Here is a 576,716-nt window from a genome sequence, read left to right as displayed (position 1 = left end):
TCGTGAAAAAACTCCAGAGCATATATATTCAGTTGTTTGTTCCATGGTACAGGCCTGTCTTGTAAACATACATACATGTATATCCTGAAGTGGTTCTGAAATGTCTTGTCGGTTTCTGTTCCTCCCCTTCTCCCTCTCTCTCGGTCTCTGTTCATGCAGAGGAATGTCATGGCGTCAGGTGTGGTCCCCCAGATCTCCATGATAATGGGTCCTTGTGCCGGAGGGGCTGTTTACTCTCCTGCCCTGACAGACTTCACCTTCATGGTCAAGGTACGAGGCCTCCCTGGGACAAGGGAACATACTGGGTGGAAATGGAACATGCTGGGTTAAATGAGTGGGAGAATAATGCTCGCTCGCTCGTGTGTGTGTAGGACACCTCGTACCTGTTTATCACAGGACCAGATGTGGTCAAGTCCGTCACCAATGAGGATGTGACTCAGGAGGAGCTGGGAGGAGCCAAGACTCACACTGCTGTGTCTGGTCAGTGCTTCTCTCCAACACAGACTAGGCTACACACGCGTCTACACACCCACGCGAAAGAGGTGTGTGACATGCGTGCGTCCCCATGTCTCCTGCAGGTGTAGCCCACCGTGCCTTTGAGAATGACATCGATGCTCTGCTCAATCTCCGAGATTTCTTCAACTTTCTGCCTCTCAGTAACAAAGACCTGCCCCCTGTGACCGAGTGCCACGACCCCAGGTATTTCATCACATGGCTTTCTTAAAAGCAGGGTAGGTACGTTTTGCGAACCTTGCAATTTTAGCTTGAGTTTCTTAAGGATTTAAACCAAAATATCCCACCTCCTGCCTTCAAAGCCACTCCCCCAAAACACATGAACCTGCCTGATTACTGCCAGGAGGTAGACAGACAAGTATCCCGTCCAATCATTAGTGCCGGTCCAACCTTCATTATTGGTTGTGTTTATTACAGTCCTGCTACACTCACAGATATCAGATTGATTTAATTTCATAGTCAACCCTTTTAGATGTATTGGTTGCCATCAGGATGTGAAGTTTATTTTAGCCAATATGACAAACGGTGCTTCTCAACAACACTACCAACAAACTGCCTTTAAGACAGATCAGCCAATCGTATATCCCCTTTACCTATGATCAGCTCATCTTCCTCTCCTCTAGCAACCGTTTGGTTCCTGGTCTGGACACCATTGTTCCTCTGGAAACGACAAAAGCCTATGACATGCTGGACATCATCCATGGGGTATAGATGCACCCACGCAGCCGACTTGTTAGACATGAAATAATGAGAACTACCTAGTCCCGACTGTGACAGTGACACACTAAAATCAGCCCGTGTGGGATTTCTCCTAGGTTGTGGACGAGCAGGACTTCTTTGAGATCATGCCGAGCTATGCCAAGAACATTGTGGTGGGCTTCGCCCGCATGAATGGACGGACAGTGGGCATTGTGGGAAACCAGCCTAAAGTGGCATCAGGTTAGCAGGGGGAGCGGGATGGTAAAAGGAAAATAAGATTGAGTTTAGGTTATTTCATACATCCTGTGCAGAAGTCTTGGGCACAAATAAATAAAATAAAAATACACTGAAGTGAAAAAAATAATTTACAGGTCAATTTGACCTGTTTTTTAACCCTTGTGCTGCCTTCGGGTCACATGACCCAAAGGTTCATAACGAACCATCGTTGTGTTTACCCAATATGAAAATAATTTTCTTTTAACCTTTACAATATGGGGGTACTGAGACAGCCCAACAGTTAAAAGAAAATGCTTCACTTTGTTTACGTATGCGGTAAAGTTGTCGCAATACGACGGTGGGTCACAATGACTGATGGGTCAGATTGACCCGACGATAACACAAGGGTTAAGAGGAGTTCTATTTTGAAGGTTTTTGCAAAATGTCGCTGTACAGGAAAATCCATCATGGTGGACCTTATGGGTCCTTGAGGCTTTTTTGTTCCCCATGAGAAATAAGGCATTTATACCAATTTTCAGGCATTTTGGAGTAATGGCGCTGGGGAAATCCCATAGACTTTGGGCGTGGCTTATAGCGCCACCTATAGACGTACGTGGGCCACTAGCCATCTGGGAGTAGTGAGTGACCTGTTGTATCATTGGGCCAAGTTTGAAAACATCCGGTCGAGGACCTTTTGGGCTATTGAGCCCTTTAGCGGAGAAGAGGAAAAATAATAAAAGGAATACTAACAAAAACAATAGGTTCTCTCCTACCGGAGGAACCCTAATAATACCAACAATTACAATAGGGTTCCTCCTGACGGAGGAATCCTAATAATATTCAAGTAAAAATCTTGGGTGCCAAGACTTGCACAGTACGGTATACATCAAATTCGTATTCTTTTTTTACTTTGAACTTTGTAACACAAGCTTCTTTTCTGTTTGTCAAACAAACAAAACCATTTTCTCTGTCACTGTTCAGGATGTCTGGATATCAACTCATCAGTTAAAGGGGCTCGCTTCGTACGCTTCTGTGATGCTTTCAACATCCCCATCATCACCTTTGTGGACGTGCCCGGGTTCCTGCCTGGCACTGCCCAGGAATATGGGGGTATCATAAGACACGGGGCCAAGCTTCTCTACGCCTTTGCTGAGGCCACCGTACCCAAGATCACCATCATCACTAGGAAGGTGTGTGTGGTCGCATCCCACTATCCAGCTACAGTGTGTGGAGTCCAATCATTCTGCTAGGGAGCTCTGTCTGTGTGTGTGTGTAAAGTCACATCACTCTTCTAGGGGCTACTGTGTGTGTGTGCGTGCGTGCATGTGTGGCGGCGGTGGTGGCTAAGACTGTGCTACGTTGTTCCAGGCCTACGGAGGTGCGTATGACGTGATGAGCTCCAAGCACCTGAGAGGGGACCTGAACTATGCCTGGCCCTCAGCAGAGGTGGCGGTCATGGGGGCCAAGGTAAAGGAATCTCTCCCCTCTCACCAACACAACACACACAAATACTCCAGTCGCTAGGCAAATCAAGCCTCGATCCCCTATACCAGTGGTCTTCAACCTTTGTCCTCAAAGCTTGCTGCCCGGCATGTTTTAGATGTTTCCTTGCTCCAACACACCTGATTCAGAAGAATGGGTCATTATCGGGCTTCTACAGAGCTTCATAACTAGCCCTGAGGACCAGGTTTGAAGACCACTGCCCTACACACTCCAGTCTTCGTGGCAGATGTTACCATGACCTTGTCTTGGTCATATTCCCAGGGTGCAGTGCAGATCATCTTCAGAGGGAAGGAGAACCAGGCGGAGGCCGAAGCTGAATACGTGGAGAAGTTTGCCAACCCCTTTCCTGCTGCAGTCAGAGGTGTGTGGACACATGCAGGACCATGACATCCATACACAAACACACACACACACACACACACAAATGACACGTTCCTTTTAGTGACTCTGTGATTGTCTTGCAGGGTTTGTTGATGACATCATTGAGCCGTCGACCACTCGCAAGAGGATTTGTAGAGATCTGGAGGTTTTGTCCAGCAAAAAGCAAACCAACCCCTGGAAAAAACATGCAAACATTCCTCTGTAAAACACTCACACCTGTGTGCCCCTGTCTAGAATACACCCACAGAATGGATGCAGTGAACCTGAAATAGCCATACTGAGCATACTGTTTAAAATGGTTGACGGTTCTTCCAAATTATGTGGGACCCTTTCTGGCCTGTGTTGTTCAGAAAGTCCATGTCCTTAGTCATTGAGTGCTGTGCCTTCTCTCAGTGCTCCTTATGCAAGTCCTGATCTGCTCATTTGTAAACTGAACTCTTGGATGCCCCTGTCTGTGAAGATCAGTGTTACTTCAAACTAATTCCTGCTGTATCTTCGAATGACTAGTTTGATATGAAAACAAAGTTGAGTGACATCTGCTTGTCTCTTCAGTCTCTCTCACACACACACCTCTCTGATGATCACCGACAGTTGTTTCTCCCCAGCAAAGCACTAAAACAATCCATAAATTGATTACTGATTTTATTTTCTTAAAAAGAATTTCATTAAGTTCACAGAAAAAAAGCATTTAAGGGCAAGTGATGTCGTTGACACTACAAGAAAGAGACAGTCGTCTTTGATATTTACAGGACAGCCAAACCAACCATTAGGAGCACAGGGCTGACAGGTATCCATGATAAAAACAACCATTAGATCGACATGATTGGTCTATCCCATGGAGCCAAAGGCGGTGGACTAATCAGCTCCTAGTTACACTAAGGCGCAGCCATTAAATGCCACAACTAGACTTGTACGATAAACCCGCTAACCTTCATAGCCACACCTTGGATTCAACCAATCAGATATAAGTTGTTGGGACAAGATATAAGCATGTAGGCCACAATTTGGCAACGAACAAGATATATATTCAGAAAGAGCTGTACAAACATCAGACAAAAAAAACAAAACAAAAGTCACTTGATTTAAAACTTTGTACTAAAGCTACAGAATTCAAAATACTTTTTTGTTTGATTTTTTTACTCTTTTAATGTTTAAAAAGCCGTAATTCTGTGGCGAGTGTCTTGAGCTTGGATGTGGGAGGAGTCTGAGATGGGGGTAAGAGGGAGGGGGATGGGGGACACAAAGGCTGTCTGTCAAACAGCTATCAAACCACAACACTCCTCTCTCAGGCCCACACCCACAACACAAAAAAACATACACATTTCTCCACTTATTCAAAGTCCTTCGTCAACCATTCACAGCTGTTTGTGTGTGCGTGCGTGTAACCATCGATACAGTACACAATCATCACAGACAAGGAAAAAGATGGGGGGGAAGAGTGAGTGGCTAAATAAAAGAGTAGAGATTTAGAACAGTTAATATCTAGATTCTCTTCAGGTTAAATGAAACCGACAGGTGCCACACTGACAGGGACTGTACAGGGTGTTGGCACTGGGGTGGTGGAACCAAAACAACCTCACGTCTGTGTGACGGAGTACCATCCAGGCGGACGCACCGGGCCTCAAGTCCCACAGCTGTTAGCAGCAGGGTGAGTGAGACTTCCTATGGGGACAATATTCACTATGACCTGTTATGACATTCTGAGGGTTGGGAGTGATCCTCTGGCTGCTCTGTAGAGACCGGATCCCTGACGTCCACGAGGTGGATCCCAACAGATCCCTGATCCACTTCAAACCCACCCAGGTGTCCAACCAAGAGAGAGAGAAGGGGTTTTTGTTTTTGACAGTATGATTGACAGGTGATTCCGGTCATCTCAGGAAGGCTGTGTCTCCCAGATCAGAACATGGGCATGGTGAATCCCTGGAACAACAGAGCACAGCAAACCTCAGCTAGTTTAATGGACAGTGTGTGCTATGCTAACAGCAGACCTAACTTCAGCTAGTTTAATGGACAGTGTGTGTACTATGCTAACAGCAGACCTAACTTCAGCTAGTTTAATGGACAGTGTGTGCTATGCTATTAGAGCTAACTTTAGCTCTGGTGCTATGCTAACATAGCAGGTGAGTGAAGGCCGTCAGGTTGTGCGCAACAAACTTACCGACTCGTCCTCAATCATGGCTGCCGAGTCAAAGAAGTCCGGTCTTAATTCCGCCCTCTCACGTCTGTTTCTTGACGGTGGCTTGAAAAACCGAATGAGGAAACGATTACGAGAATAATTAGCTAGGGTGACCAGATTTGAGTTTGTGAAAAAGAGGACACGTCGTTGCGTCAAGGGGGGGGGGGGGGGGGGGGGGCACTATCTGATCAAAATGACAGTTCTCTCTACAGTCAGAGCTCGTGCAAGAAAGTGGAAGTAAGGGAGATACATTTACATTTAGTCATTTAGCAGACACTCACTTTATCCAGAGCGACTTACAGTAAGTACAGGGACATTCCCCCGAGGCAAGTAGGGTGAAGTGCCTTGACCAAGGACACAACGTCATTTTGCAGTCACATAGCCGGGAATCGAACTGGCAACCTTCAGATTACTAGCCCGATTCCCTAACCGCTCAGCCACCTGACTCCCTTTCCAAAACTTGTAAGGGCGTAATAGTTTGTGAAAGACCCAGAGAAACACAAATATCCGACGAGGCAAAATCACGGACAATTTTGGAATCCCTGCCGGACCCATTTTTTAGGTCTCGAAAAGAGGACATGTCCGGGTAAAAGAGGACGTCTGGTCACCCTAAATTAGCACAGCTGGATGTGAGTTCTCTGCTTGCTCCCCTGCAAGGCAATAGAGAATACATGCAACAAGAAGTGATGCCACTCACCAGATCAATGACCATAGTGTCCTCGAACTCCTCATTCATGTCTTCCAGCTGACCTCGCGATGACATCATCACATCCTCGAAGATAGGCTCTGCGTCATCCTCCATTAGCCCACGTCTAACACAGACACACAGAGACATCAGACCAAGCAGTGACACACTCTCAAACTGTCTCTCTCTCTCAATCTCACTATCTGGTCCCTTTCAGTTTTCAAGTCACTTGTCTGGTCTCTCTCTCACATCCACACCCACTTACACAGTCTGCCTGACGCCCTGATTGCTGCGTGCCTTCATGTAGTTGATGTTGGACCGGTCTTTCCGGCCAACCTCCTCCATCTTCTGCTGGCCCAGCCAAGACATCTGCATCTGGGGACTGCAGCAACACAGGATTTAACATCATACACTCTCTTTCTCTCACTCACACACACACACATGTGCACGTACACACACAGCTTGTGTATGTGGATTCCGTTCTTACTTGTGTACGTAGTCGTTCTCGGAGCCAGGTTCCGAGTCGGGGTCCGGGATGTGTTCCGTGGGTCTGTTCTCTCGGAGCACGGTGGAGGTGAGCTGGGGCGTCTGCAGCGCCCCCGGTGTCTGGAGGGTGTCGTTACGCATCATCCATGAGCCCTCCACACTCTCCTCTGGAATCACACACACAGTTTACAGCTAATGTTGTGGCTTTTTTTTCTCTCTCTCTCTTCCAAGTTCAAAATCAGCACGGAAACCGGGGCAAGTTTGGATGCAAATAGGAGTTCAATCCAGCTCAATGCGCCATCTTAAACAACGAGAGAATTCCCAGGAACAATCTGATTTCCTTTGTCTTTGTGACACCTTTCATATCCAACAAATCTTCACCCCACACCCTCGAAACACCTAACTATCGTATAGAAGTATAGCATATACTAACAAGTGCATCTATTGAACGAGTGAATGTGTGTGTGGCTATGTACAGGACTGTTACAGAAGTCATTGTGTAGCACACACTGATATATGTGTGCCTGGTGTGTGTATATATATATATATGTGCGCCTGGTGTGTGTATATATATATATATATATATATATATATATATATATATATGTGCGCCTGGTGTGTGTATATATATGTGCGCCTGGTGTGTGTATATATATATATGTGCGCCTGGTGTGTGTGTGTGTATATATATATGTGCGCTCACCGTCGATGCGTTTCTTGTGCAGCGGCGGCCGTCCCTTCTTGCTGCGGATGGAGCTGGTCTTGCTGCTGGTCCCGGAGGTGACGGACAGGCGGTCCTCGTCCCCCCCTGTCAGCAGACTGTTCCGGTAGGAGATGAGGGGCAGCCACACATCCTCCCTGCGCTCAGACATGGACTCCGACATGAACTTCTCCAGGTACGAGTGGCTGACAGGAGGAGGAGGGGGGAGATGTTACAAACACACACACACAAAAGAGCATATATATAAATATATACACACAGACAAACACACACTCAGACAGAGACACACAGGCACAGAGACACACACAGGCATAGAGACACACACACAGGCACAGAGACACACACTCACACACGGACACAAACACACACTCTCTCTAGTGTGTCTCTCTGAGGGCTTACACAGTCTTCTTGTCCTGGCGCAGCAGCTTGGAGGAGAACTCACTGAGCACCTCCAGGAAGGCCAGGTTAGGAGGTGGGAACTCAGCCCCTCGAGGGTTCTGGTACTTAAACGCAAACTCGATCCCATCCCTGTGGGGGAGGGAGGGGGGGTGAAGGGAGGGGGGGGGGGAAGGAGGGACAGATGGAAGGAGGACCGGGAAGGAGAAGGGAGGGAAGGAGGGATTGAACATGGGAGAGAAAGAGTGGGAAGGAGGGAAAGGAGACAGGAAGAGAACCAAGGAGAGAGACAGAGAGAAAGATAAAGGATGAGATGTCAAACCAGGAGGAACCAGGATGTGGTGGGTGCCTGGGGGCCGTACTTGTGCAGGGTAGCCACAGCCTCGCGGGTCTTGATCTGGTCCAGGCCGAAAGTGAGGGCAAAGCGCCGTGCCAGCTCCTTGATGCCGCTCACGTGGGATGAAGTCCGGTCCAGGTTGGGCCCCTGGTCCTGCAGCAGCTCATTAAACAGCTGGGACACACACACAGTTAGTCTCTATGCAGCTGTATTTGTGTGTGTGTGTGTGTGTGTGTGTGTGTGTGTGTGAGTGAGTGAGTGAGTGAGTGAGTGAGTGAGTGAGTGAGTGAGTGAGTGAGTGAGAGAGAGAGAGAGAGAGAGAGAGAGAGAGAGAGAGAGAGAGAGAGAGAGAGAGAGAGAGAAGCCCACCTGCTGCAGACTGAGGATGAGGGTCTTGGCACACAGGATCTTGTCGGTCTGTCTGGTCTTACTTAAGGTCTCCTTGATGATATCTCCATAGTCGTTATAATACTACAGAGAGACAGGGAAGGATAGGATGTTATTATAGGAGAAAGAGGGGGCAAAGGAGAGACCAGAGGTGAATGAGACCAGAGAAGAAAGACCAATGGGGAGTGAGACCAAAGGAGAGAGACCAGAGAAGAGAGACCGAAGCAAGACCACAAGAGATAGAGACCAAAGGAGAGAGAGACCATAGAAGAGAGACTAAAAGACTGAGACCAGAGGAGAGAGACCAAATGAGAGAGAGAGCGACCATAGGAGAGACCAGAGAAGAGAGACCAGTGGGGAGAGACCAAAGGAGAAAGACCAAAAGGAAAGAAAGAGACACCAGAGGGGAGAGAGACCAGAGAAGAAACAAAAAGGAAAGAAAGAGAGACCAGAGGAGAGTGAGACCAGTGGAATGACTTTCTAAGGATGAAGCCCCATCATTCAGACAGACCTTCATGTAGTGTTTGAAGATGTCTGCCGCGGCGGGCATGTCCACGATGTCGTAGATGATGAGCTTGCTGAAGGCTGCCAGCAGGTTCCTCCTCTTATGGAGCGCCTCGATCTTATTGGCCTCGTCCTCCTCATCTCCCTCTGTTCAGACAGACACACGAGGGGAGACAGAGAGGGAGAGAGATAGAGGGGGAGACAGTGGGAGAGATAAAGGGAGAGATATGGAGGGAGAGATAGAGGGAGAGATATGGAGGGAGAGATATGGAGGGAGAGATAGAGGGAGAGATAGAGGGAGAGATAGAGGGAGAGATATGGAGGGAGAGATATGGAGGGAGAGATAGAGGGAGAGATATGGAGGGAGAGATAGAGGGAGAGATAGAGGGAGAGATATGGAGGGAGAGATAGAGGGAGAGATAGAGGGAGAGATAGAGGGAGAGATAGAGGGAGAGAGATAGAGGGAGAGATATGGAGGGAGAGATATGGAGGGAGAGATAGAGGGAGAGATATGGAGGGAGAGATAGAGGGAGAGATAGAGGGAGAGATAGAGGGAGAGATGGAGGGAGAGATATGGAGGGAGAGATAGAGGGAGAGATAGAGGGAGAGATAGAGGGAGAGATAGAGGGAGAGATATGGAGGGAGAGATATGGAGGGAGAGATAGAGGGAGAGACATGGAGGGAGTAAGATAGAGGGAGAGACGCAGGAAGAGAACAATAAAACATTAGGTCCCATCACATCCCAGACGATCCATGCGTGTACAAGCATGTGTGTGTATGAGCGTGTGTATACGAGCGCGTGTCTGTGAGCGCTAGCGGTGTGTGTGTGTGAGCGTGTATCGAGTGTGTGCACGAGCGCGTGGCGGACCCATGCTCTGGCTGTCATCGTCCTGGTCTATGAAGACGTGGTCCAGCACGAAGGACAGCAGCTCGTTCTGGAGGGGGGCGTCAGGGTTGAACACCAGGGGCTGCAGCCCCTCCCTGCTCCCCGACACCAGCTGGTGGCTGAAGATCATCAGCAGGTCACACAGCAGCATGAATGCCTGAGGGGGAGCACACACACACACACACACACAGTTCTTCACTGTTTGAAGTTCTCCAACCTCAGTTTGTCATGTTTATCCATCTCTTAAAGGACCAAGACCCTAACCACCATCCTAACCATCCTCCTCATGCAAGTAGCTTCTCTTCTTCCTCCTCCCCTCCCCCCTTCCTCCCCCCCCCCCTTCCTCCCCCCCCCCCCTCCTCCCCTGTCTAAAGCCAGTGTGCTGTACCTGCTCCTTGACTGGAGTGTTGACGTTGGACAGACACTGCTGACACACGGCCAGGAAGGACTTCACCACTCTCCTGAGGGCCACCAGGTCATCCTGCACACACACACACATACACACAAAAACCGTCAACCAGTGTAGCTTCAGTGGATGTGTGTGTCTGTGTGGGCAGGTGGCCAGGGCTGGGCCAGCACCTTGGAGGGTGCTCCCTCGGTGATCTTGACCAGCTGCCAGAGGATGGAGTAGTGGGAGCACTGCAGGGCCTGGGTGGCGATCTGCTCCGGCATGGAGCCCTGCTCGATCCCCGCCTTCAGCAGCCGGTAGCAGTTCCCAAACAGGTCCCACCGTGTCAGGTCGTGGGCGCTGTGGACACACACACACACACGTACACACACGTACACACAATATTAAGAAAAAATGTATTTGTATGCACTATGGTTACAACATTTCTTGTTCTTAAATGTGCTTCTTATTATTGTACATTGTTTTATGATTGTAACTTTTACTTTTTACTGCACTGTAGCACTTTGAGTGCAGGAAAGGAGCATTACAACTTTATTATCATGATTATTATAATCATGATTATTATTATTATTGTACGCATACACACACAGTTAGGAAAGAGTGTGTATCTGTCGAAGGAGATGGGATGGGGATGAGGATAAGGGGAGGATGGAAGGCAGAAGGACAGAGGGTGACTTACATTACATTTTACATTTAGTCATTTAGCAGACGCTCTTATCCAGAGCGACTTACAGTAAATACAGGGACATTCCCCCGAGGCAAGTAGGTAGGGTGAAGTGCCTTGCCCAAGGACACAACATCATTTTGCACGGCCGGGAATCGTACCGGCAACCTTCTGATTACTAGCCCGGTTCCCTAATCGCTCAGCCACCTGACTCCCTACGACTTACTTGTGGAAGGCTGTGAGTCTCTTGAGGGTTGAGAGAACGTTGTAGATGTCATCTTCATCTGCTTCCTCACCCTGCAGCACACACCAGACTATAAATGCACACACCGAAGTAGACACACACAACCACGCACGCCCGCCCGCCCCCCAACGCCCGCCCACACGCTCCCCCGACTTAGTACCTCCTGCAGCAGGTCTTCCACGGAGTGTGTGAAGCGGTCGGTCATCTCGTCGATGAGCTGTGAGCGGGCGATGTCCACGCGGTTCATGATGGTGTACTCCTCCGAGCACAGGATGCTGTAGGTCTTACTGCATGCCTCCAGCACCTCCATCTCAATGTGCTTCTCCACCACCAGCCGGATCTGCTTCAGCAGCGCGTCCAGGTGCTGGGGTGGAGGGGTAGAGAAACAATCGCCTTTCAGTCACCATCTCAAAGCGGGTTAGGAAAACCTTGAGGTACAACATCCAAGTTGCGGCCTTCTGTCAGCTCGCTCTCTCTCTCTCTCTCTCTCTCTCTCTCTCTCTCTCTCTCTCTCTCTCTCTCTCTCTCTCTCTCTCTCTCTCACACACACACAATCCTACCTTCTCCATCCTTCCGGCGCTGTAGACGTCGAGGTCAAAAAACTGGGGGATCTGCAGCAGGTTTGCCACCTTCTCAGAGTCTGCCTGGTACTGTACACACATACACACAATGTCAAAATCAACCAATACCACGGCTTAATGAGACATCGTAGCTTAAGAGAGATAATACATCCACACCAGAGTTAACCATATAATTTTTTTTTACGGCTAATATGGCCGATAATTCGGCCATATAGAACGACTGGCGAACATATGTTGTTCCGCTGAACAGCCTACATTTGAACGAGGACAAAACACAAACGCTATGATCCAAAAAATAGAGTTCAAGCAGACAGCTCAAATTCACGCATCACAAAACGTTGACAAAACTTTGCAAACTGAAAATAGGATACAACAACGAAATAAAACAGATATCCTTGCTATTGTTAATTAAATAAAGACATTTGTCCTACAGTACAAGTCTCTTTGCATTCCAAGCCCACTCAGCCACACGACACACTCCCTGGCGTTAACAGCCGAGGAAAAGCAATGTTAGATTTAAGTTGCCTTGGCAACATATTTTATAGGTCACACAATATCAGGCTATTTAATATGCTATTCATTAATTTACTTATTTTAAATCGTTAATATTTTCATCTGCAGGACAGCCACATGTGAGACCGGCTAGCGTAAGCCCTGATCCAAAAGTGTGTGTGTGTGTGTGTGTGTGTGTGTGCGTGTGTTACCTTGGACAGCAGCATGGGCAGGGCCATGATGAAGTGCTCTGTCAGTTTGTTCTTGTCGTCTATCTGTGTCTTCCTCTCTTTCGCTGTGAGGACCTGGGGACACGGACACACGCAAGCACATCACACACATCTCTACAACCAGGCCAGCGCTTCCCATATGCGGCGTGTCCGACAGGTGTGGATGTGGGAGTGTGTGTGTGTGTGAGGTGTGTGGTTATGGTGCGTGGCACGTACAGTACTGAGCAAAAGTCTCAGGCACACAAGATATTAATGTGAAGATTGTCTTACATGTGTATTTCTTTGTCTTCAGTATTTGTGCGGCAGTATAAAAGTGGGATGTTGAGACGTTTTTTGTTTAGTTTTTTCATTATTTCTTCAATCATTTTTCTTTTACTTAAAAAAAAAGAGAGGTGTGTGTGTGAGAGGTGTGTGTGTGTGAGAGGTGTGTGTGTGTGAGGCGTGTGTGTGTGTGTGAGGCGTGTGTGTGTGAGAGAAGCGTGTGTGTGTGGGGCATGTCTGTGTGTCTACTTACCCGTTTTCCGGTACCCCTGCCTACTGGGGGATGTGCTTCTGCGGCCTGTCGTATGGTACACACCATCAGCTCTATAAGAGCGCTCTCCTGTCTGTCTGACAACACTGGAGACATCACACCGTGCATTAACATCCATCCATTTACCACGAGGCCACGTATCCATAGTGACGTGAAAATAGTGCATGTTGTAGTGATTGCAGCAAAATCAAGGATCAGAACTGATAGAACCGTTAGAGCTGGATGACACACTCAAAGATGCTCAAAACAGCCTTTCTGTCAGAGGAGCTAACACAACCATGTGCAGGGTTTCCCGCAGAAAATGTGTTAGTTCAGGTGGTAGGGTGGGGTTTGCTGTCAGAACGGGGGTGGGGGTGGGGGGGGACAACGGCGGATATCGCTATAATTTTTTTTTGACGACGTAGTTAAGGCGGCAGGTGTGGCTTAGGCGGCCGCCTTAACTGAAAAGTGCGGCGGGAAACCCTGATGTGTGTGTGTGTGGAGGATGCATGTGAGGAGATCATTTAGTGAGCGTGAAAGTGTGTGTGTCTGTGTGTGTATGTGCCTGTGTGTGTGTGTGTGTGTGTATGTATGTGCCTGTGTGTGTGCTGCGTGTGTGTATGTGCCTGTGTGGGTGTGTGTGTGCCTGCATGTAGCTCACCCTCCTCCCCCTGTACAGCCTCCTCCAGCAGCAGTTCGGTCATACACTCCCAGTCCTTCAGCAGCTCCTGGGAGCTCTCCCACAGGGAGTCCACTAGGTAGGCCGCATGCTCGTGGAGCTGCACACACACACACACACACACACACACACACAGCTCTTAGCGTGGGACTGTACATTTTGTCTGTGTGTGAATATATGCAAGCGTGTGTATGTCAGAGCAAGTGTGTGTGTGTGTGTGCAACCGTGTGTATGTGTGTGCGAGCAAGTGTGTATGTGTAACTGATGGTGTGTGTGTGCGTTTAACTGAACGTGTGTGAGAGCATGTATGTGTTTAACCAATAATGTGTGTGTGTGTGTGTGTGTAACCGAGGGTGTGTGAAAGTAACCAAGGGTGTGTGTGTATGTGTAACCAAGGGTGTGTGTGTGTCACCTCGCTCTCCAGGAAGAAGAGCACCAGCATGCGGATGAGGTTTCCATTTGGACTGCTCCTCCCTCTCCTCTTAGCCAAGGCCTCCTCTGCCTGGGGGTCATGTCTGCTGAACAGTCTGGGAGAGGCGAGAGGGAGGTGGGCAGAGAGAGAAGGAAAAGGGAGGGAGAAAGAGGGGAAGAGAGGAGAGGGTGGAGGGAGTAGAAGGGTGAGTTTTACACAGGTCTTTTTAACAAGGGAACAGAGCATATATTCTGCCCTTGACATTAGCATTAGCATTAAAACACCAGCTCTTCCTCTGGAGACAAGACTCACTTCCTGTGCAGAAACTCCCCCGCCGCCACTGCAACCGGCCGGTGGGCAGAGTAAACCAAGTGGTACACATTCTCGCAGTCCTCATTGGACAGTGCATCCTCGCTGCCCCTGAAACAGAAAACGTTCCACTCAGCACAGGCCCGGAAAGAAGGTAGGTGGGACACCACCTACCTTGGGCGCCACACCAGGACAAAACACAACAAGCAGGTACTTTTGTTTTTCTCTCACAGTCCCTTTCTAGACTGTTCCATTGTGGACTGTTATTGTGGTACTTACTGTAGGATGAGGGTGACCAGGCGGATAGCCTCCACAGCCACGTCGTACTCCTTGTCCAGGGTCATGGACACGATGCGATCCTTGAAGCGGTTGGTGAACAGCTCCAGCTTGGGGAACAGCTCTCTGTTGGTGTACAGGTTCTGCAGCGCCTTCAGACACTTGAGACGCACCTCGCCTTGCTGGGTGGGGGGGGGGGGGGGGGGGGGGGGGGACGATGGACTGTGAGCCAATATTGTTTTCTGGAAAATACGTTGTCTAGGGCGTGTGTGTGAGCGCGCGCCTACTCTATCATGTAGCGTCCAGCCCACATATTTCAGGTAGCTGTCGTTGAGAAAGGCATCGCTGTACATCTTCATCCAGACTCCAATCTCCTCAATACAGATGGCCCGGATCTCCGCTATCGCATCTCTGAGGACAACGATCCCCATCATCGCTATTACCATCATCATCATCCCCAGCATCATCATCACTATCATCATCATCAATTTTATCATCATCATCACCATTACTATTATCATCATCACTATTATTATCATCATCATCATCATCATCATCACCATTATCATCCCCATCATCATCATCATCCCCGCCACCATCATCTTCTTCAGTGTGTGAGTTTTACCTGTAGCGGTGGACAAATATTCCCTTGAAGATGGAGTTCATCATGTTCTCTATCTCATCCTGGTTCTCCTGGAGCTGCAGGGGCCAATCACAAAGGATCTTATTAAACACCCCTGGCAGACACCAACACAGGACGGACCAATCACAGAGGGAGTCACTAAACCGTCAAGACCCCTGTCCTTCCTGAAGCCTAGCTAAACCAACAGCATACCTCCTTCCTCTTTTGTAGCAGCAGTTCCAGCTTGTCATTGGCCCGTTTGCCAGCCATCTTGTTCCTCTCTGCCTCGTACTGCCTCTGGGTGTTGTCCTGGTGGATGCTCAGGTTCAACGCTACGTTTACCAGTGCCGTCATCAACTTCATGGCTGGGGAGAGAGGAGGAGAGGGGTGGGGGAGAGAGGAGGAGAGGGGTGGGGGAGAGAGGAGGAGAGGGGTGGGGGAGAGAGGAGAGGGATGGGGGAGAGAGGAGGAGAGGGGTGGGGGAGAGAGGAGGAGAGGGGTAGGGGAGAGATATAAGACTAAGTCATGTGCAGGGACGTGTTTTTGAGACAAACGACAAATTCCAAAACCCAAATTCCAGGAGCAAATGATAAATACATTTGGATATTCCTGTACAACATTGCTCTCAACGTCTTTCTCTCTCTCTCCCCTCCTCGTTCTCACCTGCGAGGGTGCTGGTGTGTCTGAAGGCTCGCACCTGCGAATCCGACAGTCCAGTGAGCAGGGAGATGACAGTGTCCATCATGTACTCGTCGTAGATGATGCTGTACTGACACTGGCGGATGAGCACGCCGATGAACTCGCAGAAGTTGTACCTGAACTTCTTCCACAGGGGTCCAGGCATGGTGAGGGGGTAGTCACCGCTGTCCTGGAGCAGGCAGCACAGGATGACCGGGTCAGACTTCCACATCCATCCCCTCCCTCCCTCCTCAAATTAATTTGCTTATCTATCCATCCATCTACCTCATCGAATTCCTCCGTCATCTTGCGGATGATCTCAGCGTTCTGCATGTTCCGGAACATCTCGATCCTCACGGTTCCTGGTGGAAGAACCGAGGAAAGGTCAGAGGGAACACACACGCACACACGATGAGAACAGATGGATCAGAGGGGAGGAGCAAGATCATCATGCGTACCTTTGCACCCAGAGCACTGGATGAAGAAGTTGATTAGGTCCAGAAGAGCGATGTCTCTGTCCTGCTTGTAGGACTCTATCCAGTCGTCCACCACAGACTAGGTACAGTCACACACACACACACACACACACACCAATGTTACTAACTTATAGTCTTGGCTTTTAAAGCTACTACAGAAGCACATACAGGTTGTGGTGCGCTTCTCTCAAAAATATGTTCCTACCTCTCACTAAACTACCTACATCCCACTTCGCCTACCTCTCATCCCACGACTCCTACCTCTAACCTACCTACACACCATCCCTCTCACAACAACATACCTGCATGGCGCTCTTCCCCAGCTTGACGACCTCGAACAGTGTGACAGGCTCTCCGCCTTCTCCATTATGCTGGGCCACGCCATTGGCCTTCCGCCCTCTCGCCCCTCCCACACCTTTTTCCGACAGGGATTTACGGGGCTTCTTATTGGCCGTCTGGAGGGGGGAGAAGGGGGTTGGGGACATGGAGGTCAAAACACCTAGAAACGAACCAATGGTAGTGCCACTTCTACATCTCGGCCAAAGGAGACTAACAAACAGGCTTGCAAGCAAGAAAGACAGAACCAGAAGAATACAGACAAAGAAACAGACTCTGAGACAGAGAAATATGGAGACAAAAACAGATAGAAAGACAAGCATTGACAGACTTTTGTAGATAGGTCAGCAGCTAGCTAGCTAGCTAGCCAGAACGCCATTCAGCCAGCCAGACAGAAAGAGAAGCAGCCAGCTAGCTAGAGAGAGAAGCCGCCAGCCATCCAGAGAGAGAAGCAGCCAGTCCAGTCAGGTGATCTTACCGCAGGTTTGACAGGCCTTCCTCTCCTCTTCTTGCCCTTGGCCTCTGCGGGGTCCTCTATCTCACTCACACTCATACTGAGACTGACGGCGTCTGTAGCTCCTGACTCGTTAGACGAGTCCCTGAGAGAGACAGAGAGAGAAAGAGAGGGACAAAGCGACAGAGGAGCCGACAGACAGACAGGCAGAGAGAGAGACACTCAGGTAAATACACGTACTGTGTACGTGTATTAACGGAACACAACAGGTGAGAACTATTTATTTGTACATGCACAAGTCCCAACACAAACGTACATGTACACAGTACACACACCTTATAAGAAGAAAAAAACAAGCTACTCACTGCAGAACAGGAAGCTCTGAGGTGATCATCCTGACTGCTGTTGGGTGTGTGTGTGTGTGTGTGTGTGTGTGTGTGTGTGTGTGTGGGTGGGTGTGTGCCGTCCACAGGAGTAGGGTGGAAGTCAGCTGGGCTGGATGGCAGGAGTTCTGGAACAGATGTGCTCAACACTGCAGACACAACCAGCACACTCACAACATGCCAGCCCCTGGAGGTGGAAGGAGGGAGGGAGGAAAGGGAGAGGAAGAGAGAGGGTTTAACTGAAGTGGTAACATATCTCCCATAAACTGTCGATTGCTTATTTCTAGTGTTTTCCTCTCTACAAATCCACGTGTATGCGTTCAGTAGAGCAATTAATGAGAAGCACTGACACACTTTACTCTGAAAGCAGGGAGGTGGGTGGGGGAAATAGAGACCCCAACTGGCCATGTAGAGAACTGCAGAAACAAATTATCGGGGAAACGTGTGCAGTTGAGAAGCTGAGGCAACTAATCATATTTTTCCAGTCATAACAACACATTTACCAAACACTTCCTAAACTGAAACAAAGCTCTTAATTTACTTACAGGGCACCCAAATAGTTATGACTTGAAAAATGTTTGAACTTCAGTTCATTCTCAATTAGGGAGAGATGGGAACTGGCAACTCGATAAGCAACATGCCTTTGGGGAAATAAAAGTAGAAAGATGCGGAGTTGGAGAGCAAAAGTTCTGCAGCTAATATAATTTCCCACAAAACTATTTTAAAGAAGTGTGAAGAACAAAGGGCACAGTACGACACTGAGCCACCGGGGGCAGTAGGAACCACAAAGTCCTTTTCTACAAGTCAACATCTACACTGCTTTGAAGCTTTAAAAGAGCAAAACAATCGTAATTTTTTTTAAACTAAAAATAAATTAAGCTACAGACATGTTTATGTGTACTTTTCTCTTTTTATAGTGTGTGTCTGGGTTGTATTTAGCACAGAGTGTGTTAGAGTGTGAGTGTGTGTGTATGAGCCAGGGACTGGGTAACAGTAGGGGGCAGGCTAAGAGAGTGTGTATTTAAATGTACTAGTCCTGGACGATAGAACGGCACATGCTGACAACTTTTTGCTTCTCACACTCTCACACACAAACTATCCCACAGATGAGTAGTCTGACTAAAAGAGAGCCAAGATGATGAAATCAATAGTTTTTTCTTAAAACATTGACATGCTTCCACAGTTAAATAGGAGCTTCAGAAAACATTTTTAGTTTGCTAGAACAAGGACAGAATGTGTTTTTGGTGGAATGAAGAGCACAGGCATGTCCAGCTTGCAGAACAGCAACCAGGCTGAGGAGGGCTGTACACAGACAGACACCATCCACAGCCATGTCTGAAGACTGGCCAGATGTTCACACAGAGGGGAACAGAGAAGTGGTCTGATTATGTCACTCCTCCTCCTCTCCATCCATCCCCCTTGCAGAACCCCCCCACACACACACACACACCCACACACACCTCACCCACACCCCTATGTCTGCCCGTGTCTGTTCAACTGTCTCTACTCTACAGGTATAATGATATCTAATTTCTTGTGTGCTCAGGAAGGATGAGAACACACAGACCTGAGTTGAGTGTGTGTGTATTTGTGTCCTTGGGAGAAGACCAGAGATGACTGGGAGCCAGACTTGTTATTGACGACCAAATGAATACCACTCCTTTAAACATTGACGTCTGTGTGTGCGTCTGTGTGTGCGTTTCAATGAAAGGCTATACATAATTTGCAGGCAGTCCTCTCATGAATTCTGTTTTCCACTCCCCCCCCCAAAAAAAGTTTAATTAAGGAAAAGTAGCCAACCACCATCACCCTCCTCTTACACTCACACACATTTTCCAGTAATAGGAATGCTGTCAGGTCTGGTTGAGAGAAGGCTGCTTTGCTGCTCTAAGACCTCTACCGTCCAGGTGGACGCTGTGGAATGTGTGTATGTCCGTGTGTGAGTGTGTGTCTGTCTTTTGGGAATGTGTGTATCTCTGTGTGCGAGCACGAGTGTGTGTGTGTGTGTGTGCGTGCATGTCGTCTAAGAATTTGTCACACCCAGGTTAAGGCGAGTTGAGATTCCTATCCACCCAGTCAAACAGAGGCGCAGACTTTCTCCAGCCCAGCTGCAGTGCTAGTGACAGACAGCCGGAGGCAGGAGACACAGCATGTATAACACCGCTCCTTACAGTCCACACACACACACTCACATTTAGTATTTGTGGCCTGTGGAGTTACATAAAATGTGTGTGTGTCAGAGAGAGAGCAAGAGAGAAGGAGCGTCTGGAAGCCACTTAACATGCATGACATGTATTCCGGGAGGCAGGCGTTGCCGTGGCAACCCGTACGGGTCATAAGCCCGGTGGAGTATGTGATTGGTCCAATGTAAAGGGGGGGAGGGGGGGGGGGCAACAACACCAAGTAATAGATCTACTGAGATCTCCCAGGGATCCATTACACCCCCACTCCACCGGGTCACTCAACCAAGGAGCACTAGAATCGTGACCTATATTACCTTAAAGTGTTTCTCCAAAAATTGCTCTTTAATGACCAAGTCTCTCGGGTACAGTTAGGATTCCCACAAACAAAGCAGCACAAACAGCACTCAAACACCAGAGCCCTGCACAGTTCCTGTTCTCCACCTGCCCATGTCTGCAGTCCTTCAACAGCAGCACTTATTTAATTCCCTATTCGGCTCGGTGCAACTGCCTAAATAAATTCAGAGAGACAAACCACATCCCAATGTTTTTGGATTTAGTTTTAGTTTTACTGCTTCACAGGTAACACAAAAGCAATCAAATGTTCAAAACTAGGGGTGGCACAATATACCGTGGCACAATATATTGTGATGCAAAATTTTTATAATATGTATCGTAGAGCTATGGCAATCATTTTACAATATGATGTCCGTTTTATCCTATTGGTTGAGCTACCAACACGCGACCTACTCTGCACTTGCATCAACCGTGCATTCACAGAAATTGCTTGAACTGAGTTAACCAAGTTGTATGTACAACGAAAGTTGTTGTTTCCTAAAATGTTTAGGAAATAAATCTGTTAATTGAGTTTCAGTTTCATAAAAAAAATGAATTCAAAATATCGTGATGCGTATTGTATCGTGAACCCAGTATCATGATAAGTATCGAATCGTGAGCTGAGTGTATCGTTACACCCATATTCAAAACCTTTAAACTACAGCTGACTGATAACAGTGGGTTACGTAGATGCAAACTTTCCGGTGTCTCAAAATCTACCCTATCGATGTTCAATTATGTATTTTCGATACCTTTGAAATCTCCACTGGCTGTTCTTTGTCCTTAAGGTCTGTTTTAACAAGTGCTAAATGTAAGCGGATGGAATTTCAAGTAAGGTTCTGAGAAGACACGAGGGAATAGTCTACATAACTTTTAAAAGTGACTTATCAATTTGGAACGAAGGCCTAGGCTTACGGATTCGATTTTTTATACGTTTTGAAAAAAATATTAGTTTGTTTCTTTAGCCTAGCCTGCAGTCCACCCATGGCCTATTGATTTCCAAGTGCAACCATACTAGCTAATGACATAGTAGGATATGTTTCATCCGTCATATTAAAACTTGCCGATCACCCATCAGGTACCCAAACCTGTGCGGTATTCTGGAACATTCTCCCAACGCACAGCATGCAAACACCTTAACCCATTCTAGCTGCTGTATTATTCCAGTACCACTCAGCCTAGGGCTGGGCGATAAAAAGAAATATCGATTTATCGAAGTAATGACTTCCCTCAATTAAGATATCGTAACATTAAATAAAACATTTTCAATAATATCAATAATGTCGTTAGAGAATAATTAGGAACAGCAGTCCATTTAATTTCTGTGATGCAGCAGGAAGTTGCGGAGAAATGGTAACCTACGCTCACTAAAATATACTGAGCACCTCAAGTGGAGTAGCTCATGTTAACAGCGGAAAATGAGTCTTATTGCCAAAAACAGTGGCAGCGATAGCCATGGCGAGGGAGCAACTTCCAAGGAAGAAATTATTGATAAAAAGGGTTCGTCTTCTTCAGTTATTTGGAAGTGGTTTGGCTTTTTGAAATCCAACAAAGAGCAGAACAATGTTCGGTGCAAATTGTGTAGTAAACAAACAGGTGGCTATCAAGTTTGGTAATACGACAAACCTTTTTTACCACCTGAAGCAAAATCACTCGTTGGAACATGCAGAAAGTGTGAGTTTGCGCCAAGGTATTGATACGTTTTTAAAAAGTTTACTTGACCCGAGGTACGTGCCCCCTGGCCGCAAACATTTCTCTGCCTAAACTTTATGTCGAGTGTAGGGAAAAAGTTGAGGAAGAGACTTATTTTGCTACTACTACGGATCTGTGGTCTATCGTCTTAATTATCGTTATTGAATGGAAATATAAATATCTATATTGATAATTTTTTACCCATATCGCCCAGCCCTAACTCAGCCCCACTCATAGAGCTCTGTACAGTGGAGCCCTTTAGTCGAGGAAGAACAGTATGGGGTACAGTAACTTAGAGCAGAGTACGTACAGTAGAGCAGGTCAGGTCAGGTCAGAAAAGAATAGAGTAGGTCAGGATAGAGTAGGGGGGGTAGGGCAGGGCAGGGTAGATCAGGGTAGGGTAGAGCAGGGTAGATCAGGGTAGGGTACAGCAGAGCAGGGTAGGGTAGAGCAGAGTAGAGCAGGGGAGAGCAGAGTAGAGCAGGGTAGGGTAGAGCAGGGTAGATCATGGTAGGGTAGAGCAGGGTAGATCAGGGTAGGGTACAGCAGAGCAGGGTAGGGTAGAGCAGAGTAGAGCAGGGTAGAGTAGGGTAGAGCAGGGTAAGGTAGAGCAGGGCAGGGTAGAGCAGGGACAGTCCTCATAACTGTCAGCCATTCAACCAGCTCCCACACCAGCTGCTTACTGATTCTGCACTCGCTGACTCAGCATCAGAGTCAGCGGTCCACAGAGAAAGGTAATCCAGGTGAGCTAGGAGGTTGGCCCTTGAAAAGTGAAGAATCCAATGGGTGGTTCCAGAACCCCACAGAGGGGCTGGAAGCCAGGTATGGCTGGGGAGGAGAACCTGAGGAGGCCAGGAGAGGGGCAGGTATGAGAGCCAGGAGACCGCAGAAAAGCCTTTAAGTCTAGACTGTCCTTTAATGATAGGCTGTCCATGCTGCTAGGCAGTGCAGGAACAACTCCAGACAGTTAAGAAGCTCAAACCATCAGGTAGTGAACTGTGCTGAGGATCTTTTCCACACAAGCATACACGCTGTGAAAGAAAAGTTGGTCATATGTACTGTCAACTCCTGTGGCTTTATTATCTACTGGTTTGAAGAGAGATGCCATACCAAAGAACTGTGGGACATTTGGTATGGAGTTATATTGTTTCAAACTGTCACTGAGTAGAGTTAGCCAATCACAGAGACCGCTACATTGATTGATTGACCATTTGAAGAAGTTTATATAAGGCAATGTGTATGGATGTTCTTTACCACTCTTCCGAACGACCTGTAGCATGTCCTTCGTTATGACTGGTCACAGAGTACTTTGTTTTCTCATGTTTTGTGCAAACTAAATAAATTGTCTTGAAACCGCCATCTTGACTATTCAAATTACACAGTACCGCTAGAATTTTTCCTTCACAACACACACACAGGCTTACACCTGCAGTCTTCGAAACCCATGACAGAACAATGAAGAGAAAATGAAAGACGGATAAAAGAACTGATAGGACAGGAAGCATGCGTGTTCTTCAGATGTACACAAGACTTTCAACCTGAGACAGGAAATACCAGAGAGAGAGAGCGAGCGGGAGAGGGAGGGAGGGAGAAACACAGATGAAGAGACAGTGAGAGCGAGAGAAACAAATGAAATAAGAAAAGGTATTTCATTGTGAATGAATGACAGAAAGTCAGAATGAAAGAGAAGGAAAGAAAGAAAGAGGGAAGTACAGAAAAAGTAAAAGAAAAGTTAAATAATTAGTGTGGTTTTCAGAATTAGGAAGCTAAAAGACCATCCAGGAGACAGTTACCTAGCATTCACATATACAGTGAAACGTAGATTCTATGCTCTGCAACGCAATGCTGGTACCAATTCAACGCTGTGTTGGGTCTCGACACAGCTAACTGCGACGTTCAGCTAGCTAGCTAGTTACGTTTGGCAGCCATCAGCGTCCTTGTTTGCCTTCCAATATGACAAAAGGGTGGTGATCGCTATAATGCACTTTCTAGCTTCTACGTTTTTTGTTTAAATATTGGCAATCATAGACAAATGTGCTCTACCACTGGGACGATTAGAGACAACATTATATTTAGGGTTGGGTACCGAAACCTACCTATATAACCGGTAGCCTATGTACCGGACCAAATCAGAACGCAGATTGCGGTGCCTCATTGCAGTGCCTCATTGCGGTGCCACTTAAATGCCTGAGCTGTCGATCGAAATATTTGTCCTCTGGTGCTCCGAAACGGACGAAAGATCACCATCACCAAACATGATTGCTAGTTAAATTATACTTAAAATGTATTTCATTTTTGTATCGGTTCAGGCACCGGTACCGTTTTAAAAGTATCGATGCGCCACCCGCATCTAAAGAACCCAAACGATACTCAACACTAATTAAAGGTAGTCACGTTCCATATGGGATGCGTTGATTTATTGACAGACTCCCGCATCAAAGTTGAACATTATCAACTTTTTTCCCATGTCCCTCAACACCCGAAGACGACTTTTGTCTTAAGTATTATTGCTCTTTGAGACCCAAAACAACAAGGACACCCACTGCGACCAGAAACCCATTATTTCCAAGGGTTTGCGTCGGCCGAGACGGCTTTTTGTTGCGTCAAAAAAAAGACTAAAGGCTCTGAAAAGAAGAGGGGCTCTGTACACTTCAGTTCTGAATCCCGGTCCACCAGCAGTGTTTCCCACACATAGACTAATTTGTGGCGGTGCGCCACAGAATCAACACCGGCTGCCACATATTGCGTTTTGTTACTATTATTTTTTTTTACGATATTTAAAACACGCAGCATATTCGTTCAGCTGCATTTCCTTTCCCTGCTCTCCCTCCGTCTCTCACATACACACACACAGAGTCATAACTAGAGCCCGACCGATATATCGGCGGGCCGATATTATCGGCCGATATTGGGCATTTTCCAAACTATCGGTATCGGCATTTATAATGGCCGATAAATGAATATTTATTTTTTATTTTTTTATTGTGTTTTTGTTCAAAGGACTTTAAGTTTCATATCTTAAGTTTGTATTTTTATGCATTTTATTTATCAGAAACTGCATTAACATATTATTTTAGTGAGGAAATAATAACAGGAGTCAGATGGCTGAGCTGTTAGGGAATCGGGCTATTAATCAGAAGGTTGCTGGTTCGATTCCCGGACTTCTGCTAAAAGTGACTAAATGTAAACTACAAATAACTACTGTTAGGGAAATCAGTTTGTTTTGTTAGGCGTTTCTGGATTTTTAAAATATTTTTTTATATCGGCCGATATCGGAATATCGGATTTTTAAATCACCAAATATTTGTACCGGTATCAGCCTTAAAAATCGTTTATCGGTCGGGCTCTAGTCATAACGTCAGCACACGTTAGCAACGACACTATGCGATATCAGCGAGCCTTCAGCATTAGTACCGTAGCTAAAAGTCTAGGAAAGTTGAGGTTACTTTTCACTAGATACTTACGAACATGTCTTAATCTGCCAGACAAGTGGGTTCCCCATCGTTCTTTTGGTGAGCTGTCTCACAAGCCCTACTTACCTGGCGTCATGGAGCCAACCAGCTAAATAGTTATTTAGCACTAGCGTTGCTACCTGCATATATGCAGAAATTGTTGACAATATTTTCAGGTTTCAACCAGTGCTGCTCAAGCAGAAAGACAGGGTCAGGGAGAGAAAGAGATAGATTCGTTAGGCATTGAAGAAAGAGTAGGAGAGGAGGATAGCATCCAACAGAATACATATTAGATTTAAAAAAAAGTTATGTGTAACGAACCCCCCCACACACAAATTGCGTTCTAATCTGTGGGAAACACTGGCCACATAACCGATTCTTCAATGAAAACAAAGGTTCTGATAATAGTTTATTATGGCTGTGTGTGGTGAGCAAGAGAAAGGGACAAAAGCCACTCTCCAGAGTTTAAACTTGTTTTTAAAATGCAACCAGAGTGAAGTGGACAGCGCAAAATAAATATCCGACCACTAAGATGCACTGTGTTCCAATCATTCAAACCGTCACCAGAGGTGGACTTGGACCCAACAAGGCATAACGTCACAGAAGAAAACGCTGAAAAGCCACTGCATTTCCAACATTCCCTGTTTGTCTTTTGCGAGATACAAATGGCTTTGTCCTGTCAACCTCAACAGTTGGAAAGGCCAGTACGAGTTCTTGAAAGAAAACCAAAAATCGTAGCTAGCTCGTTCAAAATCAATGTGACGCTTTTATGAACTACCTTTAGAAGGCTTTAACAAAACCCAAGCGGTCAGATGGACACCTTGAAGACACATGATAGACACGGGGTGGGAACAGTGGTGTGTCTCGGTTGTCGACTTATGTTCGGATCACCAAAACGCATTTTAAAAGTGTAAAAGTGTAAACAGGGTGCTAGAGTCTGGTTTAACCATATTAGGATTAGGAACTAACAAGATCGCATCCCTGTATCACACAGACGTCCTATGTGACAGCACTACAGAGAACATGGGATTCAATTCATACCCAGGCCAGCAGGCTTCACTTCCAACCATTGTCCTTTCGATATCTATATTCACCTTCTCCCTCTTTTCTTATCTCTTTCTTTTCATATCCAAACCCTTTATGATTGCAAGCTCTTTTCATCTCTCTCTCTTTCATGGCCAAAGTTAGCCCTGCTACCTTGCTAGTGGTCTGATAATAAACCAGCTCATTCTGACCAGATATAGCGCTAGTGACAACCCCCCCCCCCCCGTCTCTCTTTTCTCTGAGGTCTTCTCAGTTCTGGGGTCTAATATGAGCACTCCTTATTTAAATGGGGGGTGGGGGGGCAGAGTCTCTGTTGAAACATTGATTTTCAATCTCCCTGCATCACCTGTTTAAATAAAAGATAAATTAGAGTGTCAGACCGAAAGAGATATTACACATTTTTTAGTAGCGCATGGAGGAGCTCTCTCCCTCCCTCGCCATCTCCCTCTCAGACTGGCTGTTCACAGGCCTGCTCTTTCTGCAATGGCTGCCTGCTTCACTGCAGCTGAGACAAAATGGAGCCGGAAAGAAGGAAGGGAGGGAAAGCAGCGAAGGGAGAGGAGGAGGGGGTGGGAGGGGGGTGCTGAGAGAGAGGACAGAAAAAGGCTCATTTGTTCGTTCTCTCATCTCTGTCTGTGTCTGCTCTCTCACCTTGGCCCAGATTCACTCCGGTTGCTACTCTTATGAGGAAAGGAGCGAGAATCTGAGTAGATTGAGGGCACCGCACACAAGCCCACACAGACACAGGCCTACTCGCACAGCCACACAAGCCCCACACAATTACAAGAAGACTCTCTTGCAAGCCTATCCAGCGACTGTGTGTGATTGCCATTGTCCCCTGATGACCTGATGAGCATCTAAGCAGCAAGGTGAGAGTAGCCTGCTAAAGAGACCAGCCCTGAGGCACAGGAGAGACTACACGACCAGGTGAAGACAAGAGAGACTACACGACCAGATGTAGTCAGGAGAGACTACATGACCATGTGAAGACAAGAGAGACTACACAACCAGATGAAAACAGGAGAGACTACACAACCAGAAGTAGACAGGAGAGACTACACGACCAGATGTAGACAGGAGAGACTACACGACCAGATGTAGACAGGAGAGACTACATGACCATGTGAAGACAGGAGAGACTACACGACCAGATGAAAACAGGAGACTACACAACCAGATGTAGACAGGAGAGACTACATGACCAGATGTAGACAGGAGAGACTACACGACCAGATGTAGACAGGAGAGACTACACGACCATGTGAAGACAGGAGAGACTACACAACCAGGTGAAAACAGGAGAGACTACACAACCAGAAGTAGACAGGAGAGACTACACGACCATGTGAAAACAGGAGAGACCACACAAATAGAAGTAGACAGGAGAGACTACACGACCAGATGAAAACAGAAGAGACTACAAAACCAGAAGTAGACAGGAGAGACTACACGACCATTCGAAAACAGGAGAGACTACACGACCAGAAGTAGACAGGAAATTCTACACAACCAGATGAAAAAAGGAGACTACACAATACACAACCAGAAGTAGACAGGAGAGACTACATGACCAAATGAAGACAGGAGAGACTACAAAACCAGATGAAGACATAGACCCTTTATAAAACAGGAAAGGATGCAACACCAGGCAGTCAGTGGCAATCTGAGATTACCATGGAGCACAACGTAATCTCCTCTAATCTCACTGGAGGTTAGGAGAGCACACTGGGTCAGGATAACCCTGCAGGGTTAATCTGGGTGTGGGCCAGGAAGAGAAAGGGAAATGGCAAACAACGGATAGTCCAATCTGGTCTAGACTGTGGACTGTTGTGTGACAGCAGGGGTGTGGCAATTGGTGGTGATGCCTCAGAGCAGGCCCCATTCCCAACCAGCCTAGGGTTGGTTATTCTCAGCAAGGGCATCAATATTCATCGGGCTAACCAGCTATGACTAAGATTCTATGACAATTGTGGTAGGCTAACAGATATACAGATACAGAGACACCATGTATGATTGTGTGGGTCTTGTGAGATTGAAATGTCATTTTAGCATGTTGATGTGTTGATCGTCGCCTGTCTGATTATCTGTAGTATTTATTACATGCCATATTCGTATGTTGCTTTGCATAAAAGCTTCTGTTGTATTTATAAAATGACAAATGTGACTGTAAATTGTTTCTATCCTTGAATATAACAGAGAGATAACATTACAGCATTTACTGTACAGAGTTTAAGGGCCTACTGTAAGCTTATGTGATGATGGGTATGATAGCTATGCTTGTATGAGACTCACAGACCTAACTCTGGACCTACCTGCTTATCCAACCAGACAGCTGTTTGACAGTTTACAAGCTTACTCTGTACTGAATGGTATAACACTCCAGGCTGTGCTGTCTTAGCTCAAGTGCTTGTTTCAGAGCACATTACTGAAGGGCTGGCTGTCACTGCTACTGCTGGCAGCAAGCATTAACACTTCCCTGGGATCAATAGTCCCTCAATTCTCTCATTCACACATAACTACTGTATTCCTGCACAACGCACGCACAGGCAGCCCCTCATTACCTCAGGGCTTGGGGTTAATGACAGTGTGTGTGTGTGAACACAGTCCACAGAAGTACACCCTATACTTAAATTCCACAGCGTCCTCGGCAGTAACAGAAGCTGTCTTATAGATGAGTTTCATGCAGATTCCCAGGAAAAAGGGGTTTTAGGCTACAGGGTTCCCCTGTCCCGCTGACAGGGGCAGTCTCACATGGTCAAATGCAAAACGGCCCATCTAAATGACTGGCAGTGCACTCCTATTACTGACGACATTCCCAGACTTGGGGCTCTCTAAGAAGCAGCAATCTTGACCCGCGGCGAATATGAAAGCCAAGTGAATTCAAAAAAGGGCACCGGCCAATGTGTCATAACCTAGCTAGTCTCCTAAACAGCTAACCTGCATGGCAATAGAGGCAGGATCTGTCGGGATACATGACGTTGCTCCAAATCAGTTTGTACCTCAATTGTAATTAGGGCTGGGCGATGTATCGAATATTAGCGATAATATCGCAATAATTTTGACAACAATGTAAAATTAGAAAATATCAGGAATATCGAATATTTCAAATTCAAGCCTTTTCCCAAAGAATGCGCCGAACGTCCAATATTACGTCTCCTTTTCGTCTTGTGTATTCCCGCGTAAGAGAATTGAGGTGGGGGAGGGTCTTATTTTTTTTACTGCTTAAATTTGCGCTACACATTTTGTACTTTGTAACAATAGCTGTTCTATCTAAATTGTTTATATATTTCGCCCAGCCCTAATTGTAATTACTGTAAATACAACACTGCTACACTGTTAACATTCATCTAATCAGTGATGTATCAACAGGTACATATTAACATTATAATTGGGTTATAAAATCGGTAACTTGTCTAACTACATGCTGTTATTGTTCTTCCATTTGGGACTTATTTGGTTTTCACAATGTATGCTTCATGTTTGGCTACCCACAATGTTTGGGGCTATCTCGTTGTTATGATCAGTGACCTATGCACTTTTGTAAAACTCTCTCTTGGAAGTCGCTTTGGATAAAAGCGTCTGCTAAATGCATACATGTAAATATATTAGTATGACTCATTTGAACTGTCCAGTTTTATTATATTCCCAAGCAACCAAAACACAATTAGACGTAATCCAATAATAATCATCAGTTGATGTCTCCAAGATGTCTTAACTGAAATACTAGCATGCTCAAATAAGACCAGGCAGAGCTCACTGCCTGCTAGCTCCCTCAGGACCAATCAAGTTACATTTACATTTAGTCATTTATCAGACGCTCTTATCCAGAGCGACTTACAGTAAGTACAGGGACATTCCCCTGAGGCAAGTAGGGTGAAGTGCCTTGCCCAAGGACACAACGTAATTTTGCACGGCCGGGAATCGAACTGGCAACCTTCAGATTACTAGCCCGCTTCCCTAACCGCTCAGCCACCTGACTCCCAAGTTAGATGGCATCATAACCAGAATGTCACAGGGGGGGGACATCAACACCTACAAACAGATTTTTCAATTTCCTTCCCTATAACACTCCCCAGACAGGAGGATCAACGCTGGTACTGGTCTCTTCCAGATCAGAACAAACACTCAGTTCTTTCTCTTTGTTGAACAGGAGATTACAGGTCTATGATAATCAGCCATCTGTTGACACAAGGAACCATTTCCACATCACCTCCTGTGTTGTCACACACACTCATCTCTCTCTCTCTCTCCAGTTGGTCTTGTTGCTATGATTACGACCTTGTCTTTGACAGGGTAAGAAGAGGCAGTTATGCTGTTATCCTCTCTAAGCCTGCCATTATACTATACTATCCATACCAGTTTCTGTACCAGCCTCTACACCTTCTATTATACCCGTTTCTGTAGCAACCTCTACACCTTCTATTATACCTGTTTCTGTAGCAACCTCTACACCTTCTATTATACCTGTTTCTGTACCAACCTCTACACATTCTATTATACCCACTTCTGTACCAACTTCTACACCTTCTATTATAGCTGTTTCTGTAACAACCTCTACACCTTCTATTATAGCTGTTTCTGTACCAACCTTTACACCTTCTATTATAGCTGTTTCTGTACCAACCTCTACACCTTCTGTTATAGCTGTTTCTGTACCAACCTCTACACCTTCTGTTATAGCTGTTTCTGTACCAACCTCTACACCTTATATTATAGCTGTTTCTGTACCAACCTCTACACCTTCTGTTATAGCTGTTTCTGTACCAACCTCTACACCTTATATTATAGCTGTTTATGTTCCAACACCTATACCTTCTACACCCATTTCTGTAGTAACATCCATCCCACCACCTACACCTGCTTCCATAACAACATCTTTGCCTTTTATATCTGCTTTCATAACAATACCTACACCTGCTACTTGGCCAAGCTATCCTGTAGGGGAGGGGCTGCAAGGGTAAAGGGTGAGGCAGGAAACACCTTTCAGTTTAAGTACTTGTGAGCATCTATGGGAACAGGGCATCTTAGAACCAGTCCAGACCTAGCTTCCTGAATTAACAGAACTGAGACGACACTTAAATCAGATCCATTCAACAAGATCAATAAACAGAACTAAATATAAAACCCTATAGAAATAATACCTAAACGCCTTTGAAAACAAGGCAACAGCATTTCGTGTCCAGATTCAAATGGATAGAACTGAAACCACTGGGATGAATGGTCAAATTATTTTGCCATAAAACCAGCATGCCATGGCTGCTACATGGTAATTACTGCTCCAGCAATAGGCTTCAGTGACAGGTCAAAGGTTGACTCAAGACTCGTGTGGAATCACACACACCTTGCAGTGATATGAGATCTTGACTCCCGCCAACACGCTTCCTCATGCAGCCCTCTCTACCCCTCCCTCAGCTCAGCTATGACCTAGAACAACATGTACTCCACTCTAGATTCACATGTGAACAGAAATACAGGCTCCCACTTTAGAAATAAATCTGTTTTGCACCTGACGAGTTTCCCAAAAGCTTGTGCACCTCACACGGTTGTGCGTCAACGTTGGAAATAATCCAAAACTAAACATTTGGTAGTGTGTCAAAAAATTTTTTTATGTAAACAGCTTTGTCAAGCTTGTAGCATACTCTAGGATTTTAACATCTATGACTGCCTCCCATAACTCATTCTTTGTCCAAATGAATGTGATCATTCACAACTTGCTTCAACAGTCTTCTCTTGGCCACAAACTGGGGAATAAGTCTGCATGGTAAGAAATCACATGGCTCTCTTAGACGTTACATAACAGCTTTGTTTACAACCTGAGAGGGATTACCAAGGGCACAAAGTCTGCCTGGATACAACTCCAAACAACTACAATTATTTATCTATCAACACAAGCTGTGACTCCTGGAGAAAGGGGTGTGTGTGTGTGTGTGTGTGGGGGGGGGGGGTGACCAATGCTTAGGAAAACCTGTAGGAGTAGACGGTAACTATGAGTTAGGACTCGACACCCATCCCCCACAAGTAGACACGCATTCCCCCGTTTCATAGCAAAGAAGGGGGCGGGAAGAATGGACAAAACCTATCAATTCTAAAGCCCTATGTTGGATTACAGTCAAATAACGCCAGAAATGTGTCACTAATGAGTCAAGGATCACGAACAGCGCAAATGTAAACACCTGAAGCACAATCTGAATCCTCGTTTAGCGACAATTGACACCGACATCAAATGTTGTCAGTGATACAAAGCACGATCTCTCAATCCAAACGTGTACCCAAAAAACCCCAATGAATACAGTAAGCAACTACGCATTGAGCTGAGCTGATGAGCTATGATGAGCACACTAGACACAAACATCGGTAGGCTAGTTAGCCAGTATTAGTGGGTGACACTGAAGGGATTCCGCCAGCGAAACATGATGCTTAGATCTCCGCTGGTTTGTTGACAAAAAAAACTCAAGCAATGCATGACATTTATAACGGCTTGTGCACCCTGTAATGTCGGACAATATTAGTTGATCGATCACGTTCCTGCAGGTTGTCATGCCGAAATATAGCAGCTAGCTAGCAAGCTAATAGCTCTGTAAAACGTAACTGAGAAAGAGAGAGCTCATTCACCCCCGCTAGCTCTTCTGCCCATCCCCCACAACATCACCAGGCTTCAATGTCCACCATCTTTAATAGGCGCCCCGTCCCTCTTTCCACTGCTCCAAAACATCCCCAAAACACGAGAAACTCACCTTCACCAACCATCGCTGACAAAATTACAATCTCCCGAATTATTCAATCGATATTATTATTTAGACCGAAAGGATTTTAATATTGAAAATTGGCTATGCGAGCAGAACCGCGCCTTTGAGAAGAGCAGCAATCCTAAACCGCCATCTGGTGGTATTTTCCTCGCTGTAATGCAGATGGAATGGCGCAGCTCCACACCGGGACCACAGCGCCCCCTGGCGGACACAAAGTACCGCGTCGGGAGCGTGCGTCGGGAACGAGGAGAGGGAGGGACTGCAAGACCCCGCCAACGTTGCACTCGCGGGAGCGCGCTGCAAAGGAAAGGCAGTGTGTATGTGTGTTATGTCTGTGGATGGATTTGACGGTGTGAAGACTTGACAGTAACAGCGCCGGGCGCGTTACATCAACCGGTGCAATGCAACACAACAGGCCTAATGCATAACACATATACCGCAGTCTTCAAATACAAGTCATGAGTTAGCAAGGTGTAAGTCTAATGCAAGCATTACTGCACTCAGCTTTTTATTCAAACTTTCAATCATGCTGTTAGTTTGCAGGATGGTTTAGCAGTTACCAGCTGCTAAACCATCTCTCTCTCTCTCAATCTTACAGTTGTCCATTCATCTCCTAGAAAGACTGACTCCATCTCTACAGGAGGTGCCTCACCTTCTCCTCTCTGCCTCACCTTCTCCTCTCTTCCCAACCCTCTCCCTCTCTCCCCTACCTTTTCCTTTCTTCAGCAGCTCCTCCCTTACCCTCTCCTCTCTCCCTCTCATTTATGTTTTCCCAACCCTCTCTTTTCTCCCCCACCCTCAACTCTCACCCTACCACTCCTCTTTCTCCCTCCCCCTTTCATGTCTCCCAACCTTTCCTCTCTCCCCCACCCCACCTCTCCCCTCTCCTCACCTCTCCTCCCTCCCCCACCTTCATCTCTTTCTTTTTATATATTCTATTTATATGGGCAGGCGAAGTTGGCAATATAGAAAACATGGAAGAGTAGGCTGGGAGTCGGGTCACTCGATGCAAAGGCAGTATTGCTGGGGCTGGTCATGGAAAGGTTACGTATTGTGTTTTCATATTGTTGGTGGTGGGAAAGATGGAAGAGTTTATTGCTGTGTGGGGGAAATGGATGCTTTGTGCAGTGTGATTGGGGAGGGGGCTTTGGTGTTTAAGTTGTTACCAAGGGGTTGTTTTTTTGTTTCGATTTTTGTTTGTTGTCTTGAAATGTGTTATTATTTGGTTTGGTTTTCAATATGAGTAAGTTGGATCCAAAATGGCTGTTGTGGTGTAACTGGTGGATGGTTGGCAGTTTTGACTGCTATATAAATATATTTTTAAAGTCTCTCTCTCTCTCTCCCACCCTCTCCTCTCTCCCCACCCCACCTTACCCTCTCCTCTATCCCCCCCCCTCTTCTCTCTGTCCCCCACTCTCTCCCACCCTCTCCTCTCTCTCCCAATCTCTTCTCTCACCCTCTCTTCTGTCCCATCCTCTCCTCTCTCCTTCACCCTGTCCTTCCTTCCTTCAGCACCTTCTCCTTTCCTCTCCCACCCTCTCCTCTGTCCTACCCACTCTTCTCTACCCTACCCTCTCCCTCTCTTCCCATCCTCTCCTCTCTCTCACACCCTCTTCCCCTAACCCTATCCTTTCTCCCACCATCTCCTTTCCCCCTCTCCTCGCTCTCTCACCCTTACCATCCATCACCCTTTCCTTCCTTCCCCACTCTCTCCTTTCCTCCACAGTTTATCCTCTCTCCTTCACCCTCTCCGCCCACCCCCACCTTCAAATAGACCTCCCCAACCATCTATCCATACACAACCCTCTGCCTACCTTACCCTGTTCTCTTTCCCTCACTGTCCACTCCCTCCCTCACCCCATTCTAAGCCCCTCCTCCCGATATGGACCCCTTCCTATCTTCCCCCCAAATGTAAGACTGTCTGTCTGGTCTCTTGTCATGTAGATAGGCCTTATTATGCTCTGTTCACACAATGTGACAAAGTGTGTTGTTCTAGTGTATGTATACCATGCTTCTTTGGCACAGGCACACACACACACACGCACAGACAGAGAAAGTTCATGGCCTGTCTGCAACTTAAGATAAGGGGCTGTGGTAACCATGGAAACAGGGATTCCATAGATTAGCATTTGGTTACCGAGTTGGATTGTCCGATGCAAGGTGCATCATGCATGTGTCAGAAGTATTGCAGTTAGGGGCCTCGTTAAACCCACTGCGTTCAACAGTGTATATGCGAGTGTTCATGAGTGTGAACGCTTGGTGCTGCATTAAGGTTTCCCCTCAATAACTCTGCTGTAAGACAGTAAAACCATTTACATGGTTGACATGTTACAGTTATGTAATTCTGCTTTTTCAATGTTTTATTCCCTTTGACCTTGCTCGCAGTGTTTACATCTGTCTGTTCACTTCCTTCTCATTTGATCTCCCCCCCCCCCCTCTCTCTCCCTCTCTATATCTTTCTCTCTCTCACTCTATCTCAGCCTCTTTCTGTTCACTCTCCTCCGACAGGGTAATGTAAAATGTATGAGAGGCAGAGTGCTCTATTTGTGGGCAGAGAACATTATGGTGAAATCACCACCTTTTCACTGGAGCAGGGCAGATATAGTCCATCATCCATCCCTCCGCCCCCACTCCGCCTTGGGCATACGGCACAGAATAGATTAGGGCTGCAAGTGTGTGTGTGTTGTATATGTGTGTTTATGTGTGTGTGTGAAACTTGTCTCAATGCTGCAACTGAGCTGTTCTGCCGAGTGGTCTCGTCAGGTCTCGGCAGTGGAGGGTTCCTGGCTGTCTGTGAGGCCAGAGAGCTTCCAAAGCTTTCTGAGGAGACCTGCTGAGGCTGTGTTCCTGCTCTCCTTCCCTCCCTGCTGGAATGAGGGAATATGTATTCACACGGCAGAGAGACAGTCTATGAATAATTATTCAGCACTTATAGGTCATAAACACTCTCCTCTGTGGCACACCCCACATCACTCTGGTACGGGAGAAAGAGTGCTGGAAAGAGACAGAGAGAATGAAAGTATGTGTGTGAGAGAGATAGAGAGAGGGAGATTTAAGCATAAGAGAGAGAGTGTGTGTGTGTGTGTGTGCGTGTGTGTGCGTGTGTGTGTGTGTGTGTGTGTGTGTGTGTGCGTGTGAGAGAGGGAGATTTATGGATGGTAGCAACCCTGTACAATATGTATTTATGACAGGGCCTGTTGATCTGTCATGTTGTTATTATCAGTTTGGATAAAAATGAGCCTTGCCGACTGACTTAGTTACCACCTTCAGAGCTCACATGCACACACAGACTCCCACAGCACAATATGAATGTGTGTGTGTGTGTGTGTGCATGTCACTGTCACGGTCGTGCCCATTTCATGCTCAGTGTAGTCCTTGGTTCTCCCTGCCTTAGTGTTCCCGTTCTGTCAACTGTCATCACTTGTGTCTCTTTGAGTGTTTTTCCGTTCTCATCCGTGTTATTGCTTCCACCTGTGTCTTGTTTGGTTTTGTATTTAAGTTCCTGTTTTGGTCCAGACTTTGTCAGTTGTTGTATCGTTAAAGATCTGTTTGTGAGTGTCCCCGCTGTGGTCCTGGTCCTGTTTTGTACAGTAAAGTTTTGTGTTCAGCGATTCTGCCTCCTCATCTCCTTTGCACCTGGATCCTCCCCACACCACCTCTCGTGACAGCATGTGTGTGTGAACATTGAGAACTAAGAATGAGAGAGATTGGAAAATAAAGAGATTGTAGAGATATCCTTGGAGATTATTCTGTTTTCTACAGAGGCCATAGCTCTGCTAGCATGAGTACTGATTTAACCCCATGTTCTCTATCCTCTAGTAGGACTCTTACATCAGACCTGTGTGTGATTGTGTGTGTAGATTACGTTTCCTCAGCACAGGAAACGGCTTTAGAAAAATGATTGTCAGGCTCTGTTTCCCTGGAAGCTCTTCCATGTTCTGCTTCTTGCCTATAATTCATTTGTCAGCAGGGAGAGAGATGAGAAAGTACCTCCCTGCCCACCCTACCCATCCCCCCTCCACACACGTCTGCTCTTTCTCACACATGCTCCAGCAAACATTTCTCTTTCTCGCCCAAAATGGTCCTCTTCTCTCATTCGCCTCTCCTGTCTGTTCCCCTGCTCTCTCCTTCTCACTCTCCACCCTCCGCTGGCTCTCCCGTCTCCTACCGTCTCGTTCCTGCTAATTCCGGACAAACTCGTCCGTTTGTCTCTTAAACTCATACCGCTAAATCTGGCACATAGTTTCAACACTGCCCCAAATAGCTCAGTCCAAAAAAAGTCCTCTCGGTTGTTACCATGGAAACCGTGAACAATTTTCACTCTTGGGAACACACACACACACACAAATGACTAATGACTTGAATCCACAGCGAAACATAGTAAAGGTGCCACAGAAGCAGAGATCCAGAGGTAATTTCAGTTCACTGGACAAAGAAGGAGTATTTAAAAATGGAGGGATACAGTAGGGAGTAGGAGAAAGGAGGATGTCCAGATGGAGGGATGAGAAGTAAGAGAAAGGAGGAAAAACGGATGTACGGAGGAGGTGCAGGGAGACGCGGGACGAGCGGTAGAAGAACGAAGAATGAATGGATGAAATGATGGGAGATAGAGGACAGGAAAGGAGGTCTACCTCCCATAGGCTCATTGATAGAAGAGAGACAGCATCTCGAGACAAGTCTGCAACATTTGGATACAACTAAGGTCTCTCCATCACTGTCTCCATCTTCCTTTCTCTCTCATCTACAAACTCTGTCCCTCTCCCATTCCATGTCTTGCTCTGCGAAGCTCTGTTACATTACTTTCAAATGGGGTTAAACTAATGACATCTTACTCTCTCTTACTGTCTTGCAATTTCTCTCTATACCCCTCCCCCCCTTCTCTCTCTCCGTCTCTATTCCCTCCTTCTCTCATTTCCCCTCCCTTGGGCTCCACTGATCAAAGACTTGGCCAGTCCAAGGGACAACAGCCCCTCATTGTGACTCAACAACTGGCTGCTCGGGAAGGTTAAACGCTGCTCAAACAAAACAATACACAGAATGTAACGCAACTATGGAGACAGTGAGGAAAGGCAGGTATTCCCAAGATAGGAGACATCAAATGTACATGTGGGACACTCTCTCTCTCTTTCTCATACACATACACACACTGTGACAGTTACTGGCCAATGATCATTGGTGCTGATGGTGCACGGTGTTTTTCTTCGTACGCATGCTCAGACACAATGAGCAAGTCTCTCCCCTCCTCTCCTTCTCTCCCTCCCTTCAACCCTCCCTCATTCCCTCTTCCGCCCTCCGCAAGGCTGACAAGGAGCGTCGCACCAGTGATGTGTGAATGAGAGGTTCTGGTCTGGACTGGTTAAAGACGGTTTCTGGCACCGACAAGCTGGACACTGAAGCGAGGACAAGTGAACGAGCGCCACAGGGGAGAAGACTTGAGCCAGGGCGCGTGGTCCCCGAGGAGAAATGGACTGTCGCAGAGGGACAGGCATGAAGAAATGATGGCTAATTTCTAATCGACCGACGGCAGATTAATGTGCTCGGCAAACGACTGGAGTTTGCGCTGAGGGAGTCTTATTCCGGTGGGGGTTTTCTTCTTGCGAAAGAGCAGGTGAGAAGCGTACTCGGTGCCGGCAGGGTATGGCGGTAGTTGGTCCGTCATCATTGCAGGTGTCGAACTTGTCAGGGTAAAACATGAGCTAATTTTCAGGGTAAAACATTAGCTTGTGATTATAGGTAACACTAAACTCACTAGATATGTGCTGTAGGCTATTTGGCCCACTTGTGTGTGTGACCTTTGATTTGTCACTGTTCATTTGATCTGAGCCAGAACAACTGCGGTCGCATGAGGTTCTTGCCTGCGTGGCGGGTACGCGCCTCTCCGTACCATTCATAAATTCAGCACAGGCGGGCTATGTTTTCTACAAGGAGGTTAGACTGCCGGTTACAGTCGATCTATATTTACTCTTCGCCTGCAGTTGGTTGTGTGTGTAGGCCCTATGTGCGCGTGTGTTCATCAGCTGGCGTCACCGAAAGAGACCGATATAACCTTGACATTACACACACGCGGTTAGTAACAGGATGACGCGAGTGCAGCGTCCCACAGCGTCTGTTTACCGTCTTGTCCGAAATGGTCTGACTCCTCAGAATGAGATGAGAGGAACGTGGCCGCTAACGTTGGCGCCGCTCCATCCCGTTTTTAAACAATAGGTTCAGTGGCTGAGGATCAGAACATTAGCGGGAGACAGTAGCGGGATTCTGTTCTAAAGCGACACGACAGCATGGGTATACAGTGGTCTACATGGGATACATTTATAATGCTGTGAGCCTTTCTGAACCAGGAGTGTTTCTCAGCGTGTCAGAGGCAGGCTGGGGTGAGGCAGCCAGTTGGGTTGTGTAAAGATGTGTCAGGCTGGCTGGAGGCATAGGTTTGAGGCAGACTGTAGGGTTGTGTTAAGATGTGTCAGAGGCTGGCTGGTGGCTACAGGGTTGAGGCAGGTTGTAGGGTTCAGGTAGGCTGTAGAGGCAGGCTGTAGGGTTGTGTAGAGGTGTGTGGCTGGTCTCTTGGTGACAGCAGCATTGCAGCAACCAGTCTGAAGCAGTGGGGTGAATTACAACCAGACAAGAGTGAAGATCATACAATCTCCAGCCCACACTCCCCCCACAGCAGGTCTCACCTGACTCCATCTAGCTCCCCCCAGAGAGAGATAGGAGGAGGGAAGAGGAGAGAGAGAAAAAGAGAAATACCTTCTTAGGATTTCATCAACACTGCTAATGTCTGGACATGCACTGTTTGTCTATGAGACAGTAACTATAAGACTTATATTATATAAATATAACTGTTGGAGAGTTTTTGTTCCAGCAACTATCCTGGTGAGCTTTCCAAGATAGGAGACATACAATTTACATGTATACAAGTATACATTGTATACAAATACACAAACAGATAGACAGGCAGAACAGCAGACAGGCAGACGAGGCAGGTCGGAGAAAGACAGGTCGATGCAGACAGATAGCCAGGCTGACAGATATACAGCCAGACCTACTTGCAGCTGCGGTCGAACCAGAATGAGTTCGATTTACTATATAAATACCAGGGCTCTGTCAGAGCAGCTGCCCTACTGGGGAGGGGAGAGAGAGGGATGGAAGTAATGAGAGGGATGGGAGGAGAAAACTAGCAGGAGCGAGGGAGAAAAAAGGTGGAATGGGGAGGTGAGAAAGGATGGAGGGATAACCGTGAGGGATGGAAACAGAGGGAGGGGTTGGGAGGGTAGGGTTAAAGCTCATAGGGTCATAGGGTCAAGTCATGGGTGACTTTCGAACCCACCTGAGGTAGCTTGACTTGAAGGAGGTATACTGTATTGTGCCATTTCTTAAAACAGACATCTTTACAGAACATTGCTAGGATGCAGCCAGACCAATTACTTCCTGCCAACACAAGTAGTGGCCATGTAGTGAACTGACAATGCCAGCCTATGTTCCATTCAAAGCACTCATTACAACAATGTCAGTACTTTTTAGACGCAAGAAGACAACTTAATAGAGACACCTGAGAATCAGAATCGCTGGTGTAAATATCAAGCTTTAGAGATACAGTAGAAACAGAGGTTGCAGAGTTAGAGGCTGGATGGATGGTTGTATAAACCACACCGTGTGTGTGACTCCTCTCTCTCTCTCTCTCTCTCTCTCTCTCTTCTCTCGCCCCCACAGGTGTGTGTGCGTGTGTCTGTTCTGAGGTGTAACCATGGAGTCCACCCACCTCCTGGGAAGTTCTAAGAAGCGAGTGAAGATTCACCCTCACACTGTCACTGCCAAATACGCCACACAGGCGCCCTTCTCCCCCAAGCCCGGCGTCCACACACACTTCCCCCAGCCTGGGGACGAGGGCTACGATGACGCACCCTCCTTTGAAGACTTCGGCTCCTTCCTGGAGGAAAACTCGGACAGGAAGAAGCTGACCGAGGGCAGGAAGTGGCCTTGTCGGACTCTGTTTGGGGGCAAGGACAAAAGCAAAGACGCGTCCCACAAGCCCACGGTGGTGGGGATGGAGGGGGGAAATGGGGGGGTGAAGGGCACCGGGAGGGGGGTGGGAGTGCAGCTGGCGAGCTTTGGCCAAGCGTCCGTGTCAGCGTCGCGGCTGACATGGGTGGGCGTGCTGGCAGCGGCGGCGGCTAACGGCTGCGTGATGGTTCTGACCCGCCTGGCGGCAGAACGCTTCGGCCTGGGCCCCCTGTTTCTCCTCTTGGTACGGTCCGTGCTCCAGCTGCTCTCCCTGGCCGTACCACTACAGCAGGGGGAGCATCCCCTGGGCCCTGAGGGCTTCCGTCTCCGCGTGGCCCTGTTTGGCTTTGCCTACTCCCTCTCCCTTTGCTGTACCTACTCCTCCTTGTCCTTCATCTCCCCCGACGATGCCACAGTATTCTGGCGCCTGGCGACCACTGCCCTATCAGCGACGCTGGCCTTCCTGCTCCTGGAGGAGAGGCTGGGATTGGCCGATGGAGCGGCGGTGGCGGCGGGGGTGTGTGGGCTGGGGCTGGCGCTGGTCCCAGACGCGGGCGAGACCGGGTTGGGGGCGCCGGAGCGATTGGGATCCAGCGAGGTGCCTGTCATGTTTTGGAGGAGTGCGTTTGGCTGGTCGCTGTCAGCAATGGCAGGGTTGTGGATGGCCCTGGCACTAGTCGGGTACCGCTCGCTCAAGGAGCGGCTCAGTGTCAGCACAGCCCTGTTCGCCATCAGCTGGACCAGCTGTGTGTCGGCGGGGGGCTCCATGGTCCTGCTCCAGGAGGGGATTGTCTGGCACTCGGGGGCCCTGGCGTGGTGCCTTCTCCTGGGGCTGTGTGTCTGTGCCGTGGGGGGGTTCCTGGGGGTCACCCACGCCCTCTCCCGGATACACCCTGCCCTGGTGTCCGCCTCTCAGAGCATCGAGATCCCTGTGGCGATGGTGCTACAGTTTGCTGTGCTGCTGTGGGAGCCAACCGTCTGTGAGATAATAGGGGGCGTGGTAGTGACGGCGAGCGTGGGTTGGCTGGTGGCAATGAAGCTCCTCCCCTCTCGCACCACTGGGAGGAGACAGAGGGAGGAGTACGAGGAAATTCTGGACTCACCCATCAAATAAACCACACTTGTTTTTCTCTCTCTTTCTCTCTCTTTCTCTCTCTTTCTCTCTCTTTCTCTCTCTCTTTCTCTCTCTCTCTCTCTCTCTCTCTCGCTCTCTCTCTCTGATGCTCTGTCTCTCCCTCTGTCACACCCACACCCTCTCAATCCCCTCCTCCTCTCCCTCTTTCTCTCTCTATCTCTCTCATTCTCTCTCCCTCTGTGTCCTAAGAGACGCTATTTAATGCTGGGTTAGGTGTGGAGTCTGAGAGAGCAGTGTGTATATATTGTGATGGATTGGAAAATATCAATGACAGATGTATTTATTTTGTATTGTTGTTGTTGCTGTTGGAAAAGTGCCAATCTTCTTGTCCTGTGTGTTACAGTAGTGATGTGAAGTGACATTAAAGTCTTAATGGTGTGCCCCGCTGCCCTCTCTCTCTAACTCTCTTTCACTCTCTCACTCCCTCTCTCTTTCTGCTGCCACTTTCACTCCCACGCCGTCTTAACGACACACTCAAGTGCCAGATATTTCAGACTTTGCGTGGCTTGTGTATTTATGTGTGTGTGTGTGGGGGGGGGGGGATGTTGGCTGTGTATCACAGGATGAAGTGTCCTTCTGAGCCTGTTGAGGGTTGGCCAGACCAATCAATGGCATTTATCTGGCTGTTAGCATGGAGAGGGTGGGGGGAGATAGACAAAGAGAGAGAAGGAAAAGGGGGAGAGAGAATTAGCTTGGGGGGTGGGGGGAGAGGGAGAGGGGGGAGAAAGAGGGAGAGAGGAAGGGAGAGGGGAGAACAAATGATCCTGTGTGGGTGGGCGGATAAGTGTGGGAGAGAGACAAGGATGATGAGACAGATGGAGAGGAAGAAGAGATAGAGAGAGGGAAGGGGAGTGAGGGAGAGAGAGAGAGAGAGAGAGAGAGAGAGAGAGAGAGAGAGAGAGAGAGAGAGAGAGAGAGGAGGAAGGGGAGTGTGTTTGGCCAGCAGCCTGATAGAAGCTCTAATGGCAGAGGAAGCTGTGATTAAGACTAATAACTGCCTATCACACACCAAAAAATTGGCAGCCTTTGCTCTTTGCTCCTCTCCACTCTTTACTCCTGTCACATCCTTTCTCCATTTCTGTCCATGTTTATCATGAACCTGGTGACAAAAAAAAAAAACTGGTCAAGGTAAAGTTTTTCTTTCAAACATGTCTGAGATCTGGTGTGCAGTGCACCACCCAGCTGCTAATTTATGTGGAAAAATAAAGGCACAAACACATACACACACACACACACATTGCCATGATCATAAACCTTTCATTAGTGAACATGTGTGAGTGATGTCAGTATAGCCCTGATTAACACACACACACAGCCACATGCACACGCACACATGCACACACACACATGCAGAAGGGAGGGAAGAGGGAGGGACTTTTTCCAGAGACTAATTAACATGTTTTGAAGAGTCTTTATTCATTATATCCACATAAAAACATATATAGCTGCAGTCCTCAAACTCACAGAAATAATACAAACTTCCAGAACAATATAAACAGTATGTTCTATAATATACTCCTACAGTTTCCAGATGTTTCTGCCAATGTATAAAAGATGGTATGATATGTGCAAGTGGTACCTGGGGTAGGCCCAAATACAGATCCCAGAACAGGTTGAAATCCTTTCATCACCAGCCCATCTCTTCTCCTCTTCTCCTCCTTCTCATGATCCTCTCTTTTTCCTGTTCCCTCCTCCCTCCATCTCTTCTTCCGTAAGCAAACTCAGTTGTACCTGCACCTTCTGCAGCTCCTTTGCGATGGTAACCAGGGCCCTCTCTAGCATCATCACGTTGGTTGAAGATGTCACATCCTGTTCCTTCAGGCTTGATGGGACAGGCTTCCCTGCTAATCCCGCCCCCAAACCTCCGGGCTTCATTGCTAGTTGTCCTGTTCCCTTAAGCCCCTCCCCCAAACCAGGAACCATTCCACCATTCCCAGGCCCCATTGGCCATTGCCCCCCTGTCTCTTCACCTCTCTGCTTCTCGGCCTCCAGCCTGCCAAGCAGGGCGTTCTGCTCCTGGCTGCTCTGCAGGAGTTGCTGCAGTGTTGCATTGATCCTCCTCTCCCTCTGCTCTCCCTCGGCACTGAGCTCCACTAGGCCTTGCTGCAGCCTCAGCCTCACCTGCTCCGCCTCACCCCGGCACACTGACTCCAGGGTGGGAACACACTGCTGGCAGGTCCCTGTCGTCAGCCGGTCCACCTTGGCTGTGAGGGAGGCCATCCCTCCGCAGCAGTCGTCCAGGGCTTCCAGCAACATGTTCTGCCTCATGTGGGAGTCCTCCAGGGCAACGAACAGCTTATCCCAGCGGGTTAACTCTGCAGCCTGGCATGGTGTTTCTGTTGACTCCTCTGGAGGGACAAAGAACCAGGGAACCAGTCACTCAGGACTGGAACAGACAGAGAACCAAAGACTAAAGATAAAAACAGATGACCACAGAACCACGCACAGAGGAACAGAACAGATAGAGAACACCAGAACTTGTTCTGGTGTTCAGGCTCTATCTGCCTGTTTTGTTCTTCTGTATCTTACAGAAGAACAAAACAGGCAGAAAACCACAAAACCAGATAATGAGTTCCGGAACAAACCAAGAACCGGCTGCCTCATCAACATATAGCGAACACCAGCAACACTAGAGAACATGAATCCAGACAGCCATGACAGTGTGTTCTCTGTTGACAGGTTAGGAGATCTGGAAATGAAGTTGCGGTTCATTTTATGCGTGAATTTGTTCATTAATTCTAGATTCAAGGGGAAGACAGAAGGGAATTAGTTAATTAATTATAGATTCAAGTCAAAGACAGGACACTCAATAACAAGTGAAAGAGATGAGGAGGTTGGAAGACAAACAATGAAGTTAATGAGAAGAATAGAGAGGGAAAACGAATTAACCAAAAGCGGGAGAAACTGACCTCTCTGTTGCTCCTGTGTGATCTCGTTGTCGTAGTGATCGGTGTAGTTTACCTCGTACTCTTGACTGGTCACACACAGCGACACACACATCCAGCAGAGCACACACACCAGACGGCAGACCCAGCACACACACATACTGATGCTCCAGAGTGTGTGTGTGTGCATGGAACTGAACAAAAAAAACAAAAAAGGGAAAGTTTCTCTTTGTTCCTGAATTTTTCTTTGGTCCTAAATATTGTGTTGCACAAGCACTATCTCTTCTCTTTTTCTCACTTTCTTCCTGTCTCTTTCTACTCTCCCTTCTCTCTCTTTCTCTCTGTTCTCCCTCCTGGTCTGTGAAGTTAACCAGACTGAACCCATAGCAGCTATGCGTACTGTTATAGCCCTGCCACCAGGGAAGGATGGGGAGGGAGGGGGAGTAGAGCTTCAATAGAGGCAGCATGTCAAACCCAACCTCCTGCAGGACGAGGGGGAGGGACAGGGGGAGGAGGGCGCAGAGTTGGAAGGTGGGAAGGAGAGGGGGAGAGAGAGGGGGAAAGGGGAAGGAGCAGGAGAGGAAAGGACATGACAGCTACAAGCCCTGGAAATAAAGAACAGTGCACAAGACACACACACAGACAGACACACAGACAGACACACACAGACACACACACATGTTCTTGTGTATCTGGTACTCAGGTATGCTTAGGTGAAGGGCCCCTGTGTCTCTGTTGTGTCTGTTACTCAGTCTTGGGTACAGATACCTGATGTCAGGCCTCTATGTGGAAGTGTGCTGGAGGGTCAGACAACAGAGTTGGTTGGGGTCAGGGCCAGAGGAGGCCCCCACCCCTGGGTCTGCCGGTGGCAGGTTTACTGCAGGATGCGGCACCAACTGCGCAGGGAACAAGAAATGGGGGATGGGCAGTCAGTTTGTCGTCACTAAGTAATTCAACAGATCTGTCAGCACTGTATGTGTGCACGTCGCATGTTTTCCACATCAACTCTTCCTCTCTTCATCTGTCTCCCCTGATAGCTTCCCGTTGATGTGCCTTTGGGTCACACTGATCATGGCAGGGACAAGCAGAAACACACACACACACACAGGGATAGGCACAGGCACACATGTACGCGCACACACACAGACAAACACACACAGGAGAAAGCATATTTATCACCAGACACCAGACGCTCTTTAACACCCCCACCTGCAGACCACACCCATGTCTGGGCCAGACACACTTCTGTCTCTCAGCACTGATCCCACCCAGAAACAGGGAGGGAGATATGGAAAGAGAGAGAAGGAGGGAGAAAGGGAGAGAGAAAGGTATAGAATGGATAGGGGCAGGGGGAGATAGAAAGAGAGAGTGGGAGGGAGGGAGAAAATTAAGAAATAATAAAAAAAGGGCAGTGACGACACAGACACAGAGCTAAATATAGAAATAACACATGAATTCAACACAACACAACTTAACTTGGTGAATAAACCACAGACTAATTGTACTAAGCTCAGCCCAGTTGCTGGTCAGTTAATGAGCCAGTGTTGTTTTGTGGGGTGTTCACTCCTCTGTGGCCATGCTGTACTGGACAGTATTATAAAATTGCTATAACATACTGTGTGTACATGAACACTAAAGCACAGCGAGACACATTAAAGTAATGTCCCGTCAAGGGATAGGCCCCTGAACCATTATTACAGGAGGAGGATGTTAAAAAGACAAATATCAGAGATGTCATTATTATTTCTGTACAGTGTTATTCAGACGGATGCCCTTCCTGTCACACACACACCAGAGGGGTGTTCCATCAACGTCGATTAAGGAAAAGCAAGACTTATTTTGCCAAGTCTCGCTTACTTCAGCGAGAGTTCCGTTCCATATTGACTTATATACTCTTTGGTCAGGCTAAAAGTCAAGCTAAACTAAAATGTGTTGCAAATAAAGTCAAACAGGCAGAAACAGAATGTCAAAAGACAGTTCCCTGGAGTAAATTCCTGCGCGCAAAGCATTCGGAAACATAAGTGCAGACTTTTTGAAGTGAATTCCAAAGAATGTATTAATTGAAATAAACAAGTTAAGAAATAATGTCACGTGAACTGTTTTCAAAAGCCATTGGTTAATTGACATAAAATAAGGCCTTAGAAACTAAGCAGAGCGTCTAGACAAGTTACAATCAATGATGGCGTATCCGTTCTTTTAACCCTAACCCTGTGGATGAAGGTGCTCATATTATACAAAGAGCTACAGTGAGTGTAGCCAAGCCTTGAACACTGTTCAGTCTGTCTGCTGATGAAGAAAGTGTTTTGTCCGTCTCTTCATAAACGGAGTGACTAAATTCAGTTGAGTTCCGGATTTTAATAAGTATTATCAATCTGCAGATTGGGAGAGAAAACCAGACCTCTGACAATAAATGACAACACAACACCAGGCTTAGGTCTCAATCATGTTTCTCTCAGCTCTGAAAGCCGGAGGACCATCTTTTATAGGGCACAGGAATGTAAACATAGATAGTGACAGTCAGGCAGTAATGACGTTACAACAGTCTCAGAGGAAGAGATTCACAGCTCCCAACACATGACCACTCAGACTAGAGAGATCATAGTTGGCGCTCTCCTTGTAGTCATGACAAAGGACGTTTACCCAGTACTTTCTCCTGATCACGAACATCTATTAACCCTGACACATAGACACAATCTACTCTTATTAATATCAAGCTTACATGAGAACATACTAACTAGTATCCAATGACTAGTTATATTGATTAGTGAATAATGTAAGCACACCGGAAATCGCAATTTCTTCCACACTGCATCTCTGTGCAATAATACTTATTTCAGTGAATCCCCATTTTAGTCGTGGTTATCTTTCCCTTTTATATTAAAGCTCAGCATTTAGCCTATCAGTTTATAAATGTGTTACAAAAGTTATTTTGAAGTAATTTATTAATTTAGTTCAAGATGTGAAGACAAAAACATTATTAGCCCACATTAAGTGCAATTAACCATGGCCTTCTTCAGTGTTTTGAATTTTATCTTACAATTTCCGTTTGCTGCCACGTTCTTTTTTGGGCTATTATTCTCAATCTCCTGTTGAGAATATTGGCCATAGGCTACTGTCAGAACGGTTTCAGACAACTCATCAAATTACGCTAACTATCAGTAGGCCTAACTGCATATAGTCATGTTAAGTAGATTTGGTAGGCCTACAATTTACGTATTTTAACGGTCGTAATGGTTTGACAAGTTGTCTCCCTTGCCGTGTTGCGGCAACATTTTCGGGGACAACTCCCAAAAAACTCAAAAAAACAGTTTACGTTGCTGAAAATGAAAACACCACTCTGCTGATTTACGCTTTGCTTTTTGTGACATAACTCCTCTTTTCGATGATCGCCTGATCTGGGCTGCACAGTCTAAGCTTATGGAGGTCTACCTTGAATTAGCGTTGCCTGTTAGTGGAACGTAACGTTAGTGGAACGGCTTGAGGCTTAAGTTTAAGTTGACGTTTACTCAAATGAGACTTATTCGTGTTAGCGCGACTTGCGTTAGCGACGTTGATGGAACACCCCCCAGGACTCCCCAACTGCTTCCCTGGACCCTCGTCCCACCCTAAAGCTGCTCCTTGTTCCAGGTGTCCCGGTATCCCTGTCTTTGACCTCTGACCCCGTGGTGACAGACAGGCACCGTAATCCTCAGACAGGACACATCAACATGACAGACGTCCATAAACCTATCTGTATCTGCGATGACTGATCCAGAAGCTTCTCACTTCCTGTCTGACTGCCAGGGGCTGAGGATATCACATGCCGAGGCTGTCTGGAGGACAGAATGATCCAGCTACCAGGCATTACAGAAAAAGACAGAGCATAATACTAGGACGTTGTCAGACAACAAATGATATGACATAGGATTCTAATAAAGTAGAAAAAGAAGACGATTTTATTACATTTACATTTAGCAGACGCTCTTATCCAGAGCGACTTACAGTAAGTACAGGGACATTCCCCCCAAGGCAAGTAGGGTGAAGTGCCTTGCCCAAGGACACAACGTCATTTGACACAGCCAGGAATCGAACTGGCAACCTTCAGATTACTAGCCAGATTCCCTAACCGCTCAGCCACCTGACTATTACGTAGTCATGCGAGGTGAACACATACACATACAGGGGCGGTGACACCAACACACACACAGTACAACTTGTAGGACTAGTACAAGTACGACTTGTCCTACTGATTGTGATGAATACAAATTGTAAATCCTTCAATTTCTCCCACGGCTGCCAACTCTGAATCTGACTCTGTCACAGCAGAACCGGGGGATACTGTATGCGCATGTGTGTATGTGTGTGTATGGAGAGATAACCCATTGTTATGCTTGGCCCAGAGGAGTGGACCTGAAACACATTATATAATTAACTGTTACTGGAGAAAGAACACATTAGAGACTTTTACAGTGGGTGTTGACATCCCTGTAGACTGTGTGTGTGTGTGTGTGTGTGTGTGTGTTTGTTGTTGCATGAATGCAAAAAATTAATTGGCTCTTTTTTTGTGAATGTTATAATTCCATTAAACAATGCACAATCTGACCTCAACGGATGTAAAAAGAAAGCTTTGTGTCTTTCCATGCAGGGCATCATTGGTAGACACACAGCAGAGAAATATATCAACATCTGGACACAAAGACCTTCAGCCAGCTTCACACTGGGAAGCTTGGGGGAACGTGTGTGTGGGGGGGGGGGGGTTGGGGGTAGAGTGAGAGATTGTGTGTGTGTGACAAAGATTATGTTTGAGAACATGGAACATGCAAGAGACCCTGTCAAGCCTGTTGACTGCCTCCCAGTCCCCTGTTCCCATGGCAACAGGTTACCACATGGAAAATGACCTCAGACTGCAGGGAAAGAAATTGGGGTGCAGGGGCTCACAAACACACATTTAAGAAAACATACAACCTTACACAGACAGGATGTACAAACACACATCTCACCCATTAGTGTTTCTTCTAAGATTTTAATTGCTTTATCAACATACATTTACAAACACACAAACTTAAGACTACATCAGTGTATTTACCTTGATGTTTGAATGGTTCTATGAACACACACACACACAAACCCACATATAGGCACAGTTAATTTATCATTTAACAACTTATAATATGTTTATCATCAGTTGCTACACTGATGATAGTCAAACGTTGAAGTTGACTGGTTGACTGGTTTAGATACTCAGATTGATAGACTGACAGACAGCTTGTCACAGAGTTAATTAACTCTCAGACACCCTCAGATTCCACACACACAGACATAAGAGCGAGGGTGCTGTTCCCTATCAGCAGAAGGACTGGCCTGGTCCTTAGGGCCAGCCGTCCTGTGTGTTCTAGATGTTTCCCTGTTCCAACACACCAATCGGGGTGCCGCCCCCCAACCGCAGCACGGATATATGACTTGGCGCCCTCTGCTGGTGGTGCAGGAGGGTTAATTAATGGATGCCCCCCTCTTCATGCCGCCCTAGGCAGCTGCCTATGTCGCCTATGCCGAGGACCGGCTCTGTCTATAGGACTGAGGAACTGATCAAATTGATGAGCAGAGAAGCTTAACCAGTTGTGGTGAATGTTAATCCAAATATAAAGGCAAGAATGCCTGTGTCTTGATTATCTTGCAAACCGGGCACTGTACGAAGTAAAAATGTGTGTGTAACACTGTTTTGATGAGCGGTTTGCAATAAATAAATATGGCGTCCACTGCATGTTGAGCTGTACTACGCGATGGAGCCGTGGATCTCGCGAGAACAGGTACTGCACTAGTTATAATAATGATAATAACAATATATAATAACTAGTATTCTTTTTCACTTGTTTGTTTACACAGAGGTCCATGATCTCGGACAACAGATTCTACTCAGATGACACAGCATGTTTCATATAATACACCTGTTTAAAAAGAAACACGATCTACTAATGAACAATAACACAAACATTGTTCATCAAATGATTCATTAGAGTGTAGCGGTGTGCACCCACCATGACTATAAGTGATTTTGCTAACAGTCTATAGATCACATAACAACAGTCGGCTGTACTAATATTATCCTCCCACAATGCATCTGTTATTTACAGACGACTGACATACAGTCACATAAATCGTTGCATAATAACCATTGAGATCATACATCTTGTACATGTTTTGGCAAAACTGAGTCCTCCTCTCAACTCACCAACCCTGGTACCACACCTTGGATACACACACTACTCAACCCCTGATTGGTTCACCTCTCCATTAACTAATGGGGACTGATTGGATGCCTGGTCGGTTGTCAAGGGCTCATTGGACGTTTGATTAGTCTCAGGTTTCGTTGCTAATGGCTGGTTGGTTGACAAGAGCTGGCTGGTCTCCTGGTTGGTTGTTGCTGTTGCCCATTGTGCTGGTATGGAGGCTGGGAGATTGTTTGGGGTTTGGCTGGCAGCCTGGTTCATGTCTAACAGCAGGCTGGTCACCTCGATGGCTGTGAGGTTGGCTGTCTGGTTGGCTGTCTGGTTGGCTGCTATTGGCTGCTATTGGCTGACCGTTTCCATGGTTGATTGCCAGGCTCTGATTGGGTGCCGACTGCCAGTTGTTGGAACAGAACACAGCTGGGATGCTGCAAGGAGTCGACACAGATGTTAATGCAAATACACACACATACAAACATAAACATGTGTAAATACACACACTTACACACACACACACAAAAACAAACATTCACAAACCCACATCCACATACATCAAATACACATGCACACACACACAGTGTTTACCAGACCTGGACATCTGCCTCTGGAGCTCTTGGGCGTGTTGGTCACATTGGGCGTAGCACGAGGCCTGGGCCTCCACAAAGTCACACAGACTACGATTGTGGTTGGCCTGACACACACACAGAGCCAATGTTACCATCAGGGTAGGGCTGTGTGTGTACTGTACATATAAGTGTGTGCTTGCATTCAGGAGTGTGTGTGGACCCGTATGTGTGTGTGTTTATACGTATATATCTATTCACAGACTTGCTCAAATTTGTTGCTAACCTTTGTTGCATTGAAATAATGCTTTATTCCTCCTGAAGTGATAACATTAAAAGCTATTGCATCATGTATACTTGCATGTCATTCAGCCTTTTTAAATGGAGGAAAGTAGTCATTGTGTGCACCACACTGGTACACCACAAGGTACGTCAGTTTCTGATCGCACCATCCGTTGCTTTCTGAGAGAAAGTGGCCTCCATGGAAGAAAACCTAGGAGGACTCCACTTAAAAACATAAAAAAGCCAGACTGGAATTTGTTCAAACTCGTATCAAGCCACAATCCTTCTTGAAGAATGTCTTTTTGACAGATAAGTCCAAATTGGAGCTTTTTGGCAAGTCACATCCGCTCTATGTTCGCAGCGGAATAATGAAGTATTCAAAGAACACCATAGCTACAGTGAAACATGGAGGAGGCTCTGTCATGTTTTGGGGCTGCTTTGCTGTGCAGGACACAATTAAATCTCAAGACCGTCAAGGCATTTTGGAGGAAGACGTTCTGCCTATTGTCAGAAAGCTCTGTCTCAGCCGCAGGTCATGGGTCTTCAAACAGGATAGTGACCCAAAATGCATCCCATCAAACCTGAGACAGCTGGAGCAGTTTGCTTGGGAAGAGTCGGCTTCAGAGCTACAGAAAACGTTTGATTGCAGGGGTTGCCTCTAAAGGTTGTGCAACAATATTAGGTTGAGGGTCCCATCTTTTTTGTTGATGTCATTTTCATTTGTTTTATTATTTACAATATTATGTTGGAAAACAAAATCAGATTTCTATTATAAACAATGGTGGATGCCAATTATTTTAGTCAGTTTCAAGTTATTTCGGAGGAAATTTGTCATTGTTAGTTTTTTCTGAAGGGGTATCAACAAATCTGAGCATGTTCATACTGTATAGGATTTCTTGTGTGTGTTTGTACTGTACATACGTGTGTGTGTGTGTGTGTACTTACGTAAGTGTTGCTAATCCCCTCCAGTAGGCGTTTGGTGACCTCAGCTTGTCGGTCGAACAGGCTCTGACAGATCCTCAGCTCCATCTCTGCCTGTAGACACACACAAACACACACACACACACACAAACAATGATACTACTAACTTACTCTGTAGACACACTTGAAATATGCAGACTTAAAATATCCACCAATAACCCAGGAGAACGTGTTCTGTGACTTACCTGGGAGATCTCCTGAGCCCACATCTGCCAGCAGGGTGATCAGCCAATACAATAGGATAACAAAGAGATCAGCCAATAGAATGACAGAGATCAGCCACTGAGAAAACGGAGACACAAAACCATTTGGGTCATTTTGTTACATTATTTGTGATAGAACACACCTTCAGCCATTTGACTCGTAGGAAGCTGAACATGTAGGAGGCATAGACCATGTAGTCATCTCCCAAAGGGTTAGCATTCAGATTCTGACAGAGAGACAGACAGGGGGCAGAGAGAGTTGACAGGGGCAGAGTGAGAGTGAGTGAGAGCAAGAGCGAGAGAGGGGCAAAGAGATAAAGTTGAGAGGGGCAGAGAGTTGAGAGAGAGGGGCAGAGTGAGAGTGAGAGAGAGCGAGAGTGAGAGAGGGGCAGAGAGAAGTTGAGAGGGTCAGAGGGTTGAGAGAGAGGGTTGAGAGAGGGGCAGAGAGAGAGCGAGAGAGGGGCAGAGAGGATTATAAAATGGACAGTTGTGCTTGACTCCATAACCATCACGGTATTTTGTTGATACTCACTCTGGCCTCTCTATCGGCCTCATGAGCTTTCCTCAGCCTCGTCTTGGCTATGTCCAGATCCAGACGCTTGTTCACCAACAGCTTGCGCTCATTCTGTACACACACACAAAGTTACTGAACTGCTGTTGTTTTTATCGAGAATGTATGTAATGTATGCACAGTGTGTGGGGCGCGTATGTGTGTGAGTGTGTGAGAGAGAGAGTGTGTGAGAGTGTTACCTGTATGTCTCTGTATTCCCCTTCAGTGTAGCTACGTAGAGGAGACAGGAAGTGTATGGCCGTGCTCTGGATGAACTTCCTCTCTGCACTCCCGAACTGCCTCTGAGCCTCCCCACACTTCAGCAGAGCAGTCCCTGCATGCATACACACGCACACACACACACACACACAATAGGGACAGGTTAACAGGTAAGAAATGGGTGGCGTCACAGTTGCTGAGTTGGGTCCTGAGTAGGGAAGTTGTACAATATCCCAGTAAGGTATGTAAAGGTATAGATCTTGTTAAGGTACAATCAGTAGGTGTGTTCAGCCCCAGTTAGAAATGTATATGTACTATAGCAGTTCCCGTTGGAGTGATCCATGGCTGGTTCCTATAGATAGGGTATAGATCAAGTCCCAGTTTAGTAGTAGTTCCGTATGGTGTGTTGGTTTCTAGGCCCAGGCTAAAGTGCACGTGAGAGCAATACCATAGGGTGCATTAGATCCGAGTTCTAGTCCTGCCTGGCTCATGGTTTCTCCCAGCACCTCGTGGGGGCATGGCCTTGGAGGGGCGCTCCAGTCCAGATGTTCATACAGCAGGTTCTCCATACGTGCTCCTGCAGGTCAGGGGTAAAACCAGAGCGCAGAGCCACGTCAGAGCCTGTTTAATGAGAGCCTGTCCACTCCCTATTAAGCCCCATTGTACCAAATGTGGTTGCAGTTCCACCAGAGTTCCACTGGGGGTGATCGCGAGCGAGTGCAAAATGAATGGGAGTCTATGGAGCTAAACGGCTAAATTAGTCTCTTTCGCCTGATTGTCGTGGAGAAATCTCAGATTTGATTGTAGTTTTTGTATGTTCAACATGGATTATAGGTCGAAAGTTGAATGAACGAGTACTTATGTCCTTTCGATTTCTTACAGGGTGCATGAGTCGTTGTTGCCCATAACACGCTAGCATTCTGCTAATGAATGCTGATTGGTTACTGAAGGACTGACTACGACCAGAGATCCCGCTTGATGGCATCCAAAGCGGAATCAGAATGTCAAAGCATTAGCAACATTAGCAACAACATTAGCAAGCCAAAACTCTTTCTAGCATGTGTATTAACAGGGAAAGCCTAACCTGTCAGCTGCGTTGTCGATGCCTCGAGAGAAAAGTGGAAGTAACCAGAGCTTGCCGTCAAGCAGTATCTCAGGCCGTACAATGTGTATGACGTCAAGTACATTTTAAAAGGCTTTTTAGAACAGAAAGGCGACTTAAAAAAATTATATCAACCAGCGGTGTGTATTTTTTTTGCCTCCCCTTTCGAATTCAGAATTCAAATTACTAAACCAAAAATTATATCCTGAGAAAAGTGGATTTTGAGGGGTATAGCTCCATAGACTTCCATTCATTCTGCACTCGACCGTTAGCGCCCTCATATGGAACTAGAGTGGCACTGCAACCAGTTCTCTCCATAGATATATATAAACACAGTATATAGATATATATAAACAGTGTTTATATATATATATTGTTCTCTCTATATTAGACATTAGACATTCTCTGCCTGTCAGCTGTGTTGTCAATGCCTCCAGAGAAAAAAGGAAGTGACCATAGCTTGCCGCAAAGCAGTATCTCTGGTCGTACGATGTGTATGAAGTCATTGACATTTTAAAAGGCTTTTCATCAAACACCCAGCAGTGTGAAACCCAAAACCCGTTTCCCGAGAGTGGCAGTTCTCCCTATATTAGACATTCTCTGGCCACGTACTGAAGTGCATGTAGCTAAGCCCACTTACTGTAAGTAACAACAGCAGCTCCAGTAACTATAATGTAAATGTAAATAACAGTAAAGATCAGTGAGGGTTAGAGCTTGCTCTTTGGTTCTAGTCCACATTCCTGCACGAGGATGCACGTAGGCCTTTATTACATAACCTTGACATAACTTTGGCTAATGCTTATACCAGGTTATACTTCGACCCTTAGCCCCTCTTGTCTCTCACCAGTAAGTGAAGACATTGTTACTTTATCAAGACCAGTTTGATGGGGACGGCTAGCTGCGGTGGACAAAAAGATCTTCCATCCCACTGGTAATAGGCTACGACCAGTGGAGAGAGAGACTAACCTGGATTGGGCTGAAGTAGAACCTCAGTCTGTGAGATGATCTGATCCGTCCTGGTTTTGATGACGTCAGCCTTGGCTAGGAGATCCTCCAAGCTGCCATCCAACTCTGTCTTCTCCGCCTGTCCCAGAGTCTCCTCCGTATACTGAAGTTAAGAACGTTTCAAATTGGAGGCAGACCTGCAAATGATCGTATCTGATGCACAATACGTGACGAATGCGTGTGTTTACCTGAACAGCTCGGTTAATAAACGCACCAGCGTCTACGGCCAACCTTGTGAAATCCATCTTCTCCAGGTAGCTTGTCGCAAAGGATGTTGTTTCTTAATGTGGTTGCTCTGGAAAACTGTCCTACGACACCTTTAGAATACCGGTAACAGGAATTAACGACCATAGGTTCCTTCGTACACACTACCCACGGGATTAAAGCTCCAGTGTCTGTGACATCCTTCAAAAACATGTCAACAACGGCGGTGGCATCTTTCGCCCCACTGACTCCAATGACGTGACACGACATTGCCGCTTTTGAAACATCCTCCACACCTTTCTGGGTTCATCCTCTGAATGACGACTGGCTTTGTGTTGACTTGTGCAGATCCTCCGGTTCGCGGCTTGGGGCGTCGATTTGGTGACGGCAGGGGCTTGCGCGCACTCCGCTCAGAACTCCAGCGCAGTGACGCAGATTAAAACCCGCCGCATTTAAAAACATTGAAGTCCTCAATTTCCCGACTGTCTTGGTGCGTTGTACATATTTGTAATTTAATGCACGTCATGACTACTAATAAAAAAATAAAAAAAATCGTGTTATGTCTTAGGCTGCATTTATGCCATTTGGTCAATGGGACTCCTACCCTTCTTCTCTTCAGTCCCTCTGGACAGGCTAGTCTGTCACTCTTCCAGCTAGGCCTACCTTAACGTAAGCTGGAACAACAGCAGAGCGTTGACGAAAAGGAGGAGGACAATGACAAAGCAGACGGTCACCCTCTGAGTGTCGGAACTCATAGCAGAGCAACAGATCCAGTCTCTTGACTACACTTGAGTCTAATGTCTTGTTCACCGTTCGCTACTCTGCCAGATAGCCTTCTGGTTCATCCTCTTAGGCTATGACCTGACGGTATAACCCCGTTCATTTTGGTATTAGAGGATAACAGGAGTGATCTGATTGGACAATTCTGTCCAGCAGCCATAACCAATGGTTGTGTCTGTGTTGTGTGTGTGTTGGCATTAAAATAGCCATTTGACAGACTAACTCGGACAGTAATCTGACCAGCAGGGTTAAGAGATTAAAACACACACACAGACACACCTTCCTCTATGACATCAGATAGTATAGAACCAACGCCAACACAGGAATTATGCAAAAAATATCACACAATTTATGAGTGCAGGAAACACACATATCTATTCCAGAATAGATATGTTACAGAATGTGAAGCAATACAACACTTGTTCCCGAGGACAGAATAGATCAGAACCTAAATGTAACACAGTTTACAAAGAATTCAGCCTCTCAAAAAGCATGTATGTACATGCATGTATGTATTCATGCATGTGTTTACGTTTCTGAGTGTATGTGTTTATGTGTGTGCATGCGCGTCACAAGTAGGGCCCCCAGCCCAGGTACATAAGACAGAGCAGCTTCTTATCGGTGGCCTCCTGGATGAGGTAGTGGGCGTGGCCTTCGATGGACAGAGGCAGGCCCAGGACCTTGTTCCTGCTCTTTATCACCCCCTGCAGGCGCTGCTCGATCTCACATACATGGGTCTTAGCCTGGGGAGGGTGGGAGAGAGGGGGAGGAAGAGAGAGATAGGGGGAGGTATAGAGAGAGGGACAGGTAGACAGAGATGGGGAAGTAGAGAGGGGGAGGAAGAGAGAGAGGGACAGGTAGACAGAGAGAGGGGGGGGAAGGGAGGGGGTGGGAGAGAGAGGTAGAGAGAGAGGGGGGAGGTAGACAGGTAGAGGGGGAGGTAGAAAGAGAAAGGGGGGAGGTAGAGAGAAAGAGGTAGAGAAATAGACAGAAAATAGAGAACAAGAGACAGATAGGGAGAGAGAGGTAAGAAAGAAGTACAATATCCTCATTGCAAGTCAAATTTGCGTCAGTTTGAACAAACTTTGTCCAGAGTGTGTGTGTGTGTGTGCACAAGTACCTTCTCGTTGACAATCTCTCCAGTCTCGCTGGCCTGGTTCTTTGTGGCGGGCCCCCTGGAGGACTTACTCCACTCCACCAGAGGGTCGTGCAGGAAGGTCTTGAGCACACTGGCAGAGACAACAACACAACTCTGTACTGCTGCTGCTAGTGTGGTAGTGTTTGAGAGAGGATGGAATGCAATGCGTGACCTTTATATCAACAATATCAACACTGAATGTTTTAACCACATGAGTAACAAGATGTAAGATGGCTCAATGGTAGAGCATTTGACCGCAGGCTTTGGATAGTACAATTTAGGTTTGTTGGATCTGTTTAGGTCTGGGATCTGTGCAGGCCTTAGGTTGTTGACCCATTACGTGTTCCCTGAAAGAGGCCTTTGTGTATAACTCTGAAATGCAAGTAATTCTTCAGTTTTCATAAAACAAAACTTTTTAGTTTTTAGTTTATTTTTACAATAAATATTAACATTTTCTTTTCTATTTACCTTTGGCAAGTTACAGTGTACCTTTGTACCATTTCAGGTAATTTGTGGGACTACTTAAATGTCCGTGTACATGTGTGTATTTTTAAGAACCATGTATATGTGTGTGTGTGTGTATACACACCTCATGAGGGGTTCCCTCTGGTCCCTCATCAGGCGGAGGGTGACCTCGCACGCCTGTCTGAACAGGCCCTCTGTGCCCATGGGACCCATGGCATGGACCATGTTCTGGGTCAGACGGAACGGAACCACCTCTGGAACATCAAACGTCTCTCCCTGGAGGAGGAGAGGGGAGGAGACAAGGGGGAGGAAGGGGGAGAGGAAGAGGGGGTAAAGATAAAGATAGAGCCGATGGGCAACATGACAGTGGGAGTCAGGTGGCTGAGCGGTGAGGGAATCGGGCTAGTAATCCGAAGGTTGCCAGTTCGATTCCCGGTCATGCCAACTGACGTTGTGTCCTTGGGAAAGGCACTTCACCCTACTTGCCTCGGGGGAATGTCCCTGTACTTACTGTAAGACGCTCTGGATAAGAGTGTCTGCTAAATGACTAAATGTAAATGACAGTGATGCCAGATGGAAATGATGAAACCTCCACACACACACCCTGTTGAAGAGACAGTTGAAGTCGACGTGTACACACTCTCCGGTGAGCGAGTCGAACAGGATGTTCTCTCCGTGACGGTCTCCCAGCCCCAGGATGTAGCCCACCATGGACATGACCGCTGTGGAGCGACAGTATGCTGAGCGACTGCTGTACCTACACACACACACACATTCATATATACAAACACATACACATTTATACATGCAAACACACACACACCACACGTATACAACACACATGCAAGGCACATACACAAACACACAGAGGAGCACACATATAATAATAATAATGTGATTTAGAATAGGGGTTCCACAATACTGGACATTATAATAAACCCTCTATGAGGAAAGTCAACGGCTGTGGTGATTTAGTTCATCTGGTTTGGGTCGTACCATGTGGTGGGGTCGGGGAAGGTTCGGAGGAACCACTCATAGAAGACAGGGGGGTGTCGAGAACACAGCTCCTTGTGGACACTCAGCTTCTCCTCAAACGCTGCCGTCTTATGAAGAACCATCCTCCTCAACTCCTTACCTGACATGCTGATACCTGGGTCACACACACCCACGAGCACACACACACACAGACAGAAGAATTACGTATTCTTTTTGGTGCAGTTATGTCCAATTGTGTGTGTGTCTGTCGGTGGGGGCAAGGGCGTAACCACACATTCTTTGGGGAGTTCGTGTCCCCCCCAATATTGAGAAAATACATATCTGTCCCCCCCCAATATACAGCATAAAATATGTAAAATATATGTTCTCCTTTTATGAACCCTGTCAATGGATCGGTCTCGGTTTTCAATTTATTTCCGTTTGTTAAGAAAAGTGAGTGAATCCCCCCCTCCTAATTGTACACTTGTGTATTTTTGTCTGAATCCACCTTGCGTCGTTCTGCGTTGTCATGGTAACCTAACACTTTTTCGTCAGTCAGTTGAGAGCAAAGAAAGTAACGTTAGTTAACTTGTTGGAGAGGAGGTAGAGTAATGGAGGATTTGAGGTTACCTAAAAAGCGGTGAAAACTGGACCAGCAGCCAAGCATACGCATTTTTTTTCAGACAGTAAGTAACTTGATACCGAGCTAAATGTGACAATGCAGGCAGCACAGAGAGACAAGGAGAGAGACAGGCATGCTGAAAGCAGTGGCCAGACAGGGACATGCTCTGGACATGCAGGTGATCAGGTGAGAAATTTGAATGTGAGACTACACTAGAAAGTAACATCAGTTAACTTGGTGGAGAGGAGGTAATGGAGGTTTTAAGGTTACTTAAAAAGCGTAGAAAACTGGACCGGCAGCCGAGCATACGCGTTTTTTTCCAGACAGTAAGTAACTCACCAAAACAAAGTGGAGGGGCAGTCACTGTCTCTGAGAAATTACACTATTCCTTTAGATGTGAATTCAAATGGTCAATGTAGTCCTCGAAACTATGTTCTAAATGTGCGAATTTTCATATATAAATATAGAATTGTAGGAAATGCACTTAACACAAACAAAAAAAAATATGGGGAAGGGTATTCATTTGGACCCCCCCAATGTCTAAACCATAGTTACGCCCTTTGGTGGGGGTGTGTGTACCTCTCTCCTTGTACAGCTTGAGGAGGATATTTCTCAGTCCTGCGGTGTTGTTGACCCATTCCACGATGCCGCACTCCTCGTTGAGGGGGATGACAGCGTAGGTACGGATGTGCAGCTCCCTCCGTCTGGACTCAGCGTCTTTACGGAGGCACTGGACGCACACACGCGCGCACACACACACACATACACAAGCAGTTAAGTCCTTGGTTATCGTTCAAAAAAACACACACATGCAAGTAAGCAGTCCAGTCCTTGGTTATCGTCTGAACACACACACACACCTACCTTGTTGATGAGACAGTTGAACTCCATAAGCCTACAGTCCTTCCTCAGGTCATCTTTGGGTTTGCACATCATGGTGTAGCTCTGTCCATCTGAACCCTTCAGACTGATCTTCTTAGGCTTCTGCAGAGACGCCAGGATCTCCACCTGAAACACACACACATTCAGAAGAAATGGACACTGATCCACCTACACATAAACACACAACTTTATCGAAAGCACAGAAACTGCTAACCAACACAAACATACACGTTCAGAAAAATGAACACGAGCTCATTACACACACACACTACTACATTTAAAGCACAGAACCTGGTAACCTAGGTAATAAGGACTATGACAGACAAACGCAATGACGCATTTATTACCAAAAAATCCCCTCCTTCATCTCTCACACACACACACACATTCCCACCATACCAGGTCGCAACCGACGGTGAAAACCGACACAGGGATCAGACACTGACCGTGTCCTCGAAGCCGGCCAGGTAGACCCAGCGGCCGGGGAAGGCGTCGTGCTTGGTGCTGGCCCCGCTGGTGGAGGGCAGGGTGGGGATGAGGAGCGCCTGCAGGGGGATGAGGACCTCGCTGAAGGAGGGCTCCTCCACCAGGCGCTTCAGCTGCTTGAAGTGGACACTCATGCTCAGGGTGGTGTTGTTGCAGTCCACCTGGAGCGAGCGAGCGCACACACATTCATTGTTGTAAAAAAATACAACTTGAAGAAGTCCTTTTTATGGGCACTGTAGTAGCAACTTATTTGTTAAGATCCAACTAGTGTAGTTGGTGTTTGGTGTAAATGTACTGCTTTTCCTAATAGAGCACGCACACAGGGTAAATTCAAAACACAAACACGTTGAATATGGGACACAGTGATTACGTGCAGCTGTATGCGGGTGTCCTGTTTGTGGGTATGTTATGTAATATCTGTGTGTGTGTGTTGGCGTGGTGTGTGTGTGTGTTGGCGTGGTGTGTGTACCGGCTTGTTACAGAGCTCCAGCAGCTTGTCGGTCAGCCTGTTGGTATCTCCTATGAACTTGTGGAGAGACTCCTTCAGACTGACCACCTTGGTGAGGATCTCCTTACAGCGGTTCATACGGGTGGGGTAAGACGACTGCAACACACACATACACACGGAGAGCAAGCATTTAATATTCGACGACTGTTAATGCACACCTGATATAAACTTGAAACGAGAAAAACACAGTTTATGTATAACACATAGAACTGATTGTGATGAACAAAACATTTGAATTTCAAAGTTAGTGATTTCACGTGGGAGTTGGTTAAAGATAAAGAATGTATGAGTGTGTGTGTGTGTGTGCGAGATTTTGTGAGTGGGACATTCCTCGAGCCCAGACCTTAGACACAGCAGTCATGAGCCACATGGCCTGCTGGGGGTAGGCCAGGAGGACCTTGGCCACGATGGCCATGAGCACGGCGAACACCTCGTTGCAGGAGTGACACACGCGAGAGATGAGCTGGCTGAACACCACGATGAACTGGTAGGGCGCCAGGTTGGCGCAGTGCTCGCTCACAACCGCGTTGATCTTCCCCAGCTCTGCGCGCATCTGCCGGTCCGTACGCCCCACTGACACACACACACGCACACGCACAGTGTTAAAACCAGAAGCCCCGACTGACTGCCTCACAACCTTGAAGAGACATGGACCTGGAGTCATGATGAGACACGCAATGAAACCCTAACAGTCAAGGTGAACTCCCTTCAGAAAGTCCCAGAACCAGAGCCCTCCAGGGGCCGGAGCCACCCACCTTTCTCCTGCTCGTACACCCGGGCCCCGAAGTCCAGCCAGAGTGACAGCATCCTGGGCATGGCCTGGTAGATGTACTGGTTCCCAAACTGCAGAGCTCTGGAGAGGACAGCACACAGCAGGGAGGAATACAGCAGCCAGACTTACGATGAGCTTAGGAACTAGACTTAGAAACTAGGCCTAAGAACTGACTAACCAAATAACTCAGCAGCAGGCTTGTCACATCCTGGCACACAACAACTTAAACAACAAACTTAAATGCCAACAACAACAACATAAACAGCAACACAAACAATTACAACAATACAAATAATATCATTTTGGAGGGTCTATTTAGTGGTAATTGCTTTTAAAATTGTGAATATTTTTAATTGCAGCTGTATGTTTTTGGTTATTTATTGGCGCTGCTGGATGATATGGTTGCTGTGTTTTGATTTCCCTATGCTGTGTTGAATAACAAAACCGTCCCCAGCAAAATCCGACGTTCGGGCGAATAACTGTGAATTCTAAGGACCATTTTCTCTGAAGCTGGAAACGTGCATTCAAAGCTGGGAAATGGGGTTCATTTAAATGCATCTCCACTTACTTCCCAAAGAAGATGACAATGTAGCGGATGAGGTTCCCCTGCTTCTCCAGCTTTTTGTCTGTCACTGTGGGCATGACCTTGTCATAGTACTTAGCCAGGTAGAAGTTCCCATCCTCCCACTCCGGCAGCAGGCTTGTCACATCCTGGCACACAACAACGTAAATGACAAACTTCAATGTAAACAACAACAACCACTAAAAATTGCTATAGAAAACAACCACCTAAACAAACAACCACAGAATCAACTCAATATAAAAAACCATATAAAGGAAGAAAAAGTTCTGTGCATGTGTATATGGGTCTTTAGTCTTTAATGGTTGGTGTTAATGGTCCTGTAGTCTGTGTTAATGTTAAAGTAACAATCTTACGGTGGCCCTGAAGTGCAAATCACAACAACAAATAGGAAAACATTTAAAAAAATCATTAAACACAACGGCAAATAGGAAAACAAAACGGCAAATAGGAAAACACTTCAACAAATCATAAAACACAACAACATTAACTTCTACCGGAAAAGGTAGGGCCTAAATAGCAGAGGACGGACCCTCCTGATTGGACAGATGGACTATCTGTCTTTTAACAGGAAGGAGAGGTGAAAAACACGGAAAAGCACCTATTTTGCAAACAAGACTCCCGAAGATACCTAGAATTATTTTGATGCAGGGTAGACCTACGACGTGATAGTTGATGTGTTGTCAACCAATCACACAACATCAGGATGAGTATACGCACTTTGAAGTCACGTTTGAGAGAAGCTTATCGTATCCATCTACATACGTACGCCTCACAAACCTCCGGTGTGTTCTCGCATCCGTTCCTTGTGGAGTTGCTTCAGCAATCTCATCACTATGTGTCGTTTAACACGTAGCTTGTGTTTTTGCTGAAGTACTTGCCACATAGTCCGATAGCCGAATAGTTGCCCTGGTCCACGCAGCTCTGTAAGGATGGCACGTCTCACCTCATCCAGTTGTGAATAGTTTTTCCTTCTGTACAGGCCCTACATAGTGTGGTCCGGTCTGCTGAGTTAATCATTGGCAGGAAGCTCACAGCCCTACAGGACACCTACCACACACGATGCCTCAGGAAAGCTGGCAGGATCCTAAGAGACTGTTACCACCCATCCTTCAGTCTCTTTACCCCGTTGCCTTCTGGAAGGCGCTACCGTAGCATTCGGTCTCGCACTAGCAGACTGGACAATAGTTACTATCCTAGGGTCATCAGGCTTCTGAATGGACATTGATACATTTCTCACTAGTCACTTTACATTGTTTCATTGATACATTTCTCCAGGGCCGGAGTGGGGACACTTTTCAGCCTGGGAGTTTCAGGATCAAGACCGGACCACTTTTTTTTGTATACCAAACAGGGCCGGATGCAGCCTGCTTTGACTGGGGGTGCAGTGAACTTTTGTGGGGGGTATCATGATTACAGAAAGGGATCGTATTATTTTTTATATTGATACCATTTGAGACTGCTTAACGATCCGAGTGTTAATCAGGCACGGAGCCAGACGTTGTAAACATTCGGGGCTTAGCCCCAACCTAGGACGTATGGGTTTGATGTGATGCAAGATAGGGACTTACACATGTAATGTGAGCCCGCATAGCACGCGAGCAAAACATTTAGTAAAATAAACATAGCCGTTTTTCAATTGGTAAAACCTTGTCTAGTGATGCCATCACTCCGGCCCTGCTCCCATCCACCCTCCCTGACGCATATCGTTACGGTAGGGCCGCCCGGCACAGATATCGGTAGCCTATCTGAGAAAACATTTTGGAAAAGACGGGCTATGGACCCAACCAACTCCATTTGGGAGGGGAGAACTCTGTCACTTGGTACAACCCATGCAGACGCTGAGGTGTCAGAATGCGGAACGTGTGTAGCCTACTTTAAAGATCCCATGACATGCTGTTTTGGATGCTTTTATATAGGCCTTAGTGGTCCCTTTAATACTGTATCTGAAGTCTCTATCCCGAAATTCAGCCTTGGTGCAGAATTACAGGCACTATGAGCAGTCCCACAATGAGCTTTCCTCAGGACGCGCTGTTTCTGTGTCTGTAGCTTTAAAGGCCATATGGCAGGTAAATTTTTCCAACGAATTTGCGCTATTTGCTTGTTGGTAATAAACATTTAAACTGTTATCCATTGTATTTGATGTTGTTGGGTGTCACAAAACGGAATATAATACAAAAAAGTAGCTACTTTTTGCAATGATTCGTCTTTCCCCCACAATGCATTGCATGACGTCACGTTGGGGAGACGACCGACCAAAGCCCGCTTAGAGACCATTGAAATCGAAATCAATTTGTGGATCGCCCAATACACGCATCCAATCCTTCTTTTGAAAAACATAATTTTGAGACATTCTTTTCGCTCTTTTGCGATCCACACACAAATAGCTTTTTGATTCACGCACGTAAGTGTTTTTACTTACCGTCTTCAACATTAAGTAAAAATCACTTGAAATTGCCTTACTTGCTTAACAGTGAGATAGCAAGCCAGCTAGCTAATAAAATGTGTAACTTTGCTAAGAGAAGTGATTGTAACTGCTCATAAAAAACATGACCTTATGACTTTGGTTCTTGTTAATTAGTTATTAGTCAAAGTAACAAATTGTATTAGCTAGCTGGCTTGCTATCTCACTGTTAAGCAAGTAAGGCAATTTCAAGTGATTTTTACTTACTGTCGAAGACACTAGAATGTGCAGCTGCCTGCAAGCGCTTTCATAAAAAAATTAAATTATTATTATTTGTAAGATGAATACACCCATTAGAAGAGAGGAGCCTTGATCCAAAAATGGATCTGCTTCAAGCACCAGGCTAGAGTGCAGTAGGAAGGTGGTAGGGTAGACACAAGGTACCTTGTAGGCCTTCATGATGGCGTTGGACTCGAAGTTGGCTGTCTCCTCCATGCAGCGACCCACCATCAGCATGGCCTTGCCCTTGGTCTGCAGGATGCGAGGGTCTGTCAGGGCCTGGGTCTCTGGGAAACACTGAGCCACGCCCTTCTGGAGCACTATCAGGGCCTGGTGCACATCCCCCTACACGCACACACAGGACACAAGCAGGACACACAGACATGACACATACACGATATTAGTACACGCACACATACATTGGACACAAAGACAGAGAAAGGACGCCAGGATACAAACAGGTTCTGGGTTCAGTCTGATTGTTTGAAATAGTCTGCACATGTTAATAGGATCATCCATATCTAGGGAAGATTAATCAAACAGACATGATCTGATGTGGTTAGTGTGTTTGTGTGTGTGTGTGTATGTGTCTACCTTGGACCAGAGCCACTTGGCCTTCTCAGTAAAGAGTTCGGCCAGGTGTGTGTTCTCTCCGTTCAGGAGGGCATTGAAGGCTGTCTGATGGTGTCTTGCCTTCCTGGCCACACGAGCGCTCTGCAGCCAACACTCCCCAACTAGCTGCTCACTCTGGGGCCTGGCACATGCACACACAGGAACTTTAGGGACCAGGTCTTCTCTAAGTATCATGGTTAAAGAGCTCATCGTTTTTCAAATTCGTGGTCTACAGTTTTGTATAGTTTCTCTGACCAATTGTGTTTTTCTTAAATGGCCATGTAATGGCCATGTATCGTACACGTCTTTTGAAGATTTATTTGAGCTCTCTCTCTCTCTATCAACAGTGGACACCGTGAAGCAAGAAAATATACGTCTGATTCATTTTAACCCTTGTGTTCTCTTCGGGTCGTTCTGACCCATCAGTCATTGTGACCCACCGTCGTATTGCGACAACTTTACCGCATACAAAAACAAAGTGAAGCATTTTCTTTTAACCGTCGGGCTGTCTCAGACCCCCCACATTGTGAAGGTTAAAAGAAAACTATTTGTATTTGTTTTTGTATTGGGTAAAATTGGGTAAACACAATGGTGGTTTGTTATGAACCTTTGGGTCATGTGACCCGAAGGCAGCACAAGGGTTAAGTATATGTTGCCATTGTCCGTGCTGAAATCAAAGGTACATAAAACATGTCACATTTACTTATGTAAAGGCACAACAAACAACAAACCATTATAAAGCGAAAAAAAAACATTTGACCGTGTGTGCCTTCCTGGAGTACATGCTGAATAATGATATGTGGGGCATGTCTTTCCTCTGACCCACAATGTCCTGATTATGCACTTAATGAACTGCACTCTAATCATAATGTCCCATTACACTCTAAAATGAAACTTAAACAAGCATTATATTTTTGACACTTTTATAAGTCTTAATCTTTTAAAGTTAATTCATATAAAACAATTATCATTTTAATCACTCTGGGATTACAGTATTACAGAAACATAAAAATGAAATATTTTAACATTTTCATGAAACCGGTCTCTGAGACAGTTAGTCTGTATGTGTTGGTGTATGTGTGTGACTGTACTGTATGTGTACATTTACTGTATGTGTGTGGATGTACTAATATTTTTGAGTGTTCGTGTGTGTGTGGAGGGGAGTCAGGTGGCTAAGCGGTTAGGGAATCGGGCTAGTAATCTGAAGGTTGCAGGTTCGATTCCGGCCTGTACTTACTGTAAGTTGCTCTGGATAAGAGCGTCTGCTAAATGACTAAATGTAAATGTAATGTGTGTGTGTGTGTGGCTGTCCTCACCTCGAGCTCAGGCTGAGCATGGCACGTCGCAGGGCCAGGATTGGCTCCTTGGCCCTGAACGAATTCTGGGTCATCTCCAGCCGATCTGGCCAATGGTGAGGCAGCAGAAGCGGGCTGGAGGCGGAGCTTCCTTTTTGCCTCTGTAGGTCTGAGTATGCGTGCTCCAACTCACTGAGCATGTGCAGCCTACACACCCACAGAATATAGCCATAAATGATTACCACACAGACAACATACGCATTACACACACACACACACACACACACACACACACACACACACACACACATCACTTAGAGTCTCAAAAACATTCCACCTTCAGAACAAGGAACAATAGAACAGAAGGTCATCTATGAAGTGCCCACACACACACCTGACGATGTACTCGTAGCCTCTCTGATAGGTGCCACACTCGTAGCTGGCGGCCGACAAAGGCACCACCTGCTCCTTCCTCACCACCTTCAGCTGGCTGTAGAAGCTCTCAGAGTCCTGCTTCTTAGCTGACAGCAGCATCTGGCCCAGACGCACCCCCCACGAACTGGACTTACGGTCTGGTGACACAGACATACATGGCATACATGTATCAACATGACAGCTTTTTTGTTTTTTTTGGCACTGTACAATATTCTCTGGAATGATTGAGTGTGTGGGTCTGTGTGTGTATCTGCGTGTTCACCTGAGCTCAGGTAGTCTTCCAGTAGGTCCCACTTGCTTAGCTTCCAGGCTGCCTCGACCCTGTACGTGTTCAGATCAGACTTCCACTTGGGCCTGTGCGGACATACACACACAGAAGAAAAAAGAGTTGGGACACCACGCACATTTCAAAAGTCACAACAGCAGGTTGTTTGTATAAGTGTTACCTGTTGGCCAGTACACCATTGACCTGGGTAATGACAGTGGACAGCTGTCCCAGACCAAGCATGGAGCTCATCACCCCATGGTAGTGTCCAATCTAGATCAAATCAACATTTATTTGTATAGCCCTTTTTACACGCAAGCATGTCACAGAGGGCTTCACATACACCCATAGAACTGCCCCTCAACCAACCGAAACCCTCAGGGAAGACAAGGAAAAACGAGAGAGAGAGAAGAAAAAGATGGAGAGAGAAAAAGATGGAGAGAGATGGAGAGAAAGAGATATATAAAGATAAGGAGGGATAGAGACAGATAGAAAGGACTGAATGCAATTACGTCTGTCCATGCACATTAATGTGTGTATATATACAGTATATACATATACTGTATAAATGAGGGTTTCTCAAAGTTAACACAATAATAACGGGTTAGCACAAATTACATTTACATTTAGTCATTTAGCAGACGCTCTTATCCAGAGCGACTTGCAGTAAGTACAGGGACATTCCCCCGAGGCAAGCAGGGTGAAGTGCCTAGCCCAAGGACAACATCATTTGGTGCGGCCGGGAATCAACCCAGCAACCTTCTGATTAATAGACCGATTCCCTAGCCGCTCAGCCATCTGACTCAAATTAACGCAGGTACAGTAAGTTAAATGGTACAAGTAGAGTATGTGTGATTATTTTCTAGTAACTTTGGACAATCATGCGATTAATGTCGATAAAAAAGTATTTCTTGACTGCCCTAATATAAAAATATCTGTGTGTGTACCTGGTCAGACTCCAGTTGGATGGCGCGGTCGTAGCATGCAGTTGCGTCCCTCAGCAAACCAATGCTCTCGTGCTCCAGGATCTGTTCCCGTAGCGAAGGCTCCTCCCTTCGCAGGGCATTCACACCCCTAACTCCATCCGGCTCGTGCATCGCCGCATACAGTGTCTATGACCAGCCAATCACAGAGAGCGTTTAGGTAAAGCTTGACCAATCAGCGTCAATCAGTGTCACACAATACTGTGTGGTGACCTCTGACCTGCAGGAAGGTGAGGTGATCCTGGACGTTCTCCTTGTTCTCCAGGATGTGAGCCTCGAAGTGCATGAGGGAGCGTGTGTAGGCCTTGGAGCGCAGCGAGGCCTTGGCCAACATGTCCTGGGGGATACTCTTCAGGAAGGCCACGACACTCTGGTACTCCACACTCTCTACGCAAACACACAGACATACACACACGGGTGAGTGTTAAATGTGCCCTGTCTAGTATGAATGAGCAATATGAGGATTTTCAGTGTGCCAGGTATATTTATGTGTGTGTTGTGTTGTGTGTGACACCCCTTTTTTCACTCAGGTAATTTAAGGGCCGGTATGCAGCCGGCCTCTCTAGCCCATAGGAAAAGAAAACCTGTTTTTAGAAGGTAAGCAAGTTGAACCAAGTGTGAACTGGCTAAAAACAAAACCAGAACCAGGTTTGGGTTGGTGGAAAGGGGGTGTATGTGTCTCACCAGTGTGTCTGGAGGACAGGATGTGTCTGGTCCACTGTGTGAGGTGAGCCAGCATGCTGAACACAGTCTGAGTGCTGAGCTGTGATAGGCTGGAGGCCGTTTCCTGGTTCAACCCCCCACGAGTGTCGCCCTCCGTCAACACTGCCAAAATCTCCTCTGTTACCTGGAGAGAGGGAGCCCGGGGAGAGAGAGAAAGAGAACAGGAGTGGGGTGGTGGGGGGGAAAGAAGGAGAGAGAGAAGTAAAATTATTTTTTACGTAAGGTAGGAAAATGTCAGCGTGTGTTCATGCAGGGTGTGTGTAGTGTGTAAGTGCATGTGTACAGAGTGTGCTCGTACAGCACTCGCTCGTGTACAGTATGGGGCCGCAAACAAGGATCCACAAAGGCTCCATGGTACCAGTTAATGCTCTGGGGTACCAGCTAAGGCACAAGCGTATGGTCTAATGCTATTGTCTAATGCTTCCAAAATGTAAATAATTGGGTATCTTGCTCACACAATGAAGTCGGAGAGATCGGTTCCACCATGCGGGTGGAATAATTGCATAATTAAGTGGCTATTGCCTATAACCAATCAAGTGCCCTATGCGTGTGTATACGGTGCGTGTATGTGTGCAGTGTATGTGCGTGCGTGCGCATGTGTACAGTGTGTGCGTGCGTGCTTTACCTCCTGCTGCTGTGTGGGGCTGCATCCCAGCAGCATGTAGAGCAGGATGTGGGGCAGCAGGTAGATGGTCACCTTGTAGTCGTGCTTGATGATGAAGCTACAGCAGGAGAACACCTTGCTGGCCAGCTCATGTCTCACCTGGAACATTCCACACCACAGGTCACCTCAACACACCACAGGTCAGGTGTCACCTCAACACAACACAGGTCACTTCAACACACCACAGGTCAGGTCACCTCAACACACCACAGGTCAGGGGCAACTTCTTCACAACACTAACCACTAGGCTTTAAAGGCAGGGTAGGTCTTGTTTTTGAGAAGCACCTTTTGTCATAAATATTCTGAAATAAACTTCTCATCCTGACAGCAATCAATAAATAAAATGCTCTTACAGTAAACTAAACTAAAATTGATACCTTTTCTGTGGACTGAAACAAACACGTCCAATCATTGTGTTCGGACCGCATACAATAATTGGATAGGCTACTTGCCTGTCGTCCTCCTGGCAGTAGTCAGGCAGCGCAGCGTGTTCATGTGTTTTGGGGGAGTGGCTTTGAGGGGGGGAAGGGGGGGGGGCACTTGGACCCTTTCAAACTCAAGACAAAATTGCTAGTTTCGCAAAACTTACCTACCCTGCCTTTAAGGGTTATAATATTAGGGGTTAGAGTTACGTGCACCAGGACATTTGTTTGGCTATCGAAGCATGTAGCAAATAGTAGGCTACTTATGCAAAAGTATATATTGCGTGTTAAACATAAAAATTGATAGCCAAACAATTATCCTGGTCCACGTAACTCTGTCATTGTGGCGTAAATGTCCTGGTGCACGTAATTCTGTCAGGCTATTGCATTTTGTACTTCTGTCGATCAATTTCTTGTTAGTTACTGCAACCATTCAGCAACGAAGTGTAGTACCAACCCTTTCCGTTTTGAGTTAATGTAATGTCGTTTCCCATTTGGGGGAGCGTGTCCTTTGGGGGGAGGTGAGCAAGTCATCCTATTTGGGGGGAGTTGACTCGTATTTGGGGGGAGTGTTTTCATTTGGGGGATGCACTCATGTTAGTGGCTGTGATTTGCACTTCAGGGCCACCGTAGTTAAGGGTTGGGAACGTTCGGGGCGTTCGGGCTCGCTCACCTTGCTAATGAGGTATCCAGCCCAGGTAGCAGACCAGTCAGAGAACTTGCGGCCTCGACTGCTCAGGTAGATGGGCTTCTTCAGCTTTGACCAGTTCACCACCTTCTGACTGCTTTTGTACCTGTACGTGTCAGGAAGAGGGGTAGCATAGGTTTGTGAATGTGTGTGAATATATATGACTGTGTGTCACTGTCTGGTGTGTGTGTGTATGTGTGAGTATATATGACTGTGAGTCACTGGGCATGTGTGTATGTGTGAGTATATATGACTGTGAGTCACTGGGTGTGTGTGTATGTGTGTGTGTGTATATACAGTTAGGTCCATAAATATTTGGACATTGACACAATTTTCATCATTTTGGCTGTGCTTTAAGTGCAGACTTTCAGCTTTAATTTCAGGGTATTTACATCCAAATCAGGTGAACGGTGTAGGAATTACAATACATTTTATATGTGGCCCCCCCCTTTTTAAGGGACCAAAAGTAATTGGACAATTGGCCGCTCAGCTGTTCCATGGCCAGGTGTATGTTATTCCCTCATGGGAGTTCGTTATTTCATTGACAAGGAGCAGATAAAAGGTCTAGAGTTCATTTCAAGTATGGTATTTGTGTTTGGAATCTGTTGCTGTCAACTCTCAATATGAAGTCCAAAGAGCTGTCACCATCAGTGAAGCAAGCCATCGTTAGGCTGAAAAATCAAAACAAACCTATCAGAGAGATAGCAAAAACATTAGGTGTGGCTCAATCAACTGTTTGGTACATTCTTAAAAAGAAAGAACGCACTGGTGAGCTCAGCAACACCAAAAGACCCGGAAGACCACGGAAAACAACTGTGGTGGATGACAGAAGAATTCTTTCCCTGGTGAAGAAAAACCCCTTCACAACAGTTGGCCAGATCAAGAACACTCTCCAGGAGGTAGGCGTATCTGTGTCAAAGTCAAAAATTAAGAGAAGACTTCACCAGAGTAAATACAGAGGGTTCACCACAAGATGTAAACCATTGGTGAGTCTCAAAAACAGGAAGACCAGATTAGAGTTTGCCAAAAAACATCTAAAAGAGCCTGTACAGTTCTGGAACAACATCCTATGGACAGATGAGACCAAGATCAACTTGTACCAGAATGATGGGAAGAGAAGAGTATGGAGAATGGAAGGAACTGCTCATGATCCAAAGCATACCACCTCATCAGTGAAGCATGGTGGAGGTAGTGTTATGGCGTGGGCATGTATGGCTGCCAATGGAACTGGTTCCCTTGTATTTATCGATGATGTGACTGCTGACAAAAGCAGTAGGATGAATTCTGAAGTGTTTCTGGCAATATTATCTGCCCAGATTCAGCCAAATGCTTCAGAACTCATAGGACGGCGCTTCACAGAGCAGATGGACAATGACCCGAAGCATACTGCGAAAGCAACCAAAGAGTTTTTTAAGGCAAAGAAGTGGAATGTTCTGCAATGGCCAAGTCAATCACCTGACCTAAATCCAATTGAGCATGCATTTCACTTGCTAAAGACAAAACTGAAGGGAAAATGCCCCAAGAACAAGCAGGAACTGAAGACAGTTGCAGTAGAGGCCTGGCAGAGCATCACCAGGGACGAAACCCAGCGTCTGGTGATGTCTATGGGTTCCAGACTTCAGGCTGTCATTGACTGCAAAGGATTTGCAACCAAGTATTAAAAGGGACAATTAGATTTATGATTATGTTAGTTTGTCCAATTATTTTTGGTCCCTTAAAAAGGGGGGGGCCACATATAAAATGTGTTGTAATTCCTACACCGTTCACCTGATTTGGATGTAAATACCCTGAAATTAAAGCTGAAAGTCTGCACTTAAAGCACATCTTGATTGTTTCATTTCAAATCCATTGTGGTGGTATACAGAGCCAAAATGATGAAAATTGTGTCAATGTCCAAATATTTATGGACCTAACTGTATGACTGTGAGTCACTGGGTGTGTGTGTATGTGTGTGTATATATGACTGTGAGTCACTGGGCGTGTGTGTGTGTACATATACCTGCTGTTCAGGTGGGGCTCCAGGATCTCCTGGACCTGCTCGGGGAATCTTCTCCAAAGCCGTCGGCCCGGGGAGTCATTACGGCCCTCACGGCACTCAAATATGGACAGCAGCTCCTATAACACACACACACACACACACACACAAGATATGAACATATACACACACACACATTCAAGGACCAGCAGTCGGCATGTGGTGTTAGTGTGTGCTAGCGTACCTGCATAGCGTAAGCAGCAGAGTCCTGAGCCCTGACGTCATCAGCGTAAGCCAGGAATGTTCTGGTCAGCTCCGTGAGCAGCTCATACGCAAAGTTAGAGTCCTCCACCCCACTCTGAAATACACACACGTACCTGGGTTGGCTAACCTACTCTGAATCCTTCAGATGCATGGTAAACTCGACCATTCCCTCTCACCAACACCACTGGGAGATGTGCTAGTAATGCAAGTGGGTTGCGTTTAAATGTCTTATTAGTGTGTATGACCTTTTTCAGGGGGGGCAGGGCCAGTTCTGGCTCTGCCATTTCCTGCATGTCTTCCCCTCTCTCTCTCTCACTGCCATTATATCTCATACTGTCTCTATACACACAAATAAAGCCCAAAAATCGAAATCCCAAAATAATTTTCAGGGAACCTTGGCAGTGATTTAGCAATTTGCTTGCAGTCTATAAGGGAGTGTGTGTGTGTGCTAGAGGGACCCTCACCACGAAGGTGTTGCGGCTGCCGTGTGTGTGTGTGTGCGACAAGTCAAGGCGGCCGGGGTCAACGGCACCCAGCTCCCCCAGACACTCCCCGCAGAGCAGCCTGGCATCGGGGGAGGAGTCCTGGCAGCCCTGCAACAGTACCGCCACCAGGGACGAGATCACCGGCTCCACAGCCTCGCTGGCACACACCTGCTGCAGCAGCCACTCCTGGAGCACACATACACACTATGTTTTACACACACAAAGCAACAGGCCCTCCTGGAACACACACACAGTACATTATACTGTACATATACACACACACAGTACATTATACTGTACATATACACACACAGTACATTACTGTACATATACACACACATTACATTATATCTGCATGTGGTATTAGGGATGGGGATTTGAAAGGATTTCACTATTCAAATAGTATCCGAAATGATTTTCGAATACCCGGATAATCATTTTTTTTATGCGGTTCTGTTATGTAATTAGCCTGACATGACGCAAAGCATAGGCTTACAGTAAACACATGAACCACCACACATTCTGGCAATAATTGTGACTGTTAAGATATTATATTAAATAAGGGTTAAATAAAAACAAAAGAAATGAAAGATCAATTTATTAACATGACGAAACGACAATGAACTTGAAAAAACGCTGCGTCTTCAGACATAGGCTCTTAAAGATGCTGTAAATCAAATTCCATGATTTGCTTCTCAGTACATTATATACATGTGAAATGAGTTCCTGAAAGCATGTGCAAAGCGCGAAGACTTTGTCGCACTGAAATGTGGAGTTAGACCGTTGAAGAGTTTCTCTCCCGTTTTCAGCCCCCCCGTCTCAAGTAGAGAAGACTGCTGATTTTCTCATGATTTCAATGTTCATATTTAACATACTTGTCGGTGGGTTTTTTTTCATTCGAATTTGGATGGGTAGTTAACAACAGTGTGCGAATTACGGGGGGTTCGATTAAGACTTGGACCCCCCCCAAAAGAGGTAAAAACTACAGGTCAGAGGCTCGATATATTTATATATCGTTCTTACCTGTAATCGTATATATTACAATATATTTACCATATTCATTCAATAACAGGTTGGCGATACACAGAAATTTTGACTTTATGGCAGGGAATATCACACACAGTATTACACTGCCATAGTAAAAATTCGCGATAACTCAAGAAACACTGCGCGCGAGTGACCAGTGTGCAGAAGCTGGCTGAATCACCTCAGTGTAGCCTACTAGCTACATTTACATTTAGTCATTTAGCAGACGCTCTTACCCAGAGCGACTTAAAGTAAGTACAGGGACATTCCCCCGAGGCAAGTAGGGTGAAGTGCCTTGCCAAAGGACACAACGTCAGTTTGCATGACCGGGAATCGAACTGGCAACCTTCGGATTACTAGCCCGATTCCCTCACCGCTCAGCCACCTGACTCCCTCAGCTACCTGCGTCGGGAGAAAGTGCAAGTTAGCTAGCTAATACCAAAACAAATTACTAATAATTTAGATCTATAATATGTCTGTCACAATTGTATTCGTAATGGCAATTAGCTATAGAATATTCACAAGAATGTTAATGATAAAAACATGGTTAACCACCAACTTAAAAGTTCGCTATCGCTAGCTAGTTAGGAACTGTATCAAGCAAGATAGCTTCATTTATCTGTCTAATTTCTTGTCAGAATCTGGAAAGAGATTTCCAACTACCTTATTTTGTGATGAACAGTCAAATATGTATATAACATCAACTTTTTATTTCAGAAAGAAAGTATTGTGTGTAGTTAAATTTTTAGATAGTTGCAGCACTCAACCTTAAAATACGTTGTGTGTACTATAATACTTTTGCTAATAGCTCATTTCTGATATAATCTTCAGACTGCATACATTACGTTAAACACGCAAGAGCCTGTAGGGATTGTAAGACTTCAGTTCACTGAAGCACGCGCCTGCGCTGTACTGGGTTCCCTTTACGCCGCGGAGAAGAAGTTGCCCCCCCCCCCCCATTGTCATTGTATAATTCGCACCCTGGTTAACAACACATTCTTCTGTGGTGTGATGAACTTAACGCCCTGAGAATAGTTTAAGTCAGGTCAAAAGGGGGATAAGGTTGAGAGGTTGTAAATTGTTAGCAGAAGGCTTTAGGTGGCCTTCTATCTGTTGACCTAAGGTGCTGACTGCCCTGTGGGATAGGTTGTCCTTGGAGGATGGGTGAAGCATCTTAAATGGCCTTCTATCTATACGATGGAGATTAGTTCAACCAGGGGAGTATATCTGGAGACATGAAATCTGGGGTGATTTAAGGGTTAATGGTTTTTGGATTGGTTAACTAAACTGAGGTTTATGACTCCCTGACCTAGAGGATCTTTGGACATTAGGGCCTGGTTTTGGCTGTCACTACAGTATATTGTACTCTTTAAGGGAGTCAGGGGGGGGCAATCACAGAAGACATGGGACAGCTACTTTGATTGACTATTGATTGATTGTTTTGTGATGTTACAAGTTTATATAAGGCTGTATGTTTATGATGTTCAGCAACACTCTGTCGAACGACTATTACAGATGTCCTCCGTTATGACTGGTCGCAGAGTGCTCTGTTTGCTAATGTACCATACAAAATAAATAAATTGTATTCCACCGGCATCTTGACTATTCAAAGTACACAGTATCGTCAGAATTTCCACCACAGGGGACAGGACAACTTCACCGCATCAAAGGGATCAGATGGCTGAGTGGTTAGGGAATCGTGCTATTAATCAGAAGGTTGCTGGTTCGATTCCTGGCAGTGCAAAATGTGTCCTTGGGCAGGACATTTCACCCTACTTGCCTCGGGGGGAATGTCCCTGTACTTACAGTAAGTCGCTCTGGATAAGAGTGTCTGCTAAATGACAATGTAAATGTAAAATGATGGACGGGGCCATGTACCGTCAAATCTTGGGTGAGAACCTCCTTCCCTCAGCCAGGGTATTGAAAATGGGTCGTGGATGGGTATTCCAGCATGACAATGACCCCAAACACACAGCCAAGACAACAACGGAGTGGCTTAAGAAGAAGCACTAGGGTCAAAGGTCCTGGAGAGGCCTAGCCAGTCTCCAGACCTTAATCCCATAGAAAATCTATGGAGGGAGCTGAAGGTTCAAGTTGCCAAATGTCAGCATTGAAACCTTAATGACTTGGAGAAGATCTGCAAAGAGGAGTGGGACAAAATCCCTCCTGAGATGTGTGCAAACCTGGTGGCCAACTACAAGAAACGTCTGACCTCTATGATTGCCAAAAATGGTTTTGCCACCCAGGAATTAGTCAAGTTTTGCAGAGGGGTCAACTACTTATTTCCCTCATTAAAATGCAAATCATTGAAAAACATTTTCGATTCATTTTCGATTTATTTTCGATTTTGTTGTTGTTATTCTGTTTCTCACTGTTCAAATAAACCTACCATTAAAATGATAGACTGATCATTTCTTTGTCAGTGGGCAAACTTACAAAATCAGCAGGGGATCAAATAATTTTCCCCTCACTGTGTGTGTGTGCATGAATGTGAGCATGTGTTTTTATGTTGACTTTATGTGTGTAAGGCAGAGTTTCTGGGTACATGTACAGCTTGTGTCTCGGTAAGGTCAAGAGGTCATGCAGCGAGGCCCCCTCTGAGCAGAATATAGCATGCAGTCCAGACAGTGGGGAGACAGTAAGGAAAATCATGTACAAATAGGGCTTATGTGATTAACGACCACTTCACCTGCTGAACGTTCTAGTGTGTCAATACACTGACCACTGAAGACCCGTTAAGGAAGCAATTCTGTGCATTCGATATCTGTACTGTCCAACTCATGTATTTAAGCACGATTGAGAGACAGAGTTTTCACTCATGCCATCAGTTCGTCTTGAACTGATTGTTTGATCCGGGCCGCTTGACTAATAAACCAAAGTCAACTCCTTTCCTTTGTCATGACTCCTTCCGGCCTGCCTTCTCCAGAATTTACATCTTATCAGTGTGTGTGTGTGTGCATGTGTTTTTATGTTTACTTTGTGTGTATGTGTGTGTGTGTGAGTGAGTGCATGCGTGTGTGTGTGTGTGTGTGCATGCCTGGTTACTGTGCATCATGTCCCTCAAGCTGGTGAGAGCGTGGATCCTGACGTCCACATTCTCGTGCTGCACGGCCTTCATGGAGCGCTGCAGGGCTGCAGCCAGGTCACTGCTCCTAGACGTCAGCTACAGGGACGATCATCATCATCATCAGACCATCATCATCAGACCATCATCATCAGACCATCATCATCAGACCATCATCATCAGACCATCATCATCAGACCATCATCATCAGACCATCATCATCAGACCATCATCATCAGACCATCATCATCAGACCATCATCATCAGGGTGCCAGACCTTTTTGTACTCGTCCAGAACAGCGTGGATGTCCTTAAGCTCAGGGTGGTCCGGCAGGAAATAGATCTCATGCAGATGATCCTGAACCTCTTCTCTGTACGACACCAGGAAAGAGGGCGGGAACGTGTGTGTTTGCATGCGAGCATGTGTATGTGTTGGTAAGAACATGTGAGTGTGTGTGTGTATAAGAACGTGTTTGTGTTTATAAGAACGTGTGTGTGTGTGTTTATAAGAACGTCCACGTGCATCTGTGTGGTACCTGTTGTCCAGTATGAAGTAGCTGATGATGGCAGCTGTCTCTCTGGGCTGGAGGGGGATGAGTGGGAGGAGGGCCACGATCACATGACTCAGTAGAGGCCCCAAGTGGGTGGGGTCAACACTCTTCACAAAACACTCCCACGTCCTGACCGCACAGAGCAGGAAGTGGACCCGGAAAAAAAAGATTAAATACAAGATGTGTTTGTAAATATAAAAAGATAGTAAGAAAGACTGATAGAAAAATGGTGTGTGTGTTTACAAGGTAAGAGGAAAATAAATAAATAAGTGTTTGCGAAGATATCGAAAGTGCAAGAATGCGCTGGAGGAAACACGTTTGTCGTCACATGTCCTTCTGTCCTCCGGAATGCGTGTGTGCATGTGTACTGACTGGCAGCAGAGCAGAGGGAAGTCGTCTCGGTATCTCAGGCCTGTGCGGAGGGTTGTCATCATCTTCACCCTCACTGAGCTGATGTGTTTGGGTCCCATGAGACGCATCAGAGCCATCAGACTGGTCAGGACCTACACACACACACCCCCCCACACACACCTCAACAGATTACGTCCACGCCAGTGAGTTGTTCACCGTATACAGATGCAACTTCACTTGGAGGAACAGAAGAACGCAGGCTAATCCGTGTATCATTCGTTCTTTCATTTTTCAATTGATAAACCAAAAACCAAAACTCCCAAATTATTCGTTTTTCCGTTATTCAATTGAGAAACCAAAAACGAGAAACCAAAAACGATTGTTTTTCTTGTTATTCAATTGAGAAACCAAAATCCAAAAACCAAATCCAAAAACGGGGCACTGACCGAAAATGATTTAGAAATTGTGTTTTTGGTGACCCGGAAGTTGTTACTCATACGCCCGTTGGCTGCGCGCAGTTTGCAGTGTAACCAGAGCGAGAAACCATGGAAACGAGCGTCCACCAGAAAACACAAGGAAGAATGTAGATAGATCCCAAACTTGAAATGGAATGTTTGCACTTTCAGTGTATATTTTGTTGTATGTATTGTACTTGTGTTTTTCATGCCAACAATGTTAATAAAATGATCAAATGCATTCAGTGGCACTCATAATTTCTCTTATTTTCACCGAAAATGTGGTTAGTGGAAATTCTGATTGTTACCATAGCCACATTGGCTGGTGATCAAAAAAGTTAATTTACAATCCTGATGACAACCGAAAAAATCGGCAGGACCTTCCAGGTTAGCTATTTTGCCTATAAACCCAGCGCTGCGCTAAGAGCCACTTTGAGTAACAGTGGTGTCGACACCATGGCCGCACGTTTTGTTCCTCTAAACAATATAAAAGTCCATGATTGTTTGAGTAGGCTATCTAGATTAAGAGACATTAGTGGAATACACGAAGAAGTCATTTGGGTCACAAGTTCCGGGTCACCCAAAACAACATTTCTAAATCATTTTCGGTCAGTGCCCCGTTTTTGGATTTGGTTTTTGGATTTTGGTTTCTCAATTGAATAACAAGAAAAACAATCGTTTTTCGTTTCTCGTTTTTGGTTTCTCAATTGAAAAATGAAAGAACGAATGATACACGGATTCAGGCTCCTCCAGGCGTTCCTCACACTCCACCCACCATCTTCTTGCGGTCCTTCTCCCCAGCGCTGGAGCTGAGCAGCTGCATGTTGAAGAACGCCAGGATGCCCAGGAGCTTGGGCTGCAAGTAGTCAGCCTGGGGGAGAAGGAGGGGGGGGGGAGACTTCTGTAAGATAAGATTGTATCCTGTCTACCTGTGAGGAGGAATATACCTGCGTTACCTATGGGGATCTGAGTGGGTAAAGTCCTGAGTGGGCTGATTGCGTCATTACCATTCGCCCGGGGGTTGTGATGTCCCGCGGCCCCTGGTACGGGTCGTCGTTAGAGGCGAAGGAGGCGAGGATGGCCAGCCCGTTAAACACCTACACACACAGGAACGAATAACAACAGTGTCAACCTGACAACGTTTGTTTGTGTGCATGTGAGAGGTTGTGTGCGAACGGTACGTGATGCTCGTGTGTGTTCAGACCTGTTGGTAGTGCTCTCCAAGGCGTAGGAGCAGCTCGTTGTGGAGTCCTTGAAAATCCTGCCTCAGCAGAGATCCAAGCTCGATCTCTGTCTCGCTCTGAGCACACACAGTACACATTATTATCTTATCATTGTCGTTAACAAGCAAATGCCTGATTTCCGTTAACATCACATAGGCTACAATGAGTTAGGTAGTGGAAGGTCAGGGGTCAGGGTATGTGATACCTGAGGGTAGTGGAAGGTCAGGGGTCAGGGTATGTGATACCTGGAGGTAGTGGAAGGTCAGGGGTCAGGGTATGTGATGCCTGGAGGTAGTGGAAGGTCAGGGGTCAGGGTATGTGATACCTGGGGGTAGTGGAAGGTCAGGGGTCAGGGTATGTGATGCCTGGAGGTAGTGGAAGGTCAGGGGTCAGGGTATGTGATGCCTGGAGGTAGTGGAAGGTCAGGGGTCAGGGTATGTGATACCTGGGGGTAGTGGAAGGTCAGGGGTCAGGGTATGTGATACCTGGGGGGTAGTGGAAGGTCAGGGGTCAGGGTATGTGATACCTGGAGGTAGTGGAAGGCTCTCTCCAGCTCCTCCTTGGTGCAGGAGCACACCAGGTGGCTGAAGATGTACTTGAAGTTGTTGATGAGGATCTCTCGGCGGTTTGCTTTCAGCTCATTGGCCAGTGTACGTATGAGGGCAGAGCCAGTGGCACTGGCCTTAGCTGCCAAGTATGGTAGGAGAACCTGGAGAGTTCGCTGCACGCACACACACACACACACGTACGTACGTACGTGAATACGTACACACCCAGAAACTACAGAAAGGTTTTTCAGCCCAATGTGTTGCACCTCTCTAGAACCCTAAAAACCCTGAAAGTTACCCCAAGATTATAATGTGTTTTGTGATAACAAGTGTGTGTGTAATCTACAGCGGATGTGTGTGTACGTTAGTGTCTTAGCATGTGTGTGTGTGTACCGTGAGGAAGCGGTGCAGGTCTGGGAAGTCGAAGGCATGTGCAACTTGAGACAGGATGTCCAGAGCTAGCTCTCTCTGATTGGCTGACTCGCTGCTCTGTTCCGGAGTGTTCCTCAAGGCAGTCACATGACGTGAGTGCAGCGACTCAACCAGGAACTAGAGTGAGAGAGAACAACAAACCAGTGTTATCTTTCAGACTGCCACTGTGCGTTCAGACAGCGGCAGGAGCACCACATCAGAAAGTCTCTCTATGAATTCTCAATGATGACCAGAGATGACCATGTGTTGTTGTTAACCTTTGGCTAGTATGCACTTGTTAGACTGGGTTAGTCTGTACTGGTTAGACTTGGTTAGCATGCTATGATAAGTCTGTACTGGTTATACTGGGTTGCGTGCTATGGTTAACCTGGCTTTGTACGTACTGTACTAGTTAGCCTTTGAACTGGTTGAATTGGGCAAAATGCAGAGTCTACTAGTAGTGACTCTGGATTAGTTTCTATACATTTGCTTAGATCAGCTGGTAATTTGCTATGAGGAAAAGGTTCTCTGAGGATTCTATTTTTTTTCCGACCTGGCAGACAGGGTTCTTGTACTGGCTGAAGAGCGTCTGCAGTTTGAGGCTCTTGGCTGTGGCCAGGGCCCGGATCTGGGTGTAGGCAGCTACAGACACGGGGGAGGACTTGGACAGCAGACAGTGGAGTAGCCTCAACAGGGAGAAGGACACCAAGCTACCCTGAGCTGCCCTGGGGGAGGGAGAGAGTGGAGGAGGGGAAAGGGAGGCAGGAAGTAGGGAAGGAGGGAAGGAAAGTGAGAGAAAGGGAATGGAGGGGAGAGAGTGAGGAAGGGAGGGAGAGAAAAAGAGAATAGGGGATAAAGTGAAAGAGGGAAGGAGGAAAGGCATGGAGGAGAGAAGAAAGGAGAAAGAGGGAGGAAGAGTAGGAAAGAGAAAATGGAGGGGGAGGAGGAGGAAGAGAAGGGAAAAACAGAAGGAGGGGGGAGAAAAAAAGTGAAAATCATGTCAAATCAAAAACAGTCCCCTACTTCTGCCCGTGTGTGGATACTACCTGCCAATCTCTCCGGTGGTGAGGATGAGAGTGCTGCGTAGCTCATCATCTCTGTTAAGCTTAGCGTTTGTGAACGCCTCCTTTAGGCGACACACCAGGAGCTGAGTGGAGAAGCAGCCACACAGACACAGCCAATCAGCTGAGAGATCACCTTTCAGAAGTGTCCTGGAAAACTGTCATGGCGTCCTCACGGTCAGACAGAACTTACCTCACTGAGGAGACCCTGGTCAGGATTTGAGGATGCATCGGCCAGTAAGAAGCGCACTGATTGGCTGAAGAGTGTTCTGATCTTTGGCTCTGGATCCTCCATCAGACCAATCAGGGCGCACAGGACAGCCTGCGAGTCGCTGTCTCCGCCCCCTAGGTTCACATGCTGACAGAGGTGTGGCAGCGCTTCCACAAAAGCTAGGACACAGACCAACACACGTTACAACATACACACAAAACCAGTATTGCACATTACTGAAATTATACATAAAAAAAGCATATATATATAAAGATTGAAAAAGAATGACATATAAATACATAATTTAAGAAGGGCGCAGAATGTACGTGATCAGAAAATAACTAGAGAATAACCCAAAAATGTCCATACACACAACTTCCACAAAACTACTGGAACATTTATTATTTAATATTTAGCCAGCTAGTACTGCAGTGGCAGCCTCGTCTGGCAGCCTCGGCGCACGAAGACTCGGTCGAACAAAGACAGGGAGTCTACCTGCGGGAGTCCACTGAGGATGGCCGACGAGGCCGGATCACCTCTTCTGATAAGTATCACCCTATCTGTATTGTTCTATTATATCTAGAACATATTCATAGCTAGCATGTGTTTCTTCAGCATTCCCGTTCATTACACCACTTGCAGGCGTAGGTATGTCACAAAGTATATACGGTCCACTTCTAACCTTCACTACCTATCCAGATCTCCTCCACCTGCCCTCTCTCTTTCTATAGGGCTCTGGAACTGCCAGTCTGCTGTGAACAAGGCAGACTTCTTGAGGCCTGCCTCACAGCCATCTCCGCCTGGATGCACCACCTCCAGCTGAACCTCGCCAAAACAGAACTTCTCATCATCCCAGCCAAACCCTCCATCTCCCACAACCTCTCAATCACCCTGGGATCTGCGACGGTGACCCCTTCATCCTCTGCCAGGAACCTTGGGGTTACCATGGATGACAAGCTCTCCCTCACCAGCCCGCCTGGTCTTCAATCTACCCAGACGCTCCCATGTTACCCCGCTCCTCATGTCCCTCCACTGGCTTCCCATCACGGCCCGTATCAGATTCAAGACCATGGTACTGACCTTCCGAGCGGTGAACGGGACTGCACCCGACTACATCAAGTCTCTCCTCCAGCCTTACACCCCCCCCCCCCCCACCCCCCCCGCCACCTACGGTCTTCTTCTGACAACCGTCTGGTGGTCCCACCTCTCAAGAGCGCCCGCTCCCAACCCAAGCTCTTCTCCTGTCTGGCCCCCCAATGGTGGAATCACCTCCCCACCTCCATCAGAGACACTGACTGTCTCCCCACCTTCAAAAAAAGGCTCAAGACACACTTGTTCCGGGAGTACAACGGTACTTAGGAATGATTTGCTGGACCTGATGTTAGTTTCCTCCAGGAAAACAATGACTCTTATTGAGGGACTTGTTGCCTGTTGCAATGTATGATTCATGTTTTGGCTACCCACAATGGCCGCGTTTCCAGCGCTAAGGGCTTCTTAGGAGCACTCTGTTGAAGCGCTCCTAAGAAGGGGCTCCATTTGGGGCTACGAGATAGCCCCAAATGTTTTTGGGGCTATCTCGTTGTTTATGATCATTGACCTATGCACTTTTGTAAAGCTCTCTCTTGGAAGTCGTTTTGGATAAAAGCATCTGCTAAATGAATAAATGGAAAATGGAACACACACACACCCTGTTTGACGCTGCAGTGTGTCTGAGGGTGGAGCAAAGGCAGGAGGGGTCTGATGACATCGGCTTTCAGGGTCACTGTTTTCCCAGCATGCTCCGTAGACAAACTGAGGCCGGAGCAGAGGATTGTAGGTAGTGTTGAGAGTTCCGTGTGAATGACAGTGAGCTGGGAACTCCCTGATTGGACACAGGTCAGTTGACCGGCTATCCTCGCGAGCTCCGCCTTCACCAGGTTAGAGCTGTCGTCAAGTGTCTTCCTAGAAACAAGCATGTTTGTTTACAAAATGTTTACATCATTTAATCATCCTCATCGGCCTTTAGTATTCTGTGCATGTACTGTACGTGTATGTATATTTGTGTATGTGTGAGTGTACATCTCTATATACAACTACTGTATATGTTAAATAGTGTGTTTGTGTGTATACAGTAACTGTGTGTATGTGTGGGTATATACATGGGTGTGTGTTCACTCACAGCAGGATAGGGTATTTGAGGTGTGTGTGTGTCCACTCACAGCAGGGTGGTGTGTATGAGGTGTGTGTGTGTTCACTCACAGCAGGGTGGTGTGTATGAGGTGTTGGTGACGGGCTTCCAGGTGATGCAGTAGGAGAGGGAAGGCTCTGGCGGCCCCAGCTCTCACACCCTCATGTTCACTCTGCAACGCCCGCGAGAACACACACACGCGCCACGTCTCACACACGCCTCTCCGCAGCAGCGCTAGCAGGAACACGCACTCTGCGTGGACCTGTGGGGCTGCACGCACACACACTTCTATAGCAACAGCTGGTATATCTAACAACAGAGCTGATGTCTCTAGCAACATATCTGGTATCTCTAGCACCAGCGCTTGTATCTCTAGAACCAGCGCTTGTATCTCTAGCAGCGCAGCTAGTATCTCTAGCAGCATCTAGAAACAGAGCTGTTATCTCTAACAGCAAAGCTGGTATATCTAGAAACAGATCTTATCTCTATAAACAAAACTGGTATCTCTAGAAAGAGAGCTGGTATCTTTGTGATGAGGACTTACAAAAGCAGGAGGCCAGGTTTTGAGCCAGACTGGGAAGACTAGAGGGGAATGCTGCGCTCTGATAGGCCGGGGAAGACACTTGCTCCCACACCCAGGGGAGGGACAGCAGTGCACACACACTCTGCTGCAGGCACTCCTTCTCTGGGGTGTTCACTGGGGGGGGGGGGGGGGGGGGGAGAGAGAGAGAGAGAGAGAGAGAGAGAGAGAGAGAGAGAGAGAAGGGCAATAGTGAGAGAAACAGAGAAGAGGGATAGAGAGATAAAGTGTGCGCGAATGTACGCGTGTGTGTGAATGTATATGTGTGTATGTGTAAATGTGTGCTTTCCTCTTACTGGTAAGATAGAGGATGGAATCCAAGACCCTGACTATGACCTGGAAGGCAGGCTGCATGTGAGGGGAACCAGTCCTCATGGCTTTCAAGATGGACTGGCAGGTCTGCAGGGTCTGGCCCAGAGTGTCAGCTGACACCCAGAGGAGGGGAGAGGGGCTGGGGGGGAAACACAGCAGGACAGCAGGAGAGGAGAATAGGTACAGTAAGTGAAAAGTTGCTGGTATCCTATGAAGAGTGTGCGTGTGGGGGGGAGGGTGGGGTTACACGAGAGAATGTGTGTGTGTGGGTGGGTGTTAGGGTTGGGCAGTCTGACGAGGACACTGGTAATTTGGCTGAAACCATTGCGGTGTATTTTTCTGGATATTTAAATGGTAATATATGATATTTTGTATACGTATGTTCTTTTGCAAATCGAAACACGGTTTTGAGTAACTGATCAGATAAGTTTTCGGATCAGCAAAAAAGGAGACAAATTTGACTTTGCTTTCCATTTATTGAGACTTAAATGATGCAGGAGGTTTTCAAGTTCTTACAGTCCTCCGCTACCCATCACTGTCAATGCGTTAATACCTCTGTATATTATAATCGTAACCCTTGTGTTATCTTCGGGTCATTCTGACCCATCAGTCATTGTGACCCACCGTTGTATTGCGACAACTTTACCGCATAGTGAGGAATTTTCTTTTAACCGTTGGGCTGTCTCAGACCCCCCACATTGCGAAGGTTAAAAGAAAATGCTATTTATTTGTTTTTGTATTGGGTAAAATTGGGTAAACACAACGATGGTTCGTTGTGAACCTTTGGGTCATGTGACCCGAAGGCAGCACAAGGGTTAAATATTATTATCGCAAGCATCCTGGATTGATTCGTCGGGATTCAACATGCCTCCTTCACAAAAAAAACTTGCTTGTTGTTCTATCAGCAGATCCACAATAACATGCACACTTAAGTCCTGGTTAAGTAAGTGGTCGGAGATAATTCGCACAAGATTTAGGGAATTCCAGGGATCCGATTTAGGGAATTCCAGGGATCCGTACACATCACGGATCAACTGTGCTCAGTTATACCACTACCACCAATTGAAGCAGTGATGGCTGTCAATAGGAAAATGTGTTCCTATCATCCAACCATAGTGTGTGTCTGTTGTAAAAGAGTGTGTGTGTGTGTGTGTGAGAGAGAGAGAGACCTGGTGGGAGAGTAGCAGAGGCCTGCAAGGTGTAGAATGAGTCCTAGGCCCTTCAGGGTGGTGAGGGTGGTCTGGGGGTCAGGGTCAAGGTCAGGATCAAGGTCAGGGTCCAGAGAGGTCAGCAGCTCCTGCAGTCTGCTGCTGACAGCTGCCCACACGTCGCTCCGCACACACATGTCCACCTCTCTGGAAACACACACACACACTGAATTAGGTCTGCATAAAACGAAGGGGTGAGAAGACACATGACGCTGAACCTGAAACGATGCTACAGTCACAGTTTACACAGTGAGAACTTTTAGCATGATCATCTGACCTTTGACCTGTGGTAAACGTGCAGACAGGTAACCTACGTCTGGGGGGTTTTGGAGATCCTGGGTCTCTTGGCAACGGTCTCCCCCTCCGGCGTTACAATGGCAACCTCGGCTTTCAGAGCGGCGTGGAGAAACCCCTCAACGCACTGCAACACGCAGGAGCGGGTGTGAAACGCCTAGACATGCAGTGTGTGTGTGACACAAAGTGTATGTGTGTGTGTACTTACCTCAGCCTGTGTCTCTGTGCCGATACTTTGTGTGAGAGCTCTGCAGACTTCCACACACCTCTGTCTCCTCAGGGCCGGGGCGCTCTCGTATCCAGGGGCGACAGAGAGCAGGAAATCGAAGAGCAGACACAGCGATTGGCTGATCTCGGCACCGAGCCCCACCCTCTTCCCCCCTAATACACACACTTGCTCCAACAGTAGAGCCAGGTGAGCACGCTCAAAGCAGGGGACTGTGTATGCGGGGTCGAGTTTGTGGAAGCCCTCTACAGGTCTGAAAATGCAGCTTGTCAATTTGAAAAGTTCTCCGCCATAGGGTTGCTGTTCTACTGGTGGGTGTGAGAGTTTGTGGAAGTGTGTGTGCAGCACATAAAGGAAGGCTGTAAAGAACTCCTGGCCCCGCCTCTTGGGAAATCCCCCAAGCTCCACCAAAGTCCTCAGCATCACCATGGTGACCCTCCTCAGCCTGACCGTGCCATTGGCCAGGACAGAGCAGGCGGTGTCCCAAGCCACGCCCACGTCACGATGAGACGTGACACCCCTTAGGATGTCGGTCAGAACGTCTAGTGTCACGGCAACCAGGGTCTCCATGGCAGCGGGGCCCGAGAGGAGGAGAGGCGAGGGGGTGAGGTAGGCAGAGGCGTCATGAGGAGACACAGAGAAGCGCTGTAGCGTCGCAGGCCACAAGGTGTGTGTGTGTGTTCCGGAGAGAGGTGCGTGTTTCCCAGCTGTGAGTCTGTGTGTGGTGAGAATGTTGCCAAGGTCCTGGGCCAATCCCAGCAGCTCCTGTGCGAGGGAGCTGAAGGTGATTGGGGCTCGGGTTCGGAGCGTGTGCAGTAGGGAGCAGAGCACAGCGGTGATGCGTCCGTGGATGATATTACAGTCTGGGGCTGCCGCCACTCTCAGGAGTCTGCTGACAACCCACCTGCTGAATTCTGGAGTAGAAGAGAAAACAGAGGAGAGGAGGTGAAGAGGAGAGGAAAGAGGGATAGAGGATGGAGAGAGGAGAGAGATGGAGAGAAGCAAAAAGAGGAGGATGGAGAGGAGAGAGAAGTAGAGGGGAAATGGAGAGGAGGGGAGAAAAGGAGAGGGTGGGATAGACGATGGAGAGAGAAGGGGAGCAGAACGAGGAGGATGGAGAGGAGAGAGAACAGGACAGAGGAAATGGAGAGAAGAGGAAAGAGAAAAAGGAATGAAGAAGAGTAAAAGAATGGAGAGGAGCGAGGGAGAGAGGGGAAAAGGAGAGAGACGAGTGAAGATGAGAAAGAGATGGAGAGAGGAATGGAGAGGAGTAGAGGGATGAGGAACGAGGAGGGAAAATATAAAGTGGAGAGGATATGGACAACAAAAGTGTGGGACAGAGAGCAGAATGGAGAAAGGAGAGTGGTTGGAGATGTAGACAGACAGGTGTGACATTATACAGAATATAAATTGACTATGTATCCATGACTACATTAACACTTTCTATCATGTCTGTCAGGCGGGTTCTTTACCGACACTGCTCTTCTCAGAGTCCTTATAATGAACAGGATGACAGGCAGGGTTAACGAACATCAGGGAAGAAGACTTTATAATGTGCTGTACGAAGTCTAGCAGCATTACACACGCCGGCTCCGAGCTGGACTTCTTACTTAACTCCAAAGCCACTGCAATGAATACACACACTGTTTGAATTCGACTCAATTACAATGCAATACTGTGTTCCAATTTCCAGGACATAAAACGTGACTGTTCACCTACCGACGTTAACATCTGTCAGTATCCTGTCTATAAACTGACACAGTATTTGCCGTGGTTTCTGGACGACCATATTGTAGTCCGCTGCGTTGGCACTGTAAAGTATCACACACTATTTATTGTATTCACAACAACGTGTAGGATTTCCCACTACTTGGTTTGCTAGAGGATCATCTAGTTTGTATAAATTTTTATTGTATTGTTATGACCGTGCTGTAGATGCGAACCCGGTTAGCTTAGCTATCTTTGAGCTATCGAGGCTTAAGACTCACCTCGCAAGCTCTTGAAGAGCAGGTATCATAGCAGACATTTCTAAACCCTCCATCATTACACCAGGGATGTTGAGGAAAGCAGGACAATAACACCACGTTATTCAAATAAATCAGTGCTGCCAAACAGTGTTGAGAAATGTTAAGCTCCTGTCTTTCGAAAACTTTCGCTCCAAAGTGACGTTGTTTAGGTATGGTGAAGTCCCAGGTTCAATCTTCATCCGCACCCGCAAGACAAAAGGCGTCCTCTAGCGGTCAAGATGTTAAGATAGTTATTATCATATGGGATCAAAAAAGGGGCAATTATATTAGGCACGTGGGAAACAATTTTGCATCTATAGAAAAGTTTTTCATCTGTTAAAAAGTTTTGGCCAAAAATATTTTGCATAGGCAAAACGTTTTGACACATGCACACAATATTTCCATAGATACCAAACTTTTTTTACAGATGCAAAAAATATTTCTATGGATGATAAACCCTTTCACTCATATAAAATATATTTGTCCCTTATTTGATCCCACATTCTCACGAGGTTATCACATCACTAGTGACAAAAGTATATTCTCAATTAACACTGTTACTGAGCAACTGCAAGAAATAATGGCAATGCAGAAATTCATTTTTTGGGTGAATCAGTTTAATAATATAGGTGATACATAACATCTAGTTACTGGAATGTTACTGTTAGAGCAGATGTGTGCGCACATTTAGCAAATAGCCTGTCGGTGACATTTGGAGGAAGGTGCAACATTTCTTCTATGTCAATGCATGGAATATTTATACATTTAACAGCTTTTTAAATTATTGATCATACATGGACATAATCACATATGTACTGTATACATAGTTAATAGGTAAACAAAGTAAGAGAGAAAAGAAGACAGAAAGAAAGAGATAGAAAGAGATAATGAAGAAAGACAGAGAGCCAATAAAGATGGAGGGTGGAGAGAGAAAAAGTGCTCAGTCATAAAGTAGACCTAACCTTTAAAATTAAAAAAATTCAACCTTTAGACTTAAGTCACATGTTGTTTATTACTAAAAAGAGAAGTTTCAGATAGATAGGCCTGAGTGGCTAGGGTGGGGCTGCCAGTGAGTCAGTGCAAGTGGTTTAGCGGTCTGCCTTCTTTAGGCCACGCCCCATGAGGCAGGCAAACACCGTCAATACCATCTTAGGTTTCACCTCCACCAGGTCTTCAGGCAGGGCGTAAACACGTGCTCCAATCTTACGGGCCACAGAGATTGCATACCTGGGGGTGGGAGGAAGGGAGAGCGAGGGAGAGAGAGAGAGAGAGACAGAGAGAGAGAGGACAGAGAGAGGACAGAGAGAGAGAGAGAGAGAGAGAGAGAGAGAGAGAGAGAGAGACAGAGAGAGAGGACAGAGAGAGAGAGAGAGAGGGAGAAAGAGAGAGAGAGAGAGAACAAGGTTTAAAGGAAAGGGAGTTTAAGTTTAAGGTTAACGGCAAAATCTAACTAGTTTAAGTGGTCTGTATCTGAGTTAGTGTTCAGGGTCAGAGATTAAAAGGTAAAAGTTTGTTTACTTGGCATTGTTGAGTTTATCGTCATTGCTCAGCTCTCCATTCTCTCCTCTATTCACCATCTCCTGCTTGACGGCGTTTGCAGCGATGGTGTCAATCAGGTCCAGCACTGGCAGACTGGTACTGATTCTCTTGTCCTGCAGGGGACAGGAAATGGGTTTACCGCAACAGGCACACGCAAATGCACACTGCACATACATACATATATATTATCACACATACATTCTGTACATACACATGCATACAGTATATCAAGACACATATGCCCACACCTTAAAGCTGCTAATTTGAGTGTCCTTGCGTCCTTCAGTGAGGGTGGAGTTGACCCAGCCAAGGATGACCTGGTCTCCAACCTTTTCTCCATCCCCCAAGTCTGACAACACCTGCACTGTGTACCTGATAGAGGAGAGGAGAGGGAGAAGATGAGGGGAGAGGAGAAAAGAGGAGAGTAGAAGAGAGACAGAAAGAGAAACAGGGAGTCCGAGTTGGACAGAGACAGAGTCAGAGAGGAAGACAGAGAGAGAGAGAGAGAGAGAGAGAGAGAGAGAGAGAGAGAGAGAGAGAGAGAGAGAGAGAGAGAGAGAGAGAGAGAGAGAGAGAGAGAGAGAGAGAGAGAGAGAGAGGGAGAGAAGGAGAGAGAGAGAGAGCAACACATTTAGGTGTATACTGTACATAGAGAGGAACAAAACAGATAATGTGAGATCTGTGTTTTGTGCTGTACCTTCTCATGAGCTGCCACACCAGAGCCAGGGTGTGCATGGGGCTTCCCTCATTTAGATTTTCTCCTCCAATGCCCACAAGGGAAAAACGGGCCTTCCCGCGACCCAGATCCACAGCATAATTACAGTTCTCCAACTGGGTCCGAAACACCCCAAAAAAATGTAATTTAGAACATAGGGAGAATATAGCTCAGTGGTTGGAGCACTTGACCTGGCATGTTCAAATCCCCCCTGTACTGTATGTCGCTTTGGATAAAAGCATCTGCATACATTATTGTCACGAATAATAGCACATAGTGTGAGTCTTAGTGTCTGTGTGCAGGGCTTAATTTGAGCCGGAACACGCCGGAACATGTTCCGGCACCTCCGACGTTGGATCGGGAACCTTTTTTATTGGATACAGTACCTCCTGTGTCACTAAGAAAAATTATTCACCTAAATGAAAAGAATAATTACTGTTTGTGTAGTGTTCAATGTTGTTATCTGTCTTGTTAGTCTTTATTGGCCATTGCAGTTCCACAAAAATCTTGTGTTTGCATTTTCAATGCGTTTTGAGGTGAATGTTCAGCTTAAGACAGAGGGGAGGCACTTCAAGTGACACTTGCGCTTGTTCTGGTTGAGTAGGCTAGCTGTTAGCCTCGTTTCGTTTCGCTTGTAAAAACTATTGTTGCAGTGTATTTTTAAGGTGTCAGATGGCTGAGCGGTTAGGGAGTCGGGCTATTAATCAGAAGGTTGTTGGTTCGCTTCCTGGCCGTGCCAAATGACGTTGTGTCCTTGGGCAAGGCACTTGACCCCTACTTGCCTCGGGGGAATGTCCCTGTACTTACTGTAAGTCGCTCTGGATAAGAGCGTCTGCTAAATGTTAATGTATTTTTTTTTACATTTCTCACCCATGCAGTGCATGTTCTGAATTTAAAATAAACATTGCCCTGTTTACTGTAAACATTGGGGGTCGTGGCCTTGGCCAACACAGCACTTTACCCGTGCTTCGCTACTTTACAGTGCAATTTTGGGGGGGTTCCGTTACCTCCAACCCCCGTTTTGAGTTGCCGGATCCATCCCCCCTCTGCGCTCCGGGACCTCCCACTTTACAAATTAAGCACTGTCTGTGTGTATGTGTGAGTGTACATGAGTGAGGGTGTGTGTGTATTTACCTTCTTCATGTTAGTTCCAAGGGCAGGGTATGGGGGTTTGTTGACTTTCTTCCAGTCCACAGGAACATTCACTTTCTCATAAAGCTGCAGAATCACCAGTGCATCACACAGGTCACTGCAACACACACACATAAGCACATACAATTGTGAACATGCATTAACATTAACATAACCTGCATCATAGGAATAGTCAGTCAGCAAGATAAACAGCCAGACAGCCAGACAGACAGATTACCAGTAAAGGTGGTTAACATGTGGAGAAACTCCCAGTGAGTTCATCCAGTTCCGGAATGTTCTCTCCTCTCTGGACTCTCCTATAAGAACACCATACCATCAGCCAGACACTCTTCATTTTGAGGAATTATAGATTTATGAGAATACCTTGTAAAGCAAATCATCTATTCTGTGTCAAAGTTAATCAAAGTGTTTTATTGACCTTTTGCACAGATCACACAAGGTTTCTCTGGGCATTACAATTATTGTCTCTTAAAATTCCCTGCTACATATAACACTAAAACAAAAAGTTAATACAAGATTTTCTTTTTTAACATACCGGTCTATATATACATAAGACATTAACGGACAAATGTGCAAACATGCAATTAGCAGAGCCACAGTGTGAACAGTTGGTACAGTGCAAGAGGTACAAAAATTGTGTCAGAATATGTCAGTGTCACATTCATGTGTCATTCACAGTGTCTGGGAAAGTAAAGTGACAATAGCGGATGTGTAGCAGCAATCGTGGGAGGTGACTATTATCTGTGTTTGTTTGCGTGAGTGAGTGTGTGTGTGTGTGTGTTTCTGACCCTCTATCAGCGCTGTGTCAATGCCGTTGGTCTGTGTTATTCGCAAGGCAGGGTACATGTTGAACAGGTTGGCCACGAAGGCCATGTTGAGTTTGCTGTTGCCAGCGGTAACATCCTGGGCAGACACAAACTGCCTGCAGTCCAACTTGGCAGCCTGCTGCAACATCAGCTCAGCCCTGTGCTCGTAATCTCGCTCCTATGCAGACAAACACACACACACATTGTGAATACAAAAACACACACACACGCAAAAGCACACCCACCCACATAGAAAGCCTCGGTCAGTCCAGTCAGGTCTTGACCAAGACACACACATTTCTTTAGATACATGCACAACATTTGAGATGAACACACATTGAGGCCGGTCATGTCGATATCAATCTTCATCTCGTCATCTCCGTCTCCTTTAGGAGAGATCTGATCCAGCAGGTGGAAGTAGGCCCTGGAATCCTGCAGCACAGAAACACAAGTGATTAAACCTGTGTGTGATAATGTGTGTGTTTGTGCATGTGTGTTTTGGCACGTGTTTGCATTTGTATGTATGTGTGAGTGTGTGGCATCCTACCTTGATGTCCTCACTGAAGTTTTTGATTGTCTCAGTCCCGGCGTTGCCAAGGTGATAGTTGACCCAGCGCAGCAGTAGCTCCTCAGGTGACATGGACAGAAGGTGGTCAATCTCCTCCCCCTCTCCGAGCAGAACAATCAGAGCTGGATGCAAACCAGATCATTGATGAGGTTTGCATAACTCATAATTTATTGTGTGAAACGTTGAACTACATTGAACTAAATTGCACTAGGTTGTACTAGGTCACACTAGGTTATATGAGGTTAAAGGTGCACACTTACCTTCATTTCTGCTGATTTCAATGTCGGCAAACAAACCAATCTTGATGATCTGCCAAAGCAGCCCCAGAACCAAGTGGGGTTTCCCAGCCATCAGATCAGGAGCATCAATGTTCACAACAGTACAGCCTATAGCTGATGCTGAGTTCAGAGCCAGCACCAGATTCTCCTGCCGGTTGAAAGGAAAAAGTTTGAATGCGAAGGAAAAAGTGTGAGTATGTACTCAAAGTCCTAGTGAAGGAACATGTACTCACAGTCATGGTGAAGGTAGTCCGCTTCTTGGTGTTGATGACTCTTTCGTCAATGGTGTCTGGCTGAGAGAGATTTACCATCTTACTGAAGGAGAAAAAAGACAATAAACTCTCTTATCCAGCAAATAATCCCACAGAGGTACAGACAGGGGTGCATGTGTGTGTGTGTCTGTGTGTGTTACCAGAGCAGGATGCCATCGCGGACGGAGGTGAACAGGCTGTCGTTGTCAGGGTTCATGGGGAGCAGATGCTTGCAGTCCTCATCCTTCTCCAGAGCCTTGTTTATCCAGTTAACAAACGCCACCTTCTCCTCATCTAACATACACACACACACTTTATCCCACTGTCATATATATTTGAATAAGATACTGATGTATTGAGATCACTGGTCTGCTAGACTGGCACGCATAATTTATCTCTCACTTCCTCTTGAACTTATTACCTGAGTAAGAGTGCTGGGTTCCCTCACTGGAGATGTTGGACGTTCCTCCAAATGAACAAATGCCATCTCTCCTTGTGATGGTCTTTCTGAACGTCTCACTTAACTGTTTACTCTTTAGTTCCTGGTAGATCTACAGTTAACACACAATAGTGAGTGTACGTGTGTGTGTTTTAGTTTGTATGTGTTTGAAATATAAAAATGTGTATTCTTCCACCTTCCTTAAACTGTTTTTGTTTCCTTGTTTTGGAAGGATATGGGCATAAGACACCTGTTCTCCCAACTGTCACTAAACTTGTGATCTGATCTCCCTTTCCTCCACAGAACCAGTATGATCTAAGGTCATGAACAACCATTTACAGTATCTGCTGTATGTAAAATAATGTTTCAATACATCTTCAATACATCTGTGAGGTTGACTGAGAATGATGACATCACTATCAAAAGGGTGTAAAATGTGTTTGTGTGTTTGTGTGAGTATCTCTTACCGATACAAACTCCTCAAAGCTGATTTTCTCATCTTTGTTGGTGTCTCCAGCGATGAATATCTCTACTATCTCTCTGATCTTAAATCCAGGCAGAGAGAAGCTGGCTTCTCTAAACAGCTCCTCCAACTCAAAGTAACTCACATGTCCACTGTTGTCAATGTCTGCAAACACACACGTGCACAACCACACACGCACGTGTGTACATAGAAACCCAGAAATGTAATGAGGGTGAAATAATCTATTAATTTAGCCAATTTGAAGTAAGGGTCGATGGGATGAAATTGTGTGTGCATATGGGATGAAATTGTGTGTATATATGTTTTTTTGATTGTATGTTCTGCTAAATGAATGCATGACATTACATTACATTACATTAGAAGAAGAAAATAAAGACGGCTCTATGAGAGAAGAAACAGGGTTATCTAAAGCCTAACCATGGCTCAAGCTGTGTCAGCCGCTGACACTGTAGATAACCAGGAAACACCTTTGCCTAAGAAGAAGGCTTTGTGATTAGTCATAAACGTTCCAACATCAGTACATGTGTGTATGTGTGTGTTGCACTGACCAATCTTGTTGAAAGCTTCTCTAAGATCTTCCAAGTCCTCTCGGGAAATCTGAGTTATCCTGTTGTCCATGTTGGCCACTACCTATTCCTGAAAACAGATACATAGACCAACCGACATTTTACACTGTTAAATAATGGTACATACATTCTTTGAACAACATTGACAACACAACCACAACACAAAGAGCATAAGATGCATTGAAAATTATTTTACAGACAGAACTGTGTCAGAACCTTTGGAACAGAAGATATGGGCTGAGAGCATTCAAGAACACAATCTCTGACGACATTAGTTCACACAGGTTCTTTTGTGACAAACAGGAGCAAGCTAGTGGAGTAAATGGAGGGCATATTAAATGTATGTGATGGGATTCCCTCAGCTCATATCTTCTGTTCCAAAGGTTCTGTCACAAAACCTTCAGTCCGATGAAATAATAGAAGACAAATGACTAAAACAATTAAAAAACACATCTCAAAAAACACACACATTCCTGTGCATCAAGCTTATTTGACTCTTGCACTTCCTCATTACAATACCTTCATATAATCCTGTGCAGTACTGGATATCTTCCGTGTCCTGCTCAATTCTGAGAGTGTGTCCAACGATGGGGCTCTGGCTGGGGGTCAGTCAGCTCAGCTGGGCTGGGGGAGAGGTGGAGGTCTGGGCTGGGCTGGGAGGTTAAGGGAGATTCTGGGTAGACAGGACTGAGGCTGCCTGGGTGTCTCCGAAAGGGCTGTAGGTCTGGCTGTCTCTCTCAAACAGACCTTGACCCTGATGAATCCTAGGACAGGCGTGGCTCCTCAGCATACGAGTTAACATTTAACACATGTGACAGCTGTGTCATCTTGTTTTTGTCATTATGTTCGCACACAGGCACATGCACGCACACACGGACACACGCCAAACACACAGACATGGACACTGCGGCTCCACAGGTGTTTTATGTTTCTAGACATGTTTAAAACATGAGACTTGACTCCCCCCTGCCCTCCCAACCCCCACCCCTGCCACCTGTTAGAAAAAAACACCGTAACCTGATGCAGAACCAGCTACAACCCTTACATGAAACAGCCCCACTCTACTGCCACAAATACATATTTTTACAGCCACAGCCTTAAGTTGTTTTGGTTTCGTAAATGTATGCCACTTTCTCTGCTACCAGCAGATTTACCTAGCACTGTGTGGTGTGGAATTATCTAGCGACTTTAAGGTGACTTTTAAACAAGCATACTTTAGGATATTAGAGAAAATAATTCATAAGTTGTCTTTACCTGTCATCTATAGTTTCATTTTAAGGATCAACGTGTTCTCAAAAGGTTATACAGTAGATTAATTTTTGCTCAATTCAAGTATTATTTTACTAGTTGCTCCGATTTATGTAGAAAGAGAGTGGAGAAGTAAGTAGCTTACCGTCACTCACAGGCTGGCTGAGAACACCTCGGCTCCAGGGCTGGTCAAGGGGGTAGCAGGAGGGCTGGACCCAGCAAAGAGACCTGTTAGCTGGGCATCAGGCCCAGTGTTGTCACCTTGTCCCCTTTCCTCCTTCTATCTCCTACAGATCTCTTTCCACCTGTTCCCTCTCTTGTTCACTTCTCCTGAAGCTCACACACACTCCTCAAACCCACATACTGGATCACAAACTCTCTTCAGCTGCCTTCACAAACTGTAATGACACACAGACTCCTATAAGCCACTGTTTATGCCCCCCTGCAGTGTGTCCATTTGTATGTTCAGGTCTACATCTTTCCCTCAACACAGCTCTCTCTCTTTGACACCTGATCAGTCTAGTTTCACTCCCAGGGCTCTCTGGGCCTCTCCAGTTACCCTCTGACCCCAACTACAGGTCTGGGATCGGTGATCTTTCTGCGGGCCACACTGTGACAGAGGAGGATTTGGCTGCATAGACTGAATCTGGAACAGTAGCTGAGGTCACCACAAATGCTGGCCTGAGACTGTTCTCATAGCCTCCTTCATTATTCACACACACACACACACACACACACACACACACACACACACACACACACACACACACACACACACACACACACACACACAAATACATTCATAATGATCTACTGTTTAATTTCGGCCTACCTTGAAACAAGCAATGCTTTATGATGGTAGCACAACCCCTCTGATCCATTCATTAATACTGTGAGAGATTTAAGACTGTGATTGAGAAAGTGGGGAGGGGCATTCAGCAGACCCTTGAAAACAAGGTTAGAGGAGGAGGGAAGGGAAAAAGGGGGAGGCACAGGGAAAATTAGAAAAAGAGAAAAATAGGTGAAGCATGGAACACATGGAAGCGTGCATAACTCCAACGTTTCTAAATATGTCACACTATTACTATAGGTCATGTGGTTTTCACATTTCACACATTTTACAAATTTCACTTGACATTTCCTCGATGGTCATTATCTTCACTGCGTCCTTGGGCTGAGGTAGATTTGAGCAAGGCACAAGGCACACTACACTCACATCACCATAAGGAGCCACCTAAGACTATTTTCTGCTGGTTTACAACACAGAGGTCTGTAATGCTGTGCTGATCCTTTGCTTCCCAGCCCTGACCTGAGGCTACCACTGCCTATACTGACATGATGAAACTCGGAGCACTGATTTGGAACTCAAACAAACAAAACAAAAAAGTATTTGTGTTTCAACACCCATCCATTTCATTTGTTGTTGTTTTTTGTTGTTTTTTTACTTTTCAAGCAAAGATTTTGATAAAACTATAAATAACTTGACATGACAAAGGATTACATATAATGCTAATGCCATACTGTATAAATGCAGTCAAAAACAGTAACGCTAGTGTATTGTGACCGTGGTCCCCCACGTGCACATTTAATTAGAGAGAAAGAAAAGGGGGGCGGGGCGGTAGGGCTGAATAAAGGGGGAGTGTATCTGTCGCCGATCACATGATCCAGAATATATGTCAGGGACTACATTCTGTTCTTGTTTGCTAGTTGCCTACTAGTTTAGCACGCTCCTACATCTGCACTTGCTGCTTCAACCTCCTTAACACAGACCGAACACGGACCATGGCTGGTAAGCCAGGCAGACACACACTGCGAGTTTATGACGCCCTATTCACCGCTTCAAAATCATTCCAATCTTTTGGCCTCGCACGCTTTCCGCGAAACGTGTCTTGGATAATGCAATATTATGATTTTTTATGGCGCCGATTATTTAACAGTTAACAGACGCCCTGCGATAAAAAATGTTTAGACACCTATTAGGGACTATGCAGAAAGGAACGTCGTGTTCTCTCTTTTGATGGAGTCGCTGCATCAGGTCTGTGCGTTACGTGCGTCAGATGGCCTAGTGGCTCGGAGGTTATTATAGCATGCATGTGAGCTATAAAATGGTTTAATGTCTAGTTGGTTTCAAGTGTGTGCAGTAAGCTCGGCCGTGGATTGTATAAAAAAAATGGTATGTTGGTAATGTTGACTAGCCTACTGCAGTTACTGAACCTCAAGTTCGTAAATCCTCATGATGATGGTGTCCAAACGATTCCCGTGGCAGGTTGATTAATTCCCCCCCAAAAGAAAAAACACAAAACAAAATGCAACTATTCACGTGGCATGTTAATTGGCGGTTCCAGTGGATGACGTGATGGTTGGGCTACCTGTCCATTTCCTCAACTGTGGTCGTGGGTTGAATGAGTTTGGTAGGAGTAAAGGCATGAAAGTAATGTAAGTCGCTCTGGATAAGGGCGTCTGATAAAATGACTAAATTAATTAAAGTCAGACTGTGTTAGGATAGGGGAGGTGTTGGCTTAATTTAGATTTATAGGGTCCCCCAGCTTGTATATCTGCATATAGGCTGGTGGGGTATTTGCTGTTAATGTGAAGTCAATTAGCATTGACTGTTTTTTGTCTCCATTCAGGCGAGGCATTCGTGACGCTGGCCACCAACGACAACTATGCCAAAGGTGCAATGGTTCTTGGCAGGTCACTGCGCAACCACAACACAACCAAGAAGCTGGTTGCCCTGATAGGACTACAAGTAGCAGAGCCCTGCCGGTAACACACCAACACCTTAGTCATAATCCAATCCACAACCTACCCACTTATGCCAACTGTCCAGGTAACGTGTGTGTGTGTGTGTAGCACTGTGCTGAGTTCGCTCTATGACGAGGTGTGTGTGGTGGACATTCTGGATTCGGGCGATGCCGCTCACCTGGCCATGATGAAGAGGCCTGACCTGGGTGTGACCTTCACCAAGCTGCACTGCTGGACCCTGACGCGCTACAGCAAGTGTGTGTTCATGGATGCTGACACTATGGTGAGTACACACTGCAGCAAGTGTCTGTGTTATTATTGTAACTAAAACAATAACCAAAAGGAACATGGAAAATTAGGTTTCACGTCTCTTACGTGAGCACTCATGCATGTTTGGTTTGTTTGGGCCCTCAGGTGTTGTCGAACATTGATGAGCTGTTTGATAGGGAGGAACTGTCGGCAGCGCCTGACCCTGGTTGGCCGGACTGCTTCAACTCCGGAGTGTTTGTGTTTAAACCGTCCAATGAAACCTACAACAAGCTACTCGCCCTCTGCACGGAGACCGGCAGCTTTGACGGTGAGTGGTGTCACACTGTCCTCCTTCTCCTCTCCCGTCCCTTCTCCTTGGCTGCAGCCAGTATCACAGCAATGTTTTGAGAGGCACTTAATGGTTGCTGTAGGGTCGTCTGCAAAGGGTTCCCAAATGGAATTCTGTGGCCCCCCCCACCCCCACCAAACCAGGCTTGGTGGCAAGCCTGGGTTGCTGATTCACTTCTGCGATCTCCTCACAGAAAACCATGCCTTACCTCGTTCTCTGGTCTACTCCACTCCTCTCCTTCTCTTCTTTCCCTCCTACTCCTCCTATACTTTTCTCTGGTTCTCTCCTCTTCCTCCTTTTCTCCTACTCTCCTTCACTCCTCCAGGGGCCCTAAAGCTGGTCCCATAAGGCTGAACTTGAGATGTTGTCATGGAAGGGTCCAGGTCTTGATATCTCCTCCACTCCTGCCCTGAGATACAAGGCCAGGTTAGGGGGGGGCGGGGGCGTTCTTATCTCAACTCTCTGCTTACCCCTGCCCTTTGAGCTGTTGTGCGTAGAGGCCTGTGTACTTGTGCAACGGTGCCCTATATATTGAGTGCTTGTGCCATGCGATGTGAACTATGCTGCTATGGAGTGCCCCCCCCCCCCACTAACGGGGGCAGTTTGTTTAGTTAAACAATTTAGCTGCCCTGCAAAGTCTGCTGCAATAAGTTTCTGTGCGTTTGTTAGATGGTCTGCGACTGTTTGTGTGTCCAGGTGGAGACCAGGGGGTTCTCAACAGCTACTTCAACACCTGGGCGACAGCAGACATCTCCAAACACCTTCCGTTCATCTACAACCTCAGCAGCATCGCCATTTACTCCTATCTACCGGCCTTCAAACAGTCAGTGCACACACACCTTTTCCAGTCATAACAAGGGCCCTATTGAGCTTCTCAGTGATTATTGTTATTTTTATATATATTTTATATTTAAATAGTTGTATTCTTAGATTGTTTAGTTCTTAGAAATATTTAAACTTTTGTACTTTTACTTAATTTAAGATTCGTATATGTTTAGTGTTTTGCACCTCCCTGCCACAGTAAATTCCGTGTTTGTATAACATACATGGCGAATAAATCTGAATCAGATTCTGATGAGAACTATTGGTGTAGAACACGCTTGAATACTTTCAGTGAGAAGTAAGAACCAAGGTCAATTGGGGGGGGGGGGGGGGGGGTTGGGGTTGAGTTACAGAGCAGCAGCGGCTGGGTCAGAAGTGCTGCTACCGGAGAACAGACTGTCAACCCCAAAATAGAGCAGCTACGCTGAGCCTTATTTACTCTTGCCAATACTAGCCCAGTGCTATGCACACAGGTAACCATATGCTAAAACGCTGATTGTCAACCATGTGTGTACAGGTACGGGCGTGACGCCAAGGTGGTCCACTTTCTGGGGAAAATGAAGCCGTGGAACTACTCATACAACCCCCAGAGTGGCCAGGTCAAAGGTCATTCTCTGCCCTCTGACCTCCGCCAGGTGCACCCTGATTACCTGACCTTGTGGTGGGAACTTTATACCAACTATGTGCTGCCTGCGCTACGACAGGCCTATGGCCAAACTGCCTTCAATACCGGCTGCGTTGAGGTAGGCGTGTGTGTACGTCGCAGATAACGCCATATAGCGTAACACGGAAGTTTTAGTCGGTGTAACTTCCGAAATTGCTCACTTGTCTGCAGAACAGGAGGTTGCTAAGCAGCAGGGTTGTGAAACTATCCGTGGTTGGCCAACTACCTGAGGGCTCGTTTGGTATACCTTACTTTCTGGAGGGAGGGCTAATCGAGGTTTTGGAAATGACTTTCATCCACCCAAGGGACAACCCATTAATACCGGTCTTCTCCCACTTCTTCCCTCTCTTGTGCCCTCTCCCCCCAACCATCCTTCAGGAGGAGGTGTCAGTGGCAGCGGGGGAGCTTTCGGCTCCTGCTCCCCCTCATCCCCCCCAAGTCTCATCTGAGGAGAGGAAGCAGAGATGGGAGGCAGGCCAGGCTGACTACATGGGCGCAGACTCATTTGACAACATTGAGCGCAAACTGGACTCCTTCCTCAAGTAGAAGAAGTCGGGGGCGGGGCAGCAGATGGAGAGAGCACCAATCCAAGGCCAGAGACAGCTTAGCGAGGGGTGGGATCTACAGTCTCTCGACCCAATCAGAAGAGGGAACAGAAATGGGTTGTGTATTACATTGCCGCAGTGCATCCTGGACCTTAACGCTGTTTCTTGTATGTGTGTATGCATGTGTGGCCGAGAATGTCACTGGTCCAAACCTCCGTCTTAAGCCCTACAGCATCTGCAGGTCTGACTGAAGCAGTCTAGCTGGCTTTTAGCGAGTCTTCCTGTGAATAACCTCAACTTCCACATTTACCACCCCCCAATAACCCTAAAAGTGTTCGACGTGCTCACAGGTCCAGCCACTGTGATTATGCTGCTCATTGACCTGTCACCTGTCTCACCACCACTGTTACTCCAGTGTTCACCTGTCTCACCACCACTGTTACTCCAGTGTTCACCTGTCTCATCACCTTTGTGACCCAGATACCGTGGCAGACAATGTATCCATGTTCTAATATTAAGGAAAGCACCTGCGTGGGTCAGCGAGTTTCAGTCCAAGCTTGGATGAATTGTTCTGCTGGTATGAGCTAATTTAATATGTATGTTTGTGATTCATTTCCTAGCAAATTGTACTGTAAAAAATTTGTTTGTGTAATTGTGTTCCAGCATGTAAATTTGTGTGCACTGAAAGCCCATTAACTGTCCTGACTTTTTCCCCCACTTGCTGTGACAAGCTCTTTTTTAGAGATCAGTTGCCTTACCTTCATTGTTTACAGAACCTCCCTCGCCTCCAACAATAAATGCCAATCTCTTCTGAAGCTCACCCTACCCTTAGCTGTCGAACCCTGCCCCTGTGCTCCACTCAGCCTGTCCCAGTGCCACGACTCTGAGGTTGGTTTCCCTCTGAGGGTTGAAGTGTTGACTGAAGGGTTAAAAGCCATCAGACAAAGGTAACGGGGAGCGGCAGAGTTGTTGGAGACCTTTAGTCTCAGAACATAGGGTGCCTCACACCTCTGAAGATGTGACTTCCCAGCAGGTCTTCTGTAAAAACTAATAAAATACTAAAGAGACACCAGCTGTCCTGCTATTTTTGACATTCTTTGTCCTCTTGTAATAGATGGGATGTGTGAAACACAGGTACATGTGTAGATTTGCCAATCTCCAGTCTAAAGAACCATACCCGTCATATCCTGTATGGTCACGTGGTCAGATACTCCTGTGTATGATATGTTCAGATTCACCTGTAAACTCACGGTACATATAGTTGTTCAGCTCTCTAAAACTCCTGTAGATTAGGGGGTGACCATATGTCCTTTCTCAATACCTTTTAAAAAAAGCATCTGGCCAGGATTTCTAAATTTGCTAAATAGTCTGGTTTTTGGCTTTAGTTGCATGAAATGCATCTGGTCTAATACTGTGATTAAGTATTACAGACAATAGGCATCTTTTTGGAAAACCTTAATATGGCCACCCAACTGGAGATGGACACACACGGGATAATCTTTTCAATCCAGATGGAATGGCATGTTTTTCCCCTGCGTCAAGAATTCAGACACTGGTTTGTAACAAGTTTTATTTCCACTGGAATAGCGGACCAAGAGTGACCACCAGGCCCACATGTAGACATGTCAGGGAGCTGTGTTCACAACATGCTTAACACACAGATTACACATTTGTGCATTTGACCAGACACTTCCAAAACAGAAACAGGAAATACTTTAACAGCAAACTCAAATTCAGAACAAAAGACCCAATTAAGCAATGCGCAAATCAACATTCTTCAAGGGAATGATAGCTTCCTGGCCTTCACTGTGATCTGAAGTGACACCGCTAGCATGAACACATTGTGCAAACCAGGGGCTGAACAGGATGACCCCCAGATTCCTATCACAGCAGAGAACTCCTTTGAAACTCGTCGAAATGTTGACAAACTGGGTGCTTCACAGAAAACGAGTCTGGGATCTCAGAAAACGACGGGCCTGCAGACTTGACTGTCCAACCATTGGTACTAACCAGCGTCCACTCAGATCCGAGGGAGCTGATTGGTGGAAAGCGGCGTGGCTACAGTTCCATCAGGGCTCTGATGTGGTCGATGCGAGACGTCTTGCTGTCAGCTGGCTTCTCGGAGCCAAAGGTCTTCTCCACCAGATCCTTCTTCCGCCTCTGGATTTCCACCATGTTCTCCTCCACAGAGTTCCTTACTATGAACTGATCACACGCAAAAAGAAAACCACGGTCAAATGCGAGAAAACGTACCTTCAGTTCACATACAGAGATTCATAATCGCAACTCAACAATATTGATTTCATATTTATTTCATCATGAATGTCTTTTTGGTGAAGTCTGTATTTCTTTCAAGGTAACACTAAGGAGAATGATCCAGTGTAATCTGAGGATTGCTGTATCCCATAGTTACTGTACCATCAACATCCATTCGTCAGTGCTCCTACCTTAGTGACGGTCACGTCTCTCTTCTGACCTAGACGGTAACAGCGGTCCACACACTGATCCTCGGCTGCAGGGTTCCACGCCTAACATACACACAAACACACTCTTTGTTTGTGCACGTATGTGTATATTTTTCTTGTCTCCATGTTTGTGTGTGTATGCTTGCTTGTGTGTGTGTGAGTGGTCACACAACGACTCACTGGGTCCATCATGAAGACCTGGGAGGCGGCGGTCAGGTTAAGTCCCACCCCACCGGCTTTGAGTGACAGAAGCATGACCAATGGACTGTCAGGGGCGGAGCTCTGGAACTCCTGGATGACCTGGGCCCTCCTCTTCTGGCTCAGGGAGCCGTCCAGACGTACGTAGCTGAAGCCATGCTCCCTGGACAGAGGAAGAGAGGGATACTGAGACCGTGAGAGAAGGCGTCCATCTTTTCTGGCCTTACACAAAAAAAGGTTAATCAATGCAATTACATGACAGAACACAGACAACTGTGTGAGACAGACGGATGGACTGCCAGGAGAGAGAGAGAGAACATGGAGAACCAGAAAGACAGAAGAGAGAGAAAGAAACATAGAGATATATACTTTGAGAGAGAGAAGGGAGAACCAGAGAGACGACGAGAGGAGTGGAGATAGAAAGAGAGACAGGGAGAGAGTAATAGACAGATACACATTGACAGAGACAGAGAGATAGTGTGTAATGTGTCACCTAAGTGGGACCTCCAGCAGGTTGAGGAAGCATGTGAACTGGGAGACCACCAGACTCTTGATGCTGCTGTCTGACTCGCGCAGAGCAAGCAGGTTGGACATCAGCGCCTCCACCTGGACACACACAGGCCATTTTGGATCTCTTCTTTGAAGTGCACGTGTGTGCGTGTGTGATCATACCTTAGTGCTGCTCCTCCAGGCATGTGGCTTGGGCGAGTTATCCTCCTCTAGCTCCTCAGGGACAAACTCCACCAGCTCACTGCTCCTAATCTGACCTCGACATAGAGGACAACAAGCCTGTTCCTACACACACACACCCACACACAGGGAGAAAGACACAGAAAGAGATGTAAAAGGCCCATCCTGATATATCCAAAACAGGTTCAGATTCTGAGGAAATGATGATGCTGAAACTACTCCGCAGACATTACTTTGTGTGAGTTTGTGTGTGTGTGTTAGTGTGTGTTCTTGAGTATGTGAATGTGCATGTATGAATGTGTTTGGGTGTTAGCGTGTGCTCGTGAGTATGTGTGTGTCAACGTGTGTACGAACGTGTGTGTGCGTAGCATACCTGCTCACTGGAGATGACCTGGGCAATGCAGGCTCTACAGTACACGTGGGCACAGTGCGTGATGACGGGCAGACGCACCGAGTCCAGACACACGGGACACTCCTCGTCAGAGCCGCTGGCCAGAACCAGCCGCAGCCTCTGGACCAGACGCTCTCTGAGCTCTGCAGGGGTCGCAGCCAGGCCTGGAGACAGGAGAGGGGGAGAGGAACAGGAGAGGAGAGGGGGAGAGGAGCAGGAGAGGAGAGGGGGAGAAGAGGAGAAGAGAGAGGAGAAGAGGAGAAAAAGAGGAGGCGGAGAAGAGAAAGAAGAGGAGAAGAGAGGAGAGGGGGAGAAGAGAGAGGAAAGGAGGAGAAGAGAGAGGAGAGGAGAAGAGAGGAGAGGGGGAGAAGAGAGAGGAGAGGACAGGAGGAGAGGGGGAGAAGAGAGAGGAGAGGAGGAGGGGGGAGAAGAGAGAGGAGGACAGGAGGAGAGGAGAAGAAGAGATGAGAGGAGAAGAAGAGGAAAAGAAGAGGAGAATAAGAGGAGGAGGAGAGGAGAAGAAGAGGAGGAGGAGAGGAGAAGAAGAGGAGGAGGAGAGGGCGTGAACTGAAGAAGGACTGATTGAAGTGCTTTGTTTATCTGACGCACAGTACAACACAAGGTCATTCCGAACAATTACATTCTCAAGGCATGGCAAGAAAAGATATGTAATAGGTATACATGGGGGGGGGGGGTGATGGAGGGATGGAAAAAGAGACGGATAGAGGGAGGAAGGGAGAGTGGGAGGGAGTGAGGAAAAGAAAGATGGTGAGGGGAGGGATGAAGGGTGAGAGACAAATAAGAGTAGAGGGAGAGTGACATTATGAGAGAAAGCGTCACAACGGTGAAAACTGAGTGTGTGTGTGTGCTACCGTTGTCTGAGGAGGTCTTGGGCAGTAGATCACAGTGACAGCAGTGTTGGCGAAGTCTAACCAGAATGGCCAGCACGTCAGCATAGTTCTTCAAAACTGTCCCGTCTGCTACATACCTACACACACACATACGATAAGCATTGAAACACAAACAACACAAAAACACACTCAAACAAATCCCACTCAGAAAATGTAAGGAACCTTTTAACACACAGCTGTACCTGCTGATGGTAGTCCTTCCCTGCGTCCGAGCCAGCTCGTACTCCTCCCTCTCTCTCTGGGAGAGTGTGACGTACTCCACACACACCTTCTTCTGGGGCAGGACCACCAGGGGGCGCCCTGCCACCTCACTGTTCTTGGTGCGACGCAGAGTTATGCACTTCACCAGGGTCTGCAGGTTCCTGCATATACAGACCAGTTCACAGTATGGTGAAAAGTCCAGTATAGGATAGTCCAGTAGAGAAGAGTATTGTCCACTATGGTATGGCCCAGTAGAATAGACTATTGTCCACTATAGTATAATCCAGTATAGTCCAGTAGAGTAGAGTATTGTCCACTATAGTATAGTCCAGTAGAGTAGAGTATAGTCCAGTGTAGTATAGTATTGTCCACTATAGTATAGTCCAATAGTCCAGTAGAGTAGAGTAGAGTCCAGTATTGTATAGTCCAGTATAGTATAGTCCAGTAGAGTATAGTCCAGTAAAGTAGAGTCCAAGAGAGTATAGTCCAGTATAGTGAGGAAGTATAAGGTGGTGCAGACTCACACCAGGCCCTCCTGGTCTCCCTGGGTGACAGGTCTCTGGATCACTCTGGTCCACCACTCCTTCACATCAAACGGCTTCAGACGCAAGAACGCCAGCAGCATCCACAGGTCCTTCACACTGTTCTGAATAGGAGTGCCTGGACACACACACAAATGTTATGGACTATCCACTGTGTCTGTGTGTTTGTTCATGTGTTTGAGAAATTGTGTCCTGAGCTAGAGTATAGTAGTGCGTATCTGACTGTGTGTGTGTGCGTGCGCGTGTGTATGTATGTGTGTGTATGTATGTATGTGTGTGTACCTGAGAGTATCCAGCGTCGGTGAGCGTTCAAGGCCAGGACAGCCTTGCTCTGCTGGGCATTGGGGTTCCTTATGACATGGCCCTCATCTAGGACCACCCTGAGCCAATTGACTACATGGAGGGGACTGGTACCCTGGGAGAGGGAGGGAGAGAGCAATGGACCGAGATAGAAAGGGAGCAGATATATAGAAAGAAGATATAGAACAGGAGATAGAGAGATAGGGAGAAGAGAGAGAAGGAGGAGGGGAAAGAGAAAGAGAGATAGACGGATAGACAGACATACAGATATAGATCAAGCACAGGAATAATAATGTGTGTAATTATAATAACTGTGTGCAACCAGTAACGTGTTGATCCGACTCGTCCTATCCACTGTCCACTCACCCCATGGTCAGCTGACAGCACGTTGTACGTGGTCAGCACCACATCCTGTGCAGACAGGAAGCTTGTGTCCCTGCTGCGCTCTGAGCCATAGTACAGATACACGCGCGGCTCCACGTCCCCACGCACATGTTGCTCAAACTGGTCCTGAACACATTGGGTTGAACCATCACATTACTATGTGATACGCAATTTTTGTAGGAGAGAGGCTTCTCTCCTTCCGAGGTCAAGACGTCAAGCTGCGTAATCCACCCTGTATGCATTTAGACAAAGGTCCCAATGGTAAGAGGAACAGGCTTCACTAAGTTACAATAGTGACAGTTATACCCTTTTAAGGACAAACTTGCTGTTGTGTCCTCTAAGGAAATGCTCTGTGGAAACTATATTTGTACTTATCTATTGTATATAAGGCCGTTTGTAACCCATGACCTGCATTCATCTGACCACTCTGCTTTAAATGGTTACATGATTTGGCGTCATTCTAATAAACAAAGTCAACCCTTTTTAATTGTTGTGCATCTTTCCGGCCACCGACTGACATCATCCTATCGATATGCATGCATTAGAGAGTGTGTGTACATTACTATGCCTGCATTAGAGCATGTGTGAGTTACTGTGCATGCATTAGTGTGTGTGTACGTTACTGTGCATGCATTAGAGTGTGTATGTTACTATGCATGCATACAATAAGCCATGAGTTGTTTGTATCTGTACGTGTTAGCACAGTGTGCGTTTGTGTGTGTATACAGATGCAGCGCATGTGTATTTATAATACATTTGCAGTGTGTGTGTGTGTGTGTGTGTTTGTATGTATGTATACATGTGCAGTGTGTGTGTAGATACAGTACATAAGCAGCGTGTGTGTGTTTATAAATGTAGCAGTGTGAGTGTGTGTGTGTCCTGACCAGCCAGTTACTAAGAACAGACAGCGGGCAGATGATAAGAGTGGCTCTGGCTCCCGAGTTCTCGGTACCATCCATCACAGGCAGATGGACACTGGATACCCCTACACACACACACACACACACACACACACACACACACACACACACACACACACACACACACACACACACACACACACACACAGAGAGAGAGTTGCATGGGATATATCACAGAGCACAGTCAAGTGTTGGAATTAACAGTTTCTATAAAACACACACAGTTGTATTACCTTTCTTCGACTGCGAGGCTGTGCCCCGTCCTTTTGATTTGGCTAGATGAGGAAAGGTACAGCATTAATGTAGAATGTCACAGACATTGTACACACACACACAGCAGTGACAGACTACCTTTCTTTTGCAGTGGGGGCGCCTCCAACTCCTTCATAAAATCAATTGATTCCCAACACACCGTCTTCTGTTGACTGGAACAAAAAGACAAAGTATTTGTATCTGCCTTTAAAGTGATACAAAAATCAAAACCAATCAATACCACTGTTACCTGTCAGAGCGAGGGTTCACTGATGAACCAGACCCTTCTTTGTGAGCCCCTTCTCCACTCTTTGGAGCACACTCTGGAACACACAGACATTGTCTCACACGTAGAAGCGTGTACACAGACACACTCACACAAAACACCTACACATCCATTACAAGTACACAAATACACACACTAAAGGCCCTTGCACACTGAGTGCGAAATTTTCATATGCGTTTTTTCGCAATCGTCAGCCTAAAAGTTCGGTGGCTCTGAATTGCCCAAAAAAACTATAAAAATGCTGGCTATTGATGAAAAAAACACAGAAAATCTAACCCGATCCTAACTTTTTTTTGATGGACGAAAGTTTCGGAGGCAGTGTGTAAGCGCGATTGACATAACGTGAGGTCGTATTTTTTTTTTAACGTGTGAACATTATGGACACGAATTTCGGACTCAGTGTGCAAGGGCCTTAAGAAGATTACTTTCTGGTTTGGGGCTCTTCTCTGTGATGCCAGGTTTGGAGTCACTGGAGTACTTCCGCTACAGAGAAACACACACGTTCACACACCTTCGAGAATATTCCAGAACATTCAGACGGAAAGATGAAACCAAAGACGATCAGTATACTTACACATCTGCCCAGGGGCAGAGGTTTCCCATGGTGAAAGTTGGAGAGGATCAGAGCAATGGTGGTCAGAGTCTTTCCCTGAAGGCCAATCCCACACAGCCGTCAAAAATGTCAGTGAGGATGTAATAATAATAATCCAACTTTCTTTTCTATAGTGCCTTTTCATCTCAAGTTGCAAGTTCCATCTCAAAGAGCTTTATAAAATAAATAAAAATATGAATAAATATAAAGGATGCAAAACATGCATTAACAATAATACAATCAAATCATATGATAATCACAGAAAAGCAATTAAAAAAAAGTTAATTTTCAGAGAAGAAAAAAAAAAAACTTTTCAGTTTCAGCATGCCTGACCTCAGAGGGAATAGGTTTGGAGCAAAAGATGCAGCTTTGTGTGTCTAGGGTTAGCCAGGGTTTTACAAGCAGCATTATTGAGATTTTGAGTAATATGTCTACCGTGTGTGAGAAAGAAATACTGGATACAAAGTCTGGTGTGTGTGTGTGTTCATGCAGACACATGTTTGGGGAGGAGGAGGATGTTGTGTTTGAAAGACACTGTTGACAGTTGGTGTTTATGTGTGTGCGTCTCACCAGCCCCATGTCATCTGCCAGGATGCCTCCCCTGGTCCTCTGGGGTCTCTCTCTGACGGAGAAGCAGGTGAGGGTGTTGAAGAAAAGGCCTCCCCTCTCCTCCCAGAAGGGGGGCAAGGCGGAGTTGTTCTCACACGCACACATCCAGGCTAGAGCTTGCTTCTGGTGGGGCAGTAGAGGAGTGCACACGGCCTACGGAGAGAGGGAGCGCAGGGAGTTTGTAACCGTGCGCGCATGCCAAACCACACGCTCAGCCCCCTTCTCACACGCTTGTGCACGGGCATAGGTACGAGGGCAGTCTCACTGCTTTATTTTTAACGCTAACGTGGAAGCAACTAAAACGCATACACGATTACACACACTTACATCAGCAGCTTCTATCTCTCCATTCTTGACCTCCATCAGGTCCTCAAAGAGACTGTCAAATGCGTTCTTCAGCTGGAGGTGGAGAAGTATTGTTAGCAGAGGTCATATCCGTCACATTAACGTTGGGGTACATGTATGATCCTACAGTATGTCAGTGTGTATGTACAAAAGGTTGTTTTATATACTGTATGTGAGTATTTACGATGGTATAGTGAAGTGCCTTGCCCAAGGACACAACGTAATTTGGCATGGCCGGGAATCGAACTGGCAACCTTCAGATTACTAGCCCGATTCCCTAACCGCTCAGCCACCTGACTCCCATTTCTGTCTCTACATGGTCGGGCCTACATGGTCGCCGCCCCCTGCACCCCCGCCCCTCAAAGCTGTAAACCTAGGGGAAACACTGTGTATGATGATGATATAGGTCAGTGCGTATGTACGAGGATACAGTTTCGTATACTGTATGTTAGTGTGTTACCTCTTTAGCAGTCAGAGGGATAGCTGTGGACTTCCTGGCTGGACCATAGAGTCCCTGACTGCTATTGCCTGGTACCATGATTCTTTTGGAGTCTTAGACACGCACATGGCACACACACACACATATATACACAAACAGTGGAAGGTGTGATTTCTGTGTCCCTTGTGGGGGGCTGCATAGTAAGATGGTTTGTATGTACAGTTAGGTCCATAAATATTTGGACATTGACACAATTTTCATCATATTGGCTCTGTATACCACCACAATGGATTTGAAATGAAACAATCAAGATGTGCTTTAAGTGCAGACTTTCAGCTTTAATTTCAGGGTATTTACATCCAAATCAGGTGAACGGTGTAGGAATTACAATACATTTTATATGTGGCCCCCCCCTTTTTAAGGGACCAAAAGTAATTGGACAATTGGCTGCTCAGCTGTTCCATGGCCAGGTGTATGTTATTCCCTCATGGGAGTTCGTTATTTCATTGACAAGGAGCAGATAAAAGGTCTAGAGTTCATTTCAAGTATGGTATTTGTGTTTGGAATCTGTTGCTGTCAACTCTCAATATGAAGTCCAAAGAGCTGTCACCATCAGTGAAGCAAGCCATCGTTAGGCTGAAAAATCAAAACAAACCTATCAGAGAGATAGCAAAAACATTAGGTGTGGCCAAATCAACTGTTTGGTACATTCTTAAGAAGAAAGAACGCACTGGTGAGCTCAGCAACACCAAAAGACCCGGAAGACCACGGAAAACAACTGTGGTGGATGACAGAAGAATTCTTTCCCTGGTGAAGAAAAACCCCTTCACAACAGTTGGCCAGATCAAGAACACTCTCCAGGAGGTAGGCGTATCTGTGTCAAAGTCAAAAATTAAGAGAAGACTTCACCAGAGTAAATACAGAGGGTTCACCACAAGATGTAAACCATTGGTGAGTCTCAAAAACAGGAAGACCAGATTAGAGTTTGCCAAAAAACATCTAAAAGAGCCTGTACAGTTCTGGAACAACATCCTATGGACAGATGAGACCAAGATCAACTTGTACCTGAATGATGGGAAGAGAAGAGTATGGAGAAGGGAAAGAACTGCTCATGATCCAAAGCATGCCACCTCATCAGTGAAGCATGGTGGAGGTAGTGTTATGGCGTGGGCATGTATGGCTGCCAATGGAACTGGTTCCCTTGTATTTATCGACGATGTGACTGCTGACAAAAGCAGTAGGATGAATTCTGAAGTGTTTCTGGCAATATTATCTGCTCAGATTCAGCCAAATGCTTCAGAACTCATAGGACGGCGCTTCACAGTGCAGATGGACAATGACCCGAAGCATACTGCGAAAGCAACCAAATAGTTTTTTAAGGCAAAGAAGTGGAATGTTCTGCAATGGCCAAGTCAATCACCTGACCTAAATCCAATTGAGCATGCATTTCACTTGCTAAAGACAAAACTGAAGGGAAAATGCCCCAAGAACAAGCAGGAACTGAAGACAGTTGCAGTAGAGGCCTGGCAGAGCATCACCAGGGACGAAACCCAGTGTCTGGTGATGTCTATGGGTTCCAGACTTCAGGCTGTCATTGACTGCAAAGGATTTGCAACCAAGTATTAAAAGTGACAATTAGATTTATGATTATGTTAGTTTGTCCAATTATTTTTGGTCCCTTAAAAAGGGGGGGGGGGGCACATATAAAATGTGTTGTAATTCCTATACCGTTCACCTGATTTGGATGTAAATACCCTGAAATTAAAGCTGAAAGTCTGCACTTAAAGCACATCTTGATTGTTTCATTTCAAATCCATTGTGGTGGTATACAGAGCCAAAATGATGAAAATTGTGTCAATGTCCAAATATTTATGGACCTAACTGTATGTGAGAAGGTGTCCTTTGTGCGGGTACCTGGGGGCCCCAGTTTGTATCTATGTCGTCCCAGCTGTCCTACAACTTGGTCTTTACTCTCTTCCTTTCCCCAGAAGGACAGCAGCACTGGCATGGTGAACGCATTATTCATCCCTGACGGCACCATCCTGTCAGAGCACACAAGCACGTGAAGCCCTCAGACAGACTGGCACACACACACAGCACGGCTTCACAGCTGGATCCCTAGACCCCTTCACAAGTGCATGACAGCCATCAATCTTGGATCTCCTCGCACAGATCTCCACTCACCCTTCTACTTTGGCCAAGTTGTTGTCCATGATGGTGGCCATGGCTGCGGCCAGCTCTCTCTTGATGTGGCCCACCTGGCTGCCGTACACATTGACCACCATCACAGCATTGCGGTCGTACTGATTCTGAGGCTGGCGCACCAGGGACACCATCTCCCCTGCGTTCACCTAAGAGGGTAAGCACAAGACACATCCTGCACAAATCTTCACAGGTATACAGTACACTGACATGCTAGAAATGTCATGCCAGTGTAGAATATAACCAAACTAAACAGACCACATCAGTGTAGAGTATATCCATATTTTAATTCCAATAATGGTAGGAATACACACTACACTCTGTGTTCTATGCCCGTGTAGTTAACATACCATCCTATACATGTGTTATACACATCCTTATGACACCATACTAAATATACCAAGCCAGTGTACTATACATCCAGACTATAAATGTATTATAAGGGGTGTGCATAGTAAATTCATAGATACATACCACGCCAGTGTAGTACTTCAGCCCCACCACATTGCCCCGTAGGGTCCCAAACAGCACACTGCCATCGGCATCTGCCTCGTCTGCCGCCGCCGTGCTGAGTGCCTGGGACAAGGTCTCTGTCTCCGAGCGGTCCCCGAACAGGTCCACGGAGCTCTGATCAGTCCAACCAAACCTCCGCCCGACAAACTGCATGGTTTCTTTCGACTGCCAGGGTAGTGCAAGACACGCACCGTCCACACAAACATGTCAGATACCAGCCCTTCATACATGTCAGATCTGCTCCTGTAAAAATGACTGATTCAACTGTCAGCCTCCAACAGGAGAGTTAACTAGTTTTCCCGTTGATATGTCTACCGTCCGCTTTTCTCAGTCTGATAAAGGGCAGTATATCACACATTATTGCATCAGGACATCAACATGTTTCTTAACAAAAGCAACATCCAGTGTCAATACGTCTGAACAAAATCAATCCCTGTATCTTATCAAGACTTTATCTTACCTAGTGAGCATTCTAGTCATACTTCAGTGTTACTAAATGCATTTGGTCAGATTGTCATTTAACAGTGTTTAGTCATTCCTCAATACTTTTTGATTGAAGTTCCGTATATGTTTATTGTTTGCACCTTCCTGCCACAGTAAATTCCGTGTTTGTGTAAACCTACATGGCGAATAAAACCAAATTCTGATTGATTCTGAATGGGCATATGAATGTAGGCTATATGACGATGTGAACCCTACTGTGACATTGGTGAGCCAGGATAAACATCAATACAGACCCAATTCACACAGATTGTGTGAGGGTCTGTGGGGGGGGGGGGGGGGGGGTCTGATTGGCTTTTTACTCTGTAACTCCTGAGCCCTGTATTGAAGAATGTATATTATTGGTAATCATCTCAGTTAGCTAGCTAACGTTGTTATCAAAGCTATTACGGCTAGTAAATCGATGACAGCGTTATCGACTGCCATATCCATGCTAGTTCTAAAACTGAAAAAGGGCTGTAAGTAAACGTACTTTACCTATAAATACCATAAAGCGGTACAAAGTGGAGAAAAGTACACGAAAATAGGCACAAATGAGTGTTTTATGAGAAAACAGTTAGCTCTAAGAGTTTGAGTAACTAAAATCCGGCAACGGATAGAAATCAAACCTTGAAAAGAAAAAAGGACCAAAACAGAAAGTTAATTTACTATCTGTCCAACCTTCTATGAGTATTACCTTTGGCGACAAAAGATTTGCTCTGAATGTTCTGCTACACAGTACTCTGGACAATGCACGTTGGTAATGCTGGGCGCCGTTCCTTCATCTACAAGGTATTCGCTAACCAATGAGCGATTAGGTCATTGGTCGTTTCCTCTCTGGCTTTTATTCAAATGTATTGTGTAATATGTTTACTCATTTTGAATTGCCTTTGTTTTGATGTACTTGTCACACTTCCATGTGAAAAGTTTGCATGAATAAAGATATATATAAAAACAAAAGATTAGAGAAATCGTGAGGTTCCGATTCCGATCTGGGCTGGGTCGACGGTTCCGTTTCCGCTCTGGCTGTTCTCTGATTTAGCCGAAATTTTAGCAAAAGTTCTCTGGATTAAAAATATCACACTGATGCTTTTCTAGAACCAAATCGTGAACAGATATTAAATCACGGCGATAATCACTGCTTGGAGGGGCGTGAGGATAAACGAGTTGGTGCCCAGTTTCCAGGAGTTTTGCAGGAGTTTACGGCTGACTTCAGTTGGTGAGTGAACAAAATCTAACTAACGAAGGCAGCTAAGCTAGCTAGCTAGTGACATAGCCAACTTTAGCAATCGATACAGTTAGAGACCATACTAGTTAGCACTAGTTACATTGTTTAACCAGCTATAACTTTACAGACTTAACTAACGAAACGGGTTATTTGGGGAGATTGCTGTAACGTTAAGATAACGTTACAGCAATACATATAGTAAGCCTAGCTTCTAGATACCTAGCCTACCTATACCGATATCTGTACTGATCGCGCCATCACAGTTGCCGACTTATCCACAGTAGTTCCTTCTAGCTAACGTTCGTTCCTTATTGCTAACGTGCCTTTTCTTAGCTCCATCTTAAATGCGTCTCCTATTGTGGCTAGTCTAGCTATCTAAGCCCCGAGGCTATGCTAACGCTAGCTTTCTTCCCCAGTGGGGTTGCTAACATTCTGCGAGTTCAAGTAGGGGGATGTGGTGGTGGTCAGCTTCAAACTCAAATGAACCAACCACCTAACGTTAGTAAGCGTATTTATTTTTTTTTAATAACATTTAGGTTACATATACAGCAATATGCCGACATAGTTTGACAGATACAGATAGGTTGTTTAACTTTTTGTCACATTTCAGTTATGTGTTGTCACATGTTTGGACATTTAGGAAGTTGGCGGTGTTACAGTACATCATTTGGTGTAGTGGCTGCCTGTCTCCCTGGTTCAGTGAATGTGACCATGAGGGCCTATCTCAGCCAAACACAGTACATTTGAGTACACAGTCAAGTTGGCGGTCTGGTCACATAACTGTTTATACTTCTGGGATGCTTAAAGAACCTTTGGTCTTTCACTTGTCATTACATACATCTTTAGATTCTGTCATAGGCAGTTGCAGTTTCTTGAGGTGAAATTAAATGGTACATGCACTGAGATATTGTCAGAAGGTATGTGTGTCTCATTGTAAAATCTCATAATGAGTGAAAGAGGAAGAAGAGAGTTGTGTGTGTGTGTTTGTGTGTGTGTGTGTGCGCGCGCAGTTCAATGGAAGATGTTGGAGGAGGAGTAGGGGGGGTCCTCTTTCCAGGAAGTCCAAAGCAGTATTTCCTTTTATAGAAGCTGAGTACAAAAGGCCGCTCACTTCCTGTAAACAGCTCCTGGCTTCTGTTTGCTTTCGTCTGGTTGGTCAGAAATGCCGTGTGACCATTGGGGACTCTGGGAGTTCCAGAGGATGAGGAAGTGTGCTTCCCATAGAGATAGGAGGAATAGAAAGTGCAGTAAAAGAGAATAGAAACAGAAAAAGCAGAATGTAGCTCATTAGTTGTATAGACACAGGGTCCGTGTAATAGCTTCACAGAAAGCATTTATGGATGTCAAATAGATTTAAGGTGTACACGGGCACATGCATACTATATGGTATGGGAGTGTATGTGTATTAAGACGCACCACTAATCTACAGAAATAGAACACGTACAGTCAAGTCCTTTTATTTCTATGTAGGTTGGGTCTACAGTGTGTGGATGCACCTCTCTCTGTTATATGAGAAGCTGCAGAGGCTACCAAACAGATGCGAAGGTTGTGGCTGTGCTGGACTGCTGTGGGAGGAGCAAATGGATGGTCAGGGCAGGAAGAAGGGTGGAGCTTTAGATTGTAACCTGTGCTTCTTAGAGGAAGAAACTTTTATTGATCACACCAATTGTGTGAACAGTGGAGCACACATGCATACTGGAGCATCCACTGGAGAAATTTACCACTTTACCCATCATGCTGTTCTTTCTCCCAGGGAAGCCAGGAGCAGTGGGCATCCACACCAAGTGCTCACACACAGGCAGGAGAGCGTTTTGTTTGCATGTTTTATATTGAGGTTATTTGGGGAGGAAACCCATGTGAGTATGGGGAGAACATGCCAATTCCACACAGAATGGCCCAGGAGATCTGAGCCAATCTGATCACCGAACAGTGCCCCATGCGGGAATCCAACCAAGGAGCTTGTTGCTGTGAGGCGGCAGTGCAAGGCACAGCTCCACCTTGCCCTCCGAGGGGAAAAAAATCTGCCAGCCAAGCCTAGAGAGAGGGAGGATCCAGGGGGATTGTCTGGAGGACAGACCATGCCCAACTCTAGCCCTGGAGTCGTGGAATTCCTGGAGACAAGCCCCAGCCTGGACAAACAGCCTGTACCGACACACGCACGGACACACATAGACACACACGCACCCTCCCTTAGCCTCTAAACACACGTCTGTACTTGTTGCACTTGTGTCCTTCTGAGGAATGAGCCTGCCTGCAAAAACCTGTCCTGAGAGAGAAGGAGGGGAGAAAGACAGACACTTAAATTATATTTCTAAGACAGACACACACACACACGACAGAGACTGGGAATACAGCTAAAGTGACATTCGGATTGACCTGCTCTTCTGAAAGGTACAGAGGAGAGTACAGAGGGGTGAGTAAGGGTCTGACTGTCAGGGGATTGGCATCGTGAAGAACAAGAAAGAGGAGTTAAAAAACAAGGCAGGCAGAAGAGTCCAGAAGATTCAATAGTCTTAGCTGTTGATGCTGTGTGCTCTCTAATGGCAATCTGTAGACAGTGAAAGGGTAAGACTCCTGTCTGTATGCATAATATAAATAACCTTGTTTTAAAGCGTCAACAGCCACAAGCCTGAATGAAAAGCCTACCTGCACGGTAAACAAGGCACAGGAGGCTTTTCTCTGGTCCCACACCAGGCGGAGGAATGACTGCATGTCAGGCAGAAGGTTGAACTCGCATAAATGGATAGTGGCAACCGTGATTAACTAATATTTACACTGGCTACAGTTACAACTCCCCTGGGCTAAGACTGTACATGACAAGGCAACTTTAAGGAAGATCCTAACTTCCATAGCTTGTTCATCAGTCATGTCGTTTCTGTTTTCACCTGAATACATTTGCGCTGTAACTTGAACAGAGCTCAACAGTTAGTAATGTTCCTCAAAAGTTATTGAGGTCAACTTAAAGTTGCTACACAAAATGTTGCTGTAATTGTAACTTCTTGTTCAGCTTTGAGTGCTGCTTATTGTCTCCTCATTTTCAAACATCCAAACTAAAGATTAGCCTAGCCCATGTGGTTGAACAGGGAAAGGAATACCACTGTGTTGCATCTCTTGTTCAGTCTTGGGGCTATGAAAACTGCAGGGCCAGACACAGGAAGTGAGGAAAGCTCGGTGAACTCTATGCATTTCCTGTTTCATGTTTATGATGTCATCTGAGGTGCATCTCCATAGTAGCTCAATAGCTTTGTCTTTATGAGCTTCTCAGCTTTTATGTTGCACAGTGTGCGTGCATGCGTGCATGAGGAAGAGATGAAAAGGTGCCAGACGGATAATTCACCTTATTAGGACAAACTGTTAACATTTACATTTAGTCATTTAGCAGACGCTCTTATCCAGAGAGACTTACAGTAAGTACAGGGACATTCCCCTGAGGCAAGTAGGGTGAAGTGTCTTGCCCAAGGACACAACGTCATTTGACACGGCCGAGAATCGAACTGGCAACCTTCAGATTACTAGCCCGATTCCCTAACCGCTCAGCCACCTGACTCCCAAAAGATCTGCCTTAACACTCTCAATATTCATTCATTAAAAGGTTCTACTGTACCATTTTATATATATATATATAATATATACAGGGTTTCCTGCTGTGTTAATTAAGGTTGTAGGGTTTGCTATCAGACCAGGGGGGGGTGTAGTTTGTGCGATAGACTAGTGCGTCCTACAGAGAAGGGAGACTGGCGTTGGTCACGGTTTGGAATGGAAGGGAGAACAGGACAACGGACGATATCGCAAACTTAAAAAAACTTCACTGAAAAGTGCTGCGGGAAACTTTGATATATATGGCCAGTAAGCCCATACACGTGGACACGCACCCTTCTCACTCTTTATGTCACACACACACACACGCTGGATGTGCGGCATAACACGTGGAGCGCACAACTTGACTTCCTTTCCTTCACATGCACTTGCATTTCTGTTCCCTCAAACTGTTTTCATTACCCAGAACCATCCACTGGACATCATTAGACAGTAATTGGTCACACTGGCGTGTGTGTTTTGGTGTTCATGTGTGGGAGTTTGTGTGTCTTAATGCTCATTTGTCTGTTTGGGTGGTGACAAACAGAAGATTGCACCTCCTAGGTGCTTCAGTATTGATGTCTGATAGTGATTGTTTCTCCCTTTGTGCAGGTGGACGTGTGTGTAGATGTGTGACAGCGGAGTGTGTGAAGACAAGCCCCCCGCCCCCCCTGTCAGGATGAGCAGCCAAGGAGGAGCCAAAGACCCACTGTCAGCCAATCACACTCGGCCTCTGCCCTCAGTTCCGGAAGAGAGAAAGTCCCGGAACAAAATCATCTCCATGTTTGCCTCAGAGAAGGGTAAGACACACTTGTGGGCACACACACACACGGGGGCAGACACACACACGTGGCATAGATGACCTGTAACATGGTCTCTCTCTATCTCCAGGAGGCAGAAAGAAGGAGCGTGACAAGGAAAGACCTGAGATCTCCTCCCCCTCAGACTTTGAACACACCATTCATGTGGGCTTTGATGCCGTCACAGGAGAGTTCACTGTAAGTGTGTGTTAGTGTATGTGTGTATGTGTTGATCTATGTGTGTGTATTGATCCCTATGTGTGTGTGTGTGTGTGTGTCCAGGGCATGCCAGAACAGTGGGCCCGTCTCCTCCAGACATCAAACATCAGTAAATCGGAGCAGAAGCAGAATCCTCAGGCTGTCCTAGACATTCTCAAGTTCTATGATTCAACCAGCGGCAAACAGAAATACCTCAGCTTCTCCTCTTCAGGTCGGTCTCTTGACTCCTCCGTCCCGCTCTTGTCACTCTCTCTTTCTATCTCCAGGGTTTCCCGCAGAAAATGTTTTAGTTAAGGTGGTAGGGTGGGGTTTGCCGTCAGACCGGGGCGGGGGATTGTGCGATAGACTAATGCGTTCTGCAGAGAAGGGAGCCTGGTGTTTTTCAAATGAAAGGGAGAAAACAGAACACGGCGGATATTGCTATAAAAGAAAATTGACAACGTAGTTAAGGCGGCAGGCGTGTGTTGCTTAGGCGGCCGCCTTAACTGAAAAGAGCTGCGGGAAACCCTGAGCTCTCTCTCTGTCTCTCTCTCATTCGCTTCCTCTCCCTCTCTTGCTTTGTATACACTAAACATGGATTAGAAATGACATTACTCAGACACATTTGTCACCTCTCTTTTTCAGACAAAGATGCACAATCGGTAAGTACTGGTTTACTTGATTCTATACCACTACTAATGAAACGTCTTGAATTCTAGAACAGTATAGATGAAGTGTGTGTATTGAGGTTATGTTCGTGTGTTTAGCCAGGGAAGCAGGGTTCGGAGCAGTCGCCATCAGGAGGAAAGGGTGCGGACGATGATGAGGATGATGACGAAGCTCCGCCTCCCATCGTGGCTCCGAGGCCGGAACACACGAAATCGGTGAGTCCTGGGGAGAAACCCCTCCATGTTGCTTCATGTCAAACAAGAACAAAACACACAAGCCTGTGACGTGCGACAGGGGGAGGTGTGTGTCCCTGTGCTGATGTCACTTCATGTTGTGCGTCAGGTGTACACCAAGTCTGTGATTGAACCCCTCCCGCCGGTAGAGGGCGACGCAGCTGCCAAGGCAGCAGACAGACAGAGGAGAAAGGGCAAGATGACCGATGAAGAGATCATGGATAAACTCAGTGAGTAGCACATACACACACTCACATGCTAAATATCATGTCATATGTTTGTTTTCTGTACTTAAAAACCAGCACGTTCATTTCCACACAGACACAAAAATGTACACGATCACAAGCACGCATATGTTTCCATTTAAACACCCATATTCGTGCTAGGACCATCTTGACTAACCTAACTCCTGTTTGTTTTGTGTTTTGTTCTTGTGTCCCAGGAACGATTGTCAGTATTGGAGACCCCAAGAAGAAGTACACACGCTATGAGAAGATCGGCCAGGGGTAAACTGGTGCACACTGGGCAACATGGAAGATGTGTTCACTGTGACGTTTTACTTCCTTTTACTTCTCTCTGTCTCTTACAGGGCGTCTGGTACGGTGTACACAGCCATCGATGTTGCCACTGGTCAGGAGGTAAAGTATCTTATTGTATCTCTCGCTCGTGCGACTGACTGAACTGAGCCTGGATAAACAAACCATGTGTTTGCTTGTGTCAGGTGGCTATCAAGCAGATCAACCTGCAGAAGCAACCCAAGAAGGAGCTGATCATCAATGAGATCCTGGTCATGAAGGAGATGAAGAACCCCAACATTGTCAACTTTGTTGACAGGTACGGCAGCACTCCTTGGACCAACGAAAGACAGCCAAAATCCCATGTGCCATTTATTTGGCCCGTGAAGAGTAGTCATTTACAGTGTTTGTGTGTGTGTAGTTTCCTGGTGGGAGATGAGCTGTTTGTGGTGATGGAGTATCTGGCAGGAGGCTCCCTGACTGATGTGGTGACTGAGACATGCATGGACGAGGCCCAGATCGCCGCTGTCTGCAGAGAGGTACGCACAGATTATGAGGGGGGGGGGGGGGGGGGGAGGGAGAGAAGATGGTGTGTGTGTGTGACACTCCTCTCCCTTCCTCCCTAGTGTCTGCAGGCTCTGGAGTTCCTCCACGCAAACCAGGTGATTCACAGGGACATCAAGAGTGACAACGTGTTGCTGGGCATGGACGGATCCGTCAAACTCAGTGAGAACACACACCCGTGCACGCGCACGCTTGCACAAAAAGACACATGCAAGATAAATAAGTCACAAACACACACACAGTAGTCACAATATTGTAATACACAAGCACACACATTACAGTAACATTTACAAATCTGTGACCCACCATCACGACGACATTCTTTAAAGTACATTAAAAGGTTTTTAGTGTTCATAAACTGACCCCTGCTTCTCTGTCCTCCAGCTGATTTTGGCTTCTGCGCCCAGATCACTCCAGAGCAGAGTAAGCGTAGCACCATGGTGGGCACGCCCTACTGGATGGCCCCAGAGGTGGTGACCCGCAAGGCTTACGGGCCCAAGGTGGACATTTGGTCCTTGGGCATCATGGCCATAGAAATGGTGGAGGGAGAACCTCCATACCTCAACGAGAACCCCCTCAGGGTGAGTGTGTGGGGGGTAGTTGATTGTTCCTGGGACACAACAATCTACCACATGGAGCTAGTCAAGAAAAGTTGGTCTTTACAGAAATATGGGTGTATAAGATGTTCATATGTGTGTTTGTGAACGTGTGTGGTTGTGGTAAAGTGACTATTGATATACAATCCAGTCTTGGCCGTTGTGATTTTTCAATTTTATTTTGTGGGGTACTGTTTCTGGACTGACGAGACAGGTGATCAGTAGAATATCTCTGTGTCCCTTCTTAGGCTTTGTATCTGATCGCCACCAATGGCACCCCTGAGCTGCAGAGTCCAGAGAAGCTGTCTCCTGTCTTCAGATCTTTCCTGTCCCGCTGTCTGGAGATGGACGTGGAGAAACGTGGGGGTGGTCGAGAGCTGCTGCAGGTACTATAGACACACACGTAGCATCACGTACTCCTCTGCAGTGGCAGGTGGCTCGTACACCCCATACACACTTTGTGATCACATCGGTGGATGTTGTATGAAGTTTAGCAAATTAACATGGTGTTGTTTGTTTCTGCAGCACCCGTTCCTGAAGCTGGCCAAGCCTTTATCAAGCCTCACCCCTCTCATCCTGGCAGCAAAGGAGGCCATGAAGAGCAACCGCTAAACTAGCTAGCCAAGGAAACTTGGCTAACTTGGCCTGCCTAGCTAACTTGGCTAACCCACCTGAGCTAGCTATCCTCGTTGACAATTGTGCTAACTTTGCTAATTACCAGATTACAGCTTGTTCGGTGTAGATTCATAGAAGATATCTGACATCTGAAGGACTGTATTAGACTGTTTACTGTCCTTGTCACACCTAACTTCTTAATCCTTTGCCAAAACTTCTAGCAAAATGTTTTTAGAGGCACAAGCCAGTGAAAAACTCTACATTTGTAATTTGCGATAATTCAGTTACTGCGACCAAAGGTTGACACTGTTCAACAAGCTAACGGTTGACACTCTTAATTATATCTAGTTAGCCATAATGGTTTAATGTCTAGAAATACTGGCTATGTGTTAACATTCCTGGCTACCTGCTAGCATTCGTGATTATCTGCCAACTTTCCTGATCACTGCTCTCATTACTGGTTTGCCATGGTCCCTTCTTAGCATTGGTAACATTGCTGGTTAGATCCATTAGATCCCAGCCTTTTTGCTGATCTAGCCCTGTCATGCTAACACCCAAGTGCCTCTTCTTCACTGACAGGGTTGCTTCCACAATGCTAGCACAATGTTAGCACCATTAGCCCGTGCCTTTTAAACACACATAGAACCATGCTAGCACTCCTCACACCACCTCCTGAACCCCCTCTAACACATCCCTGTCACCTTCTACTTTCAAAACTCCCCTCCAAGTGCCTCACATACACCATACACATATATCTTCACACACATACATACATTACTCTTATTCTACACACTATACATACACATATAGCAATCCCGGTATTTCAAATTTCCTACGTTGTGTAGATGCCTTAAATCATGTAGGATTGTGCCTGAACTGGAACATTTCTGTAACTGTTCTGTCTGTTTATCTTGTCATACTATATCTCAGATGCTACACGGTGGTTCTACTTTTCATGTTTGTATATGCGTTCCATTTCTGTTCTTACTAAATACCAATCTAAGAAACTTACAAAATCGAAAAATGTTTAATTGGCTGTATGACAATAATGTGTCAAAGTCAAATATTTTGTAGGCCAAACCCTGTTAAAATCTGGAATCTTTTCAAGCTTTTATAAGTCTGTATAATATATCTTTTTTTATGTGTAACTAACAATTTGATAGGTGACCGTATTGTGATGTGATGTTTTCACCTGTCTCAGATGGTGCCATGGTGTTGTGTGTGACCCCTAAGCTGTTACATGGAACTTTCTATGGCAAATCATAGAGCAGACATTCCAACTCGGAAGTCAAATGGTGTCTGATGAATACAGGATCCCTTTAGTTATAGTTTGTTTTTTCTTATTCATGAAACCGAGAACTTCTACTGAGAAGAAAAATCATTGAAACAGTCTGCATAAATTATGAATAAAGATAGACTTGAAAATATTCTTTGTGGACTTGAAATTCAGAGATGAGGCAGTGGTTGACAGAAGAGGGCACTATTACAGCTTCCATGTAGGCTTCTGTGTCTGATGTCTGTAAAGGATTTAAATCAAGACCCATCTGTGTTCATGTATGACTAAACTCTTTAGAAGACATTTGGTAAGGGAAAATTATATTTCACTCTGTTCAGGCTCACATGGCTGTTGATTCTTTAAAACTCAACATGAGATATGAGTTTAGCTGACTTGTCCTCAGACAGCACTGTTGGTTATGTTGGGGTTCTTGACCCTCAGTCTGGTTCTTGAGGTTTGAAACTCCTATGGAGAAGAAGTTGAACACCTGCCAAGTAGGCTAACCCAGTCGACAGTACCAAACCAAGAATATATATTTTTTTTAATTCACCAGTCCGACACGTCACGTCCAGTGGGTCCCGTCTGGGTCTGGTTGGGTAGCCACAGGTCTATTCAACTGACCTTCAGCTACCCCAACAGGGTAGTAAGGGGAAAAAAGCCCCGAAGAATCCCATTATGGAAAGTTTCAAATATAGCCTATTCATACGCCTATTCGTTATTTGATTTGATTCGTGAACAGGATAAAAAATGTTACCTTTAGATATCACCATGAAAATTAGGCTACTGAGTTGATTACTTACATCACGACAAACAAAAAATGTATTAGCCAGGTGAAAATGTCTTGTTGAATCTTGTTGACATTTAACAGTAAAAAACGTAATGTTACGGTCTGAATGGAACCCATTTAGGCTACCCATGAGCTTTAATACATAGAGGCAGGAAGAAGTACCGTATTTTTCAGAAAATATGCCGCATTTTCTATAAACCGCACCCCACCAGAATGGGAGCTTTGTCTTTGTAAATCTGGGTAAACCGCACTGGAATATATGCCACACTTTATCAAGGAACATTGGGCCTCATTCACCAATATCTTCCTAAGTTATTTCTTAAATTTGTTCTTAAGAAAGTTCCTAAGAGAAATCTACGTGTGATTCATGATGTGTTCTTAAACAGAAGAATTGTTCACAGGTGTGTTCTTAGAATGATGAATCCCAATATGTCGTAAATTGAAAGCTTGTGCCCCGTTGCTCCTATTTAGCATAGGTAAACGCCCTGTTAATTTCCATAAAAGGGCATGCGATGGCAGGGCCGTGTGCACACTCAGAGAAATTTCAAAAAGACGTAAAAACGGTGGAGGCCTCGACAAAAGACAGAAAAACTTTAGTAATTCTGAAGTGGAGGTACAGCTGCAAGAAGTTAGCGACAAACGACACATCATAGTAGCGTCAGCGGTGGATACAAAGCAGTAAATAAAACCGATGCATGGAATGCAATTACTCATGCAGTGAACGCTGTATCTGGAGAAGGGCGCAGAACTGATGAAGTGAAAAATAAATGGTTTAACTTTAATCTGAATTCTTAAGCAAAAAAACATCAGAAATCAGTTGACTGTTACAAATATCCATGAGGATTGCTCTGTAGCGGGGTTTGCTCGTTTAAAGATAGAAATACTTAATTTATCATAAAGTCTGGGGCACCACCCTAATATTGGTTTAGGACATTAGGGAATCCTATGTTTAATATGTAATAATCAGTCTCATCTTTAGGAATGAATTTGTTCTAAGAGTAGAGCCAATCGTAACATCAGTGAACACGCACGTCAAAATATCTTTACAATGAATTTATTCAAGTAAGGTAAACAGATCTTATGAAAAGTTGGATTATGGGTTTGATATGAGAGATTGGTTTCAATGAACAGAATGAAATGGTCTAACTTAAAGAAAGGCAGAAATTGTACAGTCAGTGATTACATCCTTACAAATCATAAACAGAGCTCACGCCAATGCCATGTCGAGGAGGAAAGAGCGTTAGCCATAGTTACGTTTGATCAGGGGTTGATCAATGATGTTGAGGGCGGTTTGCGCCAAAGGTCCATTTGAAGAATCTGAAGTCACAGCGCGGCTGCGCTGGGTCATGTGACTGAGTCCGCGGGATCTCAGTGAAGTCGCATTTGGAATTGCGTTTTTGGTTCTTCTGTTGAAACGTCCAGATAGTGTCGCGATCACTATAAAGTTGAATCTCAGGAGAAGCTTGGCGACGTCCTTGGAACGCCAATCCTGATGGCGTTCATGCCATGGTCGGTTTCGCTGGAGTCCGAGATTGATGGTCATCTTAGGGCTTTATACAGTTCGAGGGAGGACCCGTCTGGGGTCAGATGTGGATTGGGGGAAGCTGGGTTCTCAACTCCCCCCTCCTTCCTTCACACCTACCAAAGGTGTGATCTGATCTCTGGCTGATCATTCGATGGTTCAAATATTGTTCTGGACATCTTGGTACAGTTACAAAATATAGTTGAATGATTGTTTTATTATGATAGCTTCGTGTAGATACCAAGAATGACGTGGTTATCTTTCAGGAAGAAGGAGTTGTTACTAGAATCAAGATTTCAGTGAACACAACATTAAAACAAAGTAACAAACATAACACAAATATCCCTCTCATAATTCTCCACCTTGTACCCTTGTGGTAAAGTCTCAAGAACTTTCCTCAAAAGTTCTGATCAAGGTATGTTCTTTGTTCAAATCGCCGCCGAAACGGATAGCAAATGGTCGCTGGAGACGTGTTGTCTAAATCAGGTCCTTTGAAGCTTGCAAGCTAGCAGGAGGGCTGATTTGGTAGATTGGGGAGGTCGTCCCCCCATTCTATGGTTCCTTTGCATCGGCGTTTGGTGGGTAATCAGCATACTGAGGGTGTCACAAGGGCTGATTCTGATGTGATTGAATCACTCTTCAGGTGTGGCAAGATGTTGGCTCCGTGTGGTCTTGTGGACCTCACTACATCCCCCCGGATGTCAACTTTCATAGACCGTCGTCGATGAAACTGTTGACATGAAGACAAGAGAAGAAAGACCACAGCAGCGTAACAGCATGTCACCCCCCCTCCCCAGACATTGGCATGGCTATGAGTGATTAAGCTATGACATGACATAGGAAAAAGGTTGAGAGGAAATTATTGAAACAAAAAGAGGCACTTGAAGTGGCTTACAATGGCCGTAGCAATTGAAGCTTTGTGACTAGGGGTCTAGATGAGGGAAAAGTTTTCAGCTTTCCAATCTTTTTAAATCAAACTAGTTTCAATAAACTCATTTAGGTTATGGTTACAATTGACTGCCAAAGACGTATACAAATAACAAATAAAGGTACAAGGTAATTATAGTACATACTTTACACAATTATAGTTACTAAGTAGCTTCTTGAAGTCAACGTAACTAAACCACATTGATGAACTGCATCTAATAATGTAACTTTAGTTTGGCAACCACTGTTATTTTAAAACACAGCTGCGGGAATAGTCAATGCTTTTTTCGACAAGCTATATCGTGGCGGCATAATAGGTTACGTGTAGAAACTGCATTGTTTAGTTGCTTCTAAACAAAAGTCCTTCAGGACTAATCACTACTGTCTGTTTCCTTGAACTAGACATGTGCACCAACGTATTAGTTGGTTGGTTAATTCACTTAACCAAATAGCTACACTATTAAAATAGAGGCTATAATAAAGGCTCTTATGCTACTTTCCGTGAAGAGCTGGCCGAGGCAGATTACAACGTAAATGTCGGGGCAGCGGTGTTTCTGAGCACGCGCGTACCTCCGGTCAAACCTAGCCGCTTCCTTTGAGCTAGCTGGTCCCACACACACACTCGTGGTGGCGGTAGGTTACGTGTACAGAACTGCGTTGTTTAGTTGCTTCTAAACAAAAGTCCTTCAGGACTAAGCACTACTGTCTGTTTCCCTGAACTAGACATGTGCACCAACGTATTAGTTGGTTGGTTAATTCACTTAACCAAATAGCTACACTATTAAAATAGAGGCTATAATAAAGGCTCTTATGCTACTTTCCGTGAAGAGCTGGCCGAGGCAGATTACAACGTAAATGTCGGGGAAGCGGTGTTTCTGAGCACGCGCGTACCTCCGGTCAAACCTAGCTGCTTCCTTTGAGCTAGCTGGTCCCACACACACACTAGCAGCTATTTCACGAAAAACAATTGAATACGCACACAGCCACTGTAGCCTAGGCACAGTAGTATTAAATACATGGTGCTACATACAGTTAGAGCTCGCTCTATTTTAACAGTTCGTTTCACAAAAGTTACGATTGCTCATTTCAATCTATCTTAGCCTCACACGGGGCACCAATATGTAGCGGGGTTTGCTCGTTTAAAGATAGAAATACTTAATTTATCATAAAGTCTGGGGCACCACCCTAATATTGGTTTAGGACATTAGGGAATCCTATGTTTAATATGTAATAATCAGTCTCATCTTTAGGAATGAATTTGTTCTAAGAGTAGAGCCAATCGTAACATCAGTGAACACGCACGTCAAAATATCTTTACAATGAATTTATTCAAGTAAGGTAAACAGATCTTATGAAAAGTTGGATTATGGGTTTGATCTGAGAGATTGGTTTCAATGAACAGAATGAAATGGTCTAACTTAAAGAAAGGCAGAAATTGTACAGTCAGTGATTACATCCTTACAAATCATAAACAGAGCTCACGCCAATGCCATGTCGAGGAGGAAAGAGCGTTAGCCATAGTTACGTTTGATCAGGGGTTGATCAATGATGTTGAGGGCGGTTTGCGCCAAAGGTCCATTTGAAGAATCTGAAGTCACAGCGCGGCTGCGCTGGGTCATGTGACTGAGTCTGCGGGATCTCAGTGAAGTCGCATTTGGAATTGCGTTTTTGGTTCTTCTGTTGAAACGTCCAGATAGTGTCGCGATCACTATAAAGTTGAATCTCAGGAGAAGCTTGGCGACGTCCTTGGAACGCCAATCCTGATGGCGTTCATGCCATGGTCGGTTTCGCTGGAGTCCGAGATTGATGGTCATCTTAGGGCTTTATACAGTTCGAGGGAGGACCCGTCTGGGGTCAGATGTGGATTGGGGGAAGCTGGGTTCTCAACTCCCCCCTCCTTCCTTCACACCTACCAAAGGTGTGATCTGATCTCTGGCTGATCATTCGATGGTTCAAATATTGTTCTGGACATCTTGGTACAGTTACAAAATATAGTTGAATGATTGTTTTATTATGATAGCTTCGTGTAGATACCAAGAATGACGTGGTTATCTTTCAGGAAGAAGGAGTTGTTACTAGAATCAAGATTTCAGTGAACACAACATTAAAACAAAGTAACAAACATAACACAAATATCCCTCTCATAATTCTCCACCTTGTACTCTTGTGGTAAAGTCTCAAGAACTTTCCTCAAAAGTTCTGATCAAGGTATGTTCTTTGTTCAAATCGCCGCCGAAACGGATAGCAAATGGTCGCTGGAGACGTGTTGTCTAAATCAGGTCCTATGAAGCTTGCAAGCTAGCAGGAGGGCTGATTTGGTAGATTGGGGAGGTCGTCCCGCCATTCTATGGTTCCTTTGCATCGGCGTTTGGTGGGTAATCAGCATACTGAGGGTGTCACAAGGGCTGATTCTGATGTGATTGAATCACTCTTCAGGTGTGGCAAGATGTTGGCTCCGTGTGGTCTTGTGGACCTCACTACAGCTCTTTGTAGCCTAAAGCGTTCCTACAGGTAGCCTACTCGTCGCTCTCTGCAAATAAATCGGTATGGTCAAGGAAGATGTGTTCCCTCATCAGGGAACGATCTGCAAAATTTTGCAGCAGCAATAAATACGCAATTGTGTGGTGAAGTCCTAGTGTGCGGAATAAGCCTACTTTGGGCCTATAAATACAGTGATAAGTCACTTATTATTGGATGGCAACGTTCCCTGTTAACATAATTGATTTGAATTGAAGGCAAAGCAATGCTAGTTTACAGTTTTTTTTACAATTGCTATGACAATCTTTTCAATACATCTAACAAGTTTCCTTAACTCTTAATGCACCCACACACCTACCACGCACAATTGGCAAAACTGTTAATTTCATGCTAAAAATCACATATTGTAAACTAAACTCAAACACTCATTTTCATAACACAAAAATACACTAAACAATACACCATGTCTACCAAAAAACTAACACACGTGCTCTTTCAACAGGAACATTTAATCAATCATAGCACATGTCATAAAAAAACACTAACATCAGATGAAATTACAGAAACTGCATTCTATTATACAGATCATATATGGATCATAAATTGTGTTTTGCCATGCAATTTCTTTTGAAGCCTCTTTAAATTTTTGTTTTGTTGGGTTTAGTAAATGCATGCATTTTGTTTCTTTTGTTGCAGAAATTCAGAACAAAAAATGAATGACCCATCTCAGAGTAGCTTTATAGAATGTACGGTTACTGTATTGAAAAAAAGAAGACAGAAAAATAATTGCTGCAATAAAGGCTTCAGTTGCAACAGGACATTACTGCAAGAAATATGCAATATAACTGCCATTTACTATATTTCATCAGTTACCCTAGCTCTGGCCCTTCTCTGAGCACCACCACACATTCTAACTCCTCTCCCTTGCCCCACTCCTCTCCCTTGTCCTGCTACTTGTCTTCCTGTCCCTCGTGCAGGCCTTACATATTCTTTCTTTCTTCGTGTTTCTCTGTATTGTTCTTTTTCCACATAAGATCAGCCCAAAGAGCTCCTCTTACTGTATACACCTGAGTGTTTCCAAGTTTGGAATCAGCTGTGATTTACAGTATTTGCATAACTTCAACTAGCTGTTTCTCAGTAGCAATGGAATAAAATACAGGGGATATGTTTGTGTTTCAATTTACAATATGAACAGCTGTTCACTTTGGCTTTAGCCAATAAGTTAGGTTTTGAACATGATGTTCCAACATACAGTGTGAAAGCATTGGTAAAATGGGCAGTAAAAATCGATTATTTTGGTCTTGGTTGAGCTTGTGTGTAAAAGAAGTTCAAGCATTTAAGATTTGTGTTTATTCTATGCATTTTGTGTCAAAGCAACAAGAAATGTGTTAATTGTATAGCCAACACAAACGGATGTTGTGCTAACTGTGTCAAGAGTTTAGGAAACTTGTTAAAAGTATTGAAAACATTGTCATAGCGATTGTAAAATACTGTATTTATATAGACCTAGCACAATTCATACACAATGGAAATTCCAAGTGCTTTACAAATGAGCAGAAGTGTAAGTGTAGTGTGTATTTATAAAAACAAAAAATATGTGTAAAATTATGAAAATTATTAGTTGGAAAATTATAAAGGAGAGAAATATTCCATTTAAAATCAGAACGGACAAAAAAGGTATAACTACTTATTTTGTGCAAACATGTCAGCTCTCAATTGTGCGTAAAGGCCGATATATGTTTCTGCATTTCTCGAAAAACGGACACATGGGAACGCCCTCCTCTACGGGGAATGCCCTCTCTGAACTCTCCGAGAGCCCTGATAGAGCCACGGAGAGCTCGACGTGTATGGAGGACCAAACCTGCATATTTACAAATGAATGAATGAATAAATAAATGTCCACATCCATGCATTTAGACAGAAATAAACGAATATATGTATTAATTAATGCACAATTGTCAATCAATAGTTACATATATTTTACATTCATGTATGTATTTATTTTTGTATTAATTTATTTATTGATTTATTCATTGATTTATTGATTGATTTATTCATTCATTTATATATTCATTTATTTATTTATTCATTTATTCATTCATTCATTCATTGTTCCCAATATGATAACGAGAGGAGGCCAGTTGGCGTGGAAACTGACGTTCAGACATTGCAATCAATCCAGAGCCATAGATTTCAATCTAGCTAACGCCTGGGACACACTGGCTGCGAAGCGCCCTGAAGCGCCACAATCTGCTACGAATGGCGCGATGCTGTTCACACTAGACAAGCATTTCTCCACGCCGGTCACCAAGCCTTTCACCTTCTCTGAGCTTTACTTTTATACATGTAAAGCTGACATGGTACAGTCATGGTACATGGCATAGGCTACAGGCTAATTAGGCAACTTGTTGCTCCAACAACCGTTGCAACGGCATCCCATTCCCAACATAAAGTGGCAACGTTTGGCTTTTGTTGCCGTAGTCTTTGTAAAATACGTGCTGCTCCCATAACGCTCACTACGCGCTGTGCGTAGGGCACCAACTCCTGCGGGGGCACCAAAAAACCTGAAAAATCATCATAGTTATAATACCGATATTATTTTAGTATAGAAATATTAGACACGTATATTACAAAACAGGCAGAACAAGAGATGTAGCCTATTTAAATGCTCACAAAAAGTTAAGATGGTGCCCCCCCCCCTCCCCCCAAAACAAAACAAATAGGCTACACACTCAACTTCCCAAGCTCGCTGTGGGTGCCCTTCCCTCAGTGGGCTGACAAACTTTGACAGTAGGCTAGGTCAACTTTTCTAAGATGGGCTTAAAACGATAACAGGAGTCAGGAGAAGGAAAAAAGAAAGAAAGAGACTGCGAGATGGCATCACTTTCAGGTAAGTCCATGTTTAATCATTGTTAAATACGGGAAATGTGCTACTAATTTAATGCTTAGCCTATGCATACACCTCAAACTTGCTGACGTTATTGCTAATGTTAGCACACTCAAATATGTTAACTTAGTTAGGTGCAAGCTAGATTGAGATTTTACTGTTAAACATTATCTATGCATTTTACAAGTAACTGCGCCAGCTAGCTGCTACTTACTTACTGCCAAGATTTTACCAATTGAAAAACGGCTTGTAAAATGTTTATTTTACATAAAGCTCAAAAAACAATTTTGCGCTCAAATAAAGGCCCAAAAAAAGCGCGAGCGCTCGCATTATTTTGGACGTCCGTAACTAGCATCACATCAAACACAGGGGGGGGGGGGGGGGGGGGAGCAACAGCCTAATTAGCCTGTAGCCTATGCCATGTTTATGTACCATGTCAGCTTTACATGTCTAAAAGTAAAGCTCAGAGAAGGTGAAAGGCTTGGTGACCGGCGTGGAGAAATGCTTGTCTAGTGTGAACAGCACCGCGCCATTCGTAGCAGATTGTGGCGCTTCAGGGCGCTTCGCAGCCAGTGTGTCCCAGGCGTTAGCTAGATTGAATCTATGGCTCTGGATTTATTGCAATGTCTGAACGTCAGTTTCCACGCCTACTGGCCTCCTCTCATTATCATATTGGGAACAATGAATGAATGAATAAATAAATGAATGAATAAATAAATAAATGAATATATAAATGAATGAATAAATCAATCAATCAATAAATCAATCAATAAATCAATCAATAAATGAATACAAAAATAAATACATACATAAATGTAAAATATATGTAACTATTGATTGACAATTGTGCATTAATTAATACATATATTCGTTTATTTCTGTCTAAATGCATGGATGTGGACATTTATTTATTCATTCATTCATTTGTAAATATGGCAGGTTTGGTCCTCCATAGATGTGCACCTCCTGAATTTTCTAACCATCTGTCGTAATTTCGGAGAGCTACGAAGAGCTACGGAGACCCCCTTGGCTGTGATTGGTCAGTATTAAGAACCGCTTGCGTCAGGGGCGGGGGCGGGGTTGCCGTGATAAACAGGACGAACCAAGCCCCCACCCCTCGCCCCTCGGCTTGAAGCAACGGCCCCGGTGGATGTAGGTGGTATTGCATTTCGTGTTTGACTTAAGACTCTTCCGGTCGTTTTTATTCTATTAACTCCAGTCAACATTTACAAAACTATCTCCACGAATAATTTTTGGCTCATACTACTAGCTTTTTCATAGAAGAATTTTTCCTGATTTTTGCTAAGTTTGAAACCAATCCGAAATGGGTAAACTAGCACCCGATTTATTTGCTTACGTCAATAAAAGTTGCCTGCAAATGTGCTCGCGGATACTAACAGGGCACGAGCACAAAAGTTCACATTGGCCGATAGCCGATTTACCTGGAGCTGAAAGAAATGGCTTGAGTTGCCTGCCCTGTTGTAGCAAGTTTAGCAAATGGTTGTCACACATACATGAAATGTTGTTAATATAGTTTATTCCCGTTATTTTAAAATAGATTTGATTTTTCGTAAAAACGTTCATGACATGATGGCAAATATTATATTATGTTAAGCGTGAGCATAGATTGTTGACATGTCTATCTGGAGCAAAGACGAAGATTAATAGTACTTTAACTGATAACCACAATAGGAAATGATATATATATTTAAATAATATTAGTCTTGCCTTCAGAAGCTTTTGTTAAACACACTCGTTATTCTTTTTTTGATCGTGTCAAAGCCAGACTGCTTTTGTGGGACAATGAAGGTCCTGAGTGAATATGTTTCACCCCCACTTATATCTGATGGAAACGTCTTGTATATAGTTCTGTTAATATGCCCCTTTCAAAGGCACGTTCAATAAAGTAGATTATATTTTAGACACACTTCTCAATTTATTACATTATTACCAAGTCTTGTTAGATCACGTTATATCCATTAATAGGCGTTTGGGTTAGGGTTAACCCTACAAAACCAATTGTTTTTGTAGGTTAAACATATAAAACACAGGCCACATTTCTACACTGATGTTAAATTGAAGGCAGTGTGATTTTCGTGGCATTTCGTTTGAATATAAAGTTGACAGTAAGCTATGGTAAGTCTGCATTATGGAAGATTTCTGTTACAAAAATAACTATTAAGCTGTCTTTGCCTGGCGAGAACAACGACGGAGCTAAGTGTTCATGTTAACAGTTTATTTAATCCGATACAATGCGTTGGAAATCATACTCAAATCACGAAGAAAAAAAACAACATATGTGATGAGTTCCATCTAGAATAGCCCTATATTTAGCCCTATAGCCTATTTCTAAAAAACAAGTGAAAGGAATACTATAGTGACAGCATACATTTCCGTCTTTGCATCATGTCTCTGATTCTTATAGATCCTGTAAAGTAAATTCCATGTTTTGCTTGTAAGTACATTATATACGTGTGAAATGAGTTCCTGAAAGCATGTGTAAAGCGCTAAAACTATGTCGCACTGAAATGTGGAGTTAGACCGAAGAACAGTTTCTCTTCCGTTTTCAGATCAGGTTTTAATGGGCGGAGCCAAAAAATTCCCTATCTATGTCATTTCGCCCCATCTACGTCAGATCACTGAATGGCTCCTCCTGCTGTACTGTTATTGTAGCTTACATCAGCTAGCTAGCTAGCTTCAGGATGTCTCCCACCACCCGCAACTCCAGCTGCGCTGCAACGCCATTTAAGTTCCCTGTTGATAATGAAAAGAAAAATAGGTGGATAGATTTTGTGAAGAGCCACGCTCATGGAAAGCTTCGGATAAACTCCAACAGCCGCCTCTGCGCCACTGACCATTTCACGGCGGACAGTTTTAACATGGACCAGAGACAGACGGGGTTCACCAACACACGGCTTCTCTTGCAGCGCGGAGCCGCACCGAGCATCGCCCCCCCGGCCGTTCATCCTCCGGTCGCACCTGGACCATCCACCGCCGCCAGCAGTTCATCACTCAGTTCTGTGTGCTTCTTATAATTGTTGGAATGCTGCTTCAGCATTCCAAGTATTGTTCTTTGAATCTTTATTGTTGGAATGCTGCTTCAGCATTCCAAGTATTGTTCTTTGAATCTTTATTGTTGGAATGCTGAAGCAGCATTCCAAGTATTGTTCTTTGAATCTTTATTGTTGGAATGCTGCTTCAGCATTCCAAGTATTGTTCTTTGAATCTTTATTCAACGTATTATTATTTATCTTCTATTTCTTCCGTGGCACCTTTCAGCGCCTTCAAATCTTCAGCTATTAAAACCGTTCAGCTATCAAAAAATTCAGCAGTTTCAGGCCATGGGTGCTATGACTTTTCAGCTTTGTACCTCTTATGCTTGAATTAATATAAATCAATATTCATAATATTTTTAACATGGGTTTCCAATGGAGTTTTCTTTCAAATCCTCTCAAACTTCTTTAAACTTCTTCAACTTCCAAATCCTTCTTCTTCCTCAATCTTTCAGCTAGAGCCACCATTTAAACTTTAAAATGTTGACAAAACCCTAAACTATCTATTCAACTTTTTTCAATATCACTGATTATGTTTCATGACTTTTTCAAGCCGTTTCTGAGATTTACATGGGTGTTTACGTGAAACCCTAGAGTGCAGACTGAAACGCTTAGAGTGGAGGGCAGCTTCGGATGTCGTTGAAAAACTATTTCTAGTTTGCCAGCATTGCCACAATTTTCGCTCTTCATGCTTCGTTTTTGGATCAATAGATAGCTAATTTTGTGCTGGTCGTAGACAGTTGTCTGTTGAATCCAACAGACGTACACATTTGTTCAGAGCCCCACGAAAGCGAGACAAAGTCCAACTCTCGCCCCATAGAGACCAATGCAAATCTGGTGACAAAATCGTCAGAGAAAGCAAAAAGAACAAGATTTTGAAACTGCCGGTAGAGTCGTATTTCTGACCGCACAGAAATATAAAGGACATCTCTTGTTTCGGCAGAGTCTTGGGTCTCGGAAAATATCCTTATTTTTTGGATTGGACGTATAGTTTTGCGTCTAGGTCAACTTGTTTGAGGTGTGGATGCTAGGTAAATGTTCGTTTTTCTCTCTGTCTAGCTCGTTAGCCGTCACAGCTGCGCCATCACCGTGACAACCAAACAAACACGCACCAGGAAAGCAAAAGGGACACGTTTTCGAAACTGCAGGTAGAGTCGTATTTCTGACCGCACAGACATATAAAGAATATCTCTGGTTTAGGCAGAGTCTTGGGTCTCGGAAAATATCCTTATTTTTTGGATTGGACGTATAGTTTTGCGTCTAGGTCAACTTGTTTGAGGTGTGGATGCTAGGTAAATGTTCGTTTTTCTCTCTGCCTAGCTCGTTAGCCAACACAGCTGCGCCATCACCGTGGCAACCAAACAAACACGCACCAGGAAAGCAAAAGGAACACGTTTTCGAAACGGCAGGTAGAGTCGTATTTCTGACTGCACAGACATCTAAATATCTCTGGTTTAGGCAGAGTCTTGGGTCTCGGAAAATATCCTTATTTTTTGAATAGGACGTATAGTTTTGCGTCTAGGTTAACTTGTTTGAGGTGTGGATTCTAGATACATTAGTTATTCTCTCTGCCCAGCTCGTTAGCGATCACAGCTGCTCCATCGCTCTGGCAACCAAACAAAAACGCACCAGGAAAGCAGAAGGAACACGTTTTTGAAACTGCAGGTACTGTAGAGTCGTATTTCTGACTGCACAGACATATAAAAATATCTGGTTTCGGCAGAGTCTTGGGTCTCGGAAAATATCCTTATTTTTTGAATAGGGCGTACAGTTTTGCGTCTAGGTTAACTTGTTTGAGGTGTGGATTCTAGCTACATTTCTGTTATTCTCAGCCCTGAGCGCGTTAGCAATCATAGCTACACCATCACCGTGGCAACGACAGACACGCACTACTCAGTCTCTCACACAGGTGATTGGTGCGTTTACTTGACCATGAGAAACCCGATTACTAGCAATTGTCGGTTTATGCCAATAATACGATTACTCCGTTTACATGTGAAATTAGTTATGCGATTAGTCAATAAACGCGTCTACATGATTCTTTTTATTAATCGTTGTATGCTCCACGGACAAAACTTGCACCATCATCCTTCTGCAACAAAGTGTCGCCGTGTCTTCCTGTATCGGCCCTACTACTGTATGTTTCATTCAATCAACACATTGAATCCTACTAAGAAAGCCGAGTAAACGCACTCAATGATAGGCTACAGCTATTACTACCCCAACTATAATTTCAGCTGTTAAAACTATAATATTCTTGTTATGACTAGCTAGCCGACTTCTTCTGTTTAACAGTTCAGCTTTCAGCTGCTCCCGCATTGTAGGCTATTTAAGCTCTTTGTTAGATGATGCAGTTCAGCTTCCACACTCCATCTTTTGTGTGAATCACACATTTTTAAAATTAATTTCAGCTTTCAGCTTGCGGATATTTTCTCATTTCTGTATTTTCAGCCATTTAAAAAAAATAATTTCAGATTTCAGCATTCCAACGCATTTTCAGCAGGAAATGCCTTTTCTAGTTCTAAACTGTTTTGTTCGGCTTGACGTAGCGTCCATTATCTGGGTCGTAGGTAGCTTACTTGAGAGAGGCGGCGCCTTCCAGCGAGGGGGCCTAGCTTCAGCTCCTTCAGGCGACACGCCCCCCCAGTCTCGAACAGAGAAGACTGCTGATTTTCTAACGATTTCAAAGCCAAATTTAACATACTTGTCTGTGTTTTTTTCCATTCGAATTTGGATGGGTAGTTAATAACACATTATTCTGTGGTGTGGTGAACTTGAAACTCGTTTTTAATTCCACTTTACAGGATCTTTATCGGACTTGTACCCCATTCTGCCACTGCAATGCCTTAGCTCACACGCTCGCAACTAGTGATGTGTCGTTCGTGAACGATTCGTTCATTTTGAACGAATCCTTACAAGGACTCAGGAGTAACGAGTCCTCTCAAAGAGTTATTCGTTCATTTTCTCGTGGCCGCGCATCGGAACTGTTGCATAGGCTCGTCCAAGTAAACAGAAATGATTCGTTCATTTCCCGACTCGGTCTTCGGGTACGAGTCTTTGGATCATTTTCCACGTGACCTGCATAGGCTCTGTAGTGGTAGCTAGAGGAAACGCTAGAGGGAACGATTCGTTCATTTCCCGACTCGGTCTTTCTACGAGTCTTTGGATCATTTTTCACGTGACCTGCATAGGCTCTGTAGTGGTAGCTAGAGGAAACAAACTATTCGTTCATTTCCCGACTCGGTCTTTCTACGAGTCTTTGGATCATTTTTCACGTGACCTGCATAGGCTCTGTAGTGGTAGCTAGAGGAAACGAACGATTCGTTAATTAAATGCTAGTGTGATAATAAATGACCAAATCATACAAACTGATACATGATACATTATTTTAATGCAAGAATTTCTTTTAAAATAGTATCTGCTGGTGCACATGCCATGCACTAACCTACATGAGAATATGATACGTGTTTGCAGTGGACCCCCCCCCCCCTCCAACCATATAAATCTATGCTCGCGACTGGTTGTCGCAAAGTATGACGTGTACAGCTAGTTGCAAGCGTGCACTAGGTCTCGGAGCTAGGGAAAAAAAGAGCCACTGTTTAAAGCTAGACCGGAAGAGTCGGAAGTGGAAAGATGGCGCGGTCCGGTTTCATACTCTAGCTTGCCTCACTGCGCCACTGAGCACTTTTCATAGAAATGAATGGGGACGCCATCTTGGAAGACAAAAGTTGCTTCCTCTAGTTATATTAACTCTATGGGACAGACAGAATCGTTTGACCGCCATGAATTGCAAAGCAGATGGCGTGGTATCGATTACGGGAGCGGTAGCTTTCATTTAACAATACAATCGGGTCAAATCATGATTTTCGAACTGTTTGAGATGATAAACTCAGTGTAAAGTTGTTACATATTCATATATATATTTATACATCTTGAAATGGCAGACAAATGATCAAACAGGATTTCGCTAATGGCACCCAAGCAACTAACTTTCTCTAACATTCTCTAACGGTCTCTAACGTTCTCTAACTTTCTCAAACTCTCAATTCTCTCAACCAAGGTCTCACGCATTCAAAACTTTTGGTTTTGCCGCCTCATTTTATACCCCGACACGTCAGTCTTTTGGCAAGTGCGACACAGGTTCTGTTCAAGATCACGTCACAAAACGTTTCGAAACACTTTGTTGCGTGACCGGAAGTGTTTTTAAAACTCGTCTCGAAACGTTGTTCTGATGCAGTGAGTGTTGAATGTGTCGGGACTGTATCGACACCGTAGTACTGAGCAGTCCATCACTACTGTAATGTAATATTACAGATATATCTTGTAAATTTGGTACTGGAACGTGTCATAACATGGGTTTATAATGTGAATGTTCGCATCCCATGCTTCTCTTCATGCCCTTGCGCTGACAGAGACATGGATTCGCCCAAAGAACACAGCAACTCCAGCTGCTCTCTCCGTCAACCACTCGTTCTCTCACTCACCCCGCTCAACCGGGCGAGGTGGCGGGACAGGTTTGCTTCTTTCCCCACATATTAATACACATCCACCCCACTCTCTGTTACTGCCAAATCATTTGAACACCATTATGTGATGCTAACTGATCCTATCAAAGCATTCTTAGTTGTCCTCTATCGCCCACCAGGACCGCTAGCCGACTTTGTGGAAGAACTGGACATGCTCCTCAGCGTCCTCCCGAATGATGGAACCCCACTGATAATCCTTGGGGACTTCAACATCCACCTCGAAGGAACGCAGGCCGTCAACTTCAGGTCTCTCCTGACTTCCTTCGACCTGACCCTGCTGAACACACCTGCAACCCACAAGGCAAGCAAACAGCTCAACCTCATCCTGACACGTACCTGTATCACTAACTTAACCTCTGTAACCCCACTACACATTTCTGATCACTCCTTTATCCAATTCTCTGTCTCTCTCCCTCCAACTCCTCCTACCTCGCCTCCTCTCGTAACTTTCCGCCGCAACCTCCGCTCCCTATCCCCCTCCCATTTCTCCTCCATTGTATCATCCTCCCTTCCTCCCATTGACGTTTCATGTCACACCCCACAGACACTGCCACCAACACCCTGTTATCCACATTAACTGCCCGTGGCTCACGGATGTTATTCGTGAAGAACGGTCCGTCCTTCGGGCAGCTGAGAGGATGGCGCAAGTCCAAAGACGGTCTGGACCTTGTATCACTCCCTCCTTAAATCCTTCTCTGCTCGCATAACTGGTGCTAAAACCAACTACTTCCTGAACAAAATGAACTCAACCTTCACAAACTTTTCTCCACCCTTCTTAACCCACCTCCCCTACCCTCCCTCTCCACCCTGACGGCAGACGACTTCTCCTCCTTCTTTGAGAAAAAAGTTGCCGACATTAGCAGTCGGTTCCCTGAACCCACCTTTCCTACCCTCTCACCCTCTATGACTGACCCAACTAAATGTCTAAACTCTTTCTCTCCCCTTACCGAGGCAGAGATCTCTGACCTCTCTCATTGCCCCACCTCCTGTCCCCTTGATCCAGTCCCCTTCCCTCTCTTTCTCTCCCTCCATCATAACTTATATTCTCCATGTCCTTAACTCTTCTCTTACTTCGGGCACTTTCCCCTCTGCCTTCAAACAGGCCAGAGTTAGCCCTATACTCAAAAAACATTCCCTTAACCCAGCCATCCTCCAAAACTACAAACCAGTATCACTGCTACCCTTCTTTTCAAAAACTATTGAACACGCTGTATCTAACCAACTGTCAAACTTTCTTTCTCAGAACAACCTGCTTGACCCCAACCAATCGGGCTTCAAGACTGGCCACTCCACAGAAACTGCCCTCCTGTCAGTCACCATGGCCCTCCAGTCTGCAAGAGCGGCTTCGAGGTCATCCGTCATCATTCTGTTGGACCTTTCTGCAGCATTTGATACAGTTAACTATCAGATCCTGCTCGCCAGACTTTCTGAGATGGGCATCACTGGCACTGCACTTCAGTGGATCTCATCTTACCTGTCGGGAAGATCCTACCAGGTCTACTGGGGAGGCAAAGTGTCAGGCTCTCCACTGGTGTCCCACAGGGCTCCGTCCTTGGACCCCTCCTCTTCTCCCTGTACACCACCTCACTTGGACCAATCATCACCTCCCATGGCTTCTTCTACCACTGCTATGCTGACGACACCCAGCTGTACCTGTCGTTCCTCCCCGACTGATCTGGGGATCTCAGCAAGGATCGAGGCCTGCCTTGCAGACAGGGCACCCTGGTGAAAATTAACAATAACAAGAAACACATATTTAGCCAGTCAGCGTCCTCAAAAATGATGCCTAAAGGGCGCTGAAATAATCGCCCAAAGCAAAGAGTTAGACTATAGAAGTGATTTGGCAACTGTAGGGCCTACTTTACGTTGTTGAAAATGAATGACTCCGGACCGGACTTCAGCCGTTCTGAAATTCTGTCAGATATCCTCTCCAAAATCCTTTTGAGAGGAGAACTTTAGTGGATACAAAATAAAAAAAGAGTTTGTCCCAGATCAACCTGACATCAAAATTACACAACAGGCGAGCAAAAAGGGTAGAGCTAAATCATAAACAAGAGGTTTCTCCCACGATTGGTAAGCTACAACAGAAAGGCCTGGCTAGCTGGATGCAGTCATGTCAATGCCTTATTTTGCTTCCCTTGCTTGCTTTTTATAACATTCGGAACAGATACAGCATGGACTGTTACAGGAATGCTACAGTGCACAAAGGCACACATAGATAATACAATCAAGCTAGCCATGCTAGGCAGAGACAATATCGCTATGCAACTGGACGAAGGTCACCGGATTGGGGTACAGTAATAGTCGTGTTTCCTAATAATACCAGGGAGAGTGGCTCAGTGCCCAGATGTCCGTGGTTTTCAATATTTCTGAACTGAGTGTAATGATATTTATAGTCCACAAATGTGGACATTTGCCTATAGCTGTGTGCATTAATTAAATAATTACCATTTCACAGAGAACTTGTATCATGCAGTTTGTGTTCAATTGTATTAGTATGGTTACTGAATTGACTGAATATTTCACAGCCCCGCCTAGAATAATTGTGCAAAATCTGTGACAGTGACCCCTTCATCCTCTGCCAGGAACCTCGGGGTTACCATGGATGATGAGGAGCAGAGGAACAGATACAGTTCACCAAGCAACCTAATAGACCTGGAAAGAGAGAAGTGAACTAACACTGAAATGCATACTTTCAACGCATTAACTTATCACACAGACACATACACACACACAGACATTCAAGGAACAAACATGGACATGAACACTATAAGACAAGAAGGTCTTGTGAGGAGACATTTTATATATGTGTACATTTGTTATGTGATCATGTCATTCAGATACATTTCCATTACATTTCTGTGGACATAACAGAGTTTTGGATGTAGACGCCAAAACCGGGATCCGTAACCATGCCCACCATCTGACCTGATACCTGGAGGTCTCTGTGACCTGTTGCTATAAGCTGCTGTGGTAACTTGGTTAACTTGGCTATGATCCAGAACATCCAAATCCTATACTGACTTAAGATACAAACCCTGTGTCAAGGGGAGAAACACTGGGATGCTATGCAGAGGTGCTCGGCAGTGAGGGCACTGTGACGCCGGGTAGCGAGTCCTCCTAGAAACTAGGCAGTGATGATACCTGCAGCAGAAAAGGCATTGGGGATGGGGGCTGCAATACAGGTCCACAGGGTTGGCCAGGAGATGATGGATATGGAGCAGAAGGAGACATCCAGGGAATAGATGGCTGAACACAACCCTTAGTGGTCTGGGTGAGCTGGACTCAACCAGGGGGACTGATGAACTGGGCGGTATGGGGCCAAGGTTGGACTGGGAGGCTACTGGTGAGGAGACTAAGCTAATCAGGAGGAATATGTCAAGCTCCTCACGAAGGTCATCAGACTGGCGGCCTTTACGTAAACCATAGTAGCTGGACTGAGGTCTTCTCCAGATGTTGACACCTTTGATGTTGGGTAAACCTTCTTTCAAAGTAGAGACGCTTCTCAGCTGGGTCCAGGCAGCCAGGACTGGTGAGTGGTGAACCAGGAAGCATAGCAAACAATATGGAGAATAGGCCAACTAGATACTCTATTTAGAATGGCTGAGACACTAACTTGTAGCAGAACAACAAACTGTCGAAAAGTGACTGGAGATCTAGAAAGGATATACTGTTGGGTTGATGAGTTGATTGAAGGCAGGTAAGATGATTGGAGAAGCGGAGCAGGTGTGTAGGTAGAACTGGTAACCAGCGGTTGCTGGAGACTGGAGCCACACTCACACATACACACAGGCAGACCAACAGGGAACACTAGGGAGCAGGGAAACACTCACAAACACAAAGGAAGACATTTTTAAGTAAGCATATAAGGTTACAGTTCCAACCTTCCAACCTGCTGTCTTTCTGACCATCACTACTTTAGTTTCAATCTGCAACTTCCTTTTCAGTCTGACTTCATTACAGTCTAGATTAAGGGGATTTATTTAGGGAGTTAATGAATAATGTTGATTAAAATACTCCTGACAGTGACGCACACCCTGTCCCTTTTAGTGTTTCAGTGAAGAAGACACGCTCTGATGCTGACCCTGAACGTAACCTCCTCCACAGTTCCTTGTAAAGAGGATTAGCTGTAGCATCCTGGCAAGAAAGCACATTCTGTTGGCTGGAGCTGATAGGTACTGGCACCTATTGCATGTGTACATCTTGTCATTAGGCTTTACCAGGAGGAAGTGACTCGCTCAACTGATCTGTCTGACTCCTGACCTTTTCATGCTCCCTACTCACCTCTCCATCCTTCACCCCCCCCCCCCCCTACCTGGTCAACTCTTTGTCCCTCCATCCATCTGTTCCTCCAACCCTCCACCACCCCTTAACCCTCGTGCTGCCTTCGGGTCACATGACCCAAAGGTTCATAACGAACCATCGTTGTGTTTACCCAATTTTACCCAATATAAAAACAAATACAAATAATTTTCTTTTAACCATTCCAATGTGGGGGGTCTGAGACAGCCCGACAGTTAAAAGAAAATGCTTCACTTTGTTTTTGTATGAGGTAAATTTGTCGCAATACGACGGTGGGTCACAATGACTGATGGGTCAGAATGACCCGAAGATAACACAAGGGTTAACCACTTCACCTTTCCATCCCTCTAATTTACTACTGTCAGGAGAAACATCCTTCAGCAAATCCATTACATTATCATAAAACTGTCTAAAACATTAACATATTTTTTACCACTGACAAAAAAATTACTAAAAACAAAAAATACTAAATATTACTTTAAACCAATTAGTATTTTCAGTAATGACTACATTTACATTTAGTCATTTAGCAGACGCTCTTATCCAGAGCGACTTACAGTAAGTACAGGGACATTCTCCCCGAGGCAAGTAGGGTGAAGTGCCTTGCCCAAGGACACAACGTCATTGGCACGGCCGGGAATCGAACTGGCAACCTTCAGATTACTAGCCCGATTCCCTAACCGCTCAGCCACCTGACTCAAACTAAATAAAATCTTTTAGTCTAAATGAACACTGCCTGGAAGTAATGGACCCCTTTATGTCATGATGTATTTTGCATCATTCTGCTGGACCTTTCTGCAGCGTTTGATACGGTTAACCATCAAATCCTGCTGGCCAGACTTTCTGAGATGGGCATCACTGGCACTCCACTTCAGTGGATCTCATCCTACCTGTCGGGAAGATCCTACCAGGTCTCCTGGGGAGGCAAAGTATCAGGCCCCCGCCAGCTCTCCACTGGTGTCCCACAGGGTTCCGTCCTTGGTCCCCTCCTCTTCTCCCTCTACACCACATCGCTTGGACCAATCATCACCTCCCATGGCTTCTCCTACCACTGCTATGCTGACGACACACAGCTGTACCTGTCGTTGCCCTCGACTGATCCGGGGATCTCAGCTAGGATCGAGGCCTGCCTCACAGACATCTCTGCCTGGATGACCGAGCACCACCTCCAGCTGAACCTCGCCAAAACAGAACTCCTCATCATCCCGGCCAAACCCTCAATTTCCCACGATCTCTCAATCACCCTGGGATCGGCAACGGTGACCCCTTCATCCTCTGCCAGGAACCTCGGGGTGACCATGGATGACGAGCTCTCCCTTACAGCCCACATTGCTGCGGTCTCCCGGTCGTGTAGATTCACCCTCTACAACATCCGGAAGATCAGGAGATACCTATCTGAGCATTCCACCCAGCTGCTAGTCCAAGCACTTGTCCTCTCAAAGTTGGACTACTGCAACTCGCTGCTCGCCGGTCTCCCAGCATGCACAACCCGCCCTCTCCAGATGATTCAGAACGTGGCGGCCCGTCTGGTCTTCAATATACCCAGACGCTCCCATGTTACCCCACTCCTCATCTCCCTCCACTGGCTTCCCATCACGGCCCGTATCAGATTCAAGACTCTGGTACTGACCTTCTGACTATCCTCCAGCCTTACACCACCCCCCCCCCCGGCACCTACGGTCTTCTTCTGACAACCGTCTGATGGTCCCACCGCTCAAGAGCGCCCGGTCCCAACACAAGCTTTTCTCCTGTCTGGCCCCCCAATGGTGGAATCAACTCCCCACCTCCATCATGGACACTGACTGTCTCCCCACCTTCAAAAAAAGGCTCAAGACGCACTTGTTCCGGGAGTACAACGGCACTTAGGAATGCTTTGCTGGGAAATATTTTACTGATGATTGTTTTTTCTACAGTTACACTCTTGCACTATCTTGGGGAGTTTCATGTTGTTCAATTGTAACTTGTTTAACTGCATGCTCTTATGATTCTTCCCTTTGGCACTTATTTTGTTTTCCACAATGTATGCTTCATGTTTTGGCTGCTCGCAATGTTTGGGGCTATCTTGTTGTTATGATCAGTGACCTATGCTGTTTTGTAAAGCTCTCTCTTGGAAGTCGCTTTGGATAAAAGCGTCTGCTAAATGCATATTCAGTACAATGAGGCAAAATTTAGTGAAATGGTGTGAAATAGTATTTAATGTATATGAATTATTTGAGCAATGTAATATGTAACAATGACATGAACACTGTTTTAACACAATGTTGACTACGTGAGGTAGATGGGTGTGTCAGAGATGTTACCCAATAAGCAGCAAGTGTATGTGAGCCCCACCGTGTTAAAAAGGCAGAGTGCCTGCTGCAAGTGAAGACATTGCATAAGCGACATCTTCCCAGGTGACAGGATTTGAGGTCTTGCTTGCAGACATCCTTATAGTGTAGCTGTGGGCAGCCAGTTGGTTTCTTGCCAGATGAAAGTTCCATGAAGAGAATGTCCATAGGGATTCATCCATTGTCCGTCCTCAAACGCCACTGCCTCAGGAGAGAGTACATACTGGGAAGCTGTGCTCTGTCCACAACTGATGACTGTGTGATTGTGTCCCTCCAGGTGATGCTAGTTATGCGTCTCAGGCAATGCAGGTGGAAGCTGCGTAGCCTCCACTCTTGTTGTGAGTATGGACTCACTGCCACTGATGACACAGGCTATGTACACCTGTGCCTTCATGTGGGTGGGGAGTTGGCCATTGTTCCACACTCTAGCTGTGAGCTTTCCAAAAGTTGAGGCTGCTTATCCAATGTGGCTGCTGAGTTCGGCATTGAGTTGAATTATTGGTGATGATGGACCCAAGGTAAGTGAAAATGCATACATCTTCCTGTGTGTAGTTGTTGATGGTAATGTCAGTGCCCTGTACCATCCTCTTGGTTTTGTCCGGGCTGGAAGTCCTAGCATGCTTGGGTGAACCGGTCCATGAGGAGTTGTGCTCAAGGGTACTCCTGGGAGTTTGCCATTCCTACTGTGTGGATGATGAGTGGAATAGTTGACCAATTGTCCTTGTGTGTGTGTACACTCCCTCAGTTTATGGGTGCTAACATACATCCCTGCTTGACACCACAACAGATTTTTGGGAAAGATCTGAGGTGGACCCATCAAACTGGATGGTGTCTTGCATGCAAGGTGCAAAATTAACTTTTTTGTCCACTTGCCAATTGGCTAGTGAATATTCAAATTTGACCAGCCACTTAATAGATTACTATAGTTTTTTTGGCTGGTGAGTATAGAAAATCTACTAGCCTCTTGTATTTTGCCTGACATTGGCTGGTGGATTCAGTTATTTTTGTGCCCTGCTTGCATGTCTGTGTGGATGGACAGTAGGATGCAGTGGAGTGTTGGGGGGAAACCTCAAACTCATCCCTCTGGAAGAGGCCGCTTCTGCTCACAAAATTGAAAAGCTTTGGTGACGTCAATGAAGGCTAAATAAAGTGGGTTTCTGTCAGGAATATTAACCTATCAAGCATTGCACAGTAAGTCGGTGAACAAGTTTAAAAAGCTTTATTGCTTGCACAAAGGAGACAAAAACATCACACGCCATTGTGCTACAAAGTTTGTCTGCTAGCATGTTGTGCTAGCTAGCTATTTAAACAGACCCGCTCTTGACAGCCATTGGTTAAAACAAAGGCATGCAAATGTCCCATGGCTCTTCTTCATTCGCTCTTCTTCATTGGCTCCCTTGCATCGACCTGGCGCGCGTATGCGTGCGTGTTTGAGTGTGTGTGTGTGTGCGCTCTTTGACCCCTCTAAGCTTGACCAACTCTTTTATGGCCACTCCAGTAAGATTGTGATCAAGCCCAAGTCCCCTTGTTTACGTAAGCCTAATGTTATCCAGAGTTCAGATTTGGGGTTAGGCCTCTCTTTGCACACAAGGAATACTGAACACAGAATCATTCTTATACAGGATAACAGTTACATCTTTAACTTTTCTAACAGTTTCTCTGTTCTCTACACTTCTCTTGCAGCTTTCTCAGAGAGTAGATCATGTCGGAAGTAGATCTTCCCTGCCTGTGACTTTGGGTTAAGCTTCTCTGCGGTGACCTGGATTCAGTGGATTCAGTGTAACTCTAGCAAAGAGTTTACCAGGAATGCTGAGTATAGAGATGGTGTGGTAGTTGTAAGCCACTCTTGTCTACCTTGTTCTTGTACAGAGTGGTGATGTTAGCACCTCACATGTCTTACCTTCAGCTCAGGCAAAGGAGTTTGTGTAGTCTGTGAAGAGCAGGCTTCCCACACAACAGGACTTTCACTGTAATCCCATCGCTGCCCGATGCTTTGTCGCTTGCTCGCTGTCGATTTCTTTAGTTATCCATGTCAGCTCCTCCATTATGGGTAAAAGCTCTACATGGCTGAGTGCCATTAGGCGAGGGCAGGGCCAGAGTGGTACCCATTTTCAGCCCGGGAGTGTAATGGCCAAAACCAGCCCATCCCCACCAGGGGCCGAGCCATACATTGAATATTCGAGGTTTAACCCAAACCTAGGTAACCATGGTAACCTAGGACCTAGTCAAGGTTTTTATGTGAGCTGAAATCAGAACTTCAATTCAATTCAATATATTTATTTGTCATTGTCATAGAAAACAACGAAATTCTGTTTAGAGCATTCAAACACTGCATAGTTTGACATAAAAAGTGCAATACAAAGTGCAATATCCCTCCAATAAACTTCCCATAAATAACCCCTGTGTAAACCTTAGCACAATCAATACACGTAACAGTAATAATAACAATATTCAGTATTAGCAGCATCGTGAAGGGCTTTTAACAACATGGACGACCTAACAGAAACATAACAAGGGCGGAACAGTCAAGATATGTGGAGTATTTGTGCAACAATGCAAAGTCCAGTTCATTGTTATTGTAATTGGTGGGTGTGGTTACTGTCCATGAGAGGGAGGCAGAAAGGGGGGGGGGGGGGGGTTTGGCACTGTTCAGAAGCCTCACAGCCTGTGGGTACAGACTGTTGGTCAGTCTGGATGTTCTGGCCCGTATGGACCTGTACCTTCTACCTGAGGGCAGCAGGTGGAACAGATGGTGAGCTGGGTGGTGACGGTCCCGCAGGATGTTGTGCATTCTCCTCAGACAGCGGGTGGCGTAGACGATACTGATCTCGGGGAGAGTCGTCCCATTGATTCTCCCCGCAGTTTTTACCACCCGTTGGAGTGCCTGCTGTTCAGCCTTAGTGCAGCTGGAAAACCACACTAAGAAACTGTACGTTAAAACTCTGCTGATGGCACAGTTCTAGAAGTTTGCCATCAGTAGTTTCGTGATTTTGGCGCTCCTCAGTTTCCTCAGATAGTAGAGGCGTTGTTGGGCCTTTCCCACACCTAAGGCAATGTGAGTACCCCAGGACAGGTCTTCAGTCATGGTCACCCCCAGGAACTTATTTTTTGCATTAGATTCAGTGCAAAATAGTTTTTTGAGCTTTATGTAATATAAAAATTACGTTGGACTCATATTATATTTTACGGAAATTACAACCCAAATTTTACCTGAAAGATTTAGAGCTTTTGAGAAAACATATTTTTCCCACCCTTGCAGGAACCTATGAAGTGACAGATCTTTCTTTTTTACCTGGGTTTTTCAGTTCCTCCTGGCATCTTTTTCCCATCCATTTTATTATTTTCGCATCAGCTTAATCTTGCTAACTCCCTCCACAACAATAAATGATGGTTTAGGGTTGTCTCCATGAAAATAACCTTGGTACACGCACTTGTGTCTGAGAAAGAGAGCATGCGCGACAACTGAAAATGGCACTTTTTAATGCATGGCCTGATCATGCGTGTATTTAGATTAAAACCTAGTGTAGTCTATAAGCTTACTTATCAGTCACACAGTAACTTAACAAACTTAACACATATCGTTTTATTCGGTGTGTGAAAAAAAGAGAAAGCAGGCGATCTGCTGGCCCAATTTATGAGCGGGCAGAGCGGCCCACCGGGAATTCTCCCGATTCTCCCGATGGCCACTCCGGGCCTGGGTGAATGTCCAAGAGCCTATTTGATGCCATCATACATGCCTTTGATGTTGCCGGTGTCAGCAGCTGATTTGATGTCGCTGCAAAGCTTTAGTCAGTAGCTGTTGGACCAGCGTCACAAGGCTTGCTGGAGTTTCTTCCCATGTAGGGTCTTTGTAGGTGCATTTGGTATTTGGTGAGGGCAATAAAGAAAAATACAAGATTGTTGCCAATTTCATTGAATTGTCTCCAAACCAATTGTTGAACCTCAGCTTTTTGCCCAAAACTGTCAAGGCCATGCTACAGATGGTATAAGGTAGGCCTGTCCAGTACTGCTGGACGAAGCAAGATTGAGGTAAGTGAAGGGATTTCTCTAGGGCACAGAGCAAGGCAGCAGTTTTAACAGTCTGCTATTTTGCTGTTGTCAATGTGAAGGACTCCTTTTGTTTTGGCACTTATTTTTTGTCTGCAGCTTTCAGCACATGAGGAAGTGGTCTGTGCCACACAGTATGCACTGTGAAAACTTTTGATTTGGAGGATGCCTCTGAGATCAGCAAATTGTCATACTATCAGATCCAGCTAGTGCTAGTGACCAGCCATACATTCTCTGAGAGACTTTGCGTAAGGGTTTAGTGTGACAAAATTAGTTGGTAATGCTTAGGTTGTGGTATGGCAGAACTCAAGGAGATCCTGACCACTGCTTTATTTTACCAATGCCATTGTGTCCTAAGCAAGATGGCCAGGAGTCACAGTCTGCTCTGCCTTGGCATGCATCTACAATCTTTATACATGGCCATTTTCCAGTTCGAAAAACAAGTAACGGACTTGAACGTTGTCTCAGGAGTACAGGCCAAAAATGCCTGCACACAAAACAATGTGCAGTGTCCTGAAGCTTAGATTACTCAAGCCAATTGTCCTCTTTGTACCAGGAGGCGTTGAAGGCCCTCGTCCTACCCTGTCTGTGCTGAGTGCGAGGGAAGGTATTCAGGATCGGTTGAGCAAGGCACTTGTTTGAGAAATGTCTGAAAATATAAAAAGTCTCTAAATGAGTCTATGGAAACTAGTACTCATGGTCAGTGCTGAAATTTTCTAGGACTGGGTAATTGTTAAGAAATAACATACTGGGGTGTTCAAGCTTTACCCGTTTTCAGCCAAAATGTACTGAGAGGATGCTGCATTCCAGCAGCAAGCATTACAAAAGAGCAATTCACATATTACTACATGGTGGGTTAATAACATTTCATTTTGAGTTGATTCATATTCTAGGTGCAGAAAATGTAGTCAATGGTTGAATTGGGAGGTTCCTGCTGTTGCTGTCATCTGATTCTGCACAGGCTTCGTTAGGGTCAGTGGTCTCCTCGATGGGTGGATTATTATTGACAGTCATAAACTAGTCACTTCGTAAACTAGATTTTAAACATTAATTTACATTTTATTACAATATAATACAAAGTGCTTAACAAAGATGTTTAACAAAGACATACTACACTGTAAAAAAAAAAACCGGAACAATCTGGCAGCTGGGACGCCAGATTAAACCCATTAAATTACAGTAAACAAAAAAGTTTTTATTAACATTAATTAAACAGCACTACAGGGAGACAGGAAGGATAGCTGATCGTCCTCTCAGTGGCAGACCACGTAAACAATCTTTATTGGTAATCATGGGGTACATGTGTAACAACACCTGCAGAGGATTGGTACATCTGAATATCAAACCTGTGGCACATGTAGGCCTGATGACAAGAACACTGCCCGAGTCACACACAATCCCTCCATCAGTGCTCCGCAAAAGGCTGAGAGAGGCTGGACTGAGGGCTTGTCAGGTCCACTGTAAGGCAGGTCCTTACCAGACATCACTTGCAAAAACGTCATCTATGGGCAGAAACCCACCTTCGCTGGACTAGACAGGACTGGCAAAAAGAGCTCTTCGCTGACAAGTCGTGGTTTTGTCTCACTAGGGGTGATGGTCGAACTCATGATTATTGTCTAAGGAATGAGCGTTACACCAAGGCCTGTACTCTGGATCGGGATCGATTTGGAGGTGAAGGGTGCTTCATGGGCTGGGCTGGGGTGTCACAGCATCATCAACAGTATGTCAACGTTGTGTTACAGGAAAGTGTAGCAACCCAGGGGACTTGAAGGCCCAATACACAATAAAATAGGATTCCGACACTTGGGGTTAACATAAATTGGTCTTTACTAAAGGGTTTCAGGGGAAGGGTAATGAGACAAACTTTAAATCAGGGGTCTTCCCGTCCGGGGTCTGTTGTCCTTCAAGGAGTGTGGTTCTGGGGGGGTCAAAGCAGAGGGAAAGGTTAGTTGTTTGGGCAACACTCCTCCAGCGTTGTCTCTCTGGTTCTCTCCGTCCCCTGTGGACTTGGGCTGGCTCCCTTTAAGCCCTCGCCTGATTGTCTGATGGGCTCCAGTTGTGACCAGTGCCATGTGCCCAGTGGCTGCAGCACCTCGACAGGCAGATAGACTCCCTCTATCACCTCCCCCAATTGAAGTCGATGGACCCGCCTTCGGGCCGGATTGGCAGTCCAGTTGTTCCAGGCCACATCTTCCACTTACCCCTGGTCAACTCATCAACCACAACAGTATATTTACCTTGGCTCTCCACCCGGCTCATCATCAGATTGTTGCTTCAGCTACATTGGCAGTCTCTCGCTCCTGAACGTTCTATTCTGAGATCTGTTTGTGTTTGCTGCACCTGTAATAATAATAATAAGACTTTATTTATATAGCACATTTCATACAAGAATTGCAGCTCAAGGTGCTTAAAATAAAATCAATAAAAACTATAATACAAGTAATAAAAGTAATAAAACCCTTCTGAACACAGGCCCACAGTCTTTGTGATATCTCGAGCCACAGTCTTTGTGGTTTCCCAATATAAATAAAAATCGAACTCAACAAAACACAGGCCGCAGTATTTGCGATAATCCGAAACACACAACACACTGTACTCACCCTGTTTCCCTCTCCAAGATCACTATTCGTCGGCCCTACCTGCATATCTGTCACACCTTCCTGCTGACCAGACCCCAGATTGTCACTCTTCCTACCTCCATTCTGGTCGCTCTGCTTCACATCATCACTCACCTGGACTATTGCACTAAAACTGTTTTTAATCACCAAATTCCACTGTCTGTGCCTGCATTTGGGTCCACCCCCTTGATCTTAACAATGATTTAATTTCTGTTAGTCACGTCTTTGAAACTTTCAGTTTACGTCTTATTTGTTGAATCTTTTTTATGTTCATTGAAATATTTATGTTAGGTTTGCTGCAGATGAAGATGATCGCTTAAGGACATTGTATTTAGAAAACCCACCCTGAGTAAGATGAGACAACAACAATGTAAACAAACATAATTCTCATAGAGATCCACTAAAGCATCTGTCATTTGGAGTAACTGTGACATGAACCAAGATCACATGGCGTGTTAGACGCCCATCACCTTTATCCACAAATGAAATTATTTGCTTGCCGTGTTCATCTTTCCATTGGCCATGTTGTTTTTTTCTGTTCCTCTGTGTGTATGTAAGTGTGTGTGTGTGCAGTATGTTTGGGTATGTGTGTGGTTGTGTATGTACAGTATGAGTGTATGGCTGCAATGTGTGTTTGGGCTTTTTCTCAATTTTCTTTGCATACATGTATGTACCCTTCAAGTTTCTTCCTCTTCATTGTCCCAGAAGGGGATTAGAGGTGATTGTATTGCATGTCACACTGCCCAGCATGGTGTGGCAGGACGGAGTGACAAGACAGGGGCCCTGGACACACACATACTGGCATGGATGCTGGAACAGCAACACATGCAACCCGAGGAGAGATTTAGCTTGCAAGGCCACAGAGACATGGGATTAGCAGGGCCCTGGAGGGCAGCCGAACATCTGAAATCATCTGGGACGTCTGGGCTACAGTGCTGACCTGTTACGCTTCTATTGAGTTTGTTGGCCTCATTCTATAGTGTCCTATAGTTCATATTACAAGACGGCAGGCATTGCATACTGTATACAAAACATTTGCCAGAATGTAAATGCCATTTTTTTAAACAGTTCCATTCTTTGGAAACCTTATTGTGTTCCCTAGACCAGTCCCACAGTGGACATGGCTCTCTAAAACCAAAATAGCAGGAGTGGATAGAACATAGTGGCAACATGCCACTTCATGTGAGTGTGCTTCTATGATAATCTGAGGACACTTGTGTTAAAGTGATACCTATGTTGCTCAGCCACAGCAATCCCTGTACGGGCTGACATTGACTCTGCTCACAGGGAGACAGTCTCTGAATAGACTACTCAAGCTAAACTCTCGGTAAGACTATCACAGCTTAGCAACAAAGCAAACCAAAGGTTAGTCTCTAACAAGGAAGAAACTGTGATATTAAGGGCTTTGTCCTTTGTCCTCATGTAATGTTTATTGAATTATACTGTGAACTCCAGTTGAACTGCAGTGTGCTTACAGAGCTCCATAGTCTAGAGAAGTCAAGAGACTGCAGTTTTTTTTTTACATTATCTTAAATCCTGTTTAGGAAAGGGAAAGGTGTAGTAATATTTTGATATACAAATGCACTTAATTATGTATACAGTATAGTGTATACATTAAGTCATATATTATATAAATTGCTTTTGTGATCCTGGATTTCTTTGCATTTGTTTGCTTGACTTCTGCTATTTTGATTGGACATCTAAGAAGACCAATCAATGTATGTGTGTTCAGATTTGATTTAGGAATAACAAGTAAAGTAAGAAAATCAGAACTGACCATAACACTTCAGGGATAGGTTGTTAAAGCATATTACTTTTATGGCACAGCTTTTACATAACTTCAACATGATAAAGTAAAGGCCACTGAGACCAATCCAGTCGATTAACTATAGTCACAGTCAAGTTACCTGCCCTCAAATACAGAAGGATTGGTACACATACTGGTTGATAAATCTTAATAATAAGAAGTCACATTGTTGTATTCTGGCATTTTCACATTACAGTGTGAAAATCTTTGAAGTCAACGTTTTTGGACAATCAAACTAAATCCCCAAATCATCCATTTGAGGAAGCAATATCGCACCATCTGTGTTTACAAGACAATGCAACAGCAACATATACAATATCACTAAAAGGTTCTATATTTGTTGCATTGGTTGCACACTGCCAGCTCAACACTGTCTTTGTAGCATTTGACCAGAAATTAATGCCTCAATTTTTGTAGTATTTCCTGGAAGACTTGTCTGCAAAACCTTTGGTGCGAAGATTTAGGGGAGGCGTTTTGTACTGCTCTATGAACAGTATTTCTGAATGAAAAACCTGGGCTGGAGGGGGGATAAATCAATCATAGCAAACAATGAATGAGTGGAGAGATGAAGCAGTCCTGAATTCAGGAAAAACATCAAGTCCTTGGCTCTCTTAAGCTTGTTTTGGGCAGGAGTCTCTGGGAAGCATAAACTCTGGATTGTCTAATCCTGTTAGGGTGTGCTTTGTTGGGACCTACTAAGCCAAGGCTTCCTCCTTCAGTCTGGGTATGTCCAGGAGTGTGAGACTGGCTGTCACTCAGAGCTGACAGCAGTTAGTTCAACAGCAGTCAGTGCAGCAGGAGCAAGAGAACCAGGAGCATCCAGGCTCGGAGGTCCAACGGCTCTGGACTAGCAACCTTTTCCCTAAGCAACCAGACAGACTGTGGTACAAGGTCCAGACCCAGCTAGGAACAGGACTGTAGGTATCCCAAACCAGCAGGATGGATATCATAAGGACGGTCTCTAAAAGGGTGCTGCCAGTGAAGGTGAGGGCATACGTGAAGGACTACTGCAAGAGGAATGGACTCCTGACCCTCTCTGTTATGGCGGTGGTGACAGGCTGTGTGCTGGGCTTCTTCCTCCGGACCTTCAACCTGTCCACTCAGGTGAGTGGCGTGTACGGGACACCCCAAGGGTTGGATCTGTGTGGGTGGATAGGGGGTTGGGGTTCTGAGAGTGAACTGGCTAACAAGTCTAAACTGATGTAGTTTAGAGTGAAGTGGAGGGCTTTGGGGGGCAGTGTGTTCATGGGGGATCCAGTATGAGTATGTGGAAATATTAGTTGCAGATAAATGCTTTAGATCAGAAATTGAGCCCGGCACAGGGAGATCCCATAATTAGTGACGCCACATGAGCTTTAGGTCTTATGTAAGAAAACAAACTGGAGGTCAGGCTCAAGGTGGGGTTAAGATAGAGTACAAAGGTGTTGACATTTGTCTGTCATGTCAAGACAGTGGGAGTAACAGAGGAGAGAAGGCTTTGTTAGATTCAGCAAACAAATTTGTATTTTTAATTTTTAAATTATTATTTTTTTAATTATCTTAATTTTTTTATCGCAGTGTAAAGTCTATATAATTTAAGTAATTGATTTCCTCGTACTGTGAATTCGGATGCAGTCAATACTCTTTATACAGAGATGAAGAACTCTGTGAGCATTGTAAAATACTGTTGTTCTCTCTAGTTCTGAAGGTTAATCCATGTCTTGCCACTTTATTTAAGTAAGACAAAACTTGAACTGTCTAATTGTCTGACATACACTCAAGTAATCTTGTACTTAAGCCTCAGCCAGGATTCTACTGTAATGTATGTCAAATAATACAATACACATCTCAGACAATTCCTAACCTTAACATTAGTAATCATAAACTGTACATATGTACTTTATTCACAATTATTATTATATTGCTGTGGACCACAATTTAGTGATTACAGTAGATATTAATGGACCTCTGCCAGGCACAAACTTCAGGTGTGTGTATGTTTGTGTCTGTGCATGAATGTGTGTGTGCATGTGTGTGTATGTACATCTGTGTGTGTGCATGTGTGTGTGTTTCAGGCTAAGATCTACTTCTCCTTCCCTGGAGAGCTGCTGATGAGAATGCTGAAGATGTTGATCCTGCCTCTCATCACCTCCAGGTAACACTAACACACCCAAATGCCACCAATAACACAATTAATCTATGGTCCAGATGGAATCCAAATAATACACAAGGGCCTTAACCTTAACCTTAAAGTGCCCAGCTAGTTATCTAGCACTGTGCTGGGAATTTGCTGTGCACAGGATTCTTGGCCAGTTGCTATTTTTTGTCTCTTGGCTACAGTGTCATAGGCACCTTCCGAAGCCTTTAGTCGTCCTCCAATAAATGGATTCTCAATGTGACTGCCTTGTTTAGACAAGGCTGTGGTACTGGTGTAACATTCTGAGCCCCCTGAACAGTAAACTAATAATAACAGCTCAATGGTCTCTCAAACCCAATTGAATCAAATAGAATGCTTAGGCAATGTTATTCCAGTCATAATAGAAGACAAATGAAAGGTTACACATCATTTTGTCGATAGAAATTATGGGAAGAACAGACAGTAGAAAAAAATGGAAAGCTAAAGTCCTTCCCTTCCTGTCCAGTCTCATGTCAGGCTTGTCGGCCATGGACACTAAGGCTAGTGGGCGTCTGGGCGTTCTGACCATCACCTATTATCTGTGGACCACCTTCATCGCCGTCATCGTGGGCATCGTGCTGGTACTAATCATCCACCCTGGCACGGGCTCAGAGAAGGAGGGACATCATGGAGGGACCGGCCCAGTCATGACCTCCGCAGATGCCCTGCTGGACCTCATAAGGTACCTGGATGCACAGGCACCAGCACACACGCATGCACACACCTGCACAATTTCACACACACATGAGCACATGCATGTGCACAGACTTCAGCATGCATGACACACACACACACATGTAGCTTTGCAAAAAGGGACTAGTACAAGGACGTTCTTTTACTATTCTTAAAATCATCCCACAGATGTTTCTTTAGAAAAGAGCCGTGGGCACACAATAAACACACTCTGCTTTTCCAATGAGTCAGATCTGAGTGTGGCTCTAACAGTGCGTGTCCACTGCAGCGACGCGAATCGCTTGCCATCGCTCGCCTTCCCACAGTTCACCACGCTCGGGGGCGTTTCAAACAGATTAATGTAAAATGTAGTTCTCTAAAGTCACTGTTGTAGTTGTCATGGCCAAGTGTGCAGACTTGGGTTTACATACTCGCAACATCGATCAAAATACAACTTGTATACAAAATACAAAACTGTTTAATAGACATAAACGTTGACATGTGTAAAAAACGTTTTATTATATTACTCAAAGTCTGCTAATCTGTCGATACGATAGGGAGTTCCAGCCGGGCTAGCTAGCTACTGTAGTTACCACAGAACGAAGTTACGTAATATGACTAGACTGAATTTGAAAGTACAAGCACCAACAACTTCGGCAACCTTGCGCCATGCATCGTTTTTTATTAACATCTCTGTACGAATACAGCTATGTATCGTACAGGACTTGGTAAGCAGCCACACAAACGATTAGTTTCTCCACCTTGAAACCTAGAAAGCTAGAAATGTTCACCATGGTTGCTACGTTACGAGAAACAAGAAAACACTCCGATTGGCCATCGCTAGCGAAAATCGCTCCTCATTTGCATAAAGTTGAGAAAATCTCAACTCGGTCGCGTCGCGTCGCTACCCACAATGCACCACGCAAGCGATTCGCCTTGCTCCATTGAAAATGAATGGAAAACATGTTGTCGCTCGCATCGCGTCGCTGCAGTGGACACGCACTGTTAGACTGGTGAAATCCCAGCATGACCCTTCCAAATACATAAATACCTTTGGTATCGACAGCCAATTTCCACCCCAAAGCTTTGCAAATGCTCCGTCCGGGTTTCCTAAACATAGGATCAGACAGTTTCCTGCCCCTGGTGTTGAATCAGCGATTTGTCTCATTAATAAATTAGAGTCAAACTAGTTAAATTAACTAATCAGGTAATTCATCATTTAGTCAGTGGTTGGTGGTGGTATTGAGGATTTACTCTGTTAAACCAGTTAGACCTAGTGCACCCAGTGCAGTCCTGTTTAACCCAGTATAACCCTGTAAACTTATCAGCCAGTTGAGGTGGCTCGGGCATCTGATAAGGATGCCTCCTGGACGCCTCCCTGGTGAGGTGTTCTGGGCACGTCCCACTGGGAAGAGGCCCCGGGGAAGACCCAGGACACGCTGGAGGGACTATGTCTCTCGATTGGCCTGGGAACGCCTCGGGGTCCCCCAGGAAGAGCTGGTGGAAGTGGCCGGGGAGAGGGAAGTCTGGGCCTCCCTGCTTAGGTTAGCATACCTGCTTAGGTATGTTAAATTAGGTTTTGAAATTGTGAGAAAATCAGCAGAAAATCAGCAGTCTTCTCTCCTTGAGACTGGGGAGGCGTGTCGTCTGAAGGAGCTGAATCTTCGCCCCCTCGAATTTATTGAATTTAGCAACAACAGCAACACTAGCTAAATCAATTGCAGATATCAGAACAGACTTACCTGCAGTCTCTGAGTGTTTTATGTGTTGATTACTTTGTGTTTGCATGTACCTCAGTAACAGAATGCAACCGTCTGTGATCTGACATAGATAGGTCGCTGTGACGTAGATTGGTCGGTTTTCGCTCCGCCTATACAAAACCTGAGCTGAAAACGGAAGACAAGCTGTTCAATGGTGTAACTCCACATTTCAGTGCGAGAAAGTTTTCGCGCTTTGCATATGCTTTCATGAACTCATTTCACACGTATATAATGTACTGAGAAGCAAATCATGGAATTTGCTTTACAGGATCTTTAACTCTTCCGGCAGTGGAGATCCTAGGTCATCATTATATCAGACTGTCTTAAGCTTCCATCTTCTCAGAAGAGCCGAGTGTGGAGGCTTTACTGAGAAGGGCCTGTGCAGGCTTGCATTGCGACGAGGCTTACATCAGGGGCTCCGTGTCTGAGCACCAGCTAGACGACAAGATTAGGGCTATCTTTAGAGCCTGGGTCGGCCGACTGCATATGTGAGGCTGTAAGACAGCTTCCAGAGGTGAGTTGAGCCCTCTATCGTGTTTGATAGATTTACTGGCTAGGGGGTCATTTCACGCTTTTTAAACACTAGTGCACAGTGCCCATGATGCAGTCGGTGATTAAGATGTCAGTGAAACACAAAAATACAGATTCCTTGAACTAGATAGAGATAGTGCATAGTGCCCATGATAAAATTGGTGGTACACACACACAGATTCTTGGGATTATAGATAGGGCACAGTGCCCGTGATGATGTTGGTGACACAGAGAATTTCTAGAATTATAGATAGATAGAGCAGTGCCTGTGATGCAGCTGGTGATGAATTTTTTTCTCAGTGGTTTTGGTACCTATATTTCTCAGATCACAACTGAAATTCTCTGGCATCTCTGAAGTACTTGTTAAACCTCTACATCTATTCTAGTCAAATTGCCAATGCAGGTAGTCTACATTTATACAAATGAATATGTAGCCTTCATTTGATTATGTTATGTTGATAAAAATTTACGATATTGGTTTTCTGTTAAATTGTCTTATCACCACAAACATCTAAACATTTAGTTAATTTACATTTAGTCATTTAGCAGACGCTCTTATCCAGAGCAACTTACAGTAAGTACAGGGACATTCCCCCGAGGCAAGTAGGGTGAAGTGTCTTGCCCAAGGACACAATCAGTTGGCATGACCGGGAATCAAACTGGCAACCTTCGGATTACTAGCCCGACTCCCTCACCGCTCAGCCACCTGACTGAGCGGTTACAGAAGTCATTACACATGCACAATCAGTCATGCAAAATGGTTTAGCCAGTTTTCATAATTGTAGGCCTAAACACATTAATTTAGGTAATAAAATTCACTGCTCTATGCTGAAAGTATATATATTGTCGTCCTGTGCTAGCCAGCCCCTTTGAAAGCAACTGATTATCGGTTGTAAAAGCGAATTCGCTTCTAAATAACAAAACAGAATTTCCCTATTTTCCTTACTATGCTTAGTTTAATTTCATTGTGAATGCTTTTGTTAATCGCATTAGTTCAATCACGGTACTGCAGTCCGTTGGATTATAAAAAGGACACATGCAAAATATGAACTTTGCAAAGTGCCCGATTCTTGAAAAATGTGTAGGAAACTCACTGCAGACCAGAGGACCAATCAGAGTGAAGGGGCTGGGACACAAAGAGAGCAAGCCAAACTGGAGGCAAATCATTCTTTCATTATTTTTCATTATTTTATGTCGAAATGCTTATCCAAACAAGGTACTTTGCGGCACTGCACTCCGTTGGATTATAAAGAGGACACATGCAGAGTATGAACTTTGCAGAGTGCCTGGTTCTTGAGCTGATCGTGGGAAACTAAATCCATTCTTATTTGCACACACAAATTCCTGGCATTTTTAGACAGATGTCTTTTAAAACAAGCCCCCTCTCCTCCTATAAACACACACAAACACAACCACCCAAGATACCTGACTCCTTCCCAATGCTCAGCCAGGACAACCCGTTTGACCATGATAACGTGGTTGTGGCAGTATAGTTACAACATAGGATTTTACAGAATCCCATTACCATCCACCCTTGAGAGCTTTGCAAACGACGGGGTCAGTCAAGAAAGGGGTACGATGGGGATACAGCAAACTGAGGTGAACGTCAGATCCTAGAGCTTTTCCTCAGTTTAAATGAGGAGTCTTAAAATAACCACATTTGACACAAGATGAGTTACTTCAGTAAAATGATCTGCTTCAGGAGGCCTGGGCCTCATTTAGGAATGTCCATGTACATTTACATTTAGTCATTTAGCAGACGCTCTTATCCAGAGCGACTTACAGTAAGTATAGGGACATTCCTCCCGAGGCAAGTAGGGTGAAGTGCCTTGCCCAAGGACACAAAGTCAGTTTGCATGACCGGGAATCGAACTGGCAACCTTCGGATTACTAGTCCGACTCCCTCACCGCTCAGCCACCTGACTCCCATGTAGATGAGTTGGTAAAATGCTGCATCCTTCCTGGCTAAGTCCTGCTAAGATCCAAGTCAGGTGAGTCAGGGAGTCAGGTGGCTGAGCGGTTAGGGAATCGGGCTAGTAATCAAAATTACGTTGTGTCCTTGGGCAAGGCACTGATACAATTGACTACACTAAACTAAATTGAACAGCATTTCAATAAAATGGAAAAGGACTCCTGTTCCAACACATTCTTCTATTTTCTATCTTTACAGAAACATGATCCCCTCCAATCTGGTTGAAGCAACCTTTCAGCAGGTGAGTGGATTTTGATGTGTATCACAGTCCTGGAAACACATATTGGACAAATGCCTTTATATTATGTATTGAGGTTCAAACTAACAATTTGAATGCATGCACACGCAATATGAAAGGAATCCTTACACTGACCTCTGACCCTGATCTCTGACCCTGACCCCCTGCTCCCCCCTCAGTATCGGACAGATCTCGTGCCCATCGTGACCTCCAGCAGCAGCGAGTCCCAGGCCAACTACGTGTATGTGATGCCTGACTACCACAACCCCCAGCTTGGCCACCCGGTCTTCCTTGAGATCACCCCTGCTCCAGACGTCAAGTACAAGATTGTCCCTGGCAGCAGCAAGGGCATGAACGTTCTGGGGATCGTTATCTTTTCTGCTACCATGGGTATGGCACACATACACTCACATGGACACATGTTCATATTTGCAGGAATTCACATACATTACACACACGCATTAAGTCAAATATGTACGGATGTTCACAAACACAACGGTCGTGTATAGACACACACACACAGACTTGTGATTCCTCATTCCATCTGTGCAGGTCTGTTGCTGGGGAAGATGGGGATGCGTGGGACACCCCTGGTCCACGTGTGCCAGTGCGTCAATGAGTGTGTCATGAAGATCATCAATGCAGCCATGTGGTGAGACAGCAAATCCTTCACACACAAGGACACACACACACACAATAATGATCTCCAGCGCACACATGAGGACACACATACACACACACACACACACACACACACACACAAGAATACACACATAAAGAAGCACATGGCTGGATGTTCATTGCATATTGCAGCCTTTGGTGAGATGAAATCAAATGTTCTTTAACTGACCATACTCTTAATCCCTCCTACACAAACAGAATGATCAGATTAGGCAGTTTAGCTGCCATGTCCAGATTACGTCTCAAGATTAGTTGACTTTCAAAACTATTAAGCAAAGACAGCAACCGTGTCTGAACTGTCCTTCACACACAGTGCAGGGATTTGATGATCCAGGCATGTGGACAGGACTCAGATTAGGATTGCAGGTACCATTAGTCTCGTCACCCTCTGGCATGAGTCGTGATGCTGCAACTCAACCACTGCAATGGAAACCATCTGATAAATGTGCAAATCTCATGTACAGTATAAAGACTTAAAGTCTCTGCAGTGCCCCTCTATACACACACCTACCCTGGTGACATTATAATATAACATTGTACATACTGTATGAACCATCTTGTGTTTGTTCATACCAACACATGCAGTCCACACAGATGCAGTCCTCGCACATGCAGTCCACACACATGCAGTCCACACACATGCAGTCCACACAGATGCAGTCCACACACATGCAGTCCACACAGATGCAGTCCACACAGATGCAGTCCACACACATGCAGTCCACACAGATGCAGTGTACACACATGCAGACCCTCTGCTTCTCCTCAGCTTCTGGCAGAGAATGCCGATGACACAATCTTGGATTGACATTTACTTTTCTATTCACTTGATCCAGTTGAGTGGATAGTCACGTGTAACGGGTGTCATCGCAATGCTCAGTTTCCTCCTGTTCCTCCCACACTAGGTCCACTGACTCGCAAACAAGCCGACTACCTCTCAACACTGTGTAAACCAGCTACACCGCCAAAAAACAAGCTCTTCAATAGCGCAGGTGGGCGGTATACATACCCCCGAGGAATGTGTCTTACCAAGTCAGCTCAGTTACACTTGAACGGTACACTGACAGTATACCGTAAGTGGCACAAGCATGGATAGATAATACATGGCATCAGAGTGCGAATTATACAATGACAATCGGAGGGGTTATGATTACAGGTAAGAACAATATATACATTTATCGACCCCCCCGACCTGTTGTTTGTACCTCTTTTGGGGGGGTCCAAGCCTAATTAGGGGGGTCAAACCCCCCCCCAAATTCCCCCCGTAATTCGAACCCTGCATGGCATGTCCAATACCCAGTACACTGGAAAGATGCCAGTGACGTGAACAGGACAAAGGCAGAATAGACAGTACATTACATAGCCATGCACAGTGGACTGACAGTCCATTTGTCTATGTGTTTCAGGTACTTCCCTTTTGGTATCGTATTCCTGGTGGCGGGGAAGATTCTTGACATGCACGACCCAGCCCATCTAGGGGAGAAGCTGGGCATGTACTTCATCACGGTCCTGGCGGGACTTTTCGTCCATGGTCTCATCCTGCTGCCGCTTTTTTACTTCATCCTCACCCACAAAAATCCCTTCACTTACATCCGAGGCCTGCTTCAAGCCCTGGTTATCGCTCTCGCCACCTCCTCCAGGTGGGTTTCCTCTGCAGGCCTTGGGTGGGGTGGAACCGGACAGTCAGCATGCTAATCCAGGGGGGATGAAATGAAATTCTAAAATGCTCTTTCTCTCTGTCCCTCTCTGTCTCTCTTTCTGTCTCTGTCTATCTCCCATCCATTTCTCTCCTATTTTCCTCTGTCTGTCTCTCTGTATCTCTACCCTTTCTCTCTCTCTATCCCTGTATATCTCTGGTCACCTCCCCAAGTTCGGCCACCCTTCCCATTACCATGAAGTGTCTGTTGGAAAACTGTGGAGTGGACCGGCAGATAGCCCGCTTCGTGCTGCCTGTGGGAGCCACCATCAACATGGATGGGACGGCGCTCTACGAGGCTGTGGCAGCCATCTTCATTGCCCAGGTCAACGAGTATGAGCTCGACTTCGGGCAGCTGGTCACCATCAGGTGAGAACACCCTTGCTCTCTCTGTCTCTCAATCTTTCTTTCTTTCTCTGACTCTCTTTCCTTCCCTCTCGCTTTACTTACTCTTTCTCTCATGTTGTGGTGTGATTGGCTATGATTCACATCCTGGTTGTTGTACTGCAGTATCACAGCAACAGCAGCCAGTATCGGGGCTGCTGGAATTCCTCAGGCCGGCCTTGTAACCATGGTGATCGTTCTGACCTCTGTGGGGCTGCCGCCCGCTGACATCACTCTCATCGTGGCCATCGATTGGGTCTTGTGAGTACAATAGCCTGTCTGGAAACCACAGCATTTATGGTTGGATTTAACAAGGAGGTGATAAGATGTCATGCGACAATGTAAACAACTTCCTCCGTCTGATTTTTCAGAGACCGTTTCCGCACAATGATCAATGTCCTGGGAGATGGCTTGGCTGCTGGGATCATGGCTCACCTCTGCAGGGATGATTTTGACTTGGGTCCACCAAAGGAAATGAACTCCCACCGGGTATGAACATGACTAGAACATCCAACTTTGCAATGTGCATTTATTATACCTGTAACCTCAAGCACGAGACAGTAGGTTTGATAACAGATGTTAGTGAGAATCGTTTCAAAGCTTGATCAGGGCACCGATCTCAATGCAGTCGTGTGCATTAAACTGCTGTTCCACTGACACTAGAGGTTCTAAACCATTTCAACTGGGGATTTTAAACAAGGTTTAAAATCATTCAGACTCTACATTTAGGGGGACCACAAGGGGGTCCAAGCTTGTTGTCACATGGGCACTGTCTCAAGGTGGCTGGCTGGCAGGTAGACCCAAATGCTAGACTCAGACCCAGGAAGTAAATTAAAGATTTATTTTCAAAACTAAGTCGGAGAAAAGGCAGGGCTGCGGTAGCGGAGAATCCGGGAGGAATTCTGGACTGACGAGACGAGACTGGAGCAATCAAGGGTATGAACCGGGTCTAAGAAACAGACAGAGAAACTAAGTTATTAACAGAATACGAACCGGGGTTAATATTCAGATGGTGATGAGTAATGATCCGCAGATGTGCGTAGTTAACACGGAGCGTGTGGACAAGAATGCAGGAGCCTGTAATTGAAAATAAAAAGGGACCGACAGACAAATAACAGACAGGTAGAGAACGAAAAGGGCAGGTCCAACCCAGGGACATGACACACTGGCAACCCCCCAGGACTGCCCGTCCACCAATACTGAGACTATGAAGTGAACCACAATCAAAGTAAAGCAAACAGACCCCCAGATGTTAAAGTGACATGCCAGGAGAATTGAAATCTTTACAGAAATAGTGAGGCACCACTTTTGTCCTTGTTCACAAGCAAGTTTTTAATAACAGTTAAAAGCTGTGTCAATCGGACTAGCAATCTCACTTCGTGAGTGAAAGATACATGGAGAACCAGCCCCTTTAATTGTCGTTTAACCCTTGTGCTGCCTTCGGGTCACATGACCCAAAGGTTCATAACGAACTATCATTGTGTTTACCCAGTTTTACCCAATACAAAAACTAATAAAAATAATTTTCTTTTAACCTTTGCAATGTGGGGGGTCTGAGACAGCCCAACGGTTAAAAGAAAATGCTTCACTTTGTTTTTGTATGAGGTAAATTTGTCGCAATACGACGGTGGGTCACACGGCTGATGGGTCAGAATGACCCGAAGATAACACAAGGGTTAATTATCAAAATAGTCAAATAATTTATGTATTAATGTGTATTAAAATGAAACAAATCAATTCAGAAAACTACCTTCAGATAATTCAGTAACAAAGGCAACTGTAATTAAATGAAATTAAGCGCTTAGTGCATCTGAGCTTATATAGGCTAGTACATAGGCGGAAATCCTGGGGGGGACATGACCCCCCCATCCTGGGAAAAATATGATTAGTCCTCCCCAATAAATCACTGTAAACATAAGGAAATGTAAATAATCTTAATAATATACATTTAACATATTACAATGTAGGCTAAGTGTTACAGCAGTAATTTTGGTGTCCCCCTAAGGAATTGCTCTTGAGAAAATGTCACATAATTGTCCCCCCCAAAATTGATAGCAGATTTTCGCCACTGGGCTAGTAAGTAAAACTCCTAAGTCTACGTGCCTAGTGCATGGTAGTAAAGTCTGAAAGAAGTTACATTAACCTTGTCTTAAAATTGAAATTCATTTTCCATTTTCCAGTTGTTGTACGGAAATTATAGCCTGGTCCTAACCAGACTCTCGTACATTTCATTTGTACACAGAGTCTGGCCTCGCTCCATTGACAAGCATTGACTTCCTTGTAGGCGGGTACTCTGTTGAAGTTTAAAACTATTGGATCTGCCCAGAGCCACTCTGATCTGCCATAACCAATCGCTAGCGTTCGCCTTAGCCAATTCTTTCACCACTACTGTAACAGAGCTAGCTGCCGTAGCTGGAAAATCAAACTGTTCCCGACCCCCGTGGGGAGGAGGGCCACAACATCATGGCCACCAACAAAACTCAGCAAAACTTGTTCTTGCTCTGGCTTTAGCTTATGGATATTCGGCAGCGTTGACACAACGGACCGAATGGCTTCGCTCGCATCTTTCTCCGCCGCCATTACGGAACTACAACACAAACTAGCGCACGACAGCCACTCCCTCTGTTCGCTGATTGGCCGGTAGAAAATTAACCAGAGACATCTGACTTACTTACCTCATGGCCAGACCTAGCCTGGTCCTAACCAGACCCTCGAACATTTAATTTGTACAGAGGGTCTGGGATTTCTCCATTGACAAGCGTTAACTTCCTTGAAGGCGGGTACTCTGTTGAAGTTTAAAATAATTGGATCTGCCCAGAGCCACTCTGGTCTGCCATAACCAATTGCTAGCATTCGCCTTAGCCAACTCCTTCACCACGGAGCTAGCTGCCGTAGCTGGAAAATCAAACTTTTCCAGAACCCCGTGGGGAGGAGGGCCACAACATCATGACCACCAACAAAACTCAGCAAGGATTGTTCTTGCTCCGGCTTTAACTTATGGATATTCGGCAGCGTTGCCACAACCGCAGAATAGCTTCACTCGCATCTTTCTCCTCCGCCATTACTGAACTACAACTCAAACTAGTGCACGACATCAACGTCATCGTTCTCAGCCACTCCCTCTGTTCGCTGATTGGACCGACAAAAAATTTGTTTCTGAAAACCGACTGATGCACTGAAATCCCAGACCTAGTACAGAAGCAAAATCCAAATTGAGCGGAAGTACGTAGGAGGGCAGAGCCAGGCTAGGCCAGACCTAGTACAGAAGCAAAATCAAAATTGAACAGAAGTACGTAAGAGGGCAGAGCCAGGATACGGAAATCAGTGACCTATCGAAAACTGTGACCAGGGGTCGCTGTTCAGCAAATGTTCGAACCCTAACCTTAACCCTAAAATTGGCTGAACAGCAACCCCTGGTCACAGATCAGGTCACCGATTTCGGTACAACACCGGCTATCACTCAGTTACGGCAGGGGACCAAACATGTCTTTGGAAGGAGTTTGCATACACGTTTTAGTCTGCTGCATGCACACACTGTGTAAAATCTGTGAAATATAATAAATAAAAAAAAGCGTATCAAACATTACATTAAAAGCTATTAAGAACAATATTAACAGGAATACAACTTTTAATGAAGATTTCGGAGCCTTCCTCAGTTCCCCTTTCTCTTCAATGTTGAGACCACCCCTCAGGGGATGTGGGCTAAAAGGTGCGAAGATAGTCCTTTTGGAACAATTGCTCTCTCTGTCACCATATAGTCACTAAGATGAAAATGAACGACTCTCTGAGAATCCATGTGGGTCCCCTTATTCAGCCGTACACGTTCAGTCCTACAAGCAAGAGTGAGCGTGAGAGAGCGAGTGCGAGAAGGTGTGTGTGTGAGAGAATCTAATTAGTTTCATGTGTGTTTTCTTTGCAGAGGGACACGGTGATCTCCCTCTCTAATGCAGTTCGGGTAAGAACATTAACTTGACTCTAGAGAGAGAAGGATGTGTGTGTGAGAGAGAGAGAAAGAGACCATTTGACTAATTGCCTAGTGTCTCTTGTGTGTGTTTTTCTGCAGAGGGACACAATGATCTCCTTCAATCCAAATCGGGTAAGAACATTACTTCTACTGACTTTGTAAGAGGGAAAGAGGGGAGGGAGAGAGAGAAAGAGAGAACAAAAAGAGAGCGAGGCTACTCATGTTTGTCCATGAAATCTTCAAAGAAATCCTTTTTAAATCTTTCAAAAGAAGATATCGTGAAAACATCTGTACTTGTGTTTTCCGCAGAGGGACACAGTGATTTCCCTGGGTACCCACAGTGTGACACTGTCTGAGGCCCCCCTCCTGTCTCATCGCTGCGACTATGTGTACGACGTGGATGGAGAGTCTGTGACTGAGAAACCTGTGCCTAGCTATGCTCTCTGTCAGGTCTGAGGTCCATCCTCCGTCAACAGCAGGGGGTGATGGCTGCCTTCAACACACGCATACACAAACACACGCACACACACATCCACACACAAACATCTCAAGGCATCAAGCAAGAAATAGTGGTCACCGTAAGGTAGTTGGACCACAGTTTTCACTGTATCAAAGCCTGTGGGTTTAATGTTCCAGATCTATACACTAAATACGCCGTTTGGATAAAAATGTTTGGATAAAAGGAGACATCAGTTCTGTTAACATTGATTATTCACACCTGTGCCATGAAGAAGAAGCACTTTTCCTCCTGATTTTGTGACTGGATGCCTGGCTGACTGACTGGCTCTCACAGGTGTACACAGATTCAACATTATCTGATTGTGTCAGACTGTTAGGACTAAAACAGCAGTTGCAGAGGACTGTGAGGCGCTACACAAGTTTTAGGCAAAGTGTTTTGTGGCCTACAGACAGTTTTTTGTAGACGTCAGACTTCTGTATTCAGAGTTTTTAAATTATTGCTTAACGACATGGTTAGATAAAATCAACAAATTTTGGTCAGTATACTAAATGTATTCTGTTTAATGTACCACTCTGTCCCATTATGCACATCTTAATTGTCATTGTGCAGTCGGTTTTGGAGTTGCCTTAAAACATTACCATGTCACAGCTAGAGAATGTTACAACCTTGACAGACTTGAAATACTTCATACCATATGTTTGATATATTTTGTTTAGGCACAGTGCAGGTCCACTCTGTTACCATGTATAGTAGCGTCGTCTACACTGAGTCAGCAGACACCAAACTCCTTACAGAACCTTGTTTTGTAACTTTAGACCCAATAATTATCACACGTGATTTGATAGGGTAGATGACATATTCAACTAAGATTTTATGTTGAACTTGGTTTAGAGGCATCAACAGGAATGATGGAAAACAAATTCTGTGAAATACAGTGACAATGTTTGCTTTTATACATGATGTTATTTTTGATGTCCTGGTGATATTAATTTTCTAATAAAATTCAAACCATTTAGTGTTTGATCCTTGTTGCAAATTTCCCCCACAACCTGACACAGAATCTGAAGGCATTTCTCATTTTATTAAAAATAATGTTAGTTATTGAACAGATACATTGTTTTGTTTAAAACAAAACGCAACAGCAAAAAACAAAACAAAAAGGTAAAACACTCCCAACATTAGTACAAACTTGTAGTACTATGTCATAAAACTAGTGAAATAAATTACATCCAAGTGCCTCTGCTGACATGGTGGCCTCCAATATCAAACATAAATTAAGGCTGGAAAACAAGGTATTAGTTAAACTGGGAGTCTAGTTCACCCTCAAGCATCTATTCACACTGATGTCTGAGGAGAGGCAGTGTGTTGGAACTGCTCAATAAAAAAAGGATATCAAAAGGATGTGAGTAAAACATACGATTAGACATTTCTCGTACCTGACCTGTTTTTATTGTGAGGGAAGGGATTTGAGAATTTACATTAAAAACATTTTCTTTCCTTAAATATCACATTCTGTAATGAATATTAATTTTAGGCCTACAGGCCAACAATACGAAGTAATGTGGTGGATATTTCCATCTGTAAAAACAAGAATTAATCAGAGCATGAATAACAACATACTGGAGTGTGAAATGTTTGGGTCATTAAAATTAACATATCACTCCCTAAAATATGTACAAGGGAAAGGATGCACTGGTCTATCTGCTCCTCGTGTGTGTGTGGCTGTTAAACAGTCAAACAGGTGTTAGACAGGCAAGGCCGCTGTGAGAGCAAAAGTGCAGGGGGGGGGGGGGAAGCAACAGTATAGATGGTTGACTTGAACGAGAGACTGAAAATCCTTTACGCATCTTTAAAATAACAAGCATCTAAATGACAGCCAACGGGAAGTGTCCCATCACCGAGATGTAATGGGAAGGACGGATGTCTGTGATAAGATAATTAAAAGGATAATTAATCTCCAAAACCAACACAATCTACACATTACTGTCATCAGCCTGGGAACCAGTTACAACTTGTGTTCCATACGTTGCTATACCAGGTCAGTTAGCAGGAAGTGTTGGGAGAAAATGCACCAACCACAAGAACACCCTCCAACTCCACTTACATCATTTTGGCCAATGAAGAATTGTCCTTAAAAATCCAAAAGGAGTTATTATAGTGTATTGGACCAACATAAGCAAGAGATTAATGGACAGAAAGCTACTGATTGGTCTGTGCATGTCCACTGAGTAGTTCTGTTTGGTCCATCAGTTTGCCTTTATAAACGTGGGTTCTAGATACCACAGCTATAATGTTACCATACAAACTCATACGTATCACACACACAATGCCTCCAAAATGATTGACCTCCCCACTCTCAAACTTAAACAGCTAAACCAAAACACGTAGAGCACGTACCATTGCACATGGCCCCAGGCACCCACTCAACCCATTCTTCATACTGCTTGCCTCAGGTCCCAGTTACAGATCTCTGGCCTGGAAACAGGCATGCTGGCCAGAGTTTAATTCCCTCTCCCATAGAGTCATAAACACACCAGTATTTAGCATGTGGAAAGGTTCACTGTTTACACTAAGTATACCAATAAGTATGTGTCATGTAGTTGTATTGGTGTAATATACATCTTTATCTGAGGCTCAGTACAAACTGTGGTAACAAACCGTCTTGCAAAAGGACAAGAAAAGAAACCATCTATTCCATCTACGGCTGGCCAGTGTTCTGGTCCAAAACCTCCTGCTCCAATACTGTCTGATACATTGCCAACTATATCCAGAAACCTGTACTGAAATACATTAATTATTCATTGACTGTTCAGAAACTCTTTTATCCTGGCTGCAGAGTGGGGTTCTACCACAAGTAGCATTCTTCAGAGCCTAAATCAACACGGAAATAAAAATTAAAAACTACCTTTGTTAGTAAATAAAAGAAATGAAACAAAACTGAAAGTTCGGCAAAACAAAATAAAATTTAATGATCACATTCAATCAAAACAAAGGAGGAAAATAAGCAAAAACTAAAAACAAAAAGTATCAAAGGCCATTAATTCTCCCTCAACTCGATCATTAGCACAATATCACATTTACCCATCTTTACTTCTTGAAAATAAATGTTTCTTTCAAAAAGAAAACAAAGCCATAAAATGAAAAATATTTTTTTAAGCGCAGTTGCTCTCAGGTCTGTGACATCAGTTTTAGTACCTCTTCTGACATTCTCTTCAAAAGGGGGAGAGAATAATTAGAAGTGGAAGACCAATATTTCTATGTTTACTTTACTATTGAATGGAGGGGGGGGTATAATTTATAATATCCTTCAATCTCTTTGGTCCATCTCTTATCCTCACCTCGTACTTCCAGGTCCTTAAACAAGACAGTTTTTGGGAGTTTCCCTCACTGGTAGACACAGACATTCCCCCCCAGTGCCAACACTGATGTGTTTAAAACTTGGATGCCCCCTGCATTAGCCAATCAGTGACTGGGATGACTACATCAAAACTACTGACACGCTACCCTAAAAAACAAAACGATTAAAAAGTGCTTTGCTCTCAGAATCACTGCAGACACAGTGAGTGACAGGGTGGTGGAGCTGATGATAAATTAAGGCATCTATTTCTACACTGGAGCCCAATCCTGGCACACAGCAAAGCGTTCCTGTGCTTTGGTTCAGGGGGATATGACCCCGCTGCTTGCTTCCTGGTAAAGAAATGCTTTGCACACCATCTCAGGAAACAGACAACAAGCATAATTTAGTGTGTGAAATGCTGCCAATCAACCTAACAGATGTTTGAGAAACTGAATTGTATTGTATTTACCGTCACACTGGCTAGAGGGACTCTTACAAGATGAGAATCCACCATGCAAACGTATGGCAAAGACAATAATCTAGCCTCACAGAAATATGTACTCATTCTTAAAATTTGAAATTGGTCAGCATGGGATACACCCCCAACCCCCCCTATAAGTGTAAAAACAAAGAAGAAAATCTGTCATGTCTATACATTTTTAGACTAGTACAAAGATGCAATGACTGAAAATCAGCTCAGAGTTAGAATATGCTTAAACAAGTTGTTCTGACAACTTAAGTCCTACTCTCTGCAATAAACTCCAGGTGGCACCCATCTCTCTCTTGGTCGCTCTCCCTCCCTCACCCCTCCCCACCCCGCTCTACTTGTGGCCTTTGCTGGTCTTGAAGGACACCTGCAGGATCTTGTCTCCAAGCCGATAGCCGTTAAGGCTGGCAATGGCCATGGCTGCCTCCTCGTAGTTTGTCATGGTGACGAAGCCAAAGCCCTTGCACTTGTTGGTGTTGAAGTCTCGGATGACTTTGACGTTGGTGACGGCGCCGAATGGCCCAAACATCTGCCACAGGATGCCCTCGTCCGCATCCTGGCCCAGGTTGTAGATGAAGATGCACCAGCCGGAGGACGCGCTGCTGGGCACGCTCACGCCAGACATGCCGCTCATGTGGTCCACGCTCATCGGAGAGAACCTGGGGGGGGGGGGTTGGGCAGAGATGCTGTCAGCATGTGTGGCTCATTACAGAGTAACTTGAGAGGAGGAGAGATTGTGTGTGTTATATATGATTAATTCATCACAGAAAAAGTAGAGACAGTGATGAGTGAACCTTATTTTAGGATACAAACAAACAAGGATAGATGTGCGTGTGTAAAGCCCCTCTCACCTAAACCTCTGAGCTTGATGGTGCACTGGGCCCCCGAAGCGTCTAGACTGGTTGTGGTAGAGCTGGGAGATCAGCTGGGTGTTCTTGGCCTGGTTGGGGCTGGCAGCAAACTTGACGGTAATTGCCTCAGAGGCCCCAGGGGGCTTCTGACCGTTCAGGTCTTTGATGGCGTCCTCAGCCTCTGCCCTTTTGTCGAAACGAATAAACGCCACACCCCGAGACAGACCTACACACACACACACGGAATACTAGGTGACTGGGAGAGTATACCATTTCATTAACGATTATAATTATAAGAATATAATAAAAGGTAAGTTTGAGCATCCTAGAACATAGGCAGAAGAATGAATAGAACAAAGTTGGGACTCTGTAATACCATCTCCTGCCCCACCTGAGGCCTGGTCCACCAGCACACGGGAGTTGATGATGCGTCCATAGCGAGCGAACATGTCCTCCACATCCTTCTGGGTCATTGTCTTAGGAAGGCCACTGATGTACAGGTTAGCGTCTTTGATGGTGTCAGAGCTGGGCCTTGCGTACGACACCTAACCACCAGGGGGCAGCAGAGAGCAGATTATATTTCAAGGTCAACAAAGGAGGACAACATTCTCTTGATAAAACATTCGAGTTTCAAACAGGCACTGAATGCATAGAGCCCTATTATCACATCAACGATGGGTGTTTTTTTTATAGGGGTGGACCGGTGTTAAAACACATTAGTTTAATGTGTCATGTAATTTGTCCATAAGGTAAGTCAGTACTGTGTTTTATCTAAAACTCCAGGGTTGTTTCAACTATACTCTAACATACACTAGAATCACATCAGCTCTTAAAATAAAATCCCCCCGAAAAAAGAAGTGTGATGAATTCCATTTGCTTGGTCATTAGACTTAAGGAAGCAAGGGTTAGGCTATGAGCTAGGCTAAGTAAGAAAGCCCATTAACCAGTGTTTCAATTAAAAATAAAAATATCAAAACAAATTAAAGTAAAGAAGAAAAATTAAATAATCCGGATTGAAAATATTCGATAATCCAATCAAAACTTTCTTGAATAAATACATTTGAAAAGGAAAATAAATTAAAGTCTAGTGTCAGGTCTGTGGGCCCTCTCTACTCATATACAAGGCTGTCAGTGAGCTTTCAGACTAGTCCCATAATGCTGTCCTATCTGGTGTGTTGAGGAGCTAGACAGCCTTGGAGCCAGAGGATAGTTAGCTACAGCAAATGACATGACATCGTTGGGTTGACACATGTAGGAACACCTTATTGCACGTTACCTTGATAGTTTTAGACTGTAGTCTTAGTCCATTCAGAGTACTGATAGCTCTTTCTGCATCACTAGGGTTAAGATAGTTAACAAATCCGTACCCTAAACTGTGGCCTAGAGAAAAAAAAAAGGAAAACAATAAAATAAAACAAAAAAACGTATTGTTCAAAAACTGCATACTGCACAAATAAATGTAGAAACAAAACAAAGCTACACATGTCATGCTAGTCAGAAAAACAACCAAGATATCCAGTTCAATTGAAAACAGAACCCATAACGATGAACAGATATTGTCAGTCTTCATAAAAATCTGCCTTTAAAGAAAACAATTTAAAATGCCTTAAAGTAAACAGCCTAGGCCAAAAAATAATGACTGAATCATATTCTGTAAAACATGACAAAATATCTACAAGCAAACAGTCTCAAGGTGGCCATGTTTGCTGTGCTCTCAGCCAATAACGAGGACAAGAATCACATTACCTTCCATGTTCACGGAAGTGTCAATTTTATTTATGTGTCTGAACTGAGGGGGGAGGTTGTTGCTCTGTGTTGTTGAGGGAGTCTGGCCAGCCCACGGGCAGTCCTATGTTGTAACCCTTACAAGCAGACCAACTGCACCCCATGCCTGGCTAACTGGCTATGCGCACTATGGCCCATGAGAGGTGACGGGTCTCCCATGTTGCAGTTCTGTACCTGCTACTTTGTCTCTTATGAGCTTGGCTGACTCCACCTCTCCGATGCTGCAGAACAGGCTGCGCAGCTCGTCCTGGGTCATGCTCTGGGGCAGGTAGTTCACTATCAAGTTGGTCTTGGCGTCCTTCCCCTCGTCCCCTCCCATGTGGTCCTCATAACCGTTTGACATGTCATACACCTCCTGTGTATTGACGGGGGGGAGAAAAAAGGCAATATAACTTAAAAGGCAGGGTAGATAATGTTATCGAGAAGCATTTTGTTACATATTTATGGAAATAAACTTCACATCCTGACAGCAACAGCGTTTCCCCTACTATTATATTAGGGGGGCACCCCCCCCCCCCTGGAAGGTCAAGTTAATAAAAATAAAAAGATTTTATATATATATATGCCCGATCACAAAAGAAGTCATTTAAGGTTACCTTTCCTATAAAAACAGGTCTATAGCTTGCTCTTTTATTAAACAAACTAAATGGCCTCATGTTATTTATCTTGTTTACACGACGGCATGTAATTTCTGTCTCTACATGGTCGCCCCCCCCGCTCCCACTTGTCTGCCTGCCTCCCGGCAGTCATCAGGAAGCAAGTACATGTGTTTTGGAGGAGTGGCTTTGAAGGGATAGGGTGGGATATTTTGGTTTGAATCCTTTCAATCTCAAGCTAAAATTGCCAGGTTCACAAAACTTGCCAATCCGGCCTATAACAGTAATGATTTCCAATTGGAAAACAAGTTACAACAGTCTCCCTCTACACCCATTTAGTTCAGATAATCCATGTTTCACAACCACTCATGCAGTGTCAGTCACTGCCAATTACAAGCTAACAAACTAAAACAAATGAAATATGCCAGCTACACTTAGCCTAGCGTTCTTATATGTCTGCTAGATCCCAATTTTGGTGCACAACAGACTTCTTATCTGAGTCTGGGTCTGTTTTAGGCACAAACATGAATGGCTAAATCACTGATGTTTCATCTAGCCATCTTGGCAACCGTTGCTCTTTCACCGGTGAACCAAGCTCATGCAACAGTGGTGGGCGAGGTAAAAGGCCGGTGATACTTGCATATTCATAAATCCCGAATTTCTAAATGAGAAAGAGTAGCCTCTTCAGTTTTGTATTTTGTATTTATTATTATGTAGGAAAACCATGTTATGCCAAATATTAATAATAGAATGTTTTAGAAATTTAAAAATTACTGTGGAACTCCTTTTAAAACATGCAATACTTAATTTTTTTAAACAAATACCTTAACGAGATTAGTGAAATTGGATTTAAAATAAGTTTGGCCTTTCCTGTATTATTGGTATAAATATTAGACAATTTCTCTACAAGTTACAAACTAATTAACTGTTACAAGTATTAATACTACTTAGTGCTGTCAGTTAAACGCGTTATTAACGGCGTTAACGCAAACGTTTACTCCTCGACAGGTCTGCAAACGCTTTGTTGCCTCGATTTGTTAAAACGATTAACAAATCTTGGTTTACAAAGGCGTTTGCAGACCTGTCGAGGAGTAAACATTTGGTGTCTTATATACTACAACAATACATGGGAAGATCACAAATCAAACAGGTCGAATTTGGAGCAGACACCATGTTGTCAGAGCAATCAGCTGCACTTGCACTGGTGACGTCACTACATCTCCAAGGCAACATATCAACAACATCAATTCGTCTTCTGTCTGCTTCAGATACTTCTTTAAAACGGGAAGCGATTGCGGGGCGTTTGCGGACCTGTGCAAAAACCATATTTGGTTGTTTTAGGTTTTTTTTAGGCAATTTAGGCTACTTTGTTGCCGAGCAGATGCCACGTTGTTAAGGTCAATGGCTACATCTCCAAGGCAACAGCTTGTTGCTAGGTCCGTAAAAACGTTTATTTACCTCTGCGAACTTTCAGGAGGTATATAAACGGATTTATTAACTTTTGAGAACGTCTTCTGGACCAAAAGGAACAGCGTATTGGTCCAATTATTACACTAGTATATAAAAAACCCATTTTAACGGCGTACATTTTTTTATTGCGAGATTAACGTTCTTTTTGGCCTAGCAAACTTTGTAGTTTTTTTTCACAAGCTGTTGCAACAACTAGCGACGTTAGAAAAACTACAACACCACACCGGATCTAGCTAGACCGGAAACAAAACAACATGCATGCCGCACACACTTGTTTGGGCTTGCAAGCCGGCTGTAGAGTAGTAGGCTAACGTTACGTTTTGAGTGGATGGCGAGACGCCGAAATGGATGCCAATAAGATTCTGAATGGAAAGTTTACTTTTAAAAAGTTGCCAAATGGTTCCATTGACAAGACCAAAGGGATCTGTGTGTTTTGTCGTTGTGAACTGAGTTATCCTCGCAGCACGTCCAGTCTGAAATACCACTTGATGGCCAAGCACGCTGATGTATCACCCCTCGTCAAAGCCAGGTGATTGCAATGTTTTGCTTAGTGCAAAAAAAATTGCACTAAGCAAGCCAATCCACTTTTCCATGTTGATAAGAGCATTAAAATGAGAACAAATTATGGGACAAAAAGAAATCAAGGGACATTTAGAATAGATAAAAATGTGCGATTAATTGCAAGTTAACTATGACATTAATGCGATTAAATATTTTAATCGTTTGACAGCATTAGTACTACTATTACAAGCTAATCTGTGGTGTAAAGATACAGAGACTTAGGTTAAAAAATGAATGGTTAAAAAATACTACAACTGTGGCTCAAAAAAGGAAGTATTAGGACGATATCTGCAGATAAGGAGGACAACTCTACGAGTAGCCCTGTAGAAACTTAAGTTGACAACAGTGCACCAAGCACAAGTGCTCGTGGCTACTTCAGCAGTGCCAGTAACATTTTCACAGCACATGCTAGCAGCAAACGACTCTTAACAGTAAGGAAATATGCAATGTAAAACCTCGATTCGGCACGAGTGGGACAGAGGAAGAGACCAGGCCACAGTGTCTGGTGATTAGGGGTGGAACTAGGGGTGGGCGGTATACCGGTATGAACGCGAATACCGGTATAGCGTTGTGCCATGATATGGATTTAGCCATATCATGGATATCACGATATATTAATAAATGTATTAAGTAAAGTGTTTCTGTTTGGTATAAAATAAGTCAAGTGATAGGCCTACTGCCTAGTGGGCTAGTTCAAATTTGTATGTTTTACAAAAAAAAACATGCAGCATGGACGCTGCACGCATTGTGCCAGCCAATAAAAGTCAACAAACAAGCTAGCGCAACTCCAGAGGAAGCAAACACTCATTGGAGTAAACTGCTTTTGTTGGCAAGTGTAAGCAAGCGTTAATGATGTCTGAAAATAACGCCAGTGGGGTTTATTTGCCGGACGAAGAAGAATTGGTATAAAAAGGGGGCCTCTTCTGTCGTTTGGAAATTGTTTGGTTTAAAGTTATCCGTCATCGACCAACAAACAGTAGCCTACTCCGTAAGTTGTTTCGTCGAATTGTGCTAGCCAACGGTGGAAACACTAGCAATCTTTTTCACCACCTGAAAGCCATGCGTATGCGCGAAAATGAATCTACCAGAATGCGTTTGACAAATCCAATGCCAGGTTGGTTAGAATAGTGAAATGTTTATTGTAGGCCAACAGAATAGAGTATTCAGCCATGTAATAATTGTTTATAGCTAGAGCTAACTATAGCTAGAGTTTTCTTGCGATCCCATAAACGTACGCTACTGTGAAGTTGCTCTTCCGTGGCAAACACTGCAATATTCAACTTATGCGACACACCGAAGTTACCCAATTCAAATCCGTCCGAGTGCAGTAGATTAGCCGCTGCGGTGCGGATTGCATCGTCATGACATTTTTAAGAATAACTAATATATCGTGATATATACCGATACCGTCAGTTCTTACGAATTATACCGTGATAAACATTTTAGGCCATACCGCCCAGCCCTAGGTGGAACGGTACATGTATTCGTAACGAACCGTACGGTATGGGCGTCACGGTTCGGTACATGAAATTAGACGGAGAGTACAAGGTATAAAAATAAATAAAACTTGCGTGCAAATTAATTAATGTAATGCGGAACTACTGTTAGATACTCGTGTTCTTTAGGGACATCTAATATGTAGCTCTGATTGGCGCCACCGTGAGTCAGAGATAGGCTAGCTAGCAGCACTAAGGACGAGTATGGCGAGTGGTGGCGACCCACGAGAGATAGAGGACCCGCCGGCCTTTTTAAGATTGCAAGTTTGGGAAAACTTTGGTTACCCATTCAGTTACAGTAGTACAGGCAAGAGAGTGGTGGATAAGACAAGCACTGTGTCGGCGTTGTTCATCAGTTGTGGGCAGTGACGTGCAGTCTGAGTAGGCACTGCATACCCTGCCAAAATTCAAATGTAAACATTTTTATTAAATAATTGTATTTAATAAACTTGTATTTTTACTGTTTATTCTTGTGATTTATATATGCAATATGCGTGTTATTCCAATTGTTTAGACGTTACGATGACGAATGTAGCAGTTACACATAATCAAATACAATTTTTTTTTAGAATAAGCAGTGCTTTTACTGTCCGTTCACTGCGGACGACAAGCGAAAAACTCACTTGCGCACTTCGATCCTGTATTCTTCAACATGTACAGTACCAGTCAAAACTTTGGACACATTGTCCCATTCAAGTGCCTATCCTCTTACTGACATCACTACACGTCACTGGTTGCGGGGTATGTGAGTGGAAATACATCTAACATGCTAACGCATATAACGCATCTGGCATGTGCTAAATGACTAAATATCCGACGCAATCACTGGAATGAGACAAAACATTTTTTTCAAGTTCTCCCTACAGTGCTTAACCAGCCATTAGATACACATACAAATAGGGCCAAAAAACTATCGGAATTTACATATTCCATATTCACTCGTAGAGGTAGGGCTGCATGATTATGGCCAAAATGATAATCACGATTATTTTGATCAATATTGAGATCACGATTAATTATCCAATAATTTAGTTTTTGCAACGCATTTTCTTGGCCCTCATACATTCATCGTATTGAACTTTATGGTGTTTTTTTAAGTGGTTAAAAAGGTTTGTTGTGTTGCTTTGTGGCGCCAACACAACTTTACGGCACTCTTTGCATATGACCAGACCTGTTCTTGTTTTGTGTCACTTGCCTTGAACCCAAAATGCTTCCACACAATGGATGACGATCCGATTCTCGGGACAAGGCCCTCGGCCCCCGCTACGTTAGACATTTTTTTGTTTTATTTGTTAAGATCGTAGCCTTATGACCGACTGCTATCTGTTGTGGAATTTTCCTCACGTTACTCTGTCCTCTGTAACCGTCTACATCTAGAAACTAAGCTGCATGGTGCAGGGAACAACTCTGATTGGCTCATGGAGGCACGTGATCAGACATTAGGTGTATTCGCAGCCGGCTGCAGCCTGCAGTTTGGAGAAAGAGTTTACCATAGCCCAATACATAAAATGACCAATTTTCCGACTTTACGGAGCCGTTTATAACTCCTCCCCGACTGCAAGTGGCAACTCTCGCTGGTCGTTTCATGCAGCCGATATCGAACGCACCTATTGGTTTACGGAGCGATAGATTGGCTTTGCAAAAAAGAACTTTGATACGGAGCGTTCTATGAACGGAATGACGCATTTTAAATATCGCTCGATCACACGAATTTGATTGTGTGAAGCCGAAATCGTGATCAAAATTCGATTAATCGTGCAGCCCTACGTAGAGGAACCTGGTTTGTTTTGCTGTTCCCTCCGTTGTACCGAACTCGTACCGAACTGTGATGTCTGAACCACTATATGAACCGAACCGTGACTTCAGTGTACCGTTCCACCCCTAGTGGTGATGGTCAATGAATCCATAAAACCATCGTTTCTCAAACGTCATCTTACAATCAAATGTGCAGTGTTGAAAGGCACCCAGTTGATTGTTTAAGAAAACATGACAAACTGAGGCAGCCCAAGTACACGGTTCAGATTGGTGAAATATATGCTTGGGTGTTATATGTAGGCCAAATATGCTATGCACCAAGTGCGCTTATGGTTCAAAACCTAATTATAGCTTTGCACAGTCCAAAAAAAGTTTATATACTGTGTTGTCCTGTGTTTTGGGCCTCAGATAGGTGTGATTCAGTAAGTCTCAATTCCATGAGTATATATATATATAATGCCTGCCAAAATTTGGGGTATTCTGGTGGTGAAAATCTGTCTGTGCGATCGAATGAGACGGTCTGTGCTCTACCAGAAAAGCCCTGTCAGTTGCACTCAAGGGTGCAAACATTTGCTTGATTTCCAAAATGCTTTTCTGCGATCTTTACTCCTCAAAGTACTGGCCTTTGACTGATACTCACTTTTAAGTACCTAATGTGTCCTCTTCGAACTGCCATGAAGACCCTTCACTGCTCCTGAGGCTGGATGACAGAAAGAAAAGGGGGGGGGGGGACTATAAACACATGCAAGATGATAAAGGGGATACATTGCTGTACCTTTTCAGCCACTGTAAAACGTAAATAAACATACGACCACAGCACAGGCTCAAGTCAATCAGCTACTAGATAGCTTTTGTATACACGTTAACTAGCCACAGAGCTAGCCTAGTAGAGTAGGTAGCCTTAGCTAGAGAGCTAGCTAGTTAAATGTTTTTAAAGGGGGCGTGGGCACTGTAATAGCTTGCAAGCTACCAGTTAGCAAAGCGCCAGCACATCAATCGCTAGCTACAACACAGCAGTACTGTATCAAAACAATACCGGCGGTTAACTGCGTGACTTGCAGGCTTACTAATTTGTCCAGACATACTAATTTGTCCAGACATACTAATTTGTCCAGACATACCTGGCTAGTTACTAAACTTGCTCTAGCTATAAATGTTACAGATGTGCGTACTTACTAGTCTAGCACGCCAGCATGGAACATATTTCCGCGCGTGAAGCCTACTACTAGCTGTACTAGTACTGCTAAGTTTAAGTTCGCAAGCTTCATGGACACCCATAAAACAATAACCGTGACTATATGTTCACGGGTTACACTTGAATGAGGTGAATATATCACACAGATTAAAAAATGTCGACGGCCTCATTCGGCCGTGTTGACTTGCATTGCTAGCACTAAATATAGAGCTAACTAGCTAGATCGAAGCTCGCCAACCCTTGTTAGCCAAGCTAGCTAGCGAACACTACAAGGCCTCAAAAACAGCATGGCAGACATTGGCTGCTTTGTTCCAACTTGGCTAAACCAAATGCGTTGTCAAATGACTTACAATATTACTATGGACAATAGTCATATAAATAGCCAATATGCCGACTCTTACCAGTTTTTGTAGAGGTTCTTTCGCTGTTTTCGGTTAAGATCTTGCTCAGTTTGACAGCAAGCGGCACAACCACGGAAGGTTACTTACTGACAGCACCCTAGCAAGTGTATGGCGAATACAGTTCCACGCCCACCAAGCCAGTCACATATTTTTCTTCTTCTTCCTTGATCGCAGCCAACGTAAAGGTGCATACACCGCCATCTACTGTGAAGTGTCTTGAGTTTATTCACGGGGGGGGGGGGGTATTTTTTCATGTATCTCTTTTTAGCATCTAAAGGGATATTACAATGGATGATCAAGAAAAACTATGATGAAAAAAAGGATTGATTAAACTTGGAAAAATTATTTTAATTATGATTGTTCAGCACTGTTAATACACATGATAGTTTGCTTTCCATATGTCCCTCCTATTGTGGGGAACGTAGATGTGTAGGACATGACAACAATTTAGATGAAGGAAATGTAAGTAGTCTGCGTTTCTCAGTCTTCAGTCTCTGTCCAGAATCCGATACTCCAGCAGTGGCTGATCCCGCATCAACTGGGCCACACTCACAAACCCAACAATCTAAGAAAGAAAGATTGATCAACAAACAGACACTGAGTAAATACAATATATTTCCCAACATTACTTTTGATAACCAGAGTTCTTAAATGGCTACACCATGGACTTGGTCTTGAATTAAAGTTTTAATCATTTAATTGACTGGCTCCAGGTTGTTGATTTTTGCGTTTAGTGGTGCATACCTACCTCCACCACTGCCACAGCTAGAGATGACCACATGATGAGGCTCAGTACAAACAGCAAGGCCTCCTCCAGCTTGATCTGGCAGCCCTGTGAGGAAGGAAGGAGAAACAGGGGTTAAGAGAACGAGAGACAAATAAAGGCAATGAAAGTGAAGAAAAAAAGACAATGGAAAGTGGAGAGAAATAGTGTTGGGTGAGTTATACATAGTGAGCATGGTGATGGTGACGGTAATGGCGGTGGTGATGACAAGGGTTATCATTTAACTTGAAGTATATAACTAAACCCATGGCATGCATGTAACCATAAACACGATAGGTATTTGTAGTAGACGAGTGAGCTCACCTTCGGGTAGAGCTGCCAAGGCTGGTCCAGGGTACCATTGCAGGTGAGGAAGGTGGAGTTGCAGCAGCTGTGTGGAACTCTGACCCCTCCACTGTGGTTAAACCAGGGCGTGGTCAGCCAGTCCTTGTAGTCATGGATACCACAGCACTGCAGCTAGGACAAGGAATATGAAACATTACCTTCCAAATGAAAACAATCAAGGCTTAAATGTAGCGGTATATTTTCAAAAGTCACACAGCGTCACGTTTGACGCTGTGTGGAATGAAGTGTCCACCTGGTGATTTGGGGTTGAGGTTTAGTTTCAGGTCTTGATCTGGTGTTTAGGGGTTAACATTTAAGTCCAGGTCTAGTGCTTAGGGGTTGAGGTTCAGTTTACAGTCTACATCTAGGTCAAGATCAAGGTTTAGATCCTATACTTGAGACCAATACTGCAAAGGGTCCTATACTACGCATGATTAGGGATAAGCGAGGCAACTTCAGGTTTAATGCTGGGTTTTCAGTGTCACAACAGTGGTTCACTTTTTACAGGAGTACATTGCCATGGCAATTTATGCTATACACCTAACCTGCTTCGGAGCAGATTATGTGTGAGATAACAGATCAATACGTATATAAGCACCACCTCTAACCAATGACCAATATCATCCCTAATCAAAGAATGATTAAAGCACTAAAGCCTTGTACTTGTTGACCAAATACAATCTACAGGTAAGCCCATTTACTGGTTTGAATTATATTCATATTTATATCACATTTGTTCTTTACTTGCTCCCATATTAACATTGCAGGGGTTGCAACTGAAAGGCAAAAATGGTCTTACAAGCCGCATGAAAACATCTTAGCAATGAATTACTTTTATGGAATACAGAACTGTAATTATAGTCAGACCCACGAGTTCCTTATTGATGGGGCAGTAATCTAGATAAGCCTATTTACTTACATATTCACACAGTCTGCAATTTTTGCCAGCTTTCCTTCTAAACACTGCCCCATTTATGTGAACATGCTTAAAACTAGATTGAGAAAACCATGGTTAACTTAACCCTTGTGTTATCTTCGGGTCATTCTGACCCATCAGTCATTGTGACCCACCGTCGTATTGCGACAACTTTACCGCCTACAAAAACAAAGTGAAGCATTTTCTTTTAACCGTTGGGCTGTCTCAGACCCCCCACATTGCGAAGGTTAAAAGAAAATTATTTTTATTTGTTTTTGTATTGGGTAAAATTGGGTAAACACAACGATGGTTCGTTATGAACCTTTGGGTCATGTGACCCGAAAGCAGCACAAGGGTTAATGTGATGATAACCATCGTTGTGATACTGGTTATGCATGATTGTTAGGCTTAGTGGAGCCAATTAAGGTAGCAAATATCCTGGGTATGTTGAACTTGCTGTGCAGTACAGGCCTCTGGTATAGAACCCTGTGGGGGATCTGGGTCTGATTAGCAGGACTACCTCATCCTGTGTGGCATCCACAGCATTGGAGTCTAGGTCCTGACTGCTGCCTGTGTATCTCTGAAACACACTTCTGAAAGGAGCCAGTTCTGAATGCACCTGAAAACACACACACACACAAACACACACACAATTATGCTACCATATAATACTGTGATAAAGGGTGTGAGTGTTAGCCTTGTCTGTATTGCCGTACCTGTCCGATGTTGAAATATGCCAGTGCAGCAGCAGTAGCCTCAAGGCACAACACTATGACCAAAACGTAGACAAACTGGGGAAGGAAACACATCAGAAAAATGTGTGCACATACACACACGCATTGATACACACCACACTCACTCACACAGATCCAAACCAAACACACGTACACACCCACACACGTACACACACACACACATCCAATCTACACCTACCCACATCCACAAACCCATAGGGTAGCCATGAGCCTTGGCCCCCTCATTGTCATGTCCGGACCCCCAGATTTCTGATTGCTTCCAATAAAAAAGGAATATAGTATATATATATACATATATATATATATTTTTTTTTTTATCTGGCTACGCTACTGCCACAAACGGAAATACACACCAACCTCGTATCCACACACACAGGCACTATCTTACCACTGCTTGAAGCCATACTGACTCTCTCATAGACACCCAGCATCCCAAGCCTCCACTGGCCAATAGGCATGCGGCACTGGCGAGAGAAAGGACTCCTGGGAGGATGATGTACATGTGAGAGAAGAAAAGTCCGTTCTGGTTGTAGTTTAACAGCAGGTAAACCCCACTCAGGCCCACCACCAAAGCAACCAACTGAGAGAGGGGACAAGGAATTGATGAACGTTTAAAAACCAGGAATGGAGGAAAATGTAAAACCATTATCCTTTTCTAAAGATTGATGTGCACGCTGTCTGATGTGAGAGACAAATCCCAACTTTCTGTGTATGTGTTTGTGCAGTGGACAGTATTGTAAACTTAAACTACTTAGACCCACTCACTGAACTCAAGTAAGCCACAGAGAGAGAGAGAGAGAGAGAGAGAGAGAGAGAGTCACGTGAACTCAGCAGCATGTAGGCAATTAATCTGCAACAACTTGAAAGAACTATAAATTGGACACACATGCATAAAATAATTAATAACTAAAATTCTGACAGTAAAAAGTAGTCTAATTTTTGGATATGGGGACGATTTTGAGTGCACGCATAACGTCTCATTAAACTTCTGTAGTAAAACACAACTTCCGTTACTAATTTCATTTTACTGTTATAAAAACACAGACTACTACGCATTAATCACCAATACATATCTTACCCAAAGAAGCTGGCATGTAATCTGAAGAACTATTTTAAATGCTCTCATGTTTTCGCTCATGTTTCGCAGTCACGCATTTGACATTGACCAAGATAAAAACTGAAGTTGATCACTTAATAGAAATATAATAGGCTACGGGGGTACGAACTGACAATACAAACGGTAACATTCTGTGTTTTAAATATCCGATCACAAAATCTCGTCAAATTATTTACGAAACTGTCAGACTGACTGTAGCGAAACAACTGATCTCAGCAAAAAAAAAGAGTGATGCGCTCGAAAAGCGGAAATACCGGTTTGGGTGTGTGGCAGGCTAACAAAAAGATAGAAGAACATTTCCTTTAAAGCGTTTCATCATGTAACATCAGAGAATAGGTGCATTCGACATGGACTGCGGCTGCATGAAACGACCGGCGAGAGTAGCCGCTTGCAGTCGGGGAGGAGTTAAAAACGGCTCTGTGAAGTCGGACATTCCTTTTTATTTATTTATTTATTTATTATCAATTAGAATTCAGTTTACAAATATTCAGTTTTCACATTTTGCAAACATAAGAATGTAAACAAATAAAAAAAAATGTAGCCTAACAAGGTGACAGACTTGCAAACTTCCTTAAAGACAATAGGTGCGTTCGACATGAACTGACTTCATGCAGCGCTGCAGCCGGCTGCAGGCGGCTGACTAGAAACAGTGAATTCTGGTTAGACGTTTTGTCCGACTTGAGACTGCGCCGAGGCTAGGTCACTGTGACGTAGCCATCAAAGTACCGTGAGATTGATTCGAGAACTGCCAGCTGTGTAGCCCAAGCCCCCAACCCTCGCCCCTCGGCTTGAAGCAACGGCCCCGGTGGATGTAGGTGGTATTGCATTTCGTGTTTGACTTACGACTCTTCTGGTCGTTTTTATTCTATTAACTCCAGTCAACATTTACAAAACTATCTCCCCCAATAATTTTTGTTCGATTCTTGAACCTGGCTCATAATACTAGCTTTTTCATAGAATAATTTTTCCTGATTTTTGCTAAGTTTGAAACCAATCCGAAATGGGTAAACTAGCACCCAATTTATTATTTATTTGCTTACGTCAATAAAAGTTGCCTGCAAATGTGCTCGCGGATACTAACAGGGCACGAGCACAAAAGTTCACATTGGCCGATAGCCGATTTACCTGGAGCTGAAAGAAATGGCTTGAGTTGCCTGCCCTGTTGTAGCAAGTTTAGCAAATGGTTGTCACACATACATGAAATGTTGTTAATATAGTTTATTCCCGTTATTTTAAAATAGATGAGATTTTTCGTAAAAACGTTCATGACATGATGGCAAATATTATATTATGTTAAGCGTGAGCATGTTGACATGTCTATCTGGAGCAAAGACGAAGATTAATAGTACTTTAACTGATAACCACAATAGGAAATGATATATATATTTAAATAATATTAGTCTTGCCTTCAGAAGCTTTTGTTAAACACACTCATTCTTTTTTTGATCGTGTCAAAGCCTGCTTTTGTGGGACAAGGTTCTCAGTGACTCTTATGTTTCACCCCCACTTATATCTGATGGAAACGTCTTGTATACAGTTCTGTTAATATGCCCCTTTCAAAGGCACGTTCAATAAAGTAGATTATATTTTAGACACACTTCTCAATTTATTACATTATTACCAAGTCTTGTTAGATCACGTTATATCCATTAATAGGCGTTTGGGTTAGGGTTAACCCTACAAAACCAATTGTTTTTGTAGGTTGAACATATAAAACACAGGCCACATTTCTACACTGATGTTAAATTGAAGGCAGTGTGATTTACGTGGCATTTCGTTTGAATATAAAGTTGACAGTAAGTTATGGTAAGTCTGCATTATGGAAGATTTCTGTTACAAAAATAACTATTAAGCTTTCTTTGCCAGGCGAGAACAACGACGGAGCTAAGTGTTCATGTTAACAGTTTATTTAATCCGATACAATGCGTTGGAAATCATACTCAAATCACGAAGAAAAAAACAACATGTGATGAGTTCCATCTAGAATAGCCCTATATTTAGCCCTATAGCCTATTTCTAAAAAACAAGTGTGAAAGGAATACTATACAGTGACAGCATACATTTCCGTAAAGTTTGCATCATGTCTCTGATTCTTATAGATCCTGTAAAGTAAATTACATGTTTTGCTTGTAAGTACATTATATACGTGTGAAATGAGTTCCTGAAAGCATGTGTAAAGCGCTAAAACTATGTCGCACTGAAATGTGGAGTTAGACCGAAGAACAGTTTCTCTTCCGTTTTCAGATCAGGTTTTAATGGGCGGAGCCAAAAAATGCCCTATCTACGTAATTTCGCCCCATCTACGTCAGATCACTGAATGGCTCCTCCTGCTGTACTGTTATTGTAGCTTACATCAGCTAGCTAGCTAGCTTCAGGATGTCTCCCACCACCCGCAACTGCATCTTCCCTGGATGCAAGAACTCCAGCTGCGCTGCAACGCCATTTAAGTTCCCTGTTGATAATGAAAGGAAAAATAGGTGGATAGATTTTGTGAAGAGCCACGCTCATGGAAAGCTTCGGATAAACTCCAACAGCCGTCTCTGCGCCACTGACCATTTCACGGCGGACAGTTTTAACATGGACCAGAGACAGACGGGGTTCACCAACACACGGCTTCTCTTGCAGCGCGGAGCGTACCGAGCATGGCCCCCCCGGCCGTTCATCCTCCGGTCGCACCTGGACCATCCACCGCCGCCAGCAGTTCATCACTCAGTTCTGTGTGCTTGTTATAATTGTACTAGATAACTTTTCCAGAGGTATCTCTGCTATAATTAGTGCAAACCGCTAACTTGATATTAGACTACTCGGTGTAGAATGATGGTATTTTGGTAAAATGGTAGCTAATGTGCTAGAAGTAGTTGGAGAGCTCACTGTCTGCTGTCTCTGCTGTAAATGTTTACTCCTGTGTTACAGCTCAGGGGGATATTTCATTTACATGCATCTGTATGTTTCACTCATTGAACAAATACATTATAATTCTAAACAGTTTCGTTCGGCTTGACGTAGCGTCCATTATCTGGGTCGTAGGTAGCTTACTTGAGAGAGGCGGCGCCTTCCAGCGAGGGGGCCGAGCTTCAGCTCCTTCAGGCGACACGCCCCCCCAGTCTCGAACAGAGAAGACTGCTGATTTTCTTACGATTTCAAAGCCAAATTTAACATACTTGTCTGTGTTTTTTTTCATTCGAATTTGGATGGGTAGTTAATAACACATTATTCTGTGGTGTGGGGAAGTTGAAACTCGTTTTTAATTCCACTTTACAGGATCTTTATCGGACTTGTACCCCATTCTGCCACTGCAATGCCTTAGCTCACAAGCTCGCAACCATATAAATCTATGCTCACGACTGGTTGTCGCAAAGTATGACGTGTACAGCTAGTTGCTAGCATGCACGAGGTCTCGGAGCTAGGGAAAAAAAGAGCCACTGTTTAAAGCTAGACCGGAAGAGTCGGAAGTGGAAAGATGGCGCGTTCCAGTTTCGTACTCTTGCTTGCCTCACTGCGCCACTGAGCACTTTTCATAGAAATGAATGGGGACGCCATCTTGGAAGACAAAAGTTGCTTCCTCTAGTTATATTAACTCGATGTCCCATCCTCTATTTGCCAAACATCCATCCATGTGGACAAAAAGCAGCTACCTTATTGGTGTAGAACGATCACGTGTCGAACCGTGCCACCAAAATCCTATTACGCTCTGAAGAAACTAGTTCTGCATAAAACATAGACGCATCGATTGGAATTTTAGCGACAAACTTTTTTTTGGTAGTTAAGCACGACTCGTTATTTTTCATGAGCTAAAGATTGTGTAGATGCCAGACTGTTTAGCGGGAATCATTTTCTAAAATACTTTTTGTGGTTCACCTTGCGGCCTACTTCGGAAACCCCGGTTTCGGCGAGGCGTTGAAATGGGGCATGCGCAACGTTGTTGCACAGGCAGATTAACAGGCAGATTCTGATGTATTCCTCAAATATAAAATATACCTTTATTCGGCCAACAATGGGGAAATTTGGGATAACAATTAGGTTTGCTAAGGAAGAACTGTAATATTCTGTGATGACATGTTTTTGGAAATGAAACTCTTAAGAGTCGCTTTTCCTTTTGATCACATTTAACACTTTTATGTAGCCTGAGTGCCAGCCAAATTTAACCCGCCCACAAAAAAAATTGGTTGGGTCTGGGGTCGCTCGAGCTGTTCGGACCAATCAAATTGTCAGGGCGGGCTTTATACGATGATGGACAGATGATCAACAGTAACGTAATAAACCACATCACCAAAGAGCGCTTTAGGTGGTGGGCTGAGCCCGCGTATCTGCTTTAGTTTTTTAAATGACCTGTCCCCGTCGATGGAGGAGCTGTATTTTTGATATTATCAACGTCATTTTCTTTCTTAAAACATTTTTTTTTGTTGGCACATCCAATTCTTGCAAATTTTTTCTGTATCTTAGTTCAAAGTTAGCAACTTTATCAGGCAATCGTCTCAACTACCTAAACTCTCCAACCAACCAGAACTCGTGTATCATCTTGTTAGCTAATCGAATGGTTCGTAACAGGATCAGCTGATAGTAAAAACAACCTAAGTGACCATGCGTCAAGTAGCTAGCCTAGTAAGCCTACAAGTCTCGGCACCACAATGGTAGCTCGGTTGAGCTAAAAACGTGCTTTCTGTGTCACTGTCTTTAATTTACCTTATTTTCTTCATTTTTAAAATCAGTGGCGGTGATTAAAACTGTTGGGTACTCACTGACACTGGAGATTTAGCTGGCTGTGCTCAGGATAGCCAAACAACACAAAGAAACATGAGAACATTATTGAGACTTTTTTATACAACGAATACCAGCATGTTGAAATTGTTTATGTAGTCTTGGCTCTTCCTCTTGTTGTGTTTAGTGGAGACTTAAAATCGACACTGGCTGACCCTGAATGGGGTAGCCCTTGCAAGTGATCCCCAAAAACCCTGTAAAAAGTAATACACAACATCCGAGTTGGACTGTTTTTAAACATCTGATGCTATAATGTGTTCCAGGTAGAGGGTGTTCCAGGTAGAGGGTGTAAGCTGTCTTGTGTCTACCTCTTGTTGAGTGTACTGTAGACTGAGCTGGCTGGTGATGGGACCCTGAGCTGACTGGAGATAGTAGACTGAGCTGGCTGAAGATGGGAGACTGAGCTGACTGGAGATGGTAGACTGAGCTGGCTGGTGATGGGTCCCTGAGCTGACTGGAGATAGTAGACTGAGCTGGCTGGTGATGGGTCCCTGAGCTGACTGGAGATGGTAGACTGAGCTGGCTGGTGATGGGACCCTGAGCTGACTGGAGATGGTAGACTGAGCTGGCTGGTGATGGGACCCTGAGCTGACTGGAGATGGTAGACTGAGCTGGCTGGTGATGGGTCCCTGAGCTGACTGGAGATGGTAGACTGAGCTGGCTGGTGATGGGACCCTGAGCTGACTGGAGATGGTAGACTGAGCTGGCTGGTGATGGGACCCTGAGCTGACTGGAGATGGTAGACTGAGCTGGCTGGTGATGGGACCCTGAGCTGACTGGAGATGGTAGACTGAGCTGGCTGGTGATGGGACCTTGAGCTGGCTGAAGATGGGAGACTGAGCTGTGTCAACATAATCAAATGAGCGATAGGTCTCGGTCTGCTCTAAAAGTTATTTCCCGACCTTTAACCTTCGTCATTGTCTTTCTTGCTCTGTCCTTAAACATATAGGCCCAGTTTCCCAGACATGGATTAAGCCTAGTCCTAAAGTAAGAGAAAAATAAAATGAAGATCTCCATTGAAAACGTTTTTAGTCTAGGACTAGGCTTAATCCATGTCTGGAAAACTGGGCCCTAAAGATTATGTTTCACTCTATAGGCTTCATTGTACAACTCTACAAAGGCATTGTCTCCTCTCACTTCAGGCTCAAAAATGTCGCTGACAACAGCATCTGAAGCTAGTTTTCATGATGTTATGTGACTTTCTCCCTCCAATGAGGGAGCCTGTAAACACGAGACAGTTTAACGAGAGACACGGTTACAACACCGACCACCAGTTATTTGCAAGTACTCACCGAGAGCCGTTAGGGCCGTAGCGATCTTTGGGCCTCGATGATGGCAGCAGAATCAGGACGAACGTATGAAGAGTACGCTGATGAAGACCAGCGGCCCAGCTGCTGCAGAGACGCAGTGGACACCCCTTGCAAGGCAGCGGACATCGCAGCGCCTATTCTGAATGAATGGCCTGAATACCGTCCAGGGGGAAGGTTGCATTTGGCTACGACCTGTGCTAGATGGTGGCTGAACCAGGATTGTGACATGGGATTATTGGTAGGGGTTAAGAAGAGGGGGGAGAGTGGACCGTAGGGGGGCCTCCTCTTTACGTATCTAAGCATAGATAAGAAAGGACAGAAAGGACCCCCCGTGTTAGCAATGATGATCGTGCAAGAGCCTCCGGTTTTGGAATGTTTGAGAAGCAGATTGAAGAAATCAGGGTGAAACGTTAAGTCGGAAAAACACACATCAGTGGCAGGATTGAACACGTTTGACCGAGTTGTGAATTCCCCGCACCGTAAAAACCTATAGAAAGCCATTAAAAACGTACAATCCAAGAGGGAATCGATGTAGGGGGAAAAGCAACCGCGTCTGAGCACCGAGAGCGTGGCATGCAGAATAGACAGAGTGAAAGGGAGTCTATCGTCCACCTTAGCGGGGAAAACTTTGCCTATGCCTTTGAACAGAAGTTTGACTGGATTAATGAAAAGGCTGGGGAACGAAGGATCAAGGCATCGGGCATTGAATTGAATACCCGCAACCAGACCTTTAATGTAGCGTGGCTGGAAGTGGCGAACATCAGTGCAGTGACACACAAAAGCACACACCACGTTAACCAAACGGGTACCAGCGGGACAGACAGAACATGGCGTACGTTCTCCAGGCGAAATCATACGATTTAAGGGTGGAAGCAGCCAATCCCTTCCTCATATAACCCTTAGCTACCTCTAAGTAAGCCTGCAGGGAGTGCTCTTCTAATCTAGGGCCAGCGACGCGAGGGGGGGCTCGAGCTTCTCAGTCGGCAGGGAAGCCTTCATCTCGACCGTGTCCAGCGTGATGCCCAGAAACTCGAGGCGAGTGGCCGGCCCGAGAGTTTTCTCGTCGGAGAGGGGAACGCCCAGTCTGTGGAACAGGTTTTTTAACAGCAGCAGGGAAGCGCCGAACGCATCGCTCGGAGGATCTACCAAGAGAAAGTCGTCTAATAACTGGAGCAACGCGGGGACCCGGACCCGATTTAACAGGATCCAGCAAAGGGCCTCGGAAACCTTATTGAAGATGGAGGGGTTGCTCCTGCTCCCGAAGGGGAGGCGCACGGCGAAATAAAACCGATTCCCCCATTTCATTCCAAGCAAGTGCCACTGTGACGGGTGAACAGGGACGATCTTGAACGCGTCAGTGATGTCGGCTTTGGAAAGCCAGGCACCGGGCCCCGCCAGCTCTATAAGCTTGATGGCGTGGTCCACGGTGGCATAGTGGAGCGAGAAAGGCTCCAGGGGAATGAGCCCATTTACCAGAGCGCGGAGCATACAGGTCCAGGATAAGACGTTTTTTACCAGAATATTTCCATGTAGCGACACCGAGGGGACTGCTACGAAACAGCGGAAACAGGGATGAGTCAAACGGGCCTATCACATAGTGCTTACTACACTCTCTGGCCACAGCTGGGAAACGACGGCCAGCTCCCGCAGCGCTGACTGGAGGTTGCCTAAAACAAGAGAAGAGGACAATGTACATGAAACCCCCACCCTGAACCCTTGAGTCAGCCCAGTGAGCAGATGATCGACGAACACAGAATCAGGATGGGACGAGAGTTCGAAGGCCAATGCAGAAACATTTATTGGAGTGGAGGGGTGCTCGGCCGTTAATTCGGACCACCACAACGCCCTCGCTGAGGGCGGGCCCGACGTGGGCCCACAGACCACGGATGGGCTTCCTGACAGCCGCTTGCGGCCACGGATGTCCACGTTCGCCTTTCTACTGGAAGCACTAAGCCCGCGAGCGCGAGGCAGGGGCCCAGGATCCCTCGGGAGAAACGGCACCAGCGGACAGAGAGGAGCAGGATGCCCCCGACCAGCAGAATCAGCAGCTTGGTATCCAGCACGGACCAGTCCAGCAACACGTTCGAACGGGAAACATAGAGAGCAGCCTTGCTCGAAAACTCCTTGTGGTACTGGTAAAATAGTTTTTTTCCGTAGCGCAGATTCAGGTCCCCAATGATGGCCATGTACCCGTCTAATTCCTGCCGTCTATGGGGAAACACGGAGCACACCATCTCACGGAAGATCCCGAAAGCTACCAAGAACTCCCCAATCGACATGTCCCCAGCCAACCTGGGGTCAGCAGAACAGAGCACCGTGCTGTATTGATCGCCGTTGGAGACGCTCGCGTCACACTCGGGGACGCCGAGGCGGAGAGCGGCGCAGCCACAGGAGCGGAAGCCCCGGCTTTCTACAGAGACCGCAGGCGGGCATCAATGGACTGAAGGGAAGACGCCAGGACCAGAAGGGTAGAAGAGAGGGCTTCCCCAGGAGGATCGGAAACAGGAACAGGCAGAGGAGCGACGGCAGGGCCGGCAGATGTGCCAGCGTCTGAATCCAGGACCTCTAGACGGCACGACTTCCTGGTACGCTTCCGAAAATAACGAGTCGTGCTTAAAAAGTTTGTCGCTAAAATTCCAATCGATGCGTCTATGTTTTATGCAGAACTAGTTTCTTCAGAGCGTAATAGGATTTTGGTGGCACGGTTCAACACGTGATCGTTCTACACCAATAAGGTAGCTGCTTTTTGATGGATGGATGTTTGGCAAATAGAGGATGGTATGGCAGGCCTAGTGGGCAAGTATTAAGACGCCCCCGTGTGTCAACCACGCGTAATTGACGCCGACTTTGCATGCAAAGACGGCGTCCATTACGCCGACTTCCATACAAAGACGGCGTCTTTTCCGCCTCAAATCGAACCGTGTCACGTGACACGTTCAAAGCACGCGTCTAAATAAACGCGTGCTTTTTTGAGACGTGTCTATCAAACCACACGAAATTAACGCATGGTTTGGCTCAATCAGCGTCTGGTTTTCCAAAATTAAAGTCTGCTGGCTTGAATCTCCGATGGGAAATTATGACAATATTTGTAACAACTAATACGTAAGTAAAGTAGGTCTAAGGATGCTTGTGCGAGCTACTATCAAATACAATGTTGGTTAGCTAGTTAGCTATTAGTATGAAGTTGGTGGTCACAATTGCAATACTGTAGGATATAAAAAGGGGTGCAGACAAATAAATACAGTAATATCAGGCTGGCTGGCTGTCTGGCTTGGAGCTTTGTGAACTTCCCTTGCGCTGCGTTTGTGTTGCCTCAGTATTGTGCGCAATTTGGTTTCACTGCCAACATCCCTTAATGTAAGAGGTAATGCGCAAACTCAGTTGGTGGCAATATACAACTGTTGTTAGGCTACTATTCAAGTCAAGTGTATTTTATTGTCATTTTCAATTACATATGGTTGTACATACTAAAAACGAAACAGAGTTTCAAGTTCGAGATGCACAGACCAACACAGGGTCAGACTGGGCACTGAAATTCTTAGGACAAGATAACGCAAAGCAACCTGGCATAACATGACATATAAGTAGGCTACTCAGAAGGCAATAATATGATATATAAGTACTCAGAACAAGTTTACACCTATGACAAGCAAACATATAATGTAATAAACCTCCTAAATAAATACAAAATAAATAATAGAGTATACTAAACCTATAGGACCACAGGACGAAACCTATTTCCCCAGGACCATGATGCCATATAAAACAACATATAACAGTAATTGGTGCCAGTGCAAACGTATGTAGCCTACAGTGACCTGAGAAGGTGACCTTCTGGCAGCAACCTTGCAGCTGGGTTTCACTGTGCAACCAGGCCTACCAAGCTGCTGCTGGGCCAAGAGCTGATTGTAATGGCACACTGGGACTTGCAGATTACCTGAAATAAATATTTGTCTTTCTGCTGTGTAAGATGTAGGCCTACTGCTTTTAACTTGAGTTGAACGCTGTTAAACACTGCCATGGTCAGCAAACACTTGCCATGTCTACTTCAGAAAGGACACTGTTCACAGCTGTATGAGTCAATAGGACATTAGCATTACCTGAATGACTTGTAGTGATCGGGAGGTTATGCCTGTTCTGATGATGGCATAAACCATGTTAGATTGTTGGCTCTATGTGCATTGTTTGGGTCTCCTCTCCATTGTCTTCTGTTTTGTCTTTGGTTCTGTTGCAGGATGGCAGGCAGGTAGAGGAGCTGTGATTGCTGCAGGGGCACACCTGTGATCTGTGCCTTGGTCCTTAATAAGCTGTGCCCTAACAAGCTATATATAATATAGTGTTTATATATATCTATGTATGGCAAGCCGTTTTATCATTTAACCAATTAATTCTTGATATCCAAAATTCGAATTTTGGATATCAAGAATTCAATTTTGGATATCAAGAATTCCAATTTTGGATATCAAGAATTGCATTTGGGATATCAAGAATTCGAATTTTGGATATCAAGAATTGCATTTTGGATATCAACAATCCGAATTTTGGATATCAAGAATTGCATTTTGGATATCAACAATTCGAATTTTGGATATCAAGAATTGCATTTTGGATATCAACAATGTATGTTAATGACCTTAATGGGGGCGGGATTATATTTGCATGTTCTATGTTATATCTTGGCAAACCGTTTTATCATTTAAACAATGCTAGTTAACATGGCTGCGCGTGTACTGAATGGTCCGTGTACCTTGTGGCCATTGGTTTTTCTATTTTGCAACCCGTGTTGACAAACGCAAAATAGGGCCGTAATATCGTTTTGTCACTTTAGTAAGTCGAACACACATTTAAGTATAACGGCTTGTTTTTGGTTGTTTCGTTTTTTTGGAATAATGAAATAACCAACACAAATGGTATAACGAGCCATTAATCGTTGTTTTGATTATTCCATATCCTTTATGCTGATATCTGCAAAAGATAAAAAATAGGCTCGTAATATCGAATTGTCCATTTCGGAAGTCAGAACCAGATGATGGGGAAATGCGTGGTATCCGTTGTTTTGTTTTATTTTGGAATAACGGAATAACCATGTAACACAAATGTTATTACGAGCCATTTACTCGTTTGTTTGATTATTCCATATCCTTTATGCTGGTATCTGCAAAAAATGAAAAATAGCCTCGTAATATCGTTTTGTCCATTTTGGATGTCAGAACCAGATTATGGGGAAAGGCTTGGTTTCCGTTGTTTTGTTTCATTTTGGAATTACGGAATATCCATATAACACAAACGGTATAACGAGCCATTTACTTATTTGTTTGATCGGCCGTATTATGCATACTGGCACAAGTGAAAAAGAGAGAGAGGGGGAAAAATGTGAAACTATTGGGGGTGTTATTACTTGCGAACAACAGAGAGCAGCAACGACTAGCTTTAAAAAAAATGTTCCTGTGATCTGCAGGCCTACAATCTTGACGACATGGCAGCAGGTTCTTTAGTAGAAGACACACACACCAAACTGAAGGCACATGTTGACCGCGTTTGCTAGTTGCTACTTAGGTAATAAATCTTTGATGAACCCAAGTTTCTTTAATATATATTAAGTTTCTTTAATATATATTAGAAACATTACAAGACGGGGCTCCAGTGTGTTTTCAAACAAGGCCAAAAGTGCCAGACGGTATCAATCACACCCGTGCAAGTAACACTCCACGCCCCAACCCTCCCTCCCCCCACCTAAATGATGCTTTCAGTTCTGTTGTACATCTTAATGAAGTGCATTGAGGCAATCATAGTAAGAAAGTTGAGGTCATGTGGGCTACCTTTGCAGTTTACATAGAAACACAACTGACAGAGGCACTGTTGTGGCTACTTTTTTCAAAGTTCTGATCATATTCCAAATTCAACTTCTTCAAAGTCCAAAAACAGCACGGAGCAGCAACGAGAGGGTTCCCAGGAAAATCTGATTTCCCTTTTGTCTGTGCTTCACCTTTTATATCCAATAAATTACACCCCTGAACTTTTAAAACAGATCTATTGGCCTACTACAATTGTAAATATCCTATGACTTCTGCTCCAATTGGGCCTTGATGCAATGCCATCGAATAGTTTCTGCTGTTTCTGCCACGTTTTTGGGGACTAACCAGGGACCAAACCAGTAACTTGTGCCCAGTTCCTCTATTCTGCCCTACTACATGTGTTTTCCAACACCAGTTGCAATCAACCCTGGGTTATAGCCCTTCACCATTGCATGGTGCCATTCATTCTTCACAGGTCACACCCATCAAGTCAAAGTGAAAAGTAACTGGTCCAACTCCATGTCCAAGCCCATGGTATCTGTGGAGGAATACAGTCATCACATTTGTCAAACCCTCCCCACACAAGTCCAATGACTTAATAACTTTCGTGTAGGCCCATACTATAGCAGTTTGCAGACATACAACACAGATGAGACTCAGGAGAGTGAATTAGAGATAATGGTAATGGGAGGGTGTTGCACTTTTCTGCTTCTCTTTTCTCCACTCACTTCTTTACCTTCTCACGCTTTCCAATTGTTTAAACAAGTCTCTATACTCTATTCTCTCTGTATCCTGCACAAAAGATGACTGTGTACTGTATATAAAACATTGCGGCATATAAATCCACGTATCTCCACACTCAGATCCTGTCACCCTTCCCCAGTCCGCTGCTGTTTTCAACTAACCTAAATACTACAACAGCATAATACAATTGCTGAAATTCAGTTATGACTTGTGATTTTGGAAAGCCACCCGAGGATTTCAGTGGCCCCATCTGGCCACTCCTATAAAACATTTCTGGGGGTGCCACTGCATTTGCCTGTTAATGCCTGCACTGCAGTGAAGAAAACTATATGACAACAATAATGTTTAATGTAACAAGCCCCTCTAACAGAACCTCTGGCCCCAATGTAACTGCTGCCCCCCCCCCCCCTAAAGCTAGTATACTAACTTTAAGCACAGAAGTGTAGGCTGATATACAAATCATCACAAGCAGAACAGAAATTTTCTTTCAAAGGACATTTTTAAATTGTGTGTCACAGGGTATGAATGCATTGATGTAGGCTAAAACGTGTTGTACATTGATGGATGTAAGGACAACAATTGTATTGTCCCTACAATGGCCTTTTGCAAAATTGAATAGATTTAAATGTAATGTTTTGGGTCAAGTTAACTCTACATTTAATCCAAACTGAATAAAAGTTACATGAGAAAATAATATTGTGTTTTTTTATAAATAAAAAGGGAAGATTTGCTCAATGATTGCCTCGATGCACTTCATTAAAGTTCTTCATTAAGCTGTTTTGGGATTTTTAAGAAGTTGAATTTGGACATAGAATATGATCAGAACAGAAAAGTATCCACAACAGTGTCAGTTGTGTGTCTATGTAAACTGCAAAGGTAGCCCACATGACCTCAACTTGCTCACTATGATTGCCTCAATGCACTTCATTAAGACGTACAACAGAACTGAAAGCATCATTTAGGTGGGGGGAGGGAGGGTTGGGGCGTGGAGTGGAGTGTTACTTGCACGGGTGTGATTGATACCGTCTGGCACTTTTGGCCTTGTTTGAACACACACTGGAGCCCCGTCTTGTAATGTTTCTAATATATATTAAAGAAACTTAATATATATTAAAGAAACTTGGGTTCATCAAAGATTTATTAACTAAGTAGCAACTAGCAAACGCGGTCAACATGTGCCTTCAGTTTGGTGTGTGTGTCTTCCACTAAAGAACCTGCTGCCATGTCGTCAAGATTGTAGGCCTGCAGATCACAGGAACATTTTTTTAAAGCTAGTCGTTGCTGCCCTCTGGTGTTCGCAAGTAATAACACCCCCAATAGTTTCACATTTTTCCCCCTCTCTCTCTTTTTCACTTGTGCCAGTATGCATAATACGGCCGATCAAACAAATGAGTAAATGGCTCGTTATACCGTTTGTGTTATATGGATATTCCGTAATTCCAAAATGAAACAAAACAACGGAAACCAAGCCTTTCCCCATAATCTGGTTCTGACATCCAAAATGGACAAAACGATATTACGAGGCTATTTTTCATTTTTTGCAGATACCAGCATAAAGGATATGGAATAATCAAACAAACGAGTAAATGTCTCGTTATAACATTTGTGTTATATGGTTGTTCCGTTATTCCAAAATAAAACAAAACAACGGATACCACGCATTTCCCCATCATCTGGTTCTGACTTCCGAAATGGACAAATCGATATTACGAGCCTATTTTTTATCTTTTGCAGATATCAGCATAAAGGATATGGAATAATCAAAACAACGATTAATGGCTCGTTATACCATTTGTGTTATATGGTTATTTCATTATTCCAAAAAAAACGAAACAACCAGAAACAAGCCGTTATACTTAAATGTGTGTTCGACTTACTAAAGTGACAAAACGATATTACGGCCCTATTTTGCGTTTGTCAACACGGGTTGCAAAATAGAAAAACCAATGGCCACAAGGTACACGGACCCATGTTAATAAACCTGCTTATTACAAAGAATTCCTGTACAAATCGCCCTTGCAGTGCCTTGCTATCCCATCTCTTGCAACATACTCAAAGATTTTCACTGTCGGCGTTTGCGCATGTGTTCACTCTTCAACTCCATTGGTTTAGTTTTAAGTACGCAAATTTGATGCAAATGTATGCTAACTTGATATCCAGAATTGCATTTTGGATATCCAGAATTGCATTTTGGATATCAAGAATTCCAATTTTGGATATCCAAAATGCAATTCTGGATATCCAAAATTCGAATTCTACTGTACTCTAGCTAGCTAGGCTAGCTCATCATGAAACGTGAAAAGATATGAATATAATAGACTATACGAGTCTCCAATCCTGTTTCTGAAGAGCTACCTGCCAGTAGGTTTAAGGTCCAACACTAGCACGCCTGATTCTAATTATTATCTGGTTGATCAGGTAACTCGTATCAGGTCAAATGAGTGTTGTTGGATCAAAAACCTACAGGCAAGTAGCTCTTCAGAAACAGGTTTGGAGACTGCTGGACTATATAGACTAGTAGCTTGCGAAAAGTAATGCCAGAGCCTGTCTAAGGAGACACACTCTGGTAGCCTATGGTGTATGGTGACACAACGTCCTAATTTCCCCAGACATGTCGTCTTGATGTGTGGGATGTGGAACTAGGGTCAGTCACAATTCTGATGATGGTATTGTTTTTAATCTAAGTCCCTTAATATGTAACTCTGGACAAGCTAGTTTTTTTTATTCATTTGAAGGCTCCAATCAGGGCATACATTTTATCTGTGACACTGCTGGGAGGGTGAGTGACGGTGATGAGGTAAAACAGAAAGACTGCAGACTCAAGACTGCATAGAAGTTGAATACCCCTGATCTAAAAAATGTTCCCTCTTATTTCTTTCTCTTATTTATTTATTTTAGGTGGCCCAGAGTCCTTGGATCATGACTACCTGGCCTGACAACACCAAGCTGACCTTGTCCAAAGCCGCTGTCCACAGCCCACATGGTGGACCTTGTCTACCTGGTTGAACAGCTCACCTGGATTCAGTCTGAAGAAAGGACACAGTTCACCTATGTTTATTGAGCTGCTGGTCTTCTGAACATGCACACATATGAATGTGACTTTAAAGGTAATCCAATCTGATCTCACCAGCAAAAGCAGAAGACAACACCTCATACTCCGACTACTATTTGATTGATATTTGATATGTCAGCAACGTTAGATCAGAGGAATGTGCCCATATTGTGTACAAACTTTTACCTTTACATCTCATGTGCTAGGGATAAGTAGTTATTAGAGGGTGCAGGTATCAATGTAATGTTTTATGTGAAGCTATTAAATAAATCCAAAGTCACATTTATATTGTACGAATTATAATCACTTTCTTTTAATAAAGTTTGTTTGCAATACACCATCTCCATTGTGTTTATTTCATTGTATTCATAAAATTGATCATATCTGCATTTATCTTACTAGCTAATGAATTGTAGTGTGGCCTCTAATTATTGTGGCTGTCTATTCTGTTGCTGCGGGTTCTCCATTGCATCATCACTGTGGGGATGAGATGGGTTGTCCATGATGGCCATCAGCTACTCTCAGCCTCCTTCTCCAAGCTGTCCAGCATGATACCCAGCAGAGAACTCACCTTTGATGAAGAAAGTGTCTTGTTCGTCTTCATTAACGGAGACTTAAGTTCAGTTCTGTATTTTTGTATTCTTATAAGTGACTAGATGTATTATTGATCTGCAGATTGGGAGAGAAAACAGACCTCTGACAATAAATGACGGCACAACACCAGGCTTAGGTCTCAATCATGTTTCCCAGCTTCAAAAGTCGGGGGAACGTGTTTTATAGGGTCAAATAAATTCAACATGGATATTGATAGTCAGGTATTAATGGTGTTACAACAGTCACAGAGAAAGATTCCCAGCTCCCAGCCCATGACCACTCAGGGCAGAGAGAGATCATAAGGGACGTTCACCCAGTACTTTCTCGTGACCCTGAACATCTATTCAACCTGACTACACACAATCTACTCTTATCAATAACAAACTCACATGACAACATACTAAGTATCCAATGACTAGTTCTATTGATTTGTGAAAGTTGTATTGATTAGTGTATAACTTAAGTACATGGGAAATCCCATACATGCATGTACAGTGAGACAGACACAGTGATGCAATGTGTGTCCAAGTTAGGACTGTAATTGGAATGCTTCAAGTTCAAGTCTTTTATTTGTCAGGTACACAGAACAACACAAGGTCAGACTGGGCACTGAAATTCTTAAGACAAGACAACGCAAGCACCTGGCATAACATAACATATAAGTACACAGATCATAATTTACATCTATGCTGAGCTTAAATAAGTGAAACTTTATAAATATGCAGATAGCAATAAATAATCGACTATACTAACCCTAATACTAAAACTTCCTAAATATACAGATAACAATAAATAATACACCATACTAACCCTAAATGCACATAATACCTATTACAACCCTATAACCTATTCTAACCTAGGTGGAGTACAGTACAATAGTGCAAAATTGCAGATCAGTGACTATGTCAATGACCATACAGGAGCCTGATGGCGAAGTACAGTGAGGTACAGTAGTGCAGTGTTACTGATAGTGCAACCAGTACTGAAAGTGACAGTGTATAAGTGACTAGTCTGCAGTGAATCAATGTCCATATCAGTGTCCATTCAGAAGCCTGATGGTCCTTGGGTAGAAACTATTGTCCAGTCTGCGTGTGCGCGACCGGATGCTGCGGTAACGCCTGCCAGAAGGCAACGGGGTAAAGAGACTGAAGGATGGGTGGGAACAGTCTCTTAGAATCCTGCCAGCTTTCCTGAGGCAACGTGTGTGGTAGGTGTCCTGTAGGGCTGGGAGCTTCCTGCCGATGATGAACTCAGCAGAACGAACCGCACTTTGTAGGGCCTTGCGGTCCCTGTCTGTGCAGCTCCCATACCACACTGTAATGCAACCAGTCAGAATGCTCTCTATAGTGCATCTGTAAAAGTTAGTGAGAATGACTGAGTCCATACCAAACTTCTTCAGTCTCCTCAGGAAGAAGAGGCGTTTACGGGCCGCTTTGACCACCTTGTCCGTGTGAACAGACCAGGTGAGGTCGTTGCTGATGTTCACCCCGAGGAACTTGAAGCAGTTGACCTTCTCCACTTCAGATCCGTTGATGAGTAGGGGTGCATGCTCCTCCTCCTGCCGCCTCCTATAGTCCACAATCATCTCCTTGGTCTTGCTGATGTTGAGAGAGAGGTTATTGTCCTGGTACCATGATGTCAGGGTGTCAACCTCCTCTCTGTAGGCTGACTTGTCACTGTCAGAGATGAGGCCCACGATGGTTGTGTCGTCAGCAAACTTAACAAGGAGGTTGGAGCTGTGCGTTGCCACACAGTCGTGAGTGAACAAGGAGAACAGGAGAGGGCTGAGCACACAGCCCTGGGGGGTGCCTGTGTTGGTGATCAGTACGGATGAGGTGCGGTCACCGATTCTCACCACCTGTGGCCTCCCCGTCAGGAAGTGGAAGATCCACTTGCAGAGGGAGGTGCTCAGTCCCAGGTCCACAAGCTTGGAGACCAGTCTGGAGGGGATGATGGTGTTGAATGCTGAGCTGTAGTCAATGAAAAGCATCCTCACATACGTATTCCCTTTGTCCAGGTGGGAGAGAGCGGTGTGCATAGTCAGAGCGATGGCATCGTCTGTAGACCTGTTGGACCAGGGTGGGGGGCAGCGAGGAGCAGATGAATGATTTGACTAGCCGCTCAAAGCACTTAATAACACCCATTGGAAATGCCAGTCCTAGGAATTAATGACTGCATCTTTTGTTATGAACTGCATCATTTCAACATATTTGTGAAATAAAACACAATGCCTGCTTTTTCCCTCCCACATGAACAACATAGGCCATACTTATGTAAAATGAGCTGGTTTTGGATTCTGTTGGACGGTTTAGCATCTATAGCTCCAAGAGGAAAGTTTAGTAGTTTTATTACAAATAATTGAAAGCTTAATGTATGCCAGTAGTGCTTCAAATTATTGGGTGGTATAGTCTCATACATTTTCGTGCGTATGTTACTCGTGTGTACCTGCTACTCGGAGCAGGTAAACATTTGAACAGTAGATGGCGTAGTTCTGCCAATTTAGTGGAATTTAATCTGAACCCAGATAACGATGTTACACATACAATACATTCATAAAAATAAAAAAAGGACAATGATTACGTTTTTTGGGGTCTCAAAACATCCAACTTCATCCATTTTCAAAATCAATGTTGAACTAAACCAAACGCCAACGGATGGCAAAGTCTACAATGGCCGCAGTGGGCAACGCTCTTAGCGTAGAAAATGTTACGCCTTTGCAAACAGAATTTACGTAGCCTGCCTACTCCCGCCCACATGAAAGTCATTAGCATACATTGTTGATATCCAAAATGCAATTCTTGATATCCAAAATTCGAATTGATGATATCCAAAATGCAATTCTTGATATCCAAAATTCGAATTGTGGATATCCAAAATGCAATTCTTGATATCCAAAATTCGAATTCTTGATATCCAAAATGCAATTCTTGATATCCAAAATTGGAATTCTTGATATCCAAAATTGAATTCTTGATATCCAAAAGAATTTTGGATATCAAGAATTCAATGGTTAAATGATAAAACGGCTTGCCATAGTCTTGAGCCTTTTTCTTGAAGGTGGGCAGACAGTCAGTGTCTCTGATGGAGGTGGGTAGTTGATTCCTATAGGCTAACTACAAGCAGTGGACGTATTTGCAGTAGTCTAGTCGCCATTGTTCTATTATTTTAATAATAGTGGCTACTAAGCCTTATGTTTTCTCATTACATTTTAGGTGACTGTATTGTTTACATTAAAGCAGAAATGCTTGTTTTCAATGTATGTGACATTGAAAACAGTTCGTCGGGGAAAGTAATGATTAACTGCAGTTATTGCTGTCCGTAACTTAGAATCATTTTATCACCTGCTTTGGTGACCAATTCAATGCAAAGTGCCTTCTGATTGGGCAGACGGACTCGAGATAGAAAACTCCTCCCAAACTTCGCCTGTAAAAGTGAATGCGCTTTCTTTACGGGCAAATTAAGCAATAGGTCAGGATAATTATGGATTTGACAAATAATGAACAAAGTATGTATGTTTAACATCGACGTTAACTAGTTGTTTTTATGGTATTGTTCTTTGTTTTAGGCATCCAATCCAAAGTGGTCCGAGACAATGTTGGCTCAACTCAAAGACCGCTATGAAGCTTTTCTGAATGAAAAGAACTTTGTGACAGATTTCCTGGCGATGTTGGAGGGGAAAACAGGAGTTAAAAAACAATATATCACTTCAGGTAAATAACTCAACGCCATAATTGTTTTGGCCACAATGTTGCACGTATGCGAACTGGAGTTTAAACTCATGGACCTGAACAGTTGGCAATTCGTTTAGCCCGATCAGCACATTTCAAGCTACAGTAACTGTTAGCTAGCAAGCTATATTTGCTAACATTAGGATCTGTGGTATTGCCCATGATCAACTGCCAAGTTCGTATTCATACGAATCAAGTAGCGTACGAGCTGACTAATTAATACGCCAAATTGACCCGACTTTTGTTGTCCTGTGATTTCAAATGCATATAGGCAACCTAATCAAATCTGTTTTGAAGGTCGTAGATATATGGATAGCATTTGATTCAGCATTGCAGTTGATTTCACAGTTTCTAATTTCCCAATGACAGCTGTCTGCTCGGGGTATTTTTAACATGCCCTGAAATACCAAGTGCAAGACTGAGGCAGAGATGGCTGGTGATTATAGTATGACTGTCACTGGGATGAGCTGTGTTGACAGGTTCTACTCTCATTCTAATGTTAATATGAACTCAGATGGTGGTGGCATTAACCTACTACAGTCAGTGACAGTGTATTTTGGCTAGTTGTCGAGCTGTCTTCATTGAATCATCCAGTTAATTCACTTGGCCATCAGTTGATGCCCACCATGTCATGTAGCCTATTTGAGACTTATATCCCCTATGCTTGGACACGTTTTTTATTTTCCTCTTATTTTTGTATAGGGTTCTACCCCAAGTCTGGTTCATGTCACAGTGGTACTTCTGCTTAGTCCTCTGCCTTTTGTGTGACATGCTGATGCTTGTGACACCCATGTGTTTTGGACTTTGGAGGAGTGGGGCTGCTGAGAATACAGAGACCTAGTTGTATACTCTGTGTTGTCCTGATGCAAAGAGGAAGTGTCTAGAACTATGACTTGGAGTGGTATATTGTAGTAACAACTGCCATCTCATCCAGCCTAGTTTTAACACAGTTGGCATATATACTGTCAGACTGTGGGTGAGAAGATTACAGTTTGATCATATGACCTACTCCCTTGGACTGGGGGGGAGGTCAGCATTGTCTGAGTTGGGCTCTTTCACTGTTGCTTCAGAACATGTGGTTTGGCATTGTATTAATATTGCATTGACATTATGGTAGTTACCATATAGACACACTACTCAGTCCTATGGCTGAAGCCAGTCAGAAGTCTTTACATCCATCATGCTATCATGGAAAAAAAGATAATGTAACCAAGGACATGTGACCATGCTAGGATTTTCATATGCAAACAGAAAGCAGAGTGGTAGACATGTAGCATACTGTACCTTCTATGCCCTATAGCCACAAGCTCTTTTTCCCCTCTTAACCTGCTCCACCGGTTTTGTATTTATCTAGCAAACAAAAATGGGAAGCTTCGTGGATTTAAATACAACTGTCATGATAAATTAAACGATTATTTCAGGACCTAGATCTATTTTCATTGTTTGTAGGTTGTTTGTGTGTGTTGCTTAATTGCAAATGGGCCTCATTATAATATTTTGTATAGAGCCTAAATTGATATCACTGTTAGTCATATGAAGTAACGTGGAATATTTAACATGCTTAAAATCCATTGCTCATATTTCACATAAGCTATTTACACAAGATGTGTGTCTGTAATATTGCCAATATGTGTGTTGGATATCTGCTACGTACTGTTTATTCAGCTCTTCAACACACAGTGGCCAAAGAGATAGCTAAATAGGCAAACAGACACTCTCATGTCTTTTTTTCACCTCTGTATTCCTTTATTGTAGGTGCTGTGGCTTTCGTTGTCCTGTACCTCATGTTTGGGTATGGAGCCTCACTCCTCTGCAATCTCATCGGCTTTGTCTATCCAGCATATTTTTCGTAAGTGAGGGAGAAAGATTGGTTGCATTTAGACTGTAGATCAGTAATGGTTCACCACTGGTCCTACAGTCCCTCAATAGGGAGTTCAACCTTGTGGCATCATTGAAAAGCTGGTACCTTTTTAGACCCGACCCAACACCAAAACCCCTCAGCTCTCTTAATGCTGTGTACTTGAGTCTGAATGGGTGCCTGGTCTTGTCAATCAAACCTGCTCCTGTCTCTCTAATTAGCATCAAGGCCATCGAGAGCAACAAGAAGGATGATGACACACAGTGGCTGACCTACTGGGTGGTGTATGGCTACTTCAGCATTGTCGAATTCTTCTCTGACATCTTCCTATCCTGGTTCCCCTTCTACTATGCTGGCAAGGTAAGGAGAGTAAGGGTAGGACTAGATGACATCCTGCTGGTGGTTTCTTATTGAAGTCGCTGCTTGTTTGGATGTTGTGAGTAAACTGTAGGACCTTGCTCCTTCCCCCAGTGTGTGTTCCTGCTGTGGTGTATGGCTCCGGTCTCCTGGAATGGTTCTACTGTGTTGTACAAGCGTGTGGTCCGACCCATGTTCCTGAAGCACCAGGCCACCGTGGACAGTGTGGTCAATGACCTCAGCGGCAAGGCCAGAGACATGGCTGATACGGTCACCAGAGAGGGTGAGACATACTTCCACACACTGTAACAGATTCTGGGCACCACCAGCTAACTGATCAGTGCTAAAATGTTGCTAAGGCTAAAGTAAATGACTACCTGTCTCTGCTATTATCCGTAACAATAGATGTCTCTCTGTTCATCTCCCTTTTCTTTCTGCTTCTAGCGGCTAACCTGGCTCTCAATCAAGACAAGAACAAGTGAGGACTGGACATACTGTGTGTGTTTGTGTCCACTTGAATGTCTGTAAGTTGTATGCATTAGCCTGTGTGTGTGAGAGAGTGTGGCTGTTTGTACGTTCCACCCATCATCGCTGTCATGTGATAAGCCTAAACATTGCCATCGTACAGAAGCAGTAAAGGACTCCTTTGTTCCCTCATCGACCAGGGCAAGTTCTGTCAGATGGAGATGTACTCTTTGCCTGTCCTGTTTTGTGGTTATGACTGAGAGAAGTAGTACACCTCACAGTGTTGAGATACTGCCCAGGTTAGCCATTTATAATAGGCACTCCACTGAGTCATGAAGGCTATAAAGTTGCCCTTTGGCCCTCGGTCCAGAATCAAATACATTTACTCATTGCTCTATGGTGGGGGGTACTCAATAGGTAGAATCTGGTCCGGATCCGGACCCAGACGCAATACAATTTAGACCGAAGCCAAAATCAACATTTTAATTTGGTCATGATCCAAGCGAGTTTTCATTGGTGCGTGATTTCGCGCTATAGCCTATATTTTTTTCCTACTGGATGTGGTTTCTATCATCCGTGTCCAATCCAAAGGTCCAATCAGGAGCTGTTATAACTGTAATCACCATGACAACTCACTCACTCAAAATTTCCCGCAACCTCTGCGGATCACGCAGGTTCTGTGTGTCATTCGCAACAACGCAGGCTAATCGATTTTCAAACGTTACCTGTTTCTTCGCTAGCGAAAATCATGGCGTGCTCTAAACCCGAAAAAAAGCTATGAGTGGACTGACACTGCATTTGTGCTGCCGGTGGGGAGCACAAAACCGATGTGTTTAATCTGCAATGAGACGGTTGCCCTTGTCAAAAGTGGTAACGTGAAATGTCACTATGACAAAGCATGGACACTTTTAACAAAATTGCCCCCAGAACTCTGAGGTAAGGGCCAGAAAGAAAAAAAACTACTGCAATCGTCATACCAAGCAACATGCAGTGTAATAGTTAGATCATCCACCCAACAAGAGCGTGCAACTGAAGCCTCATTTAAGAGTGGCATGGGTCTTAGGCTGTTTTGGGATTTTGTCCATCATTGTTCCGGACCCTGGACTGAATGGAAATTTGGTGAGTGGACCTTTTGGGTTTCTAATTGAGTACCCCTGCTCTATGGGTTGGTGTGCCAAAGCAACAGAAGTAGTGTATAAACAAGGAACACACTCGGGATTTATCCAAGTTGTGGGCCTAACATTTCAAAATCCAATAACTTTTATTGTAAGATTAATTTCATGTTTCTAAACTTTTGAAGGTTTCCGTTTTGTACAGTCTCTCTTCTCAAAATAATAAAACGTGGCAGTATGGCCATTCTCTGTATAGATAGACTGTATAGATAGACTGTATAGATAGATAGACAGCCGTCCGGAAAGATCTGTTGAATGTTTGGTGTCTCAGTTTAAAGGTCCTATACCTGTGTGACGATTTTCACTTTTGAAATTAAATGTATTTGAATTTAAGACTTTTCTGACTATCATTTGGATCATGTGTGTGGAGGGTTAATATCCAGTGTAGAGCCTGTCAAGACCAGAAAGCAGAGAATTGAACAGCTGGAGAGAGGAGCCTCTGGAAAGGAGTCCCTCCCTATCACACACACACACACACTGACACAGACACACTGACAACTGGGCTCAAATATTTTGCATAACCACAATGCAGAATAAACACTTAGAATGTAGCTATACTACAGACAGGTACTGCAATACTCTGACTGACAGACAGAGGAAGACAAACGCCATGTCAGGATGATCATCGCTCGGCCTTTGAAATCTCTCACGACGATACCGCTCGATCACATCGTGTGATCTTGCAGTACATAGCGTTAGCTTAATGATAGATAATACCAAAGTAGTCTTGATGCTAAATGTCCATTGCCCAATTGATAACGCAGTCTTTTAGATAAGCGTGATCTAATCAGAAACGACGCACTCAGACAAGCGTAGCGCGCAGGGGGTGGGCGGGTAATAAGTCATCATAATATGATACAACAAACCCCATTCTGGAGAGAGATTGAGAAACGTAGAACACGTTTTCAACGCTTTCACTTGTCGACGCTCTCCGTGGTCCCGAACAGATGGCTTAATCAGATAGCGTGCTTCTTCTCACAACACAGTCGCTGTCCGTAGTCCTGAATTGACGCTCAACGAAAACCACCACCCCGGCTTTAAACCGTAACATATTTTCTGACATTGGCGTATCCAATCTTCGGCATCCTCAGTATTTAATTGCCAATAAAGAGTTGGTTCGTAGTCATGACTTCATTCATGTTTTAAAGATTGCTGAATCCGTAGCCTACAAAGTGTGAGGTTGCCAGTACCCCTAAAACTAGGCCTGCTGGTTACAGTCTGGGAAGCTTTTTTTAACGTAAATTTAACAAAGTCTATTATGTTATTCTTTGAGTCACATTCTCTTGTATAGGCTATGCCTCGTATTCTAACATTTGCAACTGTGGCGTTGTCAGTTAAGACAAGACTAAATTCCATCACTGGTTTACCAGTTAGACTTGTCGCTGGTTTATGAGTAAAACATGTACAGAAGTCAGTGTAGCGTTTAGCTGTCGAGACAGACATGGTGTGACCCTAGACGACCATTTTAAAAATGAAGCAAAATGAATTTTCCTTCAGCCTTACCAAGAGGCATCACCAACACAACGTGCACAAGTGCGTAATGGGCTGGTAGGGCGTCGTGCGCTTCAAGTGTACAGGATCGATGTGGAGCACCATTCAGAAGTAGGGGGATACATACCGATAGACTGGAGAGACGTGTGCTGTCATTTCACCGCTTTAACAGTGTTGAGTGAGAGAAGATAAAGTGTGCAGAGATAGAGATCGTAGCACCTCCCACGTCATATCTTTGGTATCAGGAGCTTCAGCGAGAGAGAGAGAGAAATAGAAAGAGACAGAGAGAGAGACCGCTGTGGTTGTGGAAATTGGACGACATGAGCTCGAGACTACATGAATCGTGAAAAATGCAGTAAGACGCTTTCGGCGTTCGACTTTCATCCGTCTCGACCGACACACAAACGAAACTATTCTTTAAGTTCAGGTATGAATATGCATTTTACCCTTTGGTTTTCTGTTCGACAGTGTTGATATTTGGTAGCATTACGATTTGCTACCTTCTGCCACTATTGGCCGTTGTGCGCACGCTATTCCTGGCATGACAAAAATGGGACAACGGATCGCCTTGATACCAAATATATGTATGTATATGTATTGCTATCCGTTAAATATTGTTCCATTGTTTAACGAAAAAGCTGTCCATGTTCATCGACATAGGACACAGTCGTGTGTATTTTCCTAAATACATGATGAATAGAGGCAAAATAGCAGGGTGTTCGAAATTTTCCTTGCTTTGAGGTGTGTGTGTGGGGGGGACGGGACGGGGCGGGGGGACGGGGACGGGGACGGGGACGGCGATGCGACTGTGAAATGATGGCACCCCAGCGAGATGGCGATCTTCTGGTATTTATGAATGAAACGAGTAGAGTAGGCTATAGGCTGTAATGGCGTTGCGTATCCTGTGGTCCTACAACACACCATGTAATTTAACTCATAACCTCCCCCCCCCCCCCTCCCCCCTCCCACTCCGAGCCCATCCACTGCAAAACTGCTATGGGCACACATTACATCAATTTTACACGCCTTCATTAGGCTGCGTACTCCGTAATGACGCCAGCATGACGCATAGCCTCTGACTCGTGCTCTAAACCTCATAGATAATCCCTCCCTGCCATCCGGTTCCATCGGGAAACACTGTTTGCCCTGATTGCGGTTTGATGTGTGGTTTTCTAAGCGTGAGGGGGATGGGGGATTCGGGGGCGGGGGTCAAGACAAAAGGAGGGGCAGGAATAAGTGGGTTGTGTGACTAGGTGTGTGCGTGTGAGATAGAGAGACAGAGAGAGTAGGTGTGACTGTATGGATGCTGCTGTTTGTTCAAAGAGGGGATGGGGAAGGAGAGGATTGGGGAAAGGGAGCTATGTGATGGGAGATGGTAATTCCATGATTAGGCTTTGAAGAGTGGAGAATAGTGAGACAGGGAGAGAGAGAGAGAGACAGAGAGAGAGACAGAGATAGAGAGAGAGAGAGAGAGAGAGAGAGAGAGAGAGAGAGAGAGAGAGAGAGAGAGAGAGAGAGAGAGAGAGAGAGAGAAAGAGAGGGGATGCCTGACAGTAAAGCCTGTGTGTGTTGGGAAGAGGGATGGTAGGGGAAGGCAGTGGGGAGGGGGGGGAGGGGGAGGTGTGTGTGGGTCGTGTGTGGGTGAGTGTTTCAGCGTTTGTGTGAGTAAGAGGATGTGTCAGTGTGTCCCCACGTTCCTGTTTTATAACAATAGTTTACAGGACTACGGTCTGAGGAAAAGATTCATTTGTCAGTGTGAATGACATCGAGGAGTAGGTGGATTAGGACGAGGAGGGTGACAAAGAAGAGGAGAAGGTGATGGAGGTGGAGGATGTGGAGGTGGAGGAAGAGAAGGAAAATGATTATGATGATGACAATGAACACACACTCAGGGGTGGGAGTGTTAGTCCTGCTAGTTCTGGGTGGGGTGTCAGGTAGTTCTGGGTGGGGTGTCAGCTAGTTCTGGGTGTGTTAGTCCAGCTAGTTCTGGGTGGGGTGTCAGCTAGTTCTGGGTGGGGTTTGTAAGTGCTGGTGGTTTGCCAGCTGGCTTGCCTATTCTCTGCCCTGACAGTCTGATAGAGGTATGGATGGAGAGATGGAGGAAGGTGAAAAGGAAGGAGGGATAAAGGGAGGGGTAAGGTATAACACGGTTAGGGGTAAACAAAGTAACAGAGGGATTAAAGGATGGAGAGTAGGATAGAGTGAGAGAGGGGTAGAAGGATGAAAGGAGGGAGAGATAGGATTCCTATTGCACCTAATTCTTTCCCTTCAACGACTTCCAGAAATAGAGCAGGAAAACAAAACACACGTCACTCACCTGGTAGAAGACTGTATCTACACTCATGGAGCAAATCCTTTTTAAGGCATTTGTCTGGTGTGGTCTGTTCTACAGGTTGAGTGTGTAAAGCTGTGGTATACAGGCTCATATTCCCATATGTTTTTGAATTTGACAACACAGTCCACTCGGTACAACGTCTCTGTAATTGGAAACCCACATGGGGTTTGAGCAGTTGGTCCTTTGGGAGGTTTGTTGACAACCTTTTGGACATTCTCGTGCCTCTCTGTTTCTCTCTTGTCTGTTCGTATGTTTGTCTTTTGTGTGTTTCGCTGTCTCTTACCTGTCTGCCTGCCTCTTGCCTAATCTATCTGCTTCTTGCCTGTTTATATGTTCACCTCTCATCTCTGATGGTCACCTGAACCCTAGTTTAATGAGAAGAGACCAAGCAGCACAGGATTTTAGATTTATTGTGGGTGGTGTGGGGCACCACAGATCCGATTAGAGGGAATTTACATTACATTTAGTAATTTAGCAGAGGCTCTTATCCAGAGCGACTTACAGTAAGTACAGGGACATTCTCACCGAGGCAAGTAGGGTGAAGTGCCTTGCCCAAGGACACAACATAATTTTGCACGCCCGGGAATCGAACCAACAACCTTCTGATTAATAGCCCGACTCCCTAACCACTCAGCCATCTGACCCCAATTAGAATCCTTAAGGACCCCTACCACCATTGGTAGCAGTGCTGGATGTCAAGTCTGTTCCAATTCCATTCATTCAGAATTAAATCTACAATATGATTTCTATGATCCAAGTTAAGCGAAATGTTTGGAATGCCTCTGCTTAAGATTGATGGAAAATGTTGTTGTGCATCACTTTTTTTCCTTCCTTCCGATTTTTGCATTGTTGTAAATGAGACTCCCTCCCTGAATAGACAAAAGTAAAATTCACGTCTGCCTTCTGCGTCTAGTACAGCATGTTATGATTAGCACCCTGGAATAGATGTTGCAGTTCTATGTGTTGGTTGTATGTGCATTTGAGGCCTCTGTTGTAGTGTATTCCATGTATATTAAGAGCTGTGTGTAATGTCTTACGGAGGCTGCTGGTAAGCTAGGTCCTGGGAATTGGGTCAATGCAGAGCAGTCCAGGAGCATAGAGGAGGTTAAGCTCAATGATTAGCCAGTAAGCCTAGACCAGAGAGCTGCAATCTCTTACAAACACACACACATCACTGCCACATGCAGACACACATGCATGCATACACACAAATGGATCCACACACTTTTGCATGTTCCCATACACGCACACACAAGCAGTGCACACATACTAACAGATACCTAGAGTCTACAAATGCATGTTCTGTTTCCCCCCCCCCTCCAATCTCCAACCCCTCATTCTCTCTCTCGCTCTCTCGCTCTCTCTGTCACTATTTCCTGCAGATGTACAGAATTGAAAATGGCCGAGCTCATGTGTGCACACAGAGCGTCAGTTGACACTGGTGTGACTGTCTGTTAGTCTGTAAACCCATTTGAGTCTGACAGGCATCACCTCAAATCTCACTGTCATTTAAACTCATAGGGATGTTCAAGAACATCACTAAATAGTCTAGAACAACCCCAGACCCTCAACTACCATACATTACTCCTTATAGTTTTCATCCAACAAGCAGAATAACCAGAAACTCAAACGGATGCCAACTGGCTGCCAATTGTTTTGGTCCATCAATGACAGAAACACTGGAATGAATCATTAGCTCTAAGCTGCTTCTCTAAGATGGTCAAGGGCTGCCAAGACATGAGTGGAGTGGAGGGGACAGGAGGGGAGGGGAGTGGGGGGTCCAGAAGAGAGGAGCTTCTTCTGTGCCAAAGTTATTTCCTAATGGAGTTTGGCGGGGCTGGTACAGATGCATTTATACCGTTAATTCATTAAGGAGCAGCAGCTCGCCAATTTCAGGGATGAAGGGAGCGGAAAGTGTGAGACGACTCCTTTTTGGGAGGATAGTCATCAACCTCTGTGCCCTAGTCAAGAACCAGTCGAGGCTGTAAAGTTTGTCTGAGTCTATGGGTGTGATTGAAATGAAGCAAAGAGGATTATAAAGGAAGTAAGGCTTGTCCAAAAGTATTTTGAGATGTGTGGTGTCCAGGGAATGGATGTATGGCATGCAGACAGACAGACAAAGATGCAGATTGGCATGCAGGCAGGCAGGGTCTTGCTCAAAACCACAATCTGCTGTGTGTGTGTGTGTGTGTTTGTGTGTGTGTGTGTGTGCATCTGCGATTTTGCAGTCACATCCAACTGTGTTCACACAGTGCACATAAAACAGGAAGTCCCTCACTTTTTGAGCATCAGTAATGTGTCTCTGCTGTGTCTCTCCAGGAAGTAGCTGAACTGACATCTTATTAAGGGTATTAGAGAGCCCTTTATAATGAGTTTAGTTCCAGATCTAATGAATAATACACATACATACATGCTGCACACACACACAAGTACACAAACACATTCACATGTTTACACTACACACATGTGGATGCACACACATAATTACAAACACATGAATGAACACACACATACAAACACTCACAAACAGAAACATACCTACACAGACACACACACTGCAGAGTAGGCAGGTTGGTCAGAAACATACATAAAGATGAGTTGCAGCAGAGCAACAAGTGAGCCTTTGTTTCCACCTCAGGTGGGAAGCAAGAGTTTGAGTCCTCGCAGACAGTCTGGATGTCTGTCAGAACATGACAAACAGATGGACCAAACCTAATGGACCACTCTCTCTTTTCTCCCTCTGTCTTCCTCATTCCCCTTTCTCCTTCTGTCCAGGTGTAATATTGTCTGCAGCCTGAAGGGGGCAGAATGCCAGAGCAGAGTAATGATTACCGCGTGGTGGTGTTCGGGGCGGGGGGAGTGGGGAAGAGCTCCTTGGTGCTGCGCTTCGTCAAGGGCACCTTTAGGGACACCTATATCCCCACCGTGGAGGACACCTACAGGCAAGTGATAAGCTGTGACAAGAGCGTGTGCACCCTTCAGATCACAGACACCACCGGGAGCCACCAGTTCCCTGCCATGCAGCGCCTGTCCATCTCCAAAGCCACGCCTTCATCCTGGTCTACTCCATTACAAGCAAACAGTCACTGGAGGAACTCAAGCCCATCTACCAACAGGTGAGTGTGTGTGTGTGTGTCAAAGTATTTGTGATTCCTCTCATTAAAATCGTCTCTGATCTGTTCTAGTATACTTAATTCTGCTCTATTCGACTCTACACTGTTTCTGATATACTATGTTTTACTCTACACCACTCTGTTTTTAATCTACCCTAATCTGTTATACTATCCTCCATTTTACTCTGTTTTACTTAGTTTTACTCTACACAGTTTTACTCAACACTGTTTTACTGTACTCTGTTTTACTGTACTCTGTTTTACTCTACTCTGTTTTACTCTACTCTGTTTTACTCTAGTATTTTTTGTCCTGTGCAGGTACTGGCTATCAAGGGGAACGTGGAGGCCATTCCCATCATGCTGGTTGGCAACAAGAGTGATGAGACCCAGCGGGAGGTGGAGACCAAGGACGGGGAGGCGCAGGCCACTCAGTGGAAATGTGCCTTCATGGAGACCTCAGCCAAGACCAACCACAATGTCACTGAGCTCTTCCAGGAGCTCCTTAACCTGGATAAGAAGAGGAACATGAGCCTCAACATCGACGGCAAGCGCTCTGGGAAGCAGTCCCGCGCAGAGAGACTGAAGGGCAAGTGTAGTGTGATGTAGAGAGGAGGGGCAGAGAGGGGAGGAAAAACGGATGAAGGGACGGAAGAGGAAGGAGGAAGGGATGGGAAAGCGAGAGGCGAAAAAAGAAAGGGTGAAGATGGAGCTCTTCATAGCCAGCCCCTCTAATCTTATAACCAGGACTAAAGTCCTTTCAACCTACTAATTTACCCTAATGTTGTGGATGTAGTGAATATATAGCTTTGAATTCAGAGGGTTGCCTGTACAAGACTGGAACCAACTCACAGCCCTGCTAAATTCCATCCAACACCAGAACCCCAGCACCAGGAGTCCCGGACCCCACTGGTGAGATGTGGTGGTGTTGTCCTTATGGACTCTACCACAGAATTCACAAATTATATCTAATACCTATACACTGGAGCTGGATGAGGGTGCCCTTAGGCACTGGCCCAGGTCAGTCTGGCTTTCTTCTACAGGTGTTAACGCTTAGGGTCTGGGTCGGTCAGCTGATCTCAGATCCTTGCGCAGAGGCCAACTTCATACCCAAGCTCTTTCACCTCTATCCCCCCGCCACCCCCCCCCCACCCTCATGTAGGGTAGAGATAGATCTTAACTGTCCCCCAACTAACGTTATTAAAACCTGGAGACCAGCTGTCAACATGGTATACTGTTGACAGAACTGGGAAGCAGTTCTATAACAGTTCTGGAGAATCAGAGGACTGGTGGACTGTATGGCTGCTGGATGAATCCGTTGTTGTGTCATCAACAGAACCTTGTGGAGGATGGAATCTGGTTGAACATTCTGGTGCAAGGAATGCAAGAGTAAATAAACGTTGTTATGAGATAGACTGGGAAAGATTATTAATCAGTTGAAAGTGGACTGGGATGATGCAGATTAGTAAATTGGTAATGTCAGTTTGCTTTGACCCTGTATTTAAAAAAAAAATTTTTTTATTTTGTAGAATGGATTTCCTGTGGCCTTTCGTTTCTTTGTGAATTATTTTGGAAAGCTTTTAAAACCTCTTAGAATTTGAATCCAACAAGCACAGAGACTATGGAGCTGTGGAGCAGAAGGTTTTCAGGGGTGACCAGAGCTAGACCTCTTGCAAATAAGTACTCCTGTTCCCATGTCTATCTGATCAAACTCTCATTGTACTGTACGTCACAAGGCTTAGAGAGGTATTGCCAGGGAATAGTGTATTAACTAACACACACACACACACACACAGATGGTTTGGTGTTACACAACCACAGCCACACAAAAATATCTGAATGCCCTCAGACCCACCAGAGAGACATGCCTACGATCCCTCATGTTGCACTCTCTGAACAAAGAGAATGAATATTTCTCTTTGAACAGACTACAGCTGTTCTGGGAGATCCAAAGTATAGGTAGTTAGTCTAGGCTCTGGAATATAGAAGCACAACAAAATGTAACACATATACATATCTATATGTGTTTGTTATTGTTTTGTACCTTTTTCTTCTGTTGATCTAATCTCGTGGGATTCACATCTTGCTTGACCAAAGGTGGAGAAGGATTAATGGCAACTAGAGATGTTGATGTTGTAAGTTGCAGTGTGTTAACTTGTGCCTACGTTCAAGCAGTGCCGGCCCTTCCTATAGGCGACATAGGCAGCCGCCTAGGGTGGCATGAAGAGGGGGGCAGCAATTTCCCAAACCTTGCCTAGGGAACCAAATGTGCTAGGACCGGCACTGCGTTCAAGGCACAATGAGGCTGTGGAAGAGTAACCGGGCATCGTAATGTGATAGACAGATCAGACGAGTGAAAACAGATGTGTCTAGCTGTGTCTGCGCTTACACACTCCCAGAATGCATAAGAGGAAAGGAAATTATCTATCTCTTTGGTTAGTTTTTTCTCAATCTGAATGGGGTCTTTTTCATATCATCAAGTACATTCCATTTCTGACCCTGAAAAGCACAACATTCATCCTTGTTAAACTCATAGTTAAGGAACCATGCTGTATTATGTTATTAATACTATTACTTTGAAGTCAATCAATCACAGCATCTTCATCTAGTGACAAAATGCAGGCTCTCACTGTTGGAGCCTTGGTGACAAGAGTATGCTGTGTGTGACTATGGAAGTGTCGGTGTGTGAGTATGGATTATGTTGTGTGTGTCTGAATCTGGAGTGTACTGTGTGTGTGTGTGTGTATGTAAGTGTAGTTTGTGTGAGTATGGAGTATGTTGTGCATGAGTAAGGAGTGTACTATGTCTATGAGTGTACTGTGTGAGTATGGAGTATGCTGTTTGTGAGTATGAATTATGCTGTGTGTGAGTAAGGAGTGTACTGTGTGTAAGTATGGATTGTACTTTGTGTTTATATGGATGCCCCTGCCTCCCACTCTCTGTCTCATCCAGTTTGTCAGGGGAGGATTTTTTTTACATCTGTGGGTTAGCCTGCGTGTACATGTGCGCATTGTTTGTGTTTGTGTGTGTTTCTATGCGATTTCATGAAGTGTCTGTCAGATATCTGAAGCTTCCCCGTGGAGATTACCCACACATTCTGCATGAGTCATACTGCTCAGACTCTTAGACACACACATGCACCAACACACACAGACACAAGCACGCCAACACACACCAATATGAGCATGAAGACCAAGCAGACTGGCGGATCATCTCACTCCCCCCTTCCATTTACACACACTCATGCGTAAAGACGATACAAAATCTGAGGCATAGCAACAGGGTGTCCAGTTGTCTCTGTGCAGAGTGCGTCAGACCTGTGTGTCTGCAGAATCGTCATTCAACACACCTCCTCTCTCTCTCTCTCTCTCTCTCTCTCTCTCTCTCTCTCTCTCTCTCTCTCTCTCTCTCTCTCTCTCTGTCTCTGCTCCACAGTGTCCATCCCTCTGTTGTGACAGCCTCATTGGTGTGTTACTGTACTTACCTTGAGTACCTCTGGGACCCAGGACTTGAGCTCCTCTTCATTTAGTACTTCTACTAGACTCCACCCAGGACTGAATCCCCTTTTCCTTTAGTACCTCCACTAGACTCCACCCAGGACTCGAGCCCCTTTCCCTTCAGGAGATCAGTCTACGTTGCCCTTTAGTTATGTTCCGCTAGGACACTGTTTTCTTTTTTTCTGATCGGGTCTGGTTCTGACATTGGGATTGAGCCCCGATCTGTTTCATCTGTAGATATCTGTAAATAACGTTCAGAGGACCCAAGGACAGGAGAGACCGAGGATGAAGATGAGGATTCTGAGGTACACACACAACAAAATCTCAGTTCTATCTCTTTCCATTGGCTGAACATTGTCTAGTCCAATCAGAGCTTGTATAGAATATGAGTGTCATTGAGTGTTTCTTTGAACACTTGTACAGATCACAGAAGGACCAATGCTTACTAGGGCCCCTTAAACTCAACTCTGTTCTCCCCAGAAAGGTATTACAGACGTAAACGTTAATAGCTCATTTTAGGATTGGTACAAGAGAGAAAGCACATTGTCCAATTGTTTGATATCAAATCAAGCAACTAACAGGGTACTGGTCACGTTGCTGAGGAGGGTTTATGGGAAGTGTATTTTGTCGGTAGTAAAGTCAAGAACTACAACACAGCCACACTGCGACACACCCAGGCAGTAAGTAGAACAGGAGTGATTAGAATGACAGTGGTTCTCCGTTTCAAATGTTTTCCATCAGCCCAGGTCTAGCAGGTAAGAAAGCTGACATCTTTAAGTTCTGGCCCAGTCACACCTCTGGCCCGGAACAGGAACTACCCAGTGTTTTAGATCTACAGGAATCTGGTGTTATTGTAACCGAGTTGAATTGGGTAACTCACTCCTTAGTATAAATATTGCTTACTAGTGTCATTGAATTGCTAGATTTCCGGTGGTGTAGCTGGCATAAGAAGTGTTTGTGAAAGGTGAACATTGCGAGCATGAGTTAGAAGACCCTAGCTATGTCCCTGGTGAAGGAGGAAGCGATACTGATGAGTGATTTAACTGTACCTGTGACATGAGCTCATCTAGTACCAGGCAAGAGCAGCCTCCTTGTGTTTTCAATGGAATACATTGAAAAGGAAAGCATATCCCATGTTGCTCAAACTTGTCTAGTCCCTTTAGATCTGTGGATGATGTTTCTGGACCGGGCCTCTGTGGGGTCTCTAGAATTCTGGGTAATGTAGTTGAGTATTATCCTACATCTCTGACCCCTCATCCCTGCATGGTCCCTATTGGTGTTCCAGCCAGCATGAGAACAAGGACACAAACTGTGAATCATCTTTGTATTTTTAATGACTCTTCAGCATTAATGGCTTTGGTTTATTGCTTTTGTTTTTTGTAAAAAAAAAACTTATGTTGCAACTTTTTTTTTAACCTTATTCTAATGTATAGATAATTATTCTAGCAATAGTCTTCCTATTAAGATATACTGTGCTGACGCATCCTCTGACAAACTGAAAATATCATATATATAAATAGATAACAATAATCAAATCTGCAAAATGATTTTCCTAATAAAAATGTGAATTGAAAAATGGCTGGGTTGTGTCTTTTGTTTGTTTTTGTTTTTAAATGTAGCCGAGATAGTTATGAAACTTCTGTGATTTGACCGCCTGCCTGAACCATGAAAGCATGGGCTTTGGTTCGGTTGGCTTATGCAGACATTTGCTGGATGGACCTGGATGATTCAAAACCCTATCAGTCTTCTGTATCTTTAATCCTCTGTACACTGGTCCAAGAGATATACAGCAGACCAGCACTCCATTTTGACACTGAGAGACATATTATTGTCTCATTTACAGTATTCCTGTGTGAAAAGATTCCCCTCTAATTTTTCAGCCGCCCAGACACCCACCCACCCTCCCTCTCTATCTTCTCTCTTTTTCTATTTTCTTCACTCTGCCTCTCTCTTTAGTTAACATTTGCTTGGGAATTCTGCACCCAGCGTGGTTGCTATGGAGACACCGTGACGGCTGTTGCATCACCGCATGGTGTGACCCTGGTGAAGAGAGTGACGTGTTACGACAAGCTGTATGTGTGGAGGCGTACACAAGTATGTGTAGGTGTGTATGTATTGTCTACTGAGAGAGAGCCCTAGGGATAGCATCCCTCTGTTAGCTTGTGTTTGAGGTAGTGCTCTACTCTAATGACAAACACATACACACTTCACCCTCTCTCAAGATCTAGCTAATCACCGTCTGTCGACATTTAATTTGGTGTTTAAAAAGTAAGAGTCTTAAAAACAAACACTCTTATTCTTTACATGCACAAAGTAATTATGTGGAATTTACCGGACAATAGATAAGCACACACAATACAGGCAAGCACACACATGCAGACACACACACACACCAAAGTGAAGAAAGTACAGGAAGAGAGGGAGTCACCCAGAGTCATGAGGTTCCACTAAATGTTCTGAGTTCTTGGAAGCTAAAATGTGATTAAGGATCGCAATACCCAGACTATGTGTAATGCCAGGTTCTAGTGTAGTCTTCATTCAGACTGAGTGATGCAGTTCCTTCAAACCAGATGTCACAGAACAAGTGGAAGAGAGAGTGAGGGAAGAAGTCGAAGAGAGATGGAAAAGGACAGAGAGCGTGAGAGAGAGAGAGACTTCAAAGGAAAAGTTTTATAGGCATCAGCATAATTTCACGCTGCAGAGGAAATTAGGCCAATGCGGTAAATGCTCTCTCTCTTTCTATAAATAGTACTCATGTGGTTGTCAGTGACTGTGCTGAGGGTCCATAATACCAAAGAAACACTGTTTGAGAAACCTGGTACAGTAGACCTGGATAGTGTGTACATGGATGTTAATGTATGTTAATTAATGGGTATGTGTGAGTGTGTTTATGCATGCCTGTGTATGTGTGTGTGTATGTAAATATGTTTATGCATGTGTGTGTACATGAATGTTGTATCTCATCTATATTAGTGATTGTAAGGTAAACCTACGGTGGCCCTGAAGTGCAAAACACACACACTAATACGAGTACATCCCCCAAATGAAAACACTCCCCCCAAATATGAGTCAACTCCCCCAAAAAAGGATGACTTGCTCACCTCCCCCCGAAGAAAAAGACATGTTCCCCCAAATGGGAAACAACATTACATTAACTCAAAACCGAAAGGGTAGGTACAACACTTTTGTCGCTGATTGGATGCACAGTAAGTAACAGGAAATAAGAAATTGATCGACAGAAGTACGACATGCAATAATGCAGAGTTACGTGCACCGGGACAGTTGTTTGGCTATCGAAGCATGTAGCAAGTACTTATGCAAAAGTATAAATTGCGTGTTAAACGTAAAGATCGCCAAACAACTATTAGAGCTTTTTACACTTTTTACGTTTGCTGTGTACAAGAAGTGTGCAATACAATGCACTATACAAACCCTTGCTTAACCCATTATATGTACAGTTCAGGGCCATAAGTTTGATATCAGCTTAGGCAGGGACATCAATAGTCAATGCGAGTGCATGGAATTTTTTCACAATAATATGAGCACCAAAAAAAAGATTAATGTAATATAATACCTTGGACTCATGTTGTTATTGTGTTTAAGTCAAAATGCACGCTTTCTCCACTGGTTGGGCACTCAGAGAGCACTGCATTATGTTTTATCCACTGAAAGGGCACCCCAGAAGGGACTTTTACTTAAAGAATTCACACATAGGGGCACCCTAGAAGAGACTTTATCACACTGGGATACCGTACAGGACCCTTTATCATTAATCTAACACAGGGGCATCCAAGAGGGCACTTTTGAGTCCACCACTGGTTGCCTTCTATCCGTTTGAATTAGTCTGGCCATTCCCCTCTGACGTCTGCCATTGACACAGCATTTTCGCCCAGAAGACTGCTACTCACTGGGGCATTCTCTGTAAATCCTATAGGGATGATTGTGCGCAGGGGCGCCGTAAAAGAGGGGAAGATGAGGACAATTCTAAGGGCCCTGGTAATAGGGGGCCCATCACAACCCCATATTGTTCTGTATGATTTTGGTATTTAAATGTCCTGGCCTTAGATTGTCTCTTATTGGGTGTGCTCAAGCCTTCGGCGAGAGCACAACATTTGTTCTCTCACATATATATTTATTATTAGGTTCCTCCGGTAGGAGGGAACCTATTGTTATTGTTGGTATTCTTATTATTATTTTTCTTCTCCTTGCGCCCCAATATCTCAAAAAGTCCCTGGTCATAAATTTTCTAATTTGGCACATTGATACTACATCCAAGTGGGTACCCCCACACCAAATATGGGCCACATCGGACCATAGGGGGCGCCACAGGCCACGCCCAAAAGTCCGATTTTCAAAGTGATGGCATTTCCACCCCATTGCTCCAATTCTTCTGAAACTTGGTGTGCATGCCTCATTTTTCATGAGGAACAAAAAAGCCTCAAGGACCCATAAGGTCCGCCATGATGGATTTTCCTGTATTGTGATAATTTGGGAAAACCTTCAAAATTCCTCTTCTCTTGAACCAAAGGTGAAATTGACTTGAAATTTTGTACAGATATGTATCATTGACGTATTTAAAAACTTTACTTAAGGCAATTGAATCAAGTACAAAATGGCTGAAATGGGTGTATTTATGTAAATGTACACATTGCCTCAATATGTTTGTGTCACTAAATCAAATGTATTTTTGAAGGATGGTTCAAACTTAATAGGCTTTAAGGTGAGATGCCCCTGAAGTACCATGCAAAGTTTCACTTTGATATGTCGAAATATGACTGAATTACAGATGTTTGAACTTCGACCAAATCTGACAATGCTCGCCATTGGAGAAACAGCTTTTTTTATTATCCAGTTTTGTGTAATCCATGTCTGGGAATGGCTCAATTGGCTGGTAAGCAAATGGTTGTAGGTTCAAAACCAGTCAGAAGCATAGTTTTTAATTTTTTATTCTGGCAAAACGGTTTCTAGTCTTCCGATCAATCCTCCGGTTGTAAAAACATAGCAATGTGTTTATTTGAGCCCATCACAACACTCTGATCATCTGTTTAGCGAGACTGTGTAAACCATTGCAAAACAAGCCAGGTTCACCACAGTAGCTAGCTACTTGTAGTCTACGCATGGTAGAGATAACTCTAATGGTTTTCTCTAATGAAGTCAATTGATTGTTCAGGTGGATCCCTTGCCTGTTGCACAAATTCATTTCAGTAACCTAAGCCAGGACACATTCCCACTGATGCTAGGCATGATTTAAAATTCCCTTCCATGACAAGTTATGGCACTCCAAACAACCTGTTAAAAAAAAACGATGAGAAAGTTATTCTTTACAGCAGCAACCCAGTCATCCCGTTTTTATAGGAAATGTACAAGCAGTTTCAACTTAGGCTGAATCTAACAACACTTACCACAGGAGAAACAGCTTACTTTTTTATACAGTAACTGAACATGACAATATTCAACACTGAGAATAGGGCTGGGATGGTGACCTGTAAAGTATAAGGTTGTAGGTTGGAATCCAGCCATAGTCTTTTGGCCTGTCATAATTGTGATTATCTGTTTAGTTCAACAGGATGACATCTTTCTGAAGTACCACAAACAATTTCACCTTGGTATGTCAAAATATGATTGAATTAAAGCTGTTTCAACGTTGGCTGAATCTAACAACGCTTACCACAGGAGAAACAGCTTACTTTTTTATACAGTAACTGAACATGACAATATTCAACACTGAGAATAGCTCAATGGGCTGGCATGGTGACCTGTAAAGTATAAGGTAGTTGGTTGGAATCCAGCCATTATCTTTTGGCCTGTCATAATTTTGATTATATGTTTAGTTAAACAGGATGACATCATTCTGAAATACGATGCAGAATTTCATGCAGTTTCACCTTGAAATGTCAACCGTTTCTTAACCTTTGTCCAAAAGCTGACCAAAGCTAATACTCTGCCCTTTCTATTCGTACAATCTCAACAGTTGGTGTGTAGCAGAGAGGATAGAGAGACTGACTTGTAACCTTATGCTCATGAGTTCAAATCCCCATTCAGCCTGTTGTTGGCCAAACATGAAGTAGTTTTGCTCCCTTGTTGTCCAACTCTCGATCTTCTGCAGTGTACATGTTTAAAATATTTTGCCATTTTGCGGAGGAACCCGCATTGCTGCTTGCAGATATATTTGTGAGAATGCTGTTAACCCTTTGACGCGTACGAACACACCGGTGTGTTGAGTCCTGGCTGGTCCCTGGAGCGTACCAACACACCGGTGTGTTGGAACGCGTCCTTTAGAATGTCCAGTTTGGCTTATTACGTAACAATAAACTCTTCAGCATTAGCCTACGCGTATGTTATAAACATGAATCTCAATTTACTGTATATTTTGAGAAAGTTTATCTTTATTATCCATAAGAAAACGTTCAAACAATTTAGTTTAGCTAATGTTAGCTAACAGCTAACCAAAAATAACTCACGCTTTACTCACGCCACCTAGTAAACCATAATATTATCCGTTTTCCTTGACTTGGCTATCGCTTTCAACAGATTTTACTATTGTACAACCAACCAGAGATCGAAATAATAGATATACGTTCACAAATATGCATCTAAAACATCTGACATTCGTCTGTCTTTCGTCTCGTTTTGAGCTACTAGAGGCCATCTTTGATTTTTTTGTCTTCCGGCAACAAATATGACCCTTGATGATGTACCCCTTGACCCCGTACACCTCAGTATTTTCTCGTGAGAAGATTAGGTCATCTCGTTGACCATTTGACACCCACAATGCAGAGTACTGATCAAAACAAAAAACATGGCAGCCTACATTATCGTCATTAGCCAAGTTAGCTTCTCGAAAGCTACACTACGATAATATATCATATCAATTCACTGTGGATTCACCTGTGTGAATATTTAAAAATCGGAACAGTAATGACAGTACTAAGTTATTTTAATAAATATTTTAATAAGTTAAAAAGCCCACACCAACACGTTTCTTAATTTTTAACACGTATCCTTTTACTCATTTCAGGTAGCTAATTACATGTCCAGGAAAGGGTACAATCTCGTCATTGTCACGTTACATATCAATGAATATCATTAGCACACAGCTATAAAAAATATCACATAAAAATTATTTAAAACCTTGACACTGTGTAGGGGTAGGCAAAGCTTCCGTCAACATATCGGCAAAAAGGTACAGCATGTTTGAGTTGTGTGATGTACTGGCTATGTTTAGGACATGATCCTTTACACAGGATCCACTATGGACATCCAGGATCATGAAGGGCTTGGGATTTCTGGATCTGTTGTCATGACAAGTCAACTGGTATTTATTGTCATCATATACTTACAGTACACAATGAAACAAAACAACATTCTTCCAGGACCTAGACATAACCTAGACAACTACAACAACTGTGTGGAATTAGGTCAATAAAATTGGTCCAATAAGACAAGATGACATTTGTGACCAATTTCTCAAAACACCAAGAAGTGGGGATACTGTGAATGTAAACAAGTAAGCTAGTGCAAGGGAAACTGAATGTAAACATAACATACTAATACCATAATACATGGACATCAGTTATTGAGGTAGCAGCAATATGCAAAAATATTGAGTTTGATGATGTACAGGAGCGTGTGGGGTGCATGGGTTTGTCCACAATGCGTGTGGGTTTGGGGATGCAGCATTTGGTATAGATGTTTGTGAGGGAGGGCAGAGAGATCCTGACTATCTTCTCAGCTGTCCTCACTGTCCTCTGCGGGCCGTGATGCAGCTCCTTGGGATGCTCTCTACAGTCCCTCTATGCAATGTGGTGATGGTGTGGGATGGGAGATGGGCTTTCAGCCTTTGCAAAAAAATAAACATGCTGCTGGTACATCAAGGAATTAGGTGTTTGACAGTCTCGTTGATGTTCAGCAAGGAATGGTCACTTTGTGCTGACCGTACTTGCTCGACACCTGAGAGAAGGCCATGTACTATACATGGACAATTTGTACAGCAGTGCTGTCATGTTCTGTTTCTTGGAACGGGGCCTGTGCAGGCCAACATTCACCTGTAAAATTATAGGGAGATGTTCAAGATATAGAAAACGGTCAACAGCAGGCAATCAAGTGGTATGACAAGTGGTGCGTTTCATTACCCTATGAAACATTACAGTCATACATTGCCGTCTTGTCATTTCAATAGGTTGTTAGATTGAATAAGCATAAAGTCTGGTTTATTCTACATGTCGTCCATCAACTAGCCCTAGCCCAGATTTTCCAAACAAATTACACTTGCCTCTCATTTTTGCTTGAACTGTGGCCTGACAATAAATGAGGAATACATTTTCTATCAACACGGAAATTAATGACAGTAGATGGTAGCAAGAGATCACAAAACATAGCCATCAATATAGAATGGATGTCTGAATTATTGTGTTTGCTTTAATTTGACTAAACATGGCAAGTTAGTAATCGCTAGTTACCTGAATAATACCCTTTACTACGAGCTAGCTAGTAAAAACATCAGATAGTGAAAAACAACCACAGGTCATGCTTTCGTCTCAATATCATGCCACAGGTATGTGTATATTTTGTGGGTATAAATAATCTACTCACCAGAAAAGTTTCCCAGATAAAGAAGCCAACCAAAAAGGTTTGAAGGTATCCAAGCAGCATGAGCTTGCTTGATCGCCTTTCGCCGAGGTGTGTGGGAGTCATGTTCCAGTCTCGCCTATAGCTCAATTTGGTTGACGATCAACAGTTGCTGCTAATTTACTTGGCTATGTTACGTAGTTTGTGTAGTAGGATTAAAACAAAGTAATGCAAGTGCATCTAGTCAGTCTAGCGTATTACTAGGATTGTAATGTATCGTTTTGTTTTCGTTTAGCTGGCTTCCATCCAGTAACTTATTTTGTGAACACTGGCTGCGTTGCCAACTCAGAAGGTTTACGAGATGGAAGCCAGCTAGAGAAAACAAAACGATGAATAGAAATCAAATTAGACTGACTGGATGTATCCAAATTATTTTGTATTCGTTATAATCCGACCACACAAACAACGTCTATTGTTTTTCAACTTCTTAGTTCTTCCGCCGTTTTTTGGCCTTTAACTCGTTCTGCATACTTTAACCGATTCCTACAACTTTTGTATCAAAACGTTCAGCTCCTTCAGGAGATGATGGCTATGACTTTTGGTATTTCTCACTTTTATACTTTTTAAGACATTAAGGTTTTTGTGCAAATTATTCTCCCATTAAAAGTAATGGTAAATCCTTTCAAATCATTAAAAAGCTTCCTCCTCTTTCAAACGTAACTACTTCAGCTTACTTTCAGCTAGAGACACCATTCAACCTTTAAAATGTTCACAAGACATTCAGCTATTCCCAAATGATTCAGCTTTTTCAAATGTTCAGCCAATTTTGAATTATGACAGTTTGAAATACATTAAAATGTTTGCTCCTTCTTGATTTTTATGAATGAGCAGCAAGCAGAGGCACACTCTTTTTCTGATATTCAACTAATTTGTCAAACAAATTCCTCTAACGTTCATATAGTTTAACTTACAGAAACAAGTTATACCTTAAAATGTAGGAAAAATTGTCCTCTTTCAGTCAATGTAACTACTAAAGAGCTCACATTTACATATTTTCAGCTATGAGCCTTGAAGCGAGAGCAGCCTTTCAAATTCTCTCACTAACTTCAATGGAGAGGTGAGTAAAATCAGTCAGAGAAAGCAAGAAGGAACAAGATTTTGAAACTGCCGATAGCGTCGTATTTCTGACCGCACAGACATATAAAGGACATCTCTGGTTTCGGCAGAGTCTTGGGTCTCGGAAAATATCCTTATATTTTGGATTGGACGTATAGTTTTGCGTCTAGGTCAACTTGTTTGAGGTGTGGATGCTAGGTAAATGTTCGTTTTTCTCTCTGCCTAGCTCGTTAGCTATCACAGCTGCGCCATCACCGTGGCAACCAAACAAACAAGCACCAGGAAAGCAAAAGGAACACGTTTTTGAAACTGCAGGTAGAGTCGTATTTCTGACTGCACAGACATATAAAGAATATCTCTGGTTTCGGCAGAGTCTTGGGTCTCGGAAAATATCCTTATATTTTGGATTGGACGTACAGTTTTGCGCCTAGGTTAACTTGTTTGAGGTGTGGATTCTAGCTACATTTCTCTTATTCTCTGCCCTCAGCGCGTTAGCAATCATAGCTGCACCATCACCGTAAAGACAGACACGCACTACTCAGTCTCTCAAACAGGTGATTGGTACGTTTACTTGACCATGAGAAACACGATTACTAGCAATTGTCGGTTTATGCCAATAATACGATTACTCCGTTTACATGTGTAATTAGTTATGCGATTACTCAATAAACACGTCTACATGATTCTTTTTTATTAATCGTTGTATGCTCCACGGACAAAACTTGCACCATCATACTTCTGCAACAAAGTGTCGCCGTGTCTTCCTGTATCGGCCCTACTGCTGTATGTTTCATTCCATCAACACATTGAATCCAACTAAGAAAGCCGACTAAACGCATAGGCTACATCTGCTACTGCTAATACTATCCCAACTATAATTTAATCTGTTAAAACGATAATATTCTTGTTACGACTAGCTAGCCTACTTCTTCTTCTGTTTAACAGTTCAGCTTTCAGCTTCTCCCACATTGTAGGCTATTTTAGCTCTTAGCGTTGTTAATATGATGCAGTTCAGCTTCCACACTGCCTCTTTTGTGTGACTCACACATTTTTATTCCCAAATGATTCAGCTTTTTCAAATATTCAGCCAATTTTGAATAATGACAGTTTGAAATACATTAAAATGTTTGCTCCTTGATTTTTATGAATGAGCAGCCAGCAGAGTGCTCTTTTTCTGATATTCAACTAATTTGTCAAACAAATTCCTCTAACGTTCATATAGTTTAACTTACAGAAACAAGTTATACCTTAAAATGTAGGAAAAATTGTCCTCTTTCAGCCAATGTAACTACTAAAGAGCTCACATTTACAGATTTTCAGCTATGAGCCTTGAAGCGAGAGCAGCCTTTCAAATTCTCTCACTAACTTCAATGGAGAGGTGAGTAAAATCAGTCAGAGAAAGCAAGAAGGAACAAGATTTTGAAACTGCCGATAGAGTCGTATTTCTGACCGCACAGACATATAAAGGACATCTCTGGTTTCGGCAGAGTCTTGGGTCTCGGAAAATATCCTTATATTTTGGATTGGACGTATAGTTTTGCGTCTAGGTCAACTTGTTTGAGGTGTGGATGCTAGGTAAATGTTCGTTTTTCTCTCTGCCTAGCTCGTTAGCTATCACAGCTGCGCCATCACCGTGGCAACCAAACAAACAAGCACCAGGAAAGCAAAAGGAACACGTTTTTGAAACTGCAGGTAGAGTCATATTTCTGACTGCACAGACATATAAAGAATATTTCTGGTTTCGGCAGAGTCTTGGGTCTCGGAAAATATCCTTATATTTTGGATTGGACGTACAGTTTTGCGTCTAGGTTATCTTGTTTGAGGTGTGGATTCTAGCTACATTTCTCTTATTCTCTGCCCTCAGCGCGTAGGCAATCATAGCTGCACCATCACCGTAACGACAGACACGCACCACTCAGTCTCTCACACAGGTGATTGGTACGTTTACTTGACCATGAGAAACACGATTACTAGCAATTGTCGGTTTATGCCAATAATACGATTACTCCGTTTACATGTGTAATTAGTTATGCGATTACTCAATAAACGCGTCTACATGATTCTTTTTTATTAATCGTTGTATGCTCCACGGACAAAACTTGCACCATCATCCTTCTGCAACAAAGTGTCGCCGTGTCTTCCTGTATCGGCCCTACTGCTGTATGTTTCATTCCATCAACACATTGAATCCTACTAAGAAAGCCGAGTAAACGCACTCAATGGTAGGCTACATCTGCTACTGCTATTACTATCCCAACTATAATTGAATCTGTTAAAACGATAATATTCTTGTTACGACTAGCTAGCCTACTTCTTCTTCTGTTTAACAGTTCAGCTTTCAGCTTCTCCCACATTGTAGGCTATTTTAGCTCTTAGCTTTGTTAAGATGATGCAGTTGAGCTTCCACACTGCCTCTTTTGTGTGACTCACACATTTTTGAAATTCATTTCAGCTTGCGGGTATTTTCTCATTTCTCACTTTTATACTTTTTAAAATATTAAGGTTTTTGTGCAAATTATTCTCCCTTTAAAAGTAATGGTAAATCCTTTCAAATCATTGTTGGAATGCTGCTCCAGTCCCTTTCAAAAATACCTTTCGGTTGCTTTGAAGCTTCAGCTTATAACTTTCTACTAAATTTTCACTATTTTCAGCTTTTTTAGCATGGTCAGCTATCCCCATTCAGGTTTTCAGCATTCTCACTGCTGTTTCGCAGGAACAGCCGTTTCTAGTTATTATATCAACTTCTTAGTTCTTCCGCCGTTTTTTGGCCTTTAACTCGTTCTGCATACTTTAACCGATTCCTACAACTTTTGTATCAAAACGTTCAGCTCCTTCAGGAGATGATGGCTATGACTTTTGGTATTTCTCACTTTATACTTTTTAAGACATTAAGGTTTTTGTGCAAATTATTCTCCCATTAAAAGTAATGGTAAACCCTTTCAAATCATTAAAAAGCTTCCTCCTCTTTAAAACGTAACTACTTCAGCTTACTTTCAGCTAGAGACACCATTCAACCTTTAAAATGTTCACAAGACATTCAGCTATTCCCAAATGATTCAGCTTTTTCAAATATTCAGCCAATTTTGAATAATGACAGTTTGAAATACATTAAAATGTTTGCTCCTTGATTTTTATGAATGAGCAGCCAGCAGAGTGCTCTTTTTCTGATATTCAACTAATTTGTCAAACAAATTCCTCTAACGTTCATATAGTTTAACTTACAGAAACAAGTTATACCTTAAAATGTAGGAAAAATTGTCCTCTTTCAGCCAATGTAACTACTAAAGAGCTCACATTTACAGATTTTCAGCTATGAGCCTTGAAGCAAGAGCAGCCTTTCAAATTCTCTCACTAACTTCAATGGAGAGGTGAGTAAAATCAGTCAGAGAAAGCAAGAACGAACAAGATTTTGAAACTGCCGATAGAGTCGTATTTCTGACCGCACAGACATATAAAGGACATCTCTGGTTTCGGCAGAGTCTTGGGTCTCGGAAAATATCCTTGTATTTTGGATTGGACGTATAGTTTTGCGTCTAGGTCAACTTGTTTGAGGTGTGGATGCTAGGTACATGTTCGTTTTTCTCTCTGCCTAGCTCCTTAGCTATCACAGCTGCGCCATCACCGTGGCAACCAAACAAACAAGCACCAGGAAAGCAAAAGGAACACGTTTTTGAAACTGCAGGTAGAGTCGTATTTCTGACTGCACAGACATATAAAGAATATCTCTGGTTTCGGCAGAGTCTTGGGTCTCGGAAAATATCCTTATATTTTGGATTGGACGTACAGTTTTGCGTCTAGGTTATCTTGTTTGAGGTGTGGATTCTAGCTACATTTCTCTTATTCTCTGCCCTCAGCGCGTAGGCAATCATAGCTGCACCATCACCGTAACGACAGACACGCACCACTCAGTCTCTCACACAGGTGATTGGTACGTTTACTTGACCATGAGAAACACGATTACAAGCAATTGTCGGTTTATGCCAATAATACGATTACTCCGTTTACATGTGTAATTAGTTATGCAATTACTCAATAAACGCGTCTACATGATTCTTTTTTATTAATCGTTGTATGCTCCACGGACAAAACTTGCACCATCATCCTTCTGCAACAAAGTGTCGCCGTGTCTTCCTGTATCGGCTCTACTGCTGTATGTTTCATTCCATCAACACATTGAATCCTACTAAGAAAGCCGAGTAAACGCACTCAATGGTAGGCTACATCTGCTACTGCTATTACTATCCCAACTATAATTTCAGCTGTTAAAACGATAATATTCTTGTTCCGACTAGCTAGCCTACTTCTTCTGTTTAACAGTTCAGCTTTCAGCTTCTCCCGCATTGTAGGCTATTTTAGCTCTTAGCTTTGTTAAGATGATGCAGATGATGCAGTTCAGCTTCCACACTGCCTCTTTTGTGTCACTCACACATTTTTGAAATTCATTTCAGCTTGCGGGTATTTTCTCATTTCTTACTTTCATACTTTTTAAAATATTAAGGTTTTTGTGCAAATTATTCTCTTTTTAAAGGTAATGGTAAATCCTTTCAAATCATTGTTGGAATGCTGCTCCAGCCCCTTTCAAAAATACCTTCACTATTTTCACTATTTTCAGCTTTTTTAGCATGGTCAGCTATCCCCATTCAGGTTTTCAGCATTCTCACTGCTGTTTCGCAGGAACAGCCGTTTCTAGTTATTATTATATCAACTTCTTAGTTCTTCCGCCGTTTTTTGGCCTTTAACTCGTTCTGCATACTTTCACCGATTCCTACAATTTAGGTATCAAAACGTTCAGCTCCTTCAGGAGATGATGGCTATGACTTTTGGTATTTCTCACTTTTATACTTTTTAAGACATTAAGGTTTTTGTGCAAATTATTCTCCCATTAAAAGTAATGGTAAATCCTTTCAAATCATTAAAAAGCTTCCTCCTCTTTCAAACGTAACTACTTCAGCTTACTTTCAGCTAGAGACACCATTCAACCTTTAAAATGTTCACAAGACATTCAGCTATTCCCAAATGATTCAGCTTTTTCAAATGTTCAGCCAATTTTGAATTATGACAGTTTGAAATACATTAAAATGTTTGCTCCTTCTTGATTTTTATGAATGAGCAGCCAGCAGAGTGGCACACTCTGCTGGCTGCTCTTTTTCTGATATTCAACTAATTTGTCAAACAAATTCCTCTAACGTTCATATAGTTTAACTTACAGAAACAAGTTATACCTTAAAATGTAGGAAAAATTGTCCTCTTTCAGCCAATGTAACTACTAAAGAGCTCACATTTACAGATTTTCAGCTATGAGCCTTGAAGCGAGAGCAGCCTTTCAAATTCTCTCACTAACTTCAATGGAGAGGTGAGTAAAATCAGTCAGAGAAAGCAAGAAGGAACAAGATTTTGAAACTGCCGATAGAGTCGTATTTCTGACCGCACAGACATATAAAGGACATCACTGGTTTCGGCAGAGTCTTGGGTCTCGGAAAATATCCTTATATTTTGGATTGGACGTATAGTTTTGCGTCTAGGTCAACTTGTTTGAGGTGTGGATGCTAGGTAAATGTTCGTTTTTCTCTCTGCCTAGCTCGTTAGCTATCACAGCTGCGCCATCACCGTGGCAACCAAACAAACAAGCACCAGGAAAGCAAAAGGAACACGTTTTTGAAACTGCAGGTAGAGTCGTATTTCTGACTGCACAGACATATAAAGAATATCTCTGGTTTCGGCAGAGTCTTGGGTCTCGGAAAATATCCTTATATTTTGGATTGGACGTACAGTTTTGCGTCTAGGTTATCTTGTTTGAGGTGTGGATTCTAGCTACATTTCTCTTATTCTCTGCCCTCAGCGCGTTAGCAATCATAGCTGCACCATCACCGTAAAGACAGACACGCACTACTCAGTCTCTCAAACAGGTGATTGGTACGTTTACTTGACCATGAGAAACACGATTACTAGCAATTGTCGGTTTATGCCAATAATACGATTACTCCGTTTACATGTGTAATTAGTTATGCGATTACTCAATAAACACGTCTACATGATTCTTTTTTATTAATCGTTGTATGCTCCACGGACAAAACTTGCACCATCATACTTCTGCAACAAAGTGTCGCCGTGTCTTCCTGTATCGGCCCTACTGCTGTATGTTTCATTCCATCAACACATTGAATCCAACTAAGAAAGCCGAGTAAACGCACTCAATGGTAGGCTACATCTGCTACTGCTATTACTATCCCAACTATAATTTCAGCTGTTAAAACGATAATATTCTTGTTCCGACTAGCTAGCCTACTTCTTCTGTTTAACAGTTCAGCTTTCAGCTTCTCCCGCATTGTAGGCTATTTTAGCTCTTAGCTTTGTTAAGATGATGCAGATGATGCAGTTCAGCTTCCACACTGCCTCTTTTGTGTCACTCACACATTTTTGAAATTCATTTCAGCTTGCGGGTATTTTCTCATTTCTTACTTTCATACTTTTTAAAATATTAAGGTTTTTGTGCAAATTATTCTCTTTTTAAAGGTAATGGTAAATCCTTTCAAATCATTGTTGGAATGCTGCTCCAGCCCCTTTCAAAAATACCTTCACTATTTTCACTATTTTCAGCTTTTTTAGCATGGTCAGCTATCCCCATTCAGGTTTTCAGCATTCTCACTGCTGTTTCGCAGGAACAGCCGTTTCTAGTTATTATTATATCAACTTCTTAGTTCTTCCGCCGTTTTTTGGCCTTTAACTCGTTCTGCATACTTTCACCGATTCCTACAATTTAGGTATCAAAACGTTCAGCTCCTTCAGGAGATGATGGCTATGACTTTTGGTATTTCTCACTTTTATACTTTTTAAGACATTAAGGTTTTTGTGCAAATTATTCTCCCATTAAAAGTAATGGTAAATCCTTTCAAATCATTAAAAAGCTTCCTCCTCTTTCAAACGTAACTACTTCAGCTTACTTTCAGCTAGAGACACCATTCAACCTTTAAAATGTTCACAAGACATTCAGCTATTCCCAAATGATTCAGCTTTTTCAAATGTTCAGCCAATTTTGAATTATGACAGTTTGAAATACATTAAAATGTTTGCTCCTTCTTGATTTTTATGAATGAGCAGCCAGCAGAGTGGCACACTCTGCTGGCTGCTCTTTTTCTGATATTCAACTAATTTGTCAAACAAATTCCTCTAACGTTCATATAGTTTAACTTACAGAAACAAGTTATACCTTAAAATGTAGGAAAAATTGTCCTCTTTCAGCCAATGTAACTACTAAAGAGCTCACATTTACAGATTTTCAGCTATGAGCCTTGAAGCGAGAGCAGCCTTTCAAATTCTCTCACTAACTTCAATGGAGAGGTGAGTAAAATCAGTCAGAGAAAGCAAGAAGGAACAAGATTTTGAAACTGCCGATAGAGTCGTATTTCTGACCGCACAGACATATAAAGGACATCACTGGTTTCGGCAGAGTCTTGGGTCTCGGAAAATATCCTTATATTTTGGATTGGACGTATAGTTTTGCGTCTAGGTCAACTTGTTTGAGGTGTGGATGCTAGGTAAATGTTCGTTTTTCTCTCTGCCTAGCTCGTTAGCTATCACAGCTGCGCCATCACCGTGGCAACCAAACAAACAAGCACCAGGAAAGCAAAAGGAACACGTTTTTGAAACTGCAGGTAGAGTCGTATTTCTGACTGCACAGACATATAAAGAATATCTCTGGTTTCGGCAGAGTCTTGGGTCTCGGAAAATATCCTTATATTTTGGATTGGACGTACAGTTTTGCGTCTAGGTTATCTTGTTTGAGGTGTGGATTCTAGCTACATTTCTCTTATTCTCTGCCCTCAGCGCGTTAGCAATCATAGCTGCACCATCACCGTAAAGACAGACACGCACTACTCAGTCTCTCAAACAGGTGATTGGTACGTTTACTTGACCATGAGAAACACGATTACTAGCAATTGTCGGTTTATGCCAATAATACGATTACTCCGTTTACATGTGTAATTAGTTATGCGATTACTCAATAAACACGTCTACATGATTCTTTTTTATTAATCGTTGTATGCTCCACGGACAAAACTTGCACCATCATACTTCTGCAACAAAGTGTCGCCGTGTCTTCCTGTATCGGCCCTACTGCTGTATGTTTCATTCCATCAACACATTGAATCCAACTAAGAAAGCCGAGTAAACGCACTCAATGGTAGGCTACATCTGCTACTGCTATTACTATCCCAACTATAATTTCAGCTGTTAAAACGATAATATTCTTGTTCCGACTAGCTAGCCTACTTCTTCTGTTTAACAGTTCAGCTTTCAGCTTCTCCCGCATTGTAGGCTATTTTAGCTCTTAGCTTTGTTAAGATGATGCAGATGATGCAGTTCAGCTTCCACACTGCCTCTTTTGTGTCACTCACACATTTTTGAAATTCATTTCAGCTTGCGGGTATTTTCTCATTTCTTACTTTCATACTTTTTAAAATATTAAGGTTTTTGTGCAAATTATTCTCTTTTTAAAGGTAATGGTAAATCCTTTCAAATCATTGTTGGAATGCTGCTCCAGCCCCTTTCAAAAATACCTTCACTATTTTCACTATTTTCAGCTTTTTTAGCATGGTCAGCTATCCCCATTCAGGTTTTCAGCATTCTCACTGCTGTTTCGCAGGAACAGCCGTTTCTAGTTATTATTATATCAACTTCTTAGTTCTTCCGCCGTTTTTTGGCCTTTAACTCGTTCTGCATACTTTCACCGATTCCTACAATTTAGGTATCAAAACGTTCAGCTCCTTCAGGAGATGATGGCTATGACTTTTGGTATTTCTCACTTTTATACTTTTTAAGACATTAAGGTTTTTGTGCAAATTATTCTCCCATTAAAAGTAATGGTAAATCCTTTCAAATCATTAAAAAGCTTCCTCCTCTTTCAAACGTAACTACTTCAGCTTACTTTCAGCTAGAGACACCATTCAACCTTTAAAATGTTCACAAGACATTCAGCTATTCCCAAATGATTCAGCTTTTTCAAATGTTCAGCCAATTTTGAATTATGACAGTTTGAAATACATTAAAATGTTTGCTCCTTCTTGATTTTTATGAATGAGCAGCCAGCAGAGTGGCACACTCTGCTGGCTGCTCTTTTTCTGATATTCAACTAATTTGTCAAACAAATTCCTCTAACGTTCATATAGTTTAACTTACAGAAACAAGTTATACCTTAAAATGTAGGAAAAATTGTCCTCTTTCAGCCAATGTAACTACTAAAGAGCTCACATTTACAGATTTTCAGCTATGAGCCTTGAAGCGAGAGCAGCCTTTCAAATTCTCTCACTAACTTCAATGGAGAGGTGAGTAAAATCAGTCAGAGAAAGCAAGAAGGAACAAGATTTTGAAACTGCCGATAGAGTCGTATTTCTGACCGCACAGACATATAAAGGACATCACTGGTTTCGGCAGAGTCTTGGGTCTCGGAAAATATCCTTATATTTTGGATTGGACGTATAGTTTTGCGTCTAGGTCAACTTGTTTGAGGTGTGGATGCTAGGTAAATGTTCGTTTTTCTCTCTGCCTAGCTCGTTAGCTATCACAGCTGCGCCATCACCGTGGCAACCAAACAAACAAGCACCAGGAAAGCAAAAGGAACACGTTTTTGAAACTGCAGGTAGAGTCGTATTTCTGACTGCACAGACATATAAAGAATATCTCTGGTTTCGGCAGAGTCTTGGGTCTCGGAAAATATCCTTATATTTTGGATTGGACGTACAGTTTTGCGTCTAGGTTATCTTGTTTGAGGTGTGGATTCTAGCTACATTTCTCTTATTCTCTGCCCTCAGCGCGTTAGCAATCATAGCTGCTCCATCGCCGTGGCAACCAAACAAACACGCACCAGGAAAGCAGAAGGAACACGTTTTTGAAACTGCAGGTAGAGTCGTATTTCTGACTACACATACATATAAAGAATATCTCTGGTTTCGGCAGAGTCTTGGGTCTCGGAAAATATCATTAGATTTTGGATTGGACGTACAGTTTTGCGTCTAGGTTATCTTGTTTGAGGTGTGGATTCTAGCTACATTTCTCTTATTCTGTGCCATCACCGCGTTAGCAATCATAGCTGCACCATCACCGTAACGACAGACACGCACCACTCAGTCTCTCACACAGGTGATTGGTACATTTACTTGACCATGAGAAACACGATTACTAGCAATTGTCGGTTTATACCAATAATACGATTACTCCGTTTACATGTGTAATTAGTTATGCGATTACTCAATAAACGCGTCTACATGATTCTTTTTTATTAATCGTTGTATGCTCCACGGACAAAACTTGCACCATCATCCTTCTGCAACAAAGTGTCGCCGTGTCTTCCTGTATCGGCCCTACTGCTGTATGTTTCATTCCATCAACACATTGAATCCTACTAAGAAAGCCGAGTAAACGCACTCAATGGTAGGCTACATCTGCTACTGCTATTACTATCCCAACTATAATTTAATCTGTTAAAACGATAATATTCTTGTTACGACTAGCTAGCCTACTTCTTCTTCTGTTTAACAGTTCAGCTTTCAGCTTCTCCCACATTGTAGGCTATTTTAGCTCTTAGCTTTGTTAAGATGATGCAGTTCAGCTTCCACACTGCCTCTTTTGTGTGACTCACACATTTTTGAAATTCATTTCAGCTTGCGGGTATTTTCTCATTTCTCACTTTTATACTTTTTAAAATATTAAGGTTTTTGTGCAAATTATTCTCCCTTTAAAAGTAATGGTAAATCCTTTCAAATCATTGTTGGAATGCTGCTCCAGTCCCTTTCAAAAATACCTTTCGGTTGCTTTGAAGCTTCAGCTTATAACTTTCTACTAAATTTTCACTATTTTCAGCTTTTTTAGCATGGTCAGCTATCCCCATTCAGGTTTTCAGCATTCTCACTGCTGTTTCGCAGGAACAGCCGTTTCTAGTTGTGAGAATGCTGTTAAGCATTCTCACTATTGCTTTTCAACTTCTCAGTTCTTCCGCCGTTTTTTGGCCTTTAACTCGTTCTGCATACTTTAACCGATTCCTACAACTTTTGTATCAAAACGTTCAGCTCCTTCAGGAGATGATGGCTATGACTTTTGGTATTTCTCACTTTTATACTTTTTAAGACATTAAGGTTTTTGTGCAAATTATTCTCCCATTAAAAGTAATGGTAAATCCTTTCAAATCATTAAAAAGCTTCCTCCTCTTTCAAACGTAACTACTTCAGCTTACTTTCAGCTAGAGACACCATTCAACCTTTAAAATGTTCACAAGACATTCAGCTATTCCCAAATGATTCAGCTTTTTCAAATGTTCAGCCAATTTTGAATTATGACAGTTTGAAATACATTAAAATGATTGCTCCTTCTTGATTTTTATGAATGAGCAGCAAGCAGTGTGCCACTCTGCTTGCTGCTCTTTTTCTGATATTCAACTAATTTGTCAAACAAATTCCTCTAACGTTCATATAGTTTAACTAACAGAAACAAGTTATACCTTAAAATGTAGGAAACATTGTCCTCTTTCAGCCAATGTAACTACTAAAGAGCTCACATTTACAGATTTTCAGCTATGAGCCTTGAAGCGAGAGCAGCCTTTCAAATTCTCTCACTAACTTCAATGGAGAGGTGAGTAAAATCAGTCAGAGAAAGCAAGAAGGAACAAGATTTTGAAACTGCCGATAGAGTCGTATTTCTGACCGCACAGACATATAAAGGACATCACTGGTTTCGGCAGAGTCTTGGGTCTCGGAAAATATCCTTATATTTTGGATTGGACGTATAGTTTTGCGTCTAGGTCAACTTGTTTGAGGTGTGGATGCTAGGTAAATGTTCGTTTTTCTCTCTGCCTAGCTCGTTAGCTATCACAGCTGCGCCATCACCGTGGCAACCAAACAAACAAGCACCAGGAAAGCAAAAGGAACACGTTTTTGAAACTGCAGGTAGAGTCGTATTTCTGACTGCACAGACATATAAAGAATATCTCTGGTTTCGGCAGAGTCTTGGGTCTCGGAAAATATCCTTATATTTTGGATTGGACGTACAGTTTTGCGTCTAGGTTATCTTGTTTGAGGTGTGGATTCTAGCTACATTTCTCTTATTCTCTGCCCTCAGCGCGTTAGCAATCATAGCTGCTCCATCGCCGTGGCAACCAAACAAACACGCACCAGGAAAGCAGAAGGAACACGTTTTTGAAACTGCAGGTAGAGTCGTATTTCTGACTACACATACATATAAAGAATATCTCTGGTTTCGGCAGAGTCTTGGGTCTCGGAAAATATCATTAGATTTTGGATTGGACGTACAGTTTTGCGTCTAGGTTATCTTGTTTGAGGTGTGGATTCTAGCTACATTTCTCTTATTCTGTGCCATCACCGCGTTAGCAATCATAGCTGCACCATCACCGTAACGACAGACACGCACCACTCAGTCTCTCACACAGGTGATTGGTACATTTACTTGACCATGAGAAACACGATTACTAGCAATTGTCGGTTTATACCAATAATACGATTACTCCGTTTACATGTGTAATTAGTTATGCGATTACTCAATAAACGCGTCTACATGATTCTTTTTTATTAATCGTTGTATGCTCCACGGACAAAACTTGCACCATCATCCTTCTGCAACAAAGTGTCGCCGTGTCTTCCTGTATCGGCCCTACTGCTGTATGTTTCATTCCATCAACACATTGAATCCTACTAAGAAAGCCGAGTAAACGCACTCAATGGTAGGCTACATCTGCTACTGCTATTACTATCCCAACTATAATTTAATCTGTTAAAACGATAATATTCTTGTTACGACTAGCTAGCCTACTTCTTCTTCTGTTTAACAGTTCAGCTTTCAGCTTCTCCCACATTGTAGGCTATTTTAGCTCTTAGCTTTGTTAAGATGATGCAGTTCAGCTTCCACACTGCCTCTTTTGTGTGACTCACACATTTTTGAAATTCATTTCAGCTTGCGGGTATTTTCTCATTTCTCACTTTTATACTTTTTAAAATATTAAGGTTTTTGTGCAAATTATTCTCCCTTTAAAAGTAATGGTAAATCCTTTCAAATCATTGTTGGAATGCTGCTCCAGTCCCTTTCAAAAATACCTTTCGGTTGCTTTGAAGCTTCAGCTTATAACTTTCTACTAAATTTTCACTATTTTCAGCTTTTTTAGCATGGTCAGCTATCCCCATTCAGGTTTTCAGCATTCTCACTGCTGTTTCGCAGGAACAGCCGTTTCTAGTTGTGAGAATGTTAAGCATTCTCACTATTGCTTTTCAACTTCTCAGTTCTTCCGCCGTTTTTTGGCCTTTAACTCGTTCTGCATACTTTAACCGATTCCTACAACTTTTGTATCAAAACGTTCAGCTCCTTCAGGAGATGATGGCTATGACTTTTGGTATTTCTCACTTTTATACTTTTTAAGACATTAAGGTTTTTGTGCAAATTATTCTCCCATTAAAAGTAATGGTAAATCCTTTCAAATCATTAAAAAGCTTCCTCCTCTTTCAAACGTAACTACTTCAGCTTACTTTCAGCTAGAGACACCATTCAACCTTTAAAATGTTCACAAGACATTCAGCTATTCCCAAATGATTCAGCTTTTTCAAATGTTCAGCCAATTTTGAATTATGACAGTTTGAAATACATTAAAATGATTGCTCCTTCTTGATTTTTATGAATGAGCAGCAAGCAGTGTGCCACTCTGCTTGCTGCTCTTTTTCTGATATTCAACTAATTTGTCAAACAAATTCCTCTAACGTTCATATAGTTTAACTAACAGAAACAAGTTATACCTTAAAATGTAGGAAACATTGTCCTCTTTCAGCCAATGTAACTACTAAAGAGCTCACGTTTACAGATTTTCAGCTATGAGCCTTGAAGCGAGAGCAGCCTTTCAAATTCTCTCACTAACTTCAATGGAGAGGTGAGTAAAATCAGTCAGAGAAAGCAAGAAGGAACAAGATTTTGAAACTGCCGATAGAGTCGTATTTCTGACCGCACAGACATATAAAGGACATCTCTGGTTTCGGCAGAGTCTTGGGTCTCGGAAAATATCCTTATATTTTGGATTGGACGTATAGTTTTGCGTCTAGGTCAACTTGTTTGAGGTGTGGATGCTAGGTAAATGTTCGTTTTTCTCTCTGCCTAGCTCGTTAGCTATCACAGCTGCGCCATCACCGTGGCAACCAAACAAACAAGCACCAGGAAAGCAAAAGTAACATGTTTTTGAAACTGCAGGTAGAGTCGTATTTCTGACTGCACAGACATATAAAGAATATCTCTGGTTTCGGCAGAGTCTTGGGTCTCGGAAAATATCCTTATATTTTGGATTGGACGTACAGTTTTGCGTCTAGGTTATCTTGTTTGAGGTGTGGATTCTAGCTACATTTCTCTTATTCTCTGCCCTCAGCGCATTAGCAATCATAGCTGCACCATCACCATAACGACAGACACGCACCACTCAGTCTCTCACACAGGTGATTGGTACGTTTACTTGACCATGAGAAACACGATTACTAGCAATTGTCGGTTTATGCCAATAATACGATTACTCCGTTTACATGTGTAATTAGTTATGCGATTACTCAATAAACGCGTCTACATGATTCTTTTTTATTAATCGTTGTATGCTCCACGGACAAAACTTGCACCACCATCCTTCTGCAACAAAGTGTCGCCGTGTCTTCCTGCATCGGCCCTACTGCTGTATGTTTCATTCCATCAACACATTGAATCCAACTAAGAAAGCCGAGTAAACGCATAGGCTACATCTGCTACTGCTAATACTATCCCAACTATAATTTCATCTGTTAAAACGATAATATTCTTGTTACGACTAGCTAGCCTACTTCTTCTTCTGTTTAACAGTTCAGCTTTCAGCTTCTCCCACATTGTAGGATATTTTAGCTCTTAGCTTTGTTAACATGATGCAGTTCAGCTTCCACACTGCCTCTTTTGTGTGACTCACACATTTTTGAAATTCATTTCAGCTTGCGGGTATTTTCTCATTTCTCACTTTTATACTTTTTAAAATATTAAGGTTTTTGTGCAAATTATTCTCCCATTAAAAGTAATGGTAAATCCTTTCAAATCATTGTTGGAATGCTGCTCCAGTCCCTTTCAAAAATACCTTTCGGTTGCTTTGAAGCTTCAGCTTATAACTTTCTACAAAATTTTCACTATTTTCAGCTTTTTTAGCATGGTCAGCTATCCCCATTCAGGTTTTCAGCATTCTCACTGCTGTTTCGCAGGAACAGCCGTTTCTAGTTATTATTATATCAACTTCTTAGTTCTTCCGCCGTTTTTTGGCCTTTAACTCGTTCTGCATACTTTCACCGATTCCTACAATTTAGGTATCAAAACGTTCAGCTCCTTCAGGAGATGATGGCTATGACTTTTGGTATTTCTCACTTTTATACTTTTTAAGACATTAAGGTTTTTGTGCAAATTATTCTCCCATTAAAAGTAATGGTAAATCCTTTCAAATCATTAAAAAGCTTCCTCCTCTTTCAAACGTAACTACTTCAGCTTACTTTCAGCTAGAGACACCATTCAACCTTTAAAATGTTCACAAGACATTCAGCTATTCCCAAATGATTCAGCTTTTTCAAATGTTCAGCCAATTTTGAATTATGACAGTTTGAAATACATTAAAATGTTTGCTCCTTCTTGATTTTTATGAATGAGCAGCAAGCAGAGTGGCACACTCTGCTGGCTGCTCTTTTTCTGATATTCAACTAAATTGTCAAACAAATTCCTGTAACGTTCATATAGTTTAACTTACAGAAACAAGTTATACATTAAAATGTAGGAAAAAGTGTCCTCTTTCAGCCAATGTAACTACTAAAGAGCTCACATTTACAGATTTTCAGCTATGAGCCTTGAAGCGAGAGCAGCCTTTCAAATTCTCTCACTAACTTCAATGGAGAGGTGAGTAAAATCAGTCAGAGAAAGCAAGAAGGAACAAGATTTTGAAACTGCCGATAGAGACATATTTCTGACCGCACAGACATATAAAGGACATCTCTAGTTTCGGCAGAGTCTTGGGTCTCGGAAAATATCCTCATTTTATTGATTGGACGTGTAGTTTTGCGTCTAGGTTAACTTGTTTGAGGTGTGGATGCTAGGTAAATTTCTGTTATTCTCTCTTCCCAGCTCACAGCTGCGCCATCACCGTGGCAACCAAACACACACGCACCAGGAAAGCAGAAGGATGCCCATGGTTCCCGCCTTAATATCTTTGCCGTCCAATCACCGATTTTATTTCTGAAAACTGCTAGATATTCATGACAATTCAAGCTCAAAGCACATACCATTGGTTAAGGGGTTACTTGGAGGGGAAAATAAATGTATCGTCAGCAACGGCAGCCATTGTTTTCCGAGGCGGAGCCAGAGAGGATACCATGGGAGATTCCCTACAGTGTTAGATTGAAATCGGAGACGATATTATGAGTAAAGACAAGTTTCTTAATATGTGTTGTCAATATTGTCAATTAAAAGTCTTAACTTTTTACGTACGAAGAATGTGTTTGTGGGAGTGACGTGAGTTATTTCAGGAAATAATTACGTGTCTGGCTTGGCCGTTTGTAACAGGCAGCTATGACAGAAGTAGCACTGTTTATCCTCGATTTTAGCAGATTTCTGTGAAACTTGGAAAAACAACATGAACTAGCTAGATTATGTAAACTTTAAGATAAATGTACATGCCTTGTTTGGCCAATTGGAAGAACGTTTTTTAGTTATTTGGAGTATCCAGCCATAGCGCTAGCTACTTTTGGGGGAGAGGAATTCCAGTTTCCCCCACGTTTCCACTAATCACTAGAATGGTCATAACCTTTTATCAAAATATGATATTTCTAATCTGTCTTCTGTTCTACATTGCCCACAGATTTGTGGATATTCCATCTACTCAAAGTATTCCTCCATCTTGTAATTAAAGTGGTTAAAAATTAAGTTGTCTGATGAGGTATGGTGGATGGAGAAGATTTTTGTAAACAATGGCTGCCTGAAATCACCTTGATAAAGGATGATTTGGCTTAAGTAATAATATATTTATTCACATCGTAAAAAAACCCTAGTTCTCTAATATGAACAGAGCAGGGCTATTGTGACACATACGTGCTTGTAAAATGAGTAATTTACAACTTGTAATGTGAAATTGTATTTCTCAATAATTTTTTTGTCATGATCCCAGCTAACAAGGGACGTCCTGGGGACGTTCGCTGACGTTCCTATTTGGTCCCCTATAGGTTATACCGTGACGTTATCCTTAGGACGTCCTTAGGACCTAAGGATCCTAAGGATCATCATTCAAATGAAAGGGTCGTTATCCAGCTCTGCAGAAGCCTGCTTATGACCATTTATTTGAATCAGGTGTGTTGGAGCAGGGAAACATCTATAACAGGCAGGGTGCCCTGAGGACCAGGGTTGGGAACCACTGCCATAGATGGTTTGTTGTCAAGTGAATGTCCTTATGTAAAAAATAATCCAATAAAAATGTAATGTAGTATCACTGAAACTAAACATCTGCGCTGGATTCAGCCTATCCAAGCACCAGCTGCGTCTCTCGAAATGTTCCATACTAGCCTATTCCAGGACATCTCTCGCGGACCTGCCTGGTTACTTGGTTGGGTCCCTGTCAACGCTCGTGAACCCTGTTATTGAGTGAAGACGTCGTTGAGAGAGACAGCAAAACTTTTTGATCACGCATCCTTCCTTTTATATACCATTTGATAATCAATTCGTGTAAATATATCTAACTTAAGTTTTAGTGTTCATAGTATAGTTCTTTGTTATTGTGTTTTTAATAGTGTTTTTGCGTAGTTAGCTAGTTAGTTTAGACTGTAATTTAGCGCACTTTTGTGAAGGTGGGAAGGACAGACACCCGAAGGACAGAATTTGAGGTAAATATATTTTAATACAAACTTTAACTCTACTGTACCTGTATGTATGTAGAGCTATTTGTATGTTTATCCAACGTGAAATAGCTAGGGATATCGAAAATTAATGTATATTAATTTCTGGCCAGTACTGGTACTACAGTACTACAGTAGCTCCAACTGTGAAGGCGAAGTCGGCTAAATTGAGACGTCGTATCGTCTTATTGTATACAGTAACAATGTTATCGATAGCACTAAATAGGAATGCCACACACTAGTGGTGTCGCCCCTTTAAGGATACAGAAAATACAAAACAGCTGAATTGGCTACTTTTGGACAGGTGAAGGCTACTGCTGCTCTAGTCTAGCTCTACAGAAGCTACTTTTTGACAGCTAGAGCTACTGTACAACCAAGACGTTTAGAGAGTAAAGTATCAGAATGACAGTTGCTGTCATTGCCATTTGACGTCATTGTTGTCCTGGTTACGGACTCAGACGCGCATGATCTCTTAGTTACTGTTGCTACGTCGTACAAATGGAGAGTGGAGCCGAGTGGAGAGCAGAGTGGAGCGCCAGTCGTTACGAGTTAACTAGTTGCTCCTATTGTAATGCTGCCTGTAATAAAGATTTAATGGCATTTTGGTGATGAAAAGTGCACTGATATAATGTACGTTAGCCAACGTTAGTAGCTAACCATTGGCGAACGTTACAGACTAGCTAACGCTTTAGCTATACAAGTTATAACACTGACTGCATTACTAGTAGTAACGTTACTAGTAGCCTACACTTAAACTTACCCTTCCAGTGACGATAAAGCCATTTTTAGCCGGTATGACTCCAAAGCTGAATATTCATCACATATGTGAAGTTTTATGATGGCATATTAGTATAGGGCCTAATCATATAAATCTCTCGCCATAAAAATAAATAAATCTCTCGCCATTACACACATTCTCTAGCGCACGGCAAAGCCTATTAAAGCAGGAACCGTGGGAATTTTATTTCCCATAGGCTATTTGAATGATCCGGCAGGAAAGGGCTAACCTATATAATAAGTTCTTCGCCAAAACCTGTTTAACGCTATATGTGTTTCGTTAACTATTGAAGTACAGTTCACATAAAAATAATTACTAAGATTTTTCGAGGGCCTTATAGTTCGGTAACGCCAGTTAGAAGATGAAGATTTTTAGTAGTTTTTTTACAAACTAACTTAAATAGCCTCCCAGTTACGCCGACATACGTTGGACTTTAACTAATTGTCAAATTCGTTTTATTCACTCATAACTCTTTCTACAAAAGTTAATGGTCAGAAAAATGAGATATAAAACGGGGGTTCTATTAGAAACTGAGTTTGTAATAGAAACTCAGTATAGAATGTTATATGTTTATATGTGTGTTATATATGTGTATATGACATGTGACTCATGTACATAATGCATGAGTCACATGTCAAGTCATTATTTTTCTATTGTAATTACAGAATGGCACTGACAGCGACCCTCTGCACCACCAAACCCAGCCCGTATTACAGGCCCCCTGAGCTCCAGATAAAGGTCTTGTTAATTCAAGATCAGGCAAGAGTCATCGCCTGGGAGTTCAGGCAGAGCTCTGCGGTGGCTAAAACCACTAAGAATAATAAAATTGTGGCCATCACGGATGGGGAGACGGTGACAAAAATCACCATCTTTGAGGAGTTCTCCTCCAAGATCACAGAGGGGAAAAGTTATTTAATGAGGGGGCACTCCTTGCGGGGGGAGTCCCCTCCTTACTTCATTTTAGTTACCAGGGACACCAAGTTTTTCAGGAGCTCACCTGTGGTCTGCAAGGATGGGCTTATGGAGCAGGCGAGAGCCCTCCTCTGTCCCCCGTCCTTAAAGACAAACCTGCAGAAGGTGAAGGACAGCAAGGGCCTCCTCACAGTGGAGGGGGACATTGTGCAAGTATGCTGATTCTGTTCATAAGCGTAATACACTAAATTTACATTCCCAGTAGTTTCAGTCTGTGTACTTAGCTTATCCTGTTGTAATTCAGAGATATTATGTTTTTAGGTAGACAAAGTATTACAGTAAGAATCTGAAACAATGGATCTTCTGTAGTTTTTGTTTAACCAGACCGATATTATAAATGTTTTTTTACTTAAATGTCACAGTGAAATGTTTAGGTCTAATTAGATCAGTAAGTGATGTACCTTGTTGTTGTCAGCTTTCAGCTTTGAAAAAAGTCCGCAGTGGGAGAGAGGAGGTGCCACTAAGAGAGCTGAAGCTCCGGCAGGTAAGACACGAGAATGTGAGGATGAGACAGGGACTACCCCTTCAGTTAAAAAATGCAAAATTGCCTGTTTCATCATCCTTGAAAAAGAGTTGTCATACAAAGTTGTCAGTACTTTCAAACAGCTCCATGGTGCCAAGCATTTAAACAGTTTCCTGCCAAACACAATAGCAATTGCTTTTTCTAAAGCATTATAATGTGTGTTGCTCACTATAGCCATGTAATATATCACAGCATTGCTTAGTGGGAGTATCTGAAACTTTAGCAGTTAAATTACACGTCGGAGGTTTGTTGGATTGCTAAAAATCTGAATATGTTTACTGTAATATCTTTAGATCAACAAATATCAGTGAAGGCAAGGACCTGCTCAATATCAGAATGTCTGTGTTGAATTATAAAAGTTGTAGCAGAAAGCAAAGACATGGTTACACGTACTGAATTAAATTCATTATCATGATTTTCAAAACTCTTGCTCATTGTTTTCTTTTAGGACTTCAGGCTTTAGCATTACCAAATCAATTAGACTCTTCTCAATCTTTATCCATTTTACCTCCAGATCTTCATCTTTCAAAGCATAGGATATATATATATATACACATATACATATAAAGTAGAACTCTTATGTAGTTCTAATATATCATTCTGTGTTATTTCCAGGATACATCTGATGTCACCATCAACCTGTGGCGTGATGCTGCCGTTGAGGAGCTGGTGCTTGGCAGCACATATAGTTTCTCGCACCTGACAAATAGGGCCGCAGGGGGTCAGCTGCAGTCAACGGCCCACACCAACATAAAGGTAAATTGCAATTCCTATTGACAAGGACATTGATGGAAATAAATGTGGGTTAAATTCAATGCAATAAATGTAAAATAATCTATTTTAACAAAAGTATGTGTAGTTAATACAGACCAACATTCAGGATAATGTGAAAAAAAACTTGAATGTGTTGAATTAGGTATCCAAAATTCGGTATACAACCATAGGTGTCCTTGTTAGGCATTAATCTCCTGAGCAGATCATGACAGGGCATTGAGTATATTTCATTAACCCATGTAAATGGTTGTGGTTTTCAACACTGAAATGTATCATGCAGATATAAAGGGACAAGTGATATCATTGAAATGAAAAAAAAAGGAAGAAAACAGTTTACTATTTGATCGCAAGATGTCTTGAGACATAAGTAATATTTCTTTTGGCAGATGGTGAGCGTGACACAGGAGGCAGTCGGGGTGGAGGTCCTGGGTGTTGCAGAGGGCAGCACAGAAGGACAGCTGGAGGTCCTGCTGTCCAATGGAGCTCTCCTGGACATCCAGGAGAGTTTGTGGGAGCCATTCGAGGCTTGCCTGGAAAAAGCCAGGCTTTATGTCACCATTAAATGTACAGGGAGAAAATTTTTACAAATGGTGGCAGTACAAAAACCCTCCCCCCCATTAGAGTAGAATTTAACGTTTGTTACGTTTGTTACGTTTGTTACGTTTGTTACGTTTGTTACGTTTGTTACGTTTGTTACGTTTGTTACTTTTGTTACGTTTGTTACGTTTGTTACGTTTGTTACGTTTGTTACGTTTGTTAGTTTGAAAACTTAAAATAGTAATATAAATAATAAAATCATTTATATAATAAAATATTAAGTTCAGAATTTGATTCAGTTGTAGTGTTTTAGCACACTCATATGTAACAAGTATGGCCAGAAGGACTATTTTCAGCTAGAGTCCAATTCATTACAATCCACTGATAATCAAATCCAATCAAATTAATTAAATTCCAAATTAGTTGATTTCATATGGAGCCAGTTAAAAAAGTGACCATGATAAGGAAATTGCTGTGAAATTTCTCCGATCCAATCTCCCTCCTGAGCGTGCAGAGGTAGCTGTGAAAAGAAAAAACTCCCTTTTAACAGGAAGAAACCTCCATCAGAACCAGAACCAGGAAGGGCGGACATCTTTCTCGACCAGCTGAGGGATAAACATTTGCACTGCACGGTCATCAATGCATAAACTATGTCTATGCATCAATGTATGTAGATTTTCCAAGTGACCTTCAACGTATCTGCGTCATGGTCCGCGAGCGACGCACATTCTTCTTGAATGTCTGCTCAGGTAAATAGCCCTCTAACTCGGTCTGTCGCCAATGCAAATTTTATGAGATGTGGAACACTTTTGCTGTTCAAATAAGTTACATAACTGGTTTTAGGCTTAAACCGTATAAAAATAAAGCCACAAACAGCAAAAATATCTTGTTTGTGAGCCACGGTTACTTGACTGCTTTTGGCTAATAACGGTTAGCGACCATTAGCCTCAATGCTAACGGTCGCTTTATAAATTGTCTAAAACTGGTCCTAAGATGACTTACGAGGACTTAACATATAAATGTATTCATGCTGGTCTCTGCTTAGTTAAAACTGTTAGTTCCAGCCTCTGTTCAGTTAGTTTAACCACGAATAATGTTATGAGTGGTAAAAGCTGTTTCTATGCGTGTATTCATGGCTACCACTGACGTCACGTCGACGAGACCGCGGCCATATTTGTCCAATTTGACAGTTCTCCTCAGTTTCGCTATGGCGGTACACACCTCACACTTGAACTGGGTCCTGTGAAATAACACAAACCACATCATGTTCATGTCTCTGTAACTGAGACATTATAATAAATCTATTTAAATTCTTGAATGTAAATGATCAGAGACAGAGACAGCTGATAATGAGCATTACTCTCCCTGTGTTCTGTGGTTCAGGTAGATTCAGTCTTTACACTCAGATAACTAACACTGTCTTTTTTCAGACTGAGAGAGAAACCTGATTGCTGCTTTGGCTGGTAAGTACAGACTTATTGTAAAGTTAAACAGGCTGTAGATCACATCAGCAGACTGAGTTAATATATTTTGTATTTAAAAATCAGATGAACTTTATTTGCGTTAAATCAGAGTTTGTGAGTGAATTCCCCCCTGAACAGACATTTAATGAACACAGAAATATTCTGTCCACACTTACTGAAGCTTTTAGAAAACATCTTTACTTTGTTGGTATATTTGTAGCACTGTTGTATTCAGATTCTGTCACCTGGAAATACTGAATGGATGTGTGGACTGGTGATGATTATACTGTGTGCATTGATGCATGTTTTACAGACAGAGTTTTAGTCCAAACTTTCCATTCAGACTGAAATATTTAAAGTGTTTCCAGTTAAAGTGAGTCTCCCATGTCAGCAGAAAGTGTTTCCTTATTTGTGGATGTCCCCATTTTACTGTCCTGTCCCTGTGGGCGGTGTCAGTGACTGACAGATAAAGCAGCCAATCGCAGCAGCTCAGCACATAATGTTCACTGCAGGGCAGCTGACAGAAGATGAAACTTTGTGCTGCTCCATGTCCCAGTGACACACAGTCTAAGCTGCAGTGTCATTACATGGTGTTTTATTGCCCCCCTGTTGGTGAACCTGCTGTGTCCTTAGCTGGAAGAATTTAACTGACAACTTTCTTTTCCTCCTTTCTTTAGACTACCTGAACTCTGACCCCTGCTCCTGCTCTGACTGGTGAGGACCAACATTTAGTTCCTTGATGGATGCGTTCCTGATACCTGCTCTGGTTCATATGAAGTGAAGCTTCCTGTCAGTGTGCAGCTATGTAACATCTAGCAGACCTGTCCTTCTCAAACTGCATGAATGAAGTGAAACATCGATCATTAGTCAGAGAACAGATTTAACCCTCGTGCTGCCTTCGGGTCACATGACCCAAAGGTTCATAACGAACCATCGTTGTGTTTACCCAATTTTACCCAATATAAAAACAAATACAAATAATTTTCTTTTAACCATTCCAATGTGGGGGGTCTGAGACAGCCCGACAGTTAAAAGAAAATGCTTCACTTTGTTTTTGTATGAGGTAAATTTGTCGCAGTACGACGGTGGGTCACAATGACTGATGGGTCAGAATGACCCGAAGATAACACAAGGGTTAACAGCTGATGTGTTACTGCTCTGATTTCCATCTTATCTTTGATACCCAAAGTTTTGGATAGTCTCTGAGAGCAGAACTGGGATAGTTTCCATGTTTCTGATCATGAACACATTCAGCCTCTCTGATCATCAACCAACAACATTTAACTACTTCAAGTCCACAAAAGTCTGGACCAAACCTCATCCTGTACAGACAAGAGCAGAACCAATCAGCTGTGAGATCAGATGATGTGTGTGTTCAGACTCTTCTGATCAGATACTAACAAACTGTTTCTCCACTCAGACCCAGAGAGAACTCAGACGCAGAGAGAACCGGACCAGAACTCCTGCTTGGCTGGTGATCAGATTTTTAGTCACTGAGGTTCAGTCCATCACATCACTGAGTATAGGAGTGTTTCACATTTTAATCACAGAGTTTTTGTGGTTTATCACAACTGCTGAGTTCACACATGAATATAAATGTAGTGAAAACAGACCTGTAAACACTGACTGAAGTTAGAGCCATGTGAGCTGAGCTGTTCTGACTGTATAGTGGATCAGAACAGGTCCCAGCAGCAGAGTCTGACAGTAGAAAGCTGACAGTTGAAAGCTGACAGTTTTAATGGAACATCACATCACAATCAGTGTGTAAAGTGAGCAGAACATGTTGTGCAGTGATCAGTTCTGTATTGTTCTGCTTCATGTTGAACAAGTCAGTGGGTCTTGAGATTATTTTAATCAAGTCCACATTTCATAGTACCAGGTGTTTTCACACACATCTGGAAACTACTGGCCTAAAAAGTGATTTATTTAACTTTTTCAATATTCTGTTCTGTTGAAGCCATTAAATGTTTACACAGCTTATGTAACAGAATGCTAGATTAGATTTCTGCTATCAACAATGTCTAATTATTGTTTTCTCTGTGTCTTCCTGTTCAACGTGTCTCCTCTCATTGTCCCTATCATTATTGGACATTCTGTCTTTCCTGTCCCACCTACCCCCTCTATCTTATATTTGGACATTCTATCTTGTATCCATCTATCCCCCTCTATCTTATATTTGGACATTCTATCTTGTATCCATCTATCCCCCTCTATCTTATATTTGGACATTCTATCTTGTATCCATCTATCCCCCTCTATCTTATATTTGGACATTCTATCTTGTATCCATCTACCCCCCTCCATCTAATATTTGGACATTCTATCTTGTATCCATCTATCCCCCTCTATCTTATATTTGGACATTCTATCTTGTATCCATCTACCCCCCTCCATCTAATATTTGGACATTCTATCTTGTATCCATCTATCCCCCTCTATCTTATATTTGGACATTCTATCTTGTATCCATCTACCCCCCTCCATCTAATATTTGGACATTCTATCTTGTATCCATCTGTCCCCTCTCTATCTAATTTCAAAACCAGATTTGCTTTGGCTCACCAGAATTGCTTTGGCTCACCAGAATTGCTTTGGCTCACCAAATTTGCTTTGGCTCACCAGAATTGCTTTGGCTCACCAGAATTGCTTTGGCTTACCAGAATTGCTTTGGCTCACCGTTCTCAGAACCAGATTTGCTTTGGCTCAACGTTCTCTGAACCAGATTTGCTTTGGAAAACCGAGGTTGTTTGGAACCTGGTCTTGCTGTTTCAGAAATCTGAGATCTCACCCAATTAATGAAGTTTATTCTTACTGAGTAAAACTCTAACTACCATATTTATTTATTTTTGTCCGCTGGTAAAAGTTAAAAACAAATTGTACTTTGTCTTGAGTTTGTATATTTCCTTAATAATTATTTTCTCTGTGGTGTGACCGAGTACTTAAAACATATTACTTATCTTCTGGATATTTACTGTTTTGTCCTATAAAACCTGTTCTTGAGTTGTAAATACATGAAATAAAAATGTTCTGACATAACTGTGTACATAAGGTAGACACTTCCATTCTTAATATTTTCCACACATTTGACAACAAACTGTTTCTACTTTCATAGTTTTTGTAATTAAGCATTGCATGTAAAATTACTAATTAAATACATTAATTGGTAGATATTGATAAACTAAACAAAGCTACATTTGAAATATCACAACAACCGGAGTGTGTTGGTGACATCAGTACAAATAAAGTACGTTTTGAGGTTTTGAAGCACAGCAACAATGCCAAGGAAGGGTCAACGTTCTCAGGCTCAGAAGCTCAGATGGCAGAAGGAGAAAGAATCTCAGCGTGAACAAGCAGAAGGTATCCCAGTGTCACAGAACGTATCTTATGCTGAGGTTGTAAGGAGAGGACATCACAGTGATGGTATGTATGTTGGACAGTCTTCTGATGGACAGCAGGTAAACAGCAGAGGTCAGAGTGCAGTTTCTGATGGGAACACTGTCATTGATGCTGTCCAGCATGATAAAGAACAACAGGTGAAGCAGAGTGTACCTCAGGTGTCTTATGCTGACATGGTAAAGAAAGGATGTGATGCAGCTGGAACATCTCATCAACACCGTGTGAATGCGGAACCTCAGCCATCAATGACACATGTCTGTGCCTCACACAGTCAGGCTTCATTAAAATATGGAAAATACAGGAACAGTCAGTGTGTGACCAACAGTTTGGTCTTTCTGTCATTTCTTCATGAGAATGAAAAGATTAGCAGAGCAGATCTTGACCTAGTTCTGGATAAAGGTGATGTTGTGTACAGACAGGCCAGAGAACGGTTTCCTAACAGTGTCCATTTGGCATCTGATGAACTTCCAGATGAAGTGTGTGCACGCAGGTCAAAGTATCAGGTAGACTTGACTCGGCTGTCTGTGTATGGAACATTTGGAGGTGGAGAGAGGCTTCTCAGCCTTGAACATGGACTGAGCTTTCTGTCATCAGGTGTACAGTATGGGCTGCTTATCATGTCAGGGTTATGTATCGCAGTTTTCAGATACAGATCTGGTCAGTACGGATACTTTGACCCACACTCCAGGAACACAAATGGAATGCCACTGTCCTCCAGGCTGTTGAACTTTGGTACTGCTGTGATGCTGAAATTCACACATCTGAGTGACATGATTGACAGGATCAAGTTGTGCTACACAATGTTTGACATCCAGTCATCTTGTATGTATGAACTCAAGCCTCTGTCATTTCACTGTGTGAACACATCCAACCAGAGAAATGCTGTTTCAGACACAGGCTGCAGACACACAGCTGTTGATATACCTCCTCTGTTAGAGGAAGCTGTCAATGAATCAAACATGCAAACAGCCACTGATCAGTCTAAGAACATTTTACCAGAAATGTCAGCTGACACAAATGCTGTTCAACGAGAGGTTGATGTTACATTCCTAACACAGGCTTCTCCTGCACATGAGTGTAACTTCACAGAAGAAGTGATGAACCCTGTTGTAGATGATCTTTGTGACGATGTAATGGAAGGTGTGTCCACTGATATCAGTTTTACATCTGATGTTAAACAACAACATGTCTCATTCCCTCCTACCAGTGCTGACAAAGAAGCAACAAGAGAATCCAGTTTCCTTTTATCGCATGATGCTCACTGTGAATCAAACCTTTCACCCTCAATAAGAAACAATGTGTCCACTAAGCTCTCTGATACTGTACTGATAGGAATCTCCTGTAAACTGACAAAGTTAAATAAACAGCAGAGGAAAAAACTGAAGAGGAGACTAAGGACAGAAAAACCTCGACTAAGTAAAGAGAATAAAAAGAAGAAAGAAAGGGAAAAGTATGCTTCAGATGAAACTTTTAGAGCAAAGAAAAGCTCTTACTCAAACCTGACATATCAAAATAATCTTGATATTAGACAGAAGAAAACCCTGCAAAATATTAAGAAGTATAAACACAACTCTGAATTAAGGGAAAAACATAAATCATACATCAGAGATTCTTACAGGAAAAATCTGAAAGTCAGAGAGAAAAAGAGAGAGAGCGTGAGGAATTCCTACAGGGAAAATGCTGAATTTAGACATAAACGAAAACAGTATCTGAAGCAGTATTTTTCTAATAATTATAGAACAAACAAAGTGTTTCGAGATAGACAAAAGATGAATATCAGAAACCGTTACAGTCAAAGTGAAGCTTTTCGACAGAAACAAATGAGCTACATCAGAAACCGTTACAGTCAAAGTGAAGCTTTTCGACAGAAACAAATGATCTACATCAGAAACCGTTACAGTCAAAGTGAAGCTTTTCAACAGAAACAAAGATCTTATATCAGAAACCGTTATGCAAATGACAGAGTATTCAGGCTCAGACACAGACAGCTTATGAAAGATTTAATGAGAAAACGATATAACAATCATTCATTTAGGATGATGCATAACATCAGATGTACAGTGAGCATAAAAAGAAAATACAGACAGATGAACAGAAATACTCAGAGTGAAACAGAGACCAGAGAAACACAGAGTCTGCAACACGAGACAGTTGAGAATAGATTGATCAATGAAGCCATATCTGTGTTTAGATCTAATATTAAGGCTGGTCCCACTTATGTCTGCACTGTGTGCCATAAGGCCTCGTTTCCCAACCAGGTACGAACGTGCACAAGGTCAAACTATGACAAAAATCCAAATGTGGTCACACAATGTCTGACAGGAAAGTATGTTCATGTTTGTGATGAAGCCTGCAGAAGTGAACCATGCACAGTTCCTGATGAGAGAAGGAAAGAGTGGATTTGTCACACATGCCACGCTCATCTAAAGAAAGGATGCATGCCAAACCTCGCAGCAGCTAATAAACTTGAGTTGTCTGAAATTCCCAGCGAACTGTCAGATCTGAATATTCTGGAAAGACATTTGATTGCTAAGTGCATACCGTTTGCAAAGATCATTCCTCTTCCAAGAGGCAGACAAAGACTGATCAGGGGAAATGTTGTGTGTGTGCCATCTGAGGTCCAAGAAACAGTCAATGCATTACCCAGACTGAGGAGTGAGTCTCAGGTGATGAGAGTGAAACTGAAAAGACGTTTGTCTTACAGAGGGCATCAGCTTTTTCAGACAGTAACCTGGTCTAAACTAGTCTCTGCATTACTGAAACTGAAGCAGGTTCATCCACAATATCAGGACGTTACTATTAGAGATGAAGCTGAACTCTGTGACCCAACACTTCCTGATGATGATGATGATGATGATGATGATGATGATGATGTTAGCATGGGGGAGGATGACTATGATGATGCAGATTTGATGCAAATTGACATGTGTGAGAGAAATGCACTGTGTGAGGCAGAAAATGAGCCTGAAAATGATCAGAATGGTGAATGTGAACAACCACAGCAGCAGAGAGATGATGGAGACGAAGGTGATCTGCCAAATGGAGGGTTTGCTTTAGAATCATGCCTTCAGCCTCTTGACATATCAGAAGAGATCCTCTGTTACAGTGATAACACTTATTGTGTGGCACCAGCACAGAGGAATAGCCCAGTAAGCTTCTTCAGGACTCCACATTTGGAATCAATGTCATTCCCTGTACAGTTTCCTATGGGCGAGAACACATTGGACCAAATGAGACACATTAAAGTCAGTCCAAGTGGATATTTCAAGTCACGGCTTTTTAATGTGGATGATCGTTTTGCCAGAGACCCAAACTACTTGTTCTTTGCACAGTTTGTGATAGAAATACACTTGGCTAATAACAGCATGACGATACAGCTGAGGAAAGGTAAAACTATGACCAGAGATGGACGCATGATAACCTCAGGCATGTTACAAGACAAAAGAGAGGTTGAGAAACTGGTGAGAAATAAAGATGCAATCAGATTCATGCAGCCACTGAGAGGGACTCCAGTATACTGGGAGAAAACCACTAAAGATCTGTTTGCCATGATCAGACAGTTGGGAACTCCGACGTTCTTCTGCACATTTTCAGCTGCTGAATTCAGATGGCCTGAAGTGATTGAAGCAATAAAGAGACAGCAAGGTGAAGAGGTAGATTTTGAATCACTTGACTGGACAGCTAAATGTCAGATTCTGCGATCCAACCCTGTCACATGCATGCGTTTGTTTGATAAGCGTGTTGAGGCACTATTCAGAGATCTGCTGCTCTCAGATGCTCAGCCACTGGGGAAAGTGATTGACTTTTTCTACAGAGTAGAGTTTCAGCACAGAGGAAGTCCACATATTCATGGAATGCTTTGGATTGATGGAGCACCTGAACTGGATGTTTGTGATGATCAGACTGTGTGTGATTTTGTAGACAGATACATCTCAGCACAACTACCTGACCCAGAAACACAACCTGAACTGTACCAGAAAGTCTCTGAAGTACAGAAGCACAGTAAGAACCACACTAGGAGTTGCTTCAAGAGTGTGAACTCTGGTTGTCGGTTTGGTTTTCCAAAGCCACCCTGCACAAGCACAACGATCACAAGACCTGGTGAGGATGATAACACTGGAACTGCAAAGAGCAAACTCAGACCTCTGCTGCAGCTGCTGAATGAACCTGAAATCGCTTCCTTGAGTCTAGAGCAGGTCCTCTCTCAATGCAACTTGACACTGGCAGAGTATGAACGGTACCTTCAGAGTATGAACAGAAAGACTGCGATCCACCTGAAGCGTGATCCCAAAGACTGCTGGATAAACGGGTACAACCCACATCTGCTTAAAGCCTGGGACAGTAACATCGATGTGTCTTTCATTCTGAATGCTTACTCGTGTATACAGTATCTGACTAAATACATCACAAAGAAGGAAAGTGGTCTGTCAGAGTACCTGAAAACAGTCATGGAGAATTCCAACATGGACAGAGTTAATGAGTGTGATGAGATGAGAGCTGTCATGCAGGCTTACTCAAAAAAGAGAGAGATCAGTGCTCAGGAGTGTGTGACTCGTGCATGTGGAATAAAGATGAAAAAGTGTTCACGCAGTGTTGTGTTCATTCCTACTGATGACAATCCAGTGAAAATGAGTCGCCCCATGTCATTCTTGGAGGACACCCCGTCAGAGTCTTGTAATGTCTGGATGACAAGTTTGAGTGACAAATACAAAGCCAGACCTGAGACACCAGAGTATGAGGAGATGTGCTTGGCTGATTTTGCTGCTACCTGCAGGTTTGTCAGTGCAGACCACTCAAAGCGTGATGGCGTTTTACCACTTCTGAATGAGCTGGGATTTGTCCAAAGGCGGAAAAATGATAAGCCCTCTGTCATCAGATATTACCACTGTTCAAAGGAGAAACACCCAGAGCAGTTTTATGCCAGATTACTGAGACTGTACCTTCCTCACCGATCTGAGTATGAAATACGAAGTACCGATCTTCCAACCTACGACTCTTTTTACAACTCTGGCTGGGTCCAGCTACCAGGCTCAAACCGTCCTGAGAGTGTGAAACATATTGTCAAAACAAACAGAGACAAATATGAGAAAAACACTGAGGAGATTGAGAATGCACTTGTAGAGTTTGAGGAGAGCAGAGACCATGTGATTGATGAATGGTGTAATCTTGCTCCTGAATCTGAAGTTGTGAGGTTGCCGTGTGATGATGACCTGCAGGAAAGAGAGCCAGACGATGAACAGGAAAATGTGCCCGACTATTGTCCTCAGTCTGCTGCTGTAACAGAAATGAGAGCCATCAGAGAACCTCCAGCTATGGATACAGCTGTGCTACGACATATGTATCAGAACCTGAACCAGAAGCAGGCCTGTGTGTTCTATGCAATCAGAGACTGGTGCAATAAACTTGTGTGTGGCCTAAATCCAGAGCAGTTTTTCTTTTATGTCAACGGTGGTGCAGGAACAGGAAAGTCACACCTGATAAAATGCATTTACTCTGAGGCATCTAAGATACTGAGCAAACTGCAACTCTACTCAGAGGAGTTTGACATATCAAACCCAACTGTTTTACTCTCTTCTTTCACTGGAACTGCAGCTTTCAACATCTGTGGCACAACACTTCACTCTCTACTGAAGCTTCCCCGCAGTCTGAAACCACCAATCCAAGGACTTGGTAACAAACTGGATGAACTCAGATCTGAACTGTTTAATGCTCAAATCATCATAATCGATGAGATCTCGATGGTTTCGAAGCCTCTTTTTGCTTATGTGGACGCACGACTGAAACAGATCAAAGGCAATCAGAGAGCGTTTGGTGGAATGTCAGTTTTAGCTGTTGGAGATTTTTATCAGCTGCCACCTGTGCGACAGTCTAAACCGCTCTGTGTACACGATCCAGCAGATATTGACCTGTGGCAGGAACATTTTCAGATGATCACTCTGACTGAGATCATGAGACAAAAAGATGATGTTGCCTTTGCAGACATGTTGAACAGGATTCGGGTGAAACAAAAGGCAGATGAGCTGTCTCAGGCTGACAGAGATTTGTTGTCACAGACCATCACTGAACGAGCTCGTTGTCCCACTGAGGTTCTGCACATTTTCCCCACAAATAAGTTGGTTGATGAACATAACTCAGCAACACTGTCTTTGTTCCATTCCAACATTATAACGATCGATGCAGATGACTTCCAGAAAGATCCCCGAACAGGCACAATGGCACGAAAAGACACACCATATAAGGGAGGTCGAAATGATTTAGCAGACACTCTGAAAGTTGCTGAAGGGGCTCGTGTCATGCTCACCAGAAACTTTGATGTTCAGAATGGTCTGGTTAACGGTGCTTTTGCCACACTGATGAGCATCGTGACTTCTCAAGATGATCAACACATCACTAAGCTGGGCCTGAGGATGGACAATCAGACAGGTGTAACAAGAAACCAGAGTGGAGCTCCAGAATCTGCCAATCTGGTTTACATCGAGAGAGCAGAGGAGAAGCTGAAACAGAACGGAGTGGTACGTAGACAGTTTCCTGTGAGGCTGGCGTTCTCGTGCACTGTCCATAAAACCCAGGGCCTCACAACACATGCAGCTGTGGTGTCACTGCAGAAAATCTTTGAAGCAGGTATGGCTTATGTAGCTCTCAGCAGAGTGACGTCTCTCAGCGGTCTTTATTTACTAGATTTGGATGAAAAGAAAATATACGCCAATCCTGAAGTGACTGCAGCGCTCGAGACCATGAGACAAGTCGATGTGGATCACATGATGCCTCTTCTTCAGGTGAGAGAAACAGTAAACAGGCCTGACACTCTGACCCTTGTTCATCACAACACAGAGGGACTGCCATCTCACATCGGTGACATCGAGAAACATCATGAGCTGAGGCTAGCAGATGTACTGTGTCTGACAGAGACTCGCCTGCAAGGCTCCTTTGTTGCAGACAGTCTTCAGCTGGACGGCTACAACATGTTTAAACGCAACAGACACGCATCCTACACTAGATATCCTCAGATGGCCAGCAAAGAAGGTGGTGGAGTTGCTGTTTATGTGAGAAACCACATTCAGGTGCGTGAAAGACAGTATTTGCATAATGTGACTGATCTTGAGTTTGTGGCTTTGAAGGTTGAGGCTCCATTCTGTGCAGTGATTGCAGCTGTGTACAGACCTCCTGACTACAGTCTGAGACCGTTCCTGGAAAACCTGGTAAGCCTTTTGGATGCACTTGAGGTGTTGGACTGTCACCCTGTTATTGTGTGTGGAGACTTCAATGAGAATCAGGTACTCGGGTCAACAAAGCCAATTCTAGATCTGTTTCAGTCTAAGGGATATGTACAGCTGATCACCTCTGCCACCACAGACAAGAACACACTGCTTGATCTAATTTTCATTTCCCAGCCACAGAGATGTCTCCAGTCAGGGGTCATGAGGACGTATTATAGCTATCACAACCCAGTGTTCTGTGTCCTGTCCACCAGTGAACCATGAAGAGGTCGGTGAGTCTTAAAAATCATGAAAAATGTAAAGAATTACTGCCTGAAGTTTGTATTTTTGGTGAAGAGATAATAATGTTTTCTTTAGAAAAGTATTAAGAAAAGCTATTGATATTTAACAGAATAAGATAATGAATTTTTCCCAGATACTGTAAGTTTTCTCAATATTGAACGTTTCACCTCATAAAAGATTATTTACAGCTGTTATAATACTTATAATTTAAATAATATGACACATATAAGTTATAATGAATCAAATGATGATAATATATTAAAATGATAATGGGTATAATAATATTAAATACATTTATATCACCTCTATATTCAACCCGTTGTGGCCTGTGCATTTATCTGGGTGGGTTGGGTCAGGATTGATAAATGCACAGGCCACCACTGTCTGAGCAGCTCTATAAAAGCTGCTACATTTACCATCAGAAAGCATGAGCTCTAGGTGCAGCACATGCTTTCTGATGTACCAATAACACCAGCTGATACCCCACTGGGGTGGAGGGCAAAGTGGGTTGGGGGTGGGGTGGCCGGTCAAAGAACTATAACTCTACTATAACTTAAACTGTTTAGATGTTTAGCTTTGTTTCCTCCAGACAGGAGACATGTTCTCCTGTATCCTTCATGACAACATCCTTCAGCACCAACTCCAGCACAACAACACACACTTCAACATCATCTTCATGAACTGTCAGTCCAAACCAGACCCATCACAGAGAAATCTTCTACGTCCTGCCATCCCAGTGTTTCTTCAAAGCAGAGCATAAAATGGCCCCTGTTAACCCTCACCTGACCACCTGGCTGACCCTGAGAAAAACCACACATCATGCTGCCTCAGACCACCAGCAACAGTGAACTCAGCACTGCTGCATCATACAGAGACATGTCCTCCTCCTGCCAGTGACCAGGGTTCTTCTCAGCTTTCAGAAGGTAGAGTGGAGATCTTCTCTTTGGAAATACAAAATATTAACTTCATTACTCTGGGTATGCTAATTCCCAGTTCCATTGTCTTTCTGTAGGCCTTTCTCTCCTGTGAATCCTTCATAGCTGAGACCCTCACAGATGAACAGAAAGTTATCATCAACACTTCTGAAACATCCACATGTTAAATCTCACTGACAGGAGATGATTTGTGCTCTGCAGCACTGTTCAAGGTATAAACTTATCATGCATCATGTGACCTTTCAGCTTGTGATTTTAAAGACTAAAGTTCATGACTATATATTTGTTTTCTCCTCAGGATCAGTTCCACCTTCATGCTTGCATCATCTTCCTCTCCAGTAGAGACAAACTGCTGTTGACTCTTTGGTTGGTGGTCACATGTCTGTCACCCGTCTTCACACACATCCATAAAGGATGTGAAGGGGACCAAGGGCCTCCTCACGATGGAGGGGGACATTGTGTCAGAATCAACAAGTATGTTGATTCTGTTCATCACAGTAACACACTGATACACTAACTTTAATCAACATTCCCAGTAATTACAATGTGTGCACTGATCTTCTGTAGGTTTATTGTTAAATAAAACCAGTATTATAAATGTTTTACTAAATAAAAGCTGTCACTGTGACATGTTTCATTCTAACTACATTAATAATTGCTTCACTGTGTTATTTAGCTGTCATCTGTGAGGATGATTGCATCAGGAGAGAGGAGGTCCCACTGCGTCAGCTAAAGCTGCAGCAGGTCCTCTGTGCAGCATCAGGCCTTCATAATGAGGCTCAAAGGTAAAAATACTCCTGGTTTCCTCTTGAAGGACTGTACCCATCTTTCCAGTGTTGCAGCGAACACTGAGCAGGTACATGGAAGCAGCAGTTCAGCAGCCAGTGAAAGTGAAAAAGGTCACATGGTGAGAACACTTTACATCTTCACATTGACTCTGTGCTCCTTTGACTCTTTAGTTTGCACCATCAGATTAAACAAACAGCAACCACATAAAAGTGAACTGTGGACAAAATGGAGGACTCTGAGTAACATTTTATCCTGTCCATCTGTGTAAATGTGAATGTTTATTTCATGTTTCAGAACAATGCATTAGTGTTTTTCTCCATCACGTTTCCTCATATCTGGTCACTGTTCACTAGAAACTTTGACTACTTCAGATATCATGTGCAAATGTACTCATGAGCAAACCAGAGAGAACTGGTTTAGTCGTACTTGAATAAGACAGGACTCACACATAGAAAATAAACCCCACCATGTGAAAAGAGATACGGCTGAACAAAACTGCGAGTCATTGAAATTGTTATATCTTTGTTTATCAGTGTTCAATAAAACACTTATAAACAGTGTATTTTATCAGTGTATTTGGAAACCGATAAACAAACAGTAATAACCAACTCATATTTACCATGTGAGTTATGGTAAAGACACAGTTATTACCATAACTCACATATTCTATGCCTTGTTTTATTCACTAAGAAAGAAGGACCAAATTCAAACTTGGTTACCATAAAACCACAGAAAATAAGTAATGCAAATGACACAGGATGTCTGAGCAGGTTTAGTGTGTTGGTGACTTATATTGTTCAGCCCTGCCTTTCAATATGATCACAGAAACCAATAATGGGAATTTAGTTTTGTACTAATTTATTTGTCTATCTTCTTTGTGTTATTTATTTTTTCTTATTTAATATATCCAACAGTTTTAGGGTGAGACATAAAGAAATACTCTAGGAACATACTCACATAGAACTACTTCAATCCAAACAAAAACCTTTTATTTTATATATTTAAGTTTGTCCTTTGACAAAAATGTGTCTTCTTTTGTTCTCCATCATGTTTTCCTGTATTTTGGTTATCACTGAAACAATGACGTAGTTAAACTAAATAAACTGACCTCTTCAGTGATCACATATAAATGTACACATGAAATAAGTGGATTGGATGGATTTCGTAGTAATTATAAAAGGAATAATACAGGACCCACACTCATGTTGTGTTGACTCATTATGGAGAGCATTCCTGACATTTGGGAATGCTCACAGCCACCTGCATTGATGATCAGGTTATTATTTAATAAGTAAAACCTTTCTCAACTGTCCACCATATGGAAACTAATGATAGCAGAACAGTTTATAGAACATTTTATTTGGCCATTTTAAAGACCCCAAAAAATTGCAAATGGATGAAGAAACACACTTTTGAAATGGAACACACGATTGAGTGAATCCTGTCTTAGTGTGGGGTATCAGCTGGTATTTTGGTTTGGGAATATTTTTTATTATAACTAATATTCATATTAGTAGTTCTGTAAGTTTTAAAGATTAACATAAGACTATACATTTGATTAATAATATTATTGTTGAAATATAACATAACATATCACATAATAATGGACATTATTTGAAATCCATAACAGAACATGACTGAACCTTGTAATTTCTGTTTTTCCAACTACTTTGTGAAGTGTTTTGTTGAGGTTTTTGTAATAATCAAAAAATTGGTTGTATTGTTAATATTTTATTAAAATGTTTTCTAATGCTTTAAAAACAATTATTGTGTCGCCTTCATAAAAACTGAACAATCATTAATCTTACTGGACTTGGTTCAGTTTAAGATTTCATTTATTCCTTTCCTTCTAATATCAGAGTACATATCAATGGTCATATTAGCTTCTTTAAATATATATTTGTTTAACAGTTGAACTTCTTTACACTGTATTGTTCAGCACTGTTCTTTTTTTACATGTTTTACAGTAGTTTGTTTTTCAATGCTAATTCAGCTCCACGTCCTTCCACAAGTACTTTCCAGCTCTGAAAAAAGTTCCAGCAACTACATTTCTGCTAATTTTTCCCCTTTGTCAACTTATTTAGCATCTTTAAGTGACTTCATTTTATAAGGATTGAAAAAGAATTCAAAATATGAACGGAATTCATTTTCAAAATTCAATATTAATCGTTGTATGCTCCACGGACAAAACTTGCACCATCATCCTTCTGCAACAAAGTGTCGCCGTGTCTTCCTGTATCGGCCCTACTGCTGTATGTTTCATTCCATCAACACATTTAATCCAACTAAGAAAGCCGAGTAAACGCATAGGCTACATCTGCTACTGCTAATACTATCCCAACTATAATTTAATCTGTTAAAACGATAATATTCTTGTTACGACTAGCTAGCCTACTTCTTCTTCTGTTTAACAGTTCAGCTTTCAGCTTCTCCCACATTGTAGGCTATTTTAGCTCTTAGCTTTGTTAAGATGATGCAGTTCAGCTTCCACACTGCCTCTTTTGTATGACTCACACATTTTTGAAATTCATTTCAGCTTGCGGGTATTTTCTCATTTCTCACTTTTATACTTTTTAAAATATTAAGGTTTTTGTGCAAATTATTCTCCCTTTAAAAGTAATGGTAAATCCTTTCAAATCATTGTTGGAATGCTGCTCCAGCCCCTTTCAAAAATACCTTTTGGGCGCTTTGAAGCTTCAGCTTATAACTTTCTACTAAATTTTCACTATTTTCAGCTTTTTTTTAGCATGGTCAGCTATCCCCATTCAGGTTTTCAGCATTCTCACTGCTGTTTCGCAGGAACAGCTTTTTCTAGTTATTATTATATCAACTTCTTAGTTCTTCCGCCGTTTTTTGGCCTTTAACTCGTTCTGCATACTTTAACCGATTCCTACAACTTTTGTATCAAAACGTTCAGCTCCTTCAGGAGATGATGGCTATGACTTTTGGTATTTCTCACTTTTATACTTTTTAAGACATTAAGGTTTTTGTGCAAATTATTCTCCCATTAAAAGTAATGGTAAATCCTTTCAAATCATTAAAAAGCTTCCTCCTCTTTCAAACGTAACTACTTCAGCTTACTTTCAGCTAGAGACACCATTCAACCTTTAAAATGTTCACAAGACATTCAGCTATTCCCAAATGATTCAGCTTTTTCAAATGTTCAGCCAATTTTGAATTATGACAGTTTGAAATACATTAAAATGTTTGCTCCTTCTTGATTTTTATGAACGAGCAGCAAGCAGAGTGGCTTGCTGCTCTTTTTCTGATATTCAACTAATTTGTCAAACAAATTCCTCTAACGTTCATATAGTTTAACTTACAGAAACAAGTTATACCTTAAAATGTAGGAAAAATTGTCCTCTTTCAGCCAATGTAACTACTAAAGAGCTCACATTTACAGATTTTAAGCTATGAGCCTTGAAGCGAGAGCAGCCTTTCAAATTCTCTCACTAACTTCAATGGAGAGGTGAGTAAAATCAGTCAGAGAAAGCAAGAAGGAACAAGATTTTGAAACTGCCGATAGAGTCGTATTTCTGACCGCACAGACATATAAAGGACATCTCTGGTTTCGGCAGAGTCTTGGGTCTCGGAAAATATCCTTATATTTTGGATTGGACGTATAGTTTTGCGTCTAGGTCAACTTGTTTGAGGTGTGGATGCTAGGTAAATGTTCGTTTTTCTCTCTGCCTAGCTCGTTAGCTATCACAGCTGCGCCATCACCGTGGCAACCAAACAAACAAGCACCAGGAAAGCAAAAGGAACACGTTTTTGAAACTGCAGGTAGAGTCGTATTTCTGACTGCACAGACATATAAAGAATATCTCTGGTTTCGGCAGAGTCTTGGGTCTCGGAAAATATCCTTATATTTTGGATTGGACGTACAGTTTTGCGTCTAGGTTATCTTGTTTGAGGTGTGGATTCTAGCTACATTTCTCTTATTCTCTGCCCTCAGCGCGTTAGCAATCATAGCTGCACCATCACCGTAACGACAGACACGCACCACTCAGTCTCTCACACAGGTGATTGGTACGTTTACTTGACCATGAGAAACACGATTACTAGCAATTGTCGGTTTATGCCAATAATAGATTACTCCGTTTACATGTGTAATTAGTTATGCGATTACTCAATAAACGCGTCTACATGATTCTTTTTTATTAATCGTTGTATGCTCCACGGCCAAAACTTGCACCATCATCCTTCTGGAACAAAGTGTCGCCGTCTCTTCCTGTATCGGCTCTACTGCTGTATGTTCCATTCCATCAACACATTGAATCCTACTAAGAAAGCCGAGTAAACACACTCAATGGTAGGCTACATCTGCTACTGCTATTACTATCCCAACTATAATTTCATCTGTTAAAACGATAATATTCTTGTTCCGACTAGCTAGCCTACTTCTTCTGTTTAACAGTTCAGCTTTCAGCTTCTCCCGCATTGTAGGCTATTTTAGCTCTTAGCTTTGTTAAGATGATGCAGATGATGCAGTTCAGCTTCCACACTGCCTCTTTTGTGTGACTCACACATTTTTGAAATTCATTTCAGCTTGCGGGTATTTTCTCATTTCTCACTTTTATACTTTTTAAAATATTAAGGTTTTTGTGCAAATTATTCTCCCTTTAAAAGTAATGGTAAATCCTTTCAAATCATTGTTGGAATGCTGCTCCAGCCCCTTTCAAAAATACCTTTCGGTTGCTTTGAAGCTTCAGCTTATAACTTTCTACTAAATTTTCACTATTTTCAGCTTTTTTAGCATGGTCAGCTATCCCCATTCAGGTTTTCAGCATTCTCACTGCTGTTTCGCAGGAACAGCCGTTTCTAGTTGTGAGAATGCTGTTAAGCATTCTCACTATTGTTTTCCTGTTTCTCTTTATTATTGTGAGAATGCTGTTAAGCATTCTCACTATTGTTTTTCAACTTCTTAGTTCTTCCGCCGTTTTTGGCCTTTAACTAGTTCTGTATACTTTCACCGATTCCTACAATTTTTGTATCAAAACGTTCAGCTCCTTCAGGAGATGTTGGCTATGACTTTTGGTATTTCTCACTTTTATACTTTTTAAGACATTAAGGTTTTTGTGCAAATTATTCTCCCATTAAAATAATGGTAAATCCTTTCAAATCATTAAAAAGCTTCCTCCTCTTTCAAACGTAACTACTTCAGCATACTTTCAGCTAGAGACACCATTCAACCTTTAAAATGTTCACAAGACATTCAGCTATTCCCAAATGATTCAGCTTTTTCAAATATTCAGCTAATTTTGAATTATGACAGTTTGAAATACATTAAAATGTTTGCTCCTTCTTGATTTTTATGAATGAGCAGCAAGCAGAGTGGCACACTCTGCTGGCTGCTTTTTTTCTGATATTCAACTAAATTGTCAAACAAATTCCTCTAACGTTCATATAGTTTAACTTATAGAAACAAGTTATACCTTAAAATGTAGGAAAAATTGTCCTCTTTCAGCCAATGTAACTACTAAAGAGCTCACATTTACAGATTTTCAGCTATGAGCCTTGAAGCGAGAGCAGCCTTTCAAATTCTCTCACTAACTTCAATGGAGAGGTGAGTAAAATCAGTCAGAGAAAGCAAGAAGGAACAAGATTTTGAAACTGCCGATAGAGTCGTATTTCTGACCGCACAGACATATAAAGGACATCTCTGGATTCGGCAGTGTCTTGGGTCTCGGAAAATATCCTTATATTTTGGATTGGACGTATAGTTTTGCGTCTAGGTCAACTTGTTTGAGGTGTGGATGCTAGGTAAATGTTCGTTTTTCTCTCTGCCTAGCTCTTTAGCTATCACAGCTGCGCCATCACCGTGGCAACCAAACAAACAAGCAATAGGAAAGCAAAAGGAACACGTTTTTGAAACTGCAGGTAGAGTCGTATTTCTGACTGCACAGACATATAAAGAATATCTCTGGTTTCGGCAGAGTCTTGGGTCTCGGAAAATATCCTTATATTTTGGATTGGACGTACAGTTTTGCGTCTAGGTTATCTTGTTTGAGGTGTGGATTCTAGCTACATTTCTCTTATTCTCTGCCCTCAGCGCGTTAGCAATCATAGCTGCACCATCACCGTAACGACAGACACGCACCACTCAGTCTCTCACACAGGTGATTGGTACGTTTACTTGACCATGAGAAACACGATTACTAGCAATTGTCGGTTTATGCCAATAATACGATTACTCCGTTTACATGTGTAATTAGTTATGCGATTACTCAATAAACACGTCTACATGATTCTTTTTTATTAATCGTTGTATGCTCCACGGACAAAACTTGCACCATCATCCTTCTGCAACAAAGTGTCGCCGTGTCTTCCTGTATCGGCCCTACTGCTGTATGTTTCATTCCATCAACACATTGAATCCAACTAAGAAAGCCGAGTAAACGCATAGGCTACATCTGCTACTGCTAATACTATCCCAACTATAATTTAATCTGTTAAAACGATAATATTCTTGTTACGACTAGCTAGCCTACTTCTTCTTCTGTTTAACAGTTCAGCTTTCAGCTTCTCCCACATTGTAGGCTATTTTAGCTCTTAGCTTTGTTAAGATGATGCAGTTCAGCTTCCACACTGCCTCTTTTGTATGACTCACACATTTTTGAAATTCATTTCAGCTTGCGGGTATTTTCTCATTTCTCACTTTTATACTTTTTAAAATATTAAGGTTTTTGTGCAAATTATTCTCCCTTTAAAAGTAATGGTAAATCCTTTCAAATCATTGTTGGAATGCTGCTCCAGCCCCTTTCAAAAATACCTTTTGGGCGCTTTGAAGCTTCAGCTTATAACTTTCTACTAAATTTTCACTATTTTCAGCTTTTTTTTAGCATGGTCAGCTATCCCCATTCAGGTTTTCAGCATTCTCACTGCTGTTTCGCAGGAACAGCTTTTTCTAGTTATTATTATATCAACTTCTTAGTTCTTCCGCCGTTTTTTGGCCTTTAACTCGTTCTGCATACTTTAACCGATTCCTACAACTTTTGTATCAAAACGTTCAGCTCCTTCAGGAGATGATGGCTATGACTTTTGGTATTTCTCACTTTTATACTTTTTAAGACATTAAGGTTTTTGTGCAAATTATTCTCCCATTAAAAGTAATGGTAAATCCTTTCAAATCATTAAAAAGCTTCCTCCTCTTTCAAACGTAACTACTTCAGCTTACTTTCAGCTAGAGACACCATTCAACCTTTAAAATGTTCACAAGACATTCAGCTATTCCCAAATGATTCAGCTTTTTCAAATGTTCAGCCAATTTTGAATTATGACAGTTTGAAATACATTAAAATGTTTGCTCCTTCTTGATTTTTATGAACGAGCAGCAAGCAGAGTGTCTGCTTGCTGCTCTTTTTCTGATATTCAACTAATTTGTCAAACAAATTCCTCTAACGTTCATATAGTTTAACTTACAGAAACAAGTTATACCTTAAAATGTAGGAAAATTTGTCCTCTTTCAGCCAATGTAACTACTAAAGAGCTCACATTTACAGATTTTCAGCTATGAGCCTTGAAGCGAGAGCAACCTTTCAAATTCTCTCACTAACTTCAATGGAGAGGTGAGTAAAATCAGTCAGAGAAAGCAAGAAGGAACAAGATTTTGAAACTGCCGATAGAGTCGTATTTCTGACCGCACAGACATATAAAGGACATCACTGGTTTCGGCAGAGTCTTGGGTCTCGGAAAATATCCTTATATTTTGGATTGGACGTATAGTTTTGCGTCTAGGTCAACTTGTTTGAGGTGTGGATGCTAGGTAAATGTTCGTTTTTCTCTCTGCCTAGCTCGTTAGCTATCACAGCTGCGCCATCACCGTGGCAACCAAACAAACAAGCACCAGGAAAGCAAAAGGAACACGTTTTTGAAACTGCAGGTAGAGTCGTATTTCTGACTGCACAGACATATAAAGAATATCTCTGGTTTCGGCAGAGTCTTGGGTCTCGGAAAATATCCTTATATTTTGGATTGGATGTACAGTTTTGCGTCTAGGTTATCTTGTTTGAGGTGTGGATTCTAGCTACATTTCTCTTATTCTCTGCCCTCAGCGCGTTAGCAATCATAGCTGCACCATCACTGTAACAGACACGCACCACTCAGTCTCTCACACAGGTGATTGGTACGTTTACTTGACCATGAGAAACACGATTACTAGCAATTGTCGGTTTATGCCAATAATACGATTACTCCGTTTACATGTGTAATTAGTTATGCGATTACTCAATAAACACGTCTACATGATTCTTTTTTATTAATCGTTGTATGCTCCACGGACAAAACTTGCACCATCATCCTTCTGCAACAAAGTGTCGCCGTGTCTTCCTCTATCGGCCCTACTGCTGTATGTTTCATTCCATCAACACATTGAATCCAACTAAGAAAGCCGAGTAAACGCATAGGCTACATCTGCTACTGCTAATACTATCCCAACTACAATTTAATCTGTTAAAACGATAATATTCTTGTTACGACTAGCTAGCCTACGTCTTCTTCTGTTTAACAGTTCAGCTTTCAGCTTCTCCCGCATTGTAGGCTATTTAAGCTCTTAGCTTTGTTAAGATGATGCAGTTCAGCTTCCACACTGCCTCTTTTGTGTGACTCACACATTTTTTAAATTCATTTCATCTTGCGGGTATTTTCTCATTTCTCACTTTTATACTTTTTAAAATATTAAGGTTTTTGTGCAAGTTATTCTCCCTTTAAAAGTAATGGTAAATCCTTTCAAATCATTGTTGGAATGCTGCTCCAGCCCCTTTCAAAAATACCTTTCGGTTGCTTTGAAGCTTCAGCTTATAACTTTCTACTAAATTTTCACTTTTCAACTTTTTTAGCATGGTCAGCTATCCCCATTCCGGTTTTCAGCATTCTCACTGCTGTTTCGCAGGAACAGCCGTTTCTAGTTATTATTTATTTTTGCCCCCCTAAATCTTTGTCAATATTTGGCCTACATAGACAACCTAGGTGTCAAAAGTTTCGTCTTGGTAGCGATTGAGTTGCTTGTATTTTTATTTACGTTCCGTTGCATGGTTTAGGCTGAAGTTAAGTTTTTGTGGCAAAAAGTGAAGCTAACGGTGGCTAATTTGCTAGCCACAGTCACTGACGTTACTAACGTCACTACGTCACTAACGTCACGAAAACACGCGTGACTACCTGTAGCAGAACTTTCGTTTCGCATGAACTTGGGGGATAGCTAGGCTAACTATAGCTTTACTGCAAGACAGCTGCAGAAACGCCACAAGCAAAGAGGCCAGGGTGATAACTATTTACTCATTTTACTTTGTGATGTGAAACACAATTGTGAAATGTAATGTACAATATTAGCTGATATTATTAAGGAAGTAGGCCCACATCTACTTTCGGAAACGGTAGTCTACTATTTCACTGAAGCATTAGCATGACATTAGCCTCTGTTGCCCGGGCAACACATAGCTACTACAGTGGTCTATGATGCATCTGTTTTCAATCGTTAAAATAAACATTCCTCACAAATACATTTTCGTTGTAGGATTTATTATGACATTACATTACAAGTAAACGATTTGTTGGTGAAATTATCATTACCTGTGGTTTCAAACCAGTGTTGCTCACTGCAACGCTGTAGCTTACGCGAGACACACTACAAAAACATCTACACAGCTGTTTAGGAAGTCAAACGGCGACAGAACATGTTCGGCACTCCCCTTACATAAATCAAAAGTCTTTCAATAGGTGAAACTATCTGACTACTAACCTGAACTTCATTGCCACAGCCTAAACTTTGTCAATCTGTTCATGAAAATAATTAATAGGGACTTTAAGCAGTGACGTTAGAGGGACGGCTACGGCATCCGCTAAACATTCCATGGGGTTGCCGTAGTAGTGGTATTTGATTATCACTAAGCAACATTGTAACTCTCAACGGCTACTTAATGCGCAACCAACGTTGGTCTGCACATTATTTAGGCTACAATGTCTCTTAAAATGGCCCGGGAGCACTTGTTATATTCTTTAGATGATAATTTAATAACAGAGGAGGAGTTTACATTACTGCATGACATGAACAGGTCCAGCAATTTAGATTTGCCGTATAAACAGTATACACCTTTTAATTTGGATGATATGGAGGACGATGAATGCCTTGCTGAGTTTCGGGTGAGAAAAACTGACATACCACTGCTGGTGGAGGCTCTTGGCATACCCGACGAGTTCGTCTGCGAGCAGAGAAGTGTGGTGGCTGGCACAGAGGCGCTCTGCATGCTACTAAAGAGGCTCACATACCCATGCCGTTATAGCGACATGATGCAGCGATTTGGGCAGCGACCAGTCTTGTGCATGGCAACAAATTGCGTGCTAGATCTCATTTACGATGTTCACCATCGCAGAATTACCGAGTGGAACAACACAATTTTAAACCCAGTTGCTTTGCAAACATATGCTGACTGCATACAACAAATGGGCACACCACTGGACAACTGCTTTGGCTTCATAGACGGCACAGTACGACCTATCGCCAGACCAGGAATGAACCAGCGGGTGATGTACAATGGCCACAAAAGAGTGCATAGCTTGAAGTTCCAGGCAGTTGCCATCCCAAATGGCTTAATTGCCCACCTACATGGTCCAGTAGGTAAGTTCCCTGACTTATGTGACAAAGTGTTACAGAAAAAATAACACATTTAGGCCTACTCCTAATGCTGAGTTTGATGTAATAAATAATACTTATTTTGTTTTGCAGAGGGAAGGAAACATGATTCAGGGCTTTTAGCAGACTCTGGTTTACTACCTGTAATGGAACAGCATGCAGTGTCCCCAGCCGGCCATCCAATGTGCCTATATGGAGATCCTGCATATCCACTGCGTGTCCACCTCCAGGCCCCATTCAGAAATGTCAATCTCACTCCCCAGATGATGGCATTCAACAAATGCATGAGTGAGAGTGAGAGTGTCTGTAGAGTGGATGTTTGGAGACATCGCCAATTATTTTAAGTTCATGGACTTTAAGAAAAATTTAAAAATTGGGTTGAGTAGCGTAGGCAAACTGTACATTGTATCTCACCACTCACTTGCCTGTATGGCAAGGCAAGTGAGTGGTATAATCAGACATCCACATTTTTTAAATTGGATCCTCCACACATTCTGGACTATTTTTCATGAGTTATTTACTCTCTGTCGAGTGCATATGTTAACTAAGGCTAAAGCCTTAACCCACAAATCCATTGAAATAAATTACTAAATTCTATACACCTTTGACATTTTTATGGTATTAGTGTGAATATATATAATGATAAGATTGTAGTATAAAATTTTATTTAATTGTTAATCAAGACATGTTATAGTAGCAAGACTATAAGATCTCACCTTAATAAAGAGCAATGTCCCGACATGCATGTATAATATTTTGTTTTATTATTAAACATCGGTCATCTCAAAATGATTTGTTTATATTATTATTTATTTTATTATTATTTATTTTATTTTGTGAGTTTTTCAATTAGAGCAGGATGGCCAGACACTGAATATGCTCCAGTCCAGTTTCACTGCAAGAGAAAAAAAGAAAACACAAGTTGCCTGACATGTTTCTAAAAGTAACCAACATGATATCAAATGTCAACAAGATTTGTAAGACACCAGCCAAAGTGTTCACAAGTAGAATTTACAGCATACATAAAGTGTAATAACATTGCTTTCATCAAAAGCACAGCTTACAGATGCTACATATCTAGTGCTTCAGACATTACCTCTTAAATTGAATCACTGAATCACTATTTGGTTAATCTTTCAATTACAGCAAGCAATGCTTGCCCTTGCTGCTGCTGCTGCTGAAGGAGCATGGCCTGGGTAGCCTGCATTTGGGTCTGCTGTTGTTGCATCATTTGTATCACATCTATCATCTGTTGCTGCGACTGTTGTGCCCTCCTAGCTTGCTCCTCCATCTCTTGCTTTTTATATTCTAGCTCTTTCTCTCTCAGCTCTCTGTCAATTTGACTTCTCTCTCTCAAAAATGCAATTGTATCATTGCCACTTCTCCTATGCTTGTTGCTTAACTCCTCTCCATCCTCACTCAGCCTTCGTTTTGTCTGGCCTATCCTCTCCATGGCCCTCTTCCTAGACTCCTCTGCTTTGGCCCTGTCTGCATCGATCTTCCCTCTGTCACTACATCCTCTCATTTCTTCAACTGCCTTCTCCTTTTCTGTTATTTCCTCAATTAATTGATCTAATTCTGTGATTTCAATTGATGTCCCGGTACTCCTCGCATCTTTACTATTTTTCTTCTTATATTTGTCCTGGATCAGGTCAAACCTCTCTCACAGACCTTTGTGAAACTTTAAATTGAAGGTCCAGGGAACTATTCAGGGCGTCTGCTATAGTAGACCAAGTCTTCCCCTTGTCCACACTCCCCTTCTTGAATCGGAAAGGCTCCGAAACTAGAATTTCTCTTGCGAGTATCACATCATGCCTCTCTGTCCACTCCATGGGGGCACTAGATACATTTGGGCAACTAGTTAACCAAGCTTCAAAATATGACCTGCTACATAGTTTTGGATATAAAGTATGCTATAGTTAAGATACCTGTCTTGATAAATAATTCTAATCAAAACTGTTGAGAATAGCCAATTTGTTAGCTACAACGTTAGCCTGGCTAACTAACGGTAATGTTACTTACCAGTACTGTGGTCTAGCATCCTCTTGAGTTTTGGCAAATGATGACATGTCTATGAACAAACAGGAAAATTGGTCAAATTAGCCAGTATCTTTAACAAATATACTAATAATCCATAAAGCTACTAACGGTAGAATGGAATGTAAACGAAATGACAGTGTCAAATACGATAAAAACGTATAATCACCTGCTTGAAATCCGACGTTTTTCAGAGTACGGCAAACCAGTCGCTCTCACGTAGTAGACAGTTGGGCTACAACGGCAGGAAATTTCGAGATAGAATCGCGCATGCGCAAAGTGGATTTTAGTTTTCTCGAACGCCGTAGCCGTCCCTTCAACCGTCGCTGCTTAAAGTCCCTAATTTCAGCCTAAACCGTACAACGGAACGTTCAATCGAATTCAACCAACGCAATCGCTACCAAGACGAACACAGCAGTAGTCTAGTGTACTGTAGTAGAATTTACCGGGGCAGCTTCTCCACACAGGGCTATATCGCATTTTGCGTTGTTACTGACAATGATCGCTACCAGTGAGCTTTTTATGAATGAGCGATTTTCCACTAAATAATCTTCTACTGCCGGTAACGTCGTAGAATAATCTTCAAAGGGGGTTCTTTATTAATGAATGAATGCAATATGAGTAGGCTAAATGCCTGAAAATATCACGAGAAGAGAAAACTTAAAAGGATGTTTAAGTCAGAGATTAGGTCAATTTTTACACCGGTCTGCCAAATGTATTCGTTTTGATTCAGCTAGGCTGCCTTTTGCAGGGGAAATGAGAAGACATCATATTTCATTCTACACTTAACTCGTATTTTGAGTTGCAAATGAGCAGCAAAAAAAATATGCTTTTAAATCTATGTAATCTTTATAAATATTAAGTAGGCCCTATGCATTTTTATATAAAATATACAGAAATATCAGTTGTAACTAGAGAGGGTACAATTTCTGGGGAAATTGTAGGGTGTGCTTGCTTGCGTCGGTTGCACAGGGGTCCGTTTTTGAATGACATTTTTACAACTGATATTTCTGTATATTTTATATAAAAATGCATACTTATTATTTATAAAGATTACATAGATTTAAAAGCATTTTTTTTGCGGCTCATTTACAACTGAAAATACGAGTGAAGTGTAGAATGAAATAGATGTCTTCTCATTTCCCCTGCAAGAGGCAGCCTCATCGTTGAATCAAAACGAATAAATTTGGCAGACCGGTGTAAAAATTGACCTAATCTCTATGATTTAAACGTCCTTTTAAGTTTTTCCCTTCTCGTGATATTTTAAGGAATTTAGCCTACTCATATTGCATTCATTCATGAATAAAGAACCCCCTTTGAAGATTATTCTACGACGTTACCGGCAGTAGAAGATGGAATCGCGATTCAAACAGTACCATCTGCTAACTGAAAATATGCCCTCAAAAACGTAAATAAGCTTGACATTTATTTAGTGGAAAATCGCTTTCATAAAAAGCTCACTGGTAGCGATCATTGTCAGTAACAACGCCAAGTGCGATATAGCCCTGTGTGGAGAAGCTGCCCCGGTAAATTGTACTACTACGGTACAGTGCTAGACTAGCTACTGCTAGGGAGGACAAACCCGTTTGAGCGTTATTCCTGAAATACGTTTTAATAGTTATTCCTGGGTAAATTATGGAATTAAATTACATATTATCTATACTGAAATACGTGTGCACAATAATATCAACAATATTTGCTCAATTTAGACGTTTTTAAAGGTTTTTAATTTTACCTCGAAGCTACTTCCGTTAATCAGCTGTTTGTGAAAAAGAGGCTAGTTTTACGACAGTGACTTTGGATGTAGCCTACTTTAACATGCTATCTGATTAGCCAGTACGAGTGAGATATGTAAACAGCTACATTAACAAACCTCTTGTTTGTAAAATATGTAGTCTTAAATACAATGGGAACACATCACATAAACAAGTCTAAAACGCCCGACACGCCAAATGTTGTCATTTTTTGTCAAGCGTCCCTGAAGCTCAAATTCCGAGTCGGAGTTCCATGAAGCTTTTCATTGCAGTGAATGGGGTGGAGAAGCGTTTCTTCTCTTGTCTGTACTCTTATATTGTCCAGTCGATTTATAATAACATGTTATCAAAAGTGGACCTCTAAATTACTTTTCGTTGTCTTTATTTAAATGAATGTAATTTTAATTAAGTTATTCCATTGAAACATAATACATGTAATATAATAATGACACGACTTAAATTTGTTCAAGAACAACAATGTTTAATATGCATATTTAATAGGAAACCTAACTATTTTTCCAGAGGGAATCAAAAAACCAGTTAACCCATTTTAGCCAATATGGGATACTGGAAAATTATTCCCCGACCCCTAGCAAAAAGGCGATCGAGCAAGCTCCTGGAAAATGTGTAGCTAATTGAAGGCACGTTCATCTGAAAAAGAGAGAGAAAAAAGTGCACATTTGTAACAAATACTTATTGACAATAAGTTACTTATAAACATATTTATGAAAACTTCATTTTACTATACAACCTCACTGCAAACGGAATGTGCTGCTGCTGTTTCATTTTCTCTTCATACCTGAAATTAGAAATACATAAATTATTAAATATTAATATCAAACCTGATCAACAGCCTTACTAGAGTCAAACTGCCAATATTTAGCTATATAAACATCCTATAAGAGATAAGAATATATGCAGAGGGAACTATTTACATCAGAAATCTTACCTGAAAGAAAAAGATTATATTAGATACACAATAGTTACAAATAATTGTACAGCTATCTTCAACCTAAAAGAAAAGATTAATATTAGAAGATACACAATAACTACAAATTATAGCCAATGCCCTACTCTATACTGTTGGCTTTTAAAGTCTTGCTTTCTCTACCTCACTGCACTGATCAAAGTCCTCAACTATGTCAGGCAGGATACTGGCTCTGTACTGAGCTATTATTTCATTGAACCTCTTCTCTGTGCTAGCCCTGTCACTCATCAGGTTCTTAATTTTGGAGAAAATGTCTTTCTCACAAAAATCACTAACTTCTTCACCACCACTGCTAACAACATCATGAATCATCTCCCGTACAGTATCAAACGTGCACTGGGCCGAACCGGATGCCTGTTCTCTCACACCTAAATGGAGTCTAGTACCATCCTTTAAAAAGATGCCTGCAGTGCCATATTTGTGTCCAAACTTACTTGTTGCATCTGTGCAAAGGGTCAAGTTATTCTCTAACAACAGAGTACTTTGCAGATGCTGTAACGACACCTGTCTTGCTTCCAACACCATATACAGTTAGGTCCATAAATATTTGGACATTGACACAATTTTCATCATTTTGGCTCTGTATACCACCACAATGGATTTGAAATGAAACAATCAAGATGTGCTTTAAGTGCAGACTTTCAGCTTTAATTTCAGGGTATTTACATCCAAATCAGGTGAACGGTGTAGGAATTACAACACATTTTATATGTGGCCCCCCCCTTTTTAAGGGACCAAAAATAATTGGACAAACTAACATAATCATAAATCTAATTGTCACGTTTAATACTTGGTTGCAAATCCTTTGCAGTCAATGACAGCCTGAAGTCTGGAACCCATAGACATCACCAGACGCTGGGTTTCGTCCCTGGTGATGCTCTGCCAGGCCTCTACTGCAACTGTCTTCAGTTCCTGCTTGTTCTTGGGGCATTTTCCCTTCAGTTTTGTCTTTAGCAAGTGAAATGCATGCTCAATTGGATTTAGGTCAGGTGATTGACTTGGCCATTGCAGAACATTCCACTTCTTTGCCTTAAAAAACTCTTTGGTTGCTTTCGCAGTATGCTTCGGGTCATTGTCCATCTGCACTGTGAAGCGCCGTCCTATGAGTTCTGAAGCATTTGGCTGAATCTGAGCAGATAATATTGCCAGAAACACTTCAGAATTCAGAAGAAGAATTCTTCTGTCATCCACCACAGTTGTTTTCCGTGGTCTTCCGGGTCTTTTGGTGTTGCTGAGCTCACCAGTGCGTTCTTTCTTTTTAAGAATGTACCAAACAGTTGATTGAGCCACATCTAATGTTTTTGCTATCTCTCTGATAGGTTTGTTTCGATTTTTCAGCCTAACGATGGCTTGCTTCACTGATGGTGACAGCTCTTTGGACTTCATATTGAGAGTTGACAGCAACAGATTCCAAACACAAATACCATACTTGAAATGAACTCTAGACCTTTTATCTGCTCCTTGTCAATGAAATAACGAACTCCCATGAGGGAATAACATACACCTGGCCATGGAACAGCTGAGCAGCCAATTGTCCAATTACTTTTACTCCAGGTCCCGACGTAATAATCGTACATCTAGGCGGAAACAACCTGGCCTCTCAAACGTCGTGTTCTCTGATGATCCAAATGAGGAACGATCTTGGATGGTTACTGCAAAAGTACCCCAGTACCAAGATCATATTTTCTGATATAATCCAGCGACGGGTCTATTGGAACCATGTACCTGGTACCAGTGTGTATGGGATTGAACAGGCCCGAAGGCGTGTGAATGCCGGCATAGCCGCCTTTCTGGCTGATAGGGGCATGTCTGGCATCCGAAACAGCAACATCCATCATAAGGATGATTGTTATTTTAGGGACGGCGTTCACCTAAATTTCAGGGGAAACGAAATGTTTCTGTTGAATGTCCACTCAGGTCTGAGCAAGATATTGTGAAGACTCCCGCCTAAAAGCAACAAAGGCTCTTTTAAGAGCCACCTAAATAACCCCAAAATAAACTTTCACTAATGCGCTCAGTGAAAGTCAGATTGAGCTGATCACTGTCACTCATTCAAATCCAAATGTCCTCCACCACCTTTCACACAATAGCCTACTTAAATTTGGGATTGGCTAAATTTGTTGTTTAATCTATGTGATATATAATTGTCTCATTATGTGCTGGTGATTGAAGATAATGCAGATCAGTTCACAAAAAAGTCACTAGATGGCGGAGTTGAGGGGAATATAAAAACGCGCCTTTTTCCGAGTATGAACATACTTTTTTTTTTTTATAGCAAACCTTGCAAGATTCAAGTATACTCAAAATACAAATGTTATATGAAGCCCAATGTACCAAAAACTTCACCATAACGCAACCATGTCATGCCACTAAGGCACTGTAAAACTAAAACAAAGCCAGTATAACATCAGTCTGTCGTGGGCATTCCAAGCTAGGTAGCTAGCTGACATGTGACTTTCACATGCCCAGAAGTTAACGAGCTGCTAAACTAATGTTCTGCTAAAGGTAGTCACGCGAGTTTTCGTGACGTTAGTGACGTAAGTAGCGTCATTGACTGTGGCTAGCAAGTTAGCCACCGTTAGCTTCACTTTTCGCCACTAAAACTTAATTTCCACTTAAACCATGCAACGGAACGTAAATCCCAATAGAAGCAACTCAATCGCTACCAAGACGAAACTTTTGACACCTAGGTTGTCTATGTAGGCCAAATATTGACTGAGTTTTAGGGGGGCAAAAAGAATAATAAAAATAATAATATATATGTGAGAGAACAAAGGTTGTGCCCTTGCCGAAGGCAAAGCACACCCAAAAATGTCATTAAAAAACGGACCCCTGTGCAACCGACACAAGCAAGCACACCCTACAATTTTCCCAGAAATTGTACCCTCTCTAGTTGAATATGTAATAATTGTTATGCTTCTTGATAATGATTTTTTTTTTACACATGGCAATAAGATAATAATAATAAGATAATTGGGGGGTGGGGGCTTGGGGCCTGAAGTAGAAAATCGCCAGAAACCCCAGAAACCCTAGAAACTCCCCTGGGTGTGAGTCTTAATCTCAGTATATCAGCAGTTTCTAAATTACTCAAATAAGCTTGTCTGGCTCCAAGAACAATGCCACATTCAAAGTCACTTATATCACCTTTCTTCTGAAAGGTGATATAAGTGATATTCGTGAAATTTAGTGAAATTCGTCTGAACTTCCGCAGATTGTCTTGACCATGTCTACATGTCTGAATGCATTGAGTGACCACAAAATTGGCTGCTTAGATATTTACATTAATGTACAGTTGAACAGGTGAACCTAATAAAGCGGCTGGTGAGTTGTGCTACTGTATGTCTTCACCTTCATGCCAACATTTCACTGGATTATTCCCTTAGAAACTAAAATAAATATTCATTTCAATAGTTTATATCCATCTGTCATGTCAAACATAAACCATTGGCGCGAAGTGGGAAAAGACCAAGGATCTGCAGGACTATGGCCTGCAGTGGTACTTGGTGCCATTCTCAGTATTCCAGGTATGTCAAGTGTTATATCTGGATTTCAAGGAATTGAATGGAAGGAGAATAGTAATCCATGTTGAATTAGAGCATATTTAGCCTTCTAAGGAAAGGATGGTAAATTGGGATGGGGTGTCATTTGTCGTGCAAGTACATTGTCGAAGTACTTGAGTAATGGCGTGCTCTAGTGTCACTATGTGTTATTGCTAGATGTGGGTTTTCTACAGTATCAATTCAGGCTGCCACCGCATCTGCACAAACATGTGCACATCACCACACATAATACAATAACGAAAATGGCGTTCAGACATAGGGAATTAACCGACAATAAGAGAGCATTTCGAAATATCGAGTAGGCCTATGTGACCTCAACCTAACGTTCACTTTAGAGTAAGGGAGGTGGAGGGAAAGCCGTTTTGTAATGCCGATTGGTTTCAGTGCTAAGACAAGGGCCGCCCTATTCTACTCTTCTCAACTACAGATCGGGAGTCAGTTCACGATCTCACATTCTCGTATAGGTCATTGGTGGGAAAAATGTCAAACTGACAATAGAACTGCAACAAGAAGTACTCATCTATTTTATTCCGACCTCCTTATCTAAAGAGGGGAAAGCAAGTTTGTGTGTGAGAGAACGCTTGCCACGCTTGTCACAAGCGGCGGAGAAACGGAGGGAGGGGGGCAGTGGACAGACATGGGTAACGGAGGGGGTGGCGTTTGGCTCGGCAAAGACGTGAAGTGAACGAGGAGAGGGGAAGAAGCGAACCTGGCCCTTTAAGTCACAAAATCAGCGCATTCGGAGGTGAGTTTAGAAATATTTGGAGATTCTGTCAATATCTCTTAGCATGTCTCTCTTTTTCAATTAAGTGCGCTTGTCACTCCTGATTTTGGCCACCGAGGGCGGCTGTTGCTGAGAATGCTTCATGGGTGTCACGAATTCAGATTTCCCAAGCCTTGGCCGCGTGAGGTTGAGGAGGACTGGGGACAGGGTCAGCCGAAGATAGACCGCTGTAGCTGACTACAGAAAATCGACTTAAAATCGTAACAAATGTCTTTGGAGTGTGTTTTACTAGAATACTGCTGTGAAATAAATGCATTGGCTATTGTACCCCGATGGTTGGGCTATAGGTTCACATTGAAGGCTTTAAAACATATGTCACCACCCTGTTCTCATAGCAAACAATTATTATCGGAGTAGGGCCTATTTGTCTACCTCTTTTATCAAGCGGTCATACATTTTACGTTAGACCTATTGCCGTATGTGCTTTCCCAGGGTCTGTTTTTGTGTGTAAGCGCGTATAGATAGCCATGAGAGAGGACATGCTGTTCTATCTATAAAAATGCCCGCATTGTGTTTCCAAACGGTAGAATGCCTGGTCTATGGATTGGAGGACTCGGCAACACCGAACGAACATATCACCCCAATCTGATCTTGATAGAGCTGTCTCTTACCTATATGAATAACGTTTGCGTCTGCATGGTAGGTGTTAACTGGTGTGTGAGAGTAGGCTGATCCTGGACAACACTGTGGTGATACCTGTGCTAGCAGGCTGTACTGTTACATAGGCCTGAAATTGACAGGCCTATACCCAGGGGATAATTGTATTTTCGTGAATGTTATCGATTGATGTCTCCTGCTGCAGGCCCTCTAACATCACCGGGTCCATACGGTCAATTTGAAATGGATACAGATATAGCTGTCTGTGTTTCAGATTCAGTATAGACTGTTTACATACGCATATTTCTGACCCTGGGTTGCTTAAAATGAAGTTTGCGACAAAGATAATTATTGTCAGATATTAACGTTAAATGGTGACCACCCTTGTATTTGAATGTGAAACAGCATTGTATCCTCGATCTATTTTTTAGACACTGGATTCCTTAAAATATAGTTTGCCAATTTCAATGAGAAAATGAAAAACTGATTATGTATTATTAGGCCTATTGTTATTATTGTTTACTACACAATACCTTTAATATTTGTATGACACAAAAAATCTAGAGGGTTAGATTATGTGCAGAAACCCAAATGGAGAGTGCACATTCATTTTGCGTGTGTCAGGGAAGACTCATATACCTACATGTGGCCATTTTAGAATATATCCTATATCTCTCTCCTCTCTCATTTATTTATTTAGCAGACGCTTTTATCCAAAGCTCTCTCACTCCATCCTCTCTCTTTTCTACATCCTGTGTCCTCTCTCCTTTTTCCCTTTCTGTCTCTCTCCTTTCCTCTCTCTTATGCTCTGCCTCTCTTTTACACATACACACTAACTGACAAACCTCCGCAATTACATATATGAATTACTTACCTACTGCACAGGAGAAGTAATTAAAGTGACACTCCTGGTCCTTCTCCAGAGGGAGAAATGGAGGGAGAGGGGGCAGGTGGGTAGGTAGAGTGTAGACTGTAGAGAGGCACGAAGAGAGGATGAGAGAGGTTGGGCAGAAGAGGACTGATAATTTGACATTGTCATGTTTTAATTACATAATTAATATGGCCTGCACAAGCTCAGTTTTCCCAGAGAAGTTTGTGTTTACATTCCCTCAACAATTCTTTCTTTTTGTCATACTTCAAATATTTTCTGTTTTGTAGTTTTTACTGTATTTTTAGGACTTTGTAGTCTGTACACTAAAAGCTAGGATAGGTAATGTTCTTGAGTAGCACTTTTTGTCATTTTTGATGAAATAAACTTCACATCCTGATAGCAATCAATTTATCAAATGCTCTGAAAGTAAAAAATAACTGTCAGAGCTGACGGTAGTTCATGTGTTTTGGGGGAGTGTCTTTGAATGGAGGGTGTGGGATATTTAGGTTTAGATACTTTAAAACTCAGGTCAAAATAGTTCGCAAAACATACCTATTCTGCCTTGAAAATACCTTTTATCAATCTGGTTTGGAGGTTGGGAAGTTGTAGTGTAAAGTACCTGTTCTGTTTGTGTGACTAACATTCAGTAAGATGTATACTGTATGTAGTATACTCTATACATGCTCTTTTCTGTCCACAGCTCTCACCTGTCCAATAGTCAGTATCAGATGTAAGCTCACCTGCTGGAAGGTTACATCTATCTAACCAGCCCTGCACATCCCCCTGCCACAACTCAGCTGTCATTGACCTGTCATTTTCAGTCATACAGAGCAGAACCCCATCTGCACACCATCAGCCAGGTAAGCCCATAAGGCTGTTGTGTGTGTGTCTGTGTCAGAGGTAAGCAGCTGCAGCTATCAGAAAGGACTGCAAAGCCCCCCCCCCCTTTAAAACATGCAGGGCCCAAACACCAGGATTGAGAATTTCTGTTCTATGACAGCCTCAAGATCTCCAGTACCATATTCTGACCACACGGCTGTGCCAGCACCTCAGACACAGTTTAACCTGACTCTGCCAGAGACAAACCATCTCCATAGAAACCAGTCAGAAAAATACAGCCCTGATTCCCTGCTCTGCCGCTGTTAGATGTGTCTCAAGTCACACCCGGAAATCCTGCAATACCTGACTTACAACCAGACAGTGGAGGGGTGTGATGTTAATTATTCAGTGACATCCTAAAGTCTGATCTGTGAATGCCATATGGTGTGAAGGCATGTGGATCTAATTTATTAGCATAATTTTTCAGGGTTTAGGTGTTTGTTTTCATTTGGGAGTCAGATGGCTGAGCGGTGAGAGAATCGGGCTAGTAATCCGAAGGTTGCCAGTTCGATTCCCAGTCATGCCAACTGACGTTGTGTCCTTGGGCAAGGCACTTCACCCTACTTGCCTCGGGGGAATGTCCCTGTACTTACTGTAAGTCGATACTGGATAAGAGCGTCTGCTAAATGACTAAATGTAAATTTGATTTATTTAGGGAATGATTTGAGCATCCTGGCAACCCTGACATGTTTTTGTTTAGGCCACAGGGGGACAAAATAAAACCATTAAGATTAAGTGATTCAAGGATGCCCTCTATCCATTACCTATATTTCTCTCACTCTCTCTGCCCTGCCTCTCAGAATCAGAAAAGTGTCGCCAAGTAAGTGGTCACAAACAAGGAATTTACTTTGGTGGGCAGGTGCATACAGTAACAGAGGTTGAAGTGAAAAGAAATTCTGAGCCTGAACTTTTTTGGGGGGGTGGAAGAGAAACGCTTTTTTGTCTTATGCTAGTTTTCTGCACAGGGTGACCAGTGGCTAACAATCTTTTTATGACAAGTCAGGTTCCGCAATAAATGTGCACAAACGTATTTTTAAGTCGCAGTCAGTCATAGACAACGGTGTGTCAGCTGTAACAGTTGCTTCCGGCAATGTCGTGGCAAGCAATTTCTTACCTCTGCTAGCATATAGTTAGCCTGGTTCTGCCCTCCTACGTACTTCCGCTCAATTTGGATTTTGCTTCTGTACTAGGTCTGGGATTTCAGTGCATCAGTCGGTTTTCAGAAACCAATTTTTTGTAGGTCCAATCAGCGAACAGAGGGAGTGAGAACGATGACGTCGATGTCGTGCACTAGTTTGAGTTGTAGTTCAGTAATGGCAGCGGAGAAAGATGCGAGCGAAGCTATTCTGCGGTTGTGGCAACGCTGCCAAATATCCATAAGTTAAAGCCGGAGCAAGAACAATCCTTGCCGAGTCATGATGTTGTGGCCCTTCTCCCCACGGGGTTCGGGAAAAGTTTGATTTTCCAGTTACGGCAGCTAGCTCCGTGGTGAAGGAGTTGGCTAAGGCGAACGCTAGCGATTGGTTATGGCAGATCAGAGTGGCTCTGGGCAGATCCAATAGTTTTAAACTTCAACAGAGTACCCGCCTTCAAGGAAGTTAACGCTTGTCAACGGAGCGATCCCAGACCCTCTGTAGAAATACTATATGCTAGCCTGGTCCTAACCAGACCCTCGTACATTTCATTTCTACAGAGGGTCTGGTTAGGACCAGGCTAGCATATAGTAGCTTCTTAGAGCAAAACATGCAGAAACAAGCACCAGGAACAAGGCTCTCTCAGTTTCTGCCAACTGCCAAAAGGCTCGCCGTCTCTACCTTCTTATATCCACGCCCAGTAGGCTTGTAACAGAATCTGAATCAGAATTTGGTTTATTAACTTTAGTTATAGCTGCGTTCCTCTCATGATTGGTAGGTAGGTGAAATCAATTGACTAGAAAATATTAAACCGCATGCAAGTTCCCAATTTTTTTTCCTCATGGCCGCACGCCGGACATCCGGCCCTGCAGTAAACATAATAAACCAGATACAATGTAGAAAATGTACTCTCTCACTCTCTCATCCCCAACCCCACTCTCTCTGTCTACCCTTTCTCTTTCAGTTCTTCTCCAGTGTGGTGTACACTGATGGATCATGTCTACCACTAATAACATCGCCCAGGCCAGAAAACTGGTTGAGCAACTGAGGATCGAGGCAGGAATAGAACGCATTAAGGTAATGTATGGGGTGTGTGCGTCTACAAATACTAAACAAATACTGTATATTTAATCTTAAGTCCGTTCTCCCTCCCTCCCTCTCTCACACACTTTTTCCTTTTCTTCCTTTCTACCTCCTTCCCTCCCTTTTTTCCTTCTCTCCCACCCACCCTTCCTCTCCCCCCCCGCCACACACACTCCCTTATCTCTGTACAGGTGTCCAAAGCTGCAGCAGACCTGATGAGTTACTGTGAGCAGCATGCTCGCAGTGATCCCCTGCTGGTGGGGGTGCCCACATCTGAAAACCCCTTCAAGGACAAGAAACCTTGCATCATCCTATAGCCGTGCACCTCCCCTTCTACAACATACCTACACATACACACATAGACTCACATAAACATAAACACACACTCCCACAATTACACACATACAGAACATGTACTTAGCCCTCTACAAGCTCACACACTCCCGCTGGTTGCATTCTAAACAACACCACAGCCACAGTTAAGGGCAGGTCTGGGAAAAGAATTAGCCACATTATGGCCTGAGTTCAATTTACATATCTGCGTTCCTAATTATGACCGGGCAGTGTTTATAGTCTGGGTTGCATTCACACATCCTGATCTCATTACAGGATGGGGTTGTATTAATTTTAAAAAGGGATTTGGATTTATATAATTTCTAGTAATCTGCATACAGTGAGCATTAGACTGATATAATTTGTTGTGCATGTGATGGGTTGGCTGTATATTGGAGGAGAGGAGGGTAAAGAACAGGGACGGAATAGTGAAGGATAGTGTTGGCCGATGGTGAGCTGAAAATAGGGGAGAGTGTGAGTGTAAAACCAGTCAGTTATTTAACTGTAATTGTCTAATTTGTTGGCTCACTGAGCTAAGCCAATAGAATATTTTAGCCCTGGAAGTGAACCTGAGTATTCTGGTCTAAGGCAAGGGTACCGATCCCCTGACTTTTAGTCACTGAACAACCTCAGCTGTCTATGGTGCACCACCCTTGCTGGGAAAGACTGTGAGGCTATCTATAAGCTGGCAAACAAGCCCTCAACCCACAGTCGTTTTAATCGTTCTGCATTTGGTTCTATTCTCCTAGCCTGTGCCTCCTACTGGGCCAGACCTTTAGCTGTGCCACTTGGTGAAAGAGCTGTTTTCAGATGCTGATCCAAATGTATTTTATTTTTATTTATATTTAAAAAAAAATCTTATCTTGACTCTATTACTGTGAGGATGGATCAGGATTCATGAGAAGATTCTAGGTCTGCTCCTACAAGTAGCCTGTCATGATGGAGAGAGTAAAGTGAAAGGATTGACATGTGAACCCCCAGAAGTTTATTGTTTTTTTTAACAACTGTTGTGAATGGATTTTAAAAATATATTTAGTTGAAGCATTATTTAACAAAAGCAGAGGCTTTCAGTTGTTTCTTCCAGAACACACAAGGCAGATAATATGAGAATCTCGCTTTCACAAAGCCATCATCTTGACCAGCATATTTGAACCTGGGTCAGTTCTAATGGGTGAAGCAATTCCCCAGCTGGGTCATATCAGACAATGGTTTTAATGCCAAGCCTTCCTAAATTTCTAGAATATTCACAATCTCAGTTCTGTTTTTAGAACCTTACAGTTACTATGGAGCAACTGGTAATTTCCTGGTAACATTCCCTGAAACACTCACAAGGAGACAAGTACATTTACATTTAGTCATTTTACATTTAGTCATTTAGCAGACGCTCTTATCCAGAGCGACTTAGTAAAACCAGACAGTTCCATACTTGCCCCCCCCCCCACACACACACACACACACATCCTCTAAACCCTCTCTGTAACCCAGTGAGAGCCAGCGGATTGTTGTGTGCTTTATCTCTGAATGTGGAGCACCAGCAAACAGTTTGCTGTCCTCTGTCTCCATCACAATGGTTCTCTTCTCCAAACATAAAACACACTTGATTGTATAAAAGGACAAGAAGGAAAACGATGCCAGAGGAAACAAATAAGTGTATAAACTTTAGTTCAGACACGTGATGAAGTGAATCAATTGAGAGTAGCTGTTTTGGGTTAGTTTGAGTTTCCTCTATATGAAGTCCATGGCACCTGATCAGTGGAGTATTACTCTGTTGTGTTTGTAAGATAAAAACTAACATGGAATCCTCATTCTTTTAGTATTTTATTGTTTTGCGTAAGCGGTTCTGTTCTGTCAGGATTCTGTCACAGTACTTCAGCAGAGGATTATGTTGTGTTGGGATGGGTCAGGATAGAAGTCTGCATTGGTCAATGGCTTTGTTTGAAAAACTCTAGGTTTCTGTGCTGAGCCTGAATGCAGGATCAGTGAAAACTTTGTGTTTGTGTGTGTGTGTGAGTGAACATTGTACAGGAATCTGGACTGCAGGAGCACTATTGATAGTGTAGGAGGTGCTGTGTGTACATGAATGAATGTGCTTTCAACCACATTTGTGTGTGCATGTTTGTTTTTGTTATTAACACAAACTTTTTGTGTTAGTGAGTAGTGTGTGTGTGTGAGAAATAGACTGCTAGGGATGGTTGTTAACCTAGGGCCACTGTCTTTTAGCTTACACACACACACACACACACACACACAAATTGGCTTGCAAATTTCACTTGCATAACAGAACAGGCTGTGCTGTTAGTACAGATATCTGAGATCAGAAGTTTGAGTGTGGCCAAAGACAGAATGTGACCAGCAGAAACACAGAACAAGGGTTCCTGAAGGAGAACGAAGACTCGTATGGAAGCATCAAGCATTGAGAGAGAATAGGAGCAAAATAGTCTAATCAAAATGTTCTCTCAAATGTCACGAAAGGTTTTCTGATGATGAAGAGCTGCAATTGAACAGTAAAACCAGCATCTGGTGCCTGTACTATCACACAATAGTATCTATGTGGTAGTCGTGGAGATAACTATGGCTTCATTTTTGCTGCTGCAGCACTGTGAAGGCAAATATTGAGCATTAATACAGTCACACACAGATGCTCTTTCGCTGTGTGCTTCAGAAACACACAGCTTTCACAGTTCACTCACTGAAACAGTTTGAGGCCAAAGCTCAGAACTCTGAAGGATATTTCTCTTATATTGTCATTCATACCAACAGTTGTTGGGTTCATATCAATGACAACCAACTGAAGTAACTGCTTGATTGGTGGCTTGTTTTGATTGATTGGTTGGTTGGTTGATAGTTTGCCTTATAGTTGTGTATTGTGTTCCATGGTTGTCTTCTGGCACCTGATTGAATCATTTGACAATAACAGTCTTAAAGAGAACACTCAGCTTTAGATTGAACTCAAGGAATAACATCTGCTGTGTGTGTTGTACCCCAAAATTCTTTTCTGGTCATTTGAGGTGAATAGAAGTTTGTTATCGGTGGACCTACAGTATAGTATCAAACATCAACCAGTCGGCTCTGAGCCCTGCCTGAGACCCATCTTTTTAGTTCTGATCTCCTGTGTATACATATATAGTATATGTATCTTTTTGCCTTGATTGATTATAAAGAAAATATATCTATTTTTTGTAACTGTTCTTCTCTAATGTGCCATAACTCATGTTTTCTTGCACACTGTTAATATTTTGTGGATATTGCTGTTTAAAAATACATTGAAAAGTAGATAACATTAAATAAAAACATGATATAATAGGTGCAGACTCTTTGCCCTTGTTTTTTACAGTGCTGTGTCGGTTTGTTTGCAGGGTTAACCTAAGTAGTATGTTATTCACATGCAGTATGGACTAATACTCACACAACTCAAGAATGTTCAGTTAATCTCTCTTTTACACACTGAAAGCTGGGACAGATACATATTGTGTACATACATACAAATACAGAGATGTATCGTACAGGACTGGATATGCAGCCACACAGGCGATTAGTTTCTCCTCCATCTTGAAACTGAAAGCTAGAAATGTTTACCATGGTTACGCTATGTTACGATAAACAAGAAAACACTCCGATTGGCCATCGCTAGTGAAAATCGTTCCTCATTTGCATAAAGTTTAGAAAATCGCAACTCGAATCGCTTGGATCGCGTTGCGTCGATACCCACAATGCACCACGCTAGCGATCCGACTGGCTCCATTGAAAATGAATGGACAGCATGTGTTCGCTCACATCGCGTTGCTGCAATGTACACGCACCATTAAGCCTCAAGCCGTTCCACTAACGTTCCGTTCCACAACTTATTATATGAAATACTCCTTCCCTTTAAATCACTTTTTAAACATGAAATGAAACTAGACATTTCATTTCATGTTAAAGTGTGAATATTAATTACTTAGTAATTGTAAAAGCGATACTTAGTAATTGTAAATTACTTTCATACTTTAAGCCAGGGGTCCCCAAACTACGGCCCGTGGGCTGAGCATGGCCCGCCCACACATTTAGACCGGCCCTCTGAACAATGCCAGAGCCATCCGCTACTGGCCTCTTCAACAAGGCCAAGGACTGACATTTAACTATTATTTATCATTAGCTATCTATTAGTAAACCTACATGGCGAATACAACCAAATTCTGATTCTGATTCAATTTTTTTTTATTTATTTTTTTTATTAATTTTAAATAGGCCTTTATGTTTGAATCATATCATATCTGTATTTGATAATGAAGGTTGGCTTTCAAACAAAAATGTCCCTTAGTTATTAACTATAATTATTAACGTAAACAAATTATTTGTTAGATTCACCCACAAACAGAATGGTACATTCAACATAATGTTCCATCGTGATCGAGCAGGTGCACGCGAGCCAGCAAGAAAATTCAGAGACAACAAAATGGCCAAACGGTTGGGAAAGAGAAAATCATAATAAAATCTCCACAATAATACTGGTAGTCCGGCCCATGTAAGTTTCTATTACAAACAGACCCGGCCCCACATTAAAGAAAGGAAAAATTATCTGGCTCTCGCATAAAAAAGTATGGGGACCCTTGCTTTAAGCACTTCCACTTTTAAACAAAAGTACTCCTTTTCTTAATTACCTGAAAATATCAAAATAGTCACTAACCACAACTGTTTTATAAAAAAAAAACATAACAGATTTATTTATAAAAATTTGTTCAGTAATTAAATGTGTCTTGTCAAAATCACTTTTCAGATCACAAATGCAAGGCCAAACAAAAGAGTACCGTATTTCTTCGGTTAAACGCCGCCCTCGAATAAACGCCGCCCTCGAATAAACGCTGCACCAAAAATTAACATTGTGGACATTGTTTAATAAACGACGCCCTCGATTAAACGCCGCACCCAAAAAATCTGAAAACGGTTATTTAATTGGTAAAATTAAAACACAGTATTTATTACACAAGTTAATCACAAGTGTATTATAATTCCCTCGATGCACTGGCAGACACAAGTATCGGCCCGGCACAGCTAAATTTCTGCCGCCACGGTATCAGAAATAGGGCTGTACAAAATTTTAGGTCGACTATCAGCAGTGATTGTTAAGAGTGCATGTCGGAGAATTGCACGGACACGCGCTTCACACCGCAGTTGAGATTGCGTGTGTGCGTCCTTGATAACTGTAAATCGTATAACTTATGTTGTCAGTTCATTTAAGCCTGTTATTGTATAAGTCTATAGTTCTTGCCAATTTAAATCAAGTTAACTGGTGATTTTCGTTGTTTGTATTCTTCCCCTGCTAGCTAAATTGTCTGTTGATTCGATAGCGATTGCTGCCCTTGCTCAGGTTTGTAATTTAGGTGCATTATTATGCTGAAGTAGTTTTAATTAATAAAAAGTGGGTTTATTGTTATTATTTGCTACAGAATGCTTAGCCTATCAAGATCAAATGAAGCAGGCAGTGTACATGCTTCAGAGAAGCCTACCTTAATCGATAGGCTAGGCTACTGACCATTTACAATAAGTTGTTATGTCAATTATTAATTGGCAGCATTTATGCCATTTAGAACATACTTTATGAGTGTAAGGTGTCTTTAAGTAGCCTAACTTTATTGCTTTAGGGGAAATAGGAGAAAATATGTGCAATATTACATTAGCTATTAGACTATTACATTAATCTGTTCCGAAATATAGGTTTAGTTTCGGCGGGTGCAAAACACCTGGGAATAAATACATTGATTACAAAAAAGAAGAAAAAAAAATATATATATATACTTTTTTTTTTTTTAGCACCGAAGACCCATTTTGACCCAGGAAAACCCCTGCTTGCGAGTGTCTGCTCTGATCTTAGGTCTGGCAGATGGATCAGAATCCTGGTCGGCGGTTGGCATTCTTACAAGCTCTCCAATAGGAAGAAGGTGGTTCCTGTGCATAGTTTTTGTCCCTAGCCTTGCATCCACCCATTTGATTTTGAACACAGGTAGGTTTGGCATCTTTCCAACGACAACATAAGGGTCAGGACTCCACTTACTTTCCAGTTTGTGCTTGCCTCTCAGGCCTATATTCCGGAGCAGCACGCAGGAAGACTCGCTACTCTGCCAAACATTAGATGGTAAGGCGAGTACCCTGTGGCATCACACTTTGTGCTGTGGACCAAGTAAGGCACATGTTGGCTCCATGTCACTTCTTCTCCTGGCTTAACGTACCTAGTATGGAGAGCAGAGTTCTGTTGAACCTTTCTGGCTGCAGGATACGGCGTTGTCGGTGAATTGTGTATTCCCATCAAGGTCAGGACTCCACTTACTTTCCAGTTTGTGCTTGCCTCTCAGGCCTATATTCCGGAGCAGCACTCTGTCGCCGATCTCTAGGCACTGAAAGGTAACTCGGCGATCATACACCCTCTTATTTCTCCGGTGCAGTTTTTCTGCAGCATCAGAGGCTAACTTGTAGGCTTGCTTCAAGTCTTCCTTCAGCTTTGTGACATATCGGGTGTGACATGCATCTTCTATGTCATCTGGGGACGTTCCAAAGCACAAGTCAACAGGAAGACTCGCTACTCTGCCAAACATTAGATGGTAAGGCGAGTACCCTGTGGCATCACACTGTGTGCTGTGGACCAAGTAAGGCACATGTTGGCTCCATGTACGCTTCTTCTCCTGGCTTAACGTACCTAGTATGGAGAGCAGAGTTCTGTTGAACCTAGCTGGCTGCAGGATACGGCGTTGTCAGTGAATTGTGTATTCCCATCAAGGTCAACAGCTCTCAGATCAAACGGCTCTCAAAATCTCTTCCTTGATCCGAATGGATCCTCGAAGGCAGTCCATAATGTATGAAATATTTCTCAATCGGGACCGTTGCCACACCATGGGCCTTCTGGCTTTTTGGGAAAGCCTGGGCGTATCTCGTGAAATTATCTGTGACAACTAACACGTTGCCTATGCCTTTGGAGTCAGGCTCCAAGAAAGTCCATGCACACTAAATCCATAAGCCCTTGGCTTACGATCTGGTGCAATGGAGCAGCTCTCTGTATAGGGGTCTTGTGAGTGACACACTCCACTGTTCTTGATATATTCTTCCACATGCATCGACATCCTAGGCCAAAATAATCTACTTTGGAGCAGGTCAACAGTTCTGTCTTATCCCAGGTGCCCCAGGTCATCATGCATGGCCTGCATAACCATCTCCTGGAACTCTCTTGGGAAGATGAGTTGACTGACCACATCTCCAGATGGTCTCTTGCTGTACCAGTACAGCAATCCATCTTTCATTGACAGCTTCCCAGCTTCTATTTTCAATCTGGACAACTCAGGACTCCCGTTCACATCCTCTGGCCAGCGCCCATGCTTGACGGCTTGGATGGCCGGTCCGATGGCTTCATCCTCCTCCTGAGCCGTCCTGAGACTCAATTTAGACATGAGCTCCATGTGTGTTGGAAACACACATGGAGGTCAGGTCATTCAGGTCAGGAACACAGTGGGGAAATGCTCCAAGCTGAGCAACACAGTACTGTACTGCATGCAGACTCTGGGATGCAGACTCTCTGGTAGATGGTTTTCACTCCAGACTGAGGTAAAGTCACCCAGCCATTGTCATCCTCTTCTGGCATGTTCCTTGACAATAGGTCTGCATCAATATTCTGTTGGCCTGGGTGATACCGCACATCAAAAAGGGCTGCTAGCCAGCGATGCCCCACCGCATTGAGCTTGGCTGTGGACAGCACGTACGTAAGCGGGTTGTTATCAGTACGTACTGTGAATCTTGCCCCATACAGATAGTCATGGAATTTGTAGACTACTGCCCACTTGAGTGACAAGAATTCCAGCTGATGTATGGGGTAGTTTCTCTCTGCAGAGCTGACTTTTCTGATTGCAAAGGCAACTGGTCTCAGGCCTTCAGGGTGTTCTTGGTAAAGGACAGCACCAAGACCCTTCAAGCTTGCATCCATATGCAGGATGTATGGATTCTGTGGATTGGCAAATGCCAGGACAGGTGCCTGTGTCAGACAGTGGATTATGTGATGAAACGCATCGGTGCAGGCTTTGTCCCACCTTTCCCCAAAAGGCTCTGATTCTTTCAAGTAGACTTTGTCTACTTGTCCCATCTTGGGCATACTTCTTTATCTTCTGAGTTGGAGCATATCGCTTTGTGAGTTCAGTCAACGATCACAGAGTAGTTCTGAATGAATCGGCGGTAATAACCACAAACCACAAAACCCTAGGAAAGATTGTAACGTCTTCAGGTTTGTTGGCATTGGCCATGTAGTGACAGCCTCAATCTTGTTTGGATCTGGGGCAACGCCATCTGCAGACACGATGTGCCCCAGGTACTTGACCCTCGGCAGACAGATCTGGCGCTTGTCGACAGAGTTTCAGCCCAACTTCACCGAGACGATCTAGAACCTTGAGCAGTCTCTCCATGTTCCTCGAGAGTTTTTCCGAACACTTTCACAAATCGTCAAGGTACACTTGTAGGAGATTTATGTCACCAACAAGCCTTTTTCATTAACCTTTGAAAGGTTGCTGGTGCCCCAGTAATGCCTCGAGGCATTCGTTCAAACTGGAAAAATCCTAACGGGCAAATTAATGCCGTTCTCTCTTTGTCCTCTTTGGACATAGCTATCCGGTAGTATCCTGAACGCAAATCCAGTACAGAGAACCACTGGCTCCCTGTTAAGGCATTCAATGCATCTTCAAGGCACGGTGTTGTATACTGGTCAGGTATGGTTCGGCTATTCAACAGTGTGTAATCTATGCACATCCAAATACATTTACATTTAGTCATTTAACAGACGCTCTTATCCAGAGCGACTTACACTAAGTACAGGGACATTCCCCCCAAGGCAAGTAGGGTAAAGTGTCTTGCCCAAGGACACAACGCCATTGGCACGGCTAAGAATTGAACCGGCAACCTTCTGATTAATATCTGATTCCATAACCGCTCAGCCATCTGATACCAGTCAGCCTCAGTCTTTTTTCTGACTATAACTATTGGGGATGCATATGGGCATCGCGACTCTGTTATGATCCCTGCCTGCAGCAGTCCCTGTAGATGCTTTCTCATGTCTTCGATATCTGCAGGGGCCAGCCGGCGTGATCATTGACGGAAAGGCCGGGAATCAAAAAGTCGGATTCCATGCTCTACTCTTGCTAATCCCACGTCCCACTCGTGCAGTGAGAAGACATGAAACTTTTGAGCCAGTTTCTTACATAATCTGCTCTTCCATTGTTCTGAGATAGGAGAGTCTCCAAAGTTGATCATGCTCTCATCAAAGTCCGAGGATGCAGTCTCCTTAAGGCGAATCGTCTCAACTGAATCAATGTGGTACATCCAATCACTGTTCCCACAGGTATGGAAGTTTCTCTTGAAAATTCATTCTTGAGTAGTATTCTCAAGCTGTTGACATCCAATGCCCCGTTGGGCACAACCATGGCAGCTGGTGATGAGTCTATCATCAGGATTTCTTGAGCGACAATCTTCTTCAGCTTGATCTTGCACATAACCGAAGCATCACTATCTGGGGGTAAGACCAAAGGGCTTGGACCCATCCATCTGACACGGCCAGCCTCGTCATCATGAACCGGGACAGCAACACCCTTGAGTGCAGGTTGAAGGCCTAGTGTTCGGGCGACATCAATGCCATTGTCTTTGTATTAATCCACCAAGCATCTCACATGGCTTGGTGCCCATAATGACAGACGTCTCATCTTCAGGCCTGGGGTCATCTTCAGCCCTGGGGTTAGGACATATGAGAGCAAGGACAGTTACAGTCTGGCTGGTTCCTAACACCTCCGCTGGATACTCCATATCAACTATCATGTAACCACGGTAAGGGTAGCTAGCTCCAGACTCACTTAAACCCCACAGGGAAAGACCAGATACTGGTTGAATGAGGATGTCAGGCAAAGACTTCTCGTACCAGGATTAAAAAATGATCATCACCTGAGAGCCACTATCGAGTAAAGCAGTGGTGCCCAACTAACCCATCAGGAATATGCTCACTCTCAGGAATGTCAGTGGTACTTTTCTTAACAGAACAGTTAACTGCATTAGCGGTGACATTACTTAACGTCTGATTGTTCTTGGACAGCTTCAGAGCCTGGATAAGTCTCTTGATAACTTTACCCTGGTTTTCTGGGTTTTGGCACTTCCTTGCAAAACGGGAGTCAGATGGCTGAGTGGTTAGGGAATCGGGCTAGTAATCAGAAGGTTGCTAGTTCGATTCCCGGCTATGCCAACCCAATGATGTTGTGTCCATGGGCAAGGCACTTCACCCTACTTGCCTCGAGGGGAATGTCCCTGTACTTACTGTAAGTCGCTCTGGATAAGAGCGTCTGCTAAATGACTAAATGTAAATGTAAAATGCCCACTCTCACCAAATCGATAACAGAAGTGTTCCTCCGATACTTTGAATGGTCGTTGTGGGGAGCTGGCCACTGGTTTTGAGGCATTCACAGCTGAAACGGCAGCTTGAGGTTCAGCTACTTTATTTGTGACTTTCTGATGAAAGTGCTTCATTTGTTTTTTCAAAACAGCTATCTCACTGTCCGAGCTGCACTCACTGTACTCTACATTTGGGGGAATTTTCTCACTGCCAGCTGACGTGTCTTGTGCTGGCTTAGACGCGACAGCAGCAACCAAGGCCTTAAAGATACTGTAAAGCAAATTCCATGATTTGCTTCCATGATTCCAACCTATCTACGTCACAGCCACCTATCTACATCAGATCACAGACGGTTGCATTCTGTTACTCAGCTGGTACAATGCAAAGACAAAGTAATTAAAACATAAAACACTCAAAGACTGCAGGTAGGTCTGTTCTAATATCTGCAATTGATTTAGCTAGCTGTTGCTGTTGCTGCTAATTTCAATACATTCGAGGGGGCGGAGCTTCAGCTTCTTCAGGTGACACGCCCCCCCAGTATCAAGCATTTACATTTACATTTAGTCATTTAGCAGACGCTCTTATCCAGAGCGACTTACAGTAAGTACAGGGACATTCTCCCCGAGGCAAGTAGGGTGAAGTGCCTTGCCCAAGGACACAACGTCATTTGGCACAGCCGGGAATCGAACTGGCAACCTTCAGATTACTAGCCCGCTTCCCTAACCGCTCAGCCACCTGACTCCCCAAGCAGAGAAGATTGCTGATTTTCTCATGATTTCAAAGCCTAATTTAACATACTTGTCTGTGTTTTTTTTTCATTCGAATTTGGATGGGTGATTAACAACAAATTCTTCTGTGGTGTGATGAACTTAAAACTCATTTTCAATTCCACTTTACAGGATCTTTAATGTTTCGTGTAAGAGTCCTAGTTTAACATTCTCACTAAACAGGTGCAGTACATTAATCTCAACATTTAGTGTCTCTCCTTCAGCAGTCAACACGCTTCTCCCTTCTTTCCGTTACGGCGTTGTCCTCTCCTTTTTCACAAAAAAGAACTTTTGTGTAACTCTTTATTCCTATTCTTATCGGCATTTTCAAAGCATTTTCACATATTATTACACAACAGATATTTAACATTTTAAATGCTGCATTCAGTGAACATTAGCCAATATGTATTTCTCTCATTGAGTAAATCATAACTTCATTGCTGGTCAATGAATCTTAACTTTTAAACCTTAAAGTCTATTTATTAAACTATGAAATTATTTATTCAAGCTTGTATATCTTATATTAATTAATACATTTCAACTGGGTTACAATTGAAATACTGCCGCAATTAAGAGGGCAAGGGAGACGATCTGTCAAAACATTGTTGATCGTTTAAATTAGTAAATTGTAGGCTTACCAAATCTACTTAACGTAACTAATGCATTTAGGCCTACTGATAATTAGCGTAATTTGATGAGCTGTCTGAAACCGTTCTGACAGTAATCACTGGCCGTTATTCTCAACAAGAGATTGAGAATAATAGCCAAAAAAAGAATTGAAAATTGTATTTGGAGGTTATGTATAAATTCAAGACACTGCAGAAGGCCATGTGGGCTAACATCCACTCCGGCCCCACTCCCCAGGAGTTTCAGGCCCAAGACCTGACCACTTTTTTTTGTATACCAAACAGGGCCGGATGCAGCCTGCTTTGACTGGGGGTGCAGTGAACTTTTCTGGGGGGTATCATGATTACAGAAAGGGATCGTATTATTTTTTATATTGATACAATTTTTTAGACTGCTTAACGATCCGAGTGTTAATCAGGCACGGAGCCAGACGTTGTAAACATCGGGGCTTAGCCCCAACCCAGGACGTATGGTTTTGATGTGATGCAAGATAGGAACTTCCACACTTACTGCGAGCGTGGACAGCAAAAAATGTTGGCCATTATTTGAGCGCAAAATAGTTTTTTGAGCTTTATGTCAAATAAACATAGACGTTTTTCAATTGGTAAAACCTTGTCTAGTGATGCCATCACTCCGGTCCTGGTCCCATCCATCCTCCCTGACGCGTATCGTTACGGTAGGGCCGCCCGGCCCAGCTATCAGTAGCCTATCTGAGAAAACTTTTTGGAAAAGACGGGCTATGGATCCAACCAACTCTATTTGGGAGGGGAGAACTCCCTCACATGGTACAACCCATGCAGACGCTGAGGTGTCAGAATGCGGAACGTGTGTAGCCTACTTTAAGAGAAGATAGACTAACGTGACAAATGTCAACAACAAAAAATCCTCGACCGGCCCAAAAGTGAAGCGGCCCACCGGCCCAAGAGTGAAGCGGCCCACCGGGAACTCTCGCGATTACCCACCCCGGCCCTGCACACATGTATTAACTGATAGGCTAAATGCTGAGCTTTAAAATAAAAGGGAAAAATAACCATGACTACAATGGGGATTCACTGAAATAAGTATTATTGCACAGATCCAGCACAGATTTTCAGATCAGAAGGTGACCCAAACTGTAGCACATTTTGCTTGGCAGAACAGTCATTTAAGATAGTCATGCTCGGCATGACTAAGAATATATAATTATTCTATTACGCTTGCATAACTCCAACTACGCCACTCTCACAGATGGGGTGAGAGACCCTCAGTTGAGAATACTGTAACTAAGGCTAGTGTGACCTGTTTTAAGCTGAAATCTAAGTCAAAGTAAAGTCATGTGAACTAGTACAATGCCAAACATTGTAAATGCTATTCCTGAGCTGAAAAGCACTTCAAAGCAATAAAAGAATGAAAGTCTCAAAACTCTGAATCTAATGGCTAAATCTGGTCAGTAGAGTATGGATTAGATGATTTACAGTTGATTTGAGTCAGTGTGACCTGTTTTAGGCTGAAATCTAAGTCAAAGTCATGTAATGTGAACTAGTACAATGCCAAACATTGTAAATGCATTGAAAACGCTACTCAGGAGCTGAAAATCACTTTAAAGCAATAAAAGAATGAAAGTCTCAAAACTCTGAATCTAATGGCTAAATCTGGTCAGTAGAGTATGGATTAGATGATTTACAGTTGATTTGAGTCAGTGTGACCTGTTTTAGGCTGAAATCTTAGTCAAAGTAAAGTCATGTGAACTAGTGCAATGCCAAACATTGTAAATGCTATTCCTGAGCTGAAAAGCACTTCAAAGCAATAAAATAATTAAAGTCTCAAAACTCGGAATCTAATTGCTAAATCTGGTCAGTAGACTATGGATTAGATGATTTACAGTTGATTTGAGTCAGTGTGACCTGTTTTAGGCTGAAATCTAAGTCAAAGTCATGTAATGTGAACTAGTACAATGCCAAACATTGTAAATGCATTGAAAACGCTATTCAGGAGCTGAAAAGCACTTCAAAGCAATAAAAGAATGAAAGTCTCAAAACTCGGAATCTAATGGCTAAATCTGGTCAGTAGAGTATGGATTAGATGATTTACAGTTGATTTGAGTCAGTGTGACCTGTTTTAGGCTGAAATCTTAGTCAAAGTAAAGTCATGTGAACTAGTGCAATGCCAAACATTGTAAATGCTATTCCTGAGCTGAAAAGCACTTCAAAGCAATAAAATAATGAAAGTCTCAAAACTCGGAATCTAATTGCTAAATCTGGTCAGTAGAGTATGGATTAGATGATTTACAGTTGATTTGAGTCAGTGTGACCTGTTTTAGGCTGAAATCTAAGTCAAAGTCAAGTAATGTGAACTAGTACAATGCCAAACATTGTAAATGCATTGAAAACGCTATTCAGGAGCTGAAAAGCACTTTAAAGCAATAAAAGAATGAAAGTCTCAAAACTCTGAATCTAATGTCTAAATCTTGTCAGTAGAGTATGGATTAGATGATTTGCAGTTGATTTGAGTCAGTGTGGCCTGTTTTAGGCTGAAAAAAGTCAAGTCATGTGAACTAGTACAATGCCAAACATTGTAAATGCTATTACTGAGCTGAAAAGCACTTCAAAGCAATAAAATAATGAAAGTCTCAAAACTCGGAATCTAATGGCTAAATCTGGTCAGTAGAGTATGGATTAGATGATTTACAGTTGATTTGAGTCAGTGTGGCCACTTTTAGGCTGAAATCTAAGTCAAAGTAAAGTCATGTGAACTAGTACAATGTCAAACATTGTAAATGCATTGAAAATGCTATTCAGGAGCTGAAAAGCACTTTAAAGCAATAAAAGAATGAAAGTCTCAAAACTCGGAATCTAATGGCTAAATCTTGTCAGTAGAGTATGGATTAGATGATTTACCGTTGATTTGAGTCAGTGTGGCCAGTTTTAGGCTGAAATCTAAGTCAAAGTAAAGTCATGTGAACTAGTACAATGCCAAACATTGTAAATGCTATTCCTGAGCTGAAAAGCACTTTAAAGCAATAAAAGAATGAAAGTCTCAAAACTCGGAATTTAATGGCTAAATCTTGTCAGTAGAGTATGGATTAGATGATTTACAGTTGATTTGAGCCAGTGTGACCTGTTTTAGGCTGAAATCTTAGTCAAAGTAAAGTCATGTGAACTAGTGCAATGCCATACATTGTAAATGCTATTCCTGAGCTGAAAAGCACTTCAAAGCAATAAAAGAATGAAAGTCTGAAAACTCGGAATCTAATGGCTAAATCTGGTCAGTAGAGTATGGATTAGATGATTTACAGTTGATTTGAGTCAGTGTGGCCACTTTTAGGCTGAAATCTAAGTCAAAGTAAAGTCATGTGAACTAGTACAATGTCAAACATTGTAAATGCATTGAAAATGCTATTCAGGAGCTGAAAAGCACTTTAAAGCAATAAAAGAATGAAAGTCTCAAAACTCGGAATCTAATGGCTAAATCTTGTCAGTAGAGTATGGATTAGATGATTTACCGTTGATTTGAGTCAGTGTGGCCAGTTTTAGGCTGAAATCTAAGTCAAAGTAAAGTCATGTGAACTAGTGCAATGCCATACATTGTAAATGCTATTCCTGAGCTGAAAAGCACTTCAAAGCAATAAAAGAATGAAAGTCTCAAAACTCGGAATCTAATGGCTAAATCTGGTCAGTAGAGTATGGATTAGATGATTTACAGTTGATTTGAGTCAGTGTGACCTGTTTTAGGCTGAAATCTTAGTCAAAGTAAAGTCATGTGAACTAGTGCAATGCCAAACATTGTAAATGCTATTCCTGAGCTGAAAAGCACTTCAAAGCAATAAAATAATGAAAGTCTCAAAACTCGGAATCTAATTGCTAAATCTGGTCAGTAGAGTATGGATTAGATGATTTACAGTTGATTTGAGTCAGTGTGACCTGTTTTAGGCTGAAATCTAAGTCAAAGTCAAGTAATGTGAACTAGTACAATGCCAAACATTGTAAATGCATTGAAAACGCTATTCAGGAGCTGAAAAGCACTTTAAAGCAATAAAAGAATGAAAGTCTCAAAACTCTGAATCTAATGTCTAAATCTTGTCAGTAGAGTATGGATTAGATGATTTGCAGTTGATTTGAGTCAGTGTGGCCTGTTTTAGGCTGAAAAAAGTCAAGTCATGTGAACTAGTACAATGCCAAACATTGTAAATGCTATTACTGAGCTGAAAAGCACTTCAAAGCAATAAAATAATGAAAGTCTCAAAACTCGGAATCTAATGGCTAAATCTGGTCAGTAGAGTATGGATTAGATGATTTACAGTTGATTTGAGTCAGTGTGGCCACTTTTAGGCTGAAATCTAAGTCAAAGTAAAGTCATGTGAACTAGTACAATGTCAAACATTGTAAATGCATTGAAAATGCTATTCAGGAGCTGAAAAGCACTTTAAAGCAATAAAAGAATGAAAGTCTCAAAACTCGGAATCTAATGGCTAAATCTTGTCAGTAGAGTATGGATTAGATGATTTACCGTTGATTTGAGTCAGTGTGGCCAGTTTTAGGCTGAAATCTAAGTCAAAGTAAAGTCATGTGAACTAGTACAATGCCAAACATTGTAAATGCTATTCCTGAGCTGAAAAGCACTTTAAAGCAATAAAAGAATGAAAGTCTCAAAACTCGGAATTTAATGGCTAAATCTTGTCAGTAGAGTATGGATTAGATGATTTACAGTTGATTTGAGCCAGTGTGACCTGTTTTAGGCTGAAATCTTAGTCAAAGTAAAGTCATGTGAACTAGTGCAATGCCATACATTGTAAATGCTATTCCTGAGCTGAAAAGCACTTCAAAGCAATAAAAGAATGAAAGTCTCAAAACTCGGAATCTAATGGCTAAATCTGGTCAGTAGAGTATGGATTAGATGATTTACAGTTGATTTGAGTCAGTGTGACCTGTTTTAGGCTGAAATCTAAGTCAAAGTCATGTAATGTGAACTAGTACAATGCCAAACATTGTAAATGCATTGAAAACGCTACTCAGGAGCTGAAAATCACTTTAAAGCAATAAAAGAACGAAAGTCTCAAAACTCGGAATCTAATGGCTAAATCTTGTCAGTAGAGTATGGATTAGATGATTCACAGTTGATTTGAGTCAGTGTGACCTGTTTTAGGCTGAAATATAAGTCAAAGTCAAGTCATGTGAACTAGTACAATGCCAAACATTGTAAATGCTATTCCTGAGCTGAAAAGCACTTCAAAGCAATAAAAGAATGAAAGTCTCAAAACTCGGAATCTAATGGCTAAATCTGGTCAGTAGAGTATGGATTAGATGATTTACAGTTGATTTAAGTCAGTGTGGCCAGTTTTAGGCTGAAATTCTAAGTCAACGTCATGTAATGTGAACTAGTACAATGCCAAACATTGTAAATGCATTGAAAACGCTATTCAGGAGCTGAAAAGCACTTCAAAGCAATAAAATAACTAAAGTCTCAAAACTCGGAATCTAATTGCTAAATCTGGTCAGTAGAGTATGGATTAGATGATTTACAGTTGATTTGAGTCAGTGTGACCTGTTTTAGGCTGAAATCTAAGTCAAAGTCATGTAATGTGAACTAGTACAATGCCAAACATTGTAAATGCATTGAAAACTATTCAGGAGCTGAAAAGCACTTTAAAGCAATAAAAGAATGTAAGTCTCAAACCTCTGAATCTAATGTCTAAATCTTGTCAGTAGAGTATGGATTAGATGATTTGCAGTTGATTTGAGTCAGTGTGGCCTGTTTTAGGCTGAAAAAAGTCAAGTCATGTGAACTAGTACAATGCCAAACATTGTAAATGCTATTACTGAGCTGAAAAGCACTTCAAAGCAATAAAATAATGAAAGTCTCAAAACTCGGAATCTAATGGCTAAATCTGGTCAGTAGAGTATGGATTAGATGATTTACAGTTGATTTGAGTCAGTGTGGCCACTTTTAGGCTGAAATCTAAGTCAAAGTAAAGTCATGTGAACTAGTACAATGTCAAACATTGTAAATGCATTGAAAATGCTATTCAGGAGCTGAAAAGCACTTTAAAGCAATAAAAGAATGAAAGTCTCAAAACTCGGAATCTAATGGCTAAATCTTGTCAGTAGAGTATGGATTAGATGATTTACCGTTGATTTGAGTCAGTGTGGCCAGTTTTAGGCTGAAATCTAAGTCAAAGTAAAGTCATGTGAACTAGTACAATGCCAAACATTGTAAATGCTATTCCTGAGCTGAAAAGCACTTTAAAGCAATAAAAGAATGAAAGTCTCAAAACTCGGAATTTAATGGCTAAATCTTGTCAGTAGAGTATGGATTAGATGATTTACAGTTGATTTGAGCCAGTGTGACCTGTTTTAGGCTGAAATCTTAGTCAAAGTAAAGTCATGTGAACTAGTGCAATGCCATACATTGTAAATGCTATTCCTGAGCTGAAAAGCACTTCAAAGCAATAAAAGAATGAAAGTCTCAAAACTCGGAATCTAATGGCTAAATCTGGTCAGTAGAGTATGGATTAGATGATTTACAGTTGATTTGAGTCAGTGTGACCTGTTTTAGGCTGAAATCTAAGTCAAAGTCATGTAATGTGAACTAGTACAATGCCAAACATTGTAAATGCATTGAAAACGCTACTCAGGAGCTGAAAATCACTTTAAAGCAATAAAAGAACGAAAGTCTCAAAACTCGGAATCTAATGGCTAAATCTTGTCAGTAGAGTATGGATTAGATGATTCACAGTTGATTTGAGTCAGTGTGACCTGTTTTAGGCTGAAATATAAGTCAAAGTCAAGTCATGTGAACTAGTACAATGCCAAACATTGTAAATGCTATTCCTGAGCTGAAAAGCACTTCAAAGCAATAAAAGAATGAAAGTCTCAAAACTCGGAATCTAATGGCTAAATCTGGTCAGTAGAGTATGGATTAGATGATTTACAGTTGATTTAAGTCAGTGTGGCCAGTTTTAGGCTGAAATTCTAAGTCAACGTCATGTAATGTGAACTAGTACAATGCCAAACATTGTAAATGCATTGAAAACGCTATTCAGGAGCTGAAAAGCACTTCAAAGCAATAAAATAACTAAAGTCTCAAAACTCGGAATCTAATTGCTAAATCTGGTCAGTAGAGTATGGATTAGATGATTTACAGTTGATTTGAGTCAGTGTGACCTGTTTTAGGCTGAAATCTAAGTCAAAGTCATGTAATGTGAACTAGTACAATGCCAAACATTGTAAATGCATTGAAAACTATTCAGGAGCTGAAAAGCACTTTAAAGCAATAAAAGAATGTAAGTCTCAAACCTCTGAATCTAATGTCTAAATCTTGTCAGTAGAGTATGGATTAGATGATTTGCAGTTGATTTGAGTCAGTGTGGCCTGTTTTAGGCTGAAAAAAGTCAAGTCATGTGAACTAGTACAATGCCAAACATTGTAAATGCTATTACTGAGCTGAAAAGCACTTCAAAGCAATAAAATAATGAAAGTCTCAAAACTCGGAATCTAATGGCTAAATCTGGTCAGTAGAGTATGGATTAGATGATTTACAGTGGATTTGAGTCAGTGTGGCCAGTTTTAGGCTGAAATCTAAGTCAAAGTAAAGTCATGTGAACTAGTACAATGCCAAACATTGTAAATGCTATTCCTGAGCTGAAAAGCACTTTAAAGCAATAAAAGAATGAAAGTCTCAAAACTCGGAATTTAATGGCTAAATCTTGTCAGTAGAGTATGGATTAGATGATTTACAGTTTATTTGAGTCAGTGTGACCTGTTTTAGGCTGAAATCTTAGTCAAAGTAAAGTCATGTGAACTAGTGCAATGCCAAACATTGTAAATGCTATTCCTGAGCTGAAAAGCACTTCAAAGCAATAAAAGAACGAAAGTCTCAAAACTCGGAATCTAATGGCTAAATCTTGTCAGTAGAGTATGGATTAGATGATTCACAGTTGATTTGAGTCAGTGTGACCTGTTTTAGGCTGAAATCTAAGTCAAAGTCAAGTCATGTGAACTAGTACAATGCCAAACATTGTAAATGCTATTCCTGAGCTGAAAAGCACTTCAAAGCAATAAAAGAATGAAAGTCTCAAAACTCGGAATCTAATGGCTAAATCTGGTCAGTAGAGTATGGATTAGATGATTTACAGTTGATTTAAGTCAGTGTGGCCAGTTTTAGGCTGAAATTCTAAGTCAACGTCATGTAATGTGAACTAGTACAATGCCAAACATTGTAAATGCATTGAAAACGCTATTCAGGAGCTGAAAAGCACTTTAAAGCAATAAAAGAATGAAAGTCTCAAAACTCGGAATCTAATGGCTAAATCTTGTCAGTAGAGTATGGATTAGATGATTTACCGTTGATTTGAGTCAGTGTGGCCAGTTTTAGGCTGAAATCTAAGTCAAAGTAAAGTCATGTGAACTAGTACAATGCCAAACATTGTAAATGCTATTCCTGAGCTGAAAAGCACTTTAAAGCAATAAAAGAATGAAAATCTCAAAACTCGGAATTTAATGGCTAAATCTTGTCAGTAGAGTATGGATTAGATGATTTACAGTTTATTTGAGTCAGTGTGACCTGTTTTAGGCTGAAATCTTAGTCAAAGTAAAGTCATGTGAACTAGTGCAATGCCAAACATTGTAAATGCTATTCCTGAGCTGAAAAGCACTTCAAAGCAATAAAAGAATGAAAGTCTCAAAACTCGGAATCTAATGGCTAAATCTGGTCAGTAGAGTATGGATTAGATGATTTACAGTTGATTTGAGTCAGTGTGACCTGTTTTAGGCTGAAATCTAAATCAAAGTCATGTAATGTGAACTAGTACAATGCCAAACATTGTAAATGCATTGAAAACGCTATTCAGGAGCTGAAAAGCACTTTAAAGCAATAAAAGAATGAAAGTCTCAAAACTCGGAATCGAATGGCTAAATCTTGTCAGTAGAGTATGGATTAGATGATTCACAGTTGATTTGAGTCAGTGTGACCTGTTTTAGGCTGAAATCTAAGTCAAAGTCAAGTCATGTGAACTAGTACAATGCCAAACATTGTAAATGCTATTCCTGAGCTGAAAAGCACTTCAAAGCAATAAAAGAATGAAAGTCTCAAAACTCGGAATCTAATGGCTAAATCTTGTCAGTAGAGTATGGATTAGATGATTTACAGTGGATTTGAGTCAGTGTGACCTGTTTTATGCTGAAATCTAAGTCAAAGTCAAGTCATGTGAACTAGTACAATGCCAAACATTGTAAATGCATTGAAAACGCTATTCAGGAGCTGAAAAGCACTTTAAAGCAATAAAAGAATGAAAGTCTCAAAACTCTGAATCTAATGTCTAAATCTTGTCAGAAGAGTATGGTGTAGATGATTTGCAGTTGATTTGAGTCAGTGTGGCCTGTTTTAGGCTGAAAAAAGTCAAGTCATGTGAACTAGTACAATGCCAAACATTGTAAATGCTATTCCTGAGCTGAAAAGCACTTCAAAGCAATAAAAGAATGAAAGTCTCAAAACTCGGAATCTAATGGCTGAATCTGGTCAGTAGAGTATGGATTAGACGATGTACAGTTGATTTAAGTCAGTGTGGCTAGTTTTAGGCTGAAATATAAGTCAAAGTAAAGTCATGTGAACTAATACAATGCCAAACATTGTAAATGCATTGAAAACGCTATTCAGGAGCTGAAAAGCACTTTAAAGCAATAAAAGAATGAAAGTCTCAAAACTCGGAATCTAATGGCTAAATCTGGTCAGTAGAGTATGGATTAGATGATTTACAGTGGATTTGAGTCAGTGTGACCTGTTTTAGGCTGAAATTCTAAGTCAACGTCATGTAATGTGAACTAGTACAATGCCAAACATTGTAAATGCATAGAAAACGCTATTCAGGAGCTGAAAAGCACTTTAAAGCAATAAAAGAATGAAAGTCTCAAAACTCGGAATCTAATGTCTAAATCTTGTCAGTAGAGTATGGATTAGATGATTTACCGTTGATTTGAGTCAGTGTGACCTGTTTTAGGCTGAAATCTAAGTCAAAGTAAAGTCATGTGAACTAGTACAATGCCAAACATTGTAAATGCTATTCCTGAGCTGAAAAGCACTTTAAAGCAATAAAAGAATGAAAGTCTCAAAACTCGGAATTTAATGGCTAAATCTTGTCAATAGAGTATGGATTAGATGATTTACAGTTGATTTGAGTCAGTGTGACCTGTTTTAGGCTGAAATCTTAGTCAAAGTAAAGTCATGTGAACTAGTGCAATGCCAAACATTGTAAATGCTATTCCTGAGCTGAAAAGCACTTCAAAGCAATAAAATAACTAAAGTCTCAAAACTCGGAATCTAATTGCTAAATATGGTCAGTAGAGTATGGATTAGATGATTTACAGTTGATTTGAGTCAGTGTGACCTGTTTTAGGCTGAAATCTAAGTCAAAGTCATGTAATGTGAACTAGTACAATGCCAAACATTGTAAATGCATTGAAAACGATTCAGGAGCTGAAAAGCACTTTTAAGCAATAAAAGAATGTAACTGAAATCTAAGTCAAAGTAAAGTCATGTGAACTAGTACAATGCCAAACATTGTAAATGCATTGAAAACTATTCAGGAGCTGAAAAGCACTTTAAAGCAATAAAAGAATGTAAGTCTCAAAACTCTGAATCTAATGTCTAAATCTTGTCAGTAGAGTATGGATTAGATGATTTGCAGTTGATTTGAGTCAGTGTGGCCTGTTTTAGGCTGAAAAAAGTCAAGTCATGTGAACTAGTACAATGCCAAACATTGTAAATGCTATTACTGAGCTGAAAAGCACTTCAAAGCAATAAAATAATGAAAGTCTCAAAACTCGGAATCTAATGGCTAAATCTGGTCAGTAGAGTATGGATTAGATGATTTACAGTGGATTTGAGTCAGTGTGACCTGTTTTAGGCTGAAATTCTAAGTCAACGTCATGTAATGTGAACTAGTACAATGCCAAACATTGTAAATGCATTGAAAACGCTATTCAGGAGCTGAAAAGCACTTTAAAGCAATAAAAGAATGAATGTCTCAAAACTCGGAATCTAATGGCTAAATCTTGTCAGTAGAGTATGGATTAGATGATTTACAGTTTATTTGAGTCAGTGTGACCTGTTTTAGGCTGAAATCTTAGTCAAAGTAAAGTCATGTGAACTAGTGCAATGCCAAACATTGTAAATGCTATTCCTGAGCTGAAAAGCACTTCAAAGCAATAAAAGAATGAAAGTCTCAAAACTCGGAATCTAATGGCTAAATCTGGTCAGTAGAGTATGGATTAGATGATTTACAGTTGATTTGAGTCAGTGTGACCTGTTTTAGGCTGAAATCTAAGTCAAAGTCATGTAATGTGAACTAGTACAATGCCAAACATTGTAAATGCATTGAAAACGCTATTCAGGAGCTGAAAAGCACTTTAAAGCAATAAAAGAATGAAAGTCTCAAAACTCGGAATCTAATGGCTAAATCTTGTCAGTAGAGTATGGATTAGATGATTTACCGTTGATTTGAGTCAGTGTGGCCAGTTTTAGGCTGAAATCTAAGTCAAAGTAAAGTCATGTGAACTAGTACAATGCCAAACATTGTAAATGCTATTCCTGAGCTGAAAAGCACTTTAAAGCAATAAAAGAATGAAAGTCTCAAAACTCGGAATTTAATGGCTAAATCTGGTCAGTAGAGTATGGATTAGATGATTTACAGTTGATTTGAGTCAGTGTGACCTGTTTTAGGCTGAAATCTTAGTCAAAGTAAAGTCATGTGAACTAGTGCAATGCCAAACATTGTAAATGCTATTCCTGAGCTGAAAAGCACTTCAAAGCAATAAAATAACTAAAGTCTCAAAACTCGGAATCTAATTGCTAAATCTGGTCAGTAGAGTATGGATTAGATGATTTACAGTTGATTTGAGTCAGTGTGACCTGTTTTAGGCTGAAATCTAAGTCAAAGTCATGTCATGTGAACTAGTACAATGCCAAACATTGTAAATGCATTGAAAACTATTCAGGAGCTGAAAAGCACTTTAAAGCAATAAAAGAATGTAAGTCTCAAAACTCTGAATCTAATGTCTAAATCTTGTCAGTAGAGTATGGATTAGATGATTTGCAGTTAATTTGAGTCAGTGTGGCCTGTTTTAGGCTGAAAAAAGTCAAGTCATGTGAACTAGTACAATGCCAAACATTGTAAATGCTATTACTGAGCTGAAAAGCACTTCAAAGCAATAAAATAATGAAAGTCTCAAAACTCGGAATCTAATGGCTAAATCTTGTCAGTAGAGTATGGATTAGATGATTTACCGTTGATTTGAGTCAGTGTGGCCAGTTTTAGGCTGAAATCTAAGTCAAAGTAAAGTCATGTGAACTAGTACAATGCCAAACATTGTAAATGCTATTCCTGAGCTGAAAAGCACTTTAAAGCAATAAAAGAATGAAAGTCTCAAAACTCGGAATTTAATGGCTAAATCTTGTCAGTAGAGTATGGATTAGATGATTTACAGTTGATTTGAGCCAGTGTGACCTGTTTTAGGCTGAAATCTTAGTCAAAGTAAAGTCATGTGAACTAGTGCAATGCCATACATTGTAAATGCTATTCCTGAGCTGAAAAGCACTTCAAAGCAATAAAAGAATGAAAGTCTCAAAACTCGGAATCTAATGGCTAAATCTGGTCAGTAGAGTATGGATTAGATGATTTACAGTTGATTTGAGTCAGTGTGACCTGTTTTAGGCTGAAATCTAAGTCAAAGTCATGTAATGTGAACTAGTACAATGCCAAACATTGTAAATGCATTGAAAACGCTACTCAGGAGCTGAAAATCACTTTAAAGCAATAAAAGAACGAAAGTCTCAAAACTCGGAATCTAATGGCTAAATCTTGTCAGTAGAGTATGGATTAGATGATTCACAGTTGATTTGAGTCAGTGTGACCTGTTTTAGGCTGAAATATAAGTCAAAGTCAAGTCATGTGAACTAGTACAATGCCAAACATTGTAAATGCTATTCCTGAGCTGAAAAGCACTTCAAAGCAATAAAAGAATGAAAGTCTCAAAACTCGGAATCTAATGGCTAAATCTGGTCAGTAGAGTATGGATTAGATGATTTACAGTTGATTTAAGTCAGTGTGGCCAGTTTTAGGCTGAAATTCTAAGTCAACGTCATGTAATGTGAACTAGTACAATGCCAAACATTGTAAATGCATTGAAAACGCTATTCAGGAGCTGAAAAGCACTTCAAAGCAATAAAATAACTAAAGTCTCAAAACTCGGAATCTAATTGCTAAATCTGGTCAGTAGAGTATGGATTAGATGATTTACAGTTGATTTGAGTCAGTGTGACCTGTTTTAGGCTGAAATCTAAGTCAAAGTCATGTAATGTGAACTAGTACAATGCCAAACATTGTAAATGCATTGAAAACTATTCAGGAGCTGAAAAGCACTTTAAAGCAATAAAAGAATGTAAGTCTCAAACCTCTGAATCTAATGTCTAAATCTTGTCAGTAGAGTATGGATTAGATGATTTGCAGTTGATTTGAGTCAGTGTGGCCTGTTTTAGGCTGAAAAAAGTCAAGTCATGTGAACTAGTACAATGCCAAACATTGTAAATGCTATTACTGAGCTGAAAAGCACTTCAAAGCAATAAAATAATGAAAGTCTCAAAACTCGGAATCTAATGGCTAAATCTGGTCAGTAGAGTATGGATTAGATGATTTACAGTGGATTTGAGTCAGTGTGGCCAGTTTTAGGCTGAAATCTAAGTCAAAGTAAAGTCATGTGAACTAGTACAATGCCAAACATTGTAAATGCTATTCCTGAGCTGAAAAGCACTTTAAAGCAATAAAAGAATGAAAGTCTCAAAACTCGGAATTTAATGGCTAAATCTTGTCAGTAGAGTATGGATTAGATGATTTACAGTTTATTTGAGTCAGTGTGACCTGTTTTAGGCTGAAATCTTAGTCAAAGTAAAGTCATGTGAACTAGTGCAATGCCAAACATTGTAAATGCTATTCCTGAGCTGAAAAGCACTTCAAAGCAATAAAAGAACGAAAGTCTCAAAACTCGGAATCTAATGGCTAAATCTTGTCAGTAGAGTATGGATTAGATGATTCACAGTTGATTTGAGTCAGTGTGACCTGTTTTAGGCTGAAATCTAAGTCAAAGTCAAGTCATGTGAACTAGTACAATGCCAAACATTGTAAATGCTATTCCTGAGCTGAAAAGCACTTCAAAGCAATAAAAGAATGAAAGTCTCAAAACTCGGAATCTAATGGCTAAATCTGGTCAGTAGAGTATGGATTAGATGATTTACAGTTGATTTAAGTCAGTGTGGCCAGTTTTAGGCTGAAATTCTAAGTCAACGTCATGTAATGTGAACTAGTACAATGCCAAAGATTGTAAATGCATTGAAAACGCTATTCAGGAGCTGAAAAGCACTTTAAAGCAATAAAAGAATGAAAGTCTCAAAACTCGGAATCTAATGGCTAAATCTTGTCAGTAGAGTATGGATTAGATGATTTACCGTTGATTTGAGTCAGTGTGGCCAGTTTTAGGCTGAAATCTAAGTCAAAGTAAAGTCATGTGAACTAGTACAATGCCAAACATTGTAAATGCTATTCCTGAGCTGAAAAGCACTTTAAAGCAATAAAAGAATGAAAATCTCAAAACTCGGAATTTAATGGCTAAATCTTGTCAGTAGAGTATGGATTAGATGATTTACAGTTTATTTGAGTCAGTGTGACCTGTTTTAGGCTGAAATCTTAGTCAAAGTAAAGTCATGTGAACTAGTGCAATGCCAAACATTGTAAATGCTATTCCTGAGCTGAAAAGCACTTCAAAGCAATAAAAGAATGAAAGTCTCAAAACTCGGAATCTAATGGCTAAATCTGGTCAGTAGAGTATGGATTAGATGATTTACAGTTGATTTGAGTCAGTGTGACCTGTTTTAGGCTGAAATCTAAATCAAAGTCATGTAATGTGAACTAGTACAATGCCAAACATTGTAAATGCATTGAAAACGCTATTCAGGAGCTGAAAAGCACTTTAAAGCAATAAAAGAATGAAAGTCTCAAAACTCGGAATCGAATGGCTAAATCTTGTCAGTAGAGTATGGATTAGATGATTCACAGTTGATTTGAGTCAGTGTGACCTGTTTTAGGCTGAAATCTAAGTCAAAGTCAAGTCATGTGAACTAGTACAATGCCAAACATTGTAAATGCTATTCCTGAGCTGAAAAGCACTTCAAAGCAATAAAAGAATGAAAGTCTCAAAACTCGGAATCTAATGGCTAAATCTTGTCAGTAGAGTATGGATTAGATGATTTACAGTGGATTTGAGTCAGTGTGACCTGTTTTATGCTGAAATCTAAGTCAAAGTCAAGTCATGTGAACTAGTACAATGCCAAACATTGTAAATGCATTGAAAACGCTATTCAGGAGCTGAAAAGCACTTTAAAGCAATAAAAGAATGAAAGTCTCAAAACTCTGAATCTAATGTCTAAATCTTGTCAGAAGAGTATGGATTAGATGATTTGCAGTTGATTTGAGTCAGTGTGGCCTGTTTTAGGCTGAAAAAAGTCAAGTCATGTGAACTAGTACAATGCCAAACATTGTAAATGCTATTCCTGAGCTGAAAAGCACTTCAAAGCAATAAAAGAATGAAAGTCTCAAAACTCGGAATCTAATGGCTGAATCTGGTCAGTAGAGTATGGATTAGACGATGTACAGTTGATTTAAGTCAGTGTGGCTAGTTTTAGGCTGAAATATAAGTCAAAGTAAAGTCATGTGAACTAATACAATGCCAAACATTGTAAATGCATTGAAAACGCTATTCAGGAGCTGAAAAGCACTTTAAAGCAATAAAAGAATGAAAGTCTCAAAACTCGGAATCTAATGGCTAAATCTGGTCAGTAGAGTATGGATTAGATGATTTACAGTGGATTTGAGTCAGTGTGACCTGTTTTAGGCTGAAATTCTAAGTCAACGTCATGTAATGTGAACTAGTACAATGCCAAACATTGTAAATGCATAGAAAACGCTATTCAGGAGCTGAAAAGCACTTTAAAGCAATAAAAGAATGAAAGTCTCAAAACTCGGAATCTAATGTCTAAATCTTGTCAGTAGAGTATGGATTAGATGATTTACCGTTGATTTGAGTCAGTGTGACCTGTTTTAGGCTGAAATCTAAGTCAAAGTAAAGTCATGTGAACTAGTACAATGCCAAACATTGTAAATGCTATTCCTGAGCTGAAAAGCACTTTAAAGCAATAAAAGAATGAAAGTCTCAAAACTCGGAATTTAATGGCTAAATCTTGTCAATAGAGTATGGATTAGATGATTTACAGTTGATTTGAGTCAGTGTGACCTGTTTTAGGCTGAAATCTTAGTCAAAGTAAAGTCATGTGAACTAGTGCAATGCCAAACATTGTAAATGCTATTCCTGAGCTGAAAAGCACTTCAAAGCAATAAAATAACTAAAGTCTCAAAACTCGGAATCTAATTGCTAAATATGGTCAGTAGAGTATGGATTAGATGATTTACAGTTGATTTGAGTCAGTGTGACCTGTTTTAGGCTGAAATCTAAGTCAAAGTCATGTAATGTGAACTAGTACAATGCCAAACATTGTAAATGCATTGAAAACGATTCAGGAGCTGAAAAGCACTTTTAAGCAATAAAAGAATGTAACTGAAATCTAAGTCAAAGTAAAGTCATGTGAACTAGTACAATGCCAAACATTGTAAATGCATTGAAAACTATTCAGGAGCTGAAAAGCACTTTAAAGCAATAAAAGAATGTAAGTCTCAAAACTCTGAATCTAATGTCTAAATCTTGTCAGTAGAGTATGGATTAGATGATTTGCAGTTGATTTGAGTCAGTGTGGCCTGTTTTAGGCTGAAAAAAGTCAAGTCATGTGAACTAGTACAATGCCAAACATTGTAAATGCTATTACTGAGCTGAAAAGCACTTCAAAGCAATAAAATAATGAAAGTCTCAAAACTCGGAATCTAATGGCTAAATCTGGTCAGTAGAGTATGGATTAGATGATTTACAGTGGATTTGAGTCAGTGTGACCTGTTTTAGGCTGAAATTCTAAGTCAACGTCATGTAATGTGAACTAGTACAATGCCAAACATTGTAAATGCATTGAAAACGCTATTCAGGAGCTGAAAAGCACTTTAAAGCAATAAAAGAATGAATGTCTCAAAACTCGGAATCTAATGGCTAAATCTTGTCAGTAGAGTATGGATTAGATGATTTACAGTTTATTTGAGTCAGTGTGACCTGTTTTAGGCTGAAATCTTAGTCAAAGTAAAGTCATGTGAACTAGTGCAATGCCAAACATTGTAAATGCTATTCCTGAGCTGAAAAGCACTTCAAAGCAATAAAAGAATGAAAGTCTCAAAACTCGGAATCTAATGGCTAAATCTGGTCAGTAGAGTATGGATTAGATGATTTACAGTTGATTTGAGTCAGTGTGACCTGTTTTAGGCTGAAATCTAAGTCAAAGTCATGTAATGTGAACTAGTACAATGCCAAACATTGTAAATGCATTGAAAACGCTATTCAGGAGCTGAAAAGCACTTTAAAGCAATAAAAGAATGAAAGTCTCAAAACTCGGAATCTAATGGCTAAATCTTGTCAGTAGAGTATGGATTAGATGATTTACCGTTGATTTGAGTCAGTGTGGCCAGTTTTAGGCTGAAATCTAAGTCAAAGTAAAGTCATGTGAACTAGTACAATGCCAAACATTGTAAATGCTATTCCTGAGCTGAAAAGCACTTTAAAGCAATAAAAGAATGAAAGTCTCAAAACTCGGAATTTAATGGCTAAATCTGGTCAGTAGAGTATGGATTAGATGATTTACAGTTGATTTGAGTCAGTGTGACCTGTTTTAGGCTGAAATCTTAGTCAAAGTAAAGTCATGTGAACTAGTGCAATGCCAAACATTGTAAATGCTATTCCTGAGCTGAAAAGCACTTCAAAGCAATAAAATAACTAAAGTCTCAAAACTCGGAATCTAATTGCTAAATCTGGTCAGTAGAGTATGGATTAGATGATTTACAGTTGATTTGAGTCAGTGTGACCTGTTTTAGGCTGAAATCTAAGTCAAAGTCATGTCATGTGAACTAGTACAATGCCAAACATTGTAAATGCATTGAAAACTATTCAGGAGCTGAAAAGCACTTTAAAGCAATAAAAGAATGTAAGTCTCAAAACTCTGAATCTAATGTCTAAATCTTGTCAGTAGAGTATGGATTAGATGATTTGCAGTTAATTTGAGTCAGTGTGGCCTGTTTTAGGCTGAAAAAAGTCAAGTCATGTGAACTAGTACAATGCCAAACATTGTAAATGCTATTACTGAGCTGAAAAGCACTTCAAAGCAATAAAATAATGAAAGTCTCAAAACTCGGAATCTAATGGCTAAATCTGGTCAGTAGAGTATGGATTAGATGATTTACAGTGGATTTGAGTCAGTGTGGCCAGTTTTAGGCTGAAATATAAGTCAAAGTAAAGTCATGTGAACTAGTGCAATGCCAAACATTGTAAATGCTATTCCTGAGCTGAAAAGCACTTCAAAGCAATAAAAGAATGAAAGTCTCAAAACTCGGAATCTAATGGCTAAATCTGGTCAGTAGAGTATGGATTAGATGATTTACAGTTGATTTGAGTCAGTGTGACCTGTTTTAGGCTGAAATCTAAGTCAAAGTCATGTAATGTGAACTAGTACAATGCCAAACATTGTAAATGCATTGAAAACGCTACTCAGGAGCTGAAAATCACTTTAAAGCAATAAAAGAACGAAAGTCTCAAAACTCGGAATCTAATGGCTAAATCTTGTCAGTAGAGTATGGATTAGATGATTCACAGTTGATTTGAGTCAGTGTGACCTGTTTTAGGCTGAAATCTAAGTCAAAGTCAAGTCATGTGAACTAGTACAATGCCAAACATTGTAAATGCATTGAAAACGTTATTCAGGAGCTGAAAAGCACTTTAAAGCAATAAAAGAATGAAAGTCTCAAAACTCGGAATCTAATGTCTAAATCTTGTCAGTAGAGTATGGATTAGATGATTTACCGTTGATTTGAGTCAGTGTGACCTGTTTTAGGCTGAAATTCTAAGTCAACGTCATGTAATGTGAACTAGTACAATGCCAAACATTGTAAATGCATTGAAAACGCTATTCAGGAGCTGAAAAGCACTTTAAAGCAATAAAAGAATGAAAGTCTCAAAACTCGGAATCTAATGGCTAAATCTTGTCAGTAGAGTATGGATTAGATGATTTACCGTTGATTTGAGTCAGTGTGGCCAGTTTTAGGCTGAAATCTAAGTCAAAGTAAAGTCATGTGAACTAGTACAATGCCAAACATTGTAAATGCTATTCCTGAGCTGAAAAGCACTTTAAAGCAATAAAAGAATGAAAGTCTCAAAACTCGGAATTTAATGGCTAAATCTTGTCAGTAGAGTATGGATTAGAGCTGATTTACAGTTTATTTGAGTCAGTGTGACCTGTTTTAGGCTGAAATCTTAGTCAAAGTAAAGTCATGTGAACTAGTGCAATGCCAAACATTGTAAATGCTATTCCTGAGCTGAAAAGCACTTCAAAGCAATAAAAGAATGAAAGTCTCAAAACTCGGAATCTAATGGCTAAATCTGGTCAGTAGAGTATGGATTAGATGATTTACAGTTGATTTGAGTCAGTGTGACCTGTTTTAGGCTGAAATCTAAGTCAAAGTCATGTAATGTGAACTAGTACAATGCCAAACATTGTAAATGCATTGAAAACGCTACTCAGGAGCTGAAAATCACTTTAAAGCAATAAAAGAACGAAAGTCTCAAAACTCTGAATCTAATGGCTAAATCTTGTCAGTAGAGTATGGATTAGATGATTTACCGTTGATTTGAGTCAGTGTGACCTGTTTTAGGCTGAAATCTAAGTCAAAGTAAAGTCATGTGAACTAGTACAATGCCAAACATTGTAAATGCTATTCCTGAGCTGAAAAGCACTTCAAAGCAATAAAAGAATGAAAGTCTCAAAACTCGGAATCTAATGGCTGAATCTGGTCAGTAGAGTATGGATTAGACGATGTACAGTTGATTTAAGTCAGTGTGGCCAGTTTTAGGCTGAAATTCTAAGTCAACGTCATGTAATGTGAACTAGTACAATGCCAAACATTGTAAATGCATTGAAAACGCTATTCAGGAGCTGAAAAGCACTTTAAAGCAATAAAAGAATGAAAGTCTCAAAACTCGGAATCTAATGGCTAAATCTTGTCAGTAGAGTATGGATTAGATGATTTACCGTTGATTTGAGTCAGTGTGGCCAGTTTTAGGCTGAAATCTAAGTCAAAGTAAAGTCATGTGAACTAGTACAATTCCAAACATTGTAAATGCTATTCCTGAGCTGAAAAGCACTTTAAAGCAATAAAAGAATGAAAGTCTCAAAACTCGGAATTTAATGGCTAAATCTTGTCAGTAGAGTATGGATTAGAGCTGATTTACAGTTTATTTGAGTCAGTGTGACCTGTTTTAGGCTGAAATCTTAGTCAAAGTAAAGTCATGTGAACTAGTGCAATGCCAAACATTGTAAATGCTATTCCTGAGCTGAAAAGCACTTCAAAGCAATAAAAGAATGAAAGTCTCAAAACTCGGAATCTAATGGCTAAATCTGGTCAGTAGAGTATGGATTAGATGATTTACAGTTGATTTGAGTCAGTGTGACCTGTTTTAGGCTGAAATCTAAGTCAAAGTCATGTAATGTGAACTAGTACAATGCCAAACATTGTAAATGCATTGAAAACGCTACTCAGGAGCTGAAAATCACTTTAAAGCAATAAAAGAACGAAAGTCTCAAAACTCGGAATCTAATGGCTAAATCTTGTCAGTAGAGTATGGATTAGATGATTCACAGTTGATTTGAGTCAGTGTGACCTGTTTTAGGCTGAAATCTAAGTCAAAGTCAAGTCATGTGAACTAGTACAATGCCAAACATTGTAAATGCATTGAAAACGTTATTCAGGAGCTGAAAAGCACTTTAAAGCAATAAAAGAATGAAAGTCTCAAAACTCGGAATCTAATGTCTAAATCTTGTCAGTAGAGTATGGATTAGATGATTTACCGTTGATTTGAGTCAGTGTGACCTGTTTTAGGCTGAAATCTAAGTCAAAGTAAAGTCATGTGAACTAGTACAATGCCAAACATTGTAAATGCTATTCCTGAGCTGAAAAGCACTTCAAAGCAATAAAAGAATGAAAGTCTCAAAACTCGGAATCTAATGGCTGAATCTGGTCAGTAGAGTATGGATTAGACGATGTACAGTTGATTTAAGTCAGTGTGGCCAGTTTTAGGCTGAAATTCTAAGTCAACGTCATGTAATGTGAACTAGTACAATGCCAAACATTGTAAATGCATTGAAAACGCTATTCAGGAGCTGAAAAGCACTTTAAAGCAATAAAAGAATGAAAGTCTCAAAACTCGGAATCTAATGGCTAAATCTTGTCAGTAGAGTATGGATTAGATGATTTACCGTTGATTTGAGTCAGTGTGGCCAGTTTTAGGCTGAAATCTAAGTCAAAGTAAAGTCATGTGAACTAGTACAATGCCAAACATTGTAAATGCTATTCCTGAGCTGAAAAGCACTTTAAAGCAATAAAAGAATGAAAGTCTCAAAACTCGGAATTTAATGGCTAAATCTTGTCAGTAGAGTATGGATTAGAGCTGATTTACAGTTTATTTGAGTCAGTGTGACCTGTTTTAGGCTGAAATCTTAGTCAAAGTAAAGTCATGTGAACTAGTGCAATGCCAAACATTGTAAATGCTATTCCTGAGCTGAAAAGCACTTCAAAGCAATAAAAGAATGAAAGTCTCAAAACTCGGAATCTAATGGCTAAATCTGGTCAGTAGAGTATGGATTAGATGATTTACAGTTGATTTGAGTCAGTGTGACCTGTTTTAGGCTGAAATCTAAGTCAAAGTCATGTAATGTGAACTAGTACAATGCCAAACATTGTAAATGCATTGAAAACGCTACTCAGGAGCTGAAAATCACTTTAAAGCAATAAAAGAACGAAAGTCTCAAAACTCGGAATCTAATGGCTAAATCTTGTCAGTAGAGTATGGATTAGATGATTCACAGTTGATTTGAGTCAGTGTGACCTGTTTTAGGCTGAAATCTAAGTCAAAGTCAAGTCATGTGAACTAGTACAATGCCAAACATTGTAAATGCATTGAAAACGTTATTCAGGAGCTGAAAAGCACTTTAAAGCAATAAAAGAATGAAAGTCTCAAAACTCGGAATCTAATGTCTAAATCTTGTCAGTAGAGTATGGATTAGATGATTTACCGTTGATTTGAGTCAGTGTGACCTGTTTTAGGCTGAAATCTAAGTCAAAGTAAAGTCATGTGAACTAGTACAATGCCAAACATTGTAAATGCTATTCCTGAGCTGAAAAGCACTTCAAAGCAATAAAAGAATGAAAGTCTCAAAACTCGGAATCTAATGGCTGAATCTGGTCAGTAGAGTATGGATTAGACGATGTACAGTTGATTTAAGTCAGTGTGGCCAGTTTTAGGCTGAAATTCTAAGTCAACGTCATGTAATGTGAACTAGTACAATGCCAAACATTGTAAATGCATTGAAAACGCTATTCAGGAGCTGAAAAGCACTTTAAAGCAATAAAAGAACGAAAGTCTCAAAACTCGGAATCTAATGTCTAAATCTTGTCAGTAGAGTATGGATTAGATGATTTACCGTTGATTTGAGTCAGTGTGACCTGTTTTAGGCTGAAATCTAAGTCAAAGTAAAGTCATGTGAACTAGTACAATGCCAAACATTGTAAATGCTATTCCTGAGCTGAAAAGCACTTTAAAGCAATAAAAGAATGAAAGTCTCAAAACTCGGAATTTAATGGCTAAATCTTGTCAGTAGAGTATGGATTAGAGCTGATTTACAGTTTATTTGAGTCAGTGTGACCTGTTTTAGGCTGAAATCTTAGTCAAAGTAAAGTCATGTGAACTAGTGCAATGCCAAACATTGTAAATGCTATTCCTGAGCTGAAAAGCACTTCAAAGCAATAAAAGAATGAAAGTCTCAAAACTCGGAATCTAATGGCTAAATCTGGTCAGTAGAGTATGGATTAGATGATTTACAGTTGATTTGAGTCAGTGTGACCTGTTTTAGGCTGAAATCTAAGTCAAAGTCATGTAATGTGAACTAGTACAATGCCAAACATTGTAAATGCATTGAAAACGCTACTCAGGAGCTGAAAATCACTTTAAAGCAATAAAAGAACGAAAGTCTCAAAACTCGGAATCTAATGTCTAAATCTTGTCAGTAGAGTATGGATTAGATGATTTACCGTTGATTTGAGTCAGTGTGACCTGTTTTAGGCTGAAATCTAAGTCAAAGTAAAGTCATGTGAACTAGTACAATGCCAAACATTGTAAATGCTATTCCTGAGCTGAAAAGCACTTCAAAGCAATAAAAGAATGAAAGTCTCAAAACTCGGAATCTAATGGCTGAATCTGGTCAGTAGAGTATGGATTAGACGATGTACAGTTGATTTAAGTCAGTGTGGCCAGTTTTAGGCTGAAATTCTAAGTCAACGTCATGTAATGTGAACTAGTACAATGCCAAACATTGTAAATGCATTGAAAACGCTATTCAGGAGCTGAAAAGCACTTTAAAGCAATAAAAGAATGAAAGTCTCAAAACTCGGAATCTAATGGCTAAATCTTGTCAGTAGAGTATGGATTAGATGATTTACCGTTGATTTGAGTCAGTGTGGCCAGTTTTAGGCTGAAATCTAAGTCAAAGTAAAGTCATGTGAACTAGTACAATTCCAAACATTGTAAATGCTATTCCTGAGCTGAAAAGCACTTTAAAGCAATAAAAGAATGAAAGTCTCAAAACTCGGAATTTAATGGCTAAATCTTGTCAGTAGAGTATGGATTAGAGCTGATTTACAGTTTATTTGAGTCAGTGTGACCTGTTTTAGGCTGAAATCTTAGTCAAAGTAAAGTCATGTGAACTAGTGCAATGCCAAACATTGTAAATGCTATTCCTGAGCTGAAAAGCACTTCAAAGCAATAAAAGAATGAAAGTCTCAAAACTCGGAATCTAATGGCTAAATCTGGTCAGTAGAGTATGGATTAGATGATTTACAGTTGATTTGAGTCAGTGTGACCTGTTTTAGGCTGAAATCTAAGTCAAAGTCATGTAATGTGAACTAGTACAATGCCAAACATTGTAAATGCATTGAAAACGCTACTCAGGAGCTGAAAATCACTTTAAAGCAATAAAAGAACGAAAGTCTCAAAACTCGGAATCTAATGGCTAAATCTTGTCAGTAGAGTATGGATTAGATGATTCACAGTTGATTTGAGTCAGTGTGACCTGTTTTAGGCTGAAATCTAAGTCAAAGTCAAGTCATGTGAACTAGTACAATGCCAAACATTGTAAATGCTATTCCTGAGCTGAAAAGCACTTCAAAGCAATAAAAGAATGAAAGTCTCAAAACTCGGAATCTAATGGCTGAATCTGGTCAGTAGAGTATGGATTAGACGATGTACAGTTGATTTAAGTCAGTGTGGCCAGTTTTAGGCTGAAATTCTAAGTCAACGTCATGTAATGTGAACTAGTACAATGCCAAACATTGTAAATGCATTGAAAACGCTATTCAGGAGCTGAAAAGCACTTTAAAGCAATAAAAGAATGAAAGTCTCAAAACTCGGAATCTAATGGCTAAATCTTGTCAGTAGAGTATGGATTAGATGATTTACCGTTGATTTGAGTCAGTGTGGCCAGTTTTAGGCTGAAATCTAAGTCAAAGTAAAGTCATGTGAACTAGTACAATGCCAAACATTGTAAATGCTATTCCTGAGCTGAAAAGCACTTTAAAGCAATAAAAGAATGAAAGTCTCAAAACTCGGAATTTAATGGCTAAATATTGTCAGTAGAGTATGGATTAGATGATTTACAGTTGATTTGAGTCAGTGTGACCTGTTTTAGGCTGAAATCTTAGTCAAAGTAAAGTCATGTGAACTAGTGCAATGCCAAACATTGTAAATGCTATTCCTGAGCTGAAAAGCACTTCAAAGCAATAAAAGAATGAAAGTCTCAAAACTCGGAATCTAATGGCTAAATCTGGTCAGTAGAGTATGGATTAGATGATTTACAGTTGATTTGAGTCAGTGTGACCTGTTTTAGGCTGAAATCTAAGTCAAAGTCATGTAATGTGAACTAGTACAATGCCAAACATTGTAAATGCATTGAAAACGCTACTCAGGAGCTGAAAATCACTTTAAAGCAATAAAAGAACGAAAGTCTCAAAACTCGGAATCTAATGGCTAAATCTTGTCAGTAGAGTATGGATTAGAGCTGATTTACAGTTTATTTGAGTCAGTGTGACCTGTTTTAGGCTGAAATCTTAGTCAAAGTAAAGTCATGTGAACTAGTGCAATGCCAAACATTGTAAATGCTATTCCTGAGCTGAAAAGCACTTCAAAGCAATAAAAGAATGAAAGTCTCAAAACTCGGAATCTAATGGCTAAATCTGGTCAGTAGAGTATGGATTAGATGATTTACAGTTGATTTGAGTCAGTGTGACCTGTTTTAGGCTGAAATCTAAGTCAAAGTCATGTAATGTGAACTAGTACAATGCCAAACATTGTAAATGCATTGAAAACGCTACTCAGGAGCTGAAAATCACTTTAAAGCAATAAAAGAACGAAAGTCTCAAAACTCGGAATCTAATGGCTAAATCTTGTCAGTAGAGTATGGATTAGATGATTCACAGTTGATTTGAGTCAGTGTGACCTGTTTTAGGCTGAAATCTAAGTCAAAGTCATGTCATGTGAACTAGTACAATGCCAAACATTGTAAATGCATTGAAAACTATTCAGGAGCTGAAAAGCACTTTAAAGCAATAAAAGAATGTAAGTCTCAAAACTCTGAATCTAATGTCTAAATCTTGTCAGTAGAGTATGGATTAGATGATTTGCAGTTAATTTGAGTCAGTGTGGCCTGTTTTAGGCTGAAAAAAGTCAAGTCATGTGAACTAGTACAATGCCAAACATTGTAAATGCTATTACTGAGCTGAAAAGCACTTCAAAGCAATAAAATAATGAAAGTCTCAAAACTCGGAATCTAATGGCTAAATCTGGTCAGTAGAGTATGGATTAGATGATTTACAGTGGATTTGAGTCAGTGTGGCCAGTTTTAGGCTGAAATATAAGTCAAAGTAAAGTCATGTGAACTAGTGCAATGCCAAACATTGTAAATGCTATTCCTGAGCTGAAAAGCACTTCAAAGCAATAAAAGAATGAAAGTCTCAAAACTCGGAATCTAATGGCTAAATCTGGTCAGTAGAGTATGGATTAGATGATTTACAGTTGATTTGAGTCAGTGTGACCTGTTTTAGGCTGAAATCTAAGTCAAAGTCATGTAATGTGAACTAGTACAATGCCAAACATTGTAAATGCATTGAAAACGCTACTCAGGAGCTGAAAATCACTTTAAAGCAATAAAAGAACGAAAGTCTCAAAACTCGGAATCTAATGGCTAAATCTTGTCAGTAGAGTATGGATTAGATGATTCACAGTTGATTTGAGTCAGTGTGACCTGTTTTAGGCTGAAATCTAAGTCAAAGTCAAGTCATGTGAACTAGTACAATGCCAAACATTGTAAATGCATTGAAAACGTTATTCAGGAGCTGAAAAGCACTTTAAAGCAATAAAAGAATGAAAGTCTCAAAACTCGGAATCTAATGTCTAAATCTTGTCAGTAGAGTATGGATTAGATGATTTACCGTTGATTTGAGTCAGTGTGACCTGTTTTAGGCTGAAATTCTAAGTCAACGTCATGTAATGTGAACTAGTACAATGCCAAACATTGTAAATGCATTGAAAACGCTATTCAGGAGCTGAAAAGCACTTTAAAGCAATAAAAGAATGAAAGTCTCAAAACTCGGAATCTAATGGCTAAATCTTGTCAGTAGAGTATGGATTAGATGATTTACCGTTGATTTGAGTCAGTGTGGCCAGTTTTAGGCTGAAATCTAAGTCAAAGTAAAGTCATGTGAACTAGTACAATGCCAAACATTGTAAATGCTATTCCTGAGCTGAAAAGCACTTTAAAGCAATAAAAGAATGAAAGTCTCAAAACTCGGAATTTAATGGCTAAATCTTGTCAGTAGAGTATGGATTAGAGCTGATTTACAGTTTATTTGAGTCAGTGTGACCTGTTTTAGGCTGAAATCTTAGTCAAAGTAAAGTCATGTGAACTAGTGCAATGCCAAACATTGTAAATGCTATTCCTGAGCTGAAAAGCACTTCAAAGCAATAAAAGAATGAAAGTCTCAAAACTCGGAATCTAATGGCTAAATCTGGTCAGTAGAGTATGGATTAGATGATTTACAGTTGATTTGAGTCAGTGTGACCTGTTTTAGGCTGAAATCTAAGTCAAAGTCATGTAATGTGAACTAGTACAATGCCAAACATTGTAAATGCATTGAAAACGCTACTCAGGAGCTGAAAATCACTTTAAAGCAATAAAAGAACGAAAGTCTCAAAACTCGGAATCTAATGTCTAAATCTTGTCAGTAGAGTATGGATTAGATGATTTACCGTTGATTTGAGTCAGTGTGACCTGTTTTAGGCTGAAATCTAAGTCAAAGTAAAGTCATGTGAACTAGTACAATGCCAAACATTGTAAATGCTATTCCTGAGCTGAAAAGCACTTCAAAGCAATAAAAGAATGAAAGTCTCAAAACTCGGAATCTAATGGCTGAATCTGGTCAGTAGAGTATGGATTAGACGATGTACAGTTGATTTAAGTCAGTGTGGCCAGTTTTAGGCTGAAATTCTAAGTCAACGTCATGTAATGTGAACTAGTACAATGCCAAACATTGTAAATGCATTGAAAACGCTATTCAGGAGCTGAAAAGCACTTTAAAGCAATAAAAGAATGAAAGTCTCAAAACTCGGAATCTAATGGCTAAATCTTGTCAGTAGAGTATGGATTAGATGATTTACCGTTGATTTGAGTCAGTGTGGCCAGTTTTAGGCTGAAATCTAAGTCAAAGTAAAGTCATGTGAACTAGTACAATTCCAAACATTGTAAATGCTATTCCTGAGCTGAAAAGCACTTTAAAGCAATAAAAGAATGAAAGTCTCAAAACTCGGAATTTAATGGCTAAATCTTGTCAGTAGAGTATGGATTAGAGCTGATTTACAGTTTATTTGAGTCAGTGTGACCTGTTTTAGGCTGAAATCTTAGTCAAAGTAAAGTCATGTGAACTAGTGCAATGCCAAACATTGTAAATGCTATTCCTGAGCTGAAAAGCACTTCAAAGCAATAAAAGAATGAAAGTCTCAAAACTCGGAATCTAATGGCTAAATCTGGTCAGTAGAGTATGGATTAGATGATTTACAGTTGATTTGAGTCAGTGTGACCTGTTTTAGGCTGAAATCTAAGTCAAAGTCATGTAATGTGAACTAGTACAATGCCAAACATTGTAAATGCATTGAAAACGCTACTCAGGAGCTGAAAATCACTTTAAAGCAATAAAAGAACGAAAGTCTCAAAACTCGGAATCTAATGGCTAAATCTTGTCAGTAGAGTATGGATTAGATGATTCACAGTTGATTTGAGTCAGTGTGACCTGTTTTAGGCTGAAATCTAAGTCAAAGTCAAGTCATGTGAACTAGTACAATGCCAAACATTGTAAATGCATTGAAAACGTTATTCAGGAGCTGAAAAGCACTTTAAAGCAATAAAAGAATGAAAGTCTCAAAACTCGGAATCTAATGTCTAAATCTTGTCAGTAGAGTATGGATTAGATGATTTACCGTTGATTTGAGTCAGTGTGACCTGTTTTAGGCTGAAATCTAAGTCAAAGTAAAGTCATGTGAACTAGTACAATGCCAAACATTGTAAATGCTATTCCTGAGCTGAAAAGCACTTCAAAGCAATAAAAGAATGAAAGTCTCAAAACTCGGAATCTAATGGCTGAATCTGGTCAGTAGAGTATGGATTAGACGATGTACAGTTGATTTAAGTCAGTGTGGCCAGTTTTAGGCTGAAATTCTAAGTCAACGTCATGTAATGTGAACTAGTACAATGCCAAACATTGTAAATGCATTGAAAACGCTATTCAGGAGCTGAAAAGCACTTTAAAGCAATAAAAGAATGAAAGTCTCAAAACTCGGAATCTAATGGCTAAATCTTGTCAGTAGAGTATGGATTAGATGATTTACCGTTGATTTGAGTCAGTGTGGCCAGTTTTAGGCTGAAATCTAAGTCAAAGTAAAGTCATGTGAACTAGTACAATGCCAAACATTGTAAATGCTATTCCTGAGCTGAAAAGCACTTTAAAGCAATAAAAGAATGAAAGTCTCAAAACTCGGAATTTAATGGCTAAATCTTGTCAGTAGAGTATGGATTAGAGCTGATTTACAGTTTATTTGAGTCAGTGTGACCTGTTTTAGGCTGAAATCTTAGTCAAAGTAAAGTCATGTGAACTAGTGCAATGCCAAACATTGTAAATGCTATTCCTGAGCTGAAAAGCACTTCAAAGCAATAAAAGAATGAAAGTCTCAAAACTCGGAATCTAATGGCTAAATCTGGTCAGTAGAGTATGGATTAGATGATTTACAGTTGATTTGAGTCAGTGTGACCTGTTTTAGGCTGAAATCTAAGTCAAAGTCATGTAATGTGAACTAGTACAATGCCAAACATTGTAAATGCATTGAAAACGCTACTCAGGAGCTGAAAATCACTTTAAAGCAATAAAAGAACGAAAGTCTCAAAACTCGGAATCTAATGGCTAAATCTTGTCAGTAGAGTATGGATTAGATGATTCACAGTTTATTTGAGTCAGTGTGACCTGTTTTAGGCTGAAATCTAAGTCAAAGTCAAGTCATGTGAACTAGTACAATGCCAAACATTGTAAATGCATTGAAAACGTTATTCAGGAGCTGAAAAGCACTTTAAAGCAATAAAAGAATGAAAGTCTCAAAACTCGGAATCTAATGTCTAAATCTTGTCAGTAGAGTATGGATTAGATGATTTACCGTTGATTTGAGTCAGTGTGACCTGTTTTAGGCTGAAATCTAAGTCAAAGTAAAGTCATGTGAACTAGTACAATGCCAAACATTGTAAATGCTATTCCTGAGCTGAAAAGCACTTCAAAGCAATAAAAGAATGAAAGTCTCAAAACTCGGAATCTAATGGCTGAATCTGGTCAGTAGAGTATGGATTAGACGATGTACAGTTGATTTAAGTCAGTGTGGCCAGTTTTAGGCTGAAATTCTAAGTCAACGTCATGTAATGTGAACTAGTACAATGCCAAACATTGTAAATGCATTGAAAACGCTATTCAGGAGCTGAAAAGCACTTTAAAGCAATAAAAGAATGAAAGTCTCAAAACTCGGAATCTAATGGCTAAATCTTGTCAGTAGAGTATGGATTAGATGATTTACCGTTGATTTGAGTCAGTGTGGCCAGTTTTAGGCTGAAATCTAAGTCAAAGTAAAGTCATGTGAACTAGTACAATGCCAAACATTGTAAATGCTATTCCTGAGCTGAAAAGCACTTTAAAGCAATAAAAGAATGAAAGTCTCAAAACTCGGAATTTAATGGCTAAATCTTGTCAGTAGAGTATGGATTAGAGCTGATTTACAGTTTATTTGAGTCAGTGTGACCTGTTTTAGGCTGAAATCTTAGTCAAAGTAAAGTCATGTGAACTAGTGCAATGCCAAACATTGTAAATGCTATTCCTGAGCTGAAAAGCACTTCAAAGCAATAAAAGAATGAAAGTCTCAAAACTCGGAATCTAATGGCTAAATCTGGTCAGTAGAGTATGGATTAGATGATTTACAGTTGATTTGAGTCAGTGTGACCTGTTTTAGGCTGAAATCTAAGTCAAAGTCATGTAATGTGAACTAGTACAATGCCAAACATTGTAAATGCATTGAAAACGCTACTCAGGAGCTGAAAATCACTTTAAAGCAATAAAAGAACGAAAGTCTCAAAACTCGGAATCTAATGTCTAAATCTTGTCAGTAGAGTATGGATTAGATGATTTACCGTTGATTTGAGTCAGTGTGACCTGTTTTAGGCTGAAATCTAAGTCAAAGTAAAGTCATGTGAACTAGTACAATGCCAAACATTGTAAATGCTATTCCTGAGCTGAAAAGCACTTCAAAGCAATAAAAGAATGAAAGTCTCAAAACTCGGAATCTAATGGCTGAATCTGGTCAGTAGAGTATGGATTAGACGATGTACAGTTGATTTAAGTCAGTGTGGCCAGTTTTAGGCTGAAATTCTAAGTCAACGTCATGTAATGTGAACTAGTACAATGCCAAACATTGTAAATGCATTGAAAACGCTATTCAGGAGCTGAAAAGCACTTTAAAGCAATAAAAGAATGAAAGTCTCAAAACTCGGAATCTAATGGCTAAATCTTGTCAGTAGAGTATGGATTAGATGATTTACCGTTGATTTGAGTCAGTGTGGCCAGTTTTAGGCTGAAATCTAAGTCAAAGTAAAGTCATGTGAACTAGTACAATTCCAAACATTGTAAATGCTATTCCTGAGCTGAAAAGCACTTTAAAGCAATAAAAGAATGAAAGTCTCAAAACTCGGAATTTAATGGCTAAATCTTGTCAGTAGAGTATGGATTAGAGCTGATTTACAGTTTATTTGAGTCAGTGTGACCTGTTTTAGGCTGAAATCTTAGTCAAAGTAAAGTCATGTGAACTAGTGCAATGCCAAACATTGTAAATGCTATTCCTGAGCTGAAAAGCACTTCAAAGCAATAAAAGAATGAAAGTCTCAAAACTCGGAATCTAATGGCTAAATCTGGTCAGTAGAGTATGGATTAGATGATTTACAGTTGATTTGAGTCAGTGTGACCTGTTTTAGGCTGAAATCTAAGTCAAAGTCATGTAATGTGAACTAGTACAATGCCAAACATTGTAAATGCATTGAAAACGCTACTCAGGAGCTGAAAATCACTTTAAAGCAATAAAAGAACGAAAGTCTCAAAACTCGGAATCTAATGGCTAAATCTTGTCAGTAGAGTATGGATTAGATGATTCACAGTTTATTTGAGTCAGTGTGACCTGTTTTAGGCTGAAATCTAAGTCAAAGTCAAGTCATGTGAACTAGTACAATGCCAAACATTGTAAATGCATTGAAAACGTTATTCAGGAGCTGAAAAGCACTTTAAAGCAATAAAAGAATGAAAGTCTCAAAACTCGGAATCTAATGTCTAAATCTTGTCAGTAGAGTATGGATTAGATGATTTACCGTTGATTTGAGTCAGTGTGACCTGTTTTAGGCTGAAATCTAAGTCAAAGTAAAGTCATGTGAACTAGTACAATGCCAAACATTGTAAATGCTATTCCTGAGCTGAAAAGCACTTCAAAGCAATAAAAGAATGAAAGTCTCAAAACTCGGAATCTAATGGCTGAATCTGGTCAGTAGAGTATGGATTAGACGATGTACAGTTGATTTAAGTCAGTGTGGCCAGTTTTAGGCTGAAATTCTAAGTCAACGTCATGTAATGTGAACTAGTACAATGCCAAACATTGTAAATGCATTGAAAACGCTATTCAGGAGCTGAAAAGCACTTTAAAGCAATAAAAGAATGAAAGTCTCAAAACTCGGAATCTAATGGCTAAATCTTGTCAGTAGAGTATGGATTAGATGATTTACCGTTGATTTGAGTCAGTGTGGCCAGTTTTAGGCTGAAATCTAAGTCAAAGTAAAGTCATGTGAACTAGTACAATGCCAAACATTGTAAATGCTATTCCTGAGCTGAAAAGCACTTTAAAGCAATAAAAGAATGAAAGTCTCAAAACTCGGAATTTAATGGCTAAATCTTGTCAGTAGAGTATGGATTAGAGCTGATTTACAGTTTATTTGAGTCAGTGTGACCTGTTTTAGGCTGAAATCTTAGTCAAAGTAAAGTCATGTGAACTAGTGCAATGCCAAACATTGTAAATGCTATTCCTGAGCTGAAAAGCACTTCAAAGCAATAAAAGAATGAAAGTCTCAAAACTCGGAATCTAATGGCTAAATCTGGTCAGTAGAGTATGGATTAGATGATTTACAGTTGATTTGAGTCAGTGTGACCTGTTTTAGGCTGAAATCTAAGTCAAAGTCATGTAATGTGAACTAGTACAATGCCAAACATTGTAAATGCATTGAAAACGCTACTCAGGAGCTGAAAATCACTTTAAAGCAATAAAAGAACGAAAGTCTCAAAACTCGGAATCTAATGTCTAAATCTTGTCAGTAGAGTATGGATTAGATGATTTACCGTTGATTTGAGTCAGTGTGACCTGTTTTAGGCTGAAATCTAAGTCAAAGTAAAGTCATGTGAACTAGTACAATGCCAAACATTGTAAATGCTATTCCTGAGCTGAAAAGCACTTCAAAGCAATAAAAGAATGAAAGTCTCAAAACTCGGAATCTAATGGCTGAATCTGGTCAGTAGAGTATGGATTAGACGATGTACAGTTGATTTAAGTCAGTGTGGCCAGTTTTAGGCTGAAATTCTAAGTCAACGTCATGTAATGTGAACTAGTACAATGCCAAACATTGTAAATGCATTGAAAACGCTATTCAGGAGCTGAAAAGCACTTTAAAGCAATAAAAGAATGAAAGTCTCAAAACTCGGAATCTAATGGCTAAATCTTGTCAGTAGAGTATGGATTAGATGATTTACCGTTGATTTGAGTCAGTGTGGCCAGTTTTAGGCTGAAATCTAAGTCAAAGTAAAGTCATGTGAACTAGTACAATTCCAAACATTGTAAATGCTATTCCTGAGCTGAAAAGCACTTTAAAGCAATAAAAGAATGAAAGTCTCAAAACTCGGAATTTAATGGCTAAATCTTGTCAGTAGAGTATGGATTAGAGCTGATTTACAGTTTATTTGAGTCAGTGTGACCTGTTTTAGGCTGAAATCTTAGTCAAAGTAAAGTCATGTGAACTAGTGCAATGCCAAACATTGTAAATGCTATTCCTGAGCTGAAAAGCACTTCAAAGCAATAAAAGAATGAAAGTCTCAAAACTCGGAATCTAATGGCTAAATCTGGTCAGTAGAGTATGGATTAGATGATTTACAGTTGATTTGAGTCAGTGTGACCTGTTTTAGGCTGAAATCTAAGTCAAAGTCATGTAATGTGAACTAGTACAATGCCAAACATTGTAAATGCATTGAAAACGCTACTCAGGAGCTGAAAATCACTTTAAAGCAATAAAAGAACGAAAGTCTCAAAACTCGGAATCTAATGGCTAAATCTTGTCAGTAGAGTATGGATTAGATGATTCACAGTTGATTTGAGTCAGTGTGACCTGTTTTAGGCTGAAATCTAAGTCAAAGTCAAGTCATGTGAACTAGTACAATGCCAAACATTGTAAATGCTATTCCTGTGCTGAAAAGCACTTCAAAGCAATAAAAGAATGAAAGTCTCAAAACTCGGAATCTAATGGCTGAATCTGGTCAGTAGAGTATGGATTAGACGATGTACAGTTGATTTAAGTCAGTGTGGCCAGTTTTAGGCTGAAATTCTAAGTCAACGTCATGTAATGTGAACTAGTACAATGCCAAACATTGTAAATGCATTGAAAACGCTATTCAGGAGCTGAAAAGCACTTTAAAGCAATAAAAGAATGAAAGTCTCAAAACTCGGAATCTAATGGCTAAATCTTGTCAGTAGAGTATGGATTAGATGATTTACCGTTGATTTGAGTCAGTGTGGCCAGTTTTAGGCTGAAATCTAAGTCAAAGTAAAGTCATGTGAACTAGTACAATGCCAAACATTGTAAATGCTATTCCTGAGCTGAAAAGCACTTTAAAGCAATAAAAGAATGAAAGTCTCAAAACTCGGAATTTAATGGCTAAATATTGTCAGTAGAGTATGGATTAGATGATTTACAGTTGATTTGAGTCAGTGTGACCTGTTTTAGGCTGAAATCTTAGTCAAAGTAAAGTCATGTGAACTAGTGCAATGCCAAACATTGTAAATGCTATTCCTGAGCTGAAAAGCACTTCAAAGCAATAAAAGAATGAAAGTCTCAAAACTCGGAATCTAATGGCTAAATCTGGTCAGTAGAGTATGGATTAGATGATTTACAGTTGATTTGAGTCAGTGTGACCTGTTTTAGGCTGAAATCTAAGTCAAAGTCATGTAATGTGAACTAGTACAATGCCAAACATTGTAAATGCATTGAAAACGCTACTCAGGAGCTGAAAATCACTTTAAAGCAATAAAAGAACGAAAGTCTCAAAACTCGGAATCTAATGGCTAAATCTTGTCAGTAGAGTATGGATTAGATGATTCACAGTTGATTTGAGTCAGTGTGACCTGTTTTAGGCTGAAATCTAAGTCAAAGTCAAGTCATGTGAACTAGTACAATGCCAAACATTGTAAATGCTATTCCTGAGCTGAAAAGCACTTCAAAGCAATAAAAGAATGAAAGTCTCAAAACTCGGAATCTAATGGCTAAATCTGGTCAGTAGAGTATGGATTAGATGATTTACAGTTGATTTAAGTCAGTGTGGCCAGTTTTAGGCTGAAATTCTAAGTCAACGTCATGTAATGTGAACTAGTACAATGCCAAACATTGTAAATGCATTGAAAACGCTATTCAGGAGCTGAAAAGCACTTTAAAGCAATAAAAGAATGAAAGTCTCAAAACTCGGAATCTAATGGCTAAATCTTGTCAGTAGAGTATGGATTAGATGATTTACCGTTGATTTGAGTCAGTGTGGCCAGTTTTAGGCTGAAATCTAAGTCAAAGTAAAGTCATGTGAACTAGTACAATGCCAAACATTGTAAATGCTATTCCTGAGCTGAAAAGCACTTTAAAGCAATAAAAGAATGAAAGTCTCAAAACTCGGAATTTAATGGCTAAATATTGTCAGTAGAGTATGGATTAGATGATTTACAGTTGATTTGAGTCAGTGTGACCTGTTTTAGGCTGAAATCTTAGTCAAAGTAAAGTCATGTGAACTAGTGCAATGCCAAACATTGTAAATGCTATTCCTGAGCTGAAAAGCACTTCAAAGCAATAAAATAACTAAAGTCTCAAAACTCGGAATCTAATTGCTAAATCTGGTCAGTAGAGTATGGATTAGATGATTTACAGTTGATTTGAGTCAGTGTGACCTGTTTTAGGCTGAAATCTAAGTCAAAGTCATGTAATGTGAACTAGTACAATGCCAAACATTGTAAATGCATTGAAAACGATTCAGGAGCTGAAAGGCACTTTTAAGCAATAAAATAATGTAACTGAAATCTATGTCAAAGTAAAGTCATGTGAACTAGTACAATGCCAAACATTGTAAATGCATTGAAAACTATTCAGGAGCTGAAAAGCACTTTAAAGCAATAAAAGAATGTAAGTCTCAAAACTCTGAATCTAATGTCTAAATCTTGTCAGTAGAGCATAGATTAGATGATTTGCAGTTGATTTGAGTCAGTGTGGCCTGTTTTAGGCTGAAAAAAGTCAAGTCATGTGAACTAGTACAATGCCAAACATTGTAAATGCTATTACTGAGCTGAAAAGCACTTCAAAGCAATAAAATAATGAAAGTCTCAAAACTCGGAATCTAATGGCTAAATCTGGTCAGTAGAGTATGGATTAGATGATTTACAGTGGATTTGAGTCAGTGTGGCCAGTTTTAGGCTGAAATATAAGTCAAAGTAAAGTCATGTGAACTAGTGCAATGCCAAACATTGTAAATGCTATTCCTGAGCTGAAAAGCACTTCAAAGCAATAAAAGAATGAAAGTCTCAAAACTCGGAATCTAATGGCTAAATCTGGTCAGTAGAGTATGGATTAGATGATTTACAGTTGATTGGAGTCAGTGTGACCTGTTTTAGGCTGAAATCTAAGTCAAAGTCATGTAATGTGAACTAGTACAATGCCAAACATTGTAAATGCATTGAAAACGCTACTCAGGAGCTGAAAATCACTTTAAAGCAATAAAAGAACGAAAGTCTCAAAACTCGGAATCTAATGGCTAAATCTTGTCAGTAGAGTATGGATTAGATGATTCACAGTTGATTTGAGTCAGTGTGACCTGTTTTAGGCTGAAATCTAAGTCAAAGTCAAGTCATGTGAACTAGTACAATGCCAAACATTGTAAATGCTATTCCTGAGCTGAAAAGCACTTCAAAGCAATAAAAGAATGAAAGTCTCAAAACTCGGAATCTAATGGCTAAATCTTGTCAGTAGAGTATGGATTAGATGATTTACAGTGGATTTGAGTCAGTGTGACCTGTTTTATGCTGAAATCTAAGTCAAAGTCAAGTCATGTGAACTAGTACAATGCCAAACATTGTAAATGCATTGAAAACGCTATTCAGGAGCTGAAAAGCACTTTAAAGCAATAAAAGAATGAAAGTCTCAAAACTCGGAATCTAATGTCTAAATCTTGTCAGAAGAGTATGGATTAGATGATTTGCAGTTGATTTGAGTCAGTGTGGCCTGTTTTAGGCTGAAAAAAGTCAAGTCATGTGAACTAGTACAATGCCAAACATTGTAAATGCTATTACTGAGCTGAAAAGCACTTCAAAGCAATAAATTAATGAAAGTCTCAAAACTCGGAATCTAATGGCTAAATCTTGTCAGTAGAGTATGAATTAGATGATTTACAGTGGATTTGAGTCAGTGTGACCTGTTTTAGGCTGAAATCTAAGTCAAAGTCATGTAATGTGAACTAGTACAATGCCAAACATTGTAAATGCATTGAAAACGCTATTCAGGAGCTGAAAAGCACTTTAAAGCAATAAAAGAATGAAAGTCTCAAAACTCTGAATCTAATGTCTAAATCTTGTCAGTAGAGTATGGATTAGATGATTTGCAGTTGATTTGAGTCAGTGTGGCCTGTTTTAGGCTGAAAAAAGTCAAGTCATGTGAACTAGTACAATGCCAAACATTGTAAATGCTATTACTGAGCTGAAAAGCACTTCAAAGCAATAAAATAATGAAAGTCTCAAAACTCGGAATCTAATGGCTGAATCTGGTCAGTAGAGTATGGATTAGACGATGTACAGTTGATTTAAGTCAGTGTGGCCAGTTTTAGGCTTAAATTCTAAGTTAACGTCATGTAATGTGAACTAGTACAATGCCAAACATTGTAAATGCATTGAAAACGCTATTCAGGAGCTGAAAAGCACTTTAAAGCAATAAAAGAATGAAAGTCTCAAAACTCGGAATCGAATGGCTAAATCTTGTCAGTAGAGTATGGATTAGATAATTCACAGTTGATTTGAGTCAGTGTGACCTGTTTTAGGCTGAAATCTAAGTCAAAGTCAAGTCATGTGAACTAGTACAATGCCAAACATTGTAAATGCTATTCCTGAGCTGAAAAGCACTTCAAAGCAATAAAAGAATGAAAGTCTCAAAACTCGGAATCTAATTGCTAAATCTGGTCAGTAGAGTATGGATTAGATGATTTACAGTTGATTTGAGTCAGTGTGTCCTGTTTTAGGCTGAAAAAAGTCAAGTCATGTGAACTAGTACAATGCCAAACATTGTAAATGCTATTCCTGAGCTGAAAAGCACTTCAAAGCAATAAAAGAATGAAAGTCTCAAAACTCGGAATCTAATGGCTGAATCTGGTCAGTAGAGTATGGATTAGACGATGTACAGTTGATTTAAGTCAGTGTGGCCAGTTTTAGGCTGAAATTCTAAGTCAACGTCATGTAATGTGAACTAGTACAATGCCAAACATTGTAAATGCATTGAAAACGCTATTCAGGAGCTGAAAAGCACTTTAAAGCAATAAAAGAATGAAAGTCTCAAAACTCGGAATCTAATGGCTAAATCTTGTCAGTAGAGTATGGATTAGATGATTTACCGTTGATTTGAGTCAGTGTGGCCAGTTTTAGGCTGAAATCTAAGTCAAAGTAAAGTCATGTGAACTAGTACAATGCCAAACATTGTAAATGCTATTCCTGAGCTGAAAAGCACTTTAAAGCAATAAAAGAATGAAAGTCTCAAAACTCGGAATTTAATGGCTAAATCTTGTCAGTAGAGTATGGATTAGAGCTGATTTACAGTTTATTTGAGTCAGTGTGACCTGTTTTAGGCTGAAATCTTAGTCAAAGTAAAGTCATGTGAACTAGTGCAATGCCAAACATTGTAAATGCTATTCCTGAGCTGAAAAGCACTTCAAAGCAATAAAAGAATGAAAGTCTCAAAACTCGGAATCTAATGGCTAAATCTGGTCAGTAGAGTATGGATTAGATGATTTACAGTTGATTTGAGTCAGTGTGACCTGTTTTAGGCTGAAATCTAAGTCAAAGTCATGTAATGTGAACTAGTACAATGCCAAACATTGTAAATGCATTGAAAACGCTACTCAGGAGCTGAAAATCACTTTAAAGCAATAAAAGAACGAAAGTCTCAAAACTCGGAATCTAATGTCTAAATCTTGTCAGTAGAGTATGGATTAGATGATTTACCGTTGATTTGAGTCAGTGTGACCTGTTTTAGGCTGAAATCTAAGTCAAAGTAAAGTCATGTGAACTAGTACAATGCCAAACATTGTAAATGCTATTCCTGAGCTGAAAAGCACTTCAAAGCAATAAAAGAATGAAAGTCTCAAAACTCGGAATCTAATGGCTGAATCTGGTCAGTAGAGTATGGATTAGACGATGTACAGTTGATTTAAGTCAGTGTGGCCAGTTTTAGGCTGAAATTCTAAGTCAACGTCATGTAATGTGAACTAGTACAATGCCAAACATTGTAAATGCATTGAAAACGCTATTCAGGAGCTGAAAAGCACTTTAAAGCAATAAAAGAATGAAAGTCTCAAAACTCGGAATCTAATGGCTAAATCTTGTCAGTAGAGTATGGATTAGATGATTTACCGTTGATTTGAGTCAGTGTGGCCAGTTTTAGGCTGAAATCTAAGTCAAAGTAAAGTCATGTGAACTAGTACAATTCCAAACATTGTAAATGCTATTCCTGAGCTGAAAAGCACTTTAAAGCAATAAAAGAATGAAAGTCTCAAAACTCGGAATTTAATGGCTAAATCTTGTCAGTAGAGTATGGATTAGAGCTGATTTACAGTTTATTTGAGTCAGTGTGACCTGTTTTAGGCTGAAATCTTAGTCAAAGTAAAGTCATGTGAACTAGTGCAATGCCAAACATTGTAAATGCTATTCCTGAGCTGAAAAGCACTTCAAAGCAATAAAAGAATGAAAGTCTCAAAACTCGGAATCTAATGGCTAAATCTGGTCAGTAGAGTATGGATTAGATGATTTACAGTTGATTTGAGTCAGTGTGACCTGTTTTAGGCTGAAATCTAAGTCAAAGTCATGTAATGTGAACTAGTACAATGCCAAACATTGTAAATGCATTGAAAACGCTACTCAGGAGCTGAAAATCACTTTAAAGCAATAAAAGAACGAAAGTCTCAAAACTCGGAATCTAATGGCTAAATCTTGTCAGTAGAGTATGGATTAGATGATTCACAGTTGATTTGAGTCAGTGTGACCTGTTTTAGGCTGAAATCTAAGTCAAAGTCAAGTCATGTGAACTAGTACAATGCCAAACATTGTAAATGCTATTCCTGTGCTGAAAAGCACTTCAAAGCAATAAAAGAATGAAAGTCTCAAAACTCGGAATCTAATGGCTGAATCTGGTCAGTAGAGTATGGATTAGACGATGTACAGTTGATTTAAGTCAGTGTGGCCAGTTTTAGGCTGAAATTCTAAGTCAACGTCATGTAATGTGAACTAGTACAATGCCAAACATTGTAAATGCATTGAAAACGCTATTCAGGAGCTGAAAAGCACTTTAAAGCAATAAAAGAATGAAAGTCTCAAAACTCGGAATCTAATGGCTAAATCTTGTCAGTAGAGTATGGATTAGATGATTTACCGTTGATTTGAGTCAGTGTGGCCAGTTTTAGGCTGAAATCTAAGTCAAAGTAAAGTCATGTGAACTAGTACAATGCCAAACATTGTAAATGCTATTCCTGAGCTGAAAAGCACTTTAAAGCAATAAAAGAATGAAAGTCTCAAAACTCGGAATTTAATGGCTAAATATTGTCAGTAGAGTATGGATTAGATGATTTACAGTTGATTTGAGTCAGTGTGACCTGTTTTAGGCTGAAATCTTAGTCAAAGTAAAGTCATGTGAACTAGTGCAATGCCAAACATTGTAAATGCTATTCCTGAGCTGAAAAGCACTTCAAAGCAATAAAAGAATGAAAGTCTCAAAACTCGGAATCTAATGGCTAAATCTGGTCAGTAGAGTATGGATTAGATGATTTACAGTTGATTTGAGTCAGTGTGACCTGTTTTAGGCTGAAATCTAAGTCAAAGTCATGTAATGTGAACTAGTACAATGCCAAACATTGTAAATGCATTGAAAACGCTACTCAGGAGCTGAAAATCACTTTAAAGCAATAAAAGAACGAAAGTCTCAAAACTCGGAATCTAATGGCTAAATCTTGTCAGTAGAGTATGGATTAGATGATTCACAGTTGATTTGAGTCAGTGTGACCTGTTTTAGGCTGAAATCTAAGTCAAAGTCAAGTCATGTGAACTAGTACAATGCCAAACATTGTAAATGCTATTCCTGAGCTGAAAAGCACTTCAAAGCAATAAAAGAATGAAAGTCTCAAAACTCGGAATCTAATGGCTAAATCTGGTCAGTAGAGTATGGATTAGATGATTTACAGTTGATTTAAGTCAGTGTGGCCAGTTTTAGGCTGAAATTCTAAGTCAACGTCATGTAATGTGAACTAGTACAATGCCAAACATTGTAAATGCATTGAAAACGCTATTCAGGAGCTGAAAAGCACTTTAAAGCAATAAAAGAATGAAAGTCTCAAAACTCGGAATCTAATGGCTAAATCTTGTCAGTAGAGTATGGATTAGATGATTTACCGTTGATTTGAGTCAGTGTGGCCAGTTTTAGGCTGAAATCTAAGTCAAAGTAAAGTCATGTGAACTAGTACAATGCCAAACATTGTAAATGCTATTCCTGAGCTGAAAAGCACTTTAAAGCAATAAAAGAATGAAAGTCTCAAAACTCGGAATTTAATGGCTAAATATTGTCAGTAGAGTATGGATTAGATGATTTACAGTTGATTTGAGTCAGTGTGACCTGTTTTAGGCTGAAATCTTAGTCAAAGTAAAGTCATGTGAACTAGTGCAATGCCAAACATTGTAAATGCTATTCCTGAGCTGAAAAGCACTTCAAAGCAATAAAATAACTAAAGTCTCAAAACTCGGAATCTAATTGCTAAATCTGGTCAGTAGAGTATGGATTAGATGATTTACAGTTGATTTGAGTCAGTGTGACCTGTTTTAGGCTGAAATCTAAGTCAAAGTCATGTAATGTGAACTAGTACAATGCCAAACATTGTAAATGCATTGAAAACGATTCAGGAGCTGAAAGGCACTTTTAAGCAATAAAATAATGTAACTGAAATCTATGTCAAAGTAAAGTCATGTGAACTAGTACAATGCCAAACATTGTAAATGCATTGAAAACTATTCAGGAGCTGAAAAGCACTTTAAAGCAATAAAAGAATGTAAGTCTCAAAACTCTGAATCTAATGTCTAAATCTTGTCAGTAGAGCATAGATTAGATGATTTGCAGTTGATTTGAGTCAGTGTGGCCTGTTTTAGGCTGAAAAAAGTCAAGTCATGTGAACTAGTACAATGCCAAACATTGTAAATGCTATTACTGAGCTGAAAAGCACTTCAAAGCAATAAAATAATGAAAGTCTCAAAACTCGGAATCTAATGGCTAAATCTGGTCAGTAGAGTATGGATTAGATGATTTACAGTGGATTTGAGTCAGTGTGGCCAGTTTTAGGCTGAAATATAAGTCAAAGTAAAGTCATGTGAACTAGTGCAATGCCAAACATTGTAAATGCTATTCCTGAGCTGAAAAGCACTTCAAAGCAATAAAAGAATGAAAGTCTCAAAACTCGGAATCTAATGGCTAAATCTGGTCAGTAGAGTATGGATTAGATGATTTACAGTTGATTGGAGTCAGTGTGACCTGTTTTAGGCTGAAATCTAAGTCAAAGTCATGTAATGTGAACTAGTACAATGCCAAACATTGTAAATGCATTGAAAACGCTACTCAGGAGCTGAAAATCACTTTAAAGCAATAAAAGAACGAAAGTCTCAAAACTCGGAATCTAATGGCTAAATCTTGTCAGTAGAGTATGGATTAGATGATTCACAGTTGATTTGAGTCAGTGTGACCTGTTTTAGGCTGAAATCTAAGTCAAAGTCAAGTCATGTGAACTAGTACAATGCCAAACATTGTAAATGCTATTCCTGAGCTGAAAAGCACTTCAAAGCAATAAAAGAATGAAAGTCTCAAAACTCGGAATCTAATGGCTAAATCTTGTCAGTAGAGTATGGATTAGATGATTTACAGTGGATTTGAGTCAGTGTGACCTGTTTTATGCTGAAATCTAAGTCAAAGTCAAGTCATGTGAACTAGTACAATGCCAAACATTGTAAATGCATTGAAAACGCTATTCAGGAGCTGAAAAGCACTTTAAAGCAATAAAAGAATGAAAGTCTCAAAACTCTGAATCTAATGTCTAAATCTTGTCAGTAGAGTATGGATTAGATGATTTGCAGTTGATTTGAGTCAGTGTGGCCTGTTTTAGGCTGAAAAAAGTCAAGTCATGTGAACTAGTACAATGCCAAACATTGTAAATGCTATTACTGAGCTGAAAAGCACTTCAAAGCAATAAAATAATGAAAGTCTCAAAACTCGGAATCTAATGGCTAAATCTGGTCAGTAGAGTATGGATTAGATGATTTACAGTTGATTTGAGTCAGTGTGGCCACTTTTAGGCTGAAATCTAAGTCAAAGTAAAGTCATGTGAACTAGTACAATGTCAAACATTGTAAATGCATTGAAAATGCTATTCAGGAGCTGAAAAGCACTTTAAAGCAATAAAAGAATGAAAGTCTCAAAACTCGGAATCTAATGGCTAAATCTTGTCAGTAGAGTATGGATTAGATGATTTACCGTTGATTTGAGTCAGTGTGGCCAGTTTTAGGCTGAAATCTAAGTCAAAGTAAAGTCATGTGAACTAGTACAATGCCAAACATTGTAAATGCTATTCCTGAGCTGAAAAGCACTTTAAAGCAATAAAAGAATGAAAGTCTCAAAACTCGGAATTTAATGGCTAAATCTTGTCAGTAGAGTATGGATTAGATGATTTACAGTTGATTTGAGCCAGTGTGACCTGTTTTAGGCTGAAATCTTAGTCAAAGTAAAGTCATGTGAACTAGTGCAATGCCATACATTGTAAATGCTATTCCTGAGCTGAAAAGCACTTCAAAGCAATAAAAGAATGAAAGTCTGAAAACTCGGAATCTAATGGCTAAATCTGGTCAGTAGAGTATGGATTAGATGATTTACAGTTGATTTGAGTCAGTGTGGCCACTTTTAGGCTGAAATCTAAGTCAAAGTAAAGTCATGTGAACTAGTACAATGTCAAACATTGTAAATGCATTGAAAATGCTATTCAGGAGCTGAAAAGCACTTTAAAGCAATAAAAGAATGAAAGTCTCAAAACTCGGAATCTAATGGCTAAATCTTGTCAGTAGAGTATGGATTAGATGATTTACCGTTGATTTGAGTCAGTGTGGCCAGTTTTAGGCTGAAATCTAAGTCAAAGTAAAGTCATGTGAACTAGTGCAATGCCATACATTGTAAATGCTATTCCTGAGCTGAAAAGCACTTCAAAGCAATAAAAGAATGAAAGTCTCAAAACTCGGAATCTAATGGCTAAATCTGGTCAGTAGAGTATGGATTAGATGATTTACAGTTGATTTGAGTCAGTGTGACCTGTTTTAGGCTGAAATCTTAGTCAAAGTAAAGTCATGTGAACTAGTGCAATGCCAAACATTGTAAATGCTATTCCTGAGCTGAAAAGCACTTCAAAGCAATAAAATAATGAAAGTCTCAAAACTCGGAATCTAATTGCTAAATCTGGTCAGTAGAGTATGGATTAGATGATTTACAGTTGATTTGAGTCAGTGTGACCTGTTTTAGGCTGAAATCTAAGTCAAAGTCAAGTAATGTGAACTAGTACAATGCCAAACATTGTAAATGCATTGAAAACGCTATTCAGGAGCTGAAAAGCACTTTAAAGCAATAAAAGAATGAAAGTCTCAAAACTCTGAATCTAATGTCTAAATCTTGTCAGTAGAGTATGGATTAGATGATTTGCAGTTGATTTGAGTCAGTGTGGCCTGTTTTAGGCTGAAAAAAGTCAAGTCATGTGAACTAGTACAATGCCAAACATTGTAAATGCTATTACTGAGCTGAAAAGCACTTCAAAGCAATAAAATAATGAAAGTCTCAAAACTCGGAATCTAATGGCTAAATCTGGTCAGTAGAGTATGGATTAGATGATTTACAGTTGATTTGAGTCAGTGTGGCCACTTTTAGGCTGAAATCTAAGTCAAAGTAAAGTCATGTGAACTAGTACAATGTCAAACATTGTAAATGCATTGAAAATGCTATTCAGGAGCTGAAAAGCACTTTAAAGCAATAAAAGAATGAAAGTCTCAAAACTCGGAATCTAATGGCTAAATCTTGTCAGTAGAGTATGGATTAGATGATTTACCGTTGATTTGAGTCAGTGTGGCCAGTTTTAGGCTGAAATCTAAGTCAAAGTAAAGTCATGTGAACTAGTACAATGCCAAACATTGTAAATGCTATTCCTGAGCTGAAAAGCACTTTAAAGCAATAAAAGAATGAAAGTCTCAAAACTCGGAATTTAATGGCTAAATCTTGTCAGTAGAGTATGGATTAGATGATTTACAGTTGATTTGAGCCAGTGTGACCTGTTTTAGGCTGAAATCTTAGTCAAAGTAAAGTCATGTGAACTAGTGCAATGCCATACATTGTAAATGCTATTCCTGAGCTGAAAAGCACTTCAAAGCAATAAAAGAATGAAAGTCTCAAAACTCGGAATCTAATGGCTAAATCTGGTCAGTAGAGTATGGATTAGATGATTTACAGTTGATTTGAGTCAGTGTGACCTGTTTTAGGCTGAAATCTAAGTCAAAGTCATGTAATGTGAACTAGTACAATGCCAAACATTGTAAATGCATTGAAAACGCTACTCAGGAGCTGAAAATCACTTTAAAGCAATAAAAGAACGAAAGTCTCAAAACTCGGAATCTAATGGCTAAATCTTGTCAGTAGAGTATGGATTAGATGATTCACAGTTGATTTGAGTCAGTGTGACCTGTTTTAGGCTGAAATATAAGTCAAAGTCAAGTCATGTGAACTAGTACAATGCCAAACATTGTAAATGCTATTCCTGAGCTGAAAAGCACTTCAAAGCAATAAAAGAATGAAAGTCTCAAAACTCGGAATCTAATGGCTAAATCTGGTCAGTAGAGTATGGATTAGATGATTTACAGTTGATTTAAGTCAGTGTGGCCAGTTTTAGGCTGAAATTCTAAGTCAACGTCATGTAATGTGAACTAGTACAATGCCAAACATTGTAAATGCATTGAAAACGCTATTCAGGAGCTGAAAAGCACTTCAAAGCAATAAAATAACTAAAGTCTCAAAACTCGGAATCTAATTGCTAAATCTGGTCAGTAGAGTATGGATTAGATGATTTACAGTTGATTTGAGTCAGTGTGACCTGTTTTAGGCTGAAATCTAAGTCAAAGTCATGTAATGTGAACTAGTACAATGCCAAACATTGTAAATGCATTGAAAACTATTCAGGAGCTGAAAAGCACTTTAAAGCAATAAAAGAATGTAAGTCTCAAACCTCTGAATCTAATGTCTAAATCTTGTCAGTAGAGTATGGATTAGATGATTTGCAGTTGATTTGAGTCAGTGTGGCCTGTTTTAGGCTGAAAAAAGTCAAGTCATGTGAACTAGTACAATGCCAAACATTGTAAATGCTATTACTGAGCTGAAAAGCACTTCAAAGCAATAAAATAATGAAAGTCTCAAAACTCGGAATCTAATGGCTAAATCTGGTCAGTAGAGTATGGATTAGATGATTTACAGTTGATTTGAGTCAGTGTGGCCACTTTTAGGCTGAAATCTAAGTCAAAGTAAAGTCATGTGAACTAGTACAATGTCAAACATTGTAAATGCATTGAAAATGCTATTCAGGAGCTGAAAAGCACTTTAAAGCAATAAAAGAATGAAAGTCTCAAAACTCGGAATCTAATGGCTAAATCTTGTCAGTAGAGTATGGATTAGATGATTTACCGTTGATTTGAGTCAGTGTGGCCAGTTTTAGGCTGAAATCTAAGTCAAAGTAAAGTCATGTGAACTAGTACAATGCCAAACATTGTAAATGCTATTCCTGAGCTGAAAAGCACTTTAAAGCAATAAAAGAATGAAAGTCTCAAAACTCGGAATTTAATGGCTAAATCTTGTCAGTAGAGTATGGATTAGATGATTTACAGTTGATTTGAGCCAGTGTGACCTGTTTTAGGCTGAAATCTTAGTCAAAGTAAAGTCATGTGAACTAGTGCAATGCCATACATTGTAAATGCTATTCCTGAGCTGAAAAGCACTTCAAAGCAATAAAAGAATGAAAGTCTCAAAACTCGGAATCTAATGGCTAAATCTGGTCAGTAGAGTATGGATTAGATGATTTACAGTTGATTTGAGTCAGTGTGACCTGTTTTAGGCTGAAATCTAAGTCAAAGTCATGTAATGTGAACTAGTACAATGCCAAACATTGTAAATGCATTGAAAACGCTACTCAGGAGCTGAAAATCACTTTAAAGCAATAAAAGAACGAAAGTCTCAAAACTCGGAATCTAATGGCTAAATCTTGTCAGTAGAGTATGGATTAGATGATTCACAGTTGATTTGAGTCAGTGTGACCTGTTTTAGGCTGAAATATAAGTCAAAGTCAAGTCATGTGAACTAGTACAATGCCAAACATTGTAAATGCTATTCCTGAGCTGAAAAGCACTTCAAAGCAATAAAAGAATGAAAGTCTCAAAACTCGGAATCTAATGGCTAAATCTGGTCAGTAGAGTATGGATTAGATGATTTACAGTTGATTTAAGTCAGTGTGGCCAGTTTTAGGCTGAAATTCTAAGTCAACGTCATGTAATGTGAACTAGTACAATGCCAAACATTGTAAATGCATTGAAAACGCTATTCAGGAGCTGAAAAGCACTTCAAAGCAATAAAATAACTAAAGTCTCAAAACTCGGAATCTAATTGCTAAATCTGGTCAGTAGAGTATGGATTAGATGATTTACAGTTGATTTGAGTCAGTGTGACCTGTTTTAGGCTGAAATCTAAGTCAAAGTCATGTAATGTGAACTAGTACAATGCCAAACATTGTAAATGCATTGAAAACTATTCAGGAGCTGAAAAGCACTTTAAAGCAATAAAAGAATGTAAGTCTCAAACCTCTGAATCTAATGTCTAAATCTTGTCAGTAGAGTATGGATTAGATGATTTGCAGTTGATTTGAGTCAGTGTGGCCTGTTTTAGGCTGAAAAAAGTCAAGTCATGTGAACTAGTACAATGCCAAACATTGTAAATGCTATTACTGAGCTGAAAAGCACTTCAAAGCAATAAAATAATGAAAGTCTCAAAACTCGGAATCTAATGGCTAAATCTGGTCAGTAGAGTATGGATTAGATGATTTACAGTGGATTTGAGTCAGTGTGGCCAGTTTTAGGCTGAAATCTAAGTCAAAGTAAAGTCATGTGAACTAGTACAATGCCAAACATTGTAAATGCTATTCCTGAGCTGAAAAGCACTTTAAAGCAATAAAAGAATGAAAGTCTCAAAACTCGGAATTTAATGGCTAAATCTTGTCAGTAGAGTATGGATTAGATGATTTACAGTTTATTTGAGTCAGTGTGACCTGTTTTAGGCTGAAATCTTAGTCAAAGTAAAGTCATGTGAACTAGTGCAATGCCAAACATTGTAAATGCTATTCCTGAGCTGAAAAGCACTTCAAAGCAATAAAAGAACGAAAGTCTCAAAACTCGGAATCTAATGGCTAAATCTTGTCAGTAGAGTATGGATTAGATGATTCACAGTTGATTTGAGTCAGTGTGACCTGTTTTAGGCTGAAATCTAAGTCAAAGTCAAGTCATGTGAACTAGTACAATGCCAAACATTGTAAATGCTATTCCTGAGCTGAAAAGCACTTCAAAGCAATAAAAGAATGAAAGTCTCAAAACTCGGAATCTAATGGCTAAATCTGGTCAGTAGAGTATGGATTAGATGATTTACAGTTGATTTAAGTCAGTGTGGCCAGTTTTAGGCTGAAATTCTAAGTCAACGTCATGTAATGTGAACTAGTACAATGCCAAACATTGTAAATGCATTGAAAACGCTATTCAGGAGCTGAAAAGCACTTTAAAGCAATAAAAGAATGAAAGTCTCAAAACTCGGAATCTAATGGCTAAATCTTGTCAGTAGAGTATGGATTAGATGATTTACCGTTGATTTGAGTCAGTGTGGCCAGTTTTAGGCTGAAATCTAAGTCAAAGTAAAGTCATGTGAACTAGTACAATGCCAAACATTGTAAATGCTATTCCTGAGCTGAAAAGCACTTTAAAGCAATAAAAGAATGAAAATCTCAAAACTCGGAATTTAATGGCTAAATCTTGTCAGTAGAGTATGGATTAGATGATTTACAGTTTATTTGAGTCAGTGTGACCTGTTTTAGGCTGAAATCTTAGTCAAAGTAAAGTCATGTGAACTAGTGCAATGCCAAACATTGTAAATGCTATTCCTGAGCTGAAAAGCACTTCAAAGCAATAAAAGAATGAAAGTCTCAAAACTCGGAATCTAATGGCTAAATCTGGTCAGTAGAGTATGGATTAGATGATTTACAGTTGATTTGAGTCAGTGTGACCTGTTTTAGGCTGAAATCTAAATCAAAGTCATGTAATGTGAACTAGTACAATGCCAAACATTGTAAATGCATTGAAAACGCTATTCAGGAGCTGAAAAGCACTTTAAAGCAATAAAAGAATGAAAGTCTCAAAACTCGGAATCGAATGGCTAAATCTTGTCAGTAGAGTATGGATTAGATGATTCACAGTTGATTTGAGTCAGTGTGACCTGTTTTAGGCTGAAATCTAAGTCAAAGTCAAGTCATGTGAACTAGTACAATGCCAAACATTGTAAATGCTATTCCTGAGCTGAAAAGCACTTCAAAGCAATAAAAGAATGAAAGTCTCAAAACTCGGAATCTAATGGCTAAATCTTGTCAGTAGAGTATGGATTAGATGATTTACAGTGGATTTGAGTCAGTGTGACCTGTTTTATGCTGAAATCTAAGTCAAAGTCAAGTCATGTGAACTAGTACAATGCCAAACATTGTAAATGCATTGAAAACGCTATTCAGGAGCTGAAAAGCACTTTAAAGCAATAAAAGAATGAAAGTCTCAAAACTCTGAATCTAATGTCTAAATCTTGTCAGAAGAGTATGGTGTAGATGATTTGCAGTTGATTTGAGTCAGTGTGGCCTGTTTTAGGCTGAAAAAAGTCAAGTCATGTGAACTAGTACAATGCCAAACATTGTAAATGCTATTCCTGAGCTGAAAAGCACTTCAAAGCAATAAAAGAATGAAAGTCTCAAAACTCGGAATCTAATGGCTGAATCTGGTCAGTAGAGTATGGATTAGACGATGTACAGTTGATTTAAGTCAGTGTGGCTAGTTTTAGGCTGAAATATAAGTCAAAGTAAAGTCATGTGAACTAATACAATGCCAAACATTGTAAATGCATTGAAAACGCTATTCAGGAGCTGAAAAGCACTTTAAAGCAATAAAAGAATGAAAGTCTCAAAACTCGGAATCTAATGGCTAAATCTGGTCAGTAGAGTATGGATTAGATGATTTACAGTGGATTTGAGTCAGTGTGACCTGTTTTAGGCTGAAATTCTAAGTCAACGTCATGTAATGTGAACTAGTACAATGCCAAACATTGTAAATGCATAGAAAACGCTATTCAGGAGCTGAAAAGCACTTTAAAGCAATAAAAGAATGAAAGTCTCAAAACTCGGAATCTAATGTCTAAATCTTGTCAGTAGAGTATGGATTAGATGATTTACCGTTGATTTGAGTCAGTGTGACCTGTTTTAGGCTGAAATCTAAGTCAAAGTAAAGTCATGTGAACTAGTACAATGCCAAACATTGTAAATGCTATTCCTGAGCTGAAAAGCACTTTAAAGCAATAAAAGAATGAAAGTCTCAAAACTCGGAATTTAATGGCTAAATCTTGTCAATAGAGTATGGATTAGATGATTTACAGTTGATTTGAGTCAGTGTGACCTGTTTTAGGCTGAAATCTTAGTCAAAGTAAAGTCATGTGAACTAGTGCAATGCCAAACATTGTAAATGCTATTCCTGAGCTGAAAAGCACTTCAAAGCAATAAAATAACTAAAGTCTCAAAACTCGGAATCTAATTGCTAAATATGGTCAGTAGAGTATGGATTAGATGATTTACAGTTGATTTGAGTCAGTGTGACCTGTTTTAGGCTGAAATCTAAGTCAAAGTCATGTAATGTGAACTAGTACAATGCCAAACATTGTAAATGCATTGAAAACGATTCAGGAGCTGAAAAGCACTTTTAAGCAATAAAAGAATGTAACTGAAATCTAAGTCAAAGTAAAGTCATGTGAACTAGTACAATGCCAAACATTGTAAATGCATTGAAAACTATTCAGGAGCTGAAAAGCACTTTAAAGCAATAAAAGAATGTAAGTCTCAAAACTCTGAATCTAATGTCTAAATCTTGTCAGTAGAGTATGGATTAGATGATTTGCAGTTGATTTGAGTCAGTGTGGCCTGTTTTAGGCTGAAAAAAGTCAAGTCATGTGAACTAGTACAATGCCAAACATTGTAAATGCTATTACTGAGCTGAAAAGCACTTCAAAGCAATAAAATAATGAAAGTCTCAAAACTCGGAATCTAATGGCTAAATCTGGTCAGTAGAGTATGGATTAGATGATTTACAGTGGATTTGAGTCAGTGTGACCTGTTTTAGGCTGAAATTCTAAGTCAACGTCATGTAATGTGAACTAGTACAATGCCAAACATTGTAAATGCATTGAAAACGCTATTCAGGAGCTGAAAAGCACTTTAAAGCAATAAAAGAATGAATGTCTCAAAACTCGGAATCTAATGGCTAAATCTTGTCAGTAGAGTATGGATTAGATGATTTACAGTTTATTTGAGTCAGTGTGACCTGTTTTAGGCTGAAATCTTAGTCAAAGTAAAGTCATGTGAACTAGTGCAATGCCAAACATTGTAAATGCTATTCCTGAGCTGAAAAGCACTTCAAAGCAATAAAAGAATGAAAGTCTCAAAACTCGGAATCTAATGGCTAAATCTGGTCAGTAGAGTATGGATTAGATGATTTACAGTTGATTTGAGTCAGTGTGACCTGTTTTAGGCTGAAATCTAAGTCAAAGTCATGTAATGTGAACTAGTACAATGCCAAACATTGTAAATGCATTGAAAACGCTATTCAGGAGCTGAAAAGCACTTTAAAGCAATAAAAGAATGAAAGTCTCAAAACTCGGAATCTAATGGCTAAATCTTGTCAGTAGAGTATGGATTAGATGATTTACCGTTGATTTGAGTCAGTGTGGCCAGTTTTAGGCTGAAATCTAAGTCAAAGTAAAGTCATGTGAACTAGTACAATGCCAAACATTGTAAATGCTATTCCTGAGCTGAAAAGCACTTTAAAGCAATAAAAGAATGAAAGTCTCAAAACTCGGAATTTAATGGCTAAATCTGGTCAGTAGAGTATGGATTAGATGATTTACAGTTGATTTGAGTCAGTGTGACCTGTTTTAGGCTGAAATCTTAGTCAAAGTAAAGTCATGTGAACTAGTGCAATGCCAAACATTGTAAATGCTATTCCTGAGCTGAAAAGCACTTCAAAGCAATAAAATAACTAAAGTCTCAAAACTCGGAATCTAATTGCTAAATCTGGTCAGTAGAGTATGGATTAGATGATTTACAGTTGATTTGAGTCAGTGTGACCTGTTTTAGGCTGAAATCTAAGTCAAAGTCATGTCATGTGAACTAGTACAATGCCAAACATTGTAAATGCATTGAAAACTATTCAGGAGCTGAAAAGCACTTTAAAGCAATAAAAGAATGTAAGTCTCAAAACTCTGAATCTAATGTCTAAATCTTGTCAGTAGAGTATGGATTAGATGATTTGCAGTTAATTTGAGTCAGTGTGGCCTGTTTTAGGCTGAAAAAAGTCAAGTCATGTGAACTAGTACAATGCCAAACATTGTAAATGCTATTACTGAGCTGAAAAGCACTTCAAAGCAATAAAATAATGAAAGTCTCAAAACTCGGAATCTAATGGCTAAATCTTGTCAGTAGAGTATGGATTAGATGATTTACCGTTGATTTGAGTCAGTGTGGCCAGTTTTAGGCTGAAATCTAAGTCAAAGTAAAGTCATGTGAACTAGTACAATGCCAAACATTGTAAATGCTATTCCTGAGCTGAAAAGCACTTTAAAGCAATAAAAGAATGAAAGTCTCAAAACTCGGAATTTAATGGCTAAATCTTGTCAGTAGAGTATGGATTAGATGATTTACAGTTGATTTGAGCCAGTGTGACCTGTTTTAGGCTGAAATCTTAGTCAAAGTAAAGTCATGTGAACTAGTGCAATGCCATACATTGTAAATGCTATTCCTGAGCTGAAAAGCACTTCAAAGCAATAAAAGAATGAAAGTCTCAAAACTCGGAATCTAATGGCTAAATCTGGTCAGTAGAGTATGGATTAGATGATTTACAGTTGATTTGAGTCAGTGTGACCTGTTTTAGGCTGAAATCTAAGTCAAAGTCATGTAATGTGAACTAGTACAATGCCAAACATTGTAAATGCATTGAAAACGCTACTCAGGAGCTGAAAATCACTTTAAAGCAATAAAAGAACGAAAGTCTCAAAACTCGGAATCTAATGGCTAAATCTTGTCAGTAGAGTATGGATTAGATGATTCACAGTTGATTTGAGTCAGTGTGACCTGTTTTAGGCTGAAATATAAGTCAAAGTCAAGTCATGTGAACTAGTACAATGCCAAACATTGTAAATGCTATTCCTGAGCTGAAAAGCACTTCAAAGCAATAAAAGAATGAAAGTCTCAAAACTCGGAATCTAATGGCTAAATCTGGTCAGTAGAGTATGGATTAGATGATTTACAGTTGATTTAAGTCAGTGTGGCCAGTTTTAGGCTGAAATTCTAAGTCAACGTCATGTAATGTGAACTAGTACAATGCCAAACATTGTAAATGCATTGAAAACGCTATTCAGGAGCTGAAAAGCACTTCAAAGCAATAAAATAACTAAAGTCTCAAAACTCGGAATCTAATTGCTAAATCTGGTCAGTAGAGTATGGATTAGATGATTTACAGTTGATTTGAGTCAGTGTGACCTGTTTTAGGCTGAAATCTAAGTCAAAGTCATGTAATGTGAACTAGTACAATGCCAAACATTGTAAATGCATTGAAAACTATTCAGGAGCTGAAAAGCACTTTAAAGCAATAAAAGAATGTAAGTCTCAAACCTCTGAATCTAATGTCTAAATCTTGTCAGTAGAGTATGGATTAGATGATTTGCAGTTGATTTGAGTCAGTGTGGCCTGTTTTAGGCTGAAAAAAGTCAAGTCATGTGAACTAGTACAATGCCAAACATTGTAAATGCTATTACTGAGCTGAAAAGCACTTCAAAGCAATAAAATAATGAAAGTCTCAAAACTCGGAATCTAATGGCTAAATCTGGTCAGTAGAGTATGGATTAGATGATTTACAGTGGATTTGAGTCAGTGTGGCCAGTTTTAGGCTGAAATCTAAGTCAAAGTAAAGTCATGTGAACTAGTACAATGCCAAACATTGTAAATGCTATTCCTGAGCTGAAAAGCACTTTAAAGCAATAAAAGAATGAAAGTCTCAAAACTCGGAATTTAATGGCTAAATCTTGTCAGTAGAGTATGGATTAGATGATTTACAGTTTATTTGAGTCAGTGTGACCTGTTTTAGGCTGAAATCTTAGTCAAAGTAAAGTCATGTGAACTAGTGCAATGCCAAACATTGTAAATGCTATTCCTGAGCTGAAAAGCACTTCAAAGCAATAAAAGAACGAAAGTCTCAAAACTCGGAATCTAATGGCTAAATCTTGTCAGTAGAGTATGGATTAGATGATTCACAGTTGATTTGAGTCAGTGTGACCTGTTTTAGGCTGAAATCTAAGTCAAAGTCAAGTCATGTGAACTAGTACAATGCCAAACATTGTAAATGCTATTCCTGAGCTGAAAAGCACTTCAAAGCAATAAAAGAATGAAAGTCTCAAAACTCGGAATCTAATGGCTAAATCTGGTCAGTAGAGTATGGATTAGATGATTTACAGTTGATTTAAGTCAGTGTGGCCAGTTTTAGGCTGAAATTCTAAGTCAACGTCATGTAATGTGAACTAGTACAATGCCAAACATTGTAAATGCATTGAAAACGCTATTCAGGAGCTGAAAAGCACTTTAAAGCAATAAAAGAATGAAAGTCTCAAAACTCGGAATCTAATGGCTAAATCTTGTCAGTAGAGTATGGATTAGATGATTTACCGTTGATTTGAGTCAGTGTGGCCAGTTTTAGGCTGAAATCTAAGTCAAAGTAAAGTCATGTGAACTAGTACAATGCCAAACATTGTAAATGCTATTCCTGAGCTGAAAAGCACTTTAAAGCAATAAAAGAATGAAAATCTCAAAACTCGGAATTTAATGGCTAAATCTTGTCAGTAGAGTATGGATTAGATGATTTACAGTTTATTTGAGTCAGTGTGACCTGTTTTAGGCTGAAATCTTAGTCAAAGTAAAGTCATGTGAACTAGTGCAATGCCAAACATTGTAAATGCTATTCCTGAGCTGAAAAGCACTTCAAAGCAATAAAAGAATGAAAGTCTCAAAACTCGGAATCTAATGGCTAAATCTGGTCAGTAGAGTATGGATTAGATGATTTACAGTTGATTTGAGTCAGTGTGACCTGTTTTAGGCTGAAATCTAAATCAAAGTCATGTAATGTGAACTAGTACAATGCCAAACATTGTAAATGCATTGAAAACGCTATTCAGGAGCTGAAAAGCACTTTAAAGCAATAAAAGAATGAAAGTCTCAAAACTCGGAATCGAATGGCTAAATCTTGTCAGTAGAGTATGGATTAGATGATTCACAGTTGATTTGAGTCAGTGTGACCTGTTTTAGGCTGAAATCTAAGTCAAAGTCAAGTCATGTGAACTAGTACAATGCCAAACATTGTAAATGCTATTCCTGAGCTGAAAAGCACTTCAAAGCAATAAAAGAATGAAAGTCTCAAAACTCGGAATCTAATGGCTAAATCTTGTCAGTAGAGTATGGATTAGATGATTTACAGTGGATTTGAGTCAGTGTGACCTGTTTTATGCTGAAATCTAAGTCAAAGTCAAGTCATGTGAACTAGTACAATGCCAAACATTGTAAATGCATTGAAAACGCTATTCAGGAGCTGAAAAGCACTTTAAAGCAATAAAAGAATGAAAGTCTCAAAACTCTGAATCTAATGTCTAAATCTTGTCAGAAGAGTATGGATTAGATGATTTGCAGTTGATTTGAGTCAGTGTGGCCTGTTTTAGGCTGAAAAAAGTCAAGTCATGTGAACTAGTACAATGCCAAACATTGTAAATGCTATTCCTGAGCTGAAAAGCACTTCAAAGCAATAAAAGAATGAAAGTCTCAAAACTCGGAATCTAATGGCTGAATCTGGTCAGTAGAGTATGGATTAGACGATGTACAGTTGATTTAAGTCAGTGTGGCTAGTTTTAGGCTGAAATATAAGTCAAAGTAAAGTCATGTGAACTAATACAATGCCAAACATTGTAAATGCATTGAAAACGCTATTCAGGAGCTGAAAAGCACTTTAAAGCAATAAAAGAATGAAAGTCTCAAAACTCGGAATCTAATGGCTAAATCTGGTCAGTAGAGTATGGATTAGATGATTTACAGTGGATTTGAGTCAGTGTGACCTGTTTTAGGCTGAAATTCTAAGTCAACGTCATGTAATGTGAACTAGTACAATGCCAAACATTGTAAATGCATAGAAAACGCTATTCAGGAGCTGAAAAGCACTTTAAAGCAATAAAAGAATGAAAGTCTCAAAACTCGGAATCTAATGTCTAAATCTTGTCAGTAGAGTATGGATTAGATGATTTACCGTTGATTTGAGTCAGTGTGACCTGTTTTAGGCTGAAATCTAAGTCAAAGTAAAGTCATGTGAACTAGTACAATGCCAAACATTGTAAATGCTATTCCTGAGCTGAAAAGCACTTTAAAGCAATAAAAGAATGAAAGTCTCAAAACTCGGAATTTAATGGCTAAATCTTGTCAATAGAGTATGGATTAGATGATTTACAGTTGATTTGAGTCAGTGTGACCTGTTTTAGGCTGAAATCTTAGTCAAAGTAAAGTCATGTGAACTAGTGCAATGCCAAACATTGTAAATGCTATTCCTGAGCTGAAAAGCACTTCAAAGCAATAAAATAACTAAAGTCTCAAAACTCGGAATCTAATTGCTAAATATGGTCAGTAGAGTATGGATTAGATGATTTACAGTTGATTTGAGTCAGTGTGACCTGTTTTAGGCTGAAATCTAAGTCAAAGTCATGTAATGTGAACTAGTACAATGCCAAACATTGTAAATGCATTGAAAACGATTCAGGAGCTGAAAAGCACTTTTAAGCAATAAAAGAATGTAACTGAAATCTAAGTCAAAGTAAAGTCATGTGAACTAGTACAATGCCAAACATTGTAAATGCATTGAAAACTATTCAGGAGCTGAAAAGCACTTTAAAGCAATAAAAGAATGTAAGTCTCAAAACTCTGAATCTAATGTCTAAATCTTGTCAGTAGAGTATGGATTAGATGATTTGCAGTTGATTTGAGTCAGTGTGGCCTGTTTTAGGCTGAAAAAAGTCAAGTCATGTGAACTAGTACAATGCCAAACATTGTAAATGCTATTACTGAGCTGAAAAGCACTTCAAAGCAATAAAATAATGAAAGTCTCAAAACTCGGAATCTAATGGCTAAATCTGGTCAGTAGAGTATGGATTAGATGATTTACAGTGGATTTGAGTCAGTGTGACCTGTTTTAGGCTGAAATTCTAAGTCAACGTCATGTAATGTGAACTAGTACAATGCCAAACATTGTAAATGCATTGAAAACGCTATTCAGGAGCTGAAAAGCACTTTAAAGCAATAAAAGAATGAATGTCTCAAAACTCGGAATCTAATGGCTAAATCTTGTCAGTAGAGTATGGATTAGATGATTTACAGTTTATTTGAGTCAGTGTGACCTGTTTTAGGCTGAAATCTTAGTCAAAGTAAAGTCATGTGAACTAGTGCAATGCCAAACATTGTAAATGCTATTCCTGAGCTGAAAAGCACTTCAAAGCAATAAAAGAATGAAAGTCTCAAAACTCGGAATCTAATGGCTAAATCTGGTCAGTAGAGTATGGATTAGATGATTTACAGTTGATTTGAGTCAGTGTGACCTGTTTTAGGCTGAAATCTAAGTCAAAGTCATGTAATGTGAACTAGTACAATGCCAAACATTGTAAATGCATTGAAAACGCTATTCAGGAGCTGAAAAGCACTTTAAAGCAATAAAAGAATGAAAGTCTCAAAACTCGGAATCTAATGGCTAAATCTTGTCAGTAGAGTATGGATTAGATGATTTACCGTTGATTTGAGTCAGTGTGGCCAGTTTTAGGCTGAAATCTAAGTCAAAGTAAAGTCATGTGAACTAGTACAATGCCAAACATTGTAAATGCTATTCCTGAGCTGAAAAGCACTTTAAAGCAATAAAAGAATGAAAGTCTCAAAACTCGGAATTTAATGGCTAAATCTGGTCAGTAGAGTATGGATTAGATGATTTACAGTTGATTTGAGTCAGTGTGACCTGTTTTAGGCTGAAATCTTAGTCAAAGTAAAGTCATGTGAACTAGTGCAATGCCAAACATTGTAAATGCTATTCCTGAGCTGAAAAGCACTTCAAAGCAATAAAATAACTAAAGTCTCAAAACTCGGAATCTAATTGCTAAATCTGGTCAGTAGAGTATGGATTAGATGATTTACAGTTGATTTGAGTCAGTGTGACCTGTTTTAGGCTGAAATCTAAGTCAAAGTCATGTCATGTGAACTAGTACAATGCCAAACATTGTAAATGCATTGAAAACTATTCAGGAGCTGAAAAGCACTTTAAAGCAATAAAAGAATGTAAGTCTCAAAACTCTGAATCTAATGTCTAAATCTTGTCAGTAGAGTATGGATTAGATGATTTGCAGTTAATTTGAGTCAGTGTGGCCTGTTTTAGGCTGAAAAAAGTCAAGTCATGTGAACTAGTACAATGCCAAACATTGTAAATGCTATTACTGAGCTGAAAAGCACTTCAAAGCAATAAAATAATGAAAGTCTCAAAACTCGGAATCTAATGGCTAAATCTGGTCAGTAGAGTATGGATTAGATGATTTACAGTGGATTTGAGTCAGTGTGGCCAGTTTTAGGCTGAAATATAAGTCAAAGTAAAGTCATGTGAACTAGTGCAATGCCAAACATTGTAAATGCTATTCCTGAGCTGAAAAGCACTTCAAAGCAATAAAAGAATGAAAGTCTCAAAACTCGGAATCTAATGGCTAAATCTGGTCAGTAGAGTATGGATTAGATGATTTACAGTTGATTTGAGTCAGTGTGACCTGTTTTAGGCTGAAATCTAAGTCAAAGTCATGTAATGTGAACTAGTACAATGCCAAACATTGTAAATGCATTGAAAACGCTACTCAGGAGCTGAAAATCACTTTAAAGCAATAAAAGAACGAAAGTCTCAAAACTCGGAATCTAATGGCTAAATCTTGTCAGTAGAGTATGGATTAGATGATTCACAGTTGATTTGAGTCAGTGTGACCTGTTTTAGGCTGAAATCTAAGTCAAAGTCAAGTCATGTGAACTAGTACAATGCCAAACATTGTAAATGCATTGAAAACGTTATTCAGGAGCTGAAAAGCACTTTAAAGCAATAAAAGAATGAAAGTCTCAAAACTCGGAATCTAATGTCTAAATCTTGTCAGTAGAGTATGGATTAGATGATTTACCGTTGATTTGAGTCAGTGTGACCTGTTTTAGGCTGAAATTCTAAGTCAACGTCATGTAATGTGAACTAGTACAATGCCAAACATTGTAAATGCATTGAAAACGCTATTCAGGAGCTGAAAAGCACTTTAAAGCAATAAAAGAATGAAAGTCTCAAAACTCGGAATCTAATGGCTAAATCTTGTCAGTAGAGTATGGATTAGATGATTTACCGTTGATTTGAGTCAGTGTGGCCAGTTTTAGGCTGAAATCTAAGTCAAAGTAAAGTCATGTGAACTAGTACAATGCCAAACATTGTAAATGCTATTCCTGAGCTGAAAAGCACTTTAAAGCAATAAAAGAATGAAAGTCTCAAAACTCGGAATTTAATGGCTAAATCTTGTCAGTAGAGTATGGATTAGAGCTGATTTACAGTTTATTTGAGTCAGTGTGACCTGTTTTAGGCTGAAATCTTAGTCAAAGTAAAGTCATGTGAACTAGTGCAATGCCAAACATTGTAAATGCTATTCCTGAGCTGAAAAGCACTTCAAAGCAATAAAAGAATGAAAGTCTCAAAACTCGGAATCTAATGGCTAAATCTGGTCAGTAGAGTATGGATTAGATGATTTACAGTTGATTTGAGTCAGTGTGACCTGTTTTAGGCTGAAATCTAAGTCAAAGTCATGTAATGTGAACTAGTACAATGCCAAACATTGTAAATGCATTGAAAACGCTACTCAGGAGCTGAAAATCACTTTAAAGCAATAAAAGAACGAAAGTCTCAAAACTCTGAATCTAATGTCTAAATCTTGTCAGTAGAGTATGGATTAGATGATTTACCGTTGATTTGAGTCAGTGTGACCTGTTTTAGGCTGAAATCTAAGTCAAAGTAAAGTCATGTGAACTAGTACAATGCCAAACATTGTAAATGCTATTCCTGAGCTGAAAAGCACTTCAAAGCAATAAAAGAATGAAAGTCTCAAAACTCGGAATCTAATGGCTGAATCTGGTCAGTAGAGTATGGATTAGACGATGTACAGTTGATTTAAGTCAGTGTGGCCAGTTTTAGGCTGAAATTCTAAGTCAACGTCATGTAATGTGAACTAGTACAATGCCAAACATTGTAAATGCATTGAAAACGCTATTCAGGAGCTGAAAAGCACTTTAAAGCAATAAAAGAATGAAAGTCTCAAAACTCGGAATCTAATGGCTAAATCTTGTCAGTAGAGTATGGATTAGATGATTTACCGTTGATTTGAGTCAGTGTGGCCAGTTTTAGGCTGAAATCTAAGTCAAAGTAAAGTCATGTGAACTAGTACAATTCCAAACATTGTAAATGCTATTCCTGAGCTGAAAAGCACTTTAAAGCAATAAAAGAATGAAAGTCTCAAAACTCGGAATTTAATGGCTAAATCTTGTCAGTAGAGTATGGATTAGAGCTGATTTACAGTTTATTTGAGTCAGTGTGACCTGTTTTAGGCTGAAATCTTAGTCAAAGTAAAGTCATGTGAACTAGTGCAATGCCAAACATTGTAAATGCTATTCCTGAGCTGAAAAGCACTTCAAAGCAATAAAAGAATGAAAGTCTCAAAACTCGGAATCTAATGGCTAAATCTGGTCAGTAGAGTATGGATTAGATGATTTACAGTTGATTTGAGTCAGTGTGACCTGTTTTAGGCTGAAATCTAAGTCAAAGTCATGTAATGTGAACTAGTACAATGCCAAACATTGTAAATGCATTGAAAACGCTACTCAGGAGCTGAAAATCACTTTAAAGCAATAAAAGAACGAAAGTCTCAAAACTCGGAATCTAATGGCTAAATCTTGTCAGTAGAGTATGGATTAGATGATTCACAGTTGATTTGAGTCAGTGTGACCTGTTTTAGGCTGAAATCTAAGTCAAAGTCAAGTCATGTGAACTAGTACAATGCCAAACATTGTAAATGCATTGAAAACGTTATTCAGGAGCTGAAAAGCACTTTAAAGCAATAAAAGAATGAAAGTCTCAAAACTCGGAATCTAATGTCTAAATCTTGTCAGTAGAGTATGGATTAGATGATTTACCGTTGATTTGAGTCAGTGTGACCTGTTTTAGGCTGAAATCTAAGTCAAAGTAAAGTCATGTGAACTAGTACAATGCCAAACATTGTAAATGCTATTCCTGAGCTGAAAAGCACTTCAAAGCAATAAAAGAATGAAAGTCTCAAAACTCGGAATCTAATGGCTGAATCTGGTCAGTAGAGTATGGATTAGACGATGTACAGTTGATTTAAGTCAGTGTGGCCAGTTTTAGGCTGAAATTCTAAGTCAACGTCATGTAATGTGAACTAGTACAATGCCAAACATTGTAAATGCATTGAAAACGCTATTCAGGAGCTGAAAAGCACTTTAAAGCAATAAAAGAATGAAAGTCTCAAAACTCGGAATCTAATGGCTAAATCTTGTCAGTAGAGTATGGATTAGATGATTTACCGTTGATTTGAGTCAGTGTGGCCAGTTTTAGGCTGAAATCTAAGTCAAAGTAAAGTCATGTGAACTAGTACAATGCCAAACATTGTAAATGCTATTCCTGAGCTGAAAAGCACTTTAAAGCAATAAAAGAATGAAAGTCTCAAAACTCGGAATTTAATGGCTAAATCTTGTCAGTAGAGTATGGATTAGAGCTGATTTACAGTTTATTTGAGTCAGTGTGACCTGTTTTAGGCTGAAATCTTAGTCAAAGTAAAGTCATGTGAACTAGTGCAATGCCAAACATTGTAAATGCTATTCCTGAGCTGAAAAGCACTTCAAAGCAATAAAAGAATGAAAGTCTCAAAACTCGGAATCTAATGGCTAAATCTGGTCAGTAGAGTATGGATTAGATGATTTACAGTTGATTTGAGTCAGTGTGACCTGTTTTAGGCTGAAATCTAAGTCAAAGTCATGTAATGTGAACTAGTACAATGCCAAACATTGTAAATGCATTGAAAACGCTACTCAGGAGCTGAAAATCACTTTAAAGCAATAAAAGAACGAAAGTCTCAAAACTCGGAATCTAATGGCTAAATCTTGTCAGTAGAGTATGGATTAGATGATTCACAGTTGATTTGAGTCAGTGTGACCTGTTTTAGGCTGAAATCTAAGTCAAAGTCAAGTCATGTGAACTAGTACAATGCCAAACATTGTAAATGCATTGAAAACGTTATTCAGGAGCTGAAAAGCACTTTAAAGCAATAAAAGAATGAAAGTCTCAAAACTCGGAATCTAATGTCTAAATCTTGTCAGTAGAGTATGGATTAGATGATTTACCGTTGATTTGAGTCAGTGTGACCTGTTTTAGGCTGAAATCTAAGTCAAAGTAAAGTCATGTGAACTAGTACAATGCCAAACATTGTAAATGCTATTCCTGAGCTGAAAAGCACTTCAAAGCAATAAAAGAATGAAAGTCTCAAAACTCGGAATCTAATGGCTGAATCTGGTCAGTAGAGTATGGATTAGACGATGTACAGTTGATTTAAGTCAGTGTGGCCAGTTTTAGGCTGAAATTCTAAGTCAACGTCATGTAATGTGAACTAGTACAATGCCAAACATTGTAAATGCATTGAAAACGCTATTCAGGAGCTGAAAAGCACTTTAAAGCAATAAAAGAACGAAAGTCTCAAAACTCGGAATCTAATGTCTAAATCTTGTCAGTAGAGTATGGATTAGATGATTTACCGTTGATTTGAGTCAGTGTGACCTGTTTTAGGCTGAAATCTAAGTCAAAGTAAAGTCATGTGAACTAGTACAATGCCAAACATTGTAAATGCTATTCCTGAGCTGAAAAGCACTTTAAAGCAATAAAAGAATGAAAGTCTCAAAACTCGGAATTTAATGGCTAAATCTTGTCAGTAGAGTATGGATTAGAGCTGATTTACAGTTTATTTGAGTCAGTGTGACCTGTTTTAGGCTGAAATCTTAGTCAAAGTAAAGTCATGTGAACTAGTGCAATGCCAAACATTGTAAATGCTATTCCTGAGCTGAAAAGCACTTCAAAGCAATAAAAGAATGAAAGTCTCAAAACTCGGAATCTAATGGCTAAATCTGGTCAGTAGAGTATGGATTAGATGATTTACAGTTGATTTGAGTCAGTGTGACCTGTTTTAGGCTGAAATCTAAGTCAAAGTCATGTAATGTGAACTAGTACAATGCCAAACATTGTAAATGCATTGAAAACGCTACTCAGGAGCTGAAAATCACTTTAAAGCAATAAAAGAACGAAAGTCTCAAAACTCGGAATCTAATGTCTAAATCTTGTCAGTAGAGTATGGATTAGATGATTTACCGTTGATTTGAGTCAGTGTGACCTGTTTTAGGCTGAAATCTAAGTCAAAGTAAAGTCATGTGAACTAGTACAATGCCAAACATTGTAAATGCTATTCCTGAGCTGAAAAGCACTTCAAAGCAATAAAAGAATGAAAGTCTCAAAACTCGGAATCTAATGGCTGAATCTGGTCAGTAGAGTATGGATTAGACGATGTACAGTTGATTTAAGTCAGTGTGGCCAGTTTTAGGCTGAAATTCTAAGTCAACGTCATGTAATGTGAACTAGTACAATGCCAAACATTGTAAATGCATTGAAAACGCTATTCAGGAGCTGAAAAGAACTTTAAAGCAATAAAAGAATGAAAGTCTCAAAACTCGGAATCTAATGGCTAAATCTTGTCAGTAGAGTATGGATTAGATGATTTACCGTTGATTTGAGTCAGTGTGGCCAGTTTTAGGCTGAAATCTAAGTCAAAGTAAAGTCATGTGAACTAGTACAATTCCAAACATTGTAAATGCTATTCCTGAGCTGAAAAGCACTTTAAAGCAATAAAAGAATGAAAGTCTCAAAACTCGGAATTTAATGGCTAAATCTTGTCAGTAGAGTATGGATTAGAGCTGATTTACAGTTTATTTGAGTCAGTGTGACCTGTTTTAGGCTGAAATCTTAGTCAAAGTAAAGTCATGTGAACTAGTGCAATGCCAAACATTGTAAATGCTATTCCTGAGCTGAAAAGCACTTCAAAGCAATAAAAGAATGAAAGTCTCAAAACTCGGAATCTAATGGCTAAATCTGGTCAGTAGAGTATGGATTAGATGATTTACAGTTGATTTGAGTCAGTGTGACCTGTTTTAGGCTGAAATCTAAGTCAAAGTCATGTAATGTGAACTAGTACAATGCCAAACATTGTAAATGCATTGAAAACGCTACTCAGGAGCTGAAAATCACTTTAAAGCAATAAAAGAACGAAAGTCTCAAAACTCGGAATCTAATGGCTAAATCTTGTCAGTAGAGTATGGATTAGATGATTCACAGTTGATTTGAGTCAGTGTGACCTGTTTTAGGCTGAAATCTAAGTCAAAGTCAAGTCATGTGAACTAGTACAATGCCAAACATTGTAAATGCTATTCCTGAGCTGAAAAGCACTTCAAAGCAATAAAAGAATGAAAGTCTCAAAACTCGGAATCTAATGGCTGAATCTGGTCAGTAGAGTATGGATTAGACGATGTACAGTTGATTTAAGTCAGTGTGGCCAGTTTTAGGCTGAAATTCTAAGTCAACGTCATGTAATGTGAACTAGTACAATGCCAAACATTGTAAATGCATTGAAAACGCTATTCAGGAGCTGAAAAGCACTTTAAAGCAATAAAAGAATGAAAGTCTCAAAACTCGGAATCTAATGGCTAAATCTTGTCAGTAGAGTATGGATTAGATGATTTACCGTTGATTTGAGTCAGTGTGGCCAGTTTTAGGCTGAAATCTAAGTCAAAGTAAAGTCATGTGAACTAGTACAATGCCAAACATTGTAAATGCTATTCCTGAGCTGAAAAGCACTTTAAAGCAATAAAAGAATGAAAGTCTCAAAACTCGGAATTTAATGGCTAAATATTGTCAGTAGAGTATGGATTAGATGATTTACAGTTGATTTGAGTCAGTGTGACCTGTTTTAGGCTGAAATCTTAGTCAAAGTAAAGTCATGTGAACTAGTGCAATGCCAAACATTGTAAATGCTATTCCTGAGCTGAAAAGCACTTCAAAGCAATAAAAGAATGAAAGTCTCAAAACTCGGAATCTAATGGCTAAATCTGGTCAGTAGAGTATGGATTAGATGATTTACAGTTGATTTGAGTCAGTGTGACCTGTTTTAGGCTGAAATCTAAGTCAAAGTCATGTAATGTGAACTAGTACAATGCCAAACATTGTAAATGCATTGAAAACGCTACTCAGGAGCTGAAAATCACTTTAAAGCAATAAAAGAACGAAAGTCTCAAAACTCGGAATCTAATGGCTAAATCTTGTCAGTAGAGTATGGATTAGAGCTGATTTACAGTTTATTTGAGTCAGTGTGACCTGTTTTAGGCTGAAATCTTAGTCAAAGTAAAGTCATGTGAACTAGTGCAATGCCAAACATTGTAAATGCTATTCCTGAGCTGAAAAGCACTTCAAAGCAATAAAAGAATGAAAGTCTCAAAACTCGGAATCTAATGGCTAAATCTGGTCAGTAGAGTATGGATTAGATGATTTACAGTTGATTTGAGTCAGTGTGACCTGTTTTAGGCTGAAATCTAAGTCAAAGTCATGTAATGTGAACTAGTACAATGCCAAACATTGTAAATGCATTGAAAACGCTACTCAGGAGCTGAAAATCACTTTAAAGCAATAAAAGAACGAAAGTCTCAAAACTCGGAATCTAATGGCTAAATCTTGTCAGTAGAGTATGGATTAGATGATTCACAGTTGATTTGAGTCAGTGTGACCTGTTTTAGGCTGAAATCTAAGTCAAAGTCATGTCATGTGAACTAGTACAATGCCAAACATTGTAAATGCATTGAAAACTATTCAGGAGCTGAAAAGCACTTTAAAGCAATAAAAGAATGTAAGTCTCAAAACTCTGAATCTAATGTCTAAATCTTGTCAGTAGAGTATGGATTAGATGATTTGCAGTTAATTTGAGTCAGTGTGGCCTGTTTTAGGCTGAAAAAAGTCAAGTCATGTGAACTAGTACAATGCCAAACATTGTAAATGCTATTACTGAGCTGAAAAGCACTTCAAAGCAATAAAATAATGAAAGTCTCAAAACTCGGAATCTAATGGCTAAATCTGGTCAGTAGAGTATGGATTAGATGATTTACAGTGGATTTGAGTCAGTGTGGCCAGTTTTAGGCTGAAATATAAGTCAAAGTAAAGTCATGTGAACTAGTGCAATGCCAAACATTGTAAATGCTATTCCTGAGCTGAAAAGCACTTCAAAGCAATAAAAGAATGAAAGTCTCAAAACTCGGAATCTAATGGCTAAATCTGGTCAGTAGAGTATGGATTAGATGATTTACAGTTGATTTGAGTCAGTGTGACCTGTTTTAGGCTGAAATCTAAGTCAAAGTCATGTAATGTGAACTAGTACAATGCCAAACATTGTAAATGCATTGAAAACGCTACTCAGGAGCTGAAAATCACTTTAAAGCAATAAAAGAACGAAAGTCTCAAAACTCGGAATCTAATGGCTAAATCTTGTCAGTAGAGTATGGATTAGATGATTCACAGTTGATTTGAGTCAGTGTGACCTGTTTTAGGCTGAAATCTAAGTCAAAGTCAAGTCATGTGAACTAGTACAATGCCAAACATTGTAAATGCATTGAAAACGTTATTCAGGAGCTGAAAAGCACTTTAAAGCAATAAAAGAATGAAAGTCTCAAAACTCGGAATCTAATGTCTAAATCTTGTCAGTAGAGTATGGATTAGATGATTTACCGTTGATTTGAGTCAGTGTGACCTGTTTTAGGCTGAAATTCTAAGTCAACGTCATGTAATGTGAACTAGTACAATGCCAAACATTGTAAATGCATTGAAAACGCTATTCAGGAGCTGAAAAGCACTTTAAAGCAATAAAAGAATGAAAGTCTCAAAACTCGGAATCTAATGGCTAAATCTTGTCAGTAGAGTATGGATTAGATTATTTACCGTTGATTTGAGTCAGTGTGGCCAGTTTTAGGCTGAAATCTAAGTCAAAGTAAAGTCATGTGAACTAGTACAATGCCAAACATTGTAAATGCTATTCCTGAGCTGAAAAGCACTTTAAAGCAATAAAAGAATGAAAGTCTCAAAACTCGGAATTTAATGGCTAAATCTTGTCAGTAGAGTATGGATTAGAGCTGATTTACAGTTTATTTGAGTCAGTGTGACCTGTTTTAGGCTGAAATCTTAGTCAAAGTAAAGTCATGTGAACTAGTGCAATGCCAAACATTGTAAATGCTATTCCTGAGCTGAAAAGCACTTCAAAGCAATAAAAGAATGAAAGTCTCAAAACTCGGAATCTAATGGCTAAATCTGGTCAGTAGAGTATGGATTAGATGATTTACAGTTGATTTGAGTCAGTGTGACCTGTTTTAGGCTGAAATCTAAGTCAAAGTCATGTAATGTGAACTAGTACAATGCCAAACATTGTAAATGCATTGAAAACGCTACTCAGGAGCTGAAAATCACTTTAAAGCAATAAAAGAACGAAAGTCTCAAAACTCGGAATCTAATGTCTAAATCTTGTCAGTAGAGTATGGATTAGATGATTTACCGTTGATTTGAGTCAGTGTGACCTGTTTTAGGCTGAAATCTAAGTCAAAGTAAAGTCATGTGAACTAGTACAATGCCAAACATTGTAAATGCTATTCCTGAGCTGAAAAGCACTTCAAAGCAATAAAAGAATGAAAGTCTCAAAACTCGGAATCTAATGGCTGAATCTGGTCAGTAGAGTATGGATTAGACGATGTACAGTTGATTTAAGTCAGTGTGGCCAGTTTTAGGCTGAAATTCTAAGTCAACGTCATGTAATGTGAACTAGTACAATGCCAAACATTGTAAATGCATTGAAAACGCTATTCAGGAGCTGAAAAGCACTTTAAAGCAATAAAAGAATGAAAGTCTCAAAACTCGGAATCTAATGGCTAAATCTTGTCAGTAGAGTATGGATTAGATGATTTACCGTTGATTTGAGTCAGTGTGGCCAGTTTTAGGCTGAAATCTAAGTCAAAGTAAAGTCATGTGAACTAGTACAATTCCAAACATTGTAAATGCTATTCCTGAGCTGAAAAGCACTTTAAAGCAATAAAAGAATGAAAGTCTCAAAACTCGGAATTTAATGGCTAAATCTTGTCAGTAGAGTATGGATTAGAGCTGATTTACAGTTTATTTGAGTCAGTGTGACCTGTTTTAGGCTGAAATCTTAGTCAAAGTAAAGTCATGTGAACTAGTGCAATGCCAAACATTGTAAATGCTATTCCTGAGCTGAAAAGCACTTCAAAGCAATAAAAGAATGAAAGTCTCAAAACTCGGAATCTAATGGCTAAATCTGGTCAGTAGAGTATGGATTAGATGATTTACAGTTGATTTGAGTCAGTGTGACCTGTTTTAGGCTGAAATCTAAGTCAAAGTCATGTAATGTGAACTAGTACAATGCCAAACATTGTAAATGCATTGAAAACGCTACTCAGGAGCTGAAAATCACTTTAAAGCAATAAAAGAACGAAAGTCTCAAAACTCGGAATCTAATGGCTAAATCTTGTCAGTAGAGTATGGATTAGATGATTCACAGTTGATTTGAGTCAGTGTGACCTGTTTTAGGCTGAAATCTAAGTCAAAGTCAAGTCATGTGAACTAGTACAATGCCAAACATTGTAAATGCATTGAAAACGTTATTCAGGAGCTGAAAAGCACTTTAAAGCAATAAAAGAATGAAAGTCTCAAAACTCGGAATCTAATGTCTAAATCTTGTCAGTAGAGTATGGATTAGATGATTTACCGTTGATTTGAGTCAGTGTGACCTGTTTTAGGCTGAAATCTAAGTCAAAGTAAAGTCATGTGAACTAGTACAATGCCAAACATTGTAAATGCTATTCCTGAGCTGAAAAGCACTTCAAAGCAATAAAAGAATGAAAGTCTCAAAACTCGGAATCTAATGGCTGAATCTGGTCAGTAGAGTATGGATTAGACGATGTACAGTTGATTTAAGTCAGTGTGGCCAGTTTTAGGCTGAAATTCTAAGTCAACGTCATGTAATGTGAACTAGTACAATGCCAAACATTGTAAATGCATTGAAAACGCTATTCAGGAGCTGAAAAGCACTTTAAAGCAATAAAAGAATGAAAGTCTCAAAACTCGGAATCTAATGGCTAAATCTTGTCAGTAGAGTATGGATTAGATGATTTACCGTTGATTTGAGTCAGTGTGGCCAGTTTTAGGCTGAAATCTAAGTCAAAGTAAAGTCATGTGAACTAGTACAATGCCAAACATTGTAAATGCTATTCCTGAGCTGAAAAGCACTTTAAAGCAATAAAAGAATGAAAGTCTCAAAACTCGGAATTTAATGGCTAAATCTTGTCAGTAGAGTATGGATTAGAGCTGATTTACAGTTTATTTGAGTCAGTGTGACCTGTTTTAGGCTGAAATCTTAGTCAAAGTAAAGTCATGTGAACTAGTGCAATGCCAAACATTGTAAATGCTATTCCTGAGCTGAAAAGCACTTCAAAGCAATAAAAGAATGAAAGTCTCAAAACTCGGAATCTAATGGCTAAATCTGGTCAGTAGAGTATGGATTAGATGATTTACAGTTGATTTGAGTCAGTGTGACCTGTTTTAGGCTGAAATCTAAGTCAAAGTCATGTAATGTGAACTAGTACAATGCCAAACATTGTAAATGCATTGAAAACGCTACTCAGGAGCTGAAAATCACTTTAAAGCAATAAAAGAACGAAAGTCTCAAAACTCGGAATCTAATGGCTAAATCTTGTCAGTAGAGTATGGATTAGATGATTCACAGTTTATTTGAGTCAGTGTGACCTGTTTTAGGCTGAAATCTAAGTCAAAGTCAAGTCATGTGAACTAGTACAATGCCAAACATTGTAAATGCATTGAAAACGTTATTCAGGAGCTGAAAAGCACTTTAAAGCAATAAAAGAATGAAAGTCTCAAAACTCGGAATCTAATGTCTAAATCTTGTCAGTAGAGTATGGATTAGATGATTTACCGTTGATTTGAGTCAGTGTGACCTGTTTTAGGCTGAAATCTAAGTCAAAGTAAAGTCATGTGAACTAGTACAATGCCAAACATTGTAAATGCTATTCCTGAGCTGAAAAGCACTTCAAAGCAATAAAAGAATGAAAGTCTCAAAACTCGGAATCTAATGGCTGAATCTGGTCAGTAGAGTATGGATTAGACGATGTACAGTTGATTTAAGTCAGTGTGGCCAGTTTTAGGCTGAAATTCTAAGTCAACGTCATGTAATGTGAACTAGTACAATGCCAAACATTGTAAATGCATTGAAAACGCTATTCAGGAGCTGAAAAGCACTTTAAAGCAATAAAAGAATGAAAGTCTCAAAACTCGGAATCTAATGGCTAAATCTTGTCAGTAGAGTATGGATTAGATGATTTACCGTTGATTTGAGTCAGTGTGGCCAGTTTTAGGCTGAAATCTAAGTCAAAGTAAAGTCATGTGAACTAGTACAATGCCAAACATTGTAAATGCTATTCCTGAGCTGAAAAGCACTTTAAAGCAATAAAAGAATGAAAGTCTCAAAACTCGGAATTTAATGGCTAAATCTTGTCAGTAGAGTATGGATTAGAGCTGATTTACAGTTTATTTGAGTCAGTGTGACCTGTTTTAGGCTGAAATCTTAGTCAAAGTAAAGTCATGTGAACTAGTGCAATGCCAAACATTGTAAATGCTATTCCTGAGCTGAAAAGCACTTCAAAGCAATAAAAGAATGAAAGTCTCAAAACTCGGAATCTAATGGCTAAATCTGGTCAGTAGAGTATGGATTAGATGATTTACAGTTGATTTGAGTCAGTGTGACCTGTTTTAGGCTGAAATCTAAGTCAAAGTCATGTAATGTGAACTAGTACAATGCCAAACATTGTAAATGCATTGAAAACGCTACTCAGGAGCTGAAAATCACTTTAAAGCAATAAAAGAACGAAAGTCTCAAAACTCGGAATCTAATGTCTAAATCTTGTCAGTAGAGTATGGATTAGATGATTTACCGTTGATTTGAGTCAGTGTGACCTGTTTTAGGCTGAAATCTAAGTCAAAGTAAAGTCATGTGAACTAGTACAATGCCAAACATTGTAAATGCTATTCCTGAGCTGAAAAGCACTTCAAAGCAATAAAAGAATGAAAGTCTCAAAACTCGGAATCTAATGGCTGAATCTGGTCAGTAGAGTATGGATTAGACGATGTACAGTTGATTTAAGTCAGTGTGGCCAGTTTTAGGCTGAAATTCTAAGTCAACGTCATGTAATGTGAACTAGTACAATGCCAAACATTGTAAATGCATTGAAAACGCTATTCAGGAGCTGAAAAGCACTTTAAAGCAATAAAAGAATGAAAGTCTCAAAACTCGGAATCTAATGGCTAAATCTTGTCAGTAGAGTATGGATTAGATGATTTACCGTTGATTTGAGTCAGTGTGGCCAGTTTTAGGCTGAAATCTAAGTCAAAGTAAAGTCATGTGAACTAGTACAATTCCAAACATTGTAAATGCTATTCCTGAGCTGAAAAGCACTTTAAAGCAATAAAAGAATGAAAGTCTCAAAACTCGGAATTTAATGGCTAAATCTTGTCAGTAGAGTATGGATTAGAGCTGATTTACAGTTTATTTGAGTCAGTGTGACCTGTTTTAGGCTGAAATCTTAGTCAAAGTAAAGTCATGTGAACTAGTGCAATGCCAAACATTGTAAATGCTATTCCTGAGCTGAAAAGCACTTCAAAGCAATAAAAGAATGAAAGTCTCAAAACTCGGAATCTAATGGCTAAATCTGGTCAGTAGAGTATGGATTAGATGATTTACAGTTGATTTGAGTCAGTGTGACCTGTTTTAGGCTGAAATCTAAGTCAAAGTCATGTAATGTGAACTAGTACAATGCCAAACATTGTAAATGCATTGAAAACGCTACTCAGGAGCTGAAAATCACTTTAAAGCAATAAAAGAACGAAAGTCTCAAAACTCGGAATCTAATGGCTAAATCTTGTCAGTAGAGTATGGATTAGATGATTCACAGTTGATTTGAGTCAGTGTGACCTGTTTTAGGCTGAAATCTAAGTCAAAGTCAAGTCATGTGAACTAGTACAATGCCAAACATTGTAAATGCTATTCCTGTGCTGAAAAGCACTTCAAAGCAATAAAAGAATGAAAGTCTCAAAACTCGGAATCTAATGGCTGAATCTGGTCAGTAGAGTATGGATTAGACGATGTACAGTTGATTTAAGTCAGTGTGGCCAGTTTTAGGCTGAAATTCTAAGTCAACGTCATGTAATGTGAACTAGTACAATGCCAAACATTGTAAATGCATTGAAAACGCTATTCAGGAGCTGAAAAGCACTTTAAAGCAATAAAAGAATGAAAGTCTCAAAACTCGGAATCTAATGGCTAAATCTTGTCAGTAGAGTATGGATTAGATGATTTACCGTTGATTTGAGTCAGTGTGGCCAGTTTTAGGCTGAAATCTAAGTCAAAGTAAAGTCATGTGAACTAGTACAATGCCAAACATTGTAAATGCTATTCCTGAGCTGAAAAGCACTTTAAAGCAATAAAAGAATGAAAGTCTCAAAACTCGGAATTTAATGGCTAAATATTGTCAGTAGAGTATGGATTAGATGATTTACAGTTGATTTGAGTCAGTGTGACCTGTTTTAGGCTGAAATCTTAGTCAAAGTAAAGTCATGTGAACTAGTGCAATGCCAAACATTGTAAATGCTATTCCTGAGCTGAAAAGCACTTCAAAGCAATAAAAGAATGAAAGTCTCAAAACTCGGAATCTAATGGCTAAATCTGGTCAGTAGAGTATGGATTAGATGATTTACAGTTGATTTGAGTCAGTGTGACCTGTTTTAGGCTGAAATCTAAGTCAAAGTCATGTAATGTGAACTAGTACAATGCCAAACATTGTAAATGCATTGAAAACGCTACTCAGGAGCTGAAAATCACTTTAAAGCAATAAAAGAACGAAAGTCTCAAAACTCGGAATCTAATGGCTAAATCTTGTCAGTAGAGTATGGATTAGATGATTCACAGTTGATTTGAGTCAGTGTGACCTGTTTTAGGCTGAAATCTAAGTCAAAGTCAAGTCATGTGAACTAGTACAATGCCAAACATTGTAAATGCTATTCCTGAGCTGAAAAGCACTTCAAAGCAATAAAAGAATGAAAGTCTCAAAACTCGGAATCTAATGGCTAAATCTGGTCAGTAGAGTATGGATTAGATGATTTACAGTTGATTTAAGTCAGTGTGGCCAGTTTTAGGCTGAAATTCTAAGTCAACGTCATGTAATGTGAACTAGTACAATGCCAAACATTGTAAATGCATTGAAAACGCTATTCAGGAGCTGAAAAGCACTTTAAAGCAATAAAAGAATGAAAGTCTCAAAACTCGGAATCTAATGGCTAAATCTTGTCAGTAGAGTATGGATTAGATGATTTACCGTTGATTTGAGTCAGTGTGGCCAGTTTTAGGCTGAAATCTAAGTCAAAGTAAAGTCATGTGAACTAGTACAATGCCAAACATTGTAAATGCTATTCCTGAGCTGAAAAGCACTTTAAAGCAATAAAAGAATGAAAGTCTCAAAACTCGGAATTTAATGGCTAAATATTGTCAGTAGAGTATGGATTAGATGATTTACAGTTGATTTGAGTCAGTGTGACCTGTTTTAGGCTGAAATCTTAGTCAAAGTAAAGTCATGTGAACTAGTGCAATGCCAAACATTGTAAATGCTATTCCTGAGCTGAAAAGCACTTCAAAGCAATAAAATAACTAAAGTCTCAAAACTCGGAATCTAATTGCTAAATCTGGTCAGTAGAGTATGGATTAGATGATTTACAGTTGATTTGAGTCAGTGTGACCTGTTTTAGGCTGAAATCTAAGTCAAAGTCATGTAATGTGAACTAGTACAATGCCAAACATTGTAAATGCATTGAAAACGATTCAGGAGCTGAAAGGCACTTTTAAGCAATAAAATAATGTAACTGAAATCTATGTCAAAGTAAAGTCATGTGAACTAGTACAATGCCAAACATTGTAAATGCATTGAAAACTATTCAGGAGCTGAAAAGCACTTTAAAGCAATAAAAGAATGTAAGTCTCAAAACTCTGAATCTAATGTCTAAATCTTGTCAGTAGAGCATAGATTAGATGATTTGCAGTTGATTTGAGTCAGTGTGGCCTGTTTTAGGCTGAAAAAAGTCAAGTCATGTGAACTAGTACAATGCCAAACATTGTAAATGCTATTACTGAGCTGAAAAGCACTTCAAAGCAATAAAATAATGAAAGTCTCAAAACTCGGAATCTAATGGCTAAATCTGGTCAGTAGAGTATGGATTAGATGATTTACAGTGGATTTGAGTCAGTGTGGCCAGTTTTAGGCTGAAATATAAGTCAAAGTAAAGTCATGTGAACTAGTGCAATGCCAAACATTGTAAATGCTATTCCTGAGCTGAAAAGCACTTCAAAGCAATAAAAGAATGAAAGTCTCAAAACTCGGAATCTAATGGCTAAATCTGGTCAGTAGAGTATGGATTAGATGATTTACAGTTGATTGGAGTCAGTGTGACCTGTTTTAGGCTGAAATCTAAGTCAAAGTCATGTAATGTGAACTAGTACAATGCCAAACATTGTAAATGCATTGAAAACGCTACTCAGGAGCTGAAAATCACTTTAAAGCAATAAAAGAACGAAAGTCTCAAAACTCGGAATCTAATGGCTAAATCTTGTCAGTAGAGTATGGATTAGATGATTCACAGTTGATTTGAGTCAGTGTGACCTGTTTTAGGCTGAAATCTAAGTCAAAGTCAAGTCATGTGAACTAGTACAATGCCAAACATTGTAAATGCTATTCCTGAGCTGAAAAGCACTTCAAAGCAATAAAAGAATGAAAGTCTCAAAACTCGGAATCTAATGGCTAAATCTTGTCAGTAGAGTATGGATTAGATGATTTACAGTGGATTTGAGTCAGTGTGACCTGTTTTATGCTGAAATCTAAGTCAAAGTCAAGTCATGTGAACTAGTACAATGCCAAACATTGTAAATGCATTGAAAACGCTATTCAGGAGCTGAAAAGCACTTTAAAGCAATAAAAGAATGAAAGTCTCAAAACTCGGAATCTAATGTCTAAATCTTGTCAGAAGAGTATGGATTAGATGATTTGCAGTTGATTTGAGTCAGTGTGGCCTGTTTTAGGCTGAAAAAAGTCAAGTCATGTGAACTAGTACAATGCCAAACATTGTAAATGCTATTACTGAGCTGAAAAGCACTTCAAAGCAATAAATTAATGAAAGTCTCAAAACTCGGAATCTAATGGCTAAATCTTGTCAGTAGAGTATGAATTAGATGATTTACAGTGGATTTGAGTCAGTGTGACCTGTTTTAGGCTGAAATCTAAGTCAAAGTCATGTAATGTGAACTAGTACAATGCCAAACATTGTAAATGCATTGAAAACGCTATTCAGGAGCTGAAAAGCACTTTAAAGCAATAAAAGAATGAAAGTCTCAAAACTCTGAATCTAATGTCTAAATCTTGTCAGTAGAGTATGGATTAGATGATTTGCAGTTGATTTGAGTCAGTGTGGCCTGTTTTAGGCTGAAAAAAGTCAAGTCATGTGAACTAGTACAATGCCAAACATTGTAAATGCTATTACTGAGCTGAAAAGCACTTCAAAGCAATAAAATAATGAAAGTCTCAAAACTCGGAATCTAATGGCTGAATCTGGTCAGTAGAGTATGGATTAGACGATGTACAGTTGATTTAAGTCAGTGTGGCCAGTTTTAGGCTTAAATTCTAAGTTAACGTCATGTAATGTGAACTAGTACAATGCCAAACATTGTAAATGCATTGAAAACGCTATTCAGGAGCTGAAAAGCACTTTAAAGCAATAAAAGAATGAAAGTCTCAAAACTCGGAATCGAATGGCTAAATCTTGTCAGTAGAGTATGGATTAGATAATTCACAGTTGATTTGAGTCAGTGTGACCTGTTTTAGGCTGAAATCTAAGTCAAAGTCAAGTCATGTGAACTAGTACAATGCCAAACATTGTAAATGCTATTCCTGAGCTGAAAAGCACTTCAAAGCAATAAAAGAATGAAAGTCTCAAAACTCGGAATCTAATTGCTAAATCTGGTCAGTAGAGTATGGATTAGATGATTTACAGTTGATTTGAGTCAGTGTGTCCTGTTTTAGGCTGAAAAAAGTCAAGTCATGTGAACTAGTACAATGCCAAACATTGTAAATGCTATTCCTGAGCTGAAAAGCACTTCAAAGCAATAAAAGAATGAAAGTCTCAAAACTCGGAATCTAATGGCTGAATCTGGTCAGTAGAGTATGGATTAGACGATGTACAGTTGATTTAAGTCAGTGTGGCCAGTTTTAGGCTGAAATTCTAAGTCAACGTCATGTAATGTGAACTAGTACAATGCCAAACATTGTAAATGCATTGAAAACGCTATTCAGGAGCTGAAAAGCACTTTAAAGCAATAAAAGAATGAAAGTCTCAAAACTCGGAATCTAATGGCTAAATCTTGTCAGTAGAGTATGGATTAGATGATTTACCGTTGATTTGAGTCAGTGTGGCCAGTTTTAGGCTGAAATCTAAGTCAAAGTAAAGTCATGTGAACTAGTACAATGCCAAACATTGTAAATGCTATTCCTGAGCTGAAAAGCACTTTAAAGCAATAAAAGAATGAAAGTCTCAAAACTCGGAATTTAATGGCTAAATCTTGTCAGTAGAGTATGGATTAGAGCTGATTTACAGTTTATTTGAGTCAGTGTGACCTGTTTTAGGCTGAAATCTTAGTCAAAGTAAAGTCATGTGAACTAGTGCAATGCCAAACATTGTAAATGCTATTCCTGAGCTGAAAAGCACTTCAAAGCAATAAAAGAATGAAAGTCTCAAAACTCGGAATCTAATGGCTAAATCTGGTCAGTAGAGTATGGATTAGATGATTTACAGTTGATTTGAGTCAGTGTGACCTGTTTTAGGCTGAAATCTAAGTCAAAGTCATGTAATGTGAACTAGTACAATGCCAAACATTGTAAATGCATTGAAAACGCTACTCAGGAGCTGAAAATCACTTTAAAGCAATAAAAGAACGAAAGTCTCAAAACTCGGAATCTAATGGCTAAATCTTGTCAGTAGAGTATGGATTAGATGATTCACAGTTGATTTGAGTCAGTGTGACCTGTTTTAGGCTGAAATCTAAGTCAAAGTCAAGTCATGTGAACTAGTACAATGCCAAACATTGTAAATGCATTGAAAACGTTATTCAGGAGCTGAAAAGCACTTTAAAGCAATAAAAGAATGAAAGTCTCAAAACTCGGAATCTAATGTCTAAATCTTGTCAGTAGAGTATGGATTAGATGATTTACCGTTGATTTGAGTCAGTGTGACCTGTTTTAGGCTGAAATCTAAGTCAAAGTAAAGTCATGTGAACTAGTACAATGCCAAACATTGTAAATGCTATTCCTGAGCTGAAAAGCACTTCAAAGCAATAAAAGAATGAAAGTCTCAAAACTCGGAATCTAATGGCTGAATCTGGTCAGTAGAGTATGGATTAGACGATGTACAGTTGATTTAAGTCAGTGTGGCCAGTTTTAGGCTGAAATTCTAAGTCAACGTCATGTAATGTGAACTAGTACAATGCCAAACATTGTAAATGCATTGAAAACGCTATTCAGGAGCTGAAAAGCACTTTAAAGCAATAAAAGAATGAAAGTCTCAAAACTCGGAATCTAATGGCTAAATCTTGTCAGTAGAGTATGGATTAGATGATTTACCGTTGATTTGAGTCAGTGTGGCCAGTTTTAGGCTGAAATCTAAGTCAAAGTAAAGTCATGTGAACTAGTACAATGCCAAACATTGTAAATGCTATTCCTGAGCTGAAAAGCACTTTAAAGCAATAAAAGAATGAAAGTCTCAAAACTCGGAATTTAATGGCTAAATCTTGTCAGTAGAGTATGGATTAGAGCTGATTTACAGTTTATTTGAGTCAGTGTGACCTGTTTTAGGCTGAAATCTTAGTCAAAGTAAAGTCATGTGAACTAGTGCAATGCCAAACATTGTAAATGCTATTCCTGAGCTGAAAAGCACTTCAAAGCAATAAAAGAATGAAAGTCTCAAAACTCGGAATCTAATGGCTAAATCTGGTCAGTAGAGTATGGATTAGATGATTTACAGTTGATTTGAGTCAGTGTGACCTGTTTTAGGCTGAAATCTAAGTCAAAGTCATGTAATGTGAACTAGTACAATGCCAAACATTGTAAATGCATTGAAAACGCTACTCAGGAGCTGAAAATCACTTTAAAGCAATAAAAGAACGAAAGTCTCAAAACTCGGAATCTAATGTCTAAATCTTGTCAGTAGAGTATGGATTAGATGATTTACCGTTGATTTGAGTCAGTGTGACCTGTTTTAGGCTGAAATCTAAGTCAAAGTAAAGTCATGTGAACTAGTACAATGCCAAACATTGTAAATGCTATTCCTGAGCTGAAAAGCACTTCAAAGCAATAAAAGAATGAAAGTCTCAAAACTCGGAATCTAATGGCTGAATCTGGTCAGTAGAGTATGGATTAGACGATGTACAGTTGATTTAAGTCAGTGTGGCCAGTTTTAGGCTGAAATTCTAAGTCAACGTCATGTAATGTGAACTAGTACAATGCCAAACATTGTAAATGCATTGAAAACGCTATTCAGGAGCTGAAAAGCACTTTAAAGCAATAAAAGAATGAAAGTCTCAAAACTCGGAATCTAATGGCTAAATCTTGTCAGTAGAGTATGGATTAGATGATTTACCGTTGATTTGAGTCAGTGTGGCCAGTTTTAGGCTGAAATCTAAGTCAAAGTAAAGTCATGTGAACTAGTACAATTCCAAACATTGTAAATGCTATTCCTGAGCTGAAAAGCACTTTAAAGCAATAAAAGAATGAAAGTCTCAAAACTCGGAATTTAATGGCTAAATCTTGTCAGTAGAGTATGGATTAGAGCTGATTTACAGTTTATTTGAGTCAGTGTGACCTGTTTTAGGCTGAAATCTTAGTCAAAGTAAAGTCATGTGAACTAGTGCAATGCCAAACATTGTAAATGCTATTCCTGAGCTGAAAAGCACTTCAAAGCAATAAAAGAATGAAAGTCTCAAAACTCGGAATCTAATGGCTAAATCTGGTCAGTAGAGTATGGATTAGATGATTTACAGTTGATTTGAGTCAGTGTGACCTGTTTTAGGCTGAAATCTAAGTCAAAGTCATGTAATGTGAACTAGTACAATGCCAAACATTGTAAATGCATTGAAAACGCTACTCAGGAGCTGAAAATCACTTTAAAGCAATAAAAGAACGAAAGTCTCAAAACTCGGAATCTAATGGCTAAATCTTGTCAGTAGAGTATGGATTAGATGATTCACAGTTGATTTGAGTCAGTGTGACCTGTTTTAGGCTGAAATCTAAGTCAAAGTCAAGTCATGTGAACTAGTACAATGCCAAACATTGTAAATGCTATTCCTGTGCTGAAAAGCACTTCAAAGCAATAAAAGAATGAAAGTCTCAAAACTCGGAATCTAATGGCTGAATCTGGTCAGTAGAGTATGGATTAGACGATGTACAGTTGATTTAAGTCAGTGTGGCCAGTTTTAGGCTGAAATTCTAAGTCAACGTCATGTAATGTGAACTAGTACAATGCCAAACATTGTAAATGCATTGAAAACGCTATTCAGGAGCTGAAAAGCACTTTAAAGCAATAAAAGAATGAAAGTCTCAAAACTCGGAATCTAATGGCTAAATCTTGTCAGTAGAGTATGGATTAGATGATTTACCGTTGATTTGAGTCAGTGTGGCCAGTTTTAGGCTGAAATCTAAGTCAAAGTAAAGTCATGTGAACTAGTACAATGCCAAACATTGTAAATGCTATTCCTGAGCTGAAAAGCACTTTAAAGCAATAAAAGAATGAAAGTCTCAAAACTCGGAATTTAATGGCTAAATATTGTCAGTAGAGTATGGATTAGATGATTTACAGTTGATTTGAGTCAGTGTGACCTGTTTTAGGCTGAAATCTTAGTCAAAGTAAAGTCATGTGAACTAGTGCAATGCCAAACATTGTAAATGCTATTCCTGAGCTGAAAAGCACTTCAAAGCAATAAAAGAATGAAAGTCTCAAAACTCGGAATCTAATGGCTAAATCTGGTCAGTAGAGTATGGATTAGATGATTTACAGTTGATTTGAGTCAGTGTGACCTGTTTTAGGCTGAAATCTAAGTCAAAGTCATGTAATGTGAACTAGTACAATGCCAAACATTGTAAATGCATTGAAAACGCTACTCAGGAGCTGAAAATCACTTTAAAGCAATAAAAGAACGAAAGTCTCAAAACTCGGAATCTAATGGCTAAATCTTGTCAGTAGAGTATGGATTAGATGATTCACAGTTGATTTGAGTCAGTGTGACCTGTTTTAGGCTGAAATCTAAGTCAAAGTCAAGTCATGTGAACTAGTACAATGCCAAACATTGTAAATGCTATTCCTGAGCTGAAAAGCACTTCAAAGCAATAAAAGAATGAAAGTCTCAAAACTCGGAATCTAATGGCTAAATCTGGTCAGTAGAGTATGGATTAGATGATTTACAGTTGATTTAAGTCAGTGTGGCCAGTTTTAGGCTGAAATTCTAAGTCAACGTCATGTAATGTGAACTAGTACAATGCCAAACATTGTAAATGCATTGAAAACGCTATTCAGGAGCTGAAAAGCACTTTAAAGCAATAAAAGAATGAAAGTCTCAAAACTCGGAATCTAATGGCTAAATCTTGTCAGTAGAGTATGGATTAGATGATTTACCGTTGATTTGAGTCAGTGTGGCCAGTTTTAGGCTGAAATCTAAGTCAAAGTAAAGTCATGTGAACTAGTACAATGCCAAACATTGTAAATGCTATTCCTGAGCTGAAAAGCACTTTAAAGCAATAAAAGAATGAAAGTCTCAAAACTCGGAATTTAATGGCTAAATATTGTCAGTAGAGTATGGATTAGATGATTTACAGTTGATTTGAGTCAGTGTGACCTGTTTTAGGCTGAAATCTTAGTCAAAGTAAAGTCATGTGAACTAGTGCAATGCCAAACATTGTAAATGCTATTCCTGAGCTGAAAAGCACTTCAAAGCAATAAAATAACTAAAGTCTCAAAACTCGGAATCTAATTGCTAAATCTGGTCAGTAGAGTATGGATTAGATGATTTACAGTTGATTTGAGTCAGTGTGACCTGTTTTAGGCTGAAATCTAAGTCAAAGTCATGTAATGTGAACTAGTACAATGCCAAACATTGTAAATGCATTGAAAACGATTCAGGAGCTGAAAGGCACTTTTAAGCAATAAAATAATGTAACTGAAATCTATGTCAAAGTAAAGTCATGTGAACTAGTACAATGCCAAACATTGTAAATGCATTGAAAACTATTCAGGAGCTGAAAAGCACTTTAAAGCAATAAAAGAATGTAAGTCTCAAAACTCTGAATCTAATGTCTAAATCTTGTCAGTAGAGCATAGATTAGATGATTTGCAGTTGATTTGAGTCAGTGTGGCCTGTTTTAGGCTGAAAAAAGTCAAGTCATGTGAACTAGTACAATGCCAAACATTGTAAATGCTATTACTGAGCTGAAAAGCACTTCAAAGCAATAAAATAATGAAAGTCTCAAAACTCGGAATCTAATGGCTAAATCTGGTCAGTAGAGTATGGATTAGATGATTTACAGTGGATTTGAGTCAGTGTGGCCAGTTTTAGGCTGAAATATAAGTCAAAGTAAAGTCATGTGAACTAGTGCAATGCCAAACATTGTAAATGCTATTCCTGAGCTGAAAAGCACTTCAAAGCAATAAAAGAATGAAAGTCTCAAAACTCGGAATCTAATGGCTAAATCTGGTCAGTAGAGTATGGATTAGATGATTTACAGTTGATTGGAGTCAGTGTGACCTGTTTTAGGCTGAAATCTAAGTCAAAGTCATGTAATGTGAACTAGTACAATGCCAAACATTGTAAATGCATTGAAAACGCTACTCAGGAGCTGAAAATCACTTTAAAGCAATAAAAGAACGAAAGTCTCAAAACTCGGAATCTAATGGCTAAATCTTGTCAGTAGAGTATGGATTAGATGATTCACAGTTGATTTGAGTCAGTGTGACCTGTTTTAGGCTGAAATCTAAGTCAAAGTCAAGTCATGTGAACTAGTACAATGCCAAACATTGTAAATGCTATTCCTGAGCTGAAAAGCACTTCAAAGCAATAAAAGAATGAAAGTCTCAAAACTCGGAATCTAATGGCTAAATCTTGTCAGTAGAGTATGGATTAGATGATTTACAGTGGATTTGAGTCAGTGTGACCTGTTTTATGCTGAAATCTAAGTCAAAGTCAAGTCATGTGAACTAGTACAATGCCAAACATTGTAAATGCATTGAAAACGCTATTCAGGAGCTGAAAAGCACTTTAAAGCAATAAAAGAATGAAAGTCTCAAAACTCGGAATCTAATGTCTAAATCTTGTCAGAAGAGTATGGATTAGATGATTTGCAGTTGATTTGAGTCAGTGTGGCCTGTTTTAGGCTGAAAAAAGTCAAGTCATGTGAACTAGTACAATGCCAAACATTGTAAATGCTATTACTGAGCTGAAAAGCACTTCAAAGCAATAAATTAATGAAAGTCTCAAAACTCGGAATCTAATGGCTAAATCTTGTCAGTAGAGTATGAATTAGATGATTTACAGTGGATTTGAGTCAGTGTGACCTGTTTTAGGCTGAAATCTAAGTCAAAGTCATGTAATGTGAACTAGTACAATGCCAAACATTGTAAATGCATTGAAAACGCTATTCAGGAGCTGAAAAGCACTTTAAAGCAATAAAAGAATGAAAGTCTCAAAACTCTGAATCTAATGTCTAAATCTTGTCAGTAGAGTATGGATTAGATGATTTGCAGTTGATTTGAGTCAGTGTGGCCTGTTTTAGGCTGAAAAAAGTCAAGTCATGTGAACTAGTACAATGCCAAACATTGTAAATGCTATTACTGAGCTGAAAAGCACTTCAAAGCAATAAAATAATGAAAGTCTCAAAACTCGGAATCTAATGGCTGAATCTGGTCAGTAGAGTATGGATTAGACGATGTACAGTTGATTTAAGTCAGTGTGGCCAGTTTTAGGCTTAAATTCTAAGTTAACGTCATGTAATGTGAACTAGTACAATGCCAAACATTGTAAATGCATTGAAAACGCTATTCAGGAGCTGAAAAGCACTTTAAAGCAATAAAAGAATGAAAGTCTCAAAACTCGGAATCGAATGGCTAAATCTTGTCAGTAGAGTATGGATTAGATAATTCACAGTTGATTTGAGTCAGTGTGACCTGTTTTAGGCTGAAATCTAAGTCAAAGTCAAGTCATGTGAACTAGTACAATGCCAAACATTGTAAATGCTATTCCTGAGCTGAAAAGCACTTCAAAGCAATAAAAGAATGAAAGTCTCAAAACTCGGAATCTAATGGCTAAATCTGGTCAGTAGAGTATGGATTAGATGATTTACAGTTGATTTGAGTCAGTGTGACCTGTTTTAGGCTGAAATCTAAGTCAAAGTCATGTAATGTGAACTAGTACAATGCCAAACATTGTAAATGCTATTCCTGAGCTGAAAAGCACTTTAAAGCAATAAAAGAATGAAAGTCTCAAAACTCGGAATTTAATGGCTAAATCTTGTCAGTAGAGTATGGATTAGATGATTTACAGTTGATTTGAGTCAGTGTGACCTGTTTTAGGCTGAAATCTTAGTCAAAGTAAAGTCATGTGAACTAGTGCAATGCCAAACATTGTAAATGCTATTCCTGAGCTGAAAAGCACTTCAAAGCAATAAAAGAATGAAAGTCTCAAAACTCGGAATCTAATGGCTAAATCTGGTCAGTAGAGTATGGATTAGATGATTTACAGTTGATTTGAGTCAGTGTGACCTGTTTTAGGCTGAAATCTTAGTCAAAGTAAAGTCATGTGAACTAGTGCAATGCCAAACATTGTAAATGCTATTCCTGAGCTGAAAAGCACTTCAAAGCAATAAAATAATGAAAGTCTCAAAACTCGGAATCTAATTGCTAAATCTGGTCAGTAGAGTATGGATTAGATGATTTACAGTTGATTTGAGTCAGTGTGTCCTGTTTTAGGCTGAAAAAAGTCAAGTCATGTGAACTAGTACAATGCCAAACATTGTAAATGCTATTACTGAGCTGAAAAGCACTTCAAAGCAATAAAAGAATGAAAGTCTCAAAACTCGGAATCTAATGGCTAAATCTGGTCAGTAGAGTATGGATTAGATGATTTACAGTGGATTTGAGTCAGTGTGACCTGTTTTAGGCTGAAATTCTAAGTCAACGTCATGTAATGTGAACTAGTACAATGCCAAACATTGTAAATGCATTGAAAACGCTATTCAGGAGCTGAAAAGCACTTTAAAGCAATAAAAGAATGAAAGTCTCAAAACTCGGAATCTAATGGCTAAATCTTGTCAGTAGAGTATGGATTAGATGATTTACCGTTGATTTGAGTCAGTGTGGCCAGTTTTAGGCTGAAATCTAAGTCAAAGTAAAGTCCTGTGAACTAGTACAATGCCAAACATTGTAAATGCTATTCCTGAGCTGAAAAGCACTTCAAAGCAATAAAATAATGAAAGTCTCAAAACTCGGAATCTAATTGCTAAATCTGGTCAGTAGAGTATGGATTAGATGATTTACAGTTGATTTGAGTCAGTGTGACCTGTTTTAGGCTGAAATCTAAGTCAAAGTCATGTAATGTGAACTAGTACAATGCCAAACATTGTAAATGCATTGAAAACGCTATTCAGGAGCTGAAAAGCACTTTAAAGCAATAAAAGAATGAAAGTCTCAAAACTCTGAATCTAATGTCTAAATCTTGTCAGTAGAGTATGGATTAGATGATTTGCAGTTGATTTGAGTCAGTGTGGCCTGTTTTAGGCTGAAAAAAGTCAAGTCATGTGAACTAGTACAATGCCAAACATTGTAAATGCTATTACTGAGCTGAAAAGCACTTCAAAGCAATAAAATAATGAAAGTCTCAAAACTCGGAATCTAATGGCTAAATATGGTCAGTAGAGTATGGATTAGATGATTTACAGTGGATTTGAGTCAGTGTGACCTGTTTTAGGCTGAAATTCTAAGTCAACGTCATGTAATGTGAACTAGTACAATGCCAAACATTGTAAATGCATTGAAAACGCTATTCAGGAGCTGAAAAGCACTTTAAAGCAATAAAAGAATGAAAGTCTCAAAACTCGGAATTTAATGGCTAAATCTTGTCAGTAGAGTATGGATTAGATGATTTACAGTTTATTTGAGTCAGTGTGACCTGTTTTAGGCTGAAATCTTAGTCAAAGTAAAGTCATGTGAACTAGTGCAATGCCAAACATTGTAAATGCTATTCCTGAGCTGAAAAGCACTTCAAAGCAATAAAAGAATGAAAGTCTCAAAACTCGGAATCTAATGGCTAAATCTGGTCAGTAGAGTATGGATTAGATGATTTACAGTTGATTTGAGTCAGTGTGACCTGTTTTAGGCTGAAATCTAAGTCAAAGTCATGTAATGTGAACTAGTACAATGCCAAACATTGTAAATGCATTGAAAACGCTACTCAGGAGCTGAAAATCACTTTAAAGCAATAAAAGAATGAAAGTCTCAAAACTCGGAATCTAATGGCTAAATCTTGTCAGTAGAGTATGGATTAGATGATTCACAGTTGATTTGAGTCAGTGTGACCTGTTTTAGGCTGAAATCTAAGTCAAAGTCATGTAATGTGAACTAGTACAATGCCAAACATTGTAAATGCATTGAAAACGCTACTCAGGAGCTGAAAATCACTTTAAAGCAATAAAAGAATGAAAGTCTCAAAACTCGGAATCTAATGGCTAAATCTTGTCAGTAGAGTATGGATTAGATGATTCACAGTTGATTTGAGTCAGTGTGACCTGTTTTAGGCTGAAATCTAAGTCAAAGTCAAGTCATGTGAACTAGTACAATGCCAAACATTGTAAATGCTATTCCTGAGCTGAAAAGCACTTCAAAGCAATAAAAGAATGAGTCTCAAAACTCGGAATCTAATGGCTAAATCTGGTCGGTAGAGTATGGATTAGATGATTTACAGTTGATTTGAGTCAGTGTGACCTGTTTTAGGCTGAAATCTAAGTCAAAGTCATGTAATGTGAACTAGTACAATGCCAAACATTGTAAATGCATTGAAAACGCTATTCAGGAGCTGAAAAGCACTTTAAAGCAATAAAAGAATGAAAGTCTCAAAACTCTGAATCTAATGTCTAAATCTTGTCAGTAGAGTATGGATTAGATGATTTGCAGTTGATTTGAGTCAGTGTGGCCTGTTTTAGGCTGAAAAAAGTCAAGTCATGTGAACTAGTACAATGCCAAACATTGTAAATGCTATTACTGAGCTGAAAAGCACTTCAAAGCAATAAAAGAATGAAAGTCTCAAAACTCGGAATCTAATGGCTAAATCTGGTCAGTAGAGTATGGATTAGATGATTTATAGTGGATTTGAGTCAGTGTGACCTGTTTTAGGCTGAAATTCTAAGTCAACGTCATGTAATGTGAACTAGTACAATGCCAAACATTGTAAATGCATAGAAAACGCTATTCAGGAGCTGAAAAGCACTTTAAAGCAATAAAAGAATGAAAGTCTCAAAACTCGGAATCTAATGTCTAAATCTTGTCAGTAGAGTCTGTCTTGTCTGTATCTCCAAGCTTTCCGATTACCACAGCGGTGGCCGCCTTAGCGCCCGCACCCGGCCCCTCCCCCCTGGGAGCCCGGAGACAAGTTCCGTCCAACTCTCTCTCATCTCACGGGGAAGCTGTTACTACGACGCCCGCACCCGGGTCTTCCTTAGTGGGAGCCTGGAGAATAGCCCCACTCACCACGGGTTCCGCCACACGCGCTGCCGACATGACAACCACCGCGCCACTAATACCACTCTGTACTAGACACGAACACAGCGGTAACAAGAACAGCTGGAGCCTAGTTCCGAGCAGACAGACCATAATAATGGGGGACTCCAACCTCCACCGTCTTCCGGCCATCGAGATAGAGACAGTGCAGGTCGACTGTTATCCGGGCGCGAGATTATACCACGCAATCAACATCCTCGCGAAAATCTCCGCCCCCGCCGTGCACGTGAAACGGGTAGTTTTGGCTTTCGGCCTCAATAATCGGACCACTGGCATCGACACCTCTACCAGACAAGCGATGACCATGTTCACCAAAGCCACTGCTGCCTTTCCTCACGCCTCTATCTCGATCCCCCTGATTAACACATCTCCTGGCCTGTCTACTCTCGAAAAGGAAACAATCGCAAGTCTCAACCGTTACCTAGCAGCACATGTGCCGATCATCCCTCTGCTACCTGCCGCGTCCTTTAGCACCGGCAGAGACCACATTCATTGGACGACTCCCACGGCTACGGCTATGCGCGCGCACTGGCTCAACCATTTAAACTAAATGGACCCTCTGACCAAGCCCAGGGGGAGAGGAAAGGCCTGATCAACCTTTCCTTCCACTTCAGACCCACGACAGCGCAGCGCAACCTTTTAGTCAAAGGCCTCTCTTTTGTTCCCACTCTCAACATCGCCGCGGGCGGCAGAAATCGTTTGTGCCTCGAGATAGCAAATTATCACCGCAGAGTTAAACTGGCCGCATATTTTGAAGACCGAGAACCTGTTAATATAACAGAGCGTCCACGTTTCTTTCCTAAGTCACGTTGGACTCCCAAGGACAGCCAGTTGCCTCCCGTGATACCTGCGTTGGTGAATGCAGATCTACACTCGGTAGACTCTCTCCCCAACCTGGACGCGGAAGCCCTTAACCTCACTAGTGAGGAAGTGAAGGCTTTGAGACAGCTGCGGGCAGACCCGCACCTTGTCATTAAGCCGGCTGATAAGGGCTCCGCAGTGGTTATCATGGATCGAGTGCACTACGTACGAGAAGCAGAGAGACAACTCAATATGCCAGAATACTACCGCAGATTAGACGAACCTTTGTTCACCACCACGGCCCGGGAGATCGATCGGATCCTCGTTTGCCTGGTGAGACTGGGATATCTCGTACCCAGACAAAGGTTATACCTGATGGGAGAAGGGGAGCCCAAACCTAGAAAGTTCTACCTCCTACCTAAAATCCACAAGGATCCAGCTTCCTGGCCCCTCCCCTATCAGACCCCAGCTGGGAGACCCATTGTATCTGACTGTGGTAGCGAGACCTATGGCATTTCGGAATATATTGACTCGTTCCTCAACCCGTTGTCCAACCAACACCCTAGCTATGTCAAGGACACCTATGACTTTATAGCCAAGGTTAGGGCAGCGAGACTCAACGAGAGTGACCTGCTTTTTTCTATGGATGTAGACAGCCTTTACACTAACATAGAGGCACCTGAGGGGTTGAGAGCAGTTCAACAAATGCTTACACTGAACCCTGCGGAGGGCCGCCCGGACAGGTATATCATGCAGCTGCTTGAACTCGCACTCACTAGAAACGACTTTGAATTCAATGGTAAACACTACCTTCAACTCAAAGGCGTGGCTATGGGGAAGAAGTTTGCCCCCGCTTATGCGGACATATATATGGCTATGTGGGAGGCAACGATTCTTCCCAAGTGCCCTCTCCAACCCTCACACTACCTCAGATACTTGGATGACATCTGGGGAGTGTGGCCACACTCCAGAGAGGCCTTTACTATGTTCGTTAACATCCTCAATTCTCATCACAACTCTATTAAGGTCAAATATGTACTCAGCGATAACAGCATGGATTTTCTGGATACCACGACCTTTAAAGGAGTGGATTTCCCTACATCCCACTGTTTGGACGTTAAGGTGTTTTTCAAAGAGACCGATACACACGCTCTGCTGCACAGAGACAGCTACCACCCGAAACACACATTTCCTGGGGTAGTCAAATCGCAGCTACTGCGGTTCCATAGAATTTGCACACGGCATAGTGACTTCCTGGCAGCCAAACAAACCCTCTACCAGGTCCTGGACCCAGGTCCCGCAACGTGAAGACACACTCGCTATCCCTCTGGTTACCACGTTCGGACGCCGTAATCGGCTCCTGAACCGCAGATTAAAACAGAATCTGCTCACGCACCTGAGAGGCTCGGGCGTGTTGGAAGGGGCCACCCTCATCTCGGCCTATAAGAAAAACCGCAGTGTGGGCGAGTTCCTGGTCCAAAGTGGCCTCAGACCACTCAGCCGAATACCGCAGCCGACACACACACACTTTTCACCTCTCGCTGCCATTCAGTGTCGGGCACTCAAGGCCAGGCTTGCAGTAGCCTCCCTGCCACCATCGACTTGTAACGTAGTGTATGTGATCACGTGCAGTGCATGCGGCTTACGATATGTCGGCGAGACTAGTAATTCTCTTCAACAACGCCTCACCCAACATCTATATAATATCAATAACCACCGGAACCTAGACTCACACCTTGTCCCCCACTTCCTGAGACACGGAGCCGAATCTCTTAGCATGAGCGGCCTGGAACATAACCCAGAGTGGACGCGTAGACAAAGACAGGCCGGTGAGAGAAAATGGGTATGGAGGCTCTCCTCCCTACATCCTGAGGGCCTTAACGTCCGCACCTGAGTATATGACCTTAACCTCAAATTGGACAACGAGTGCCACAGGGAAAACTTCAACGCTTGGACCCTGTACTGATCACGGCACTCATACTCCTATCTGACAACATCCCCTTCGTTTACTATTACTACTAACCTTATTACAATCTAAAGACATTTACCTGGACCCCTTTGGGATTGGGACTCTAAGGATTCATACAATAATTAGAATATTAACTAAGCTTCAAACACTTAAGGACCTTCATATACTCTGAGGGCGTTTACTTTGTCCCCAGGTGGATAGAGACCCTTCAGACAATAAATTCTCCTAATGACACTATAAGAATAATGTTTACTCGGTCCCCTGGAGGACAGGAACCCTCAGGACTACAATTTTCACTGATAATACCAACATATTTTTCAAGACCTATGTTTTTGACTTTTGACCTCCACGATACTAAGAATCCTGATGAGAACCAGTCCACTAGTAATAATCCAAAAACCCGTAGCATACTCCCAATGGTGCTTACCTGAAAGCAAGGACCCTGAAATCAGCCAATACTATTATGGAGATTACTCACATCTATTAATACTCTGATGATGTTAACCACGACCCCCTCTGGGTCGGGACTCTGATGAGAATCCAGTTTACCAACAATAGCCAACACTCGGACTATAAAAGTGAGAAGAGGATTTTCATTTCATTATTTTTGCCTTTAATGACTCTGCACCTGTCATCTAAGACCCTCCCCGCCTAACCAAGAAACTTTAAGAGACCTTCAGTGTTTACACATTAGGACCCCCCACATCCTGGTTTTCTCATCACAACTATCGGCTGCGGTACTTTTGAATCCGCACCGAGGGGCTTTTTCTGACTCTGAGCACGCTTCCGCATTAACCCTGCTACCAGAACATGTCTAGTGGATTCGGAGACGGCTATCCATGTGCTCGACCTATACTCATAGATTATGCATTGTTTCTTGTTGTATATTTGTGTGTTATTATCCCTCTGAGTGTTCCTCACTCACCTTGTGTCGAGTGGCGAGCATTTCAGGGGCACCCGGCCTGGGTTCCCTTCGGGGTTCCTGGAGGGGCCTAGCCCCTGTTCGGATGTGGTGGATGACTCAGCATTGGCATAGCGAGTGCCTCAGTCCTGAGCCTAAGTGGGTCGAAGTACTGAACTACTGGGCTCGGGGGATTTTCAGACATAAAACCTAACACGCCGGAGCATACAAGGCTGTGATCTGAATCCACATCAGAATGTCAACAATTTACCCGCTTGTTAGATTGGAACCACTGACTTGTTCGCACCGTCTCCCTCCACCAGCGTGCCCCTTCATGCAACACTTCCTAGCTGGGCACTGGGATATGCCCCCCTGATTTGTGCAAGGCGGATCTCCTAGTCAGAGACATGGAACTAGATGTGCTGAGACTTCCGTTTGGACAATTTTTGGAGATGATACCGGCCGTCCAGTGGGTTGATGTGGCGAGGGGACTGGTTTTATATGATTTACCCGCATGTGACAACTCACAGCCATGTATCTCGCTTCTCCTGATTCTCGCGGTGTGACTAGGGACCCACCGGGCGGGCATCCATTTTTTTACAAGGAACTCAGGTTTTATACTAGGACATCGCGTCTCGGGTCTACCTGGCTTCGTTTAGCATTTTTTAGCTTAGCCTAGCTTAGCATCATTAGCCTAGCCCGACGTGACATTCGGCAGGTTTAATATGACCCACACGTTTTTTTCTAACTCGGACATTTTTGTTAGCTTAGCCTAGCTTAGCATTGTTAGCTTCCACCCAGCACGTTATTTGGCATGTTAGACATGTTCCACACGTTTTTTTACCAAACTAGGCGATTTTGTTAGCTTAGCCTAGCTTAGCATTGTTAGCTTAGCCCCTCAGTTTTCCACCGTTTCACACTTTCCATGCGTTTTATACCGACCGGGGTGGTTTTGCTAGCTTAGCCTAGCTTAGCATTGTTAGCGTAGCCTCTCAGTTTTTAGCCGACTCGCATTTTCCACGCTTTCTATACCGACTGGATTGTCTTTGCTAGCTTAACCCTACCTAGCGTTGTTAGCCTAGCCTGATCCTAAATTAGAATTCTAGCTATTTTGAATTAGCTTAGCACTTAGCTCGCAGTTTTGAGGCTTCCACACCTGATTCCTACTAATATGAGCCCCTAGGTTAGCCGAGCCCCCCTTCTTAGGGGCGCTCCACTCCTGGTGGGCACTCTAGTCAGTTACCTTCGACCCCAGGCCTATCATCTCCGTCTCTCCGGTGTCCCTCCCTGGTACCAGGTTTTGTGGGGACCCACACACTAGTTGGGACTTGGGGCTCTCTCACATCATGGAGTGTGATCCCCCTCCCTGTGTTCAGTTTGGTTTTTTTTGTGTACCTGGCCATCGTCACCTCTATCAGGGTCCGCCTCCCCTGGATACACTTAGGTGCTCTGGCTGGGACCCCCCATTCTCTACCTGACTTGGATCGTATCGCCTATTAGACACAAACAAATCTGATGTGGAGCCCGCTGCGGGAAGAAACAATATTCTTGTTTTGGATTTAATTGCCTCCATTGATCGCGTACGCGCGTCTGGACTTCTACTCCGGATCTGGGTCCACGTTACAAACTGTCCCTAATGTCCCCTGCATTCACAACGTTCTCACCTAGAAGACCGTGGATGTGTTCGCTGGGGTATCGACTAATGGGCCATACCAGCTTGCACAGTGGGGGGACCGCTTAGGGGGTGTGGATTTAGTATGGGACCAGGGTGGCCCCCATCAGACTGTCCATGGAATGGTAGACTCCCCTACTTAGCCTGACACGGTTTGTGGCCATCTGTTAGCTGTACTTCCCTCGCCGTTGGATGTTAGTCTCCAGCTTATTCACCTGCCAGCAGCCCCCTACCCCGATCTCTACTACCATGAATGGACCTAGGTTGTGTTGCATGACGCTCGGCTCCTGGTTCTGCTGGCCTCTTCGACCAGTCCCCCACCAGGAGCCACCTGACGCCCAATGGCACAGTCAGAGGACATGGCTCTACAGCAGTAAGTTAACCTAGCATGCGGAAGCCACTACTCAGAGTTTATTCACTATCTGATGTTGTGAGGTCTCCCTCACAACAATCGGCAGATTTTTAATCCTTCCTCTCCTCATTTTTGATTCACATCCACAGACACTGAGACTGGGACCGGTATTTGGGGATCCGACCGTGTATGGCCGTCCTGGGCCTACACGAGCTCACGGATCCCTGACCGTGCCACCCTCCTCACCACGGACGGATGGCGTCCGTGAGACACTGCACCAACTGGATGGGACGCAGCAGTGTTCCCGTCTCCTCACCTCGCTACTGGGACGACCTCACCTACCACGACCCCTAACCCGGGGACCTCTTCTACCTCAACGAATGCCCACCACCTCGGACACATGCTTACACTGATCTCTGATGCTTCAACTCTCACAAACATTGACACAATGTATGACTGTGTAACATAAACTCTGTACTTCCTAGTTATCAACCATCCCTGGAGGAGGGGATCCCTCTTTGAATAGCTCCTCCCAAGGTTTCTTCCAAATTTTCTCTCAAAAGAGTTTTACTAGGAGTTTTTCCTTGTCTTCATTGAGGGTTTTGGTTGAAGGATGTACAAGTTTATACTAACATGTGATACCTCAGGTGTTAATTCCCTGAACCATGTTATCAACTCTGAAATGTATATACTACAATTCTACATAAACATGAGATACCTCAGGGGATAATACCCTGAACCATGTTATCAACTCTGGATTGTTTCTGCTACAAATCTATACTAACATGTGCTACCTCGGGTATTAAGACACTGAACCATGTTATCTACTCTGAACTGTATCTGCTACAAATCCACATTAACATGAGATACCTCAGGTGACAATACCCCTGAACCATGTTATTAACTCTGAAATGTATCTGCTACAAGTCTATACTAACATGAGATACCTCAGGTGATAATACCCTGAACCATGTTATCAACTCTGAAATGTATTTGCTACTCATCTACACTAACATGAGATACCTCAGGTGACAATACCCCTGAACCATGTTATTAACTCTGAAATGTACTTGCTACAAGTCTATACTAACATGAGGTACCTCAGGTGATAATACCCTGAACCATGTGATCAACTCTGAAATGTATTTGCTACTCATCTACACTAACATGAGATACCTCAGGTGATAATACCCTGAACCATGTTATCAATGTTGGAATTGGTTGATTGAATACACCTGTCTCAAAATGAATCTCCTCGCTTGGTATCGGTCCTTTCCACACTGCTACTATTAACCAACACACCATCCTCTGGTTTGGACCGTATAATTCCCACAGTTGTAACATTACCTGTGGTGGTACGTAATTACCCCCACTGGGGCACCCCATCCTTGAGTTTATGTTGTTGCATCACACTGTGCACCACATACCTGGATGGGAGAGGACCGAGAACCACACCTGGATCCACGAGGGACGTCTGCATACAAGGAGATCTCTGACCACCCCAATCGGTCTACTCAACATCCCTATCATATCTCACAATCCACAACATACTGTAGATTAGGTTCATGAGTAGTTTATTTATGACTGCATACTTTAACCGTATACCTTTATCTGGATGTAGTTGTTGTGGAATAGACGTGACCTTTGACTTGACCCATTAGCATGTATTTTACTTTATAAAATGGGTACACCTTTGACCTGCCCTATCAATAACATTCACGTACTGTTTATAACATTTCTGGTTGGTCACCCCAGGCCTACGAACTTAGGCCACACTCTATATATATATGGTTCCAATGGGGCCAGCCCCTACATAAAATGGTTCACTTTAACTTTACCAATTACTGCAATGCTGGTTGCACAACATTATACACCTCAACTTAGTCTATAATGTAAATCATATATTACTCTTTACTACATCCATTTAGGTGTCCCTATACATGTTGGTTTGGATTATACGTTACTTCCACCAGAGTTGGTTCTTTTACTAAACAGAGTTAACCTTTCACCTTACTCTCTATAAAGTGCTTTGGGTCTACCAAAATAGGGACACCTTCAATTTGACCTACTAATACTAATAGTTATATACTGTATATAGCATTCATAGTTTGGGGCCCTTAAACCTACTAATGGTGACCTTACTATATACTTAATTAGGGCCAACCCCCTCACGACGTAGAGCTGTCCTTTACTTTACTAATTACTACAATATTTATTGCACAAAATTTATACACCTTAAACGAGGTTTATGATACTTGTTACTCTTGATTACATCCATGATAGTGACTTTACATCTATTGGATTTGACTATGATCTGTACTTTCACCGGGTTAAGTTCCTTCACCAAGCAGGGTTAACCTTTCCCTCCACTGATAATTAGGCTTGTTTTCACTGGGCTTCCATTCACATTCTTACTACAGATATCTTGGCAAAATGGGTTGTTAAAACCCCTTGGGATCCAGTTATACTATCATATATGTATGGGTTATATTCCCTTTTACATCAACTTACCTCTGACTTGACCTATCATCTATCCACTTATACACATTAGGCAACTGCAACAGATTAATTTCATCCCTACTCTGGCTCCTAGCTATTTGCCAACACATCACTACACCACACATATTTCACTGATATTGGACTTTATTCATTTAATAATCAACAATGGTTTATTCCTCTGGATCCATTACACGCGTTACACCCCAATTCCACGAGATGTTGGATGTCCTGTCTGGGCTTTCCCAGGGATTCTCCCGGGCGTCACATGAACCTGCACGGATACAAAAAATGTCCATTAGCTCCCATAGTACTCGGTTTTAGCGATCACCCACCGATTCACTTATTGAAAAACTCACCTTAATACAGGGCTGGTCTGTACCCCTCAATTACGTTACTCCAATGTTCCTTTTCACTAATCACTGATGTTCGCGATTTCCTTAGAATCTGTCACCTAGATGTGAGCTCATTACCCATTGTTTACATCGAACGGCGGCTACTTCCGGTTTCGCGGCATTAACATTCGATAATTTACTAATCTCTTACCGTCCTCACTTCTCTAATCTCTCAACATAACAATCGGCTACTTCCCATCCGTTTTAATAATTAGGACCCTAATATTCGTGTCCTTATTTATTAATAGATTCTTCTGGGCTACTCAAATTATTTACATTTTGCCATTTTTGTTACTACCAAGGTACTTACTTTAGTGCGACTCTCATTTCTCCACCTGCCATATTAACAGCGTTCTCATAGTCCAACCGTTTACACGTTCCAACCCCTGGTTTTCACGGTTTACCTAAAATATGGCTCTTTCTGAGCTAGCGTCCTGCTCTTTGTTGACTATTAGTACCGGGTACTTCCGGCTTCGTTATGTCAATCAGGGTATCACCTCCACTCCTACGCACCTGTTACCCGAACTCCCGCCCCCTGACCCCTGATTGGACCTTCCTTCCCAGCTCGTCTATATTAGCTTGGTGGTCCTTCATTTTGTCCAGAGCTTTCAATACTTTCTTGAATACTGCCCGTGTTAATTAGCTTGGATTAATTTCCAGTTCTCTTGCGCTTTCATAGTTTGGATTCATTTCCAGTTCACTCAGACCTAATATTCGCCTTTGATATTTGATATTCGATATTTTTTGTCCTCTTCAATTAGACCATTTTTCTATCATCTTCATTTCTAAACTTAATTCTCACCGACCATTTCGTATCCTGCAAACCACGTTTCACTTCTCCGTACTCAGCACTCTTTGGAAAGAAGACACCTTTGCAAATTTCAATTGTTTATTTTTATAAAAATTTCGACCCATTTGTCCGTCCCCCTTTGGAACCGCGACCCTCTGCTGAATTTTCTGCGGGACTCCTTGGGCCGCCACCGGTTGTCCCACGAACCATCCGTATACCGCTTCCACTGGCCTTGCAGTAAGTTCCCTAAAATCAAAATTAATATTATGATTAGTCCCTTTGTTTACTGTTTTTAGCGACCCGTCTTGACACTGCGTTTATTACCCATTTGGGTCTGATGTCCGCGCGTGCTCCGCCCCTAGCCATTAGCCACTGGCCCCGCTGGCTAGCTCATGTAGGCCTCCTGTTGATTTCATAACATTATTTACACATAACTTTACACATTTAATTGAATCGTTCATGTATTATACACCAACCTATTGTGTCTCCCCCTTGTCGTCTATTATGTGTTGTCATCATTATTATTATCACCATAATTGTTTCCCCACTCTTGGGCCACGCTAAAAAGACTCCCCGGACTCATGGCTAGGATGCTAGCTTGATCATACTCCATCCTGGATGCTATCCGTTAAAGGAAAAATCTTATTCCTTTGAATATTTACATTTAATATACTCTTTTAATTATACCTCATCAGATTATCTACATATTAATTGTTTTATCTTACTCTACTTACCTTGATAGTGGTCTGGCTCCACCTAAAACTCTAGGAGCCTACCTCGTTTCCCCCTTGATGGAACCTGGCACATGTGCGCAACGGTTAGAATGGATACTATCGGTTTAAGGAAAATCCATTTTCTCTCCATTCTTACAATTTTTATTACTTTTTTATTTACATAATATTATACCCTCTCCAGATTTATGATATTGATGATATTTTATTTACTCTACTTACCTTGGAAGCGGTTTGGTCTCCCTTAAGGCCTTTCGGGCCTAGCACGCTCTCCCCTTTATAGAAGCGGGCACACGTGCTCTGCCGCTGATGGCCATTCTAATCCCCTCGGTCACACTCGACTAGATCTGGTTACACGTGGTCTGCATTTGGCAGCCATTTTAGACTTACATGTGTTCCCTCCTACTAGGCCTTGCCACACGTGGCTCGCATTCGGCGGCCATTTGCTCTTTCATTATTAGATGCTTTTTTCTCCTCTTTCTTCCTACTTTTATAATTCATTTATCAATTAGTATAGTATTTGGCAGTAATCATTTCACCATATGGTGACAGTGACCTGGCATCACTTTTATTCACAATTTATCTCACAAATATTGTAATATACAATATATTCTAAGACCAGTACAGTGATCAGGTCTCACTTTCTTCCCTCACTATCACTCTTGCCACCCTGGCCCTTGATGGGTTCTTACCTTTCCCTCCTCACCTCTTCGGTGATTCTCAACTCCATGTTTTCATATTGTCTTGTCCTCCCTGTCACCACCACCCCATGTTACCCCCCGCCCCCCCTAATCACTCCACAACAAACACCACACCATAACACACCCCATTGCCTCTGTATGACTACTTCTCATAATCATTTTTTCTCCTCCTGGGTCTTTTTGATACATACTAATTTTACACCTTCTCCAATTAATTCCCCTCCAGGCACTTCTGGGAGCATCCGGTATTCTGTGTTCACCGTGCGTACTCTAAGGTACAACCCTTACCTTTGGTGCCATCATAACGACTGGTTGGGTAATTACTAACACTGGGACCCACAGATCTCTCTCTCTCTCTCTCTCTCTCTCTCTCTCTCTCTTTCTCTCTCTCATATACACACACTCGCACACCCTCTCTTTTTCTTTTGTTCTCTCCTCTCTTTCTAGCCATTGTGATATCAAGGTCCCTAACACATCTGGCCTAACCTTAACCATCCTTAACTACACCTGACCTTTAGTCCTTGATTCACGCACTTGGACCACTTACCTAAACCCAACCTTAGCAATCTCACCCAATAATTGGCATTCTGGAATTTAACTACTCAATCTCTTACTTAAATTTTAAATTTCACTGCCATAACTGATCATAAATCCCATCAACCCTTTGACTACTTACCTTAAACTTAAATCCATAGCCTCAAAATCTCCTCGCTCTCTCTCTCTCTCATTCTTACTCACCGTGGTAACAAATATCTCCAACCTGTAGTCTATCCTAACCTCAACCGTCGATAGCCATACCTAAACATAAGTCCTTAAAACTCTTATTGTTCGACCTCTTACCTAAACTTAAAAAATTACTATTCTCATTCTCAGAACAACTCCACCTAGGACCCTAAATCCTTTATCCCCACCCTTTCACCTTCCACATAAAACTTTGGGTTCTATACTCCATTTAACTCCTTGACTTCTCCCAAACTTAGGCCCATTTCCTCACCCACCTTAGACCTTTATTACATTAATGGACATTTTACAAAACAAACCCCCCCCCCCCTCTCTCTCTCTCTAAATATATCTCTCTCTCTTTCTCTACCCTTGGTCTGTGGGCCCACTTCTCTCAACAGTTTGGTTTGAATCTTCTCCTACGGTCCTTCACCCATGCCCCCACTCTTGAATGTATAACCCTATTCTCTCCTGACAGGTTATGTATACACCTACTTCTCACACACACACACGCGCTCCCTCTCTCTCTCCCTCTCTACTCTTTTCCCTAGACAATAATTCTGAATACCGCTTCTGGTGGGCTGGCAGGAGGGCACCGGGGTGACCACCATCCTCCTTCTTTGGTGTAGCCTCGAGGTCCCCTGTCAGTCCGTAGCCTAGGTTGGCCCTGGTTCCTGCTCATGTTTTATTTCCGTCACCTGACGAGTCCTGGGAGAGGACGAAACCGGTCGTGGCCAGTTAGGACCCCGTATATCCCTGCTTAATTTCTGGCATGGGCCCGGCAGGAGGCACCGCCCAGGGAATGGAGTCCTGCGTTTTTGACTACAACTTTTATTTGCTCTAACAGGAGCGCCTCTCTCTATACCTCTCTCACCCCACTCCCACCACATTTGTCTACATGGCTTTATCTTCATCGCACTCATGTGCAGTGAGGACAGGGCTATGATACTCATGTATCTTGTTTGTTAACCCCCTCCTTCCACAGCCCTGCATTTCCTTGGGGTCCTCCCCACATCTGCACCCGGGATTGGTATAGACTCTTAACTTTCCAGGTAGACCCTTTTTAGCTTTTCAGATTAAGTTAGCTACCCGGTCAAGGTAGGACACGCACTCACCCACAATGCACCCATACACCTCCACCCATGAGATGCACCCCAATCTCTCCTCCCACGTTCTTTAACCTTCACCTACTAATTTAGATCGAATCCTCTCGTCTCGTTGTTCGCATCAGTATGCGCCGTTCCTTTAATAATGATTAGTATCCTCTAGGACGCCCACTCATACGTTTGCCCCCTCTGTTTTATTCTTCTCATTTTTTAGCATGTCTGGAATTGACCGTCTCTATGGGAGGGATCCCCGCCAGACGTACGACCCCTACTCTAACCCCAACTCCTACTGGGGGGCTGTCTCCCACCCCTCCGCTCCCCCCTCCACCTGGGAGTATGACCACAGCACGGTCTGGGGACGCCCCCGCCTCCGGGATCCCCCTGGGCCTTACAGGGATCCACTGCCCTGGCTAGAATCTGGCACCTCTAGGGTGGGGGCTTTTTCTAGGGGTCCCTCCGACCTGCCTCACGCCCCGGGCCCACCAACTGGTTTTTCTTCTGGGTACAACCCCTACGTCACTGACCACCACCATTACGCCCCCACTTATGCCAGGGCACGCCGCATCGACCTCCCTCCACCTCGACGTGCCCCCAGGGCAACACGCGAGGCCACTGCCTTCCACCGCTCTCCGAGTTACCGACGTGCCCCCAGGGCAACACGCGGTTCCCCGGTCTCGCACCCCTCTCCTGGTTCCCGACGTGCCCCCAGGGCAACACGCGGGTCCCCGGTCGCGCACCTCTCTCCTGGTTCCCGACGTGCCCCCAGGGCAACACGCGGGTCCCCGGTCGCGCACCTCTCTCCTGGTTCCCGACGTGCCCCCAGGGCAACACGCGGGTCCCCCCCTGCGCACCAGTCGGGGTCCCTACGTGCCCGCAGGGCAACACAGGGGACCCCGTCTGCGATCCCTGCCGGCCTACCAGATGCCCCGACGTGCCCCCAGGGCAACACGCGGAGCATACACAAGTGCTCCCCCTCAACAGTCTCGACCCAGACGCAACGCGGCACAGCCTGGACCACTGGACTGGGCCTCCAGTGGCCCCGCTGTGACCCCTACGCGACGCAAGCGTGGTGGCCGACCACACACACCGGCAGAACGCCGCATTAGAAGCCGCTTAGCTCGCACGCGCACTCTCGCAGGAAACGCACCTTCCTCGGCTCGGGTCGGAGACGAGGACGCTGCAATCAGCCTCCCTCAGATGACTCCGACCGCGCCCGCCCACGCGGCCACCAAGGCAACTGTACCTGACACTCCACCGGGCCTACTGCAAATGTCGGCAGATAGATACGCGGTCAACATCCAACAGTCACGCCAGGTCTACGGCAAACCCACAACAGCGGTAGCAAAATCCATTTGCAAGCTCATAAAGACCACACACCACTACGGGGAGGTTAAGGCATACGTCATAGACGGCATACAACCACCAGGGCTCCTAGCGAAGGTTGACGAACTGGCCACGATATTTAGACCGTCATCGCCCACACACCAAAATTGGAGCCAACTCCAACATATCTCGACCAAGTTCATCCGAGACTCGTACCAGTCACTAGAGGAGCACTATCACAGGGTCGCGTCCGACATCACACGATCACTCAGAACGCGAGCTGCCACCTTCACAGACTGGCCTGACGCATGGGAGCTGGGAGTCAGATGGGCTACTCGCGATCTAGGAAATACCATCTCTCAGGCGACAATACGCCAGGCCATGTCTTCTCTACCAGGACACGTCTTTCCTTCTTCTCTTCTTCCCCCCTCTACGACCAACGCACTCTGGGCTCCTCCGGTCTCTGCAGCCAGACCCGTCAGACCCCAAATCACGCCCTCCATGATGCCGCGCGCGCGGTTCACGCCGCGCCGACCCCGTGTGGAACCTACGGCCACGGTCACACGGGCGAACAACGGTGCTGTGACTGAGGAGCCTCTGGCCCTCCCTGATCCTGATCAGGTCCGGGCTGTGGCCAGAACCCTCAGTCATACTACACTCTCTCCGGCTCCTGTTCCGATGGACACCTCCGAAGCAGACGGTATAGAGTGGAGTCAGCTAGATACGTCAGAATTGGCTACGTTCTCCCCTCGAATGGCATCTCCTGCCGCCCTGAACACACTACTCAGAGCACCTCTCGTCGAGGATAATGAACCCTCTCTCTCGGATCTGGCCTCTGCTCTGGACACGGGCGACCCCAATCTCTCTGGGCCCTCGCCACGCCCACCTCTTTCTACATCTCTCTCTCAACCTCTCTCTCCTCTCGCGCTTCCAATACCGTCACCGTCACCGGTCCACTCTTCTGAAGACGAGACTGATGATGTGAATCTACGTGAGGCACTGCTGGCGGGCCTCCCTCACTCCTCTGACCTCTTTGGTCCTCCTCTCTCTTCTGTATCTCCAAGCTTTCCGATTACCACAGCGGTGGCCGCCTTAGCGCCCGCACCCGGCCCCTCCCCCCTGGGAGCCCGGAGACGTACCCCACTTAACTTTCTCTCTGCCCACACCACTACTGCGGTTGCGGCCGTGACACCCGCACCCGGCCCCTCCCCTCTGGAGGCCCGGAGACAAGTTCCGTCCAACTCTCTCTCATCTCACGGGGAAGCTGTTACTACGACGCCCGCACCCGGGTCTTCCTTAGTGGGAGCCTGGAGAATAGCCCCACTCACCACGGGTTCCGCCACACGCGCTGCCGACATGACAACCACCGCGCCACTAATACCACTCTGTACTAGACACGAACACAGCGGTAACAAGAACAGCTGGAGCCTAGTTCCGAGCAGACAGACCATAATAATGGGGGACTCCAACCTCCACCGTCTTCCGGCCATCGAGATAGAGACAGTGCAGGTCGACTGTTATCCGGGCGCGAGATTATACCACGCAATCAACATCCTCGCGAAAATCTCCGCCCCCGCCGTGCACGTGAAACGGGTAGTTTTGGCTTTCGGCCTCAATAATCGGACCACTGGCATCGACACCTCTACCAGACAAGCGATGACCATGTTCACCAAAGCCACTGCTGCCTTTCCTCACGCCTCTATCTCGATCCCCCTGATTAACACATCTCCTGGCCTGTCTACTCTCGAAAAGGAAACAATCGCAAGTCTCAACCGTTACCTAGCAGCACATGTGCCGATCATCCCTCTGCTACCTGCCGCGTCCTTTAGCACCGGCAGAGACCACATTCATTGGACGACTCCCACGGCTACGGCTATGCGCGCGCACTGGCTCAACCATTTAAACTAAATGGACCCTCTGACCAAGCCCAGGGGGAGAGGAAAGGCCTGATCAACCTTTCCTTCCACTTCAGACCCACGACAGCGCAGCGCAACCTTTTAGTCAAAGGCCTCTCTTTTGTTCCCACTCTCAACATCGCCGCGGGCGGCAGAAATCGTTTGTGCCTCGAGATAGCAAATTATCACCGCAGAGTTAAACTGGCCGCATATTTTGAAGACCGAGAACCTGTTAATATAACAGAGCGTCCACGTTTCTTTCCTAAGTCACGTTGGACTCCCAAGGACAGCCAGTTGCCTCCCGTGATACCTGCGTTGGTGAATGCAGATCTACACTCGGTAGACTCTCTCCCCAACCTGGACGCGGAAGCCCTTAACCTCACTAGTGAGGAAGTGAAGGCTTTGAGACAGCTGCGGGCAGACCCGCACCTTGTCATTAAGCCGGCTGATAAGGGCTCCGCAGTGGTTATCATGGATCGAGTGCACTACGTACGAGAAGCAGAGAGACAACTCAATATGCCAGAATACTACCGCAGATTAGACGAACCTTTGTTCACCACCACGGCCCGGGAGATCGATCGGATCCTCGTTTGCCTGGTGAGACTGGGATATCTCGTACCCAGACAAAGGTTATACCTGATGGGAGAAGGGGAGCCCAAACCTAGAAAGTTCTACCTCCTACCTAAAATCCACAAGGATCCAGCTTCCTGGCCCCTCCCCTATCAGACCCCAGCTGGGAGACCCATTGTATCTGACTGTGGTAGCGAGACCTATGGCATTTCGGAATATATTGACTCGTTCCTCAACCCGTTGTCCAACCAACACCCTAGCTATGTCAAGGACACCTATGACTTTATAGCCAAGGTTAGGGCAGCGAGACTCAACGAGAGTGACCTGCTTTTTTCTATGGATGTAGACAGCCTTTACACTAACATAGAGGCACCTGAGGGGTTGAGAGCAGTTCAACAAATGCTTACACTGAACCCTGCGGAGGGCCGCCCGGACAGGTATATCATGCAGCTGCTTGAACTCGCACTCACTAGAAACGACTTTGAATTCAATGGTAAACACTACCTTCAACTCAAAGGCGTGGCTATGGGGAAGAAGTTTGCCCCCGCTTATGCGGACATATATATGGCTATGTGGGAGGCAACGATTCTTCCCAAGTGCCCTCTCCAACCCTCACACTACCTCAGATACTTGGATGACATCTGGGGAGTGTGGCCACACTCCAGAGAGGCCTTTACTATGTTCGTTAACATCCTCAATTCTCATCACAACTCTATTAAGGTCAAATATGTACTCAGCGATAACAGCATGGATTTTCTGGATACCACGACCTTTAAAGGAGTGGATTTCCCTACATCCCACTGTTTGGACGTTAAGGTGTTTTTCAAAGAGACCGATACACACGCTCTGCTGCACAGAGACAGCTACCACCCGAAACACACATTTCCTGGGGTAGTCAAATCGCAGCTACTGCGGTTCCATAGAATTTGCACACGGCATAGTGACTTCCTGGCAGCCAAACAAACCCTCTACCAGGTCCTGGCCCAGAGGGGTTATCCACGCAGTCTCCTACGTCAAGTCTCTAGAACTTTTCTAGAAGTCTCGCAACGTGAAGACACACTCGCTATCCCTCTGGTTACCACGTTCGGACGCCGTAATCGGCTCCTGAACCGCAGATTAAAACAGAATCTGCTCACGCACCTGAGAGGCTCGGGCGTGTTGGAAGGGGCCACCCTCATCTCGGCCTATAAGAAAAACCGCAGTGTGGGCGAGTTCCTGGTCCAAAGTGGCCTCAGACCACTCAGCCGAATACCGCAGCCGACACACACACACTTTTCACCTCTCGCTGCCATTCAGTGTCGGGCACTCAAGGCCAGGCTTGCAGTAGCCTCCCTGCCACCATCGACTTGTAACGTAGTGTATGTGATCACGTGCAGTGCATGCGGCTTACGATATGTCGGCGAGACTAGTAATTCTCTTCAACAACGCCTCACCCAACATCTATATAATATCAATAACCACCGGAACCTAGACTCACACCTTGTCCCCCACTTCCTGAGACACGGAGCCGAATCTCTTAGCATGAGCGGCCTGGAACATAACCCAGAGTGGACGCGTAGACAAAGACAGGCCGGTGAGAGAAAATGGGTATGGAGGCTCTCCTCCCTACATCCTGAGGGCCTTAACGTCCGCACCTGAGTATATGACCTTAACCTCAAATTGGACAACGAGTGCCACAGGGAAAACTTCAACGCTTGGACCCTGTACTGATCACGGCACTCATACTCCTATCTGACAACATCCCCTTCGTTTACTATTACTACTAACCTTATTACAATCTAAAGACATTTACCTGGACCCCTTTGGGATCGGGACTCTAAGGATTCATACAATAATTAGAATATTAACTAAGCTTCAAACACTTAAGGACCTTCATATACTCTGAGGGCGTTTACTTTGTCCCCAGGTGGATAGAGACCCTTCAGACAATAAATTCTCCTAATGACACTATAAGAATAATGTTTACTCGGTCCCCTGGAGGACAGGAACCCTCAGGACTACAATTTTCACTGATAATACCAACATATTTTTCAAGACCTATGTTTTTGACTTTTGACCTCCACGATACTAAGAATCCTGATGAGAACCAGTCCACTAGTAATAATCCAAAAACCCGTAGCATACTCCCAATGGTGCTTACCTGAAAGCAAGGACCCTGAAATCAGCCAATACTATTATGGAGATTACTCACATCTATTAATACTCTGATGATGTTAACCACGACCCCCTCTGGGTCGGGACTCTGATGAGAATCCAGTTTACCAACAATAGCCAACACTCGGACTATAAAAGTGAGAAGAGGATTTTCATTTCATTATTTTTGCCGTTTAATGACTCTGCACCTGTCATTTAAGACCCTCCCCGCCTAACCAAGAAACTTTAAGAGACCTTCAGTGTTTACACATTAGGACCCCCCACATCCTGGTTTTCTCATCACAACTATCGGCTGCGGTACTTTTGAATCCGCACCGAGGGGCTTTTTCTGACTCTGAGCACGCTTCCGCATTAACCCTGCTACCAGAACATGTCTAGTGGATTCGGAGACGGCTATCCATGTGCTCGACCTATACTCATAGATAATGCATTGTTTCTTGTTGTATATATTTCTAACCTAGAATATAGGTTTTAGGTTCAAGATGAAGGAGAAAATAATCATGTGTGCCTGCACAACCAGTCCTGTTCAGACACTTAATTTAAAGATGACATCAAAATAATAATCCATAGTGCAGGGTTCCCGATTTTGTCGTTGTCCCTGGTGAGTTTTTTTTAATTCAATCTCGTCACATTATGTGACTTTGTTGTGCAACTGGAAAAGCTAGCTACTCTAACAGTGCGTGTTCACTGCAGCGACGCGAATCGCTTGCCATCGCTCGCCTTCCCACAGTTCACGACGCTCGGGGGCGTTTCAAACAGATTAATGTAAAATGTAGTTCTCTAAAGTCACTGTTGTAGTTGTCATGGCCAAGTGTGCAGACTTGGATTTATGTACTCGCAACATCGATCAAAATACAACTTGTATACAAAATACAAAACTGTTTAATAGACATAAACGTTGACATGTGTAAAAAACATTTTATTATATTACTCAGTCTGCTAATCTGTCGATGCGATAGGGAGTTCCAGCCGGGCTAGCTAGCTAGTTACCACAGAACGAAGTTACGTAATGTGACTAGACTGAATTTGAAAGTACAAGCACCAACAACTTCAGCAACCTTGCGCCATGCATAGTTTTTTATTAACATCTCTGTACGAATACAGCTATGTATTGTACAGGACTGGGTAAGCAGCCACACAAACGATTAGTTTCTCCTCCACCATGAAACCTAGAAAGCTAGAAATGTTCTCCATGGTTGCTACGTTACGAGAAACAAGAAAACACTCCGATTGGCCATCGCTAGCGAAAATCGCTCCTCATTTGCATAAAGTTGAGAAAATCTCAACTCGGTCGCGTCGCTACCCACAATACACCACGCAAGCGATTCGCCTGGCTCCATTGAAAATGAATGGAAAACATGTTGTCGCTCGCATCGCGTCGCTGCAGTGGACACGCACTGTAACTCAGAATGCTGCTGCAAAAAAAGCAGAACTATTGTGGGTGGTAAATAAGATCATGCTACATCTAGCCAGCGGATCATTTCTTGCAAGTGTGTCAAAGTGGTATTTTTACAGACTGTATTAACACTGTAGGCGTGAATAATGCATGCATCGTCATTGTCCATCTTTAGCCGAAGAAGCTAGAGAGAGGATGCAATGGGAGATTTCCTACAGTAAGCTAGATACTGCTTCAAATTGAAAACGGAGACGATCTTTTGATTAAAGACAAGTTCCTTAACCTCTGTTGTCAATATCGCCGATAAAAAGTAAATACTGTTACGAAGCATTTGTTTGTAGTTAACGAACGGTTATCTACGTAGCTAGTTTTGCCATTCTATGGCAGCTACAGTACATGATGACAGTCGTAGCTAGCGTTGTAAGCACTCGTCACTAGAATGGCCATAACTTTAAAACAAAAGATCATATTTCAAATCTGTCTGCTGTTCTACATTGCCCACACAATTATGTATATATATAAACTCTAACATGGCCTGTATCTTGTATTGAAAGTGCTCGAAAATTAGCTTGTCTAATGTATGGTGGACTGAGAAAACATATTTGTCAAAGCAGAGCGAGCGGATGTCGTGGGAGAATTCCTACTGTGTTAGATTTACTGCTTCAAATTGAAAACGGAGAAGAAATTTTGAGTAAAGACAAGTTTCTTAACGTCTGTGTTCAATATCGTCAACTAAAAGTAAAAACTTTTCAGTTACGAAGCTTTTGTTCGTAGTAACGCCAGCTGCAGTAAACCTTTCGTGACCCCGGTTTGGCTGTTCGTGACAGTCGGATATGACAGTGTTGAGCCTCGATTTTTGCAGATTTCTGTGAAACTTTCTTAAAGAAAAATAATCTAGCTAGATTATGTACACTTTAAATTCAATGTACATACCTTGTTTGGCCAATTTGGTCGATTGTGGAAAAAAGTAGAACCGTTTTTAGTTATGGAGAGCCATAGCGCTAGCTTGGAATTGCATTATCCCACTCATCACTTCAGTGGTCATAACTTTTAAACAAAATAGTCTATCTTAAATCTGTCTGCTGTTCTGAATTCACGACAAAAGTACGCACATTTCATTCGCTCTAACTTATCCTCTATCATGTAGTGAAAGTGGTTAAAAATTAGGTTTTCTAAAAAAGTAATGCAGACGGAGAAGACTTTTGTCAGAATGGCTCTGTGAAATCGTCTTGATAAAGGATGATTTGCCTAACATGATCATATAAATATTTACATCATTAGAAAGACCTAAATCTTGTCTTCAAAATGGTATAAACAGTTCAGGTATATTATTTGAAAAAGTCTGCATATTCAGGCAGGAAAGTGTTAAAGTGTCAAAAATTGACGTGGTGAGAAACAGTTCCTTCAGTGCATGACGTCACAATTGAATTTGACTTGAACATTCTGAACCATTGAAACCCATTCATTTTTTTTAGCACTTTAAACTTTAATCAATGAGAAAAGTAATAGCACACTAGAGCAGTTCAGACTTTATCAAATGAAGTTTGAACGGTGTTTCTAGCTTAAACGGTGTGAATGGAGTAGGCGACGGAAAAAAGTGGGAGAAAAATAAAAAATAAACTAGAAAGGTACATTTCCTGAAGAAAATGTGTGTGTTTGCTGTTGAAAAGTTGAATAGTGAAGAAGGTTTTTAAAAGTTTTTAAAAGAGGCATGTGCAATAAACAATGTGAGAGTATGTTGTGAAAGTATAGGTGAGAAAAAAACATTTAATGCCATCACGATAGAAACATATTTACATATGCATTTCAATATTTTCTTACTGTTGAAAAAGGAGTGATGAAAAGAGTATCTAATTTACTTTCATCAGTTTAAAGCGTTAAAAGTATTCAAACCAATATAGTGATGTTAAAAGTATAAAGCAGACGGTGACCTCATCAAAAACAGGTTTTATTTGTTTACATTTAGAAAATAATTTGTGAATCGACAATTTTGAAATATTTAGTAGCAGTAGTTAGTATCAGCATGTCAAAACTAACATGCAGACAAGCCTCATATATTGCACATACAAACAAAAAATCATCACCATCTCTCCATGAGAAAAAACAATAGTAAATATTTGTAAATATATAATATTGTTCATTTCCTACAATCAAAGGCTTTTCACATTGTTTCCAGACCTAGGTTAATACTCACAGAAGTTCAAGACTTCAAGGACCAGTAGCCCTGGACTTACAGTCTTATCAACATTGTCATTTAAACTATACCAACAAAAACAAAAACAACAACAAAAACACATTTCCATTCTTCATCTTTCATATATCTGTTAAAAAAACTGACTGAAAAGGGCAGGATGACATGAATAATAAATACAAGTAGTAAGACCAACAGTGATTTTTTTGTTGTGGTCAAAGAGAGATATTTTACAAAGGACGTGATAACAATTGTTACCTTTACAGCTGGTTTAGGGAGGAGCTTGATGCTGCACAAAGGTGGGGCTGTCATGGTGACAGTGATGACTGACTGATGACTGATCTGCAGCAATTTGTTTCCTTCCAGTCGTACACCTGATCTCTCGCTTAAGAACCAACTGTAGTTAGTCTCTACTGAACTGAACAGTGCACAGCAATGGATGCACAAATGGAGATGGAGGGTAGGAGGACAGAGCTGGTCCTGACAAGAGAAAACAGGAAGTTATTGTTATAAACTAAAGTCTGAAACTAAACTTGCTAAAAAGGTTTATAATTCACAATAATGAAATACCTTATTTTCTGCTGCAGGGCAGATCAACATGTATGTCCAGTACAACTGAATACGGCTGCATGATGTTCTGCTTCTTTTATGTGTTTAGCCCGCTGCAGTCCTGAGTGTCTTCACTGTGAAGTGGAGGGATCACAGAGGAGGAAGACCTGAAGGAACAAGTTAATATTACAATGTTATATTAGATGTACAATTAGTGTCATTAAAACGATTGCATTGATACAACATTAATACATGAATGAAAACAGAATTAAAACAAAACATTGGGAATCACATATAAAATGAAATAAGAAAACAATACCTTATTATCTGTTGTGAAGAAACCTCGACACTGGCAGGGAGAACATGTGTCTCTGAGTCCACTGTTGATGAACAGTTAATATCTTAACTGTTCATCAAGTGCTCCAGGCCAAGACTGGCACGGGTCCTTACATATTACTCACAGGAGGACTGTGTCTTCTGTCCATCCGAAAGGAAACTTAATATTACAGAGGACACATAAGAACTGTGTCTCCTGTCCATTACAAAGGAAACTTAACATTGCAGAGGACACAGGAGGACTGTGTCTCCTGTCCATCAGAAAGGAAACTTAACATTAGAGGACACAGGAGGACTGTGTCTCCTGTCCATCAGAAAGGAAACTTAACATTACACAGGACACAGGAGGACTGTGTCCTGTCCATCAGAAAAGAAACTTAACATTACAGAGGACACAGGAGAATTAAAATGAAATGAATGGGGATGGAAGTGTGGGGTTTCAGCTGGTAGTTATATCCGTACATCAGAAAGTATGCCATCTAGAACACATACTTTCTGATGTATGTCTGCTACACTAAACGTCAGCAGCTGTGTACAGCAGCTGCTGTACACAGCTGCTGACAGAGTTTTGGCCTGTGCATTTATCAACCCTGACCCAAACCCACCCTGATAAATGCACAGGCCAAAATGTGTTAAAATATTGCTAAACAGAACATGGTTACCTGGAAAACTATAAGACCCATAATATTATCCAATACTGTGAACACTTAAAATGACCCTAAAAATGGATTGAAAATGGATATTGTGCAACAATATATATATTGAAAAAAGGATACAGTGCATTTTAACCAGATGATTAGGTTTTCTTTACATCAGCAGCTACATGATCCCAGATTAACAACAATGTGGTATTGTTCAAAAATACATGATTTTCAGTGGATGTTGGTCTTACCTGACAATTCTAAGACCTGTTGGAGGAATGTAGACAGAAAACATGATTGTGGCAAGTGATATTTTTTTTGTGTACCAGAATGAGACACATTGTAATTTGTACTACTTTACACATTTGTATCTTGTACTTTTGTACAAATTACAATTAAACAACATCAACCTCAAAAGTGCAAGAGTGTACTTTACATTTTTCTATAAACTTAGCTGATACCTTTATGAACTGTTAGAGGACATGACACAGTAGACAGGGTTGTGATAACTGTAGTAGGTCTGCAAAACACCTGAATGGACCAAATGCTGTGGTCTGTAAATAAAAATGTGAGTATTTTTCTCAGTGGTGGCAGATTGGATCAGCTGTGTGAACCCTCTACTGTGTAACAAGTCTGAGATGGGCTTGCTTGTGTTGGCCAACAGGTCCTCGTTGAAGTCTCCACAGACAATGACTGGGTGGTGATCCAAAATCTCCATAGAGTCCAAGAGGTTACGCAGGTTTGGCAAGAATTGAGTCAGGCTGTAATCTGGGGGTCTGTAAACGGTTGCAATTAATGCCCTTACAGGGGATTCCACTTTAAGGACAAGAAACTCTAGGTCGGTTCCACTCTGCATGTATTGCACGACATGTGCTTTGAGGTGGTTTTTAACATACATAGCTACTCCGCCACCATTTCTGTTGGAAAAATGCTGATAGTTTGTGTAAGACAAATGCCTGTTGCGCTTAAACATCATATAGCCATCTAGTTGGAGATTCTCAGCAACAACAGATCCTGACAAGTGAGTTTCTGTGAATCACAAAACGTCGGCAAGGAGCAGTTCATGATGACTCTTGACATCATTGATATGAGATTGGAGTCCCTCTGTATTGTGGTGAATGACGGTTAGCTTTGATGTCTGGCTGGTTGTTTTTGCATCCTTTAAAAGTGGCATAACGTTGTCCATCGTGGCTCTTCTCATGCTCTCCAAAGTGGTTGAGATGTCAGGATCGGCATATATTTTCTTTTCATCAAAATCAGTGATGGACAATCCACCAAGTGAGGTTGTTCGGCTGAGTGCTACATATGCCATACCAGGTTCAAAAATACGCTTACATGATACAACTGCAGATGTGGTTGTCATCCCTTGAACCTTGTGTATAGTGCATGCAAATGCCAGTTTCATGGAGAACTGACGACGAACCACACAATTTCTTCTCAATCTTTCCTCTGTTCTTTCAATGTACACCAAGTTCTCAGGTTCCCCAGGTATTTTATTGCGGTGTCTCTGCCCAGCGCCCGAATGGTCAAGTTCTAAACCAATCATTTGTACAACAGTCTTGCCATCTTGGACACGGGTAACTATTCTACATATCTTGCCAAATGAGCCGTTCACCAATCCATCCTCCACATCTATGTTTCTGGTAAGCATTACACGAACACCAATTGCAGTTTGTAGTGTGTCAGGGAGATCTCCTTTGTGACCTTTAAATGGTGAAGCTTGTCTCTGCATCTGGCCTGTTTGTGGATCCTTTTTGTAATCCTCTGCGTCAATGTTTACAATTTCAGTATATAGAGCAGAAAGGATGGCTGAATTGTGTTGGTCCACCTCCTTGTTGGTAGGAAAAATATGCAGTACATCCTTTGATAAATCTGTTGAGTCAATCACAGCCTGGCAAATTAGTTCTTTGTCTGCCACTGATAAAGCCTCCTTCTTTTGTTTAGTACGGATTCTGTTCAACAGTTCTGCAAAAGCAACATCCTCTCTCTGTCGCATAATTTCTGTAAGAGTGATCATCTGAAAGTGGTCTTGCCAGAAGTCAAGGATGTGCTCCTCAAATACACACAAAGGTTTAGCCTTTCCAAGAGGTGGCAGCTGATAGAAGTCTCCCACTGCTAGTACAGAAATACCTCCAAAAGGCTTCTTGCTCCCTTTGATTTGCTGTAGCCTCCAATTCACATATGCAAAAAGAGGTTTTGAAACCATTGACACCTCATCAATGATGATTATCTCTGCATTTGACAGTGTTGCCCTCACTTCATCTAAGCAATTTCCAAGTCCTTGGTATGGAGGCTTTAAAGATCGAGGTAGTTTAAGGATGGAATGCAGAGTTTTGCCTGAAATGTTGAAGGCTGCGGTGCCAGTAAAAGCAGTCAACAGAACGGTGGGCATAGACATGTCACTTTCCTCACGGACTCGGGGGAGTTTGCAGAGTATCTTTGATGCCTCTGTGTGGATGCACTTGATAAGGTGTGATTTGCCAGTGCCAGCGTCACCCGTTACAAAGTTGAAAAACTGATCAGGATTTTGACCACAAACGCGTTTTGTGCACCAGTCTCGGACTGTAAGAATACACTGGCTTGTGTCTGGTTCAGGCTTTTGTACATCTTTCGCATTACTGCTGGGTTTATTTGAGGAACTTCCATTGCTGCGGTACTACTTCCTCTATCTGTGGCATTAGCGCTATATTCGGGAACATCATCTTGTTCGTTATGTTCGTCAGGGTGTACTTCCTCCCGTTCTGCAATGCTTTCCAACCAAACCAACTCTGTTGCTGGAGCCAGTGTTGTCCACGCATCCTCAATGGGTCCATTTTGTTCAAACTCCTCAATGGCCTTGTATTCGTACTCGGCCCTGTTCATGTTGACTATATCAAACACAGACTGCAGGTACTCTGTTCCTGGAAGCTGCACAGAGGCGCCAGTTAAAAATGATTCATACGTTGGGAAACATTCCGTTTTCAGCTGCAAGTCTGAGCGATAGGGAAGGTACAGTTTTAGTAACATGCCGTAAAACTTCTCTGGGTGCCTTTGCTGTGAAAAACGTGCATATCTGATGATTGCGGGTTTCCTGTGTGTTCGTTTTTGAATGGCTCCCATGTCATTTAGAAGGGACAATACATTTTTACCGTTCCTTTGTCTTGAGTAGATAATCCTGTAGGTTGAAGCAAACTCTGCCATGCACATGGTTTCAAATTCAATGCCTTCTGGCCTGGCTTTGTATTTATCTGTCAACCCCGACATCCACACATCCTCAGAATCAGGTGTTTTGTTATGTAGACTGCTCATCGGAAGACTCATTTTTAGCGCATTGTCATCCGTCGGTATGAACACAACACTTCGTGTACACATCTTAAGCTTCAAACTGCATACGCGGGCAACGGCCTCTTGAGCACTGACCTCTCTGTTTTTAGAGTATGCCTGCATGATCTGTTTCATTTCTTCACAGTCAGTTGTGTCGGCTTGACTCGTGTCTTTCATTATTGTTTTGAGGTATTCACTCATCTCGTGTTCAGCCTTTGAAATGTAGGATAGAATGTACATGACACAGCAGTAGGGATTCAATATGTATTGGATGTCCATGTTGGCATTCCATGCTCTTAGCAAGTGTGGATTATATCCATTCACCCAACAGTCCTTTGGATCACGCTTCATGACAACCACGCTGGAGTTGATCAGAGACTACACATTGTTCGTATTCGTCATATCTCAAGTTGCACTGTGCAAGCAGCTGTGCAGTGTTTTCAAAGGATTGGTTAGGGTCTGTCAGCAAATCCCACACTGGTTTTAACTTCATTTTACCATTGTCTGGGGTCATGATCGATTCAGCACTCGATTCAGCCTCGCCACTTGCTTCTCTGACATCCGCTAACAACGGTCGGGTGATCATGGTTTTCTTCACAGGAAGTTTAGGAAATCCTTTTTTACAAGACTTTGAGTGATTTTTGCTGTGAGTCTGTACTTCCGTTACAATTTTGTAAAGTTCTGGATCAGTGTTGGGGTTCGGCAGCTGATATGTTATGTGCCTATCGACAAATTCACAAACCTCCTGATCAGAGTTCTCCTCGAATACCGGTGCATTTTGAATCCATACCAACATATGAATATGAGGGCTCCCTCTTGCTTGGTACTCAACACAGTAAAAATAGTCAACCAAGTGTCCCAGGGGCTGTGCAGGTGACATGAGCAGGTCTCTCATTAAAGCCTCAACGCGTTTTTCAAAAATGCGCATGGTTGTCACTGGGTTGCTTCTCAGTATGTCGCATTTTGTGGACCAGTCTAGTTCTGAAAAGTTAACTTGTTCACCTTGCTGTGCCTTTATTGCTGTTATCACTTCTGGCCATCTCATTTCTGCTGCACTAAACGTACAGAAAAAGGTTGGAGTTCCCAGTTGCCTGAGCATAGCAAAAAGATCTTTCAGGGTTTTATCCCAATAGGCTGGAGTCCCTCTCAGTGGCATCATGAAACTAGTTGCATCTTTGTTTTGCACCCATCTTTGAACCTCGCGTTTGTCTTGCAGCAATCTGTTGCATATTCTGTGTCCATCTCTGGTTCTTACTTTCCCTTTGCGGAGCTGTATGCTCATACTGGAAGAAGCCATGTGAATCTCTGTCACAAACTGTGCAAAGTAAATGTAATTTGGGTCCCTGGCAAAACAATTGTCAACACAGAAGAGCCTAGAGTTGAAATATCTGCTCGGTGATAATTTTTTCATTCGGTTGAGCTCATCTAATGTGTTCTCTCCAGTAGGGAACTGAACTGGGAAAGCCATAGCCTCCAATTTTGGAACTCTGAAAAGCTTACAGGGCTATTTCCTTCGGCAGGGGCAACACAAAATACACCGTCACCGTAACTTAATATCTCTTGTCCAATGTCAGCTGGTAGCAAACATATGTCTAATACAACACCAGTTGTCTGGTTATTCCCTTCTTTGTCTGAGTTAAGTTCCAGATCATCTTGTCCATGTTCTTCTGTGTTACTTGTTTCATCCCTGCTGTCAGTGTCCATCAGATCGCTTGTGTCATTGACAAAATTACCTTGTGCCATGCTGTCAATGGTTGGATCACAAGAGGCGGCATCATCTCTAACAGATATGTCCTTGTACTCGGAATGAATGTCTTTAAGCTTCAAAATGGCTGTCAAAACTTTCTTCATGTTCAGTGTCTGGAACTGATAATGACCTTTATACCTTTATAGGCGTCTTTTTAACTTCACTTTCATCAGCTGACTTTGGCTATTTGGTCTCAGTAAACAGTTTACAGTCGTTTCCACCTCTGAAGGTACACAAACCACAGTACCATGAATTGCTCTCTGTTGTCCTTTGGGAAGGGTGATGATTTTAGCAAATGGGATGTGCTTGGCTATAATGTGTCTCTCAAGTATGTTTAGATCAAAGAGTTCAGAGGGAATGGGTGACAGCTCTAACTTGTTCACCACAGCTATGACCGGCATGTTTCCCACCTTAAGATTTTCATGACAGCTATGACAGACCCATTCTTCTCTCCTCTCAGGAACAGTACATTGCTCAAGATCAGCGCATGTTTCAGTGCAAACATTAAAATATTTACCAGTCAAGCAAACTGATACCATGTCTGGATTCTTTTGATAGCTTTCACGTTTGCATACCCTTACTTGATCTGGAAACAAGGCTCTGTGACAAACTGCAAACATAAGTGGGCCCATTTTGTGTCTTTAACTTGAAGGAGGATATAGCTTGTTGCATTAACCTATCTTCCACTTGAACCACTGGGGTTTGATTTTCATTTGTCAGTTGTGGGTTGATGTGTACGTGCCTTTGGTATTTTCTTCGTATGTGTACTGCACACCTCATTTTGTGCAACATTCTATAAAATGGTTCATTAACATATCTGTAATTTGAACGAAGTGTGCAATGTTTAACGTGATTGTGTTTGAAATGTGTGTCTTTTCTGTACCGGTTAAGAATGTACAGTTTTTGTTTTTCTCTGTATTGCATGTCATTTTGTCACGACTCAACACACAGCGTGCCCTCCAGGACAGCAGAGGGCACTAAGGAGTCAGAGCAAGGCCGGCTCAGCTGTGAGGAAGTGAACGGCCATGGTTAAAAGGAACCCTGAATTGTTTGTCAGTGCTCATTCAGGGTTTGTGTGCTACGGGCGTTACCTCACTTGGAAACTTTTTACGGAAACTCTTTACCTGTGCTGGACCCTGCTTGCCCCGACTGTGGATTGTGGATTACGATTTGGACTGTTCACTTGGACTCTCTTTTGTTTCACGGTATTGAACCCCGCTTGTCTCTGACCTCTCCTTTGTCTTGCCCTACCTGGAAACTTTGATTGTGCTGGCTGCTCTGTGTACCTTGACCCTGGACTGTGCCTTGACCTTGATTGTGGATTACCCTTGAACCAACCGTCTTGATGGACTTTAAGTTTGCCTTTGCCTCAATTATTATTTGACCCAGTGTGTGGTCATGACTGACTACTTTACGTGATTGAAGTAAATCAGAACCATTAAAAACTCTAAACTGCATCTGCGACTGTGCTCTTCATTCCAACCTGACACATTTGCATATCGAGATGTGATATAGGATTTCAGTTTCCTTCTGAATGCCTCATCTTGACTATAGCGGTCTGTGGCACCAGATTTCTGTTTCCTTCTGAATGCCTCATCTTGACAATAGCGGTCTGTTGCACGAGATTTCTGTTTTGAACGGTATTGTATGTCATGTGAATATCTATGAAGTACTGACTGTTGTTTTTTCACTCTGTACTTAAGACAACTTGCATATTTGTTCATATCATGCAGCAGTTTGTTTTTATATTTAGCAGACTCAAACATTTTTTTCTGCTGTTTAAATGCGGAATCTGCATATTTTTGTCTACATTTCTGCTTCCTTGACTCATTTCTTTGTTGTTCTCTCTGTTTTTTCATTGTCTTAATTCTCTTTTCTTTGCTCAATTTCTTGAGGGGGTTCAATGTTGGAGGTTCATCACAGTTGATGCACAGCATCTGAGGATTAGATGTATCTTGTACAATCGCAGGACTCTGAGAATTGGATACGTGTATGTCTTGGTTGTCATTTGCAGAGCTTATTACGCTCTGGAAGGAAAGTGGCATGAAATCATAGCTGCTGACATCAGACACATCTGAAAACATTGTGTGGATCCTATCGATCATTTCACCTAAATGTTTGAAAGTGAGCATTATGGCCGTACCATTCAGACATGCAAACCCCTCAGGCGTTCTTGAGTGAGGATCAAAGATTCCATACCTTCCAGAGCTGTCTCTGAACAGAGCAATGGTGTTTGAAGCCAGTGTGAGCAATGCATAGTTAGCACCTGATGCCAAAGACTCAAGTCTTGTTGAAAGATTAAGGTACCACTCCTCCATCTCTTTACTCGGGGCAGAAGCTCTCATGTAACCATTCATAATAGGTGATTTTAATACAATGTACCGATGTCCATCAGTCGTTACTCTGCATGGAAGTTTATCAAATGCCAAATAATTAGATACAAGTTTTCCCTCTTTCATCAGCTTTTTCTTAACCTCTCTGTACATGGCGTCACCTTTCTTTAATATATCATCAAGGTCCGGTCCTTGCAGATGCTCATTCTCAAAGTGATGGACAAGAAATGTTAGCGCATTACAAGTGCACTGTCGATTATTGGAGAAAGAACCGTATTTATTATCACTTTGACTGTGGGAAGCTTGAACACTTACAACATCCAGTCTGTGGGTGTTTTCTGCATTTTCAATGTGAGTGTGCTGTACCACCTGTTGTCTGTTCCAAGGACCTTGCATCTGATTCTGTAAATCTGGCATGTTTACAGTTGTGAGATCCACGCTGCTTTGCGGCTGCAGATCTTTTTCCTTTCCTCTGCATTATTGTGCAGGAGATTAATGACAAATGGTAAACCAGCAGTTTTCTTTTTAATGACAGTGAAATATTTCGATAAGTGATTACAAAAACAAAACAGATGTATTAGTACAACTACGGCAATACAGTAAGAACCAATATTCTATAATTCACAAAAAAACTAAAGACAATAATTTACTGAAAGATGAAGGTCAGATATTTCTAAAAGGCTTTCAGGGAATTTCACAGAGACAAGTTAAACAGTTGTCAAGCCTGCAGTAATAAAGTTTGTGTGTATATACAGTCAGGTCCATAAATATTTTGCACATATAAAATGTGTTGTAATTCCTACACCGTTCACCTGATTTGGATGTAAATACCCTGAAATTAAAGCTGAAAGTCTGCACTTAAGGCACATCTTGATTGTTTCATTTCAAATCCATTGTGGTGGTATACAGAGCCAAAATGATGAAGATTGTGTCAATGTCCAAATATTTATGGACCTGACTGTATATATATGAAGTTGTTTTGAATTCAGCAATATACAAATATATATATCAGTAGTATTCAAAGATGGTTGTTAAACTTGTGTGGGGTGTGTAGTTAAACACAATATCACCCAAATGCTTACAGTTGGACACAGTGGATTTTTTCTTCAACCAACAATGATAATTCAGATGCTTCAAGTTGGGCAGTAATTCAGATATTTCAAGTTGTTGTTATAATTTTGGTATTTCAAGTTGATTTATAATTCAGGTATTTCAAGAAAGGATTTTTCTGGCAAGGTGAGGTTTAAAGAAAACCCAAACCAAGAGAGATTTATTTCAGTTCAAGGTGAGGTTTTTTCAAACCAACACCGAGAATTTGGTGGGGGTGAGACCAACACACCCAAGGCACACAGCTTCCTCTCTCCCAGGACAGACCTACCAAAGAAATTAAGTAATTTAATTGACAGAACCATAAAAAAATAGTTGAACATTAGTTCATAAAGCTGTACACAAATTAAATATTACCGCCCATTTAGAGTAATGTGTGTGCAACATTTTCAACACAATTTCAGAGCTGTATGTGTCTGCAACATTTTTGTACATTAATCATAATAGCTACATTGTACATAATGTTAAGGAAAAAATTAACAAACCCTCAAAAAACTAACTTACCAGTTCTTGAGAAGAAATATCTGCCTGGAGAGCGAGTTTCTACTGTTAAGAAAAGGAAATGTATTTCAATGTCATCGTCGTCTTCATAGAAAGATAAATGTAATGGCAGCATTTGTGTGTCTATGCGAACTCACCACAGGTCAATGTAGGACGGTCACCACGATGAGTATCTTCCGTTAAAAGGGAATTCATATTAAAGTCATTGTCTATTGTGAAAGTGTATGGATGTGACCCATTGTGACCCATTATCGACTATTCAAACTCTGACGTTGACGACATATTAGGATTGGATTTCTAAGCAGGGATGTTTAGATATTCTGTAGGTGTCTATTTACATATTGAAGTACAATGCTGTGACATAATGTTTTATATTTGGAGTATAGGCTAACTCCATTTACATTTTCGTAAAATTCCGAGTGTCGAGAGCTAGATGACCTATAATGGGCTCCCCGGCTTACTGCACAGTACACTAATGACAATTTGGTTTATTTTATCGTTACTACAGTACAGTAAGTCAGAGCATAAGAAAACTCACCACAAGTCAGTGAGGCGTAGCGTCACTGTGTCCAATCCCGACCGGTTTTTAGCTAACATTCTGATAAAATGCCACTTCAAATATTGATAAAAATAATCGTATCACGTTTTCAGCTGATTTACTGATTTCACGTTAAGCTTTAACTTCTTACCTTTCAAGCTAAATATTGTTTAAAAATTTAGAGTTAGCTTGGCCTTTACTAGAGCCGGTCAAAAGACGCTGGCGCCGGTAAATTAGCCGTGCGCTACCCTTGTCCAAACCCGACCGCACTTCTAAACACTGGCCGCTGCTGTTTTTCTGGGGATATTAACTTGATCCAGGGTCACCAAACTGACCATCAATGTCAACATATCCGGGGACGTAGTTATGTCCTCCACAATAAGATATCACGCTTCAACATCTCCAAACTATGCGATAAAATCTCAATTTGACTGTATACCACCACCTGCTGGATGTTTTGTTGAACTCTTCTCAAAGTTTGCTAGCCCCCATCCCTTCCTCCCCTCGACTACAGATCACGTCACACATGATCGTGTATTTTCATTGGCAAGACAAAGTAGTGTTAAGCTAGCATTGAAATACATTCATATGCTAACCCATAGTAGCAGTACGATGACAACACCGACACACTTGTCAGAGTAAAGATCGTCGCCCAAGCGTCGCCGAGTGGTCTTTCGGCCAAAGTAACTTTCCTATATTATTTAGACATGTAAACGTCCATATATGTTCATGAAATTTTACACGTAGATTGTTTGGTATGCCTAAAATAATACTACTTACACTTTGCTGGCGATAGCAAAAGAAAATGCTGGCAAAAAGACCGGAAACTGAGTGGACCATAGTAGTTTACAGCGGTCGGGATTGGACACAGTGACGTTACAGCAGTCACTTGGACAAGCACTGTAAGAGAGAAGATTGTTTTCAGAAATTATTTCCACCCATTGACTCAGTCATAATTTTTCAGCTAGAACAGCAGACCATGGTTAGCTACCTAGCTAACAAGAATGCTCATTACTGTCGCGCTCGAGCTAGCTACGGTAGTCTGGTTATAACAGTTAGCTAGCTAGTTAGCTGTGTTAAAACGTACGCTTTCTAGATAGCAAGTTGGTAGTACTAGAGGTACTCCTGTAAATACTTAAATAGCCTACCCCAAGGTAAACATTTCGTATAATATTTTTTTATATCTATTTATTAGCAATGTTTACCAACCTTTCAAGCAAAATAACTGGACTTACCTGTCGAGTCAACTGTAGCAATTGCTTGAAAATGACAGTTGGCTTGTTAAGTTTCAGGTTGAGCATGTGACTCGATGAGCGGAGCAGTTTAACAAGCCTAGCAACCTATGTTTCATTGACTTCCATTGATTTTAAAGCATGACCATTTCAAAATATAGAAAGATGAGGGGTTTAAAGCTGTAAACAGCTGGTCAACACATTGATGTTTGAATGGAGTAGGTAGCTTAAACATGTAGTGAGCAGCAAGGAAGTACATTTGTGACATTTAAACCTATTAATGTTTTAAGTGCTTTGTGCTGCCATATTGCATAAATAACAACAGTTACTAGTAGCTCTATCAATATCATAGCAGATAAAAGTATGTCAGCAGTATGAAGGTGAAAAAAGCGTTGCTTTGAAACCAGAATGGTGAGACAGTGTTAAAGGTATATCTGTCATTGTCATGCATTGCAGTATTTTCTTACAGTTGACAAAGGAGGAAAAAAGAGTGAAATGAAAAGGGTATATTATTTAATTTCATAAATGTTAAAGCGTTATGTTAGAGCTCAATGCTCTTAAGACAGTCACCCCCATTACCCTGTGCAACCCCAGTCAACACTGGAGTCCTTCCGCGATTGGGAACTGAACATCAGCTCCCTCACCAAGAAAGCACAACAGAGGATGTACTTCCTACGGCAGCTGAAGAAATTCAACCTGCCAAAGACAATGATGGTGCACTTCTACTTCCACGTCTGTTTGAAGTTTCTTGGCGAATAAAACCCATTCTGATTCTGAAAAGTATTAATAATTGAAAGATGTAAAAACAGAAATACAGTTTAAACAGTGGAACAGTGTTTCTAGCTCTTAAATATAGTGATGAAGAGCGTTGGCCAATCGGATTGGTCCCTTGTTTCTTGTACCGTAGCAACGGTTGTCATTGTCAGCAAACCTAGAATCTAGGTTTCAGTATCAAGATGGAGGAGAAATTAATCATGTGTGCCTGCACACCCAGTCCTGTTCAGACACTGAATTTAAAGATGTCATAAATATAATAATCCATGGTGCAGGTTTGCCGATGTTGTCGTTGTCCCTGGTGAGTTTTTTTAATACTTTTAAATTCAATCTCGTCACATTACGTGACTTTGTTGTGCAACTGCAAAAGCTACTCTAACTCTGATCAAAATGCTGCTGCAAAAAGGCTGAACTATTGTGGGTAGTAGATAAGATCATGTTACATCTAGCCAGCGGATCATGTATGTCAAAGTGGTATTTGTACAGAACACATGGTCATCATCGTCGTCCATCTTTGGCCGAAGCGAAGCTAGAGAGAGGATTCAATGGGAGATTTCCTACAGTAAGCTAGATCTACTGCTTCAAATTGAAAACGGAGAGGATATTTTGATTACAGACAAGTTCCTTAACCTCTGTTGTCAATAACGCCAATAAAAAGTAAATACTGTTACGAAGCATTTGTTTGTATGCATGTCGGATATGACGTTTTAACGTTATGGATGTGACGCGTCTGGACCAGTCCTCTGCAAATTACATAAAACACCTACTTGAATAGTGAGTTTCAACATTAAACTATTAATTTAGCACTGAAACACTGAGTTAGCAAAAAAAGTGTTTGAATAATTTAATTATTGCATCCTCAGTCCTCACTGAGATCCAGAGGAAGAATCAGGACAAATGCTCTTTTAAAATTAATACAGTATTTAATCAAATCAATATAAATGTATATTAATTCACATAAAATAGACCATCAGTTTACAATAAATAAATAACAATTATATACGTATAATTTATAAAGTACATTACATTAGGTACAGAAGGTCAGATGCTGCTGATATTTTGTCAACAGAATTAGGGCCTAATCAATCTGACAGCAAGAGGATTGATTTGGTTGAGGACAACCAAAGGATAATTAACTGCTTTTCAGTATATGTCTCAAATATATACTGTCTGTACACATTGTCTGTGGCTAATGGATTATTTTGTTGACAGATCTGCATTAATCAATCTGCCAGCAAAGGTTTGGCAAAGTGGTATCTTCCCCTGTTGTCCACAACAGGGCTTAGAACATCATTAAGTTGATCATAACCCACCCAAGATATATCCTCTTTAGGAGGTAAGCAATACACAAGTCCATGCATGTCATTCCTTCTCAAGCACTGGACCTCCACTCCCTCATCATCAACGTTAGTTGCCAGCCCTACAAACTGCCTGGAAGACTTTTTGGTCCTAAAGGTAACAAGCATGCAGTCTCCTGTCTTAATCTTCGTGTTGTTCGGCTGTGGAGGTTGTAAACAATCGGCTGAGGGACCCATGTGGTTAGACTGTACAAATGTGTGTGTAGTTGCCTCTGATGAGGATGTATACAGCTGATGTTTGATGTGACCCCAAGAGCTAGGCTCAACATTTTGTACATTCCGGGTACCTAAGTAAAGGGTAGAGGGTAAAGAGGTTAAGATTTGCATTTAGTGAAGACTCACATCATAATAAATAGATATCTCTTCACTAACTCCATCAACATACATAAGTTCATTAGTGAACACAACATGCTCTGAAATTCTTACCTACAAGAGATGCCACATTTGCCCACAGACTCTCCAGCTGGTGTTGCTGAGTCAGGGCTCGACAATAACGATGGCCCGGGGCCAGTCAAAAGTAACAGTCGGGACAGTTAAACTAGCAACTCACTGGCCCGATCGGGCCACTACAAATTATTGATTGAAAAAAAAATTCGCATTGTAAAAGTTAACATCCTTCATATGTTTTGCTAAATGCATAAATAACTTCAGCTTGTGGGGCGCACAGTTGGCAAATCAAGAGTTGAGTAGTGAGTGACGAGTGGTTGTCAAATTGTAATTCTCTAATCTCGATAAATTCTTTACAACTGGCGCGAGACAATAAAGTGACGATGGCAGCAAAGTAGAGCTACGAGCTCAAACGGAAGAATTTTTATTTATGGAACGAAGATGGACTGTGTCGTCTGTCGTATGTTCCCGTCTAAAGCAGACAAAAGTGGATCTTTTTACACAGGCACCGACAATTTTCGAAAACAATCCCTGACCAGCCATGCTAGCAGACAGCAGCTGGTTTGCGTGACAGCTAAGCGGATGGTTGACAATCCATCTTCCAGTCGCGACCATGCTGGTCAGGAATTTAAATGTAGATGCCGATCGTGTTATTGCACGACTTATAACAACGGCATATCACGTAATTAAGACGGGCCAGCCGTTCACCTCGTTCCCCCTGGCTATTGAACTGCAGCAGAAGAATGGTGTCGACTTGGGTATTTAGTATCATACTGATGAAATGCTATGGAAGCTTTTATATATTAGCATTGAGAGACCAGAGGTTTCAGTTTCAGCCTGACAGAGTTGTGCAGAGATGGCTGTCAACGGGGAAGAGAGCACGTCATGTTTGAGGTTAAAAGTCAATTGTTTTGCTGACTATTACCTTTTTATTTTTTATCACTAGAAATGTGATTTCATTTTTGTTTTTTTTATATACAGGATGTGTTTAATAAATGGTTAAACATGTTAACAGAATAACACAACTTAGAAGTCTTTTGTTGTTGTAACAATGATAAATTACAACTTTTGGAGGGGGGGCCAGTAAAAATTGTCTTGGGGCCAGTAAGTTTCAAACCCACTGGCCCAGTGGGGCCAGTGCCAAAATTTTTTAATGTTGAGCCCTGTGAGTGAACACATGGATGTCCCTTTCCACCACCAGTTTCACATTGATGTTAGGGCAACATTCAGCAGCTGTCTTGGCGAAAGACTGTGCATTGTTGACTATAACCTTCCGACTTAACGCTGTTGAACTGACACACCTTTTAACTGTTCCACCCACTCCATCAACAGCTCCCTTGCCATGGCTTGTGGCAAAGAAGTGCCATTCCACCTGGATTAAACAAAATTAAATTAAGATAAATGAAAAACTTCATCTGAACACCCCTGAATGTTAGAACACCATGTTTAATCTTTTAATACTGAAAAGTCCATTATGATGCAAAAATATTTGCATACATGTTCATACCTTCAGGCTTGGAAACATGTCCCTAAAGGTTGTAGACCTGAAGGACCAAATTAATCTGTTTTTGAACTGGGATGCTGCTCCATCACTGAAGATGTGCAGATCCTTCATGTTTTGATTTTTTTCCATCAGGTCCTCCACCACATTGGACAGGAATGTAGCCACAGCCTTCTTTCCATGCTCCAGTGTATCACTGACAATGGCATATGATTGCACCTCTCCTCTGCTCCATCCAACAGCAGTGAAAAGTGTAACTTGGCTGCTGGTCCAATGGGCTGCCTGGATCTCATCTTGATATGCAGTGGTGTAATTTTCTGCAAAATCAATCTGTAACACTGCAACAGCTTCACTTGTGTCTTTCCTCTTCTCTTGGAAAGTTGCACTTTGTTTTCTTTTTATAAAGCAGTGCTTCAGGAATGTAGTGGCTGATACCAGCAGTGATGCAAGCACATCCCCCAACACTCCACTCTTCATTAACTTCACCTGAAACCCTCCTTCAGATACCCATGAATACCACCTTGTTAGGATGTTCTTGTCTTCATCTGGGATGTTGCTAATTATGTTCTGAAGGAGAACTGCATCACAAAATGTCTCACATCTATTTAACATGCAGTCTGCAGAGTCAGGACTGCAGACCAGAGCGCTGATATACGTTAAGATGCTTTGGAAGGCATGTCGTGGAATGTGTTTGTGTATACTCTCGAGGAGCATTTGTGTGTTTTCATGGTATTTACAGAGGCAAACATTCCGTGGTGTTTCTGATTTTGTGAAGACCTCCCCTGGCCTCAGCGCTGCAAATTTAGATTTTCCGATTTTGACATCTGGGTGCTCTTCCCGAAAGACTCTATATGCCTCTAAAATAGACATAGTTAAGTGCCTCTTTTGGTATGTCTTCTTAACTCCATCTTCTTTTACAGTTACAGCATCTTTCTTCCCAGGCGCTTGTCGAGAGACGTCATCACGCACATAAAACTGCCTGACTTTTTGTTTTATGTCATCTGTGGTAAATGATATCGTTTTTTTCCTTTCAGTGTGCACATTGTATCCAATTACATCAGTAATCTTTTGTACCACTGCCCTTTTTTTGTTTGGACTTTGAGGAAGAGCATCAAGGACTCGTTTGACTGCTCTCCCAAGTGACTGTTTTGTCTTGTATGCACACACGGGAGATCCTGGTAGAGCTAAACTTTGATTTTTAAGACGGAGTCTCCTTTTTCTCTGTCTGTATTTTGCAAGAGCCCGCAGTCTTTCTTTCTCTTCATCGGTTTGCATATTTTTTTTTCTGGCCCTTTCCTCTCTCTTTCTTTTCCTCTCTTTTCCTTTGTAGTTTTCGTATTTTTTTTGCCTTTCCCGGAAAGCTTTTTGACGCTCAGCATTGGACTTAACTTTTACCTATAAATTAAACAGCAAAGTCAATATAAACAATGCAGTAACCTAGCATTTTTGGTGTATCAGTATGGTCTGGTAAGAACCCTATGGATAATGCCTACTGAAAATGAATCCTATTGAATAGTCATAATTCATAGGGCAAATCCTATTAAATAGCCATGATTCATAGGGTAATTTGAAAGTTTTAAAAGTAGGCCTTTAACTCATAATGTAATGTAATATAAAATTGCCTTGACCCATGTTATCTGAGAAAGGAATAGAATTGTCTCAGATGCTAATTTCAGGCTAGCTGTTACTGTCCGGCCAGGGTCCTTGATATTACATATTAATATAACAGTATTCAATTCCACTTCACAAATGGTTTTCAGATTGTGTGCTGTTTTTAATAATATCTTACCGTTTTACCCATTGGTCTTCGTAGTAGGCGTTCAGCTTTAAGACATCTTCGACCGAAGCTGTCAACTCTACCTCAGCTTGATCGACAGGTAGTGCGAGCAAATTAGAGAGCGCCGCCTTAACCCTTGTGCTGCCTTCAGGTCACATGACCCAAAGGTTCATAACGAACCACCGTTGTGTTTACCCAATTTTACCCAATACAAAAACAAATAAAAATAATTTTATTTTAACCATTGCAATGTGGGGGGTCTGAGACAGCCCAACAGTTAAAAGAAAATGCTTCACTTTGTTTTTGTAGGAGGTAAATTTGTCGCAATACGACGGTGGGTCACAATGACTGATGGGTCAGAATGACCCGAAGATAACACAAGGGTTAAACACCTAAACCAATCGAGTCCCTCGCGAACTTTCGAGTTGCCTCTAGTAGGAAGTAAATACTATAAACATAGAGCGGGGATCGAGGTTATGTCAAAGACAGTTACGGCAAGATAATTAGGCTGCCCGAAATGTCAGTGTCACTCGAGAAGATGTCAATGGTTGAAGATATGTTTATATCATTTTTGGTTTACCCATGATTGCGACTATAATCATCACTGGAATGTCCGTTTCACTGAAACACGTCGGTGAAAGGGGTTATAACAGCCATTATGCCGAAAAACACGATTGTCAGCTTTGCCGTTTCATTTGAGAACATTTACATTGTGTTATGAACAGTGTATTGTGAAAATTAATATTGTGTAGCGTCCGTAACGTCACGTCCATAACACATCATTAAAGTTTTTAAAAGTAACAAAGGGGCAAGATTTGTTAATTAAACTAACCATTGGTATAAATAAGCTTTGCACAGAAACTTTGGATGTTGTAGCATCGGCACTGTTTGAATGGCATAAACGTATTCTACAAAACGTTACGGACATGACTTGGCCATAGAACTCACTGACTCATAAACAAGAGGCTTATGCATTTAAGGCAGTGGCGGGCCGTGCATTTCACGCCTAGGCCTTCAGTGACGTCATACTTAGTCCTACCTAAACTAATACACCTCACAATAGCATCAATTTGACACCACGGCTGGAGAATCCATACAGAATCACACTTACACATTACATCACCTTAATATAGGCTAGTCGAGCAACACTTAATTTCCGGAGCATTGAAAATCAAAAAGCTCGCATTCACAATTAAGAGTAGAAAACTAAGATCACGGATACTGTCAAAACTCAAAAATAAAAGGCGATTATAAGAGATGAGTCAACAAATTTTGTCCACCAAAAGTACGCTATGTGAGCTTAAACAAGTTTGTCCAATAAACTGCGCATTATCGCCGTTTCACATAAGTCACCAACGAGACGATAACGAAACAAACTATTCATTGAAAATCAAAGTATTTGCATCCGTTTTTGAGAATATTTGAAACAATTGAACATGTTGGCGCAGCTGTGACCTGTGAGTGAAGTCATTAAAAATACAAAATTAAAGGCTTGCACTTACCAACACGGATCTTCTCCACAGCACCTATTTGAAAATAAAATCCATCCTCCTTTCTTTTTTCAAAAAAACTTCAATGGCTCTGCTGACGTGCATTAAATTAAATATCTGTGCATTTCAGTTCCATCAAAAGGTCCTTTTCTATGGACATGGAGGCTAATGCTGAGAGTCGTGTCTGTCCGGTCGTGTTTCTGGCATACGTTTTAATTCGCTTTAATGCCGAGAATGACCGCTCAATAGAAGCAGTGGACACAGGGATAGTCACAGCCAAACAGGCCAGTGCATAAAGTTGTCCCATACTCTCGCTCAGATTTTTGCTCCAAAGAAAATGATGGAAATCAGCGGGACTTTTCCCTTCGAAATCAGTCATGGCATACATCACAGTCAGTTCTGTTTTAAGTCGGGGAAGGTCAAACAGTGTTCCGTGGCTCTGTGTTAGGCTGGAGAAAGCTGTTTGCGGAAATTTTTTCCTGTATGTCTGAAAGTGTTGGGGGTTGAGAAGGGAGAGAAACATCAACATTTCGTGGTCGTGAAATCGATTCTGTATCTGGGAAAGAATGTTGTCCAGAATGCTGATGTAAAGTTGTTGGTAGTGTGCACGCAGGTCGCCTTGCGCCGCGCCCTGACCTCTGCGCCAGCTTGGACCACCCGAGATGCTCACTGTTTCTTCATATATCTCACTGAATTTGCCCCTAGCTCGCTCAACTGTGTCACAAAACTCGTTCACCCTTGCCATGCAGAATTGTACATCCAATGATTTTGTCTGCAGCATTCCAAAAAGCACATCAGCATACTCAAAAATCCCATTGAATGTGTTAAGCAAAAAACAACTCAAAATCATCCAGACGTGCATTAAATCCATCTGCACAAAGCACAGTGTCCTCGTCATAGTCATCATGGTGTTCCAAGATGTGATCAAACAACTCCTTCAACGCAACTCTCTTCTCAAAGACTGCATTCACCAATCTTGATGTATATTGCCACCACGTTGGCGCAACGTGAGGAAGACGCCGTTTGCACAAGTCATCCAGTAATCGAGTGCGTTTCGGGGATCTGGAGAAGAACTCAGCTAGGCCATTCAGGTTGGCAAAAAAGACCTTGCACTGTTTGAGCTTTGAGGCCCCTTGAGTCAGAACTAAATTAAGACGATGTGCATAACAGTGAATGAATAAGGCCATAGGTGCCCTCTCCTTAACTTTGGCCTGCACTCCATTTAGTCCAGATGCCATTACTGCTGCGCCATCGTAACACTGGGCCACAACTTTGTCCAGACAACATTCATATTCTTCGAAGAAATTGAAAATAAGAGCGGCAAGATCATCAGCCCGCTTGCCACTGGTTACATCTACATATTTGACAAAACGCTCCTTGACACCAGTGGCCGTCACATAGCGCAGGACGAGTGCGAGCTGTGCCATGTTACCCACGTCTGTGGTTTCGTCAACCATCACAGCTACAAAAGGGGCCTCTTTGATCTCCATTTTGATCTCCTCTCCCATCACTTCAGCAATAGCATAAATGAGGTCGTTTTGTATTTTGCCTGATGTCCCAGTAAACACCCTGTTAGTGGACAGGTGGTAATGCAAGTCTGGGTCATGTTCAGCAAGAAAAGAAAGAAGCTCCACATAGTTACCTCTATTTGAGGACTGGGGGGTTTCATCGTGTCCCCTAAATGATAGTTCCTGTTTTCCCAGAAACATGATACAATCCATCAGCCTTTTCAGTATCTCCCTGTTTTTTTTCACCCTTTCGTTGTGGAGCTCCGTTTCCCTGCGCACCTGTTCGCTGAGTTGCAGATCCACTCGGGTGTCACCAAACGTTTTTAAATGCACCATAGCTTGTAAGTGCCCAATCGTGCTTTGATGTCTTGTTGCAGCCTTGGTCAAACAAGCTAAGTTGGCAAATCCAGTGTGGCTCCAAACACCAAATCGATCAGTTCCAAGCAACAAGCTTTCCCAGCAGTATAATTTGCAGCGTTTCTCTGAAGCTGAGAGCCACGGGTACCTTTCATAGTTGCTAGCTTGAAAATGCCGGACAAACCCCTTTCCCTGCTGGGACAGGCTACTTAGCATAGGGGTTGGCCGACCTCTTCTCACAAGGTCCAGCTTTTCCTGAAAGGTCCGTCTTGAAAATGGCGTGGCAAGTATATCGGCAACCAAATCTAGTTCTTCTACTTCAGCCATCGTGGGTTTAAATTTGTTGAAAACTCACAGCAATAAACAGCAATGAGCGACAGCAGTTGAACGGATCGATCTCTCTCGCAAACGGATTGTCCTCTTTCAGGCTTTCACAAGTGCTTATCCAATCAAAGGACGCATACATAAAGTTCAGCGTAAGGCCTTCTAGCTGGCCTTGGTGTCGAAGACTCGAGATCTGATTGGCTATCGCAATTGACCGTCTCCGTTCACTTACAGCGCACGGGAGCCTGCTCTCTTAATTCTAAAGGCCTCAGGCAGATTTCATAGAACCTGACAACACAAGCTAGCTGAATTATGATTGGATAAAAACTCTACCACGATAAACAACACTGTCAGCAGCTCAACCAAGCGGATATAACACGACACGAACAGAACAGACTACGGAGAATATTTGTTGTTATTTCTGTCAGTGTATTTATGGAACGACATTAAGATGGTCGGGGGAATTATGAAGAAAAAATATATAACCACAACATTTTGTAATAATTTAATTTACATATTTTTTGAGTATGTTTAGGCCAGCAGAGAAGGCCTTGCAGGCCCTGACGGCCCGCCACTGATTTAAGGAGTTGTGCTTTTAACTCAAGCTGAGCATACACAATGCTCTATCATTCCATTGTCAATCAGGAAAATGCTAAATGGTAACATTTTATTGAAAACTGCAGTCTATTTACCCCGTTCTTGAAACGGTACAAAACAGCCATTTAATTTTTTTTTTTTGCATGAGTGCACAACTTGTATATTATGTAAAAGAGTGCAATTGTCTATAAATTTAGATCTGAGTGGGGAAGGCAACAAAATATAGACCTATGTGAACATTTTAACAACAGTTTTTGCTTGCAGCAAACACACTAATAAAAATAATAAAAAATAAGTATGCAGAATAACAATAATAATAATAAGTATTCAGAATAACAATAGTGTTTTGCTTGCAGCAAACACACTAATAATAAGTATGCAGAATAACAATAATGTTTTTGCTTGCCGCAAACACACTAAAAATAATAAGTATGCAGAATAACAATAGTGTTTTTGCTTGCAGCAAACACACTAATAAATATATATGTGAGAGAACAAAGGTTGTGCCCTTGCCGAAGGCAAAGCACACTGTGGAAATTGTAGGGTGTGTTCGCTTGCAGGTGGGTCCGTCCCCTAAAGTTTTTTCCCATCTAGTGATATTTTCAAGCATTTAGCCTACTCAAGAACCCGCTTTGAAACAAGCGAACCCCCTTTGAAACAAGCTGTAACAACGTTGTCACCGCCAGTATTTCAGATGGAATCGCGATTCAAACAGTACCATCTGTTAACTGAAAATATGCCCCCAAAAACGTAAATAAGCTTTACATCTATTTAGGGAGAAATGGCTAATTCAAAATAAGTTTGCTACGAGCAAGCTAGTTGCGATGGCTAGCCAAACGTCACTGAGTGAGGGGATTGTTTTTAAGCGCCGGAAATGATAATGTTTCTTTTGACAAAGTTTAGGCTGTGGCACTGAAGCCAGCGACGCACCACAGAAGCTTGAGTTTAAATACATTCTTTAATGTGACATTACTTACTGTACATGCAGGTCTTGATTTGCTTAAATGCACATGTATGATGCTGCTAGTACACCACGGCACGATACGATACTCGCTGTGCAACAGCAAATCTATGCACGTTGTATCCATGCGTCGTTGCTAACGTAACAACGTTGTCACCGGCAGTATTTCAGATGGAATCGCGATTATAACAGTACCATCTGCAAACTGAAAATATGCCCCCAACAACGTAAATAAGCTTTACATCTATTTAGGGAGAAATGGCTAATTCAAAAGAAGTGATTCAAAAGAAGTGCTAGTTGCGGTGGCTAGCCAAACTTCACTGAGTGAGGGGATTGTTTGAAAGCGCCGGAAATGAGAATGTTTGTTTTGACATAAAGTTTAGGCTGTGGCACTGAAGCCAGCGACGCACCACACAAGCTTGAGTTTAAACTTTACATACATTCTTTAATGTGACATTACTGTACATGCAAGTCTTGATTTGCTTAAATGTACATGTATGATGCTGCTAGTAGTAGCAAAGAGTCAATATAAGTTCTTTGGTAGTAGTACACCACGGCACGATACGATACTCGCTGTGCAACAGCACATCAATCCATGCGTCGTTGCTAACGTGTGCTGACGTGGTGACGTAGATAGCACTGAGTACCCTTCGTCGACTAAAGGCACTTTTTTGCAACGTGCAACGGAACGTAAATAAAAATACAAGCAACGCAATCGAGACCAAGACAAACATTTTGACACAGGCGTTGTCTATATAGTCCAAATATTGACTGATCCTTAGGGGGGCAAAAATAAACAATAATAAATAAATATACGTGAGAGAACAATGGTTGTGCTCGCCGAAGGCGTGAGCACACCCAATAATAATAATAATAATAGTAATAAGAACTAGAGAGGGTACAATTTCTTGGGAAATTGTAGGGTGTGCTTGCTTGCGTCGGTTGCACAGGGGTCCGTTTTTGAATGTCATTTTTACAACTGATATTTCTGTATATTTTATATAAAAATGCATACTTATTATTTATAAAGATTACATAGATTTAAAAGCATATTTTTTTTGCTGCTCATTTACAACTGAAAATACGAGTGAAGTGTAGAATGAAATAGATGTCTTCTCATTTCCCCTGCAAGAGGCAGCCTCATAATCAAAACGAATAAATTTGTCAGACCGGTGTGAAAATGGACCTAATCTCTATGATAAAGAATATATTGTGCTTAATAAAGTTATGCATTGTGCTTATTAAAGTTCTGTCTTATGATCTGAGAAGTGTGCTCAGGCTTAAACATTGGGTCTCACACTGAGTGTGGGAAGCAGGCTGTTCTTTGTGTCTCTATCTCTTCATTTTCAGAAACAACCTTGAAACTGGGTGGAGATGGCACCCGAGCAGGTGGGAGGCGTAGGCAAGAACAACTCCCTGACGCACGAGAAAACAAGCTGAACCCTTTTTGATACTTGTGTTTCAATTGCATTGTATATAATATGCTGGGGCAGGGAAAGATAGCGAGTTGGACTTCGTGAACCAGCCCAAACTCTGTTGCGGGTAGGGACACTTAGACAACCCCAGAGCTCTGTACTTGTTGATTTCCAACTGCTGCATTAAAGCTGATATTATCGGACCTCTGCGACTCCAGACCACTCTTTCTAGAACACAGATTTGTGTCATTGAATACCATCATTACATATTGGAATAGACACATAGAATAAGAATCCTTCAATGACTTAAACGTCCTTTTAAGTTTTCCCCTTCTTGTGATATTTTCAGGCATTTAGCCTACTCATTGCATACATTCATTAATAAAGAACCCCCTTTGAAGATTATTCTACGACGTTACCGGCAGTAGAAGATGGAATCGCGATTCAAACAGTACCATCTGCTAACTGAAAATATGCCCCCAAAAACGTAAATAAGCTTGACATTTATTTAGTGGAAAATCGCTCATTCATAAAAAGCTCACTGGTAGCGATCATTGTCAGTAACAACGCAAAATGCGATATAGCCCTGTGTGGAGAAGCTGCCCCGGTAAATTGTACTACTACGGTACAGTACTAGACTACTGCTGTGTTCGTCTTGGTAGCGATTGCGTTGGTTGAATTCGATTTAACGTTCCGTTGTGCGGTTTAGGCTGAAATTAATTATTTTCATGAACAGATTGACAAAGTTTAGGCTGTGGCAATGAAGTTCAGGTTAGTAGTCAGATAGTTTCACCTATTGAAAGACTTTTGATTTAAGTAAGGGGAGTGCCGAACATGTTCTGTCGCCGTTTGACTTCCTAAACAGCTGTGTAGATGTTTTTGTAGTGTGCCTCGCCTAGGCTACAGCGTTGCAGTGAGCAACACTGGTTTGAAACCACAGGTAATGATAATTTCACCAACAAATCGTCATAGACCACTGTAGTATGTGTTGCCCGGGCAACAGAGGCTAATGTCATGATGCTAATGCTTCTGTTGGTCAGCTTCAGCTTAGATGTGGGCCTACTTCCTTAATAATATCAGCTAATATTGTATGTTACATTTCACAATTGTGTTTCACATCACAAAGTAAAATGAGTAAATAGTTATCACCCTGGCCTCTTTGCTTGTGGCGTTTCTGCAGCTGCCTTGCAGTAAAGCTATAGTTAGCCTAGCTATCCCCCAAGTTAACAGATGCGAAACGAATGTTCTGCTACAGGTAGTCACGCGTGTTTACGTGACGTTAGTGACGTAGTGACGTTAGTAACGTCAGTGACTGTGGCTAGCAAATTAGCCACCGTTAGCTTCACTTTTCGCCACAAAAACTTAACTTGAGCCTAAACCATGCAACGGAACGTAAATAAAAATACAAGCAACTCAATCGCTACCAATACGAAACTTTGTAGTTTCGTATGTAGGCCAAATATTGACAAAGATTTAGGGGGGCAAAAATAAATAATAACTAGAAAAGGCTGTTCCTGCGAAACAGCAGTGAGAATGCTGAAAACCTGAATGGGGATAGCTGACCATGCTAACAAAGCTGAAAAGTTAAAATTTTGTAGAAAGTTATAAGCTGAAGCTTCAAAGCGCCCAAAAGGTATTTTTGAAAGGGGCAGGAGCTGGACGAAGGCATAAAACTACAGAAAAGAGAAGAACAATGCAATAAGAGAAATAATTCAGAAGAATTTGAAAATTTAGTAGAAAGTCATTTGCTCAGGTTTCAAATGGTCTGAAATGCATTTTAGAGAGGACCTGGAGCTAACTGATTAAAATGCTGCAGCAAAAAAAGTTTAACTATTGTGGGTAGTAAATAAGATAATGCTACATCTAACCAGCGGATCATCTTTGTATTAACACCGTAGGCGTGAATAATGCATGCATCGTGATTGTTGTCCATCTGTAGCCGAAGCTAAGCTAGAGAGGATGCAATGGAACATTTCCTACATAAGCTACATCTACTGCTTCAAATTGAAAACGGAGACCATCTTTTGATTAAAGACAAGTTCCTTAACCTCTGTTGTCAATATCGCCAATACAAAGTAAATACTCTTCAGTTACGAAGCATGTGTTTGTAGCTAGGTAACGAATATTATGTCTGGAAAAACGTAGCTAGCTATGTGACCTGGTTTCGCCGTATGTTGACAGTCGTAGCGTCACTAGAATGGAGGCTAGATTATGTACACTTTAAGCTCAATGTAGCTACATACCTTGTTTGGCCAATTTGGTCGATTGTGGAAAAAAAGTCGAACCGTTTTTAGTTATGGAGAGCCATCGCGCTAGCTTGATTGTAAGAGAGAATAACATAAATGTAGCTAGAATCCACACCTCAAACAAGTTAACCTAGACGCAAAACTGTACGTCCAATACAAAAAATAACAATATTTTCCGGGACCAAAGACTCTGCCGAAACCAGAGATATCCTTTATATGTCTGTGCGGTCAGAAATACGACTCTACCTGCAGTTTCAAAAACGTGTTCTTTTTGCTTTCTCTGACTGATTTTACCCACCTCTCCATTGAAGTTAGTGAGAGAATTTGAAAGGCTGCTCTCGCTTCAAGGCTCATAGCTGAAAATCTGTAAATGTGAGCTCTTAAAGGCCAAAAAACGGCGGAAGAACTAAGAAGTTGAAAAACAATAGTGAGAATGCTTTCTCACAACTAGAAACGGCTGTTCCTGCGAAACAGCAGTGAGAATGCTGAAAACCTGAATGGGGATGGATAGCTGACCAGGCTAAAAAAGCTGAAAATAGTGAAAATTTTGTAGAAAGTTATAAGCTGAAGCTTCAAAGCAACCGAAAGGTATTTTTGAAAGGGGCTGGAGCAGCATTCCAACAATGATTTGAAAGGATTTACCATTACTTTTAAAGGGAGAATAATTTGCACAAAAACCTTAATATTTTAAAAAGTATAAAAGTGAGAAATTAGAAAATACCCGCAAGCTTAAATGAATTTCAAAAATGTGTGAGTCACACAAAAGAGGCAGTGTGGAAGCTGAACTGCATCATCTTAACAAAGCTAAGAGCTAAAATAGCCTACAATGTGGGAGAAGCTGAAAGCTGAACTGTTAAACAGAAGAAGAAGTAGGCTAGCTAGTCGTAACAAGAATATTATCGTTTTAACAGATTAAATTATAGTTGGGATAGTATTAGCAGTAGCAGATGTAGCCTATGCGTTTACTCGGCTTTCTTAGTTGGATTCAATGTGTTGATGGAATGAAACATACAGCAGTAGGGCCGATACAGGAAGACACGGCGTCACTTTGTTGCAGAAGGATGATGGTGCAAGTTTTGTCCGTGGAGCATACAACGATTAATAAAAAAGAATCATGTAGACGTGTTTATTGAGTAATCGCATAACTAATTACACATGTAAACGGAGTAATCGTATTATTGGCATAAACCGACAATTGCTAGTAATCGTGTTTCTCATGGTCAAGTAAACGTACCAATCACCTGTGTGAGAGACTGAGTGGTGCGTGTCTGTCGTTACGGTGATGGTGCAGCTATGATTGCTAACGCGCTGAGGGCAGAGAATAAGAGAGATGTAGCTAGAATCCACACCTCAAACAAGATAACCTAGACGCAAAACTGTACGTCCAATCCAAAATATAAGGATATTTTCCGAGACCCAAGACTCTGCCGAAACCAGAGATATTCTTTATGTCTGTGCAGTCAGAAATACGACTCTACCTGCAGTTTCAAAAACGTGTTCCTTTTGCTTTCCTGGTGCTTGTTTGTTTGGTTGCCACGGTGACGGCGCAGCTGTGATAGCTAACGAGCTAGGCAGAGAGAAAAACGAACATTTACCTAGCATCCACACCTCAAACAAGTTGACCTAGACGCAAAACTATACGTCCAATCCAAAATATAAGGATATTTTCCGAGACCCAAGACTCTGCCGAAACCAGAGATGTCCTTTATATGTCTGTGCGGTCAGAAATACGACTCTATCGGCAGTTTCAAAATCTTGTTCCTTCTTGCTTTCTCTGACTGATTTTACTCACCTCTCCATTGAAGTTAGTGAGAGAATTTGAAAGGCTGCTCTCGCTTCAAGGCTCATAGCTGAAAATCTGTAAATGTGAGCTCTTTAGTAGTTACATTGGCTGAAAGAGGACAATTGTTCCTACATTTTAAGGTATAACTTGTTTCTGTAAGTTAAACTATATGAACGTTAGAGGAATTTGTTTGACAATTTAGTTGAATATCAGAAAAAGAGCAGCCAGCAGAGTGTGCCACTCTGCAGGCTGCTCATTCATAAAAATCGAGAAGGAGCAAACATTTTAATGTATTTCAAACTGTCATAATTCAAAATTGGCTGAATATTTGAAAAAGCTGAATCATTTGGGAATAGCTGAATGTCTTGTGAACATTTTAAAGGTTGAATGGTGTCTCTAGCTGAAAGTATGCTGAAGTAGTTACGTTTGAAAGAGGAGGAAGCTTTTTAATGATTTGAAAGGATTTACCATTACTTTTAATGGGAGAATAATTTGCACAAAAACCTTAATGTCTTAAAAAGTATAAAAGTGAGAAATACCAAAAGTCATGTTATTGTGAAGTCAAGTTATTGTGAGAATGCTTAACAGCATTCTCACAATAAAGAGAAACAGGAAAACAATAGTGAGAATGCTTAACAGCATTCTCACAATAACTAGAAAAGGCTGTTCCTGCGAAACAGCAGTGAGAATGCTGAAAACCTGAATGGGGATAGCTGACCATGCTAAAAAAGCTGAAAATAGTGAAAATGTTGTAGAAAGTTATAAGCTGAAGCTTCAAAGCAACCGAAAGGTATTTTTGAAAGGGGCTGGAGCAGCATTCCAACAATGATTTGAAAGGATTTACCATTACTTTTAAAGGGAGAATAATTTGCACAAAAACCTTTATATTTTAAAAAGTATAAAAGTGAGAAATGAGAAAATACCCGCAAGCTGAAATGAATTTCAAAAATGTGTGAGTGACACAAAAGATGCAGTGTGGAAGCTGAACTGCATCATATTAACAAAGAGCTAAAATAGCCTACAATGTGGGAGAAGCTGAAAGCTGAACTGTTAAACAGAAGAAGAAGTAGGCTAGCTAGTCGTAACAAGAATATTATCGTTTTAACAGATTAAATTATAGTTGGGATAGTATTAGCAGTAGCAGATGTAGCCTATGCGTTTACTCGGCTTTCTTAGTTGGATTCAATGTGTTGATGGAATGAAACATACAGCAGTAGGGCCGATACAGGAAGACACGGCGACACTTTGTTGCAGAAGGATGATGGTGCAAGTTTTCCCAGCTAACACATGACGTTGCGGCAACGTTGCCAGTAAGTGCTCAGTTGGTAACCCGCGACGTTACCTTCTGGCAACGTCGTGGCAACGTCGTAGCTACGTTATAAAGGGAATGTTGCCAGTTGGTCCCATGGACAACGTTGCCACGACGTTGTACCTTGGTCGGCTGGTTACGTTATTTTTAGACCCGTGGGCAACGTTGCCGCGACGTCGTACCTTGGTCGGCTGGTTACGTTATTTGTTGGTCCCCTGGACAACGTTGCCGCGACGTCGTACCTTGGTCGGCTGGTTACGTTATTTTTTGGTCCCCTGGACAACGTTGCCGCGACGTTGTACCTTGGTCGGCTGGTTACGTTATTTTTAGACCCGTGGGCAACGTTGCCGCGACGTCGTACCTTGGTCGGCTGGTTACGTTATTTGTTGGTCCCATGGACAACGTTGCCGCGACGTTGTACATTGGTCGGCTAATTACCTTATTTTTAGACCCGTGGACAACGTTGCCGCGACGTCGTACCTTGGTCGGCTGGTTACGTTATTTTTTGGTCCCGTGGACAACGTTGCCGAGACGTTGTACCTTGGTCGGCTGGATACATTAATTTTGGTACCATGGGTTAAGTTGCGGCTAAGTCGCTCTTTGGTCGCAGGACAACGGATCTCGAGTGCATATAGTGGTTTATCCAGAGATGGAGAGATCACACTGGACTGCTCTCAGTTCTGACACTTTTGCAATGTACCCATAGTCTACATGAATTTCAATCACACACAATATTAAATGTTGCACCCAGCACGTATAAATGTAGACAATGCATGTAATTCATGTGCAGCTCAGCCCCAGCATGTCATTGGTCATCAATTTTCTCATATGCAGAAACATAGCTTTAATAAATAAGACTGAATCTGGAATATAATTTAGTCTTTCATTCTTTACTATAAACATGTACAAAAGCAATCAATGTGTGATGTGTAACATGATTAAGCAAACATTCTTTGTATAGCACACCAAAGCTGTATGACACACAATGCAAATTTGTGCTCCAATAATTTTTGTGATACAAAATTGTTAAATGTGACCAAAAGGTAAGCGACTCTTAAGAGTTTCATTTCCAAAGACAAGTCATCACAGAATATTACAATTCTTCCTTAGCAAACCTGCCCCTCAGTCTGCCCCTGAGCAACAACTTTGCGCATGCCCATTTCAACGCATCGCTCAAATTGGGGTTTCAGAAGAGATTTTGCAGGGGTTCAACACCGTCTTGTACGCATTGGATTTCAACTGGAAATTAGCTACTTCAAAGGTGAGTTTCTTTACAGAAATATATAAACATATTTTAAGAAATTTGATGGGGCATACTTATACGTATATGTTTGAAATGTAGGCCATTTAGCCTGTTTATGTGCTATCAGATTCACATTGTTTACGTTAGGATTTCGATAGCTACAGTACAGTAGAGGTTAAACCCTCCAGAAAGTTATGTTGAAATACTGAAAATGCATAGGCCTACATGTTTTCAAAGTTTAGCTTCTCACAAATCACCCACAAAAGAATCAGTGAAAATAAACGTTCAGAACTGTTAAAAAACCTTGTCCCAAAATAGTTTATTTAGCCCGGAATTTTCAAATACTGTGGAGCTAGCGTGGCTGATCACGTTTTAATCACAGCAATGGCGTCTATAAAAGTATCATGTCACTAATTTTTCCAATTTGTACATGACATCTTTTTTTGGATAAGTTTATTCGTTTTAACCTTTTAGATGCGTGAGTTTTAAATATTTCCGACGCTTCCACCAGTTATTTTTCCAAAACGGCAGCTAGGTTGCTTTAATTAGCTTCCGTTATCTAGCAACCTAGCATAATACTCGTAGCAATGCTACTACCTGCTAGTGTTACTTGTTAGCCTACTAATTGTAAATTTTGAAGCCATACTATAGCGTTTGTCATATAGTTTTTGTCTATCGGAAAACAGTCGGTTGGAATGTTCAGAATCACACATGTGCGACGCTACGATGTGGGGCCCTGCTTTCGAACGATTACATATGTGCAATGCTACTCCTTTTATATCAATATGCTATAGCTATGTACATAAAGTACATTCCATTTTCATTTCTGTACAGATTATCCTACCACCGTCACACGGCCTAGCACTGTGTCCCTGGGAAATGATGGTAAAGTAATGAATGACCGTTTAAAACAGTGACAATAATTGTATGAGCCATGGCAACCTAAAGGCTATGTTTTGAAGCAAAAGCATGACTTAAAACTTTTGCATCACCAGATTCCATACCCCTAGATGTCAACTCTGGTCTGGTGGAGGTGAACCAATTGGGGGCCCAGGAAAACAGCTGGCAGCCAGGCAAGTACAAATATAAGACACTCAAAAAAATATATGCTTTGTATACAACCATTCAAGGTAACATTTGTTATTTACATAAATGTTACAGCTAATCTAGAAGAACCACAGTGTATGCCAATCATGCTAACTCTTGTAAACTTGTTTTACTTGTCTTTAATGACAGACACATTACAGGTTATGCTCCGGAAGATGGAGACATTGGAGGAGAACCAGCGAGAGGCTCTCCTATTCAGGCGACTACAGGGCAGACACACTGAAGAGGTGCCAGTGATGGACCTACAGGTGGCCCAAACACAGGCTGAACTCCAAGACACCTTAAGCGAGGAGCGCCTTAAGGTGCTGGAGTTGCGAAAGAGAGTGGTAAGTGTTTGGAGATGCCATGAACTATGGCTTACACGCAGCGTTCAACGTTCACATTGGTGCTGACAATAAGTTCATGACTTCTAATTCCAGACGCTGTGATGAAGTGGAAGACGGGACTGGGAGAGAAAGCTGTGGAGCTCCTCATAGAGGAGACACTCAAACACAACCCGGCAGCCCGTTCAAAACAAGCCAGGTGAATGAATCATGATTGCAGCTTCCATATCCAACCTTTCACATGGCTATGTGACACAAATCTAGAATCACATGTTTTTTTGATGATGTATATTATTTTAGATGTGATTTTTTTATGACTTGTATAGCGCCTTTTTACACGTGCAATTATGTTGATAGAACACTAACTTATTTTGTGCTTCATTGTCAGGGCCAACAGACAGGACCTGTAGCGGGGACTGGCAGAAGATTTTAATTCACTGTTTGGCACTTTGTTTGAAATAAAATGACAATGTTACATGGAAATGCTGCCTTGTTTATGATTAGCTGGAGTTAGGCTACACATCACACAAACCTCCTAAAGTTGGCTACCATGTAGCCTATTATACAAGAACAAGTAGCATTTTGGGCAAATGAGGTCTGCATATGAACCGCCCCAATATAAGCAGTAGAATTGAGAAATATAGGTTACTTAGTTAACGTTGCAGTTACGGACTGGCAACGTCACAAAATTACGTTGCTAGGAGGTCGCGGTTACGGACTGGCAACGTCGGAAAATGACGTTGCTAGGAGGTCGCGGTTACAGACTGGCAACGTCGGAAAATTACGTTGCTAGGAGGTCGCGGTTACGGACTGGCAACGTCGGAAAATGACGTTGCTAGGAGGTCGCGGTTACAGACTGGCAACGTCGGAAAAATAACGTTGCCACGACGTCGCGGTTAGGGACTGGCAACGTCACAAGATTACGTTGCGGTTACGTTCTGGCGTCCCACAGATGCACGGTCCCGCAACGTCGCCAAAGACGTTGCGGCAACGTATGTTTGGTCATCGAGTGACGTTGCGGCAACGTAAGGGCAACGTAACTGTGTTAGCTGGGTTGTCCGTGGAGCATACAACGATTAATAAAAAAGAATCATGTAGACGTGTTTATTGAGTAATCGCATAACTAATAAAGAATATGTTGTGCTTATTAAAGTTATGCATTGTGCTTATTAAAGTTATGAACTTAAAAGTGTGCTCAGGCTTAAACATTGGGTCTCACACTGGGTGTGGGAAGCAGGCTGTTCTTTGTGTCTCTATTTCTTCATTTTCAGAAACAACCTTGAAACCGGGTGGAGACGGCACCCGAGCAGGTGGGACGCGGAGGCAAGAACAACTCCCTGACGCACGAGAGAACAAGCTCAACCCTTTTTTGATACTTGTGTTTCTATTGCATTGTATAATATATGCTGGGGCAGGGAAAGATAGCCAGTTGGACTTCGTGAACCAGCCCAAACTCTGTTGCGGGTAGGGAAACGTAGACAACCCCAGAGCTCTGTACTTGTTGATTTCCAACTGCTGCATTAAAGCTGATATTATCGGACCTCTGCGACTCCAGACCACTCTTTCTAGAACACAGATTTGTGTCATTGAATTACCATCATTACATATTGGAATAGACACAAAGATTTTGAATCCTTCAACTGGTGACCCCGACGCTGAAAAGAGGGAGTCCAGAGGGTTCCGGCCCGACCGACGGATCGGGGGAGAGACCCATACACCGGTGCGAGGAGACAGACGTAATCGTCAGAGGCCTCAACATAAAAAAAGGTAAGCAGACACCTGTTAATTCAAAGTACTGCTATTCGGAACTGAGAACCAAATTTAGACGATTACTATGTTTCATCGTACCTAGTCAAACCAACAGTGGTGGGAAATCAACCGTTTTTGTGTTTTGTCCTTGTCCAAGGGGAGGTTCAAGTCCTTTCCAGGGGTTAGAGTCCCTAAACTCGTTGTCCTTGTCTAAGGGGAGGTTCGAGTCCTTTCCAGGGGTTAGAGTCCCTAAACTCGTTGTCCTTGTCTAAGGGGAGGTTCGAGTCCTTTCCAGGGGTTAGAGTCCCTAAACTCGTTGTCCTTGTCCAAGGGGAGGTTCGAGTCCTTTCCATGGGTTAGAGTCCCTAAACTCGTTGTCCTTGTCCAAGGGGAGGTTCGAGTCCTTTCCAGGGGTTAGAGTCCCTAAACTCGTTGTCCTTGTCCAAGGGGAGGTTCGAGTCCTTTCCAGGGGTTAGAGTCCCTAAACTCGTTGTCCTTGTCCAAGGGGAGGTTCGAGTCCTTTCCAGGGGTTAGAGTCCCTAAACTCGTTGTCCTTGTCTAAGGGGAGGTTCGAGTCCTTTCCAGGGGTTAGAGTCCCTAAACTCGTTGTCCTTGTCTAAGGGGAGGTTCGAGTCCTTTCCAGGGGTTAGAGTCCCTAAACTCGTTGTCCTTGTCCAAGGGGAGGTTCGAGTCCTTTCCAGGGGTTAGAGTCCCTAAACTCATTGTCTTTGTCTTTTTCACTGTCTATTTGTGTGGAGTCAGATTGAGTTTAATATAAATAGAGAGGAGTGTGGTGTGTCTTTTCTTTGTCCTCTCCGGTACAAGAGGGTTACAGAATTGAATTGATGTGAAAAAGTAATATTTGTGTGGAGTCGGGTTGAGTTGAACGGTATTTTAAACATATCTGTAAAAAAGTAATATTTGTGAGGAGTCGGGTTGAGCTGAACGGTATTTTAAACAGATCTGTCGTTCTTTAACCCTTGTGTTATCTTCGGGTCATTCTGACCCATCAGTCATTGTGACCCACCTTCGTATTGCGACAGATTTACCGCATACAAAGACAAAGTGAAGCATATTCTTTTAACCGTTGGGCTGTCTCAGACCCCCCACATTGCAAAGGTTAAAAGAAAATTATTTTAATTTGTTTTTGTATTGGGTAAAATTGGGTAAACACAACGATGATTCGTTATGAACCTTTGGGTCATGTGACCCGAAGGCAGCACGAGGGTTAAAAAATAAAATAAAAAATAAAAAGATCCACTAGGTGTCCGCCAAGGACCATAATTGCCTTCTGTGCAAAATCTAACAAGTTGTCAAATTGTGAGATCACTCACTTTTATCAATCTCGTGCTTTTTTCTTTCACCTAGAAGTTACAGAAATCCCGAGGAGAGTTGGAGAAAGGTGGGGGCTAAAAGAGTCCTGTTACTTGAGATCTTACAAAGGTGATCCCAGAGGGTATAGTTCTGCATAATTATGTGAGTATTAATGCTGATAGATGTGTTCGTTTAGATGAATCCCAAGTTTGGTGGTTAACAAATGCGTGATCAACATTTGTTATAATTCCTAGCTAAACAGGGAGGGTTTTTTTTTTAAGCCTTTCCGACCAGAACTTGGATTTATAGGCGGAAAATCTGTGATGTGTGAGGGTATTCAGTAAAAATGCAGAAATTGAACCCCTGGTTTATAAATTGGTTCTAATACAATTGGAAGAGTTATACTAGAGCAAACCAGCTGTGTTGGTCAAAGAATGGTTTGAGGAAATGTATGTGAAAAATTATGAGGAAGCAATTGGAAAGGTATATTGGATAACATTTTAAGTCAAAATAGTAAAATCTAGGGTTTTTAAGAGTTTTGATAAAGGTATTAGATGTAATTTGGTTAAAAATGAGAAAGAGAAAATAACTAAATGTACTTTTATTTGGAGTTTAATTGTCATTTGGTTTTAAGTTTTATTTGAGAGTTTTATCAAAGCCTGGCATACTGTTTGGGATAAACAGTTAGGCTGTGATAATGTTGTATTGATAAATGGTATTAGTGCATGAAGAGGATTATTATAACATTCAGTTCTGAAATAATTTGGGAACACTCATCAAGTCTGATTAATTGTGGTTATGATGGTTTGAGCTAATTGGCTCGTTTTGAACTGCAGCAAAACGAGTTATGAAGTTCTACCTATCTGACCTTTATAGAAAATATATTTGGGAAAAATGTTTGGTTAATAGCTACATTAAGAACATTATTTGGTCTATATTTCATTTAAGAAGCATACGGATTCTGGTTTGGCATAATGAAAATTGCTTTTATCATATCTTTGATAAAAAGAGGTGTGATTTGGTAAAATAGAGAATCTAAAACAATATTGGTCTTAAACTTAACTGTTTTAAAAGACAGAAAAGGTTTTTTGGAGTGAAAGAAATTAGACTAACAGTTGATTTTCTAAAGAAGGGAACAAAGAAACAGATTGTCATTTCTAGGCATGACTAATAGGAGTTGAATATGGGGGCTCGTTATTAGATGCTGTTACATGTGTTTGCTCAACAATAAGAAAACTGACGGGAAAATACTGCCTGGTAATTATAGATACAGTATGTTTACTATGTGAATTTAAGTCTTTCCCAGTCCTATACCAGGTGCATAACACCATTTGAATTGATTTATTGGAGATCATATGTAATACCACAACTTAAACCTTTCACATAGCATGATGAAGAGGCGAATCAAATGGTTAACCAATTTTATTAAAAAATTCTAACTAGAAAAGAGATGTCTTCTGCTAAATTCTGTTCCAGGTGAAGCAGTAAACCAAAGAGTGGAGGAGTCAAACGAGGAGATTGGGTATTGATTAAAGTTATCAATGAAAGGAGGGATCTTATGAGAACTTTAAAATATCCTGTCTAATTTATGGTTTTTCTATTTGTTTCGAATTTAGTTTATTTTATTACAATTCTAAAAGCTTGGCTAAAGTTGTATGTATGTGGTGAAGGGGGCCTGTGAGCATGTCCAGGTCTGCCGTGGATACATGGATGTCGAATGTCCACTCTGGAGTGACGGTGGGTTTTCCCCTATAACATCATTAGGGTTTTCCCACTGTGTCCAGTGTGTCCACACCACTTGGCTATAACGCTGCATTGTCTCATCATTATTGTATGTCAACATTGTGTAATCGGTAATGAGATATTTTTTGAATTTGGGTTTGTTGTCACACCCTATAAGGGTGTGAAAGGAGGGATTTATTTGAACTTTAAAAATATCCACTTTAAATCCTAAAATGGGTTCTTGATTTCAATATCTGTGTTTAATCATTGGTGTTCGACTGTTCGCATCTCATTTGACTCAGTTACTGCTTGATCATGGGAGATAAGGTGATGCTGGGACTGTAACTCTTTTCTGCTTCAGGACGAGTCAGACCGGCGGGTCTGACTACCTAACCCCTGTTCTAAGGCCCCATTCCCCTGGAGACCCTGTCCCCCCCCCTTCTCACTGGATGATCTACCCCTTCCCCTTGGAGACCCTGCCCCATCTGCCCCTATGCCTCATCAGACCTATGAGTGGTCTGCCCCACCCCCCTTCCCCTTGAAGATCCTGTCCCACCTGCCCCAATACATCATCAGATGTTCTGGGAAGCCTGTTGTACATTTATGGACAGGACCATTCAAGGTCATCGAGAGAACCTCGCACGCCCTAAGGGTGCTGGGGAAAGGAAGTACGTGGTACCACTGGAGCATGTGTTGTGCTGCTCCAGAATCCAGTCGTACGTTGCAGGAGTTGGTGGAGAAGGGCCAGTGAACCTTTTGCTATTGCTACGAATGTGAGAGTCCAGAAAAGAGGTTACGAGAGTGATACTGCTTGACCACACTAGAATTGTACTGGACTAAGAAGGTTTCCGCTATTTTACTTAAGAGTGTGCTATATCAATATCAACATGATTGTTGCTGTATCCCATGTATCAGGTCCCTGTGTAACAGGATCATTGTCTCGGCTGAGGAGAACCCGACGAAGGGGTTCCAAATGCCGTTGCTGGGGCTGGCTGACCAGGACGAGGAGGCGGTGGTTGGTCCGGGCCATGTTGATTGATCTCTGGTGTTTTCAGAGATCAAAAGAGGGATTAAAGAATATGTTGTGCTTATTAAAGTTATGCATTGTGCTTATTAAAGTTATGAACTTAAAAGTGTGCTCAGGCTTAAACATTGGGTCTCACACTGGGTGTGGGAAGCAGGCTGTTCTTTGTGTCTCTATTTCTTCATTTTCAGAAAAAACCTTGAAACCGGGTGGAGACGGCACCCGAGCAGGTGGGACGCGGAGGCAAGAACAACTCCCTGACGCACGAGAGAACAAGCTCAACCCTTTTTTGATACTTGTGTTTCTATTGCATTGTATAATATATGCTGGGGCAGGGAAAGATAGCCAGTTGGACTTCGTGAACCATCCCAAACTCTGTTGCGGGTAGGGAAACGTAGACAAGCCCAGAGCTCTGTACTTTCCAACTGCTGCATTAAAGCTGATATTATCGGACCTCTGCGACTCCAGACCACTCTTTCTAGAACACAGATTTGTGTCATTGAATTACCATCATTACATATTGGAATAGACACAAAGATTTTGAATCCTTCACTAATTACACATGTAAACGGAGTAATCGTATTATTGGCATAAACCGACAATTGCTAGTAATCGTGTTTCTCATGGTCAAGTAAACGTACCAATCACCTGTGTGAGAGACTGAGTGGTGCGTGTCTGTCGTTACGGTGATGGTGCAGCTATGATTGCTAACGCGCTGAGGGCAGAGAATAAGAGAAATGTAGCTAGAATCCACACCTCAAACAAGTTAACCTAGGCGCAAAACTGTACGTCCAATCCAAAATATAAGGATATTTTCCGAGACCCAAGACTCTGCCGAAACCAGAGATATTCTTTATATGTCTGTGCAGTCAGAAATACGACTCTACCTGCAGTTTCAAAAACGTGTTCCTTTTGCTTTCCTGGTGCTTGTTTGTTTGGTTGCCACGGTGATGGCGCAGCTGTGATAGCTAACGAGCTAGGCAGAGAGAAAAACGAACATTTACCTAGCATCCACACCTCAAACAAGTTGACCTAGACGCAAAACTATACGTCCAATCCAAAATATAAGGATATTTTCCGAGACCCAAGACTCTGCCGAACCCAGAGATGTCCTTTATATGTCTGTGCGGTCAGAAATACGACTCTATCGGCAGTTTCAAAATCTTGTTCCTTCTTGCTTTCTCTGACTGATTTTACTCACCTCTCCATTGAAGTTAGTGAGAGAATTTGAAAGGCTGCTCTCGCTTCAAGGCTCATAGCTGAAAATCTGTAAATGTGAGCTCTTTAGTAGTTACATTGGCTGAAAGAGGACAATGTTTCCTACATTTTAAGGTATAACTTGTTTCTGTAAGTTAAACTATATGAACGTTAGAGGAATTTGTTTGACAAATTAGTTGAATATCAGAAAAAGAGCAGCAAGCAGAGTGGCACCTCATTCATAAAAATCAAGAATGAGCAAACATTTTAATGTATTTCAAACTGTCATAATTCAAAATTGGCTGAACATTTGAAAAAGCTGAATCATTTGGGAATAGCTGAATGTCTTGTGAACATTTTAAAGGTTGAATGGTGTCTCTAGCTGAAAGTAAGCTGAAGTAGTTACGTTTGAAAGAGGAGGAAGCTTTTTAATGATTTGAAAGGATTTACCATTACTTTTAATGGGAGAATAATTTGCACAAAAACCTTAATGTCTTAAAAAGTATAAAAGTGAGAAATACCAAAAGTCATAGCCATCATCTCCTGAAGGAGCTGAACGTTTTGATACAAAAGTTGTAGGAATCGGTTAAAGTATGCAGAACGAGTTAAAGGCCAAAAAACGGCGGAAGAACTAAGAAGTTGAAAAACAATAGTGAGAATGCTGAACAGCATTCTCACAACTAGAAAAGGCTGTTCCTGCGAAACAGCAGTGAGAATGCTGAAAACCTGAATGGGGATAGCTGACCATGCTAAAAAAGCTGAAAATAGTGAAAATTTAGTAGAAAGTTATAAGCTGAAGCTTCAAAGCAACCGAAAGGTATTTTTGAAAGGGACTGGAGCAGCATTCCAACAATGATTTGAAAGGATTTACCATTACTTTTAAAGGGAGAATAATTTGCACAAAAACCTTAATTTTTTTTAAAGTATAAAAGTGAGAAACTGAAGTCAAAACTGAATTGTGAGATATGCACACAAGGTAAATTCGTCCAGAGCAGAAACAGAGAACCAGACGTTGGTGCAAAAGCAGCACTTCAACTTATACACACTGATTTGGCCGGTCCTATTGACCCAGTAACAAAAGAGGGATTCAAGTATACTCTAGCTTTTACAGATGACTACTCAGGTACAGTGTCAGTGTATTTCCTGAAAGCTAAGAGTGATACTGTGAAAGCAACAGAGATATTTCTTGCTGATGTAGCCCCTTATGGGAGTGTGAAGTGCATTAGGTCAGATAATGGCACGGAGTTCACAGGGCAGGCGTTTCAGTCTCTGCTAACCAAGCATAGCATTAGACATGAATTCTCAGCACCATATTCGCCACATCAAAATGGTACGGCAGAAAGGAATTGGCGCACACTGTTTGACATGGCGAGATGCATGTTAATTGAGAGTAATCTACCTAAGAAGTTGTGGACGTATGCTGTAAGGACTGCTGCAGTGATTCGTAACAGATGCTACTGTAACAGAACAAACCAAACTCCATACTACATGCTTACAGGCAAGAAACCAAACTTGTCTCGAATGAGAGTATTTGGATCTGTCTGCTACACATACAAGCACGACAAGAAAAAGTTAGACTCGAGGTGTGATAAGGGAGTTTTCATAGGATACGACAAGAATAGCCCTTCATATCTAGTGTACTACCCTGATACTGAGAAAGTATCGAAACACCGGCTGGTGAGGTTTGTCACAAAGAATGTTGTGGAGAAAGAAACCCAAACAGACCCAATGATTGACGATGACTTAATGGAGAAGAGATATCTGTCACCCAGATCAAGTGAAAGTGTAACGGCACAGAATCAAGGGAATGTAAATGTATCTCAGGAAACTTTTGATAGGCCTGATTCTATTGATGCAGCTCAGATTGAGAGAAATGATCCTCGTTATCCTAAAAGAGACAGGAGAACCCCACAGTACCTCTCTGAGTATGTTACTGATGTGAAGTCTAATGACCAGGTGTCAATTAACATTGACTATTGCTATAGAATGTGTGATGCACCGCAAAGAAGCTATGAGCTCACCTAAGGCAGAGATGTGGGCTAAAGCTATGAATGAGGAAATTGATTCCCTTAGAGAAAATAACACATTCACACTGACTACCTTACCAGAGGGCAAACAAGAAGTGGGAGGTAGATGGGTCTATGCTATCAAAACGAATGCAGATCAGTCAGAAACCTACAAGGCCAGATACGTTGCCAAAGGTTACAATCAGGTGATGGGAATAGATTACAAGGAGACTTTCTCTCCAACCGCTAATCTGACTTCAATACGTGTACTGATGCAAATGGCCGCACAATATGATCTTGACTTACACCAAATGGATGTAAAGATGGCATATTTACATGCTCCTATCGATTGCGAGGTGTATATGGGCCAACCAGAGGGATTCGAGGTGAAATCTGACACAGGTGAAACTCTAGTCTGTAGACTTAACAAGTCACTTTATGGTCTAAAGCAATCCGGTAGAAATTGGAACAAAATGCTGAGTGATTATTTGACTGAAAATGATTTCGTGCAAAACCCTGCAGATCATTGTGTCTACACTAAACAAATTGGAAAAGAAAGAGCAATAGTGGTAATTTGGGTTGATGATCTACTTATTGCTGCTAGTAATGATGATTTGTTGAGTGATGTGAAGAAAACACTTGCTGTGAAATTTAGGATGAAAGATCTTGGAAAACTAAAACATTTCCTAGGGATTGATTTTGATCAGAGTGATGGAATTGTTCAAATGAGTCAGAAAAAGTACATATCAAAGGTACTGGAAAGATTTGCTATGTCAGATTGTAAGCCGAGGTCAACCCCATGTGAACAGAAACTGGAGTACAACAGTGATGCTGACACTGTTGATGCTAAAACTTACCGTGAAGTGGTTGGAAGTCTGATTTACATAATGACCTGTACCAGGCCTGATCTAAGTTGGATTGTGAGTAAGTTATCACAGTATTTGTCAGAACCAAATGAACAACACTGGATAACAGCTAAGCATGTGCTAAGGTATCTGAAAGGTACAATTGATCTTGAGTTATGTTACAGGAAAAGGGAGACAAATCTAAAACTTGTGGCATACAGTGATTCTGATTGGGCTGCTGATATAGATGACAGACGAAGCACTACAGGATACTGCTTTAGTCTAACGGATGATGGTCCACTGATTTCGTGGAAGTCCAAAAAGCAGGCCACAGTTGCCTTATCAACATGTGAGGCTGAATATATGGCGCTGGCTGCAACCACGCAAGAGAGCCTCTATCTTGTACAGTTAATGAACAAAATGGATAATGATTGTCAGTATGCACCAGTTAAAATCTTTGAGGACAATCAAGGTACAATTGCTCTGTCTAAAGATCCAGTTTGCCGCCAAAGATGCAAACACATTGATATTAGGTACCATTTTATTCGTTCTGCAGTAACTGATGGGAAAATATTGATTGAGTACTGTCCAATAGTTGATATGGTGGCAGATGTCATGACAAAGCCCATGACAAAGTTCAAGGTGGAGAGATTTATGACATTTATGTTTGGTATGTAAAAGGGTAACCTCAATCAAAATAAAGAAAAGATAGTGTCTTCTGTTATACAGTATATTAGTATAGAAGTCTATACTAAATTGTTGTATCATTTGTAAGCTTATGATTTGAAGAGTATGTGATCAAGTGGGAGTGTTAACATGTGACCACATACGTCATACGTTATGCGTGATGTTCAGTATAAATGCAATTACGCAAATAAATACTTTCTCTTATTCCAGTCTACCATTAACCGATGTGAGCTGTGTGAATCAATTTCCTCCGTAAACGACATAAGTTTATCCCTATATTAGCCTAGTGAGAATGGCTGCGCCAACAGAAATAAAAAATGGCTCAATTTATGATTTGGCGAACACGCTAATAATAAAACACAACTCTATATTATCAAGTGTGCCTGATGTAGCCACGGCCATCACATTATTTTTGACAATACCTGTGACTGTTGCAAGCGCCGAAAGGTCATTTTCGAAGCTGAAACTGATAAAAACGTATCTCAGAAGCACCATGTCACAAGAGAGGCTGTCAGGTCTGGCCATCCTTAGCATAGAAAACAGTGGCGGTTCTACATTGAATTACACCCAGGGCGAGACGCCCTTCGCGCCCCCCCCCCCATTGAAATCAAAAGGCTGTTATGGTAAGACCGATTATGTTCTATACAGCTAAAACAGCCTGGGGTCAAATTGACACCAAACATAATAGGAGGGTTACATAAACATGCCCTTACACGCTAAATGTCTGTTATTACATGCTATATTAATATAACTTTTAGGGAGGAACACTTTTAGTTATGACGTTAAACTATACTTTGTCACGAAATATAGTTGTAGCAAATAGCAAATGTTCGTCTTTGAAACTACCTACAGATTTGAAAATTCCGTTGGCTAATTACAGGGCCTAACCTAAATAATGAAAATAAATAATAACTGAACTTGTAACAGTTTTGTTGCAAAGCACACTATTATGGTGAAATGTTATCTCGTGTTTGTCACGCTCAACCAACCTAAATCCTCAAGGATACACGGAAAAACTCCAGGAAAATTCACTGGAGGAGAAAAAATGGAAGAAACCTTGGGAGGAGCAATTCAGTAAGGGATCCCCTCCTCCAGAGACGGTTGGTGAAAAAGAGGAGCAGAACACAGGCTTAACATAGTTTAGTCAAGACACTCACGTGATTGATTTCACCATTTATACATACACATGACAAATGGTTTAACATTGGCGGAATGGATGTACATGGGGAAGCGCTCCCTGCCTTCACTGCAGCATGCATGACATGAGGCAGGGAGCAACAAGTTAAATCCCCAAAACACAGACACTCCGCCAGTCTATACTATGTGTAGAGCGGAGCGTCGCTCCTCCTGAGCCTCAGGAGGACCACATGACATCCCACTGTTACTGGCAACAAAACAAGGTGTTTTCTGGATGCCCAGGTCATGCCATCATTACGATGACTACGGCTATGTGTGAGACAAATGTGTCAGCGGTGCATCCGCTGTTCGGCTTCCTGAGTGCCTGCTTGGCTTCTTCTTGAGCGCCTGCTCCGCTTCCAGAGCGCCTGCTCGGCTTCTGTCAGAAATATTAATCTATCAAGCATTGCACAGTCAGTCGGTGAACAAGTTTAAGAAAGCTTTATTGCTTGCGGCCGGCCCACAAAGAGACAAAAACATCATACGCCATTGTGCTACAAAGTTTGTCTGCTAGCATGTTGTGCTAGCTACCTATTTAAGCATCCCCGCTCTTTACAGTCATTGGTTAAGACAAAGGCATGCAAATGTCCCATGGCTCTTTTTCATTGGCTCCCTTGCATAGACCTGGCGCGCGTGTGTGCGTACGTGTTTACGTGTGTGCGTGTTTACGACATCAACCCTGATTGAAACACAACAACAGGATCTCCGGTCCTGGGGTCGTAAACTCCTTCACATAGGTGTCAACAAATGGTCACCAGATCTTGCGTCTCCACCTATAGTCCTTGTCACAAAGTATCTCCTTGAAACAACCAAACCAACCCCCTTCTTCTAAGTCCTCAGCCCCAAGATAAGGGTCCTGTATGTTTACCCAGAGTTCAGATTTGGGGTTAGGCCTCTCTTTGCACCCAAGGAATACTGAACACAGAATCATTCTTATACAGGATAAATGTGTTACATCTTCAATTTTTCCAACACTTCCCGAGCGCCCGCTCGTCTTCGAGGCCTGCTCGGCTTGAGCACCTGCTCGGCTTCTTCTTGAGCGCCTGCTCGGCTTCTTCTTGAGCGACTGCTCGGCTTCTTCTTGAGCGCCTGCTCGGCTTCTTCTTGAGCGCCTGCTCGGCTTCTTCTTGTGCGCCTGCTCGGCTCCTTCTCGAGCGCCTGCTCGGTTTCCTGAGCGCCTGCTCAGCTTCTTGAGCGCCTGCTCAGCTTGGAGGCCTGCTCAGCTTGGAGGCCTGCTCAGCTTGAGCGCCTTCTCGAGCGCCTGCTCGGTTTCCTGAGCGCCTGCTCGGCTTCCTGAGCGCTTTCGCGGCTTCCTGAGCACCTGCTCGGCTTCCTGAGCGCCTGCTCGAGCGCCTGCTCGGCTTCCTCTTGAGCGCCTGCTCGGCTTCCTCTTGAGCGCCTGCTCGGCTTCTTCTTGAGCGCCTGCTCGGCTTCTTCTTGAGCGCCTGCTCAGCTGCTCGGCCTAGAGTAGATAGTCGCAGAGCGTTATCCAATGCAAGCCTCTATTGTGTACCGGCTGCAAGCATCGCCCGACACAGTCCCGGTCTCTGTTCTCAAGCGCTCATGAGTTCTGCGCTTCCACAACGTCCAGCGCGGACGTGGACACCAGAAGCAGCCGCCCTGTTCCGGAAGGAATATGCTGTATACAGCTCCGGGGACAGGCCATAGCGCTCACACAGAACTTAGTGTAGTTGCGTGAGCCACGATCTGGTTGTGGCCTCACCGGCTGCGTCACTGGTAAACAGGGGCTCATCAGGTGTCGCCCGGGGGCAGTACAGCAGGTACCGGCGCATGAAGGAGAGGGGACAAAAGGTAGTTAGTTTGGACCATCACAGTGGGGGTACCTTTACACCACAGAACCCGAGAAACACTGTATCGAGCAGGGTGTCAGCTTGGACTTAGCACGATGCACCCCTGTCTCAGTGGACACTACAGTAGTTTGTGCAGTAAAGGGGGAGTGTTAGGAAGACGTTTGTCTGCTTTCAGCCCACTGCTTCCATGCACCGCTCATAACAAGATGGATAGACGGGCTCCCCAGAAGACTGCATGATGAAGGATCCGCACAACAAACGTACAACTGGACACCTGCCACCAATGCTTTGATGGACACGGTTGCAGCTTGCAGGACTCGAAACGGTGCACCCTGCAAAGGGCACAGCACAGACATGTTTACAGGCAGAGGGCTCACAGAGAACGCATCATGGTATGTATAAGAATATCGAAGCTAGGCAGGGGTTGACGGTCTTCACTTCGGGGAAGCGTCCCTGCAGGCTACCTGCAGCATGCAGATACCTATTGCAATCAGTATAGCTGGCTTCATGCAGACCGTCTCACAAGCTTCTCGGTTCGTCATTATTGTTACTCATTATCTGACGCGTTGATTACATCAGACACATATGTTCAGCATTGTCAGTACACATTGGTATATCTAAAGGTGTAACCGGGCCAGGGTATTCTTCTCTGCCTTGAGAAAAAGAAGGTCAACGCTCCAACTAAAAATGTTCCTCTTATGATGTCATAAGACAACATGCGTGCAAATGACCGTAGACCAGATAGGCTACAATATTAGGGGACCGCTAAGGCTGTATAAAGCATCCAAAACAGCATGTCATGGGACCTTAAGATGCGTCTCTTAAGTAAGAGACATAACTAGTAGTATATGAAATAGCAGCAGGATTAGCATCATAGATTCATTCCTTTACAGGACACATCCTATTAAACTATTACTGCTCTTAACCGACAACGTTTGCCGTCTCCATTGTTAGGCTACTTAAAATGTCACTAGGACGATGCACTCCAGTGCTTCCGCTGTATTCATCATACCGCTGCTCGGAATTGAATTAAACGTCATCAAATGCGAGCGAGTAGATTGGATCTGCTCCACGATTCTAACAACCAATTTAAACGGCGCGAATACAGCAAGCACTTCTGTTCGGCTCGGTCAAGCAGTGACAAACAGGGCAGCTTAGTAACAGTAACACTACTAATGGCTTAAGTAGCTACCTAGCGAACTCTGGCTGCTTCTTCGAATGCGGGCTTGTGCAGCAATGCATTAATGCTCCTATTATTGTTGACTGCTAGTAGACTGAGAAGCGTGCACATTGCGTTGTCCTTGCACGATATGTCCAACCCTACACCCCGCAATCGATCAGACGCCTGTCCAACAGGTGAGTGCACCGAAAAAACCTGAACATGATTCGCGACAGTATCTGCAAATGTCGCTCCTCGGATATGCCAGATAGGCTGATAGGCAAAAACACGCACACGCCGTCCGAGACCGAAGAGACGGACAGGGAAACGCGAACGACAGACAGGCCAACACAACACAGAGAACGGGGCGCGACCAGCAATGGTACACAAAGGTAATCGAGGACGCGTGTGCGTGCATGTGTGCGACTTTATAGCGCCGCCTATCAAGCTAAGCCTATGGGCTGAGAACACGGCGATGGGTGATATGGCGCGCGCTGCCAGAGTGCCATGCCTGAACTAGCTCCGCTCATTCATACAGCAGCCAATGGGTTTTGAAACACCAAAATCCATTGTTCAACTTGGTAGACGTGGGAAGGGACCGGGAAACTCGCTGTTGCCCGTCATGGAGACTGGTTTCCGGTTGGCGACCAGGTCCAGCGTTGGCAGAGAGCAAAACGACTTCATGTTTGGCCAACAACAATAGGCTGAATGGGGATTTGAACTCATGAGCATAAGGTTACAAGTCAGTCTCTCTATCCTCTCTGCTACACACCAACTGTTAAGATTTTATGAATAGAAAGCGCAGAGTATAAGCTTTTTAAAGGATATTGGAACTCTTCTTGAGTTGATCTCTTTCCAGAATCTCAGTCAATGCACAACTAACAATAGTCATGTGGGCAACAGGGCTAGGCAGAGCTCATGCTCAGCTGCTTGCGAGATTAGCTTGTGATAGTACAGCAGCCGACTCTCTGGTCCTATTAAACTACACAACATGCACAATCAGGGTGACCAACAAGATTGTATTAACTAACAAACAATAACATTACAAACATCTAACTGAACAAACACAACAACTGAAATCCCTCGCACGGCTGTTGTAACTACTATTTTCCACAAGTCTTTGCATTTTTGACATGCCGCACTGCATGCTGGGTACCCAAGGGCGCTGACGCTGATTATCTAGCTGTGCATATGAGTATTAGCTTTGGCATAAAATTGCGCATGGTATTTCAGAATGATGTCATCCTGTTTAACTAGAGGAGTCAGGTGGCTGAGCGGTTAGGGAATCGGGCTAGTAATCAGAAGGTTGCTGGTTTGATTCCCGGCCGTGCTAAATGACGTTGTGTCCTTGGGCAAGGCACTTAAGCCTACTTGCTTCAGGGGAATGTCCCTGTACTTACTGTAAGTCGCTCTGGATAGAGAGTCAGATAATTGACTAAATGTAAATATGCAAATATAATAACCATAAAGAAAACGTATTCAAAAAACTAAACTGTAAATAAAAGTATTGTCCATCATCAAGTTGATACTGAGTTTGTTCATTTTTTTTGGCATTAAACTGTACCGCCTGCTCTTTACTGTGGCAAAACGGTCAATCACTTTACTCGGACTCAAGTTACAAAGTTGTTCCCTCTCAACTGATAGGACAGCAAGATTGTGAAGCCTGTCTTGCCCCATTGTGCACCTCAGCCATGTATGGAGCCATCTCAACACACTGAATGAGCGTTCACAGCTACAGCTATTTACTGGAATTGTCAGAGAGATCTTGAGTATCTGTGTCAAGGTTGGGAACATGACTTGATCAAGCAGATTTAAAACATACTGCATGTCCCCTGATTTTTTTGTGAGACAGATAGTTTTTGGCCACTAAAACCTCCTCCGATTTTAGATTAACCTTATAATGGTCTGCCAGACCTTGGAGGTGCTCCTCACTGAGAAAGCTATGTGAGCCAGGATTACAGGCCTGAACACCTCTCAGAATTTGGCTGTTAAGAGATGAAAAACGTTGATCCATCTCAGCAACCATTCTGTCAAGGCAAGGTTTCTTTTCATCTTCTCTGCATCACTAAGGTCACTTACTGCTCCACAACTAGAGTCTACTACATAAGCCTCCATGCGTTTCTGCTTCTGCCTTTGTCTGGTAGCAGCACTTGGCTCTGGGATCTGATTTGCTGCACAAAGGGTCCTGGCAGTATCATACAACATAGTAGCTTTCTCATCTGTGCGCATCTGTTTTAAAGTGTCACACACAGCTCCTTTGTACTCAGAAGCCCTAGCAAGGTCTACTGTTTCACCTTGCAGATATTTGTGCAGGTTCTCGGTCACGGACAGAAAGGTTTTGAACATGATCAATAGCATGGAGTCCTACTGCCATGGAGTTGTTAATGCTGGAGAGACACTGAAGAACTGCAGGAAGATTCTCTAGAATCAGAATCAGAATGGGATTTATTCACCATGAAAGTTTGCACAGACAAGGAATTTGCTTTGGCAGGAAGGTGCATACAATAAACATATACCTAAAATTTAAATATGTGGACTATCTATACTAAGGGTACATAAACTAGCAGTACTAAGTGGGATTAGAATATAATTAAATATACAATAAAATAAAATATAAATTGCCGTAAATTACAATATAAAAATACAAAAATACAAATATTACAAAAAATACAAATGTACAAGATACCATTTTGTAATGCAGTGCAAAAAGCAGTGTGTTTTAAGCAAGAAGTCATTAGAGTCAGTGTGGTCCCTTGGCCTTGTTGAAGAGGCCAACAGCGGAAGGGAAGAAACTGTTTTTGTGGCGTGAGGTATTGGTCCTGATGGACCGCAGCCTTCTGCCGGAGGGGAGTGACTGAAACAGGGAGTGTCCAGGGTGGGAGGAGTCGGCCACAATCTTCCTCGCTCGCCTCAGGGTCCTCGAGGTGTGCAGGTCCTCGAGGGTAGGCAGATTGCAGCCAATCACCTTCTCAGCAGTGCGGATGATACGCTGCAGTCTGCTCTTGTCCTTGGCAGTGGCAGCAGCGTACCAGACGGTGATGGAGGAGGTGAGGATGGACTCAATGATGGCTGAGTAGAAGTGCACCATCATTGTCTTTGGCAGGTTGAACTTCTTCAGCTGCCGAAGGAAGTACATCCTCTGTTGTGCTTTCTTGATGAGGGAGCTGATGTTCAGTTCCCACTTGAGGTCCTGGGAGAGGATAGTGCCCAGGAAGCGGAAGGACTTCACAGTGTTAACTGGGGAGTCACACAGGGTGATGGGGGTGAGTGGGGCTGTGTTCCTCCTGAAGTCCACAACCATCTCCACTGTCTTAAGAGCATTGAGCTCTAAGTTGTTCTGGCTGCACCAGGTCACCAGGTTGGCCGCTTCCCACCTATAATCAGACTCGTCTCCACCAGAGATGAGCCCAATAAGGGTGGTGTCGTCCGCAAACTTCAGGAGTTTGACGGACGGATGACTGGAGGTGCAACTGTTGGTGTACAGGGAGAAGAGCAGAGGAGAAAGGACGTAGCCCTGAGGTGATCCGGTGCTGATGGACCGGGAGTCAGAGACTTGTGTTCCCAGCTTAACGCACTTCTTCCTGTCAGACAGGAAGTCTGTGATCCACCTGCAGGTGGAATCAGGCACGTTCAGCTGGGAGAGCTTGTCCTGAAGCAGGGCGGGGATGATGGTATTGAAGGCAGAGCTGAAGTCCACAAACAGGATCCTGGCATAGGATTCTGGGGAGTCCAGGTGCTGTAGGGTGAAGTGGAGGGCCATGTTAACTGCATCGTCCACAGACCTGTTGGCTCTGTAGGCAAACTGCAGGGGGTCCAGTAGAGGGTCAGTGATGGATTTAAGGTGTGCCAGCACCAGGCGCTCGAAAGACTTCATTACCACAGAGGTCAGGGCGACGGGTCTGTAGTCATTATGTCCTGTTGGCCTTGGCTTTTTGGGCACAGGGATGATGGTGGAGGACTTGAGACAGGCTGGCACATGGCATGTCTCAAGGGAGGTGTTAAAGATGTAGGTAAACACCGGAGACAGCTGGTCAGCGCAGTGCTTGAGGGTGGCTGGAGAGACAGAGTCCGGCCCAGCTGCTTTGCGGGGATTCTGCCTCTTGAAAAGTCTGTTAACTTCACCCTCCTGAATGGAGAGAGTCGTCACTGTAGAGGGGGGGAGGTGGGAGGCCTCCTGGGTGGGAAGGGGTAGTTCAGGACTGTCCAATTGTCTTTCAAATCTGCAGTAGAACTCATTCAGGTCATTGGCCAGGCGGGAGTCGTTAGTGGAGTGGGGGGCTCTGGGCTTGTAGTTGGTAATCTGCCTAAGCCCTCTCCAGACAGAAGCAGAGTCGTTTGCAGAGAATTGGTGTTTTAGTCTCTCTGAGTACAGTCGTTTAGCCTCCCTCACCGCCTTGCTAAACCTGTTCTTCGACTCCTTGAAACTGTCTTTGTCCCCACTCCTAAACGCGGCCTCTTTCTCTGACCTCAACCTTCTGAGTTTAGCTGTAAACCAGGGTTTGTCGTTATTGTAGCTTACCCTGGTGCGTGTTGGTATACAGCAGTCCTCACAGAAGCTGATGTATGATGTCACAGCCTCTGTGAGCTCATCCAGACTATTGGTAGCAGTCGTGAACATGTCCCAGTCAGTGCAGTCCAAGCACGCCCGCAGATCCTCCATAGCTTCACTGGTCCACTGTTTTGATGTCCTCACAGCAGGCTTACAGCGCTTTAGCTTCTGCCTGTATGCAGGAATCAGGTGGACCATGGCGTGGTCAGAGTGACCCAGTGCTGTTCGGGGGACCGCATGGTATGCTTTGCTGATTGTAGAGTAGCAGTGATCCAAGGTGTTTCCTTCTCTGGTAGGGCATTTGATGAATTGTCTATATTTTGGGAGTTCTTGAGTGAGATTGCCTTTGTTAAAGTCGCCTAGCACAATAACCAAGGAATCCGGATTTTCATGCTCCACACTCAGTATCTGGCTGGCGAGCACACGTTGAGCCTCTAAGATGGCATTTACAGACCTCAACTGGCTTGACCACCGGGTCTTTGAAAGCTGCACAAGTTCAGATGGCTTTAACCCCAGCTGATTTTGAACATCTTTGAATTTGTGATGGTTTACAAGTGAAACACTGAAAAATGAGTACACACTCTGCAGCAGGTCGAAGTGATCCCTGGCCTCTGTTATGGCCTGACAGGTGTGGCATAAAACTAGGTTAAGCTGATGTGCGTAGCAGTGCACTTGCCCCCTGTCTAATGTTATCTGCTGCTACTGTGTTCATCACTCCCTTACTTTCCTCTTCATGGCTCTCCTGTCTTCCACCTCTCTCTCCCCTGTCTGTCTCCACTCTCTCACTTTTCCCTGCCTCTGACTGTTCATCCAGCTCAATCTCTCCTCCTCCATCTGCACTTCGCTGCAGAAATATCCCCCCCAAAAAATTGTTGAATAATTCTAATGATCTATGAGTAAATAACTAGCTAGCTAACATAACTGCTGTAAGTTTTAACTGACGTTTGAAATACATTAAGTTAACTTGCCACAACTTGTAACACTTGCAACAATTAACTTGCAACAACTCAAAACCAGCCAAATAGACCTCTGCAGTCTCTAGGTAGGCTAGCTCTAATAAGCACACAGCAGCCATAGTTAAAATACTGCCAACTGATTATGTAGCCTAGTGTTCTAAAGTAGAGTTAGCGATTTCATTATTTCATTTCCGAAATTTGATTCATTGTTATCATACACAATCAAAGACTAGAGAACACAAAACATTTTATTTTCTCTGCAATTGCTGTAGAGTTTGTTGACAGCCCTTACAAAAAAGAAGTATACTTCAAGTTTATTTTGTAAGTATACTTAGTATAAAAAAGTATACTATTATCATGTAACTTAAAGTATACTAGCAGTGTACCTATTTATATACTATTTATGTACTAAGTAAACTGAATTGGCCCACTTTTTAAGTAATTTAGTACACTGTAAAGTACACTTATAGTGTATTTGAGGTTTACTTTGGAATACTGTAAAGTACCGGTGTAGTGCACTTTCAGTTCATAAAGTATACTTCCTAAAGTACTTAAAAGTATACTTTGGAATACTCTAAAGTCAGGCCCGTAACAGAAACACATGAGGCCCCCCCGCAGAATAAGTCTGAGAGCCCCCCCCCCCTCCCCCCACATATAGGGATAATGTAATACAAATACCGACGGGCCGAACAGGACCCAGACACGATCAACTGAACTTTTTGGAACATTCTGAGAGCCTTATAATAAATGCACGATATCAAAACTCAAGCTTGTGTTGTGAGGGAAATTTATTCAATCAGAAAAAAACGCTCAAACAGAGTATATGTTACAACAACATAACAAATAGGACTACATATAGTCGATACACTTTCTACAGGTTTGCAGGTTTATACACATGTGCGCGTCTTTTAACAAATCTGTGTGCAAAGTCTTTTACCACACTCTTTACGTCTAAACTGCGCGCACGTTCATTTTCTATGCTAAGGATGGCCAGACCTGACAGCCTCTCTTGTGACATGGTGCTTCTGAGATACGTTTTTATCAGTTTCAGCTTTGAAAATGACCTTTCGGCGCATGCAACAGTCACGGGTATTGTCAAAAATAATGTGATGGCCGTGGCTACATCAGGCACACTTGATAATATAGAGTTGTGTTTTATTATTAGCGTGTTCGCCAAATCATAAATTGAGCCATTTTTTATTTCCCTGATGGCGAACTCTAACGCTTGTCTTAAGGCGAGCACCTGGTCTGGGAAGTCCGCGGATAAGTCGTCAGAGTATTGCTCAGCAAGGGCACTCGCTGACTGGTACATATCATTGTCTTACTTTGACAGGAGTTCTCGTGGGCGTAGGAACCCAAACCTCCTTGCCACCTCTTGCATTCCACTGAACCTACGGGTGACTTGTGTAATGGCTATGTCTACAGTCTGGTAAAACACTGACACTTTAAAGTGCTCCTCGGGATCCAACAGCCTCTCATCCTCGCATAACTCATCGAAATGCCTCTTGGTGCGCCTGGCGGGTTTTTGAAGAAATGTGGGAGAAATGCCCCAGGACTGGGCAAGATCTTGGGCACTTTCTTTAAGGCTTTGAAACTCCCCTCTGAGTGCAGCAAGGCTCTCCGTTACACCGGCTAGATATTCGCTTGCCTGCAAAATATCCACATTCTGTTTCTGGAGGCTCTGTGAAACAAAATTTACAGTTTCGAGAAGTTTACCCTGTATAACTGTTTGGAGGACAAACTCGAAATTCTCCATGCTGTGTTTGAGTCCCTCGGCCTCAGCACACTCTTCCTTTTTTTTGGACAATAGACATATTTTCGTCAGTGCTTTCATCACGTCTTTAAAGCGAAAGCGGAGAGAGCGCACAGCATCATGCCGGGATGCCCAACGCGTTGGGCATAGCCGTTTAAGTGTAGGCCCTGCTTTGAACTCTGTCTCCAGGAGTTCCCATCTTTTGATGCTACCACTGAAAATACATATAGTTTTTGTACAGTATCATAGAAATCTTTTACCTTCGTTACATTTTGGCATGCATCGTTCAGGACAAGGTTTAAATTGTGAGAAGCGCAGTGAATATAGATGGCGTTACGTTCTCTGTCTGAGATGCGTTTTTGTAGCCCGGAGTACGCCCCACTCATTGTGGCTGCACCATCATATCCCTGTCCTCGGCATTTATTGACAGATATACCCTTCTTCTCTAAAAGGCCAACTATGTCTTTCTCCAAACCAGATGCGCTTTGATCATGCACTGCATGGAAACCCATAAAGCTTTCATGTATTTTGACCTCTAACGGAGTGTCATTTTCATCTTTTGAAATTGTTACGTGACGCAGCACCTGGCTGAGTTGATCTACTTTGGAAATGTCTTGAGTTGTGTCCATTATTACCGAATAAAATTCTGCGTCGTGGACCTCTTTCACTATCTCGTTTTGAACCTTCTGTGCCATAATAGAAATCATTTCATTTTGAATTTTTGGGCTTAAGTATTTCGTTTTACTTTCACTGGAAATTAACCTCTGTAATATAGGGTCATATCTGCCGAGAAGTTCTATAACAGATAAAAAGTTTCCGTTATTGATTTCTCCTAGTTTCTCACGATCAGCACGAAATGCAACGTTGCATGATGCAAGTGTCAACGTAACATCAACAATTCTTGTTAATACCTCTGACCAAAACGTGACTTCTTTTTTATATTCAGCGGAAATCTGCTCATCAATACTTTGATGTCCTTGCCATGTGTCATACACTACACAAGCTGCCATATGTGAGCGAGTGTGTTCGTGGTCTTTTATTTTTCTAGAAAGTCCTTGCCAATCATTTATTCCCGTAGCCCAGGCACTGTTATGGCATGCAGATCTTCTCTCAGCAAAATGCCAACAGGGCTCACAATATACTCTGTCAATTTTTGGGGAGTAACACAGCCATTTGCGTTGTATCTTGGTTCCTTTTTTTGACACTCTATGATAAAAATCTTTAGAAAAACATCTCCCCTTTTTATCTTTAGGATACGGACCTTCAAATTTACATGGTCCCTGCCTTAAAATGAACTTTTTCATGTCAGCATCAGTAATATCCACCGGGAAATGTGCCCGGTCACCAGGGTAAAGTGTAGTATTATCATCTGACTGTGGTGCGGCTACCCGAGGCCTCCTCACTGCTGCCTGCCACCGCACTGCTGCCTGCCACCGCACTGCTGCCTGCCACCGCACTGCTGCCTGCCTCCTCACTGCTGCCTGCCATCTCACTGCTGCCTGGCTCCTCACTGCTGCCTGGCTCCTCACTGCTGCCTGCCACCGCACTGCTGCCTGCCACCGCACTGCTGCCTGCCACCGCACTGCTGCCTGGCTCCTCACTGCTGCCTGCCTCCTCACGGCTGCCTGCCACCTCACTGCTGCCTGCCACCTCACTGCTGCCTGCCACCTCACTGCTGCCTGGCTCCTCACTGCTGCCTGGCTCCTCACTGCTGCCTGCCACCTCACTGCTGCCTGCCACCTCACTGCTGCCTGGCTCCTCACTGCTGCCTGACTTCGCAGGACTTGCAGAACCTTGTTGGAGATTTAGAGTGGACAATAATGGGGCCGCTCACTCTAATAATGTCAGTTATGTAATATTTTATAGGCTAATTAAGCACTTTTTCTACTTTCTCTTTTTTGTAGTTTCACTCCATTTCAATGTTGTCAGCTTGATAGGAAGTCAATAAAGGAGCAAGAAGGCTAATTTTCCTGGCTCTTGGAAAGGAGGCTCGCTGTTAACGCTAGGAAGCACAACACAGACAGAGCAGTACAGCTGTCAAAGTATAACGTTAGCTAGCTATTTTCCTGATTTTAGCAGTTAGCCCCATTATCGTCCACCCAACCACTTTCAATGGAGAAATTTCAGTTTGACGCTGCGCAAGGCAGATGCTACACATACGGTTTGAGAGCGTATTTAGATACTCAGATCTCAAAGTAAGAAGCTGTAATTTGGTGTGCAGCAATATAAGATGTGTACATATCGATAAGTTACTTTCTTTCGTTGCTGCTGCATATCTTCTGTGGACGATAATGGGGCCCCGAACGTTGGAGATTTAGAGTGGACGATAATGGGGCCCCTTACACTACGTGGTACAGTAATGTTAGCTATAGCAAACAGTACAATACCTGTCTCTTCTGTGCACCCTCCTTCACCGGCTGGTTGAAAAAGACTAGTAATTTTTGTAAGTTTGGCATTTAATTCTTTTTTTTTTTTTTTGGAATGCCGCTTTTGGGCACCGCTTTCGGGCACCGCTTTCAAATGTGCGTTTCATTTTTCCTACAGTTAGAGCTAGCTACCTATTTGCAGCAGGCTCGCAGTCGCCGGTCTGTGTGACCACCTGACCTGCTTCGTCACGTCACTTACCTAGCTAACAAAGAAAGCACAATTAAATATACTTTTCTTCATTTTCATATCACCTCTGGAAACACAGACAAGACAATAAGACCATAGTGTGCAGTGGCGGTTCTACCCCCCCCCCCCCCCATTGAAATCAAAAGGCTGTTGTGGTAAGACCGATTATGTTCTATACAGCTAAAACAGCCAAACATAATAGGAGGGTTACATAAACATGCCCTTACACGCTAAATGTCTGTTATTACATGCTATATTAATATAACTTTTAGGGAGGAACACTTTTAGTTATGACGTTAAACTATACTTTGTCACGAAATATAGTTGTAGCAAATAGCAAATGTTCGTCTTTGAAACTACCTACAGATTTGAAAATTCCGTTGGCTAATTACAGGGCCTAACCTAAATAATGAAAATAAATAATAACTTAACTTGTAACAGTTTTGTTGCAAAGCACACTATTATGGTGAAATGTTATCTCGTGTTTGTTGAGTTAAAACCGAAATATTGTTGTTGCATAGCAAGCATCATAGCAAAAAGGCTAACCAACGTAAGAATTAGCCTATACCCATTTTTTTTAATTCGCCATTTCACACAATTAAAAAAAAACAAAAATGTGCAGGAACTTTAGGCCTATATTTATAATATTATGAATTGTCCGTTCCATTTGGGAGACCCAGTCAGATGAGCTGTCTGTCCCTCTCCCCTTTTTCACACAGCTTCTGTGCACGGCACCGTCTCAGCAAGCAGGGGTGCCTGCAGCTGCCTGAAGGGGGCGCCAATTTGCCAATTCCCCACACAGTGAAATGATAGAAAAGAGAAAACCGCTTCGCGGCGCAGAGATTTTTATTTATTTATTTTATGCTCGTGCGCCCCCCACGTGACATGAAAAAATGCCGCCCGTGCCTAAAACCGCCCCTGATAGTGTGCATCCCATGTAATTCAAATTGGATAAAAAAAAAAAAAAAAACGGGAGACCTCCCACGAGGCCCCCCGTCCCTGCGAGGCCCCCCCGCGGTGCGGGGGCTGCGGGGGTATTCTTTACGGGCCTGGTCACCACTCATGGACTTCTGCCTAAACTGCACGAGGGACGGCGTGGTAGGCTCTACTGACTGTAGTGTAGCAGTGATCCAGTGTTCTTCTATGGTTGGGTATTTGATGAATTGTCTGTATTTAGGGAGTTTGTGGCTGAGATTACCTTTGTTAAAGTCGCCGAGTACGATAACAAGAGAATCAGGATTTGCTTGCTCCACACTTAAAATCCGGTCGGCGAGCATGCGTTGGGCCTCTTTAACCTGTAAACTCCGACCAAAATGAGCGAAGCGAATTCACGTGGCGAGTAAAAAGGTTTACAGATTATAAACAATTATTCCAGATCCGGAGAACAATGTTGCAGAATCACTGTCACATCTACACACCAGCCCCTGTAGATGTAGAAACAAATACCACCACCTTTAGTTTTGCCGGAGAGTGCAGTGTCCTGGTCAGCTCTCACGAGTTGAAAGCCTGCCAGATGTAAGGCGGTGTCCGGGATAAAATCGCATAGCCATGTCTCCGTAAAGGACAAAACCAATCTTTGGTTTTGTCCTTTACGGAGACATGGCTATGCGATTTGAAGTCTCTGTTTTTCACCATCAGTAGCTGAAGTTCGTCCATTTTATTGCACAGTGAACGTATGTTGGAGAGGAAAAAACTTGGAAGCACTGTTCGGATTCCACGTCTGCGTAGCCGAACTAGCGCTCCCACTCGCTCTCCCCTTCTTCGGCGTTTCACTGCATGAGCAAAGCCTAGCGCGGCACTGGCTAGAATTCCCACTAAATCTGCCGCTGGAAGCAGAAAAGTGGGAAATAAATCCACATGAGTTTTAGTCCTGATGTTTACAATAACTTCTCTTGTTAGAGAACCCCGGAAACCTTGGCAGAAAACTGAATTAAAAGACAAAACAAGACAAAACAGAGCGCACCTAACGACCAAGGCTGCCCCAAGTCTAGGGGCTGCCATTTACTCCCATGGAACTAGAATAATAACTAGAGAGGGTACAATTTCTGGGGAAATTGTAGGGTGTGCTTGCTTGCATCGGTTGCAGATGGGTCAGTTTATTACTGTAATTTTCACAACTGATATTTCTTGATATTTTATATAAAAATGCCTACTTATTATTGATGAAGATTGCATAGATTTAAAAACATAGGCTTTATTTGTTGCTGCTCATGTACAATTCAAAATACAAAAAAAGTATTAGTGTAGCATTTCCCTGTACTAACTAAGTCGCTCTGGATACGGGCGTCTGCTAAATGACTAAATGTAGAATGAACCTAACCTATATGACTTAAACGTCACCATAAGTTTTTCCCTTCTACAGTAGGAGGGCTCAACGTTAACATTTTGGTTTGAAACTTACTGGCCCCAAGACAATTTTTACTGGCCCCCCTCCAAAAGTTGTAATTTATCATTGTTACAACAAAACCAACCAAACCAAACCAGACAAAAACATTGATTTGACCTGCTGTTGTGACTCAAATCTAGAAATGGAATGACATCAATAGAATCACAAGAATCGTAGTTTTCCAGCGATATATTTTCCAATAAATATTTGGTGCGTCGCATAGTTTAGTTTAACAATCCTCCCGTGGAACACTATTGGATAGCTGTATCTGTGCAACAAATTTGCCCTTGGGTACTAATAAAGCAACTGAGGTCCGAGCAATATGGAATTAAAACACAGATGGTTTTATTAAACAAAACAAAAAATCACATTTTATTTGCATATTACAAAAACAGCATTTTATAGAAACCGCACAGTAAATAATCTACCTCTGCTTTTTCATATATCATTATGAGTATAAAGCAATGAAATTGGCTTTTCTAGAACACTGCAATACATCTCACTGCTCTCTGGGCTGCCCTATAAGAAAGCTCTCCTGCTGAACATGGTACCTTTTCGGTGTGGCTTTGAAATTTAGTACACTCTGTGACTTCCTTGGTAGAGAAGACTTCACAATGTATTTATGGCACAGACATTCACAGGCCTCCACTGTGGGGTAAGGAAGAAGTCAATGGACAACAAGTAAACAGGATAACATGGGGTGGGGCGCTGTTTCCAAACAACAGTATACAATAATACCATCAGGTAAATCAGTCACATCCAAACTGATTTACATATGATCTTGGGTTAGTGTTGCTAGTTTTGTGGCAATGAGTGCTGGAGCTTATGGAGTGTCCATTATCCTTAGTGTCCATTGAAATAAAAACATACGACAACAAGTAACAATGTTAGTCCATAAACATGGATAGATACGGTTGGGATTGATCGAGGTGGGCTGTTCTCAAACAGACTGGCATAGAGTGTCTGACAGGACAGCAAGGGCAACAGTCAGGGATTCATTGGCCCTCATGTAATTCTAATGTAGAAACCAGCGTAGATTTGTGAACATAAATCATCCCACGGCAGTGTTCACATGACTCATGAGACGTTCGTATCTCGCCGTACATAAGAATGATAGGAGCATTGTGGCGGCTGAAAACAATCTTAATTGAAATAGCACACCCCTTTATTCTTTCGGTTTAGAGGCCTCACCTCCAGGGTTTACAATATGGAGATCTAGAATACATCCATGAAGAGAAATTTCTCAGACTTCAAAATGGAAACTCTTCTGAAGTCCATTGAACCAATCATTATCAGTAAAAAGATCCCTGCCTAACACAGTAAGCCATCTCAAAATGAAAGAGAAATTGATCTTAACCCTGTTAATTTGTGTACGATTGATTTTTCATTTACAGAGCCTACTTTGTTAAGAAAGGCCACTATTAACCCAGTTAATTGCAAACAAATGAGTAAATTCCTATTAATGTTAGGGATACATGACATATAGGTGACGCAGGCCTTTACTAAATACAAATATGTAGGTTATGGCAAAAAAGTCTGAGTGATGGCTGTATATGCTTAGATGCCAGTCAGAATATTTGGTCAAATAATCCTCCAACTCAGCCAGATTACTAGGCTGCACCACAAATCCATGCTGAAAACTTGCATGCAGGAGTTGAAACTTGACGTGAGGTTTGCGTAGCCTTCTCTCACATCCAAATCGATAAATGCCGAGCTTTGCCTGGATGGAATGACCGAACTACCTGTTTTCTGTCGTACGTTGTTTCATAAATGAGAGCCATTGTGTTATTTAGTAGCAGTGAAAGTGTGTGTATGTGTGCCTGTGTCAGAGGGTTTGAACTATGACAGGGTAGAGCAGAGACAGGTGCTCTGCACCTCTGATGGGCAGTTTGTGGGTGGTGTAGTAGTGAATGACCTCTGGTATTGTAGAGAATGGTGGGCTATTCTCTCCAAGGACAAAACGGCCATCTGCAGACAGAGTGAACTTCATATGCATGAAGCCCTTACAGCTCCTGTAAGGAAATAGAAAAATAAAAGAACTTAGCGCCTGTGTCCACATAGATCTTTTTTTCTGGCGAAAGAGTGGTGGCGGGGCCCTGGGGAGCACCTAATCCCAGCATTTTATCAAAAAGGGTTGCCTGCTTCTTTTTTGGGCTGAGGAGTTTTGTTTCTATGACAACAATATCTTGACAACATTTCAACAACTCACAAGTGAGTAAGATCCTGTAAAGTCAAATCCATGATTTGCTTCTCAGTAAATTATATACGTGTAAAATGAGTTCCTGAAAGCATGTGCAAAGCGCTAAAACTTTGTCGCACCGAAATGTGTAGTTAGACCGTAGAACAGATTCTCTTCCGTTTTCAGATCAGGTTTTAATGGGCAGGGCCAAAAAGTTACCCATCTACGTCATTTCGACCCATCTACGTCATTTCGACCCATCTACGTCAGATCACTGACTGCTGTACTGTTATTGTAGCCTACATCAGCTAGCTAGCTAGCTAGCTTCAGGATGTCTCCCTCCACCCGCAACTGCATCTTCCCTGGATGCAAAAACTTCAGCTGCGCTGCAACACTATTTAATTTCCCTATTGATGAGGAAAGGAAAAATAGGTGGAGAAAAATTTTGTGAAGAGCCACGTTGATGGAAAGCTTCAGATAAACTCCAACAGCCGCCTCTGCAGTGGATAAGAGAGTCTGCTAAATGACTAAATGCAGTGACCATTTCACGGCGGATAGTTTTAACATGGACCAGAGACAGACGGGGTTCGCGGACACACGGCTTCTCTTGCAGCGCGGAGCCGTACCAAGTATCGCCCTCCCGAGCATCGCCCTCCCGACCGTTCCTCCTCCGGTCGCACCTGGACAATCCTCCGCCGCCAGCAGTTCATCACTCTGTTCTGTGTGCTTGTTATAATTATACTAGATAACTTTTCCAGAGGTATCTCTGCTATGAGTTAGTGCAAACCGCTAAATTGATAGGCTACTCGGTGTAGAATGATGGTATTTTGGTGAAATGGTAGCTAATGTGTTAGAAGTAGCCTAGTTGGAGAGCTTGCCGTCTCTGGTGTCCATTTTTACTGTTACAGCTCAGGGGAACATTTCATTTATATGCATCTGTATGTTTCACTCATTGAACAAATAATTTCTAATGCTATACGGTTTTGTTTGGCTTGACGTAGCGTCCATTATCTGGGTCGTAGGTACTTGAGAGAGCTGGGGCCTTCCAGTGAGGGGCGGAGCTTCAGCTCCTTCAGGCGACACGCCCCCCCAGTCTCAAGCAGAGAAGACTGATGATTTTTTCACGATTTCAAAGCCTAATTTAACATACTTGTCTGTGTTATTTTTTCATTCGAATTTGGAAGGGTAGTTAATAAGACAATATTCTGTGGTGTAGCGAACTTAAAACTCGTTTTCAGGTCCACTTTACAGGATCTTTAAATGAAAGGACTGGAGCTTGTGTTCTAAATGTTTAGAAAACATATTTGTATAAATATCTGGTTAGATGTACATATAGCGTTCCTTCAATGTGTCCTTATATTAAAAAAGCAATCTACCTAGGTTACCGCTATGTAGCTAGGTTTGCTAACTAGGTTTTCTGGCTAGCTCCATCCATCTGATATGATTGATTTACTGCAAAGGCACGCCAGCAACGACACCAGCAACTTTCTGAAAAGTTAAGAAATGTTCAACTAAAACGGCCACACACTGGGTGCTCTAAGTACCTCATTGGGAACCACTGAAAAAAGACACTGGCACTCTGATAAAAGCACTATGTGGACACAGGGCCTTAGTGGGGCGCTACAATATCATAAAGATAGTCTACTCATGCACTCCAATGTCAGAAAGACACCATTGTGTTCAAAGAGGTTTGCCTCTTTGTGATCTCACAGAATTTGCCATGTGTCATATTAGAAGTTAGCATTTTTATAGCATTGATCAATTGAATAATGGGCCATTCAGAAATCTGTAGGTTTGTTGACATGCTCAACAACACAGACAAGCACACTTAAAAACAGCAGCTTATCCAAATTATCATTTATGTAGCCTCAAGGCTGGAATACACATAAAAACTATTTGAGGTGGTCAGAGTGTTGAGGTTGAAGAGGAGAGAGCGGGTGGGTAGAATGAAAATAAGGTCGGAAATAGTCCTCATGCAAAGATGGAAGATCGACACTAACGGAAGATACACTGACATCAGATAACATTTCAGAGAGTGTAGCAGGAGGGGGTCTTATCGAACAGCTTCAGTCAGTTAGGGGTCCTACCTGAGGGAGAGAGAGTAGTCGCTGCGGCAAGTCTGGCTGTTCCTGACGAGGTAGGAGCTCTCCTTACACAGTGTGAGCAGCATCTCTGCTTCTGAACGACTCACAGCCCCATGGTACCACCTGGACACAAGGACAACACACAAGTGACACCTAACCCTTTGCTCATGTCGTAAATCACAATGACCTGTGTCTGTCTGGATAGGTCAGAGGCAAGATGCATAAGTACATACACTTGTCTTTCCAGGGACAAGGACGGGTCCACTCTCTCTCCCAGGATAGGGAGGGAATCTCCTGGTTTACGAAGGCTGGAGGTGCCCGCTGTGTCAGTGGGGCTAGTCCTGGAGTGCCAAGCCTGCTCTGGCTGGCCTCGCAATCGGTCAGCCCCTTCAAACTGCACTGGAGAGAAAGAGAGATGAAGAGAGTGAGTGATAATACTGTGAATAACAGTGACCCAACTCACACACTAAAATATCTCTGACTTACGTTTACGTCTCCAACCCTACCTGCAAGGGCTTTAGAGATGTTGTCCTTCTTCCACTCCCAGGGCAGGTCATACTCATCTGCAGGCCTTTCATCATCCTGAGGCAGCCTGCTTTCCCGTTCGTCACCAGGGGCTAGCCGCCCCTCGGACCCTTGCTGGGGCAGTGGTGCTCCACGGTGGTAGTAGCAGGTCCTTTCCTCATAGGGGTTGTCATACAGCTGATCCCCATTCCCTACCATGGGTATGGTGCTCATAGGGCCATGCTGGAGGTCTATAGATAAATATAGTACACACACACAGCATACCACAAACACAGAAATCAATAGACACATCATAAAAATGTCAACCCATTTGTGACCTCAACCTGGCAACCTACAACCCAGTCGCGCTGTTGAAATTCGCGCAAGTAGTAGATGCAAGTTGAATCAAGCATCCCTGGTAGAAATGGGAGAACATACATAGGCGTACTCAGGGTGCCGCCAGCACCCTGACATAATTGCGGAGGAGAAAGATGCGAGCGAAGCTATTCGGTCCGTTGTGGCAACACTGCTGAATATCCAGAAGTTAAAGCCGGAGCAAGAACAATCCTTGCTGAGTTTTGTTGGTGGCCATGATGTTGTGGCCCTCCTCCCCACAGGGTTCGGGAAAAGTTTGATTTTCCACTAGCTCTGTTAGTGGTGAAAGAGTTGGCTAAGGCGAACGCTAGGGATTGGTTATGGCAGATCCAGAGTGGCTCTGGGCAGATCCAATAGCTTTAAACTTCAACAGAGTATCCGCCTTCAAGGAAGTTAACGAATGTCAATGGAGCGATCCCAGACTCTCTGTACAAATGAAATGTACGAGTCTGGTAGGACCAGGCTACCTCTGCGCAGCTGTTGTCACCACAAATCTAGGACCTAACTGTCAAAAGCTTAACATAACTCTAATAAGGCTTGCAACTGTCTTGCTTCTTGTAGTTCAATACTAGTACTAGCACAATATTTACTGCTGTTGATTTGTACATGCAAGTCTGCATGTGTACATCATCATAATCATCTCTGCTGGCCAGTGCCCTCACAAAAGCCACCTTGTCCCTGTCAGTCAAATCTGCTGGCCACAAACCTGGGTCAACATCCTTTTTATGACTTCTGTCTTCTTCCACCATGCATCTCTCATCCTCACTGTAACTTTCTTTCCCTTCGTTCTGTGCTTCCACAATTGTTCCTCCTTCTAGCTCTACCTGAGAGGGCCCTGGCTCTGTAGGATGTACACAATGCATGTGATATATACATATATACTGTGATATATACAGTATATATAAAAATATGCCATATACCAATAAATGACACTAACACTACAGAACATTGACCCAAATTACGTACAGTTCTGTATCACCACCACTTGATTACATACATTAGATCCAATAGATTTTTGGTGTGTGTGTGTGCAAGCTTCTCAAATAAGTTGCCCTTCATGATGGGAATAATAAAGTCTGTATCGATAGATGTCATTTAACGGCCATAATTCAATCTAAATGAACGTATCAAACTGGATTATTTTAATATTGTCTGTAACTTACATGCAGGCTGAGGTAGGCTACTCACAGTTTCCAACTGTCCATCATCCAGTACAGACAGTAGTTTATTTTTTATTATTTCATAATGATCATTATGTGAGAAAATAATTAGTTTGAATTTCTGTCATTAATAAATATTTATTTTTCTTTTTTGTTATGGTAAAAAGAGCAAGAAACACAGAGAAAACCCCACAGACTCCCTGGAATGATGCTAAATGGCATGTTGTTAACACAATGTTGGTCACCTTCAATGGGACAGGGAGGGGTACAGTTATGGGGAGAGTGGGGTGCTGCTGACTCATCTGTTAAGTGACTGACTAAACACCGTCAGTGATAAGTGCACTAAGTATACAGTCTACCCATGCCGGTCTGATGGCAAACCCCACCCTACCACCTTAACTAACACATTTTCTGCGGGAAACCCTCTATACTCAATGATGATGGTTTATATGATATGTAATATAATGGAATTTCATATTGATTTTTACCTATTTTTTGGGGCCCCTGTCTGTCAGGGGCCCTTAGAATCATCCTAACTTTTCCACCCTATACGGCGCCCCTGGGCCTACTGTACAGTAGCAAGCATTTTGTAAAGAAATTGAAACAGGTCTAATCTAACAATTATTTGCACTTGCACAAATGCTCCCGAATATATTTTGAGGTCGCACAGGTATAATTTTCGGACAAAAATGGTTGCAAATTTAAGCCCTGGGTACCCAAATGTTGACAGGTATGATGGGTGTAGGCCAGTAACACTTCTTTAGTAATTGTCTAACAGTATTTTTGTAATCGATGTAATCGAGGTTTCTTTGTTGAGAAATGTTGCTTAATTAGATGGGTAAGAGCATGGTCAAACCTTTGTTTGAAACCATCACAGGGCTCGACAATAACGATGGCCCGGGGCCAGTAAAAAGTAACGTCAGGACAGTTAAACTAGCAACTCACTGGCCCGATCGGGCCACTGCAAATTATTGATTGGAAAAAAAAATTGCATTGTAAAAGTTAACATCCTTCATATGTTTTGCTATCTGCTAAATGCATAAATAACTTTGCAGCTCGTGGGGCGCACAGTTGGCAAATCAAGAGTTGAGTAGTGAGTGACGAGTGGTTGTGAAATTGTAATTCTCTAATCTCGATACATTTTTCAGGCTATTGAACTGCAGCAGAAGAATGGTGTCGACTTGGGTACTTAGTATCATACTGATGAAATGCTATGGAAGCTTTTATATATTAGCGTTGAGGGACCAGAGGTTTCAGTTTCTGCCAGACAGAGTTGGGCAGAGATGGCTGTCAGCAGGGAAGAGAGCACGTCATGTTTGAGGTTAAAAGTCAATTGTTTTGCTGACTATTAGCTTTTTTTTTTATCACTAGAAATGTGATTTCATTGTTGTTATTTTTATATCCAGGATGTGTTTAATAAATGGTTAAACATGTTAACAGAATAACAAAACTTAGAAGTCTTTGGTTTTGTTGTAACAATGGAAATTGTAGGGTGTGCTTGCGTCGGTTGCACAGGGGTCCGTTTTTGAATGACATTTTTACAACTGATATATCTGTATATTTTATATTAAAATGCATACTTATTATTTATAAAGATTACATAGATTTAAAAGCATTTTTTTTGTGCTGCTCATTTACAACTGAAAATACGAGTGAAGTGTAGAATTAAATATGATGTCTTCTCATTTCCCCTGCAAGAGGCAGCCTCATAGCTGAATCAAAACGAATAAATTTGGCAGACCGGTGTAAAAAAATTGACCTAATCTCTATGACTTAAACGTCCTTTTAAGTTTTTCCCTTCTCGTGATATTTTCAGGCATTTAGCCTACTCATATTGCATTCATTCATTAATAAAGAACCCCCTTTGAAGATTATTCTACGACGTTACCGACAGTAGAAGATTGAATCGCGATTCAAACAGTACCATCTGCTAACTGAAAATATGCCCCCAAAAACGTAAATAAGCTTGACATTTATTTAGTGGAAAATCGCTCATTCATAAAAAGCTCACTGGTAGCGATCATTGTCAGTAACAACGCAAAATGCGATATAGCCCTGTGTGGAGAAGCTGCCCCGGTAAATTCTACTACTACAGTACAGTACTAGACTACTGCTGTGTTCGTCTTGGTAGCGATTGCGTTGGTTGAATTCGATTTAACGTTCCGTTGTACGGTTTAGGCTGAAATTAATTATTTTCATGAACAGATTGACAAAGTTTAGGCTGTGGCAATGAAGTTCAGGTTAGTAGTCAGATAGTTTCACCTATTGAAAGACTTTTGATTTAAGTAAGGGGAGTGCCGAACATGTTCTGTCCCTGTTTGACTTCCTAAACAGCTGTGTACAGTAGATGTTTTTGTACTGTCTCGCGTAGGCTACAGCGTTGCAGTGAGCAACACTGGTTTGAAACCACAGGGAATTATAATTTCACCAACAAATCGTTTACTCGTAATGTAATGTCATAATAAATCCTACAACGAAAATGTATTTGTGAGGAATGTTTATTTTAACGATTGAAAACAGATACGTCATAGACCACTGTAGTATGTGTTGCCCAGGCAACACAGGCTAATGTCATGCTAATGCTTCAGTGAAATAGTAGACTACCGTTTCCGAAAGTAGATGTGGGCCTACTTCCTTAATAATATCAGCTAATATTGTACATTACATTTCACAATTGTGTTTCACATCACAAAGTAAAATTAGTAAATAGTTATCACCCTGGCCTCTTTGCTTGTGGCGTTTCCGCAGCTGCCTTGCAGTAAAGCTATAGTTAGACTAGCTATCCCCCAAGTTAACAGATGCGAAACGAATGTTCTGCTACAGGTAGTCACACGTGTTTTCGTGACGTTAGTGACGTTAGTAACGTCAGTGACTGTGGCTAGCAAATAAGCCACCGTTAGCTTCACTTTTCGCCACAAAAACATAACTTGAGCCTAAACCATGCAAAGGAACGTAAATCCCAATAGAAGCAACTCAATCGCTACCAAGATGAAACTTTTGACACCTAGGTTGTCTATGTAGGCCAAATATTGACTGAGTTTTAGGGGGGCAAAAAGAATAATAATAATAATAATATATATGTGAGAGAACAAAGGTCGTGCCCTTGCCGAAGGCAAAGCACACCCAATTACAACTTTTGGAGGGGGGGCCAGTAAAAATTGTCTTGGGGCCAGTAAGTTTCAAACCCACTGTGCCAATTTTTTTTTATGTTGAGCCCTGCATCAGACACGTTTCCAATGTTCACGTGCACCCTGTAGTGTCACAGAACAGTATATATCCTATCAGAGTACAGAGCCCCACCCACATTGACTTACAGTTGGCGAGTCAAGTCAGCTTTTGACCGTTACATAATTTAGCAGTTTTGTGGAAGCTGTGTTGTACCATTGAGAATTACCTGTACTGTAATATTTAACAATGAACTGGAAGGTAAAGAAGCAGAAGATGTGGAATAAGGACGTACGGCTAGGCTAACTGACCTGTGATGACCCTCTGCGCTTCAAAAGGTTCCATGTAGCTGCTGCAGTCTGCTGGTGTGGGTCTGGGCTCCCAGTCTCCTCTCACCCTCGGGTCAGGACGGGCGTCGAACGGGTTAGAGTAGTCTGTGTCTGAGTCTCCTACCACAGGGGCAGAAGGGATGACCTGCAAGGGGAAGGTTGGTAGAGAGACAATACTATGAGGCCCAAGATAGACATTCAACAATAAAAATCAATTACCTCTACAACACTGTAACTGAAATGAATGAAACTGTAAATGTACTGAGAACATTATGTCCGTGCACTTTTAAGTGTAGGTGGCACAAAGCATGTCTACTGTATTACACATATGTAAGCTTTGGTCGTAACTACTTTGGACAGAAGTAGAACTTGAGGGAGAGAACGTGGGTTGAGAATTCAGAAAGTAATAACCTAGAAGTTCCTCCTACTTCCTCCAACATTACATACCGGTTCAACCTCGATGGTCACAGTGCTCAGGGGGATTTTACAGCGCCCAAACTCCTGGGAGTCCACTTTGATGAGTCTATGTTTGGGTGACACCACCTTCACCTTGAAACACAATCAAGGAATTGCGTTGAATCAAGCCACTTTGAAAACTGACACTGCAATGTAACAATCGTGTCACTTCACGTTCATTACCGCCACGCCGTTGGACAAGATGGAACCAAATGCTGGGAAAGCCGGCAGGCTCAATGTCCCACTGCAGGTGCCATTAAGGGGCTCCTTCTCAGAGGTCTGGTAAGGGTCTTCGAAGTCTAGGTCTTTCTGGGCTCTGTAGGCCCGCTGGATCTCACTTTCCGTGTAGTCTGGCCTGGGGGGCAGAGGGGGGTCACGCCTGCTGCCAAAGTTTAGGTAGTCCTTCAGCCACTTGGCCATGGGTCTGCAGAGAGAACCATGGGTGAAATGAAAGTTATTAACTACTACCAATAATTTTATTTTGTGAACCCTGTTGACCAGCCTAACTACTTTAAATCAAGTGTGCATTCAGTTGTGGGGTAAAATATCATATACATATGGCATCTTTCAGGTTATATTACATAAACTTCGACTAAACTGGGAAAAGGCGTTAAGATAGACGTTAATTAAAGCATTGGCACACCGCCTTAATTAGTGGCAAGGACCTTGCCCATAAGTAGGCTACTATTATCTATTCGTTTCGTTAGCTGGACGCAAGCTAGCCGAACAGAGGGGGTTACTGACTATTCGAGCAAGTTCTTCCCTAGACAATAAAGCTAGTCTCGAGCAAGCAAACAAAAGAGTAATTTCCACAGTCACTATGTCAATAACAATATCTTACACGTTAAACTTGACTAGATAATGGATACCATGCGTTTCGAAATGTAGCTACCTAGCCGGTAAGAAAATTATATAGCAATACTTACGTTAGCTACAATGTTGTGCTAACTCTAACTGCACACCACGAGTCGTCACTTTTAAAATCTTCAAATCATGTCAGCCCGCAATTAGTTTTTTTTTTTTAGATGTGTCAACCTTTAAAAGTTAAGGCGATCTAATTATTGAATTTCGATATCGTCTGCAAGACAACAATGGAGGCATAACAGTGTCGCTCAGATAACTGGCTAGCTAGGTTGCACTGCTGGCTAGTTGTAGCACTAGCTAGTTTATTGCACAATGTAGCCTAGCTCTAATGAAAGAAAAAAATGGCCCCGTCCGTACTATGATTCGTTTTCCGTCCCCTTAGGTGTGCCCCCAAGTACAGTAAAATATCTGACTAAAGTTTATAATCGAGCTTCATATGGCTAACAGCACTAAGTGCCGGAGAGGCAGTACAAGAAAGGAAGACCATTTCAGACATAAAGTTTTGCAATCTAGTGTAACTCAAGCCCCCATCCCTCACTCCTCGGCTTAAAGTCCTTGCAAGTGACAATAAAATGTGTTCTGAGTTTGTCCCACCACAGAAAAATGTGTTCCTAACCACCCAGCCAAATTTGAATTATAAAAAATCGTTTTAAAAAAGTAACTAAAATAACTTAAAGATCCTCACCAAATTCGCAGTTTCATCAGATCTCAACCGCTGGGGGCGTGTCCGCTGATTTCGCTGAAACCACGCCCACTCGCGGGTAAAGGCAAGACCCCGAGATACTTGAACTCCTCCGCTTGGGACAAGATCTCCTCCCCGACCCGGAGATTGCACTCCACCTTTTTCCGGTCGATAACCATGGCCTCAGATTTGGAGGTGCTGATTCCCATCCCAGCCGCTTCGCATTCGGTTGCGAACCGCTCCAGTGAGAGCTGGAGGTCACGGCCCGATGAAGCCAACAGGACCACATCATCCGCAAAAAGCAGCGACCCGATCCTGAGGTCCCCAAACCGGACCCCCTCAACGCCCTGGCTGCGCCTAGAAATTCTGTCCATATAAGTTATGAACAGAATCGGTGACAAAGGGCAGCCCTGGCGGAGTCCAACCCTCACCGGGAACAAGTTCGACTTACTACCGGCAATGCGGACCAAACTCTGGCACCGGTCGTACAGGGACCGAACAGCCCCGATCAGGGAGTCCGGTACCCCGTACTCCCGGAGCACCCCCCACATGAGCCCCCGAGGGACACGGTCGAACGCCTTTTCCAAATCCACAAAACATGTGTAGACTGGTTGGGCGAACTCCCATGCACCCTCCAGAACCCTGCCGAGGGTATAGAGCTGGTCCACAGTTCCACGGCCAGGACGAAAACCACATTGCTCCTCCTGAATCCAAGGTTCGACAATCCGACGGACCCTCCTCTCCAGCACCCCTGAATAGACTTTCCCAGGGAGGCTGAGGAGTGTGATCCCCCTAAAGTTGGAGCACACCCTCCGGTCCCCCTTTTTAAAGAGGGGAACCACCACCCCGGTCTGCCAGTCCAGAGGCACTGTCCCTGATGTCCACGCGATGTTGCAGAGTCGTGCCAACCAAGACAGCCCTACAACATCCAGAGCCTTAAGGAACTCCGGGCGGACCTCATCCACCCCAGGGGCCTTGCCACCGCGGAGCTTTTCAACCACCTCGGCGACCTCAGCCCCAGAGATAGAAGGGCCCCCCCCAATGTCCCCAGACTCTGCCTCCACGTCGGAACACGTGTTGGTGGGATTAAGGAGGTCTTCAAAGTATTCCTTCCACCGATACAGGACGTCCCCCATCGAGGTCAGCAGCGCACCATCCCCACCATATACAGCGTTGACAGTGCACTGCTTCCCCCTCCTGAGTCGCCGGATGGTGGTCCAGAACCTTTTCGAAGCCGTTCGGAAGTCATTCTCCATGGCCTCGCCGAACTCCTCCCACGCCCGGGTTTTTGCCTCCGCGACCGCCAAAGCCGCATTCCGCTTGGCCTGCCGGTACACATCAGCTGCCTCTGGAGTCCTACCAGCCAACAAAGTCCGATAGGCCTCCTTCTTCAGCTTGACGGCTTCCCTCACCTCCGGCGTCCACCACCGAGTCCGAGGGTTACCGCCGCGACATGCACCGACCGCCTTGCGTCCGCAGCTCCGGTCAGCCGCCTCAACAATGGAGGCCCGGAACATGGCCCATTCGGACTCAATGTCCCCGGCCTCCCCCGAGACATGGTCGAAGCTCTCCCGGAGGTGGGAGTTGAAGCTCCTTCTGACAGGGGATTCTGCCAGCCGTTCCCAGCAGACCCTCACATTACGTTTGGGCCTGCCAGGCCTGACCGGCGTCTTCCCCCACCATCGTAGCCAACTCACCACCAGGTGGTGATCAGTTGACAGCTCCGCCCCTCTCCTCACCCGAGTGTCCAAGACATTCGGCCTCAGATCCGACGACACGACTACAAAGTCTATCATCGAACTGAGACCTCGGGTGTCCTGGTGCCAAGTGCACATATGAACACCCTTATGCTTGAACATGGTGTTCGTTATGGACAAGCCGTGTCTAGCACAGAAGTCCAACAACAAAACACCGCTCGGGTTCAGATTGGGGGGGCCGTTCCTCCCAATCACGCCCCTCCAGGTCTCACTGTCATTGCCCACATGAGCATTGAAGTCCCCCAGGAGGACGAGGGAATCTCCGGGAGGAGCGCTTTCCAGCACCCCTCCCAGAGACTCCAAAAAGGGTGGGTACTCTGCACTGCCATTTGGTGCATAAGCACAAACAACAGTGAGGACCCGTCCCCCCACTCGAAGGCGGAGGGAGGCTACCCTCTCGTCCACCGGGGTGAACCCCAACGTACAGGCGCCGAACCGAGGGGAAACAAGTATTCCCACCCCAGCTCGACGCCTCTCACCGAGGGCAACTCCAGAGTGGAAGAGAGTCCAGCCCCTCTCAAGGAGACTGGTTCCGGAGCCGATGCTGTGCGTCGAGGCGAGGCCGACTATATCTAGCCAGAACTTCTCTACCTCGCGCACCAGCTCCGGCTCCTTTCCCGCCAGCGAGGTGACGTTCCACGTCCCTAGAGCTAGCTTCTGCAGCCGAGGATCGGACCGCCAAGGCCCCCGCCTTCGGCCGCCGCCCGTCTCGCACTGCACCCGACCCCCATGACCCCTCCTGCGGATGGTGAGCCCACTGGAAGGGGGTCCCACGTTGTCTCTTCGGGCTGTGCCCAACCGGGCCCCATGGGAAAAGGCCCGGCCACCAGGCGCTCGCCATCGAGCCCCACCCCCGGGCCTGGCTCCAGGGGGGGGCCCCGGTGACCCGCTTCCGGGCAGGGGCAACTGTGAACCATTGTTCGTTTTCTTCATGGTAGTTTTTGAGCCACGCTTTGTCTGATCCTTCGCCTGGAACCTGTTTGCCTTGGGTGACCCTACCAGGGGCATAAAGCCCCCGACAACATAGCTTCCAGGATCATTAGGACACGCAAACCCCTCCACCGCGGTAAGGTGCAGGGAGTCACCACCTTTTTACAACCATATGCACAAATCTGTATAAGCTGTGTCTAATTCTAAATATCTTTCTACGATTAATGTTCATACAGAACAAACATGACTGGACAAAAGCAATCTTGGCAACAAGTCAAGATAAAATACAAAAACATTTTGCAGGCTGTTAAGTGACTTAACAGTTTGCAAATGGTATGTAGAAATTAGATGCCTGCTCACATATTTTATCTAAACTGATTTTAACAGTGAAGAAGACTCATTTGTCTGGCACTGGGGGAGGGCCACCAGCTCCAGGCTTCACCCCAGCTGAGGAATTGGCCCTTGTCTTAAATAAAGGTCTGTGATGGAAGGGATTGAGGGTGGGACAGCTACTGACTATGTTCCACCTGCAGAAACTGCCCTCCTCATACATGGTACATTTTCCAGTACTGCATATCAAACACAATCACCCATTTATAAGGGCATATGTGGACTGTCTGACCTTGTTTTGCCTTGCAGTGTCCGGTGACACAGTTACACTCCTGCCACCAGGCAAAGATCCAGTGAGTATTATTCGTTAAAAGCACAAGGCTTGGCACATCCTGTCAATACAAATTATATTCAATATGGCAGGGGGAAGGAACTTCTGCAGTATGGGAAGGGGCTTCTGCAGCTGATGACGAGGAGACTGTCACTGGATTCCAGAAGGCCTGAGGTATCATGTAAATTGTATGGAAATGCATATTTAGCCCATAATGGATGAGAAGTCAGTTCAGTTTATCACTGAAATGTGTGTGTGGCCTACCTTGTGATGGTCGCTGGGAAATGGTACTCGACCTAAAAACTCGGTCATGGACAGACCCAGGCCACTTTGCCTCCACATTAGTAAAGATACAGGCAGCATCACAGATCATCTGAAAAGATGTGATGTTGCCTATTCGTTACACATTTAATGCACAGAATATATTTTGGCGATAGTTGACAGTAGAGCTAATTAAATCATTTTTACCTGAACATTGATAGACTACTGTGGAAGGATTTTCTGTTCACATAATCTCCCTCATATTGTAGTATACCGTACTTGTGATGCTATTTAGCTCATTTGTTTGTAAAGTTTCTCATTGCAGTACTGCATTTAAATAAAATTTAATTACTGAAAAAAAGGAGCTTGGAACAAGGCGAGCCACTGTTCTGCGCAAGACTGGACGAGTCGGTCTGGACAGATAGCGCGGTCCGTAGATCAGTAAATGTGAATAAAAGTGTTTACTGATGTCAAAACTGACAGCACATTGCAAATGTACATACGCTGTATAAGGCCTACAATTATGACAACTGGCTCAACCATTGTGCATGTAATGTCTGTTATGAACTGAATGTTTAGATGTTTGTAGTGTTAATACAATTTAACAGAGAACCAATATAGTACATTTTAATCAACATAACATCAGCAATTCATAACATGGGAAACAGCAGACAAATGAAGGCTACATAATCATTTGCATGAATGTAGGCTACCACAGCATTGTCAATTTGACGAGAATAGATGTGGTTGATTGGGTACTTCAGAGATGACAGAAACTTGTGATCTGAGAAATATAGGTACCAAAACCACTGATAACTGTCATCACCAGCTGCATCAGACACTGCACTATCTATAATTCCAGAAATCTGTGTCACCGACATCACGGGCACTGTGCCCGCGATGATATATCTATAGGCTAATTGAGTGGTTGTTGATAGTTTCTCTATACAAGTCAACGCTCGCAGTTTAAAATTACTACAATAAAAAAATATTTTGACATTGAATACACTTTTCTGCTTAACAAGGCCATAACATTTTATATGGATAATGAGGATTTGAGAACCACAGATTTACTTAATTTTTTAATCCCAACAAATGCATGCCAGGTTTACAGGTTTGGGTAAGGACTATGTGTATCAAATCCAAAAGGGCTGATCTCAGGTTTCTTTAGTGTTTGATGTACAGAAGCATCTCTTTTGTTGACACATCTCCACAAACCAAAGTGAAAACACCAAACCCCAAACTTTGGTCTGATTCAAACAAGACGCAGACCAGTGCACACCAGGTATGTAACAGCAGGCACCTTTCCCCACCCATATTGCATTTTCAAGATTTAATCTTAACAGTTTAGGGCCAAAAAAACACCTTGATTACATGGACACTAGACAGTTGACTTTCATAACAAGATAAAACCACAACATATATGCTGTTTGGGAAGTCCAGGGATGAGCATGTTTCACTAGGCCCTTATCAGTTTCTCCTCTGTTCTCATTCGCTGTCATCACTGTCAGAATATGCCCCTACAAGGCTGAGAGATGACCCATTCTGTGTGGCGAACAGTTTAGCTGGGGCAGCAGGTGGAACAGTTGTTGAGACTGTAAAACAGGAAGTGTACTTTGTCAGAATGACAAAACATAACAGCAGGAAGCACTGATATTCACATCTCAAACTGCTGGGGAGAAGTATTTATTCAACAACTTCAGTTAAATCACTGTTACTGACTACATTTAATCCCATCCCTGCTCCCAGATTGTCTGGATCACCCTGATGATGTTTCTCTTCAGTGTGAGCATGTCTTACCTGGGTGGGAGTACGTGGCTGCTGGAGGGCCAGTTGACCCAGCTTTGCTAACAACATCACCCACTGGTTTCCTCCTCACAACCAGTGATCCCAAAGCTCCTCCACCACCCAGGGTTCCCACACTCCGCTCCCAGCTCTCCACTTTAGGCTTCTTCACCCCTCCAGAGGGCCCCTAGAGAGAGAGAGAGAGAGGGGAGGAACCAAAAATAAATTCACACTGATACAGGTGCTCAAAATTGTAGTTACCCTTACAGCTCATTGAAATAATGCTTCACTCCTCCCAAAAAGAGATGACATTGAAAGCTATTACATCATATACTTGCATGCCTAGGGAGTCATGTGGCTGAGCGGTTAGGGAGTCGGGCTAGTAATCAGAAGGTTGCCGGTTCGATTCCCGGCTGTGCAAAATGACGACGTGTCCTTGGGCAAGGCACTTCACCCTACTTGCCACGGGGGAATGTCCCTGTACTTACTGTAAGTCGCTCTGGATAAGAGCGTCTGCTAAATGACTAAATGTAAATGCCTTTGGTATGTCAGAATAAAGCAAAGAAGCTGTGAAAAAATATTAATTATTCCTCATTCTACAAAGACGTTCAAAAAAAGGCCCAGACATTTGTTACCTTAGAAAAGATAAAAAATAATTTGATTATACTTTAATTAGTATCACCCATGTCTCCAATCTTGTAATCAGTCATTCAGTCTATTTTAAATGGAGGAAAGTAGTCACTGTGCCGTTTGGTATCATTGTGTGCACCACACTGAACATTGACCAGAGACAGCAAAAGAAAGCTGCTCCAAGGTGAAGGTACAGGAATTTTACGAAAATGTTTGGTTTTAGAGCGTGTTAAACCTGTATTTAAATAACAAGTAAAAGGCTGTAATTTGGTATATATTGAAAAGGTGCAGTCATATCGGTGAGTTACTTTCTTTCGTTACTGCAGCAAATCTTCTTTAACAAAATAACGAAAGAAACAGTCTTGGCCCACAAAGGGGTCTGGAAATGTGAAGAGTTTGAATCGTGATAAGTTGAAAAATCTCACCAGAAGTCTCGATTGGCTCTCTAAAGTCGCTAGATGACGTGATTCAATAATGCATCAACAGAGGAATATCCTATCTGTCCGCTTACATGGCAGGCGCAAATGCACGTATCCGATTCATATTCGATTTATTTTCACATATGAATGAGGCCTGAAACTGATCTGAGAATATCGGAATCCATGTTCTTTTTTCCTGCTTACACTTGCATAGGTCATATCTAGGGTTGGGTACAGAAACCCGGTTCCACTATGGAACCGGTTCCTGCATCCGGTAGGAATCGGACTGGATTACAACACACATTTCGGTTCCTCATTTCGGTTCCACTTAATGTGTCGACTGAAATATTTTCCCTCTGTTGCTCCAAAACGGACGTAAAATATTCACACTTTCTCTGTAGTCTACCGTTAGCTAGCTACCGTTAATGTAGTCTACTTTCAAAATGCCATATTTTCCCTCTGGGCTCACCAAAACAGACGTAAAAGCATATTAACCATTCACTGCACGGGATCGCTAGTAAACATATTACACTTACTCTGCCAGTCTATCGTTAGATGGACTCGCACACAAGACATCAGTCCCTAGTCCCCGGACAGCCTCCCCAATTTGTCTGCCCTTTCAAACTCATACCTGTGTGTACAGGCCTCTTTGACACAGAGTTTTCTCCTGTGCAGGACATGCAATAAGTCAGGAGAGGTGTTGTATCTTGCCAGAGAAGGCAAATATGGTCATTTTTCTGCAAAAGAACTGCTGAAGTCTGAAGCTGGTTTAGTTAGCATACCAACTCAACATTTATTTAGTTGTTACTTGTTAATAGTGTAACTTATTTATTGTTAAATTATTGTAGTTGTGTGTTAGGTTTAGTTATCGTATATTTAAGTAGGCTCCTTTTTAAAACGTTTATTGTATATTTAAGTAGGCTCCTTTTTAAAACGTTTATAAATTGTAACATTTAAATAATTTTTCATAAAAAAAAACTATAAAAGAGCCATTACTTTTATTTTTTTCAAGAATCGGTTTAGGAATCGTTTAGGAATCGGAATCTTTTTAAAAGTACCAGTTCGGCATCGAAATCGTATAAATCCAAACGATACCAACCCTAGTCATATCCGATCTATGCCACATGGGAGGAAAAAAATCTGAATTGAGTCCAGTGTTTCCCACATAATGTTATTATATTTGTGACGGTAGGCGGGGGTAGCCAGTCATTGTAAAAATGTGTCAATTTTGGGCTCAGCTCAAAGCTACAGTGAGGAAAATAAGTATTTGAACACCCTGCTATTTTGCAAGTTCTCCCACTTAGAAATCATGGAGGGGTCTGAAATTGTCATCGTAGGTGCATGTCCACTGTGAGAGACATAATCTAAAAAAAAAAATCCAGAAATCACAATGTATGATTTTTTAAAACTATTTATTTGTATGATACAGCTGCAAATAAGTATTTGAACACCTGAGAAAGTCAATGTTAATATTTGGTACAGTAGCCTTTGTTTGCAATTACAGAGGTCAAACGTTTCCTGTAGTTTTTTACCAGGTTTGCACACACTGCAGGAGGGATTTTGGCCCACTCCTCCACACAGATCTTCTCTAGATCAGTCAGGTTTACGGCCTGTCGCTGAGAAACACGGAGTTTGAGCTCCCTCCAAAGATTCTCTATTGAGTTTAGGTCTGGAGACTGGCTAGGCCACGCCAGAACCTTGATATGCTTCTTACGGAGCCACTCCTTGGTTATCCTGGCTGTGTGGCTCTTCGGGTCATTGTCATGTTGGAAGACCCAGCCTCGACCCATCTTTAATGCTCTAACTGAGGGAAGGAGGTTGTTCCCCAAAATCTCGCAATACATGGCCCTGGTCATCCTCTCCTTAATACAGTGCAGTTGCCCTGTCCCATGTGCAGAAAAACACCCCCAAAGCATGATGCTACCACCCCCATGCTTCACAGTAGGGATGGTGTTCTTAGGATGGTACTCATCATTCTTCTTCCTCCAAACACGTTTAGTGGAATTATGACCCCAAAGTTCTATTTTGGTCTCATCTGACCACATGACTTTCTCCCATGACTCCTCTGGATCATCCAAATGGTCATTGGCAAACTTAAGACGTGCCTGGACATGTGCTGGTTTAAGCAGGGGAACCTTCCGTGCCATGCATGATTTCAAACCATGACGTCTCAGTGTATTACCAACAGTAACCTTGGAAACTGTGGTCCCAGCTCTTTTCAGGTCATTGACCAGCTCCTCCCGTGTAGTTCTGGGCTGATTTCTCACCTTCCTTAGGATCATTGAAACCCCACGAGGTGAGATCTTGCATGGAGCCCCAGTCCGAGGGAGATTGACAGTCATGTTTAGCTTCTTCCATTTTCTAATGATTGCTCCAACAGTGGACCTTTTCTCACCAAGCTGCTTGGCAATTTCCCCGTAGCCCTTTCCAGACTTGTGGAGGTGTACAATTTTGTCTCTAGTGTCTTTGGACAGCTCTTTGGTCTTGGCCATGTTAGTAGTTGGATTCTTACTGATTGTATGGGGTGGACAGGTGGCTTTATGCAGCTAAAGACCTCAAACAGGTGCATCTAATTTAGGATAATAAATGTAGTGGAGGTGGACATTTTAAAGGCAGACTAACAGGTCTTTGAGGGTCAGAATTCTAGCTGATAGACAGGTGTTCAAATACTTATTTGCAGCTGTATCATACAAATAAATAGTGAAAAAATCATACATTGTGATTTCTGGATTTTTTTTATAGATTATGTCTCTCACAGTGGACATGCACCTACGATGACAATTTCAGACCCCTCCATGATTTCTAAGTGGAAGAACTTGCAAAATAGCAGGGTGTTCAAATACTTATTTTCCTCACTGTATGTCCTAGTATCGGTTAGATGTGAGTATAAATAGGGACTTCAACAAGTAATTCAAGCAAATTTATTTTTCATTAATTTGACCACAAAGGTTTTTTGAGCTTTACGTAATATAAACGTTAGGTTGGACTCATTGTTATATTTGCCGAATATATTTAACTATGAATATTATTATATTTAACTTGAATGTATCAGTTTTGGACATTTGTGCAGAGAATTATGATGGGACTACTAAATTATGATTTATACTAAATATGAATTATGATAAGCCTACTAAACTCCAGATTGATTCTCCGGCCGTCTTCTCTGAGTGAAAAAGCCGTTTGTCCCGCAAATTGATTCAGAGCATGTACGGAGAGAGAGGGGGGCTATTCACAGACAGGTTCATTGTTGTTAGAAAAGTTAAAGATGTAACTGTTATCCTGTATAACGGGGTGTTCAATCCTGGTCCTCGAGAGCCCCTGTCCTGCATGTTTTAGATGTTTCCCTGCTCCAGCACACCTGATTCAAATGAATGGGTTGTTATCAAGCTATGCGGAAGCCGAGTAATAACCATTCATTTGCAAGCAAGCAATAAAGCTTTCTTAACTTGTTCACCGACTGTCTGTGCAATGCTTGATAGATTAATATTTCTGACAATTGTACTGAGACAGAACGCAAGCGGGGCAAGAAGGGGCTGAGCACATCAATGCGCTGCGTGCAGCTCTACAATGAAATACTTTTTTGCCATGTTAAACTGAAAAAAAAAAAAAAATTCTGTCAATTTCTTTATTGTGGCAGGCCGCCACAAATAAATCAATGTACGGGAAACACTGGACTCACTTGAGCCATGCATTGTAAACAGGGCTGGACTGGCCATCTGGCATACCGGGCATTTTTCCCGGTGGGACGACGCACTTTTGGTCCGAATCACCGATATAATTTATAGGCCTTTTTTTGTTTTTTGGTCAGGCGTACTATGATAGTACGCCTGGCCAATAAATGCTATTGATGGGTGGGTTTTGGCGTGGCCAGTGGGATTCATAATATTGCCTCCCGCCGGCCCTGAGACACGAGCTGTAGTAGGCAAATGCTTATGCTGGAAGTTTAGCATCGTTAAAATGGACAAACGACCACCAAAGCGCAAGGGAGGTGCAAAAAAATTATGGGAGAAAAAGATTAAAAATCTCAGGCGAATGCCTCAAAATAGACGGAGGACAGAGGAGAGGTGGCTGGCTCAGAGAAGCTAAAACAATATACTGACAGGGTCAGGGAAGAAGCCTAGGAGGAGGGGAGTGACCATGACAGGGCCATGGGAGCGAGTGAGGAAAAGATGGGAGAGTAGTTGACGACGTGGTAAGGAGTAAGCAAATTAACAGGGACTGTTAATGGAAGGGAGGGAGGCTGTGTGTGTGTGTGTGTTATGTGCGCCTCACGTCATAACTGCAAAAATCCAATAACATGAATAATACTGAATGAAGTACTGAAGGGGAAGATTATTGGCATATACCACGCTCACACAACTGATTTGTTATAGGCTAGCAGTTATATAAGAAATAAAATAAATGATCTATTTCACTAAATTGGAGGACATAGTATTACTAGGTTACCCTATTTTAACCACTGCGGCCACCAAGCATAGGTAAAATTGTATCAAAAGGTATCTGTATTGTATTGAATAGAAGAAGTTAGTATTACATAATATACCATGAAAAAACTCCATGAAGTAAACAACTGTTTGCTTATTACTATTATGGTTTTGTTTTAATTGTAAATTGTAGGTATATCTTGCAAGTAATTGGTATTTCCCAGCCAATCCCCCCTTTCTCTCTCTGTCTGTATAGTCATGCCAGGTTGTTGAGAGTCAAGGAGACAGCCAGGGAAGAACAGGCTATAGACTACTTTGCCTGTCCTGATCCTCCTATCCTGCAAACATTTTTAACCCTTGTGTTATCTTCGGGTCATTCTGACCCATCAGTCATTGTGACCCACCGTCGTATTGCGACAACTTTACCGAATACAAAAACAAAGTGAAGCATTTTCTTTTAACCGTTGGGCTGTCTCAGACCCCCCACATTGCAAAGGTTAAAATAAAATTATTTTTATTTGTTTTTGTATTGGGTAAAATTGGGTAAACACAATGATGGTTCGTTATGAACCTTTGGGTCATGTGACCCGAAGGCAGCACAAGGGTTAAAATATCATCCCAAACAAGACACGAATAACCCCAATACAATATCAAATATAATAAAAAATCTACAAATACCATAAATATACAAATCATAACATAATTGTAAGTGTAAATAAATAAGTGTAAGATCAACAGATAAGTCTTGAGACCCCTCTTGAAGGTTCCAAAACTATCACATGAACGCAGAACACTAGGCAACTCCTATCATAGAATGCACGCATATTTTAAGAGGACTGCAGGGAATGTGTCTGACCAATCACGGTGGGTGGGCCTCCTGGGCCAAAAATGTCAGGGCCGTTTTTTTGTCCCAGTCCAGCCCTGATCGTAAATGCGGCCTATAGGTTGTGCAACCAAATATTAGGTTGAGGGTTCCATCATGGTTGTCCATGCCATTTTCATTTGTTTTATTATTTCCAATATTATGTTGGAAAACTAAATCATATTTCATATGGAATAAACAGTGGATGTCAATTCCTTTAGTCAGTTTCAAGTTATTTCAGAGGAAACTATGCATTCTTGTTTTTTTGTGGAGAGGTACCAAAAACATATAATTTCTCCCTCAACACCAACTGACAGAGAGCCAACTACATACATATTTATTAGAAAAACTGAATTAGCATAGCTACCGGACCAAGTACCTGTGTATCTGTGGGTTTGTCTGTGGTCAGGATGTCAGTAGGCTTGTCTGTGCTGGGTCTCTTTGGTTTAGTTCTGCTGTTCTCCTCATCTGGGTCAGAATCTGAGTCTCTCAGTCTCTTAACCAGAGCTCGCTCCAACATATCTCTAAACATGAGGCAAAAATGAGGTCGATATTAGAGAAAACAGCTTAGTCATTCAGTCCCTCATCTCTCATGCTCACTTCTATTTACCTGGTATCTCTCTCATCCTCCTCTTTCTCACGCTCTTTTTCTCTCTGCTCCAGGTCTCGGTACAGGCCAATCATTCCCTCAAAGTCCACCTGGGCCTGCCTCTGGTTCAGTTCCTTCAGCTCCTGAAGATTTTCCAAAACCTCCATTTCCATTTTAGAGTCCCGTGTTCGGTTCTCCAGAACCTAAAGGAAAACAGAACGTAATCAGCCATGTGCTCTGGCTCCTGTGGGCTGAGCATCAGCTCCGATCCTGTTGTGTTCTTTGGCTGTGTAATCACAACATATTCTTTCTTAGTACCTTCATGGGGTTATTCAGTTCCTCCTCTTCTCTCTCCTTCTGTATCTTCTTCTCCTCTTCCTCAATCAGTTTCTCTGCCTGGAAGTTCCTTGTGGCACCGTGTTCCATGGCATAGTCAGTGTTCTCAGGATCAGTCTACAGAAAGAAAAAGTTAATGGTGATACTTACAGTAAGGACTGTGAAAAAATTACACAAAGGCACAGTTTCTTCCAGTAGAATGTTCTAGATGTACAGTAAAGGCGCTATTTGACTGCATGGTATCGGCTCAACTTGACTCGACTAAGTTTGTTTTCCATTGCAGATAGTATCCCATTAATGTAGCTGGTCGTCATATAGCAATGCCACATGAAACTGCCATGACGTCTTCAACGCAACACACCCCACTCTCCCCACTCCCACAACACACACCACATCCTTTTGTTGGCAACCACAGGAACTTCAACACCTCCTCAATTGACAATGGCATTTCGTGGGTTGACATTTAATAAAGTACTCTAGTGAGTAAAAAAAAATCAATATCAGCTGCTATAACAGACAGCCGTTGCAATTATTGTGTCTCTATATACAGGGTTTCTGCAGGTTTCAGTAAGTCAAATTTAAGACATTTTAAGACCATAAAGATTGAAATTTAGGCGGATGATGAAACAATCGGCCCCTGGGCACGGACACGTTAAAGGCCTAAATTAACAAACTAATGTGAACAGGATTTACAGAGCACATACACACATTTTATGACACCAGAATATTAACAGGATTTATAAACAGGAGCACTCAAAGCCAGCAGCACAAGGGTGTAAGTTTGATTTCAGCTTAGGTAGGGACATCAATAGTCAATGTGAGCGCGCAAAGCAAAACAATGTGCATTAATTTGAGCACAAATGCTGTTTTCACATTATGAGTGCAACGTAATGTTATATTGTTATTCTGTGTCTGAGTCAAACATCATTGTATACGTATACAATGATGTTTGACTCTTGTTACATATCTGGTTTGTTTACTATGCAATTCAGTGGGCGAGTGAGTCTTGTCATGGCTCCAAACAAGCCACCTTTGCAACAGATCAATAGCAAACTAGTAGCTCTGACTAAAGCACCAGCTACAGTTTACACTTACAACCAACGCAAACTATTATCATTTCTACAACTGAGTACATAAAAATAGTAGTCGGTCAACATATTTTACATTTACATTCTTAGTCATTTAGCAGACCCTCTTATCCAGAGCAACTTACAGTAAGTACAGGGACATTCGCCCCGAGGCAAGTAGGGTGAACCGGCAACCTTCTGAGTAATAGCCCGATTCCCTAACCGCTCAGCCCTCTGACTCCCCACTTTGTAACATTTCATATTCTATATTTTATATTGATATCTATTTTATATCGACATTGTTTAGCTCTTTAGTATATTGTTTAGCTCTTTAGGACATGTTTAGCTCTTTAATATTAGACTTTTAGATTTTATTTATGCATTCTGCTTTTTTTTTCTCTTTAGATCTGTATATGTTCATTGTATGCACCTTCCTGCCACAGTAAATTCTGTGTTTGTGTTAACTTACATACAATAAAAACCAATTCTGGTTCGGACTCCCTATTGTTCAAGAAATTCAATCTTGCTTCTTAACAAAATTCCCGTTGTTCTTGATGAACCGCTGATGAGTTACATCAGAGTGCGAATTATACAATGACAATTGGGGGGGTCAACTTCTCCAGGGCGTAAAGTAATATTTACAATTACAGGTAAGAATGATATATAAATGTATCGAACCCCCCGACCTGTTGTTTTTACCTCTTTTGGGAGGGGTCCAAGTCTTAATTAGGGGGTTCAAACCCCCCCAAGCCCCCCCCCCCGTTGGCACCAGGGACTAGGTACCAGATTTATGCAATGGAAATCAAAAAAGGCGAGTAAGTTGATACTATGCAGTTGAAAAGCACCTTAACTCAGTATTCGGCCTCACCTTGAAGGTAATCTCTGCCAAGCAACGAGTACACTTAATGTAGAACCGGAAGATGGGAAGTCCCATGTACAGCTCATTCTGAACAGTCTCTTTGCGAGCATTAAACTTCTTCCCCTTGTAAATGTACTCTCCGCACGTCTTACACCTGGAAGAAAGCAACATAGCATTGTCTGGAGAAAGAACTATGTGAATCTTCTGTGAATATGACGAACATGAATGGGTAGACATATGCAATTAGTGTCGTCTTACCTCATGTTGAATGGAGCCATCAATCTGACAACATACTGACGATCTTTGGGGAGTTTGAGCTTTGGGATTTTTGAAGGGTCGAAGTCTGGGGGATAGTATTTCTGTGAAGCGGAAAATGCAGACAACCGTTTCATGTTAATATTCCTGTATAAGGGGTCCATGGCATTAGGCCATGATATGTACATGATAGGGTACAATCTAGCCAGTTGACGTAATCCCACAAACAGCTCATAATCAGTAGTGTATACATATAGTAGTATTTCAATCTAGTTGAAGCTAGTCTAGCTGGCTAACGCGTTTGCTTTTCTAGTTAGAACTAGTGCTAGCCTACCTACAGTACTGTAGCAAGCTAACCATGTTTAAACAAATTAGTAGTGAAAGCTAAGAGTTCAAATGAGACCGGTAAAATCACAGTAAAGTAGTACATTACTAACGTTTAAAACTTTTCTTTCAGACATGCTTCGAGGAAAATCTTAACTAGATATGTAACACCAATCGCTAGCTACTGTAGCTGTGTTTCGCTTGCGGATGTTGCGACCGTGTACTTCCGGTTGGTTTCTTCTTCTACGTTTTAGGATTAAGGTCAGTCGGATATGGAACGCCGTGTAACAGTGCGTTCACACTGCAGCGGAGCGGGCGGCGCGTGGCGTCGGCTTCCAATTCATTTTCAATGAAACCAGGCGTTGACGCTCGCGTAGGGCATTGTGGGAAGGTTGGATTTTTGTGTTGCAAGTTGGATTTTCTCAACTTTATGTAAATGAGGAGCGTGAAAACGCTAGCGTTGGCCAATCGGATTGGTTTCTTGTTTCTTGTAACGTAGCAACTGTTCGTCATGGTAAACATTTCTAGGTTTGACAATTTCAAGATGGAGGAGAAACTTTTCGTATGTGTCTGCACACCCAGTTCTGTTCAGAACAAAGTTACTAATGTGACGAGCCTGAATTTAAAGATTACATTAAACTAATAATGCATGGTGCATGGTTGCCGATGTCGTCATTGTTCCTAGTGTGTTTTTATAGCCTACTTTTAAATGTAGTCGTCACATTACGTGACTGTTCTGTGCCACTGCTAGCTCGCTAGCCCAGCCTACAAACGACTGGTTGAGTGACCGGTGGCGTAACATGTATTCTACTGTAATCTTGCACTAGTAAAATCTTGCACTTACATAAATGTTGTGTAAAAGTGGTATTTTGATCGATATTGTGAGTACATTAACCCAAATCTGCACGCTTGGCCATGACTACAACAGTGACCTTAGAGAACTACAACTCTGTATTAACTTGTCTAACACGCCCCCGAGCGTGGTGTACTGTGGGAAGGCAAGCGATGCAGAGCGTTAAAAAACGCTGCAGTGTGAACGCACTGTTACAGTGCGTTCACACTGCAGCGGAGCGGGCGGCGCGTGGCGTCGGCTTCCAATTCATTTTCAATGAAACCAGGCGTTGACGCTCGCGTAGGGCATTGTGGGAAGGCGAGCGGAGCGGAGCGTTGCAAGTTGGATTTTCTCAACTTTATGTAAATGAGGAGCGTGAAAACGCTAGCGTTGGCCAATCGGATTGTTTTCTTGTTTCTTGTAACGTAGCAACCTTTGGTCATGATAAACATTTCTAGGTTTCACAATTTCAAGATGGAGGAGAAACTTTTCGTATGTGTCTGCACACCCAGTTCTGTTCAGAACAAAGTTACTATTGTGACGAGCCTGAATTTAAAGATTACATTAAACTAATAATGCATGGTGCATGGTTGCCGATGTCGTCATTGTTCCTACTGTGTTTTTATAGCCTACTTTTAAATTCAGTCTCGTCACATTACGTGACTGTTCTGTGCCACTGCTAGCTCGCTAGCCCAGCCTACAAACGACTGGTTGAGTGACCGGTGGCGTAACATGTATTCTACTGTAATCTTGCACTAGTAAAATCTTGCATTTACATAAATGTTGTGTAAAAGTGGTATTTTGATCGATATTGTGAGTACATGAACCCAAATCTGCACGCTTGGCCATGACTACAACAGTGACCTTAGAGAACTACAACTCTGTATTAACTTGTCTAACACGCCCCCGAGCGTGGTGTACTGTGGGAAGGCAAGCGATGCAGAGCGTTAAAAAACGCTGCAGTGTGAACGCACTGTGAGTCAAAATTAAATAGATATGTAAGTAAATACATAAAAACATAAATAAATAAAGATAGCTATGAAATAAACCCTGAAATAAAAAGAGATGGCAATAAATATAGCATCAGATAGCTGAATCAATTTACCTACATCAATAAATAAATACATTTACTTATTTCAAAATGACGTTTTTGTAAAGACAACATTTATTTATTTCATGGGACTTTTATTTCCTAATGCCGCATCTATTTTTTATTTGTTCAGACTTTTATTTCCTAACGCCACATATATTTCCAAACACCAGATTTATTTCTGTGCTGTATCTATTTCCAATCCAACATGCAAAGGAGAGGGGCGTGGTTATCTTCAGACCAACGCAGCTGCACATGATCAAAGGCAGATAGGGACACCTAGATTGGAGAGATGATGGAAGACATTAAACATTAGTAAATAAAAGTAAAAAAATAATAATAAATGCAAGCGAGAGCACGAAATGGACCGCGCTATCTTTCCAGACCGACTCGTCCGGTCTTGCGCAGAACAGTGGCTCGCCTTGTTCCTAGCTCCGAAACTTGTGCACGCTTGCAACTAGCCGTATACGTCATACTTTGCTACATCTGGTCGCGAGCATGTGAGCTAAGGCATTGCAGTAGTCAGAAAACTTGTAGAATGGGGTAAAAGTCTGATTAAGAATCAGATACATGATGCGATCTCAATCAAAATCAATGCTATCACTGTGTACTATAGTATTCCATTCACTTGTTTTTTAGCAATATAAGCCTATTCTAGATGGAACATATGTTCCACATACGACTCAGACTCACCACATATACGTTGTTCTTTTTGCTTCATGTTTTTAGTATTTAGCAGACGTCCGATGCCCTAACCGCTCAGCCACCCGACTCCCTATATAGTATGACTGCTTAAGTATTGTATCGGATTAAAGAAACTGTAAACTTGAATATCTGGCTCCTTCGTTGTTCTAGCTCGGCAAAGAAAGTTAAGTTAAATAGGCATATTATGATGATGATGATGAGTGTTGCTTTACTATTGCTAGCTTACTGTTATTGTTAATGCCTTGTGTTGTTAACTGACATAATGTTGCATAACCATAACAATATTGTGGTTATCAGACATGATTTATTCATCTTCGTCTTTGCTCCAGAAGAACATGTCAACAACCCTTACAAAAAAAGTATATTAAAGTATACTATAAGTGTACTAAAATGGATAGTACACTTTTAGTTCACTTTTGATATACTTTAAATAAGTATGCCTAGCAAATAGTCCACTTTTGATATACTTTTAAGAAGTATACTTAGAAAACAGTTCACTTTTGATATTCTTTTAAGTATGCTTTGAAAATAGTTCACTTTTGATATACTTATAAGAAGTATACTTTAGGAAGTATACTTCATGAACTGAAAGTGCACTACACAGGTTACTTTAGAATATTCAAAGGTATACTTTGAAGTACTTTAGGAAGTATACTTATTTTTATTTTTTTATTTAACCTTTATTTAACCAAGCAGAATCATTTAAGAACAAATTCTTATTTACAAAGATGGCCTGGCAAGAACTAAAAGAGCACTACACAGGCTACTTTACAGTATTCAAAAGTAAACTTCAAACACTCTATAAGTGTACTATAAAGTGTACTAAATGACCTAAAAAGTGGGCCAATTCAGTTTACTTAGTACAAAAATAGTATATAAATAAGTACACTGCTAGTATACTTTAGGTACCATGATAATAGTATACTTTTTATACTTAAGTATACTTAAAAATTAAACTTGAAGTATACTTCTTTTTTGTAAGGGAATGCCACGATATCACTAATTATATTAGGCTATAATTAAATTTGTCATGCCATGAACATAATAACGTTCATTACAACATTGTTATATATGCTTTAAAATAACGGAAATAAACTCTATAAACAACCGTCATGTATGTGTATGGAGTCAGGTGGCTGAGAGGTGAGGGAAGCGGGCTAGTAATCAGAAGGTTGCAAGTTCGACTCCCGGCCGTGCCAAATGACGTTGTGTCCTTGGGCAAGGCACTTCACCCTACTTGCCTCGGGAGAATGTCCCTGTACTTACTGTAAGTCGCTCTGGATAAGAGCGTCTGCTAAATGACTAAATGTAAATGTAATGTGTTCAACCATTTGTAAAACTGGCTACAGTAAGGCAGGCAAACTGTAGATTATCAAGCCCTTTCTCCTTGTGCTCATTCGGCTCAGGTAAATCAGTGATTTGCTATCGTTCCCTTTTGTGCTTGTGCCCTGTTCGTATCTGCGAGCACATTTCCAGGCAACTTTTCTTGACGTAAGCAAATAAAGGGGGGCTAGTAGAAAAATTATTCTATGAAAAAGCTAGTAGTATGAGCCAGATTCGAGAATCTAATAAAAATTATTGGTAGAGATAGTTTTGGAAATGTTGACTGCAGACATCTCAACCTGCAGAGACTCATTTCAGGGAGGTGATATTAGTGCCAGGAGAGGAAACTCTTTAAAAAAGATTTGTGTACTTGCAAAAAAGATTTGTGTAGGCCTACTTGCAAAAAAGATGTGTGTAGTTGCAAAAAAGATTTGTGTACTTGCAAAAAAGATTTGTGACTGTAGAAGGAAGCGGGAACACCACTCACAAAAACATTTAAGCCAATCAAATATAGCAATTTCTGTGTCCAGACATTTTCGTCTGTCTATCACCAGAGAATGTCTAATATGGGGAGAACTTAGTATGGCTCTGCCCTCCACTTACTTCCACTCAATTTTGATTTTGCTTCTGTACTAGGTCTGGGCTTGAGGTATGTAAGTCAGATGTGTCCAGTTAATTTTCTACCTGTCCAATCAGCGAACAGAGTGGCTGAGAACGATAACGTTGATGTTGTGCGCTAGTTTGTGTTGTAGTTCTGTAATGGCGGCGGAGAAAGATGCGAGCGAAGCCATTCGGTCCATTGTGGCAACGCTGCCGAATATCCAGAAGTTAAAGCCGGAGCAAGAACAATCTTTGATCCCCACGGGGTTTGTTTGATTTTCCATCTAGCTCCGTTAGTCGTGAAGGAGTTGGCTAAGGCAAACGCTAGCAATTGGTTATGGCAGATCCAGAGTGGGTCTGGGCAGATCCAATAGTTTAAAACTTCAACAGAATACCCGCCTTCAAGGAAGTTAACGCTTGTCAATGGAGCGAGCCCAGACTCTCTGTACAAATTAAATGTACGAGAGTCTGGTTAGGACCAGGCTAGGGAGAACTGCCACTCTCAGGAAACTTCCCGGTTCTGAACTGGTTGCAGTTCCACTCTAGTTCCATATGAGGGCGCTAACGGTCGAGTGCAGAATGAATGGAGGTCTATGGAGCTATACCCCTCAAAATACTCCCCTTTCGAATTCAACATTCAAATTACTAGACAAAAAAATCTATCCTGAGAAAAGTGGATTTTGAGAGGTATAGCTCCATAGACCTCCATTCCAGACCCCCACCCCTCGACTTGAGGCAACAAGGTGGATGTAGGTGGTATTGCATTTCCGATTTGCTACCTGACTCATCCGGTCGTTTTTATTCTATTAACTCCAGTCAACATATCTAAAACTATCTCCCCCAATCTTTATTGTTTGATTCTTGACCTGGCTCATACTACTAGCGGTTAAATTTTTCCTGATTTTTGCTATGTTCGAAACCAATCCGAAATGGGTAACCTAGCACCCCATTTATTTGCTTACGTCAAGAAAAGTTGCCTGTAAATGTGCTTGCGGATACGAAAAAGTTGCCCAAGACCAAACCATTGATCCTGCTTTGCTGTTCCAACGGTTCCTCATCATGTTGAAAACGTAACAGACTATGAGCTCATTTCCTGTAGCCCTGTTCGAAGTTAAGGAAATCTTCCGTAAAGCCAACAAGCCCCAACAAGCGCAGGAAGTCACTGAGTTCTAAAGCAAGAAATCTAACCAAACTGTCCTGGATTCCGTCCCACCAACTGAGCATTATTTCCTTGACGGTGGCTCCCTGGTTCAGCACTTGGCATGGAAAAAGGGTGACAGTTACAGTGCCATTGCAATACTTATATATAATAATATAATACATATGCAAACTTTACCATATGCCATTATGGTAAAGAAACAGTTGTTTTTGAAGTTATAGAGAAGGTCCTTTCATCAAAGACAATACGCATCAGAGACGTAGTGAAAACACCCCATCGTTAACTTTAATGCAGAGACTGAGTTTGTGGGAAGAAAGGATGATTTCCTTTCCAGATCTTGCAACAAACTGAGGATGACTGAGGAGCTGGAGAAGAAGGGCTGCACACTGACGTGGACATTGTCAAAGCTGCAGTCAAGGCCTCAGAACATCAACCCACAACCTTGATAGGGGAGGACACAGACTTATCACTTTCAAAAAAGAAGTATATTGAAGTATACTAAAATATGGATAGTACACTTTTGATAAACTTTTAAGAAGTATGCTTAGAAAATAGTTCACTTTTGATATACTTTTAAGAAGTATGCTTAGAAAATAGTTCACTTTTGATATACTTTTAAGAAGTATGCTTAGAAAATAGTTAACTTTGGATATACTTTTAAGTATACTTTGAAAATAGTTCACTTTTGACATACTTTTAAGAAGTATATCAAAGAGGGAGTCAGGTGGCTGAGCGGTTAGGGAATCGGGCTAGTAATCTGAAGTTTGCCAGTTCGATTCCTGCTTAGAAACAGAAAATGGTATACATTTCTTCTGGAGTAGGATGTACGTTTTCTATTATTATACAGCAAAAACAGTCAAAATACTTTTAAAGTACATTACAGGTAAAACATGTTTGATCCATCTTATTCTAATTATTCATGTATAGGAAAATCTATTATGCATTGCACATTGAATCTTTTTTGGTACTCAAGCTGTAACCTTAATTACTGCCAAAACATTTTGAAGCCCTATACTCTTTTACTAATAATTATCAATTGGAGTATTAATGGAAAAAACGAAAAAGCTACTTGAGAAAGAAGCAGACAGAAGGGTTGCATTATGCATTTGAAGGTTATACTGTCAAACTGACTGAAGAACGAAATAACTACGTGAAAAAATGAAGATAGCGTGGCTCATTGCCTGGTCAATTTCCATGATGCAAGGCGGTAAATAGTGTTTTGCTGATAAGTTTGCAGTTTGTTCGAAATACAAATGTAACTTCATGAATTTTGTTTTTTAAATGTGTCTGTTTAGAATGTAGTGTTTTGTTGCGTGGTAATTGTCATTGTTGTGCTGGTTCACCATTGTAACCATGAGTTAAATGACTGTTACGTTTGATAAGAAGAGCTGGATTATCACAATGTTAGTGGCATTGCAGTAAATAGCATCTTTCAGCCAAGAATCTATAGTGTGACTTGGTGAGGGCCCCCTTCTCGTGAAGTGACGCAAGATCGGTGGCGTTTGAGGGGCCCCTACACATTTAGATATATTAGTAAATCATAGTAAATGGAAATTTATTAAGTTTACTTCTTTAAGTACTTACATTAATTGAAAGTGCACTTGAAAGTATTGCAAAGTATACTTTGAGGAACTTTAGGAAGTATACTTCATGAACTGAAAGTGCACTACACATGCTACAGTATTCAAAAGTAAACATAAAATACCCTATAAGTGTACTTTAAAGTGTACTAAATTACCTAAAAAGTGGGCCAATTGAGTTTACTTAGTACAAAAATAGTATAGAAACTAAAGAGGTTACAATTTCTGGGGAAATTGTAGGGTGTGCTTGCTTGCGTCGGTTGCACAAGGGGGTCCGTTTTTTTCTGACATTTTTATAATTGATATTTCTGTATATTTTTAATAAAAATGCATACTTATTATTTATAAAAATTACATAGATTTAAAAGCATTTTTTTTTTGCTGCTCATTTACAACTCAAAATACGAGTGAAGTGTAGAATGAAATAGATGTCTTCTCATTTCCCCTGCAAGAGGCAGCCTCATAGTTGAATCAAAACTAATACATTTGGCAGACCGGTGTAAAAATTGACCTAATCTCTATGATTTAAACGCCCTTTTAAGTTTTTCCCTTCTCGTGATATTTTCAGCCATTTAGCCTACTCATATTGCATTCATTCATTAATAAAGAACCCCCTTTGAAGATTATTCTACGACGTTACCTGGCAGTAGAAGATGGAGTCGCGATTCAAACAGTACCATCTGTTAACTGAAAATATGCCCCCAAAAACGTAAATAAGCTTGACATTTATTTAGTGGAAAATCGCTTTCATAAAAAGCTCACTGGTAGCAATCATTGTCAGAAACAACGCAAAGTGCGATATAGCCCTGTGTGGAGAAGCTGCCCTGGTAAATTGTACTACTACAGTACAGTAGACTACTGCTGTGTTCGTCTTGGTAGCGATTGCGTTGGTTGAATTGGATTTCACGTTCCGTTGTACGGTTTAGGCTGAAATTAATTATTTTCATGAACAGATTGACAAAGTTTAGGCTGTGGCAATGAAGTTCAGGTTAGTAGTTAGATAGACTTTTGATTGAGTAAGGGGAGTGCCGAACATGTTCTGTCGCCGTTTGACTTCCTACAGCTGTGTAGATGTTTTTGTAGTTAAGTCAAGTGTCTCGCATAGGCTACAGCTATATACGGCTACAACACTGGTTTGAAACCACAGGTAATGATCATTTCACCCACAAATCGTTTACTTGTAATGTAATTTCATAATAAATCCTACAACGAAAATGGATTTGTGAGGAATGTTTATTTTAACGATTGAAAACAGATGCATCATAGACCACTGTAGTATGTGTTGCCCGAGCAACAGAGGCTAATGTCATGATGCTAATGCTTCAGTGAAATAGTAGACTACCGTTTCCGAAAGTAGATGTGTGCCTACTTCCTTAATAATATCAGCTAATATTGTACATTACATTTCACAATTGTGTTTCACATCACAAAGTAAAATGAGTAAATAGTTATCACCCTGGCCTCTTTGCTTGTGGCGTTTTTGCAGCTGCCTTGCAGTAAAGCTATTAGCTAGTTAGCCTAGCTATCCCCCAAGTTAACAGATGCGAAACGAATGTTCTGCCAAAGGTAGTCACGCGTGTTTTCGTGACGTTAGTGACGTATGACGTTAGTAACGTCAGTGACTGTGGCTAGCAAATTAGCCACCGTTAGCTTCACTTTTCGCCACAAAAACTTAACTTCAGCCTAAACCATGCAACGGAACGTAAATTCCAATACAAGCAACTCAATCGCTACCAAGACGAAACTTTTGACACCTATGTTGTCTGTGTAGGCCAAATATTGACTGAGTTTTAGGGGGGCGAAAATAAACAATAAATAATAATAAATATATATGTGAGAGAACAAAGGTTGTGCTCTCGCCGAAGGCTTGAGCACACCCAATGAGTAAATAGTTATCACCCTGGCCTCTTTGCTTGTGGCGTTTCTGCAGCTGCCTTGCAGTAAAGCTATAGTTAGCCTAGCTATCCCCCAAGTTAACAGATGCGAAACGAATGTTCTGCCAAAGGTAGTCACGCGTGTTTTCGTGACGTTAGTGACGTTAGTAACGTCAGTGACTGTGGCTAGCAAATTAGCCACCGTTAGCTTCACTTTTCGCCACAAAAACGTAACTTCAGCCTAAACCATGCAACGGAACGTAAATTCCAATACAAGCAACTCAATCGCTACCAAGACGAAACTTTTGACACCTACGTTGTCTATGTAGGCCAAATATTGACTGAGTTTTAGGGGGGCGAAAATAAACAATAAATAATAATAAATATATATGTGAGAGAACAAAGGTTGTGCTCTCGCCGAAGGCTTGAGCACACCCAATTACACATGTAAACGGAGTAATCGTATTATTGGCAAACCGACAATTGCTAGTAAACGGGTTTCTCATGGTCAAGTAAACGCACCAATCACCTGTGTGAGAGACTGAGTGGTGCGTGTCGTTGCCACGGTGATGGTGTAGCTATGATTGCTAACGCGCTGAGGGCAGAGAATAACAGAAATGTAGCTAGAATCCACACCTCAAACAAGTTAACCTAGACGCAAAACTGTACGTCCAATCCCAAAAATAAGGATATTTTCCGAGACCCAAGACTCTGCCGAAACCAGAGATATTCTTTATATGTCTGTGCAGTCAGAAATACGACTCTACCTGCAGTTTCAAAAACGTGTTCCTTCTGCTTTCCTGGTGCGTGTTTGGTTGCCAGGGCGATGGAGCAGCTGTGATCGCTAACGAGCTGGGCAGAGAGAATAACAGAAATTTACCTAGAATCCACACCTCAAACAAGTTAACCTAGACGCAAAACTATACGTCCAATCCAAAAAATAGAAATACGACTCTATCGGCAGTTTCAAAATCTTGTTCCTTCTTGCTTTCTCTGACTGATTTTACCCACCTCTCCATTGAAGTTAGTGAGTGAATTTGAAAGTCTGCTCTCGCTTCAAGGCTCATAGCTGAAAATCTGTAAATGTGAGCTCTTTAGTAGTTACATTGGCTGAAAGAGGATAATGTTTCCTACATTTTAAGGTATAACTTGTTTCTGTAACTTAAACTATATGAACGTTAGAGGAATTTGTTTGACAATTTAGTTGAATATCAGAAGAAGAGCAGCTTGCTGCTCATTCATAAAAATCAAGAAGGAGCAAACATTTTAATGTATTTCAAACTGTCATAATTCAAAATTGGCTGAATATTTGAAAAAGCTGAATCATTTGGGAATAGCTGAATGTCTTGTGAACATTTTAAAGGTTGAATGGTGTCTCTAGCTGAAAGTATGCTGAAGTAGTTATGTAATGGCTAAAACTTTGCTAATCTGTTTGACCACTTCTTGGAGTCCCGGTGATTGTATCTTGACACGTGATATGAATAAAGTCCAGGAGACGTGGATTTAGTGAACTTGATTCCTTTTATTTCGCAAGCTCCATCAAAAGTAAAGTAAAGTATTGTCTTTATCGTTATAATCAGTTCACTGCTCCGCACGTTTCCTGGTTACGCTTCCCGATCACGGTCAATGATGGTATGCGCAGGCTGGAACCCTCCCCTCTCCTTGGCCTGTCACACCTTTATCCTGATGCCAGTAAATGTCTGACCTATAGGGGGCACACACTCATAGGGGGCACACACTCAGAAACAATTACAACGTCCTAATTCAGGCTAATTCGATACAAATTAAATCATTACTAGTAACAGTCACACAAACTGGAATGTCAACTCAAATACTCAAAAGGACTCAATTGGCTCCTACACACCGGCCCCTGATAGTGTGCATGGGCAACTATCACAACATTCAAAATCATAAAAGGAGCCTAAATTCATTGTAGTTTACCGTTACTCCGAAATCAATCGATCATATGATGAGTGAGTATTACTCATCTCTGGCCAGTGTCATCTTTTCTGCTCCTTCGAGAAGCAGACAAAGCTTGGTTACTGGCCTCACAAATACACCGGTCTTTGTGATGATCTTCACCGTCCTCACTGTAGCGGGGTTTGCTCGTTTAAGATTAGCAATACTTAATTTATAATAAAGTATGTAGTTCTTGGGGGCACCACCTCTTATTTGTTAAAGGGACAGAGGAAACCTTATTGAATAATAGCCTTCGTAATAATCAGTCCAATCTTAAGTAGTGAATTTCTATGAAAGTAGAGCAGATCAGATAACGTGAGGGATAACGCGAGTATTATAAACAATGATTTATTTAAGGAAATGTAATTATAATGAACAAATACCAGAGAAGTTATAGGTTAGTTGAGTTGAAAGTGAGTTGAGTTGAACTGTATACAGTAGGTCCTAAACTATGATGAGGGTTGGTACAAGATGGTAGGTTGAGAGCGTGTGGGGAGGGGGAAGGGAGAGAGAGAGATAGGCTTCTGGAGAACAATGGGAGAGTATGTTAACTAATCCTAACGAAAGTTAGGTTAAATCATTTGAAAAACTAAAATCACACGTAACAAATTAAATCACAATATGCCAATGTTCACAAGTAAGAAATATAGCAATATCGCAGTTACTGTTGTCAGTTTGAAGAAGAAGAGTCAAAGTTCTGTTCGTCGTTGTCAAACGGTTAGAGCAAAGGAATCTTTCTTCAAGTTCCTAGTGGTCCAGTGAGTTGCTGATTGAGAAGGATAGGTCAGATGTGTCGCGAACACTTCCGGTGAATCCTCGCTAAAAAGCCAGGATTGCTTGTGCGTCGAGGTTTTATAATCCTTGAGAAAGGGGGGTATCCTTTTGGAGGTGAACTCTTTGATTGGTCAGTTACTCCCACCTGGGCGTCCATCCTGAGATTGACGTATGGGTGTGAAGTGGTTGATAACTTTTCAGAGTTCAGCTATTTCAAATGTCCATGTATTGCTTATACTTCAAAATATAACAATACAACATTAATAAATGGTTTAGTTTGTAGATTCGAATCATTTTGATATCAAGATTGACTGATTTATCATAACAGGAAAGGAAGTTACATTAAAACATCAAATTATATCAACACAGCATTAAAGGGAAAGCATACAGTATAACACATCAACTACTGTCATTGAAATAGTGTCCATGAGCCATGTAGTCCTTGAGAATATGTTTGTAAATCCAGAAAAGTTCTTCCTTAAAATCCTTTGTCTCCATACTGTATGGCCATTTTGGTCTTCTGCTGGGCCAGAAGCTTTGAAGCTCCTGCTCTGGAGATAAGGACAAAGGGGGAAAACACCCTTTCTCCTTGTCGGGGGTAGGGGAAAGGTGTGATGGTACGTGGTTTGTCTGTTGGCTCTGCTACATCACCAAACCTCTGGAATCTGGTTGGACTTCTATTATTCTTCCAAGGTTCCAGGACCCACGAGGGGCTGAACTGTCCACCACCATTACAATGTCTCCTACTTGAAACCCTTTCTTGACCGTAGTCCATTTTTGTCTTTCCTGTAACAGGGCTAGGTATTCCTTCGTCCATCTCTTCCAAAAGAGATCGTCAAGGAACTGAACTTGTTTCCAGCGCCGTCTGCTGTATGTGTCTGACTTCTGAAACAGTCCAGGGGGAAAAGCAGGATGGCACTTCAGAAGAAGAACATGATTAGGTGTTAGTGCCTCAAGATCAGAATCATCTTCATGGACTGTGCTGATAGGGCGACTGTTCAGAATGCTTTCCACCTCACAGAAAAGTGTTTGTAAACCTTCGTCATCAAGTGGTTGTTCATGAGCAATGGAGTTGAGAGTCCGCCTGACCATACGGATTAGCCTCTCCCATACCCCGCCATGATGTGAGGCTGCTGGTGGATTGAAGGTCCACTGAATACCTTTCTGGAGCATTGTGTTCTGAATCTTTTCTTTGTTCCAGTTTGAGATGGCGTCTTGTAGTTCTCTTTTAGCTCCTACGAGGTTGGTTCCGTTGTCAGAGCGGATGCGTGTCACCTGACCTCTTCTACTTACGAACCTCCTCAGAGCGTGAATGCAAGAGTCTGTGTCTAAGGAGTGGGCCATCTCCAAGTGTACTGCTCTACTTGACATACAAGTAAAAATGACACCATAGTGCTTGACTAGGCTTCTACCTCTTTTTGTCTCAAAAGGCCCGAAGTAATCAACACCTACATTGCTGAAAGGTGGAAGGTCGGCTTCGAGTCTTTCTTTCGGCAGGTTTGCCATCTTCTGTTCTCCAATCCTTCCCCGGACACATCTGCACACAACACACTTGGATATGACTTTGCGAGCTGCGGAGTTGGCATTAATGATCCAAAATCTTTTTCTGAGTTGTGAGAGAACATGGTTTCTCCCGCCATGTCCAAGCTGCTCATGTATGTGTCGAAGTATTAGTGTGGAGACATGAATGTGTTTGGGCAGGATCATGGGACGCTTAGCCTCCTCAGGCATTGCGGCCTTGCTGAGTCTTCCTCCTACTCTCAAGACTCCATCCTCTAGTACAGGATCCAGCTTGTAGATGGTGCTGTTCCGCCTTAGTCCTTTTCCAACGAATGTTGTCTTTTCCAGCTTTGCCATTTCCTCTGGGTAGCTTTGATGTTGACAGAATATTATGATTGCTTTCTCCGCTCTCATCAGGTCATCCAGGGAAATACGTTGGCTGCCAGGTTTGTTCTTGCCGGCCAGCATTTTGCTCTGGCTTCTTGTCTGTGGTTGTAGAGACACTTTACACTGTACCTTTCTGTTCACACTGAGAACAAGAAGAAGGTTTCTCAATTTCAAGTACCACACGACAGCTCTTTTTAACTTGTTCCAACTTGAAAAGTATTCAAGCAACTGCCATGTTGGATTGTTCTGTGTCTTGATCTCAGCACTGTACACTGCTGTGCATCTCTTGACCTCAAGGTCATCCTGTGTGAGTGGCATGGCTTCTAATGGGTTCTGTGGCCACTCATCTTCTGGTTTCCACAGGAACTCTGGTCCGTGGATCCACTTGCTGCATTTGATGAACGTGTCTGCACTCATTCCTCTAGATGCTAGATCAGCTGGATTCAGCTTTGTTCCAATGAATTTCCACTGTGTGACATCGGTGTTCTCTCTAATGACCGAGATTCTATTGGCTACGAATGTGCGGAATCTTGTGTGTTCATTTGCAACGTACTTTAACACTGTCTGACTGTCTGTCCAGAAAGTTGAGCTGTTGAGTGTGATGTCTAGTTCTTTTCTGAGCATTCTGTCTACGCCAACAGCTACGACAGCTGCCACCAGTTCCAGGCGTGGTATTGTCGTCTGCTTCAAGGGTGCTACCCTGGCTTTGCCAAGCATGAAAGCTACATGCACAGTGTGTTTTCCCTGTGTCAGTCTTAGATAGCTTACTGTTCCATACGCGTGATCACTAGCGTCTGAAAAGTGATGGAGTTCAGCCTGTGTCGGCTTTCCGATCCCATCTGGCTTCACACAGCGTGCCACTCTGAAGTGCTCCAGTTTGTCAAGACCAGTCAGCCATTTCCTCCACTTCTCTGATGCAGCCTTTGGTACTTCCTGGTCCCAGCTGCACTTGTTTCTGCAAAGATCCTGAAGAAGAAACTTAGCAGGCAGAGTAAGAGGAGACAGGAAACCCAGCGGGTCATAGATAGAACTGACCGTTGACAGGATGTTTCTTCTGGTGTGTGTCTTATCCTTGACAGAGATGTTAAACTTGAATGTGTCACTTTCTACACACCATAGCAATCCTAGGGCTCTTTCTGTAGGGAGTTTGTCCCTGTCCAAATCCAGTTCTTTCATCTCAGTGGCTCTGTCCTCTTTGGGGATATAAGATAGTACAGTGCGACTGTTACTCGCCCATTTGGTTAGGTGGAATCCCCCCTTGTGGCAAACACAGGTGAGGTCTCTCACCAGGTCCACTGCTTCATTTTCTGTTTCAAGAGACTTCAAACAATCGTCAACATAAAAATTGTTTTCAATAGTGCTTGTCACTACCTGATCGAAATAGCCGCTATTGTCTTTGGCAGTTTGTCTGAGCGCAAAGTTTGCGCAGCCCGGAGAAGACACTGCTCCAAACAGATGCACTGTCATGCGATGCTCAACAGGGGGTAGAGACACGTCGCCTTTAGGCCACCACAGGAATCGTAAAAAGTCAACGTCAGATTTTGAGACTCTGACTTGGTGAAACATTGATTTTATGTCCGCCATGAGAGCCATAGGATGTTGTCTAAATCTTGTGAGAACACCTAGTAGTGTGCTGGTTAGGTCTGGACCCTGTAGGAGTTCAGCATTCAGTGACGTTCCATGAAATGTTGCGCCACAGTCGAAAACCACTCTAAGAGTCCCTTTCCTACGGTGAAAAACGCCATGGTGTGGGATGTACCATACCTTGCCATCTTCTCCTTCAAGTTTGGCTTGTGGCACCACTTCAGCATGCCCATTGCTTTTCACATCCTCCATGAACTTAGTGTACTCACTTCTGAATGTTTCATTCCCTTTGAACTTCCTTTTCAGTCCTATTAGGCGCTGCTCTGCAACCTGATAGTTGTTGGGCATGACTGGCCTTTCTCTCCGGAAAGGTAGGTCTAAGCTGTAATGTCCGTCTTTGGGCGTGATTGACTGCTCTGCAGTTTTGATAAATCTTTTGTCTTCTATTGACATTTCTTTGTCATCTAATGTCTCATTAAAATCATGATTGTACTGTTGTACAAGCAAATCTTCCAGATTCGCGACTGATATTCTGTTGACAGTAACATTTCGACGCCCACTGCTCTCTGGCATGACACTGTCATCTAGAGGACCATTAATAACCCACCCCAATAGGGTCTTCACTGCATAGGGCCCATTTTCACGACTGTTTATGATTTCCCATGGCTCTATTGCTTTAGGAGCATTGTTTCCAATCAACAACTCCACTTCAGCTTTGATTTTCGGGATCTGGATCTCACTCAAGTAAGGCCACCTGGATAGCTCCTCTGTCTTTGGAATGCTGTCGGTGTCCACAGGCATACTCTTTTGCGTGTACACCTCAGGGAGTGCAATAAAGTTGTTTTCATTCAATGCACTAACCTCTATTCCATTCGCCGTGTAGGCAGTCACAGATTGTTCTTGATTCATTGTCCTTAACAGAATATTGGTCCTTTTCCCTCTGATGTTAAGCTTGTTCAGGAGGTTTTCTGTGCAAAAAGTAGCAGAGCTGCCAGGATCTATAAAGGCATAGGTGTTAATGATCTTACTACCCTTCGTGCTTTTCACTTGAACAGGTACAACGGGCAAAGTGCATTTCTGTACAGTACCGGCCCCAGTATGTCCATCAGTTTTGACAGACACCTGCATGCTGTTCAGTGTTGTCTCTTTGGCTTCCTTTGTTTCTTTTGCTTTGATGTGCAAGGCACTTGGATGCTGCTTGTTACAGATGGTGCACTGGAGACGTTTCACACAGTCCTTGCTGATGTGTCCAGCCTTTGCCAAGCACCCAAAGCAGACTCCATTCTGCATCAGGAATTCTATTTTCCCTCTATGTGGCTTTGAATTAAACTGAGAACATGACATGAGCTCATGCTTACCATTGCAGAAGAGACATGCTTTTTCTGGCACCATGTTTCGGTTTGCTCTTGGTTTGTCTTGTGTCATAGTTTCTTCTGATGTTCGTTGAATCGGCATCACGTCAACTTGTGTAGCGAAACTATCTTTAGGACGTGGCTTCATTGGGGGTCTGGATTTGACCTTGCTGGACTCCTGAATGTCACCAAAAACCGGATCTGAGACAATGGTTGCTTGTTTTTCGATGAAAGATACCAGGTCAGCCATTCTCACTCTGGTATTGCGTTGTTGTATTTCACAAGCCTTTGAACGCCATCTTTCTCTTAATTTATATGGCAATATGAAAAGGATAGTTCTCATGTTAGAAATTGTGTCTAACTCCTCCATGTACTGAAGCTGTTCCATGGCATTGCAGCAACCTCTCAAAAACAATGCAAAGTCCTGTAATGCTCTTGGTTCTTCTGATTTTATCACTGGCCATGAGAGGGCCTTTTCAACGTAGGCACATGAGATCCTGTAGGCGTTTCCAAAACGCTATTTAAGCAATGGCCTTGCTTTTCTATAGCCTCTACTGGCTTCCATGAATTGGCAACTTTTGACTAGCTGCTGAGCATGTCCTTTTGTGTACTGGATGAGGAATTGTAGTCTGTCTTGGTTATTGTCTGTTCTGCTTTCAATTATGTGCTCAAATGAATGAATAAAGGAATCATACTGCACAATATTTCCATCAAAAACTGCAAGATCTCCTCTCGGCAAAGTATGCAACAGTTGCTGCTTCACTAGAAGAGTTGTCAACTGGTTTTGCTTCTCAAAGATCTTGGAAAGATTGGAAAGATTGTGCTGTTCTTGTCCTCCCTGTGGAACTGAAAAGCTCTGTGAGGACGGACTCTGGAGAGTGCGAGTGGACTTCTCGTATACTGGTCTAGCAGCAATGAAAGACCGTGTGAGAGGTGGCGTTCTAGGTGTTCTGGTTGTTGTGAACAAACCAGGGAATTGCACATGAACTCCATCTTTAGGCCTTGTATCTCTAACATGTTCAGCAATTGGCTCAGAACTCTGTTCAATATTTTCTTCAAAGTACGAATTCATTGCATTCAGTTCTGTACTGTTATCAACAGCTTGTGCTTCAGCATTTCTGAGATAGTTAATTTTGGCTGTGGTTGCAGACAGTTCTGTTTGTAGGTCCAGAGTCTCCATTCTCCATCTGAGCTGATCTTGCTCATCCTCTAATGCATGCTTTTTCTGCAAAGCTGTAGCCTTAGCGAGTAGTGCTTCTCTTTCTGCTTCTGCACAGATGCGCACAGATGCCGTGGATGAAACTGATCTGTTGCTGCTTAAAGACAGCCTATCGTCATCAGTAGGCCCGACAGCGCTACTTTCCAATCCAGTATAAGAAACGGTAATATCATGCAAGGGATTTTCAATTGAATTTATCCACCTTGTGACATTGGACAAAAAGGTGTTTATCTGTTCAAGCCTCGGTGCAAACAAGGATTTTGTATCCTCATTTCTATCTTCCTCTTTTAATGTTTCTTGGTACGAATCATGAAGAGATTTGTAGTCCTCCAACATGGTACGAAACATAACCATATTACTTTTCACTTCATAAAGACTTGTATCGTCATCCATCAGAGTGTTTACAATGTTCATTCTTCTTGTAAGGTGAGACAATTTGCCCGACCTCGATGAGCGCAGTTTGGTTGTCTCATCGAGGTTTTCTTCAGGCAGGCCCAAACTCGCCTCTTTCACGGATTCAGTCATCTTATTTCGATTTGTAAATTAAGCAAAAATATTTATCCAACTTCAACCATAGAATTGCAACAAAAGCCTTTTCTCTCCTGGTCTCATTTGTGTTAATTGCGTTAGTCCATATGTGCCCGTACGGCTTCAATTCACCGACATTATAACTCAAAAACTCAACATCGGGTTTTTAACAAAAAATACTTCGTCTTTCTTGGGTTCAAAATGTGCACAAAAAAGGTCTTCAAAAGTATAGTCCATCCAAATGGTATTTCATGCAATGGAAAGCGTACATACCTCCGATAAAGCATGATTGATTTGTTTGTTTGTTGCGCTGGGGCGCTGCCGCCTTGGCTTGTTCCTCCATGAACACTTCATAGTAATCCAAGGGTGCCTGGTCCAAGGGTAACCTACAAATATCCAGCATCAATCCATCCAAAAAGTCAAAGTTGCGTCATCATTGACTTTGTAATGGCTAAAACTTTGCTAATCTGTTTGACCACTTCTTGGAGTCCCGGTGATTGTATCTTGACGCGTGATATGAATAAAGTCCAGGAGACGTGGATTTAGTGAACTTGATTCCTTTTATTTCGCAAGCTCCATCAAAAGTAAAGTAAAGTATTGTCTTTATCGTTATAATCAGTTCACTGCTCCGCACGTTTCCTGGTTACGCTTCCCGATCACGGTCAATGATGGTATGCGCAGGCCGGAACCCTCCCCTCTCCTTGGCCTGTCACACCTTTATCCTGATGCCAGTAAATGTCTGACCTATAGGGGGCACACACTCATAGGGGGCACACACTCAGAAACAATTACAACGTCCTAATTCAGGATAATTCGATACAAATTAAATTAAACTAGTAACAGTCACACAAACTGGAATGTCAACTCAAATACTCAAAAGGACTCAATTGGCTCCTACAAGTTACGTTTGAAAGAGGAGGAAGCTTTTTAATGATTTGAAAGGATTTACCATTACTTTTAATGGGAGAATAATTTGCACAAAAACCTTAATGTCTTAAAAAGTATAAAAGTGAGAAATACCAAAAGTCATAGCCATCATCTCCTGAAGGAGCTGAACGTTTTGATACAAAAGTTGTAGGAATCGGTTAAAGTATGCAGAACGAGTTAAAGGCCAAAAAACGGCGGAAGAACTAAGAAGTTGATATAATAATAACTAGAAACGGCTGTTCCTGCGAAACAGCAGTGAGAATGCTGAAAACCTGAATGGGGATAGCTGACCATGCTAAAAAAGCTGAAAATAGTGAAAATTTAGTAGAAAGTTATAAGCTGAAGCTTCAAAGCAACCGAAAGGTATTTTTGAAAGGGGCTGGAGCAGCATTCCAACAATGATTTGAAAGGATTTACCATTACTTTTAAAGGGAGAATAATTTGCACAAAAACCTTTATATTTTAAAAAGTATAAAAGTGAGAAATGAGAAAATACCCGCAAGCTGAAATGAATTTCAAAAATGTGTGAGTGACACAAAAGAGGCAGTGTGGAAGCTGAACTGCATCATCTTAACAAAGCTAAGAGCTAAAATAGCCTACAATGTGGGAGAAGCTGAAAGCTGAACTTCTAAACAGAAGAAAAAGTAGGCTAGCTAGTCGTAACAAGAATATTATCGTTTCAACAGATTAAATTATAGTTGGGATAGTATTAGCAGTAGCAGATGTAGCCTATGCGTTTACTCGGCTTTCTTAGTTGGATTCAATGTGTTGATGGAATGAAACATACAGCAGTAGGGCCGATACAGGAAGACACGGCGACACTTTGTTGCAGAAGGATGATGGTGCAAGTTTTGTCCGTGGAGCATACAACGATTAATAAAAAAGAATCATGTAGACGCGTTTATTGAGTAATCGCATAACTAATTACACATGTAAACGGAGTAATCGTATTATTGGCATAAACCGACAATTGCTGGTAATCGTGTTTCTCATGGTCAAGTAAACGTACCAATCACCTGTGTGAGAGACTGAGTGGTGCGTGTCTGTCGTTAAGGTGATGGTGCAGCTATGATTGCTAACGCGCTGAGGGCAGAGAATAAGAGAAATGTAGCTAGAATCCACACCTCAAACAAGTTAACCTAGGCGCAAAACTGTACGTCCAATCCAAAATATAAGGATATTTTCCGAGACCCAAGACTCTGCCGAAACCAGAGATATTCTTTATATGTCTGTGCAGTCAGAAATACGACTCTACCTGCAGTTTCAAAAACGTGTTCCTTTTCCTTTCCTGGTGCTTGTTTGTTTGGTTGCCACGGTGATGGCGCAGCTGTGATAGCTAACGAGCTAGTCAGAGAGAAAAACGAACATTTACCTAGCATCCACACCTCAAACAAGTTGACCTAGACGCAAAACTATACGTCCAATCCAAAATATAAGGATATTTTCCGAGACCCAAGACTCTGCCGAAACCAGAGATGTCCTTTATATGTCTGTGCGGTCAGAAATACGACTCTATCGGCAGTTTCAAAATCTTGTTCCTTCTTGCTTTCTCTGACTGATTTTACTCACCTCTCCATTGAAGTTAGTGAGAGAATTTGAAAGGCTGCTCTCGCTTCAAGGCTCATAGCTGAAAATCTGTAAATGTGAGCTCTTTAGTAGTTACATTGGCTGAAAGAGGACAATTTTTCCTACATTTTAAGGTATAACTTGTTTCTGTAAGTTAAACTATATGAACGTTAGAGGAATTTGTTTGACAAATTAGTTGAATATCAGAAAAAGAGCAGCAAGCAGTGTGCCACTCTGCTTGCTGCTCATTCATAAAAATCAAGAAGGAGCAAACATTTTAATGTATTTCAAACTGTCATAATTCAAAATTGGCTGAACATTTGAAAAAGCTGAATCATTTGGGAATAGCTGAATGTCTTGTGAACATTTTAAAGGTTGAATGGTGTCTCTAGCTGAAAGTAAGCTGAAGTAGTTACGTTTGAAAGAGGAGGAAGCTTTTTAATGATTTGAAAGGATTTACCATTACTTTTAATGGGAGAATAATTTGCACAAAAACCTTAATGTCTTAAAAAGTATAAAAGTGAGAAATACCAAAAGTCATAGCCATCATCTCCTGAAGGAGCTGAACGTTTTGATACAAAAGTTGTAGGAATCGGTTAAAGTATGCAGAACGAGTTAAAGGCCAAAAAACGGCGGAAGAACTAAGAAGTTGAAAAACAATAGTGAGAATGCTGAACAGCATTCTCACAACTAGAAACGGCTGTTCCTGCGAAACAGCAGTGAGAATGCTGAAAACCTGAATGGGGATAGCTGACCATGCTAAAAAAGCTGAAAATAGTGAAAATTTAGTAGAAAGTTATAAGCTGAAGCTTCAAAGCAACCGAAAGGTATTTTTGAAAGGGACTGGAGCAGCATTCCAACAATGATTTGAAAGGATTTACCATTACTTTTAAAGGGAGAATAATTTGCACAAAAACCTTTATATTTTATATTATATAAGTATAAAAGTGAGAAATGAAAAAATACCCGCAAGCTGAAATGAATTTCAAAAATGTGTGAGTGACACAAAAGAGGCAGTGTGGAAGCTGAACTGCATCATCTGCATCATCTTAACAAAGCTAAGAGCTAAAATAGCCTACAATGCGGGAGAAGCTGAAAGCTGAACTGTTAAACAGAAGAAGTAGGCTAGCTAGTCGGAACAAGAATATTATCGTTTTAACAGCTGAAATTATAGTTGGGATAGTAATAGCAGTAGCAGATGTAGCCTACCATTGAGTGCGTTTACTCGGCTTTCTTAGTAGGATTCAATGTGTTGATGGAATGAAACATACAGCAGTAGAGCCGATACAGGAAGACACGGCGACACTTTGTTGCAGAAGGATGATGGTGCAAGTTTTGTCCGTGGAGCATACAACGATTAATAAAAAAGAATCATGTAGACGCGTTTATTGAGTAATCGCATAACTAATTACACATGTAAACGGAGTAATCGTATTATTGGCATAAACCGACAATTGCTACTAATCGTGTTTCTCATGATCAAGTAAACGTACCAATCACCTGTGTGAGAGACTGAGTGGTGCGTGTCTGTCGTTACGGTGATGGGGCAGCTATGATTGCTAACGCGCTGAGGGCAGAGAATAAGAGAAATGTAGCTAGAATCCACACCTCAAACAAGATAACCTAGACGCAAAACTGTACGTCCAATCCAAAATATAAGGATATTTTCCGAGACCCAAGACTCTGCCGAAACCAGAGATATTCTTTATATGTCTGTGCAGTCAGAAATACGACTCTACCTGCAGTTTCAAAAACGTGTTCCTTTTTGCTTTCCTGGTGCTTGTTTGTTTGGTTGCTACGGTGATGGCGCAGCTGTGATAGCTAACGAGCTAGGCAGAGAGAAAAACGAACATTTAGCTAGCATCCACACCTCAAACAAGTTGACCTAGACGCAAAACTATACGTCCAATCCAAAATATAAGGATATTTTCCGAGACCCATGACTCTGCCGAAACCAGAGATGTCCTTTATATGTCTGTGCGGTCAGAAATACGACTCTATCGGCAGTTTCAAAATCTTGTTCCTTCTTGCTTTCTCTGACTGATTTTACTCACCTCTCCATTGAAGTTAGTGAGAGAATTTGAAAGGCTGCTCTCGCTTCAAGGCTCATAGCTGAAAATCTGTAAATGTGAGCTCTTTAGTAGTTACATTGGCTGAAAGAGGACAATTTTTCCTACATTTTAAGGTATAACTTGTTTCTGTAAGTTAAACTATATGAACGTTAGAGGAATTTGTTTGACAATTTAGTTGAATATCAGAAAAAGAGCAGCCAGCAGAGTGTGCCACTCTGCTGGCTGCTCATTCATAAAAATCGAGAAGGAGCAAACATTTTAATGTATTTCAAACTGTCATAATTCAAAATTGGCTGAACATTTGAAAAAGCTGAATCATTTGGGAATAGCTGAATGTCTTGTGAACATTTTAAAGGTTGAATGGTGTCTCTAGCTGAAAGTATGCTGAAGTAGTTACGTTTGAAAGAGGAGGAAGCTTTTTAATGATTTGAAAGGATTTACCATTACTTTTAATGGGAGAATAATTTGCACAAAAACCTTAATGTCTTAAAAAGTATAAAAGTGAGAAATACCAAAAGTCATAGCCATCATCTCCTGAAGGAGCTGAACGTTTTGATACAAAAGTTGTAGGAATCGGTTAAAGTATGCAGAACGAGTTAAAGGCCAAAAAACGGCGGAAGAACTAAGAAGTTGATATAACTAGAAAAGGCTGTTCCTGCGAAACAGCAGTGAGAATGCTGAAAACCTGAATGGGGATAGCTGACCATGCTAAAAAAGCTGAAAATAGTGAAAATTTAGTAGAAAGTTATAAGCTGAAGCTTCAAAGCAACCGAAAGGTATTTTTGAAAGGGGCTGGAGCAGCATTCCAACAATGATTTGAAAGGATTTACCATTACTTTTAAAGGGAGAATAATTTGCACAAAAACCTTAATATTTTAAAAAGTATAAAAGTGAGAAATGAGAAAATACCCGCAAGCTGAAATGAATTTCAAAAATGTGTGAGTCACACAAAAGAGGCAGTGTGGAAGCTGAACTGCATCATCTTAACAAAGCTAAGATCTGAAATAGCCTACAATGTGGGAGAAGCTGAAAGCTGAACTGTTAAACAGAAGAAGAAGTAGGCTAGCTAGTCGTAACAAGAATATTTTCGTTTTAACAGATTAAATTATAGTTGGGATAGTATTAGCAGTAGCAGATGTAGCCTATGCGTTTACTCGGCTTTCTTAGTTGGATTCAATGTGTTGATGGAATGAAACATACAGCAGTAGGGCCGATACAGGAAGACAAGGCGACACTTTGTTGCAGAAGGATGATGGTGCAAGTTGTCCGTGGAGCATACAACGATTAATAAAAAAGACGCGTTTATTGAGTAATCGCATAACTAATTACACATGTAAACGGAGTAATCGTATTATTGGCATAAACCAACAATTGCTAGTAATCGGGTTTCTCATGGTCAAGTAAACGCACCAATCACCTGTGTGAGAGACTGAGTGGTGCGTGTCTGTCGTTACGGTGATGGTGCAGCTATGATTGCTAACGCGCTGAGGGCAGAGAATAAGAGAAATGTAGCTAGAATCCACACCTCAAACAAGTTACCCTAGGCGCAAAACTGTACGTCCAATCCAAAATATAAGGATATTTTCCGAGACCCAAGACTCTGCCGAAACCAGAGATATTCTTTATATGTCTGTGCAGTCAGAAATACGACTCTACCTGCAGTTTCAAAAACGTGTTCCTTTTGCTTTCCTGGTGCTTGTTTGTTTGGTTGCCACGGTGATGGCGCAGCTGTGATAGCTAACGAGCTAGGCAGAGAGAAAAACGAACATTTACCTAGCATCCACACCTCAAACAAGTTGACCTAGACGCAAAACTATACGTCCAATCCAAAATATAAGGATATTTTCCGACACCCAAGACTCTGCCGAAACCAGAGATGTCCTTTATATGTCTGTGCGGTCAGAAATACGACTCTATCGGCAGTTTCAAAATCTTGTTCCTTCTTGCTTTCTCTGACTGATTTTACTCACCTCTCCATTGAAGTTAGTGAGAGAATTTGAAAGGCTGCTCTCGCTTCAAGGCTCATAGCTGAAAATCTGTAAATGTGAGCTCTTTAGTAGTTACATTGGCTGAAAGAGGACAATTTTTCCTACATTTTAAGGTATAACTTGTTTCTGTAAGTTAAACTATATGAACGTTAGAGGAATTTGTTTGACAAATTAGTTGAATATCAGAAAAAGAGCAGCAAGCAGAGTGGGCCACTCTGCTTGCTGCTCATTCATAAAAATCAAGAAGGAGCAAACATTTTAATGTATTTCAAACTGTCATAATTCAAAATTGGCTGAACATTTGAAAAAGCTGAATCATTTGGGAATAGCTGAATGTCTTGTGAACATTTTAAAGGTTGAATGGTGTCTCTAGCTGAAAGTAAGCTGAAGTAGTTACGTTTGAAAGAGGAGGAAGCTTTTTAATGATTTGAAAGGATTTACCATTACTTTTAATGGGAGAATAATTTGCACAAAAACCTTAATGTCTTAAAAAGTATAAAAGTGAGAAATACCAAAAGTCATAGCCATCATCTCCTGAAGGAGCTGAACGTTTTGATACAAAAGTTGTAGGAATCGGTTAAAGTATGCAGAACGAGTTAAAGGCCAAAAAACGGCGGAAGAACTAAGAAGTTGATATAATAATAACTAGAAACGGCTGTTCCTGCGAAACAGCAGTGAGAATGCTGAAAACCTGAATGGGGATAGCTGACCATGCTAAAAAAGCTGAAAATAGTGAAAATTTAGTAGAAAGTTATAAGCTGAAGCTTCAAAGCAACCGAAAGGTATTTTTGAAAGGGGCTGGAGCAGCATTCCAACAATGATTTGAAAGGATTTACCATTACTTTTAAAGGGAGAATAATTTGCACAAAAACCTTAATATTTTAAAAAGTATAAAAGTGAGAAATGAGAAAATACCCGCAAGCTGAAATGAATTTCAAAAATGTGTGAGTGACACAAAAGAGGCAGTGTGGAAGCTGAACTGCATCATCTGCATCATCTTAACAAAGCTAAGAGCTAAAATAGCCTACAATGTGGGAGAAGCTGAAAGCTGAACTGTTAAACAGAAGAAGAAGTAGGCTAGCTAGTCGTAACAAGAATATTATCGTTTTAACAGATGAAATTATAGTTGGGATAGTAATAGCAGTAGCAGATGTAGCCTACCATTGAGTGTGTTTACTCGGCTTTCTTAGTAGGATTCAATGTGTTGATGGAATGGAACATACAGCAGTAGAGCCGATACAGGAAGACACGGCGACACTTTGTTGCAGAAGGATGATGGTGCAAGTTTTGGCCGTGGAGCATACAACGATTAATAAAAAAGAAGACGCGTTTATTGAGTAATCGCATAACTAATTACACATGTAAACGGAGTAATCATATTATTGGCATAAACCGACAATTGCTAGTAATCGTGTTTCTCATGGTCAAGTAAACGTACCAATCACCTGTGTGAGAGACTGAGTGGTGCGTGTCTGTCGTTACGGTGATGGTGCAGCTATGATTGCTAATGCGCTGAGGGCAGAGAATAAGAGAAATGTAGCTAGAATCCACACCTCAAACAAGATAACCTAGACGCAAAACTGTACGTCCAATCCAAAATATAAGGATATTTTCCGAGACCCAAGACTCTGCCGAAACCAGAGATATTCTTTATATATCTGTGCAGTCAGAAATACGACTCTACCTGCAGTTTCAAAAACGTGTTCCTTTTGCTTTCCTGGTGCTTGTTTGTTTGGTTGCCACGGTGATGGCGCAGCTGTGATAGCTAACGAGCTAGGCAGAGAGAAAAACGAACATTTACCTAGCATCCACACCTCAAACAAGTTGAGCTAGACGCAAAACTATACGTCCAATCCAAAATATAAGGATATTTTCCGAGACCCAAGACTCTGCCGAAACCACAGATGTCCTTTATATGTCTGTGCGGTCAGAAATACGACTCTATCGGCAGTTTCAAAATCGTGTTCCTTCTTGCTTTCTCTGACTGATTTTACTCACCTCTCCATTGAAGTTAGTGAGAGAATTTGAAAGGCTGCTCTCGCTTCAAGGTTCATAGCTGAAAATCTGTAAATGTGAGCTCTTTAGTAGTTACATTGGCTGAAAGAGGACAATTTTTCCTACATTTTAAGGTATAACTTGTTTCTGTAAGTTAAACTATATGAACGTTAGAGGAATTTGTTTGACAAATTAGTTGAATATCAGAAACAGAGCAGCAAGCAGAGTGTGCCACTCTGTGTGCCACTCTGCTTGCTGCTCATTCATAAAAATCAAGAAGGAGCAAACATTTTAATGTATTTCAAACTGTCATAATTCAAAATTGGCTGAACATTTGAAAAAGCTGAATCATTTGGGAATAGCTGAATGTCTTGTGAACATTTTAAAGGTTGAATGGTGTCTCTAGCTGAAAGTAAGCTGAAGTAGTTACGTTTGAAAGAGGAGGAAGCTTTTTAATGATTTGAAAGGATTTACCATTACTTTTAATGGGAGAATAATTTGCACAAAAACCTTAATGTCTTAAAAAGTATAAAAGTGAGAAATACCAAAAGTCATAGCCATCATCTCCTGAAGGAGCTGAACGTTTTGATACAAAAGTTGTAGGAATCGGTTAAAGTATGCAGAACGAGTTAAAGGCCAAAAAACGGCGGAAGAACTGAGAAGTTGAAAAGCAATAGTGAGAATGCTTAACAGCATTCTCACAATAAAGAGAAACAGGAAAACAATAGTGAGAATGCTTAACAGCATTCTCACAATAATAACTAGAAACGGCTGTTCCTGCGAAACAGCAGTGAGAATGCTGAAAACCTGAATGGGGATAGCTGACCATGCTAAAAAAGCTGAAAATAGTGAAAATTTAGTAGAAAGTTATAAGCTGAAGCTTCAAAGCAACCGAAAGGTATTTTTGAAAGGGACTGGAGCAGCATTCCAACAATGATTTGAAAGGATTTACCATTACTTTTAAAGGGAGAATAATTTGCACAAAAACCTTAATATTTTAAAAAGTATAAAAGTGAGAAATGAGAAAATACCCGCAAGCTGAAATGAATTTCAAAAATGTGTGAGTCACACAAAAGAGGCAGTCTGGAAGCTGAACTGCATCATATTAACAAAGCTAAGAGCTAAAATAGCCTACAATGTGGGAGAAGCTGAAAGCTGAACTGTTAAACAGAAGAAGAAGTAGGCTAGCTAGTCGTAACAAGAATATTATCGTTTTAACAGATTAAATTATAGTTGGGATAGTATTAGCAGTAGCAGATGTAGCCTATGCGTTTACTCGGCTTTCTTAGTTGGATTCAATGTGTTGATGGAATGAAACATACAGCAGTAGGGCCGATACAGGAAGACACGGCGACACTTTGTTGCAGAAGGATGATGGTGCAAGTTTTGTCCGTGGAGCATACAACGATTAATAAAAAAGAATCATGTAGACGTGTTTATTGAGTAATCGCATAACTAATTACACATGTAAACGGAGTAATCGTATTATTGGCATAAACCGACAATTGCTAGTAATCGTGTTTCTCATGGTCAAGTAAACGTACCAATCACCTGTGTGAGAGACTGAGTGGTGCGTGTCTGTCGTTACGGTGATGGTGCAGCTATGATTGCTAACGCGCTGAGGGCAGAGAATAAGAGAAATGTAGCTAGAATCCACACCTCAAACAAGATAACCTAGACGCAAAACTGTACGTCCAATCCAAAATATAAGGATATTTTCAGAGACCCAAGACTCTGCCGAAACCAGAGATATTCTTTATATGTCTGTGCAGTCAGAAATACGACTCTACCTGCAGTTTCAAAAACGTGTTCCTTTTGCTTTCCTGGTGCTTGTTTGTTTGGTTGCCACGGTGATGGCGCAGCTGTGATAGCTAACGAGCTAGGCAGAGAGAAAAACGAACATTTACCTAGCATCCACACCTCAAACAAGTTGACCTAGACGCAAAACTATACGTCCAATCCAAAATATAAGGATATTTTCCGAGACCCAAGACTCTGCCGAAACCAGAGATATTCTTTATATGTCTGTGCAGTCAGAAATACGACTCTACCTGCAGTTTCAAAAACGTGTTCCTTCTGCTTTCCTGGTGCGTGTTTGTTTGGTTGCCACGGCGATGGAGCAGCTATGATTGCTAACGCGCTGAGGGCAGAGAATAAGAGAAATGTAGCTAGAATCCACACCTCAAACAAGATAACCTAGACGCAAAACTGTACGTCCAATCCAAAATATAAGGATATTTTCCGAGACCCAAGACTCTGCCGAAACCAGAGATATTCTTTATATGTCTGTGCAGTCAGAAATACGACTCTACCTGCAGTTTCGAAAACGTGTCCCTTTTGCTTTCCTGGTGCGTGTTTGTTTGGTTGTCACGGTGATGGCGCAGCTGTGACGGCTAACGAGCTAGGCAGAGAGAAAAACGAACATTTACCTAGCATCCACACCACCAGAAATACGACTCTACCTGCAGTTTCGAAAACGTGTTCCTTTTGCTTTCCTGGTGCGTGTTTGTTTGGTTGTCACGGTGATGGCGCAGCTGTGACGGCTAACGAGCTAGGCAGAGAGAAAAACAAACATTTACCTAGCATCCACACCTCAAACAAGTTGATCTAGACGCAAAACTATACGTCCAATCCAAAAAAATAAGGATATTTTCCGAGACCCAAGACTCTGCCGAAACCAGAGATGTCCTTTATATTTCTGTGCGGTCAGAAATACGACTCTACCGGCAGTTTCAAAATCTTGTTCTTTTTGCTTTCTCTGACGATTTTGTCACCAGATTTGCATTGGTCTCTATGGGGCGAGAGTTGGACTTTGTCTCGCTTTCGTGGGGCTCTGAACAAATGTGTACGTCTGTTGGATTCAACAGACAACTGTCTACGACCAGCACAAAATTAGCTATCTATTGATCCAAAAACGAAGCATGAAGAGCGAAAATTGTGGCAATGCTGGCAAACTAGAAATATTTTTTCAACGACATCCGAAGCTGCCCTCCACTCTAAGCGTTTCAGTCTGCACTCTAGGGTTTCACGTAAACACCCATGTAAATCTCAGAAACGGCTTGAAAAAGTCATGAAACATAATCAGTGATATTGAAAAAAGTTGAATAGATATCAAAAAGCTGAATTATTTAAAAATAGTTTAGGGTTTTGTCAACACTTTAAAGTTTAAATGGTGGCTCTAGCTGAAAGATTGAGGAAGAAGAAGGATTTGGAAGTTGAAGAAGTTTAAAGAAGTTTGAGAGGATTTGAAAGAAAACTCCATTGGAAACCCATGTTAAAAATATTATGAATATTGATTTATATTAATTCAAGCATGAGGTACAAAGCTGAAAAGTCATAGCACCCATGGCCTGAAACTGCTGAATTTTTTGATAGCTGAACGGTTTTAATAGCTGAAGATTTGAAGGTGCTGAAAGGTGTCACGGAAGAAATAGAAGATAAACTAGAGAGGGTACAATTTCTGGGGAAATTGTAGGGTGTGCTTGCTTGCGTCGGTTGCACAGGGGTCCGTTTTTTAATGACATTTTTACAACTGATATTTTTGTATTTTATATAAAAATGCATACTTATTATTTATAAAGATGACATAGATTTAAAAGCATTTTTTTTTTGCTGCTCATTTACAACTGAAAATACGAGTGAAGTGTAGAATTAAATGGATGTCTTCTCATTTCCCCTGCAAGAGGCAGCCTCATCGTTGAAACAAAACGAATAAATTGGGCAGACCTGTGTAAAAATTGACCTAATCTCTATGATTTAAACGTCATTTTAAGTTTTTCCCTTCTCGTGATATTTTCAGGCATTTAGCCTACTCATTGCATTCATTCATTAATAAAGAACCCCCTTTGAAGATTATTCTACGACGTTACCCGGCAGTAGAAGATGGAATCGCGATTCAAACAGTACCATCTGCTAACTGAAAATATGCCCCCCAAAACGTAAATAAGCTTGACATTTATTTAGTGGAAAATCGCTCATTTATAAAAAGTTCACTGGTAGCGATCATTGTCAGTAACAACGCAAAATGCGATATAGCCCTGTGTGGAGAAGCTGCCCCGGTAAATTGTACTACTACGGTACAGTACTAGACTACTGCTGTGTTCGTCTTGGTAGCGATTGCGTTGGTTGAATTGGATTTAACGTTCTGTTGTACGGTTTAAGCTGAAATTAATTATTTTCATGAACAGATTGACAACGTTTAGGCTGTGGCAATGAAGTTCAGGTTAGTAGTTAGATAGACTTTTGATTTAAGTAAGGGGAGTGCCGAACATGTTCTGTCGCCGTTTGACTTCCTAAACAGCTGTGTAAGTTAGATGTTTTTGTCGTGTCTCGCGTAAGCTACAGCGTTGCAGTGAGCTACACTGGTTTGAAACCACAGGTAATGGTAATTTCACCAACAAATCGTTTACTAATGTCAGAATAAATCCTACAACGAAAATGTATATGTGAGGAATGTTTATTTTAACGATTGAAAACAGATAACGCTACATCATAGACCACTGTAGTATGTGTTGCCCGGGCAACACAGGCTAATGTCATGATGCTAATACTTCAGTGAAATAGTAGACTACTGTTTCCGAAAGTAGATGTACTTCCTTAATAATATCAGCTTATACTGTACATTACACATCACAATTGTGTGTCATATCACAAAGTAAAATGAGTAAATAGTTATCACCCTGGCCTCTTTGCTTGTGGCGTTTCTGCAGCTGCCTTGCAGTAAAGCTATAGTTAGCCTAGCTATCCCCCAAGTTAACAGATGCGAAACGAATGTTCTGCCAAAGGTAGTCACGCGTGTTTTCGTGACGTTAGTGACGTAGTGACGTTAGTAACGTCAGTGACTGTGGCTAGCAAATTAGCCACCGTTAGCTTCACTTTTCGCCACAAAAACTTAACTTCAGCCTAAACCATGCAACGGAACGTAAATTCCAATAGAAGCAACTCAATCGCTACCAAGACGAAACTTTTGACACCTACGTTGTCTATGTAGGCCAAATATTGACTGAGTTTTAGGGGGGGCAAAAATAAATAAAAATAATAATAATATATATGTGAGAGAACAAAGGTTGTGCTCTCGCCGAAGGCTTGAGCACACCCAATAATAAGTTGAACTAGAAAAGGCATTTCCTGCTGAAAATGCGTTGGAATGCTGAAATCTGAAATTAATTTCAGGAAATTGCTGAAAATACAGAGATAATAAGCTGAAAATATACATATTTTTTATGCTAAAAATACAGAAATGAGAAAAGCAGAAAATTATTTCAAAAATTGCTGAAAATACAGAAATCCGAAAATGTACCAGCAAGCCGAATAACTGAAATTAATTTAAAAAATGCTCATAATACAGAAATGACAAAGTACCACCAAGCGCAAAAATGAAATTAAGTTAAATTGCGGAAAATATTGAATATTCCAATGGCTTTGCTGAAAACGTGTTAATGCCAAAAAGTCAAGACGTGCACAGCAGGAAAACATAAAAGTCAGAATCAGAATGGGATTTATTCGCCATGAAAGTTTGCACAGAAAGTGGCAGTGTGGAAGATGAACTGCAGCATTTAACAAAGCTAAGAGCTGAAATACAATGCAAAAGAAGCCAAAATCTGCACTGTTAAACTATAGAAGCACTTGAAGAAGCAGTAAACATATTATAACACATCATATAATATTAGTTTTAGTAGCTGAAATTATAGCTGGGATAGTAATAGCAGTAGCATATACAGTAGTATCAGTGGTGTAGTAGAATACAACCAATAGTAGCACCATCTGAAATCTAGCATCAGAATCTGCAGAAATAACAGTCATAGCAAAAGTATTGGTAGTAGTATTCACAGATGCAGGAGTAATATTAGCAGTATTAGTATCAAGAGCTGCAGTAGTAGCAGTCGTAGTAGCAGCATTTGTATATCAACAGTAGCAGCAGGTGTAGTCGTAAAAATCAGTAGTATTCTCAATGTTGTATCGAGTATAAAGCAGACAATGACCACATTGCAAACATTTCTTTGTTAACATTTAGAATACAATTTTGCGAACCATCAATTTCAAAATAATTAAAAACATAATTAGTATTAGCATGTCAAAACTAACATACAGAAAAGCCTAATATATTGCTCATGCAAAAATATAAATCACTAGATTTTATTGAGGAAAAACAATAGCAATTATAAAAAATTTAAATAAAAATTCTCTGTACACGTGCAAATGAAAACTGGCAAAGTAAAAATGTTTTTCTCTTTGTATATTTAATTGTCCAAGTAAGGATGCCTTGTTTATCAAACTGCATTAATCTGCATTAAGCTTTCTGCAGAAGCCTTTGGGTTTTCCAGAAAGATCCCACAAGATGTACCCATAGTGCCTAAAAAGCAAAAGTTTTTAAATAGACGTATACCACAGACCAGGCAGAACATTATTCATTCATTATTATTTTGTGTTGTTATTTTTCATTAGTGTGAGGTGTGTGCTATATTTCAAAAGATGCATTTACATCCTGTCTTTACATCCTTTTTTGACCCATTTTCTTCTATTTAAATATAATAAAATAATATAGATAAGTACAGTGCACAATTTCGTGCAAAATAAAAACTTGACAAATTTATCAACACAGAGTTTTGTGAACATTGGTCCCTTTGATATTCATGAATAAATATACTTTCAATAGTTTCAATAGTTAACAATATGGTTCATTTCCTACAATCAAAGGCTTTTCACATCATTTCCAGGCCTAGGTTAATACTCACAGAAGTTCAAGACTTCAAGGTCCAGTAGCCCCGGACAGACAAGTCTTGTCAACATTGTCATTTAGACTATCCCAATGTTAAGCTTAGTTTACTGAGGCTCACTGAAACACTGAGTTCTCCTTACTTTGATTGAACATTGAGTTAGAGTCACTTGTTGACAATTTAACACTTGCCTTAAATATTCATCTTCTCAGTAGACTTTAGGTTACCCTAAGGATCGGTGTACACGTGTGAAAAACCTTGAATATACCTACCAGCTGAAACCCCATACTAATGACTCAATGTGATACAAATATGCAATTTCTTCAAGGTTAATTTGTTTGTATGCACGAGGCAATCAAACAAACATTTCCATCCTTAATTTTCTCATATATCTGTTAGAAAACTGACTGAAAAGGGGACGAATGACATGAATAAATAAATAAATACAGTCAACTAAAAAAAAGAAATGTGATGAATCATAAAGAAAACATACATTGTTAGATCAAATACGGTAGAGATGAAACAAACAAAATAGACCTGCAGTTTTTAGAGATATTCATACTGTTCATGAGTTAGTAGTGAATGCTTTAAAGACCTGTAACATTAGGACCTTTGATCAGTGATCACTGGGACAGTGATGACTGACTGATGACTCTTCTGCAGCAGTTTGCTTCCTTGCAGTCGCACACCTGATCCTGACAAAAGAAAACAGGAAGTTATCGTTATAAACTAAAGACAAACTAAACTTTCTAAAAAGGTTTATAATTCACAGTAATGAAATACCTTGAATTCTGCTGCAGGGCAGATCAACATGTACGTCCAGTGCACCTGAATACGCTTCATGATGTTCATCTTCTTTCATGTGCTTTGCCCTCTCTGCCCTGAGTGTCTTCACTGTGATGTGGAGGAATCACAAAGAAGGAAGACCTGAAGGAAGAAATGGATATAAATTACAATGTTATATTGGATGTACAACTACTGTTATTAAGAATATTGCATTTATACAAAATGAATACATGAATGATAACAGAATTAGAACAAAACATTAGAAATCACATATGAAATAAGAAGACAATACCTTATTATCTGTTGTGAAAAAAAACCTCAACACTGGCAGGGAGAACACATGTGTCTCAGTGGTGTCCACTGATGATGAACAGTTGAGATGGTGCTTCAACATCTGCTCTGTGGTGGCATGATGTCTTGGTCGGTATGAGCTGATCCAGAATCTCAGAGCCAGACAGAAAGTGAGGCAAGGACAGGCAGGTGTTTTCTCGTCCTTTTCTTTGAAGAATGACGGGGACAAGCAGGAAGTCAAATGTGTGCCTATGAGGTCTAACTGTGATGGGTCCTCAGTTGATTGACAGTTCAGTTGGTGCTGCAGTCGTAGATGCTGTGAGCTGATCATCACAGTGTGGAAGGAGGTGAGGCCAAAACTGGAAGGTGTCTTTACAGAGGACACATAGAACTGTGTCTCCTGTCCATCAGAAAGGAAACTTAACACTACAAAGGACACACAATAACTGTGTCTCCTGTCCAGTACAAAGGAAACTTAACACTACAGAGGACACATGAGGACTGTGTCTCCTGTCCATCAGAAAGGAAACGTTACAGAGGACACAGGAAGACTGTGTCTCCTGTGAGGTACAAAGGAAACTTAACACTACAGAGAACACAGGATAATTTAAATTAAATTAATTGGGATGGAAGTGTGGGGTTTCAGCTGGTAGGTACATCAGAAAGTATGTGTTACATCTAGAACACATACTTTCTGATGTGCATCTGCTACACTAAATGTCAGCAGCTGTGTACAATGCTGTACACAGCATTGTACACTGCTGAAAGAGTTTTGGCCTGTGCATTTATAGACCCTGACCCAAACCCACCCTGATAAATGCACAGGCCAAAATGTGTTAGAAATATAGTTAAAAACAACATGGTTACCTGGAAAACTGTATGACCCATAATGTTGTCCAATACTATGAACACTTAAAATTACCCCATTCTACTAACTAATTAAAGTGCAACAACATGTTTTGACCAGATGATTAAGTTTTCTTTACATCGACAATTACATAATCCCAGACAACAATGTGGTGTTGTTAGAAAATCCACGATTCTCAGTGGATTTTGGTCTTACCTGAACATTTTAAGACCTGTTGTAGGAATGTGGACAGACAACGTGATTGTGGCAAGTGAAAAGTTTTTTTTACTGTACAAGAATAAAGGCCCTGCTGTGGCTGAGAAGATAAAAATGGCTGAGGATACCCCTCTTCTGAATAATTGTGGACAACAGTATTAAATCAATGTATATACAATATTAGTTTAAATTAAGTCACAGATACATTACTTTTTTCTTTAAAACTCAGCTGATACCTTCATGGACCGTTAGAGGACATGACACAATAGACAGGGTTGTGATAACTGTAATAAGTTCTCATCACACCAGAGTGGAGACAGTGTTGTGGTTGAGAGATGAAAATGAGGTCCAGCAGTGTGTTCTTATCAGTGGTTGCATTAGTAATGATTTGTGCATATCCTCTGGACTGGAAGAGCTCAAGGATTGGCTTAGCAGTGTTGGAGAAGAGATTCTCGTTGAAATCACCACAGACAATGATGGGCTGACAGTCCATGATCTCCAATGAGTCCAGCAGGCTCCCCAGGTTAAACAGGAATGATCTCACACTGTAGTCTGGAGGTCTATACACAGCTGCGATCAGGGCACTCACTGGGGCTTCTACCTTCAGAGCCACAAACTCAAGATCAGTTACATTATGTATGTACTGTTTCTCACGCACTTGAATGTGGCTTTTCACATAAACGGCAACTCCACCACCACCTCTGTTGGCTATTTGTTGAACATTTGTGTAGGAAAGGTGTCTGTTGCGTTTGAACATGTTGTAGCCCTCTAAATTGAGACTCTCTGCAACAAAGGAACCTTGAAGGTGAGTTTCTGTGAGACACAAAACATCTGCAAGACACAGTTCATGATGGCTCCTGATGTCATTGATGTGAGAAGGCAAACCTTCCGTGTTATGGTGAACAATGGTCAGAGTGTCACGTCTGCTCGATGTCTGTGTAATATGAAGAAGAGGCATCATGTCAGCCAAGTTGACTTGTCTCATGGTCTCGAGGGCTCCAGTGATTTCTGGGTTGGCATAGATTTTACTCTCATCCAGATCCAGCATGTGCAGTCCACTGAGAGAGGTCACTCTACTGATAGCTACGTAAGCCATGCCAGGTTCAAAAATGTGTTTCAGTGACACTACAGCTGATGTCCTTGTCATACCCTGAACCTTGTGTATCGTACAGGCAAATGCAAGTCTAACAGGAAACTGTCTGCGTACCACTCCTTTCTGTTTCAGATTATCCTCCGCTCTCTCTATGTACACCACGTCATCAGGGCCGCCTGGTGCTCTATTACGGTAATTCCTTCCAGCAGTTTGATCATCCATCTTTAGCCCGAGCATAGTGACATGTGCAACACCACTCTGTTCTGAGGTTATCACCCTGACAAGTGTAGCAAACGATCCATTCACCAATCCTTGAGACACGTCTATGTTTCTGGTGAGCATGACTCGAGCACCTTCAGCTAGGTTTAGTGTATCGGGTAACTCATTTCTGTTTCCTTTGTATGGTTGGGCTTGTCGAGCCATTCTTCCAGTTCGTGGGTCCTTCTTGTAGTCATCTGCATCGATCTTGGTGATATTAGAATGGAGCAGAGCTAATGTTACTGAGTTGTGTGAATCAACCTGTTTATTAGTTGCAAAGATGTGCAGGACATCAGGTGGACAAAGTGATGGTTCAGTGATAGTCTGTGACAACAAGGCTCTGTCTGCTTGAGACAACTCATCTGACTTTCCTTTCACACGGATCCGGTTCAACATCTCTGTAAAGGCAACATCATCCTTCTGCCGCATAATCTCAGTCAGGGTGATTGTCTGAAAGTGCTCCTGCCATAGATCAATCTCACACAGTTCGTACACACAGAGGGTCTTGGACTGTCGAACTGGTGGTAGCTGATAAAAGTCTCCAACAGCTATTACTGACATTCCTCCAAAGGGTCTGGGGCTACCTTTGATCTGTTTCAGTCTCGCATCCACATAAGTAAACAGGGGCTTTGACACCATGGACACTTCATCAATGATGAGGATTTCAGCATTTAAAAGTTCTGATCGGACTTCATCCAGTTGGTTACCAAGTCCTTGAAATGGAGGTTTCAGACTTCGTGGAAGCTTGAGCAGAGAGTGCAGTGTTGATCCTGATATATTAAAGGCTGCAGTTCCAGTGAAAGCTGTCAACAGGACAGTGGGGTTTGATATGTCAACCTCCTCAGAATGGCTGGGCAGTTTGCACAGTATCTTAGATGCCTCTGAGTAAAGGCATTTAATGAGATGTGACTTTCCTGTTCCGGCACCACCATTGACGTAAAAGAAAAACTGCTCAGGATTTAGGCCACAGAGACGCTTTACGCACCAATCTCTAACTGCATAGAATACACATGCTTGTTTCTGGTTCAGGTTCTGATACATCTGCCGTAACCGTGTGGGGTCAAACGCAGGAGGCTCTCTGATGGCTCTGGCTTCTGTTGCAACATTAGCCTGATTAGTATTCTGGAACATTTTCTTGTACATTTTCATGATCTGGCTCTCTTGCCTCCAGTTCTTCGATACATTCCAACCTCTCCACTTCAGATTCTGGAGCCAGATTACACCATTCATCAATTACTCCTCTGTTCTGTTCAAATTCTTCGACTGCTTTCTCAATCTCCTCGCTGTTTTTCTCATATTTGTCTTTGTTTTGTTTCACTATGTGTTTGACATACTCATGATGGTTAGAACCTGGTAGTTGAACACAACAACATTTATAGAAGGACTCGTATGTGGGGAAATGCGGTCTTTTAAGTTCCTGGTCTGATCGGTGAGGAATGTACAGTTTCAGTAATGTGCCATAGAACTTCTCAGGATATTTTTCCTGTGAGCAGCGGTAAAATCTGATGAAAGCAGGTTTATCGTTTTTACGCTTTTGCACAAATCCCATCTCATTGAGGAGGGGCAACACATCTCTACCTTTTTTCTGCCGGCCATAGACAATTATGCAGGTAGCTGCAAAATCAGCCAAACACATCTGCTCAAACTCTGGTGTTTCTGGTCTGGATTTGTATTTGTCAGTCAAAGATGTCATCCACACATTTACACTTTCTGATGTTGTGTTCTCCAGGTAAGACATGGGGCGACTCATTTTCAGTGAGTTGTCATCTGTTGGTACGAATATGACACCACGTGAACACTTCTTCATGTTTATTCCACATGCACGAGTCACACACTCCTGAGCACTGACCTCTCTCTTTTTAGAGTAAGCCTGCATGATTTCCCTCATTTCATCACATTCATTGACGTGGTCTCTGGTGGAGTTCTCAATGACTGTTTTGAGGTACTCAGAAAGTCCAGCTTCCTTTTTGGTTATGTAGCTGGTGAGATACATGATGCATGAGTATGCATTGAGAATAAAACTAACATCAATATTGGCATCCCAGGCTTCAAGAAGATGTGCATTGTATCCATTTACCCTGCAGTCCTTTGGCTCACGTTTCAGGATCACCGCACTGGATTTGTTGATAACATTGAGGCATCCTTCATACTCTTGGAGTGTTAAGTTGCATTGAGATAGGAGCTGCTGCAAACTGAGTGAGGCGGTTTCAGGTTCATTCAGCAACAAGTTCAGTGGTTGGAGTTTTGACTTTGCTATTTGCACTTGCAGTGGATCAACGCCCTCACCAGGTCTTGATATAATTGTCTTTGTGGAAGGTGGTTTAGGAAATCCAAATCTGCAACCAGAGCTGGGACTTCTGAAACATGTCCTTGAGTGTTTTTTGATGTGTATTTGCACTTCTGTGACCTTCTTGTGTAGTTCAGGTTGTGTGCGTGGGTCAGGCAGCTGAGCTGTGATGTATTTGGACACAAAATCTGACACAGTCTGATCATCATCCTCCTCAAACACAGGTGCACCTTCTACCCATATGAGACAGTGAATGTGTGGGCTTCCTCTGTGCTGAAACTCAACTCGGTAAAAGTAGTCAACAACTTTGCCAAGAGGCTGTGCAGGAGATAAGAGCAGATCTCTGAATAAGGCCTCAACACGCTTATCAAACATGCGCATTGTTGTCACAGGATTGCTTCTCAGAATGTCACACTTTGCTGACCAGTCAAGCCCTTCAAAATGTACCTCTTCACCTTGCTGTCTTTTTATTGCTTCAATCACTTCAGGCCAACGCATCTCAGCTGCAGAAAACATACAAAAGAATGTGGGAGTTCCCAACTGTCTGATAATGGCAAAAAGATCTTGTGTGGTTTTCTCCCAGTAGGCTGGTGTTCCTCTCAGCGGCTGCATGAATCTGACTGCATCTTTGTTCCTCACCAGTTTCTCTACCTCTCGTTTATTTTGCAGCATACCAGAAGTTATTTTTCGTCCATCTCGAGTCATTGGCTTTCCTTTCCTCAACTGTATTGTCATGCTGGATGTGGCCAAGTGTATTTCAGTCACAAACTGTGCAAAGAACAAATAGTTTGTGTCTCTGGCAAAACGATCATCAATGCAGAAAAGCCTCGCTTTGAAATAACTGCTGGGTGTTACTTTCATACGTCTCCCTTCATCCAGTGTGTTTTGGCCTGTAGGGAACTGCACAGGGAAAGCCATCGCCTCAAGTTTAGGAGTTTTGAAGAAACCAACTGGACTGTTACTTTCTGCAGGGGCAACAGAGTAGATTCCTTCACTGAAACATAAAATCTCCTCTGAAACATCACATGGCTGAAGACATGATTCTAGAGCAAAACCACTGTTAGGCATGTCACCTTCCTGTTCTTCATCATCTCTTTGCTCCTCTGGTTGTTCACCATCACAAGACATCATGTCAACATCCTGCTCTTCATCAAGCTCAGTTTCTGTCTCACACAGTGCACTTTTCTCACACATATCAATTTCCTTTAAATCAGCATCATCATAGTCGTTCTCATCCATAATTGCATCCTCATCATCCTCATCTTCATCAGGAAGTGTTGGGTCACATAGCTCAGCCTCATCTCTGATAGTGATGTCCTGATATTGTGGATGAATGCGTTTGAGTTTATGCAGCGCCTGCACTAGTTTAGACCATGTGACAGTCTGGAACAGCTGATGACCTCTGTAACACAATCGTCTCTTCAGTTTTACTCTCATCACTTGAGACTCACTTCTCAGTCTGGGTAACGCTTCCACTGTTTCCTGCACCTCAGACGGGACACAAACCACGTTGCCAGGTATCGCTCTCTGTCGTCCTTTGGGAAGAGGAATGATCTTTGCAAACGCTATGCACTTGGCTATGAGATGTCTCTCCAATATGTTGAGGTCACACAGTTCAGGTGGAATGTCAGCGAGCTCCAAGTTGTTGGCTACAGCGAGTGTTGGCATGACTCCATCTTTAAGATGATTATGGCAGGTGTGACAGATCCACTCTTCCTTTCTCTCATCAGGCACATTGCACTGCTGTTCATTTCTGCACTCATCATCACACACATGGACGTACTTTCCTGTCAGGCATGCTGCAACCATGTCTGGGTTTTGTACATAGTTTAATCTTTTACAGGGTCTCACTTGGTTTGGAAATGATGCTTTGTGACAGACGGTGCACACATAAGTGGGACCAGACTTTATTTGTGACCTGAAAACAAACATAGCCTCTTTGATCAAACGGTTTATTTATCTGTCTGTATTTCCTTTTTATTTTCATGGCACATCTCATGTTCTGCATACTCCGATATGTAGGATTGTTTTTATATTTGTCTTTCATTCGTTGTTTCATTAGTTGTTTGTGTCTCAGTCTGAATGCCTGGTCATGGCGGTAACGCTGAACAATATGAGATCTCTTCTTTTGTCTAAAATCAATGCTATCTCTATAAAAAGCAGTGAAGTACAGTTTTTTTTCTTTTCTAAACTCAGCATTGTCTCGGTAGCGGTCCGTAAAGTGCTGTTTTTGTTTCTTTCTAAATTCTGTATTATTTCTGTAACGAGAGACCAAGATTTGTTTTTGTTTCTCTCTAAATTGAGGATTATTTCTGTAACGAGAGACCAAGATTTGTTTTTGTTTCTCTCTAAATTGAGGATTATTTCTGTAACGAGAGACCAAGATTTGTTTTTGTTTCTCTCTAAATTGAGGATTACTTCTGTAACGAGAGACCAAGATTTGTTTTTGTTTCTCTCTAAAATCAGGATTATTTCTGTAACGTGAGACCAAGATCTGTTTTTGTTTCTCTCTAAAATCAGGATTATTTCTGTAACGAGAGACCAAGATTTTTCTTTTGTTTTCTCTAAATTCAGGATTATTTCTGTAACGAGAGACAAAGATTTTTGTTTTTTTTCTGTCTACAATCAGCATTTTCTCTGTACTGGGAGGAAATGTACTCTTTCCGTTTTTGCTTGAAGTCAACTTTGTCTCTTGTATTATTTATTTTCTTTTGTCTATATTCAGGGTTGTTCTGATATTGCCTTTTTGCATTAGATATTTTGCCTGCTTTAAATGCTTTATTTGAAGCATACTTTTCCCTTTCTTTCCTTTTTTGAATCTCTTTACTTTGTTGAGTTTTCTTCTCTAGACATCATCAGTCTTCTCTTCATTTTTCTCCTTTTGTTTTTACTACACTTTGTCAGTTTACATGAGATTCCCTGTAATAGAACATCAGATAGATCACTGGCATCAGTATTTTCTACTGAAGAAGAAATATTTGGTTCATTGATAGAAGCATCATGTGATTGAAGGAAAGTGGATTGACTTGACAGTTCTGGTTCATTGGGGGTATCAGGGAATATGACCTCTTGTTGTCACACCGATGGTGTAAAGATGATGTCACTGGACTCTGTCAATATGTTGTCCGAGGGATCACTGAGAAAAGGGTTTATCACTTGAGCAGTTGATTCTGATTCATTGTGAAGAGCATCATGTGATGATGTTGTGATGAAGACCTCTGGTTGTTTTACAGCTGGAATGTGAGGAGTCATTTCAGGTGAACTGGTCTGATCAGTGATTGTGTTTATCTTTAGAGTAGGTGAGTTTGATTCATCCACAGGGACAGCTGTAGGTCTGCAGTCTGTGTTTGGGAGACCATCGTTCAGGTTGACTGTGTTCACATTGTAGAATTCCACAGGCTTCAACTCATAGGTACAGGAGGACTCTGTGTCCAGCAGTACCTGGTGTGTGTGAACCAGCTGGTAGGGGCAAACCTCTGGCTGTTCTGGAATGTGGGTCAAAGAAACCATATCTGCCTGACTTGGTTCTGAACACTGCGATGCACAAGAGTCTAATCAACAGCAGAGCATACTTCACATCAGATAACAAGCAGCTGAGTCCTGACTCTAGGTCCAGAAAGCTATCCACAGCTCCAGGTAAAGGTTCTCCTAATGTGCCGTACCTTGAAAGCTGAGTCATGTTGGCATAGTGTGTAGCGATGCGTGCAGGAACTTCATCAGTGAGCTCATCGGTGGTCAGATAGATGTGATTAGTGACTTGTTTCCTGGTCTCTTTATACATTGTGTTACCTTTATCCAAAACATGGTCCAGGTCTGCTCTTGTGATGTTTTCATTCTCATGAAGGAATGCAAGAAAAGTCAGTGAGTTACTGGTGCACTGCCGATTTCTGGATCTGCCGTATCTGATAGAAGCCTGGCTGTGGGATGCGCGGACATGTTGTTCAGAAGGCTGATGTCCAGTATCTACACAGTCTGCATTAGAAGGTCCTGCTGCACATGGTTCTTTAATGGGTTGTCCTCTCTTTATAGTATTTTCATGAGATACCTCTGGTTCACATGACTCTTCACTTTGACGTCTAAGGTTTACCTGCTTGACATTAGAAGGTCCTGCTGTACATAAATCATCACTGTGACGTCCTCTCTTTACTACGTCTGCATATGATACCTGTGGTACACGTGACTCATCACTTTGACCTCCCTGTGTCACACTTCCACCATGAGACTCTGCAGACATCTTTTCCTCGCCACTGCTCTGAGGACCAACACATTCTGCTCTTTCAATCCTTGTTGCACAGGGATTCTCATTGGACAGCTGCCAGCGCAGGCTCTGAGCTTTTGATCTCTTACTCTTCCTTGGCATTGTTGTGTTTCAAAACCACAAATGGTATTGTTTTACTTGTATTCTACACAACCAAGATATTAAACACAATATTAATGGTAAAATGAACTATAAACAAAGCAGGATGTGAAAATAGATGAAACCAGTGTCTGGTTTTATTGACCAAGAATGATAAATTAACTCACAGAAAAGTTCAGGGTTTAACGCTTTGAAACTATACCCAAAGAGACTTCTCAGTATGCAAGCGTTGCTCTAGAAGGCTTGGTCTGTGGATATAAATGTGAAGTGTGTGCTTATATAATATTATATTTATATATTTTAGTTCTTGTTAATCAAATGCTTGGAATGTCAAATTCAGTGACAGTATATATTCCTTAGACGTATTATATTAAGGCTTTTATACGCAAATAAAAGAACCCTTATTACAGTATATGACAATTTTAACAAAGCACTTCTATAAATACTGTGATCGGGTCTATTCTGGGCAGTGTACGTGAATAAGGGGTTCAATAAAGGAACAGATTATATTGAATATGTAAAAGATATTTCTCAAAGAAACCTGGACAAATTGTTTTATGTACTCAATGTAAAAACTAAAGTTTGACACTGACACACAACTGAACAAACTATGTTGCTTCCAATTGTTTATAACAGCGAGCCACTTATATCACAATCTGTTTTGTATAAATTAAATACACTAAAGAAGATATTTTCCATCAATCCACAACCAGTTATCTAATATCAGCAGTGATCTGATCCTCAACTGTTTGCACTTACCAGCAGAGAGTAACTTAATAATACTAGTGTTTTATATTGTAAATCAGGAAGAGTTGTCGGGGCAAAGTGATGATGGAAGAACGCTTCTGAAGAACGTTGGATCTGCAGACAGAAGGCAGCAACTCCCAATAAATCCACTTCCTCCTTATAGATGGCTTTGTTTTATTTCAGTATGAACAAAGAATCAACTAAACACACATATACAGTGAATGATTGAAATAATGTACGTTAGTTCTAGAGTGAAGATATCTGCTACCAAACCAAACTTTAGGTACGAACAGCAGATCTCCAAAGCAACAACGATCAGGAAATAAACTTATTTTATAATATAGACTTTTACTACAATTGCTTTTTATGTCAAGTAACAAGAGAGCTTGAATTATGTTAATTTAATGATGAACTTTCATAAGAAATTATATATTTGGAAATTTAGCTTGTCAATTATCAATTACAACAAAATGTGTATGTGTATGTTATGTGTTGTCTTTTACAGTTTCTGAATTAACTTTTCAGTTTTGTTCAAACCAATTGTGTTGGAAAAAGTCTCAGAAATAGCATAAATGCTTAGTCTAAGTTGTAAAAACAGCAAGTGTTTTAAGTGTATGAGTTGTAGACAGGAGAGGTAAGAGGTGAGGGTGAGAGAAGAGAGCCTCTCAGATTATTCAAATCAGATAGATCGGGTACCGGTAACCCAAGTCAAGCCAACAGACAGGTCCTTGTGACCAAGGTTTAGTCCAAAATTCAGTTCAGAAAAAGGGCTCCAGAGTTTGTTCCATTCATTTGCCAAAGATCACCAACATCAGAGTGGGATAGAGGGGGATACAAAGTGTGAGTTGCCAAATGCAAAAGACAGAGCGGTAGATGTGACAGGAGAGACAGAGAGCCAACGTGTAGACAGAGTGGATACAAGGTACAGGAGAGATAGAGCCAATGTGATAGGAGAGATGCTGGACAGCAGGACACCTGGAAGACACAATACAAAACACACTTTAGACAGCAGTTTGTAGATCAATTTAAGGAACGTTTAAAGCTAAAATTCAGAATTTGCTCAAATAACTAGGATATAAAACAGTCTACCACAAGTAATACTTCACTTATTTATGTTAAAAACAATGCTGGTTCTAAATGTATCATTAAGGGGACTGGTTCAGATGTCTCAGAGTTGCTGCTGCCAGCTGTCCTTCTACAGGGTTTGCCTTTTATGATTACCACACTTAATTTAATTATGAACCAACTATATAATACTTTAAAAAGTGTATTTTAAATAGATAAAAAGTTTAAGAAGTGGGTGTTTATTCATAAGATGTTAACAATCCACAATTAAAAGCTGATTCTCTGAATTCATGGAGCCGTGAAAGTCATTGCATTTTCCTTCAATGTTCTGCAAATATTTCAGAATAGAAAGCGTTTAAGAAATAAGGGGATTCGTGGACAGGAATCTCGAAAAGAGCCACAGACTCACACAGGCAGCGCAGCTGGGAGTGTTTCACAACAACTTCACAATGCGTTTTAACAAACTGCATTCAGTTTTAACTCATGTGTGAACTTACTGTGAAGTCACCTAGGAGTCACCAGCAGTGATGGTCTGTAGTTAAAAACAGAGGAAACAGGAAAAGTGAGGAGAGAAATACATTATATTTCCATTCTTCTCCAAAAAAACAGTGTATCACATCCCATTTCACTCTAGAACTTAAGGTTGGGTGATTATTGTTAAGTAGGTAAGGGACATAATTTGTGTCAAGACGGATTATTATGATGGGAAGACATTCTAAACTGTAAACCAATGTAATATCAGTTTAGTTCTAGCATAAACCATAACAATGTGTGTGAACTTACTCTTCAGAGTCAGCCTGCAGGACAAAGGAGGGTGAGGGATGAAGAGGGAGAAAGAGACATTTTCAGTTCACTTCAGAAAACCAACCTCATAGCTCACTTTAAGGACTTTCAGGTTCTTTAGCCACGCTAACCGGTTAGCTAGCTAGCTGGCTAAAGTGACAATAGCTGCTATGCTAGTGTTAAGCAAGCGTTAGCGTATGCAATACAGGAAAAATATTTCACTTCCATTCATGCATAAACTCTGTACGAGTTACAAATTAACTTCAACGCCTTTTTAAAACGTAATATTTTTTATATCATTTAAATCATTATCGGTTAGCGGCTCACAGTTACTCACCAGAGAAGACGTCAGGACGGAATGATGAGCAGACAAGTTGACTGAATAGCTCAGTCTTGTGACTCAGCTCAAGTTGACTGAATAGCTCAGTCTTGTGACTCAGCTGACTAATCAGCTAATACCAATCACCTGTGTAAGAGACTGAGTGGTGCGTGTCTGTCGTTGCCACGGTGATGGTGCAGCTATGATTGCTAACGCGCTGAGGGCAGAGAACAGAAATGTAGCTAGAATCCACACCTCAAACAAGTTGACCTAGACGCAAAACTATACGTTCAATCCAAAAAATAAGGATATTTTCCGAGACCCAAGACTCTGCCGAAACCAGAGATGTCCTTCATATTTCTGTGCGGTCAGAAATACGACTCTACCGGCAGTTTCAAAATCTTGTTCTTTTTGCTTTCTCTGACGATTTTGTCACCAGATTTGCATTGGTCTCTATGGGGCGAGAGTTGGACTTTGTCTCGCTTTCGTGGGGCTCTGAACAAATGTGTACGTCTGTTGGATTCAACAGACAACTGTCTACGACCAGCACAAAATTAGCTATCTATTGATCCAAAAACGAAGCATGAAGAGCGAAAATTGTGGCAATGCTGGCAAACTAGAAATATTTTTTCAACGACATCCGAAGCTGCCCTCCACTCTAAGCGTTTCAGTCTGCACTCTAGGGTTTCATGTAAACACCCATGTAAATCTCAGAAACGGCTTGAAAAAGTCATGAAACATAATCAGTGATATTGAAAAAAGTTGAATAGATATCAAAAAGCTGAATTATTTAAAAATAGTTTAGGGTTTTGTCAACATTTTAAAGTTTAAATGGTGGCTCTAGCTGAAAGATTGAGGAAGAAGAAGGATTTGGAAGTTGAAGAAGTTTAAAGAAGTTTGAGAGGATTTGAAAGAAAACTCCATTGGAAACCCATGTTAAAAATATTATGAATATTGATTTATATTAATTCAAGCATAAGAGGTACAAAGCTGAAAAGTCATAGCACCCATTGGCCTGAAACTGCTGAATTTTTTGATAGCTGAACGGTTTTAATAGCTGAAGATTTGAAGGTGCTGAAAGGTGTCACGGAAGAAATAGAAGATAAATAAGTTGAACTAGAAAAGGCATTTCCTGCTGAAAATGCGTTGGAATGCTGAAATCTGATTTTTTTTTTTTTAAATGGCTGAAAATACAGAAATGAGAAAATACCCGCAAGCTGAAATGAATGTCAAGAAATGTGTGAGTCACACAAAAGAGGCAGTGTGGAAACTGAACTGCATCATCTAACAACGCTAAGAGCTGAAATACAATGCGGGAGAAGCTGAAAGCTGAACTGTTAACCCTTGTGTTATCTTCGGGTCATTCTGACCCATCAGTCATTGTGACCCACCGTCGTATTGCGACAAATTTACCTCATACAAAAACAAAGTGAAGCATTTTCTTTTAACTGTCGGGCTGTCTCAGACCCCCCACATTGGAATGGTTAAAAGAAAATTATTTGTATTTGTTTTTGTATTGGGTAAAATTGGGTAAACACAACGATGGTTCGTTATGAACCTTTGGGTCATGTGACCCGAAGGCAGCACGAGGGTTAAACAGAAGAAGTAGGCCTAGGCTAGCTAGTCATAAAAAGAATATTATTGTCTTATCAGCTGAAATTATAGTTGGGATAGTAATAGCAGTAGCAGATGTGTGCATTGAGTGCGTTTACTCGGCTTTCTTAGTAGGATTCAATGTGTTGATGGAATGAAACATACAGCAGTAGGGCCGATACAGGAAGACACGGCGACACTTTGTTGCAGAAGGATGATGGTGCAAGTTTTGTCCGTGGAGCATACAACGATTAATAAAAAAGAATCATGTAGATGCGTTTATTGAGTAATCGCATAACTAATTACACATGTAAACGGAGTAATCATATTATTGTCATAAACCGACAATTGCTAGTAATCGGGTTTCTCATGGTCAAGTAAACGTACCAATCACCTATTTGAGAGACTGAGTGGTGCGTGTCTGTCGTTACGGTGATGGTGCAGCTATGATTGCTAACGCGCTGAGGGCAGAGAATAAGCGAAATGTTGCTAGAATCCACACCTCAAACATGATAACCTAGACGCAAAACTGTACGTCCAATCCAAAATCTAAGGATATTTTCCGAGACCCAAGACTCTGCCGAAACCAGAGATATTCTTTATATGTCTGTGCATTCAGAAATACGACTCTACCTGCAGTTTCGAAAACGTGTCCCTTTTGCTTTCCTGGTGCGTGTTTGTTTGGTTGTCACGGTGATGGCGCAGCCATCCGTGAGCTAGGCAGAGAGAAAAACGAACATTTACCTAGCATCCACACCTCAAACAAGTTGACCTAGACGCAAAACTATACGTCCAATCCAAAAAATAAGGATATTTTCCGAGACCCAAGACTCTGCCGAAACCAGAGATGTCCTTTATATTTCTGTGCAGAAATACGACTACCGGCAGTTCCAAAATCTTGTTCTTTTTGCTTTCTTTGACGATTTTGTCACCAGATTTGCATTGGTCTCTATGGGGCGAGAGTTGGACTTTGTCTCGCTTTCGTGGGGCTCTGAACAAATGTGTACGTCTGTTGGATTCAACAGACAACTGTCTACGATCCAAAAACGAAGCATGAAGAGCGAAAATTGTGGCAATGCTGGCAAACTAGAAATATTTTTTCAACGACATCCGAAGCTGCCCTGCACTCTAAGCGTTTCAGTCTGCACTCTAGGGTTTCACGTAAACACCCATGTAAATCTCAGAAACGGCTTGAAAAAGTCATGAAACATAATCAGTGATATTGAAAAAAGTTGAATATATATCAAAAAGCTGAATTATTTAAAAATAGTTTAGGGTTTTGTCAACATTTTAAAGTTTAAATGGTGGCTCTAGCTGAAAGATTGAGGAAGAAGAAGGATTTGGAAGTTGAAGAAGTTTAAAGAAGTTTGAGAGGATTTGAAAGAAAACTCCATTGGAAACCCATGTTAAAAATATTATGAATATTGATTTATATTAATTCAAGCATAAGAGGTACAAAGCTGAAAAGTCATAGCACCCATGGCCTGAAACTGCTGAATTTTTTGATAGCTGAACGGTTTTAATAGCTGAAGATTTGAAGGCGCTGAAAGGTGTCACGGAAGAAATAGAAGATAAATAAGTTGAATAAAGATTCAAAGAACAATACTTGGAATGCTGAAGCAGCATTCCAACAATAAAAATAAGTTGAATAAAGATTCAAAGAACAATACTTGGAATGCTGAAGCAGCATTCCAACAATAAGTTGAATAAAGATTCAAAGAATAATACTTGGAATGCTGAAGCAGCATTCCAACAACTAGAAAAGGCTGTTCCTGCGAAACAGCAGTGAGAATGCTGAAAACCTGAATGGGGATAGCTGACCATGCTAAAAAAGCTGAAAATAGTGAAAATTTAGTAGAAAGTTATAAGCTGAAGCTTCAAAGCAACCGAAAGGTATTTTTGAAAGGGGCTGGAGCAGCATTCCAACAATGATTTGAAAGGATTTACCATTGCTTTTAAAGGGAGAATAATTTGCACAAAAACCTTAATATTTTAAAAAGTATAAAAGTGAGAAATGAGAAAATACCCGCAAGCTGAAATGAATTTCAAAAATGTGTCAGTCACACAAAAGAGGCAGTGTGGAAGCTGAACTGCATCATCTTAACAAAGCTAAGAGCTAAAATAGCCTACAATGCGGGAGAAGCTGAAAGCTGAACTGTTAAACAGAAGAAGAAGTAGGCTAGCTAGTCATAACAAGAATATTATCGTTTTAACAGATGAAATTATAGTTGGGATAGTATTAGCAGTAGCAGATGTAGCCTATGTGTTTACTCGGCTTTGTTAGTAGGATTCAATGTGTTGATGGAATGAAACATACAGCAGTAGAGCCGATATAGGAAGACACGGCGACACTTTGTTGCAGAAGGATGATCCCAGCTAACACATGACGTTGCTGCAACGTTGCCAGTAAGTGCTCAGTTGGTAACCCGCGACGTTACCTTCTGGCAACGTTGTGGCAACGTCGTAGCAACGTTATAAAGGGAATGTTGCCAGTTGGTCCCATGGACAACGTTGCCACAACGTCGTACCTTGGTCGGCTGGTTACATTATTTTTAGACCCGTGGACAACGTTGCCGCGACGTCGTACCTTGGTCGGCTGGTTACGTTATTTTTTGGTCCCCTGGACAACGTTGCCCCAACGTTGTACCTTGGTCGGCTAGTTACGTTATTTTTAGACCCGTGGGCAACGTTGCCGCGACGTTGTACCTTGGTCGGCTGGTTACGTTATTTTTTGGTCCCATGGACAACGTTGCCGCGACGTCGTACCTTGGTCGTCTGGTTACGTTATTTTTAGACCCGTGGGCAACGTTGCTGCGACGTTGTACCTTGGGCGGCTGGTTACGTTATTTTTTGGTCCCATGGACAACGTTGCCGCAACGTCGTACCTTGGTCGGCTGGTTACCTTATTTTTAGACCCGTGGACAACGTTGCCGCGACGTCGTACCTTGGTCGGCTGGTTACGTTATGTTTTGGTCCCGTGGACAACGTTGCCGTGACGTTGTACCTTGGTCGGCTGGATACATTAATTTTGGTACCATGGGTTAAGTTGCGGTTAAGTCGCTCTTTGGTCGCAGGACAACGGATCTCGAGTGCAATATAGTGGTTTATCCAGAGATGGAGAGATCACACTGGACTGCTCTCAGTTCTGACACCTTTGCAATGTATAGTCTACATGAATTTCAATCACACACAATATTAAATGTTGCACCCAGCACGTATAAATGTAGACAATGCATGTAATTCATGTGCAGCTCAGCCCCAGCATGTCATTGGTCATCAATTTTCTCATATGCAGAAACATAGCTTTAATAAATAAAAGACTGAATTTGGAATATAATTTAGTCTTTCATTCTTTACTATAAACATGTACAAAAGCAATCAATGTGTGATGTGTAACATGATTAAGCAAACATTATTTGTATAGCACACCAAAGCTGTATGACACACAATGCAAATTTGTGCTCCAATAATTTTTGTGATACAAAATTGTTAAATGTGACCAAAAGGTAAGCGACTCTTAAGAGTTTCATTTCCAAAGACAAGTCATCACAGAATATTACAATTCTTCCTTAGCAAACCTGCCCCTCAGTCTGCCCCTGAGCAACAACTTTGCGCATGCCCATTTCAACGCATCGCTGAAACTGGGGTTTCAGAAGAGATTTTGCAGGGGTTCAACACCGTCTTGTACGCATTGGATTTCAACTGGAAATTAGCTACTTCAAAGGTGAGTTTCTTTACAGAAATAGTTTCAATATATAAACATATTTTCAGAAATTGGATGGGGCATGCTAATACGTATATGTTTGAAATTTAGGCCATTTAGCCTGTTTATGTGCTATCAGATTCACATTGTTTACGTTAGGATTTCGCTAGCTACAGTACAGTAGAGGTTAAACCCTCCAGAAAGTTATGTTGAAATACTGAAAATGCATAGGCCTACATGTTATCAAAGTTTAGCGTGTAATGGTAGAAATTCAAGCGGCACTGTGTAGATTTGAATAGTCAAGAGATGGCGGTTACAATAAATTTATTTTGCTTATACAGATCATGATTTAACAAAGTACTTTGTGATCAGTCATAACGAAGGAGGTGCTAGCCACAGGTCGTTCGCCAGAGTGATACAGAACAACCCCAAAACCCTGCCTTATATAAACTTTAGATCAAATGGTTTTTCTGAACTCTGTGATTGGTCAGCACTGCTCAGTGACAGTTAAGACAATATAACCCCCCAGGTCAAGTGACCAAAGTCTTTTGATGTCACGGCTCTTTCTCTAAATGAGGACAGTAAAGATACCCTTAATGAAACATAAACAGGACACAGGACACAATCTCCTCGGCCAAAAGGTCAGGGCTGCTAGATCAACTGACCCATCTCCCTTTATGCCATAGAACTCAAACATCCCCCAACCTCCGTGCCCCTAGCTTCTCAATCAGGCATCATAACCCAACACCATAAATACCTTAACCCTCGTGCTGCCTTCGGGTCACATGACCCAAAGGTTCATAACGAACCATCGTTGTGTTTACCCGATTTTACCCAATACAAAAACAAATTAAAATAATTTTCTTTTAACCTTTGCAATGTGGGGGGTCTGAGACAGCCCAACGGTTAAAAGAATATGCTTCACTTTGTCTTTGTATGCGGTAAATCTGTCGCAATACGAAGGTGGGTCACAATGACTGATGGGTCAGAATGACCCGAAGATAACACAAGGGTTAAGACCAACTGCAACATCCATTTGTTTAAACACAACCTCAGTCTATTAAAAATACATTCTTAGTAACTATATCAAAAAATGCCATCACATTCCTTACTTTTTCTTTTTAAACAACAAAGGCATACAAAAGCATAAGCATACAAAAATATAAAACATCCATACAGATATGGAGGCAAGGAAATAAAGTAACCCCCTTTAATCAAAACATAACCCCAAAAATAACAAGAGAATTACATATCACTCACAGTAGCCTCTTCATCCTTAAATGGTGGCAATACACATGGTGGGTGTTCTTCGCCTAAAACTTGTTTTACTGAATATGTTGCTAACTTATACCAAGAATTAAACTCCATCTCCGATTCCATTTCATCTACAACCTCTCTCTCATCACTTTTCAACATCTGGAACGTTGCAGGTGAAACAGTTGAAGTCATTGGATCTATTGTCATAGTATCATCAGAATTATGCATACTTTTATTAAAATACAAAAGCGAAAATACATTAAGAGCAATAAGAAATGCCATTCCCAAGACAAAACCCACTGCACCCCGTATACCACAAAGTCCAGGTTGTCGGAACTGATGCCATGGTCGTGCATCCGTAGTGTCCATCTTCAGTTGGCTTGTAGACAAACTTCTGTCAGGCGGTGTAGTCTAGTCGAATCGATTGCAAACGACGATCAAATTGCTCAGGGCAACTTTCAACGACACTGCACTTCACGTACAGCTCGGAAATTTCCTTGGTACTACGCAGAACGCGTATCCTCTGCTTCCGTCTCCAGACAAGGTGCACGCTTGCAATGGTTAGCGTGTATCCACGTTGCTCTCCCCTCGATCTTAACCGCCGGATTAGTCGTCAGGAGAATCTGGTATGGCCCCGTCCACCTTGGGTTTTACCAGGCGTTTCAGGTCCTTCACCACGATCCAGTCATCTGGTATCAAATCATGCAGCGGTCCAGTCATAGGAATAGCCTCCTTCACCTGCCTGTGAATCTCACACAAAATAGACTCCAAAAAGGTTGCACAGTGATAAACAAGCACATTCTCACAGAGTTAAAGGTAACTGACTTCTTGTCGTCTGACTTCGTCTTCAAAGTTCTGTTCTCTCATTCAACTGAAGTGATTAACACAATGTTGAATCCTATCAACACCAAAATAACTTCCTTAAACAAGTGTGACCCATTATCATTACCTAACCTCAAAGAAAAATCCCATCGAAGAATAATCTAAATTAACAAAAGCTTGATCACTGAGGCCCTGAGAAGTCTAAAACTTCTTCCCATCAACAATCATTAAACAGTATCACTTCTCCAAAAATTGAACTCTACAAAATCCATCTATCAATACCCAAATGGTTTCTCTAACCTTAACTGTGAAGCTTATCGTGTTTAAATTCCTTTTCTCATAATACTTGTCCCACATATGAAGTATTAACAAAATGACTATGCATATAACAAATCCTCTTGTATGCTAAAATAATGCATTCTTCTTGATATCACACAAACTGTAGAGGCATGATCTTTCCATGTGTTAACTTAGCAAAATCTCAAGATAAATGTTTTATGCAGACCATACAACCTCCATTTTTTATTCTCATATCCTTCCTTTTTCCAAAACGCATTTTCTTGTGGATTTGTCCAAGTTCGAATCTCCATTCCACCATTCCTTTCTCCATCTGTCCGCTGTACTCTGTAATTCTTATCAAATATACTCAAACAAAACAAAATTCTCACTCTGGGTTAAATACAGTCCAATATTTTCAACTCAGCAATATCATATCAAACCCTCACAATCCTATCACAAATCCAAACTACTGAAGCTAAATTCATAAAACCATAAAACCCCCATAGTCACTCTCTGTTTAGATCAGTCAGTCATCAGTCAGTCATAAATTCCTAAACGTCATCTCTTCCTCTCTAAGAAGCCTGCGCTTCCCTTAACCCTCGTGCTGCCTTCGGGTCACATGACCCAAAGGTTCATAACGAACCATCGTTGTGTTTACCCAATTTTACCCAATACAAAAACAAATTAAAATAATTTTCTTTTAACCTTTGCAATGTGGGGGGTCTGAGACAGCCCAACGGTTAAAAGAAAATGCTTCACTTTGTCTTTGTATGCGGTAAATCTGTCGCAATACGACGGTGGGTCACAATGACTGATGGGTCAGAATGACCCGAAGATAACACAAGGGTTAAAGAATCCATAACAAATGTTGTATCAAGGTCACACAACAATTTTCCTCAAAAGAGTCCTGTAAGCCCAAATTTGTCAAGTTAGGCTCATCCGGACATAGCAACATCATCTCATCACTTCCTGTAAACATATCAACATCAAAAACATATTCTAGTTAGTTCATCAATGCATTCAGGCAATCTAGAAACTGCTCCAGCTAGTATCAGCACTAGCGTTTTCCCTGTGGAATATTCATAATTGTTAGAGTGAATTCCACATTTGCATACAGCAAGTTGTTCTATAAGTGAAAATAAGAAACTTCCTGTTTCCATACCTTTCCCAAAATCATATGTAACACCAATGATGTATTTAACTATCAGTAAATATTTTAACTCTTTTCCCTTTTATGAATTAACAAGCTTACACTGAAGCAAACTACTTTTGAACCAATTTGTATAAAATAAAACTATTTTAGAAAACAACCAAATTACCCCATCTTTTAGTCTCATATTATCTTTTCTTATAAAAACCTTTAGGAACAGTTCAAATGAATACCTTTACATTTCAGATTCCCTTTTAATTTTTTCTGTATTTAAATTCACCAAATCAACTCTCTCTTCTTCCAAGACATGTAGAAAACCAGCATCACTACCCTAAACCAGAATTTAATCTGTATGATTCCAAAATAAAACATAGACCATAAAATGTTCTTAATGTAACCATTAACCAAACTTATACCCCATCTATATTTCTATATAGGTTAGATAGGTAGAACTTCATAACTTGCTTTGGCTGCAGTCCAGAACAAGCTACTTAGCACAACCATCACACCACAATTTATCAGACTTAATGAGTCTTCCCAAATTATTTCAAAACCAAATTATCATAACCCTCTTTATGAACCAATACCATAATGATACAACCTCATCACAGCCTAACTGTTTATCCCAAAACATTGTACCATGCCCTTAAGACAAAAGAAAATATAAACTCTCCCTTTTTCTTTTAAACCTTTAAATTCACAATTTAACATAAACCCGTAAAACAAAACCTTATTCTTTAACTCCTCAAAAGTTTTATCAAAGCATGTAATGTATACACCTTTGAATATTCCTATATTTACCAGCTATCTCAATTACTCTTTGTTAGTGAATCAACTCAAATAAACAATCGCGCATTTCAAACTCGCATCAAACAGCGCGCTCTGGAACAAAGCAAAAACTCTCAACCTTTTTTCATTTCTTTTAAACAACACAGATGGTTGGCGTTTACCAGCTATTCACTTAATTTTGCTAAAATAGAACTTTTCCAATCCAATTAGAACTAATTTATGAACCAGGGTCCAATTTCTGCATTTTTATGGATACCATCACACACCACAGATTTTCCGCTCGTAAATACAAGTTCTGGTCTGAAAGGCTCCTACCTCCCTGTTTGGCTAAGATTTAGAACAAATGTTAAATCATACATTTGTAAACCACCAAACTTCGAATTCATCTAAACGGACACATCTTTCACCATTAATACTCACATAATTATGCAGAATTACACCCTCTGGGATCACCTCAGTAAAACTCAACGTAACGGGACTTTTTTTTAGCCCCCACCTTTCCTCGGAATTTCTGAAACTCATTTAAAATGTCCTCAAACAAACAAAAACCTTGTTAGCAAATGTTTCAAAATACTCATCACGTAACATATTTCAAAAGTAACCAAATTAATATGTAAAATTCGCTCCAAATGTATCTATTTCTCTAAATTTGCATCTTTGTAAATTTCTCAACTTCCATCTGCGCATGCGTCATGCGGTTACTCATCCTGGATCTCAAATATCAAGCTGCAATTCCTTTACTAGCCTGTACCCGCCTGTCGGTCTGTTAGTTTGTTAGCCAATGTCGTTGCCATAGTTGCAAATTCAACTTCCTGGACTCTCCTTTGTCTCAGGACAGAACAAAATGCACTTCCTTCACGTTTTCACCATTAGCCATTAACCAACAGTCACAGCCTGGATTTTCTTTTCAAGTCTATCAACCATTAGTACCATTTTAATTTCAACATAAAAATTAGGCTCCGAAATCTACATATGCACCTAATATCACTCGTCAGAGAATGACAGTTTACCCATGTATTAGCATTCTGGTTGGACAAAGCTTCAACTTCAAGTCCATTTAAATAGGTAAATATGAATACCACCAAACCCAACACATTTCAACAAATCATCTCAGCAGCAATAAACACACATATGTAGCACCTTTGCCCTTAACAACAAACGCAATTCGGTCACTCGAACTAGTTCCCCTTGTATACACTTCAGTCCCTCGGACTGGCTCAATCTTTCTAATCACTTCTTCATAACCCTTTACATATTTCTTTAAACAACAGTAACATCTGTGAACTCCCACAAAATTAAAAATAAAACCATCGAACATTTCCAGACATAAACAAAAATATTCCTTAAACAACATAACATTTCCGTTTGAACACATAACTTTCTATAAAAGTTTCAATAACCCCGGGATTGTAATTCTTAAAATGAATACCGCTTTTATTGCCAAAACTGGCCTTTTACCAATTATCCTACCCAAACACTAAATTTCCAGCGCGTTATTCAATAACGAATCAAGCTCATAATATAGAAAATCGGTCTGTACATAATTTCCAAATCAAGAGTATGGCAACTCACAATATTTTCTTAAGTTCGACAAAGAAACAGAAACACATCTGTTTTCCCAACCAATATACTTATCAATTCAACGTCAAATTCTCAATAAAATGAGTGATTTTTTTTTTGATTTTTTGCACTCATGTGTGGGCACTGCACGCAGAATGAGCTTCACTGAAAGAATCAACTTCCGCTAGGCTCAAGCGCATGCGCCTCTTTTCAAGTGGAGAATTCAGTCAAAGAATTAACATTAGCATTTTCAAAACAGAATGTCTCCGTCTTCAAAAACAAATGCCTTCTGGCGGTAATCAGACCGATGTAAAGTCTAACATCAAATATATAACGGTTAACACAGAGTTGTAAAACAATATAACAAGTCAATCGTCTCTCCTCTACCAACAGTGTCATAACCGATAAACATTGTATGTCACCAGTTCGGAACTCAACTTCCGGTCACGAACCCCTCTGATTTGAGAGTTCGCTCACAATTTCCAAAAAAAACTTTCAACAGTGATGACACATCTCCGGACATTCACGTACATTTTGCTCAAATTCCCACAGTTAAAGCACGCATTTTGGATTGACCATACCTAGCAATTCGTGCTGGCCTACATGTTTTCAACAGCATGTCAACACGCTCTGCATCAGCTTTGACCATAGCCCACAACACGCTTATTCCAAACACAACAGGGACTCAAACCCTTTGTTCCGGAGAGGACTTTAACCTTTCCTTCTTGGAAACACAATGGCAATTGCAAGTCAAGGCACAAGCTTCAATATTTGCGGGAATCCAAAGCAAATCTATAAAAAACATTCCAGGATCCTACTTTCTTGACTTTTCCTAGATATAACCGGCTGTCAGAAGAAATGGCAAATGTCTGACCTCTTCGTATTCTGTTCTCGCATTCCCGCAAACCCTCATGCGCCGGCGCATCCTGCCGCAACACCCCTGGCTGCGGATGAGGCGAAATTTGTTTGCGGAACAGCCAGAAAATCTCAATCGTGAATCTGTGGGGAAATAGATGAAAAATTCCCCACACTATTCTGTCCTAATATTTCTTTATCCCTCTACCTATCTCCATCCAATCAGAAAAAAAGCTCTCCAATCAGGCTAAAATCTATTCTTTTCTCCACTTAAAAAAAAATCGTGTATCTATTTCTCCCCACAAACCTATTTCGCAATACAATAAGGTCCTTAAAACAAAACGACTCCACACTCGAAAATCCACATTTATCAATCCATATTTGCATTTGCAATAAACTATCGTTACCATACTTTTGCTTCATGTAATCGATGTTTGGACAGGTCAATTCTGCCTCCAGACCATTCATTTTCAGAATTACAATCCATAAACGATAACCAACGACGGAAAATAAAGACACAATTACTCCTTTTTGTTTCTAAAAACAATTAAATTCCGACTTCCCAATTTTCAATGAAAATAACTGCACATTCATAAATTACAAATATTCAAACGGAAAAAATAATAAAAATTTCGTAATTTAAATTTTGATTTTTGTAATTGTATATAGCTTGAATAATAGACACCATTAGTTACTCATACTTCTTTTAACCTCAAAAAACATATAAAACAAAAATGAACACGTGTGTAAAAAACTCAAACCTTTGTTTTGAAAATCCCTCAGGATACATCCTATCTTTTTTGTTCTCCACCTTCAGGGACTCAAACCCTTTGTAAACACTCACTCACACAGCTGATTTCCTCACAAGTATACTTTTCTCTCGGGACTTAGAATCACGTTTAGGCCGTTAATAAATAAGAACTGCACCAATGCCAATACAATTTCTCAAACTATCACTAACCCAACATATTCTAATCCTTAGGGTCTCAAAAAGACACATAACACGATATAACATGTGAATTTATCTCCCTCTATGTGTTTGTTCGTCAACAACACTACCTCTGTGTGTGTCCGTCGACACACTTCTGCAGACATTTTTTTTACGACTTTCACGTAAAAGGTAGGTTCAACAACCTTACCTTATTAATTCGTACGACTTTACACGTACAGGACAGTTTTACCTCTGCCCAATTACTTACTTAACCGAATTATTGACAATAGCCTAAAAAACACACATTTAGACATCTCAATATCACACAGTAACCAAAAGAATATCTCACCGGTTCTTTTGAAGACCCCGCGTCAGCCACAAAACGTCCAACGGGCACCCCCCCTGGCCCTGCTGTCTCACGCATGGCGGAAGGAAAGGCGGCTTTTTGCCGGAAGATCAATTCGCCGAGGGGAGCCGCCTGCTGAACGCCGTAGACCAATGAGGATCCCCCTACTGGCCACCAAGTGTAATGGTAGAAATTCAAGCGGCACTGTGTAGATTTGAATAGTCAAGAGATGGCGGTTACAATAAATTTATTTTGCTTATACAGATCATGATTTAACAAAGTACTTTGTGATCAGTCATAACGAAGGAGGTGCTAGCCACAGGTCGTTCGCCAGAGTGATACAGAACAACCCCAAAACCCTGCCTTATATAAACTTTAGATCAAATGGTTTTTCTGAACTCTGTGATTAGTCAGCACTGCTCAGTGACAGTTAAGACAATATAACCCCCCAGGTCAAGTGACCAAAGTCTTTTGATGTCACGGCTCGTTCTCTAAATGAGGACAGTAAAGATACCCTTAATGAAACATAAACAGGACACAGGACACAATCTCCTCGGCCAAAAGGTCAGGGCTGCTAGATCAACTGACCCATCTCCCTTTAGGCCACAGAACTCTAACATCCCCCAACCTCCGTGCCCCTAGCTTCTCAATCAGGCATCATAACCCAACACCATAAATACCTTAAGACCAACTGCAACATCCATTTGTTTAAACACAACCTCAGTCTATTAAAAATACATTCTTAGTAACTATATCAAAAAATGCCATCACAAGCGTCTCACAAATCACCCACAAAAGAATCAGTGAAAATAAACGTTCATAACTGTTAAAAAACCTTGTCCCAAAATAGTTTATTTAGCCCGGAATTTTCAAAGACGGTGAAGCTAGCGTGGCTGATCACGTTTTAATCAGTCGGCCATGGCATGCACAGCAATGGCGTCTATAAAAGTATCATGTTACTAATTTTTCCAATTTGTACATGCCATCTGTTTTTGGATAAGTTTATTCGTTTTAATCTTTGGATGCGTGAGTTCTAAATATTTCCGACGCTTCCACCAGTTATTTTTCCAAAACGGCAGCTAGGTAGCTTTAATTAGCTTCCGTTACGTAACAACCTAGCATAATACTCGTAGCAATGCTACTACCTGCTAGTGTTACTTGTTAGCCTACTAATTGTACATTTTGAAGCCTTACTATAGCGTTTGTCATATAGTTTTTGTCTATCGGAAAACAGTCGGTTGGAATGTTCAGAATCACACATGTGCGACGCTACGATGTGGGGCCCTGCTTTCGAACGATCACATATGTGCAATGCTACTCCTTTAATATCAATATGCTATAACTATGTACATAAACTACATTCCATTTTCATTTCTGTACAGATTATCCTACCACCGTCACACGGCCTAGCACTGTGTCCCTGGGAAATGATGGTAAAGTAATGAATGACCGTTTAAAACAGTGACAATAATTGTATGAGCCATGGCAACCTAAAGGCTATGTTTTGAAGCAAAAGCATGACTTAAAACTTTTGCATCACCAGATTCCATACCCCTAGATGTCAACTCTGGTCTGGTGGAGGTGAACCAATTGGGGGCCCAGGAAAACAGCTGGCAGCCAGGCAAGTGCAAATATAAGACACTCAAAAAAATATATGCTTTGTATATTCAAGGTTACATTTGTTATTTACATCATTGTTACAGCTAATCTAGAAGAACCACAGTGTATGCCAATCATGCTAACTCTTGTAAACTTGTTTTACTTGTCTTTAATGACAGACACATTACAGGTTATGCTCCGGAAGATGGAGACATTGGAGGAGAACCAGCGAGAGGCTCTCCTATTCAGGTGACTACAGGGCAGACACACTGAAGAGGTGGACCTACAGGTGGCCCAAACACAGGCTGAACTCCAAGACCTTGAGGAGTGCCTTAAGGTGCTGGAGTTGCGAAAGAGAGTGGTAAGTGTTTGGAGATGCCATGAACTATGGCTTATACGCAGCGTTCAACGTTCACATTGGTGCTGACAATAAGTTCATGACTTCTAATTCCAGACGCTGTGATGAAGTGGAAGACGGGACTGGGAGAGAAAGCTGTGGAGCTCCTCATAGAGGAGACACTCAAACACACCCCGGCAGCCCATTCAAAACAAGCCAGGTGAATGAATCATGATTGCAGCTTCCATATCCAACCTTTCACATGGCTATGTGACAAAAATCTAGAATCACATCTTTTTTTGATGATGTATATTATTTTAGATGTGATTTTTTTATGACTTGTATAGCGCCTTTTTACACGTGCAATTATTTTGATAGAACACTAACTTATTTTGTGCTTCATTGTCAGGGCCAACAGACAGGACCTGTAGCGGGGACTGGCAGAAGATTTTAATTCACTGTTTGGCACTTTGTTTGAAATAAAATGACAATGTTACATGGAAATGCTGCCTTGTTTATGATTAGCTGGAGTTAGGCTACACATCACACAAACATAGTCCTCCTAAAGTTGGCTACCATGTAGCCTATTATACAAGAACAAGTAGCATTTTGGGCAAATGAGGTCTGCATATGAACCACCCCAATATAAGCAGTAGAATTGAGAAATATAGGTTACTTAGTTAACGTTGCAGTTACGGACTGGCAACGTCACAAAATGACGTTGCTAGGAGGTCGCGGTTACGGACTGGCAACGTTGGAAAATGACGTTGCTAGGAGGTCGCGGTTACAGACTGGCAACGTCGGAAAATAACGTTGCTAGGAGGTCGCGGTTACAGACTGGCAACGTCGGAAAATGACGTTGCTAGGAGGTCGCGGTTACAGACTGGCAACGTCGGAAAATAACGTTGCCACGACGTCGCGGTTACGGACTGGCAACGTCACAAGATTACGTTGCGGTTACGTTCTGGCGTCCCACAGATGCACGGTCCCGCAATGTCGCCAAAGACGTTGCGGCAACGTATGTTTGGTCATCGAGTGACGTTGCGGCAACGTAAGGGCAACGTAACTGTGTTAGCTGGGATGGTGCAAGTTTTGTCCGTGGAGCATACAACGATTAATAAAAAAGAATCATGTAGATGCGTTTATTGAGTAATCGCATAACTAATTACACATGTAAACGGAGTAATCGTATTATTGGCATAAACCACAATTGCTAGTAATCGGGTTTCTCATGGTCAAGTAAACGTACCAATCACCTGTGTGAGAGACTGCGGTGCGTGTCTGACGTTACGGTGATGGTGCAGCTATGATTGCTAACGAGCTGAGGGCAGAGAATAAGAGAAATGTAGCTAGAATCCACACCTCAAACAAGATAACCTAGACGCAAAACTGTACGTCCAATACAAAATATAAGGATATTTTCCGAGACCCAAGACTCTGCCGAAACCAGAGATATTCTTTATATGTCTGTGCAGTCAGAAATACGACTCTACCTGCAGTTTCAAAAACGTGTTCCTTCTGCTTTCCTGGTGCGTGTTTGTTTGGTTGCCACGGCGATGGAGCAGCTGTGATCGCTAACGAGCTGGGCAGAGAGAATAACTAATGTGTAGCTAGAATCCACACCTCAAACAAGTTAACCTAGACGCAAAACTATACGTCCAATCCAAAATATAAGGATATTTTCCGAGACCCAAGACTCTGCCGAAACCAGAGATGTCCTTTATATGTCTGTGCGGTCAGAAATACAACTCTACCGTTGTTTGACAATTTAGTTGAATAAAAAAAAGAGCAGCCAGCAGAGTGTGCCACTCTGCTTGCTGCTCATTCATAAAAATCAAGAAGGAGCAAACATTTTAATGTATTTCAAACTGTCATAATTCAAAATTGGCTGAATATTTGAAAAAGCTGAATCATTTGGGAATAGCTGAATGTCTTGTGAACATTTTAAAGGTTGAATGGTGTCTCTAGCTGAATGTATGCTGAAGTAGTTACGTTTGAAAGAGGAGGAAGCTTTTTAATGATTTGAAAGGATTTACCATTACTTTTAATGGGAGAATAATTTGCACAAAAACCTTAATGTCTTAAAAAGTATAAAAGTGAGAAATACCAAAAGTCATAGCCAACATCTCCTGAAGGAGCTGAACGTTTTGATACACAAATTGTAGGAATCGGTGAAAGTATGCAGAACTAGTTAAAGGCCAAAAATGGCGGAAGAACTAAGAAGTTGATATAATAATAATAATAATAATAATAATAAAGAGAAACAGGAAAACAATAGTGAGTTTGCTTAACAGCATTCTCACAATAAATATATATGTGAGAGAACAAAGATTGTGCCCTTGCCGAAGGCAAAGCACACCCAATAAATAATAACTAGAAAGGTACATTTCCTGAAGAAAATGTGTGTTTGCTGAAAGCAGTTGAAACGATTGTTTTGATGGCTTGAATAGTGAAGGTTTTACAAAAATTTTAAGAGGTATGTGCTTTAAAAACAAAATTGTGAGAAAAAGTGTTAAAAATACATCTGTCATTGTTATGCATTGCGATATTTTCTTACTGTTGAAAATTGAGAAAAAGAGTATCTTATTGACTTTCATACATTTTTAAGTGTTAAAAGTATTAAAGAATGAAAGATTGAGAAACAGAAAAAAGTTTGAAGTTAGAAAAATGAGCAAATATAGTGATGAAGAGTATATTGCATAACAGTTATCAATATCATAGCAGACAAAAGTATGTCAGCAGTATGAAGGTGAAAAAAAGTGTTGCTTTGAAACCAAAATGGTGAGACAGTGTTAAAAGTATATCTGTCATTGTTATGCATTGCGTATCAGATTCAAGACCCTGGTACTGACCTTCCGAGCAGTGAACGGGACTGCACCCGTCTACATAAAGTCTCTCCTGCAGCCTTACACCCCCACCCGTCACCTACGGTCTTCTTCAGACAACCGCCTGGTGGTCCCACCGCTCAAGACCGCCCGGTCCCAACACAAGCTCTTCTCCTGTCTGGCCCCCCAGTGGTGGAATCAACTCCCCACCTCCATCAGAGTCACTGACTGTCTCTCCACCTTCAATAAAAGGCTCAAGACGCACTTGTTCCGGGAGTACAACGGTACTTAGGAATGGTTCGCTTGACCCGATGTTAGTTTCCTCAAGGATCACAATGACTCTTGCTTAGAGACTTGTTGCTCTTGTGGTTAGTGGTAACTGATTTAAAATGTTTGTACTCGCTGTGATATATTGTTTTTATTATTGTTGCTTGTTTTTGTTTTCACACAGGCACACTTGCACTTATAGCGGTTCATGTTGTTTAATTGTAACTTGTTTAACTACATGCTCTTATGGTTCTTCCCTTTGGCACTTACTTTGGTTGTTCACAATGTGTGCTTCATGTTTTGGCTACTCGCAATGTTTTTGTGGCTATCTTGTTGTTATGATCAGTGACCTATGCACTTTGTAAAGCTCTCTCTTGGAAGTCGCTTTGGATAAAAGCGTCTGCTAAATGAATAAATGTAAATATTTTCTCACGGTTGAAAAAGGAGAAAAAAGAGTGATGAAAAGGGTATCTTATTTAATTTCATAAATGTTAAAGCGTTATGTTAGAGCCATTTTATATTTTATTTCATTCTAAACCTTTTACATTTTTAAACCCTTAGTATTAGTTAGACTTGTACACTTCTTATTTAAGATTCTTATATGTTTAATTTGTGCACCTTCCTGCCACAGTAAATTCCTTGTCTGTGTGATGTTTCTTGGCGAATAAAACCCATTCTGAAAAGTATTAATAATTGAAAGATGTAGAAACAGAAAAAAGTTTGAACAGTGGAACAGTGAAGAGCGTTGGCCAATCGGATTGGTTCCTTGTTTCTTGTAACGTAGCAACTGTTGGTCATTGTCAACATTTCTAACCTAGAATCTAGGTTTTAGGTTCAAGATGAAGGAGAAACTAATCATGTGTCCCTGCACAACCAGTCCTGTTCAGACACTTAATTTAAAGATGACATCAAAATAATAATCCATAGTGCAGGGTTGCCGATGTTGTCGTTGTCCCTGGTGAGTTTTTTAAATTCAATCTCGTCACATTATGTGACTTTGTCGTGCAACTGGAAAAGCTAGCTACTCTAACTCAGAATGCTGCTGCTGCAAAAAAGCACAACTATTGTGGGTGGTAAATAAGATCATGCTACATCTAACCAGCGGATCATTTCTTGCAAGTGTGTCAAAGTGGTATTTTTACAGACTGTATTAACACCGTAGGTGTGAATAATGCATGCATCGTCATTGTCGTCCATCTTTAGCCGAAGAAGCTAGAGAGAGGATGCAATGGGAGATTTCCTACAGTAAGCTAGATACTGCTTCAAATTGAAAACGGAGACAATCTTTTGATTAAAGACAAGTTCATTAACCTCTGTTGTCAATATCGCCGATAAAAAGTAAATACTGTTACGAAGCATTTGTTTGTATAGTAGGTAACGAACGATAGACGTAGCTAGTTTCGCCGTTCTATGGCAGCTAGTACAGTACTGTATGATGACAGTCGTAGCTAGAGTTGTAAGCACTCGTCACTAGAATGGCCAGAACTTTAAAACAAAAGATCATATTTCAAATCTGTCTTCTGTTCTACATTGCCCACACAATTATGTATATATATCAACTCTAACATGGCCTGTATCTTGTATTGAAAGTGCTCGAAAATTAGCTCGTCTAATGTATGGTGGACTGAGAAAACATATTTGTCAAAGCAGGGCAAGCGGATGTCGTGGGAGAATTCCTAATGTGTTAAATTTACTGCTTCAAATTGAAAACGGAGAATATATTTAGAGTAAAGACAAGTTTCTTAACGTCTGTGTTCAATATGGTCAACTAAAAGTTAAAACCTTTCAGTTACGAAGCTTTTGTTCGTAGTAATGCCAGCTGCACCTTTCGTGACCCCGGTTTGGCTGTTTGTGACAGTCGGCTATGACAGTGTTGAGCCTAGATTTTTGCAAACTTTCTTAAAGAAAAATAATCTAGCTGGATTATGTACACTTTAAGTTCAATGTACATACCTTGTTTGGCCAATTTGGTCGATTGTGGAAAAAAGTAGAACCGTTTTTAGTTATGGAGAGCCATCGCGCTAGATTAGAATAGCGTTATCGCACTCATCACTTCAGTGGTCATAACTTTTAAACAAAATAGTCTATCTTAAATCTGTCTGCTGTTCTGAATTCACGACAAAGGTACGCACATTTCATAACTTATCCTCTATCTTGTATTGAAAGTGGTTAAAAATGAGGTTTTCTAAAAAAGTAATGCAGACGGAGAAGATTTTTGTCAAAATGGCTCCGTGAAATCGTCTTGATAAAGGATGATTTGCCTAACATAATCATACAAATATTTATATCATTAGAAAGCCCTACTTCTTGTCTTCAAAATGGTATAAACAGTTCAGGTCTATTATTTGAAAAACTATGCATATTCAGGCAGGAAATTGTTAAACAGTGTCAAAAATTGATGCGGTGAGAAACAGTTCTGTCAGTGCATGACGTCACAATTGAATTTGACTTGAACATTCTGAACCATTGAAACCCATTCTTTTTTTTTTAGCACTTTAAACTTTAATACCTTAAAAACTTTAAAAACGGTGTGAAAGGAGTAGGCGACGGAAAAAAGTGGGAGGAAAAATAATAATAATAAGTATGCAGAATAACAATAGTGTTTTGCTTGCAGCAAACACACTAATAAGTATGCAGAAAAACAATAGTGTTTTTGCTTGCAGCAAACACTAATAAATATATATGTGAGAGAACAAAGAGAGAGATGATGGAAGACATTAGTCCAGGGTTTTTCCTGCATAGAGAAAATTTTGGCGCACGCCAAAGCCGTTTTCCCGAGCGCCAATGACAAATCCTGAGCGCCAAAGGCAAAAAAAAGTCAGATGAAAAACAAAAAACAAAGCTGTGTTCATCACGCGTGCAATGCATGTCAGCGAATATGTTCTCAATAGTATGTTTCAAGTAGGCTACAGCCAAACCCTTGTTCTGTTTTGATAAATAGTAATTGAGTTAATAAGCGTGTCTTCTTGTCTGATCAATACGCAACTGTGAGGTGCGCGAATGGACAGAGCGGCCAGTACGACGTGCACGAATACACCTGTACAAATGCAAATGAAATTTCCACTCAAAATGCTGACAAAAGTTTGATTTACGATTTCCAACGCAGCCTCCATTGGTATTCTTAACCTGGAATGATAATATATAGTGCAGTGTTTCCTCTATGGCTGTACAAAATTTTATGCCGTCTATCAGCAGTGATTGTTAGAGTGCATGTCGGAGAATTGCACGGACACGCGCTTCACAACGCAGTTGAGATTGCGTGTGTGCGTCCTTGAGAACTGTAAGTCGTATAACTTATGTTGTCAGTTCATTTAAGCCTGTTATTGTATAAGTCTATAGTTCTTGCAAATGTAAATCAAGTTAACTGGTGATTTTCGTTGTTTGTATTCTTCCCCTGCTAGCTAAATTGTCTGTTGATTCGATAGCGATTGCTGCCCTTGCTCAGGTTTATATTTTAGGTGCATTATTATGCTGAAGTAGTTTTAATTAATAAAAAGTGGGTTTATTGAAGCAGGCAGTGTACATGCTTCAGAGTGGCCTACCTTAATCGATAGGCTAGGCTACTGACCATTTACAATAAGTTGTTACGTCAATTATTAATTGGCAGCATTTATGCCATTTAGAACATACTTCATGAGTGTAAGGTGTCTTTAAGTAGCCAAACTTTATTGCTTTAGGGGAAATAGGACGAAAATATTTGCAATATTACATTAGACTATTACATTAACCTGTTCCGAAATATAGGTGTAGTTTCGGCGGGGGGGTGGGGGGGATGCAAAACACCTGGGAATAAATACATTGATTAGAAAGAAGAAGAAAAAAATGAATGTATATATACCCTTCTTTTTTTTTTGAGCACCGAAGACCCATTTTGACCCAGGAAAAACCCTGTAGTTGTGTCAGAGATCGCATGCTGGCCTTAGTAGATAGAATTAATCAGCATGGCTTGTCAGGGGACAGTTAAGGTTTCCTGAGGTAATTTTTTTTAAATAAATGGTCTTATTGGGTAGTTTTGATAATGATTGTAAAGGAATACATTGGCATTAGTGGTATCGATAGGTGGTTCGAATAGGCATCTTGGCACACATTTTTTAGAGGAACTTTGGCAGATAAGTGCTCTACAAAACATATACATTGATCATGACATCTTAAATAGTTTAAGACTGATCGAGCACCGTGTTCGTGTGCAAGATGTAGCTACAGGTAGTATGGGGGCGATTAGTGCCAGGTAATGTCAGCTAACAAAACTAGCAACCGTCGCTACGCCAAAAGAAGACAATCACTGCCACCGCTACGTCGCTACCAGAGCCATATAAAACTAAATTTGCGATACGCTTTGGTCTCGCCAACACGTGATCAAGTAGCTCGCTGTAGTTCTAAAAAACCCACTGCTGTCAACCTGTTTAAATGGTTTTCGAATAGGCTAACGGAAGTCGCTTTCTCAGGCAAATGACAAATGAAACAGGCTCGGTTAAAGAAATCCGAGATTCTGGCTATTTTCAGCAGGCTCGTATCTACAAAAAGCAGTCCTGCCTGACATTTTTGGTGTAGAATGGAGTGAAATACAACATTGTGAGTGACCCGAGTCTGACTGAGGCTAACGTCAAAACAGTGTAACTAACGGGGGACCAAGACATGGCTGCCGCCTAAGACTGTGCGGGCGATGTATTCTCACTCAAATTTCAAGACTTTTAGCTAGCTTTAAAATAGGTTAAATAGACATGAGTGGCACATAACATGGCATTTTATTTTGTTTGAGGTTTAACTTGTCCAGTGGGGCAAGTACATGTCTCTTCCACTTGCCCTACAAAAAAATCCACTTGTCCTGGACAAGCGGACAAGCCTTAATGTTGAGCCTTGAAATGGGACTTGTTAAACAAGTTTTTTTATTCATCAGCCCACTTACAATTGACTACGTTAACAACATTTATATTTGTAGTACTTGATGCAAGTTGAATGTAATCTAGATAGCAATCTTGCTTGTCAATTTAAGACAAGGCGTTTGGTAAATAGAACAGAAGGTAAAGAATGTATAATACATTAAAACACATATTCTAGAACTGTAATCACCAGCTGTATATTGGGCACGGCACTATCTATAATCCCAGTTATTAATATGTGTGGCATTTTAATCACTGAATGCATCACGGGCACTGTGCACGAGTGAATATAACAACAGGATTTATGAAGGATGCATGTCTTAAAGTTATGTATTGTGCTTATTAAAGTTATGTCTTATGAAAACTTAGAAGTGTGCTCAGGCTTAAACATAGGGTCTCACACTGAGTGTGGGAAGCAGGCTGTTCTTTGTGTCTCTATCTCTTCATTTTCAGAAACAACCTTGTATCTGGGTGGAGATGGCACCCGAGCAGGTGGGACGCGTAGGCAAGAACAACTCCCTGATGCACGAGAGAACAAGCTCAACCCTTTTTTGATACTTGTGTTTTCAATTGCGTTGTATATGATATGCTGGGGCAGGGAAAGATAGCCAGTTGGACTTAGTGAACCAGCCCAAACTCTGTTGCGGGTAGGGAAACGTAGACAACCCCAGAGCTCTGTACTTGTTGATTTCCAACTGCTGCATTAAAGCTGATATTATCGGACCTCTGCGACTCCAGACCACTCTTTCTAGAACACAGATTTGTGTCATTGAATACCATCATTACATATTGGAATAGACACAAAGACTTTGAATCCTTCAAAGGCAACCATTTAAGAGCCTATCCAAAGCGCACTTAGCTAGCCTATCTCCCTTCAAAACAAGCCATGGATTTAAAAAAGAAAGAAAAGGAAAATACATTTTACTGATAGAGAAATTAGAAAACGTCTAGAGTTGTTTACTCAGAATAGAAGCGTGCTCAATGTAATAATGTCAACACAAACAAACAGAAACAATCAGCTTGGAAATCGATCACCAATAAAATTAACAGTGGATTTGTGCGATCACGGACAACTTTTTCTCGCCTTAATGTCCTTTCCATATGTTGCCTATAAACATGCTGCATGTGCGATCAAACTGTTACTGTACATTATAATTATAATTACCGGGGAGTCAGGTGGCTGAGCGGTGAGGGAATCGGGCTAGTAATCCGAAGGTTGCCAGTTCGATTCCCGGTCATGGCAACTGACGTTGTGTCCTTGGGCAAGGCACTTCACCCTACTTGCTTCGGGGGGAATGTCCCTATACTTACTGTAAGTCGCTCTGGATAAGAGCGTCTGCTAAATGACTAAATGTAAATGTCATAATTACCATGGATATTAGTCCGATTTTAAAACTTACGCCTGCTCCCCACTAAAATGTAAAATGTACAGCCAGGTGCAGCACACAAAGGGCTTAAGTCTAACTGGTGCACTAGTCGTAACTTTAAGTTAGTCGTAACTTTCAGTTCTACGTCGGACGTAGCGTTACACCCAGGCGTACGCCCAGCTGGTGCACTCGGGTCCAGATGTACTAACTAGGCTAATAAGAGAATACTAACTTTGTATGTCAAAGAACACCAATAACTAGAACTTATTTGACAGACTATAAAATAGTTCTAAATAGCTAACTTGCTTCGGAGACACTGAAAATGAATGGGGTTGAACGGTGGAAAATACAATGTTTGGAACTATAAGTCGCATGTGACACGCTTTACTTCCACATTCTTCGATGACAATGGGAGTCTATGGAAGTGTCGCAACTCTCTTTTTATATGGCTCTGGTCTCTACGATAAGAAGATAAGAAGGCAGCTAGCTCCAACTAGCGTATTTCTTCGCTTAAACGCCAACCTTGAATAAACGCCGCCCCTGAATAAACGCTGCACCAAAAATGAACATTGTGTAATAAACTCCGCCCTCGATTAAACGCTGCACCAAAAAAATCCGAAAACGGTTATAAATCACAAGTGTATTATAAGTCCCTCGAAGCACTGGCAGCCACAAGTGGCTTTCCTGCTACAGGTTTGAAGCTTCTTCTCCAAATCCACTTTGAAAACTAAACCCACAGTAGGCTTTAACGAGAAAATAAAGACCACATTAGCTTAATATGAACATACAATGACATGTGCAGCATGTAAATAACGTTCACCAAAGTACAATACAGAAACAAAACAACATACCTCGTTGGCTGCATGCTGTATACAAGGGAATAGAGGTTTCCTTAGATTGCAAACATCCGATAACAACCTTTTATCGGAGCATTAAATTGTCCGTGCTTCGCTTGCTGTTAGCTTGTCGACTCTCTCACTCACGAGCGTTCCAAAGGCCTTCAAAGGCACTGTAGGCCTACTCTTACCAAATAAAGTCACTTAATAATACTGAATGCAATTCTATAATTCTAAATTATGACATAGGTTGAAAACAAATTCTACATTATAATAATGTAATTGCGACAATTACATGTAGCCTACAATGTAGGTAGCTGACTTCACCACTGGCAAATTCGCCTTTCATCAACCCCAAGTTTGCGTGCTACAGATCTGTTGCTGCTGGTGAGTGCTTTCTGCACAGCTTTCTGTTTGAAAGCTGGAAGTGTAAGAACGTTTCGGCATGCTGCTTCAGATTTTGACACAATGTAGACACACGCGTGGCTTCAATTTTATACTAGGCTTTTTGTTTGACCTCCTTGTCTATTCTTTGTTTGTCTATGGCCGCACTGCAGCTGCAATTCTCTAAATCTCTCTTACTAATTAAACGCCGCCCTCGAATAAACGCCGCCCTCGAATAAACGCTGCACCAAAAATGATCATTGTGTAATAAACGCTGCAGCGTTTATTCGAAGAAATACGGTATCTAGACTCACCATTATGCCATGCCGGTGTCGTACCGTTTAGTGAGACCTGAAGTAAAGCCAGACCATTCAATACATTACCCATACATTTGGATTTACTGTTTCAAATTGAAAAGTGAGGCGATCTTTCAAT

General features: G+C 41.8%; 18 protein-coding genes and 5 long non-coding RNA genes across 34 annotated transcripts in view; 12 read left to right on the top strand and 11 right to left on the bottom strand.

Moving 5' to 3' along the window:
- Positions 1 to 3,894, top strand: part of pccb (propionyl-CoA carboxylase subunit beta) — a 5,026-nt gene extending 1,132 nt beyond the window's left edge. Inside the window, exons 6-14 of the mRNA XM_062469039.1 lie at positions 160 to 270; positions 372 to 480; positions 579 to 699; positions 1,137 to 1,218; positions 1,329 to 1,452; positions 2,410 to 2,618; positions 2,797 to 2,895; positions 3,193 to 3,292; positions 3,396 to 3,894. Of these exons, the coding sequence (XP_062325023.1) occupies positions 160 to 270; positions 372 to 480; positions 579 to 699; positions 1,137 to 1,218; positions 1,329 to 1,452; positions 2,410 to 2,618; positions 2,797 to 2,895; positions 3,193 to 3,292; positions 3,396 to 3,517 (1,077 nt within the window). The 3' untranslated portion in view covers positions 3,518 to 3,894. The remainder of the gene's footprint in view (positions 1 to 159; positions 271 to 371; positions 481 to 578; positions 700 to 1,136; positions 1,219 to 1,328; positions 1,453 to 2,409; positions 2,619 to 2,796; positions 2,896 to 3,192; positions 3,293 to 3,395) is intronic.
- Positions 1 to 42,607, top strand: part of slc35g2a (solute carrier family 35 member G2a) — a 157,989-nt gene extending 115,382 nt beyond the window's left edge. The window contains exons 2-3 of one of the 2 annotated variants that reach the window (XM_062469041.1): positions 38,396 to 38,704; positions 40,804 to 42,607. In XM_062469041.1, the coding sequence (XP_062325025.1) occupies positions 40,838 to 42,208 (1,371 nt within the window). In that variant the 5' untranslated portion in view covers positions 38,396 to 38,704; positions 40,804 to 40,837 and the 3' untranslated portion in view covers positions 42,209 to 42,607. Of the gene's footprint in view, positions 1 to 38,261; positions 38,705 to 40,803 lie in introns of those variants that run through there. The other variant, XM_062469040.1, reaches the window with a different exon arrangement.
- Positions 3,938 to 33,251, bottom strand: stag1a (STAG1 cohesin complex component a). Its single transcript, XM_062469036.1, has 32 exons — positions 33,085 to 33,251; positions 17,629 to 17,833; positions 17,288 to 17,408; positions 16,776 to 16,928; positions 16,456 to 16,552; positions 16,283 to 16,359; positions 15,983 to 16,187; positions 15,533 to 15,684; positions 15,323 to 15,396; positions 14,985 to 15,108; positions 14,701 to 14,879; positions 14,425 to 14,532; positions 14,113 to 14,227; positions 13,683 to 13,800; positions 13,025 to 13,128; positions 12,493 to 12,585; positions 11,768 to 11,857; positions 11,368 to 11,571; positions 11,190 to 11,260; positions 10,470 to 10,638; positions 10,279 to 10,371; positions 9,873 to 10,047; positions 9,012 to 9,151; positions 8,483 to 8,584; positions 8,139 to 8,287; positions 7,780 to 7,908; positions 7,363 to 7,565; positions 6,661 to 6,826; positions 6,439 to 6,555; positions 6,186 to 6,300; positions 5,471 to 5,551; positions 3,938 to 5,232 (listed from the first exon to the last, which is right to left on the bottom strand). Exons 2-32 carry the CDS (start codon positions 17,655 to 17,657, stop codon positions 5,209 to 5,211), a joined length of 3,777 nt encoding a protein of 1,258 aa, XP_062325020.1. The 5' UTR covers positions 17,658 to 17,833; positions 33,085 to 33,251; the 3' UTR covers positions 3,938 to 5,208.
- Positions 42,608 to 43,620: 1,013 nt separating the features above from the next.
- Positions 43,621 to 45,476, bottom strand: LOC134026361 (pentraxin-related protein PTX3-like). The gene is made up of 2 exons (XM_062469043.1): positions 45,139 to 45,476; positions 43,621 to 44,577 (listed from the first exon to the last, which is right to left on the bottom strand). The coding sequence occupies exons 1-2, from the start codon at positions 45,302 to 45,304 to the stop codon at positions 43,892 to 43,894; spliced, it is 852 nt and encodes a 283-aa protein (XP_062325027.1). The 5' UTR covers positions 45,305 to 45,476; the 3' UTR covers positions 43,621 to 43,891.
- A 4,626-nt stretch (positions 45,477 to 50,102) lies between these two features.
- LOC134026244 (endophilin-B1-like) lies at positions 50,103 to 57,241 on the bottom strand. Its single transcript, XM_062468790.1, has 10 exons — positions 56,411 to 57,241; positions 56,184 to 56,325; positions 54,564 to 54,692; positions 54,097 to 54,230; positions 53,879 to 53,971; positions 53,490 to 53,573; positions 53,329 to 53,352; positions 53,108 to 53,197; positions 51,908 to 52,008; positions 50,103 to 51,745 (listed from the first exon to the last, which is right to left on the bottom strand). The coding sequence occupies exons 1-10, from the start codon at positions 56,465 to 56,467 to the stop codon at positions 51,451 to 51,453; spliced, it is 1,149 nt and encodes a 382-aa protein (XP_062324774.1). The 5' UTR covers positions 56,468 to 57,241; the 3' UTR covers positions 50,103 to 51,450.
- A 291-nt stretch (positions 57,242 to 57,532) lies between these two features.
- On the bottom strand, positions 57,533 to 90,991 carry atr (ATR serine/threonine kinase). Its single transcript, XM_062468797.1, has 48 exons — positions 90,805 to 90,991; positions 90,536 to 90,627; positions 90,289 to 90,441; positions 88,799 to 89,730; positions 88,611 to 88,717; positions 88,258 to 88,443; positions 87,073 to 87,227; positions 86,741 to 86,893; positions 86,268 to 86,466; positions 85,717 to 85,970; positions 84,012 to 84,208; positions 83,804 to 83,904; positions 83,311 to 83,482; positions 82,740 to 82,895; positions 82,325 to 82,519; positions 81,780 to 81,875; positions 81,583 to 81,672; positions 81,351 to 81,446; positions 80,142 to 80,272; positions 79,755 to 79,898; positions 79,496 to 79,589; positions 79,192 to 79,317; positions 75,108 to 75,314; positions 74,624 to 74,737; positions 74,404 to 74,519; positions 72,390 to 72,510; positions 71,256 to 71,393; positions 70,592 to 70,754; positions 70,128 to 70,294; positions 69,872 to 70,036; positions 69,106 to 69,197; positions 68,922 to 69,013; positions 68,619 to 68,796; positions 68,246 to 68,431; positions 66,912 to 67,071; positions 66,483 to 66,662; positions 63,623 to 63,765; positions 63,038 to 63,135; positions 62,626 to 62,855; positions 62,244 to 62,378; positions 61,735 to 61,935; positions 61,271 to 61,414; positions 60,986 to 61,136; positions 59,806 to 59,959; positions 59,413 to 59,566; positions 58,934 to 59,085; positions 58,327 to 58,435; positions 57,533 to 57,949 (listed from the first exon to the last, which is right to left on the bottom strand). Exons 1-48 carry the CDS (start codon positions 90,858 to 90,860, stop codon positions 57,776 to 57,778), a joined length of 7,809 nt encoding a protein of 2,602 aa, XP_062324781.1. The 5' UTR covers positions 90,861 to 90,991; the 3' UTR covers positions 57,533 to 57,775.
- A 426-nt stretch (positions 90,992 to 91,417) lies between these two features.
- On the bottom strand, positions 91,418 to 98,341 carry LOC134026412 (plastin-1-like). Its single transcript, XM_062469155.1, has 16 exons — positions 98,140 to 98,341; positions 97,603 to 97,690; positions 97,038 to 97,198; positions 96,553 to 96,682; positions 96,293 to 96,425; positions 96,114 to 96,195; positions 95,863 to 96,028; positions 95,582 to 95,724; positions 95,371 to 95,466; positions 95,017 to 95,212; positions 94,446 to 94,524; positions 94,211 to 94,325; positions 93,059 to 93,192; positions 92,610 to 92,733; positions 92,341 to 92,474; positions 91,418 to 92,049 (listed from the first exon to the last, which is right to left on the bottom strand). The coding sequence occupies exons 2-16, from the start codon at positions 97,670 to 97,672 to the stop codon at positions 91,911 to 91,913; spliced, it is 1,902 nt and encodes a 633-aa protein (XP_062325139.1). The 5' UTR covers positions 97,673 to 97,690; positions 98,140 to 98,341; the 3' UTR covers positions 91,418 to 91,910.
- A 2,176-nt stretch (positions 98,342 to 100,517) lies between these two features.
- gyg1a (glycogenin 1a) lies at positions 100,518 to 105,309 on the top strand. 2 transcript variants are annotated; one of them, XM_062469156.1, is made up of 7 exons: positions 100,518 to 100,657; positions 101,499 to 101,634; positions 101,722 to 101,896; positions 102,028 to 102,190; positions 102,908 to 103,034; positions 103,551 to 103,776; positions 104,076 to 105,309. In XM_062469156.1, exons 1-7 carry the CDS (start codon positions 100,651 to 100,653, stop codon positions 104,241 to 104,243), a joined length of 1,002 nt encoding a protein of 333 aa, XP_062325140.1. In that variant the 5' UTR covers positions 100,518 to 100,650; the 3' UTR covers positions 104,244 to 105,309. The 2 variants fall into 2 exon arrangements, with proteins under 2 accessions (XP_062325140.1, XP_062325141.1); XM_062469157.1 differs by lacking the exon at positions 100,518 to 100,657 and adding an exon at positions 100,939 to 100,961.
- Positions 105,310 to 105,840: 531 nt separating this feature from the next.
- Positions 105,841 to 117,781, bottom strand: hltf (helicase-like transcription factor). The gene is made up of 24 exons (XM_062468783.1): positions 117,660 to 117,781; positions 116,444 to 116,647; positions 115,952 to 116,118; positions 115,682 to 115,809; positions 113,789 to 113,880; positions 113,311 to 113,382; positions 112,945 to 113,136; positions 112,357 to 112,431; positions 112,208 to 112,265; positions 111,747 to 111,819; positions 111,596 to 111,669; positions 111,478 to 111,519; positions 111,209 to 111,309; positions 110,307 to 110,450; positions 109,923 to 110,055; positions 109,623 to 109,758; positions 109,080 to 109,259; positions 108,859 to 108,974; positions 107,969 to 108,150; positions 107,578 to 107,700; positions 107,399 to 107,511; positions 106,888 to 107,068; positions 106,690 to 106,770; positions 105,841 to 106,447 (listed from the first exon to the last, which is right to left on the bottom strand). Exons 2-24 carry the CDS (start codon positions 116,633 to 116,635, stop codon positions 106,301 to 106,303), a joined length of 2,802 nt encoding a protein of 933 aa, XP_062324767.1. The 5' UTR covers positions 116,636 to 116,647; positions 117,660 to 117,781; the 3' UTR covers positions 105,841 to 106,300.
- Positions 117,782 to 117,975: 194 nt separating this feature from the next.
- On the top strand, positions 117,976 to 127,383 carry LOC134026242 (serine/threonine-protein kinase PAK 2-like). 2 transcript variants are annotated; one of them, XM_062468784.1, is made up of 15 exons: positions 117,976 to 118,181; positions 122,379 to 122,566; positions 122,658 to 122,764; positions 122,849 to 122,996; positions 123,410 to 123,426; positions 123,532 to 123,648; positions 123,776 to 123,896; positions 124,109 to 124,172; positions 124,256 to 124,304; positions 124,388 to 124,500; positions 124,603 to 124,720; positions 124,808 to 124,907; positions 125,130 to 125,326; positions 125,590 to 125,727; positions 125,867 to 127,383. In XM_062468784.1, the coding sequence occupies exons 2-15, from the start codon at positions 122,395 to 122,397 to the stop codon at positions 125,951 to 125,953; spliced, it is 1,548 nt and encodes a 515-aa protein (XP_062324768.1). In that variant the 5' UTR covers positions 117,976 to 118,181; positions 122,379 to 122,394; the 3' UTR covers positions 125,954 to 127,383. The 2 variants fall into 2 exon arrangements, with proteins under 2 accessions (XP_062324768.1, XP_062324770.1); XM_062468786.1 differs by lacking the exon at positions 117,976 to 118,181 and adding an exon at positions 120,450 to 120,603.
- A 25,366-nt stretch (positions 127,384 to 152,749) lies between these two features.
- On the bottom strand, positions 152,750 to 503,985 carry yju2 (YJU2 splicing factor homolog). Of its 2 annotated transcripts, none has more exons than XM_062468792.1 (8): positions 503,836 to 503,985; positions 503,402 to 503,502; positions 503,153 to 503,297; positions 501,200 to 501,334; positions 500,903 to 501,084; positions 500,672 to 500,816; positions 494,015 to 494,144; positions 152,750 to 152,793 (listed from the first exon to the last, which is right to left on the bottom strand). In XM_062468792.1, exons 1-8 carry the CDS (start codon positions 503,857 to 503,859, stop codon positions 152,765 to 152,767), a joined length of 891 nt encoding a protein of 296 aa, XP_062324776.1. In that variant the 5' UTR covers positions 503,860 to 503,985; the 3' UTR covers positions 152,750 to 152,764. The 2 variants fall into 2 exon arrangements, with proteins under 2 accessions (XP_062324776.1, XP_062324775.1); XM_062468791.1 differs by lacking the exon at positions 152,750 to 152,793 and adding an exon at positions 492,797 to 493,767 and having other exon boundaries at positions 493,973 to 494,144.
- slc1a8b (solute carrier family 1 member 8b) lies at positions 159,258 to 174,041 on the top strand. Its single transcript, XM_062468644.1, has 13 exons — positions 159,258 to 159,617; positions 160,568 to 160,647; positions 161,135 to 161,350; positions 165,802 to 165,844; positions 166,021 to 166,231; positions 166,394 to 166,493; positions 167,929 to 168,162; positions 168,393 to 168,587; positions 168,729 to 168,863; positions 168,974 to 169,091; positions 172,522 to 172,557; positions 172,666 to 172,698; positions 172,876 to 174,041. Exons 1-13 carry the CDS (start codon positions 159,453 to 159,455, stop codon positions 173,020 to 173,022), a joined length of 1,713 nt encoding a protein of 570 aa, XP_062324628.1. The 5' UTR covers positions 159,258 to 159,452; the 3' UTR covers positions 173,023 to 174,041.
- Positions 174,093 to 187,105, bottom strand: elavl1a (ELAV like RNA binding protein 1a). Of its 2 annotated transcripts, none has more exons than XM_062468646.1 (7): positions 186,961 to 187,105; positions 186,005 to 186,064; positions 179,661 to 179,841; positions 178,978 to 179,081; positions 178,093 to 178,246; positions 177,702 to 177,927; positions 174,093 to 177,509 (listed from the first exon to the last, which is right to left on the bottom strand). In XM_062468646.1, the coding sequence occupies exons 2-7, from the start codon at positions 186,038 to 186,040 to the stop codon at positions 177,185 to 177,187; spliced, it is 1,026 nt and encodes a 341-aa protein (XP_062324630.1). In that variant the 5' UTR covers positions 186,041 to 186,064; positions 186,961 to 187,105; the 3' UTR covers positions 174,093 to 177,184. The 2 variants fall into 2 exon arrangements, with proteins under 2 accessions (XP_062324630.1, XP_062324629.1); XM_062468645.1 differs by having other exon boundaries at positions 178,078 to 178,246; positions 186,961 to 187,104.
- tspan37 (tetraspanin 37) lies at positions 187,281 to 191,145 on the bottom strand. Of its 4 annotated transcripts, none has more exons than XM_062470245.1 (8): positions 190,818 to 191,145; positions 190,128 to 190,319; positions 189,918 to 189,995; positions 189,701 to 189,775; positions 189,505 to 189,603; positions 188,048 to 188,200; positions 187,709 to 187,792; positions 187,281 to 187,525 (listed from the first exon to the last, which is right to left on the bottom strand). In XM_062470245.1, the coding sequence occupies exons 1-8, from the start codon at positions 190,875 to 190,877 to the stop codon at positions 187,448 to 187,450; spliced, it is 819 nt and encodes a 272-aa protein (XP_062326229.1). In that variant the 5' UTR covers positions 190,878 to 191,145; the 3' UTR covers positions 187,281 to 187,447. The 4 variants fall into 4 exon arrangements, with proteins under 4 accessions (XP_062326229.1, XP_062326231.1, XP_062326230.1 ...); XM_062470247.1 differs by having other exon boundaries at positions 190,128 to 190,222; XM_062470246.1 differs by lacking the exon at positions 189,918 to 189,995 and having other exon boundaries at positions 187,284 to 187,525; positions 190,818 to 191,144.
- Positions 210,494 to 215,022, top strand: zgc:101744 (Receptor expression-enhancing protein 6-like). The gene is made up of 6 exons (XM_062468986.1): positions 210,494 to 210,577; positions 210,675 to 210,819; positions 212,593 to 212,686; positions 212,917 to 213,055; positions 213,167 to 213,335; positions 213,497 to 215,022. The coding sequence occupies exons 2-6, from the start codon at positions 210,702 to 210,704 to the stop codon at positions 213,532 to 213,534; spliced, it is 558 nt and encodes a 185-aa protein (XP_062324970.1). The 5' UTR covers positions 210,494 to 210,577; positions 210,675 to 210,701; the 3' UTR covers positions 213,535 to 215,022.
- Positions 216,262 to 226,698, top strand: diras1b (DIRAS family, GTP-binding RAS-like 1b). Its single transcript, XM_062468985.1, is given in 4 exon segments — positions 216,262 to 216,607; positions 221,291 to 221,555; positions 221,558 to 221,631; positions 221,947 to 226,698. Coding segments are annotated over 3 exon segments (594 nt in total). The 5' UTR covers positions 216,262 to 216,607; positions 221,291 to 221,323; the 3' UTR covers positions 222,235 to 226,698.
- Positions 257,657 to 259,402, top strand: LOC134027131 (uncharacterized). The gene is made up of 3 exons (XR_009931422.1): positions 257,657 to 257,762; positions 258,440 to 258,476; positions 259,183 to 259,402. It is a non-coding gene; the product is annotated as an uncharacterized LOC134027131 (long non-coding RNA).
- On the top strand, positions 269,192 to 270,020 carry LOC134027219 (uncharacterized). The gene is made up of 3 exons (XR_009931434.1): positions 269,192 to 269,580; positions 269,670 to 269,804; positions 269,891 to 270,020. It is a non-coding gene; the product is annotated as an uncharacterized LOC134027219 (long non-coding RNA).
- LOC134027100 (uncharacterized) lies at positions 281,762 to 283,383 on the bottom strand. Its single transcript, XR_009931418.1, has 3 exons — positions 283,215 to 283,383; positions 283,031 to 283,079; positions 281,762 to 281,903 (listed from the first exon to the last, which is right to left on the bottom strand). It is a non-coding gene; the product is annotated as an uncharacterized LOC134027100 (long non-coding RNA).
- On the top strand, positions 289,785 to 298,330 carry gng7 (guanine nucleotide binding protein (G protein), gamma 7). 2 transcript variants are annotated; one of them, XM_062468795.1, is made up of 5 exons: positions 289,792 to 290,092; positions 292,300 to 292,459; positions 294,576 to 294,688; positions 294,886 to 296,062; positions 296,136 to 298,330. In XM_062468795.1, exons 3-4 carry the CDS (start codon positions 294,608 to 294,610, stop codon positions 295,009 to 295,011), a joined length of 207 nt encoding a protein of 68 aa, XP_062324779.1. In that variant the 5' UTR covers positions 289,792 to 290,092; positions 292,300 to 292,459; positions 294,576 to 294,607; the 3' UTR covers positions 295,012 to 296,062; positions 296,136 to 298,330. The 2 variants fall into 2 exon arrangements, with proteins under 2 accessions (XP_062324780.1, XP_062324779.1); XM_062468796.1 differs by lacking the exon at positions 292,300 to 292,459 and having other exon boundaries at positions 289,785 to 290,092.
- On the bottom strand, positions 477,121 to 488,558 carry LOC134026638 (SH2 domain-containing adapter protein F-like). Of its 3 annotated transcripts, none has more exons than XM_062469526.1 (9): positions 487,944 to 488,548; positions 487,201 to 487,441; positions 487,009 to 487,110; positions 486,544 to 486,706; positions 482,614 to 482,748; positions 481,535 to 481,783; positions 481,262 to 481,427; positions 481,032 to 481,151; positions 477,121 to 478,777 (listed from the first exon to the last, which is right to left on the bottom strand). In XM_062469526.1, the coding sequence occupies exons 2-9, from the start codon at positions 487,435 to 487,437 to the stop codon at positions 478,591 to 478,593; spliced, it is 1,359 nt and encodes a 452-aa protein (XP_062325510.1). In that variant the 5' UTR covers positions 487,438 to 487,441; positions 487,944 to 488,548; the 3' UTR covers positions 477,121 to 478,590. The 3 variants fall into 3 exon arrangements, 2 of the variants coding, with proteins under 2 accessions (XP_062325510.1, XP_062325511.1); XR_009931374.1 differs by having other exon boundaries at positions 478,644 to 478,777; positions 481,515 to 481,783; positions 487,944 to 488,558; XM_062469527.1 differs by lacking the exon at positions 482,614 to 482,748 and having other exon boundaries at positions 487,944 to 488,539.
- Positions 503,986 to 555,744: 51,759 nt separating the features above from the next.
- On the top strand, positions 555,745 to 565,410 carry LOC134026835 (uncharacterized). Its single transcript, XR_009931388.1, has 3 exons — positions 555,745 to 555,818; positions 565,169 to 565,219; positions 565,330 to 565,410. It is a non-coding gene; the product is annotated as an uncharacterized LOC134026835 (long non-coding RNA).
- Positions 565,411 to 565,711: 301 nt separating this feature from the next.
- LOC134026365 (uncharacterized) lies at positions 565,712 to 566,221 on the top strand. Its single transcript, XR_009931355.1, has 3 exons — positions 565,712 to 565,746; positions 565,840 to 565,942; positions 566,132 to 566,221. It is a non-coding gene; the product is annotated as an uncharacterized LOC134026365 (long non-coding RNA).
- The last annotated feature ends 10,495 nt before the right edge of the window (positions 566,222 to 576,716 follow it).

The sequence above is a fragment of the Osmerus eperlanus genome, chromosome 9, assembly GCF_963692335.1.
Source record: "Osmerus eperlanus chromosome 9, fOsmEpe2.1, whole genome shotgun sequence".
Taxonomy (NCBI): Eukaryota; Metazoa; Chordata; class Actinopteri; order Osmeriformes; family Osmeridae; genus Osmerus; species Osmerus eperlanus.
This window is presented reverse-complemented; position numbering and strand designations above follow the sequence as displayed.

What these genes read in the sequence shown, in the direction of transcription:
- gyg1a (XM_062469156.1), top strand. An exon ending in TATCTACCGGCCTTCAAACA is followed by an intron (nt 103,035 to 103,550) that starts GTCAGTGCACAC and finishes ATGTGTGTACAG; the next exon opens with GTACGGGCGTGACGCCAAGG. An exon ending in TCAATACCGGCTGCGTTGAG is followed by an intron (nt 103,777 to 104,075) that starts GTAGGCGTGTGT and finishes ACCATCCTTCAG; the next exon opens with GAGGAGGTGTCAGTGGCAGC.
- LOC134026361 (XM_062469043.1), bottom strand. Translation starts at nt 45,304, where the DNA reads ATGCACACACACACACTCTGGAGCATCAGTATGTGTGTGTGCTGGGTC. An exon ending in CACACAGGAGCAACAGAGAG is followed by an intron (nt 44,578 to 45,138) that starts GTCAGTTTCTCC and finishes TTGTCCCTCCAG; the next exon opens with AGGAGTCAACAGAAACACCA.
- LOC134026242 (XM_062468784.1), top strand. Translation starts at nt 122,395, where the DNA reads ATGTGTGACAGCGGAGTGTGTGAAGACAAGCCCCCCGCCCCCCCTGTC. An exon ending in GGCCGGAACACACGAAATCG is followed by an intron (nt 123,649 to 123,775) that starts GTGAGTCCTGGG and finishes GTTGTGCGTCAG; the next exon opens with GTGTACACCAAGTCTGTGAT. An exon ending in TCGCCGCTGTCTGCAGAGAG is followed by an intron (nt 124,721 to 124,807) that starts GTACGCACAGAT and finishes CTTCCTCCCTAG; the next exon opens with TGTCTGCAGGCTCTGGAGTT.
- gng7 (XM_062468796.1), top strand. Translation starts at nt 294,608, where the DNA reads ATGTCTACCACTAATAACATCGCCCAGGCCAGAAAACTGGTTGAGCAA. An exon ending in CAGGAATAGAACGCATTAAG is followed by an intron (nt 294,689 to 294,885) that starts GTAATGTATGGG and finishes ATCTCTGTACAG; the next exon opens with GTGTCCAAAGCTGCAGCAGA.
- slc1a8b (XM_062468644.1), top strand. Translation starts at nt 159,453, where the DNA reads ATGGATATCATAAGGACGGTCTCTAAAAGGGTGCTGCCAGTGAAGGTG. An exon ending in GCCCTGCTGGACCTCATAAG is followed by an intron (nt 161,351 to 165,801) that starts GTACCTGGATGC and finishes CTATCTTTACAG; the next exon opens with AAACATGATCCCCTCCAATC. An exon ending in TTGAAGCAACCTTTCAGCAG is followed by an intron (nt 165,845 to 166,020) that starts GTGAGTGGATTT and finishes CTCCCCCCTCAG; the next exon opens with TATCGGACAGATCTCGTGCC.
- elavl1a (XM_062468645.1), bottom strand. Translation starts at nt 186,040, where the DNA reads ATGGCAGTTCGAAGAGGACACATTAGGTACTTAAAA. An exon ending in GACACATTAGGTACTTAAAA is followed by an intron (nt 179,842 to 186,004) that starts GTGAGTATCAGT and finishes GTCAATACACAG; the next exon opens with GAGGTGTATGACATGTCAAA. An exon ending in TACAGTCTAAAACTATCAAG is followed by an intron (nt 178,247 to 178,977) that starts GTAACGTGCAAT and finishes CCTGGTGGTTAG; the next exon opens with GTGTCGTACGCAAGGCCCAG.
- hltf (XM_062468783.1), bottom strand. Translation starts at nt 116,635, where the DNA reads ATGCAGTTTGTCGGGCGGAGGTTTGGTTGGACTGATCAGAGCTCCGTG. An exon ending in GAGAGATAGAAGCTGCTGAT is followed by an intron (nt 113,137 to 113,310) that starts GTAAGTGTGTGT and finishes CTCTCTCCGTAG; the next exon opens with GCCGTGTGCACTCCTCTACT. An exon ending in GCCCCCACTGCAAAAGAAAG is followed by an intron (nt 111,520 to 111,595) that starts GTAGTCTGTCAC and finishes TTCCTCATCTAG; the next exon opens with CCAAATCAAAAGGACGGGGC.
- zgc:101744 (XM_062468986.1), top strand. Translation starts at nt 210,702, where the DNA reads ATGTTGGCTCAACTCAAAGACCGCTATGAAGCTTTTCTGAATGAAAAG. An exon ending in AAAACAATATATCACTTCAG is followed by an intron (nt 210,820 to 212,592) that starts GTAAATAACTCA and finishes CCTTTATTGTAG; the next exon opens with GTGCTGTGGCTTTCGTTGTC. An exon ending in GTCTATCCAGCATATTTTTC is followed by an intron (nt 212,687 to 212,916) that starts GTAAGTGAGGGA and finishes CTCTCTAATTAG; the next exon opens with CATCAAGGCCATCGAGAGCA.
- LOC134026638 (XM_062469526.1), bottom strand. Translation starts at nt 487,437, where the DNA reads ATGGCCAAGTGGCTGAAGGACTACCTAAACTTTGGCAGCAGGCGTGAC. An exon ending in TAAAAAGGATGTTGACCCAG is followed by an intron (nt 481,784 to 482,613) that starts GTTTGTGGCCAG and finishes ATTTATCTATAG; the next exon opens with ACCTCCAGCATGGCCCTATG. An exon ending in GACTACTCTCTCTCCCTCAG is followed by an intron (nt 478,778 to 481,031) that starts GTAGGACCCCTA and finishes ATTTCCTTACAG; the next exon opens with GAGCTGTAAGGGCTTCATGC.
- LOC134026412 (XM_062469155.1), bottom strand. Translation starts at nt 97,672, where the DNA reads ATGGACAACAGGATAACTCAGATTTCCCGAGAGGACTTGGAAGATCTT. An exon ending in AGAAGCTTTCAACAAGATTG is followed by an intron (nt 97,199 to 97,602) that starts GTCAGTGCAACA and finishes GTGTGTTTGCAG; the next exon opens with ACATTGACAACAGTGGACAT. An exon ending in ACTTCAGTGAGGACATCAAG is followed by an intron (nt 95,467 to 95,581) that starts GTAGGATGCCAC and finishes TCTGTGCTGCAG; the next exon opens with GATTCCAGGGCCTACTTCCA.
- yju2 (XM_062468791.1), bottom strand. Translation starts at nt 503,859, where the DNA reads ATGTCTGAAAGAAAAGTTTTAAAC. An exon ending in TGGCAGAGATTACCTTCAAG is followed by an intron (nt 501,335 to 503,152) that starts GTGAGGCCGAAT and finishes TTCTTTCTGTAG; the next exon opens with ACTGATCCTGAGAACACTGA. An exon ending in GAGGATGAGAGAGATACCAG is followed by an intron (nt 500,817 to 500,902) that starts GTAAATAGAAGT and finishes CCTCATGTTTAG; the next exon opens with AGATATGTTGGAGCGAGCTC.
- atr (XM_062468797.1), bottom strand. Translation starts at nt 90,860, where the DNA reads ATGATGGAGGGTTTAGAAATGTCTGCTATGATACCTGCTCTTCAAGAG. An exon ending in CTGGATACCTCATTAGCAAG is followed by an intron (nt 71,394 to 72,389) that starts GTGAGCGAGCCC and finishes GGAATGTTCCAG; the next exon opens with GTGAGACATGAGCTGGCCAG. An exon ending in ATTGTCATCTTCTTTGGGAA is followed by an intron (nt 63,136 to 63,622) that starts GTAAGTGGAGAT and finishes TGTCCTCTCCAG; the next exon opens with AGCTCTGCAGTTTGGGAACC.
- LOC134026244 (XM_062468790.1), bottom strand. Translation starts at nt 56,467, where the DNA reads ATGGATTTCACAAGGTTGGCCGTAGACGCTGGTGCGTTTATTAACCGA. An exon ending in TACGAGTCAAATGGCTGAAG is followed by an intron (nt 53,353 to 53,489) that starts GTGTGTTCTATC and finishes CCCTGCTGGCAG; the next exon opens with ATGTGGGCTCAGGAGATCTC. An exon ending in CTCCAGAGGCAGATGTCCAG is followed by an intron (nt 51,746 to 51,907) that starts GTCTGGTAAACA and finishes GACTCCTTGCAG; the next exon opens with CATCCCAGCTGTGTTCTGTT.
- stag1a (XM_062469036.1), bottom strand. Translation starts at nt 17,657, where the DNA reads ATGATCACCTCAGAGCTTCCTGTTCTGCA. An exon ending in CCGAGGGAGCACCCTCCAAG is followed by an intron (nt 10,372 to 10,469) that starts GTGCTGGCCCAG and finishes GTGTGTGTGCAG; the next exon opens with GATGACCTGGTGGCCCTCAG. An exon ending in GAGAACGACTACGTACACAA is followed by an intron (nt 6,556 to 6,660) that starts GTAAGAACGGAA and finishes GTGTTGCTGCAG; the next exon opens with TCCCCAGATGCAGATGTCTT.
- tspan37 (XM_062470245.1), bottom strand. Translation starts at nt 190,877, where the DNA reads ATGAGCGAAAACATGAGAGCATTTAAAATAGTTCTTCAGATTACATGC. An exon ending in CAGTATGGCTTCAAGCAGTG is followed by an intron (nt 189,996 to 190,127) that starts GTAAGATAGTGC and finishes TTTTATTGGAAG; the next exon opens with CAATCAGAAATCTGGGGGTC. An exon ending in TGGATGCCACACAGGATGAG is followed by an intron (nt 188,201 to 189,504) that starts GTAGTCCTGCTA and finishes TCCTTGTCCTAG; the next exon opens with CTGCAGTGCTGTGGTATCCA.